Consider the following 545,816-nt stretch of genomic DNA (forward strand, 5'->3'; position numbering starts at 1 on the left):
TCTGCTCAGGATCTCGCCAACGCAGGAGTACACCAGGAGTATGCCAACGCAAACCAATACCACTTTGGGAAAGGTGGTAGTTGCTCCTATCTATAGCGAACCCCACACGGTAAGAAATATTGTCAATACTTACAAGTATTGACAATAATATTGACGATGTGAATACAGAAATATTGTCAATACCAATGTATTGACGTCAATATCGAATGTATTGACAATACGATTATTGTCAATACAAACTGTCGTGTAGGGTCCACTTATGACATTGTTGGTTTGCGTGGGCGTACTGTGGTTCGTGTGTAAAGGGCATTAGAAAGTTTGTTTACAAATGCTTTTGTGCCGTTATCAAATGTTATGCCTGATTTGATTGTGCAAGATTGTTTTGGCGCATGAAAATGTCAGTGTATGAATATAATATTAAAGGGTGATACGGTCAAAATTTGGTCAAGGGAAAACGCGTGTAAATCGGTGAAATCGTTTATTTAAAAAATCAAATTAAATTTCTTTTTCAAGTTCAATTAGTATAAAATTCAGGAAAAATATTCAGTTAGGCTTCCGCTTTTCCAAATCCGAATTGCCGGGCCTTACGCTTGACCCCTGCCATCAGATTTTGTACAGCCACCTTGTTCACCTTCTTCGCCGCAGAAAGCCAGTTTGCCTTGAACTGCTGCTCGCCCTTAGCAGTTTTTTTGGTCTTCTTTAGGTTCCGCTTGACAATAGCCCAGTATTTCTCAATTGGGCGGAGCTCTGGCGTGTTGGGAGGGTTCTTGTCCTTGGGAACCACCTGCACGTTGTTGGCGGCGTACCACTCCATGGCCTTTTTACCGTAATGGCAAGATGAAAAATTCGGCCAAAACAGTACGGAACAACCGTGTTTCTTCAGGAAAGGCAGCAGACGTTTATTCAAACACTCTTTCACGTAAATTTCTTGGTTGACAGTCCCGGAAGCTATGAAAATGCTGCTTTTCAAGCCACAGGTACAGATGGCTTGCCAAACCAGATATTTCTTTGCGAACTTTGACAGTTTCATGTGCTTGAAAACATCTGCTACCTTTCCCCTTCCTTTTGCCGTATAAAACTCCTGTCCCGGAAGCTGCTTGTAGTCTGCTTTGACGTAGGTTTCGTCGTCCATTACCACGCAGTCAAACTTCGTCAGCATCGTCGTGTACAGCCTCCGGGATCGCGCTTTGGCCGTCGTATTTTGTTTATCATCGCGATTTGGAGTCACTACCTTCTTGTAAGTCGATAGTCCGGCTCGTTTTTTGGCTCGATGCACGGTTGTAGACGATACACCCAGCTTATTTGCGGCATCTCGGAGAGAGAGGTTAGGGTTTCGCTTGAAACTACCGGCAACTCTCTTTGTCGTCTCAGCGGCTTCCGGTTTTCGATTTCCCCCCGATCCAGACTTCCTGGCTGTCGACAAACGTTCCCCAAACACTTTAATTACATTTGTAACGGTTGATTTGGCAACTTTTAGCGATTTCGCCAACTTTGCGTGCGAGTAGCTCGGATTTTCGCGATGCGCGAGCAAAATTTTGATACGCTGCTCTTCTTGCTTGGACGGCATTTTGACAACTGAAGAGTGAATTCCAAAATCAAAATAGGAGCAACATTCTACACACACACACCTTCAAAATGAGAGGTGTTCAGGTTTTTTAAATGCAAAATTGAAAGAAATACGTCAAGTTGATATTGACCAAATTTTGACCGTATCACCCTTTAGGTTGCTATGATAATATCACTTAGCGTATATAATAAATTTTAATTTGAACATCTAGTAACCCTAGGAGCATCAGAAAATCGTGTTTCTGGCAGCCTTATTTGCTGTTTTGTTTTGAGTCTGCGTTCCGTTTCGCATCCTTCCATTTCGGTTCACTCCACTCCATGTGCTAAATGGCGTTTGAGTAGTTTTTAGTTTGCACGACGTGCAGATTAGAGTGGTTCAAACTACAAAGTGTTAAGATTAAAGATTGCGGGAAACTAAGAATGATTTTTAGAACATCACATTTTTTACCACCTTGCCGCATTTAATGTTACATGATCGAAACTTAAATATGCTATGAAGCAATAGCGCTGCTGATGTTTCCGGCAGTTTCAATCACTGGATCTCATAGGGGTTGGTGGAGACATGTACATGCCCATCTTGATGAAATATTTTTTCTTAATACACCTGGCATCCCTGTTAACCAGGGACCATTAAATAGTCCCGGGTTAACAGGGATGCCAGGTGTATTTTTGATTATTAAATTTTAATAATAACATGTCATTTTACTACTACAGTGCCATCCCGCTTTTGACAACACATGATTTATGTCATTGCTTTCTAAAAAATCCCTCGTTCCTGATTTCGCTAGACCATTCTTTGGCGATCTACTCTACTAGGTATTACAAGAAAAAATGTCCGGAAACCACAAGCACAAATTAGAGGAAGGATTTGATTGACTTGCTCTGGAGGTTCTCTGATCGAATTAATTTGCATGTATCCATTGGGTCTGGTCTCTGTTATTCTAAGACGTTGACTCATACATTGTAGAAATCCTCTCGACATACATTGACCTTAACTCAAGGTTCACCAAATTGTCACTGAAAAAGTATTCCTTTGGGTGGAACTTGTTAATTTGCGACTACTATAACCATGCTTTTTTTTATTGATACCAACACACAATTTATACTAGCCTTTGGAACTACTAACATTTGAAATATCAGTCCCATCTTGCATATTAAATTTAGTATTCTCAAATCGTTTCCATTTTTCACTCTCCCCAACCAAGGATAGCAATATTTACATTTTATATCGCTGGAATGTATTTCTCTACTTCAGTAAATCCGCCCTTAGAGAAGCTATGAAGGTCGCAATGCAAATCAACCGACGGATTATCATCAGGCAAATCCCCCGCCCTCCCCTGCGTTCGTTCGTGTCTCTTCATTTTTCAGACGAAAAGTCACGATATCTATCACGATGACGTCAGATCCGAAGGCTTCTCCTGCCCGGGGCGAGCCCCATTTATGGTTCATTATTTTCGTACGCTGTTTTTTTTAAGTCTCGAGAGTGTACTTCACCTCTCTGGTCGTACACAAAAAAAAACCCGTTTATGGCCCAACCGGCGCCTTTCATTCATGTTTTGCCACTCAGCGGCGGTGTGGTATGGCATACTGAAGCATAATTAAGTTGAAATCTTTCCCCTCCTAGCCTACTTCACCTATGGAACCACGCAGACTAGAACGGCTGTCAATCGAAGTGGGCCCTGACGGCTGTTGCTGCTGCTGCTGCTGCAACGCAGTAAGCAAGAGTCCCCACCGCCGCCGTCTGAGATCTCTCTAGACGTAGGATTTTCGCGGCCGGCCCCGTCATAATATAAAGCCCACCTGGTCGACCGTTTTTGGCCGTTTAGTTGACGTGTGTCCGAATCGTTCAGTTCAGTTCAGTTCTCTCTTGGTGCAGTGTTCTCAAAGAGAAGGAATCGTTAATTTTCCAACCATGAAGGGATCATCATTGATTGTTACCGTCGTTGCAAGCGTGCTGGCCGTGGCCAGTGGATTTCCGGATGGAGCTCCAGCCGATACCTGTGTCAAGACTCGGTTCAATCAACCGAATCACGGTGCCGCGCGGAGCCAGGAGCTCACTAGCAGCCCGTTCCGGTTGACGGCCAGCGGAAATACCTTCTCGCCGGGCAGCCAGATCCAGGTGGACGTCAACGGCCACGATGTATTCCGTGGGTTCTTCCTGCAGGCTCGGGATGCCCAAACGAACGAATGGATCGGCGAATGGGTCGAATCCCCGAACACCAAAACCATTCCCGAATGTTCGGCCATTACGCACGCCGACAACAAGGACAAGCAGCGGGCCACCTTCATCTGGACCGCACCGAAGGACCGCCAGGGACAGGTCTACATCACGTAAGTCGGTCGCTAGATTAGGACCTTTCACTTGTGGACACCGCACGACGACCCGGGGGTCGAATGTGTGAAACGTATAATTAAGTGTCATTTCGATAATCATGGTGGGTTGATTATGGCAAAACAGATTCTTGCGCTGCTCGTGTGCGAGATTGGCTAATGCAGCTCAGACCTTTTATCACCCTACCCCGAAGGCACGCGGGAGATGTGGAAAGCGCGCTGACTTCTCTAGAATATTTAAAGACGGAGGCGAACGGCAATCGACCGGAGGAACCGGTCTCGTCGCCCAAGTGCAACAGCCTTTCTAACTGTATGCGCCGCGCACCCTCCAGTCACTATCGAGAGTGCGTTCTGCAACGAAAGAGATTACCCACGCCTCCGGGCACCTCCACCGCTGTGAATGGCAACCTCCGCCGGTCACTTAGTCATCGACAGCGACTTGGTGCGTACATGGAACATTTATGTGAATGGGTGTGGTGTCGAAACCAAGCAGGTTCTTCGGAGCATGCGAGAAATTCACGAAAAATAGTTGGCAAAAGTGAGCAATGTGATGTGGGAGGTCTTTAATGTCCTTGTAGCAACATTTGTTTTCGTCAATATTTCCATCAATATTGTCATTTCCAACAATATTTACGGGGGGTCATCAATATAGGGTCACTCCTCACTAACATTGGAGGTAGGCCCCATCTGCTGCTGTAGTAAATCAGAAGAGGAAAATGAGGCTAAATATTGAAACATGAAATCAAACTGTTTTGATTTTGTGTCAATATGCTCATCTACATAAATATGATTGTCAATACTTTTGAGTATTGACAAAATTGTTGCCGTGCGGTGCTTGCTTTACATTTAACATTTCTAAACAACATATAGTTTTTTTCAGTGGACATACATCACTGTTCCAATAATTGATGTTTGCGATTTTTAAGCCTCCAATGAAACCCGTTTCGCTTGCCACTGAACTTTCTGATTGAATGGCATATACCTAGAGCAGCTATAAAAACTGTAAACAAACTAATCACTTTTTATAACTCCTCTCATATCGACCCTCACAGATTTTTTTCCCCCACTGCTCCAGCGTTCATATTTCACACTCTTTTAATCACCATAATCCTCCGCACTCTCTCCCTCCCGCGGTCACCACGCGAACTACGATTATCTCTCCGTCACGTCATTCGACACATTCAACAGCTGTTTTTGTTTCTCGAGTGTCGCTTTTCGCACTCCGTTCAAGTAGTGTGCGGCGGTAAATATTAAGGTCACTGCGATGCCTGGTCGCACTAAATACATCAGAGGATCCGCGAAGATGACGTTTCATTGCCACCCGTTTTATGTTTTTTTTTAATCTGTCAAGTTGAACTTTTGCTTTTTTTTTAGCGGTACCCTCGTCAAGAACTACGGCACCTTCTGGGCGAATCTGATTGCCGAGGTTCCAGCGGCGCGGCACTTTGGATGAATCCAGCATATCAGCGGCCTGAACGATGGAAGTGTGCGTGTGACGCGGGGATTGAGTTGAAATTGTACATACAAAGTGCGTTTCCTTGACCGTTGACGAGGCAAGGAAAGATCGGTCGGTTTCTGTAAATAAATTCTCGGCTTGTTCAGTTCTACTTTTTATTAAAGCCTCATCATTTCCGTTTCCATAGCAATCATAGCATACTCGAAACTCTACCCCAACGTCCTGCAGTAATGTTGAAGTTCGTATTCCATGTTTGGTGAATCTCTATGATGAAAATTTGACTCATCTCACTTGCCCTGCTGCCGAATTATCCTCTCTCTGTGCTCTTTCGCATAAATTTCAACCAATGCAGTACCATTTTCCACATCACTACACTTTGAAGACGGTGAAAGGCGGGGAGGAGGAGAAGCTAAGGTCAAGTTGGACAGGGCAGGATAGTGGAAAACACTGCAAGAGGCAGCGCGAACAAGAAAATCCCAAGAGAACCATAAAAGAGCTGCACGTTGCTGACGGCAGCTATCAACCGTTGTCGTCGTCTGACTGTCGTCGCTTTTACATTACTGTGGAGAATTCGATGAGAGAATGCGATGGTCATTATAGGTACACTGAGCTGAGGATTGAATGTGATGAACAAGGCTGGATAAACAATAGAAAAGGGCCCATCAGCACTTGTAAACAAACCGTTCTAAAGCCCTTTCCTCACAAATCAATAGCCGCCCACGCAAACCAACACCATGATCGTGTAGAGGAAATTTAACTTTATCCGATCATAGTGTTAGTTTGCTGGGCCCTTTTCTATTGTTAATCCAGAAGAGTCAACATTATTCATTTCGGTCATGCCGAAAAAAAAAATGCGAATCGAAAAGCTTTGCTGCTCTTTGCCGTTTTTTTTTCGCACAGTAGGCGGCTTGGAGCAAAGGGGGAGGGTGGGTTGGAAAAGCTCTTGCACTCTGTAGGACCAAACAACATGAATGCGTTCGGCGCCCGTCCCATCTTATCGTACGGTTGTTGCGAACAAGTGAATTCTTTCTTGCACTCAAACAGACGGTGCAGATTTTGTGAATCGTTGTTTGCAACAGCGGATACGTTCTTTTGAAAAGTCATCCTTGAAGTTTCAAAGCACGCTAGATCCATGGATCCCCAACATTTACACCGTGCTCTTGGGTGTACGAGCATGTGTATGTGTGAGTGGATGTGTTTGCGCTTCGTTAGATTATCGGGAAAACCCGACAAAACACGAGTACACGAGTAAGAAAGGTTGGGAGTAGGGAGGGAGAGAAAAACGTGAGAAAAGCAGCCCCAAAGTGAAAGAAGAAATCGATGTAAAAGTTTTTCTGCGTGCTTCTCAAACTAGCGAACGACAACGACGACGACGAGGGGACGTGAGGTTCGTTTAGATAAAGTAATACGCCTAAATGTAGGCTACGCAGATGGAAAGCACATCAGAGCTGCCAGAACTATGTATTTTTCGAATACAGTCAAGATTCCTATAGTACGGATTCGTTCTTGCCGGATTCCTATAGTACGGTTACCCCTGGATTCCTATAGTGCGGTCGATCCGGCATTAACGAATACACGTAGCATATGGGATTTGACCTAATTGGGACCAAACACTGATTGTAGGGTAATTTGAAGAGATAACTTCCTGGTGTCTTCTGAACAGTTATTAAACAGAATATTTGCCACCTTTTGGGAACATTTAGCATCCGGAAAGTCAGAAGTCTGGTCCTGTGGAAGACCCGGAACATCCGTAAAAGTGGTCAATTCATGAATCTGATCCCAGAGCTCCGCGGTTTTTTCGAAACCACTCCTAGACATCTTATCAGAATGAATTCGGAGTTGTGACTGGAATATGGACACTAGAGACCACGGGATGGTCCACCGGAAGATCCGGAACATCCGTAAAAGTGGTCAATTCATGAATCTGGTCCTAGAGCTCAGCAGGTTTTTCGAAATCCCTCCTAGACGTCTTATCAGAATGAATTTGAAATTGTGAGTGGAATATGGACACTGGAGACCATGGGATGGTCCACCGGAAGATCCGGAACATCCGTAAAAGTGGTCAATTCATGCAATTTATCCTTGAGCTCCGTGGTTTTTTCGAAACCTCTCTTAGACGTCTTATCAGAATGAATTTGAAGTTGTGACCAGAATATAGACTCTACGGACTACGGGATGGTCCTCCAAAAGATCCGGAGCATCCGTAAAAGTGGTCAATTCATGAAACTGATCCTAGAGCTCCGTGGTTTTTTCGAAACCTCTCGTAGACGTCTTATCAGAATGATTTTGGAGTTGTTACTGGAATATACACTCCGAGGACTACGGGATGGCCCTCCGGAAGATCCGGAACATCCGAAAAAGTGGTCAATTCATTTAATTGATCCTAGAACTCCACGGTTTTTTTCAAAACCGCTCGTAGACGTCTTATCAGAATGAATTTGGAGTTGTTACTGGAATATACACTCCGTGGACTACGGGATGGTCCTCCGGAACATCCGGAACATCCGTAAAAGTGGTCAATTTATTAAATTGATCCTAGAACTCCACGGTTTCAAAACCGCTCGTAGACGTCTTATCAGAATGAATTTGGAATTGTTACTGGAACATACACTCCGAGGAATACGGGATGGCTCACCGGTAGACCCGGAACATCCGTAAAAGTGGTCGATTCATGCAACTGATCCTAGAGCTCCGTGATTTTTTCGAAACCTCTCGTAGACGTCTTATCAGAATGAATTTGGAGTTGTAACCAGAATACAGACTCTGAGGACTACATGATGGTCCTCCGAAAGATTCGGAACATCCGTAAAAGTGGTCAATTCATGAAACAGATTCTAGAGCTCCGCGGTTTTTTGAAAGCACTCATAGACGTCTTATTACAATGAATTAAGATTTGTGACCAGAAAATGGACGCTAGGGACTACGGGATGGTTCACTAAAAGATCCGGAACGTCCGTAAAAGTGGTCAATTCATGAAACTAATCCTAGAACTTCTCGGTTTTTGCGAAACAACTTATAGACATCTTATCAGAATGAATTCGGCGTTGTGACCTGAATATGGCCTCTGTGGACCATGGGATGGTTAACCGGAAGATCCGGAACATCCGTAAAAGTGGTCAATTCATGAATCTGGTCCTAGAGCTCCGCGGTTTTTTCGAAACCACTCCTAGACATCTTATCAGAATGAATTCGGAGTTGTGACTGGAATATGGATACTGGGGACCACGGGATGGTTCACTGGAAGATCCGGAACATCTGTTAAAGTTGTCAATTCATGAAACCGATCCTAGAACTCCGTGGTTTTGTCGAAACCACTTATAGGCGTCTTATCAGAATGAATTCAGAGTTTTGAATGGAATATGGACTCTGGGGACTATGCTATGGTCTTCCGGAAGATCCGGAACATCCGTAAAAGTGGTCAATTCACGAAACAGATTCTAGAGCTCCGCGCTTAATTCAAACCCACTCATAGACTGGTCCATAATTGAAATTGATCCTACGGATCTTCCGGTGGACCATCCCGTGGTCTCCAGTGTCCATATTCCACTCACAATTTCAAATTCATTCTAATAACATGTCTAAGAGTGATTTCGAAAAGCCTGCTGAGCTCTAGGACCAGATTCATGAATTGACCACTTTTACGGATGTTCCGGATCTTCCGGTGGACCATCCCGTGGTCTCCAGTGTCCATATTCCAGGCACAACTCCGAATTCATTCTGATAAGATGTCTAGGAGTGGTTTCGAAAAAACCGCGGAGCTCTAGGACCAGATTCATGAATTGACCACTTTTACGGATGTTCCGGATCTTCTGGTGGACCATCCCGTGGTCTCCAGTGTCCATATTCCACTCACAATTTCAAATTCATTCTGATAACATGTCTAATACTGATTTCGAAAAATCCACTGAGCTCTAGGATCAGATTCATGAATTGACCACTTTTACGGATGTTCCGGATCTTCCGGTGGACCATCCCGTGGTCTCCAGTGTCCATATTCCAGTCACAACTCCGAATTCATTCTGATAAGATGTCTAGGAGTGGTTTCGAAAAAACCGCGGAGCTCTAGGACCAGATTAATGAATTGACCACTTTTACGGATGTTCCGGATCTTCCGGTGGACCATCCCGTGGTCTCCAGTGTCCATATTTCAGTCACAACTTCGAATTCATTCTGATAAGATGTCTAGGAGTGGTTTCGAAAAAATCGCGGAGCTCTAGGACCAGATTCATGAATTGACCACTTTTACGGTCCTCTGGGTTCATATTCAGGTCACAACTCCGAATTCATTCTGATAAGACGTCTATGAGCGGTTTCGAAAAAACCACGGAGCTCTAGGATTAGTTTCATGAATTGACCACTTTTACGGATGTTCCGGGTCTTCCGGAGGATCAGGCTCTTGACGTTCCGGATGCTAAATGTTCCCAAAAGGTGGCAAATATTCTGTTTAATAACTTTTCAGAAGACACCAGGAAGTTATCTCTTCAAATTACCCTGCAATAAGAGTTTGTTCCCAATTAGCTCTAATCCCATATGCTACGTGTATTCGTACATGCCGGTTCCTATAGTGCGGTCCCTATTAACCGTACTATAGGAATCTTGACTGTATATGTATCATCCGTTCACAGAAATCGGTATTTTGATTTTTTTACTAAAATTAACTGGTGGTTATCGAGAGGGTGTGAATAGATATTAGAGGCGCTGTATGCATGTTAGGAGGATGCAATACAGAACAGGTTGATCGTAAATAGCCACGCACAATGTATACGGATCTGATCCGTTGCGGCAAATCTGACAGTTAAACAATAAATTTAGCTGTCCCCATTGGCGCCAAGTTTAAACGGCATGGAACTTATGCCCCTCCCCAATAATTTTTATTTATTTATTTATTTGTTCACCAATTTTGTCAGAATAGCCACACAGACAGTTTAAAAATATTAAATTTTATTCTTAAAAACTAGTCAGCTAATAATAAATCAAATACCGCATACACGTTATTAAATAGTCTACAACATCTATCCAGAGGATTGTTCCCCAGGAGTTCACAAAAAGTAAATGTTGCGGAGTTGGCGAATGGGAGGATATTGATGCTCTGAAGCACACTACTGCAATCAATATGGTTACGCAGCACGTCATAAACGAACATCCTCTGCAGGATCTACGCCGGCTTGACAAAGATTGAAGTCCAATCAGCACGCATCTATGTTCGTGTGGAGCTAGATTTTCTGCATTGGTCCACGGAAACCGCCATAATGCAGCTTTAACGAAGCAAGCGTTTTTGTATTCTCTTGATGCGTACAGCATGAAACGTAGCCCAAATTTGCACTCCATATTCAAGTACGCTACGAACCAGAGAACATTACAACGATTTCTTGGTGCGTGCAAAGTGTGTGGAATGCTAAATCTAGTTCCCACAGGTCTAAACCCAAAATCTACATTTTCCAGCAGACAAAATAAGTACCTGGAACTTGACCTGGAACCTTGCTGCAACTGCTAGTGGTAGTGCGTTTCCATAGAAAAGAAAAATGGACGACATCGACGAGCTCTTCGATTTCAGCAAACCGTTCAACCGGGTCGTGATTTCCGGCGGTTACTGCAATGCGACCGTGGTGGAGGACAAAACCATTTTCAACAAAAAACAGGAGATTGCGAGAAATGAGGCTAGACAAGGATCCAGCAGAGGAGATTTAGAAAGCAGAATTGCAAATTACCGAGTCCCAGATAAAATCGTAGGCTTCAATTGTCGTGGAAAATGCCACCATTTTAGTGGATGTTTGATGGAAAAAACTGTATTTGATCCGGTTTGTGGATTCCACGACTTCAGCAGAGAAAAAGTGTCCGTTCTGCGATGGACTTCGGCGTAGAAGGTTGTTGAATGTCAACTAAAAAGCCTTCAACGTTTCAATCAGAAGTCAGCGAGCTGAAGTTAGGCGTGAAGAATGACAACAGGCCGTTTGCTATTGTAGACGTGATGGGAGTTGAATTGTTTGGATTGTTAGACAGTAGAGCTGGAAGCGAGAATCTTTCAATCGAGACTGAAGATGTTGCCAACAAATACCAAGCTTTCGACAGCTGGAGTGTTGGGGTACGTTGACCTTCCGATTACTTTCAACGGACAAACGAAGCTCGTCACCACGTTGGTCGCGCCTTCGATGAAGCGTCGACTAATTTTAGGCATGAACTTCTGGTGGATGTTCAATATAGAACCCATGATTCAAGGTCAGTAAGGAAAAGTAGCACACGCAATTGAAGCGGATGTTGAAGAGTCGGTGGAAGGAAGTATTCTAACCACATAACAGCAGGAGATATTGGAAGCCACACTATAGAATTCACTGACGATCTCAGATATGCAAAACCAGTACGACTGAATCCGTATCGTACGTGAACGAGGAACTCGAAAAGTGGATTGAATCTGATGTGGTGGAGAGATCAAACAGCGAATGGGCAGAAAACTATTGGAGAGGACGGAGAAGAAAAGATTAAGGTCAGAATGTGTTTGGACGCACGGAAGCTGAACGAACGAACCAGGAGAGACGCGTACCCGCTACCTCATCAGGGCAGAATCTTGAGAAGGTTGGGGTCATCAAAATACCTGTTTACGATAGACCTTTCAAAGGCATTTTGGCAGGCACCATTAAACCCCGACTCCCGAAAATGTTGAGAAACAAACTGCGGTGATATTATCACCATCGTCTTGTGGAGTAAACAATAACAATTTACCATTCAACTGATAGATCGGTACTGACACATCGGATGACAATTGTCAGTGTAAACATGAGAGATGCGAGCCGTATCTGTTATTCGCATATGGTATTGTATGCAATATTGAATGGAGAAGCTTTAGTGGTCAGCTAGAAGTTTTGCCTCTTGCATACAAACTTGCTAGTAGTATTTGAATGTGTGCTATCTTATATATGGCCAATAGGGAGATAGGGAGTGTGAGAATGTGAAGCAGAAATGAAATATGTAAATAATGAACTATCGATATTGTACCATGTCTTCGTAAGATAACCTGACGTATTGAGTTTCAATAAAATCAACCTTAAAACCAAAAGTATCCTCGAAGTGTTTATTGCAATTCTCGAATAACAACAAGGTTATGGGCCCAGTGGTTAACTGAGTGTGACAACGACAACATCCAGTAGGTAACTGGTAGCGACACGAATCAGTGGTTAACTGATCGCCAACAGACGAGCCGGACGACCCAGAAGACGACCGTTGGACCAGCTGAGCGCAGAGGAGGATCGTTATACCTGCCGAGCCAGAAGACGACCGTTCGACCAGCCGATCCAGCAGACGACCGTGTGATTTGCGGAAGGATGGCCCCCGGCGGACAAGGAAGTGGTGGCAATGGCGGTTACGAGAGGGGAACTCTCGAACGTGCCTTGCCATACACAGCAGTAGTCCGAGGCGCGGATCGTGCCAATATTTTCGACGGCACTGAGTCCTTGTTTCCCGCTTGGAAATGGCGTGTGGAGCATCACCTAGCAAAGTTGAAGTTATCGAATAAACTGGTGAAAACTCCTGACGAGGAAGACTATTTCGAGCCGACTGAAGGGGCTACTGCGGAGGTGGAAAAAGCGCGAAAGGAGAAGCTGAAGAAACGGCTGGATGATGACATCGAGGCACTCGATGAAATAGTCATGCTTGTAAACAATGATGTCCTGAATAAAATCATTGGCGTGGAATATGCGAAACAAGCCATGGATATATTGGTCAAAACGTACCAGAAGGCGGGTACCGCGGCTATGGTCAGTATGCGGGAAAGATTTGGAATGGCCGAGTGTAAACCAGTGGGGACACCATTGGACACTAATACAAAATGGTCGAAATCTGAAGGAAAACTTACTGATCAACCCTACAGAGAATTAGTAGGATGTCTACAATACCTCTCATTGACATCCAGACCGGATATATGCGCTGCAGTGAATGCGTTAAGTAAATATACCAACTGTGCAACCGATTGGCATTGGACAGGGCTAAAACGCATCTTACGGTATTTGAGAGGAACCAGTAACACCAAAATAGTTTACTCTAAACAAGCCAATAGACCAGCCTTAGTAGGATTTGGAGATGCGGATTTTGCGAACGATCCAGACGACAGGAAATCAATATCTGGCTATGCATTTCAACTCTACGGCAATCTTGTTTCGTGGTCAACGAAACGGCAACCAACAATAAGCTTATCAACGAGTGAAGCTGAATTAATAGCATTGTGCGCTGCTACGAAAGAAGGAATGTGGATAACAAAACTTCTGAATGAATTGGACGTAGTCATAACACCATTCATTATTATGGAAGACAGTATACCATGCATCCACATAGCAGAGGAGCCGAGATCACATCAACGAATGAAACACCTGGACATCAAGTATCTCTTCATCCGGGAACTCATCAAGGAAGGAAAGTTGAAGCTACAATTTATCCCGAGCGTAGATCAGCCAGCTGATGCATTCACAAAGGGGTTACCTAAAAATACACATCGAAGGTTATTCGAGCTGTTGAATGTAAAAATTGTGGGGAAGTGTTGAGAAACAAAATGCGGTGATATTATCACCATCGTCTTGTGGAGTAAACAATAACAATTTACCATTCAACTGATAGATCGGTACTGACACATCGGATGACAATTGTCAGTGTAAACATGAGAGATGCGAGCCGTATCTGTTATTCGCATATGGTATTGTATGCAATATTGAATGGAGAAGCTTTAGTGGTCAGCTAGAAGCTTTGCCTCTTGCATACAAACTTGCTAGTAGTATTTGAATGTGTGCTATCTCATATATAGGCAATAGGGATATAGGGAGTGTGAGAATGTGAAGCAGAAATGAACTATGTAAATAATGAACTATCGATATTGTACCATGTCTTCGTAAGATAACCTGACGTATTGAGTTTCAATAAAATCAACCTTAAAACCAAAAGTATCCTCGAAGTGTTTATTGCAATTCTCGAATAACAACAGAAAATACACTGCCTTTCGAGTATTTGGGCGCAGGTTCTGAGGCATAACATCTCTGATCACGCCTTCCTTCGGATGGGAAGTAAAGCCGTTGGTCCCCGGTTCATGAGTTGATGGGTCGATAGGTAGGGTCCAGGTGTGGGAGCTGCCTTCCTGGCACGTCGGTAGCATTGGTGCTCAGCACGGAAAACAAGATCGACGGAAAAGACAAACCAAAGGAAAAAAAAAAAGTATTTGGGCGTGGTTTGTCTACATTGATGGACCAGGTGTTATTATACGGGGAACTGGAACCCAACATATTTGTTTGTCTCGATGACATAGTCATCGCCAGTAATTCGTTCGAGGAACACATTCGATTCCTCGAGGAAGTAGCCAGCCGGTGAAACGAGGCCAACCTTTCTATTACCATCGAGAAGTCACGATTTTGCGTTCCAGAACTCCCATATCTATGATTCATTCTATCGATGGATGGAATCCGTCCCAATCCGGAGAAGGTGGAAGTAATCTTGAACTTTGATCGGTGCATTCATTGCGCCGCTTATTGGGGATGGTAAATTATTATCGTCGTTTTATCGAAGGCGCCACTTACGGATCTCCTAAAGGGGAAACCGAAGGACCGATGGAGCAGAGTTTGCGTTCAACTTACTGAAGGAGAAACTGATAAGTGCACCTATTCTAGCCAACCCCAATTTCGATCAACCATTCAAGATCCAAACAGATGCAAGTGAAATGGATATTGCTGGTATCCTGACCCAGGAACATGAAGGCAAGGAGCACTTGATAGCTTACTATTCCAGGAAGCTCACGACCCTACAGAGATCCTGGAAAGCTGCTGAGAAGGAAGGCCTCGCAGCTCTAGAATCGATTGAAAAGTTTCGTCCGTACGTTGAGGGTACGAGGTTCACCCTCATAACGGATTCGTCAGCTCTGTCGTTCATCGTGAACTCCAAATGGAAACCGTCAAGCAAGCTCAGCCGTTGGAGTATTCTTCTCCAACAGTATGATATGAAGGTACAGCATCGCCAGGGATCCGAAAATGTAGCTGCCGATGCCCTGTCTTGGAAGTCAGACCGAGGAAGATTCAGAGTCGTTCGTTGACTTTAAAAATCGAAGAAAACAAGCTCTTTAAGTTTGTAGCAGCAGCCACAGACGTGTTGGACTACTGCTACGAATGGAAATTATGTATACCGGAAGGATTGAGGAAATCGGTGTTACAAGAAGAACACATGTTCTTCTTGTAACACCGATTTCCTCAATCCTTCCGGTATACATAATTTCCATTCGTCATGTGACGATTTTAAAACTCGGTACTAAATGGCAGTAGAGATCAAACGATACGTGCAGGCTTGCAAAGTGCAAACCCTCAACAATCTCATCAAATCATTAGATGGGTAGCAAAAGTAGACAGATCATCCGTTCCACATCCTGGATTTGGATTTTATCCAAAATCTTCCACTTGTTAGTCCTGATAGATCTCTTTTCTAAGTGGACAATGACAATGCTCATTCCGATACGGAAGATATAAGCTACACACTTAGATTTTTTTTTACAGAAATCTGTAAAATTTTACCGAAATCTCAACAGCTGAACGTTCGGCAATGTGTTCGGTGATTTTTTAGATTACCGAAAAATCTGTAATTGTTTTGTTGCAATTACCGAACCGTTTGGTATTTTTTTTTACAATTTCTTCGGTAAAATTTTGGAAGAATGAATTCTCGTTTTACCGAATCTTTCTGTGTTTTTTTAATAATCTGTTAAAACCGTGCTTTTAATTATTTTATTCTTATTAGAAGCTACTTAATTCAGATATTTTTTCGGAATAATCATGTAAAATTCGATTTACTGATTTTTTTAATTTTTGTGCATATATTTTACTTTTCTCCTTAATGAATACAAATATATTCCAATCAAACTTTTGAACACTGTGCAAAAACTTAGTACCCGTTGTGCTCAACTGTTCAACACCCATTGCAGCCCCTGCGATAAACAAAAAAAAAAACTGCTTGTCGCTGAGAGAAGCAGCAGTGTTGAAAACATAGAACGACTGCACGAATACAAAGAGCTTTTGATACTCTTTTGAATTGGGATGACAATATTGTTCCACACAACAGCACAATCGATTGAGTCCTCGAATTCCACACCGCGAACGAACAGTACGGGCGTTGTTTTGTTGTCCGTTGGGAAATCATCATCGACCTGCAAAAATATCATGGATCATGTTTATTCTTAGTTTTTTCTTAGTTTTCACAATATTCAATACTCACATCGATCCACTCAATAATTCCATGCAGAGGATTTCTGCTGGTTGGCGCGTTTTCTTTAATACGTTTTGAGCCACGTGACGGATTCTTGCATCGAACAATTGCAAGAGCTCGCACAAAATCTAGTAGTCGACATTTATCAAGATAAACAAACATTTTGCATACCGTTTTTCAATTCCTTGAAAAGGTTGTGATAACGAACAAGTATCTTTGGTTCCAAAATATCCCATTTGTCCAGAAACGCTGCTGCTTTCTGATGAATAATCTTAAAATCCATGGTTAGCTGTACAACGAAAAAAAAAACATCAAAATTATTCATCAATATAAAATGCTAATAAATTATAGTAAAGCTTTCCGAATATTTACCAATTCTCCATTGTAGGCGGTTATAACCGGAAAAACTGCCGCATACCCGATGAACTGGTTTTCGATACGGTATTGATGTCGCATCTTGAACGTTGCATTCCATAACTCGATCACTCTGGATTTCATCTGAGAGTTTGGAATAATGAATTTCAACTCGCTTTCCTGGAATCATAATTAAAAATATTAATAAACATAGCCTTACAATATGTATTTTGAAATAACTAACAGCTTTATCGATATCTTCAGGTGCTGCTGGAGAAATGAGCTGGACATCTTCTCCCTGGTCTGCGATTCGTCGGCGCTTGGTTACGCGTTCTTCAGATTTTCGGGAGAGGTACTCCATTCTATAATGAATGCGTCCTGCATGCCGATTGGTTCCCCTAGCATGTGGGTGGAACCACAATGCCTACAATTGATCTGCGATAAGTGAAACCATACAATATCAGACTTCAATCCCTCACCTGTGGCGTTTCAGTTGACTCAGCAGTCGTAATCGGGTATGATTGGACAAGTGAAACTGCAATCTGGTTTTTATAAAAGTTGCAAGGGCGGCTGAAATGAGAATTACAGTTCATGTTATTATAAGTAACAGTATAGCAGTATGGATTGTACTTTATTCAAGAATACAACACAACGTAATCTGACAAAATTAGGGCATCAGCTATGCCGTGAACCAATTACAGCGTAGAAGATTTAAATGTTCTTGTATCACACAATGTGCGTATACCGTCAAAGCTGGTGTAATTTCCAGAATTAGTACGCCTTAGTTTGTTTGATGTTTTTTCAACTGTTGCAAGTTGTTGTGTCAGAAGTAATTGTATGTTGATCGGGATGTATTCATGATTAAGTGCTAGCCTTAGTTTTTTTTTAGATAGGACCCTATTATACTTACCACCATAAGTATGGAATCGCTTCGAAAAGTATTTTAACACTCAAAGTGAATATTGCAGCATCTCCAAAAACTTGGAATTATCCTGCATCACTTAATATATATTAGATGAGTCCAAACATTTCAAGGTTCTGCAATATTCAACTGCTTTTGAAGTGATTCGATACTTATGGTGGGTTGTGTATGTAAGTCAAGACGACCGTCACTTTTGGTCACTGGTCTACTTTGATATTACAGAACGGATACCAAGATAGATTAGTGACAAAAATGACGCTCGACTTGGCTTACATAATAGGGCCCATAGACGTTATAATGCTTACCAGCCGCACAGTGACTTCAGGCAGTCACATAGTATATTACCAACTTTTCTGATGATTGTCTCATTTGGTTTTGTTGTCTCTTTCAGTGCTTCCATGACTGCAATGCCTTCCTCAGTTTTCTCAAACACACGGTCGATATTGATGATCTAAAAAGATTAATTATTCAGTTAATTTTCAATTACAATAAGGTATGCATAATCAAGCTTACCTCATCCAAGTTAATTTCTTGGTATGGATTGTCGTTCGGATCAGTTGCAGAAGATGACAGTTGAGTAGTTGTAGAACAGGACGCGGAGGTTGTTGTATGCTGTATTGTTTGGTGAATTACTTGGATAGTTGAATTGACTCCTGTACCAGGGTGTAGTCCGAGTGGATCGTCTTCAACCTGCGCACCTGCATGATCGTTCTCCCGTTGCACATGTTGAATAATTTTAATCATTTTAGTAGTTAGCTTCAGTCTTGTAAAGTCATTGTCATCAAGTTGTAGGAAGGTATCCATGCGTCAATTTCTTCTCTTTCTGAAATAGATAAGCGGTTTTAAGATACTAGATGTATATTAAAAGTTATAGCAGAAATGGCCTACTTCTAATAATCCTGATTGTAAAATCGTCTTGAGATGTACTTATTGGAACATTTGAATGGCGACCAAAAGGCGAATGTTGCGTGCGTAAAACATTCTTCCGAAGAAAACAACTCATAAGCATCTGTTACTTCTACTTCATATGCTTCGTAAAAATCCTTGTAACATTTTGTTTTGCACAACCGCAACAGAAGCTGAAGTTTGTTGTCGATGATTAAAATTTCTTGGATGATACCATAAGTAGGGTAATACTCATCTAAATGCTTTTTAACGCCTACTACTAGATTAATCCTGAATTCTACTCCATTCAAATGCGCCGTTTTGGGTACAAAAATGAGTTGTACGGAAGGATCCAAATGAACTTCGCGATTAAGAAGCATTCCAGACGAAAAAGTAAGCTTGTCGCATAGAGGGTTATCCAGTATGTTGATAACCATTCTAACACATTGCCGTTTGGCTAGGCTGTGGCAAATGTTTTTGAAGTTTTTACACGTTGCAGATTGATCTTTTCCATCTCACTGCGTCCTAGCAAGAAGAACGGTCGACTTGTTTCGCGCTCCGTTAATTTGGAAGTTTTCTCGCTATTATCTGACGTAAATAATCAGTTTTTTCTCGCTTAGTGATTCCTGGCATAATTCCCGATAAATTTATCAAAAAGTGAGTTTTTTTCTGAGAAGAAAGTGTGTTTTCGGCATCATCGGAAGGAAAATTGTTTTTGCGATTGCCAATTCGCCAACCATTTTGCGCACCATCGGTGCGTGGTCACGCATACCTGTGCAAACGGATCATCGTCATCGAGTGTCAGCATCTGCCTCCACATTCAAACCGCTCATCCATCTCGTGTGTTCAGCTGAGTGCCGAGCTTCATACAAGCACACACCAACGAAGACCGCCCGCACACGCGGATCGAAGATCATCAAAGCTGCGCGTCGCTCCGCTGCTGCTGTGTAAACACTCGGTGGTAGTAGTATAGGATTATCAGATAAGTTTTTGTTCTTGTTTCTTTCTCTCTCCCATCAGTTAGATTTTAAGTTTGTGTTTCTGTGTTTGTATTTTTTTTTCTCGTGTATTGTGTCCGAATAATTTTGATTATCGTTGCAGTGGTAGAGCGTTTTTCGCTCCCACTAGTACGGCAAAATGGACATTTTGTCGGAAGACGAAATGGACGTTTTGTCGGAAGATGACACCACTTTGCCACGCGATAGCAAGAAGGGTCGAAAACGTCTGTCATCCCAGAAATCAGATGATGTCATCCCTGGTTCGTCATCTCAGTCTGGTAATGGGCAGGGAGAGATAAGCCCCCGATCGCGAGCCTACCCAGAAGACTCGACTGGCCCATGGGTTGTTTACTTTCAGCCCAAAAAGAAACCTTTGAATGTAATGCAAATTACTAATGATCTGACGAAGCGGTTCTCGGCCGTGACCTAAATCTCGAAGGTGAGGTACAATAAACTTCGCGTTGTCGTCTCTAACCTGAAACAAGCTAACGAGATTGCTGCCTCCCAGCTCTTTACACTCGAGTATAGAGTGTACATCCCAGCTCGTAATGTGGAGATCGAAGGTGTGGTAACCGAAGCGAGTCTGACCCCCGAGATCTTGGCGAAGCAAGCGGTTGGCCGTTTCAAAAACCCCTTGCTTCCCACGGTTGAGATACTGGAAGTCCAGAAGCTGAACTCAGTATCTTTCAGCGAGGGTAAAAAGAGCTTTACCCCCACAGACTCGTTTCGAGTGACCTTTTCTGGTTCAGCCCTTCCTCACTACATCGAGTTGGGAAAACTTCGGCTACCAGTGCGTTTGTTTGTTCCTCGGGTCATGAACTGCCAAAACTGCAAACAGTTGGGACATACGGCCTCTCACTGTGGCAGCAAGGCACGCTGTTCTAAATGCGGGGAGAAGCACGAGGATGGCGCCTGCACAGTCACTGCACCAAAATGCGTGTACTGCAAGGGAACTCCTCATGGTCTCTCATCGTGCCCGGCGTACAAACAACGCGGGGAGAAACTAGAACGCTCTCTTAAGGAGCGTTCCAGGCAGTCTTTTGCAGCAATGCTAAAAACAGCCACACCATCAACCAACGACAAAAATCCCTTTGCTGTTTTGTCTGATGACGAGTCTGACTCTGACTTGGCTGAGGAGGGAGTTTCTTTCAGTTTTCCGGAAGGTTCTGCACGGAAACGAAAACGCATCCGTTCGCGGAAAGTTGCAGATAAGGAACCCCAAATCAGCTTGCCCAAATCAAGGAGTGATGGAAAAAAGGAAGTTTCAACTCCTCCTGGTTTCCGCAGAACTGACTATAACCAGAACTTTCCATCTCTCCCGGGGACATCAAAAACCCCTGATGCCCCATTTTTAAGAACAGAAGCCCCTTCTTCATCCGGGTTGTTCTCATTTGATAAAATTGTGGACGATATTCTCAAGTACCTCAATATTTCTGATCCTCTCAAAAGCATTGTTCTGGCAATGCTTCCTTCTGTGAAGACCCTCTTGAAGCAATTGACATTGAAGTGGCCCCTCATTGCAGCAATCATTTCCTTCGATGGATAATTTTCCAAACGAGGTCGGGGATTTGATCACTGTTCTACAGTGGAATTGTCGAAGTCTCATTCCTAAATTAGATTCTTTTAAGTTTTTAATTCACAATAATGATTGTGATGCATTTGCTGTTTGTGAAACTTGGCTCTCTTCAGATATCGATCTTCCTTTTTATGATTTTAACATTATTCGACTGGATCGTGAGGATTCGCGTGGAGGAGGGGTACTTTTGGGGATCAAAAAGTGCCATTCCTTCTATAGAGTGAATCTTCCACAATTTCCAGGTATTGAAGTTGTTGCATGTCAGGCTATTATTAAAGGTAAGAGCCTTTGTATTGCTTCTGTTTATATTCCTCCTAGAGCCGTTGTTAATCGCAAACAACTTTCAGATATCTGTTCGGTACTTCCTGCTCCACGGTTGATTATGGGAGATTTGAATTCCCACGGTACAGGCTGGGGGGAACTGCATGATGACAACCGTTCTACTTTGATATATGACCTCTGCGACAGCTTTAATATGACAATTCTTAACAATGGAGAAGTAACACGTTTGGCTGGCCCATCCTCGAATGGAAGTAGATTAGACCTCACACTTTGCTCTAACTCATTATCGTTGGATTGCACGTGGAATGTGATCCAAGATCCCCACGGTAGTGATCACTTGCCGATCAAAGTTTCAGTTGCCAGTGGGTTCAATCCGTCGGAACCCGTTAACGTCGCGTACGATCTTACCCGTAATATCGATTGGACAAAGTTCAAGAATGTGATAGAAGATGCCCTAACGTCGGTAGAAGGGCTTCCACCGTTGGAGGAATATAACTTCCTCTCCAATCTGATCTTGGACAGCGCGCTTCAAGCTCAAACTCGGCCGGTTCCAGGAACGTCTTTCCGTAGGAAACCTCCTTCCCCTTGGTGGGACCAGCAATGCACTGAGGTTTATCGTAAAAAGTCCGACGCGTTTAAGCTTTTCCGGAAACGTGGAACACCCGTACATTTCGAAGCGTACTCGGCTCTTGAACGCGAACTCAAGAGCCTCATCAAAGCCAAGAAACGCGGATACTGGCGGCAATTCGTGGACGGATTATCGCGCGAAACGTCGATGAATACGCTTTGGAATGCGGCGCGAAGGATGCGTAACCGGTCTTCAAACAACGAGAGCGAGGAGTACTCCGATAGTTGGATTCTCAAGTTCGCGCGAAAAGTATGTCCTGATTCTGTGCCGGCACAGATGATTCCTCGCGAAACGACGAATTCGGTAGACGAGATCAGCCAGCCTTTTTCAATGCTGGAGCTCTCACTCGCGCTCCTTTCGTGTGGCAATTCGGCTCCGGGGGCTGATAGAATCAAGTTCAACTTGTTGAAGAACCTCCCAGACGTCGCTAAGAGGCGCATGTTGAACTTGTTTGGTCAGTTCCTGGAGCTTAATATTGTTCCGGATGATTGGAGGCGGGTGAGAGTTATAGCCATTAAAAAGCCTGGAAAACCCGCGTCAGATCACAACTCGTATCGTCCCATCGCGATGCTATCGTGCATTCGAAAATTGTTGGAGAAAATGATCCTTTTTCGCTTGGACAAATGGGTTGAGACGAACCACCTACTCTCAGATACTCAATTTGGATTCCGTAGGGGCAAGGGAACGAACGACTGTCTCGCGTTGCTTTCCACAGAAATTCAGTTGGCTTTTGCTAAAAAAGAGCAAATGGCTTCTGTATTCTTGGATATCAAGGGGGCTTTTGATTCAGTATCCGTTGAAGTCCTTTCAGACAAACTCCACGCTTGTGGCCTTTCTCCATTAATAAATAACTTTTTGTACAATTTGCTGTCAGAGAAACATATGAGCTTTTCTCATGGAAACTCTACAGCTTCACGATTTAGCTACATGGGTCTCCCCCAGGGCTCATGTTTAAGCCCCCTTCTGTATAATTTCTACGTCAGAGAAATTGACAATTGTCTAAGGGACAACTGCACGTTGAGACAACTTGCAGATGACGGAGTAGTGTCTATGACAGGACCCAGAGAGGCCGACTTGCAAGGACCCTTACAGGATACCTTAGACAATTTGTCTACTTGGGCTATCCAGCTAGGTATCGAATTCTCCACGGAGAAAACTGAGTTGGTCGTTTTTTCTAGGAAGCATAGCCCAGCACAACCGAAGCTTCAACTTTTGGGTAAGCCGATCACTCATTCTATGTCCTTCAAATATCTTGGGGTCTGGTTCGATTCAAAATGCACCTGGAGATCCCACATTGAGTATCTGAAGCGGAAATGCCAACAAAGGATCAATTTTCTCCGAACAATTACCGGAACGTGGTGGGGAGCCCATCCGCAAGATCTTCTAACGTTGTACCGGACAACGATTTTATCGGTTTTAGAATACGGTAGTTTTTGTTTCCAGTCGGCGGCTAAAACTCACATCATCAAACTGGAACGGATCCAGTATCGCTGTCTTCGTATCGCGTTAGGATGCATGCACTCGACTCATACGATGAGTCTCGAAGTGTTAGCGGGCATGTTGCCACTCTCTGATCGGTTTTCGGAATTATCCCTCAGGCTCCTCACCCGTTGTGAAATTATGAACCCACTGGTGATTGCAAACTTTGAGAAGCTTCTTGAGCTAAACCCTCAAACTCGTTTTATGTCATTGTACTACGTGTACATAACTCAGGATGTCAGCCCTTCACAGCATAATCCCCATCGTGTAGTCTTCTCCGACTTCGGCAATTCAGTTAGTTTTGATTTATCTATGACGCGGGAGATTCGTGGAATCCCAGAGCATCATCGTTCCATGATTGTTCCGTCAATTTACGCTGCAAAGTTTGGCCAAGTTGATTCCGCAAGATCGTTCTTCACAGATGGATCACTAATAGAGGCGTCCGCTGGTTTTGGTATTTATAACGAATTTCATAGCGCCTCTCGAATGCTTCATGCTCCTTGTTCCGTATATGCTGCTGAACTGGCGGCAATACATTATACGATAGAAACGATCGCCTCACTTGCACCAGATCATTATTTTATTTTTACGGATAGTCTCAGTTCTGTCGAGGCTATTCTCATGAAAATACGAGAGCTTCTAAGTGCTTTATCTTTAAGATCTTTTGTCATCACCTTTGCATGGGTCCCATCTCATTGCTCGATTCCGGGCAATGAGAAGGCGGACTCGCTTGCAAAGGTGGGCGCTATGGAAGGCGATATTTACGATCGACAAATCGCCTACGACGAATTTTTCTTCATTTATCGTCAACAGTCCCTCGCCAGCTGGCAAAATAAATGGAGTGAAGGGAGTTTGGGACGATGGTTGTATTCAATTATCCCTAAGGTGTCGAAGTGTCCTTGGTTCAAGGGGTTGGATGTGGGTCGAGACTTCATTCGTGTGATGTCTCGCCTCATGTCCAATCACTATTCACTAAGCGCTCACTTGTTCCGTGTTGGGCTGGGGGACAGCAATCTCTGTGAATGTGGACAAGGTTACCAGGACGCAGATCACATTATTTGGTCATGTGCTGAGCACCGTGGAGTCAGATCCGAGTTGTACGATTCCCTTCGGGCTCGAGGTAGACAACCTAATGTTCCAGTTCGGGGTATTTTGGCTAGACGCGATCTGGAGTTTATGCAACTCATATATGTTTTCTTGAAGAATATTAACCATAGATTGTAAGTTTGATTAACCTTGTGTTTAGTTTGTGTTTTGTATGTGTGTGTGTATTTTTTTTTTGTAGATTTGTTTCTGTAATAATTGTATAATTACAGAGTTGATATAACGTCGATAGGATTAAGTATTTGTTTTAGAAATAGTGTAATTTTTGAATCATAAATCATATTCAAAATCTCCTTTTCCCTCTCCCGATCCAAACAATTGTCATCCACTAACCTCGAGAAGACCGCGAGTAATCGGTTTCAATCCTTTAATTTTAGATTTAAGACATTTATAATGTATAAAGAAAATGATAACTTGGCTCTGTAAAGTTTATTCGAATGAGCCTGTACAAATAAAGTAATTAACAAAAAAAAAAAAAAAATATTGATCTTTTCCTACTTTATTAGTTTGTTCAAACTGCAAACAATTATACTGCTTCATGGCACCACTTTTCATTATGCATAGAGCGTAGTGTTTTAGATGGTGAAGTTTATTTATGCGACGGTTAAAAGTTGTATAAAAGGTTTGTTCGAAAAATGTTAGGTGATCCTGTAATTGAAGTAGCAGGTGTTCTGAAACTACTGTAGACATAATTATTCTCACAATGTTGATTAAGTGCCCGATCATATTCATCAATTGGCAATCAGATGGGATTTTGTGACCAAAGAGAAATGGAAAACTTCAGAGGTAATAAAGTTTGTGCCGATGTTTGCTTTATTCTGTGTAAATTGGGATGGGACAGCATTTCCTCCGTAAAGTTTGCTGATGGCTTGTTATGGCGATCAGTGTATCCATAGGCAAATGTGTTTATACGATTGTTTATATAGGTTGCATTAATTTTCAGATCCCTTTGCTTGGAATAATTGGAGAGTACTAACTGGATTGACAATGGGACCACTCCTTCTGCTAGATCATGCATACAATCAAGGTTATAGTTTGCAGATGTGTGAAAGTTTTGAAGTTCGTTGAGGACACAACCGATAGGCTTCAATCCGCAATCTTTCGAAGAAACCTCTCCATTTTGAACTGCTTTAAGTTGGTTGTCATACCATTGCCTGTTTCGAAGGGGGAATTCACCTGAAGGATTGTTATGAAACTCGGCCCTGGATATCTGGCAAATACGGCAGAAATACTTGGCACTTGGCCCTAACAGCCCAAACACGTCGTGTACCGCTAATGTGTCACCACAAAACATGGTGACCACTGCTTTTATCACAAATTGTTGATTGCCGTAGAACACTGTAACACCTCCTTCCAGTCTTTTCAAATCATCGATCAAGGGTTGGAGTACTTTTTTGTATCCATGCTTTTTAGCATCAATGGAGGTGCAAAAAAGTAATGGAAACACTGTTCGGGGTGAGCTGTTCCACTTTTCTGGTATATGCTGTATTTTAAAGCTGAAGTTGCAAATTTTATTAACTCCAGCCCTTGAACTTAATGCATTACACAGCTCAACATCATCCTGATATAAGCTCAAACGAATGCAGTTTGGATTTTCTTTGAAATACTCATTGGTTTTGAACAATTCTCCCGTTTTGAACGAGCTAAACTCTATAACACAAGGAGTGTCTACTGATTCTGGCTCTTCCAAAAGCTGTCTTGCACTAGGATCTCTGAATAATAATTTAAGCGTATCTACAATGCTTATGTACGACGCTGTTTCGTTAACCAAAACCTTCTTAGGGAGCGAATTTATGTGACGGACATCTTGTCGACGGCTCAACAGAATGTCTCGGGGAGCAGGGGTTTGCACGGTCATTTTATCTAAAAATTTGTTTTGCTTCGTAAACGAGTCGATTTGGGAAAACATATCGTTCAGATGAAAAGTGTTTCGCAACCTTATGAGCTCGCTATAAGGAAGCGTAATGCTATGAAGTTCCAGAAACTTAAAGACTTGTTTCTCCAAGTAATCAGTAACATGCTGAATAGTTGAATCACAAAACTTGATTATTTCTCTGACTTTGGATTGTGGCAGACTAACATCATAGAGGTAACTCTAAGACCAGAAGGTCCCGAAATAACGTGCTCAACTTTTTGGCTCAGCTCTGGTACTCTCTTCGGTCCCAAGCTAATAGATTCACCCCTCGAAACATAGGAAAAACCAATAACCCCTCATTGTATCTGTCAAATTTTCATAGCGAATCAAAACAAACATTGCGTAGTACTAGAATTTCGACTAGAATAGGGTACGTTAATCGTTTGCTTGGGACCAATAGGCTACTAAAGTGGTGAGCCAATTTAAAATCGTTAGTTTCGTATTGATTGTTGCTAACATCGCTTGTCAATCGACAAACGTTAAGATTAATAATCCTTCGAATCTCTTCCAGTTGCATTACTGCTCATGTTCCTGCTGTTCCTGATATTCGTCAGTGTTTAATGTATGCCGTAAGTCATGTTCAAGTGTTCTGTTCATAACATTATCCAAGGGATGTTTCTCAATTATGTGCCTTTTGAGAGTGTAAAATTTGGCAAATCGTGAATTGCATTGTGGAAATGTACAATCAAAAAACGTAACACACGAGCGGAAATCATTATTTTTTATATGGGTGTTTACATGGCGGTGCAAGCCAGCAACGTAGCCGGGAACTTGGGCATGGCAAAAAAAACAGATTATCGAAGGCTAGAACAAAAGTTCACAATTAAATAAGTGTTTTATATTACTTACGGAAGATACTGACTATCCTTTCGTCCTGTCCATGCAATTTGTCCATGAAATTGTCCATTTTCGCACTTTTTCAGATACTTTTACTACCGGCGCGTCAAGCACTTGTGATTTTTTTTGCTTTCCAGATTTGACAAGATGGCTGCACAAGGTTCTTACAGAAGTTCGGTGAGAAATTACCGATTTATGGTAAATTTCCATGTGTTACAGATAATTCAGTAAAAAACATTACAGATTGTTCGGTATTTATTTTTATTTACAGTATTTCGGTAAGTCTGTGACAAATTGATGGAAAATACCTAACTTTTACCGAATAATCTGTAATATACATTTTACAGATCAATTTCGGTGTTTTTGTTTACCGAATTCTGTAAAAAATTCTAAGTGTGTAAGGCTGTCTGTAGAATTGTAGAGAATCAGTGGTTCAGGTGATATGGAACTCAGCAACAACGCGACTACGTTCACTGAAATGTGAAAGGAACCGAGGCTAATCACAAATTACGTCCCCATGGTAACTGAAAAAAAAAAATGCGAGTGCTGACCGGTTGATTTCCTTCACGACACGGTAACTCTTGTATCGTCCTGGGCCGTGCCAATCTCCGTGAATGAGGGAGGACACCTGAAAGGCTAACACTGCCACACAACATCAACAAACCCAGCCAAACCATCGTGCGGTTAAACGATCATTCGCCATCGTTTTGGAAACCACCAGCCACTATTCTTCGTCAGCAACAGCAGCAGCGAGCGCTCGCAGTCTGTTTACCCACACCCACAAACAGAACAATAAATTGAAGCTAACTAACCCAATCCCATCAATATAACAATTGGCTAAATAATAAACCTCGTTTCTCTTCAAATTAAATTCATTCAATTCACACTACACAATATCTCTAGTCAGGTCTTGCCATCTTGTGCGCGAGCTCTTCGTGATTACCAAATAGTAAGCCGACCCTGAGACCCACACACTCAATCGAGATTACCGAGCCCGGTAAAAAAATTACCGAAATTATAACAGCTGAGTGCTCGGTGATCAACTCGGTGATTAATTTCAATTACCGGTTACTCGGTATTCTATCACTTCGAACGATGTGTCAAAATTTACTGAGCAATTAGTTAAAATTACTGATCATTTCGGTTCTCATTGCTTACCGACCGGCTCGTCATTTAGTTTTTTTGTTGCAATTATCCGGTTATTAATTACGGAACATTTCCGCAAAAATAACCGAGTTTTGCTAAAAAAAAATTAACCGAAGCAGCTCCATGATTTCTTTTCCTGATCTTGTTCGGTTCAAAATAACATCAACGTCGATAACCTAAATAAGATATTGGATCATTCATTATTTTGCTTTAATTTATCAAATATCAAACCTTTTCTAATATGATTCCATGATAAGGGTTGGTAGCTGGATGATTTCTGTATTCGGGGCTCTCTGATATGTCTAGTGGATCGTACTTGAGTCCTTCAATGATAGGGTCGCTTAGATATTCATTCTGTATTTCCTGTATGGTTTTGATCAATTTTGTTTTCAGGCGGAGACGAACAAAATCTCGAGGAATGTTTCAACGTCGTTGATGCCTTCACTGACTGAAATTTATTTAAAAAATTGTATTTCAATAAATGTAAACTCAATAACAACAACTCGATTGATAACTCAATATAAATAATATGAGTACACAGATAAACAAATCAGCAGAAAAATTTCAATAGGGTCAATCTGTTTTTGTAAACCATGACTTCAATCGTTGGTTTCTGGCGAATAAAAGTGTATCCTCATAAATTAACAACAGTAATAGATAGGGGCATAATTCCTTTGCCAGCTGATATTATTTATCGGCTTGGATAATCTTCGATTCTCCATAAATTGACGACTGAAGTCATAGTTTACAAAAGCAGATTCGCCCTATTGAAATGTTGATGCAGAAATTGTTGTTTATAAGCCAGTTCGACAGTGAGCATGCATAAGGGCATATACGCGATAATTGATTCTCTTCATAGATTTTCTCTTTGCATTGCTACAGCTAAGCGAAACAATTTTCTAGAATTTGTTCAATGCAGAGTTGTAACAGGTTGTATTGGCTATCAAAAGCAACAGCAAACGCACCGAGAAACGTTAAATCTAGCTAGTTATTAACAAAAGAGAAAATTGACGAAGATAATCGATCATCGCGTTTTCGCCCTTATGCATGCTCACTGTCGAGTTGACTCCTCTTCCTCTTAGGGTTTGTTTTGCTTTTCTAATCGTAATCAGTCAGCTGTTCGCGTCTTTGTTGATCATATTTTGCGAGTATAATTGCAAGGAAGCTTGTTGTCACACACCCGAGGAGCAGTTGTGTAGTGCCGTTAAAATGTTTGACCACGAAGGAAGTGCCAGAGTTGAGTGATGTAACTTCCAGTGGATGTGAAACCAGTTGATGAAGGCCTTCGTTAACAGCTCAGAGGGCGTTAGTGATTCGAGGGGATCGGATTAATTCAAGCAAGTAAGTCTAATCTAGTCTAATATAGCTTTTTTAATCGTAATCGATCTCGTGATGGTCTGTGCTGCGGTTAAAGCTGGTCATAGGGTTGTAGTGAAAAATGCCTAATATTTTGATAGGATGAAATGGAAGAAGCGCAAGTAGGGGAGAATGGTATAGAACGCACCCCCTGGGCAGAACGCACCAGCTGACTTTCATTTGTGTTTTTCATGGCTTTTAAGTAACTTTTTTGTTGTCTTATCAAGCAGCACTTCTAGCATAGTATCTGAACTCAAAATCCTGCATGATAAATCCTAGAATTGGATTTAAAATTCCAAGAAAAACTCAAAATAAAATGAAAAAGTGCGTCTTACCCCGGGGGTGCATTATGTACTGTTCTCCCCTAATTATGACTATAAAAGACAATTCGGGGTACTCCATAGGAAAATGTATGGATATTCAACTCTCGGTCGGGTTCACGTTTGTTTGTGTGATGAGTATTTATGGAAATCGAACCCTTTAAATCATGCTGATTTGAATTGATTGGTTTACAATTCACATGACATGATAATATTTCAGTTATCGTTATTTTGTTCAAAATTGTATATACGCTGTTTATATTAGAGGCTGCCCATATTTTACGTAGACAAGTTAACAGGGGGGATTGTGCTTATAATTGTGTACTGCTCATCATATATAGTAGTTGAAATTTATGTTTATCACTTACACCCTTTTCTTCTGATCCCCTTAATTGAAGACTTACGATTGCAATGAAATAAAGTTGAAATTGTCAGATAGTTTATGTTTGCGATTTTTATGTTTCCTACGCCATATGAAACGAAGATATAGTTGTAAAGGGTGTTAGTAATTCAGCGTACATAAGTACAAGAACCAGTTAGTTTGTGTGATGTAGAAATTAAAATAGTTCAGGAACAATATTTGAAATGAGATACCAATTACCTGTGTTTAAACATAGACTTCTCCTTCGGTAAACTTCTTAAGATTTGAATTAATAATCTTGGTTGAAGATTCTTCTTGAAATGTACTTCTTCTCACTATCGAATCTCGTGTTGAAAAATGTTGTCGATCTTGACAAGTACATCACGTTCTGATACCTGCACTTCATAAGCTTGGACAAAATCATCGTAGTACATGGTAACCCACGCTCGCAGTAGCATGAACAATTGACCGTCAATATCTAAAATTTCTCTGATGACTCCATATGTCGGATAAAATAAGTTTTGGTTTTCTTTTAAAGCAACGATGAGATTCCTCCGGAATTTAATACCATTGATGAAAACAGCTTTGAGGTTGAAAACAAAATTAACCGTACTATCCAGATGTACGGCGCTGAGCGTGTCTTGCTTAGGCTTCGTTGAACCCGATTTATATATTATTTTGTCACTAAATGGATTGTCAAGAACTTCTAACACCATTTTGAAAAACTGACGTTGCGCCAAACTCTTACATATCGACAGTGAGCATGCATAAGGGCGTATACGCGATGATCGATTCTCTTCATCGTTTTTCTCTTTGCATTGCTACAGCTAAGCTAAACAATTTTGTAGAATTTGTTCAATGTAGAGTTGTAATAGGTTGTATTGGCTTTCAAAAGCAACAACAAACGCACCGACAAACGTTAAATCTAGCGAGTTATTAAGAAAAGAGAAAATCGATGAAGAGAATCGATCATCGCGTATACGCCCTTATGAATGCTCACTGTCGATATGTTCTTGAAGTTGCGACAAGTAGTCGCCTGGTTCTTAGCAGCCTTGTTTTTTTTGTTCAAAAGGTAAACAATTGAACTGTTTTACATTGCCACTACGTCTCTTGAAATGGGAATAGAATATGTCATCAAAAAGACGTAAATGCTCGTCTAACCATGCCAGAATATTTTCAGATACAATTGGAAAAAACAATGTTCTAGTGATGTTTATCAAATGTTCAATCATAACCATATACGGACAATCCTGCGGAACCTTATGACCAAATAAAAAGGGGAATGCTCTTAGCAGTAAGATGTTTTGCACTGCAGTTTGTCTCAACCTGTGCGCTCCTGGTGCAGTTAGCATGTCCTGAGTTATGTTCGACATAGGTCGGTTTTTGCGGTCTGCGTATCCGTAAGAAAAAGAGCTGATACGATGATTTATAAACTTCTCTGCGAAACCCAGTTCTTTTTGCTTAGAGTACCTACTTAATACCAGTTGCACTGTAAGTGGAATAACTCCCTTCAGCCAAATCGTGCATTACATCAAGCGACCAATTACACTAGTTTACAAAACAACATAAAAAGTGTGAACTTTAGTGGTTGACCAACGTTTCTAATGCAAAATCCTACGCTGAATTCAATGCCGTGGTCAGAAAAAATTAAAGTAGAGCCATTTTTGAGATATACAAAAATTTTGATTTTTTGAATTTTGGACAAAAGTACGATTACTAAAATGTTAATATCTTTGGAACTAGTGCATTAATTTTAAATATTTTTTTATGAAAATGAAGCTAAATAAATTTTCTATCGTTTACTAGAATATTATGCCTTGATTAAAAATTTAATTTTGAAATCATTTAAAAATTTACAGCATTTTTTTTATTTTTCCTGTGAATTTTCCATAAAAATCTTGTTTTAATCAACATTTTTAATGGGATAAAAAGATTCAAAAAAATCATTCCATAATTTATTCTTAAAGTCCATTAAAAACTGGAGAAAATGAGCCTTTAATGGATGAAATCGGTTGGAAATTGTCGAAGTTATGAAATTTTTTGTAAAATCATGGAAATTGAATGTTCCAAGATTGGCCGTTGTCCCGCTCCTAGGTTCATGCACCACTTCCAGTAAGCCTTTCTGCGGACGTGTACGCAAACGGTGCATTTCACTAACACTACCAGCTGTCACGCAAAATTAAATGGGATATTTTCAACAATATAATTTACGCTAGTGTTTGTGAGACCGCTCGGCGAGAACCTAACGCAACCAACTCAATTTGACAGCTTTCTTTCTTTAACATTGCTTAACGATGTATACGACAAAACGTGAATTCAAGTGTAAAAATGATCCTCAAAAGTTTTGTTACGCGTGTGGCAACTATATATTTACAAAATCGGTCAATTTCACTGCTTCGTTGCAAACTGAACGTTGATCCTGGAGACTTTGACGAACCGTGGATTCCAAAAGTATTATGTAGTTCGTGCAAAACGTGCTTGGCTAGATGGATGTCAGGCGCAAGGTAAATTGATTTTTTGAATAACTTTCATATAAACAATTTATGTACAGCATGGTAGTGCTTTGTTCTTTCCTGATCGACATTATCTTACTTCATCTATTTTTGATAAGTGTTAATGTCTTACTTACTAAATCACTTATTTGTTATCTGTCAGTCGCTATTTGTCCTTTGACATGCCCACCATATGGCGTCGACCGTTTTGTCATGCAACGGATTGTTATTTCTGCTTGACAAAAGTTAAGCAACAAGGACGTCACAAAACAGTTGAGTATCCACAAGTAGCTTCTATGACAAAACCTGTTCCACATTCAAGTTCGGTCCCGTATCCTGTTTATCCAAAGCGGAAACGAGCGCCCTCTGTTGAATCGACCGTTACAAAAAGTGAGGAGGAATTCAAGGAGGAATGCGAGGAAGACTTCGAGGTGGAATTGGAAAGAAACCCAAAACTGTTTACACAATCCGAATTTAATGATTTGGTGCGAGATCTCGACTTATCGAAGGAGAAATCCGAATTGCTGGCATCACGCTTGAAAGAACACAACATGCTGAGCAAGGAGGTCAAAATTTCTTGTCACAGGAATCGTCACAAGAAATTTGACAAATATTATTCTACAAAGGACAAGGCATGTTTTTGCTATGACGTAAACGGCTTGTTTGAAAAGTTTGGTGAGCCATATGATCCAGCTGAATGGCGTTTATTCATCGATAGCAGCAAGTTGAGCTTGAAAGCCGTTTTACTGCATCAAGGGAATGAGAAACCTACTATTCCATTAGCTCATGCCGTGAATATGAAGGAAACGTATGAATCAATGGCTATATTGCTCAATTTGATAAATTATAATCAACACAATTGGAAAATTTGTTCCGATCTTAAAGTGGTTGCCATGTTGACTGGATTGCAACAGGGATACACAAAATATATGTGTTTTTTGTGTAAATGGGACAGTCGAGCTCGTAAGGAACACTACGTCCGAAAAGATTGGCCAAAACGGGATAATTTCACAATTGGTAAAGACAACGTTAAAAATGATCCTCTTGTGGTAAAAGAACGCATAATACTTCCACCACTACATATAAAACTTGGGCTAATTAAAAAATTTCGTCAAAGCGTTGCAAAAAGAAGGGCCGGCATTCCAGTACTTGAAATCAGTATTTCCAAATTTATCTGACGCAAAGATAAAGGAAGGTGTATTTGTTGGCCCACAGATCAAAAAACTGCTCAATGATTCCGCATTCAATACAGTTTTGACACCAGATGAGGAAGAAGCGTGGAAATCGTTCCAGCGTGTTGTCACGACCTTTTTAGGAAATTTCAGAAGCCCAGATTATGAGGAAGCCGTCGATGAATTGCTCAAAAATTATGAGAAAATAGGTATAAATCAAAAATATTGTGTTTGTTACATATAATTAATTTCAAATCCTTTTATTTCACTGAACACAGGTGTGAATATGTCTTTGAAGATACATTTCCTACATTCTCACATGGATTTTTCCCGGAAAGAGTGATGAGCACGGCGAACGTTTTCACCAACAAATGAAGATGATGGAACGTCGTTACCAAGGGTTTTGGGATGAAGCAATGATGGGTGACTATTGTTGGTTTCTGATTCGAGAAACAAGTTCAAAACATCGAAGACAAAGTCATTCGATTCTCAATCATTTTTAATAAAACCTAAATAAATTTCTTTTGTATCAACTCGGTTTTAAATCCTGATATGCCTTATTCAAATTGATATGTAGAGAAAAGAATCTCCCATGAAAACTTTACATGCGATTTGGATGCTTACAACGACACCTAGAAAAGGAACTCTAAAGCTGTTGTATTTCAGCAACATTTTTAAGTGTTTTACAAAAATGCTCATAACTTCGACAATTTCCAACCGATTTCATCCATTAAAGGCTCATTTTCTCCTGTTTTGAATGGACTTCAAGAATAAATTATGGAATGATTTTTTGAATCTTTTTATCCCATTAAAAATGTTGATTAAAACAAGATTTTTATGGAAAATTCGCAGGAAAAATAAAAAAAAATGCTGTAAATTTTTAAATGACTTCAAAATTAAATTTTTAATCAAGACATAATATTCTAGTGAACGATAGCAAATTTATTTAGCTTCATTTTCATGAAAAAAAGATTTAAAATTGGTGCACTAGTTCCAAAGATATTGACATTTTAGTAATCGTACTTTTGTCCAAAATTCAAAAAATCAAAATTTTTGTATATCTCAAAAATGGCTCTACTTTAATTTTTTCTGACCACGGCATTGAATTCAGCGTAGGATTTTGCATTGGAAATGATCATCACCTTACCCAGTTCAAAAATGCTGTAAACTAGTGTTATTAAAGCTGCGGTTGTCAAATTGACAATATTGAGCCTATCTGTAGGATCTGTTGAAGCTGCTATCCCGATGTAAAATTTCAATCCAACCATCAATTCAAATTCAATTTTTGAACATGTTGTCTAACAGGATGGCCACCGTGACCACTTAACCGTGAAAACCAGGAGAACTGGAACTTAACCGGGAATTTTATTGCGTCCTTAACATATTTTGTATACCTATTTTAGACCTAATATATTTTGAAAATGTATATAGGTCTAAGATTTTAGATAAGGTGTAGTGGTAAGCGTGATTACCTCTCACCCCAGTAGGCCTGGGTTCAATCCCAGTCGGCGCCGCCGGGATGTTCTGAGGCATAACATCTCTGATCACGCCTTCCTTCGGATGGGAAGTAAAGCCGTTGGTCCCCGGTTCATGAGTTGATGGGTCGATAGGTAGGGTCCAGGTGTGGGAGCTGCCTTCCTGGCACGTCGGTAGCATTGGTGCTCAGCACGGAAAACAAGATCGACGAAAAAAACAAACCAAAGGAAAAAAAAAAAAAAAGATTTTAGATATGTTGACGTCTTTGTGGAATATACTGGGATGCAAATTCAAAAAATTGTGTGACGAAACAGTGTCAGGTTTTCAATGCAAAGAATTTCATTTCTTATCACACCATTTGATGCAGACTTGATGTAAGATTCGCTTGGTATAAAGAATATAGTAGTTAATCATTAGAAAACTATTGAATATTGATCAACCTTTTTGGCCGCATTTAACCAATTGCGTACTTGCTTGCTGTGGCTATCGATAGAACAGAGAGAGAAGAACTGATTGTTTTGTCTCAGTTTGTGTGGATGTGACGGTTGTCATATCGTTCCACGCCCGTAGACTCGTGACTCGTTCCAATATCGAAACTCCGATCAAATACATACATAGATGGTTGCTGGTTTCGGCAAAGTTGCTCAGATAGATAAAATCTCTTGAATGGTGAACTGTTTAACTGAGGATTCCCTCACCTTGATGGAGTATGATGAGCACCTCGCTACTACCGATACCTTGCTACCAAAGGGAACTACGGAGAAAATTAATTTAACTACCTTTGTTTCTATGCACGTTGAGTGCTATCTTTTTTCTCTCTTTTTGCACACTTGTACTTTGACACAAATAAACACGTTTCGCTTGAGTTCGGTCGCGTGTTTATTCCGCTTAGAGAAAAACCTTTGCTATCCGTTTTTGCTCCGGTTCCGCCTATCTGCTGGTTGTCCGTCCTTCAGGTTATGGGCCCAGGCATCTGGGAGTGTGAAGTAGTGAAGTGTTTCGGTGGAGTTGTGGTTTTCCGGGAAGTTTCTGAGTAGGCTTTTCGAAGAGATTTGTTGCGGCGCGATACCTATTGCGATAGTGTAAAGACAAAATGGTCGACGGCTGGAAGGCATCGTTTGCCAAGCTCGGCAATGGAAATTATGCCTCGTGGAAGTTCCGCATGCGATCTTTGCTGGAACGAGAGGATTTGTGGGATACGATCGGTCAACCGATGCCGGAGGAGATCGATGAAGAATTTCCGCAGTGGAAGAAGAACGATATCAAAGCGAGAGCGACCATCGCTCTGTTCGTTGAGGACAGTCAACTCCGCTTTGTGAAGAAATGTGAAACGGCTCATTAGATGTGGGAAAATTTGCGAGTGTATCATGAGAAGGCCACCATCGGTAACCAGGCAATGTTGTTGCAGCAATTATGCTCGAAGAATTTGTGCGAGGGCGGTGACTTCGAGAGGCATCTTGAAGAAATTGAGTGTTTGTATGAGCGCCTCGACAATGCGGGGGTGGAACTCAGTGAGCTGCTGCGCATAATTATGATGCTGCGCAGTCTTCCGCCGTCGCACAGTAGTTTCGTGACGTCGTTAGAGAATCGACCGCAGGAAGATCTCACGATGGATCTAGTGGTAGCTCGGTTGCGTGACGAGTACCAAAAGCGTGCGGGTCCCAGTGGACGTGGTGACAACAGTGAGAAAGCGCTGCGGGTTGCCGACAGAGAAAAGCGTGAAAAGAAGTGTTTCTATTGTTCGAAGCCGGGACATTTTCAGAGAAACTGCCGTAAATTTCTCGCGGAAAAAGGTGGTGAAAATGCTAGTGAAAATCGTAAGCCGACGGGATCCAACCAGGCTGTTAAGCCGAAAGCAAAACAAGCCCAAGCGGGGGGCGGCGGTGGTGATCGTTCGAAGCAAGCGGTCACGGATGATGTTGTCTGTGGGGCCGTGTGCTTTATGGCCGGTGACGTTATTCGTGGAGCGTGGACGATCGACAGTGGCTGCACGTGCCACATGACCAACGACCGTGAGTTTTTCGTGGATTTTAAACGCGAAGCCGTCGTGGATGTGACCCTGGCGGATGGAACGAAAACAAAATCGGCCGGAGTAGGAAGTGGCGTAGTTCTGGGCGTGAATGCCAAGGGTGAACGCGTTGCAATTACTCTCGAGAATGTGTTGTTGGTTCCCTCGTTGGAAGGCGGGTTGATCTCTGTCCGGAAGCTCGCAACGAAAGGCCTCACAGTAGTTTTTGGGGCAACAGGCTGCTCAATCAAAACGGCTGATGATACCATCCTAGCCGTAGGCGAGCTGGTCGGCTGCCAGTACAAGTTAAAGCTGGCAGAACAGTGTTTGTCGGTTGCGGGAAATCATGGTGTGAACTGCCAGCATACGTGGCATATGCGAATGGGCCATCGCGACATTAGTGTTGTAAATGCAATCGTGACACAGGATTTTGCCAGCGGAATCAAACTGACGGATTGCGGAGAACGGTTGGTGTGTGAGTGCTGCCTGAGGGGTAAGTTGGTACGAAAGCCCTTTCCACAGGTTCAAGACCGGAAGTCGAAGCGGCCGCTCGACATCATACACACCGCTCTGCGGGCCCATGGAAAACCCTACGCCAAGCGGGAACAAGTATTTCATCACCCTAATCGACGATTTCAGTCGGTTTTGCGTAGTGTTCCTGCTGAAGTCGAAGGACGAAGCTGCCGACAAAATTATGGAATATGTTCGGTGGGTGGAAAATATCTTCGACAGGAAGCTTTGTGTACTACGTTCTGATGGAGGAGGAGAATATGTAGGCGAGAGGCTGAAGCAGTTCTGCAGATCGGAGGGCATACAGCAGCAGTTCTCGACTCCCTACTCACCGCAGTCAAATGGAGTAGCCGAGAGAAAGAACAGGTCCCTCCAAGAAATGGCCTGCTGTATGTTATTAGATGCCAACCTTCCTAAGCTCTATTGGGGAGAAGCGATTCTCACGGCCACGTTCATCCAGAACCGGCTCCATCCAGAGCAGTTGAGAGGACGCCATTCGAGTTGTGGACAGGCAACAAACCGAACTTGACAGATCTCCGAATCTTTGGATGTGAAGCGTATGTTCGTATACCAGACACCAAGCGCAAGAAATTTGATCCTTGATCGAAGAAGCTTGTGTTCGTGGGCTATTCCGGCTGCCACAAAGGTTTTCGCTTTCTTGATGTCGAAACCAATCGCATAGTCTTTAGTCGAGATGCTGAGTTCCTGGAGCTCCCGAAAGGATCCGGGCTGCGAGAGGAGGCAAGCGCGCTTCCGGATATGCAGCAGGGGAGCGGCGTGTTCCAGATGATCCAGTGACGGAGAGTGAAGAAAACCCAGTGGTAGTGTTTGAACACAGTGAAGATGAAAAGACGCAGGAAGAAGAGCGTCAGTCGGTGTATGAAGACGCAGAAGACACAATTGATAGTGACTTTCCTGGCTTTGAAGAACAGAGTGATGAACCGGAAGTGCCAGATGGATCAGTGATGAACCGCCAACATCGGCGTACGCGTGGTGTGTTACCAAACAGGTATGAGGACTTTATTGTTGGACAAGGGCTACATGGCGAAGAACCCAGTGACTTTCGTGATGCATTGAGTGTACCTGTTTGGCAACGCGCTATGCGGGAAGAGATCGAAGCACACAAAGTGAACAGTACGTGGGAACTATCGGATCTGCCACCGGGCAAGAAGTCCATTGGTGCGAAATGGGTATTCAAGATAAAGCGGGATGAGACGGGCAGCATAGTGAAGCATAAGGCCCGTATCGTCGCACAGGGATACTCACAGTGTTTCGGTGTGGATATCACGGAGGTGTATGCACCAGTCACGCGGCAGGCTACGTTGCGTGCGCTGCTCGTCGTTGCAGGGAAGAAGCAGCTGTTCCTGAAGCAGTACGACGTTCGAACGGCCTTAGTTAGGCCTCAACGGCACCATCGAAGAAGAGCTGTATATGCAGCAACCTCCAGGCTTTGCGGTTCCAGGGCACGAGCAAAAGGTATGTAGGCTTCGTAAAAGTATATACGGGCTGCGCCAGTCCGCTAGATGCTGGAATAAAGCATTACACTCTGTACTCCTCGAGCTAAAGTTCAAGCCAAGCGCCGCAGACCCATGTCTCTACATACGATACGAGAAACCGTTTGTCATCATTTTAGTCTACGTTGACGACTTGTTGATTGGCAGAGCAAGCGAATCCGATATAGCCAAGGTCAATCTCCGGAAGAAATTCGACGTTACTTCGCTAGGCTCCGTGCGTCATTTCTTGGGCTATGAGATAGGGAGAGAGGGATGCTTCTACACATTAAAGTTGTTAGCGTACATCGACACTTTGCTGTGTAAGTATGGCATGGAGAACTGTCGGCCCTCCAAGACCCCAATGGATCCTGGGTATACGTCAGCTATCGAAGACAGTAAGAGGTTCGATGATCCGACGCTGTACCGGAGCCTCGTAGGAGCGTTGTTATACTTGGCCGTGAACGCACGACCAGATCTGTCTTTGAGCGTCGGATTGCTTGGGAGAAAAGTCGCCGAGCCCAACATCATGGATTGGGGTGCAGCAAAACGCGTGCTGCAGTATTTGAGCACAACGAATGACTGGTGATTGAAATTCGGACCAGGTGAAGGATGGCGTCTCAAGGGCTTCTCCGATTCTGATTGGGCCGGATATCGCCGGACAAGAAGATCTACGACCGGGTTTATCTTTTTCTTTGGAAGCGGCCCGATAAGCTGGGTGAGCAAGGGTCAAAGTTCTGTGGCTCTTTCATCCCTCGAAGCCGAGTACAATTCTCTATCGCTCGCTTGCCAGGAAAATGTTTGGCTAAGGCGGCTATTATCAGAGCTGGGAGTACCCGAAGGACAACCAACGGTCATCTTTGAGGACAACCAAGGGTGTCTCAGCTTTGCGACCTCGGAGAGAACTAACGGTCGTGTTAAACACATTGACACCAAGAAGCACTACATACGGGAGCTGTCTGAACAGAAAGTTGTCAAATTGGTGTACTGCCCGACCAACGAAATGGTCGCTGATGCACTAACCAAGCCGTTGGGACCAACAGCAATGCAGAAGTTCATCGATCAAGTTGGACTGAAACCCTAGACTCGGTGTTCATCCAGGAGGAGTGATGGAGTATGATGAGCACCTCGCTACTACCGATACCTTGCTACCAAAGGGAACTACGGAGAAAATGAATTTAACTACCTTTGTTTCTATGCACGTTGAGTACTATCTTTTTTCTCTCTTTTTGCACACTTGTACTTTGATACAAATAAACACGTTTCGCTTGAGTTCGGTCGCGTCTTTATTCCGCTTAGAGAAAAACCTTTGCTATCCGTTTTTGCTCCGGTTCCGCCTATCTGCTGGTTGTCCGTCCTTCACACCTGACGGCATTTGGCTTCTAATTGAATGCATCGTATTGCTTCTGATAGCACTCATAACCAGAGAGCTCAAAATATCATTAATTGTGCACTTTGTTCCATATAGTATAAAAACATATATAAATACAAAAGGTAGAAATTTTCCCAAAATTTAGCCACCACTAGCAGCATGACAACTCTCGGATTCGATGATGAAAAGTAATACAGTAATTTCCCGATTTTGTCAGCCCCTCCTCCGCCCATCAGACTTGTATCCTTCAATAATCTCACATAACCGTAATTTCAAATATTTTTCATTCAAGATCTTCAATATGACTGTTTAAGGTATATGTTCGCACCGGTCACCACTTTCACGGGTTTCTACCTAGAAAAAAACTATACCACTGCAAGATCACTCACTCGATCATGAGTGACCCGATTAGATGAACAGTAGGAGATATAGTTGACCTATTCTGCCCAATGTCCCTTATCAATCTATCCCGTACCATATCGATCGCTTCACGATCAACGGTAGGGCCGAGTGTAGGTAGCAAACCGATAAGAAAAAACATCGCACGCAGTGGTGTAGTTCCCTAGAATTTTTATATAATTTAGTTCGCAATAAACCTTATGCAGGAACAGTCGTTTGTTGAAGTACAACGTCGCGTGTTGCAATTTGTACAATTAAGAACAAACAGTGAAATACAGTCCAACTTTACCCCGTTAAAGTACTCGCGTGTTATGTGCTTTCTGTGCGCGTTATCCGACGACTTTGAACCCAGTGATTAAGTCCTTGATTGAACAGTATACTTTGGTGCAATAAGACCACTGAAAAAGCGCATGGATTTCGAAGAATATTTGAAAAGATTTTGAATAACGGGGGCTGGCAAAATCCGGTCATTACTGTATTCAATTGTTTGCTATAACATGACATTTAACATCAATATATTGTTGAGATATTCATCCAAGTTGTTTTGACGAATAAGGTATATTTGATGCTCGACTGATCTAATCAAAATTACGTCGGTTTTCACTCAAATTCTCATACATGCAGTTACTCATAGCCTGAATAGAAATTTGAGAAAAATTGTGGATAATTTTTCTCACTTAATTAGTAACCTGTATTTTTGTGAATTTAAGTGACCCCCCCTGTATGGCGCTAATGTGTCATTTGTTTTAAAATTACTTGTTTAACTTGACATCATGACAAGATAGAAGGTTACTGTCTTCGGCAAAGTTGTTCAAGTGAATTTGCGTTGCTTTTTTGTATCAATTACATTATTTCTCATCGCATAGAATGTGCAGCAATACTCTTTCAACTAAATTTTAATGCGCCCGAACATCAAACACATCACTAGCAACCATCCATAGAACTAACGATACTATGTTGAAAATGAAGTTTAGATTTAAAATACCTAAAAATACTTAAGAATAATTAAGAGATATTTAAAACTATCGGAACTAAAGTTTAGAGGTAGATGCACCTAGGTCCCTGGTAAGCAACTGTAAATTCCACTTACTTTTTGCTGCAAGGAGGCAAGCACCGACTGAAATTTTCAGATCTGCACGCCTCTCGGCTGCTGAGATTAGCGAGATTAGTGCCTCAGAAATCATCAAGACTTCCGCCAATCAATCGTGGCTTATAAGCTTCAGCGTGACCTCATTCAATCTGGCAGCACTGACTTCCGAGGCTTTGACAACCAGCATAGCATACTTGCAGGCTAGGAATTGAATCACACCCGTAAGAAAAAAAATAGCGTTCGGCTCCCAAAGTACCATACTACACACAATCAACCAACCACCCCACACGTTCGGGAGCTTCGTGTACCACCACAGCATTTCGCGATCGTGTGGTGTGTCCATGTGGAGCGCCTGCGTGTAGGCAACCGGAGACATCATTCTATGCTGCAGTATTTTCGGCTCCTCTGTGATGGCGGCAATGTAGGCAAACGGTGTAGCACCAACGACGACCACGACGACCGAAACCACGACGGCAATCGCTTGTTCCGCTCTGCCTGTGCTGCGCTTCGGACCGTTCCCGACTAGCAACGGTGTGTCAGTTCTATTTATTATTTCGGTTATTGCAGACACGCGGGCGGTTGTGTTTTCCGCAGAAAATTATCCCCTCCGTCACGACGGCCGCAGATTTGAGCCACCATCAAAGCAAGCCAAGCAATTTTCCACCAAGTGTCATCATCGGCCCAGCAACGTTGTCGTTGGGTTCCGAAGCCTACTACCAATCCAAGAGCCTCCTCCTGAGAAAGGTAATTTTTTGAACCTCACAAGAAGGATATCAGCATCCGGAAGTTGCGGATAGTTCGGGTTTCTTTCTGTTTTTGTTCGCCGCCGTCGTTTCTCGCCGTGTTGGTTGGTTCGATGGTTCTTCGGTTCCCGAATTGTGCAATTGTTAGGTTTTAGTGTTACGTTGTTTGTTGTTGCAGCAGAATTTTTTCGCCCAGTGCAGTGGCAGTGCAATCGAGTAAATACACACAACCCAAACGAGAGTTGATTGCCAGTGAATTTTCCCGTGCAAAATGCGTTTCGGATTTTCCGCACCGCCTTCTGCGAGCAACCGACTTTTGGATTTGAAGTTTGATCGTTAGAGGGAGCTGCTGAAGCCAACACACATAAAAGTGAGTGAGGTGAATTTCTTTGTTGTTTTCCATTTGTTTCGTGCGTTCGGTTCCGTGAGTATTTTTTTTTTCTGTTTTCGGTGCCGTTCCCGTGCCTGTGGTGGCCCCGTTTTTCGCTCTTTGGCGAGCAGGAAAAATAGTGCCTGAAATCGATACCGCCGGGCAGTGTGTGGAGCAGCAAGCACCTGGCGACGGAATCAAGTGGTGGTGAAGAAGCAAACAAAACCAGTGTCGCCCAAGAGAACGGGTAGCCCCCCCCCCCTCGTCCCCTGCTCGACGCCCATGAGCAACCACCGGGCGTAGTGTGTGACCAATTTGGTGCGATTTTTGTTTCGATTTTTCCACTCGGTTCAGTGTCAACAAAAGATCGAGAATATACCGCCGTGTGTGTTTGTAAGGGAGAGTGCCGGAGTGGAAAAGTTGAAATTTCACCGCTCGAAAGAGGCAATAGGAAGTGTGCCAGGATGACGACAGTGCCGCAGTGTCATCGCTAGGGAAACGGCACCACCAGTGGCGCCGCGCACGGTTTGCTTCGATCACTTTCGTAAACACACTCCAAACACAGCACAGGAGCTGGGACTTGCTGGAAGCCTGTGATTAGCCGGATCCGTTGTAGCCCACCACGAGCCAGTCAGTCCAGGAGACAAAGGTAAGACCGTTTTGACTGAATTTATTCGCATGCGAGTGAGTGACGACCAACGCGCCAGTTCGGCGGTGTCTCGCGTGTCGTCGTTTCGTGTAAATAAATTCTGCGCTTGTTTGACACTGTGCGCCTCACACCACGTTCTGTTGATGGAAGTGCTGTTTGGCGTGCTAAATGTGCTGGGGGAGTGAGTAAGAGCAGTTGTTCTGTGTATCATTCTTGGAGTGAGGTGTTGTTGAATCCAATCAGGAAGACCCATCTCGGAAGAGACTACGGAAGTCCATTTATAAACTGCTCTCCTAATCATTTCCACATGTATAAAATGTAACCGCTCCTACTATAAGTGCACCACCAACATTTTATCCAATCTAGGTAGATTTAGATTCAAGTCATATTAAGTAAATGTTGGACGAACATAATTTTCCTATCCCTACCAGTTGCAAGGACGTGGCCAGGACAATCCTTAACTGTTGGAGAGGGATATCCGTCTTGCTCTTAATAGTTTTTAATTCGTACCACCTACGATATTGTGCAACTTGTTCGATGCTAATGCTAATGCTAATCTTAGTAGATTTAAATTCAAGAAAATTATGTGAAGCTATACAACAGATATCACGGCTCCGTAAAGCTTTCGCGTTTGAATCTTTTAAATAAATGAATTGGAATATTCTTGATGGATGTTTCCGACGGATTCTACGGAGGAAATATATGTATAGGAGAAATCGACGTTGGATGAACCCAATTCTCGAAAAATCATTGCTGTAATTGGATTCCGTACCTCAGAACAGTTTGCAGAGCCCTGAAACAATACAAGGATTTCAGACGTAAATTTATTAGCGATAATTAAAACGCCCTTAGGCAGTGTTTCTCATTCGCGGGTTGTCTTTAGATAAGTTGCAGGAATTCAGAAAAGTTGGATTTTTGTAATTTTATGGAAAATTAGTTAGTTCCTATCATTGATGTTAAGCCATTTCGGTGTTTCAATTTATAAACAATTTCAAACACCGGGCTGAATAGCACTATTCGGCGCATCTCTACACTTGAGTCACGGCATATTTACAGGGTGTCGACTACCTGAAAAACCTGGAAAATCAGGGTATTTCATTCGAATTCCGGCAAATATTTCTAAAATCCCAGAAACTTATTAATAGGTATGACTGACTTTGCTATTTTCAAACAACTTAATTACTCGGTGTAGTTTGAGAATGGTTTGTTCATTTCAAATTTTAAGGGGGGAGTAAACTTTGATTTTTCAAAAAAAAAATTTTTTTTTGGCTTAAAATGTTCCTTGGGATGTATACTTTAGCTAAGAAAAGACTCCAAGTTCGCCAAAATATTCCTTACCGCTTTACGAAGCGATTTCCTAAAACATGTACCGGCGCGCTGAGAGAGCATTTTTATCTTTAAACGCGTTTATCTCGAAACGGGGTTTTTCAAACTGGCGTGGGAAATAACTCAAACCAGTTATCATCAAATTTGGATATCGCCTAGGTTTTCGTGTTCAGAATTAAATTCTGTTTAGAAATACATATCCACATATTCGATTTTGTCAAAAATGGATTTTTAATCCACGATTTTGCAAGCACTTTTAGGGTGAAAAAATGGACTTTTTTTTTCCTAAAGCCACAACTTTCTAACCCAAATTTCATTACTAATCAGGATTTTTGTTCGATTTATGTTCCAGGATCACATGGAAAGGAGTATTTTCCCACGCCGTTTTCCGACTTCCGCGCGACCTGGTGCACCGGCCACGAGGAGACGCCAATCGAGTTCAAAAAAATACAAATTGTAGTTCGAAGGATAAATGGGTTATAACATATTTGCCCTCCCTGAGTGTTTTATTGCTTAAAAAACTTAACGAAAATGCCTTACTTTTTGGACGTTCAAAGTGTACTACCCCCTTAAATCGAGTTGCAAACTTGTGGTTTCTCAATGCTTGATGTTGCGTTTTTGCAAGTTGAGCAAAAATTACTGAAATACAAGGGTATTTCGATGATTTATGGCCTAATATAAATTCTGCTCCCACTGGGTGTTGACACATTCCTGACTTGAGCCTTGAATCCTGAGGGTTGATAAAAATCCATTTCCGTAGACGCTAGACGTTGTTAGTTGTTGCAAAATTTTACCTAATTGCGTCTGGCATAATTTGAACTTCTAGTTGATTGGTGCGACTACTCGATCCAGCTGTGTCCTACAAAAATCAATTCTTTTTAGGGCATTGCAGCCAGGGTTCTGCATTTTCGAAACCAAGAATAGAAAATGAACCCTCCGCAGAATCGGAGCAATATAATGATATCGAGTCACGATGAACATTACTCCTGTCAAACATGACTTGTCTATCGCTTGTTTCGTGCATCAAGATCATCGATTCATTTCATTTGAAGCAAAGACTTGTTTCAATTGACGCAATGAATGACTTCGCTTTTTTTCCCTTTCACTTCAATCCGGGGCTCATTCGACTTGTCGCGCGTCGCGTCATCAGGCATCAAAATAAAGTATCCGGACAACATCGGTTGCCGATAGGCATGGCATCCGGAGTATATGTAGCAATAATTTGTTATTTTATATTAAATGAAGTCCAAGTCCAAGATGGCGGCCATCGGGTTTCAGAAAAAAAAAGCGTCAAATGTCCTAAGATATGGGTATTTTCGAAACGAGATGCCGGAAATCAATATTTGAAACCATCGGGTTGCAGAAAAATATGGGTATTTTACAGTTTTTCAGGCTTTTCTTAAACCGGAAGCCGACATCTTGGAACTCAAAATGGCGTCAGATATCGGTTTCCGATCTTTAGACGTCACCCAGTTTCAATAATACCCTACAGCTATCTCCCGAAGAACGCGTTACCCAGTGAGCTGCACCCACCGCTTTTTCTCGGCGGGGTTTCAAACAGTCGGTCTGATTTTTTGCATGTTCGAGTGTCAATGGAGAAATAGTAACTTACAGAAAATCAGAGCGCTTGGTTGAAAACCCACCGAGACAAAGCGGTGGGTAGAACTTAGTGGGTAACGCGTTCTTCGGGGGAAAGCTGTATTGATGGGTATTTGACAGCATTTCCCACTTTTTCTGAAATCGGAAGCCGCCATATTGGATTTCAAAATAGCGTCGGATATCGATTTTCATTCTCTAGAAATCATTTTGTTTCCAAAAATACCTACCGTTCCGATTCAAATTTCGGACGATTCAAATTTCGGACGCTTTCATTTTTAATTAAATATTACATCCAGTTAGAAACAAAGTAATAATGTTAGATGATCGTGGAGGGCACTAGTCAAAAAAATTTAAAATTTACAAGACATGTGGATCATATTCGACCGAGATAATCAACTTTTAAAAGTGTCCGAAATTCGAGTTTAAGTGTCCGAAATTTGAATCGGCACGGTATATTGATGGGTATTCGACATAATTTACATTTTTTCAAACTGGAAGCCGCCATCTTGGATTTCAAAATACCGCATACCAATTTTCGATCTCTAGACGTCACCCAGCTTCCAAAAATACCCATATTGATGGGACGGCATCAGCATTCAATCCACACTTTTTCTGAAATCGAAAACCGCCATTTTGCATTACAAAATGGCGTCGGACATCGATTTCCGGCCTCTAGATGTCATCCCGTTTTCAAAAATTAAACAAACCACCCGACAATGATGCGCTTAAATGAACCGAGTCAATCAACAACGCGAGTTTGCATCGAACAGCTTCGCTTCAATTCAACGGATCATTGACCACAATGGCCGCTCTAGAAACCTCCGGGATACTCCGGGGGAACCTGTAGTAGGGGACAATTGCATTTTTATACCAAAACATGCCAAGCGACACCTCTCTGTTCATGATTTTTCATGAACAGGCTTTCGATAGGCTTTAAATGCGACATTGACCACATTGGCCACTCTTGGAATCTTCGGGATGCTCCCAGGGGAAGCTTTAGCAGAGGACAATTGCAAGTTTATACCAAACAATATCGAGCAACAGCTATTTCTTCGTGGGTTTCCATGAATAGGCTTTCGATAGGCTTTAAATGGATCATTGACCACAGTGGCCACTCTCGGAACCTCCGAGATGCCCCCGAGGAGACCTGTAGCTAGAAAAAATTGCAATTTTACACCAAATAATGCCATCTGACAGCCCTTTCTTCATGGTTTTTCATCAATAGGCTTTCGATAGACTTTAAATGTATCATTCGCCACATTTGCACCAACGCGTGTTTCATTTCCGTTAAGGCCTACATTCCTTCGACCCTGAGCATTCCTTAGGACTTATTTGCAAAATTATCTTGGAATTATGGTCACATTAGAATTTTCCCAGTTCTTTTTAGAAAACCTCCTCAGCATTTCTTTGGAATCAGAACTTTATATATTTTTAATTTCTCCCCAAAACTTGTTCTTCGAGGAAGAATTCTTTAAACAAAATGTTTCTAATTTCGCCTTGACCTCAAAATCTTTTTTTCAGATTTTTTTTTAATGTCAGGACTGATGAAAACAATTCAAATCATTTTTTTTATATACCTATCTAGGATCCCGAAAAAAAAATCATAGGCTCTTAAGATTTATATTATTGCGGACTAGAGAGTGCTAAAATATTTTCTTGTTTTGTGGTCTCCAAGAATTTTCCTTAGATCTCATTTGTAATCAAGTTCAAGATCTATAAAAAAAATCCTAATTCAGTTCTTAATATTATCGTTTATTAATATTATGGTTTATCGCTCGAAGAGGTGCTCCGCAAGAGATCTATAGCGATCAGGGCACGAACTTTCAGGGCGCAAGCAACGATTTGAAGCGGGAGATGGCTCAAATCAACAGTTCATTGGCCAACTCCTTCACCAACCGGAATACGTCGTGGCGGTTCATTCCACCGTCAGCCCCACACATGGGTGGATCGTGGGAACGCTTAATTCGGTCCGTCAAGGTTGGTCTAGGCACTCTTTCCACCTCCAGGAAACCGGACGAGGAATCCTTTGGCACTGTATTGGTCGAAGTAGAAGCGATGGTCAGCTCCAGGCCATTGACGTATGTTCCGGTAAGCGCAGAACATGAGGAAGCTCTCACTCCCAACCACTTTCTACTGTTAAGTTCCAGTGGCGTCGTACAACCAGCAAAACGTCCTGTGGACGTTGCAGCTACACTTCGAACCAACTGGGGACACGTTCAGGCTTGTTTGGATAGGTTTTGGATAAGGTGGATTAGGGAATACTTTCCTACCCTCAGCCGCCGCACGAAATTGTTCAACGAAGTCAAACCAGTGCGAGCGGGAGATTTAGTGATCGTCATGGATGAAGCTATACGGAACAGCTGGGTTCGGGGCAAGGTTCTTAAGACACATCCAGGGAAGGATGGAATAGTTCGATGCGTTGATGTGCAGACTGGCAGTGGTTTGTTCAGGCGGCCAGTAACCAAACTGGCAGTGTTGGAAGTAACAGAAGGAGGTATAGCTGATGGAAGTCCCAAGCAATACGGGTCGGGGAATGTTCGCGAAAATGTTCACCTATCCAAAACACATCTTGCGCTGCAGCGCCGCTTCGACACGGAATGTAACGAAATGGTATAGAAGATGACGTTAAGTTGACCTGTTAATCTGGGCAATGAACAATAAAAGCTAAATGTGGACAATAGCACAAAATATAGTCAGATGTATTCTAAATATAAAGTTAATACTCAATGCTAGAAGTTATAATAGAAATTGTTAATAATATTGAATTTGATTGTAAGTAAATTAAGATTCTAATGAAGTTACCTATGAACTAATTACTATAAATTAACTAAACATAGATCCTAAACGAACAACAAACATACAGGCTACAGAGTGAATCGAACGCGTTAAAAAGACTTAAATCTGTAAGCGAAATAACGACTTTGTACCTTAAAATTAACTAAAAATAAAACTCTTCTAGCTAAAAGCTAACCCAAAGCAAATCTGGTGTTTGCTATTGACAAATCAAAGTTGGCACTCGTGGAGAATAGAAGAACTATGAAAGTGATGATGGTTTCAAAATTTTCCACGGTGAGGTATACAAATGCAATCTTAAAATGCTTTTATTTTGCAAATGGAGCATTTTATTTAAATCTGGTTGCTGCTACAGTTGTAGAAAACCTGAAATCTATGTCTACACATAAAAATCTGAAAAGAAATTATTTTTTCTATATTATGTGTCTATTAAGTAGTCCTTAAGTTTTCTACTAGCGTAGCATTAACCAGATTTAAATAAAATGCTCCATTTGCAAAATAAAAGCATTTAAAGATTGCACTCGTATACCTCACCGTGTAAAATTTTGAAACCATCATCACTCTCATAGTTCTTCTATTCTCCACGAGTGCCAACTTTGATTTGCCAATATAGACGTCCGAACCTTCGACGAGCGATTTACACTCCTGTGGCAACACTTACTAATTAAAATTTGGTTTAGTGACCCATTGAGTCCACTGTGATGAGGCCAAATGACTCTGTTTCTCGATAAATTATAGGGCTTTAAAAAGATGAGGCCTGGATCTTAAAATGTGATACAAATTGATTTTTCAAAATACAAATTGAGTATTTCCAGCTGACCAAAAACTGTGGGATAACTGTACAACGGACATAATTAATCAAAACATTATCATTTCTTTTAGAATATTTTTTTTCCTTTGGTTTGTTTTCCTTCGATCTGCCGCCGACTGGGATTGAACCCAGGCCTGCTGGGGTGAGAGGTAATCACGCTTACCACTATACCCCCTGCGCAGCTGTTGCTTAATATGGAAAACCAGGATTTTTTAGATTTGTAGTGGGAAAGAGCCAGACATTTTTAAACGAAAAATCACTGGCCACCTTGACTATTCATACATTTCGGAATATATTTAAATTGTACCCCCACCGTTGGCCCACACCTCGCATGGGTAAAAAATTAATTTTAGATTTGCATTATGAACTACAACATTCCCCACTTCCCCTGCACAGGCGGTCATATTACATAGGCGACCGTGTGCCGCCACACCTCTAAATGACCAATATTATGGAGCACTATGCTCACTGCTATGATAGTTATGGCCGCATCATCAGTCAGTAACTGTCGTGACAAGCTGAGCTTTCACCGTTCATGTTGCTAGCACGTGAAACACCATAAAGCAGCGGTTCTCAAATTGCGGTTGACTGCGACCCACTTAGAGAAATTCCATAATTCTGACAAAATGAGTCATGGATGTTCTCTGTGCATTTTGAAAAATGTTGTAACTTTTAGAGAAATTTTTGCATACGAAAATTCTAAAATTTATTGAACCAGTTAAATATGAACAAAATTTCAATCAACACCTTTCAAATAACCTATAAAGATTGAAAATCGGTCGTAAAATAACAGAGATATGAGCATAAAACATTTACATGGTTTTTAAAGGGTGACCCCAAACTTATGGTCGGCAGTGTATTTTATCCGTAATACTCTTGAAAATCTTCTGAAAAAAAAGATCTAAGGAGGTTCTGCTCGCGAATGGTTGAGTTTCTTGCGCTCCTGTCACGATTTTTACTAGCTTGTCTGTGTGTTTTCCGTCTAAAAACTCTTTTTCGGTTGTGTAATACTTGAAAAATGAAGATTTATAGCGATGATCTCATTAAATTGATAAAGTTTGCGAATAGTTCTGGTGTCGTGTTTTCCCTCCGGTGTTTAAGACAACATCGATCACTGGTAGTAGTTCGAGAGAATCTGGCAGACCAGAAATGTGGAGGATCTGATTCTGATTATTGTCGTTTTAATAGCGTGAAAACGAGCAAAAAGTGCTATAATCAGGATATACTAAAGAAAAGTTCAAAACCGACCAAGGACGATCTACGGAAGGAAATTGCCGTGTGAAGCATGGAATCACAGAATAGAAGGGAAAGTGCAAACAAATCGGTGAATCAAAAAGTGGTTCGCTTTTCTGCTCAACAAGCAATTCATTTCCAAGAATAATATTTGCGGCAAATACAACGCAGTAGGCCTGGCCGTATTGATGTTTCTATTATATCTCAGATATACTGTAAACATCAATTAGACAAGAAAAATGATTAGACCTCATCTAACCTTCATTTTCCAGGATGCTTTCTCGTACTGGCTGCGTTTTTTATTAGATTAGATTAGATTAGATTAGATAATACTCTTGAAAATCTTCTGCAGAACACTCTCTGAATTCACAATGGTCTTCATATTATTGATAATTCTAGAAATTCCCCGAAAAATACTCCTGAAAAAATCACTTGCAGTTCTCCTCAGCATTCACTTAGTATTCTCCTGAATTTACCATGGAAGTATCATAGGAATTCCTTTTTAGTTTTGCTCGGAATTCCCATTAATTCTATGAAATGCTCCTCATAATTTCCTAGGAACTCTATTTTCTAAAAATTATCACCGGAAAATTCTTGGAGTACTCCTCCTCAGAGTTCCTTAGAAATTTTCCTCAAAATTTTGTTGGAATTCCGAGTGATTCAAAACTCAATTCCCTTGGAATTTCAATTGGAACTACCTTAAAGATTTCTTTAAAACTCTTTTGGAATAGAAGAATTATTTTTAGTAATATTTTTCTTAAAAATTAAAACCTCAAATTATATGTATTGCATGGTAATTCGTTCTGTTACCCTATTTTTTTTTATTTGGGATTAGGATGTTAACCATTTTCAAGTTAATTTGCGTTTCAATGGATAAATGTTTTAAATCAATGATTCGGAAAAGCTAGGCCGCTTTTATTCAATAGAATCTCATAATTTAAGGCTGTTTTATTATGTTCATAAAATACTCAGCATTTAATAACAGAACATGATACATTGTTATTTTTTAAAGGGTACATTTAAATTAAATAAAATTAATAAAATTAATAAAACTAATATAATTAATAAAATAAATAAAAGTAATAAAATTACTAAAATTAATAAAATTACTATAATTAATGAAATTTAATAAAATTCATAAAATTTAAAAAAATTATAACATTTTTTTAAATTTATAGAATAAATCGAATAAATCAAATAAATCAAATAAATCAAATAATTCATACAAATCAAAAATACTACAAAACAAAATCAAATAAAGCAAATAAATAAAAAAAAAATAAATTAATCAAATGAATCAAATAAATTATATAAACCAAACAATTCAAGTACATTTAATAAATCAAATTAACCAAACTAATTAAATAAATCAAATAAATTAAATAAATCTAATAATTAAGAAAAGTTATCTGGCTCAAATGAATAAAAAAAAATCAAAAAAATCATATAATTCATATAAATCAAGAAAACTAAAAAAATCAATTAAATAAATCAAATAAATCAAATAAATTAAATCAATCAGATAAATCAAATGAATCAAATTAATCCAATAAACCAAATTAGTCAAATATATCTAATATGTTAAATATATCAAAATAATCAAATAAATCAAACAAATCAAAAAAATCAAATTAGTCATATATGTCAAATAAAGCAAATAAATCAAACGAATAAAAAATATCAAATTAACCACATAATCAAATAAATAAAAAAAAATTAATCATATATATCAAATTAGTCAAATAAATCAAATAAAACAAGAAAATCAAACAAATAAAATAAATAAAACAAATCAAATAAAACAAATAAATCAAATACATCAAATAAATCATATTAACCAAATAAATTAAATAAATCATATTAATTAAATAAATCTAACAATTAAAAAAAGTTATCTGCCTCAAATAAATAAAAAAAAAAAAATCAAAAAAAAAAATAAAATAACTCATATAAATCAAGAAAACCAAAAAAAAAATTAATTGAATCAAATTAACCGAATAAATCAAATAAGTCAAATAAATCAAATAAAAAAAAAACAAATAATTCATACCACTAAAATATATCAAAAAAACAAAATCAAATAAAGTAAATTAATCAAATAAATCAAATAAATCAAATAAACCAAACAAATCAAAAACATCAAATAAATCGAAAAAATCAAATTATCCAAATAAATCAAATAAATTAAATCAATCTAATAACTAAAGAAAAAGCAGGGTGTCTACTACCTGGAAAAACCTGGAAAACCAGGAATTTACAGGGAATTTTATTTTTTCTGGAAAAACCTGGAATATTCAGGGAACTTTGGTTCCACTCAGGGAATTTCCCAATTACCACTTTATTCGTAATTCAATAGAAGTTTTTTCGTTCAGTTTCTCGAAACGTTTCTTAAGGACACTGGATTTGACAAGCATCTGACATCTAAGACAACGTGTGCGAACAAGACAAGTTCATTCAGAGAGTCTTGTCACGCTCGCTCTTCGCTGATTTGTATGTGGAGGATCAAAATCGTCGTAAAAAGGAAACAGTCGCAGCAGAGACGAACCAGCCCAAGAGACTTTCACTTTAATAAAGAAAAAAAAAAAAAACAGTCGAAAAAGAGAGACTGGCAAAAGGAAGCATACGAAGCATGTATTGTATAAGAATAAGCATGCCAGACAGCAGGTCTGAGAACCTACATGGATTTTTTTTTGAGCTTCAGAGAGGGTCGGAGATCTACTGTAAATTTGTTGAGCTTCAGAGTAGTTCGTAGATATTGAGAACAGAACTACAAACAAATTAAAAGTAATTAACAGAAATTCATAAAAAACAACATCACAAGAAAGGTCGTAGATCTTCAGATAAATGTTCAAAGAAATTTTCAAAACTTCAAGCAAGCAAAAATAATTTCAAATCAATTTGTAAAACTATAAGCGAAATAATAAATCTTCACGGAAATTTGCATAACTACAGGCAAGTCCAAGAATCTACAGTAAAATATAAAGTATTTCACAGAAGTTTGGAGATCCTCGAAACATTATTCAACATCAGAAAAGTTCGTAGATCTTCAGAACAAAGTTACAAAACTTTGAAAAAAATTACAGGATTTCTGAAAAAAATCACAAGAATCTCAGAAATGTTAATGGCTCTTCAGTAAAAATTGCAAAACTTCAGGGAAGTTCAACGGTTAAAAAAAAAAATATTTACACGATTTCAGGAAAATTTTTAGATCTTGAGAGAGACATTTAAAACTTCAAAGAAGCTCAAATATTTTCAGATAAATTTTGACAACTTGAGGTAATCTTCAACGAAATTTTCAAATCTTCATGGTAACCCGAGAGGAATTTACAAAACATCAGAGAAGTTTTCAGATCTACTGAGAAATTTATTGAGCCTCAAGTTTTTATTTGTAGATCTTGGGAATAGAGCTACGGAGCTTAAGACAACTTTACAGAACTTTAAAGAAATTTGCAGGAATTTGACAGAAAGTTTCACATTTTCACACAAATGTGAGATCTTTAGAAAAATTCGTTAAATGTCAGAAAAACACCTCAATTCCAAAAACAAATCGCAGCGAAGTACAAAAGTACAATATTTTGCAGAACTCCATGGAAGTCGGAAATAGATACACACCAAAAAATTCTGAATTTTACTGGCGATGTAAACATCCATGCATGCAAACATTCATACATGTAAACTTCCTTTTCACGTAAACTAGCAACTTGCAAGAAATGTTGCAAACAAAAGTGGACAGTTGCATACAATATATGGGATATTACATGACATGTCTCATAAATTTACACGATCTATAATCTAAACTTGTATGATATATGACGCTCCATTTATGTGCATCATAGTAACGGAAATTTACACTACTTTTTTTTAGCTGTGTAGATCTAAAGAACTTCAGAGAAGTCCGTAGACCTTAAGAGAAGTCTGTAGAACGTCAGAAAGTTCGTACGTTTTTAGAAAAATTTGCAAAACTTCAGCAAAACTCACAGATCTTCGGGAAGTTCGCCGATCTTTAGATCAAGAATCCACAAAGAAATTTAAAGACCTTTAGAAAAGTTCGGAGATCTACTGTGAAATTTATTGAACTTCAGGTCAGATCTTTAGAGCAGAAATACAGTACTTCAGAAAACTTTACAGAATTTGAAATAAATTTTAGGATCTTCAGAAAAGTTCAGAGGATAGATCGTAAATCTACTGAAAAATTAGCAGATGTTTAAATAAATTTTCAGAATTTTACTGCGGTTCTTGGATTTTGAAAGACATTTACAGAACTTCAGGTAAGTTCGCTGATCTTTAGAGATATTTGCACAGCTGCAGTAAAATTAGAAAAAACTTCAGAATACTTCCAAAAACTTCAAAAATTTCTTTTAATTCTTTAGAAAATTGTATAGATGTTCAGAGATATTTGCAGATATTCATTGAATCATGAAAATCTGCAGAGAAAATTACAGAACTGTCAAGAAGTTTGTAGATTATTAGAAATTTTGTGAACATCAGAGATAATTGTTGATCTTCGAGGATCTTAAATCTTCAGGGATTCAGGAACTTTGTAGATTTTTAGGAAAATTTGCAGAACTTCTGAAGAACACACAGAACTTCAAAGAAATCTGTAGAACTACCGAGAAATTAGCAGATTGTAAGGAAAGATTGTTGATCATTAAAGAAATTTTACCGGAGAACAGAAACAAAACTTCACGGACGTCAGAAGGTTTGAAGACCTTGCAGAATTGAGTTGTAAACAGAAATTTTCAGAACTCAAGGAATCTTGTATATCTAGTGAGAACTTTTCCCACTAGCTTGTCTAAAGTTGGTATCGACATCCTGGCGAAGTTTTGAAATCCATTTTCATCTTCATATCGCAACTCTTGATGGACAAGATGAGCCAGATCCTTGCCGGTGTTCCTCCTGAGCAACCATTTCCTACTCCACAAAGTTCACCTTCTCTTCCTCATTTTATTTAAAATAATAAAAGCAAATACGTCTGCCAAAACTAGAGCAATTTTCCGGTAATTCACGATGGAAGTATTTACTTTTGATTCCTGATCCAGTTTTGTTTTGAAATCTAAATTGGCAGTTCTTTCGACATGTGCAAGCAGTGTGAACACCAGCAACCAGGGGGGTTCGACAAAGTGTGTCGAAAGTAAATTCGAGCAGATTTTTCATTATAGCGGCGGTCAAAGTCAGACCAAGCAATCAGATAGTCCAAACGGACATTAAGAGATTTTAGACATGTGAAACCATGATTTATTCTGTCTTGATCTTCCAAACAGAGTTGAACTCAAACATATTATCAAAATGATATGTTGTTTTTGAAAGCATATTGTTATCAAATTTTGATGTATCGTTTTATCGAAATAGTATAGAAAGGTTTCTTACTTGTATTTATATTCTTGAATTAAAAAAATACTACTCAAATACCAAAAAATAATTTAATATTGATTGACGTAATGCATGCTACTGTATGAATAACTAATGTGATTGCAAAAACCAAATATAATATTACACCGTTGGATATAATTTCTTTTCGCAAATTATGTGTAGAATAAATGCACCAATAGTGGAGGTACTTTAGTGCAATGTGTTCCTATGGTGGCTTATAGAGTCTCCCTAAGCCGCTATAGCGGTACATTACGTTAGTACAATGTACTTCTATAGCGGCTTAGGGAGACTCTATAAGCTACCATAGGAACACATTGCACTAAAGTACCTCCACTATTGGTGCATTTACTAAACATAAATTGTACAAATTAATATTAAACAACCTATGTGCATCTGTTCTGCTGTAATATTCAATAACTGTTTTTGCTGTGCCGACTTATAAGTACCAACGCCCAAGTTTGAACAATCGAAAATAACATAAATCAATAAGTACATAAAAGGGATTCCAGATGGATCATTAGATAAAATAATAATGTGTTTAATTTGTATGCACCTGGAATTTTTTTTCATCTGACCTGGAAAAACCTGGAAAACTCAGGGAATTTGATTCCTTGGATTGAGTAGACACCCTGAAAAGGCAAATCACTCAAATAAATAAAAAGAAAATCAAAAAAATCATATGATACAAATAAATTAAGAAACTAAAAAATCAAATAAATCAATTAAATTAAATCAACCAAATGCATCAAATAAATCAAACAAATTAAATAAATCTTATAAATAAAAAATCAAATAAAATCAAATGAAAAAAATAAAATCAAACACAATCATATTGTTCAAATAAATCAAGAAAACCAAAAACATATCAAATAAATAAAATAAATCAAATAAATTAAATTATTCAAATTCATCAAATTAATCAAATTAATCAAATAAACCCTATTAGTCAAATATATCAAATAAATTAAATATATCAAATAAATCAACGAAATCAAATAAAAATCAATCAAAACGAATAAACAAATCAAATAAATCAAATCAGTCCAATATGTCAAATGAATCAAATAAAGCAAATAAATCAAATTAATAACAAAATCAAATGAATCATAAAATTCAAATAAATAAACAAAATCAAATATATATAAAAAAAAAAACAAATAAATCAAATACATCAAATTAGTCAAATAAATCAAATAAAACAAGCTCATCAAATAAATCAAATAAATCAAATAAATAAAACAAATCAAATAAATTAAATAAATCAAATAAATTAAATAAATCATATAAAATAAACAATTCTTATAATTAAAAAAAGTTATCGGACTCAAATAAATAAAAAAAAAATCAAAAGAATCATATAATTCATATAATTCAAGAAAACCAAAAAAAAAATCAAATCAAATTAACCAAATAAATAAAAAAAAATCATGTAATTCATACCAATAAAATATATAAAAAAATCAAATAAAGCAAATAAATCAAATAAATCAAAAAATCAAAAAAATCAAATGAATTAAATTGACCAAACAAACAAATTGTGGGGTGACCTCGGTGTAGTGGTTAGCATCCATACCTCTCACGCCGAAGTCACGAGTTCAAATCTCACCCCCGGACAAGTCACGAATGACCCAAGAGCGTTAAAGTGACTATAATAAAAAAAAAAAACCAAACAAATTAAATACATCCAATAAATCAAATAAATCAGATTATCCATATTAATCAAATAAATTCAATAAATCTTATTACTAAACAAAGGCAAATCATCCAAATAAATAAAAAAAAATCTACAAAAATCAAATCAGTCAATTAAATTAAATTATGCTTGATGTATTTGCAATCCAATAGATCAACTATATCAAATACATTAAATAAATCAAATTAGTAAAATAAATCAAATAAATAAAATATATCAAATGAATCAAATAAATCAAATACATCAAATAAATCAAATAAATCAATTAAATCAGATAAATCAAATTTATCAAATTAGTCAAATTAATCAAATAAATCAAATAAATCAAATTTGTCAAATATACCAAATTAGTCAAATAAATCAAATAAATCAAACAAATCAAATCAATCAAATAAATCAAATTAGTCATATATGTCAAATAAAATTAATAATAAAAATCAAATTAATCAAAAAATTCAAATGAATAAATAAAATCAAATGAATAAATAAAAAATCAAACAAATCAAATAAATCGAATTGGTCAAATAAATAAAATATATCAAATGATTCAAATAAATCAAATACATCAAATAAATCAAATAAATCAATTAAATCAGATCAATCAAATTAATCTAATTAATCAAATTAATCAAGTTAATCAAATAAATCAAATAAATTAAATAAATCAAATTTTTCAAATATATCAAATTAATCAAATTAATCAAATTAATCAAGTTAATCAAATAAATCAAATTTGTCAAATCTATCAAATTAGTCAAATAAATCAAATGAATCAAACCAATCAAATAAATAAAAAAAATCAAGTTAGTCATATATGTCAAATAAAATTAATAAAAAAATCAAATTAATCAAAAAATTCAAATGTATAAATAAAATCAAATAAAAAAATCAAACAAATCAAATAAATTGAATTAGTCAAATAAATCAAATAAAGCAAATAAATCAAATAAATAAAAAAAAAAATCAAAAAATCAAAAAAAAATCAAATGAATTAAATAAACCGAACACAATTATTTATTATTATTTTTATCTCTATTTAATAAACCGAACAAATTAAAAACATCAAATACATCAAATAATCCAAATAAATCATATAAATCAAATAAATCTAATAACTAAAAAAAAGCAAATCCTTCACATCAATAAAAAAATCAAGAAATCATATGATTCAAATAAATTAAGAAAACCAAAACAAAAATCAAATAAATCAAATAAACTAAATTAACTTCATACATAAAATAAATCTAATAAATTAAATAAATCAAATAAATCAAATAAATCAAATAAATCAAATTAGTCAAATAAATCAAATTAAACAAGTTAATCAAATAATTCAAATAATTCAAATAAATTAAATGAATCAAATGAATCAAATAAATAAATTGGATCAAATAAATCAAATAAATCAAATAAATCAACTAAATCCAATAAATCAAATAATTCAAATAAATCAAATCAATCAAATAATTCAAATAAATCAAATAAATCGAATAAATCAAAGAAACCAAATGCATCAATAAAAAAATCAAATAAATCAAATAAAATAATTAACACAACAAATTAACAAATTAAACAAATAAATCAAATAAATCAAATATATCAAATTAATCAAAATAATTATATTATTAAAATTACTCAAATCAATCAAATTAATCAAATAATCAAATTATTCATATTATTAAAATTATTCAAATCAATCAAATAAATCAATGGCAAATAAGCATCAGACAAAATGTCATGAAAACCAAGCGTTACACAGGGTGTTCGGTTCCTTAGTGCCAATAATTTAAGGGGCGATAGAAGGTCATATTTGAAGTAAAAAAATTGTTCTAAGCATATGATCAAATCTCAAATATTACTGAGTTATTGAATTTTTTTCTGTTTTGGTCTATGCTTACCATAAATGGGCTCTAACTCGAGCCATTTAGCACAAAACTCTTGCCTCCATTGGACAGCTTGGTAAATTTCCTACTTTTTTTTCCGTGTTGGGTGTATTCATCACTGCGACCATTACTTTGATCTATTGTGATATTCCCCGTTTTTATATTGCTTTATCAGTTATGTCGTATCACTATTTTGTGAAGCGACCGACATAGACTGACCAAAAGCATTTTCCCAGCCAGGTATTACATTTCGAATGAAATGTACTACTTTACTGGGACCTGCATTCCAAATATCAAAGGGTTCTGCCAGCCCCTTATCCAGAAAAATACGCCTTTTATTGAAGATTGCTGCACAAGAGCATAGCAGGTGTTCAGAGTCTTCCTTTTCTATACCACAGAATCGACACATATCTTCTTGAAGTTTTCCTATTAGCTTCAAATGATATTTACATGGACAATGTCCTGTTATCAAACCAGTATAGACACTGAGATCTTTCTTTGAAAATTCAAGAATTTTGCTAGTCATTGAAATGTTCGGAATTATGAACCGTTTCGACTGCCTAGCAATGGAAGTGTTGTTCCATTTGGTCTCCACTTTCATTTTTTTCCATTTCTTGAACTCCATTTTAAGAGAACAAGTAGAAACTCCACAGAATGGTTCTGGTCCTATGAATTGCTGTGATGATCCTAGCCTGGCTAACGTATCGGCTTTTTTATTCCCTTCAATTCCACAGAAGCCAGGAACCCAATATAAGTTTACTTGGTTTTGACAGGCCAATTTCTGAAGTGACATTGCACATTCCCATACGAGTTTGGAATTGCATGTTGCTGATTTTAAAGCATTTAATGCTGCTTGACTATCAGACATAATGCAGATATTCGAATGTTTATAATTCCTGCGCAAGCATTATTATTATTATTTAGCTTTATTAAGGAGGCTTTCAGCCTTGGGCTGGTTCGCCTCCACCCTGCGCAAGCATATTACAGAGCATTCAAGAATTGCTTGAATTTCTGCTTGGAACACGGTTGGCCAGTAACCCATGGATATTGAGATATCAATCCCTGGACCAGTTACCCCTGCTCCCACACGGTTGTTCAATCTTGAACCGTCTGTATAAAAAACAGTTGAACCTGGACTGATGTTTGGTCCCCCACTTTCCCAAACATTACGATCAAATTCTGCTGCATTGTAGGGGAATTTACGTATTCTCGTCAATCTAAGCAGCGTCCGCACTTCTATTAGCATTTTTTCAGCGTCACGCACATATATGACGTGTCTGTTTGTTAAAATTCATCTGCTGCTTGCTTCTCTATCCATTCCAATCGACAGAATTTTTCAAAACGGGTTGAAAGCGTTTTTACAACGCTCCAAACTTCTCAGGTGAGTGTGACTATTGTCGGCAGCCTCTTTTTCTTCGGCAACCTTCCCATTAGAACTGCATGTTAACCAGCTGTTCTATTATCGGCAACTCGAAATCAGCCCCTTTTTGTAGTGCGTATGCTTCATTTGAAGATAAATCTGGCATAATAGGATTGCTCGGTCGTACAAATATAATCAGATTGAGGCTGAAAGACTAAAGAATCGTTTGGATACATTCAGGGAAGTGTGTTGATGGGAAATCATAGTGAAATTATCGTTTAAATTGTGGTTGCCGAAAACAGTCAATGGGTGCCGAAGCCGACATTTACCCTATAAACGATCGAAATTATATTTTTTCTCCATCCAGTCTTCATTTTTTAATACAAGAGAATCAATATCAAACATTTTTTAAATGCTAAGGTGTCCTGTAAGATCACCTTCAAGGAAGTACTTTGTTCGTTGAATCCTTAAAGCGCTCCTTTCAGCTTCTAATTGGATAAATTGATGCAACGGAATCAGATAAAGTAGAGCATCTAGTGAAATACTCGGTGTGCTGTTCATTGCACCAGTTATTGAGAGAGTAGCTAGTCTTTGCAGTCTCCCCAGCTTCTTCTGAGCCGATTTTTCATTAGTTTTCGGCCACCAAACTAATGATGCGTAGGATATTCTGGGTCTTACAATCGTCAAATAAATCCAGTGGATCATTTTTGGTTTTAGGCCCCATTTCCTACCAAATGTTTTTTTACTTATCCAAAGAGCATTTATTGCCTTATTAACAACCTGCTCTATATGTGAATTCCAGTTAAGTTTACTGTCAAGAATGACTCCCAGATACTTGACTGTTCGTGAAAGTTCTAAAGAGGTTTCTTTCAATTTTAACTTATTTATAGAAAATTTCCTTTTCCGTGTGAACGGTACAATAGTGGTCTTAGAAGGGTTTATTTTCAACCCTTCTTTAGCGCACCACGACGAAACATAATTTAAAGCAGTTTGCATTCTATTTGAAATGATATTATCAAATTTTCCTCGTACTATTATGACTATGTCATCAGCAAAGCCAATTATCTCGAAGCCCTTTGCTTCTAAGTTTTTGAGAAGTTCGTCAACAATTAAAGACCATAAAAGAAGTGAAAGTACACCTCCTTGAGGACACCCTTTTACAGCTCTAACTGTTATGGATGAGCTTCCAAGATTTGCTGAGATTTCTCTTTTAGAAAGCATCTCATTAATCCACTTAACGATGCTTTTGTCGAATCCACGCTTCAACATATTGTTTTTCATGGAGTTATAAGATGCATTATCAAATGCTCCTTCAATATCAATGAATGCTGCTAGTGACATTTCTTTTGATTCAAAAGATTTTTCTAGTTTTGTAACAAGCGTGTGAAGAGCTGTTACTGTTGATTTACCAGCTTGATATGCAAACTGATATTTACTCAAAGGAATTGTAATCAAGTACGTTGATTTTATATGCTGATCTATTATTTTCTCCATTATTTTTAGCATAATGGATGATAAACTGATCGGCCTGAAGGATTTAGAAGAAGTTTTATCCTTTTTATTAGCCTTCGGAATAAATATAACCTTTACTTGACGCCAAGTTATCGGAATATAACTTAATCTTAAGCTTGCTCTAAACAAGCCTGTTAGAATGGGTGTCAAAGTTTCTTTTCCTTTCTGAAGTAGTACTGGAAAAATTCCGTCCCTACCTGGTGATTTGAAAGGAGCAAAAGAATCAATCGCCCATTCGACTCGTTTTTCTGTAAAAAAATTATTGGCCAGATTACGAGCGTCTTTCCTGGCAATCTCTAACCCAGTCGATTCATTCATTGGTGTCTGAACTTCCGTCCTGATTTTTCCAGAGCCAGTTTGCGCTGCACGTGTATTTTGGTCTTCATTTATGTTGGTAATTGAACATGGAAAGTGTGTTTTCATCATTGTTTCTAATGTTTCTTCCACAGACTTAGTAAAAGTGCCGTCTTCATTTTTAAGAGTTCCTAAGCCATTTGAATGATCTTTTGAAAGGACTTTTCGTAATCTGGCAGCAACTGGAGTATTTTCAATGTTTTCACATGTATGCCTCCAGTCCTTCCTTTTAGATCTTCGGATTTCCTTATTATAACATGTGAGGGCTTCCCTGTATTGATCCCATTGTCTTGTTATTTTCGCCCGGTTAAATAGCTTCCGGGTTTTCTTCCGAAGTTTCTCTAAGGTTTTATTACACCAAGGTACATCCCTATTCGTAGAGCGTTCCTTTGCAGGACAGCTGTCGTAATAAACTTGTTGGATTAAGCTTGAAAGCTCATGAGAATTTTTCTCAAGTTCATTGCATGTTTTTGAACATCCTCTCAAGTTATTAACTCCAACTATAAGCTTTGAGTTGTATTGCTCCCAGTTAGTTTTCCTGGGATCTCTTATAGTTTCAATGATTTGTTGATTAACTTCATAATCAAATATAATTTGCTTATGATCGGACAAAGATACTTCATCCGATACGTGCCAATTCTTGATTTTGTCAGAAATCGTTGGACTACATAGTGTTAAGACAAGAACTTCTTGCCTAATTGTGTTTATAAAAGTTGGATCATCCCCCTTATTACATATATCTATTTCATGTTTTGAGATAAAGTCTAAAAGGCACTCACCTCTGCTGTTGATGTCTGAACTGGACCACACTGTATGATGGGCATTTGCGTCACATCCAACTATGAATGCTTTATTTTGTTTCTTGCAGTAAGACACAAAATGTGCAACCTCTGGTGGTGGTACTTTCCTACTTAGTAGTAGCTGCATTTAGACACATTTGTGGGATAAACGAGTCTACAACTTGTGTTTTACAACGGGTTTTCCCTGATTATTTAAAAAAAAAAAAAAAAATAGTAATAAAGTGTGTTGTTTTGTCTAACCAAAAGATGCCTCCCATCGCACTATGGGCAAAAATGGGTCCAAAATTACCCAAAATTCAATATCACAACAGCACGCTGAATTCCGGCCATGAAAAACGACTTTTCCGAAGGAAAATCGTTCGGGAAATCGATTGCACGTAGTCCCATAGACCGGAGAGCCTTGTAGGTATGTGTTTTGGACCATTTTACCCTGGGCTCTCCGGTCTATGGGACCACGTGCAATCGATTCCCCGGACGATTTCCCTTCAGAAAAGTCGTTTTTCATGGCCGGAATTCAGCGTGCTGTTGAGATATTGAATTTTGGGTAATTTTGGACCCATTTTTGCCCATAGTGCATCGCGTGGCGATCAAGTGTGCTATGTGCGCTGCAGACAGACGTCAACAGCAACGCACGGTGGGGTTGAATTCGTGTTTTACGCAACCGTTAATTAACCACCCAACATGATGTGTTTAGTACGAAATTACGACAAAACTTAACAAGATAGAAAATTGGTGTCAAAGAGAGAGTTGTAGAGCGCGTTGAGAGGCATCTTTTAGTTTGACAAAACAATACACTTTATCACGTTTTTTTAAAATAATCAGGGAAAACCCGTAGGAAAACACAAGTTGTAGTCTCGTTTATCCCTAAAATGTGTCTAAATGCATCTTACTCAAAGTAAAAATGACACTAGTAAATAGGAAATTTATCAAACTGTCCAATGGAGGCAAGAATTTTGTGCTAAATGGCATGGTTTTCGAGTTAGAACCAATTTATGGCAAGCATAGACCAAAACATAAAAAAAGTTCAATAGCTCAGTAATCTTTGAGATTTGATCATATGCGTAGAACAATTTTTTACTTCAAATATGATCTTCCATCGCCCCTTAAGTTATTTGCACTAAGGAACCGAACACCCTGTATATGTTCCAAGGTGGGATTGGCGAGAGCGAAATCGAAAGCGAAATTTGAGAACGACTTAGACTCCAGTCTAAATGAAGAGAAATTTCGCAATAAATCAAATAAATAAAATAACTGAAATAAATTAAATAAATCAAATATATCAATCAAACCACATGTAAAACATCTTGGCACTTGACATAGAAGATCGTGAGTAAATTTAGAAGTGTTGAAGGCTTCTATCATGTATTTTGGGGAGAATTTTGGCAAAATGGACCATTGTTTGAAGTCTGCAAAGTATGAAATGGTTGGCATTAGATTCCCCTGATATTTTTACAATAGATGGGTGCTATGTGAGTTCATTTCCCGGGTGCCAAATAAGTTTTCAACTATTTTATTGGATTCAATCATGTAGGTATTTTGGGGAGAACTGGGTAAAATTGACCATTGTTTGAGGTCTGCACAGTATGAAATGGGTGGCAGGCAATTCCCGTGATAGTTCTACATAAGATGGGTCCTATTTGAGTTCATTTCGGAGGCGTCAATTAAGTTTTAATCTATTTTATTAGATTCTATCATGTATTTGGCCTAGCGGCGCCGGTGGTGTAGTGGTAAGCGTGATTATCTCTCACCCCAGCAGGCCTGGGTTCAATCCCAGTCGGCGCCGCCGGGATGTTCTGAGGCATAACATCTCTGATCACACCTTCCTTCGGAAAGGAAGTAAAGCCGTTGTTCCCCGGTTCATGAGTTGATGGGTCAATAGTTAGGGTCCAGGTGAGGGAGCTGCCTCCCTGGCATCGGTAGCATTGGTGCTCAGCACAGAAAACAAGATCGACGGAAAACAAATCAAGGAAAACCAATATTGCGTATTTCGAGAGAATCGGACAAAATGGCCCAAATTTCGAGGTCTACACAGTATGAAAAAAGTGACATTTGATTCCCTTGATATATTTACAATGGATAAGTGCTATTTGAGTTCATTTCCCGAGTGCCTAATCAGTTTTTCTACTGTTTGATTAGCTACTATCATGATTTTTTTTGTGGAGAATCAGGCAAAATGAACCTCTTCTTGAGATCTGCTCAAATCGATTCCTTGTATTTTTTTTACATAGGTATGGGTATCTTGTAGCCCTCAAGCTAGCGCCATCTAATTAAGTTACGAGCCCATTTTCCCTCACTGTTCAATGGGTGGCGACCGACAGATTGAGAAACGCTGCCTCAAAGGCTGTGTGTACAATTTGGGCGTTTTCCACGTGCGCCTGTCGGTATATAGTGAGCGTGTTGACAGTTCTTTGTGATCCTAATTTTGAGATGGTAATGACATACAACACACGTGCGTATGTGTCATAAAGCGAGAGAAAGAGAGAGAGAGAGAGATCGCGTCCTGCCTTCCATGGTAGTAGGCTATGAATACCAATAATTGAGCTTTGAGCTTTAGTTGTACGTGATTGCGATAATGATACGGTCCACTAGGTAAGTGGAAGGCGTTGACGGCGGCCCGGCGGCGCCATCGCAACCCCTCGATTCTGGCTTGTTTAAATCGTTCCAACGGGGAATGGGAGGGACGTTCGGATGGATGATTAGGAGCAATCGAGGGTCATTGAAATCGGGTAATCGATTTATACATATGGATTAGCCGAGCCGACCCGGTTGATTTTGGGTTGATATTTTTGGGAATGGGGCTATTTACGGGCGACAATGAATTGGGATTGAGTGGTTTTTTTTCCGTGGGTATATTTTTAGGGTATTATTTGCATATCATTCTGTTGACGCGGTTGTTTAGACGGTTTAAAATAGATCTATTCCATCTCATATTGATTTATTTTGTATAAAATCCATGATTGTCGCCATTTTCGTGGCGGTTTGAAGAATATTTAAAACATCATTAAATCGTTCCTGATTAAATAATTGAAATGTTTTTAAAAATCCAATGGATCCCACAACTCCGTCCAACCTTGGCTTACACAAATTGGCAACTAAACTCGTAAATACATCTCTCGCAACATCAAACTGTGACATTTCCGCTCGAAAATTACTTCCAAGCACGCTTCACTGCCACTGCCACTGCCGAGTTTGTAATGGTTTTTGTTCTCGTTGTGCAACACAACTCAGACGACAAAGTCAACGGTTGCTGCGATTGACGACAGAAAAACCACCTCCAACCCAACCCCACACATCCAGGGACAGTGAACAAAGTTACCCGCTTGGAACTTTTGGGGAACTCTGCTGGAACAAACCACTTCAAAGTAACTTCATCAATAAAAAGCAAAATGCTCTCCCCGCTTGGAGAAAAACATTGTAAATATACCAAATTTGCCCGAGCATGCTTCCTTTCCTTCAGCCGCGAGAGCGCAGAAACTTTTGTTTTTGTTCCGAATCGGATTACTTCCTATACACATCTCATCTCAGCACCGAACCCAGGCTGCCTTGGTTAATATTCGCTTATTTTCGCATTGTTTGCCATGCAAAGAACCAACTTCATCAACTTTGACGTGTACGAAAAAGGTGGCAAACGAGGTTATGAACTTCTTTGGCCGGTCTCACACGCAGAAGGGCGGTTTTTGTGGTCGTGAAAATGTAGATCGATAAAATTTATATGCGTCACTTCCAGAATAAAAGTACGCACTGTTCATTTTCGACTACCATAATCCTTAGACAAAGCAAAGTTACATTTCCATAATTTGCAGTCTCATGCTCCCATTGTAGAACAATCGAACGAACAAATCTGTTCCATCAACCAAGTCGAACAATTTGTTTTTCCCATTGTCTATTTGTAATCCCAGCTCGGGCTTAAATTGAAGGCTTTCCATCCCCATCCAGCCTTGTCACTGCCTGAGCTAAATCTCCCAAAACGCTTCACAAATCCCATGACGGCGGCAATTCATCTACGGAACGGGAACGGGAGTAAATCTTGTACCGACTGTTCCAGTACGCCAGTGACACCGAAATAACAATACAATAAACATGGAAAACGCTTTTCAAGCACCACGTGCTGTCAGGCGTCTGGGTCTGTCTGTCTGCCTGCCTGTCTGCCGTCCTGCCTGCCACCCACAGCACTGTTTTTGATTTGTAAAACACCACCTCCATTGGTTCAGTTTTGGTTATGCTTTATCCGGTTCCAGAAGCACCGAGTCCATTTGCGAGTCGGTAAATGTAAGAAGCATCGCTTGATAGATTAAACGCTTTCAGAATGACGTTTCACTTCGGCTTGTCTTCCTGGGAGGAAATTTGAATCGTTTTTTTTTTGGTAGGGAACCTGGCTGAAACCAGCGATGAGATGGAGCAGTACCTAAAACAAAGGAGGCCAGTTGATTGTTTCCCTCTAAACCACAAAACGATGGTCCCATGGCAGAGGCGACGGTTCAAAGTTTGGACTGTCATCTTCACCGAGTATGCCTTGATAATGTTTACTGTTGTAATTTCGGACTGAATTTTCTTATGTTCGGTCGAACAACTATGAAATCTTGAATGAAATTTAACGACAAATCTACTGACAAACGAATCAATTTATTGTCGTTATATTATAAGTTATACGACGATACTCCTCAAACGTCAGACATGGATTCTACACGTCGCAAAAAAAAAATCCGTTCACATATTTGTGAACAAGTGCAGTGATCTGTAGTTCTCGGTGTACATTTCCTTCTATGCGCGAACTGTAAACTATGGTTCACGAGAGTGTTGTCATCTTGTTTTCCAACATATCGTTAGACATCTATTTAAGGCCAATACACGACTTTTTTGTTCCGATAATAGCCATGTTTTAAGGTTTCTGGTTTTTTTGCCAACCGGAAGGCGCCATCTTGGAATCTAGTATGGTGCAAGATATCTATTTTCGGCATCTATACATCGTCCCTATTCCGAAAACACCTATATTGCCATCCTGAAGAACTTTTCCGAAGACAGCATCTTCCTAGATGGCCAGGACCTCAAGATGTAGTACATACAGGAAGTTCGCATGAATACTGACGCCGCGTAAGGAAAACATTTTTAAACTAAACTGCTCACCATTGTGAAGGCCTTCGGTTCCAATAAAACGTTCCTCAAGACAGTTATTTGCTAGGTGATCAGGATCTCAATATATAGATTTTACAAAAAACGCCATATGAACACTAGCGAGTTAGAGATGAACTAGCCTAAGGCTAAAAATCTCTTTAATAAAGAATTAAAAAAAAAAAACTAGCGAGTGAGTTCAAAATCGAGGTGGTCGATGAGTTCGTGTATTTGGGCTCACTGGTGACCGCCGAAAATGATACCAGCAGAGAATTTCAAAGACGCATTATGGCAGGAAATCGTGCCTACTTTGGACTCCGGAGGACGCTCCGGTCGAATAAAATTCGCCGCCGCATGAAGTTGACTGTCTACAAGACGCTGATTAGACCGACGGTCCTCTACGGCCACGAGACCTGGACTATGCTCGTGAAGGACCAACGCGCCCATGGTGTTTTCGAACGGAAGGTGTTGCGTACCATCTACGGTGAAGTGCAGATGGATGACGGAACGTGGAGGAGGCGAATGAACCACGAATTGCACCAGCTGCTAGGAGAAGCATCCATCGTCCACATTGCAAAAACTGGGCGACTACGGTGGGCTGAATACGTCGCAAGAATGCCGCACGACGACCCAGTGAAAATGGTCTTAGAAAGTGACCCAACAGGAACAAGAAGAACAGGCGCGCAGCGGGCAAGGTGGATCGACCAGGTAGAAGGCGACCTGCGGACCCTTCGCAGACTACGAGGCTGGCGAAGTGTGGCCATGGATCGAGTAGAGTGGAGACGACTTCTTCGGACAGCAGAGGACAACAAGGCTTTAGTCTGGTAAGGTAAGTAAGAGTGAGTTCCAAAACTACGTTGTTCACTTTTGCGAAGGACTTGGGGTCACCTGAACAACTTTCCCCAAGGCAGCAACTTTCTAGGTGGTCAGGATCTTGCGTTATAGCTTATTCAACAAATTCACAGGTATACTAGCGCCGCGCAGTGAAATAATTATGAACTAATATGAATTAATTAAAACAAAACTTCGAACATCGATTTATAACCTCTACTCATTAAACCCGTTGTTTGGTTAGAATGGAACATGTCCCACTTTATATCGCAACTAAATGGCCATTGTGATGTATACCAAAAATTAAATGCGTGCTCCGGTCCCAACCACTAGAATAAAATGGAGCATCACTTAAGCTTTTAGGCTAGCTGCTCGCAGTGACCAATCATTTATAAAAAAAAATACAACATAACGTTCAGTACGAGATGCCCACGTTTCATCCATGTATTGGATTCTGAAGCACAGCGTTTAAATCTTACCCAACAAACATTGCATGTTTAATAAGAGCTTATTCAGCCAAAAATAATCTTCTTTAGCTAAAAAATTGCTTATTGAGCTGTTAATCAACTCAAATTGTTTGTTGGGTAGGCCCGATGTTTCAGAATCATCTTGTCCCTTAAATGCTGTACAGTAGGCCTGACCGTTTTGATATATTTTGCGCATCTATGATGTGGACCTTTAAAATTTTTCAAGATTCTTGCACTAGACTATGTTTTGACGTAGGACTACGTCTGTGATTTCTATACTAGGGTACACTTTATGAAAACCGAAAATGGAACATGTAACAAAATTATGAAAGATTTTGAACGTTAATAACTTAGCTGCCCCTGGACCAATTTCAATAATTTTATCACCAATCGATCAGATATACTTCTACGCATCTGTTAAATTTAAGACTTTATCATTTTTCAAAATTTCACTGTTGTAAATTGCGAGAATGTGCAACTGTGGCTATGATCATTAAAACTATCACCGATTGCCAGTGAAAAGCGATTTTCCTAACACAGATTTCAAAGTTGAATTCCATCCGGTCTCACCAAACGGTGTGTATTCAATCACCGCGTGGTGAGTGCTGGTGTTTTCCAGTACACAACGAAAGGCTCCTCGCAAGCAGCTAGCTACCAAGGCTGGCCTCAACCGCTGATCGGATTCAGTTCCAATCACCGTGTCCGGTGGTGTCCAGTCTTTGGCATCAGCAGCAGTGCTTTCGGCACGTGGTGTTGAACATTGTTCTCCAGTACACAGCAAAAGGCTGCCTGCAAGCAGTGAGCTGCAACCCACATGAGCATCCATAGAAGGAGGAAGAAGCCGCACCGCTATTGATCGGAATCAGTAGCTCTTCGTGAGTCGCTGTGGGCCATCTATGTCAAGTGCGTCATCCTCATTCAAAACAACATGCAGCTCACCAGCCTCATCTGTGTTTAACACCCTAATAGCTCAGCATTACTCAACCATCACGACCATTTCAGGACCACCATAACTTTGTAAGAGAGTATTTTTTTGACATTTGTCAAGGTCATCAATCGAATGTCAGTTCTCATATCAAGATAGAGCTGGAATTAGGGCGTAACAGCTTTTGTAAACAATGACTTCTTTCGATGATGTCTTGAAAGCCAAGGCTCGCTCACGCAAATCAACATTACCATCAGGTAGGGTGAGACTTTCCCTACCTAACGGTGATGTTGGTTTGAGTGGGCGTGCCTTGAATTCCTAAAAATCATCGAGAGAAGTCATTGTTTACAAAAGCTGTTACGCCTGATTCCAGCTCTATCTAGACATGTTTAAATCTAACATACCATGTACATTAAGGCAACATTGGGGGTGTGATTTCAAAAATTAGAGTCGGTCGCGACATGAAGGTGGTCTGATTTTGATCCAGAGATGATGGATCTTAATTCTTAATACGCCAATCGATAGCAATTTTTTTTTACGAATCTGTTAAAATTAAGACTATATCATTTTTCAAAATGTCACTATTGAAAATTACACGGATGTGCAACTGCTCTATGATAATTAAAATTATTGCCTGCGAAAGCGATTTCCCTAACACAGATTTCAAAGTTGAATTCCATCCGGTCTCACCAAACGGTGTTTATTCAATCACCGCGTGGTGAGTGGTGGTGTTCTCCAGTACACAACGAAAGGCTGCTTGCAAGCAGCGAGCTGCAGCCCACATCGGAATCAGTAGTTCTTCGTGAGTTGCTGTGGGCCATCTATGTCAAGTGCGTCATACTAAAGAGTATTAACAGAGAGAACCCCGCTCAAATTATTATTCCTACACAAAACACAAGCTTCTGATGCAGTTAACAAATAAGATTTATTGTATAAGACCACGTAGTCCTACGTCACCATTGCGTACAACCCCATAAGACTGTCGCTTGTAGTTTTTTTTCGAATGAATTTTGAGAAGATTTTAGAATGGACAACATCAAGGTTTTTTAAGAGAAAATCAAGAGGAGTTTTGGAAAGAACTTTTCATGATTTTAGACTTCAACTCCATGTCATTTGTGTGAGTTAAGATTAAATTTTTTAAATAGATCGGTAGAAAATTCCAAATCTATTGTGAAGAGGATCTCAGGATCCGTGAAAAATACCAAGTAAATCGAATTTTGAGCGTACAATTCCAAAAAAATTCTGATGATAATTCAAAGAAAATTCTGAGGATAATGCTAAGGGCAACCCGAAACGAATTTCTAGAGAATTTTAAGGAAACTTCTAAGCAAAATTGCAGAAAAAAATAGAGGAGAAGTCCAAGATAATTCTGAACAAAATTTCACGAAAATACTGAATTTGGGAATTCAAAGGAGAATTGTAGAAAATTACCTAGTTGACCGATCCTTTACAAACTTCCAGATAATAAAATATAACCAATAAGTAAGCTTTTGGCATATTTGGAAACTACGGAAACCCACTTTTTCTTCTTCATGTCTTCCTCAGATTTGACCTCCTTGGGATGCTTCCGTAGTGCCTGCTTCATAATAGCCCAGTATTTTTCGATGGGCCTTAGTTCCGGTGCGTTCGGTTCATGTCCTTGGGTACGAAAGTGACCCCGTTGGCTTCGTACCACTCCAGGACAACATTTGAATAGTAGTACGAAGCTAGATCCGGCCAGAATATCGTAGGGCCCTCGTGATGCTTAAATAGAGGAAGCAGACACTTCTGTAGACACTCCTTGAGGTAGATCTCACCGTTTACAGTCCCGGTAGTCACGAACGGCGCACTTCGTTTGGCACATAAGCAGATCGCTTGCCAAGTCATGTATTTCTCGGCAAACTTTGAAAGTGTCTGCTTCTTTACTTCCTCCGGAACATCAAATTTGTGCTGGGCGGTGAAGAACAGTAGCCCCGGAAACTTTCGCCTTGACGTAAGTCTCATCATCCATGATCCATCGTCGATGATGTTCAACGGAGAAGTTGTTTCCACCTCTCAGGAGATCTGTCGCTTGTTTTCAGACAAGTTTGCCAGCGTATTCTCTGATGAGATATTAACCGACGACCACGTTACCCTAGCAGCTAGTAATGTACCGCTCTCCGGTCAAGCGTTGGGTGCAATTGACATCGACGTCGAGATGATTTCCACTGCCGCACAACAACTTAAGTCGTCCTTCAACCCAAGACCCGATGGTGTCCCATCAGTATTTCTGAAGAAGCATATCGCCAGCTTGCTGACACCGTTGCAGCATCTATTCCGCATGTCTATCTCGAGTGGTATATTTCCATCCTGTTGGAAATTTGCCCATATGTTTCCTGTCCACAAAAAGGGAAACAAACGGAACGTGGATATTTACCATGGAATCACATCGTTGAGCTCAGTTTCGAAGTTATTCGAGTTAGTCATCATGGAGCCCCTGCTCTCTCATAGTAAGCAGTATCTAAGTAGTGATCAACACGGCTTCGTTTCCGGTCGTTCTACTACCACTAATCTACTTTGTCTGACATCGAGCATGACAGAACAGGCTCAAACAGACGTAATTCAAACCGACTTGTCGGCTGCATTCGATAAACTGAACCATGCAATTTCGATTGCTAAGTTAGATAGACTCGGGGTAAATGGCAACATCCTGCGATGGTTTCGCTCTTATCTCAGTGATCGCCAGCTGATGGTAACCGTTGGTGAATGTCAGTCTGCTACTTACCCAGCCACGTCAGGGATACCTCAAGGAAGTCACCTAGGCCCGTTGATTTTCCTGTTGTACTTTAACAACGTGAATCTGGTCGTCGAAGGCCCTCGTCTATCGTATGCAGATGATCTTAAAATCTATATCCGGATCCGTTCTATCGATGATTGTCACTTCTTCCAATATCAACTCGAAGCGTTTGCTAACTGGTGCAACTTGAACCGAATAGAGGTCAATCCCGCGAAGTGTTCAGTTATCACCTCTCTCGCAAGAAGGAACCGATCATGTTCAATTATGTACTTCAGGAAACAACTATCAGCCGTGTCGTGTCAACCACGTAAAAGACCTGAGAGTTACGCTGGATTCCCAGTTAACGTATAAGCAACACATCTCGTTCATTGTCGACAAGGCGTCAAGATCTTTGGGATTCATTTTCAGGGTTGCAAAGAATTTTTCCGATATATATTGTCTCAAATCACTATACTGTTCCCTGGTGCGGTCCACCCTGGAATATTGCTCTGCAGTATGGAACCCAAGCTATAACAATGGTGCTGAAAGAGTTGAGTCCGTTCAGTGTCGATTTCTTCGATTTGCTCTGAGGAAGCTGCCTTGGAGAAACCCTTTTCGTCTACCTAGTTATGAAAGTCGATGTCAACTGATAGATCTGGAGCTTCTACGTACTCGGAGAGACACTTCGCGGGCCCTGCTCATCGCGGATAGTTTACAGGGTAGAATTGATTGTTCTACAATCCTGGAGAAGATCAACGTGAACGTCCAACCCCGAGCGCTGCGAAATAACGCTATGTTAAGATTACCTCAGCATCTCACTAACTATAGCATGAACGGTGCTATAGACGGCCTTCAACGTGTGTTCAATCGAGTTTCTTCAGTGTTCGATTTCAACCAGACACGAGAGATGCTACGCCGGCGCTTTTCCCGTATTTTCTCTGACGCAGTAAACCGTTGAATGACCATGTATTTTATTGTATTGTGTATTTTAGTAAGCTGGACTATGTATTTTAATGTTATTCACTTAAACATCATTGGGGCTATACTCAGTCTGTTGATGTAAACTAATAAATAAATAAATGATACAATGAGGTTTCGCCAGCATCTGGGTGTACAGTTTCCGGGCCCGTGACTTTCCCACCGTATTTTGCCATTCGTCACGATTTGGAGCCTTCTGTACTTTGTACGTATGCAGTCCCTCCCTTGGCTCTCTGATCGAAAGACTTGGATAGATTCAACTTTTTGGCCACATCCCTGACCAAAGCATTGGGATTCCGCTTAAATGCTTTCACGACACGCTTGTGATTCTGATCACTAATGAAACATCCATTCTGACCGCATTTCACCTTCCGTTGGATGCTCAGAGTTTCGTAGTAACGTTTAATCACACGACTCACCGTTGACTGCACGATTCAGAGTTGTTTTCCGATGTCCCGATGAGAGAGTTGAGGATTTTCCAGGTGCTTGCGCAAAATCAATTCGCGACGTTACTTTTCGGGTGACGCCATTATTTCCAACTTTCGAAAAACTGACAGCGATAAAAGTACAGTGTAAACAATACACTCTAAACTACTTCTACCCAAGTTTTCAAGAGAAAATACCCAATGGGTAATTTTCTACAGCTTGTTTTCCGTGATGCAATTTGATGTGGCACACACTTTACAACGAATTTCAAATAGAATTCCTAGCTTTAAAATTCGATGAAAATCTAAGGATGAATTTCATATTTTTTTTTGTTGATCCGCAGAGAAATTCTAGGCTGTTATAAATAATTGGTTTAGGGACTCTCAGAGAGAATCTTCATCTTATTTTAGAAGGAAATGTTTGAGAATATTCTTATAAAATCGTGTAAAGATTTTTGATTAAATTTTCAGGGAAGTTAAATTATAGACACATTTTGAAGAATCCATCCAGGAAAAAATGCTACTGCCCATTGAACCTAGTGATTCTTTCGGATTCTGGTTTTATGCTTAATTTTAATGTTTATCGCACAACCGGAAAAATTTCCACAATTGCGGACAAAAATCAGGAAAACCCGAAAAATTGCTAACCGGAATTCACTGGTCACCATGAGAAACTTTTCAAAGTTCCAAAATCCCAGAATTAGAAGATTGAAGTTTCAGCCATTAGGTTAATTTCAGGTTAGCAACAATACTCAACTTATAATATTTTCCAACAAGCCTAGAGCTTCCTTTTTGAAATCTAGAAGTAGTCACATAGTCACAAAAGGCTGACTAAAAGAAAATTGGTACGCCCCTCGCACGTCGCATATTGTGCACAAACACGTAGAAAATCCGGAGTGGTCCGGTTCCAAGCTGGCTAAAGTGCTGAAGATGGCGAAAACAACAGTTTGTCGAGTGCTCAAAACCTACAAGGAAACCCTGAGTGTGGCAAAGAATTAGCGGACCTACGAAAAAACTGGAACCAGTGATCGTCAGCTGTGCAGCAAGGTGTTGAAGTGCGTTAAAGCCAACCCCGGTCTTTCGATCCGAGATGTGACCAGAAGGATACAAGTCATACAAAGCCGGTAAACATCCGAACCGGCACATGAAGCAGAATTCTGTGACCAAAAAGCGTGCAAAGCTCTTGTAAGACCGTGTTTTGACGAAACACAAGGGCTGCATTTTGATCGATGACGAAACATACGTCAAACTAAATTTTAAGCAGCTTCCCGGTCAAAAGTTTTACATCGCGACTGGACGTGGGGATGTGCCGGGAAGATTCAAGTTCGTGTTTGCCGACAAGTTCGCGAAGAAGGCCATGATTTGGCAAGTCTTGATGGTTAGAAAGAACCGGAACAGCAAAGTTTAAAAGTAGAATGGATTTTATTTAACGACTAGCTTGAGTGGAGTCTTGAACAGGAATGAAAAGTTTTTCACCGTTGTTTATTTAAGAAAACTTAGGTTGCTAGGGGTGACGTTCGGTCTCCAAGGAGGTGATCAGCACACTGCGTTACCGATTTACTCCAACACCCCCCCTGAATCGGTCAGTCCTAGGAGGGTCCTCAGTTCGCGGAAACGTCCAGGTTCCAGGGGCTTGGTGAACGTGTCCGCTATTTGGTTTGCTGTATCAATTGCTTCGATTTGAAGTCTTCCTTGTGCCACATGGTCGCGCAAAAAATGGTGCTTTACATCGATGTGCTTGACACGCTTGCTTTCGGTGTTTGTGGCCATTGCAATGCACCCACGGTTGTCTTCGTACACCTTGAATGCCGTGTCCGGTCGAACTTGCTTCAGGTCTTCAAGGATTCCGTGCAGCCACAGCCCTTCGGAGGCCGCGGCACTTAAAGCTGCATACTCGGCTTCACACGACGACAGTGCAACGGTTTGTTGCTTGTGGCTTGCCCAAGACACGGTGTTTCCAAAGACCTTAAAGACGAAGCCACTAACGGATTTCCTATCCTCAGCATCCGATGCCCAGTCAGCGTCTGCGTACCCGACAAGTGCCTCGGCGTCGTCGTTTTGCTTGTACTGGAGCTTCAAGTTCTTCGTTCGCTTCACGTAACGGACCACTCTCTTCAGGGCTTGCCAGTGGGCCTCATCAGGTTGAACTTGGAAGCGCCCTAGGTATCCAACAGCGTAGCATATGTCCGGTCGAACACACAGCATCGTATACATCAGGCTGCCCAGCAATTGACGGTATGGATGCGACACAGGATTCGCAGCTTGTGGTGGCAGGAAACAGCCTTTCTCCATTGGGGTTTTGACATGGTTACAGTCTTGCATGCCGAACTTCGTCAGCACACGGTCCACAGCAGCTTCTTGCGCCAGGTACATGCATCCGGTGGCGCGGTCGTATCGGATCTTCATTCCAAGGAAATGATTAACCACGCCGCAATCCGTCATCTGGAGCTTCTTGGAAAGAGCACGCTTGATCTCCTTCACCAAGTCCAGTCGATCGCCAGCAATGAGCAAATCGTCCACGTAGATGATTATGTATACCCCCCCCTCGATCGTCGATCCTGGTATATAGACAGTAATCATGCCAGGAACGGGTAAAGCCGAAATCCAGTAGAAGGTCGTTTAGCTTGTTGTTCCAACAGTGGGGGCTTTACTTGAGTCCGTACAGCGATCGATCCAGCTTGCAAACGAAGTTCGGCGGTGCTGCAACTCCTTCGGGTATGGCCATGTAGACGTCTTCTTCAAGCTCACCGTAGAGGAATGCGGTCTTCACATCGAGTTGGTGAACGTGCATCCTTCGGTGGGTTGCTACAGCAAGAACGGTTCGTATCGTGGCTAACTTTGCTACGGGGGAATATGTTTCGTTGTAGTCGACTCCGGGCTTCTGTTGGAATCCCTTCGCCACCAAGCGCGCCTTGTAACGGATCGGTTCGCCATGCTCGTCCGGCTTGATTCGGAAGACCCATTTCGATTTGAGCGGAACCACACCAGCAGGGCATCTCACCAATCGCCAAGCATGGTTGTCCGCTAGCGACTGCAGTTCCTCACGGACCGCTTGCTGCCAAAGAGCTTCGTCGGCTCGTCCAGCGATCTCCTTGTACGCCTCCGGGACATCGAAGATCGAACGCTCGGCCTCATCTCGTCCAACGGAACCGTCAAATAGTACATCGGAAACGTTATGGGGAACATCTGCAGAATGGGATTGCGCGGCAGTGAAAATTTTTCCAACCAGAAATTCTTTCAACTTACCGGGGAGTCTGCGCTCCCGTTCGCTGCGCCTCGGGGTTTCCATTTCGAGGTTTGAACCACGGTCTAGTTGCGAAGGGAGCGCTCCGGTATCTTCAACACCGTCGTCTTCAACCTCGCCTTCTTCATCATCAGTCAGGATGTCGTCATGTTGAGCCACCAGCGGCTCATCGGGTTGAACGGACTGTTCAGGGGTTTGCACGTCTTCCTCATCTTGATCCTCGAACTCGTACGGAGCAACAACCAAAGGAGTTTCGTCACGGATCTGGGTGGCAAACGGAAAACTGTTTTCATCGAACTTGACATCTCTGGCTAGGAATAACTGCTTCTTCTCTTTGTTCCACAGGCGGTAGGCGTTCGGCGCATAGCCGATCATCACAGCCAGGGCTCTACATTTTCGAAGCTCTAAAATGAACTCGTGTTTTTTTTCTCTCATACATACGTGTTCGACGCTTCATTTCTATAACGCCTAGCTAGACTATCAGCAAGAAATGATAGTGAAAAAGAAGCACGCTTAGAAGGAAACACTGGCTGTGAAACTTCTCGTCGTTGCTTTGCTCATCGCTTTCAATGTAACTAACGTCGATTTTCTAGTTAAACGAACCTCATTATGGCTTTCAATCCCCTTTCACGAACACTCTATCACCGATCTTTCAATTTGTTTAAAATGCGTTATGTCCCGTTTTTGATCATTTTTTTTAGATAAATATATGGTTGGAAGATAAATTAAAAATATTACGTGTAATCTTCACGTGTTTTCACGTGAGAAATGCTTTAAATGTGTTATTTCATTTTCCGTCATATACGTCATGAAACCTCTGTTGATGTGTTTCATGAAAGAGAAAACTATCAAAGTCCAGCGCTCTTTCGCTCATCCGTTTCACGGAAGCTTGAAAGGAAGACCAATGGAGCGACGGGAGAAAGAGAGACAAGCGATTGAACATTTGTTTGTGCACGCCGACTAAGGTTCTAGAATGCAGCGAAGCTGTTCGACTTTAACAGAAAAAGAAAGCCAGCAGTCTCTTCGTCGCATTGATTTGGTCGATTGAAGCTGATATTGTGACGCCCTGATCACAGCAGGCTTGCTTTTCGGATCCAGTTTCTTCCTCTGTGCCGTGGACACCCAAGCAAATGCTTTACAGCCGAACACACGTAGTTTACTAACGTCCGGCTTGTGACCAGTCCACATTTCCGCAGGAGTCTTCCAATCAGATACCGCGGTGGTTGGACTTCTGTTCGTCAGGTATACCGCCGCTAGAACCGCTTCATTCCACAGATTCTTCGGAGTTTGGGCTTCAATCAGCATCGCACGCACCTTTTCGACGATTGTCCGATTGAACCGTTCGGACACTCCATTCTGCTGTGGTGTGTACGCTGCGGTTGGCTCGACTTGGATCCCCTTGGAAACGTACCAATCACGCTGGTCATTGGAGCAATACTCGCGCCCTTGGTCGACAGTCAGCTTCGAAATCGAATGTCCCAGAGCGGCACTCGCCATGGCCTCGTACTCTCGAAACTTCTGGAACACCTCGGACTTCTTCTTGATGGGATATACTACTGCAAAGTGCGTGTAATCATCAATAAAGGTGACGAAGTACCGAGAATTATCCCAAGCCGCTGGTGTAATTGGACCGCACACATCGGAGTGCACTCGTTCTAGAGGTCTTGTAGCACGGACTCTAGTACCCGTAAATGGTTCTCGGCACTGCTTTCCGAGAACACAAACATCACAAAAATCCAATTTATCTGGTTTCTCGGGAATACCTGTTACCATGCCATGCTTCGCGAGTGTCTGCAAACTCTTGCTCCCCAAATGGGCCAGTCGACGATGCCACAGGTTACCAGTCACAGCTCCACACATGTTGGCCGCCACCGTATCGACACGGAGATCGAGCTCGTAAAAATCGCCCCGCATGGGACATCTCGCAATCAGGTCACGACCTTGCTTCATGATCACTTCCTTTTTCGTGAATGTGACATCAAGATCCGCTTTTGCCATCTTCTTCACAGATAGCAAGTTCGCTCGAAGATCTGGTACGAAGAGGACGTTCTTCAAGCTGATATAGTTACCTTCCTTGTTGACGCCGTTGATCGTGCCACTGTGCCGGGAAATCAGGGATTGATCATCCTTCGCCACGTTTATGACGACAGGGTGTTTCAGCTTCGTGAGGTCGGCGAAACAGTGCTTCACATTCACAAGGTGGTCCGAGGCTCCGGAATCCAGCTTAAAGGAAACTGCTCCCTCGTCCTTTGTTTGGGAGCATCTCCCGGTCATAAAAGCCACCGCCTTACCTCCAGCAGCAGCGTTAGCTTCAGCGCGCCCATCTGTCTTCAACTTCACACGACAGTCCTTGGCCTTGTGCCCTTTCTTCTGGCAACGGTTACACTTTCCGGTGAACTTACCAGGCTTCTGCTTCGATCCTTGGAATGCTGCAGGTTTCTCTTGGCAGGAATCCGCTGCCCGGTCGGTTTTCTTGAGCTCCTCGGCAAGAAGGCGCTCGCGAACAACATCCAGTTTTAGGTTTTCCTCACCTAGATTTTCCAGTGCCGTAACCAACGGATCGAACGACTCAGGAAGGGTAGCAAACAGCTGGGACACAATATCGTTCTCTTCAAGCTTCGCTCCGGCCAGCTTCAGTTGTCGGATCAGCTCTTCGAAGGTTTTCAGGTGATCTTTCACAGACGAACCTTCCATCATTCGTAGCTTCGCAAGTTGCTTCCTGACGAATGTCTGCGACGAGACGGACTTCAAGGCTCATCCACATCTCCTTGGACGTCTCCTTGTCCCGCACCAAATGCAGCAAATCGTCATGAACAAATGACGTCAGCAGGAACGCCGCCTTACCGTCATCTTCCTGGAACTTCGTGAGGTCGGCCGCTTCCATCGGAGGATCCTTCTTGATGATATCCAACAGCTTCACGGACTTCAGATACTTCTCCACTCAAAATTGCCAATTGTCGAAACCGGTGCCCGAGAACTGCGGGATCCCGTGGACCAAATCCTTGCGTGAGTCGCCCATAACCTCTTGATAGTTAGAAAGAACCGGAACAGCAAAGTTTAAAAGTAGAATGGATTTTATTTAACGACTAGCTTGAGTGGAGTCTTGAACAGGAATGAAAAGTTTTTCACCGTTGTTTATTTAAGAAAACTTAGGTTGCTAGGGGTGACGTTCGGTCTCCAAGGAGGTGATCAGCACACTGCGTTACCGATTTACTCCAACAGCAAGCGATTTGCAGTTGTGGCTTGAAAACGGAACCTTTCGTCACATCCTCGACTATGACATCCCAAGTTTACATCGAAGAATGCCTGAAAAAGCGTGTATTACCGTTCATCCGCAAGCATAGGGGCAAAGTCATCTTTTGGTCCGATTTGGCCAGCTGTCACTAATCCAAGGTGGTTCTGGACGAGGGGGACGACTCTATCTACGATGCAGAAAAGATTGTGTTTTGCTGTGGCTAGCTGCACGCACGCTGAGTAGATAGAAGGAAGATTTATGTCGATTTTGAAGATTTCCTGCAAAAAGATGACGCACGATGCAAGTAGATGCGAGAAATGAAAGATGATTTTCCGAAGATTGATTCGCTAGTATGAGATTTTTCGAGCATCTAGAATTAAGATTTAGATGTGTCGCCCCCCTCGGTTCTGGAGTGGTATGCTGCCAACACGATCTATTTTGTCCCCAAGCTAATGAATTCTCCGAATTTCCCGAAATTTCGAACAATCGAAAAATACTGGGCAATTTTAGAGCAGTCGCTGCAGACTTTTAGTCAGCCTTTATGAACGGAGTTCCAATTTATTTGTCAAGCCAAGTGAAATATTTTGGATTAGTACTGGATCAAAAATTAACTTTTAAAGATCACACTGAGGGCATTCAAACCTAATATAACAAATATGTAAAATGCTTATATCCTCTTATAAGCAGGTCATCCTAACATGAAACTTGTTGAGGTTAAATATCCTGTTCGAAAATGTGTAAATTCTAGACATTTTCTAAATGATGGCGATTTCTAAATACAGAAAATTTTCAAATGTTGAATGTTGTACAATACGAAAAACGAGAAATCACCATCCAGGTCATGATTGGAAATTTCGATCACCGAAAGCAGTCAGGCCGTTACGATTCCGAACACCGGAATCTCTAATCGCATCTTGTTTATCAAAACTAACAACGCAACTGAGCGTCATTATCATCCACATCAGCTACACCACCGTGCTCTGAGTACCAAAACACCCAGTCAGTCAGTGGTGGCAAACAAGTCACACAACTATGCACCACAAAATAAATCACATTTCGTCGTTATGTGTTCCACGATGGCTCTGCGAGCGAACCCATCAGTATCTATGAACAACAGTTTCTCCACCGCATCTTGTTCCAGGCAGAGCCAAAGCCCGAAGACGCAGGCAGGCAGGTCATTGGTATTCGATACGAGTTTGCTGTCCAACACTACTCCTTCGGTGGCACCATACAGGCGGTCGTTCGTACGTACAAGGAGTCTCATGTTTCCAGCCATTTTATGAAGACGGACAGTTTTGCAATTGCGGTCTTGGCAAAGACCTGCTCCAGCTGCTTCCCAGCCTTGCGCTTCTCGGATTCGATTTGACCTTCCCTCTGCTGGCTCCGGTCTGAAAGTGCTTGGAAGCGGAGATGGGATTTTGAATCCAGCAGGACGATCAATTAATTGCTTATTGGAGCTTGCAAAGAATGCAATGTTCTTCGGTCTGTTTTCGTTCGTTTTGTTCCATGCAATTCTTTGCGAAAATAACTAGACCAAGTGGCGTCGTCGGCGACGTCCATTTGCAGCGTTGATTCTGTGTGTTTGAGCTGCTTTTGTTGGTAGGAAAAGTTTACCCAGCGTTTGGAGCATTTATGTAATTGCAGTAGCTTGTAGTATTGCACATAGTTAATGCTAGATTTGGTCATACCTACTTGAAGCCTTGCGTGAAATATTGCGTAAATTAGTAACTCGCTCAAAATCTTGCTAACTGATTGTACCTGGCATATTTAAGGCGACCATTAGAATGTATGGTTGTTTTATGTGGTACCACCCTTATTTGTCGAGCTTAGCAGCATGACAGCAGGTCGATAATCAGCAATTAACACGGCATATATTTAATCGAAACAAACGGAAAACATGTGACGTGCTAGACTTGAAATGTTTACGAACTGCTGCATCATCTGCTTTCAGTACACGGAACCGAAAAAACACCCTAAATTAAGTTCTTTTCACTCATCTCCCATGTTCCGTTCAATAAGCTAATTTTCAGTAAACCGCTTATAGTAGTTTACATTTGACTACGGCAAAAATAATTACTTACTAGTGAGTATTTTCTACTCAAAGTTAAGTTAAATTGACTCAAATTTGAGAATATCTCATATACTCACTAGTAGCTTAATGAACGATAGTCATGAGAAAGTCGAATCTCTCGTTCCGTTTTTGACAACAACAAAAAGTGAGAGTGGGATGCAACACTCAAAATTACCCAAAATTAAATAAAAAGAACTTAAATTTAGGGTATTTTTTTTTTCTCTGTGTAGAGATTGCTGACGTTTATCGTACGAACACTACGGCCGTAGACTTAAAAGCAAAATGTTTTCATCAGGAAAAAAATCATAGCGGAAAATTTTCCTGATGATAACGTCTCACTGATACTACCACATTTTAGCAATCTTTATTATGTCGTTTTCGTTTTTGCTACACTACACCGGTGTAGTGTAAGTAGCAATAAGCGCGAGTCATTGACAACTCATCATCATTTGTTTGTAAAAAAAAGGGGCAACCGATAGCTACACCCTGCATTTTTTCGGTGTTCGGCGGTGTAGCACCGCACAGTGGGCAAAAATTGACAAAACCGCGACTAAATTGAATATCTCGGCTGCCAAACGGTTTCAGTCAACATGTTGTACATATTCTCAAAGGAAAAACTCTACTGAATCGATTGGTGGAGACTTTTGCGTACCGAGATAGAGGGCCGGGATTAACCCGAGTTCCCGGTAAAATAGGAAATGCCACTATCTATCGACATAATTTTACACTTTACTTAACGTATATTACTGTTAATTGATAGTACAAAGCATGGACCCAAAGATCAGGACCAATAGCGTGGAAGGAATTTATCGAAAAATCATGGTTCTCGGTAATAGAATGGAAGTGCACGCAGTAGTAGGTTTTTTAGATTTGTGGGTAGTTATATTTTTGAGTGCATGGGGGAATGCTGTCAACAATGCTGTCGGTTTGTTTACCAACCTGCGGACCAGTGTTGGAAAAGTTCGCGATATTTCACGAAGTTCACCAAGGGAAAAGTTCGCGAGTCATAGGGAACTTTGATGAACTTTTCCATCACTGCTGCGGACAATTCTCTTCCTCCAAATAATCTACGTGCGGACAATCCTCTTTCGAACAATCCTTCTGCGGACAACTCTCTTTCGAACAATCTTCCTGTGGACAATCCTCCTACGGACAATCCTCTTCCGAACTATCTTCCTGCGGACAATCGTCCTGTGGACAATCTTCTTCTGAACAATCTTCCTGCGGACAATCATCCTTCGAACAATCCTCCTGCGGACCATCCTCCTTCAAACAATCTTCCTGTCGACAATCTTCCTGCGGACAATTCTCCTGCGGACAATCCTTCTTCGAACAATCCTCTTTCGAACAATCCTCCCGCGGACAATCCTCTTCCTCCGGATAATCTTTCTCCTCGACTCGTCGGTAGCGGACAATATTCCTGCGGACAATCCTGCTGATAATCCTCCTTCGAACAATCCTCCTCCGAACAATCTTCCTGCGGACAATTCTCCTTCGTACAATCCTCCTCCGAACAATCTTCTTGAGGACAATCCTCCTCCGAACAATCCTTCGAACAACCTTCTCCCGAGCAAACTTCCTGTGGACAATCCTCCTTTGAACAATCTTCCTGCGGACAATCCTTATTCGAACAATCTTCCTGGGTACAATCGTTCTTCGAACAATCCTCCTGCGAACAATCCTCCTGGGGACAATCCAAATATATGATGTTCAAGGGCCCTGGAGCTAATGAACTATTAGATTAGATAATTAACTATTTTAACTAGTTCCGCTTTTTTTTTTGTTAGCATCCATGCCTCTCACGCCAAAGTCACGAGTTCAAATCTCAAAATGGCGAAACAAAAAGAAACGTGCTAAGGGATTGAGAAATTCAACTTAAATTCCTGCGCGACTGGTGGCAGGAATAAGCACTAACCTACGGTGATAAGTCTGTGATAGCCCTTGACAATTTCATTAATTGTTTGTAGAGTTGTTTAATTTCAATGTAATTTCATGCAAATTTCTTGTCAACATGGATGAATCTTGTACAAAATGCATAAAACTAATGCATTGTTTTAAATAAAAAGCTACTTCAAGACTTATAAATTACCGAAAACATGTTAAGGTTTGAAATCATCTGCCGATTTAACAGCAGACAAAGTTGGCCGACTAAATCCATCGACGAAACACTATTAAATAGGCCGATTGCTTGTTGTAGCACTAGACGAAAAACGATTTAATCTCCTGATTAATACACCGACTGAAATTAATTTTTAAGTGGCAATAGATTTAGTCCGTGGACGAATCGGGTGATTTGGATGATGTTTGTATATTTGGAAGATATTTTCGAAACAAAGCACGAATAAATAGAAAATAATAGTTTTTTGGTTGAAACTTCAAAAATGTATTCAGTGCAGGGTTCTGCATTTTCGAAACAAAGGAAAGAAAATGATTTCTCCGCAGAATCGCTTCATCTCGAGAAATAGCATTTTCGTGTAAGTCATCGTGTTTCTTGTTATCGAGTCACGATGAACATTTCTCTTTTCAAACATGACTGGACTATTACTTGTTTCGTTCGTCAAGTGCTTCAGTTCATTTCATTTGAAGCAAAGACTTGTTTTAATTGACGCAATGAATGACTCGAAAACTGCTTCCTTCGTTTTTTCCACTTTCACTTCAATTCGGGGCTCATTCGACTCGTCACGACCTGACGACGCAGGCATCAAAATATAGTATCGGGATAGTATCCGCACAATATCGGTTGCCGATAGGGATGGTATCCGGGGACGACGGGGACGACGCGAAGGTGCTGAAAATCGATATTCATCGTTATTTTGGAATCCAAAATGACGGCCATCGGGTTTCAGAAAAAGTGTCAAATACCCTACAATAGGGTATTTTCGAAACGGAGATGCCACGTAGATGCTTAAAATCGATATCCGACGCCATTTTGGAATTCAAGATAGTGGCCATTGGTTTAATGAAGTGTCAAATACCTTAAGATATGGTTATTTTCAGAACGGGAACAACGCGTAGATGCCAAAAATCGATATCCGACGCTATGTTGGAATCCAATATGGCGGCCATCAGGATTCAGAAAGTGTCAACTATTTTACAATATGGGTATTTTCGGAACGGGGATGCCGACAATCGATATCCGACGCAATTTTGGAATCCAAGATGGTGGTCATCAAGTTTCATAAAAGATATGGGTATTTTCGGAACGGAGACAACGCGTGGCTACCGAAAATATGGCGGCCATAGGGTTTCAGAAAAAGTGTCAAATACCCTACAATATGGTTATTTTTGGAACAGTGACCAATGCCAAAAATCGATATCAGATACCACTTTGGAATCCAATATGGCGGCCATCAGGGTTCAGAAAATGTCAAATATCATACAATATGGGTATTTTCGCAATGGTAACAACGTGTAAATGCCGAAAATCGATATTCGACGCCATTTTGGAATCCAATACGGCGGCCATCGGGTCATAAAAAGTGTTAAATACCTTAAGATCTGGGTATTATCGGAACGAGGACGACGCGTAGATGCTGAAAATCGATATTCGATGCTATTTGTAGGCTATTTGACACATCTTCTGAAATCGGTAGCCACCATCTTGAATTTTAAGATGGCGTCGGACATCGATTTCTTTGACGGTTTTTCACAGTTTTTCTGAACCAGAGCCGCCATCTTGGATTTAAAGACGGCGTGACATCAATTTTGGGCATCAACGTCTCATCCTTATTCTGAAAATAACCATATTTTAGGATATTGGACACTTTCCGCAAATTGGAAGCCAAAATGGCGTCGGATATCGATTTCCGGCTTCTAGACGTTACCCTGATTATAATAAAAGGTCTGAATGGATATTTGTTAGAATTTAAAACTTTTTCTCAAACCGGAAGCCGCCATCATGGATTTCAAAATGGCGTCGGATATTGATTTCCAATCTCCAGACGTGACCCCGATTGCAAAAATATCAATATTGATGAAACGGTATCAGCATTTCCCATTTTTTCTGAAACAGGAAGCCGTCATATTGGATTTCAAAATTGGCGTCAGATATTGATTTCCGGCCTCTAGACGCCATCCGATTCCAAAAATACTTATATTTATGGATATTAGAGTGTATTTCCCACTTAATCTGAAATCGGAAGCCGCCATCATGGATTTCGAAATGGCGTCGGATATCGATGTTCATCCTCTAGACATGATCCCGATTCCACTTTTTCTTAAACTGGAAGCCACCATCTTGGATTTCAAAATGTCGTCGCATATCAATTTTCGATCTCTAGACGTCACCCCGATTAAACAAAAAACACTCAGGTCTTTTTTTACACGGGAGATACGTACCGTGTAAAAAAAAACCGTGTAAAAAAAACTTACGAGATTTTGATTTTTCACATGTTAAAATGTTTTTTTTTTAAAAGCGGATTTTGATGCCATTTGTAATTATAGCATGCTATGGTCCATATAGACATATTTTAAAAATTTCTGTGTTTACACCAAAAATTGTGATTTTTTTAAAGTATGCCATTCAATTACCTATAGCTTGAAACGGATAATGTGATTGGAATCAAGTCGATAGGACGTATCGTTATCGATAAATCGTTAAAAACGTACCGTGTAAATCGCGAAAAACCGTGTAAAAAAACCGTGTAAAAAAAAGCGTAAAAAAACCGTGTAAAAAAAGACTTCAGTGTAAATGGGTAAACAAACCACCCGACAGTGCTAAATTTAAAATCCACGTGCACAGATCTATGCGCATACGCTTAAATGAACCGAGTGAACAAGCAACAAAAGTCATAAAAACAGCACGAATTTGGATCGAACAGCTTCGCTTCAATGCAAAAGTAAGTTCATTTGACAATGAAACAAGAATTAACACGAGTCAAACCAAAACAAACAGCATGAAAACTGATCGAAAGTGGTTCTGTTGATGTTGACGGGGATCTGCTCGAAGAGAAGACAGACTGACTTTCAATTGAAAGTGATGGTTGACATCTTCATCGTCGCTTGACGATTTTCGATTGAAAGTGACTTTGTGGGGCCCTGATTCAGTGTCAAACATTATTTCAGACTTATCACCGCTGCGATTACAGCGTCACGGTGGTCGATTGAAACTTGTCAATATGACACACCTCAATCTGATAGCCACGGCAGCGGGTACCGCGCTTTTTTTTGCTGGCGCTTTTGCTGGCAGTTGTGCTGTCTGTGTCGCTTTTGACACCTGTTCTGGTACAAATTGCTGTCTTTTGCTCTAGTACCGGGTGCACCAGGTACACTAAAAAAAAACAGCTAGGTGAACAAAAAAAAATCGCCTGAAGGAGGTCCTTACCCTTTGGGTCCATGGTACAAAGTATACATGGTGTAAAGACACCATATATGCCCTCAGAAAAACTCTACTGACCTAAAGGAGAATTCGAATCGACCAATAAAGTGGCCACATTATAAAAATTGTCCTAGAACCTTATGATTTTTTCTATGTTGTTCAGAATCAAGAGATCAAAACGTATTTAATATGGAAACTATATTTTGGGGTATAGTTGCCATATTCTAGTTCTCCGGATAATCTGGATTGACCGATAAAGTGGCCATATTATAAAAATTGCCCTAGAACCTTGCGGTTTATTCTATATTGTTCAGAATCAAGAGATCAAAGCGAAGCGAAGTGTAAAATTATGTCGATAGATAGTGGCATTTCCTACTTTACCGGGAACTCGGGTTGATCACGGTCCTCTATCTCCGTACGCAAAAGTCTCCGACCAATGAAACCACCACCAATCGATTCAGCAGAGTTTTTCCTTTGAGAATATGTACTGAAACCGTTTGGCAGCCGAGATATTAAATTTAGTCCCGGTTTTGTCAATTTTTGCCCACTGTGCACCGGTGTAAAGCTCGATTCAAAGTAAATTTGGACGCACGGTTTAATACACCACCGCGCCCCTGGTGGTTGGAACAAAAAACGTTTGACAGGCATTTGTTGATGTTTCATTGACGAAGAAATTGGTGAAAAGTTTTTCTCGATTGATCGACGCATCCCGAAATTACGGAACATGAAACTTGAGAAAAGAAAATTAATTGTGCACAAACATCTAGAGAACCCTTCGTGGTCTGCCCTTAAAAATAGCAAAAGTGTTAAAATTCTCAAAGTCAACGGTGAGTCTTGTAATCAGTGTTGTGAAAATATCAAAAGATCTTATCTCACCAATGTGCATAATCTCATTTGAGTATCGTAAACCAAAAACTCAACACGCAAACAACAGCCCATGATATTACAAGCTGTGATTCGGTTGCTATGATATCATGCTAAAAAAACTCCCCGGCTACAATTCTCACCAAACTGTGTTGAGTTTGAGCTTCAAGATTTTTGCTGTACATCCGAACACGAAACGAAACTTCCATCACTGCTGGCAGCAGTAACTTCGTGTCTGTCATCTGTGAAGCGTAAAGAAAGCTGGAAAACTATGCTTTTTCTTTCTAAGAAAACGATGTGCAAAGGAATCATTTTTGTGGTAAGTCAACTCGTGGCTGCAATTTTACATGTTCTGAATAGTCTCGCAATATCAAAGGAGCTTGTAAAAACAATATCATGCTTGATATTTTATTCCAATATCATGCGTGATATTGGGAGCCCTTGAGAGCGAAACAAAATCATTTGAGTGAGGATTATGCCATCACTGCTCGTAAACAAACGTTACAAGCATACTCTGAGTGTGGATAGAGCACAGCGCATCTATCATAAAAGTGGCACTAGGGAGAAAGGTGTTGAGGTACGTGAAAAGCAACCCAGGTGTCTCCATATGTGATTTGGCAAAGATTCCAGCTTTTCCACCGTGCGTAACATCCTTTCAAGAGAAGGATATAAGTCTTTTTGTGCCAGTTAACATCCGAATCGCTCGCTGAAACAAAATTTAGTGGCCAAAAGGCGAGCACGATTACTATACGAACGAGTTTTAACGAAATTTGATGGCTGTATTTAAATGGATGATAAAACATATGTCAAAATGGATTATAAACAAATCCCCGGACGAAAATTTTACCTGGCAACTGACCGTGGGGATGTCTCTTCCAGGTATAAATTTGTTTTTGCTGATAATTGACTACTAATGATTTGGCAAGGAATCTGCAGTTGTGACTTTAAAACCAAGGTTTTCATCACATCTCTCACACAATGACGTCGAAGGTTTACATTAAAGAGTGCCTGAAAAAGCGGATTTTACCCTTCATTCGGCAACACAAGACCAACGTTATGTTTTGGCCGGATCTAGCCAGCTGCCACTACTCTAAGGAGGTACTAGAATGGTATGCTGCAAACAATGTTAATTTCGTCGCCAAAGTGATTAATCCTCCGAATTGCCATGAGTTCAGACCGATTGAAAAATATTGGGCAATTGTCAAGCGAAAACTTCGAGGATGCGGTAAAGAAGTGACAAATGCACAACAAATGCGTTTAAAGTGGAATAAGTTCGCCGGGTACAGTGTCACCAGCGACTGTGCAGATCATGATGGCATCGATCACAAGTAAAGTGCGACAGTTCGTTCGAAACAGTGAAATGTAATAACTTGTTATATATCGTTTGAAAACTGAATAAATACCCTTTTGTTCAACCGTGTATGTTGTTTAATTCTTGACCTATGATCACTTGAATGCGTCCAAATTTACTTTGAATCGCCCTAATAAAAATTGTATGGTTAATTTGCTTAACGACCTGTTCTGGGTATCATCCAAACCATTTGTGGAATAGTTCAATGATTTGGGTTATCGTTCGTTTATGGTTATTTTTTATTAGGGCGGGCTTTAGCTACACCGCAAAAACGCAAACGACATTAGATACATTAGACATTAGACTGTCCAATACGAACAATCGTTGCCTACCTCGCATAACTGGTTCCAAACGACAACAAGCCATTCAGATTTTCACGTCCGGTTGTATTGGTGCGATGTGTGAGAGCGTGTTAGTGAATATCCGAGGAAAATATATAACAAATCGATGTCAAACTCATTTTGACAGGTCTACTTTCATACATGTTTTAGGTTAGCCAGAGAAAAATAATAAACAACTTTACACGGCGTTGCTTCCGCTAGTGGTCGTGCGTTAAACGTCACTAATAGTTTGTTGATGTTTTGAACCAAATTCCCAGTGAGGCCCACTGAATTTGTCGTCTCTTTCGTTTTTCGGCTGTTTAAATGGATGACGGAGTTGGACGTCACTCTCGTTTAACCATTTAAAAAGTGGGAGAATGAAAGAGACGGTAAATTTACTTCACCCTACCTATTTACATATCGTGGATGGATGATCAGTAGGCAGATTTCACATCACATCCCGCCCCTGCATTTTTTAGGTTAGTCAGAGGAAAATAATAAACAACTTTACCCGGTGATGCACCCGCTAGTGTGCGTGCGTTAAACGTCACTAACCTCTATAAAAAATAAAAAGTGCATGAAAATAAAGTTTAATCAATTTGGTGTCTTCAAAGAATTTTTTAGTAGAAAGAAGGCGCGTTTGATAGAGGGTTCGTTCATAAATTATACTCATTAAGATGTCGCTTGGAAATTCTATATTGTTTTAACCAGTGTTGGGAAAATATCAAAAAATCAAATCTAACCAACGCCCAAGATCACGCTTGATTTTCGTAGACAAAAATCAACAAGCAAACAACTGCGGTTGATTTTGCAAGCTGTGATATCGCAGCTCGGAATATCAAGCTAACAAAACTCACCAGCTGCAAATCTCACCAAACTGTGGTGAGATTGAGTTTAATGATTTTTGCTTTGCTCCCGAATGCAACCGAAACTTCCATAACGGCTTGCAGCAGTCCCTTCGCGTCTGCCATCGGTGAAGATTAAATAAAAAGAGATAGCAAACTATGCTTTCTCTTTCTAAGAAAATGATGTGCAATGGAGTCATTTTTTGTCGACTCAGCTCTTAGCTTGATTTTTGCACGTTTTGAATAGTCTCGCAATATCAAAGGAGCTTGTAAAATCAATATCAAGCATGATATTTTGTTCCAATATCACGCGTGATATTGCGAGCGCATGAGAGCGGAAAAATATCAATTGATTTCTGATTTGTTTTGACTATTGATTTTCGATATCAAAATGCTCTACAAAATTGTAGAACTCGTAATTGTCATAAAATTACCTGAAGATGCAAATCTAGCATGTCATTTTCATTGAGATATGAAGCATTCTTTAAGGAAGCCCTCTTAAAAGCGTCCATAGGCAAGGTGGATTCGAAATTCGAAACTGCTGTCGAGTAGTACTCGAGCACTTGGGGAGCGAAATGGAGCGAAGGAGATGATGTGGAGTTTGCTGATATTCTCTGCTTACATGCCTGTACAGCAGAGGGTTTGCTAGATGATTCAGTCGTTCGTCCTACGAAGCATCAAATCTTGAGAACGGTTATGAGGATTTCTTGCCGCGTCGTGATCCAATGGAAAATCACCATTCAAAACTTGTGACGAGCCAACTGTGACTGGGATGTTCGGATAGATTTTTTATCTAGTTAGTTTATTTGTAAGGCTCAATCGCGTTAGCCGATACGGAGTCGATAATTCATTGTCCTTTGTTTGTAACAAAATTCAGTTAATTCTATGTCTAGTAGGAGTTGGACCGAATACTTGTGGCTTACCCGAGGTTAGCGGGGTACATTGTCCAAGGATAGGAAAAGGGGAGGAGCTTGGGGGTAGGGTTTCGTTGTCTCGTCAGAGCGATGTCGCCAGTATGAACGGTAGTGTGGTTCTAGATTTGTCTGGAGTTCGAACGGCTATGGTGACCAGTGGGCGACGATGAGACTCATCGATAATGGGGATAAGACAAACAAAAACTAATAAAGAGATACAAAAGACAAACGAATTACATTCTTATACAAGACATTTGCAGAAACGCATAAATCGACTGCATATAGCAGAGATCGCGGGTTCCCAATACGTCTCTGATAGGGATATAGGGATGTCTTCCTTGGGCCTCGAGGGCATTCAAAAGTCGCTCTCTGGCGGCGTCATTATCCGTACATTGCCAAACTGCGTGATCGATGTCATCGTAGCCGTTTCCACACCGACAGATGTTGCTGTCCACGAGATGTTCTAATCAGGGGTTGAAACAGTTGACGTTTTTTACTACACTCGCTTCGTTGTCGTGCGCGACAGTCTGTTTGTATTCGAACTCTCATGCTCTACCGTCGTCTCTCTCACACAATACGAGCTGTAGAATAACATTCGAGCTAAAAGAAAATTATCAAAATAGCTATCATATGACATGTGTGATTTCGTTGCAATTCCTCAATTTGGTGTAAATCAAACCATTTTTGATCAGAAATATTATTTCTAGGACATCATTGCTTGCTATTTTCAGAATTCACACAAGCACACCATCAGCAGCTCTTATTATGATAAAAAACAAAATACATACATTCGTGACGGTCTTCGGCGACAGTGTCATACGACATTTTAGTTTGGTACTGTACTATGATAGCTTGTTTTACAAGTGTCGGAGACAAAGGCAGTCAATTATCACAGAAAATGTGTCGACTACCGTGACCGCTTACAAGACTGGTTCTAATAGATGACTGTTGCCAAAGTTGAACGATGTCTGTATTCCAAGGTCGTATTTTAAAGACGCTGTTCCAGACGATTGCCAGCGTACGTGGACGGAAGGAGCACTGCATACACTTGCGTAGTGTACATTCGCTTTATCTATCAATTATCAATCCAAAGGCTTAGATTGCAAACTGCCTTCATGGGAACCCGGCTGTCACAGTTCATCTTGGAGAATCACCGGTTTCCCATTCATCAACGATTCTACTGGACCGATTCGTCGACGGTCCTTCATTGGATCAATTCTGGTTCCCGTAGATGTCGACCGTACATTGCTTCAAGAATTGGAGAGATTTTGACATCGACCAATCCAAGCGAATGGAAGAAGGTATCCACGATACAGAACGTAGCGGACAAGGCAACGAAGTGGGGCAATGGGCCATGCTTTGGGTCGTGAGGTGTTTTGGCCAGCGCAAAATCGATGTGACACGTTTCTCGAGATAGCGTACGTTCTCAAATTCGGAGAAGTGACGAGCGAAGATACGGCGTTGGAAACACCGGTAAATTTCTAACTACTGCGCAAAACGAAAGTGAAACTGTGGAAGATGGTCCAGCTGGAGTCGTTTCCTGGGGAGCTAACTGCGTTGTAGAGTAGAAATTATGTTTTTGTTTTCCGTCGATCTTGTTTTCCGTGCTGAGCACCAATGCTACCGACGCCATGGAGGCAGCTCCCACACCCCTGGACCCTACCTATCGACCCATCAGCTCGTGAACCGGGGACCAACGGCTTTACTTCCCCTCCGAAGGAAGGCGTGATCAGAGATGTTATGCCTCAGAACATCCCAGCGGTGCCTGCTGGGGTGAGAGGTAATCACGCTAACCACCGGCGCCGCTAGACTAGACATTCTACAAAGCCTTCGGGGATGGTGCTGGTATCGAACTCGTTGTATAAATTATCAGCTTTCATCGATGAAGAGGGTTTGGAGCGAATGGGACGGTTGTATCGGCGCCGCCTCCAACCTGTCGAGCTAAGCTAAGTATCCCGTTAAACTAGCTCCGAACCATCCAGTAAACTTTCTCTTCATAGATTTCTACCACCGTCGATGTCATCACCGTAACCAGGGGACGATAGTCAACGAACTTCGTCAACTGGTCTACATTCCGAGTATATGAAACCTGGTACGCAAAATCGCCGCTAGATGTCAGATGTGCAAGATTTACAACGCATCGCTGGGATCGCCGAAGATGGGCCCACTTCCGCGGGCCAGGCTGGAAGCTTTTCTTCCCCCGTTCACATACACCGGGCTAGATTACTTCGGACCAGTGACGGTCGAAGTAAAAGGTGGCTCGCCTTATTCACGTGCCTAACAACTCGAGCTATACACTTGGAGGTGTCACATAGTTTATCTTCGATGTCCTGCTAGATGTGTATCCGTAGATTCATCTCCACAAGAGGTGCCCCATCCGAGCTATACCTTTAACCGTTTTTATAACTCTGGGACCTACACGACTTTTTTAGATAGCAGTCTAAGAAAAAAAAATCTCATTATTTTGGAACGAGGAAAACTTTCCTAGATGGAAATATTGCGGGCATAGAAAGTTATGCATGCGCCTCTGCCGAATGATGAAGCCCGAATGAATGCATGATGCACGAGGGATAAGGCATAAAGGGTATCCGCCTACGTTAGTGTGTACCCCACACTATCTGAATGCAATATTGTTAAAATTGCAATTAGATTATTTTACAAAATGGTATCTTCAAGATGTTATGGCATTTGTGATGACAAATTCTATTCTAATGATTTTCAAAATGGTGTATTGATGATAACCAGTCCTCTGTGAAATGGCCGATCATTCTGAATGCAATATTGTTGATGTAATAGCAATGACAATTTCAATTCCAAGATGGTGGATTATTTACAAAATGGATGATTCAAGATGGCAGTAAATTTTCAAAATAGTAGATTCAAGATGGTGGGTCTTTGATAAAGGATTCAATGTAACTTAGAACCTAATGTATGCACTGTTCAGGTTGATTTCGCTGAATTCGCGACTAGCGAACGTCATTTTGTTAGCGCACTTTTCGTGGCATGCATCACGGGCATCGCGCAATCGACACAAAATGAATCATATTTGCACAAAATGATCCGCCAAATGGCCAAATTCAACCCGGCCAAACCGAACGAACGTGACGTGGGGTTTTGTTTCGCTTCAGAATTCGCGTTGACGTTAAAAATAGACGGAAACGAATGTTTAGAGAGCACCATCATCGATTCGGGCTGGGCTAAATATTAGGCATTTAGTTTTCCAAGGAGAAGCCGAGCGCGCCGCCGAAGTGAGTCAGGGTTGGCGGCTTTGTATTTTCCGGTCAAAAGCTGCATGCACGGAAATCAATAAAATTTGACGGCCAAAAAAACGCCCGGCCTACCCAGAACAACCAACCAAAATCGATTGCGGGGTAAAAAGCGATTCCAAGTGGAGATATAGGTTATGTGTACGGTGGTGGGGAATCGGAAAGAGAATGCAAATAAAACTGTTTGATTTGATTCGTTTGCATGCCACGTTTGGGCGGACGCGGGAAAACTAGTTGCATTTAGGTTAAATTTAAACCTAAAGCAAGGCTGGTAAAATGGCGGTGTGGTGGAGGTGGCAATGGAAGCTCCATGGAGAATTGACGCAATTTTGCAAATTTGTTACTAAATTGGTGTATGCGCTTTGTGCTCGCTGATGCGACCGATTTCGTTCGGATAATGGTCGTATCCGGTCGATCGGTCACCATAAATAGCATTTCCAACGTTTAGCTCTGGATTTGTTTGTTTGGGCACGATGATGCGAATAAAATGGTATTGAATTTCGTTTGGCAAATTTGTGAAAGCATGAAAGCGTACAAACAAAATTTAGGCAGGAATCCAATCGACCGGAATCGGTCACCAGTTGCTCGCAATAATCTCTGCGCGCTGCTGGCTGGTTCTAATCTGATTTATTATTCCTTGCTCGGCAAGGCAGCCGATGGCAAAAGTTCAACAACAATATAGCGACTACAAAAGCCAGGGTCGAAATTCGATTCAGTGCCATTTCCGCTTGGTGAATGGGAGCAATTTATTTGCTATAGCCTTAAGGATTTCGGAGGGTTTCGGGCAACAATAGCGATACTGAAGAAGGGGGGAAAAGGCAAAAATTTAGTGCAGTTTTTGGAACAGAAGCCAAAAAATGAGCAATGAGACTGGGCTTTCCTGTAGGCATTCTGTCGCCAGACGTTTTGCTGTCGAATGAAAATATGACAAAGACAGTTTAAGACATTGCTAAACTAAATGCTTGAAACCGCTTTTCACTTAATTTGAGGTTGGTTCAGCCGACCTAACCTCAAAGTTCACAAAGCATCAACGCTTGATCTGGGGCTGCTGTTGGGTGATATCATATCGAAGCAATCCTTGACAACAAAGAAACTGAACGGACATCAGTTTGCTGTGTGCTTTGCATTAACCATAGAACACAACCCAGCAACATGACAGTAGTTTCTTGTATCATTTTTCTCAAATCCTAAACCAACAAGATTAAAACTTCGATCCAACAATGCAAATTGTGGCTTTCCGGGGGCCATTCATGCGATTGCGAAATAATATTATTTGTATGACAATTCACAAACGTTTCTGTTTTCTGAGGGAGGTCGCCTGCTGCTGCAATTATCACGAACATGACTTGCTAGTGTTGTTTGCAGAACCCCAAAATTGCAATGGTGGTCGGTCGCTTTGCTGCGGAAGCCATCCGAAAAAAAAGCGACGGACGACGATGAGGACGACCTGAATGCAAATATTTGCCGCCGCCGCCGTCGACGACGACGACGACTGTGTGTATGTGAATCGATTTAATTTCTCTTTAAACGACTACTACGGTGACCGGGCATTGTTCTCGGAAACAAAGGCGCGGATCAGAGAACAATGTCCCCGTTCCGTTAATGTTGATCAACAGTCCGGGTCCGGAAAACAAAGGGGTGCTGATTAATTGGGATTTTGTGCAAATTGAATGTTTCCGTTTTTGATTGGATCAAGACAGGGTTGCCATAAAGTTTTTCGCAAATAACTAGCAAAAAGGCACCCCAAAAAAACTGGATGGAAACTGGATCCTCAAAAGACTTTGATTTTCCTGCAAACATGCAAATTTTCTCAACTTTACAAGATTTATTAACCTAAATTGTGTTATTCACTTTCTTTATTTGGGAACACTGCGCTGATCAGTTCCAGACAAATAACAGAGTTGGTAGTAAGTCACTTTTTAGTGGCTAGGTCGCTATTTTCAAGACAGTCTCGAAAAAGCGTGGGGTGTGCCACATCTAAATCTCAATTTAAGATCGTCAACACATCCACATAACATATGTGGAACTCGATCATCAAAAATCGACCCCATTTCAGTGATTTCAAGTGGTATAGAAGGACATCGATCTGTCAAATTGATTATACCAGCTGTAAAATGAGAAGGGGATCAAGGGGCCTGCCAATTCTTTTGAATGATTCTACCGTGGTTTATAATTATATGTGTTCCTAGCACTCCTGAACTCATGTCTTACTATTTACTTAACCATTTATGTGCTTTATTTAAAATTATATAAGGGAAACAGCCCTATTGTTGCGGTACGTTAGCAGCAACAATAGGGCTGTTTCCCCTAGCTAACTTTAACCAATTCATCACCTTGATTCACAAAAAAGCAAAACTGTGGTTAACTTGGAAGTAACATGTATTTCCTTCTTGGGACACTTCCCATTTTTTGGAACCAATTGCATCAAACTTAGATTTCATTAGGAGGAGAAATATGACCGCGTAAATTTGGAATTAAAGGGTGATACGGTCAAAATTTGGTCAATATCAACTTGACGTATTTCTTTCAATTTTGCATTTAAAAAACCTGAACACCCCTCATTTTGAAGGTGTGTGTGCGTGTAGAATGTTGCTCCTATTTTGATTTTGGAATTCACTATTCAGTTGTCAAAATGCCGTCCAAGCAAGAAGAGCAGCGTATCAAAATTTTGCTCGCGCATCGCGAAAATCCGAGCTACTCGCACGCAAAGTTGGCAAAATCGCTAAAAGTTGCCAAAATGTAATTAAAGTGTTTGGGGAACGTTTGTCGACAGCCAGGAAGTCTGGATTGGGGGGAAATCGAAAACTGGAAGCCGCTGAGACGACAAAGAGAGTTGCCGGTAGTTTCAAGCGAAACCCTAACCTCTCTCTCCGAGATGCCGCAAATAAGCTGGGTGTATCGTCTACAACCGTGCATCGAGCCAAAAAACGAGCCGGACTATCGACTTACAAGAAGGTAGTGACTTCAAATCGCGATGATAAACAAAATACGACGGCCAAAGCGCGATCCCGGAGGCTGTACACGACGATGCTGACGAAGTTTGACTGCGTGGTAATGGACAACGAAACCTATGTCAAAGCCGACTACAAGCAGCTTCCGGGACAGGAGTTTTATACGGCAAAAGGAAGGGGAAAGGTAGCAGATGTTTTCAAGCACATGAAACTGTCAAAGTTCGCAAAGAAATATCTGGTTTGGCAAGCCATCTGTACCTGTGGCTTGAAAAGCAGCATTTTCATAGCTTCCGGGACTGTCAACCAAGAAATTTACGTGAAAGAGTGTTTGAATAAACGTCTGCTGCCTTTCCTGAAGAAACACGGTTGTTCCGTACTGTTTTGGCCGGATTTGGCATCTTGCCATTACGGTAAAAAGGCCATGGAGTGGTACGCCGCCAACAACGTGCAGGTGGTTCCCAAGGACAAGAACCCTCCCAACACGCCAGAGCTCCGCCCAATTGAGAAATACTGGGCTATTGTCAAGCGGAACCTAAAGAAGACCAAAAAAACTGCTAAGGGCGAGCAGCAGTTCAAGGCAAACTGGCTTTCTGCGGCGAAGAAGGTGAACAAGGTGGCTGTACAAAATCTGATGGCAGGGGTCAAGCGTAAGGCCCGGCAATTCGGATTTGGAAAAGCGGAAGCCTAACTGAATATTTTTCCTGAATTTTATACTAATTGAACTTGAAAAATAAATTTAATTTGATTTTTTAAATAAACGATTTCACCGATTTACACGCGTTTTCCCTTGACCAAATTTTGACCGTATCACCCTTTAGTATTTTGAAAAATCTTTGAAGTTCGGGAGCTTTGGTATTCGTCCAAACATCGAGAAAAAATCATGTCGCAGAATCTTGATTTTTTTTTATTTGTATTTGTATTTTATTTTTTCCAGACTTGTAATCTAGAATCAAAAACTTTGCAAGACCAGATTTTAGAAAACAAATTAAAAAGGTTTCAGAAGAATTAAAATGTATCTAGGACTGTGAAAATACATTATACCGTATGCGTGATAATGTTTGCACCATTGAGCAACGTCAAAATTATAAAAAATCTCAAAAATTTCGTTCACGAGTTTTTTTTTATTTATTCAAAGGGCGGATGTTTCTCAGAGTCTTAAACTATGTTAATCGTCGATCGAGTTTCCACTTGCTGCAATTACGGCCTCCACACGCTTCCGGAATGCACGGCAGGTTCTAATAATGTAGTCTGGATCAAGTTCTGTTTGTCTGAGGCTTGCTGTACTTGGGTGGCGTTTAGAACAGGCCTTGGCCTTCATGACGCGCCATATTGAGTAATCCAGCGGATTAAGATCGGGGCTGGATGGCGGCCACATATCCTTCGCCCAGAACGGAAGATGTTCCTACAACCACTTCTGAGTGCGGTTCGTGGTGTGGCACTTGTTGAAATACAACATTTGACTTCGGACCGTACTGTTCTTTGATCCACGGAAGAACATACTTACTTAAAGTCCCGATGTAGACCTCCGTGTTGACCTTGTCGCCTTCTGGAATGAAAACCGGGTCCATTTTTTTTGTCATCGGAAGCCACCAATCCAAACACCATAACGCTAGCAGGATGCTTGGTCAGATACACGTTCTTGTGCTCGTCGGCCACGTCTTTTACCGGAAGAGAACTAATATTCCGGTTGGTTCTGGAATTTGATACGGGATCGACGGTAAACATGCTCTCGTCGGTGAACAGGATTACCGGATTTTTTCGCTTAAGGAAGTTCAAGATTTTCTTGCATCGTTCGACTCGTAGCTCCCAGATGCGGTTGGTAATCATGTGATTTTTTTTCCGTGCCCTAGACTTCGCCCCGCAATCTTCCTTTACGATCTTCCGTACCGTATTGAACGCACTGGATTCACCCGAATCTTCCTTTTGATAGCAGCGATAACCCTCGGAACCCGAGTTGACCTCGGATGACCTGTGGTCACCTTCGCGGATAGTTGTCCTTTCTTTTCTCGGTCTTAAACTCTTTTGACGGTCCACCGGGACACTCCCATGGCGATTGAATTGTCTTTTTGCGACATTTGCGCGTGGGACAAATCACGAATACGCTGCCACTTCGTCATGGTGCAACTGTCAAACAAAGTAAATAATCTTCTTTTATACACAGCCTACTACACTCAAAAAAACTGACACGTTCCATTCATGTGTTTTGGAATATGATGACCGTTCATTACTTGTCACCATAGAATCATGTGCTTTTCACACGGATGTCATGAGATTTACACACACAAATAATATGTTTTTGTTGCTTATGAAATCAATACTACCACACATTGATTTCATGTGTTAACTTATCGAAGTCAAAGAGATCTCCATATAATTATGCGCTACTGTTTCCTACTATAGTGTATTTAACGTGTATGACACATGAATTGCAATGGATCTCACTATAAAGATGAGAAGAGTACCTAAAGTGTCAAATCAAACATGGAAGGCAACAGCTAGCCGAGAAGACTTGTTAGTGGAGTTAGGTTTTCCTAACAAAATCCTCGAAATTATTAACTGTGAGTATGTGAGTATTCTTTGTAGGAAATTATATGTTTAAATAAAGGGATCACTATACACACTTAGAAATAACTAATTTTACACGTGACGGAATCCGTCTTTGACATAAAAGTAGAGACGTAAACAAACATGTCATGTAATGTTTAGTGCTCCGAGACTGAAAAGTTTGTTGCTCGACGAAAAGTAAGTTTGATTGAGCTATATTTCAAGTCTGCTATGGCTCAAATTTATATCAAAATTGACGCTTGTATGTCACTCTCAGATCACCTAAATTTATATGATTTTAATTCTAGAACGAAAATGAATTCTTTTGGACATCCGATTCTACTACTACGTATACAGAAAAAAAGTTCAACTTTATTCACGAAGACAGCGATATTTGATTTGATAGGTTAAGCTATCTACTACAATTAATCTACTGTACACACAATATGAAAATATAAATCAATATATCTATAATGAAATATATCGTGTTTATCATTTTTACATACTGAAACCCGTTCAATAATTATCTTTTAAGAGGACCATAGTAGTAGTAATGTATTAAGTTTCAAAGGTATCGGATAACATTTTTCTGTTTGTACGGTACTATTGGAATGCAGTATGCATGACTACGATTTGCTTAAATCAAATTCCGTTATATTTTTCACAGCAACAAATCAAATCTAAAACCAATAGTTATACTATTAGATTGCTACAAGGTCTTTCATGAAATTCATGTGCATCACGCTTAAATTTAGCATGTCTGGTACAACATATTTATATGCAAAACATTTCATGATTAGAAATCAAGCACATGACGTTGACATTTAAGTCAAATGAAATTCATGTGTACTGTAAGTGAATGAAGCATGGGTAAGGTATGACTGATTTCATAAGTTATACATTTGAAATTTATGTGTTTGTCACATTGCGCCAATTCAAATGTGAAACACATGAACGGCACGTGTAGATTTTTTTAAGTGTACGGTATGAGCTATTGGAAGATTTCACGAGCAAACGACATCTAGGCAGCGCTGTTGTGCTTGTGATGATCAAATCAAAATTTATGTCAAACCGTGAACAAATTTATAAACAAGCATAAGAAAAACACTTTTTGGTGCTTAAATAGTGGAAATTGTTGTAAATTTCTTACTGAAAACGGTTAAAAAACGTTTTTTCTAAGCGATGGTAAGTAAATTAGTCAAAGGAATGCAGTGTAACTTGAATTTATAGGGTGTTATTTTTAGGAAGGAGGAAAGCCTACTCGGTGTGCTGTTCCCGGTTGCAGGACACAAGATGAGACCAGAATGTTTACTGCTCCCGGAAGGACTTACAAATTTTTCAAGAAGTGGTGCGATTTCATCAATCTCGGAGGGAATCGAGAAGAGAAGATTTGCAAGTTGCACTTCACCGAAAAGGATTTCATCATCAGTACACTAAGAAAATTTCAAAGATTGTTTTTATGTGTCCCACACATGATTTTTTGCAATGTGATAAACACATACTATTCATTTGACACATAAATTTCATGTGTACTTCTGAGTGGATTCTGTTTATGTGTGGGCACATGCAAATCATGTGGAATTTCACATGGAAATTTGTCAATAAAAATGTGTGGAATTTTTTGAGTGTAGGTTTTTTCATCTATGAGTATGAATACAAATTGAAGTAATGGTTGTGTTTTAGATACTCGTAGAATGGTACGCCGCGATGCCGTGCCATCGGTGAATTTACCTGAAGCAGATCCGTACTTAAAATCCGATGGAGTATGATGTATTTCCACTAGCCGGAACCGGTCAATGAAAATGCTGACGGGTTTTCCTCCGGCCAAGCAGAAAAAGCAACACCAACGATGGAAGAAAGCACTGCGCTTGACAAGCGACGTGCCAAATGCTTGCTTGAGGGTGTGCCCGCGGTATTTTAAACCAAGCGATGTATTAACCGGTAAATATCCTGAACACTGACCAAGTGCTTAGTAATTAACTAGGTATTTTGCAAATCACATTTCCGGCATCGCAAACGCAGCTATCCTCGCGGATTGGTCGGAAGGAATCAGCTACATAGTCCAGTATATCCACTAGAAGAATGCTGGTTTTGATTTCCTCCCGGCTATCAGCTGAAATTCAAAACAAACATCACATAACCCCACTTCGACTAGCAAACATTTTTTGAAGGCATTATAAGAAGGAAAATCCTGAGTTAATTGCCTCAACAATGTATTTCACTTGTGACAATATTGAATTCTTACCTGTGGATGCCATTATTTTATTCGGGAAAGGATTTTAATTGACCGTAAATTCAAGTTTTGTTTTGCGGACCGTGGAAACTAATGCGGGAATCGAAGAAACATCCTCTGTTCACTAGTTCTTATTTCCACACACAGAGTTCACATGAGCTGTCATAGTTTTGCTGCAGGATGCCAATAGGTTACGTGCATGCAAAGAAAACCAAGGCATCGTATGCACAGGTGAAACGGGAACCTTATTATTTGTACGATGGTGCAAACATTATCACGCATACGGTAGTGGCATTCTGGCCTATTGGTCCTACACCGAAAATTAACTGTCCAAATATAGTACAGTAGCACCATAAGCAAGCTGTGGTATTCTTTTTACCAGCCATCTTCAGCTAACGCAGTACAGGTATATCTCGATCATATGCACACGACACTGCACACTTTCATCGCCAATTTCTTAGGCTGGCATGTAGCTAAACGGCCCTATAAGCTTCACTGCGCTACTATTATATCGAACAGCACAGTGAATTGCCCCTCATCACGGCTATTGAACTGACGTCACTGATCAAATCGTAAAAAAGTTCAAAGTTCAAGCAAAAGCACACCTGCACGTATGAGTAAAAACTCATTCATCTGACAGAGACTGCAGGTGGAGACGAGGACGCCCAAAGGCGTCCTATTTTTAGTGCCTTCATCCATTCATCTTTCGTTGCTTTTTATCCACGGAAGTTCACAACGAATATGATTGTACGACTTTTTCATCGTTTTCCCGGAATATCCTATTTCTTTCCGAACGATTTTTAGTCGTTCGATTCTTCGCTTTCGAAGAAAAGCGGATGCATTTCGGAGTGATTGGTGCAAAAACGTCTAGAAAAACGAGTTTTTAGTCACATAAGACCTTCTCGGAATCCGTCTTCACAAATCCGGTGGGCAAAACCGACAACTTCCACAAGTTGTTTGCTTTTCATGAATTCGAAACGAAATGGAGTGGGTCGGCCTTTGTTCGCAGTAAACCTTGTCGCATTTGATGGAGCAGCATGGTGGTTCTTGAGCGTTCATTCATAAAAATAAAAACACGTAGCCACAGCAGGCTGGGAGAGGTTCATCGTATACCTACACCAAAACGCCTACTTTGATCCCGAAAAAAATAAACGGAAAACGAACGGGAAGCACAATTTTCACAACGGAGCAGTGACTCGAATAATTTTCCCGCTGGCATGGCGTCATTGATGGCGTGAAGGCAAATTACCCTCAGCAACCAAACGTGTACCATCTACCTACACTAGGGTGCCAATGAAAAGAGAAAAAGCAAATTAAATCGACCATATACAAAATGTTCCTTTCCTCGAAAAAATACGCCATACGTATAATTTGGCCCCAATCGGACATGATTTTGGGAGTCACAAAATTGCAGGGCTGGTAGCCGGTAACTTTTTAGTGACTTGGTCACTATTTTCAAGCCAGTCACTAAAAAGTCACATTTTTCATCAAAAAGTCACTTAAGTCACTATTCCTTAAAGTTTAGTCACTTAAGTCACTTTTTTACGTCCAATGTTGAGAGTGAAGAATTTGACTTTAAAAACTCAGAGTAAAGTCTGACAAGAGGAGTTGCGAACATATGGAAACGTTTTCAAGTAACTTGTTCAAAGGCCAGAAAGTTGAATAATTTTTGACCTCCGGTAGTTTTAGTATTTGTCCAAACATCGAAAAAAAAAATAGCATGTCACAGATTTTTGAGTTCCTTTTTCATTAAATTGTTTTGTATTTTTTTTCCATACTAATATTCCGGTCCTACAAAAACAAAAATTCCAGGTCCAGGTCTTAGATTTTTTTTTAAAAACTCTAAAATGTATTCCTAAATCTCTAATTTTTCACGATCGAGATTTTAAGTCCTAGACGCATTTAATTTTGTTCTATGTCCGTGATCATTCCATCTGGGAAAATTTTCCTCGTGTCATAATAATGAGATTTTTTTCTTAAACTGCGATCTAGAAAAGTTGTCTAGATCCCAGAGTTATGATTCTTTTTCTATGTTTGAGGTGTTACAAACGATTCTATTCTTGGGAGGAATTAGTAATGTAAAAAGACGACCAGTTCGTTATAGCGACTACAAAGAAGAGAAGGATCTTTTATTAAGGTTCAATTTACTTTGATGCTTTTTGGAAAATTTCAAAAGCAGTTTTTTGCGACGCATTATTTCAGATTGCAAAAAGCTCGCACTATTCGATTCCTTTTGATATTTTACACAAAATGACGCGAACTTACAAATTATTTTGATCAACCTTGATCAACTTTGAATCACCACGGCCGGATATTTTCGATGGAAGAAGCAGCAATCTAGCATCTAATTCGACGAAGACGGCAGGAAACATTTGTGAATCCGAGTTATTTACGAAAGAGAGTGTCGATGAAGAGAATTAATCAATGTAGATAAAACCTTTAGTATATAGGAGTTTAGTTATCTCAGAAATAAGAATCAAAGTGCAGGAACTCAGCGATGAGTAAATTTGCCTCATGTTTTCACAGGTTTTTCCAGGATTTTCCAGGGTAGAATTCCCGAATTTGAGAAAAGTAAAGATTGGATTCACTCAGTCTATTGATACTACTCCGAGACTGAATAAAATTTTCGTCAATTTCCTCATTTTCTAGCAAATTTTTTAGGTTTTCCACAGGAAACAATGAGACAAATTTACTCATCGCTGAGTTCCTGCACTTTTGGCGATTATGAGTGAACTAAACTCAAATTTGGGTCGTTCTCATTCGCCGTGTACGCAAAAGGAAAAGAGCCAGTGTCGCTACTTCATAGCAAACTACTCATAATGGAAGGAGTCTTTGTAGCTTTTATACCACTTGGTTGCACATCATTCTGCTTTAACCTGAAAAGATATAAAAGAGCGCTGCTGTATGGCATTAGCTCACAACAAATTCTCTGCAGTTTAGTTCGGTTAGAGCTCGCTCTCGGGAGTTGTTCGAGAAAAGTTATTTTTGAGTTAGTGTTCGCGGTCTTTCGTGCGTGGTTTGTCATGCGTGTGTGTGTGCCCCGAAATGGGGAAGTATCGCTCGCGAAGCCCGGTGTAGGACCAGAACCCTGGTGAAGGAAGCTCCGGTGTGCCTACATCAAACAGGTTTGCTGTTCTTCCCATCGATGGGCTTACCCAGCCAGCTGTAACAGGAAAGCGCAGCAAAAAGAGGAAGAAGAATCGGGCCCAGTCTGATTGCACGATTTCTCGCGACGATGCCACTGCGACGAACGGCAGTGATGTCGGAGATTTCGATGACGTTGCCGCCATAAACATGGCAAAAGTAAAGCTACCTCCGTTGGTAGTAAAAAATGCCCATCTTAACGATCTCATCGCAGATCTGGCGTCGTTGGGCGTTAAAGCCGAATTCAAGTTGGGCAGAGTCGGCACCAAGGTGTTGCTCCGAACGAAAGCGGAGTATGACTTGGTCGTCGCCCACCTGAGGATTTCCAAGGTGGAATTCTTCACCCACGACATTCCCGGTGAGAAACCATTCAAGGTCGTCATCAGGGGTCTACCGAACTTTGACCCGAAGTTGATCGAAGCGGAAATCAAGAACCGCTACAAGCTGGCCCCAACTGCCGTCTTCCGGATGACAAGGAGGGGCGAGAACGTCAAGAAGTATCCGGATTGCCTTTTCCTGGTGCATTTCCAGAAGGGAACTGTGACGCTCAATGCGTTGAAGGCCATCCGCTCCATCAATTCCATCATCGTCCGATGGGAGCCATACCGTGGCGGCCGTCACTACGTCACCCAGTGTCAGCGTTGCCTGAATTTCGGGCACGGCACCCGAAACTGCTTCGTCAAGCCGCGCTGTGGCAAATGCGCCTAAAACCGTGTCTCCTCCGAGTGTGTTGTCGACGAGTCGGCAACGGCCAAAAGCGCCAACTGTGATGGCGCTCATCAAGGGTCCGACAAACAGTGCCCCAAACGCGAAGATTTCAAGCGGATCCGAAAGCAGGCGTCCACAAGAAATCAACCAGGACGAAAGAAGGACAATACACCGGCATTCAGAGCGGAGGATTTCCCACCTCTTCCTGCTACGCAACACGGTCAAGTAAATCCGCGGGTGCAATCCAGCCCCCGTCAAGAAACGTCTGGTTCTTCTGCTGGACAAAGCTCCCCATCCCCCCTGGATTCTGGAGACAACCACCAGCACAAAACACCAATCCCGATCTCTTCTCTGCGGATGAGCTGATGAAGATTTTCGTCGACATGACCAGCGCTCTTCGTCAGTGCGGCAGCAAGCCCGAACAGATCCAAGTGCTCGGTAAGTTTATTATTCAGTATGGTGTCTAAACCGATAACTGTCGTCACGTGGAACGCATGCTCTGTAAGAGCAAAAAGTATATCGACGTGGGCCTCCTAACAGAGACCCATCTTAAATCCGGTGACAGCTTTTGGTTGCCTGATCACCACATTATCCGGCTTGATCGTATCGACTCCAGGGGGGGGGGGGGGGGTGTTGCCCCCGATAATCATCAAGAAAGGAATCAAGTTCTGCCCGCTGCCGCATATCCGCACTTCTATCATCAAGGCCCTTAGTGTGGAGGTGGAATCACCAACCGGAAACGTCCGGTTCATCGCCGTATACTGCCCTCGTCAGTGTGCTGCCAGTAATGGATTAGGCATCCAATTTAAAAATGACCTGACCACCATCACTCGCACGAGCTCACGATTCGTCATTGGGGGTGATTTAAATGCCCGCCACGAAGCATGGCGGAACTATCAGCGGAATCAGAATGGACGTCTGCTCTTCGACCACTCGCAGCTTGGGCTGTATACAGTCCAATTTCCGGATGAACCGAACATTGGACTATCCAAACCGATGGCGATCAACGATCTCAGTTCCGACCATCAGCCGGTGGTGGCTGAAGTCGGCACCCACGTGGCACCTGCTCAAAGCCTGCGCAAAGACTACCATCATGTCAACTGGGTGCAGTTTGGGCTTGTGGTCGACAGAAACATCGATGAAAATCCTCCGCTTGATACCGTTGAGGACATCGACCGGGCACTGGAAGGACTCCTCCAGGCCATATCCGTGGCTGACGAGACGTGTGTTCGACAAGTTCCTGTGAGGGGTAAGTTTGTTGCCATTGATTCCCACACCCAATTACTGATTCGCTTGAGAAATGTGCGTAGACGCCAGTTTCAGAGGACTGAAGATCTAGCGAGGAAACGTGAAATGGCCGATCTGAACAGGCAGATTGCTTCCAGAATGGACTCACTCCGAAATGAAAGTTTCGGGCGTGTTGTCCAGAATCTGGACGACCGCTCCAGACCATTCTGGAAGGTAGCCAAGGTCCTGAAAACTCATCCCAAACCCATTCCACCTCTCAGAGTCGAAAATCATGACAATCGGCTCATAACCCCACAAGAGAAAGCAAATGCGATTGGCAATCATATTGCTGCATCGCATTTGCTTGGCTCAACTATCCAAAGTCCGCTCGAAAACCAGGTGACGCAATGCGTCCAAAATGTAGATTACTCCCCTTGTGCCGTGCCTCCGGAGGGTAGAATTACGGTAGCTGAAATATTCAAAGAATATGAAAGCCCCGGTTTTGACGGCGTATTTAACCTAATCATAAAAAGGCTTAGCATGAAAGTCTATGCAGTTTTAACTGCCATCTTCAACAGATGCTTGGAGCTGCACTACTTTCCAAGCATCTGAAAGATAGCAAAAATAATACCGATCCGCAAACCCGGTAAAGATCCAGCATTGCCGTCAAGCTACAGACCGATCAGCCTCCTCTCAGCGCTGAGCAAATTGTTCGAGAACCTCATTCTCAATAGATTGCTCAAGTTTGTGGAGGAAAACAATATTCTCCTACCGGAACAGTTTGGGTTCAGGAAGGGGCACTCCACCACCCATGAGCTAGTACGGGTGATGAACAACATTCGAAGTAACAAGGCTGTATCCAAGTACACAGCCATGGCCTTGCTAGACGTCGAAAAGGCGTTTGACAATGTCTGGCATGACGGACTTATATACAAGCTTTGTAACTACAATTTACCGTTGCATTTGGTCAAAATTACCCGTAACTATCTTCAGCAAAGGTCGTTCAAGGTATCGTTGAATGGTTGTCTCTCTGACAAATTTTCTATCCCGGGAGGCATTCCGCAATGCAGTTTGTTGGGCCCCTTGCTCTACATCTTGTATACTTCTGACATTCCTCCCCTCGGAGACGGTTGCGTGTTCTTCCTGTTCGCAGATGATACCGCGATATCAGTCAAGGGCAGAATGCCTCGTGAAATTACAAACAAACTACAACGATGCCTTGACACCTTTGCTGACTATGCAAAAACTTGGAAAATCAAAATCAATGCCTCCAAAACCCAAACTATCATGTTCCTGCATAGGCAATCACCCAAACTGATACCGGCACCTTCTTGCACAGTAGTCATGGATGGCACAAGGGTTGAGTGGTCTGCTGAAGTTACGTACCTTGGAATGGTATTCGATGAGAAGCTCCTGTTCCGCTCGCATATAGAAAAGACGTTAGTTAAGTGTTCAACCTTAGTTAGGTGTTTGTATCCGCTGATTTCTCGCAGATCCCGCCTCTCTAGGGTTAACAAACTGGCTGTCTACAATCAAATCATAGCACCTGCAATTTTCTACGCTGCACCGCTGTGGGAATCAAGTGCTCAAACTCACAGGAACAAAGTCCAGGTGGCACAAAACAGAGTGCTTAGGATGATCCTCGATCGTCCTTTCGACACTAGAATAACAAATTTACACGAAGAGGCAGACATTCCAAAAATAGATTCCAGAACTAACGAAATTAAGACTAAATTTGCACAAAAATGCAGTGTATCAGAACATGCTTTGATAAGCAATTTGTATATAGTAGGTTAGGTGTATATAGTAGTTGTAGTTGTAAATAGTAGTTATAAGTAGTTTCCCTTTTCCAATTTAAAACAAACCAATCCCACCAAGGTAGTCATTCTTAAAAACAGGCCTGATAGGACTAGAAACTTTAAATAATAATTAAAAATTTCAAAATGAACTAAAGTTGAAAAGATGCATCTGTGTCACTTGTAAATTCATACATGTAAAACCACACAAATACCAGAAATAAAGATCATTTAAAGTCAAAAAGTCAAAAATGGCATTAGCTCATTTTCGCTTCAGACGGCGTGGTGAACAGCAATAGCAGCAGTAGGAAGGTGGTGGCTAGTCCACTCCTTCACACCTAACAAGCAACAATTGACTGGTCGTGGCAAAGGAGGAAAAGGTCTGGGAAAGGAGGCGCCAAGCGTCATCGCAAAGTTCTTCGAGATAACCGCCACCGGTCGTCTGGCTCGTCGTGGTGGAGTCAAACGTATCTCCGGTCTGATCTACGAGGTGTGCTGAAGGTGTTCCTTGGAAATGAGGTCCGTGAGGCTGTCATCAGTAAAGAGTTGGAATAGAATTTATCTGTGTTTGTTTGTCCATATTCAGAACCACAAGCCCCCAACGACCACACAAAATGCTCTCCAGAGTTGTAATCTTGTAACCAAACTTGGAAGCAGAGGTGCAAGTGATTTTGATTGATTCTCTTAATCAACTTTCTCTTTGAAAAAAAAAAAATACTACAAATTTGGTACGCCTACAATTCAAAAACGGAAAGAGTTGAGATAATAGATTATTGATCAATTAAAAGAACTAAATGCTCTTCACATTTATTCCGTCCACTAGCGGTCCTACGTCAAGCTTCCGTTCGTGCCCCTAGGCACAGACTCTTCTACTTTTTTTAAATTTTTTATCCTATTTGGCCTGGAACTGATCATAGGGTCTTTTTTTTTCGATGGTAACTTCTTTTCCCACACATTTCATTGGCACCCTAATCTACACCGTCACATCTTCACCTCATAACCACAAACGGAGTGAAGCTTTCTCCGCAACGAAACAACCACGACGACGACGATGACGACGATGACGCCGTTTTAAAATAATGCGGACTAAATTAACGATGAATTACAGTCAATGAGCGCTTTTACCAGGCGGCCGGGTTGGCAGCGGTCGTATTTCATGGGCTTTCTCGTTCTAGCGTGGCTTGCTGCATGCTTTGGGGGTGATTTTTTTTCTTTCGTTTTCGGTTCTTAGCTTTGCTTGCATATCCAGCTTTATTTCACCCCCTGCGGTTCTGTCTGCGTCAAATATCGATTAAATATCTGCCGGTTCAGTTCGAGGCCTGGTTTTAAAGATTGCATTTTTTTTCAGACGTATATTAGCGAGCATGTATAACACATAATCTCGGGGTAAGGCACGGAAATTTACTGGTGATGATGTTTTAATTTACGATATGGTAAAACCTTAGAATCGTCTGCTTGTCTGCTCTCCCTATGGTACAGACAGACCTTCTTCATCTTCTGGTAAGCGTAAAATTCTGTAGCGAAAGTTTTGCCGACTGGCTGGTTCTCAACTTAGTGTTCTTGATGCAATTCCTGTGTTTTTGGTTCAACAAACAGTTTTATCTTAATTTTTGTCCAGAAAATCTGTGATGATATCTGTGTAGGTGATAAGAAAGTTGGTCTGAAGTGAAACTCTAAATTGCGTTCTTTTTCTTTTTGGAATGTTTGATCAAAATTTACAAACCGGTGTAATCTGTTTAAAACTTAAAAACCTGCGGTCTGTGAATACAGATTCTTGGTTTAAAAACTCTGGAAAATCCGTAGAAATATAGATTAATCTCTATTTTTGGCAACCCTGATCCACAGTTATTAATTGAGAACGTTCCATGCCAATCAATGCATGAATTTGTAAATTGTGTTTAAGCAAAATTATCTATGGGAAGTCGAGAACTGGAGACTGGACCGGGAATCGACGCCACCGGCTTCTTCTTGGTAAAACAGTTCCTTTACCGATAATCTGAGACAGACCTAAATGGTATCAAAAATAACATGCTCCGCGAAGTGGAAGTTTTCCAAGTTCAATTCAGTTCCCGCGGCAATCACCTTTTTGCAGACACTAACTATGTATTTGTAATAGAGAGCGCGTGGATTTCCTAGACCAGGTCCAACTTTTCTATCCTGGAAAGCATCCCGATTGATGAAGCAGAATCTGCAGAAACTTTAGGAACGCGGTGGCATTAGTTCAAGCAGTTCATCAGAAGGTATCACCTAAATTACTTACCCACAAGTTTTCCATCGTTCCAGCTTTCACTTGAACTAATTTACTCCAACTGAAAAGATTGTAATCGCCTTATTAATGTGTACCGTGTACAGCATGTTAATCAAGGATTTCTAAAACTTTAATTTAAACCATTCAATACCAAGTTAGTTCGCCTGGCAGCTCATTAGATCATCAATGGTTAGTCATAAAGAAGTAATGGCAAAATGTAGGGTTCAAAATGGGAAAATTTCCCGACGTCATTAATTCCATAACAACAACGGTGTAACACATTTTAGTGCACGTGTGGAACCGTGTACTAACCTCAAATTTGTTGAGCTCGCGTTTCCTCTTCTATGACGTGGCATTTGCAGTTTATAAAGTTGCAATTTTAGGCAGCTACATAGCAAGTCATGTTGCACTTGGTTTGTTGATTGCGTGACTCGATCCCAAAGACAAGAATGAATCGTAATTGTTAGTCCAAGGTGGAAAACTTTTGCGTTTTTTTAGTTGCCTCCAAGCAAAGTAAACTTACCAAATATGACTGACAGCGCACCGCTATGGTTCGAATTCTGGCCTCCTTCGAATTTGTAAAAAGGGATGCCAGGTAGGAACTTTCTTTCAGTCGGTAAAGGCGCTGCTACAAAGCAAGACCATGCTGGGAGTGGCTGGTTCGATTCCCGGTCTGGTTTAGGAATTTTTCGGGTTGGAAAATTTATCGACTTCCAACGTTTATTGGTTATCTGTGTAAAACAGGTTATCTAGAAATAATGGAGTGTGCAATTGCGAGCGGTTAACAATCAGATGCTCATGCTCATGCGCAATTAATTATTCTGTACTTTCAGAAGTGATTTCAAACTTTTCTGCAGTAATTCACTACTTTTCGAACTGAATCCGAAATTTTCTGAAGTGTTTAAGAACTTTCCGAAAAGATTTCGAAGCACTCCCGAAGTGATTCTGATTTTTTCTGAAGAGATTCCAAACCTTTCTGCAGTGATGGATCGCTCTTTTGGGGCTTTTCCATTACTTTTTATTATAGAATGATAACCAAAAATCAAGTTGAATTTTCAGTTAACCTAACCCATCGTAAAATAGATCATTTAATGATATTCATCTCCCTATCAAAATGCATAATTTCCGGGGACTGTGTCAGTTCGCCGAAGGACAATTCGTCGAATGGGTCATTTCGCAGAATTTTACAACTCGAAAGAACTGCTCATGTTTAAAAGAAGGAAGCATTCATATAAATCAAAAATATTGATTATTAAAAAAAATCTGAAATCAGCACAATTTGAAAGAACTGATCATGTTCAAAAGAAGGAAGCATTACATTTGAATAGCTTGCCAGGTTGAAAAAATCGAAACTTTTTAATCTTTTTTCCGAGTCTCATTTCAAATTTTACTGAGCTTTGAGGAAAGTTAAAAATCGTAGAAAATGGCTTGCTCTTCGGTGAAATGACCTTGGGCGAAACGTCCTTCGCCGAAATGTCCCGCTCCCCGAAAAATCAAGTTGAATTTTCAGTTAACTCATTGTAAATAGATAGTTTAATGCTATTCATCACTGTGTGTGTATGTGTATTTCCTCTAACCCCCACTGGCCGGCAGTGTTATTATGGAAGAACTCTCTCTATAATGTCGCATTTATGGTCATTGTAGACAGCTTTAGTCCGGGAGTTAGAAAGTGATAGCTCTATTGCAGATCCAGCAACCCACTTCAGAATATCTGGAGAGTCACGCCCATTCCATTTTCACTTACAATAAGCCCCGCATGTTTGCATCACCGTTATCAAATGGATATTGGTATTACATACTCGCTTCCAGGTTCGAAAATATTCTTTTCAAACCTGGCACGTATTTAGTTTAGGTTTTTTGTTTTAAATTTTAAAATGTATTTGAACTGGTCTCACTATGTTCATTTGATCCTCCAATCCATGCGTTCCGTAATTTGATTTTCTCTAAGCTTTGCATCTCATTTCGTGATGCACCTTTGTCGTAATACTTCCTTCAACGAACACAAATTTTCTTGCATTGCCATCTGGGGGGATCAACACGTTCCCGGGCTAATTCACCAACCGGACCGATCTCTCAATAGAACTACACGCCAAAAGTGTAGCATCCGAACTCGGAGAACCGGCCTCCCGGGAGGCAATGAAAACCGATACCGAACAATAGAACTGAAGCTGCGTCGTATATTTTAGAGGTTAAATTCAACCGAGTCACTCAAGGCAAAACACGATATATCACTAAATGATAACTTTATGAACACTTGAAACAAAATTTCAGCACACAAATTAACAAATTCGAAGCAAACAATTTAAATTAATTCACTGACGAAAAATACGCAGCAAAAGAAAAACACGTCAGATTTCAAGTGTGGCCTACTGTGATCTCCATAGTTTAATGCTATTGATCACTCTATCAAAATTCGAAATTTCCGCACCGTAGAGCCACACTCTGTGTTTTCACTGAAGGTGTACCTTCAGTGAAAACACAGAATGTGACTCTGCGGTGCGAAAATTTTGAATTTTGATAGGGAGATCAATAGCTTTTCTGGAATGATTTAGTACTTTCCGGAGTGAATCCAAACTTTTCTGATGAGATTCAGTACTTTGTGAAGTGATTCCGAATTTTTGAAACGATTCAGTACTTTCTGAAATGATTCAGAACTTTGTGAAAAGATGCACTACTTTCCGAAATTTTTGCGACTTTTTCTGATGCGGTTCAGAACTTCCGAAGTGATTCAAAAAATTCCTGAAGTGCCGAAGTTATCTCGAGCATTTATGAAGTGATTCAGGGCATTCCTAAGTGCATCAGTCCTTGTGGAAGTGATAAGGAACTTTCTGGAATGATTCAGTACTTTCTGGAGTGGTTCCAAACTTTTCTGAAGTGATTCAGTACTTTTTGAATGGATTCCAAATTTGGTGGAAGTTATTCCAAACTTTTCTATAATGATTCAGTACTACCGGAAGTGATTACAAACTTTTCTGGAATGATTCAGTACATTTCAAAGTGAAAACGAAATTTTCTTAACTGATTCAATACTACCCGAAGAGATTCCGAACTTTTCTTGTGTAATTTAGTACTTTCTAAAGTGATTTCATTCTTTCTAGAGTGAATCAGTTCTTTCCAAAGGACTTACGAAAGTGATAAAAAACTTTTCTGGAATGATTCAGTACCTTCCGGAGTGAATCCACTTTTCTGATGTGATTCAGTACTTTCTGAAGTAATTCCGAATTTTGAAGCCATTCATTACTTTCCGAAATGATTCAGTATTTTGTGAAAGTATTCAGTATTTTCCGAAGTAATTGCGACTTTCTGATGCGATTCAGTACTTCCGAAGTGATTCCGAAAATTCCTGACGTGATGCAGTATTTGCCGATTTAATTTCGAGCATTTCTGAACTTATTCAGAGCATTCCCAAGTGAATCAGTTCTTGCGGAAGTGATTACGAACTTTCTGGAATGATTCAGTACTTTCCGGAGTGGTTCCAAACTTTTCTGAAGTGATTCAGTAGTTTGTGAAGTGGTTCCAAATTTTGCGGAAGTTATTACAAACTTTTCTGGAATGATTCAGTTCTTTCCAAAGTGAATACGAAATTTTCTTAACTGATTTAATACTACCCGAAGAGATTCCGAGATTTTTGGAATGATTCAGTACTTTCCGGATTGATTCAAAACTTTTCTGAAGTGATTAAGTACTTTGTGAAGTAATTCCGAATTTCGCGGGAGTTAATTCAAACTTTTCTATAATGACTCAGTACTTGCGGAAGTGATTACGTTTCTGGAATGATTTATTACAATTCAAAGTGAATACGAAACTTTCTTAACTGATTCAATACTACCCGAAAAGATTTCGAGAAGATCTCGATTTTACTTTCTCAAGTGATTTCATGCTTTCTAGAACGATTCAGTTATTTCCAAAGTACTTTCGAAAGTGATTACAACATTTCTGGAATGATTCAGTACTTGCCAAAGTGAATACGAAATTTTCTAACGTGATTCCGAGATTTCGTCAAGTGAATTAGTACTTTCTCAAGTGATTTCATACTTTCTAGAGTGATTCAGTTCTTTCCAAAGTACTTGTGGAAGTGATTACAAACGTTCGGGAATGATGCAGTACTTTATAAAGTAATTCCGAATTTTGAAGCCATTCAGTACTTTCTGAAATGATTCAGGATTTTGTGAAAGTATTCAGAACTTTTCTAAATGATTGTACATTTTTCTGATGCGATTCAGTACTTCCAAAGTGTTTCCGAAAATTCCTGAAGTGATTCAATATTTGCCGAACTAATTTTGAGCATTTCTGAAGCGATTCAGTCCTAAATGATTCAGCTCTTGTGGAAGAGATTACAAACTTTCTAGAATGATTCAGGACTTTCTCGAGTGATTCCAAACTTTTCTGAAGTGATTAAGTACTTTGGGAAATAATTCCAAATTTTGCGGAAGTAATTCCAAACTTTTCTATAATGATTCAGTACTTGCGGATGTGATTACAACTTTTTCTGGAATGATTCAGTACAATTCAAAGTGATTCAATAATACCCGAAGAGATTCCAAGGTTTCCTTAAAGGATTGAGCACTTTCTCAAGTGATTTCATACTTTCTAGAATGATTCAGTTCTTTCCAAAGTACTTGCGGAAGTGATTACAATCTTTTGGGAATCATCCAGTACTTTTCCTGGTGAATCCAAAATTTTCTGATGTAATTCAGTACTTTCTGAAGTGATTGCGAATTTTTGAAGCGATACAGTACTTCCGAAGTGATTCTGAAAATTCCTCAAGTGATTCAGTATATGCCGATGTAATTTCTAGTATTTCTGAAATGATTCAGGATATTCCTAAATGATTCACTTCTTCTGGAAGTGATTACGAACTTTTTGGAATGATTCAGTACTTTCCGGAGGGATTCCAAACTTTTCTAATGTTAGTCAGTACGTTGTGAAGTGATTCCCAATTTTGCGTAAGCAATTACAATCTTTTCTGGAATGATTCAGTACTTTCCAATTTCTAAACTGTGCGATCCCAAATTTTGCGGAAGCAATTACAAACGGAGATTTTGAGGTTTCCTTAAGGGATTTAGTACTTTTTGAAGTGATTTCATACTTTCTAGAGTGATTCAATTCTTTCCAAAGTACTCGCGGAAGTGATTACAAACTTTCTGGAATGATTAATTATTTTCCAGAGTGAATTTCTGAAGTGATTCAGTGCATTCCTGATTCAATTCTTTTTGAAGTGATTCACTTCTTCGAGAAGTGATTACAAACTTTCGGGATCAGTACTTTCCGGATTGATTACAAACTTTTCTGGAATAAGTCAGTACTTTCCATTTTCTAAGCTGATTCAATACTACCCCAAGAGATTCGGAGTTTTTTTTAAAGTGATCTAGTACTTTTTGAAGTGATTTCATACTTTGCAAAGTGAATACGAATTTTTTTTAACTGATTCTATACTACCCGAAGAGATTTTGAGGTTTTTAGGGTGATTAATTTCTTTTCAAAGTACTTGCGGTAGTGATTAAAAACTGTCTGGAATAATTCAGTACTTTCCGGAGTGAATCCTAACTTTTCTGATGTGATTCAGTACTGTCTGAAGTGATTCCGAATTTTTGAAGCGATTCAGTACTTACTGAAATTATTCAGTACTTTGTGAAAGGATTCAGTACTTTCTTTTTCTGATGCGATTTAGTACTTCCGAAGTGATTTCGAAAATTCTTTAAGTGATTCAGTCTTTGCCGAAGTAATTTCGAGCATTTCTGAAGTGGTTCAGTGCATTTCTAAGTGATTCAGTTCTTGCGGAAGTGATTAGGAGCTTTCTGAAGTGATTCAGTACTTTCCAGAGTGATTCCGTACTTTTCGGAATAATTCCGGAATGATTCAGTACTTTGTGAAGTGATTCCGAACTTTGCTGAAATGATCCCAAACTGCCGAGTGATTATAAACTTTTCTGGAATGATTCACTACTTTTCAAAGTGAATACGAAATTTTATAAACTGATTCAATTCTACCCGAAGAGATTCCGAGCCATTCTTAAGAGATTCAGTACTTTCTGAAGTGATTTCATACTTTCTAGAGTGATTTCAATTCTTTCCTAAGTACTTGTGGAAGTGATTACAAAATTTCTGGAATGATTCATTACTTTCCGGAGTGAATTTCTGATGAATCCCTTCCTGATTCAATTCTTTTTGAAGTGAGTCACTTCTTCTAGGAATGAATACAAACTTTCGGGAATGATTCAGTACTTTCCGGATTGATTTCAAACTTTTCTGAAGTGATTACGTACTTTCTGAAGTGATTCCGAATTTTGTTGCAGTGAATCCAAACTTTTCTATAATGATTCAGTTCTTGCGGAAGTGATAAAAAACTTTTCTGGAATGATTTAGTACTTTCCAAAGTGAATCCAAAATGTTCTAAAAAGTGATTGTAATCTCTTCTAAAGTGATTCAGTGAATTCTGAAGTAATTCCAAAGTTCCCGAAATGATTCAGCGACTCCGAACATGATTCTGTGCTCTCTGAAGTGAGTCCAAACTTTTCTGAATCGATTCAGTATCTTAAGAAGTGATTCCGAACATTTCTAAGGTGATACAATCAAGGAGGTGGCACTTCTATCTCTACTAATAACAAGCAGCCGTAGCGAGAATAGGCGCAGGCCCACGCTATAGGTCCGCTTGGATTGATATGTGATCACGTTTTTATGCTGGCTACGAAAAGAAGGCCCCTTGGATACAATACATTCCGAAGCGATTCAGTACTTTCCAAACTGATTGAAATCATATCTGAAATGATTCAGTACTTTCCGAAGTGATTCCGAACTTTTATGAATCGATTCAGTTCTTTTAGAAGTGAGTGCATTGTTCACTCGGCTGTCGACAGAAGCAGGCCATTCTCGATGTGCGTCACGCGTAGTTTGGCAGCAACCGTTGTGTGGTCCTCCTCATTGTTCTTCATCAGCAGTTCTTTCGGTCGATGCGTCGTCGACTTTGGAAAGCAACAGTTTCAAGATTGCTGCAATGGAAGCGTTCTGCCCCGTTGGCGATACTGCCATACAATGAAACCACTGGAAGCGGATCCCGTTCTGATGGAGGAGGCTTATTGGATAGCGGAAGATAAAGTGTTTATTGAGTTGTACCTTTTGACTCTAGTTTTACGATGTTTTGTATAGTGAACAAGGAATCAAAAATTTCTCCAAATGACAAAATGACAAGCGATCAACGAACCGAATGATTACGCTATGTCAGAAGTGGAAAGCAATAATGATATAATCTTCTTACTTTTTTTTCATGACAAGCAGCTCGTGCGAAACAGTTCAGAAGGAAATGAGCAAATTTTTGGCAAGCTGCTTCACGAAGTAAAGCCCAAGATGATGCACGTGTGTTAATGGGATTTTTTCATGTTATGTCTTTTCTCGATTCAGATCAAGCTATGTCCTCATCTGAGTATATTGAAACAAAGCAGGCAAGCAATATATCATTATCTTTCCACCACTCCGATCGAGCTTTGTTACAGAGCGAGTTTGTCATGGTAGTCGTAGCAACCGTTTTGTCTGTATTGTTGGTTGCTTTATGGGTTTGGATTCGCTGATAGTGAACAAGAATCCTCGGCTCTGTAAAGTTAATTCGATTGAACCTTAACAATTGAATTAATAATAAATAAAACCCTGGGTCGATTTAGTATTTTAAGTTCATTTCTGAAATGATTAACTGTCTGAAGTGATTCAACTATTTTCTAAAATGATTCAGTACTTTTAGAAGTGATTTCGAAGTTTTTTGATGTGACTCCAAACTTTTATAAAGAGGTTCAGTCCTTTCAGAAGTGATTCAAAATACTTCTGAAGTGAGTCAGTGCATTTCGAAGGGATTGCAAACACGTTGGCTCATTTTCTATGAGTGATGCTAAACTTTTCAAGGTGATGTCAAAATTTAAATGAGTGTTGCAATACTTTTCTATGCGAGTGATGGGTAGTGTATACTAGACGGGTGCAAATGCTTTTGTAAACAAACAGATCAATCCCGGCTCGGGGATAAAAGCTTTATCTTGTAAGCAAACTATTCCAAATGGAAAAGGAATCATCCAAATGGTGGGAGGTGAACAGCAGTTCCACATCAAATGGCGTATCAATCTGATGCGACCATATCCGTTTTCCATTAAACTCTGCATAATTGTTTGCTATGGTCAATCATTCACATTTTAGCTAGAATACAGCCATTTTGAATCTCGCAAAATCATAACTCGAAACCGTCACTTCCAATCAAAATGACGTCTGAGACAAAGTTGTAGGAATGAATACTCGCGTCGCCTTTCAAATAAACCAATCAACATTGATCGATTCTCTTCATCGACTTTCTCTTTAGTTAATAACTCGGCTCCAATAACATGGGCAGCTGTTCTTATTGTCCAATATGCTTAGTAATACTTTCTTTTCTATAGAAAAACTAGCACGCAATATGAATGCAGCAAAGTTATTAAAGAAAGAGAGAGTCGATGAAGAGAATCGATCAATGTAGATTGGTCTATTTGAAAAATGACGCGAGAATATTCCTTTCCAACAAAAATATAAACGGTAATTTTCTTTTGTTACTTTGGGTTAAAAATTAAAAAAATATTCTCATCAATATTTTTTTTATATTTTTAATTAAAAAGCTAATGAATAAAAATTTCAAGTTGGACATTTGTGAATTAATAACAAATTCTTAAAGAACAACTTTTGGAAAATTTGTTGATACTTTTGCATAATTTTTTTTTTTTTTTTTATATTTTGGGGAATTTTGTAGGAAAAAAGAGAAAAATTATTATTTATTTAAGTAACCGTGTATATTTTTTCCAAAAATATGTCTCAGACGTCATTTAGATTGGAAGTGACGTTTTCAAGTTTTGTTGAAAAATCTTGAATATGCCATTTTGAAGTTTTTTTGCGAGATTCAAAATGGACAAATTTTACTAAACATGTGAATGATTGACCATAACAAACAATCATGCATAGTTGAATGGAAAACGGAGATGGTTCAATTTTTTTTTGCTATTTGGTCTGGAAATGCTCTATGGTCAACAAACATTCTAAACATGCCAAAATTAAAGCCCGGACGTTTCCCTTTGGGGTGGTAGGCAAACATTAGAATTTTATGCAAGAATGTTTAAAGAATCTCGAAAACCTAGCAGGCCGGTTTCAGCGAAAATTGGTCATTATTGAAATATTTCATGATGAAACGTTTCCGCGGAATTGAAAATTGTCGGAAATACGGAACAGGACGGTACGGTATTGCAATTCTGGCAGCTGGTAGCAGATGGTACACCGCACAGCTTTGTTTACATGATTTAGGTGAATGGCGTGCCGCGGATTAACTACACTGCTGCAGCAGTCGTAAGTAGTTTTATAGGTAAAAACACCAAAACCGCACACAAAGGGTTATGTTTCAATCGGAATCACCCACCCCCCACAACCTTTCTGCTTTCGGGTTTCCTCGGTTATTTATTAGGCCACACGGCGGTGACGGTGAGTGAGACTTTTGCTTCGAATTCTTCGCTTTGAAAATGGGATTTTACCAAACTGAATGTAGGTAGTTCCTTCCTTGATGTATTCTTTGTTTATTCTGCGACCCAAAAATAGGGTTTGGGGGGATGCAAAGTGGATTTGCGTTGTCAAGGTTTGTTGTATGATTTGTTTCGCTTTGGTTTGGGGGTTTCCGCGAGAACAAAGAAATTGCGAGAGATAACCATTGTTGGGTTGGAATATGTTTGGAGTTTTTTTTTAAGGATCATTAAGCTGCCCTCCATCAACACAAAAGTTTGTTCTAAGAAAATTGTCTTCTGTTTACACAATGAAATAAGTAACTCGTTGTAGGAAACACATAAATCATGGTCAGATGCAGCACACAAGTGCCTCAACCGACGGGGTAAATTTTCCGTAGTTAACATTGTCGTTTTCCGCAAACCCTACAACGTAATAGCCTTGCGATCAAATAAGCTTACATTAACTTTTCAGCCGTACGTGGCCGTTTTCTATAGCTTGTTCGAAACTTTTCCCTGACTTTGCACCTGGCGTTTCTTTGTCTAAATTTCTTAGGTTATAATCCACGTATGATCCGGGTAATAAATTTCTAAATTAACTTTCAACATATTCAAATATTAATTACTGCGATGGGATTCAGTGGTAATCTGAGAAAAAGTCCACTTTGTGTCGAAGCAACCGTTGCGAGACCTACACTGTAAGAAGAATGTATCCCAAGGTCAGTTGGATTTTAGCTACTTTTGAATTGTTCGTATTTTTTTACTTGAGCGAAACTTAAGCAACTCAATGAATTTACATGCAACATACATATTTGAGTGAAAGGCTCTTAAAATTGGACAATGTTTAGTTACTGTGTACACAAAACAGTAAGTGATGAAGAGGAATTGAGGGAGAGTGAGGAACAGGTGAAACGTGTTGCGAAAATTAATTTTGTCATGTCGAGGACGACGCCTATGACGGCCACTGCATCGACTGCATCAGCTGGGTTGAGAATAAGGTTTTTGACGGGCTGAGCCTACTCTACAGAGTTAGTTGGTCCTAACTTTCCGGAGTGGCTGGTTTCCATTTTAAATTTGTAAAATCAGCACCGCATCGGTGTGTGCAAATCCTGGCGATGGGAAGTCAAGCGACCGGGTGTTGTAAACTTTCGATTAGTTTATTGCCTTTTACCATCGACAGACATGATTGTTGTACGATGATTGTATTGCGGATTGGGAAGGTTAGTGAGTGGTCTACACATTTTTTAGGATTGTCAAAGAAGTTTCGAGGAATGTAAGCAAATACCGAGGATTTCAGCGATAATTCATTAACAGACTGCGGGATGACTTCTTTGAAACTTCGGGCACTTCAGCGAAGCTTCGAGAGAACTTCAAGGCAATTCCATCAGCTTCAAGGGAGCTGCAGGAATTTTCGAGAAGTTCTAAAAATCTCTGGGAAATCATGACAACTTCCACAGATCTTCACTAAATTCCAAGAACCTCCGAAAAGCCAGAGATCTTTAGACAAGCTCAGAGATCATAAGGCCAGCCCCAGTAACTTCAGAACAGCATTTTGGGGAAGTGTAAAGATCTGTACGGGCTAGTTTCGATTAATTCTGGACAAATCCACGAATTCCAGGAAAATCGTTGAAAAATGTTGAAATTAGCTGTTGATATCTGCCAACTTCAAGATACACCCCTTTGAATATAGCTTTACAAAGTTATCAAAACGGACGGAAATCCTTAAAACGAAGAAATAGCAATTCGTTTTCTTCAGCAGAAATGTGCAGTTTTAGGCACTTGTTTTAAAAAATCAAACAAAAAAGTGATTGTAAAAAAAACTGTTTTAAGGGGGTACTACCGTTTGTACTCCATTTTCACCCTATAAATTGGTCAAGTTCAGAGATAGAAATTTGTCGTGTTGGACGAAGTTTCTTAAAATGATGTCATCTATAATGGTTTCATAGATGTTCATCGATTTTAAAAAGACATAAAAAAGTTATTTTTTTATCTTAGTGTATGCCCCCCTTAAGCAAAAAATTTCACCACTCAAATAAAGTACTCAAAAATTGAAGAAACAATGTAGAAGACGTCAAAATGCTACACTCAATAGTTTTTTTTCGCAAATGGTATTTTTTATTATTAATTTATTTGATAAGGCTCAATCGAATTAACTTTACAGAGCCGAGGATTCTTATTCACCATGCAAACATCGTAAAACTATAGTCAAAAGGTACAACACAATAAACACTTTATCTTCCCCTGTCCAATAAGCCTCCTCCATCAGAACGAAATCCACTTCCAGTGGTTTCATTGTATGGCAGTATCGCCAACGGGTGGCAGAGCGCTTCCATTGCAGCAATGGACGCAAAACGTGGTCATCACTCACACACTCATCACGAAACGGTTGCTTTCCAATGTCGTCGACGCATCGACCAAAAGAACTGCTGATGAAGAACAATGAGGAGGACCACACAATGGTTGCTGCCGAGTAAGCAGACGATCGCGTAACACACATCGAGAGTGGCCTGCTTCTGTCGACAGCCAAGTGAACATTGCAACAAATGGTCATGTAGAATAATGCAATATGGGTATTTCCAGAATCGGTGTGACGTAAAGAGACCGAAAATGACGACCGACGCCATCTTGAAATTCAACAAGGCTGGTTCCGGTTATGTAAAAACTCGGAAATTCTGTCAAATATCCTTTAATATGGGTATTTTTGGAATCGAGCGGAAATCGATGTCCGACGCCATCTTCAAATCCAAGATGGTGGCTTCCGGCAAATACCCTTCAATATGGTTATTTTCGGAATCGGAGTGACGTATGGAGACCGAAAATCGATTTCTGACGCCATCTTGCAATTCAAGATGGCGGCTTCCGATTATAAAGAAACTGGGGAGTTCTGTCAAATATCCTTCAATATGGGTATTTTCGGGTTTGGGTGACGTCTATAGATTGGAAATCGATGTCCGACGCCATCTTGAAATTCAATATTGTGGCTCGCGGTTATGGCAAAGCTGTAAAATACAGTCAAATACCCTTCAATATGGGTATTTTTGGAATCGGGGTGACGCCTAGAGACCGTAAATGGATGTCTGACGCCATCTTAAAATTCAAGATGGTGGCTTCCGGTTAAATGAAACCTGGACAATACTGTCAAATACCCTTCAATATGGGTATTTTCGGAATCGGTATGAAGTCTAGAGACCGGAAATGGATGTCCAAAGCCATATTTAAATTCAAGATGGCGGCTTCTGGTTGCATAAAAACTGGGAAATACTGTCAAATACTCTTCAATATGGGTATGAGACTGGAAATCGATGTCTTACGCCACCTTGACAACCAATATGGTGGCTTCCGGTTGATCATAAACGAGGAAAATGTCAAACACCTTTCAATATGGGTATTTTTGGAATCGGGGTGCCGTCTAAAGACCGCAAATATATGGTTGACGCCAGCTTGAAATCCAAATACCCTTCAATATTAGTATTTTTGGAATCGGGATGAAGACTAGAGACCGGAAATCGATGTCCACATTTAATTCCAAGATGGCTTCTTTAAATTCAAGATGGCTTCTGGTTGTATAAAAATTTCAAATTCAGAAAGTTTCCATATTGAAGGGTATTTGACAGTATTTTCCAGTTTTCTGCAACCGGAAGCCACCCTCTTGTATTTAAAGATGGCGTCAGACATAGATTTCCAGTCTCTATACGTCATCTCAATTTCAGAAATACTAATATTGAAGGGTATTTGACAGTATTTGCCAGTTTTAAATAATTGAAAGCTACCATATTGGATTTCAAGATGGCATCGGTCATCGATTTCTGGACTCTAGACTTCATCCTGATTCCAAAAATAAACAAACTGTCAATCAAAATATGTGGCATTTTTTTCAAGAACAACTGTCGCTTTGCACAAATATTTACTAGCCGTTTTGGGAGCACTACTATTTGATTCTTGTCAAGAACTGTATACCCGGTTTTGGGTTTATAGAATTGAACCATGGTTCAGATCTCGTGAACCAAAACCAAAATTGTAGCACACTGGTTTTCGGTTTTCAAGCTGCGGTTCTGTAAATCAACTCGAAAACCAGCGGTCGGGTCCTGATTAACTTCCCAAAATTAGAGCTCATTTGGTTAGAAACTGACTTGGCACAAACCATTTGAAGTTTATATGAAGATTACTATGGGAAAACCAAACTTTGTGTTCATTGCCTTCTAGCCTTTTTCCATATTGCACTGTCAAAAAGTTTTACCGATAATCGTATGGGAATTTTTCTCAGCTACAACTTTGCAGGAGATCGTTTTCCAGCCAAACTTCAAATTAAATATTTATTAATTGTTTAAGAGATTGATGATCTTCTGGTATGATCATGCAGTTGTTTTGTGTGCAAGACTATATTGTGCAGTGTGACATAGTAGCCATGATTTTTGTGCTCTATTCTACGCTACAGAAACACCAATATTGCCTGCTTAACAGTTCATTGAGCATAATCATAATACATCAGTGACTTGAATCATTAATATCTGTTGTTTCTTACGTTTGATCGAAAAGTGGTATTCGACAAAGTTGTAGCTGAGAAAATGTTCTACAAGCAAAGCTATCATCTTTAAAAGCAGCATTGTGCCTTTTTCGAGAGATATGAACAAAACATTTGGTTTTCCCATAGTAATTTCCATATACACTTCGTAAGGTTTGTGCCAAGTCAGTTTCTTGATAAACTAGTTCAAATTTTGTGAGGCTAATCAGTGCCCAATTTGGAAACGCTTGAGACGCATTTCGCACCAAATCGTAGTCGGAGCTGGCAGCACCCTCTCAGATTTCAATGAAACTTTCTGGATGTTTCACTTTGACACTTTGCATATACTTAGCTTTTCCAAAAATTTATCTAGACTAACCTTTGAGAAGGGCTAAACTTTTTATGCCGTTTTTTTTCAAAAAATATTACGGAAAAATGATAGCTCCTAAAAAAATGTGTTGTATGGATTACTTTTAGGAAATTGTCCAAATTATCGAATAAAAATACTGAAAAAAAAATCCATTAGAGACATTGAAAAAAATCGATTTTTAAAATTTTATATCGTTTTTAAAAAAATGGCCATGTTTGATTTGGATTAAACTTTGTCTCAAGATATTTAATTATGTTTACTACATGGGTAGTTTAAGGAAAAAAAATCTTACAAAAACTTTTTCATGTCTGAACTGATTTTTTTAATTTGCCATTTTCACACAAAACTAAACCAGTGAAACTCAAAATCATTTCAGAATCCAATGAAGCTCAATTTGCGAAGTTTTTGTAAGAAAAACTTTTTTTCCTTAAAAGTGCCCATCTTGCGATGTGTGGACGGATGGTAGCAAACATAATTATCTATCTTGAGGCAAATTTTCATCTAAATCAAACATGGCCGTTTTTTAATCGACTTTAAATTTTTAAAATAGAAACTTGGACAATTTCCTAAAAGTTATCCATACAACACATTTTTGTAGGAGTTGTCATTTTTCCAGAATATTTTTTTGAAAAAAATCGTCAGAAATAGATTGGTCCTTCCCAAATGTTAGTCTAGATACATTTTGTAAAAACTGAGCATGCAAAAGTGCTTATTTAGTCAAAGTCTACACATCCAGAAAATTTCATTGAAATATGAGAGGGTGTTGCCAGCTTCGATTCGATTTGGCGCAAAATGCGTCTTGAGCACCGTGGAGCGAAAATTTCAAATTTTGCATCTAGACTGATGGTACACGCATACAAAACCACAGGAGTATTTATTAAAGAGGGTCTAGTATAAAAGAGGAGTGGACTGGCTGGTTTCGAGCCAAACGAACTGTCAAAGCCAGAGCCAATCGAGCAGCGCCTATCTTGATTGCTTTGCCAGTGTTGCTGTAAATCACCTAGGCATAGGTTGCCAAAGCAGTTTGTTTTGAATCCGCTCCTCTCTTATACTAGACACTCTCTAGTATTTATCATTCTCGAACCAGCACACGGTGCGCACTGGTTGGTTCAGTTGCCCATCACTGCTGGCTACCCCGGATTGTTATTACCAAAACCTTTCTTGGAATTATCAATTCATTCTCAGTGTACTAATATTTTGGTGAATCAGTATTATCAATATCGCCGTTGGCCATGACTTTGCGGTCTTCGGGGAAGGGAAGAATTGTTAGTTAAGTAGACTTTGCTATCATAGGAAGGGAATTTATGTTGTTCATAAACTACGTAGACAGTAGACTGCCAATGAATGTATGGGAAAAATTTGACCATCAAATTTCGCTAACAAACCATATACAAAATGTTTATTGCCTCGAAAACTGATCCTATGCAAAATTTGAGCTCAATCGGACATGATTTAGGGGTGGCGCAAACGTGTCAAAGTTTGACTTTTTTCACTCTCGAAAATCTCCCAAGGGGGGGGGGGGGGGTACATGAAATTTCGGAAATCGATTTTTTTTTTCATGACAAATGTCTTAAAAATGCATGAAACGTCGAGATTTGGTGTTATCTCGAAAAAATTTATTTTTTCAAAAATCGACTTTCTTGGACTTATACGAAATAATTCACTAGGGTGGTTCAATTATTCTTCATTAGGGTGGTCCAAAAATCAAAATAGGTATGTGAAAACCATGACTTTTTACCAAACGCATGTATCTGAAAATATCATCAAGTTGTGTTTTGGAATTTTTAAGAATCCAAACTTCAAAACATTCGATGATATTACTTTTTAGTATCTGAGACCACGTAAAATAGAAGCATAGACAGACATAAATCGTAGAATAATTCCGGAAATTGTACAGGACAACCGTTAGTGCTGTTTAGTTTACAGTACAATCTGACGAAAGTACAATGACTTTTTAACATATCCACCTTATACGGGACAACCCTTTATATGTGTTTCTTTTAAATTCCTACCCTTTAGAGGTGCCAAAAAAAGTACCCGCATAAAGCATATTGTTTATCTGGCTTCCTTTTGGGTATTAATTAAAAAACACACACTTACAGTGTTCTCCTACAGGCAGCAACGGTCTCAAGTACTTATTTCTACGTAAAATTTTCTACCTTGGCTTTTTCTACCTACGCTTTAGTGTAAAAAAGGATGCGATCTGAGGATGTATGATCAATCAGTAGTGCGTTTGAAGAAGACAACAAGCAGAGAACTGATAGAGAATAGTACGACAGTTTGTTAAAAATGGTTGACGTTTGGCTAGTTGGAGAATATCTGCCGTCGTTCGGCCATTCTGTTAACTTGCCAGCGTATAGTGAAGTTTTTCGTAAATATATGTTTCATTTGCGTGCTGAAAAAAATGTTGTAAGCTTAGTGCCTTCCTAACAATAAAGGAATTAAAGGATGCTTGGAAGAAAAAAACTTAACACATTTGGTAAATGACGTAAGCATACCTGGAAAGCCTTATTAAAATGCAAACTTAGAATGGCTAAGAAAGACGTCGAAAAAAGGAACACATTTCATGGATCATTGCGGAGTTTGTTTGATATCGGGAAGAATTTTAAGGCAAAAACCCGTGAAGAAAAGCAGGCGATGCAATATTTGCAAAAACAGCGGAAACAAGCTCATCTTGAAGAAGAAACTGAGGTTCTCCCTACCAATGAAACCATTTCGTGTAGCGATTTTGAGGAAGAAGGGTCAAGCCAAAGACCGGATCAAATTTGTAGTGCAACCTCAATTGAAACACCATCACAAAACGACAGCCAGGCTGGGTCAGTGTACTCGCCTAGTACATCCGAAAGAGCTTCTCCAAAAACAGGTACGTTGTGATGTTTTACTAATGTTTTTTTTTCTTTTAGATTATACACCTATTACCATCCATATTAATATATTTTGAATGTTTTAGGTTCGCCAAAACCAGCTTTGACACGTAAATCGCAACTGATACGAGTTGTTACAGTTGAGGTAGCTGCTGTATTGGACCGCTGTAAAGTGAGTGATCGAAATGCTGTGTTTCTAATATCATCGATCGCTAAAGCTTTAGGGCACGATGTTTCATAATTATTGTTGAACAAGGAATCTGTCAGAATCGCCAAAGCAGGAATTCGCTTACAAATGCAACATGATTTAAAAGCGTCGTTTAAGCCAGATATAAATTTAACAGTACATTGGGATTCTAAGCTGCTACCTAACATATTACCATCCAAAGCTCTACCAAAAACCGAGCGCTTGGCCATAGTTGTATCAGGCGAAGGCATTAGCAAATTATTGGCTGTTCCACCCATCGAAAACTCTACGGGGGCACAACAAGCAGAAGCGGTGTACAATGCAGTCGTCGAATGGGGGCTTGCGGACAGGTATGATCTTAAATCTTGTATGTTCACCTCAGAATTCTGACTATTTTATCTTTTGTTTTCAGCATTATGTTTACATCTTTTGATACTACTGCATCAAATACCGGTAGAAAAAAAAATGCGTGTCAGTACCTGGACAAATTGTTTAAGAGGCAGCTTATAGGCCTCCCTTGTAGACACCACATACATGAACTGCTACTTGGCAAAGCTTTTAAAATTCTGAAATTTGAAACGTCAAAGTCTCCAAATGTTGAGATTTTTAAGGAATTCCAATCAAAATGGCACATTTTGGAAAAGACTTCATACCACTCAGGTATGGATGATGATTTTTTTAAAATAGCTATTTCGGAAATAGAAAGATTGGCGTTATTGGAGTTTTATGAAAAACAAATTAGAGAGCAACACCACCGTGGTGATTACCGAGAGGTTCTACAATTTGCCATTTTATATTTGGGTGGAAAAATCGATGAAAAATTACAAATAAGAGCTCCTGGTGCGTTCCACAATGCAAGGTGCATGGCCAAAATCATTTATTCTTTGAAAATGTTTATTCTTCGGCATGAATTTGCTTTACCAGTTAAAACTAAAAATCAACTAGCTCGATTTTGTGTGTTCATTGTAAAAATTTATTTGAAAAGTTGGTTTCTTTCTCCGTGTGCTGCGATGGCACCCAACAACGATCTGAAGCTGTTAAAAATATTGAAGGAATATGAAACTGTTGATGAAGACGTTGCGAAAGCAGTACATAAAGGAATTTTAACTCACTTGCAATATTTGGACAACAGCCTTATCGGACTATGTCTTTTCGACGAAAATGTAGACCTCCCGGTTAAGAAAAAGGTCATCGAAGCCTTACTTCTGTCAGGTAAATGCTTTAATTGATACATTTGCATTTAATTTTCTAATGATTTTTTTTTACAGATACTCATAAAAACATTACAGCCAGATCCATTGTTGAATCCAACGATATTTCAACGATTGAACTACACTCGTTTGTACAAGGCAGCAGTGGTATTGAAAACTTATTCAAAGCTCTCCAAATTCCGAAGTCGTTGCTGAATGCCGATATGGAGCAGTGGAGTAGTTCCATCGAGTCTAAAAATGCCAAAAGACGGGTTCAATGTTTGGAAGTAGTTAATGATAATGCAGAGCGTGGTATAGCATTGATTAAAACATACAATTCAAAACTATCAACGGATGAAGATCAAAAGCAGTGCATTTTACTATTAGTTGAAGATCATCGAAAAAAATATAAGAGTACCAGGAAATCTGATAATGATCTAATAAGAAAATATATGGCAAAGTATAAAACAAGTATTTTTTTCATCTTTTCAGGCAAATGTTCCTCTTGTGTAAAACTCATGATTCCCAAAAAAAAAACAGATTAACGCAATGCAAGATATTTTTACAATTGATTTTAGGAATTTCTGATGAAAAGTTGTGGTTTTTCATATATTTTTGAATTTTTGGACCACCCTAATGAAGAATAATTGGACCACCCTAGCGAATTATTTTGTATTAGATCCTAAATGGTGGTTTAATTCGATATATAAGCACGTTGGAGACAATTGTGAACAGTTTTAGAAGCCGACTCATCAATCTTCCATATTCCATATAGAATTCGATTTTTGAAAAAAATATAGAAGTCGATTTTTGAAAAAAAAAATTTTTTCGAGATAACACCAAATCTTGACGTTTCATGCATTTTTAAGACATTTGGCATCAAAAAAAAATTTTTGATTTCCGAAATTGCATGTACCCCCCCCCCCTTGGGAGATTTTCGAGAGTGAAAAAAGTCAAACTTTGACGCGTTTGCGCCACCCCTAAATCATGTCCGATTGAGCTCAAATTTTGCATAGGGTCATTTTTCGAGGCAATAAACATTTTGTATATGGTTTGTTAGCGAAATTAAAATTTACCATTTTCGCTGGCAGTCTAGTAGACAGTTTAGAGGGGTTGGCAATTATCCACGGCCCATAAAAATTAAAAAAAAAATTGTATGGCAATTGTCTACGCAGAGGGAGTGGGGGATCACAAATCCGGAAAAAACCGTCTACGTAGTTAATGAACAGCCCCCAAGTACAAAGGTAGTGGATTAGCATTCACCACGGAAAGTGTTGTGGTTTGATTGCATCGGGACACTAACATCTCTGCCGGCTTGAGATTGATTATTTTCTGCTCAGTAAACAAAAACGGTTTCTGCTAGGTCACCGAGCTCTTCGTATAGCTTGTTCGAAAATTGTTATGATCACCGTTTATTTGATACACCTGCTTTTTCCTCTTCTTAACACAGCACCCAATGCGTTCAGTCGTTTGATCCAGTGTCCAAAGTTCTAAATGTTAACCAAACGTTCTTGTTCTACGATTTTTGACAATTTGTAAATGTTCATAATTTTATACATTCAAAAAGCTTTATTTAAAAGCATTATTTTTCTTTGCCTCACACACCATTTCAATCAGAAATACCATTTCCATGCTACAATTTTTTGAAAAATTTCAAAGATGCCATTTTGCAAAAAAATTCAATTCCAAAATGGCCGAAGATTAGCAAAACTGTTAACTGCCCATAACAAACAATGATGCAAAGTTTCGTGCAAATCAGTGATGGTCGAATTTTTCCGATTCGTCATTTAGCGTGGAACTGCTCGAATTTCGGAAAGATATTCTTAAGTCTACCTGTTTCCAACAGTTTTTCTAGGTCGTTCGCCCTGCTGTAAAAGGAAATAATTTATGCGCAGCATTCCAAATTCAGCAAGCTTCGTTAAATATGAATATAATTACAATCATCCGAACGTGCACAAAAAAAAAATGCACATCCGACCACATCAAATTTTAACTTAATTACTGTCACCCCCGGGCCGAGACCGCCAGCGGCAGTTGATATTTAATTATCACGCACGAACAACCAAGCTCATTTCCCCTCCCATCAACGACATAAACTGATTACAATTTTTTTTGACCTAAATTTTCTCTCCATCATCGTTACAGGTCGGCCACATACCGCGAAACATCTGTCGGGGACAGTTTAAAATCCCCCCGGGGGTCGTCCGCGCCAAGGCCACCACCAGTCGCACATTCGCAATCAAATTGAAACTGCTGTTGTTTGGTGGGTGAGAAGCCCTCCCGTTACTGCAAATGGATGAGGAACTCGAGAGGAAGAAGCTATGAGTAGTAGTGGGCCTTTGAGGCCCCACCCAGCAAGCGAAGAAGCAGACCGCAAGATGGCAGCAGTAGGTTTAAGCAGCAGCAGCAGCAGCAGCAGCAGAGGTAGTGGATTGATATCAAGCAGAGTGGGCCAACAGCAGGTGGTGGCGACTGAACGCAGCACGGCCGGCAAGACTGGGAAGAGGAGAAGGCCGACGGTGGCAACCAGAACGACTAGAGCTAACGGAAGCAGCGCCATGACGTCGACGAGAACAGTGTCCGATTTTGTGTTCAACTTTCATTTTCTTCTTTCGATCGTTCTGCTGATTATCCTCGGCGGCGATTTGACAACATTACGTGGCGGCGTCGGCGGCGGCGTCTGGGCGGAGGAAACGGAACCTTTCGGTGAGTACCCCCACTCTCTGTTGATGATTGTTAGTGGATTTCTTCGATCTCGAGGTTGTGCGAAACGGAAATCGAATCCCCTGCCGGTTTCGGCAATCTAAACGCGATTGGATTCACTATTCCCTCCCGGGTCGGTCGGTGGGGGGAATTCCGAAAATCGAAAAATCCGGTTTTACGACCTATGCCATTAAAAGCGGAGTTGCCGCGGGAAACGGAGATAACACACAGCGCAGAATGTGTCCCAGTTCGATTTGCGATGCGATTTCCCGGGAAGCCCTCCTCCCCCGATAGAGCCGTCGTAATTTTTAAACTGCAGAAATTTCACGTCTGACGAAGGAAATCGATTTTCGTTCGATTATTTGTTTGGGAAAGTTAGTAGCATTGGCGGTTGTGACGGTTCTCTTGGGAAAGTTCATTTTCCGGGTGACAAATTCTGTATGGCGTTTGCTGCTTCCATTGATTTTTAAGATGCGATTTTTCGTTTCTTTTGTTGTTGTCGTTATAAAAAAAAAGTTCAGAATGGTGTTCTCTCTGTGCACGACAGCATCGGTTACGACCGACATGAAAATATTTGCGCGCTTTCATGCACAAGAAGGAAAGTCGTAAATCATTATTATTATTATTGTTGTTGCTGTTGCGGTGCCGATGTACTTGTGTTCGACAATGGGGAGGAAAGCGCAATGGACGAAAAAGCTTTTGAATTATGGTAACCATTAATAATCGATGCTAGCCCATTATTTCGGTGCGGATTTCGCTACCGATCGGAGGAAAAATGGAGTTCATAAATTGATGATACATACCAACTGGGTTTTGCTGTCGAACATGCATCGTAACCGTCTATTGACGGAAGACAATTTAAAGATTAAATAAGTGAAATTGCATTGACCTAATGGCAGAGTACAGCCATCTCTGCTTTATTCGATGTTCTCTAACGTGATAATTTCCTTAATTCTATAAAAATCCGGGCGCCATTGGGGTAGCTAATGGGGGTGCCATTATTATATAGGCCCCTCCCCCAGAATATTTGAGTTTTTTTTTATTTGACACGCCGATTTTTTTTAAGTTGACTACTCATGTTCTGGACTAGAAGGGTATTTTTTGCAACATCTGGGAATTTCGTTAAACTTCAAGGACATCTACGAAACTCAGGGAACATCGTAGAAATTGAAGAAACTTAGTAGAAATTCTGGGAACTTCATAGATCTTCATAAAAAATCGTAGAAACAAGGAATTTGTATAAGTTCTTTAAGTTCTTTGAGGAGCTTCGTAGAAATTAAGGGAAAATTATTTTATTTCAGGGAAGCTCATTAGTGATTGGGAACCTCTATATAATTTCAGGGCACTTTTCGGAAGCCTAATGGACTTGGAACAGTTGTGGAAATTATGAACAAATTAAAGATGCGTGTGAATGTTTGCACCATTGAGCAATGTTAAAATTAAAAAAAAATCTCAAAAATTTCGTTTTTGAGTTTTTTTTTTTATTTTTCTTCAAAGGGGGATGTTTCTCAGAGTCTTAAACTATGTTAAGACGAGTTTCCAGTTTCCACTTGCTGCAATTACGGCCTCCACACGCTTCCGGAATGCACGGCAGGTTCTAATAATGTAGTCTGGATCAATTTCTGTTTGTCTGAGGCTTGCTGTACTCGGGTTGCGTTTAGAACAGGCCTTGGCCTTCATGACGCGCCATATTGAGTAATCCAGCGGATTAAGATCGGGGCTGGATGGCGGCCACATATCCTTCGCCCAGAACGGAAGATGCTCCTGCAACCACTTCTGAGTGCTGTTCGAGGTGTGGCACGGAGCCCCATCTTGTTGAAATACAACATTTGGCCTTGGACCGTACTGTTCTTTGATCCACGGAAGAACATACTTACTTAAAATCCCGATGTAGACCTCCGTGTTGACCTTGTCGCCTTCTGGAATGAACACCGGGTCAATTTTTTTTTTGCCATCGGAAGCCACCAATCCAAACACCAAAACGCTAGCAGGATGTTTGGTCAGATATACGTTCTTGTGCTCGTCGGCCACATCTTTTACCGGAAGAGAACTAATATACCGGTCGGTTCGGGAAGAATTTGATACGGGACCGACGGTAAACATGTTCTCGTCGGTGAACAGGATTATCGGATTTTTTCGCTTAAGGAAGTTCAAGATTTTCTTGCATCGTTCGACTCGTAGCTCCCGGATGCGGTTGGTAATCATGTGAGTTTTTTTTCCGTGCCCTCGACTTCGCCCCGCAATCTTCCTTTACGATCTTCCGTGCCGTAAAGTCACTGATCCCGTGTTCCTTTGCCATTTTCCTTATTGAACACACTGGATTCACCTGAATTTCTTTTTGATAGCAGCGTCCTTTCTTTTCTCGGTCTAAAACACTTTTGACGGTCGACCGGGACACTCCCACGGCGATTGAAATGTATTTTTGTGACATTTTCGCGTGGGACAAATCACGAATACGCTGCCACTTCGTCATGGTGCAACTGTCAAAATAAGCAAATCATTTTCTTTTATACACAGCCTACTACGGTATGAGCTATAGGTTACGTGCATGCAAAGAAAACCAAGGCATTGTATGCACAGGTAAAACAGGAACCTTATTTGTACGATGGTGCAAACATTATCTCGCATACTTTGAAAGTTCGTGGAAAATCAACAAGAAACGTAGAAATGCAGCAAACTTTGTAGATGTTTTGCGAATTTCGTTGCATTTTGAGGAGCTGCGTAAAACTTCATATAAGTGTAAGGAATTTTGAAAAAGTTCTGGGAATTTTGAAGATGATCTAAACATAGTTCAATAAATTTATAAGAACTTCAGGGATCCTTGCTTCAGTTTAGGGAGCTTCGTTGGAGTTTGTCACAGATCGTACTTCAAAAAATCTCAATGAACTTCTTGAAGGTGTTGGGAACTTATATTTCAAGGAACTTTCTAGATATTCAAGAATATTTGTCTCTATACAAATGATGGATAAAGATATACATAGGCTTACGAGAGATATCAACTTTTTTAGATACAAAATCTTGAAAACATATGGGTCTTTCCAGCTCAAGTGGGTACACACCACCTGTGGTCGATGTCACCTATTTGCGCCAAATTTGACCAAAACGCTTATTTTGGCATTCTGAACTAACGCCTTTTATATTTGGCTCTGAAGTGCCTAGATCCCTCTCGGCTACAACCCTGGATTTTCGAGATCTTTAAAAAGTTAATCTTTCAGAAGAGATTGCTCCACAACCACATAATCTATTCGTGATCTTACAACGTCAATTTGAAGGTTTTTAATGTATCTCATAGGAACGTAGTTTTCATTTTTAGGAACACAATTGAATTATGGAAAGAAGTAAATGAATGAGCTAGTTATGATCTCATATAATGTGAACATGAAGGAATTCAAGGAGAAATAAATGAATAATAAAAAGCTTTGATTATTCACCATAAAAGCTCAAAAGTACCACTCACTCATCTGGTCATATCTCGAAAATCCATTTGTCCAAATCATTTGCCTTTGGAAACACATCAAGTAGAAGAGTTTTTCAAAGTGTGGTGAAAATTTGAGCCCAAAATATTAAAAAATAAAAAAAACCCGCTCATTCTGAAAAAAAGTAATTTTTTTACAATTTGGATACCTGCCGGTAATCAGTCTGTTTACTGTTGTTACTATAACAAAAACAGGATGTGGGTACACTTATGTGAATCTACATTAAAAAAAAACCTTCAAATTGACGTGCTAAGATTACGAATGGCTTATTTGGTTGTGGAGCAATCTCTTCTGAAAGTTGCAGTTTTTAAAAATCTCGGAAATCCAGGGTTGTAGCCCAGAAGGATCTAGATTTAGAGCGAAATAAAAAAAGGCGTTTGTTCATATTGCAAAAACAAGTGTTTTGGCCAAGGCTCAAATCGGTGACATCGACCACAACTTTTCAAAATTCTGTACCCACTTGAGCTGGAATGACCCATATGGGTTTGGGATCTCAATGCAATTTTTATTTTAAAATTAAGAATGTTAAGAATTGTGCATGAACATATATCTTGTAGATTTTCCTCATACATTTATGAAATTTATTCATTGTTCACTTTATCATGTTTCAAAGCCAGCATTTTAAAAAATTATAAAATTCAAACTGGCTGGTTCCCATGTCTGAGATTTAACTGATGATGAAATATTCAAAATCTAAAAAAGCTAGTTACAAAGTTCATTGAATTACCTAACTCTGAGAATTTTCTTAAGTTTGAAATGCTATATTTATGAGACCCAGACGCTATGTGTCTTAATTACAAAACCCATTGCTTGTTCAAAATCAGTAAGCTTTTAAGGCATCCACAATCGAGGTCCCAATCGTTGTTATGAAATAAATATAATACAATTTAAATACCATTAAAATAATAGCAAGCCTCATTGTCATATTATTGGTCACAGGAACCGAAAACAAGTTGCCTTGACGCAATTTGATTGAATAGCATCTTCGCGAGTTTTTATTTAACCGAAGCTTAGCAAAATAAAAAAAAATACAACAGCACGTCGGGCGCCTCATTGCGGAAAACTAAACCAAGATTTTTTTTTGTATGAATGCTTGTATGAAAAATGGTGGGGTTGTGTACAAGACACGACCGCATGGTTGACGTAGACTACTTTAAGCTATTTAGTGAACTTCTTGTTCATTTTTCTTGATATTTATTTAAAGTAATTAGTAGTAGTAAAATTTACATTTATTTGTTGATTCATTATGTTTTAACATTGTTTTTGCAGTACAATTGTTTAGTCTTTGGCTCTTCGTCTTTGTTCGGTTTAATTGATTATTCTAGTATGACGATTGCGTTTAGCGCTAATTTACAGAATACTCTTTTAAGGGTTTGTTAAGTTTGAGTTTTAAAATTTGATAGCCTACCTACTTAACCTAAAGCATAATCTAACGTGCCAGATTCCTGATGATCTGCTGATCGGATCGCCTACAGCAATCTCTGAACCTTGCGATGGAGTCAGCTCTCCGTAACTCCAGTGTCTGAAGACCAGCCAGGCGGTGGCCCTCACAATTTCTAGTCCGCGGGGGACTGTTAAGGATCATCCTAAGGATCTTGTTTTGGATCCTTTGGAGTTTGAGGTGATGGCATTTGGCGCAACTCTCCCAGATTGGTATCCCGTATTCTATTACGGGAAGGATGATTTGTTTGTAGATAGCAAGCTTATTTTTCAGGGACAGGGTAGACCTCCTGTTGATGAGTGGATACAACGTCTTATCACGATGTTGCACTTGGTTTTGGTTTTGTCAACGTGCTCCCCGAAAAGAAGCTTGCTGTCTAGTGTTAACCCGAGGTACACGACCTCTGCACCATTCCACGACTGAGACGTTCAGGCAGATCTTATTATTTTCAGACGGAACAAGTCTGGGAGATTTTGAGTGTGGAAAGATGATGACCTGGGTATTTGCCGCGTTGATACGGATCTTCCAGCTGTTGAAATATTCAGACAGGGCGTCCAGGCCTCTCTGAAGTTTGGCAGTCAGAGCTCCGATGACCCTACCCTTGTAGACGATGGATGTGTCATATGCGAACAGAGACAACGATCCACCATCAGGGAGAGCCGGCATATCGGAGGTGAACAGGTTGAATAGGATGGGGCCAAGGATGCTTCCTTGTGGAACCCCGGCACCGATGTTGAAAGCATCCGATGTGATGCCATTCAGAGAGACTCGAAACGTCCTGTCTGATAGATAGTTGTTTATTATCTTCACTAGGAAGATTGGAAGACCGTACTGCTGCAATTTGAACACCAGGCCATCATGCCAGACATCCAAAACCAGACGTCCAACAACGCCATGGTAGATGTTTTCGAAACAGACTAGTTCCGTCTGAGAATGTATGTCACTCGAGTCAGCTGGTGGACGGTCGAACGACCTTTTCGAAAACCAAACTGTTCTTCGAGTAAGATGTTGTTTTCTTCGACAGATGTTAGGAGCCGGTGGTAGACTGCTCTTTCGAACAGTTTTGATAACCCTGAGAGAAGGCTGATTGGTCGATAACTTGAAGGAGAGGACGGATCCTTCCCAGGTTTCCGGATGGGTATGACTTTAGCGGACTTCCAACACGAAGGGAAGTAGTCAAGTCTGAGGCACTGATTAAAAATCAGTGCCAGATGGTTGTAGAATCTGGAACTCAAGTGTTTGAGTTCCAGATTCAGGATGTTGTCGAAACCTGGGGTCTTCATGTTTTTAAATGATTTGATATAGGCCAACAGTTCGTCAGCCGTAGTCTCGGATTCCTCTAGAAAAATGTTAGGAATCTGATAAAAATTGGTTGCATTTTCAGCAACCTCAGATTCATGAGGGCTGACGATGTTTTGTCCGAGATTATGGGAGGTGACGAAGTGTTGACCTATCGCGGCAGCCTTCTCTTCAGGAGTTATCAGATGAACCACTGGGTCGCCGTAACGATCCAGTGGGGTCAGTGGTGGAATGGGTCTTGGCTTATTTTTAAGGATTTTCGTTAGTTTCCAGAAGGGCTTTGCATAATCTGGGAGAGAGCGGATCTTGTTAGCAAAATCTTGATTTCTGAAGTCCACCATCCTGGCTTGGATGGTTTTTGTAAGACGATTGCAATGGGTCTTCAAGACACGTAAACCAGAACGCTGGTATTGCCTTCGGATGGAGTTACGGAGTCTGATGAGATCTTTGGTAATTCTATCAAATTCTATGTATTGCTCACCTGTCTGGATACTGGCACGTTTTGTTCTCTGGCCCGGGATATCGCCTCCTCGATGGAACGCAGAAACCGGTCAACGTCTTCGGGCGTCTCCGGAAGGACACCGTAGTCGACAGTGGAGTCGACACAGTGTTGGAACTGCTCCCAGCTGACACGATGGTAGTTGCGTCGGGAAGCTTGGATTCGGTTGACCGGATAGTGGTCCGAACTCAGCTCCTGATGGGTCACAGGTGGTGAGATGTTGTCTCCCATGTTGCTGATGAAGATGTCTATGGTGGAGTGAACGCCAGACCGGCTCAACCGGGTGGGACAGTCCGGCGCTAATATGGTGTAGCGAGCCTCTTGCAGGTCGTCGTTCAGGATGGTGCCGTTTTGGTTGCGTCGACTGTTGCCCCAAGCCTGGTGTTTGGCGTTCAGGTCGCCAGCGATGATGTACTTTTCGCAACGTCGAGTTAGTTTGATGATGTCCCTCCGCAGGTCTGCTGCCAACCCGTCCCTGATGGTGACTTGCTTGGGGCAGTAGGTCGCAATGATGGTGATAGGGCCGACAGGAGTGGATACTTCTACCCCTAAAGCTTCGATGGTTTTCAGCTGGTAGCTCGGCAGAAGCCGACAGCAGAAGGCCACTCCTCCCCCCCCCCCGGGGCTGGTTCGATCAAGTCTTAGAAGCCGGAAGTCAGGAAGGTAGACGTTTACCTCAGGTTTCAGGTGGGTTTCGGTGATAACGGCAATGTCGATGTTTTGTTTGTTGAGGAAGTCAACGAACTCGATTATCTTGCTCTTGAGCGAGCAAGCGTTCCAGCTGGCGATCTTGATGGTTTCTCGGTTCTGGTTCTGCAGGAGCGCTTGATGATGATTGCTTCTGCCATGATGGTAATGAGTTCCTCTGTTGTGAGTAGCTCTTCGTTTTCATGCGATGGTGGGGTAACATCTCGATGCCACGATATTCCCGGTGGAGGGGACGAAACCGTTGCCGCATAGGACTAACGGCTCGGATTAGCCAAATGGATTGGTACCTCAGCAGTTGGCGGGACCGATGCAGCAGCAGCCAAACGGCTGTTGAGTGGTAGTGGCGGAAGAATCGGAATCGGACGCCGTTGGCTAATGGCGGGAAAATTCTGCTCATTGCGGATTTCCATGAATTCCGCACGCTTCGGACAAGACTTGCTGGTAGCTCGATGTGCTGCACCACAGTTGGCGCATTGTGGATCGGCGTTCTGCATCCTCTCGCATTCTTCGGGTGCGTGTTGGTTGCCACATTCGTTGCAGCGATGAGCCATGTGGCAATTTTTGGTTCCATGCCCAAACATAAGGCAGTTTGAGCATTGGGTGACGTTACGGGGGCGAGGTTGGTAGCGTTCCCACTTAACCACGATGAGGAAAAGCGCCCGAATACACTGCAGGTCCTTCAAACACGTTGTGTTTCGCTCGAGGTGGACCAAATACAGCTGGTCACGGTACCTACGGAAGGCTTCGTGCCAATTCATTTTGAAGACTTGCGTCGGCTTTAGGCCGTTCTTCTTCAGCTCTTCCGACAGTGCGGCGATTTCCGTGTCGGGCAGACCACACAGCGGCTTGTCCTCCTCGACGTCGTGAGAGAAATACTCCCATTTTTTCTGTTTCAGAGAGTGGCCGAAACCGGACAGGACTGCTTGACGATCAAGCAGCGAATGACAGAGTGGATCTCCTGTTGATGAGCGGATACAGGGATCTCATCAGGATGTTGCATTTGGTTTTCGTTTTGCCAACGTGTTCCCTGAAAAGCAGCTTGCTGTCGAGTGTAAGGCCGAGGTAGACTACCTCTTTGGATCATTCCACCACAGTAAGGAAATATGATGACCTTGTTCTTCACCACTTTTATACGGATCTTCCAGCTGTTGAAATAATCAGACAGGACATCCAGTCCTTTCTGAAGTTTGACGGTCAGAGCTCCGATGACCATACCCTTATAGATGATGGATGTGTCATCTGTGAACAGGAGCAACGATCCACCATCAGGGGAGAGCCGCCATATCGGAGTTGATCAGGTTGAACAAGATGGTTTCAAGGATGTTTCCTTGTGGAACACCTGCACCGATATTGAAGGCATCCAATATGATGCCATTCAGAGAAACTCGGAATGTCTTGTCCGAGAGGTAGTTTTTCATGATCTTCACAAGGAAGATTGGAAGACCGTATCGCTGCAATTTGTAGACCAGGCCATCGTGCCAGACATTATCGAACGCTTTTTCAACGTCCAACAATGCCATGGCAGATGTTTTGGATAGAGACTTGTTCCGTCTGAGAATGTTTGTCACTCGAGTCAGCTGGTCAACAATAAGGAAGCCAAACTCTTCTTCGAGCAACAAGTTGTTTTCATCGGCAGATGCTAGCAGCCGGTGGAAGACTGCCTTTTCGAACAGCCTCGATAACCCCGAGAGAAGACTGATGGGTCGGTAGCTTGAAGGAGAGGACGGATCTTTCCCAATCTTCCGGATGGGGATGGCTTTAGCTGACTTCCAGCAGTAGGTGAAGTCTGATTAAAAATCAGTGCCAGCTGGTTGAAGAATCTGTAACTCAGAATTTAATCGAAACCAGGCGCCTTCTTGTTTTCAGATGATTCGATATAGGCTTGTTGGTTCGTCAGCCGTAATCTCGGATTCCACAGGAAAATTGTTGGGAATTTGATGGAGGTTGGCTGCATTTTCAGCAACTGAAGTATCGTATGGACTAACCATGTTCAGTCCAAGATTATGGGAGCTGACAAAGTGTTGACCTATAGCATCAGCCTTCTCTTCAGGGGTTATCAGATGGGCTTGATTCAACGGCACAAGTGGTGGAATGGGCCTTGGTTTATTTTTAAGGATTTTTATTAGCTTCCAAAAGGGCTTGGCACAATCCGGGAGTGGCGCATGGCGTTACGGAGTCTTATAATGTCTTTAGTGGGTCTATCAAGGTTCAGAGTATTGCTCACCTGTCTGGAAACTGGCACGTGTTATTCCCTAGCTCGGGATATCGCCTCCTCTATGAAACTCAGGCACCGGTCTACGTCTTCGGGGGTATCCAGATGTTCCTAGTAGTCGTCAGGAGTGTCAACGCAGCGTTGGAATTGTTCCCAGCTAACGCGATGGTAGTTGCGCAGGGATGGTTGTGACCTGTTAGCAGAAAAGCCTACTTCGGCCACCACTGGATAGTGGTCCGAGCTCAGCTCCTGGTAGGTCACAGGTTGTGAGGTGTTGTGGCCCATGTTGCTGATGACGATGTTGATGGTTGGTCCGAGGCCACTCCTGTTGCAGGTCCTCGTTTAGATGGTGCCGGCCGTTGCTCCAAGCTTGGTGATTGGTATTTAGGTCACCGGCGATGATGAAGTTCCCGCACCTTCAGGGAAGTTGGATGATGTCTTGCCGCAGGGCCGTTGACGACCCGTCTCTGTCGTTGGTTTGCTGGGGTCAATAGGTCGCGATAATGGTGATTGGGCCAAGTGATGTGCTAAAGTACAATAGAAGGAACCTGATCGAGTGTACATATTTTGGATTTCGTACTTAGTAAAACTTGGCCAAATTTGGTTCCTAAATTAAAATGAGATATGAATATTAAAATAGAAACATATGACGAAACATAAACAAGTTCCCCACTTTAATTTTTGATTTATATAGGTTATTTTTTTAATTAATAATTTTAAAATACATAAAGTTCACTTGAATTCTCTTTAGAATTCTTAAGCAATTCACTAAAATTCGCTAGAAATTCGTTTCATGATGCATACAGAAAAAAATTCTGAATTTTAACTATCGCGTAAAATCTCCTTTCGTTTAATTTTGAGCTATACTTGGCATAAACAGCGAAATCGTTTACAAGCTTGTATACAATATTTCTAATTTATACGATATTGCGCCTGAATTTACACGAAGTAACGCGTAAATTTATGCCAAATCTAGCGTTAATTTTATGTGCGCTATATCTCCCAGAAATTTACATGAATTTTTCGAACGGTGCAGTTGAAATGCCCTTAACATTATTCTCAGAATTCCCTTGGAATCGTAGCCTCAAAATTTGATTTCCTTGGCATTTTTCACGGATCCTGGGATCTTCACTAGTTGGGGCCTCATAGCCTAGTCAGTAAAGGCACGGTATTACCAAGCCGGAGGCGGCGGGTTTGATTCCCGGTCCGGTCGAGGGAATCTTTCGGGTTGGAAATTTTCTCGACTTCCCTGGGCATAGAGTATCATTGTGCTTGCCACACAATATACAAATTCATGCATTGGTATTGGCATCGAAAGCTCTCAATTAATAACTGTGGAAGTGCATTTAGAACACTAAGTTGAGAGCACGCAATAAGCTAATATGCGCTAAGCAATAAGCTTGAAAATGCGAATAAGAAGAAGAAGAGGTACTTAAAAATTCTACTCTGAATCTGAACTAACACAAGTGACTTGCAGTGACAGTCTTAAATCCCTAAGAGTTCTTAAATTTTCTCTGAAATTACTTGGTGTTATCCCTGACATTCATTCTTAAATCTAAAGTCTTCTCTTAATTCCTTCGAAACAAAAAATCTAGTCAAGTCCAAGAATCTTAAAATTGTTCAGAGGCCTCTAAATCTTATTTTTTCCCCGATTTGTCATCGAAATTCACGGGTGACGGGCTCGGTAGCTTGGTGGTTACCGTTTCTGCTTACTTAGCAGAAGGTCGGGAGTTCAATCAGTCTTTCCTTACAATTTTTCGTTATGCCTAATTCTATCCCCATTGCTTATAAACCGCCAGCTACGTTTACGGAACGTATCTCATGGTTTTATCCTCCTCACTACCAACATACCTCCATGCAAACTCCTTTGACACTTGTGAGAGGTCGTAGAGTTCTCTGCATTTCTCTTAAGTAAGTGTCCAACAAACATTCCTTCCCATCCCCAGCAGTTGTAAGAACATCGCCAGGACAGTTCTCGATCGATGGAAATAGTGCTACTTCCATCTACGAGGCCGAGATCAATCCGAAAAATCTCGGTCAATACGGTAACGGACGGAGGCGTAAGTACTTCCAAACAATGGTCTAGGACTTGTACCACCTACGAATTTGTGCAACTTGTTGAAATTATTCGCGGGCTTTTCTCGATTTCCCGGTTCACTGGTCACCCTGCTCATCCCATACCTGCCCTATATAACGCTAACGGATGATGAGAATGATCAATAATCCAAGCTAATTCGATTGAACATTCCCGGATTACTGTCACGAAGGAAAAGGTCCCCCTTATTGTGATAACCATTGCCGATAACCATGGAACTTTTGAACTTCGTTAAATTCAACACGAAATGCATCAACTTGAACACTAAATACGACAGGGCATCGTTCGCTGGCTGTTACCGCGGGTATTGCCGATTGCCCAGGTACCCGGTTCAAGCTTCAGTTGGCTGCGGTGGCTCTTCTGTTCCATCTACTCTTGAGTAGATGGTGCGAATAAGAACGCCTATGTGATGTTTTGCTGTACCTGTTGTGGACATTAGTACATCCTTTTCGTTAAACTTGTTGTCAAAAGTTATCCTATTTAAAGTACTGATCTTCACAACATAAAGGGCACGATTACAGAGCATTATTAGATTTGATCAAATTATTCGCAGTTCTATTTGTCCAACGCTCCTCGTTGAGTAAGGGGTAGAAGATGACACACACACAAATTTCTGAAAAGAACTTTGTGAAGGGAAATTATTCTAAAGAAAACTCTTAGGAACATTTCAAAGAAATCCTGCAATAGCTTCAGAGCGAAAGTTCGAGGCAGTTAAAAGGTAGATAAATTTTGACCATATTTTTTTAGACCTATCAAACCTAGTTATCTTTTTGGTTCACTCGCATTTGAGCATTTCTACACAAGTAAAAACTCCAGGAAAGTCCAAATCTGGCACGACTCTTTTCGATCTGTATGAAAGTTTCAACATGTTTTCAGCCTTGGAGATTATGATTTTTCCACTGATCACGAGACTATTTTGACTCAAGACTAATTTTTGAAGAGGGCGTATGTGTTTTCACATATGAATTCTTCAAAACATTATAACTCTAAAACCGTTTATTGTATTAAAATTATGTCTGAATGTAGAGAATTTCATGTACATCTTCGACTTAGTACCTCTGTTGATAAATAATCACGAGAAGCTTATGGAAAGGCCTTATTTTCGAGAAAATACCAGTTTTCTAAACATTATTTTTACAATATCTCAAAAACGGCTACGTTTAGGATGTTGGCCATCAAGATCATTTTAATTTTTTATGACCTAAAAAACATATACTGTTAATGTAATATTCTTATTCATTCTAATTGTTCAAATTTGAAAAAAATCATGAAAACTCTTTTTAATTGTTTTATGACATAAGGCCATTGCAGGAAAAAAAAATCGTACGTTGGAATGAAGAAAAATTCACATTAAATATATTTTTTTTACAAAAAATTTAGCGGTATTTTTTTCAGTGTATGTTTATTTCCTTTAAAATCCAACAGATTCGCTAAAACTTCTTCTCAGACAAAATTTCGATACAATAAACGGTCTAAGAGCAAGAATTTTTTGAAAAATTCTTACGTGAAAACACATACGCCCTTTTAAAAAAATAGTCTTGAGTCAAAATGGTCTCGTGATCTGTGGACAAATAAAAATCTCCCATACTAAAGACATGTTGAAAGTTTCTTCAAAATCGAAAGGGCTCGTGCCAAGTCGTTTGCTCATTTGACAGAGAATTGCTCATTTGATTTTTCGCTAAATATCTTAAAAAATCCGGGATATTGCCAATCGAGATTTGTTGGTCACCATGTTTATGGCTCATCCCATATTTGAATCACCGTAATGATCTTAGTCAAATAATCACGTTTGTGTTTATGGAACAACCAGAGGCGTCGCGTGCCTCATTTGTTTACCTGTGCACCAAACTTTGTTCGTTATATTTTACCACCACATATTAGTTTTTGTTTTTATGTTTCAATGCTCCATGAATTCGAAGGACATATTCGCTATTACTATATTAATCAATACCGTAACATTTGAAGGACCTATCATCTTGTGTAAACAAAACTTGTATGGCCCTTTTCGCGTTAACCGAAGTAGGAGGAATGGCAAAACTTAAATAATTCTCGTTTTTATCACAAGGAAGTCGAAGAGTTCTCTCTCGACTGAAGCGTAATGAAGAATATCCGTCAAACACTTCCGAAAACATTTCTTGATACAAAACAATTTCATAATCTAGAGAAAATTCATGAAGTCCCCTGGGTAGCAAACATGAATTAATCAACTCTCGATGAACATTTCAAATGGTCCTATCTGCATTGATCGATTCTCTTCATCGACTTTCTCTTTCGTCAATAACTCAGCTGCAAAACCTTTCCCTGTTGTATTTGACATTTTGGACGCTAGATAAGAACCTCCTTTATCAAAATATGTGGTATAATTAACGCGAAATCTGTTTGCATAGCAGTGGTTATGAAAAGAGAAAGTCGATTAAGAGAATCGATCAAAGCAGATAGGACCATTTGAAATGTTCACCGAGAACTCTTTATTCATCAGAACAACACTATCAGAATGGACCAGGAAAGCTCATAAGTTTGGACAGGCGCACCGGCGCAAGCACCAGAGACATTTGATTGAGAGATTTACAACTGACAAGAGAATGAGAGCGAGCTTCTGCGCTCTCTTTCTCCATTAATCTCTTTGTCTGCAATCAGATATCCAAGTGCACAGCAAGAAATGCACACTTTAGGCACCCATACATCACAAATATTCTTCTAATTTAAACTCACACATTCATACCGGTATGCAAGTATGATACACGTCCAAAGCGTACCAAACTGCTGTTTCCGTGTTGCTCCCGTTTGACGCGTGACTGCTGAAAGTTTCAATTACAACTAGTGGTGCAAACCGCCATGTATTGTGGAAAATTTGTGGTATGTTTCAAGAGGTGATAGAAGGTCTGCTTGGCTTACATCAGGCATTTGAACATTCACAAACTTGCTACCCAGAAAAGCTCGCTTTAGGTGCACTATTTAACGAGTTTTGTCATGGTAGTGTTATTGACATGCTTAGAAATCAATGCATTAGGGATTAGGGAGACCATCCGAACTGAATTTAATCCTTTTTGAAGCAAACCAAGGTCGAAGATTCAATTGAGCAACACTATAAATTAGTGTATTCATGGTCACTTGTGGTCTGGAGTAAAGAAGTAGTGCTATAATGTGGGCCTAAAATCTATGAAAATATAAGCGATTTTTTTTAATTATTCACACCTGTGCCGTGCACACTGCACAGGTTGCACATGTGGACGCGACGCCACTGGGAACAACTCACAACATTCCACAGCTACTTGTGACATGATTTTCCTGTCAAAATGCTTACAAGTATTTCTCGTAGCCCTATATTCGCCTTTAATACTGATAAGCAACATCAATCTTTTATGCTGATATATAAGGGAAATGGATGTAATGTCGGCCGTAATGCCCCTAACTTGGACCCATACATAAATTCAGCTATCGACTAAATTTTCAATAGCGACCAAAAATATCCATTAGTACCGTCCCAATGACGCGTTCATCTAGATAAAATAGATAAATAGTAGATTTTTAGCGATGGGCCCAATCTTAGATCCATAGGCCAACTGATCATGAATTTGTAAGCATTAGCAGGCCAGAATAAAGGTTTTGGGACAGAAGGTCGAAAGACAGAAGGTCAAAAGACAGAAGGTCGAAAGACAGAAGGTCGAAAGACAAAAGGTCGAAAGACAGAAGGTCGAAAGACAGAAGGTCGAAAGACAGAACAGAAGACCGAAAGACAGAACAGAAGGTCGAAAGACAGAAGTTCGAAAGAAAGAACAGAAGGTCTAAAGACAGAAGGTCGAAAGACAGGAGTTTGAAAGACAGAATGTCGAAAGACAGAACAGAAGGTCGAAAGACAGAACAGAAGGTCGAAAGACAGAACAGAGGGTCGAAAGACAGAACAGAAGGTCGAAAGACAGAACAGAAGATCGAAAAACAGAAGGTCGAAAGACAGAAGGTCGAAAGACAGAAGGTCGAAAGACAGAAGGTCAAAAATAGAAGGTTGAAAGACAGAAGATTGAAAGACAGAAGGTCGAAAGACAGAAGGTTGAAAGATAGAAGGTCGAAAGACAGAAGGTCGAAAGACAGAAGGTCGAAAGACAGAAGGTCGAAAGACAGAAGGCCGAAAGACAGAAGGTCTAAAGACAGAAGGTCTAAAGACAGAAGGTCGAGAGGGACAAAAGAAGGTTGAAAGACAAAAGGTCGAAAGACAGAAGGTTGAAAGACAGAAGGTCGAAATACAGAAGGTCGAAAGACAGAAGATCGAAAGACAGAAGGTCGAAAGACAGAAGGTCGAAAGACAGAAGGTCGAAAGACAGAAGGTCAAAAGACAGAAGGTCGAAAGACAAAAGGTCGAAAGACAGAAGGTCGAAAAACAGAAGGTCGAAAAACAGAAGGTCGAAAGACAGAAGGTCAAAAGACAGAAGGTCGAATGTTAGAAGGTCGAAAGACAAAAGGTCGAAAGACAAAAGGTTGAAAGACAAAAGGTCGAAAGACAGAAGGTCAAAATACAGAACAGAAGGCCGAAAGACAGAAGGCCGAAAGACAGGAGACCAAAAGACAGAAGGCTGAAATACAGAAGGTCTAAAGACAGAAGGTCGAGAGGGACAAAAGGTCGAAAGACATAACAGAAGGTCGAAAGACAGAACAGAATGTCGAAAGACTGAAGGTCGAAAGACAGAAGGTCGAAAGAAAGAAGGTCGAAAGACAGAAGGTCGAAAGACAGAAGGTCGAAATACAGAAGGTCGAAAGAAAGAAGGTCGAAAGACAGAAGGTCGATTTTTCTTCTTTTATACATGATCAGTTCCTTCGAAAAATTTCGAAAAACTAATATGATACCCATAATGTAGAGTATTTGACAGTTTGTTTTTGAACTGGTGGTCGACATCTTTGATTCCAAATGGCGTCTGGTATCGATTTCCCGCCTCTACACGTCGTTCCCTTTCCGAAAATACCCATATTGTGGGGTATTTGACAGTTTTTCTTGAACCGATGGTCTCCATCTTGGATTTCAAAATGGCGTCTGGCATCGATTTCCTGCCTCTACACGACATTTCTTTTGCCGACGCCGGTGGTGTAGTGGTAAGCGTGACTGCTTTCTCACCCCAATGGGTCTGGGTTCAATCCCAGTCGAGGTCGGTGGGATTTTTCTAAGGCATAAAAATCTCTGGTCACGTCTTCCTTCGGAAGGGAAGTAAAGCCGTTGGTCCCGGCCCATGTATGTTGAATGGGTGCGATATCCTACGCAGGTGTGGAAGCTGCCTTCCTGCACATTCGATTGCCGTCAATGGATGGCAATCGATGTCCGTCGGTGATTGGCACTAGATTGTGGAACAGAGACCGACGTTAAATAAAGAAAAGAAGACGTCATCCCTTTTCCGAAAATACCCATATTGTAGCGTATGTGACAGTTTTTCTTGAGCTGATGGCCGCCATCTTGGATTTCAAAATGGCGTCTGGCATCTATTTCCAGCTTCTACACGTCGTTCCCTTTCCGAAAATATTATATTGTAGGGTATTTGACAGTTTTTCTTGAATCGATGACCGCCATCTTTGATTTTAAAATGGCGTCCGAAATCGATCTTTACACGTCATCCCTATTCCGTTTCTTGTTCTCACATTGCACAGCAACATCTTATATTGAAAAGCCTTCCAGAAATAAAATATTAAGGAAGTTCATGTGCATATTAGCGCAGCGTAGTGAGAGAGTGCTTAAAAAATATGACCACCATCCAAAAGGACTTGGTCACCTGAACAACTTTACTGAAGACAGTAACCTTCTAAATATATGGCCAGGATTTTGAGATACAGCTTATATATGAAGTTCATGTGCACACTAGCGCTGAGTAGTGAGAGAGTTCTGAACTAATATGGCCACCATCCAAAAGGACTTGGTCACTTGAACAACTTTGCTGAAGACAGTAACTTTCTATATGGCCAGGATCATGAAATATTATGTGTTGGACCTAAGATATATATATTATAACGCCCGTCATAAGTAACATAAAAGTGGAGCGCCTCTAGCGGCGTAGTTCCCAATTAAACCTGAACCCAATGACCCAGGTTTGTTGGACTATCTCAGTACAACAACTTTGCCGAAGACAGTATAGCTCTATATATTGTAACAAATGAGATAATCCACCACAGCCCCCATTAGTGAAAATCCCATAAGCTGTGGGTATCCTTATTCGCGGTTCCTTATTCACGCCCCCGTTACCCCGGCAATAAGGATTCCTGACTGTATATCGGTTTGCTATGGAATGGCTGTATTGTTGAAGTTGCCACTAGATACTTTTGGTGAAAGTGAAAGCCATGTCCCGTTTATCTCATTGAATACAAATGCATCACTATAGAGTGGTGAACCCTATATTGAGCCTAGTTAAAAGTGACATTCATTTTTTAGACTTAAACAGGATTTCAATGCACTATCGACTAGAAACTGGCAAAACCCATCCACACAGGAAAATGCTTGAAAAAGAACCATCACCCTAGATGAAAGTACCTACACAGGCGTATACGATAGGTTATTAAATAATAAAACCTGACGAGCTGCTCCTGCCCATCCATCATCAACTTCGTAATGGAGGTAGTTCATAAAATCGCTATGAGGTCTATAAAAGATCCATCCCCCTACTTGCACAGGTTGGTTCTCACGTCATTTGAACCAACTGGAGCGGCGACAATCCGGATCGGGATGCTAAATAAACCGAGTGAATAATGGAACACGTGTAGCGAACCAACGGAGGAGGAACGTCTACAGAGCCCAGCCGTTTGCAAAAGCTCGACAGGTTTTTGCTTAATTAGTTTGTGAAGGAAATTTCATAACTAGGCTTGTGGCTCATGGTAGGTAATATTTATCTGGGAAATTTCATCACCAACGCCATACACGTATGATATAAAATACAACCCCCGGTGAATGATGATAGTTTTAGTAGAATGGTTGCTCGCCGTCATGTCGTCATAGAAGAAACTTTTCGCTTGAATTGGCAGCTGCTGAAACTTTGGGCTAGTTTAGACACTTGTTGCTTTAACAGGTTAAGTTCTAATGCATTTATGAAAATTCTAACCGCCTCTAGCAGATAATGGCCTTCCGTCAACATTCGGAGAGTTCTTCGAAAACGGTAAAAGTCAAATCAGTGAGCAACCATATCTTATGATTTCGTTTCCCCGTCATTCCGGGTGGTTATTTTTTCCGAGAAAATCCCACGAAGGCCAAGAGTCCCATTAGTTCCATCGTCGTTACGGGTATCTTGCTACCGTCGAATCGTGACGAAAATCTCCCACCGGTCACAACGGCGAGCAAACGCGCAACATATTACACGGCGAACGAAATGAGGACAATCCTCCCGGGCGATGATGATTAACGTGAAAATTAATGACCGTCTGACAGACAGGTCTCCGCCGCACCTGTAACTTCCTGTCCGACGTCACAATTTTGCGAATTCGGTATCATTTAATGGGCAGCGCTTACAGCTGTGATTCGCATACAGATATGGGACACGTGTCAATAGGCATGGGTGAAAGCACTGCAAACAGGATTAATAACACCCAAACCTTCTTAAAGTAATACCGCAGTTGGGTTATACGAGAGAAACCTCATTACACATGACGCCGGAACAATCAAATGCTTTAGTGCCTGCTTCCGAAAACAATAGACCTTGCCGGCGCTCGTTGCCGGGTGAGGTTATGTACCACATAGGTTCATGAACAATGACGACGACGACGATGACGATAAAAGCGTGCATTTGGGGGCGAACCTAACCTCATCATTATGCCATAACTATACACACACGAACACGCATTATTCTGTTGTGTGGATACAAATATATTAGCTGCTATTGCTCCACACCGGCGACATGGACCAGTAAAATTTCATTACAACCGACACATACAAGAGCATCGTTAGTGTAGGAACAGGTTTCGATTTGTTCGTTAGTGGGAACTGTATAATAACAGCCAGTCAGTCTCGGGGGTAATTTCGGATTAAGCGCAACAGAAACAATGTTTTGAATATAGTATGTGACATGTTCTGTTCTGTAGCGACTACGACCGACCGACGAAGTGATAAGGAGAGGTTGGCATTTTCGATTCAGAATCGACGGGTTAATTTTCGAATGTATGTATAGGTCTATCTAATGCATGTTTTCGAGTGAATTCGTGCAGTTCCGCCTGTCAGCTTTCGTGAGTGAAAATCGATTCGGGATTTGGAGGTTATGGTGTTTGTTTGGAGTGTAATTTTCAGCTACATACTACCAAGCCTCAATGCAAATTTTAAATTGGATTCGGTTGGCAAAATACTTACTTTTGGTTTTCTTAATCATGGGTCCCTCGTGACCAGTTCCAGGCCAAATAGGTTTGAAAATATAAATTTAAGACTCGACCTTCTCCGATTTGCATTTGAAACTCTGCATAATTACGTTTTAATTTGTGCCAGGCTACTTTTGTTGGGCGGAAAATCTTGTTCTAGTGCTAAAAAGGGCTTAGAACCCAGACTTTTTGTATTAAATTAAAACTTCTTTTGGAATAGATATTTTGCATGAAATGTTACAGCTAATATTTTTAAACTGGCCTGTTCTTGAATTTTTTGCGGTCCAGATTTGCGCTTGTTAAACCGCATATAATGCGACTTATGGATGCTGAATTTAATTTTAGAATATATGCTAAAATAGTTGATGAACTCCAGAACCGTGTCGAACTCATGATCGTTGAGGTTAAACATATTGAGGTCATCTGCATAAGCTAATACCTTCATAAAAGTATTGGCCACGAAGCGTATAAGCGGTTCTATGTACAGAACAAATAACGCCATACTAATTAGACACCTCTGGCATACTGCAGACTTCACGTGACATTGGTTAGTAATCCATTGAAGAGCACTTTGGAACTTGCATTGCAGTAAAGGTTTTCAAAACAGTTGATAAAGGAATTTGGTTAACTCTGTCGAAGGCCTTTTCTAAATCAAGGCCTTTGAATCTTTTGGTTTGTCGTATACACGAAGGGTTTTGTTGCGTAATTTTTTGACGTAGGACTACGTCTGTGATTTCTATGTGTCTACTTTGTGAAAACCGAAAGTGGAACATGTAACGAAATTATGAAAGATTTTGAACGTTAATAACTCAGCTGCCCCTGGACCAATTTCAATAATTTTATCACCAATCGATCAGAAATATTTCATCGATAGAAATTCCTCCGTTTACAAGAAACTATTGAAAAAGTGGTAAATGTCAAGCATTGTCCAAAAGCGTCGAAATAACTAACAAATCCACCAGTTACGTACATGCATATGCTGTTTCCCCAACACAGTCATCAGAGAGTCGTTAGTAGATAGACGCGCAAGTCAAAGTGGCATTCGCCTCCGATCTTTGGGAGTGTGCGAATAGGGAGGAGGCAATTGCGTAACATGTTGCACACTCATCGCCTTATTCAGAACCACACGCCCCCAACGACCACACAAAATGCTCTCCAGAGTTTCTTGTAACCAAACTTGGAAGCAGGGGTGCAAGTGATTTTGATCGATTCTCTTCTTCGACTTTCTGTTACATTAATAACTCTACGGCAAACACATTCTTACGTTTGTTGTCCTGGATGATAGAAGAGTATAGTAGAAATAGTGCGAAATAGGTTAGTGAAGCCATGGCCATCAAAAGAGAAAATCGATGAAGAGAATTGACTTTCGCCCCTCTGCTCCTAGCCCCTTAATTCAGTCGTTGTCATAGCAATTAAAACTAGCATCGCACCGCTTTTGGTTCTTGGGTTACACTAGCTGGTTACAATTCTGCTGTTCGACATTTTCGAAAGATCACCAAAAACACGAAATTACAAGACCAATTATTCAATTAACTTTGGTTTGTTTTTTTCCGTCGATCTTGTTTTCCGTGCTGAGCACCAATGCTACCGACGTGCCAGGAAGGCAGCTCCCACACCTGGACCCTACCTATCGACCCATCAACTCATGAACCGGGGACCAACGGCTTTACTTCCCATCCGAAGGAAGGCGTGATCAGAGATGTTATACCTCAGAACATCCCGGCGGCGCCGACTGGGATTGAACCCAGGCCTGCTGGGGTGAGAGGTAATCACGCTTACCACTACACCACCGGCGCCGTGTATTCAATTAACGATTTATCGTAAAGATTTTTCCAGTTATTCGATTAAATATTTATCGAATTTTCAAGTATTCGAAAGCGTGACCGACATCCCTTCTTATTTCTACTCTTTGATTTAGCGCAGTAGAGAAGAACCATGACGTGAAACAGGATCGTAAATTCACCGAAAAAAATGTTAAGCGTCTTTCTGGTAAAGACTAAGATTTATCAACTTGTTGAAAGAAGGAGTTTAACGAGATAAACTAAAAAGGGGATGGACACTGATATTCTGCGGCCTTTCAAGCTGTCGCAGACACCAGTTCAACCCCTGTCCAGCAGCATCCATCATCAGCAATTTTATATTTTTCTGCTCTCATACGCTCTCAATATTGGAGCTAAATTTTATGCTTGATATTGATTTTACAAGCTCCTTCGATATTGCGAGACTATTCACAACGTGTAAAGTTGAAGCTGAGAGTTGACTCGACGTAAAAATGATTCCTTTGCATCTCGTTTTCTTAGAGAGAGGAGGCATAATAATGCTATCTCTATTTTCTCTTCACCGATGGCAGACACGAAGCGACTGCTGCCAGCCGTTATGGAAGATTCGGTTGCGTTCGGGTGGAAAACAAAAATCACGAATTTCAAACTAACCACAGTTTGGTGAGATTTGCAGCTGGTGAGTTTTGTTAGCTTGATATTCTGAGCTGCGATATCAGCCGTAGTTGTTTGCTTGTTGATTTTTGTAAAATCAAGTGTAAACTTGTTCCTTGGTGAGATTTGATATTTTTCCGACACTGATAGCTTATAATCCGCGTACAACATACTGATTGGTCTTTTGTGAGCTATATCATGTTGTTAAATAATTTATTTGATTAGTCCCAATCGAATTTACTTTACAGAGCCGAGGATTCTTGTTCGCTATACAATAAATCTTAAAACTATTGTCAATAACCGCTTTATCTTCCACTATCCAATAAGCCTCCTCCATCATAACGGGAGCCGCTTCCAGTGGTTTCATTGTATGGCAGTATCGCCAACGGGGTGCCGAGTGCTTCCATTGCAGCAATGGATGCAAAACGTGGTCAGCACTCACACACTCATCACATAACGGTTGCTTTTTAAAGTCGACGACGTATAGACGGAAAGAACTGTCGATGAAGAACAATGAGGAGGACCACACAATGGTTGCTGACGAGGAAACAGACGAGCGTGTGACACACATCGCGAGTGGCCTGCGAACTGTTCGGTAATTTTTTTGCAATTCAATTCAATTGCTTTTCAGCTACTTTGAAACTATATCTCCACTAAAATGACAAGAATTGATCATTCAAACAAGGTTGAGCATGTTTTGAAATTATTTTCAAATTCAATAGTCTATAAAATGAAGGTCACAGTTTTACCGAACGTTCAGCTGTTCTGATTTCGGTAAAATTTACCGAACACGGAAACAAAATCTTAGTGTGTATTGTATTCAATATCCATTAATTTGGACTTTACGCAACACATTTCATTGAAAAATTACAAGGGACAGCCCTATTGGGTTGTGCGCAATAGTGACATAGGACTAAGTGGTCTTATACAAAAAATCTTATTTGTTAACTGCAGCAGGAGCAGAAGTGTTTTGTGTACTTGTGTGTTTATACTCTTTAGTATGACGCGCTTGACATAGATGGCCCACAGCGACTCACGAAGAGCTACTGATTCCGATCCATACCAGTGCGGCTTCTTCCTCCCTCTATGGATGCTCATGTGGACTGCAGCTCGCTGCTTGCAGGCAGCTTTTCGTTGTGTACTGGAGAACAATGTTCAATGCCACGCGCCGGAAGCACTTCTGCTGCTGATGCCGACGACCGGACACCACCCCACACACGGTGATTAGAACTGAATCCCATCAGCGGTTGAGGCCAGCCTTGATAGCTAGCTGCTTGCGGGGATCCTTTCGTTATGTACTGGAGAACACCACCACTCACCTCGCGGTGATTGAATAAACACCGGATGGAATTCGACTTTGAAATCTGTGTTAGGGAAATTGCTTTTCGAAGGCAATCGTTGATAAATTTAATTATCATAACAACAGTTGCACATTCGTAAAATTTTCAATAGCGACATTTTGAGAAATGATGAAGTCTTAAGTTAAGCAGATGCGTAGAGACATTTCTGATCGATTGGTGATCAAATTATTGGAATTGGTCCAGGGGCAGCTGAGTTATTACGGTAAAAAATCTTTCATAATTTTGTTACATGTTCCATTTTCGGTTTTCACAATGTGTACCCCATATAGAAATCACAGACGTAGTTCTACGTCAAACATTCTTCGCCTGCCGACGGTGTTTCAATAAATTCATTCAAACATACGTAATAAAACTGTTTCTCTCTGTGTGTTGGTTGATTTAAAAGAAACCTTTGATTTTTTAAGAATCTAGAAATTCTGTGTTTAGCGTATTCATTCCACCACACACTGATATCGTTATGATACATACCCTTCCTTTTACATTCTAGAAAGCTCGTATTAGAGAATCACATACATTCTCATTAAAAATGAGACTTGGATTAATTTTCCAATAGCCTCTTCCACGAAGGTGGAGCAAACTGCCATCAGGTACCTGATATTTCACCATGAATCTTCATCGATGCATTTTAGTGAAGCGTAGTACCGATCTAATCGGGATTTGGAGACACCTCAAATAAAAGTAAAGTTGTGTATTAACTAAAGTTTCCAAACCTGTGCAAATATTTGCATTTCTACTGTTTGAATCTGATCTAGACAAAACACAGTTGAAATCGCGACAACATTCCGTTTGTTGGTTGATAAATGCGGAATAATATAAGTAGTGAACATAATGTTCCGTTCATTTTTATGGCCTAAATCTGATGCTGTAAAACATTAATTAAATTCAGTTGGTATATTGTTATTGACATTATACGTCCTTCGGAACTCATAATGGCGTTATCAAAGTTAACGCTTTTTTTTTAACAAGAATAGCCGTCACGATAGTGGCATGAGAGAGAAGAAACCCACAATCCTCAAAAACCACCTCCTGTAACACGATGTCAATATCGTTATTCCATACGAAATCTCTCAGAAAGAGACTTCTTTACAAGAACGCGGAAATGAACCAGCGTCTGGCTGAAAATCTCCTTCATAAAGACAACTAACCAAACTTCTTTACAAGCGTGTTAATAGCGTTGATATTAATTAAACATACCATTCCTGGAAATACCATTACTTTGATAAGCACTCACTCTCTCAAATTGAATTCATGCTCAATATTGTACCAAGGGGTAAGTCACTCAGCACATTGTGCCAAAATTAGATTCGGCACAGCTTGGGCACATTCATCGACACTCCTTCGGCACAGTCTCTTAGGCATTGGATTGTTGTAAATAAATTGGAAGCGCTGCTGGACAGCTAGGTGTCATTGAAGTTGTTCACAACATTACGTCCTGTTTGACTGTATATCCAGGAACAGCCTCTAATTGAATATACCAGAGGACCACCAGTTCATTTATCGGTTCACTTATAAATCTAAATACGAAATGTAGGTTCTAGAGTGAACTGAAGAGAAAGAGTTAGTTAATCAAACCCCATTAGTGCTCTTAATTCAATTAATGGTGCAACTCTCACAAAACAAACTACAGAACTCATATGCATCGTCTTCTATAGTCGGTCCACAACAATGTTCCCCGCCTGTTCCAACTTTTTCTGGCCGCTGATAGACCGTTGCTTTTCACATCACGAAAGGCTAGGATTCTGGTCTGCCTTTGAGGGTTTTAGATCTAAAACACAGGACTTTTATTGTCCTATGAACACAAAACACCAAAACTTTGCATACCCGACACTTCCCGCGTCACCCTCAATCCGATTTATCCTTGCGATTTCAAACCAAAACATTCAAGGTGTACAATGTGCCGGAATGGGTATTTTACAAATAATCGCAACTTGGTCTATGACCGGCATAATCGGCACACCTGCGGCACACCTGCGACACACTTGCGGCACACTGACAAAAAAGATGACCCAAGACTAGTGTGCGGAAAGACCTACCCCTTGGTTTGTACCGTAATTATGCGCCCTTCTTTGATTGTGAACGGTTGCTAATTGTTTCAGTTACCTGCTGATGCCTTGTTTTGACGTAGGATTACGTTCGGCAAACATTATTGGGGGTGCAATTTCAAAGAAACCAAAATCGGTCGCGTTGCGAAAAGCGGTCAGGTTTTGACCACTTTTAACTCTGTCAATAGCGGATGGATTTGATTTCTAAACAAGCCAACCGATTGGAAATTTTTCTACGAATCTGCTTAAAATTTTTGATCAATTTTCAATAGGTCACTATTGAACAAATGGAGATCAAAATTATCGCCGATTGCCTGCGAAAAGCGCTTTCCCTAACACAGATTTCAAAATCGAATTCCATCCGGTCTCGCCGAACGGTGCTTATTCAATCACCGTGTGGGGTGATGTTTAGTCGGTCGTCATCATCATCATCAGTAGCAGCAGCAATGCTTTCGACGCGTGACGTTGAATATTGTTCTCCAGTACACAACGAAAGGCTATCTGCCAGCAGCGAGCTGCAACCATCATGAGCGTCAATTCCCCCACACCGCTACTGATCGGATTCAGTATCTCGTCGTGAGTTGCTGTGGGCTTTCTATGCCAAGCGCGTCACCCTCGATCCAACCAACATACCAGCCTCATCCCTGTATAATACCCTAATAGCTCAGCATTACTCAACCATCACGACAAAACGATTCTTTTAGGACCACCATCAATTATTGTTGTTAAGAGTTAATTTTCATTGAACGTTCGCTCGCTTTGTTGCCAGCAACATCACCCTCAAAGCTCTTTGATCATTATCCAGCAACCAAACGTTTGTGGTCAAATGCATAACAGTATTGAAGTGGTACATAAACATTCTCGCAATGACCAAATACCACATGACCTTGCCAATTAACCAGAAGTACTTCGAATTAAGGTTAGGTTTTCTCCAAGACGCTAGAAAAAAAGCGAAAAAATCTCGAATTTATTAGATTGATTGTGAATCTCTCACGAATGGAAAATTTTTGCAAGAAATTTGTCCGATCAATTTTCGTTTTTTTTTTTATCAATGTGCAAGAAAATGCGTAATTTTGTCATTAGAAAACGAGGCGTTTCCGTTATGGGAAAAATGGTTTCCCTAACACAGTCGCCGAACATTGAAACCGAGCACGTAATCCTACGTCGAATCTACGGTCGTGTCTTGGATACAAAGTCTTACTTTTTAATTATGTTGAATTCTCCTCAAAACTCCCACGACATTATCCTATCGTGTTATAAGTTTGATTTTCCATGAAAATTATGAATGAAAATCCAACTTCAGATTCAGATTACATTAGAATTCTTATCACAATTCTCTTAAGATCTATGTCTCACAATTCTCTTAAGATCTATTCTTAAAAGTTTTTGTTAGCATTGCTTTGGAAATTTGTCACAATTTACTTGGAATTTTGGAGTTTTGGATATTTTTTGAACTATCCTCTTAGTTCTTTTCAGAGAATCTTCGATATTTTTCTGGACATTTTCTCACAATCCTCTTGAAATTCTCTTCAGAAATAGCATGTAATTCTACTTATAACTACTTTTGAATTATCCAATGAATTCACCTAAACCTTTCCACACAACACCATTGAATTTCTTTCCAGAACTACTTTCTAGACTCCTCGGAATTCCTGGAAGAATACTTTCCAGAATTACCTTGGAGTTGTCTTTGGAATAACTTTTGAATTCTAGACAAACCGCAAGTTTATTTTCAAGCTCAGATCTCAAAAATTTACTACAATTTCTCACTTTCCAAAATTCAAACTTGTTACCCAGTTAGCTCAATGGTGTTCAGAATAGCAACTTTCGGATATTTTTCATGTAGCTCGGAAAACTTCTTAAGTCTTAATGAGACTTTGGAAGTCTTTCGAAATCTTGAACTTCAAAATTTTAACTTAATTTTGAGCTCAAAAAATCTGTTACAGTTTTATAGCAAAATGTTTGTTCATGATTCGTGAGACTAAACACTAAACACAAAACTTAAGTCGCTAAATATAATCGCCCCTTAAGCTTGTCACTCTTGGCCATTTTCGCCACCTCTCCACTACGGCGCTGAAAGTGGCCCGCACTTTACTTAGAAACATAACTGGTATCTTCAAAAAACCTCAATCCAAAATCTAGAATTGTTTTATCTTTTATCTGGCCACAGCACGGGCTGATGTCCCCAGCAAATTCAAGTTTATTTTCGCCGTTAAATTCGCCCGGAAACTGTGATGATCTGGCAAGGGATTTGCAGCTGCGGACTTAAAATCAAGCTTTTCATCACCAACAAAACGGTGTGCAGGATCAATTTTCTTTTCTCGTCTTCCATTTAGCACAATTTTTTTTAATACTGCCCGTATCGAGACGAAAATTTCACCACAGAAACACGCGTACTTGCAAAACAAAGCGCAACATTCCCAATCCGACCATTAGAGGTGCTGCTATAGAATAAATAATGTGTACGGATTCTAAGTGGACCAGACTTTATCTAACTAAATTTGTTAATTTTAAGGAAGGTTCATTTTTGGGTCAATTTAAGTAGTTTTGAATAAGCGTGCATAAAAGTCACGTTGAAACAGGTGATCATTCAGTTTAAAAAAAAAAAAACAAAACAAAAAATCAGTGCCAACATTTCAAAGGGGCGTAATTGCATTTGTAAACAATGGCTTTAGCCATAGATTTCTCGCAAATAAAAGCTCACTCATGAAACATAATAACACCAGCAGGTAGAGGAATGTTTCCTCTACCAGCTAGCATTGTAATTTTGGAGAGGTAAGATATCATTCGCGAGAAATTGACGGCTAAAGTCATTGTTTACAAAAGCAATTACGCCCCTTTGAAATGTTGACACTGAAATGTTTTTTTTTTAAAGGCCTTCGGATCACGTTCACAGCAGGCACGCTAGTTTTTACATAGCTATTATACTGCTTAGAATTACATATCAGTTCCATATGGATTTTTATCAATTTTGAGATAACAACGCTATCCACTATCAATTGGCATCTACCGTGCCGATTCAAATTTCGGACACTTAAACTCGAATTTCGGACACTTTTAAAAGTTGATTATCTCGGTCGAATATGATCCACGTGTCTTGTAAATTTTAAATTTTTTTGACTAGTGCCCTCCACGATCATCTAACATTATTACTTTGTTTCTAACTGGATGTAATATTTAATTAAAAATGAAAGTGTCCGAAATTTGAATCGTCCGAAATTTGAATCGGAACGGTACTTTCATATTATGTGACATCACTGCGGACCTTTAAATTTTAAAACAACATCAAGTCAGTTTGTCCCATCAAGCAAATCAGTCCTATTCTGAAAATTCCATCGTCCAGAAGTAAAGTTGTAATTCTGCTTTTTGAATTGCCATATTTTTCACTGAACACATGCAAACTTCATTGCAACTGATTATAACTCGCATTATTTTCAACACATTTGCTATAATTTTTTAAATATTTACAAGGAAATTGCACTTCGTAACTTCGACTGTCATTTTATCAATGCCTACTAGGCCATAATGATAGGCACTGGTAGAGGGGACTTCAGCCATCCAGACATTTCCTAAGGGTTAATGTTTGGTGTTCGATTCTGCGAGCTTCGTCGTCATCAGTTAATTGCAGTTTTGCGTTGATGTACACCACGAATTACAGCAATGCATGGCAGCTATCCCTGACGGAAAAATGCACCGTTATCTGCTCACTGCAGTAATAATGATAGCCATTACATTCGTTTTGTCGGCAGCGGCATCTTCTCACGCTCGAACAAAGAACGCACATGTAGAATGTGTTAGGAATGCTAGTCGATATCTCACTCTTTCGATCCTAGGTGTGTTCCATTCCGCGCTCCAGAATTCATGAGGTCAGTTGCTGCCCTCCTGATGTTATCGGAAGCAAAAGCCGCTGGGAAATCGATACTTGATTCCATTTCCCGATGCATTTGCAACTCTTGTGATTGGAGAAAGTTACGAGTTCAACGAGTTTTTTGCTAGACCTAGATTTCAAATCAGGAGCCTCAGATAGCCTAGTCCGAACCAACTTCCGTGGGCATAGAGCATCATTGTGCTTGCCACACAATATACAAATTCATGCATTGGTGTTTGCAAAGAAAGCTCTCAATTAACAACTGTGAAAGTGCATCTAGAACACAAAGTTTAGAGCCGGCAGAACGCTCGCTACCGAAGCATAAAAAGCTTAATAAAGAAAGATAATATTTCAAATCATTCCATACAAACGCAGCGAAAATCATCCGTAAACATCCCTGGCCCTACGTAACCCTGATAAATGACCATTTTGTCGCTTGATTGAACTGCAAAAAAAGCTAGATTTATCAGAGAAAGTGCCATGCTCAGCTAGATAATCTCACCGGCTAAAGTGTTTTTTTTTTCTTCTTCAAAATGAAGGGATTTCGACGGAGGAATTGAATTTCAGCAGCATGATGACGATGCGTGAGGGTGATTAATCAAATTGAGTGAGCGAATGAAAACTGAAAGCGGGGGGTAACGACGATGTAACGATACGATGTGGTTGAATGGGATCATGATTGGGTAAAAAGTTGAATGAGTCCTGGATAAAATCAGCCATCCGGAGAGGTGCTCGAGAGGGAAGGAAAACTTTTCGGCGAACTCAAGATCAGTATCAGCAGTAAACAAATTACAAATCATTAGTTGCCTGTTGCATGGCAAACACGATGATCATTACCCGAGCAGGAGGAAATAACTTATTGACAACTTATCAGGTATGAGAATAGCATAACTGGCATCCTGAATAGGCAAACATACTTTTGAATATAAACAGCAGTAAATGATCCATAAAAAAATAAAAAAGTTCCTTAAAAATACCCAAAAGATCCCTAAAACCCGGTGAAAATCTCTAAAAAAGCGTGAATGATCCATAAAAAATATCAATATGAGCCATGTATTATTTCAAATTTAGCAACACAATTGTAAAATTGTACCGCTAAATTTCTAAAGATTGTGCATTTAAATTGTAGGAATCACCCATTGCACAGTGGTCCAGATTGCAGATTTAGGTGGAAGGATATGTTTTGAGTCTGAAATTTTAGACTTAAAGCATCTTCTACAAAGTTGTTCCTTATTTTTATGACAATGAATTCTAGGGTGGTTCTTATTATCATTAAAATAAAAAATCTTACTTTTTTGTTTGAAGAAATTAAGGTATATATTCTTCGGCAAATTTATAGCTGAGCTAATTTCAAGCAACCTTGCAGTGATGCAAAATATCATAAAACTCACGTGACACTCGTCTTTGCATCAACCGACTATCGCTGACAGATCTTTTTGTCACGCAGTGAGAGTTAGAGCCATGGCAAACAACAATCACCAGTAATGGTCGCTGCTCACAAGTAAAACGTTACACTCGCTGCTGATAATGAAAAGCACAACGAAAACAGTGAAGACTTCTGCAGTACGATCATGAGAAAAAGCGAAACGACAGAAGAAAATGAAAACAATGCCTACGCATTCCTAGCTCGTCTCGGCAGGTGCGAGTGTGTGAGTTACAAACAAATCAGGCAACATTAAACGGAAGCTGTTGGGCTCACTCACCAACCCACTCACATGAGCAAGCAAAGCAGCAACTGCTTCAAAACGAGCACAGATGAGTGTCGTGATTGTCAGGAATGACCAGATCGGTGATGGATCACAACAAAAGACGACATTCACCAGTTGCTTTTTACTTCTTTCGTCAACTTGATAGATGGTCATGGAGAGAGCTTCGACGAGCACATTGATAGGAATGTACAAAGCGTTACTACCATCAGCTGTTTGGCGATCGTGATTGTGATAGGTCGCAACTCTGCAACCTTGTTTTACAAAACTTTTTTGTATCTATTAAATTGACCGATTTTGAGCTATTTTCTTGAATTAAGTTAGGGTGTCTCTAAAAAACACTTGATTTGCTCTAGTTTTCTTATTTCAAATTGCCTTCAATTTCTTCAAACAAAAAAGTTAGATTTTTTTATTTTATTGATAATAAGAACCACCCTAGAATTCATTATCATATAAAATAAGGCCTAATTATAAGGAACAACTTTGTTGAAGATACTTTTAGTCTAAAGTTTCAATTTCAGGCTCAAAACATATCCTTCCACCTAAATCTGCATTCTGGACCACTTTGCATTGTTGATATTTTTAATGGATCATCCACACTTTTTAGGGGTTTTTTTTTCCGGTGATTTTGGATCATTTGGATGCTTTTAAGAAACGTTTTTCAATATTTTATGGATCGTTTTATCAATTCGAAATGTGCATTCTTAGGGCTGCCGTCAATAACTTTTCGATCGTGGACAGTTTAGTTTGGGATTGTCTCGCTATGCCGGCACTAGTGTTGTTATGAATTTCGTGTAAATGCTGAGTCGATATCTCGATATCTTTGCTATATACAAATTAGGTTACTATTTTCTGCATTGTTGTTTAGAAAGCAAAGAATTTTTAAATTGTGGACAGTTCAGCTCGGAGTTCTCTCAGTAGGCGGCACTAGTATCATAGAGGTAACTCTAAGATCAGAAGGTCCCGAAGAAACGTGCTCAACTTTTTGGCTCAGCTCTGGTGCTATCTTCGGTCCCTAGCTAATCGATGCATCCCTCGAAACATAGGAAAATCTACGAACCCCTCATTTCATCTGTCAAACTTTCATAGCGGATCAAAAAAAATAAGTGTAGTACTAGAATTTCGACTAGAATGGGGTACGTCGATCGATTTGCTGGGGTCCAATAGGCTAGTCAAGTAGTGAGCCAATTTAAAATCGTTAGTTTCCAACCGGTGCTAGTATTCCTTTAAACTTCATGTACATGCATGATTCCGAGATCCCTACTAGATACAAAGTTGCTGTTTCTTACAATGCTGTTCAGGATTGTGAATTGTGGACAGTTTAGTGCGAAATATTTTGGCTAGGTGGCACTAGTGTTCTTATAAATTTTGAGTAAATGTTGGGTCGTTTTCTCGAGATCCTTGCCAGATACAACGTTGTTGTTTTCTGCAATGTTGTTGAGGAGGCCAAGGCCTTTTGAATTGTTAACAGTTTAGTTCAAATGAATTTCGTGTAACTTCTGGGTCGTCATCTCGAGATCTTTGCTATTTACAAATTTGCTGTTTTCTGCGTTGTTGTTCAATAAGTCAAAGTCTTTTAAAATGTGCATAATTTAGTTAAAAATTCTCTCGCTAGGTGACACTAGTGTTCTTATGAATTTCGTGAAAATGCTGGGCCGATATCTCGAGTTCTTTGCTAGATACAAAGTTGCTGTTTTCTGTAATGCTGTTCAGGAGATCAAGACCTTTTGAATTGTGGATAGTTTTGTTCAGAATTATATCGATAGGTGGCACTAGTGGTTTTATAATGCATATAATTTTTAACAATATCCCAACAATTTTGGGTTTTTTTTCAAATCCAACAAAAGATCATCGAAAGGTACATACATTTAGAAGTCACCTTTAGTAGAATCATTCCATATCCGTTCAATAAACAGATGTTTTCTTTGAAACCATAAGTTGAAAATAAGTTCAAATGCCGTGGTGATTCGTTTTAGGTGTTGATGAAGTAATTGAGATGCATTACCAGTTTTTGAAACCAGTCAGTCTATGTCGGTCGCTTCACAAAGTAGTGATACGAACTGATAAAGCAATATAAATACGGGGAATATATCACAATAGATCAAAGTAGTGGTCACTGCGATGAATATATACCCAACACGGAAAAATAAGGCTTAAACAAATCCGTAAGATTTTTTTTGACTTAGGACTACGTCTGTCATAACTATATGGGGGTACACTTTGTGAAAACCGAAAATGGAACATGTAACAAAATTATGAAAGATTTTGCACGTTAATAATTCAGCTGCCCCTGGACCAATTTCAATAATTTTATCATCAATCGATCAGAAATATTTCTACGCATCTGTTCAATTTAAGACTTTATCATTTTTCAAAATGTTACTATTGAAAATTGCACGAATGTGCAACTGTTGCTATGATAATTAAAATTATCACCGATTGCCCGTGAAAAGCGATTTCCCTAACACAGATTTCAAAGTTGAATTCCATCCGGTCCCATCGCGTGGTGAGTGGTGGTGTTCTCTAGTATACAACGAAAGGCTCCCCGCAAGCAGCTAGCCATCAACCGCTGATCGGGTTCAGTTAAATCACCGTCTGTGGTGGTGTCTGGTCGTCGGCATCAGCAGTGCTTTCGGCGTGGAGCGTTTAATATTGTTCTCCAGTACACAACGAAAGGCTGCCTGCAAGCAGCGAGCTGCAACCCACATCAGCATCCATAGAAGGAGGAAGAAGCCGCACCGCTATTGATCGGAATCAGTAGTTCTTCGTGAGTCGCTGTGGGTCATCTATGTCAAGCACGTCATACTTTAGAGTATAAGCAGAGAGAACCCTGCTCAAATTCCTATTCCTATTCAAAACACAAGCTCCTGCTGCAGTTAACAAATAAGATTTATTATATAATATTGCGTACAACCCAATAGGGCTGTCCCTTGTGGTTTTTTAATATTATTCCACACAATCGGTACAACAATCACACTCTCTAGTTATAGTTGTTAAACAATTAAACACATTCATGCGACTGTCAATGAGATCTCCCGCAGTAAAGGCGAAGCAAAACCACCGACAAACCCACATGAAACTTAATCTTAACTCTTGATTGAGAACCCATAACGGTAACGGCGCCGGTGGTGTAGTGGTAAGCGTGATTACCTCTCACCCCAGCAGGCCTGGGTTCAATCCCAGTCGGCGCCGCCGGGATGTTCTGAGGCATAACATCTCTGATCACGCCTTCCTTCGGATGGGAAGTAAAGCCGTTGGTCCCCGGTTCATGAGTTGATGGATCGATAGGTAGGGTCCAGGTGTGGGAGCTGCCTTCCTGGCACGTCGGTAGCATTGGTGCTCAGCACGGAAAACAAGATCGACGGAAAAAAACAAACCGAAGGAGAACCCATAACGGTCGATTCAAATGTGCAGCGATCCCATCTGTCAAAACCAAAAAAATGTTTTATCTAGATAAAAACAATTTTTTAGATTAGACACAAACCAACTCATAAATTTTGTACTCGTGTTCGTGGCTAGGATAAACATTTGCCGCGAGCACGGCGGCAGATGTCAGTTTTGTGCTTTGATCAGAAATTTCATTCATGTCGGTTTGTCACTGGCAAAACCATGCTGCAGATCTAGGGGCAAGCCAGCTGTACTCAAAGTTAATATTTTTGCTCCGAGTAAATTTGAGTAGCTCATAATTACTCAACAATGATCATAGTAATCTGGCCCTATATTCATCAACAAATACAAACCACAGTGTGAATCAACATTACATATGTGTCAGAGGAGGAGGATAATCAGAATTATTTTATTAATTTCTTGATACAAATCGTTTGTTAATCAATTGAATTCATTCACAGCATGAAATCTAAGCGAAATCTAAGAACTTTGCTTTGAAGGGATAAATATCCGAAACATGAAAAATGTATCCTTATCACCCGGCAAGACGTGCTTTATGAGGCCTTCATGTGCTTGGCAATTCAGAGGTTCTGCATGTCTACAATTGCAAATTGCATCATTTGAAATAAGAATGAATAAGTTGTGAATACAAGATGGATGGGAGCTTGATTTATGTTTATGGAAACATAAAATTTTAAATATGGCTATACGATGACAATGTATTGTTTTTCTATTAATCTCGGGTCGAACTTAGTGGCAAATAGAAATGCCCATAGATTTTTTTTTTCTGAAAATCATGACAACCAGCAACCAAATGGATTATTTTCCTAGACTTCTCTGAATGCCCAAGTATTAGTGCAGAACTATGAGGTTACTGCCTCAAAGTTCTGCACTAATTCTTGGGCATTCAGACAAAAGTCAGAGAATACTATAACAATGTAGTAGTCGTAGCTTTGATGCCTTTCGAAGATTCAAACTGTGGTTAATTTAACCAAATGTACTTCGGCAAATTTATCATACTTTGAATCTGCTAATGCTATGATCAACGTCGACTGCACTAGATTCGGATGAAAACGGCTTACAAAGGATTGGCAGGAAGCAGTAGGGAGACGGATGGTTATCCAGTGTAAACCACCATTTCTCTCTTTATTTATACAGCTATTCCACTACGACGCCCACATTCATCAGCATACACCTTTCGACAATGGGAAGCTGCAGAATTTCGAAATATTTATCACCGTTGAACGCCTTTCTTTGACAGTTGGGGAATAAACACAACAAGGTTGCTGTGTTACCGTGCATCGCATGTTGAGCAACCCGAGTTACTCAAAGTTGCTCAAAATTAACTCAAATATTACTCATGATCAAAAACTGTCTTAGGGGTATTGAGGTACTTGCATGTTCGTAATCTGCATTACAAATGGAATCGAAATAAAAAAATTCATCAATTTTGGAGGACTGGAACTAAATTAAATAAGTGTGATTACACTAGCAAAAATCACCATCTTAGCGCCCCTCGATGGTTCTTCGTATGGAAACGAGCTGTCAGTGTGTTAGCAGTTTTGTGTCAAACAGTGCAGTGATTATTTTGCTTTAAATCTTGATTTAAAAATTGAGATGGAAGTAAATGGGATCGAAAAAAAATATCGTTGTGCTCAGAAAACGACGTCCTTTCAGATGTTGTATGAAATCCGGCATATTTTTCAAAATTAAAGAACCCAATTTACGAATCCGAAAATTATACAAGGTAAAGTCTAGTCCAATCCGGACACTTTATTTATTCCATAGCAGCGCCTCTAGTGGTCGGATTTTGAATGTTTTGACAGAGATTTGTTTAGAAAGTGGTGTAAATTTCGTCTCAATACGTGCAGTATTAAACAAGTTGTACTAGATGGAAGACGAAAAAAGAAGGTTGGTCCTGTACACTGCCTGCTGTGCAGCCTTTAAGGGGCAAGATGATTTAGAAAACATGGGGCCTGTTTGAGTCGAGGATTTAAACACGATGCTTCAGAATCCCATAAATGGGTGAGACGTGGACATCTCGTACCGTACGTTTCGTTTTTGGTAATCATATGATTGGTTGGTCGTTGGAAGCATCTAAGCTAGTTAAGGTTAAGTGATGCTCCATTTTACTCTGACGGTTGGGACATGAGCACTAACTCTTGTCCTAGCCTTTTATGGCTTATGGTTATAGCGCCATTACTCGCTCTCTGAAAAGAGAAGAGGGTTTGGAAAAGGAAAGGAAAATTAGAAGGACAAAGGGAGAAGGATTACATCTTGATGAACATTTCAAATGGTCCTATCTGCTTTGATCAATTCTCTTCATCGACTTTCTCTTTTCATAACCACTGCTATGCAAACAGATTTCGCGCTAATTCATCATGGTTTGATAAAGGAGGTTCTTATCTAGCGTCCAAAACGTCAAATACAACAGGGAAAGGATTTGCAGCTGAGTTATTGACTAAAGAGAAAGTCGATGAAGAGAATCAATCAATGCAGATAGGACCTTTTCGAATGTTTATCTAGATATATCGATAGTGAGCATGCATAAGGGCGTCTACGCGATGATCGATTCTCTTCGTCGATTTTCTCTTTAATTTATTCAATACAATAGTGCTGTAACAGGTTGTATTTGCCATCAAAAGCAGCAACAAATGCACCGAGAAATTTTAATCCAAGCGAGTAATTAACAAAAGATAAAATCGACGAAGTGAAAATGCAAAATTTGAAATTTTCGCTCCACAGTGCTCAAAATTAGCCTCCCAAAATTCCAACTCATTTCATAAGAATCTGATTTGGCACAAACCATTTGAAGTTTATATGGAAATTACTATGGGGAAACCATAATTTCGGTTCATATCTATCTAAAAATTCACTAGCTCACTCTACTTTAGAAAATGATAACTTTATCAGCTACAAGTTTGTTGAAGACCACTTTTGGATCAAATTAAAGGAACAAAAATTAAAAATGATTCAAGTTACTGATGTCTTATGATTATGCTCAATCAACTGTTCAGCAGGCAACATTGGTGTTTATGGCGTGTAGAATAGAAGGCAAAAATCATGGCTTCTATCTCACGCTGCAGAATACAGTGTGGCCCACAATACAGTTTCTAAATCGTGCCATAAGATTATCAATCTCTTAAACAATTAATAACTATTTAATTTGACGTTTGGCTGAAAAACCGATTTTCTGCAAAGCTGTAGCTGATAAAAATTCCCATAAGAATAGCAATAGAATTTGTTAACAGTAAAATATGTAAAAAGGCTTGAAGACAATCAACAAAAAAATTTGTTTTCCCATAGTAATTTCCATATAAACTACAAATGGTTTGTGCCAAGTCAGTTTCTTATAAATGAGTTTAAACTTTCGGAGGCTAATCAGGACCCGATTTGAAACCGTTTGAACACTGTGGAGCGAAAATTTCAAATTTTGCCTCAGTCTAATGCTCACTGTTGATATGTTCTATGAACATAAATAATATTTTTAATTGAAAAGTGCAATATCAAAATTCATAATGGGGGTGATCACTACCTCAGTCTTGTCACTATTAACAAGCATCGCAGCATGATTGACCGCCCACGGTTGCTGCTTTGTTATTACCAGATCAGCTGCAATTACACAGAGAACCAACAGATGATGTTTGGGACTAACGTTCATCCTCAATGTGTAAGAACTGGAGATCTTATATTTAGCAATACCAGCGCCGGCCGTGTCCGAATGCAGGTCAACTAGGGAATGGGAAGGAATGTGTTGACGTGGTACTCTCGCTGTGAAGGAAACCGAGAAATCCTCTGCGCTTCCACGAGAAATCACTGGGATGTTGGATGTGGGGAAAGGTTGCACGCACACGCAGGGATCATTTTTGGTAGAGCGATTATAATACACAAACACACACACACACGCGCGCGCGCACTCATCCAATTTTTTTTTTTAGATCAGGACCCACACTGTGGTAAGTGATGCGATCGGTGTTAAAGAAGAATTTGTTTTCATTAAAATCTAGTGGGTATAGAGAATAAGGCAAAGTGAAAAATTGCAAGGAAGGGGACGGGCCTGAGATTGAACTCCCGACCTTCTGCTCAGTAAGCAGAAACGGTAACCACTGAGCTACCGAGTCTCGTTCCCAGTCTTGTCACTATTAATAAGGCAGAAAAAGTAACAAGGACCTAAATGTGTTCCCTTGATTACTGAAAAATCTTGTTTTCCTAGTTTGAAGATGTCAGGTTTAGGAATCGGAGATAGATCTAATAACGGTAACGCACCACGAAAAGGTGATCTACCAGCGTTACTGGTTTGAAAAGATAAAAATGGACAAAAAGGAACGAACTCACCAAGTTTGGCCAATTGAACCTAAAGGCAGCTTGACATTTGTTGATGTAGAAGTTCAAATTGTAGACGGTCCGCTTGCCGAAGACCAACATGAACTAGTCTGGTTTGTGGTAGAGTTTGCACGGAATGTCTTCCCTCAATTTGAGATAAAAGATGTTCGGATGCGGCCGAATTTGGAAGTGCATTGGCAAGCCTTTTCGTGGCTGTGATTCAATGATGAGACGAATGATGGGATGAACCAAAGATATCTAATTAACAAGATATCCCTCTAATCAACAACACTCGAACAAGTCAATGGATACACCACCCTTAGGTGATCGCAGTGCCATCTGGTAAGTGCACATTGAAACTGTTGGAAGTCCCCCGCTAACTTCACCACCAGAGCTCAACAACTGACAGATGCCAGAGCGGACGTTGATGATCAACCGAAGCAAGAGGACGATTAATACTCGATGTCATCCTCATTATATGGCGATAGCAAGATTCTCGCGTCTTAGTGATTGCGCCGAACTGGCTGAGAAACTTGAAATCGTATCCTGGGCCTGGTTTTGACCAGATCAGCCACTGATTATAGAATCAAAATCTCCACGAAAAAAAAACTAGAAGAGGCAGCCCTATGGGGTTGTACGAAATGATGACGTAGAACTACCTGTCTTTATAATAAATGTTAATTTTTTTACTCCAGCAAGAGTTTATATTTTGTGTAGGAATAGGAATTTGAGCGGGGTTGTCTCTGTTCATACTCTTTAGTATGACTTAAGATTGCCCTGTCGATCTCTCAATTTCATCGGGAGCACCCGAATACTCGCTACTGAAGGACCGCGGATTCGGCATCGTAGCGCTGCAGGAGGTGTGTTGGACAGGATCCGTGGTGCGAACGTTCAGAGGTAATCATACCATCTACCAGAGTTGCGGCAACACACGCGAGCTGGGCACAGCTTTCATCGTGATGGGCGAAATGCAGAAGCGCGTGATCGGTTGGTGGCCGATCGACGAAAGAATGTGCAGGTTGAGGATCAAGGGCCGATTCTTCAACTTTAGCATAATCAACGTACACAGCCCTCACTCCGGAAGCACTCATGATGACAAGGACGCATTTTACGCGCAGCTCGACCGCTGCCCAAACCACGACGTCAAGATCATCATAGGAGACCTAAACGCTCAGGTAGGCCAGGAGGAGGAATTCAGACCGATGATTGGAAAGTTCAGCGCCCACCAGCTGATGAACGGGAACGGCCTACGACTCATCGATTTCGCCGCCTCCAAGAACATGGCCATACGTAGCACCTTCTTCCAACACCAGCTCCCCTATCGTTACACCTGGAGATCACCACAGCATACGAAATCGCAAATCGACCACGTTCTGATTGATGGACGGCCCTTCTCCGACATTATCGACGTCAGGACCTATCGTGGCGCTAACATCGACTCTGACCACTACCTGGTGATGGTCAAACTGCGCCCAAAACTTTCCATCATCAACAATGTACGGTACCGACGCCCACCACGGTACAACCTAGAGCGACTGAAGCAACCGGATGTCGCCTTAGCATACGCGCAGAATCTCGAGGGCAGCGTTGCCAGAGGAGGACGAGCTTGATGTGCCCCCTCTAGAGGACTGCTGGAGTACAGTAAAAGCAGTCATCACCGACGCAGCCGAGAGCACCATCGGGTACGTGGAAAGAAGTCGACGGAATGAATGGTTCGACGATGAGTGCAGAGCGATTTTGGAGGAGAAGAACGCAGCGCGGGCGGTAATGCTGCAGCATGGAACCCGACAGAACGTGGAACGGTATAAACAGAAGCGGAAACAGCAGACCCGCATCTTTCGGGAGAAAAAACGCCGCCTGGAAGAATGACGGGAGCCTCTTGACGGATGGACGTGAGGTGATTGAAAGGTGGAAGCAGCACTTCGATGCGCACCTGAATGGCGAGGAGAACGTAGGCACGGGAGACCAGCGCAATGGAGGAAACGACTACGTCAGTGCAGCAGAGGACAGAACTGACCCAACTCCCACGCTGAGGGAAGTTAAGGACTCCATTCAGCAGCTCAAAAACAACAAAGCAGCTGGTAAGGATGGTATCGCAGCCGAACTCATCAAGATGGGCCCAGAAAAGTTGGCCACCTGCCTGCACTGGATGATAGTCAGGATCTGGAAAACAGAACAGCTACCGGAGGAGTGGAAGGAGGGGGTAATCTGCCCCATTCACAAGAAAGGCGACCATTTGGAATGTGAGAACTTCAGAGCGATCAATGCCGCCTACAAAGTGCTATCCCAGATCATCTTCCGTCGTCTATCACCTAAAATGACCGAGTTCGTGGGAAGTTATCAAGCCGGCTTCATCGACGGCCGATCGAAAACGGACCAGATCTTCAAATCCTCCAGAAATGCCGTGAATACCAGGTCCAAACGCATCATTTGTTCATGGACTTTAAGGCGGCATACGACAGTATCGACCGCACAGAGCTATGGAACATCATAGACGAGAACGGCTTTCCTGGGAAGCTGATCAGACTGATCAAAGCAACGATGGACGGTGTGCAAAACTGCGTAAGGGTTTCGGGTGAACTATCCAGTTCATTCGAATCTCGCCGGGGACTGCGACAAGGTGACGGACTCTCATGCCTACTCTTCAACATTGCTCTAGAAGGTGTAATGCGACGAGCCGGGCTCAACAGCCGGGGTACGATTTTCACGAAATCCGGTCAATTTGTGTGCTTTGCGGACGACTTGGACATTATCGCAAGAACATTTGGAACGGTGGCAGAACTATACACCCGCCTGAAACACGAAGCAGCAAAGGTCGGACTGGTGGTGAGTGCGTCAAAAACAAAGTACATGCTAGTAGGCGGAACCGAACATGACAGGATTCGTCTAGGAAGTAATGTCACGATAGACGGGGATACTTTTGAGGTAGTGGAGGAATTCGTTTACCTTGGATCCTTAATGACGGCTGACAACAATGTGAGTCGTGAAATACGAAGGCGCATCATCACTACGGGCTCCAGAAGAAACTACGGTCAAAAAAGATTCACGCCCGCACCAAATGTACCATGTACAGAACGCTAATAAGACCGGTGGTCCTCTATGGACACGAGACATGGACTATGCTCGAGGAGGACCTGCAAGCACTCGGAGTTTTCGAGCGACGTGTACTAAGGACGATCTTCGGCGGTGTGCAGGAGAACGGTGAGTGGTGGCGAAGAATGAACCACGAGCTCGCTGCACTCTACGGCGAACCCAGCATCCAGAAGATGACCAAAGCCGGAAGGATGCAGTTTGCAGGGCATGTTGCAAGAATGCCGGACAACAACCCTGCAAAGTTGGTGTTCGCTACTGATCCGGTTGGCACAAGAAGGCGTGGAGCGCAGAGAGCACGATGGGCGGACCAGGTAGAGCGAGATCTAGCGAGCATTGGGCATGACCGAGGATGGAGAGCGGCAGCCGCAAACCGAGTATTGTGGCGTACTATAGTTGATTATGTCTTATCTTAAATGTGATGTTGTACAAATAAATGTGCCCTGAAAAGAACCTTTTGATATGAACATTAGTTGGGACATTTAGTTGGAAAATCTTGGAGGCCCTGAAAAGGGGCGATGGTAGTACAGGTTTAAAGCCTTTGGAAGATGATGATGACGTGTAGGCAGCTGGATTAGCAAATCGGGCCGGACAATCCCATAGTCTTCGGTTCAATGATTGGACACTCGCAAGAGTCTCGGACCGTCTGCTGCTGGACAGGGGTTGAACTGGTGTCTGCGACAGGTTGGAAGGCCGCAGAATATCAGTGTCCACCCAGCAAAAGCTCCTCCCCTTTTTCGTTTTTCTCGTTAAACTCCTTCTCTCAACAAGTTGGTAAATCTTAGTCTTTACCAGAAAGACGCTTAACACTTTTTTCGGCGAATTTACTATCCTGTTTCACGTCATGGTTCTTCTCTACTGCGCTAAATCAAAGTGTAGAAATAAGAAGGGATGTCGATTACACGCTCGAATAGTTGAAAATTCGATAAATATTTAATCGAATAACTGGAAAAATCTTTACGATCAATCGTTAATCGAATAATTGGACTTGTAATTTCATGTTTTTTGGTGGTCATTCGAAAATGTCGAACAGCAGAATTGCAACCAGCTAGTGTAACCCAAGAACCAAAAGCGGTGCGATGCTAGTTTTCATTGCTGTGACGAAGACTGAATTAAGGTGCTTAGAAGCTGAAGGGTGAAAGTCAATTCTCTCCATCGATTTTCTCTTTTGATGACCATGGCTTCACTAACCTATTTCGCACTATTTCTGCTCTTCTATCATCCAGAACAACAAACGTATCAATGAATGTGTTTGCCGTCGAGTTATTAACGAAACAGAAAGTCGATGAAGAGCTTCCAAGTTTGGTTACAAGAAACTCTGGAGAGCATTTTGTGTGGTCGTTGGGGGCGTGTGGTTCTGAATATGGCGATAAGTGTGCAAAATGTTGCGCAATTGCCTCCTCCCTATTCGCATACGCCCGAAGATCGGAGGCGAATGCCACTTCGACTTGTTTCGTCTACTAAAGACTCTCTGATGACAGTGTTAGGGAAGCAGCATATGTATGTACGTAATTGGTGGATTTGTTAGTTATTTCGACGCTTTTGAACAATGCTTGACATTTACCACTTTTTCAATAATTTCTTGGTAAAAATCAAAAGTCGGTCTCATTGCGTAAAAATATTTCTGATTGATTGGTGATAACATTATTGAAATTGGTCCAGGGGCAGCTGAGTTATTAACGTTCAAAATCTTTCACAATTTCGTTACATGTTCAATTTTCGGTTTTCACAAAGTGTACCTCCATATAGAAATCACAGACGTTGTCCTACAGACTACATGCTACTCCACTATAGCAAACCATTCTTTCTCCATGGAAACTTTCAGTGGATCTTCGTCTCCATCTTATGATGCCCGGCGTGTTTCATCAAATGGAGTTCGTGAATTTTCTTTTTGACCTGGTTCTCTCAAACTGCAGTATTTGCTGTTCGTCTTGAGGTTTGCTTCTGCTAGATGGCGATGTGAATATCTGTGTGTGTATGTATGTGTAGATATGACACAGAAACGCACAAATCAATCTATATATTTGATATTTTACTTTCTTTTAAAGAATATTTCTGGTCGACGACAATTATTATAATTATAACTACAGCCAATCTTCTCTAACACTAAATCTAAGGCACCTTTAACTCAGAATGAATGTCGAGTTACTGAGGCAGATTTATTAAATTTGAATCAGAAAAAAATGGAGCTTGGATTCTTACATCGAGTTAGAGCGAATCATTATCGCGAAAATATAGAACTCACTCGAGACGATCATTAAAATGCAACGAGCACAGATGCAACGGCCATTCCCAGCTGCCCAACTTTGCAATAAAATAAACTAGGTATAGCTACCAGGGCCACGAAACTTCCAAATTATTTCTCAAGCATCAGCTGCCAGGGCGTCGAAAGAGGCAATTATTTGCACTCAATCCCGAGCGGTGAATTTATATTGAAAATGAGGGAAGAACTCAAACCCAAACCAAATCGAAACTTCGCGAGCCGCATTTGTTGCATCTCGAACCTTCTGCTGGTGGTGCTGCTGTGCGCTAATTATAAATTTATGAAACTCGGCAACTGCACTTTTCATCGCCAGCAGCAGCAGCAGCAGCAACAGCAGTTCTCTGATTGACCTGCTTGATGAAACAATTTTTCCGACGAATCCCAAACCGTCCATCATTGCTGCTAATGGCGAATCGATGAGTGCCTAAAGCCGGGCTCCACCAAGGGTTCGAGGAAGTAGATTTGGCTTGACGTGTTTGATCATTTTCGCGTTTACGAATTGATAAAGATTGATGATGACACTTGGATTTTGGCGAGGATCCGGCAAGAGCGAGAGAGGTATCTGAAGAAAAGTTTTTCATTTAATAAGTGGATCGATAGGGGGTGAATGTATACAAATACACACACCCACACAAACGGAATTTCAGCTTTGTTTGCCATCCTTTTGTTCGAGAAAACTGCACGTGCAAGGAAAAGTTTTTGACGAGCAGAAAAACAACAGAAAAAAAATGCAATTATGCACATATTTATGAGCCAAATTTCGAGTCGGAATGCCACTTGATACGAGCAGCGGCAGGGAGGACAAAGTTTTCTTGTCGTGGAACTATCTTCACCTTTCCGGATGCGTGCTAACCTGATATATGTTTCGAAAGGTTTTCGCTTTAAAATTAAAATGCGAAAACGTTTTGAATGAACTGAACAAGCATTGTACCCGCTGAACGATACTGATTTGGATTTCTGCTGATTTCTGGAGCACCCGTCAGAATCTGCATGAATGAAACTCAATAGAGCTCCTTTGGTTTCATCTCAACAAACCAACCAATTCTCAAGTAAAGCACGGTCGTTTGCCGCAGCAGCATGTGGAAACTCGGCATCGTTTCAATTATTCATGAGTAGATACAGCGATACGATCGAGATTTTGCCCTCCGTTTCTATGCGCCATTTAAATGCTGTTAAGAGCTTCCGCAGTTAGGGATTTCTACAAAGATGAGCAAATCTGAAATTGTAATCATTCAATGGGGAAAACTGACCACCCCTAAGCGAGTCCATCCGTGGAAACCGATGAGTCCAGTTGTTCCAGACAGTGCTTGCGATCCTGTTGCGATGATGATGATGATGAGAACAATTTGTACAGATGTCCTGTGTGGACAAATCGAATTGACCCGGCAGAGTGACAATTACTCTGCTCTGCCTCACAGAGTGGATGGAAACGGAAAAACCCATTATATGCGCACAGCAAATCGAGTGGCAGAGATTTGACATTGATGAGGAAAATGGAACAGAAGGAACTTTAATCAGATTGAAGAGACAGTTTGAATCGCACGGTCGTTCTGACCAACTCAGAATTGAGCTGAGTCGACTCAATTTCGGGAAAAGTAAGTTGAATTTTTCTGGGATTTTCCAGGAAAAACTTCTTGAATATGAGGAAAATCGATAGTGGTTTCGCTCAGTCTAATGGACTGAGTGAAATTTTCATGGATTTTCGTCATATTCGAGAAGTTTTTCCAGGTTTTACACGGCTTTTGCCCGGAAAATTCGACTAAATTTTGATGAACTTGACAATTTGAGTCAATCTGAACGACAGTGTGCTCATCGAAAAAAAAGCCTATTTTTTAGCCATTGCGTAAAATCTTCCTCATATAATTTTGAGTTACATGTAATACAATTTGATACGAGTTAATGTACAAAATTACTAATTTATGCGATATTGCGCTTGAATTCACATGAACCGTTTTCTTTGGTCAGAGAGCTCTCAAGTATCCATCCCTGGCACTTACGGCACTGGGTGAGGTTTTGGAAATTACCTCAAGTCTTCCTGAAGTGTTCCCACTTCACTCGGACATGGAGCATAAAGCTAGCTTTTTCTAAGGCCTGTTTAGTTCACTAGACAAGTCCAAATCATGGTCTACAGAACCTTCATAAAACCAAAATTGTTACTTGGGATGTGCTCTCACCTCTCGTCCCATCATTCTCTGGGGAGAGCGGAAGATCTGCACAAAAGCAAATAACCGAAAAGTGAAATGCAGCTCTCCACCTCATTGGGAGCTGTTTTGGATGACAGCTCTCGGACCCGTACAGCGCTTCGGATCGTTTTTTCTCTCTCTCTCTCTCTCTCTCTCTCTCTCTCGATTTTTCACGATTCAGCTCTGGATCCGGATCTGAGCTGATGATCTGAAGCTGAAGCCGAGAAGAGTGAGAGCATTTCTGCTGGAATATTAACATCAGCAATCAAATCTGGAGTGCATTGCATGAGAAAAAGGTGTAACATCGCGAATGGTATAGTAGCTCTATCGCTTACATTTTTTGCATTTACTGATATGTTTTTGGCACATTTTGGTTAACGCGGTAGTTGTTTAGTTGTTGCGTTAGAGGCGTTTTCAAATGCAAAGCAGAAAACCTTTAAATTTGTCGAACCTCTTAACGGAATCCCTTTATAAAGAGCCTTCCCAACAAACAATTTAAGCTGAAGATCAGCTTATACAGACAAAAATTAGCTGCATAAGGCAATTTTCGACTGTATAAACTAGTCTGCAGCTAAAATTGTTAGTTGGGTTGAGTGTGTTGGTTTAGTTCCTTTAAATTCCGTTATAATTGCTTATCTTTTGACACATACGCGTATTTCGTCTACTACTTGCAGACTTCATCAGTGCCAAGTGGTGTTGAGTACATGGCACTGATGAAGTAGAAGACGAAATACGCGTATCTGTCAAAAGATAAGCAATTATAACGGAATTTAACCCTCCGTTACTCGCGCTGTTGTACTTTGTACAACAGACATGAGTTTTCCATTGCCATTTTGTTGCTGAGTTACCAATCGATCTGAAACCAACGAGTATTCCTCAAAAAACTTGTTTTGATCTATACAAGCTAAACATTGATTACAGTAAGCACCTAAAAAATGCGGATAATATGGAAAATGTAAATGGAAACCGCGTAAACTGTGACCATACTACGTGGGATTTGACTTAATTGATTACAACATGGAATATATTGAGATCCTGACCTGATAGAAAGTTACTGTCTCCGACAAAGTTGTTCAGGAGATCATAGCCTTGTCGCTGGCGGACAGTAGTTCAGAATTTTCTCACTACGTAGCGCTAGTATACATGTGAAATTCTCGCATGTGATATATCTCGAGATCCTGACCAGATAGAAAGTTACTGTCTTTCACAAAGTTTTTCAAGAGGCCTATTGCTTGGTGCTAAATAGTTCAGAATTTGCTCACTACGCGACGCTAGTATACACGTGAAATTCTCATATAAAGTATCTCGAGTTCCCAACCAGATAGAAAGGTACTGTCTTCGGCATAGCTGTTCAGGAGGTCAAGGCTTTTTCGCAGGTGGACAGTAGTTCAGAGTTTTCTCACTTTGTGGCGCTACTATACATATGAAACTCTTACATATAAAATATCTCTAGATCCTGACCATATAGAAAGTAAATGTATTCGACAAAGTTTTTCAGAAAGTCAAGATCTTTTTGTTGGGTGACAATAGTTCAGAATTTTCTCACTATGCGGCGCTGAAATACGTGCCTTTCTCGCACATTTAATAGCTCGAGATCTTGATCAGCTAGAAAGTTGCTGTCTTAGGCAAAGTTGTTTAGGGGGTCAAGACTTTTTGGCTGGTAAACAGTAGTTAAGAATTTTCTCACCACGTGGCGTTAGTATACATGTATACTTCTCGCATATGCTATATCTGTAGATCCTGATCAGATAGAAAGTTACTGTCTACGGCAAAGTTGTTCAGGAGGTTGAAGCCTGTTTTTTGGTGCACAATGTTTCAGATTTTTTTCACTACGCGGCGCTAGTGTACACGTGAAATTTCACGTATAAAATATCTCGAGATCCTGACCAAATAGAAAGTTACACTCTTCTGCAAAGTGGTTCAGGAGGTTAAGGTCTTTTGGCTGATGAACAGTAGTTCAGAATTTTCTCACAGCGCTGCCCTAGTATATACGTGCAATCCTCATATATGCTACAGCTCGAGATTCCGAACAGCTAGAAAATTACTGTCTTCGGCAAAGTTGTTTAGGAGATCAAAGCTTTTTTGCTGGTGAACAGTAAATAGTTCATAATATTTTCGGTATTCGGCGCTAGTGTACATATAAAATATTTGTATTTGCTATAGCTTAAGGTCAGGAAGTAACTGTCATTGTCAAAGTTGTACATGCGGCAAAGTTCTTCCGGATGGTGAACATGCAAATTTGTTTTGTTCAAAGCTCTCTCATTTTACGTCCAATTTTTGATCTCCTTAGGTTATTTGAATGGTATGAATGGTATAGCATAAGGGTTCTACTACTACTTTAAATTTAAATTTTTTTTCAAGTCAATAAATTTTGAAAAATAGTGTTACCTTTGGTATACAAAATTTGAAAATGATATTGAGCAATTTGCCTCTTCGTATTTCCATTCAAAATCTTTCAAATGTTCTAAAAAGAACGAACATTGGACGTTTTTATGGGGTGTCCTTAAACTTATGATCGGGAGTGTACGGTTTTATAAATTTCTCCATTCAACTGAACACTCACTCTCTGAGTTAGTCTCGTTGTCCGTGCACACGTAAATACATGGATTTTTTTTGTTCTAGCCCCTCGATAAGACATTTTGAAATTAGCCTAGAATGAATATTGATCTTTTAAGATAATGTTTTCCATCTGAGATACGTTTTATCACTAATTTATCAGAGGTATAAAGGTGGAAGACTCACCTCAATTTATGTATCCACAAATCTGCATGAAAATCTTCACCAGTAAAAGAAATCCAGAATATATTTGTCTTATCCCACTTAGGCTGATGTAAATTGTATTTTTATTTTATGATATTTGATATGCGAGAGTTTTGAGAAATTTCTGTTCATCAGCCAAAAGATCTTTATCTCTTTAACTGCTTTGCGAAACACAGTAAATTTCTAGCTGTTCAGGATCTCGAGAAAATTTCACGTGTATACTAGTGCCGCTTAGGATCCCGAAACAAACCACATGCGAGAATTTCACGTGGATTCTACTAGCGCTACTGAGAAAATGTTGAACTACTGTGCACTAGCGAAAAACATCTGATCAGAATCGCGAGATATTTTACATGCGAGAATTTCACGTGTATACTAATGCCACGTAGTGTGAAAATGTTGAACTATTGTGTACCAAGCAATAGGCATTGACCTCATGAACAACTTTTTCGAAGACAGTAATTTTCTACCTTTTCAGAATCTCGAGATATAGCATACGCGAAAATTGTACACGTTTACTAGCGCCACTTGGTAAGACATTTCTGGGCTACTGTCCACCAGCCAAAAAGTCTTGATCCCCTAAACAAATTTCCCGAAAACAGTAACTTTCTATCTGCTCAGGATCTCGAGCTATTGTATATGCGAGAATTGCATGTGGATACTAGCACCGAGTAGTGAGAAAATTATGAACATCTGTCCACCAACGAAAAGATCTTGACTTCCTGAACAACTTTGCCAAACACATTTACTCTCTATCTGGTCAGGATCTAGTGATGGATCACATGCGAGAACTTAACATGTATACGAGCACTACCTAGTGAGAAGATTCTGAACTACTGTTCACCAGCAAAAAGGCTATGATCTCCTGAACAGCTTTGCCTAAGACAGTAACTTTCTATCTGGTCAGGATCTCGAGATATTTTATATGAGAATTTCGCGTGTATACTAGCGCCGCGTAGTGAGAAAATTCTGAACTACTGTCCACTAGCCAAAAACATTTGACCCCCTGAACAACTTTGCCCAAGACAGTAACTTTCTATCTGGTCAGAATCTTGAGATATTTTATATGAGAATTTCACGTGTATACTAGCGCCGCCGCGTATTGAGAAAATTTTGAACTATTGTGCACCAAGAAATAGGCTTTGATCTCATCAACCACTTTGTCGACGACTGTAACTTTCTATCTGGTCATGATCTTGAGATATATCACATGCGATAATTCCACATGTATGTATTCTAGCGCTACGTAGTGAGAAAATTCTGAACTACTCTCCACCAGCGAAAAGGTTATGATCTTTAGAAAAACTTTGCCGAAGACAGTAACTTTCTATCTGGTCAGTATCTCGAGATTTTCCATGTTGTAACCAATTAAGTCAAATCCCACGTAGTACGGACACCGTTTACGCGGTTTTCATTCACATTTTCTCTGTTATCCGCATTTTTTGGGGGTTAACTGTGATAAAAGTTTAGCTTGTTTAGTTAAAAACAAGTTTTTTAAGGTATACCCGTTGGTTTCATATCGATTGGTAGCTCGGCTGCAAAATGGCAATGGAAAACTCACACTGCTGTACAAAGTACAACGCGCGAGTACTCGTGTTACAAAACTTGGCGCGAGTAACGGAGGGTTAAAGGAAATAAACCAACACACTCAAAGCTCTTCATGAAAAGCAGAGTCATATTGTAAGGTACGGTTTTAAGGTTTTATATTTAGCTCGATGGGTTTAGGGTTTGAACTAGCCATAGGCTAAAAATCTCCTTAATAAAGAATTTAAAAAATATTGGTTTAGGGTCACGCCACCAATATCACTTATCTCTCTTCCAATTTTGAAATTGTATTAAAATTTCTATATTTTCAATGTGAGCTGAAGAGCTGTTCAAAATAATTGCTTCCCTTTAGTGAGCTGGGCGGGACTGATCCGCTTAGCCAGATGAGCTGTTTTGCCCACCTCTACTTCTTACCCATACAATTGATTCTCGGTCCGGATCCAATGGCCATCGAGTTAATACTTAATTCCAGTTAATTCTTGCCTATTCTGCGGCGCGTGGTGACTGACTAGTTTGTTTGGACTTCCCTGAAACTGTGGACATCTCTCAAAAGCTCTTATTTATGATCGGGGACAATTTCGTTGGAAAATGGCACTGACAAAAAAAATACCTTTCCCCCTTACTTTAAAGTAAACGAAGAAATAAACCATAGCAACGATTGGCAAAATGTCAACACAAAACAGTGATGCCATTTTATATTATATTTTGTGTCGTACATGTCATCGTGTGCCATGACGCGCCGATCAGTATGCTACGATGTGTTTCGGTACAATGTGCAGAGTTATATTATAACTTTCAAGTCTAGAAACTCAAAAACATGTTCTAATTTAAAATTTGTGGGAAATATGCATATTCCAGAACCAAAAAAAAAAAACATTTCATACCTTTGAAATTATAACATTTATTTGTTACTGAAGATTAATCCACTCTGGATCGATAAATTTCAATAAGTGAGTGAAAATAGCGAGGAAAATTTAATGTTTTGAAATGAATTATTATCTTGAAAATTTCCTTAGATATAGAATTATTAAATTTCTCTGAGATTCCCTCAGTTATTTTCAGGAAAAATAAAATTACCGAAGGATTTCCGGTTTTCCAGGTTTTTTCAGGCAGAAGTCTTTGGTCATAAACTTTCTAATGAATCTTTTTTTTTTTCTTTTGAAAATATGAACCGTAGATAAGTGTTTATGAGATACTAATTAAATAAGTCTAAAGTATCAAACATATATTTGGTGTGCCATCAGATCGACTCCTTTCATCTCTTAGGTCACATGTTAGTCACTATTTTTTACAATCGAAATCACTATTTTTGACAGCATTGTTCGCTACCAGCCCCGGCGTTATGTTTCTTTTCTTTTTTGGAGTTATTAAAACGACATCTGAAACCCCGGCACCAATCCCTTCGACACGTGAATCATATTTGAGCCGCAAAAATCCACGCAAAAACGTCCAAACACACCTTCGGCAACGGTGGTTACACATCGCCCATTGTACCGGAGGATAATCTTGTGTAATTTGAATATTTGATGATTCGCAGCTTCTTGCCTCACGGGCTTCGAGGAGATTGAATCGTTAACAATTTTGAATTTTTCCCTTGTTGTTGAGCCGGCAGGTATACCATAAAAGCATAAAAGAAAACCGAAAAGCGACGTAATCCCGTAAATTCTCCATCTCTATGTCCTTTCATGTTTCCCGCCGAGGAATGCTGTCCGCAGAAGGAGAGGAGGAATGCAAAAAAAAAGGATCCCTTAAAGGAGCGCAATCTTCCTTAAGCGTCGAGGAAAATCACTTTCCAGCTCGATGTATCTTATCATTATTCATAAATGTTAGATGTCAGCTGTCGATCGTTAAACCGAGAAAATATGATCTGTCACCTCACTTGGGGCCTCCGGAAAATGGCTTGTTGGCACAGGTTGGCACTTTACAATGCACGCTCATTGAAAAGCACGCAAAACCCGCTCTTCAAATTACAATTCGATATGTCACCGTTAATAAACAACCGAGTCCATCATTAACCAGTCGGACATGTCATCATCAGATATGGACTTCCGGTGACACATGTTGTACCAGTTGTATGATTCACCATCACTTTTATTTGCTTCCATGTCTGCCATTCTCACAGCACCACTCCCGACGGAATGGTCCTGTTTTGCCTTTTGGTTTACTAACTACAAGCCGTTGGCATCATCAGTCAGTCGCCATCATTATTAAATGTAGTGAAAATTAATAATTGTCGCTTTTATGAATTTTTCCTCCATAGAGCATTCTTCCGTTTACAAGCGGTGGAAGGCGAAACAGGAATCGATTCCCTTCCGGCGGCGTAAAGTTTTGTTCGTAGATGGGAGGAAAATTATTTACGATGACGGAGAGGATTTTTACGACGACAGCGGTGACGGTCGTAAAATCCATATCTAGAGTATGTTATGTGCTTTTATTACCGAACAAAACTTCACTTTAAAGAGGAAAAGTGTTCCGTTTTTAATTGAGGTTTCTCTGAGCAAAAAAAAAAATCCAGAACAATTAAAGCCGATTCCATCGAAAAGGCGTCATTGCGTGGTAAAAGCTGCCGAGAAGTGGCAGCTAAAACATTTCCACTTTACACCCGCTGTCTGATGAATATTTCAAATTTGAACTACGGGGAAACATGTAGTCATGCATGGATCCAATCTCATGTAAATTTCATCAGCATTGTTCGTTTTTGCCAGGTCCACAAGCCTGGAGAAAACTCCACCTTTTGTGGTACGGATTGGCACGCACACCTCAAACACGACGAACAACAACACTCTCAGCACTCGGTTGGGTGGTGGTGGTGGTGGTGGTTAAAGGAATTCACCATTTACCGAAAAGTAAGCTGTGAAATTACCGCCATCCATCCGGGTGCCGATCCACGTCGCCTTCTGTGTGCTTTTGAGGAATTTGCTTGGCTTTGAAGTTCGAATCAATTTTCGACGATCCGGCAGTGAGCATGGGGAGGAAGGAAATGGAGCACGTGCCTAAAATGGATTGATATTAGGGAGGTTAATTTAAAATGAACTTATCGTGATTCGAGTAGATGATTCACGTATTTCGCGTGAACCAGTTTCAGACATAGTCCAAGTAACAATTCTGGTTTTATAAGGGTTCTGGTGACCATGATTTAGACTAGTAGAATGGTCTAAAATCTCGATACACGAATTTGTGCGTCTTGCATAATTATGATAAGTGTTTCATGAAGTGGAACCTAGATGCATTAAAATACAAAGTTAATTTGATATCTGTATGAGAACAATTAATTGCTTCTTGCTTCATCTGACCTAACCCATATGTTTCATATACCAGTTATGGAGGCTACAATGTATCAATTACATATTGAATCGGCAGGGTGATTAGTGAAACAGCCCAAGTATCATTGCAAGTTTTATCGAGGTTTTAAAGCGTTCTACATGTCTAAGTTACGGACCTAGGAATCCTCATAAAATCAAAATTGTTACTTGGGAGGCGACCCAGAAAAGCCGGGAATTCTGCAATCGAGATCGGGATAAAAATCTTCATCCACTCTCCGAAAACAAATAAGATTCTGGTCATTGTAAACTCGAATTGCATGTGTTTTTATTTTGTAAGAAGAGTATTTTTGAATTTGGTTATTGAAAATAGAGTTCAGTGTTGAATTTTCAGTTGGTTCTTATGAAAACTCCATGACAATTGTGAGGAAGATTCCAGATACACTTCTCATGAACATTCTGAGTAGAATTTCAAAAGAGTACTGCTGAAGATTTTAAGAAAGTTCTGAGTCGGGACTTGAGTGTATTGAATTCTGAGGATTGTCCAATAATAATATATACTGGGGTAAATCTCATGGATATTTAGAGAATAACTCCTAATAAGTTTCAAAGACAATTCCAAGGAAATAACTAAAATAATACCAGTCGAATTGTAAGGGTACAATACTAAACACAATTCTGATAAGACTTACATTACCAATCAGGGCTGACCTCTGCTGTTCGAAGAAGTCGTCTCCGCTCTACTCTATCCATGGCCACACGTCGATTAGCTCTGGTCCTCACATGTTCCTACCTAGTGCCTCCCCGAGTCATATGATAACTGGACATGGACACATGGCAATAGCAAAGTGAATGCGACGCAAACACTGGCGCGGTAACCATAGTACGGTGTTCACCATGGAGGTCTGTTCTCCATGTTAGGGGCGGCCGATCAGCATCCTAGTGCTAGAGTGGGACTTTAAACATAGCCGTGCAAGCCCAACAAGCCGCCCTGGAAAAAAAAAATATAAAGTTGCAAATACCGAAGAAAGAAATAAGGATCGGAACAAGCGTCAAAATAAGGACTAAGATTGAAAACTCGAAAGATCTTCTTCTTCTTCTTCGCATTTCAAGCTTATTGCATATCGCATATTAGCTTATTGCGTGCTCTCAACTTAGTGTTCTAGATGCACTTTCACAGTAATTAATTGCGAGCTTTCGATGCCTGTACCATTTTTGCATTAGTATAATTGTGTGGCAAGTCCAATCATACTTCTATGCCCAGGAAAGTCGAGAAATTTTCCAACCCGAAAAATTCCTAGACCGGACCGGGAATCGAACGCAGCCACCTCCAGCATGGTCTTGCTTTGTAGCTGTGCCTTTACCGGCTGAGCTAAGCGAGGCCCCCAAACTCGAAACATGGAAAATCAGAAAGTCAGACAAACATAAAACTTAAAAATCAGGAAATCAGAAACATAGATAATCTGAAAATCTAAAAATGATGGCATGAAAATTTTAAAATTGGAAAATCATTAATATAATTAATGTAATAATGATCTTAACATTTGAAAGCAAATCATTAAACACAAAATATCAGAATATCAGTTCTTCACAATATCGCAAAAAAGAAAGTCAAATAATCGGATAATCAGAAAAACAGTAAGCCAGACAATCTAAATATCCGGAAATCTTATTACCAGATAAATTGAAAATCAGAAAATAAGGAAATTATCATAAAATCAGAATATCAGAAAAGCACGAAATCACAAAATCAAAAATATGAAAATTTGAAAATCAGGAAATCAGATAATCAAAAAATCGCAACATCACCAAATCGGATCATCCGAAAATCTGAAAATCTGGAAACTAGGAATTCCGTAAACAATCATAAAATCAGAGCATGAGCATGATTGACCGCCCACGGTTGCTACTCTGTTATTGCCAGACCAGCTGTAATTACACAGAGAACCAATAGACGATGCTTGGGATTAGCAATCACCCTCAATGTATAAAAACAGGTGATCTCAAACTAGGCAATACCAGCGCTGGACACCCCCGAACACAGGTCAAGAAAGGAAGGGCTAGGAATGTGTTGCCGGGACACTCGCTTTGATGGAAGCCGAGAAATCCTCTGCACTTCCACGAGGAGTTACTGGGATATTGGTTAAGGGGGTTGGGTTTGCCGCAGGGTTAGTTTTGGTAAACGATAAGCTGAATTGAAGTCCTAACGATCATATAACTCGAAGGAGCTTGGGATTGAACCCACGGTCTTCTACTCATTAAGCAAAAACGTTTGCCACTAGGCAGACGAGCTCCTATTTAATCATCGAGTTGCTGTTATGACCATGTAGTCATGTTAACAAATAAAACGATTGACGAATCTTGAATGTGGATGGGCTTGGGATAAGACTCATGATGTTCTGCTCAGTAAGCAAAACCGGTTACTTTAAGGCCACCGAGCCCCTCATATCACATTGTACCGTTACTCAAGTTTTTATAACTATTCAAACCCGGCACCGACGACAACGATTTTTTTTTTACAAAATACACGATACAAAAGCGATTTGACCATACATCTCTTTAACATGAAAGGACCTGGGACCGCGTTTTTCTGCTCAGTAAGCAAGCCATTGCAACCGACGATTTTTGAAATCCAAAAACTAAAAGCTACGAATGAGTACTTAGGCCTTCATTAACATCCACTTTCATGCGACGTTCAATGTTTCGATTTGCTCTTTACGCATGGTTCAGGCAATCATAACAATGGTGCATGGTTCAGGCAATCATCATAGTTACCTTTGTTGTAATACTTCCTGCATTGCTGCATTGTTCCTAGTGCTTTCCACAGGAACTGTTCACGGCCACAAGCTACCGCCCGTCCAGTCTTGGGCGTATCCAGCGAGGCATCCTTCAGCTTGCTCACAATCTATGACACTGGCGAGATCTCTCTCTCACTCTCACGAAAGCAAACCCGTCATCAAACGGCAAAAAAAGGAACTCGGTGAGCAATTTTGTGATACGGAATTTTCACTAAAAATCAACCAGGAATGCACGAATTTCACAACACTGAACTGCGAAACACGTTCAGAAGTACTTTTGATCATAAACAATCAGTAAAAAAGAACATCAGAGAAACAGAAAATCACAAAATCAGATAATCAGATAATCAGAAAACCAGAAAATCAAAACATCAGAACATCAAAAACTCCGAAAATCAGCAAATCAGAAAATCATAATTACAAAATCATAAAATAAGAGAATCAAAAAAATACAAAATCAAAAAATCACAAAATGGGAACATCCAAAAATCAGACAATCGGGAAATCAGGAAATTAGGAATTCCGCAAACAATTAGAATATCAGAAAATCAGAAAATCAGAACATCAGAACATCAGAAAAACTTAAAATTTTAGAAAATCAGAAAATCAGAACATTTGATAAACAGAAAATCACAAAATCAGACAATCAGATAATCAGAAAATGTGAATATCATAAAACTACATTTTTACAAAATCAAAAAAATCACAAAATCGGAACATCAAAAAATCAGAAAATTCTGAAATCAGGTATTCCGTAAATAATCAGAAAATCAGAGTATCAGAAAATCAAATAATCAAATAATCAGATAATCAGAAAATAAGAAAATTACAAAATCACAAAATAAGAAAATCAGACAATCAGGCAATCAGAAAATCAGTTAATCAGATAATCAGAATATCAGAAAATCAGAAAACCACAAATTCACAAAATCAAAAATCTCAAATTGGGAACATCATAAAATCAGAGTATCAGGAAATCAGGAATTCCGCAAACAATCAGAACAACAGAAAATCAGGAATTTCGTTAAAAATCAGAATATAAGAAATTAGAAATTCAGAACATCAGAAAATCACAAATTCAGAAAATCAGACAATTATAAAATCAAAAAATCAGAAAATCCGAAATTTAGAAAATCGGAAATCCAAAAATTCACAAAATCAAAAAAATCCTAAAATTGGAACATCCGAAAATCTGAAAATCAGGAATTCTGCAAACAATCAGAAAATCAGAAAAAAAAACAGGAAATCAAAATCAGAAAATTGGAAAATTAGGAGGTCAGGAATTCCGTAAACAATCAGATAATCAGATAGTCATATAACAGAAGTTCACAGTATATTTGAACTTTGTACGCTGATGGTCATACACACTTAATCTAGCTCGGTAAAATCTCCAACAGCCGATTATCCTGGCATTTACTTTTGCTGATATATCTGCAAAATATCTGTTTGTTAGCTGATAGCTGATATCTCAGCAAAATTATATTTGTTAGCTGAGTCTCGGCAATTGTTTTACTGAACCTCAGCTAAATGAATTGCAGAACTACTTGGCTATTGGAATCTCGGCGAAAATTTTTAAGTGTGTATCCCATGTAAAATCGTGCACTGAATCCAAAAATGTAGTCAGAAAAAACCTAGTAGGATAGCTTTCTAGAAGCTACTAAAATATGAAATTTCTCTTTAAAAATGCTTTTTTATCTGAAATACAAATATCTCCGACTGTAATGAAGCAATATCAATTATTTTAATGCCAAATTATAGGTGATTAATCGATAAAGAGACATTTTATTTAGCTGTATCTGGGAAACTATCCTACCGAGATTCTCGTTGACCACATTTTTGGATTCAGCACACGATTTAACATAAGATTCTTAGGTCAACCATTGCAGTTCATTGTTGACAGAAAGTCAGATAAAAAGAAAATTAGAATATCAGATATTTAGAATATCAAAAGGTCAGTCCATCAGAAAATGAGCAAATTAGAAAACCTTAAAATTAGAAAATAGGAAATAGATGAAATTAATCAAAAAATAATATATTCAGAAAATCAGAAAATCAGAAAATCTGACAATAAAAAAAAAAGAAAATAAGAAAATCTGATAATCATCAAATCATACAAATCAAAAAATCAGATAATCAGATAATCAGAAAATCGGAATAGTAGAAAATCGGAATAACAGAAAATCAGAATAACAGAAAATCAGAAAAATCGCAAATTCAGAAAACCGGAAAATCAAAAAGTCAGAAAATCCAAACGTCAGAAAATCAGTAAATCAGAAAATCAAAAATCATGTAGTTATGATAATCTGATGACCTAAGATTCGGAAAATCAGACAATTTTTAAAATCTGAAAATCCAAAGTTCAGAAAATCAGAAAATCAGAAAATCAGGAAATCAGGAAATAAGAAAATCAGATTAGGGTTAACTACCCTATTTCCGACCTATTAAGCACAACCCGCACTTAGTCTTTCTTAATCTAGCGCAGTTTAGCACCAAACGGAATGTTATTAGTACTGATGGCTTCCACATTTATTTACCTTTCCATACGTACCGTAAGATTTGAGAAACCAATCGTTGAGATATTGTCAAAAGTCTAACACTGCTTCTTGACGCCAAACTCGGCCTACTCAGAAAATCATAAATTCAGAAAAATACAGAAATCAAAACCAGAATATCAGAATATCAGAGAGTCAGAAAATCGGAAAATCTGAAAATCGGAAAATAAGAAAGTCGCCAATCAGAAAATCAGGAAACTGGAAAATCAGAATTCTGGTAAGAGCTTCATGGGAATCGGAAGGATATTCCTAGATGAATTTAGATAGTATTCTGTGGAAAATTCCAAGTGAATTTTCAGAAGAACTCATAAAAGAATTCAAATATTGTTCTTAGCAGAACTTCAAGATGTTTCTGAGGTGAATTGAATGGGAATTCTAAAGAAAAATCAAGTGAATTATGCAAGGAAACATCACAAAATTTTACTCAGTCTAGGAGTAGTACTAATAGACTGAACGATTCCAAGCTTTACTTTTCTCATAAGGTAAACGCACCTATAGTGGAGGTACATTAGTGCAATATTTTCCTATTCTTTTCGGCAAAAGATAATACATCCTGTTCGGTTGGTGGTGCAAAGATATTTGTATATCTAATCATCTACATCAATATAATCATGGCATGCTATTCATCATTCTTGTTCCCTACTTCCAACACTCCTTCTCAAGGTCGATGTTCTACAGGCCACCCAAGTAACATTGCAGGTTTTATCGCGGTTTAATAGCATTCTACAAGCCTAAATCATGGTCTACAGAACCCTCATAAATCCAAAGTTGTTACTTGGGCAATCGTGTCCTTCATGTTTGCTAGTTTGATCCGAAATTGTACCTGGTATCGATGAGCTTCGTTTGTCTGGTATCACTTTCGACGCCCAGCATGCTGATACACCTCTGATTGTCCTCTTGGATGGTCACCGGCTGCTGAGAGGCTATTCATAAACTACGTTTAGGGGAGGAGGGGCTGACAATTATCCACGGCCCATACTAATTTTAAATTTTTTGTATGGACAATTGTCTACGCAGGGGGAGGAAGGGGCAAGAATCCCAAAAAAACTGTCTACGTAGTTTATGAACAGCCCCTAAATGCCCTCGCCAAATTCTCGCATTAGCTTCATAAGCCAAAGTAGCTCCTTTCTTGCTTCAGCGAGTGCAACATATTCCGCTTCGGCCGAAGACAAGGTCACACATTCCTGCTTCCGGGCTGTCCAACTAATCCACACTCATAAAATAAATCACATAACAGGGGTATTGGTATTGGTATTGTGCTTGTTCTCTTACTTCCAACACATATAGTGACTTATGATGTCTCCATAAGCCACTCTAGGAACACATTGCACTAACGTACCTCCACTATTGGTGCGTTTACCCTATTCAGGAATTTTCTCCTGATAAAAAACCTGGGAAAACCTCAACAACTTTTATTTAAAAAATATGCACTTGTAAAATTACGACTCGAAAGTGTTACGGTGTTAAGGGAACTTTGAATTTGAAATTGCATTATTTTTATAGCAACAATTTTAGTTCTTTGTGTGTACTATCTTCAGATAGTATATGTATAGTATATGAAATCTTAAAGTGTTCATTTTTTGTAAAACGGTGCTCTGGAAGATGATGCACTTAGAGTGATGCAAAATTTGAAATTTTCGCTCCACAATACTTAAACGATTCCAAATCGGATCCTGACTAACCTCTCAAAATTTGAACCCATTTGGTGAGAAACTGAGATGGCACAAACCATTTGAAGTTTGTATGGGAATTACTTTGGTAAAACCAAGATTTTTGTTCATGTCTATCTAATAATTCCCCATATCGGTCTGCTTCAAAAGCAGACTGTGCTTGTAGGAAATTTTCCCAGCTACAACTTTGCTCAAGACCACTTTTTGATTAAATGCAAGGATCGAAAGTTATCAATGGTTCAATGCGCTGATTTCTTATGATCATGCTCAATCACCTGCTCAGCAGGCAACATTGGTGTTTCTGGGGCGTTGAATAGGACACGAGAATCATGGCTACCATGTCACACTGCAAAATACAGTGTTGCCTACAGAGCAGCTACTTGATCATGTCAAAAGTTTACCAATCTCTTAAATAATTAATAACTTTTTCCTGTCTCGTTTTACATAGAAACGATCTTCGGCAAAGTTGTAGCTGAAAAATTTTCTATAAGAATGGCTATCAAACTGTTTCGCAGCTCAATATGGAAAAAGACTAGAAGGCAATAAACAAAAAGTTGAGATTTCCCATAGTAATTTACATGTAAACTTCAAATGGCTTGTGCGAAGTCTGTTTCTAACCAAATGAGTTGTAACTTTTGGGGGCTAATCACGACCCGATTTGAAACCATTTAAGCACTGTGGAGCAAAAAAGTCAAATTTTGCATCAGTCTAATGATGCACCTTCATGCCAAAAAATCAACGCCCAAGGACTTCATTATCCCTTCTCAGGTAAAAGGGCCTAATACAGCAAGGAAGCAAGATCTCCAATTTGGCGTTTAGTATCTCATTACATGAGCCACATTAAACCATTCAAGATCAGCCTTCATTTTCAGAGAAAATACTTCGAGCAAACTTCTTATCGTCATTCGTCAGCAAGTAGAAAGAAATCACCGGAGAAGTTGTCTTAATAAGGCGTCTTTACACCATCCACATCATCGATGTGTAACCTCATCTCACCTCTACTCCATCCATTCCAAATGAATGGATTACACAGAAAATCCCGCTATAATGATGGACGTGGAAATTAATGAACTTGAGTAAACCAGTCGGATGAGGTGGAAAAACACCTCATTCGGTATCACTAGCTTACGTCATCACTTTGGCTCTCGTTTCGTTAGCAGGAAATGTGATTCCCTTGTCTGAGTTGGACTTCTTTTCTGGGATTATGACATAAGAACTAACGGTTTGACCATCTGAGCGACAACATAGTTGGTGGGAGAAGACATTCCTTATTGAGCTGGGGGTCGCTCGTAAATTGAGGCAGGTTGGTGAATTTGTTCCCTATATTCATTAGCACTACTTCTACCGGGGCTAAGAAAAATATTCGTGAAGTACCAATTGCAGGGCTGCAACAACAGCGGCGGATTTCGCGATTTTCGCGGATTTGTCACGGATTTGAACTTTCAGTCGCGAAAATCGCGGAAACATTAAATGATGTCGCGAAAATCGCGAAGGGACTTATGGGCTGTCACAAAAATTGTGGAATTTATTGTAGCCTTTCCGTCCCGCTTTTTTTTGCTGTCATCAATTTTGTTGTTCATTTGGCTCTCAACTTTTTACCGGTTCAAACCAAACACCCTGCAAATAATCGAGAAATAATCTCAATTCCATAAGTCACACCGTATTGACACGGAAATTCCCTGGGGTCTGTCCAACGTGAGACATTTTCATGTTTTTTTTATTTACAATATGAACATAAGACTGATGCAAAATTTGACTTTTACGCTCCACAGTGCTTAAATGGTTTCAAATCGGGTCGTGATTAGCCTCCAAAAGTTACAACTCATTTGGTTAGAAACAGACTTCGCACAAACCATTTGAAGTTTACATGTAAATTACTATGGGAAATCTCAACTTTTTGTTCATTACCTTCTAGTCTTTTTCGATATTGAGCAGCAAAACAGCTCGATAGCTATTCTTATAGAAAATTTTCTCAGCTACAACTTTGCTAAAGATCGTTTCTATGTAAAACAAGACAGGAAATAGTTATTAATTATTCAAGAGATTGGTAAACTTTTGACATGATCAAGCAGCTGCTCTGTAGGCAACACTGTATTTTGGAGTGTGACATAGTAGCCATGATTTGTGTGTCCTATTCAACGCCCCAGAAACACCAATGTTGCCTGCTGAGCAGTTGATTGAGCATGATCATAAGACATCAGTGCATTGAACCATTAATAACTTTCGATCCTTGCATTTAATCAAAAAGTGGTCTTCAGCAAAGTTGTAGCTGGGAAAATTTTCTACAAGTAAAATTGAAAGCTTTTGAAGCAGACCGATATGGTGAATTATTAGATAGACATGAACAAAAATCTTGGTTTTACCATAGTAATTCCCATACAAACTTCAAATGGTTTGTGCCATCTCAGTTTCTCACCAAATGGGTTCAAATTTTGAGAGGTTAGTCAGGATCCGATTTGGAATCGTTTAAGTATTGTGGAGCGAAAATTTCAAATTTTGTTCATTGAACATAGCATTTTTCGTTCCCTCCTCTTGGCTAGTTTTTAACCTGGACGTTGGTGGGCGGGCCTAATCTTATGCTTCATAGTGGAGCGTTGGAGACGGTTGGTTTAGGTCCGGCATCGTTGGCTCATGGCGTGGCAGAATAGCGTCATGAGCATGCGATGAGGATTACTGAGCTTCCCCTCTCTGATGAACCATTGCACGAGAGAATCAAAGTTCTAGCCTGAAGTGATAGTATCACACTTGTTACTCATTTGTTTGAGAGCCGCGTTGTAGTACGCTTACGTATAGGCACTGACGTTGGGTGCGATACTGGCGGCTTTTTCCGCAAATCACTGCTATTTTATTTATTTTTACACAGATAGATTTATTTGGGTTTGGACGGGAATTATACTATTGAAACATTTCAGAAAACGCCCATCAGTGCTCCTTCTATTTGTGTGACAAGCTTTCATTGTTGTTTTCATTGAAGTAGGTATTACTCAGGAAACAATGTTAAACACCATTTTTGTACATGGTATTGTAACTAATCTTATACGTGCTTCATTTTGATTTGGGATACATGTTTGAACTATGGCTCAGGATTTCCACTGTGGCGTACTTCTATTGTGACATATCCATACTTAATTTTGTGGGACGACATAGTGGAAACGTGTGAGCGTATATGGAACATATACCCTATATAATTTAAAAATCAGTTAGGAAACTATCTTCAAAGTGAAGCATTTTACTTGAAGGTGTCACCTGGGATGAACTAATATATAATAAATATAGTTCAAAGGCAAACACAACTTGATACACGTTAAATTTTAGATTACACACACAAGTACATGTATTTAATAAAGCATGGGTTATAATTGATTAGGTAGATTAGAGATTTCAATTATTTATTATATTAGACTAATGAGATATCATAATCATCAAACGAACTTAAATAAGAAAATTTAGACAGCCTAATAACATTAAGTAGATTAACAAAAGAGTTAGGATGCGGGGGGTCCGCTTAGGGAGGCAACTAGCCTTTAAAGCAACTGGCAACGAGCCTTTTTATATATTGTCTGTTTATTTTGATGGTTGCTTTATGTTATCAATTTGGTATACATTTTGCAGCACAAATCTAGTACTATGTGTCATTTTCTCAAAACCCCCTATAACCAACAATCAATACGAAACTAACGATTTTAAATTGGCTCACCACTTTAGTAGCCTATTGGTCCCAAGCAAACGATTAACGTACCCTATTCTAGTTGAAATTCTCTTACTACACTATGTTTGTTTTGATTCGCTATGAAAGTTTGACAGATAACATCAGGGGTGTGTGGATTCATGCAGAACATGCAGGGGTGAGTGGGACCGTTGTTCTGGTACTGAGTGAGCCAAAAATAATAATGATTTTCTTCGGGACCTAGTGGTCTTAGAGTTACCTCTATGCTATAACCGACCTCTCGAAACCCTTCCCATGACGTTCAAGTGGTTTGCATAGACTATTCAGCCATTACCCTTCCTTTATCCTCGGCTTTGGATTGACTTGCGCTCCCATTGCCCCACCAAACGCTGCAAAATGAAAATGAAATATGAACATAGCATTTTTCGTTGCCAAATCATAAACGAATCGTATGTATGCGAGTAATTGCCATGCATACCGGATATTCTTGGTTCTCCAAATCGTCCTGGAGGTCAGTTGGTTTTTTCTACTATATCAACCAAGACTGCAATAATGGCAGTAGTATCGAAATATGTCCAAACAGATTCAAAGTGTCTATGTGGATTGTGCCCGACCTTTTGCTACGTATACAAGATGTTATAGGTACTAAAATCATTATGAAGATCAGATTTTTTTTCTACTAGCAAACCCAAGACTAATGCAATATCCGTAGTATCGAAATATGTCCAAACAAATTTGCAGTGCCTATGTGAATCATGCCAACCTATTTCCGTGAATGTTCTAGGACTCCCAACTCGATATTTCGATACTACTGATATTATCCCAATTTTTGTTTATCTAGTAAAACAAATCATCTGAACTGTAGGACGATTTGAAAATCCTAGATCATCTGGTATACCTGGAAATAAATCATACATTATCCATATAGACACTGTGCATCTGTCTGGAAACATTTCGATACTAAAGACATTGTCCCAATCTCGGCTGATCTAGTAGAACAAATTATCTGAACTCCAGGACGATTTGAAGAACCTTGAACATCTCGGTTACGATTACTCGGAAATAGATCATGCATGATCCACATAGACACTTTGAATCTGATTGGACATTTTTCGATACTACAGACATTATTGCAGTCTTGGTTGATCTAGTAGCCCAAGTATCATTGCAGGTTTTATCGAGGTTTTATAGCATTCTACAAGTCTAAATCATGATCTACGGAACCCTCATAAAACCAAAATTGTTACTTGGGAGAACAAATCAACTGATGTCTTTGACGGTTTGGAAAACCTATAATTTCCCGTAGGAGTAGGCGGGGCCAGGCATGGAAAATCATTTGCATTCATTTTGGGCATTCATTTATATTCATTTGCCCCTAACTTTTTTCATCAACAGAATTCCGCAAAATGATGTATTAAGATTTTGTAGGTTTTGTTATTAGCTACAACTTTTGTTATCAACTCAAATCCGTATCTCTTATGTATGACGAACCAGAGCGAACACAAGTCACTACTGTTTTTCAGTGAATGTATGTAGTGAATACATTTCTATTTATTCAAAATAGAAAATAAAATAAATTATTTCAATACCGCCACTGCAATTAATTTCATGAGAATTATTGTATAAAACGTATTTAAACATTGAAAAATGTCGTAAAATGTGTAAGTTTGGCATATCTTGTCTGCGCAATATAAAAATTTGATGATTCTAAATAAGGTTTTAAGATCTCAGAATACCGCGTCGTAGGTATTTATTTAGCATAAACATGTTTTCTAAACATATGCAGACTGTTTGCATCATATTACACATAAAATGTATTCAATTTGATATCAAAACTACCATTTGAAATTTTTTACATAGGGTGGGGCATAGTGAGCAACTATCGGATGGGTAGAGTGAGCAGAGAAAAAAAAGTAACCTCACCAATTTTGCAGTGTTTTGTTTTTGTTTTGATGCGTATCGCAAGTGTCGGTAATATGATCCGCAATTACAAGAAGAGTTCAGTTCTGCCAAAAGTGGTCAAAGGACAACATGGAACGGGCAGTGGAAGCAGTAAACCGTAGGGAATCCGTCAATCAAACGGCTCGTGAGTATTGTGTTCCACGTGCAACTCTAAGACGATACGTTATTTCGGTGACTCCAGAAAAAAAGCATATCGGATCATTTGCTACTGTTTTTTCGAACGCAGAGGAAAGCGAATTGGTGTCGCATATCCTAAAGTTGGAAGTGTCCTGTTACGGAATAACTGTTCGAGACATCCGCAGCTTGGCTTTTCAGGTGGCGGTTCGGATTAAAATACAGCACCTGTTAAACGTCGAGAGTCAACTGGCTGGCAAAGACTGGCTCAGGGGTTTGCGGAGCTTGGCAAGAATTTTTGTCATAGAATATGTAAAAAAGGAGGGACTCCGGATATTAATCCAACTGTATATATATATATAGATATACATGTTTTGACCGCACTGCCTTCTGTTAACTATTAACGAATCTAAGTGTAAGCGTAATTCCCGATAGATGTCACCATTCAGAACAGCAGCGACATCTGAAGGGAAGTTAACGCAGAGGCATGGTAACATGATTAATTATTCTCCAAAGCCAACCGACTGCGACTCGAAATCATTTCCGCAACCAAATGATTCGCAAATCTGTCCTGTGTTTAATCACAACCGAATGTACCTAATTCCCTCTTGTTTTCTTTTTTTCTCCATGTTTTTCAGATTCAGCCGGCCGGGGAACGCTTATGTTCGGTGATAAATGCGAAAGCACCACTGACTGTGGCTTTGCCGGGTCCGTCTGCGATCCCGGCACGCGCACATGCCAGTGTACTTCCGATTTGTCAGCAACGAACCACCTCGACAAGTGCGGCAAAAGTAAGTACCACCCACCCGTTGGAGAGCTGATCGTCGTCGTGGGTCGCTGCTTTGCTGTCTGGTTCCATTTTTGAGGTTATGTTGGGTGCTACTTTGTGCAGAGTGAAGCCCGATAGCGCAACGACGACGACCGGCAGGATTTTAGGACTCTAGATGAGGGACTAGCTTTTTGTACGACATACTTATTTTTTGCATTCCGTGGTAGAGGGTTGATGGCAAACGAGAAGCTTTGATGCCGTGTCATTACAAACGATGATGGTGGTGATATGCACATTGCCGACTAGGTAGGCGTCGCGAGTATGCTCCTCGGTAAATGACCGATGTATCTATTTAATCCCACTTGCTGCGGTTTGCTTTCACCCCTTCCGAAGAGGAGCATGGACCGCAAGAACAACGTGCGGCTTTATTGTGCCCCGGAAAAACCTTTGCCAAGTTGAAAAGTTGCTCTCTTGTGGCTTTTCACCGGGAACAAAAAGGCTCATGACATCATCCGCACAAACACTCACACATTGCTGATTTAGTAGCGAACCGCTCTTTTTCTTGCTTGAAAAATTTAAATCTGTTTAAGTAATCCTTCAGAACCGACGGACTTCAACGAAGCGTTGCAGAACAATTTTCTGTCGTCGTGGTTCTCCGGCCGTATGTAAAAATAATAAATAATGAACCTAAAGCCCCCCGTCCTGCTGCGGGTTAAGGACCGGTACAGAGGATGATTAAAAACGTACTCCAGGCATGTGGTTCCCTTGCAGGTACTGAGAAGTGAATATTTTTTTTTGCGTTCTATGAGAGTGTCGCTGGTACGTACCATGTGGGTATGTTGTATAATTAATAGACATTAATTACGAGCCGGGAACATTATGTATATTATAGCAGGTTCATCTCCGTCCCGGTTCTTTTTGTTTTCTAGAAATTTTCCGCCCAGAAAGTTGTTTTCATAACTGACTCTGAAGTGTTCTGAGTTTTCAGAATTCTAGTCCGTTGTATTGCAAGACTGAAATGGTTTCTAGTTAACCGGTCCGGAGTTCCGAAACGTCCGGTTTTCCCGAAAACTGGTTCCGGTGAAATAATCCAAAGTTCCAAAACAATTGCATTGCTATTAATTACAGTTGATAACAAGCTACCAGCCGCGGTAAATCACTTTGGAGTTCCACAGGTTGTGACAATTCCGGTGCTATGAACAATGTTTTCTTTCCAAATCCGTAAAAGTTATTTTAAATTGAAACACCTGTGCCTTCGTTGGGGAAGTCGGAACGAAACGCTTTTTTTATAAATAAGTATCACAAGCATTCAAGAGTTAATGAACAATCAACAAAGCATCCTATTACACTAGCAACCCCGCAATCAGATGCTATCATAATTTTCAGCAATGCCAGGAATGCGCACGAACCCCCAACACTTGCCAGAAAACTTACTACTAACTCAAGGTATCTTCAATTCATAAAAAAAATCACTGGATAACTGTTCAAACCTGTGAAATGCAATGTCTTTTAAATTCTGTGAGTGTTACTGATTGTTTGATATGTCTAGGCATCAAATTGAAAACATTTATTCCTTTAAAATATAATGAATTTTGTGAAGCACAAGTCAAGAAATGTGGTGTTCTTATTTCAACCGCGTTTCTAGCATTATGCCTATTAAAGTCAATTCCTCGTTCAATTCGATCACACAAATATCGAGGCAGCAATCCGTTAACTACTGTAAAAATGAACACCACAGTCAAACATACAATTCGTTGCTTCACCGGCAACCATTGTAAGGTGTCTAGCATCAAAGTTGAGGAAGTGAATCTATTACATCTCAAAATCAAACGCATACGACTGAGCCTAGTAAATAAACGAACAAGTTAAAAAAATCAAAAAATCAAACGCATTATTTTATTCTGCAAGCGATGTAATATCGATATTTATGTTGCATTAGCCACAAATAAAATTGAAGGGCAAAAGTCTAGATGCGGAGAAATAATTTATTTGTATAGCTGTATTTTACTGGCAATAGTTAAATCGTTTAATCTCCCGAACGCGATCAATTGTCTCATCATCAATTACAACAGAGACGTTCTCATTTACTCGATTCCATGAAATTACCATAAATTTAGGTTTACTTGTATTCAATTTTAACTGCTTATACTTCAACCATCTACTAAGAAAACGCACATCTTCATTCAAGTGTAAAACGGCATCATCTAAATCCTTAGCTGCAATAAATAATCTACAAAAAGATTAATGTCGCAAAATCGCAAAGCACGTCGCAAGTCATTAATATACATAATAAATAACAGGGGCCCTAATACACTTCCCTGGGGCACTCCAAAGTTATTCCCCACGGGAATGGAAACAGAATCATTAAAAACAGTCTGTTGAGTTCTGTCAGATAAATAGCTTTCAAACCATTTATATGCAATACTCGTAATTCCAAAGCGCTTGGTCGTACTTAACAGTAAGGGCCTAGAAATTGTTTCAAAAGCGCGTTTCAGATCCAAAAAACAGCAACAATCGTATCTTTACACTCCAAGTTATTTTTCCACTTCGCTAATATAAAATTCAACGCGGTTTCACAAGAATGACCTTCTCGATATCCTGATTGTTCTGGTATCAACATACTATTACTATTTAAATACTCCAACAGCTGGCCTTTAACAACAAGTTCTAAAATTTTCTCTAATGTGTGCAACATGTTGATAGGACGAAACTCTTCGGCATTAATCGTTCCAGCAACTTTTTGAATAGGGACAACTAAGGATTCCATCCAAATTTGTGGTACAAGTCCAGTTTGCAATGATTGATTAATAAGGTCCAGCAAGATGTAGCCAACAGGGCTGGTAGCGAGTCACTTTTCAAGCCAGTGACTAGAAAGTCTCCTTTTTTAAGGCCAAGTCACTAAAGTCACTTTTTCTTGTAATCTGCCACTATTTTAAACATTTACGTGAATTTTTTTTTCTAATTGTTGAACAATTCGAAGTTGACGACCAGGTATAGAGTTTTTTGACGTTTAATCGTCTTTCTCTATCTACAAGGTGTCCACTTATTTGGCTAAAAAAAGTTCCCTGAGTTTTCCAGGTTTTTCATATCTTTGACGGCTATTTTGTAGGTTTATAATAATAAAGCTATTTATGAAATGTGTTAAAATATGCCTTTTTTGTAAAACAACAACAACAATTAACGCAAACGTTTATAAAACATGACAATCAGTTTTAAAGGAACCGCTTTACTTCATTTTAGTAAGTCTATGATCATAACATTTTTAGTAATAATGTTTATCGAAAATGATAACTCGGCTCTGTAAAGTTTATTCGATTGAGCCTGTACAAATAAAGTAATTATTAAAAAAAAAAACAACATTTTTAATGTTTCGAAGTTTCGTACTAGCAAAATTGTGGAAACTTTTAAGAAGTTCTATTTATCTCAGAAAAGCTAGATCTAGAGATCTTTGAGGAGAGCTCTTAAGGGACTCCGGGACTCTTAAGGAATCCGAGACTTTAGCCCAGAATAATGGATTGGTTTAAAACCCTATAAGCGTGAGTTTAGACAAATTCAGGATAGTTCCATGACGTGCTGAAATAAAATCGAGGACCCTAAAGATTGGGGCCTCCCTTAGCTCAGTCGGTAAAGGCGCAGCTACAAAGCAAGACCATGCTGGAGGTGGCTGGGTTCGATTCCCGGTTCGGTCTAGGAATTTTTCGGGTTGGAAAATTTCTCGACTTCCCTGGGCATAGACGTATGATTGGACTTGCCACACAATCATATCAATGCAAAAATGGTACAGGCATCGAAAGCTCTCAATTAATAACTGTGGAAGTGCATCTAGAACACTAAGTTGAGAGCACGCAATAAGCTAATATGCGATATGCAATAAGCTTGAAATGCGAAGAAGAAGAAGAAGACCCTAAAGATGTTCCGAGAACTTCAGTACAGAAACCTTCAGAAAATTTATGAAAATTTCAGAAATATTTCAGGATCTTCACAGAAATCCAGAGAGTTCCAGGGAAGTTTAAATGTGCTCACAAGAATTCCATTTATTTTAAAGCAGAACCGTGATCTTCATTAGAATTGAGAGCTTTAGGGAAACTTCGAGAACATCAAGACAGATCAGTGAATTAAAGGGCAGTTCAAAAAAAAATCAAGAAAATCGCAGAAACCTTAAAGAAGTTTAAGAAACTCAGGGAATTTCCGGAAACTGCGGTTTACTCAGAGAAAATTTCTGGAATGCAATAAAAATTATATGACCATTAAAAAAAATAAATCTGAGAGTATATAGAAATTTCAAAACTTAAAAAAATTTCAAAAATTTAGCTATGTTGATTAGAGAACATCAACGAAGTTTCATTAATTTAAAAAAAATGCGAAATTTTTCAGCAAGCACCGATATTTTCAAAACATTCCGTTCTCTACAAAATTTAGATATTTTCGATTGTTTCATTAAATTCAGTGAAGTTCCGAGAAAACTTGAGAAGATTCGAGGAATTATACATATATATCAGAAAATTTACCGAAACATTTGATCAATTAAGAGAAATTAAGGTATAAGCATAGAAAACATCTCTAGACTATTGAAAAAATTATAAATCAGTTTTGATCATTTGAACTTCAGACAAATCTTGAGAACTTCAGTGAAAATCATAGAACTATATTAATTATTTCGTTGCGGAAGCATAAAGAAGTTCCTGAAATTTCAAAATTATTTCGAAAACTTCACAGAAGTACAGAGATCTTCAGACACACTTCGAAAAGTTCATAAAAGTCTATGGAATTTAAGGAAAAATACGAGAACTTGTTGCGAAACACGACCTCGGCTAGGAAGAGAAGGCCTTGGTCGGACCGGCCAACACAGCAAAACGCACCACAACTGTCAAATAAGTTCCACATGCAAGTTTTATTCTAACTCCAGTAATACATTTCTTGACTATGCAGTCCTGCGCTCCTATAGCTTATGCCCTACCGAGCTTCCTACAACTTTTCTTTATAATCTTCTTCATTTTCGTATTCGTACTCACGGTACTGCATCGTGTCCTCCCTACGCCTCCAGCTGCGCTGCCTTCAACTCCGCCACCGCACCACACGGTTGATTCAAGCGACAGCCTGACACGGCTCGATCCTCCTTTCCTCGTTGCTGTCCAGGAATGTCCGACTAGAAGATTCTTCGTGGCACCTGCCCCAACACCGCGATATGATCTAGGAGCCTGTCAGCTCGGAATCGATGGCTGATGGTCTCCCCGTACCACCGTCTTCTCCGGCGCGCGAACTAGTGCGCCGCTTCCTTGAGAGCTCCTCGGATCTTGGTTTGGCGGTCGGTATGGGCAGCCGTTCCGTTTTGCTTGCACCCCCACACTGGGTGCAAACTGCGTGGTTCTCAAACTGAACTGTATATGCCACCCGTCGGCCCGTACGACTCACTCACGTTCGCCCTGTGTGATTCGGACAGCAGCAATCGGAACTGTAAACAAAAAAAAAAGCCAACAGGCCGTAAATCTCGAGGTTCCCATGGTAATTAGCAGCGTTACTTACTTCCCTCTGGAAGGCTTTGTTTCTAGCGACCAACGTCGCTGTCTCTGTCCGATCGGCTCGCTCGTTTCTCGCTGCGTTGAGAGGATTCTGCGGGAGGAAAACCAAGTCAGTTGTGCTGTGTGTAAAGCGCTTCATGGGCTTACCGGTTGGTGTGTTGCCAGGTCACAAACGGCAAGTTCCCGGTGTAATCTCGGCTTTGACCTCCGTTCGTCTGTCGTCCACTTCACTCTGCTTAGATCTTGTCAGCAGCGATTGAGGATCGTATGTCGGTTGTGCCGCTTAGCGGTTACTGCCCGGCTGAAAGGCAAACGATCCGGCGATGTAAGATGGCGAAGCGTGTATATTTGATAGGTTTCTCGAGGCGTGAATTGTCGACACCGGTTGTGCGCAACGGAATGCTCCCTAACAGCAGTTTGATTTTTATGCTGGATTCTCACGTCCTTGTTGTTTGTGCACGTTTTTTCCGTCTTTTCTGCACGAGAATAAGCACCGAATTAGTTTTCTCCTCTTGCTCGCTTTCTGTCGAGCACGATGACGGCCCCGTACGCAGCTGTGTGTGTGCTTGGCGGAAGCTGCCAGTCGTATGATGACATCTGTCACCAAGGTGTCGAATCTTGCCTCTGCAGCATATACACACTTCCAAAATTCTACCCAAACTTGGTTAAAACAACTTGCATGCAATCTAACGTAACAAACTTAAGGAACTTCTATGGACATTTTGGGAGCATTTCAAATAAGATTAGTAAAGCTCCAAACAGAAGAGGAGTTCAGTTCCATTAGTTTCACTAAATTAGCGGGAAACTTCAAGAAGTTCCCAGATTTTCAGAAAACTTTTGAGATTTTAAGAAAATTATCGAGGTTTTCACATTTTTAAGACAGTTCAATTAAATTCAGGGTAGTACAACAAGCTTCATGAGAACTGCAAACACTTTAGAGAAGATTCGAGAACTTCAAGAAAGATATTAATCTTGCTAATAAAGCTCTAAAAAAAACTTTAAGAAAGAACAGATATCTTCAAACCAGAGCAATTCAGTGAATTGATAAAACTTAAGAGAAGATTCATGATCGTTAGGAAAATTGTGGAAGCTTTAAGAAGCCTTAAAAAAGTTTAGAGAAGTTAAATAAAATCGATCGGAAGTATTGCGAGCATTAAACTAGTTCCTCAAACTACAAAAGAACTTCAAGGCAGTTTCGTTAACTTTAGTAATATTTTGGGAACTTTCAAGTAGTGCTGAAGACCTTTGAATAGTCCATTCCATATTCAACAGAGATTTTTCATGAAAATTCGCTTGGAGTTCTCCTCAGCACTCGCTCGTATTCTCCCGAAATTTCAATGGAATTATTTCAGAAATTCACTTGGCCCGCTTCTCTGAATTCTCTAAAAAATATCACAAGAATATAGTTTAAATACTTATCGCAATTCCATTGAAATATTCCTCAAATTTTCTTTTTATTTCCTAAGAATTACCATGAAATTCTCCTCAGTAAGAAATCCTATGGAAAGATTCTCTGAATTTTCATTGAATTCATTTCAGATTTCCTGTTAAATCCACACCTTCCCTTGGAATTCTACTCACATTGATAGTCTCCTAAGAATCCATTTATTTATCCTCACAAATTCCTTAAATTTCCCCCCTTAATTTGTTTGGTAATCGCTCCTGGAATTATTTTCCGAATTTCTTTGAGATCCTGGTTTAATTGTAATCCTCCTTCACCCCCTAAGTATTAACCAAAAAATTACGATGACTTATATATGCTCCGCTTTTGTTGTCTTTTACAAACTTCATGAAATTATCCTCAGAATGCCCTTGGAATTTTTCTCTGAAGTTCACAGGAGGAGAAATGAGTTTTCATTAAAATTTAGTTTGAATTCAATTCCAGGTTTTCTTTAAATTCTATTCAAAGCTATCTCAGGCTGCACATGAAATCTAAAATTCCTCAGAACTACCATGAACGCAGATTGCACTTGATGTTGTTCTCATAGATTTTTTTTTCCCGTGGAATGAGGTCCTTAGAAATTTTAATAAAATTCCATGAGCCAAAACCCAGGAATTCGGTGAGAGAACCGGGAAAAATAAATTAACCATACCATAGGAACAAATTTTTACACCTGAATTTCAGAATAAATCATTAAAACAGAATTTTTTAAGATTTAACCCGGGAAAACCGGGATAAAACCAGGAATTTCAAAATGAAAATTCACTGCCCACCCTGTGAATAAGTTTAAAATACCAAAAATTTATTTGGTATGCCATCAGGACGACTAATTTTCTTCTCTTAGGTCACTTTTCAGTCACTTGTTTACAACTATAAGTCACTATTTGGTCGCTACCAGCCCTGAGCCAATGACATGAATAACTCTAGCACAGACAAACAGACATAACACTCGCAAGTTGTTCATCGAACAAGCATTTAACGGACAATTTAAAAGTATCGTAGTTGGTAGTACCGCTACCTGTGGCGCGCATAGTCAATTCCCTCACGTTTGAGGTTTACACACTACCGCCATCTGTTCAGTGTAGTGCCCACCACAGTGTACTCAACAGATGGCGATAATGTTTTAGCGACGATGTTTTACAGTGAGAAATATCCAATGTGTTATGTCTGTTTGTCTGTGACTCTAGCATTAACATTATCTACTCCAGCCGATTTTCCTAATGAAAATCAAATAACTCTAAGTTCATCTAATATCATTTGGTGAAAACCTTCAACTCTACAACTACTATTAACTGGCTGTTTTATTTCGTCAGTTTCATCAACCAATTCAATAAATTGATTAATCAATGAAACACTGTTGGCAAAATAATCATTAAATTTAGATGCAATTACTTGTTCTGACTGTTCTAATGTGCCATTAAAAGTTATGGATCGTGGTTTGTAATTACTAGGTTTTAATAAAGATTTCAAAATTTTCCATAACTCTTTTCTGTTGTTTTGATGCTGATCAATCTTACCGATGAACTTATTCACAACGAGTTTTCTTTATCGATTGTGAATACTTATTACGCGCGATTGTGTACCTATTCCAATGATTGTCATTATTTGATCTACAAAACTTTTTGTACCATTTGTCCCTTTTCTGTTTAAGACGCAAAAGATCCAAATTGTACCAGCTGTTCGAGTCTATCAAAGAAACAAACTTTTGCTCAACTAGTTGATTGTTACACGTTTTCAAAGCATTATTAAGGGGGTATTCCCGATCTTTTTTTTCAAAAAATCAAATTTTTTTTCACGTTTTTTTGTACTTCATCCCCCCAAGCCGTTTTCTGATCAGCGAATTCGGTGTCCAGGCATAGCTGACTAATGGTAAGAACCCCCAAATGGTTTTAACTAAAGTCAAAACTTTAAACGCGTTTTTCTCAAAACCAAATTTTTTTATCGGGCGAAGATTTTTCTCAGAAACTATAAGAGATATTGACTTGAATTTTTGCGCATTTTGTTCCTTATTAAATTCTTTGGAGCTTCTCCCACTTTCAGCCAAAAATATTAACATTTAACATTGTTTGAAGCACCTTAAAGCTGCAAAAAAGTGGGCTAAAAATCGCCTGGTTTTTCATATGGCCGCCATTTTGTTAATTTGCAAGATTTTTTGCTGCCAACGGGAGAAGCTCCAGAGAATCTTATGCAGATTATTAATTTCATCACGAAATCTGTTTCAGATGAAGCCGTTCCAGAGAAAAGTCTTCGCCCGTCCAGGCGTTTGCGGCGAACAGGGGTCTGTTTGCCGCCATTTTGTGACGTCAATAATGTCTTTTTTTATGTCGAAAAAAATTTATTTGTAAACTTTAATGTTCAATAAACAAGAATCCCAAAGAGTTAGGCGCATTACTATTCATTTTCCTTGAAAAAAAAAAAATAATTGAAAAACAGGCCGAAAAAAGGCAAAAGATTGGGAATACCCCCTTAAGAGCAACTGTAGATTCTTCTAAGTTACCGGCCGAGAATGGAAAATCCACGCTCCTCTCAACAAGATTCGAAACAGCTTGCTTCAAATATTTCCTCCAGCACTTTAATTTTACTAATTCGTCGTTGTTATTGATATTATGGAATAAACGTGGTCAATTTAAGTTCTACTGTGCCTGGAAATACGCGTATATTCATCTTCCGTTTGTTTTCATGTAAACGCTTCAAATGATTCGAATTATAGCTATCACGCTAACTTATAATAAAATCACCAGCCTAAATATTTAATTTACTAGAATCAAGGAATGTCTCGAGCCAGTTCTCTAAAACTTCAACAAAACGCTGGTCACTAGAACTGGGAGAATGATACAAAACACCATAATTACCCATCTTCATGCCACGTACAACTGTAATGCCCAAGAACCAGTTGCCATCTATAACTTCGATGGTACGATTGTTGAATTGAACTGATTCTTTGACATAAATAGCAACACCGCCAGTGTGTCTGGAATGTGATAAACAAGCAGCAACAGTATATCCCGGAATACTATACTGATCAATAGCTTCAGTTTCTACAATGTGAGTTTCAGATAATAAAACTAAAAGATGACGTTTTTCCTCAACAATTTGACGTAATGCTACGTAGTTTGTTGACAACCCCGCAATATTCAAATGCAAAAAATCGAATTGATTAGTAAAAAAAATTTCATATCTCTTTCATTGAGCATCTCTAAGAGAATAAACTCGCGTGCGATTGTCAACATCGGGTTGGGGTTTGGTAGAAGTCAGGTTGGTGTCGGGTTGGCTTAGCGTCTTCGTCAAATGACTAAGCAAACTGATATCACTCATTCGACGGAGGTCCCTTTGATAGCGGAGAGCTGCCTTTCTCATTTTTATCAAATATGTTCAATTGAGAGAATTTACAGCACTGCTTCTACGTAGACCTGTGAGTCGGCGCGCCACGCCACCGCCATCGAAACTTTTTCACACGCCGCCGTCGCCGACGTTTCTGAGTCGGCGGGCCACCGTGATGATTTGTAAATATGTGTGTCGTACTTTTAAATTCTAGAAGACGTGTCCAAATTAGGACCAAATTAATGGTATTATTTCTATAGACCAGATTTTATGAATCGGTCAACTGGTTCCTAATATACGGACAGAACCTGTTAAGGGTTTGTTTGTCGTGTTGGGTTTTATTCATAACTGCGACCATTACTTGCACCTATTGTTATATATATTCCCCGTTTTAATATTGATATTGACATACTGATATCATATCACTATTTTGTGAAGCGACCTACTTAGATTGACCAAAAGCACTTTCCCAGCAAGGTATTACATTTCGAATGCCACAGAATGGACACCTATCCTCTTAAAGTTTTCCTATTTACTTCAAGTGATATTTACATGGACAATGTCCTGTTATCAAATCAGTGTAGACATTGAGATCTTTCTTTGATAATTCAAGAATTTTGCTAGTAATTGAAATGTTCGGAATTATGAACCGTTTCGATTACCTAGCAATGCAAGTGTTGTTACAATTGGTCTCCACTTTCATTTTTTTTCTCCACTTCTTGATCTCCATTTTAAGAGAACAAGCAGAAACTCCACATAATGGTTCTGGTCCTATGCCTGACTAACGCGTCGGATTTTTCATTTTCTTCAATTCCACAGTGGCCAGGAACCAAGTAAACCTGGTTAGGACTGCCCAATTTCTGACGCAATTCCCCTACGAGTTTTGAATTGCATGTTGCATTTAATGCTGCTTGACTATCAGATATAATGTAGATATTGAATTTCTGCTTGGAACACGGTTGGCCATATTGAGATATCTATCCCTGGACCAGTTACCCCTGCTCTCACACGATTATTCAATCTTGAACCGTCTGTATAAAAAACAGTTGAGCCTGGACCAGGCATGGAAAATCATTTGCATTCATTTCGTGCATTCGTTTACATTCATTTGCCCCTAACTTTTTTCATCAACAGATTTCTGCAAAATAGTTTATGGAGCTTTTGTAGGTTTGTGTTATTAGCTACAGCTTTTGTTAACAACTCTTGTATCTCTTATGAATGACGAACCAGAGCGAACAGAAGCCACTACTGTTTTTCAGTGAATGTAGTTTTCGGTGAATTGTATGATCCGTCTGAAAAAATGTCCGTAGAAGGCAATATCAAAGAACACGCGATTCTGCAATGAAAGCTGGCGGGATTTCAAAAACAAATTAAAAAGCGATTATCAGCCCTGAAGAATAAAACTTTTGGAAAATAATGTTTCGAAATTAGACCCGACAAGCTCACCAAATTTTTGAAAAAAAAAACACCTCAAAAGCCTATTCCAGCGCTTAAGGGAACCAGATCAATATCGGTGTCAAACTTCAAGATTTTGCAAAGCCAATGCCAATGGTAGCTTTTTCAGGTCCACAGCTTGCCCTGATTTGCTTGGAACAGGCTATTGAGCCGATCGCCAGTTTTGGACCCAAGAAAATGCGAAATTCATAATTGCCGGGCATCCATTTGTGATTGCACCAACTAAACCCTACCGACGCACATCCGTTTGTGACATATCATTATAAATGCATGCAAATACCCTCCATGATATATCCCATGGTATTGCCAAACACCTCTCCAACAAATGCGTAATTAACATCATCAAAATCCCTGCGTGCCTTGATCTGAAAAACTGGTCACACGCAGTAATTATCGGGATCCACCGCCGTGGTATGCGCTGTGTAATATCACATCATACAAAATGCATTTTACTATAGTTTTGGCTCCCATGAGGGCGAAGTGGAAGGCCCACGCAAATCCAAATTGGAGCCCATAATTTAAAGCCGCTTCCTGTCGTTGATGCGAGATGCGGTATGATAGCAAGCAATTATTGAGGTCAAGCCCATCGTGGTGTCCCATTTGTGGTTCCGACTATCAGTAGAGAGGGCACCTGTAAAGGATCCCTATCCCACTAGTGAGTGGGGGTGGCAGAGCATTAACTTATTTAAATTTCATCAATCGTAAGCGTAATTGACAGGTGAGCTCATGAATAAATTTCCAACGGGGTAGGATTTCCGTTTTCCGACCACGATGACGATGGGTCGGGAATCGGAATTAAGTGGGAGCCAGGCAGAAGGAACCACCGCGGCGCCGTAGAGATAATCGAAACCAATAGGCGGCTGGAAATCGGTGTTCCGTTAGTGATGGGTGTGATTTACAGACAGGACTTCCTTCATTGGTGGGATAAATTACGCGAACGTGAAAATGCTTTCAATGACTTGACTACGAAAGCTGCATATTCTTTCAACAATATATTCGATACTCAATCTCAGCTGCCAGCATTTCAAAACTCCTCGACTAAGGCCTTAAAAAATGGTCATTGAAACGCACAAATCAAGTGAACCCAATCATCTGCTGTTCCGTTAAAACAGTCTGCTCGTACTGTCTTCTCAAGTCACATCGAATCAGTATTGCAAAGCATCATAGCTAATCAGCAACTACCCACTTCACTAACCCTTCCATCGTGACTAATCGACCGCACAGTGGGATATTTTCGTGCGCTAGCTGGCCAAAGATATTAAAGCACCCCAGCTTGTCAAAACCCAAGGTGGCCATTGATCGGGGCATTCGATTATCTTAAAATATTTGGTTGTACCTTTATTAATCGGATGCTGTTAATACATACTATAAGTTTGATAACTCGAAAATTGCTCTTAGTAGAATCTTGAATATTTCTTCAAAAGCCAACATACCTAAGTAACAATTTAGCAGCCTTTTGGCTTTCACACTGATTTATTGTTGTTTTATAATGGCAATAAGAAATCTTTTTAGTTTAAATACAGCATTTATAAGTGCAAAACATTCTTGGTCAGTAGTTCCGAATTTTGCTGTTTAAAAAACCTTTTAAAGTCTGACGATAAAGTCAAAACGGGTCTGGTTTTAAAAATAAATTTAATGCAGCACTCTATCCCTGCTTAAAATTGTTCAGATAGTCAATCTTAAACCTGCTCGGTATTTTTTTGATAATGCCACGACAAAATGTTCCATAAAGATGTTTTATCATTATAAAAGCAATTATAAAACCGTTCGGTTCCAAACGGGAGGAATCCAATTTCAGAACTTCCTGGGAGGCCCAGGAACCGGTCAACAATAACAGAACAGCCGACAGAGAAGAGTGAGTGAATGTGGTTCACGAAGCCGTGTGGAAGCCGTCAAATCAGAAGCCTAATATTGATGGAAATACCCAAATTATTGTCAATGGCTTTTGCGTCACGATCTGAATAAACACAGACCAGATCAGAAATCGCGTTTCGATGATGACTTGAATAACACGCATCAGTGCCAAACTGGGTCTGCGGAAAACTGCTGACAGGTAACTCCAGAAGCTGTCAGTCAGCTTGAAACTGACTGCCTTCCGAACCATAGCAGCGGTTTCATTCGGCGAAAGGGTCAACTGTTCCAAAAAAATCCAAGCAAGCGCACATTATCTTTATCGCATCATCCGGGAGAAGGGAAACTTATTGGGACCGATTGAGCTTCCATCTGTTCCAAGTTATGCAGATACACATCCTGATTAACTGCTTCCAACGGATGATAGTCGCCCGCCACGCAACTTGTTGATCCAACGCAAGAGTAGAAGCTCGGTGCAATGATTGCGCAACAAAACAATCGAAATATAAACAAATTTTGACGTTTAACTTTTTCCAGGCACCATTAATGCCGTCATAAAACTAAACGGAATACGATCAAGCAAAATGGCCTTAGATAAATACAATTTAGTCCGCAAATTATCTTCATTAAAGCCAAATTAAAGCGTTTTGAATGAATGCAAAGTAGGGGAATTTACGTATTCTCGTCAATCTAAGCAGCTTCCGCACTTCTATTAGCATTTTCTCAGTGTCACGCACACATATGACGTGTCTGTTTGTTTACATTCATCTGCTGCTAGCTATTCTCTCCATTTCAATCAACAAAACTGTCCAAAACGGTTTAAATACGTTTTTAAGGCGCTCCAAACTTCTCAGGTGAGTGTGACTATTGTCGGCAGCCTCTTTTACTTCGGCAACCTTTCCGTTTAAATTGCATGTTAACCAGCTGTTCTATTATCGGCAACTCGAAATCAGCCGTATTTTGATGTGCTTATGTTTCTTTTGAAGAAACACCAGGCATAACAGGTTTGCTCAGTCGTAAAAATGTATTAGGTTTGAAGCTGAAAGACTAAGGAATCGTTTAAATACATTCAACGAAGTGTTTTAGTAAGAAAATACATCGAAATTAACGTTTAAATTGTGGTTGCCGAAAACAGTCGATGGCTGCCGAAGCCATCATTTACCCTAGCTTTTGCACAATTAGCCTATGGAAAATCAATTTTTATGCCACCGCCTTATTGCTATTATTACATTTGTTTTTTAGTATCTTCGTTTTTCAAGGTGTTTTTCCATGGAAATAACTTCAATCTAAAAAATTCATCAATGAGCAGTAATAGAGATTCCGAAAATCATTGGATTATCTCGGCTGGACGCAATGATCAATATAAAACATAACTATACGTTGTTTCCTAAATTAAAAATAATGAGTAAAATCAACGATTTCCGAAGGCGGACCTATTTTTTGCGATCTTTCGAAGCACATTTCACATTAGATTTAATCTGTCACCTAAAAATATACTACAAAATGAGAACTGTTTTGATAATTTTGGTGATTCTTTCACTTTAGATGAGGAAATTTAAGAAGATTTTACAAAAAATATCCCTTTGTATCTTGATTCATGCTTTATTTTCGGTGCGGTTAGCAAGCGTCACAGGCAAATGGCACAAGTATTTGGTGCCAAATGGCTCTTATTGTAGTTTTCAAATGGTTTTCAATGCTTTCGCCGTATAACCTTTTTTGCAGTGGGGCGACCACAAGGCGTAGTGGTTAGCTTCCACACCTCTCACGCCAAAGTCACGATTTCAAATCTCATCCCCGGACAAGTCAAGAATGACCAAAAAGCGTTAAAGTGACTATAATTAAAAAAAAACCTTTTTGCAGCAAACCAATCTTGAAGTGCTTCGAAAATATGCCTTTCAAAACCTTTTTCGGAGTGGGCCTACTAGACAGATTCTAGTCTTAATGAGGTTTTGGTGGATTTAATAAAGGCAAAGCTGTCTTGACCAGGGTTTTATGAATGTTGTTTTATAGTAGCCTTATAGTATTTCATAAAACGTAGAATGTTACTTGGGTATCTTACCGTATAATTCTGTCCGATATTCTGTAGAAATTTTCTCCATAACAGTAATGGAATTGTATGCAGAAGGCTGCAGGAAACTCTTGCAATTTACTCTACATTTATCTTCTTCTTGTTTATAATTAAAAAACTGGCTTTAATTTCTCTCCAAAATTGTATAACAATTCGCTTAGGATTCCTCGGAAATCTTCTGGTTTGCCATTTAGAACTTAGGATAGTATTAAACCAAAGTTTGCTTGGATATCACCTCAGAATTCCATGAGAATTATTTTCAGATTTCATTTGAAATTCTTCTAAATATGTCCTAGAGCAGATATCTCGGAGCTTTTTGGAATACTCTTGAAATTTCCATAGAATTCCCTTGAAAGTTTCATTCGAAGCCTACTCAGTGTTTCTTTGGAAATATATATGTTTAAAGTTTCCTGCCAAACCCTCCCGGAAACTATTCTAACTTTCTTCAAATTTCTTATGAATTCGCTTACTACGACTTCCACGGCAAACTCTCTCTGCAACACAGCTCGATCAGAGTGGTAGAAGGATAATGATATATTGCTTGCCTGCTTTGTTGGAATGTACATGATCCGTTCATCATCCACGGAAAGGTTCTGATCCAGGCCCTACGGCGAGAAGGTACGGAGTGGGACGAACAAGTCAGCGATGAGGTCTAAAAAAAGTGGCAGAGGTGGATACAGGTGATCGAATATATAGCCGAGATCCAAATCCCAAGATGTTACTTCCGTAGTGCTACTCGGAGGACCTACCAGAATTCCAAAGTCCATGTGTTCGTCGACGCAAGCGAGGTGGCGTATTCTTGTGCGGTCTATCTACGCACATTCAACGAAGACGGCCTAATCGCTGCCTAATCAAAGGTTGCTCCACTGAAACCTTGGTCTATTCCCCGGCTGGTACTACAGGCATGTGTCTTGGGCGCACGGTGGTCGAAATTCGTCAAAGAAAACCACAACGTTCTCGTATCCAAGACCACGTACTGGACGGATTCAAGAACATATAAATATACGATATCGTTACTGTATGGTACCCTTTTAATAGGGCCGTACTTCGATCACGATAGCAGCTGGTTTCAAGGACCTTACTTTTATACGATTGCCGGAAGAAGAGTGGCCCCGTATTAAGGAACCAGTGATCGCTACTAACGAAGAAATGCGTGCATCGATTTTGCACCACCGATCGTTCGAACCCGCAATAGACTTCGATCGGTTCTCATCCTGGGATAGGCTGCAACGTGCAACCGCAGCCGCTCTTCGGTTCCTGCACAACACGTCCAAGAAGCGTCCGGAATACTCCGGGCCGTTGCAACAGTCGGAACTTCGAGCGACTGAAGAAACAATCCTTAAGCTGGTGCAACATAAATCCTACCCAGATGAAGTTGCTGCACTGTCGAACAAAGCGCCGAACGAAGCGAGACAGGAGGTTATCCTCACTTCCGGCTGCACGTCTAGCCCACCACGAACGACCATTCACTTATACTGGAGTGGACTAATTCGGACCGCTGCTTGTGAAGCTAGGAAGATCCAACTTCAAACGGTGGATCGCGCTGTTCACCTGTCTTACGATGCGCGCTGTCCATTTAGAAGTCGCATACTCACTATCAACGGACTCATGCATCTCAGTCGAGTTCTTCAGCGAGTACTGCAGCCCCAAATAAGCCAAGGACTGTCCACAACATTCACCGGTACGAACACAAAGTGGAGCTTCATAACACCGGGAGCACCATACATGGGAGGAGCTTTGGAACGTTTGGTTCAGTCCGTACTCCGAGGGGAAGCTGGATGATGAGGGGCTGCAGACACTGGTCGTGGAGGCTGAGAATATGGTAAACTGAAGGCCTCTGACGTATTTACCACTCGACTCCGAAAAGGCAGAGGCACTCACACCGAATCATTTTTTTGCTGCTGAGTTCGAACGGGGTGAAGAGAATCAGCGAAGGAGGCGAAGCGGTAGCTCGGGGACAGTCGCCAGAGGTAGTCCGTCGGCAAATCCTAGGTAGATCATGGGAGCTGATTCAACGCCAACGGGAGGCATTCTGGAAGCGCTGGTTGATAAAGTACCTGCCGGTGATCCGTCGACAAACAAAATAGTTTGACGAAACCAGAGCACTCGAACCAGGAGATCTGATAATGGTGGCGCAGCCAACGAAGCGGACGAGAAGCGAAAACGAATCATCCATATGATCCCGTGAAGCGAAGAGCAGTGGAAAAGATTGGCGGGAAAACTCCAGTGCGGCCGGCGACAAGGCTAACGCAACTCGATGTGAAGGAGAAACGTGAAGTTCCGGAGAGCTCCGGACTACACCCGGGAGAGACTGTCGATGCAGGATTCTATGAGCGGCGACTGTTAAAGCGCCGCTGCAATGAGATTGATAGACGTCAACGCTGGTGGCTCGAACTGTCAACTGCAGCGACAGGGAAACGGAGAAGAAAATTTCTTTTTGATAAAAGGTTCGCGACGTGTTCGGCAGTATATATTTTCTTATCGCTATACTTAAAATTAAAGTTATATTTTTTTATTAACTTATTTGATAAGGCTCAATCGAATTAACTTTACAGAGCCGTGGATTCTTGGTCACTATACAAAGCATCTTAAAACTATAGTCAAAAGGTACAACACAATAAACACTTTATCTTCCGCTATCCAAAAAGCCTCCTCCATCAGAACGGGAGCCGCTTCCTGTCGTTTCATTGTATGGCAGTATTGCCAACGGGGGTCAGAGCGCTTCCATTGCGGCAATGGACGCAAAACGGGGTCAGCATTCACACACTTATCACTAAACGGTTGCTTTCCAAAGCCGATGATGGATCGACCGAAAGAACTGCTGATGAAGAACAATGAAGAGGACCACACAATGGTTGCTGCTGAGAAAACAGACGATCGCGTGGCACACATCGAGAGTGGCTTGCTTATGTCGACAGCCGAGTGAACACTGATTTAAAGTTATTAAATACCTATATTAGGGAGTGCTAGCTCTAAATATTTGCATTACAATCTAGTAAAGGAGGACATAGCTTGATCGGAATCGCGAAAAGACATAACAAAAAAGTTCCCATTAACACACGTGTTTCATCTTCGGCTTTACTTCGTGATGCAGATTACCAACAACCCTCTGTGAGCTGTTTTTGTTTTCATGAAGAAAAAGGAAGAAGATTATATCATTATTGCTTTCCATTTCTGATCAAGCTTTATCGTTCGGCTCGTTGATCGCTTGTCATTTTGTCATTTGGAGATATTTTTGATACCTTGAGCTAGCATGACATTCTGCAAATAATTGTTTTAGCTATATTATGAACTAGATTCCCTTCGAATTCAATATCAATACTTTCTAGCAGTTCAGCTCATCAGAATTTCTCTTTGATTAATTAAGTTTCAAACGGGAGATAAACGCATGCATTGTTACTTTTTACAGGGTGGCCAGCAAACCGGGATCCGGGAATACCGGAAATATCCGGGAATTTGAAAAGTAACCGGGAAAACCGGGAAAAACGCGGGAATTCGATGAGAGAACCGGGAAAAATAAATTAACCATACCATAGGAACAATTTTTTACACCAGAATTTCAGAATAAACCATTGAAACAGAGTGATCCTTTACCAAATGAATGTCTTGCTCTATTTACTGCATAATTTTCTTCAGTTTCCCGTCTTATTGTTTTGAAAATTTAATCACTCAGAAATATTGCAAATTGATTTATGTCGTTTCAATTTCAGATGTAAAGTACATGGTCCTTAAAAGAAAATATTGAAGATGCTGGACTTTCGAAACAAATATTTGTAAAAACTGAAACTGAATTATTCTTTTCCGGAGTTTAAATTTTTCTTTGTTCAAAATTCTCATGATATGAATTCCAGAATAAACTTGGAATTCTGCTTTGAATTATCATGGAATTCTTCTGAAATCAACCAAAAAACACTCCGCGTAATAATTACTGTTGAATTATTTTTGAAATTTACTTGGAACCCACCCCTTCTAAGAATTTAATTGGAATCCTTCTAAGAATTCCCTTGAACCTATTCGGAGACTTTGATTCCTTTTAAAAAAAATTCAAAAATTTATTTTTACTCTATTCAAAACAGCAGAAATTTTTCGAAATTTTATTTAGAAACGCTTTGGAGTATTTTAAAATATTTCTTTCTAATTATCAGCAAATGTTTTGCAATCAATTTTGTTGGAGTTCTGTGATGAACCTTTCAGACTAGGGTTGATATTATTGCCATAACACTCTTAGAACTTAGTTTCTTGTTGAATTCTGATCATAATTCTCTCGGAATTCTTCTTTAAATTCATCTGTCATCACGATTTAAAGTTTTGTTTTTCACAACTCCTTGTGAAATCTTCTAAATTTACCTAAAAATTTAATTTAGAACTTGCATTCTTCTCCACAGAAATCTCTCCAAATTCATCTCTCCAAATTCATCTAACAATTTCTAAGGACTCAAATTCTGGACTTCTGCTCAGAACTTCTCCTTCGAAAACTGTGTGAGAATCCTTCTCAATTTTTGTTCGAAATCAACACTTTGAATTCTTTTAAATTTTACTAAAAATTCCAAGCTTTGTCCGCAAGATTCTATAGATTGTTCTGTAATTTGTTATAACCCTTAAAACTCTTCCAAGTCTCAGAGCGTGACAATTATGACTGCACGACTCATAAGCAGGGTGCCTTCCATTCATTTTGACTAAGAAAATGTTTTATAAAATTATGGAATAATAAGATTAAATGATAATATTTTGTTTGTGTACGCAACAAGAAAATATTGTGAAGTTTGTGTCTAACGCATAATACCAGCCAATTTTGCTACATTAGCGTCGCAATAAGCGATTTTGTCATTTATCTCACCCACTCTTCGCTCTTCACTCTTCGCGAAGAGGCGGTCAGAAAATCAGACTCTTTTGAAGCTAAATTTGCATGTTTTGTGTGTCAAACATAAACTTTACAATCTTTTCTTGTTACTTACACATACAAAATATTATCATAATATTTTATTATTCCGTAATTTCATAAAACATGTTTTTCGAATGGAAGGCACCCTGCAGTATTTTTTTTTCAAATCTGTATTCTTGAAATTGTTTCAAAATCTCACATTTTAATTATTTTTTTCCCCAAATCTTGCATCACGAAGATTGTTATTAATCACAAATTTTGAAGAAAAGTTCTAGTTTCGGACTCTACACAAATTTCAAAGCCCCAGGATCTTGGGAATCTCCAAAAATCACATTTTTATTATCCTTTCAGTAAATTTCTTCCAGCTTTGGTTGAATATTAACAACAGGGAAATTTTTAAGATTTAAACCGGGAAAAAACCGGGAGTTTCGAAATGAAAATTCACTAGCCCCCCTGTTTTTAGGCTTTTTAAAATGTATCATAAAATCCTCAATTCGGCGCTGGTCGCGAGTTGATTCGGCCGGTGATGAGCTTTTGCTGCGTCTTACAGACTGTGTACTGGCGGACTGAAGCCGTTGTGTTGCGAGCAGTCTTGTAAGTGGTCTCGGTAGTCGACACATTTTCTGTGATAATCGACTACCTTTGTCTCCGACAGTTGCAAAACAAGCTACCATAGTACAGTACCAAACTAAAATGTCATATGACATGCTCTGTCAAACGACACTGTCGCCGAAGACCGTCACGAATGTATGTATTTTAGTTTTTCTCATAACAAGAGCTGCTGATGTTGTGCTTGTGTGAATTCTGAAAATAGCAAGCATTGATGTCCTAGTTATAACATTTCTGATAAGAAATAGTTTATGTTATACAAAATTGAGAAATTAGAACGAAATCACACATGTCATATGATAGTTATTTGATAGTTTTATTTTTGCTCGAATGTTATTCTACCGTTTGTGTTGTGTGAGAGAGACGACGGTAAAGCATGAGTGTACGAATACAAACAGACTGTCGTGCACGACAACGAAGCGAGGGTAGTAAAAAACGTCAACACTGTTTCTACCCCTGATCGCGAGTTAAAGAAGTAGTGGTAGCACTTCTAAGTGGATTGTGGAGCTGGAGCGGAGCGAATTGGAGCGAGAGTGGAGCTCTTCGAAATCATCGTGATGTCATGTATTCCTTTGCAAACATATCGGGTGAAATCTTTCCTTTATTCTGCTTTTCACTTTCACTCCATTATTACATGGTACATTAAATGCTGGGTACGGGTTCACCAGAGCACACGATTGAAGCGAAATGGATAGGGAGAGTGGAAATGCTAACTCCCTGTCTTTAACATTTCGTGAAAAGAGGGCGGGCTCTTCTCCCCACTCAATGGGTCATCCTCCTGTTGGATGGCCTGTTTTTTGATGATCCTGTTGTCGGAAAGAGATTCTGTGGATGCGCGTGGGCGATGTTGCCCACGCATTCACACAACCGTTTTTGGCCCTTCATACAATGACAGGTTGAGTACAATTAGAGGTTATTAAACTTGATCAAGTCGAATAGCGAGGATAGTCCACAGTCTACCGACAGTTGTCTTGCTACAGTGAGTGGTAGTTCCATATCATCATCATCATCTTATCATCACATTAGTCGAGTCAGCACTGGTGCATTGTTTTCTATGGATGGATCGACATTGAAAATTTAGGGTCCAAAACTTGAAAAAATATGTCTAATTTATGGATCATACTTATATTTTTAGTGCGCAAACATGATTTTCTCTAGACCAATTTCGATAGTTTAAGGGTTCATTGTAGAACGATTTACGGATCATTTTCAATATGTTTATGGGTAATTCGTACATTCTTGAGAATTCAGCGATACATTTTTATAATTGTGTTATGGGCGTTTCAATTACTGTTTTAGTATATTCACACCATTTTCGTGGAGGTTGAAATTTTAGCGCAATTTCGTGCCTATTTTGACGCTTTTCAGTTATAATTTGAGTATACAATGCGACACTTTAGAATCAATTATGATGTGTTTTGAAAAAACCTACTTTTGGTCTAGCTAGATTGAACAAATAACCCTCTGTGCGACGTCGCTGAACGAAGCCAAGCAAAAGTGAAAGCGCCACACAGCACGACGTACAGTTCGGCTCAGGCTGGTGGTAAAATATCCTTTCCACTCGATCTCTTTGTGCTGACAGCAGAATTGTAAATTTATCTTTATAATTAAATTCTGCCAAAACGTTATTAGACGGATCTCCTCCCTTAAGGCTTCATTGCTTGGTTGTACCGTCTGAGCTCTGAACTGAATATATTAAATGTAGCAAGAATCAGTCGATGGTGGGGTGAGTGGGGGTGGTGGTTGGGGTACTGGAAGTGTGCTGCTATATATTTGATTTAGGGATCCCATGGCTGTGAGCAAAAATCAACACCCCTGCTGAGCTGAACTGATGACAACGGGTGTGGTGGTAAGTCATTAAGTCAGCAGTGAAAATTAGATGGAATTTAACAAGGCGATTGCGATGTGTATTCAGCCAGATGGATTTGCTGGGATTTAGAACCGGATGCTCTCTGCTTTTATGGTTCATTCTATAGAATATGGTGACGGTTGGAAAATCGATCATCAGAAATCTCCATTATTCAAAACGAATTTAAGCTTAATCCGCATCAACATTTATCATCTGATGCTCATCCAATTTCGCTGCCCGCCCACCGCCGCTTGGCTCATATTTGTGTCGTTTCGCTAAAAGCAGCGATTAATCAACCGAAAAAAAAGAATCCATGTCGGTATCCTCCGGGAGTAGGAACAGCAGCAGCAGCAGTAACAATGCAGCCCACAATCTGGTTTTGATGGCTTCATAATATCGTTGCTCCTGCTCCCGAACGCGACAGAGTGTATCGTTCGATGTCTAGCTAGGTGGCTCACTGTTTACTTCTTTCCGAACGATTCCCGGCAGAGGATACATTCTCTACATCGTGTTCCGTGATCCCATTAGTGTAACAGTAAATCCGCAATGCAGATACATGCTTGTGCTGGTTTAATGCATGCACTTTCTTGAAAGCATGTGTGTGTAGATTTTTGTTTAGGTTCTCCATTAAACAGCTCCATCTTGCTTGAATATGAAGCTGATAAGTAAGAGTAAACAGCTATGGTGGAAACTAGGACGATTTATGCTAGGACCTTCTCTAACCAGAAGCATCGCAATTAATGGAAGCTGCGAATCTAATCTACACTTCTGCAAATAATCTTTAAATATTCTCGTTTAAACAATTTCTTCATAAACTCCCGGAGAACGTGCTGATTTTTTTTGTGCTTAATTTTCTTCTGAAATTATGTTGCATTACGTTTAGAAAATTCTTGAAATTATGATATTAAGGAAGGACTTTGTTCAGACCGCTAAAAAAAAAGTAAGCTAAATAATAAAGTGCACAATTCTGCACCTATTTTTAGCAAAATTTTGCAATTGATCGCGAGTATCTTGCGATCAGAACATCAGTATATTTTTTCATCTACCGATTATGCAAAAAACATTATCAACTATATTTTAAAAAGATTTTATTCATTTTTTGAGAAAGTTCCGGAGTTTTGACGCCCAAACAAAACTCCTTAACCTACTAAACAAATTTAAAAAAAAATCTAAACTTCTGTCCACCATCCAAAAGCTCTTGACCAACTAAACAAATTTTTCGATTCACTTGTTCACTAGCGCCACGTAGAGAGAAAATTATTAACTTCTGTTCACCATCCAAAATTCCTTGACCCAATGAACAAATTTTCCGAATACAGAAATCTTCTTTATTACCAGGATCCCACGATATATCATATTCAGGGAATTAAGTTGCACACTAGCGCCAGTTAGTGAGAAAAATGTGAACTTCTGCTCCCCTACCAAAACTGAACAAATTTGCCTAAGACTGTAACCAACCGGTGAACACTCGTGTTTATTTCAGTTACCATGGAGACGTAATTTGTGATTAGCCCCGGTCCCTTTCAAATTGTATCATTATTTATGAATGGCCTTATATTTGAAATGACGTTTCACATTCATCTAGTGATGTCCGATTTTCATTCGAATAATCGTTTAATCGATTAACGAACCGAAAAGTAAACTATTTGTAATCGGTTAGATCATGCCGATATAAGCATTAACATCTCCACAGGATCATCACTGATCGTTTCAAACATATGCTGCACTCTCATTCGTGGAAAAATGGCAGCACAGCGAACAAAAAATAATCGATTAGTTGTTAATCGAGTAATTAAAAAATGGGACATCTCTGATTTTGGTGTGATTGTTTTGATAAAAATGAGCGCAAAATTTCATCTATTCCGAGGGGGCAGCAAAACCACAAAATTACCTTGAATACGAGGGGTTCTCATTGGATGAAAGGGACCGTGAAAGAAGACACTAAAATAGAAAGTTTTTCTTCCGACAGTTTCATCTTAGTATTCATCTTTGCTGTAACCTCCTATATGGATCACGAGATATTCCGAGGAGTAACGGACAACCCCTAATGTGTTGTTACAACGCACGAGTGCTCGTATTACAAAAGCTGGCGCGAGTATTGAAAGGTTAATTAACTTGAATTTAGGAAAAGCTCTAGCCAGTTATCTAAAATTTCAATAACATGTTGGTCACTAGAACTGGGAGAATGACAAAAAAACACCATAATAGGCTGTTTCTATGCATTACCAATGTAGAGTGCGCTAGGCGATTATGAGAGGAAACGTCAACCAAACCGTTTGTTTACATCAAAATTAAAAAATTTACATCTTAAATTAACGCATATTGTTTAGCGTATCTTGCATATTTCAATTGGTAGAGGTTTTATTTTAGTATTTTTCACATATTTGAACGGATTTACAGCTCAAATAACACCACATTAAAAATCCGGAAGATCATAACCGCTGCGATAGTTTTGTAAATCTTCATTTTTCTTAACAAAAATATGTGGAAGCACCAGACGGATTACTGCAAAATCGATACAGGAAACAAAATATTCCATGTGGATGATGATTCCAAACACCTGCGATGGATAAATTGATCAGAAAAGGTAAAAACATTTTCCTCTTCGAATGCTTCACGGCGAAAATTTCAGCCCTCATCACTCTTTTGATGGTTCCCTTATTCACCACCAGAGGCTGAAACGATCGCTTAGTTTCTATTGGATTCGCCCATCTTCATGCCATGAACAACTGTAATGCCCAAGGATTTACAAGATTGAATTGAACTGATTCCTTGACATAAATAGCAGCGCAGTCCATGTGTCTAGAATGCGATAAACAAGCGAAATGACGTCTGCATAACTGGATTGTCTTTTCTGAATTGCGAGACCGTCGCACTAAGGTGGCACTTATCCCGTCATCAGGGGCAGGAAATAAAACGCGCACGTTACTAGAAATAAGAATTTAATAACGGCACTACTAAAAACAGTCACGCGACACAAAACCAATCTAAAAACATTCTGACTTGCTGGACAACATAATGTAGGGTTTTTGATCTAATTTCCGTCCTACTAAGCACAACCCGCGCTTTGCCTCTCTTTTCTGAACGAGTTTAAACAAAAAATGGAACATTTCTGTCAAATATTACTTCTAAATTTATGCACCTTTCCATACGTACAATTAGATTTGAAAAAGAGCCACAAATTGTTGAGATATTGTTTAAAATCTAATACTGCTTCTTGATTCTAAATTCGTTCTACGAGTTTCAATTCCGTCCTTATGCATTGAAACGCCATTAGATTTTCTTCGTCCTACGGATAACGGTAGAAAAAAGGGATTCGCTAAGAGTGCTTCTTTTGTTATGAGAACAATGAGCGTAAATATTCATACAATGCACTCTAACAGGATTTATGTTATAGCTTATGAACTAACGCATCGGAACATACCTATTATTGATTTGTGCACGGTGAAATCATTGATATGATTGATGTTTTCTGATCGATAGAACGGAAATGGGCGATTACGTCGAAGTAGTGCTCTACCCTAATTCATCATCATTTTCTTTTATTTAACGTCGGTCTCTGTTCCGCAATCTAGTGCCAATCACCGACGGACATCGATTGCCATCCATTGACGGCAATCGAATGTGCAGGAAGGCAGCTTCCACACCTGCGTAGGATATCGCACCCATTCATCAACACACATGGGCCGGGACCAACGGCTTTACTTCCCTTCCGAAGGAAGACGTGACCAGAGATTTTTATGCCTCAGAAAAATCTCACCGACCTCGGCTGGGCTTGAACCCAGACCCATTGGGGTGAGAAAGCAGTCACGCTTACCACTACACCACCAGCACCGGCTCTCTACCCTAATTGTTTTTTTTTCTTCTCTCTGTTGCTTAACACAAGTGACAGCTATGTTGCTGCCGTCGGTGAGGCCTGTGATAAAGGTAGAGCAACCGGCAGTGTTGCCAAATCCATTTTCGTTGTCTACAACATCTCCCCTCTTAGGTAGCAATGTAAAAAAGTGCAGTGTTTCGAATATTTCTATTAATCATCCATCTCGGGAAATTCTTATAAGATTTCTAATTTATGGTTTAATTTGGAACCCTTCGCAGGACTTCATGGTGATATGTTTCTATAAGAAATGTATCTTCGGACTCCGATTCTCTATGGTAATACCCACAATATATCCGAAAAAAAAACACTCTTCTGCCCAGATACCTCTTGTTATTCACTCTGCAATTTGCTTCGAGTTTTCAATAATTCTAGCAGAATTACCTTGAATTCTGCTCTTAATTTTTCTGAGTTTTTGGAACTATCTTCACCATGTTTATTCAAAATTTAGTTTTTGTAAATTGCTCAGGAATTCTTTTAAATATTTTTCAGAATTCTCTTTGAATTCCGCAATGAGTTTCCATGACATTCTTATAGGAATTTCTTTGGAATAGCTCTCCCAACAATTTCCTTGAAATTCTCTTCAGAATTCCTTTGTAATACACCCTATATTTCTTTTGGAATAATCCTCCTAACTGTCATCGATCCTCCTCATAAATTCCCTTAAATTCTAGTCAAAACTCCATTGGAATTTTTTTTAAATCGTCCTAGTTCTCGTCACAATTCCTATTGAATTTTATTTATTTTTCTTAGTAGTAATTACGATTAAATATTCATTTGAATTTTCTCTAGGGTATTTCCATTAATTCCACCATTCAACAATATGGAATGCTCAGAACTCTCTCTTAGAATACTCCTCAGAATTCCTTTGGAGGTATGCCACGAAATGCCAGAATCATGAATATTTTCTTCAAGCCCCAAGAGGTGAGCCAGCTTACGGCTAAAAGTCTCATTAATATAGCTAACCCAACCCCTTCGAGCGGGCTACAAAATGGTGAGTGAAGATCTGGAAGGAGGGATATACCTAGCTCCGGTCCTCACAAGTTCCTACCTCACGCCTCCACGAGTCATATGATCACAAAAGACTGCCAGCTGAAACATGGACACAGCTGGTTGGCGTAGCCTAAGCAATGTTGTCAATCCGACAATAGCAGAGTGAGGAGGTGCGACGCGAACACTGGCGCAGTAACCATAGCACGGTGATAGAGGAAATGCTTCGCCAACCCGAGCGTCTGTTCACCATGGAGGTGCGGCTCAAACAACGTCTGACTGGCATCCAGCGGCTCTTCCCCGGAAGCTACACCTAAGATGGCAGCCCCATCACGGCGGATAGGAGACCTTAGGCCAACCACCTACTGTCTCTGAAACCTTTACAATTGTTACAGAAACCAACAGATAAAGACATCGAACTGATATAACGGCAACGACTTTTACCGCAAAACAACGGACGGAATGCATGGACGTTAGCCCAGCAGGGTAAACTGGCACAACTCGCCAACGAGGCGCGACGCATGAAGCTAGAAATCCTGGGACTGTGTGAAGTTCGTTGGCCAAACTTTGGAGAACACAAACTGCCGTCGGGACAGGTACTACTATACTCTAGTATTCGAGGTGAAAACGCTCCCCGCCATCGTGGAGTTGGTCTCCTACTTAGCGTCCAGGCAAGTGCTGTGCTCATCAAGTGGGAGCCTATTAATGAGAGGATAATCGTTGCCAGATTTAGAACACGTTATGAACAATAAACAATGTTATGCGCCAACAAGGACAAGGAGAATTTTTACAGTCAACTTAATGCCGTTGTGAATAAGGTTCGAAAGGGTGACATCAAAATCTACACTGGCGACTTCAATGCAAAGATCGGCTCCGACAACACGGACTATGAGCGTGTCATGGGACGCCATGGTCTCGGCGAAATGAGCGTGAACGGTGAGCTGTTTGCAGAATTTTGTGGCAATAACGACATGGTGATCGGGGGTTTGCTCTTCCCCCATTGGCCAGTGCACAAAGTCATGTGGGTTTCCCGTGATGTACATAACGAAAAACAAATCGAACACATCTGCATCAGCCGAAAATGGAGACGGAGCCTTCTTGAGGTCCGGAATAAACGCTGCGCAGACATCGCGTCTGACCATCACCTTCTAATCGGCGAAATCCACCTACGCATGGCGCGGATCCAGCGACGGGAGGAGAGACTCGGGCGGCGGTTCAACACACGCCGACTTGAAGATCCAGCGGTAAAAAGGTCTTTTGTTGAAGAACTTGAGACTCGAGCAGCGGACGTTCCAGAAAGTGGCAGCGTAGAAGAACAATGGACGGCCATGAAGAATGCCTTTATAGAAACAAGCGAGAGCAACTTGGGTGAGCTACGCACCCAGAGGAAAGAGTGGATCACATATGAAACCTGGCGGAAGATTGAGGAGCGTAGAGAAGCAAAAGCCGCGATAGAGCGGGCGAGAACCAGAGGAGCCAAGAACGAAGCCCGTTAACGGTACTCGGCTCTAGAGAAGGAAGTCAAGCGCTCTTGTAGACGGGACAAGCGAGCGTGGGTGAACTCCCTGGCCGACGAAGGGGAGAAAGCCGCAAACACTGGCGATATACGCCTCCTCTACGATATCTCACGACGCCTGAGTGGAGCAAGGATGAACCCGAGGATGCCAGTGAAGGACACGACTGGACAATTGCTTACCGACTCCACTGACCAGCTGAAACGCTGGTTTGAGCACTTCGAACAACTTCTTCAAGTTTCGACGGACAACCAGCCATCAACATCTCGGCATGATCCGCCTAGGGTGCGGCGCATCACTCGCGTCAATTCCGAGGCCCCATCACTGCAGGAGATTGAAGCAGCTATCCGAAGCATGAAATCCAACAAGGCTCCAGGGGTCGATCGCATATCAGCAGAGATGCTCAAAGCTGACCCCATGCTATCCGCACAAATGTTGCATCAACTATTCTGTAATATCAGGGACACTGCGACTTTTCCAACCGACTGGATGCAGGGCATCTTAGTGAAGGTCCCAAAGAAGGGGGATCTGACTGTGTGCGACAATTGGCGAGGTATCATGTTACTGTGTATTGTTCTCAAAGTTCTGTGCAAAGTTATCCTGAATCGGATACAGGAGAAAATCGACGCGACAGCAGGCAGGATTCCGTGCCGGAAGATCTTGTGTGGACTATATTGTCACGCTCCGCATCATCCTGGAGCAGGTCAATGAATTCCAAGAGTCCCTTTATTTAAGAAAAAAGGAAAAAAGCTTTCGAACGTCTCAATCACGAGAATCTGTGGGGCGCCCTGAGACGCAAGAGAGTCCCGGATAAAATCGTCAACCTCATCGAAGCGCAGTATGAGGCTTTCACGTGCAGAGTTCTGCATAACGGAGCCTTGTCCGACCCTATCCGGGTAGTCGCTGGTGTGAGACAAGGATGTATACTATCACCGCTACTGTTTCTCATCGTAATCGACGAGATCATGGTGGGTGCAATTGACCGTGTACCGAACCGTGGGCTGCTTTGGCAGCCTATCACCATGGAGCATCTCAACGACTTCGATTTGGCTGATGATGTTGCTCTACTAGCACAACGGCGCTCTGATATGCAGAGTAAGCTCAATGACCTAGCCGCCGAACGCTCCTCTGCGGCGGGTCTCACGATCAATGTCAACAAGACCAAATCGTTGGATATCAACACGGGCAACCCTTCCAACTTTACGGTAGCGGGGCAAGCAGTGGAGAAGGTCGAAAATTTCCAATATCTTGGCAGCCAAATAGCGTCGGACGGCGGGACCAAGAGAGACATAGGTGCACTAATCAAGAAGGCTAGGGCTGCCTTTGCGAGTTTACGAAACGTATGGAGATCCAACCAGATAAGTCAACGCACCAAAATCCGAATTTTCAACTCGAACGTGAAATCTGTGTTGTTATACGCCAGCGAGACGGGGTGTGTATGAGCGGAGAACACTCAAAAGCTGCAGGTCTTCATCAACCCATGCCTGCGGTATATAATTCGTGCCTGGTGGCCTCACAACTGGATCTCGAATGCCGAGCTCAGCAACAGAAATCCGAGAGCGAAAGTGGAAGTGGGTCGGCCACACACTTCGACGGGGCGGAAACGAAATCTGCAAGCAAGCGCTGGATTGGAATCCGGCAGCACATCGCAGCAGAGGCAGACCCAGGGGCTCATGGCGGCGGAGCCTCAATAAGGAAATTAAGCAAGTCGATAGGAATCTGACCTGGGCCCAGGTCAAGGCAAAAGCGAGCAGCCGCCCAGGATGGAAGTCTTTCACGTTGGCCCTTTGCACCGCTGGTAGTGCACAGGACCCTTAAGTAAAGTAAGTACCCCCTGCGAGCCCAAGAACCTTGGAAATCCGACTAGGTCCATTATTTTGATATTTATTATCCTAGATCCTAGATTTGATAATAAATATCAAAATAATGGACCTCGCCGGATTTCCAAGGTTCTTGGCCTCGCAGGGGGTACTTACTTTACTTAAGGGTCCTGTGCACCACCAGCGGTGCAAAGGGCCAACGTGAAAGACTTCCATCCTGGGCGGCTGCTCGCTTCAGATATTTAAAATATCCGAGACTTTGAAATGCTTTCGAGATCGTGCATATAAAAAAAATTAATAATAGTAACGGGTGTTCAAAAATGAGAATTTTTTCAGTCATATATGGGAAAAAGTGGCTTTGGCAATACAATACCTTAACCTATTATCGTCAGGGGGTAAACAACGTCCTTGAGAGCTCAATTTTGGCATGTGGATGCATTGTGTTTCAGAGCAACTATTGGCCAAATTTGAGTGCTCTAGGACTTTGTTTACCCCCTGACGATAATAGGTTAAGGTATTGCCGAAGCCAACTTTTCCCCTAACCAAGGTTGCATAGACTCATTTCAGCTAAAACAATGTTTTTCTGAATTATGAAATAATTAGATGCCATGATCAAATTTTGAATTGGTAGGATACAAGAAGAGGTTGCAAAGAATGTGTTTGACATATTAAACCTGTTTATTTCACTTCATGAGAGTCACAATCAGCGATTTTTCACAAACTCACTCACTCACTCACTCACTCACTCACTCAGCGATCAGCAAATCGCTGATTGTGACTCATAGAAAGCAAAATTTACAAGTTTTATGTTTCCAACGCATACTTTGTAACCTCTTCTTGTAAGTTACAAGTAAAACATGCCATCATACCATCTTTTGGTTTTATTATTCCGAAAAACATTATTTTAGCTGAAATGAGTCTTTGCAACCTTGCCCCTAACTAGTAAAACAAATTTTTTTTTCAACGAATTCAGTATTTTTTATTAAAAACATAATTTATTCTTCAAAAAAACGTCAATGAATATTGGAGAAGGGGCCCTGGTCAGCCGTACGATGCAACTTAGTCGCGATGCTCTCACAAGAGCGCTGGACGGCACTGAAATCATTCTCATTTTTTATTGAACAGCCGTTAGGTAATTGGATAACATAAAAATATAAAATTATGTCTCGATTCTTGAATTACGAGATTTTCAAAATTCTGAAAATGTATTAAGTTAATCTATTAGAGGTACCTTTTTCCCTGCATCCCTCTTTTTATGATTATGAATGATGACATCAATTAAATAAACAATTTACTTAAAGCCCCTCCTCTCCCTTCTCTCCAACTTGAAAAGGAGCGGTGAAGGCATTTTTGCGATCTCGAAGACTTTGTAACGGGTCAGGTGTTTTGGAACTAGGAATGCTTACAATCTTCACTTAAGCGCCAGGTAGATACGAGAATCTACCGTGAAGAAGCGAGGGACTCAAACAGACCCGTCCCGGCTCTGAGACCTCAGGGCGAGTTCAATCGTAACAACAAAAGGCGAGCAAAGCGGTTGCGAATTCTGAAAATCAAAACTTAACCAACAGGGGAAAGACTCATTCAAATCAGTAAGAGGGGTTTCCTTTGAAGGTTTGCCTCTGCTTACCTACGGGAATAATTAACAACGTTCACGCGAATTTAACCAATTAAATGCTTCCGTCACTCTTTCACGTGTCGGATCACTTATTCGAATCTCTTCACTGCGAAGTGCATTTCAGGTGTTTATTCATAAAACTAGGGTTAGTAGGGGGTACATCGAATAGGGTTTCGATCTGTGCTAACCTGACTTCTGTAGCGCTGGATGTCGGGACACGTGTCCGTGGTTCAGCCTCGGCGATACGTGGGCCGAGTGCGTGGGTGGCAAATGTTCGTTCGCTGGTGTCCGTCGTTTTGTCGTGTAAGAGGTTTGTGGCTCTGCTAGCGTATTACACCCTCCCCGTGCAACGTTCGCTACTCACCGCTACGTTGAGGTTATGGTGAGGTTGGGATTCACCAAGCCGTCGTGCTTTCGATGTTCGCACAAAGCTTCCCAGAGGTAATGCACGTGGCTGATCTGCAGATGGCGTGTGTGAGGTTAGGAGTGAACCGTTTGTTCCGACTCCAATCAGTCCAACACGTGTACGGTGACGTCCCTGCGAGTCGACCTCAATGAAGGGATCCGTCCTTCGCTCGGTCGTTCTGGATCCACGACCCGAGGGGTGCACCCTTGTTTGAAGGGATTGTTCCTTCAAACATATCACCGTGATAGATTTTATCATTTTCATAGCTGACGGATTTACCTTTCGAAATGGCTGGCACTTGCTTGTGCAAGCGAAGCGTCCTCACACTTTACACTATGGCTTCCCTAGCTGTAAACTGAACTGGCTTAGTAAAGCAAAATTTACTCGCACTTTTATTCTACAAACCCGGAAAAAATCACTAATTCAGCAAACGGCTTTTTTTTTAACCACTAGACCTTTCTACATCGACTAGGTACTCCTACTTCTTTTAATTCTTGCCTTCACTAGATAAACTATCTTTGACCGTGTGATCGGTAACGCAGTTGAGATCAGATAGCATTCAATTGGACAGCCGTCTACTTTTACGACCCAGTATCGAACCGAAGTTTGTCAGGTCAGAATTCGTGTCCCATTATACACACTCGGGAGAGTTTTTCCGGTGGCATAAACTCTACCTACCCGTCGTCATTCGACATTCCTCGCCTGACGTTTCTGACCGGTTCGAGTCCAGAGACTAGGAACGCGATTCGCTCGTGTGAAAATAGTAATTTTAATGGGGTTGTGTAGGACTGTATTCTAGGACTTATTTTTTTGAATACTTGTAACCTTGTTACAACTTTTTCTCAAAACAACTGGCAACCCTGGATCTGGAGGAAATTTATTCGCTTGGGGATAAAATTTATCTGCTGAAATTTCATTCATTTTTACACACCAGTAGGTCGTTTAACTGAAATTTTATTCAGTGCAAACACAGAAAAAGTTTATAATACAATTTTTCCTGTAAAAGTGCACATCTTGAGATGTATGACCGCCTTGTAGATAATGAGTCTGCCTTTATATAAACAGATTTTAATAATTTTCATAAATTGCATTTTAGAGTAAAATCGTTTGAAAATTTTTAAACAATATTTTTTTTTTCAGTGCTTGAATTATATTTTTATTGTTCAGAAATTTTCTTATGGATGTCTACATAATTCTTTAGATATCACTTTTGGACAATTTTTTGTCAGGTTTTAAGTGTGACAATTTTTGACCCTGGTGGTTCCCTTCAAATTGCATCACGGAAAAAAATGCTAGAGAAAATTACCCATTGGGTATTTTCTCTTGAAAATTTGGAGTAGAAGTAATTTAGAGTGTATTGTTTACACTGTATTTTTATCGCTGTCAGTTTTTCGAAAGTTGGAAAAAATGGCGGCACCCGAAAAGTAACGTCGTGAATTAATTTTGCGCAAGCACCTGGAAAATCCTCAACTCTCTCATCGGGACATTGGAAAACAACTCGGAATCGTGCAGTCAACGGTGAGTCGTGTGATTAAACGTTACTACGAAACTCTGAACATCGAACGGAAGGAGAAATGCGGTCAGAATGGATGTTCTATTAGTGATCAGGATCAGTGTCGTGAAAGCGTTTAAGCGGAATTCCAATGATTCGGTCAGAGAAGTGGCTAAAAAGTTGAATCTGTCCAAGTCTTTCGTTCAAAGAGCCAAGCTTACCAGGAAGAACTGCGTACGTACAAAGTGCAGAAGGCTCCAAATAGTGACAAACGGCAATATATGGGCCCGGAAACTGTACACCCAGATGCTGACGAAGCCTCATTGTCTCATCATGGATGATGAGACTTACGTCAAGGCGGACTTCCGGCAGCTTCCGAGGCTACTGTTCTTCACCGCCCAGCACAAGTTTGATGTTCCGGAGGAAGTAAAGAAGCAGAAACTTTCAAAGTTTGCCAAGAAATACATGATTTGGCAAGCGATCTGCTCATGTGGCAAACGGAGTGCGCCGTTCGTGACTACCGGGACTGTAAACGGGAAGATCTACCTCAAAGAGTGTCTACAGAAGCGTCTGATTCCTCTGTTGAAGCAACACGAGGGCCCTATTCAAATGTTGTCCTGGAGTGGTACGAAGCCAACGGGGTCACTTTCGTACCCAAGGACATGAACCCACCCAACGCACCGGAACTAAGGCCTATCGAAAAATACTGGGGTATTATGAAGTAGGTACTACGGAGGCATCCCAAGGAAGTCAAATCTGAGGAAGACATGAAGTAAAAGTGAGTTTCCGTACTGAAGAAGCTGCAGCCAGATGTTGTACAGAACCTAATGAGTGGAGTTAAAAAGCTTACTAATGGGTTATATTTTATTGTCTGAAAGTTTGAAAAGGATCGGTCAACTAGGTAATTTTCTACAGCGTGTTTTTCCGTGATGCAATTTGATGTGGGACACCCTTTTATTGGCTCTATCTTAAATTTAAATGTTAGTCATTCTTCCCCAAAGTTGGAAAAAACTTCCGCTCTGTTCAAATAGTAGTCTAGATTCTCATGAAAAATAAGTATACAAAGTTGCTTAACTAGACATAATATTTACACCCACAATGTGCTCATCGGAATCTGAGAGGGTGCTGTCAACTTCACAGCCGAGTTGGCGTGAAGTTCGTTATTCAAATTATTTTGATGGCGTCACTGCGCTTTTCCTAAATTTAGTTTTCAGTACATGAACTCAAACCCATCGTTCGCTTCTAGGAAAGGGCGACGTCTTTTCCTGTATGTTTGATCTAGAAGCTCATCAGTCATATCCACCAACCACTTGCGGTGACAGGTTGTTGACTTCGGTCCACTGCTTTTCTTTGTTCTGACGCATTGTAGATCCTTCACCTGGTTGTCTAACTCCTTCCTTCGTATCGTAGGAGACTTTGTGCGAGCAAAAGCAAATGTAATTACCGGTTGCCTGCAAGAGCCCGGTACCCCCCCCCCCACGGTCACCCCCCACCACCACCACCACCGCCAGATGGATTGAGTTAGTTAAATTTGTGAACTTGTGAAAAGGGTCGAGGAATATCTTTGGCTGAAATCTTGACCGGTGAGTTTGAATATGCCGCGCTTTTCATAAGCTATCGAGACTGGAAAGGAGTTTTTGAGTTGACTTCGTTTACCTGAAGCTAGGGAAATATTTGGAGAGCATGATGACGGCGCGGAAAATTATGATTAATGAATAAAGTAAACCGTTGAAATGCGGAGTAGTTGACTTGTGGTCATGATTTTCAGTACTAATGATTTCTGTACTTAAAAATAATAGACATGACTCAACCTTAATTGCAAGTCAACAGATTGAAGCTTCTGCTAATCCCAGTCAACAAATCAATTTGATCCTGACTGTCTTCGACAGTAGAAAATTTAATAAATAATGGAATCACTCGACACGGTTCCCAATCAAACAACGAAGGCGGAAATATGCTCCAATAAAATAGCGATACTCGCGGCGCCGTTGCTCTGGTGATGATGATGATGATGATGATGATGATGATTTTGGTGGTGGGGACGACCACGATAACATCATTAAAGTGATAAATGGAACGTAATAACAGATTAATGTGAGCCCACTCGGTTGTGTTGTGGGAAATCGTATCCTGATCCTGATACAGCCGGAGAGAGTCGTTTTTCGCGAGCAATAAGTGGTTATGGAATCGTGTCACACTGAAAGTTGTTATGACATTATACCGACGGGTTATAAAAATAGAACACGATACCTACGAGCGATACTTCCCGTCGTCCCCAAAGCGGTGGCACTTCCTGCTGTGCCTGTTTTGTGTCAACAAGAGATGGAGGAAAAATTCCAACGAGCAGCATTATCCCATATTTCCGATTCAGATGCAGCAGGACGATAAGCCCGAGTTTGAATACTTCAGCATGTCGGAAGTGGCAAGCACCATGCTAGGCAAATAAAATTGATAGGCGGCATTGTAATCCGATCTAGGCGGGTTTCCACTTTCCGGTGAAATGCGCAACATCTGGTGCAAAAATCGATTCTTTCGTTTTGATGAATTTGCTTCCGCTACGGCGGCCGCCCGGCAGTTTACTTAGGATCGTCATTTGAAATTTCGTTAAACATCCATTGACAATAATGTTTTGTTGGGGATAAATCGAGCAGAATGTGACAAAAATCTCGAAAAAATTGCAAACTTATTGCATTTATTGTGGAAACAATGCTTTTGAATGGATCACGTTGTTCGCCAAGTTCTGAGAAGATCGTGGTAGGCCGCGCTGCAAAGTTGACGTGTTTTGGTTTTGTAGCTGTATTTTTTTCGAGTTAATTTTTATTAGAGAGGGTCTATGCTGGACCCTCTTTAATTTTTATAATTGTATAACTTTTCAAACGCGTTTGATGATTTCAAAAGTGTTTTTAGTGTCCGTGATTAAGGCAAAAATATGTCCTAGTCGATGGGGAATCGATCCCGGAAAAATTAAATTTCAAAGTGCCCTGTTGTGTTTGTTGAGGAGAGGGCGTTATTTCTCGGAGGAAATATTCCGGAACTGATTCGCCGGTAAAATGGAAATGCATGAAGTGGTTTAGTGTTGAAAATTAAGGTTTTCGTTTTCTATAAAAGGACTTAGGATTTATCTTGTCGAGCTTGCCGCTTACTAGAGATTTTATAATACTGCGGTTGGAACAAATTGTGCAAGCCAGCTGAAAATTTGGTGAGGTCCATCCATTTTATAAGCTTTATTATGACAGGGTATCGTTTGTTGGTTGTTGCCGTGGGTATTGTGGATTTTTCAGGTACCCGATTCAAGCTTCAGCTAGATGCGGTGACTCTTCTTTTCCTTGTACCACTGAATAGATAGTTCGAATGTTGACTGGTGTCTATGTGATAATTTGCTGTACCTGTAGTGAACATTAGTACATCCTTTTCCTTAAATTTGTTGTTTAGCGGCGATGGTGGTTTAATGGTAAGCATGATTACCTCTCATAGCCTAGTCAGTGAAGGCACGGTATTACCAAGCCGGAGGCGGCGGGTTCGATTCCCGGTCCGGTCGAGGGAATCTTTCGGGTTGGAAATTTTCTCGACTTCCCTGGGCATGTAGTATCATTGTGCTTACCACACAATATACAAATTCATGCATTGGTATTGGCATCGAAAGCTCTCAATTAATAACTGTGGAAGTGCATTTAGAACACTAAGTTGAGAGCACACAATAAGCTAATATGCGCTTAGCAATAAGCTTGAAATGCGAATAAGAAGAAGAAGAAGTGATTACCTCTCACCCCAGCAGCCCTGGGTTCAATCCCAGTCGGCGCCGCCGGGATGTTCTGAGGCATAACATCTCTGATCACGCCTTCCTTCGGACGGGAAGTAAAGCCGTTGGTCAGCGGTTCACGAGTTCATGGGTCGATAGGTAGGATCCAGGTGTGGGAGCTGCCTCCCTGGCGTCGGTAGCATTGCCCAAGAAACAATTCAGAGTCACAAATAAGCATATATATTGAATAAATGCTTTATTACAGTGTACAATGCTGAATAAAACGGGTTGTCAAATTATGTTCTGAAAAAAACCTCATTGAGATCGATAGATGCGCCTTTATTCCGCTGTTTTCTCTGATATGATTAATATACTTATTTAAAGCTATACAAACGATGACTGTCTTCCTGATTCAACACCAGAAATTTGATCTAATAACATACTGAATAAGTGTAATTTGCACATGAATTGACGCTTTAATTCGACGGTTTTCAATTGATTTAATAACATGCTTTATTATACACCTAATAAATATTTTCTAGCTCCATTATTAGATTCCATTGCTTAACAATATTGCTGAATAAAGGTGAATACAGTCAGCATAATAGCTCTTATACCACTATGCGTCAATGTTTTAATTGCGTGCTTTATAAATGCTTTACAAACGGCGTATTCATTCATTATTCCACAACACCGTTTCAGGCTAACAACAAAACAAAATTGGTAGCATAGTGGTCACCGTTTCGGTTTTCTAAGTAGAAGGTTGCGAGTTCAATCCCAACCTCAACCTTTTTTTATTTATTTTCTACGCCTAATTAATTTAAATCGTTATCATAGATCGTATCACTCACGACAACCAATTCATCGATCTATCTAAAAGAATAGCCCACACAGTAATAGCAAAAAGCAGATACAATATTACATCAATGGATGTAATTTTGTTCGCAAAATCGATGTACATCGTACAATGTGATATTACACAACCGATGGATTGACCTGGTTGCAGCAGTTTCGATGTAATATTCAACAACTTTTTTTACTGTGCAGCATCCTTTCCATCGAAATTAGAGAGATGAAGAGGTAGCATTGGTCTCATGTAAAACAACTACTATGAATGAATTAATCATTCTCACATCTGAATTAGCTAGAGTTACGGTAGGGAGTGCTGATAGGTATTCAGATTCAAGCTTTTATTGCTTATTTAGCTGCCCATATGATGTATTCTAGAATAGCTCAGATGGCAGGGCAAGCGGCTGGTGATCGGAAGGTCATGGTTCGAATCCCATATAACGACATGTGTGTGTATGTATGTATGTAATAAAATTTCTTGTATGCTTCGACAGAAATAATGACACAACAATCACTAACCGAGAACAACCCTGCTCTGGCCGTTCTTATTTTCGGATTCCGTAGTTGAATAATCGTTTAATAAATGTATAATAGTGTCTAATTAAACACTATTTCACATGAGAATCAAGCGTCTATAGAACCTTTATATACCATCGCTGTTTAAGGAAGTAAATGATGTCTAATAAACGCTGAATAATCAAAAATTTGATCGAAGAAAGCTCTGTTATACAACTCTTGTAAGTCGAATAAAAGCTTCTCGACATACCTTATTCAACACCAAATATTTCGATGTTGTGGTTGAATAAATTCTCCAGATTTGTGTGAACAAAGCCTGAACAGTAGTTATTATTAAAAATAGTACAAGTATTATTAAGCATGCAGTTGAATAAAATCGTCAAGAAGTTGTTTCTTCAATAGGCAATTTTTTGTTGGGTGGTGCTCAGCACGGAAAACAAGATCGACGGAAAACAACGCCCCCAGCTGGGTGAGGGGTAGACGATGAAATGTACATAAACACATTGACAATAATTTAATAATTTGGATAAGGAACCAATCCAAATTTGCCCAGCATCATCCATAACAAACAGCGTTGTTAGCAGCGGACTGAGGTGTTTCTTATAAGCAGATATAAGAGCTCAAACACTGGAATAACGCATACCAATGGAGAAATTCTCTGTCAAATGAGCAAATGATTCAGCTTTTCATGCACGCTTAATCTAGCTCGGTAAAATCTCCAACAGCCGATTACCTCGGCATTTACTTTTGCTGATATCTCTACAAAATATCTGTTTGTTAGCTGATATCTCAGCAAAATGTTATTTGTTAGCTGAGTCTCGGCAATTGTTTTACTGAATCTCAGCAAAATAAATTGCAGAACTGCTCGGCTGTTGGAATCTCGGCAAAAAATTTAAGTGTGTGTGTTCTCAGTACGGCAGATCATGTTTTTTTTCCACATTTCAAGACACCTTTTTGGCACAAGACTAATTTTTTAAAAGGGCATATGTTTTCACATATGTATCATAACTCGAAAACCGCTGATCGAGCAAAATTGTTTCCGGGAAGAATTTGTAGAGGAGAAATTTAGGTTTATAGAAGATAAAATATACACTGAAAGAATATTATCAAAAATAAAATTTTAATTGCGATTCGCCAATTGCTCCAACGTACGTTTTTTTTTTCACTGAAAAAAACTGGAGGTCATAAGAAAAATTAGAGAAGTTGTTATTTCAGTCCAAATTTTATGTAAGAATTCAGCTATAACAGTACAAAAACCAAGGGGTTGATTTCTCCACACAGTGTGCCGAAAACAGATTCGGGCACACCTGGGCTCACTTATTGATCCAGTTTGACACCCATGGTAAGAAACTTGCATGGTCTTTAAAGTTACTGGCAACACTGACCAATTGTTGTTGACAAATAAATTTTTTGCATTTTGAAACCCAACATTGAATTTTCGGTATATTCTGCAAAACTGAGTTGGATTCCCCACCAGATTCCCCAACAGGGCAAATCCTATGGCCTGTCCGAAGCAGTAATTAATTCCGCGAAATACAGACCAAAACCAGGGTAATCGCTGATGATCAACACCGGTTGTGTTATGAAAAAAATACTGGAATTTCATTCGTTTCACGGTAGATTCTAGTGGGAGAAAATCAGTTGGGTGGCATGCCGCCATGTTATTGAAACCAACATCTGAAACGTCACAATTCCAGTGTGAACTGCAAAATTGGCGTGACTGAATTGTCTTATTTTTATCAAATGAAATTATTTACCCTTTTATGTCATATAAATGGTTGACTTCGTGGTAGAAAATCAGAAAATAATATTTTATGAGTCCCAAGTTTATTTTTCACAAAATGTAAGCAAAAATATTAAGAATATCCATAATATCAGTCACGCCTTTTTTGAAATTCTGGCTTGAATCTTCTATTTGTTTACAAATTATGAGCTGTCAGTGGGGCCCGCAATTCGCGGGTCCGCAGCGATGTTAGCTCTTTTCAAGGCAAGGCAAACAAGATAGGGATGCCACCTAGCTGGAGAAAATAAACGACCAAGGAAGGAATAAAGAAGGAGAAAGAACCCCTCACTAAACAGTTCGAAATCCAGGGCTGTTACAACAGGCGCGGATATCGCGAATTTCGCGGATTTCGCGATTTTCGCGGATTTGATGTTTCAGTCGCGAAAATCTCGGAAACAATTAATGATGTCGCGAAAATCGCGGAAACATTAAATGATGTCGCGAAAATTGCGAATAGAATGATATACTGTCACAAAAATTGTGAAATTCATTGTAACCTTTCAGTCCCGGAATATTTAGCTGTCATCAATTTTGTTGTTCATTTGGCTTTCAATTTTTTACCGGTTCAAACTAAACACCCTGCAAATAATCTAGAAATGATCTCAATTCCAAGTCACACCGGATTTACACGGAAATTTCCTGGGGTCTGTCCAATGTGAGACATTTTCATGTTTTTTTTTATTACCAATATGAACATAGCAAGAATAATTCATTATCTGTAGTATCGAAATATGTCCAAACAAATTTGCAGTGTCTATGTGGATCCTGCCAACCTATTTTCGTGTATGCCAAATGTTCTAGGATTTCCATATCGATATTTCGATACAACAGATTTTATCCCAGTCTTTGTTGATCTAGTAAAACAAAAAATCTGAATTGCAGGATGATTTGGAGAACCTAGATCATCTGGTATACGTGAAAATAATTAACCATTATCCATATAGAGACTATGAATCTGTTTGGACATATTTCGATACTACAGACTTTATCCCAGTCATGGTTGATCTAGTAAAATAAATCATCTGAACTCCAGAACAATTTGGAGAACTTAAAACATCTGTTATACATGGCAATAGTTCATGCATGATCCACATAGACACTGTGCATTTGTCTGGAAATATTTCGATACTAAAGACATTATCCCAATCTCGGTTGATCTAGTAGATCAAATTATCTGAACTCCAGGACGATTTGAAGAACCTACAACATCTGGATTACTGAGAAATAGATCATGCATGATCCACATAGACACTTCGAATCTGATTGGACATTTTTTGATACTACAGACATTATTGCAGTCTTGGTTTATTTAGTACAACAAATCAACTGATGTCCTGGACGATTTGGAAAACCTATAATTTCCGGTATATATAGTAATAAGTCGTGCATGATCTACACAGTCACATGTATACGATTCTTCAGACTCCAAGGAATATCCGTGTAAATACAGAACCACGACATGACCAATAAGTGTGACTTATGTAAACTCTGGTAATTTCTAGATTATATGCAGGGTGTTTGGTTTGAATCGGTCAAAAATTGAGAAAACTAGAGCCTAATTAACTACAACATTTAGGACACCAAAATACGTCAGAGACGAAGAGGTTAACTTTCAAGAAAATTTTCATTTCAAATGAAAATGCATTAATTTTTTTTAAAATAATGTTTCATCAAATCTAGGCCGGTATTATTCAATAGAATCTCATAATGTAAGGGTGTTTTATTATGTTCACTAATTACTCAGAATTTATACTATACATTAATAACTGAAGATGATACATTGTTATTTTTTTATTTTTTTTTAAGTTTACAATCGATACTCCTTTAGCTCAGTCGGTAAAGATGTAACTTCAAAGCAGGAGACGACTGAGTTCGATTCCCGTCCGGTCTATTAATTTTTGGGATTGGAAAATTGAGGATAGGATGGTACAGGCATAGAAAACTCTCAATTAAAATGTGAAAGTACTTCAAAGAACATTTAGTTGAGACCAGGCAAAAATCTAATATGCTATAAGGAATAAGCTAGAAATGCCATGTAGTAGTATACAAATGGTATTTTTAGGCAATGAAAACAGTTTTTTTTTGTCGCGGATTAGTATTTGAAGTCGCGGATTTCTTTTGAGAAATCGCGGATTTCGCGGATCAAATTTCCCCTGCTTGTTGTGTTGTTCCTTCAAAACAAACCATTCAAACTGTCAAATTAACCGGGTTGCCAAACATGCCATTTTTCACAAGCAAACAAAAATCACTCCGATGCAGTCTCGGCACACTGAGTAAAAAAGGGGTACACAATAAGTGTGTAGAGCACCCTTGACAAAAAAAGAACAATTTTGGGCGTGATCTACATTCAAGTTATTCTGAAGTATATTCCTTTATCTTTAACCTTCCTAAAGCATTACGGAAAAGTTACACATAGTGCATTAACTGGTCTATTTAACCCAAATGTCGACGTGCACTCAACAATTTATTTCTAGGCCGATTCTTGAAAAATTGGGCTCAGCAACAGGATTATAGTGTATGTATGGATCACGCATGACCTATTGTCATGTAAATCAGATGTTCTGTTTTTTTTTTCCAATGGACTTGGAGTCAAGATTTTCGCTCTGCAAGATCAACCCAGATTCAGACAATGCCTGCTGCAGTGAAATATGTCCAAATATATGACACGTGACCTGCTGCCATATATATATATCACATGTTCTAGGATCTCCAAATCGTCATGGAGTCCAGATAATTTGTTCTAGAAAATCAACCAAGGCTCAAACAATGTTCATATTCATTCAAAGTGTATATGTGGATCACACATGACCTACTGTCATGAATATCAGATGTTCTAGGGTCTCCAAAGCGTCGTGAAGTACGTATATTTAATATGTTCTATAAGATCAACCCAGACTCGGACAATATCTACTGCATCGAAATATATCCAAATACGTTCATAGTGCCTATGAGGATAACGCATAACCTATTGACATTTATATGAGATGGTCTAGTTTCCCCAAACCGTTCTGGCGTTCGGATAATTTGGTTTACAAGATCAACCATGGCTCGGACAAGGGCTGCTGCATTTCAATACATGAAAATGGATTCAAAGTGTCTATGCGGATCATGCATGATCTACTGTCATAAATATTAGATGATCTATGTTCTCCAAATCCTCCTGGAGTCCAGAGATTTGTTCTGCAAGATCAATTCAAAAAATAATCCGTTGCATCGAAATACGTCCAAATACATTCATAGTGTCCATATAGATCATTCATGACCTATTGTTATTTTTTTTATAATGCGTTTATTTTTCCAGGCTCATTTGCTGTAGCTTTGCGGACCGATATTCATTGTTTAGATTACAAAATTACTTACAACTAACGTTAGTAAAGCGGGGGCCGATTACTCGCGGCTATCTCGAGGTTACGGGCAACAAATTGTAACAAATGGATTGCAGGGTAGAGATTGTGAACACAAGGTTTGGAGAGCAATGTGCTCTTGATCTCGAACTACGCGACACTCTGATGAAAAAGACAAACATGGGGGTACATCGATGGGCAGCTAACAACTTGGGAGAACACAAGATGACACTAACTACTAAATCCTCAGATCTATTCGTTTTAAAAACACATAAATTAAATTCAAATAGTCGAGATCTCGGTTCGCCCTGAGGGATGTGGATAACTCAGATCTGGCAACACGGTGTAAGGTACATGACCAAACAACGTGCTCGATATCGTGATAACCACTGCCACACGCACATAAATTGCTGCCTGAGAGCTCAATTCGATAGAAATGCGAGTCTAACGAGCAGTGATTGGACATAAGCCTTGATATAACGCGTATAAAGTCGCGGCTCATGTCCAACCCTTTGAACCATGGTTTGTTCGACACCTGTGGGAGAATAGAATGTAACCATCTTCCCAATTCACCATCATTCCATTTTTGATTCCAACTGATGAGGATTTGCTGACGAGCAATGGAGAAAAATTCGTTGAAGGCGATTTGTCGCTCAAAAATATCGTCCTACCTTAGCCAACTTAGTCCGCTTTCTCATTACCCGGAATTGAGCAATGAGATGGGACCCAAGCTAAGGTGATAGTATAGGAGCTTTTAGATAAAACACTCAGCTTAGATCGTATTTCAGGCAGGAAATACGAGGAGTGCTTCATCGGCCTCATTGAACGAATAGCCTCCAATGAGCTAAGACTATCCGTAAAAATAAAATAATGGTCAGAAGGTAGTGAGGCAATTCGCTCAACTGCGTAAAATATAGCTGTGAATTCCGCAACTTATACTGAGCATGGTTTCTGCAGTTTATAAGAGGCGCTATGAAATTGATTAAATACACCAAATCCAGTGGAAGCATTTATGGTTGACCCATCTGTGAAAAATCTTTTATTGTTACTTACATGGTGGTACTTGATTGCATTAATTGAGGGAACAACCATCGACCGATGGTGATCTGGTATTCCATGGATTTCTTTTAAAGATCAAAATTTACAGAGGAACTATAGAAGGCTTGAAAGCAATCACAATTGGAGACTAATGAAGAAGGACCAACCTCCAGCGTCATGTACTCATAGTACAAACTCATGAATCTTGTTTGAGGATTTCGGTCGAGCAGCTTCTCAAAGTTTTCTATTAACAATGGGTTCATTACTTCACAACGGATAAGAAACCGGAAGGACAGTTCCGCGAAACGATCTGTCAGTGGGAGAACACCCGCGAGTACTTCGAGGCTCATCGTATGAGTCGAGTGCAAAAGCCGACAAGATGGTTGTTCGGCACAACCTGAGACCTATTGTCATGTATTTCAGACATTCTATGACGGCCGAATCGTTCTGGATTTCAGATAATTTGTCATGTCTGCTACATGGCAATATGTATGTCCAAGCAGTATCTATATGGATCATTCATGGCCTACTGTCGTGTATATCAGACATTCTATGACCTAAAAATCGTTCTGGAGTATGGAGGATTTGATCTGCAAGATCAACCCACACTCGGACAATGTCTAAGACGTTCTAGGTTCTCCAAATCGTCCTGAAGTTCAGATTATTTGCTCTACTAGATCGACCAAGACTGAGATAACGTCCGATGTATCGAAACAGGTTCATAGTGTGGATCATGCACGACCTATTGTCATGTATACCCGGTGGTCTAGGTTCTCCAAATCGTCCGAGGAAAAAAATTTAGGGAATGAACCCAACCAAATAATTACAAATAAGTATAATTACTAAGCTCATACTGACTATTAAAATCTCGGCGTTCAGCTAGATTCTGATTGATAGAATTAGGAAAATATAATAAATATGGAGCTGGAAGTGTTGCAAATTAAATAATAACAAACTTTCTGAAAATAATTGCTTACCCTGACTTGCCCTTGGTTACCCATTGGTTGGAAACTCAAGGAACTTCGAGAAATTCGCATGAATCATTGAAATGTGTAAAATCTCTAGAGATTCTTGCTTCTCTCACTAACTTCAACTACTGGAATTGCGGGGGCTGCAATAATTTAAAATATTCGAAACTCTAATTATTTCTGGAAAGTTTAAGAGATTTTGAGCAACAGTACCCTGAAATACTTGAGTCTTCTTAGATTCCAGATTTTTTTTTAGAGTTTCTGGAAGGTTCTAAGTTAACTATGTTACGAAAGGTCCTACAAATCCTGAAGATACAGCAGCGTACAGTGTGCCGTTATTATCTTTAGATCCCTGAATTACTGAGTGTTTTCTGGAGCACCTAAAGTTCCAGAAATGTAATGATTTTCGATACAAGCTGGTGGTCTAGAAGATTCAGAAGATACAAAAAAAAAGTATAATTTATTAAACTGACCTGAGGGCCCCAAGATTTATCACTTGCAGTTGTATTATAAGAGTTAAATTGGGATTAGGCTTTGAATTAAAGTCCTGGAAGTCACATGACGGTGCTTCAAAAGATCTAGAACAACCTTAAAAGTGGAAAATTTACGAAACTGATTCTAGAACAGAGTCCCCCATATTTTTCCAGAAAATACTCGTAGTTGTGATCAGGGCTCTACATTTTCTAAGCTCTAAAATGAGCTCGAGTTTTGTTTCTCTCATACAAACGTGTTCAACGCTTCATTTCTATAACGCCTAGCTAGACTATCAGCAAGAAATGATAATGAAAAAGAAGCACACTTAGAAGGAAACGCTGGCTGTCGATCTTCTCGTCGTTGCTTTGCTCATCGCTTTCAACGTAAGTAATGTCGATTTTCTAGTTAAACGAAACCTCATTATGGCTTTTAATCCCCTTTCACGAACACTCTATCACCGCTCTTTCAATTTGTTTAAAATGCGTTATGTACCGTTTTCGTTAATTTTTTTTAGATAAATATGTTGATGAAGATTAATTAAACATATTACGTGTTATCTTCAAGTGTTTTTACGTGAAAAATGCTTTAAATGTGTTATTTCATTTTCCGTCATATACGTCATGAAACCTCTGTTGATGTGTTTCATGAAAGAGAAAACTATAAAAGTCGAGCGCTCTTTCGCTCATCCGTTCCACCGAAGCTTGAAAGGAAGACCAATGGAGCGACGGGAGAAATAGAGACAAGCGATTGAACGCCGACTGAGGTTCTAAAATGCTGCGAAGCTGTTCGACTTTAACAGAAAAAGAAAGCCAGCAGTCTCTTCGTCGCATCGATTTGGTCGATTGAAGCTGATATTGTGACGCCCTGGTTGTGATAAATTTTAGGAAATAAATGCCTGGTTTTTCCAAGATATCCTCGTAAGAGCATTTTGAGAAGAATTCTGAGGTGAAATCCGAGCAAATTTTGGATGAATACATTTATCAATTCTAAATGGCATACCAAGAGATTTTCGAGGAATATTACAAGCGAATTAAAAAGAAATTTAAAAGAGACGTTAACAGTCATACTACCAAACCTGCAAAATGCATGCTGATGCTGTGAAAAAGCTAGCTTCTTGGAAGTGGGACAAACTCTCGTGAAATTTCCATTAAGAATGGATAAGATAAATTAAGAATTAATTTCAAGAGTTTTCTGGAAGGAATTTCTAAAGTGTTCTGCACAGAATTCCGAGATCAAATAACTTCCAGGGAATACTGGATTGAATCATTAGATTATAGAATGAAATCCTGAAAGTAAAAGTAATTCTGAAGGCTTTTTGGAACAATGCTAAGCAAGTTCTTGAAAATTTTGCAAAGAAATCCAGAGATTCCTAAGAATGAATCTATAAAATTAATAAAAATTCATAAGATTTTCAGAGTTCGGTTAAGTACAAATTGCGTCAGCTGAATTCGGGGCATAAATTTTATCGACGAGAAATAAATTTCTACAAGTACCTAATTGTTGTATTTCAGAGTAAAAATGAATCACATCTAGTTAGTACTGTGGTGGAAATCTTAATGACTATATTTCAGTTGTTAGGAACCATACATAAAACCGATATGTCATGGCCTGCCAACATCTTCCCCCTTTAGAAGATGATGTAATCCAGAAAGCAGGAATACGCCGAAAGCTGGGTTCTCTTACAGGTGTAGTTGCTGGCTCTTTTTCTTCTATTGAAACATCGTCTTCAGCTGCAGTCTCTGTAAACTCCTCGGATTCGTAAAAATCTTTTTGATTTAGTGGGCTGCAGCTGTACGTCAGGACCTTTCAACTCAGGTCTACTCATTAACTCTATCACCCTGTTTTGGATTGACCATGAGATAGGAGCTCGCAGTCACCTAGCATGAAACAGCGGCATCATTTATGCTGAGCAGCGAATCCAAATACATAAAGCAACCAACGATACCGACAAAATGGTTGCTACGACTACCCTGACAAACTCGCTCTGTAACATAGCTCGATCCGAGTGGTAGAAGGATAATGATATATTGCTTGCCTGCTTTGTTGCAATATACACGGATGAGGACATAGCTTGATATGAATCGAGGAAAGACATAACAAAAAAATTCCCATTAAAACACGTGTATCATCTTCGGCTTTACTTCGTGAAGCAGCTTGCCAACAATTTGCTCATTTCCTTCTACCGCCCCGAGTGAGTTGTGTCGCACGGGCTGCTTGTCATGAAAAATAAGGAAGAAGATTATATCATTATTGCTTTCCACTTCTGACATAGCGTTATTATTCGGTTCGTCGATCGCTTGTCATTTTTTCATTTGGAGATATTTTTGATTCCTTGCTGCTGAGAGAAGGATTTTTTAATCTTTTAGGATTAAGAAGTTCATTGTTTCATTCATTCTTCAAAAGACTTCCTCTGAACGGGATTTGGACTAACTGAATTTATATAAAACAATGAGTTCCACGTAATAACATTTGAATTTTCCGACGAAGATTTTTTTATAATTTTCGGATTCTGCGAAGTATTAGCTAGATAATTATGATGGGAATTCCAAATAAGTTTCGAAGAGAATCGTAGAAGAATTCTAGGCAGATTTTTATTGGAATTGGACATGAAATTTCAGGTTATTTTGAGAAGTATTGCAAGAACATTGTAAGAAGAACTACAGTTGAATTTTGAGGTAGGATTTCGTAAGGGGATTAAAATTTAATTAAATAAGACAAACTTATTGCCGTAACACTATAATAAAAAGTTAATTAAATAAGACAAAAACTATACCTATGTATGAATATCCTAAATCTTGAATGATCAATTTTGCTGAGCAAAAATTCATTATCGCTCGAAATACTTAGACAATTCATCTGCCTGCTACAATCACATAACTATTCTTTATTAATAGGAAATCATTACATGAGGAAATCTCCAGATTCAACTTTTTTAGTTTCCCCTTCATTTTTTTATAAAATTTTCATCCGCCTGATCACAGAGAAATTACGGGGAGGTCACTAGGAAATACGGATAATAATCCGAATGGAATCATATTCTTCATATTGCTCAAAAATTCCAAACAGAATTTAAAGCTAGTTTGAAGATAGTTTGAAAACAATTCATAAGGATTTTAAAGAATTGTCAAAAAGTTTTATAGAGTTTGGTAGAAAATTTCCAACTGATTTCCCAAGAAACACTGAGGTGTGTGTGTTCCAGGAGATTCTGAAGAAATTTCCAATTGAATTCTTAGGAGAGTTCCAAGAGAAATCCAAGAAAATTCCATGAGATCTTTTTAAAGCGCATTTTGAGACGCATTTCAAGGAAATTCCGTGCAAGATTTCTTTGGAATTCGGTGATGAAATTAAAGGAAAATTTATGATAATAGTTTACCATATTTTGGATGCCGTACCATAAGATTTCCATGAATATTCCAAGCGAACTGTAAAGAATACAATGGACAGAAATTCAAGCAAAATTCGCGAGAATACATAGATAAACGTAGAATGAATTTCAAGAATTTTCTCAAGGGATCCTAAAGTGCGCTGCACAGAATTCCAATATTCATGGTGAAAATTTCTAGAGAATATCCGATAGAATCATTAAACTATTGAGGAGAATCCTGACACTAAAAGTTATTCTGAAAGTCTTCGGAAGCGATCCTAAGGGAATCCTAGAGAAAATAGCAAATATTCAAAGATAAATTTCAAAAAAATATATCCAGTTGAGTTTTAGATTCCGTGTGTGTATGTGTGTGTGTGTGTGTGTGTGTGTGTGTGTGTGTGTGTGTGTGTGTGTGTGTGTGTGTGTGTGTGTGTGTGTGTGTGTGTGTGTGTGTGTGTGTGTGTGTGTGTGTGTGTGTGTGTGTGTGTGTGTGTGTGTGTGTGTGTGTGTGTGTGTGTGTGTGTGTGTGTGTGTGTGTATGTATGTGTGTGTGTCAGGGGATAGAAGTCAAGAAGAGCCACCGACGCCAACTAAAGCTTGAACCGGGTACCTGGGACTCCCACGATATACCCATGGCAACGTTCAGTATGGATAAACAAAATGTTTGAAGCCATGCGTCATCAAAACCATAATTTGCATCACCACAAATACACTTTTCAACAATCTTCAACTGGCAGTTAAGTTTTAGATTCCATACACAAACATGAAAGATCCAGGATTAAATCAAATTGTCAAGATTATGAGACTTCAGTAGAGAACATATTTCAAGATAATGGGGCTAGATCGAGGGGGGTGACACATCTAAATCTAAATTCTAAATGTTCAAAAAATCTCACACTAACGAATTAATCTTTAAATCTTCTTTAATTTGTCGCATCTACTTGCATCGTGCATCATCTTATTGCAGGAAAGCTTCACCAACAAATACCAACAAAAAGTTTATAAATTTATAATAGGTTAATAGATCAACGATTTTTAAACATGCGCATTCAATCTCGACGACTTCTAGTTCTGCATGTCAACGCCTTTGGCTCTCCTTTCTCTCATACAGGCATGGAAAATCATTTGCATTCAATTACATTCATTTGTCCCTAACTTTTTTCATCAACGGAATTCCGCAAAATAAAATCGATGTTTTGTAGGCTTTGTTATAAGCTACAACTTTTGTTAACAACTCAAATCCGTATCTCTTATGCATCACGAACTAGAGCGAGCAGAACTTGCTACTGTTTTTCAGTGAATGTATTTTACATTCACTGAAAAACAGTAGCAAGTTCTGCTCGCTCTAGTTCGTGATGCATAAGAGATACAGATTTGAGTTATGGGCAAAAGTTGTAGCTAATAACAAAACCTACAAAAGCTCTTTGCATTATTTTGCGGAATGCTGTTGATGAAAAAAGTTAGAGGCAAATGAATGTAAATGAATGCATGAAATGAATGTAAATGATTTTCCATGCCTGATCCTATGCATCTACGAAGAATCAACTAAGCACTCATTTATTTGGCAGATTTCAATCGACTCGCATATTTTTGTAGACTTTATGCTTGATTATGTGATTATTATGTTACATATTACCGTATATCAAAAATGCGGGATGATGAGGGACCATCAGGGCACCCAATTAAAGCGATTTGGATGGAGAGAGTGAAGATATCTACTCCCTGTTGCTAACATTTCTTGGATAAAGGGCGGGCTCTTCTCCCCCATTCATTGGGGCATCTTCCTGTTGGATGGCTCGTTTACTGACCAATTGGCTGATCAAGTTGTTGGAAGGAGATTCATAACTGTCCCAAGGAAATGAAAAGGCGAATTGCCATTCATTTTCGACCCTTCATACAGCGATGTTGCTGATGACAATCAGAGGTTATTAAGCTTGATCAAGTTCAGCAGTGAGGAGAGCCCACAGCTATCGGACTAGTTTCCGTGCTACAATGAGTGGAAGACCACTATCATCAACATCATCATCATCACCGTCTCCAGCAAAAAGTAAATAAATTTGATCAAATGCTGTCCTGCTACGATTTTTGTTAATTTTGAAGGGCAGCTATGGAAACGTTATATCTAGATAGAGCTGTATTTAAGGCGTAACAGGTTTTGTAAACATTGAATTCTCTCGTTGATTTCTATGAACTCAAGGCACGCCTACACAAACCAACATTCCATCGGATAGGGGAAGTCTTCCTCTACTCGATAGTGATGTCGATTTGCCAGGGAGAGTCATGACTTTCGAGAAACCATCGAGAGAAGTAATTGTTTACAAAAGCTGTTACGCCCTAATTCCAGCTCTATCTAGATATTAAAACAATAAAAATGCTTCTTAAATCTGGAAGCTTCATTTAAAACCTTCTTTAGAATTTTATTTTAGAAACTTATTCTAGTAGACCTTTCGCTACTTATCCGTTTTGCCAAGAAAGACCTTTCGAAGCCTGTTTTTTTCCTTGGTTTGTTTTCCGTCGATCTTGTCATCAACTCATGAACCGGGGACCAACGGCTTTACTTCCCTTAGGCGTGATCAGAGATGTTATGCCTCAGAACATCCCGGCGGCGCCAACTGGGATTGAACCCAGGCCTGCTGGGGTGAGAGGCAATCACGCTTACCACTACACCACCGGCGCTGCTCGATTTCGAAGCCTGTTATCTGGATAGAATCCTCGTTTTGCCTTTCAAAACAAAGTTACTTTCCCCGCCAACCCCTGAGTTAGAGCGCTGATCGTTCATTGGCGGCACAGGTGCTAAAAAGTGTTGTTATCTGGTCTTAGTTGGGATGATGAAGCGGTAGTTTTCAGAATTTCTGTATAGGAACGATGAGACCTAGCTTCCAAAGATCACTCGAGTTTCTTGCTCTGTTGTTTGTACTGTGAACAATATGAGATCGATGAGAAGTCTGCACCTAGGCTGACCTAGCAGGTTTGCAAATTAAGCGCTATAATCAAGCGAACTTTTCAATCCAATCTGGACCTTCTGTAGGGTTCCATACTACAGCATATCTTTGCAGGCCACACTTGCCTCGGTAACCTCTTCTTCAATTTTTATATCGCGAGGGGGATGTAGATTGATCAAACACTCACAGGCAACAATTTTGACACTGAACTCAGCGGGATACTGCTAAATATTTAGATTTTTTGAGAAGTCAGCAGTATCGCACAATACTTCGGTAATCACTCCTTCAATACCCACATTGTACTTAGGGGCTGTTCATTAACTACGTAGACAGTTTTTTGGGATTCTTGACCCCCCCCCCTCCCCCTGCGTAGACAATTTCCCATACATTTTTTTTAAATGTGTATGAGCAGTAGATAATTGCCAACCCCCCCCCCCCCCTTAAACTCTGTCTACGTAGTTTATGAACAGCCCCTTAGGAATGCAGACGCGATGGTTTTTGGAAACACGCCTACAGGCCTAAATATTGAATCTAAACACAGGTAAATTCAGCCCAGTAACTAGATTTTCAGGGTCCTCCCTTAGCTCACTCGGTAAAGGCACATCTACGAAGTAAGACCATGCTGGAGGTTTCTGGGTTCGATTCCCAGTCCGGTCTAGAAATTTGTCGAATTGGAAAGTTTCTCGACTTCCGTGGGCATAGATTATGATTGCATTTGCCATGCAATTATACTAATTCAAAAATGGTACAGGCATCGAAAGCTCTCAATTAATAACTGTGAAAGTGCACCTAGAACACTAAGTTGAGAGCACACAATATGCTAATATGCGATAAGCTTGCAATGCGAAGAATAAGAAGAAGAAGAAGAAGAAGAACTAGATTTAAAAGGGGGAAGATTCCCCGTCAATCTTACTTCGCTAACCGATTCTTCAATGTCCACTCTGTGAATGGGGGTGAAGACTCAGTACTCCACTGAAAAATGCTGTGAGCACCTTTTCTCACGAGAAGCACAGTTCGTTTGGCTTTACATATTCGAAAAATCAACGTGCGAAAGTTTGGTTATCGAACTTTTCTCACATCCTACCCAACTAAAATAAACGATTCACAAAACGTAAAACTCGAATCCACTCGAATTTGAAAGCCTCCCATACCCAACTGCCAACTTGTCCAGCCCTCACCCATTCCAGTGCTTCATTGGCCTCGTTATCGTCCGTAAAACACACAAATTCACCTACTACAACTGAAACAAACAGCACAATCGCCACGGGAGCCCAGAACTGCCTGCCTGATAGTTAATTCGACAGGGGGCCAACGTCGAATCCTTGTGCACGGCTGCCCTCTTCAAATACGCACCGATGTTGACCCCCGTGCCCTGAACCGAACGCTCTCGACCACACTATTTTATTTCTTCGACAAAAGTTCCAACCGGAGCAGCAGCTGGCAGAGATGAGGCGACATACCTACTTGATAATGGCTCTTAGTTACATTGTAAAGCACTCGATTTAATCTACTGTGAGGCATTGTTTTCCCGCACAGCGTGTGGGTGGGCATTTTCCAAGCATAAACTTTATGCAAACTTGGGTCGGCAGTTTGTTATCGAAAGTGACAAGTCCACAAGGACAAGTGTGCTGTGTGCGAAAGCAAGCAGGCAAGCAAGCAAAGAAAGTCTCTCGGATGTGGGTGGATTCTGTGGTGCGAACGATGGCCTGAGTAAATATCTGCGTAGGTGGCAAGATAATTAACAAATTTCATAGCCTTCAAGGTATGGGTTCTGTGGATGGCAGTTACCGATTGGAATTGTAGGAGGAAAATTTTACACAGGTGAACTTTGATCTGTAGGGGTTGGATCTAATTTTCGGCCTACTAAGCACAAGCCGCACTTCAGCTCTCTTTTTCGAGCGGATGTTTTGGCAAAATGGAATGTTTCTACTACAGATGACTGCTAAATTTATTTACTTTTCCATATGTATACCGTTGGATTTGATAGAGTCACGAATTTGTTAATATTTTGTAAAAAGTACCACACTGCTTCTTGGTTCCATATTCGGCCTACGGGTTTCAATTTCGTACAAACACATAGGAATGTCATTGGATGGCAAAAATGGAATGGAAAAATATATTCACTTGGAGTGTTTCATTTGTTCTTCAGAACAAGGAGTGTAAATATGGATACTTTGCGCTCTTGAAGGCTTTGTGTTGTATATAGCTTTTGAACTAACCAGCGGCTAAAAATCATTAAATTAAAAAAAAATATAAAAGGAAATTAGAACAAATAGAAAAGTTAAAAAAGTGTTTGAACTAAATTATCGTACCAAGCGTCTAATTGAATCGTTAACGCCGACATCATAGATATGTTTGATGCATTTTTCTCGATAGGACGCAAATGGGCGATTAGGCCGAACCAAATATTTACCCCATTCACTGACGTTGTGGATATGATAAAATTGTTATTCGGCTCCGTAAAGCTAACAGCATTAGTGTCATAACAAAAGAAGTTTGTCTCATCTCTCAGGGGAAATGGAACACAAAAGCAGCTCCGTTAAGTTGAAATCCCATACAAACAGTGTTTGCCATCTTCTACTGCATCAGTTTTCCGTCATGTAGCATGCAAGACCTGTATCGTTTCCAGCGATTGTTGATGCGGAAAGATTACCTTTCCAACCTTGTGGTTTGACTGCTGTAAGCTACCACCACCACCACTACCATTCACAGTCACTAACTTTACGACATCCGCAAAGGATTAACTGAGGGAGATGCCTACCGGGGGCGGTGCAGTTTACCGTATCCAAATAAAAGAATATCCCTGAACTGGGAAAAAAGCGAACATGGAAAATTTATTCGATTCGCTCAGCTGCTTCGTTTCGTATTTATTTTGCAAGTCGAATCAAATGCTTCCGACTCATGCCATCTATCTTGTACTTCTCCCTTACAGAGGCTCAGGTGAACGAGAGTTGCTTCTTCACCGAGCAATGCGAGCAGATGACGGAGCAAACGGAGTGCCGCGACGGACGATGCATCTGCCGCTTCGAGATGAACCCCATCTTCAAGCCGGACGGAACGGTCGAGTGTCGAGGTAAGTTTCGGAGGTTAGCCCAGATGAAGTGGAAACTTTGAAATACCGGCCAAGTATAGCGGCATTATTTCGGTGATTCTTCTTCAATTATAAAGTTTTTCAATTTCCTATCTGATTGAACGCCAGGTGTATTTGGAATAAATCTTCTGCGAGATCGACGGAATGTATTACCGCTACTTTTTAAAGAACGAGCTAGAGTGTCAATATTTCAGATTTATAACGGTCTTCTACGAAGTCAAGGGCAATTTGTAATAGTAGAGACAACATCATTTGTTATTAGAAAACTTCACTAAAACTCAGGTAGCTTGGTAGAACGTCGAGGAATTTCGCAGAACTCTAGGAAACTTCGAAAAACTTCAGATAACTACGTAGAAATTAAGGGCTTTTTTTGAAAGTGCAGTAAATTTTGTAAAACTTCAGCTAACTTTGTAGAAGCTCAGCAAGTTTTGTAGAAGTTCAGATAAAGTTGTACAAAGTCGATCATACCGAATCAAAATTGAATCGATTCGACTCAATTTTGTCAAAAGTGAGTAGAATTTTCCGGGCTTGTCCTGTAGAAACTTCCCGAATTTTATGAAATTCTATAGAGGTTTCACTCAGTGTATAAGTATACTCCAAGACTCAATTTTGGGTCGGTTTGATCGACCGTTTAGAAGTTCATCAAACTTTGTAGGCATTTCATAGAAATTTGTAAAATATTGTTGAAAATCAGGGAACTTGTTACATGTCCAGGGAACTTCGCAGAAATTCGTAGAACTTCAGAGAACTTCAAAGAACTTCGTAGAAATTAAGGGAACTTTGTAAAAGATTGGATAAATTCATAGATGTTAAGAGAACCTTCGTTTAGTTACAGGTATCATCAGAAAAGTTCGGGAGTCTTGCTTAAACTTCATGCTACTTCGTTGAAGTTTAATGGACTTGGAATAGGTCAGAGAATGTCCAGGAAGCTTCGCAGAACTTTAGGGAACATCGCAGAAAAACAACGACGTTCTATAAAGTCCTGGGAACTTTGTAGAAGTACAGTGAATTTCATTGTGGTTTAATGAATTTTGCAAAAGTGAATTACGTAGCAATCAGCGAAACTTCTTAGAGCATTATAGAAGTGCAGGGAATTTTGATAAAGTTCAAGGAACTTTTTAGAAGTTCGGTAAACTTTGTTAAAGCTCAGTAAATTTTGTAGAAGCCAGGTAAAACCACAGATGCTCAGAGAATATCCTGGGGGACCTGCTCTTTATTGATATTCTGAGCAACTGATCAAAAATTCAAATGTCATCTCCCAGATATTCTTCCTTAGATGGCAGGTTGATCGAAAAGTATTCGAAAGATCTTCAGGTTTCTAGCTAGTTTTCAAGACTTCACGTTATTTGCATATTGTTCTGAAGATCTCCAGCTGTTCAAAAATTAAAATGAGCCTTTAAAATATCCTTAGGGAGTGCTGAAAAGATCTCCAGCTGATCCAGCTGATCCAGTTAAGTCCTCTGGTAATTTTCTCAACACTTCAGGATGATCGTGTATTATGCTCAAATTGCTCAAATACTCTGACAAGGTCGATTTGGTATTATTCTGCAAAACAAAACACTGATTTTGATTGATGAATTTAAGTGACGGTCGACCAGTAGATGAAAATGATGTGGAAAATGATTATGACGTTTTGCTACCTGTCTAATCGTATCGAATATTTTTTAGAACATCATCATTTTTGTATTTGCAAATCTGAAAACTAGGTGTCGCATGGCCAGTTTTCCTTTGCTTAAAATCATCAATTGGGTTGTTTATCTTTGAAAAATATACCGATATACATCATCTGATAGAGCTTCGTTTTCTGAGCACAACTGTATTTCTATCGATCCCGTAGACATTCATCTCGGTTTTTTAATCAAGATTTAAATTTTTGATCGTTGACACTACATCTATTCGCTGACAGCTCGCTTCCATACAAAGTCCCACCTAGGGGCGCTAAGATGGTGATTTTTGCTAATGCAATCATACTTATTTTAAATAGTTACAGTTAGAGTCGGTGTATAATGAGTCACGTCAAGAGTGAAGCCAAGTCTACCTATTGAACTGTCAAACCGGCTACCTATCGTGCATAGTAAACAAGCATTACGATGCTATGAAAGGTCCACGAAAGGTGTTGCAATTAAATATAAAATATAATCGAAGAAATGATCAGTAATGACAATTTCTACTATTTTTCTTTAAGATAATTCGACAAAATCACTGATATAATGATTTACTACAGTCGTTACTTTTTTTCCTCGCTAGAAGTCATTTGAAGTTGATGCAGAAGTCTTCTGTTGCCAAGTGGAAAGAAAGAGAATCTTTCGAAAACCGTGATGCGAGTTCAATTGTTTTTCTCTTGGCGTGACTCGTTATACACCGACTCTAGTTACAGTGTACCAAAATTGATGAAATTTTGGATTTCGGTTTCATTTTTAATGCCGATAACGAATATGTATTTACCTCAATACCCCTAAACAACCCAATTAGGGAATCAAAGCAAAGTCAGACCCACAGTTACAAAAATAATAATGTACACGGCGAATGAGAACGACCCAAATTTGAGTTTAGTTCACTCATAATCGCCAAAAGAGCAGAACTCAGCGATGAGTAAATTTGTCTCATGGTTTCCTGTGGAAAACCTAAAAAACCTGCCGGAAAATGAGGAAATTGACGAAAATTTATTCAGTCTCGGAGTAGTACCAATAGAATGAGTGAATCCAATTTTTACTTTTCTCAAATTCGGGAATTTTTCCCTGGAAAATCCTGGAAAAACCTGGGAAAACATGAGGCAAATTTACTCATCGCTGAGTTCCTGCACTTTTGGCGATTATGAGTGAACTAAACTAAAATTTGGGTCGTTCTCATTCGGCGTGTACTTAAAAAATGCCATTCGATTTTAACAGACACCAAAACGTCATTACTCTTTTAAGCAGCTCGCCATATATGAGTCAATTGATGACCTGATTCTTCAGTTACGTTATTCATAATTAACATTTTTATGAAAGTGCTTAAAATATGAAGCGAAAATCTGTATTTCTGTACCAAAAATCTTCACATAACATGACTTCAAAATGTCGGCGGGAAAAAATATCTTCACAGAATTTCAAATGTCTTCAACATGAACAAATATCTTCAAACCTGGCAGCCCTGCGCCACACAGAGCTGTTTCTGATTAAACCAGGGGAACGACACATCCTCATCCCACATTGATTTGATCCTCAAATCCGCATTCTCATCCAAATCACAGTTCAGAATTTGGTTTTTCCATTCCAGACATCCGTTTTCTATTTTTATTCATCCCTGTCTATTTATTTGAAAGATATCTTGAGCATTCCTGTTGATGCTTCTATCTATTCCAATCTATTCTATTTTGATATAAAATGCATCGGAAAAAGTGTTGTTCTCTCTAGATTCAACTCTTGAATGAATTTTGACAGGAGGCGGTTATTTAACGGCTGCAAGAAACAACATCAATATCATCAAATTCTGTCAGGAGAACCAGCTTCTGTCATTTCGTAAATTGGGCTACACCATCAACAGACATAGCAGTACAGTCATAGAGGTAACTCTAAGACCACTGGGTCCCGAAGAAAATCATTATTATTTTTGGCTCACTCAGTACCAGAACAACGGTCCCAAGCAGTCCCAAGCTATTTCACTCACCCCTGCATGTTCTGCATGAATCCACACACCCCTGATGTTATCTGTCAAACTTTCATAGCGAATCAAAACAAACATAGTGTAGTAATAGAATTTCAACTAGAATAGGGTACGTTAATCGTTTGCTTGGGACCAATAGACTACTAAAAAGGTGAGCCAATTTAAAATCGTTAGTTTCGTATTGATTGTTGGTTGTACCATAGAGGTAACTCTAAGACCAGAAGGTCCCGAAGAAACGTGCTCAACTTTCTGACTCAGCTCTGGTACTATCTTCGGTCCCAAGCTAATCGATGCACTCCTCGAAGCATAGGAAAATCCACGAACCCCTCATTCTATCTATCAAACTTTCATAGCGAATCAAAACAAACATAGTGTAGTACTAGAATTTTGACTGGAATGGAGACCGTGAATCGATTTGCTTGGGACCAATAGGCTAGTCAAGTAGTGAGCCAATTTTAAATCGTTAGTTTCCAACCTGTGGCAGTACTGCGATAGTACAGTAGGGAAGGGACGAGGGGTGGCATACTCGCTCTTGTTTAGTATTATAGCGGTAAGCTACATCGTGGAAAATAAGCCAATCTCGAATTATCCTCAATTTTGCTATGCACCTTGCACCACCCTATGGTATTATGATAGAGGTAACTCTAAGACCATCCCTCGGTTCCGAAGAAACGTGCTCTACTTTTTGGCTCAGCTCTGGTACTCTCTTCGGTCCCAAGCTACTCGATGCACCCCTCGAAACCTAGGAAAATCCAGGAACCCCTTATTTTATCTGTCAAAGTTTCATAGATAATCAAAACAAACATAGTGTAGTACCAGAATGGGGGTACGTTCTTCGATGTAGTTGGGATCGATAAGCTAGTCCAGTGTGAGCCAATTTAAAATCGTTAGTTTACACCGGTTGGTATTATCCTCATTTCTAATCTCGGATACAACTTTAATACGCCGATTTCAGCGTATTAGCATAGAGGTAACTCTAAGACCACTGGGTCCCGAAGAAAATCATTATTATTTTTGGCTCACTCAGTACCAGAACAACGGTCCCAAGCAGTCCCAAGCTATTTCACTCACCCCTGCATGTTCTGCATGAATCCACACACCCCTGATGTTATCTGTCAAACTTTCATAGCGAATCAAAACAAACATAGTGTAGTAATAGAATTTCAACTACAAAAGGGTACGTTAATCGTTTGCTTGGGACCAATAGGCTACTAAAGTGGTGAGCCAATTTAAAACCGTTAGTTTCGTATTGATTGTTGGTATTAGAGAAAATCTCGGATTCGCAAAAAGAACGCTGCGAAAACAAAATCTGCTCTCATGGCTTTCACACGTACATATGTAGAAGCATCAAATGTAATTTTTGTCTGTTTACATTTGCGGAATCAGATTCGTTGCAGCTGTTCCGACCGCAGCTACACTGTACCAAAACATCATCCGCCGTTCGAATGAAACTTCAGACCATTCAATTCGAATCATCTATATCACTTTTTCGAATGATAGCTGCATCCGGATGACCTCTCGCATACAGAATGAACCGAGTGATCTCAGTTGAAATACGTAATGCTCTCTGTAGAATGATTGTCATCCCAAATTGAAATGCATATGGTATTGGTTGAGCCCCATAACGCAAATCATCTAAAACCATGATGTAAATACTTCTACCGAACGTCATTTCCTGATCTCAGCAGACAAGCAAGGTCGAAACATAGTCATCGCTATCAGAGGTGGTACGAACATTGATAAAGCTTGGATGCCGAAGATTGTCTATTTCGTAGTGGAGGTCGGAGGAAGTTTCCTCTACCAACAAACGATTTTGTATCCATGAATGGCTGTTCATGGCTATTCAATATGGAATAAAAACAATCGAATTATAAAAATAAGTTTAAATCATTTTCAAGCCATCTTATTCTTAAATTGTTGTCATGTGAGCGCTGTTGACATTGGATGACAGTCATATGGTTGCTCATCAGCAGATGACGAATTCAACCATATGGCAATCATCCGAAATTCTCTGAAATATTCGCCGGAAATTTTGTGAAGTTCTCATCGGAAGTTCTCTGAACTTTTCGTCGGATGTTCTCAGAACTTCTCTGAACTTCTCCTTGGATGTTCGCTGAATTTCTTTTCGGAAGCTTTGAACTTCTCCTCGCAAGAGTTTTGAACTTCTCACCGGAAGTTCTCTGAAGCTCTCCTAGTTCTCTGAACTTCTCGGAATTCCTCTGGAATTCTTGCCGGAAGTTCAGTTAACTTCTTCTCTGACGTTTTGTGAAGTTCTCAGAAGATCTCTGAAATTCTCGTCGGACGTACTAAGAACATCCTCTGAACATTAGAACCTCTCTTCAGAAGCTCTCTGAACTTCTCTTCGGAACTTCATAGAACTTAAATGAAGATCTGTGAACCTTTCGGAACTTCTCTTCGGAGAACTCCTCGAACTTCTTTTCGGAAAATCTCTGAACTTCTCATCAGAAGTTCTCTGAATCTCTGGTCAGAAATTCTCTTAACTTCTTAGCGGGAGTTCTCTGAGCTTTTGATCGAACTTCAGGGAACTTTGATGAAGTTCTGTGAAGCTTAGGGATTTTTTTAAGTACTCTAAAATTCTGGGAAGTTCTGTAAACTTTTCCTTTGATGTTCTGTGAATTTCGCCTGAAGTTCAGATAATTTCGCCTGAACTTCAGAGAACTTTGCTTGAAGTTCAGGGAACTTCCTTTTATGATCAGAGAACTTCCCTTGAAGTTATCAGATCATTCGTCAACTGCATAGGAACTCTTTAAAGCTCATAAGGAAAGTTCTGTGAACTTCAAGGATGTATTGTAAACTCTAAAGAAGTTCAGCGCAGCGCAGTGATCTTCAGAGAAATTCTTCGAACAAAAATTGCTGAGAACTTCGCCGAATTTTGCGAACTTCAAGTTTAATCTAGTGATCTTCAAAGGATGAGGTGACATGTTACTTCATCTGGATAGCGAGCTACCTCACATCTCACACCACGCAGAAAAGGCCTGAAATTAAAATCTCTGCAGTATGCATAGCCTCTCTGAAGAACAGAGGAAATTGGTAAGAGTACTCTAAAGTTTGTAAAACCACTCTGAAGTAGGACCGACTTCATTAGAACGCATAGGACTTTTCTTAGGGTAGCAGAGTTTAGCTGAAGTACACAGAACTTCTCTTTGAACTTCTATGATGTCTGCAGAACAGTTTTGAGATGTTCAGTGTAATTTAGAGACCTCTACTAAAGCTATTTAAAGTTCATTGAGCTCATCTGAGCTTTTCAAAACTTCTATGAAATTTGTTAATTATTTCTGCTAATTGCAGATTGGTGCATAAAAAGACGTTGGAGAATATGATGGACTTTATGGAAAATGAATTGAACGGTTGGACTTATAAAGGAAGTGGGCTTGGAAAACGGTGCATGGTTTGCGACGATGAATAGCTTGGAGACTATGGGGCTTAGTTGGGTGATATTGAACTTGTTAGTGACTTAAGGGTGTGTGTTTTGGACTGGTTGGCAAATCGCTGGATGCCGTTGTCTAGTGTAAAGTGTTCAGTCTGTGCAACCTCAGGTTGAAGATGGTGACAAAGGTATTGTTTTACTCTTCAATGAGACCCAGCGATCTTCCGACCAGTCCTAATTACTCATCGTCAAGTCCACGGAAAACACTAACAACAAGTCCGATATCACGTTCGCGATTCATCGGATTACGCTGACGATGAGAAGCGTCCTTGATCAATGCGGCAGTACAGCATCTTCGAAATAATCTTCTTACACTACGTTACAATATCCAGCTGCTTAAGTAATTTTTTTTGGCATACATCACACAGCAACCTAAAACACATTGGCATGATCAAGATTAATCACGCTTGCCTGGACACCCAAGTAACAATTCAAGCTGAACTGTAAGAACAGAAGCTGATTTTTGGTTGATTTAAGGTGTACAAAGCTGATTAACACCACGCTAAATATATTAATGATTAGTGTGCATAAAGCGAATTGTATCCCCATAATTCAACCTCATTATGTTAGCTGAGCTAAAGATTAAACAAGACTTATTCAAGCTTGACACTTCTCCACAAATCAGTAATGCGCTACAAATATGTTGATAGCCTGATATAAGATTAGTAATCTTTTGCAGAATTTCGTAAAATGTCGTCAGCGTCGCTCGTTGCATTTCCGGCATTTTAGTTCTTCCAAATTCACTGCCTACCTTACTAATCCCAAGCAGCGCCAGCACTAGAGACAAGGAAGACATTTTTTTTAGAAATGGCTCCAGATGGAAGTGGACTACGACGTCGGAATTATTAAAACTTGTATTTCTGTGTTTCGACTGTTCGTTACTTTATATTCCACTGAACTTTAAGATCGTATTTCAAAAATATAACTCAATTATGGCCTCCAAATGACCTTCAAAATAATTCGCGCACTTGTGTCCACATTGTGTTACCTGTACTTGAAAATGAGAGGAATGTTTTACTGTCACAATTTGTTGCTTACAATTCTACATTGCTGTATAATACTCTTCCGGTTGCTATTATTCAACTTAAATTTGACGTGCTTCAAGTTAATGATCATACCTATTGACACACATATACCTAAGTGGTCCAGTAGGTATGGTTGATGTCTGTGAATCGGCGACTACTGGTTCGAATCCCGAAATGCAAAGGTTATTTTTAGATTTATAATATAAAAATCCAATGTAAATCCAATTAGTCAGCAACAAAATAAGACAGTCCCATAAAAAAAAAATAGATATGAAATGGTCTCCTATTCCATTTTTTTGAAATAAAACTAGAAGGCTGAACAAGGGTTGGAAAAGACCAGATTTAGATGTTTAAAAGCTGAACAAAGCAGTTATTCAAATTAAGGCTGAATTGAAATCGATGAAACAATACTTGTTAAGCATCAAATTGTTAACTGGGCAGCATCGTCGTCCTGGAATACATTGGGTATAATTTTCTTCAAATTTAACTGGTTTTATTTTATTTTATTTGTCGTCAATCAGTGTAGACCAACAATTTAAATAGGCGGACAACCAAACGTATCCACGCAATCTAGCACCAGTATCTGAAAGAACAAAACTTCCTTTATCGAATGGCATTATTAGTTTGCCAGGGTATGTTTTGTTTCTCAAGAAATTTGCGTTTAATGCTATTGTTTGAGTGTGGTTGTTCCGCCTATTTCAGATGTTGGTCTATTACTCTTCTCTGCCTGCATAACTGAATTCACTCACACCATGACCTTCTCTACTATGCGAAAGAGAATGGCTGCGTGCTTCCTTTTTTTTATCCTCTCTTGGTGCTTACCGAATGGGGTATTAAAATTGTGTCTAGTTTTATTAAAATCTGGATTAAATCGCGTATTATCCTCGATGGGGCTTACCGCCATTGGCCTAGTAAAACCCATGTGTATCAATTTATGGTGCTCCCAAAGGTCCAAAAACAGCTATCAAATTAACAAAATAACTTCCGAAATCAGTATGACAGTTGTTTGCCACCCCTGCTGGGCACGCTCTAGTGGTACACTGATCCAAAACATCCGCAATACTTCGAATGATTATTGCATTGCTCGAGCCCTTTAACAATATGCATTCGAATTTCGGATGATTTTCTTATGGTTGAATTCGTCGTCAGATGATGTACATCCATATGACTGTCATCCAAATACAGGATGATTTTCGTTTGAAAATTAGCTATAAAACATACGACACTCCGAGGACAAACATTTAAGAATAGTTTGACATGCAAGTGCTTTTAATTAGATTTATAATTTATGATTATCTACATTTCCATACTGAATAGCCATAATAAGCCATTCTATTAAGGATAGAAAATTTTTCCGTGGTGGAGGAAACCTCCTCCACCACGAATTAGCCAAACATTGGTTTTCATCCTTTACCTATGTTCGTAACAGCTCTGATAGCGATGCATATGCTTCCACCTCGTTTGTCAGCTCAGATCGGCAAATGACATTCGATAGAATTATTTACATCATCGTTTTGAATGATTTGCGTTATGGGGTTGAACCAATACCAAATGCATTTCGCATTTCAACTGAGGCCCTATCCCTTCTCATAACAATTTTCATCCAGTATTCTAGAGGAAAATCATCTGATTTCAAAACAACCATCGTCCGGTTGCAGGTATCATGCGAAAAAGCGATTTCGGTGCTTTGTTTTTAATGGTCTGAGGTTTCATTTGATCAGAGGATGATGTTTGTGTACAGTGTAGTACAACGGTGTACTCTGTATGTCCGTCGATAGTACTACTTACAAAGCAATACAAAACCAATGCCAGTTGAATCCTCTTAGCAAACGCAAACAAAATCTGGGATAAAGAAAAGCAATATTGAACATTGAATCAAATCACGCTTCCGTGTCGCGGTATTAATTTCCTCTCTAGATACCTCGCTGCGAACACGAAGGAAACTTGTCCAACTTCCGTCACGCCAGCCGTTTCCGATCTATATCTGTAACACCACAGAGACGGCACAACACAGACGCAGTCGATAAATTCCCCGAACCAATTTCGGATTGAATTGGAGTTTTTTTTTATCGCAAACGGCTACAGTACACTTACGATAATTCGACAACAACACGTTGATCCCTAATCGTTCCAACTCCGCAGGAAATATTGAGGTTAGACCACGTTGTCAAATTGACGGCAGTGTACTGTACTTGTCTTTATCGCACCTTCCCTCCCCCTCGCAAATCATGACCTGAACTCAATGAAGCATATTTAACCTGCTGCTCTTTTTCCAGCTAAATACGATACGTACTAATTTTCGTCAATTTTCTTCCACCTCCGTTCTTTTTCTCCTTCCCCACCGGTGTGCAGCAACGCTGAACAAACCAATCGTGCCGGAAAAGTACATCGATCCGACCATGATCGGAGTGCTGGTGGCGATGGCCGTCATGTTCATCATCATCTGCGTCGTCCTGCGGTTGTTTAGCAAGTAAGTAGCATTGTTGATTTTAATTGGCGATGAAGGGTAATTGAAAAAGGTAGGGGGCGAAGTTAATGATGAGAGCTGTTGAAGCCCTACACAGACTTGACTTGAGTGATTGACAGCTATTGATTACCACCCGAACGAACGGAGTTTTCATTCAAAAAAGGCAACTTCAATATTGATACAAATGAAGCTTTATTGGTACTGTCACTTAGTGCTAAATGTACCGGTTGACGTCCATTCCGGTTTCGTCGAACAGCTTTCGGAAGTATCCGTAGCGATTGAGCAGGAGATTCGCCGGGCTGTCAAACTCCACCGTTCGACCGGCGTCCATCACCAGCACGCGGTCACTGTCCATGATGGTGTGCAATCGGTGAGCTATCGTAAGGATGGTGCACTCCCGGAACTGGTGTCTGATCGTCGATTGGATCAATCTATCGGTTCTGGAATCGAAGGAAAATGTTGAAACTTAATAGGGGAAATGACGGCTTCGGCATGACAGACTATTTTCGGCAACCCAAATTGAAACAGTATTTTCACTGGATTTTCTTACGAAAACACTTTGCTGAATGCATGCAAACGATTCTTTATGCTTTCAGCTTCAATTTGACTATATTTTTATCACTGAGAAAAAGCAATCTAGCAGGGTTTTCTTGAAATGAAACACACGCACTACAAATTGTAGCTGATTTCGAGTTGCCGATAATAGAACAGCAGATTTACATGCAGTTCAAATGGAACGGTTGCCGAAGAAAAACTGGTTGCCGACAATACTCGCTCTCACTAGAGATGATTGGAGCTTTGTAAAAGCGTTTCAAAACAGTTTTTGACAATTCTTTCGACTGAAATTGTTAGAGCAGCTGGCAGCAAAAGATTGTAAACAAACCAATACTGCATATGTGTGCGTTCCATAGAGAAAAAGGCTATAGAAAGAAGGTAGCTGCTTAGGTTGCCGAGAATACGTAAATTCCCCTAGATGGTAGAGAATCTCATATTTTTTCATTTAAACCCACTCGAGCTTAAGGTCAAGTTTGTTCGACCTAGCTTATAAAAAATGCTATTTATTGAGAAAATTTCAAGTTGGACGCTTAAAAATCACAACATTTGGTCTTTTGAAATTTTGGCTTATAATAACTTTAAATTTTGGATCGCGGTAAGCCACGCTTGAAAGCTGCATGTTTTTCTTTTGCTGCGTATTTTTCACCAGCGAATTAATTTAAATATTCTGCTTTAAATTTTTTAATTTGTGTGCTGAAATTTTGTTTCAAGTGTTCATAAAGTTATCATTTAGTGATATATCGTGTTTTGCCTGCACACTAAAAAAATCTGAATTTTACTGGTGATGTAAACATCCATGCATGCAAACATTCATGCATGTAAACTTCCTTTTCACGTAAACTAGCAGCTTGCAAGAAATGTTGCAAACAAAGGTGGAAAGTTGCATACAATAAATGGAATATTGCATGACATGTCTCATAAATTTACACGATTTATAATGTAAATTTGTATGATTTATGACGCTCCATTTATGTGCATCATAGTAACGGAAATTTACATTACTTTTTTTTAGCTGTGTGTGTTTGCCTTGAGTGACTCGGTTGACCTTGAATTTAACCTCCTAAATATGTATACGACGCAGTTTCAGTTCTATTGTTCGGTGTCGGTTTTCATTGCCTCCCGGGAGCCCGGTTCTCCGAGTTCGGATGCTACACTTTTGGCGTGTAGTTCTATTGAGAGATCGGTCCGGTTGGTGAATTAGCCCGGGAACGTGTTGATAATATGTCCGTCGCGAGTTTTTGTGGTGATTCGGTGGCCAACGTTACCGTGAATCAGCAAGTTTTTCGCTTGCAAAAGTGCTCGGCTGCTGGTCTCTCTCCGGTGTCGGAGATTGCGAGCAATATGAAAGATGTCACGCTGGATACGCCCAAGACTGGACGGGTGGCAGTTGGTGTTCCTGGGGAAAGCACTAGACGCGAACCTCCCCCCAGATGACCATGGCAATGCAAGAAACTTTGTGTTCGTTGAAGGAAGTATTACGACAAAGGTGCATCACGAAATGAGTTGCAAAGCTTAGAGAAAATCAAAATCACGGAACGCATGGATTGGAGGATCAAATTAACATGGTGAGACCAGTCCAAATACATCTTAAAATTAAAAAAAAAAAACATGAACTAAATACGTGCCACGTTTGAAAAGAATATTTTCGAACCTGGAAGCGAGTATGTAATACCAATATCCATTTGATAACGGTGATGCATACATGCGGGGCTTATTGTAAGTGAAAGTAACCTCGGAATGGGCGTGACTCTGAATTTTTTTTCAGGATGGTTAGCAAATCGGGAGAAGCTGGTTAACCGGGAAATAACCAGGATTTTTAAAAGTAACTGGGAAAACTGGCAAAATCCCGGGAATATCAACACAAGCACATTATAAATCTTTGAAACTGCCGTGAACCTATCTTAAATTTGAGCGTATATGCACATCCCAAGGTTTTAAAGCATGCTACAAGTCTAAATCATAGTCTGCAGAACCCTCATAAAACCCCAATTGCTACTTGGGATATGTATGGCGACCCAAATAAAGCCAAACTATTTGTAGCAGGGCCCAACAAAGTCACTTTCAATCGAAAATCGTCAAGCGACGACGAAGCTGCCAACCAACTTTCTATTGAAAGTCATTCTGTTAGGATTGGGCGATCCTGGATCGATCTTTGGAAGATCGTTCTTTTTCATCTCGAAATCCGATTTTTCGGATCGATTCTTTGTCCACGGAAAGATCGAACAAATCGATCTCTTCTTTCGATCTTTTCCATCTTCATAAAAAATAGGTATTACATTTTTTAAGTGTATTTACATCGATAAAACAATTTACTCTCACCACAGACTGCGTTGTAAATTTAACGAACATAACGTCAACATCAGCATCGCTCCCTAAAATGACGTCACTATTTGCGTTTCCTATATTTACGAATCCAACGACATTTGAAGCTTTGGGCTACCTCCCTCCTGTGCTCATTGCTCCTTACCGTTACGACAACATTTAATTAAATATTATAAAGGCAAGAATTTCTAGAAGCACCAACGTAAACAAGCGTATTAAAATAAAAATCAAAAGATCGATCTACCAAAGATCGATTCTTTGGTACCGATTTAATCAGTACATCGATTCTAGAGCCAAATATAAGATCGATCCGTCAAGATCGATCTTTCTCTGAAGATCGCCCAATCCTACATTCTGTCTTCTCTTCGAGCAGATCCCCTCCAACATCAACAGAATTACTTTCGATCAGTCTTTATGCTATTTGTTTTGGCTTGACTCGTGTTCATTTCGTCTTTCATTGTCAAATGAACTTACCTACTTTCGCATTGAAGCGAAGCTGTTCGATCTAAATTCGCGCAGTTTTTCTGACTTTTGTTGATTGTTCACTCGGTTCATTTAAGCGCATGCGCATAGATCCGTGGATTTCAAATTTATCGCACGTGGAGTTCAAATTTATCATTGTCGGTTGGTTTGTTTACCCATTAAGATTGGTATTTTTGGAATCGGGGTGACGTCTAGATACCGGACATCGATGACCGACGCCATTTTGAAACCCAAGATGGCGGCTGCCGGTTTAAAAAAAAGTAGTAAATACTGTCAAATACTCATTAATCTAGGCATTTTTTTTTTAATCGGGATGACGTGTAGAGGCTGGAAATGGATATCCGACGCCATTTTGAAATCTAAGATAGCGGCTTATAATTTCAGAAAATGTGGGAAATACTGTAAAATACCCATTAATATAGGTATTTTTTTAATCGGGATGACGTCTAGAGACTAAAATTCGTCATCCGGTGCCAATTTGAAATCCAAGATGGCGGTCTTCGGTTTAATAAAAATAATAAAAAAAAATATATTATCATATACCCATCAATATGGGTATTTTTGGAATAGGGATGACGTCTAGAGAGTGGAAATAGATAGGCAACGGCATTTTAAAATCCGAGATGGTGACTTCCAACTTAAGAAAAAATGGGAAATACTGTTTGTTAAAATCCAAGATGGCGGCTGCTGGTTTAAAAAAAAGTAAATACTGTCAAAATTTAATATCCATTAATATAGGATTTTTTTTAATCGGGATGACGCCTAGAGGCTGAAAATCGATATCCGACGCCATTTTCAAATCCAAGATGTCCCTGCGATTTCAGAAAAAGTGGGATATACTGGTGTCGATCCATCAATATAGGTATTTTTTTTTTAATCAGGATGACGTTTAGAAAATGAAAATCGATATTCGACGCCATTTTGAAATCTAAGATACTGGCTTCCGATTTCAGAAAAAAAAAACGGGAAGCACTGTAAAATATCCATCAATATGGGTATTTTTGGAATCGGGATGACGTCTAGAGATTGGGAATATATATACGACGCCGTTTTGAAATTCAAGATGGTGGCTTCCAGTTTGAGAAAAAGTGGGAAATACTGTCAAATACCCATCAATATGAGTATTTTTGGAATAGGGATGACGTCTAGAGAATGAAAATCGATATTCGACGCCATTTTGAAATCCAAGATGACGGCTTCCGATTTCAGAAAAGGTGGGAAATACTGTCAAATACCCATCAATAGGGTATTTTTGGAATCAGGGTCACGCCTAGTGATTAAAAATATATATGCGACGCCATTTTGAAATCCAGGATAACGGCTTCCAGTTTAAGAAAAAGATGGAAATACTGTAAAATGTCCATCAATATGGGTATTTTTAGAATCCGGATGACGTCTAGAGATTGGAAATATATCTGCGACGCCATTTTGAAATCCAAGATAACGGCTGCCAGTGTAAGAAAAAGTGGGAAATACTGTCAAATACCATTCAATAAAGGTATTTTAGGAATCAGGATCTCTACGTCTCTGACGTCTACCGATTGAAAATATATGCGACGCCATTTTGAAACGCAAGATGCCGGCTTCCAGTTTAAGTAAAAGTGGGAAATACTGTCAAATACCCATCAATTTGAGTATTTTTAGAATCTATAGAATGAAAATCGATATTCGACGCAATTTTGAAATCCAAGATGGCGGCTTCCGATTTCAGAAAAATATTGAAATACTGTAAAATACCCATAAATATGGGTATTTTTGGAATCCGGATGACGTCTAGAGATTGTAAATATATGTATAAAATTAATATGGTTTCTTCCAGTTTAAGAAAAAGTGAGAAATACTGTCGAATACCCATCAATATGAGTGTTTTTGGAATTGGGATGACCCCTATAGAATTAAAATTGATATCCGACGCCATTTCGAAGTCCAAGATGGCGGCTTACGGTTTCAGAAAAAGTGGAAAATACTGTCGGGCTGAATCGGGCTGACGTCTAGAGATTGGAAATAGATATGCAAGGCCATTTTGAAATCCAAGATGGTGGTTTCCGGATTAAGAAAAGTGGTAAATTCTATCAAATACCCATACAAAAATAGGTTGTAAAGTATGTATCTCACTCAGAACAAACCTGTCAATTCAAGAGCAACATGTGAAAAGGGCACACAAGGATTTTATAAACAAACCTTCTAATGCCCTTTTCTCACCACCCATATGAAACCAACGCAAACCATCAACATCATAGGGTAGGGAAAACTATCTTCTTCCAGATGATGTTGTTGGTTTGCGTGGGCGACCCTCGGTTGGCGAGAAAAGGGCCTACAAATGATTGTTTACAAAAAGCTTGTATGCCTTTTTCACATGTGGCTCTTGAATTTAGCTTTAAAATCCAAGACGGTGGCTTCTGATTTTAGGAAAGGATTCCAAAATGGCGCCGAGTATCGATTTTCGCTATCTACGCGCTGTCCTCGTTCCGAAAATACCCATATCTTAGGGTATTTGACATTTTTTTTCTGAAACTCGATGCTCGCCATCTTGGATTTCAAAATGGCGTCGCACGGAAAAAAAATCCGAACATCCATGCATGCAAACATTCATGCATGTAAATTTCTTGTTCACGTAAACTAGCAGCTTGCAAGAAATGTTACAAAGAAAGGGTGACAGTTGCATACAATATATGGAATGTTGCATGACATGACACATAAATTTACACGATCTGTAATGTAAACTTGTATGATACATGATGCTCTCTTTATGTGCATCATATTAACGGAAATTTACACTACTTGTTTTAGCTGTGCGGATTTCGATTTTCGGCATCTACGCATTATCCCCGTGCCAAGAATAGCCATATATTACGGTGGTTGACACTTTTTCTGAGCTTGATGACCGCCATATTGGGCTCCAGAATGGCCTTGTTAATTTAATTTTTGGTTTAATTTAAAATAACAATTTATGATACCATCCCTATCGGCAACCGGTATTGAGCGGATACAATCCCAATCAAGGGGTAGGCCACGCCTCCCACCAAACTTTGGTCAACTTTTTTCTCAGTGTGCCGCAAGTGTGCCAATTGTGCCAGTCATAGAGCAAGCTGCAATTGTTTGTAAAATTTGTATTTCTGACAGCTTGCATGACTTGGTTTGCAATCGCAAGGATAACATTGGGCTAGCGGCAACCAAGGAGGAATGCAATGTCGAAAAAAAACAACATCGAAACATACTAGGAAGAAGCAACCGCCGTCGGACGTATCACAAGAAAAAGTGATCCCATAAATGTGGATGTGGTTGTTACCTCATGGGAGCTGATCGGACCTGATTCTACTGTTTGGTTGCCGATGATGGGCCAGCAGTGCTCTCATTTCATTTAATGAACAATCCAATGTCTACGAGGTTGTTCCGAAGGTGTGCCGATGGATGTGCCCAAGCTGTGCCGAATTTACTTTCGGCACACTGTGTTGAGTGACTTGTTGGCGGTGGCATCTATCGGAAACTACACATAATCTGTTTTCCGATAATTGTTCTCAGAGGACAGTGAAGTGCAAAACATGTCTGGTACTTCTATATATGCATTTAGATTAACATCCGAAGTACCTCCTTCTTTACACATTCTACACTCGAAATAGCTCACCCATCACCCATCATATGAATGGGGCGGGGCAGAAAGTATCGTTTGTGCAGAATATATAAAAAGGAGGGACTTCGAATGTTGATAAAACGCATATATAGAGGCACCAGACATGTTTTGCAGTGTCAGGTACTCTATTTTGTAGTCTGTGAAAGGGAAATCAAAAATCGAGTGTCTTAAAAATACATGGCATGTTGAGAGATCGAGCTCGTGAGAGCTAATTTTCTCTCATAAATTTCAATTTTTTGGCTCTCTGGGGACTGGTAGTAAAGCAGGTAAAACTGTATGGGGAAAAATCATTTATATTTAATTGTGGCTTGTTTAACAATAATTTCCGGGAAAAAACTGAACAACAAAGTCCCTGATTAATTTCTTTAGGTTGTCGTTCACTTTTTTGACCTGAATATGCACCGAAAGCGAATTATTCCCACTTCTCTCAAATTCTATATGGGGATTTTTATCACTTCCGACCAGCCGAACAGCGCCATCTCTGTAGAAAATGGCCAGACGATATGATTTATTGAAACAAGTCTTTGCTTAAGATGAAATGAAGTGATGAACTTGACGAACGAAACAAGCGATAGCCAAGTAATGTTTGACAGGAGAAATGTGCGTCGTGATTCGACAGCGAGAAACACAATGACTTGCACGAAACTGATATTGCTCGAAATGAAGCGGTTCTGCGGAGAGTTCATTTTCTTTTCCTTGTTTCGAAAATGTAGAACCCTGCCATCAAGTATTTTATCTAATATGCTCACATTTTTTTGAGGCACATGGGTAAGGAGATTTTTTTCAAACGATTGTTTTTGAGTTTGCAATATTTTCATTTCAAGTTGCGAATCGAATCTGGATGAATGAAGTAAATGGAACAACATTATAGAATTCCTAAAAAATATTCAGGCACAAACAATTTATTCCATCTACATACGGCTTCTGTATCACTATGCAATGGAAGCATGAACCCCACTACGGGCGAAATAGCCAATTTCACGAAAGCACTGGATGCGGATCCCGTTCAGATGGAAGCAACTATCCGGATTGTGGAAGGAAAAGCACAATATTTTACGAATATTTTCAAGATGCGAAAATGTAGGAAAGCAAATGATTAAAATCCTGCTTGTCCTCAACTAAGTAATCTTTGAGAGTTTCCACATTTGTTAAGGTTCAATTTACTTCGGTTCGTTTTCCAAAAATTAGAGGGCAGTTATTTACGCATCGTCAGATTGCAAAACGCTGTCGTTATCTTTATGAAGATCAAACTGACAACTGCTTTTTGCAATCTGAAATGATGCATCGCAAATAATATGAGTTTGAATGTTTGGAAAATGCACCAAAGAAAATTGCGCCTTAAGTTAGCGCTTTCATTAATCATTAATCGAGCAGTTTTGGGACGACCTTCTAGCAGCGATTTTACGGAAATGAAACAATCAATTTCAGATTTTTCAAGCATAAGACCCTATTTTCTCGAGGTTGTAGAAGAAAAAATATTAAAATATTGTTCCACGTTAAAGTTCGAGTGGTAGGAAACGTCATTTTAAACTGCTCGAATGATGTGATCCATTGCCATTCTTGTCCCAACCGGGAATTTAACCCTCCACGCCCTGCCTGCATGATGAATCGTATCTTTTCTGATTCTGACTAAGCAATTGTAACAAACACACCCTGGAAGCCTTAATTCTGTTTACGACCTTTTACAACTTATCAAGATGGTGAAAAATTTAGCAACTGTGTAACCAAACTGTTGCAAGCCATAAAGAACAACAATTCCGCTGAAATGGGGTCCCCCATCGGAACGTTCCATCAGTGATAAACCCTTTTATTTTCAATTTCACCCTAGCTGTCGTCACAACGTCAACAGAATTGAGATTTATGATATCAATCGAAATCGGGGTAAATCCAATTACCTGGCCTTAGTCTAAAACAAATGGCTACTTACTCCGGATCGACGCTTGCGGTCGCCTCGTCCAGTATCAAGATCCGACTGTCCCTCAGGATGGCTCTCGCGAGGCAAATCAGCTGCCGTTGACCGACACTGAAGTTGGCACCTCCCTCGACCATTTTGGTTTCGAGTCCGGCGGCGCCGTAGCTCGACACCAGCTCCTTCAGTTCCACCTTTTTTCATCGGACAACGTGCGTCGTAACATGTGCAACATATTCCAAGAAGAAAGAGTATACCATTGTTAATATTTAAACCAACACTTGCCGCTTCCATTTGCCAAAAATAACTTAAGGGCAATAAAACCTTTCCCCTGAAAAACAAACTAAAATTCAAATATTCAGTATACCTGCGCCAACGCCTGCCAGATCCTGTCGTCCTCCAGCGCCCCGAAAGGGTCGAGATTCGTTCGCAAACTGCCGGAGAATATGGCCGGTTCCTGGGGGATAATCGAGATGGCAGCCCGGAGGCGACGCAGCGGAATTGCCCCGATGGCAATTCGGTCGATTTCGATGGTTCCTCCTCCGTCGTCGTCGGTTTGGTCGATTGGTGCCAGCCGAAAGAGGGCCTGAATAATCGATGACTTACCGGCACCGGTACGGCCGACGATGCCGATACGTTCCTATTGCCAAGCACGCAGCAGAGGAAGAAAGGTTTCTTTTTTAGGATCGATCGAGATGGAGCGGGTATTTCCCTTCCTGCGGTTGGGTTTGTTGGATTTCTTCTGAGACATGGATGGGAAAAGTGTCGCACGATTGCCACCTCGGTCGTTCGGGGGTGTAAAGTTTACAAATTAATGACGATTGGATGGAGAAGGGGTTTCTTATAGTTCGCCGATGGGAAGAAAGTATTGGGATTTCGCAGAAATGTGATTTCTAGACGGTTTGATGATTTTCGGTGAAATGGGGTAATTATGTCAAATGGGTTTTTTAGACCTAATGATCCATGCTGAATAAATACCGTTGTTAATAAGTTTTCTCATGAATAGGATTCGATAATTGGTGATTAATTTCGCTGAAACGACATTTTTACACGGTAATTTGTGGTAAATGGCAGATTCGATGAAACGGCTAATCTGCAGTTAAATCATAAAATTATTTGATCTGCATACTTCAATCATTCAAATTGTTGAAAACAAATATTGAATCATATAATTAATCTTGAATAGTTTCGGTGAAATAGGATAATTATGGGAAATAGGTTATCCAACTAAAAAAAGTGCAGAAGAATGTCCATTTCCCACTGCTAGGAAAACCATCATCGAACGGATGGTCACTTTTTCCGATTTCGTTCATCTCCCAAGACAGCAAAACGGCAAAGTAAAACAAATGACGGTTCTTGTGACCCACCGACTGCCGAAATCATGGCAGCCGAAGATTGGATAACGAAGCTGCTGTCGAATTGAATCAATTGAGTGAACCTTTCTTCGAAACTCGACCCGATCCTAATTAAATCATCAACCTCCGCAAACTGGGGATCCCCTTGCTGGTGGAATCTAATTTCCACTCCATCGAAATTTAATAATCCCAAAATCTACCTACCTTGGCTTTAATCTCGAACGTAAGCTCCCTCAGCACCGGTTCGGCTTGGGGAGAGTATCGCAAGGACACGTTTCGGAACACGATGCCCCCTTCCTGAGGCCATTTCTCTGGAACGTTATCGTTTGATGGTGTCTCCTCATCGTCCTCCTCCTCAAGCCGAGAATACTCCAGAACCCGTTCAACCGAAGTCATCTGATTCTCCAGTTCGGCAGTCTGCCTCAGTCCCCAGTTGCACATCCCGATCAAGTTCAACACCTGCGTGATGGCCAGTCCAACGTTTCCGCTGACGATTTCTAGCCGTACCAAAAACAAACCAATCAATCACCGGTTACTTCAGTCCACGGAATCGATCTTACCTCTGCCCAACACCGGGAAGCTGAACACTACGGCCGCAATGTACAACGTACAGATCAGATCCAGCCAGAAGGCAAACCCCCGGGTAATGGCGCCGAACAGAAACGAAGCCGACGAATTCAGGTCCTGTCGGGCGTCGAACTGTGTCATCATCTGCCGCTGCGCTCGAAACACCCTAACCGTAACCAATCCTTCCACGGTGGCATTCGTGTGGGCAAAAATCGGGCTGCGTGCTGCAAAATTCGAACACAACGTAAACAACTTCACCACTCAAAACGGTTGCTCAAAACTCACTGATCGCCTCCACTCGTTTGACATTGCGTGCCGTCTTCAGAAACATGAACCGGAGGATGTAGAACAGGACGGCCATGACGGCCGTCGGACCTAGAAGCCAGTAGTTCGCCAGCGATACGACCACGATGATTCCCGTCAACTCCAGGAAGAACTGTACGAATCGGAAGTGGTCAAAATGGACAATCCCCAGCCAAGCTTAACAAGCGATACTCACATACAAACTGTCGATCATCACAACCGGTAGACTGGCATCGATGAGACCAATATCCTTGGAGAAGCGATTGATGACCCGCCCGGAGGAATTGTTGTTGAAGAAGTACATGGTCGCTCGGGATATGCCTCGGTAGAGTGCGGCGTGTAGATGAAGCGAAGCCCGGAGACACATTTCGAAGAAGGCGAACGAGTTAATCGATAGCACCAGGGTCAGCACGATGAGTGAAGTGTACAACAGAACGTGAGTATCCGTGCTCCAGGTTGCGTCGGCGGAATCGGAGTACTGCTCCTCCCAGTTAACCCTAGAAAGAAGCTTCATTAGACAAAGGAGGACTACCCCAACATCGTTAACTCACCAGATGGATAGGAAGTAGTCTATTCCAGTGGAAGACGTCTGCCAAGCGAGGAGTAACAGCGCTACTAACGCAACGAAAAGACTGCTGTTTACCGATTTCAGGAAGTCTTTGTATACCTTGAATCCAACGTTTCCATCATTCTGAGTTTCCTCGACCTTGGAACTAGGCATATCTTCCCGATTCTCGTCGTCGTCCACAAGTGGCTTTGCTTCTGTAAGCTCCTCGGAATCTTCACCCGTGGATTCCCTTGCCTGTTCTATATTTTTAAAGTAATCTCGCACTTCTTCGTAACATCCCTTAGCTTCGATTTCACCGTCCTTCATAATCAAAATATGATCCAACCCGTTCAGATACTGCAGCTGATGAGTGACCAAAATGCAGATCTTGTTCCCCAGAAATCCCTGGATACACTCGTCGTAGATTTGCTTCCCGACATGGGCATCCACCGCCGAAAGTGGATCATCCAACAGGTAGATGTCTGCCCGTCTGTAGATCGCTCTAGCTAGATTCACTCGAGCCTTCTGCCCGCCGCTTAAACTAACTCCCCGCTCTCCAACCACGGTCTGATCACCATTGGGCCACAACTTCAAATCCCTCTGCAAGGCACACACCCTCACCACTTTGTTGTAGCGATTCTCATCGAACGGTTCAATGAATACAATATTCTCGCGTACTGTTCCTTCAAACACCCAAGGCTTCTGTGAACAGTAGCTTACCGTTCCATTGATCGTAACTGATCCCGCCTTCGGCGTCAACTCCTTCATCACCAGATTCAGTATCGATGACTTCCCGCTACCGATTTGTCCGATAACTGCCCAAGTTTGACCCTTGCGCACTGTCCATTCGTTCAACCGCAGTCGGAAGTTGGACTCGGCCCATTCAGCTCGCATCTCCTTGACCTCAATACCCTCTCCGCAATTCAGTTTTTCCTTGCCACCCGCATCATCGTTCATCTGACCTTCCTCATCTAGGAATTCCTCAATCCGCTTCAGTGAGACCCACGCTTCGGCGCAAGACGTCACGGCCAGCGGCCAATACTCCACCATCGTGTGGTTAATCACACTGAAGAACGACACCAGCATGTAGACCTTCATGGCCGTCAGAGCATTCCCGGCGTACACGTACGCCACCAAGCTGGCAAAGATCGATATCTTCGGGATAATCTTCAATGCGAACAGTCCCGACCGGATAAAGGCGCTTCCTCGCAGGGCCCGAATCTCGTCCCGTCTCAACCGGTGCACGACCTGCTCGAACGGCCGCTCCCATACGTACATCTTAATGACCTGAATTGCTTGGATCACTTCGTTCGTAAACTTGACCCGCTCGTCGGTGGCCATGGCCGTCTTTAGACGGAACGAAGCCGCCTGTTTACCGAGCCATGCCTGGCCCGGTATGAACAGCAGAAGAATGGCTATGCCGATCAGACCGGTTGGGCCGATTAGCCGGTAGACCAGAACGGAGACGATCACCAGCTCGACAGGACCTTTCCACAGGTCGTTCAGGAAGATGATGGCGTAATCGAACCGGCTGACGTCGTTGGACATGAGGTTGATGATGCGACCGCTGAGTCCGTCCGCCGACAGGGTGGTTGTCAGTTGGAGGGCCTGCAATGATCAAAATTTATTATAGGACTGTGCAGAAGATTAGAGCTTTGAGCAAGTGCTGAATGGCTTGATCCATTAATAGTGCTGTCGAGGCTTTGAAAGAATTCTGATCAGGGCTTATCAGAACTAGATGTGCCAGCAATGATGAACTTTAGACTGCAATCAAAACAGTGCCAAAGATGCTGAAATGGACACCTAGAGCAGAGTTGTCATGGTAAGTTTAGAGTTGGCTAGTCACTGATTTTGCATATGTGCCCCCCGCCCACCAATTGCGGGAAGTGCACACACATTTAGAGTACGGGTAAAATTTGTCCGTAATCAGCAAAACTTGAAAGTACTTATTTTCTCGGGATTAGATTTTAAATTGAACGGTGAATTGAAATGCTACGCTTGACCTTCTTCTCTGACGTTATTGGTACTACCCTAAGGATCTCTAAACAATAAATTTCTCAAGACTACCCTGAATTTCCCAGATCTTTTTAAAAGTTCACGCAATTTTCCTGAAGATCATTGATGTATCCAGAAGCTTCAAAAAATTTCCTAAAGTTCCATGGAACATCCCTTAAAATCTCTTAACTTTCCTGAACTTCTCTGGACTAACCTGAAGTTTTCGTTTCTCCATGACATAGTTCCCTAAATTATCAAGAAGTTCTTAGAAGTTCCTTATCGTTAAAATTTTTTCCTGACATTGATGGAAGTTCCATCAAAACCCTATAATATTCCTGAAATTTTTGGAACATTCCTGAGATTTTTGGAACTATCTATAATTTCTCGTAAATTATTGAAAGTTCCAGCAATTAATTTAAAAAAAATAACTTTGAAGATCTATGATCATTGAAGGTTGAACATTCCAAAAAAATAATTAAAGCGCCTAAAAATCTAAAAACTTCTTTGAAGTTTTAGGGCTTCTCTGAAGTTTTGGAACATTCCTGAGATTTTTGGAACTATCTATAATTGTCTGAGTTTCTAGTTACGTTGGACTGAATTTATAGAAATTATACATTACAGATCTTTAAATTCCTCTGAAAGTCTGGACTTTCCTTAAGTTATTGGGATTGCCCTTAGGATCTCTGAGCTTGTTTGAAGATATCGAGAACTAGCTTGTCTGAGGTTCGTGGAATTTCTAGTTGTGCAGCTCTCATGAAGATCTACACCAGAAGATTTTCCAGGAAAATTTCAGGACTTCTGTTATGTTTCCTAAATATGAATGAATTTTCTAAATTCATCTGGAGTTTTCTGGACAAATTCTCCTACAATTCATGGAGCTATACTGAATTTATAGAAATTATCCATTACAGATCTTTAAACTTCTCCAAAAGCCTGGAGTTTCCTGGAGTTATTGGGACTGCCCTTAAGATCTCTGAGCTTATTTGAACATATCGAGATCTAGCTTGTTTGGTTCTTGGAATTTCTAGTTGTGCAGTTCTCAAGAAGTTCTACACCTGAAGATTTTCCCTGGACATTTCTGAACCTTTGTTATGTTTTCAAAATATGTTTGATTTTCTCTAAATTTACCTAAGGTTTTCCGGACTAAAGTTTCGTGAAATTATCCTGGAATTCATGCATCTGTCCTGAATTCATAGGAATTAACCATTACAGATCTTTAATCTTCTCCAAAAGTCTGAGATTATTAGGGCTGCCCTTAGGATCTCTAAGCTTGTTTAAAGATAGGTTGTCTGAGGTTTTTGGAATTTCTATAAAGTATTACCAAGTTCTTTGGACTTCTCTGAAGTTTTTCCATGAAAATTTCTGGACTTCTGTTATTTTTCCAAAAATACGTATGTATTTCCCTAAATTTCTCATGAGTTTTCTGAACGCAAGTTTCTCAAGAGTTTTCTGAACAAATTCTCCTAGAATTTATGGAGCTCTCCTGAATTTATAGAAATTATCCATTACAGATCTTTAAACTTCTCCAAAAGTCTTGCCTTTCCTGAAGTTAATGGATCTGTCATTAAGATCTCTTAGCTTGTTTGAAGATACTGAGAACTAGCTTGTCTGAGGATCTTGGAATTTCTAAAAAAAAATATGAACCTGATGGAAGCATTTTAAAGTACTCAAAACTTCCCTGAAGTGCCCCATATGCCCATCACTCATCAGTTCATGAATTTTTTTTTGAAATCCCTAGTATTTTCTCGGATCTTCCTTAAAATTAAAAAAATATGTGGATGACTCTAAATCTTCCCTGACCCCCGTTATTTATCTGAGGATGTTTCTGGAACTACCTTGAAATGAATGAAACTGTCCTGAAAATTTATGTCAAAGTTTTACCTGTCGTAAAATTCTCGATATAGGTATTTAGGGTAATTTTCCTGAAGTTCCCGTAATTTTCCTGTTATTCATGGAACTATTTTGAAGTTCTCAGTTCAGCCCTGAATTCAATGGAACAGTTCATGAAATTTTCCAGAAATCTATGGAACTGCCCTGAGGCCATTGGAACCTAGTATTAAGAATATTTCAACTTTTCCGTCGTTCTGGACGAGTTTGAAGTAGACCAGTTCCAGGTCAAATAGGATAAAAAAAAAGACTCGACCTTCATGTGATTACATTACAGTCATCTGAACGGGCCTCATGGTTTGTTCTGGAGTTCCTCCGAACTTGTCCTTAAAGTCGTTAAATTTTGCCTTCAAACTGCCTTAGATTTGCATTACTTTTGGAACCCGAAGGTAGATTTTTGGTGATAACTACACTGTAGTCTTGCAATCCTGATCTAAGTATTCCTAGGGTAGGTTCACGGCAAGTCCAGGTTTGAGTATATCATGACTAAGTCAGTAGTACTAGTAGGACATTTATATAAAAAAAAACTTGTATGCAAGTCTTCCAAAATGCAAGATACTATGATTCCGGAGGCTAACGGAAAGTTTGTCCAGTTCTAATGAAACTCTTCTAGAATTCATGAAGCTATCCTGAATTTATAGGAATTATCCTTTTCAGATCTGTAAACTTATCCAAAAGTCTGGACTTTCATGAAGTTATTGGGTCTGCCGTTAAGATATCTGAGTTTGTTTGAAGATATCGAGAACTAGCTTGTCTGAGGTTCTTGGAATTGCTATTAAGTATCCACAAGTTCTTTGAACTTCTCTGAAATTTCTCCCTGAAAATTTCTGGACTTCTGTTATGTTTCCAAAATCTGCATGATTTTTTCTAAACTTCTCACTACTTTTCTGTGCTTAAGTTTCGTTAAATTCTCCTAGAATTCACGGAGCTGTCCTGAATTTAAAGAAATTATTCCCAAAGTCTGAACTTTCCTGAAGTTATCGGGACTTCCCTTAAGGTTTATGAGTTTGTTTGAAAATATCGAGAACTAGCTTGTCTGAGGTTCTGAGAATCCACAAGTGCTTCGGACTTCTCTGACGATTTTTAGAGAACTTCAAAAACGTCCAGAGCTACAGGGAAGCTTCAAAATCGTTTAGGGTTGGTTTCGATAGCTTCAAATTTCAGGAAAATTTCGAGAACTCAGAGATGTTATGTCTCAGAACATCCCGGCGGTGCCGACTGGGATTGAACCCAGGCCTGCTGGAGTGAGAGGTAATCACGCTTACCACTACACCACTGGCACCCCAAGTAACATTGTAAGCTTTATAGAGGTTTTATAGAATTCTACAAGTTCAAATCATGGTCTACGGAACCCTCATAAAACCAAAATAATTACTTGGGACCGCTATTTGCAGGAACTTTAGTTGAGTTCTGTTATGTTTAAAAACCTTAATGGAAGCTATGTGAATTTTGGGCAGTTGCGTGAAAATGGCGAGCACTTCAGAGAAGTTCCAAGAATTTCTGGTCAATTTCAAAAACGTAAAACCAGTAAATTCCTGGAAATAGTGACAACCTTCAAAAAGTTCCACAAAAAGGTAGTCTAGAAGTAAGTTGAATTCCATGAACTTCAGAAGAATTTTGTGAATTTACATTAATATTAACGAACTTCACGATGGCTCCATTTGCTTCAAGAAAATTTCAGGAATTTTACAAGACAAACTCCAGAAAACTTCTGGTATGTTTAAATACATTTAGGAAAGGTCTGAGATCACCAGGGCAGTTCCATAAACATCTGAAAATGTTTGGGAACTGTATGGAAGTTTCGAAATTTTTTTAGGAAATTCGATTAACTTTGGGAAAAAATGCAAGAGCGTTACAGATGTTCCAAAACCAATGTCCAGAAAACTTCGAAGAATGTGTGAGTCTTCTGAACGTCAGAAAAATTGCGAGAACTAGAAGGAAGTTCCGAGAACATCAGGAAAGTTTAGAAATCATTATATTAGATCCATTAACATCAGAAAAATTGCGAGAAACTTCAAGAACCTCTTCGAGTTTGTTGGAAATTCTAATAAATTCAATGAAGTACCGAAAAATTCAGGGTAGTTCCGAGAACTTATAGAACATCCAGAGCTAATAGGAATAAAACTTCCTTTTTGGGGTGGTTACGATAGCTGCAGTTCCATAGATTTCAGGACAATCCCGAGAACTTCTGTGAAGAACGAATAGCTTCAGGGCAGTTCCATTAACTTCAAGAAAATTTCAAGAACTTTAGTTGTGTTCAGTTAAGTTTAAAACTCTTAAGGAAAGCTACGTTAATTTAGGGCAATTCCATGAATATAAGGTTATTATTATTATTTAGCTTTATTTAGGAGGCTTTCAGCCTTAGGCTGGTTCGCCTCCAAAGGAATATAAGGTGAATTTCGAGAACTTAAGTACAGTTCCATTAAATTCAGGAAAATAGTGACAACCTTCACAGAAGTACCGAGAAATTCAAGTTAGTCCAGATAACATCAGGTAGTTCAGGGGGCCTCCCTTAGCTCAGTCGGTACAGGCGCAGCTACAAAGCAAGACCATGCTGGAGGTGGCTGGGTTCAATTCCCGGTCCGGTCTAAGAATTTTTCGGGTTGGAAAATTTCTCGACTTCCCTGAGCATAGGGTATAATTGTACTTGCCACACAATTATACTAATGCAAAAATGGTACAGGCATCGAAAGCGCTCAATTAATAACTGTGGAAGTGCATCTAGAACACTAAGTTGAGAGCACGCAATAAGCTAATATGCAATATACAATAAGCTTGAAATGCGAAGAAGAAGAAGAAGAAGTTCAATGAACCTAAGAAAAAAAATCGAACCTCCACAGAAGTTCCGAGAAATTCAAGGAAGTGTAGAGAACGTCTGAAAGCTTAGAGATCTTTAGCGCAGTTAAATTAATGTTAGGGCAATTTCAGGAACATCGCACAGTGGCACGAATATGAATAAAGACGGTCAAAAATATTTTCTACCCTTTTTCGACGTTTTAGAGACTGGGTGTCTTGGGAGAAGTTGCTCAAAATTATAACTCGCATCTTTTGAAATACACACCTGAATAATCTTTAAGCTAGTATTACACATCCAAATTCTAACTTTTTCCAGTTACGAGATAATGGTTCCATGTTTTGCACAAAGTTGCAGAGCAGTTGATTTCATGAACATTTGCTAAAGACATCAAATTTCTACATCATAACTCTGTAGAGCTATAATAGATTTTCTTTTAAGACTACCTTAATATTGGTTTTTTAAGTTAATTAGTGCTTTTTTCAAATTTGATCAATTTATCATGTTCTAAGAAATTGTTGGCATCATTAAAATATACAACTTTGCTGAATACACCAATGCTTTTCATTGACATCCATGTGATATACAGCCCATCAAGCGTTTTTGTGACGTCATATTCAACGGCTCGAAAAGAGGGTGGGCGGGCCCTGGCGGGGTCTAAAACTGGTTGTATTTTGAAGATTACCTTATAAAATAGTACTTCTGAAAATTTCAGCGTTGGGTACTGAGGGGTACCTAGCCAAATCTCGATTCGAAAATGTCAATATTATATACAGCCCATCGGACGGTTTTGTGACGCCATATTGAACGGCCCGAAAAGATGGTAGGCGGCCCCTGGCAGGGTTTAAAACCGATTGAATTTCGAAGATTACATTATAAAATAGTACTCCTGAAAAGTTCAGTGCTGGGTTTCCAGGTGAATCTAGTCAAATCTCGAGTCGAAATAGTCAATGTTATATGTATCCCATCATGCGTTTTTGTGACGTCATATTCAATGGCTCGAAAATAGGGTAGGCGGGCCCTGCTGAGAGTTTTGATCAATTCAGGGCAGCTTCATGAACTTCAGGAAAATTTCGATAATCTTAAAGAAGTTCCGGCAATTTCAGGGAAGTCCTGAGAAGCTTAGAAAACATCAGACATTGCACCGAAATCCAAACATTTACAGGAAAGTACTATTTACTTCAGGAGAATTTTGAGAAATTCAGGCTAACTTTGAGAACATCCCAGTTCCGAGAAGCTTCGGGAAAACGATAGTCAAAATCCGAGATCTTCAGAGAAGTTTAGAGATGTTTAGGCAGTTCCATTATTTTCATAGATGTTCCGAGAACTTCAGAGCAGTTTCATCAAATAATTTTTGGAACTTTCAAGAAGTTCCTAGACATTATGGTATTATGCGACTAGAATTTTATAAAAGTTTCAAAGACTTCGGTTAATAAGCATCGAGAACTTCAAACGTATACAGAGAACTTCAAAGAAGGTAGATATTTTTTGAGGGAAATTCCTTGGGCCCACTCTGAGTGAACGCTCACCAATCATTAAATCGGTGATTGTGACTCTCTGATAGCGAAATTGTTGCTTCATGTTCCTCACAAGTACAAAATATCATTATATCCAATTCCATATTTTTTTACAGCGAAGTGAGTGGAAGCAACCCTGATTTAAATTGAACGTTAAATGTTCGATGACTGAGGAGAAAGATAACTACGTCTGTTAGTGTGTGCTATATAACATGGAAAGCTCATTCGGCTCCTGCATTCATCGCCTCTTTTGAAAGCATATGCTAACCAGTTAACGAAATCAGCCTAAACTGCAAAAAGTCGTTCAATCTGATTGGAAAGCCTGAGTGTTTTCAACTTATACACGTTAACAGTTTTGAATCCCATTGCGAAGCAATGGAACTCAAAAGCACTTCATCAGCGGAAACTGAAATCCCACACCTTACCAATGCTACTGACTTCTACGCTGCTCGCTGTTTGATAAACCACTTCCGCAAAACGTCCCTCACAGAAGACCACACCGACAGAACGACACTCCATCACTCCGCTTATTGTGCCACTCCGCTGGACAATAACCGCAGCGGTGACAGGCAATTCATTTCCAGCCAGCCGAAATTGCATTCCTGCTCTCATTCATTCGATTCACTCATTAATTCTATCTCTGTTGAAACCGGAGACCACCTACCTTTTGATAAATAAGCGCACAGCATCCGATTCGCAGCTTCATGCCCACCTGCAGCAGAAACAATTGGTACAGATGAAAAATGGCCAACGGGGCGACCACGGTCAGAACCAGTCCGCCCGCATACAGGTACGCTTCGGAGATCGGCGAAGAGTCTGCCTGATCAAAATACAGAATCAATTGGCCTAGCAGGAACGGTTGAGCGATTCTGAAACGGGAAATTATAGCGGTTGATAAGCGGATTTGGAATGAGTTACTGAGTGCCTGCAGAAAGAAGTCATCTCCTCTGGATGGGTGGCACCAGCTGACGCTAATGGCTCTATTATGCATCATTCGGCGGTTACGTGGGAAGTAAACAAAAACAAGATTATGTTTAACCTCTTATTCTTTCCACGTGTGTGTGTGTGTGCGCAGAACAACAACTTAGTGAACAATAAAACACTGACTACCACCTCTACGTCTATAGTCTACCACCGAAGGCAAAAAGACTCAAAGAAAATTGCGTAGCATAACCTACAAAGAGGCGCTGGGATGAAACCATTTTCCATGAATACCAAACAGAGCCCGGCACTCCTACTCAGCGCCTACCCCGTCCTATCTAACTGGTGCTTGACTTTCGTCTCTCTTTTTTGCCGCCTTCTATTGAAAGGACGTGCTTCTATGGGTTCGATTGGGGCGACAACGAAAGGTGCAAGGGCTCTAGAGTAAAAGGGATGCTTTTTCCTCTCTCTCTAGTCTCTATTCAAGTGGGATTTCGACGGTGGCTTGAGTTGCTGGAAAAGTGAATAATAGCTCGCAAGAAGTACCACTCTGCCGAACGTGTCAAGTCCTTCTCTCTGAAGCCTTTCATGACATGAGGAATGAGACTTTTTATTGCCGCTGCAATGATTTCCAGTTCGTCCTAATCCTGTGGCCATAGGCTTATGAGAAAGCTACTTTGAAGCTTGATTAACTCTTCCTACATCTGCTTCTTCTTCTTCTACCTGAATGCTTACGCTTCTTTATAGGACCGTTTTGCCTGTCCTCAACCACAAACTTAGTGTTCTTCCACAGTTATTAACAAGGACGTTTTGAGATATTTAAGTTTTTTATTTTCCTCAAAAGCCCAACTTGGTCTCACACGTCATTTCGATCAGAAGTGCTGTTTTTCGTGGTACAATTTTTTGAAACATTTCAAAGACGCCACTTTGAAAACTTTACAAGTTCCAAAATGGTCGAATTTTAGCTAAACTGTAAATCATTGCCCATAACGAACAATTACGCAAAGTTTCATGCAAATCACAGAAGATCTCGTTGTTCCGATTGGTCATTTGGCGTGGAGCTGCTCCTAGTGAGCGAATTCCGTGGTATGACACGAAAGAAATCAGTCAATCAATTTTCACGAACTTTTCAAAAATCTCTATCAATTCTAGAACTTTCCAAAAAATTCCAAAAATATTGCAGAACTTCCAGAAGTTCCGGGGATTTCTACAACATTTCGATAACTTTACAGAAGATCCAACAACTTCCCAGGCGTTCTGTGTGCTTCTCACACATTCCAAATACTACTAGATCTAGATCTTCTAGATCTCGGAACGTCGCAGAAATTCCGACAGTTTCCAGAAGACCCTCAAACTTCCTAGCAGATTCATAATAAATTCTAAAAACTTCCCAGAAGATCCGACTACTTCCCAGAAATTCTAAAAGCTTTCCATAAGTTCCAAGATTAGCTCAGAAATTTCGCAAACTTCACAAAAATTCTGAGAGCTTTCCAGAATATGGAACTTCGCAAAAATTCCCAGAACCTTTAAAAAAATTCAAGAACTTTCCTGAAGATCTGATTTTTCCCACAAATTTCCCACAAATTCCGGAAACTTCCAAAAGTTCAAAAAATTCCCCGAAAATTTCGAAAATTTTCCGGAATATCCGATTGCTTCCCAGAATTACCGAGAGCTTCCACAGTAAACGAGAACTTATCTAAAAATCCTAGAAGTTCCCAGAACATCCGAGAATGTCTCAAAAATTCCAAAAATATTAGATAACTTTTCAGAAGATCTTGTAACTGCACAGATGTTCCGGGGACCTTTTATAAATTTCGAGAACTTTACAGAAGATCCAAGAACTCCCCCGAAGTTCTGTGAACGTCTAAAATATTCCGGGTACTCTTAAATATAGATCTTATAGGTCTCGGTACGTCCCAGATATTCCGAGGGTTTCCCAGAAGACCCTCGAACTTCCTAACAGAACCATAATAAATTCTAAAAACTTCCCAAAAATTCTAAGAGCTTTCCATAAGTACCAAGATTATCTCAAAAATTTCGCAAGCTTCACAAAAATTCCGAGAGCTGTCCAGAAGCTCCATAAGCTTTCCAGAAGAATCAAGGACTTTGCAGAAGTTCCGAGAACTTTAAAAAAACCGAGAACTTTCCTAAAGATCGGCGAATTTCCCACAAATTCCGGAAACTTCCAAGAAATTCTGAAAATTCGGAAAAATTTCGAGTACTTCCGCATGCTTCCCAAAATTACCGAGGGCTTCCACAGTTAACGAGAACTAATCTAAAAATCTTAGAACTTCCCAGAACATCCGGGAATTTCTCAAAAATTCCAAAAATATTAGATAACTTTCCAGAAGATCTGGTAACTGCACACATGTTCCGGGGCCCTTTCATAAATTTCGAGAACTTCACAGAAGATCCAAGAACGCCCCAGAAGTTATGTGAACGTCTAAAAAATTCCGAGTACTCTTAAATATAGATCTTATAGGTCTCGGTACGTCCCAGATATTCCGGGAGTTTCCCAGAAGACCCTCGAACTTCCTAGCAGATCCATAATAAATTCTAAAAACTTTCCAGAAGATCCGATTACTTCCTAGAAATTCTGAGAGCTTTCCATAAGTACCAAGATTATCTCAGAAATTTCGCAAACTTCTCAAAAATTCTGAGAGCTTTCCAGAAGCTCCATAAACTTTCCAGAAGAATCAAGGACTTCGCAGAAATTCCGAGAACTTTTCAAAAAAATCCTAGAACTTTCCTGAAGATCTGAGAATTACCCACAAATTCCGGAAACTTCCAAGATATTCCGAAAATTCCGAGAAATTTCCAGTACTTCCGAATGCTAGTCTCGGTACGTTCTAAATATTTCCAGAGTTTCCCAGAAGACAGTCGAACTTCCTAGCAGATCCATAATAAATTCTAAAAACTTTCCAGAAGATCCGATTACTTCCCAGAAATTCTGAGAACTTTCCATAAGTACCAAGATTATCTCAGAAATTTCACAAACTTCACAAAAATTCCGAGAGCTTTCCAGAAGAATCAAGGACTTTGCAGAAATTCCGAGAACTTTAAAAAAAACCGAGAAATTTCCTAAAGATCTGCGAATTTCCCATAAATTCCGGAAACTTCCAAAAAATTCCGAAAATTCGGAAAAATTGCCAGTACTTCCGAATGCTTCCCAAAATTACCGAGAGCTTCCACAGTAAACGAGAACTTATCCAAAAATCTTAGAACTTTCCAGAACATCCGAGAAGTTCTCAAAAATTCCAAAAATATTAGATAACTTTCCAGAAGATCTGGTAACTGCACAGATGTTCCGGAACCTTTCATAAATTTCGAGAACTTCATAGACGGTCCAAGAATGCCCCCGAGGCTCTGTGAACGTCTCAAAAATTCCGAGTACTCTTAAATATAGATCTTATAGGTCTCGGTACGTCCCAGATATTCCGAGAGTTTCCCAGAAGACCCTCGAACTTCCTAGCAGATCCATAATAAATTCTAAAAACTTCCCAGAAGATCCGAGTACTTCCCAGAAATTCTGAGAACTTTCCACAAGTTCCAAGATTATCTCAGAAATTCCGCAAACTTCACAAAAATTCCGAGAGCTTTCCAGAAGCTCCATAAGCTTTCCAGAAGAATCAAGGACTTCGCTGAAATTCCGAGAACTTTTCAAAAAATCCGAGAACTTTCCTGAAGATCTGAGAATTACCCACAAATTCCGGAATTTTCCAACAACTTCCGAAAATTCCGAAACATTTCCAGAACTTCCGAATGCTTCCCAAAATTACCGAGGGCTTCCACAGTTAACGAGAACTAATCTAAAAATCTTAGAACTTCCCAGAACATCCGAGAACTTCTCAAAAATTCCAAAAATATTAGATAACTTTCCAGAAGATCTGGTAACTGCACAGATGTTCCGGGGACCTTTCATAAATTTCGAGAACTTCACAGAAGATCCAAGAACTCCCCAGAAGTTCTGTGAACGTCTCAAAAATTCCGAGTACTCTTAAATCTAGATCTTATAGGTCTCGGTACGTCCTGAATATTTCCAGAGTTTCCCAGAAGACCGTCGAACTTCCTAGCAGATCCATGATAAATTCTAAAAACTTTCCAGAAGATCCGATTACTTCCCAAAAATTCTGAGAGCTTTTCATAAGTACCAAGATTATCTCAGAAATTCCGCAAACTTCACAAAAATTCCGAGAGCTTTCCAGAAGCTCCATAAGCTTCCCAGAAGAATCAAGGACTTCGCTGAAATTCCGAGAACTTTTCAAAAAAAAATCCGAGCACTTTCCTGAAGATCTGAGAATTTCCCACAAATTCCGGAATTTTCCAAGAAATTCCGAAAATTCCGAAAATTACCGAGAACTTCCACAGTAAACGAGAACTTATCTAAAAATCCTAGAACTTCCCAGAACATCCGAGAACTTCTCAAAAATTCCAAAAATATCAGTTCAAGATTCACCTTGATCAGTGATGCGACCGTAGTTTTGATACAATGTATTCATTTCCGATGTTGACGAGAATTTCTAAAAACTTCCCAGAAAATCTGAGTACTTCACATAAATTCTGAGAGCTTCCCAGAATTTTCGAGAGCTTCCCATAAGTACCAAGAATATCTCAGAAGATAGCAAAAACTTCCGTTCATTTACAAAAAAAAAAAACCTAAAACTTCCCAAAAATTCCGAGAGCTTTCCGGAAGTTCTATAAAATTTCCAGATCTTCCCAAGATCTTCCTCGAAATTCCGAGAACATCCCAAAATTTTTGAAAACTTCCCATCAGTTCCGAGAGCTTTCCTGAATTTCCGAAACCTTGCCTGGCATTCCGAGAACCTCTTAGAAGGTTTTCGATTTTCCGAGAACTTACTAAACATTTCGAGGACTTCACAAACATTCCGAGAACTGCTCAGAATTTCCAACAATTTCCCAGAATTTCCGTCAGATTCTAACAAGATGTGAACATTTCGAAGAACAAACGAAAACTACCCACAATTTCTAAAAGCTTTCTAGAAGATCCTTCCAAGAACTGTTCAGGAAATTCTTGAACTTCCCAGTAATTCTGAGAGCTTTCTAGAATTTTAGAGAGCTTCCCATAAGTTCCAAGAATATCTCAGAAGATAGCAAAAACTTCCGTTCATTTACAAAAAAAAAAAACCCTAAAACTTCCCGTAAATTCCGAGAGCATTCCGGAAGGTCCATAAACGTTCCAGAAGAATCAAGATCTTCCCAGAAATTCCGAGAATTTCCCAAAATTTTTGAAAACTTACCATCAGTTCCGAGAACTTTCCTGAATTTCCGAAACCTTGCCCGGCATTCCGAGAACCTCTTAGAAAATTTGAGATTTTCCGAGAACTTACTACACATTTCGAGGACTTCACAAACATTCCGACAACTGACCAGAATTTCCGAAAATTTCCCAGATATTCCGTCTGGCTTTTACTAGATGTGTGCACTTCGAAGAACAAACGAAAACTACCCACAATTTCTTAAAGCTTTCAAGAAATTCCTTCCAAGAACTGTTCAGAAGATTCCTGAATTTCCCAGAAATTCCGAGAGCTTTCAGAATTTTAGAGAGCTTTCCATAAGTTCCAAGAATATCTCAGAAGATAGCAAAAACTTCCATCCATTTACAAAAAAAAAATCCTAAAACTTTCCCTAAATTCCGAGAGCATTCCGGAAGGTCCATAAACGTTCCAGAAGAATCAAGATCTTCCCAGAAATTCCGAGAATTTCCCAAATTTAATTGAAAACTTACCATCAGTTCCGAGAGCTTTCCTGAATTTCCGAAACCTTGCCCGGCATTCCGAGAACCTCTTAGGAAATTTGAGATTTTTCGAGAACTTACTAAACATTTCGAGGACTTCACAAACATTCCGACAACTGACCAGAATTTCAGAAAATTTCCCAGATTTTCCGTCAGATTCCTAAAAGATGTGTGCACTTTGAAGAACAAACAAGAACGACCCACAATTTCTTGAAGCTTTCTTGAAGTTCCTTCCAATAACTGTTCAGAAGATTCTTGAATTTCCCAGAAATTCTGAGAGCTTTCTAGAATTTTAGAGAGCTTCCCATAAGTTCCAAGAATATCTCAGAAGATAGCAAAAACTTCCGTTCATTTACAAAAAAAAATCCTAAAACTTCCCGTAAATTCCGAGAGCATTCCGGAAGGTCCATAAACGTTTCAGAAGAATCAAAATCTTCCCAGAAATTCTGAGAATTTCCCAAAATTTTTGAAAACTTCCCATCAGTTCCGAGAGCTTTCCTGAATTTCCGAAACCTTGCCAAGCATTCCGAGAACCTCTTGGAAAATTTAAGATTTTCCGAGAACTTACTACACATTTCGAGGACTTCACAAACATTCTGACAACTGACCAGAATTTCCGAAAATTTCCCAGATTTTCCATCAGATTCCTAAAAGATGTGTGCACTTCGAAGAACAAACAAGAACGACCCACAATTTCTTAAAACTTTCTTGAAGTTCCTTCCAATAACTGTTCAGAAGATTCTTGAATTTCCCAGAAATTCTGAGAGCTTTCTAGAATTTTGGAGAGCTTCCCATAAGTTTCAAGAATATCTCAGAAAATCGCAAAAACTTCCGTTCATTTACAAAAAAAAATCCTAAAACTTTCCGTAAATTCCGAGAGCATTCCGGAAGGTCCATAAACGTTCCAGAAGAATCAAGATCTTCCCAGAAATTCTGAGAATTTCCCAAATTTTTTGAAAACTTCCCATCAGTTCCGAGAGCTTTCCTGAATTTCCGAAACCTTGCCCGGCATTCCGAGAACCTCTTGGAAGATTTGCGTCTTTCCGAGAACTTACTTAACATTTCGAGGACTTCACAAACATTCCGACAACTGACCAGAATTTCCGAAAATTTCCCAGATATTCCGTCTGACTTTTACTGTGCACTTCGAAGAACAAACGAAAACTACCCACAATTTCTTATAGCTTTCTAGAAGTTCCTTCCAAGAACTGTTCAGAAGATTCTTGAATTTCCCGGAAATTCTGAGAACTTTCCAACAATTTATTATGTTATTCGACTGGTATGTGGGGAGATTTATTTTTCATGGCTTTCTAAGTCAGTTGTGCATTTTCCTATGCACAATTGACCGTTTGGATTACCCTAGACTGGGAAAAACCTTTAAAAATAAATCTATCCAAAAATTCCGAAAACTTCCCAGATGGTCCAGAAATTCCAGAAAATTACTCAGAAGTTCAGAGAACTTTTCAAAAATTCTGGGAACTTCACAGAAGATCTGCAATTTTTTCTGGACATCCCAAAAACTTCTCAGAAGATCAAAGAACTTTACCATAATTCAATGAACGTCCCAGAAATTTTGAAATCTTACCAGTAGATGTGAAAACTTCCTCGAAGTTTCGCGAATTACCCAAAATGTAAGAAACTGGAAAATTCCGAGAACTTCCCAAATAGTCCGAGAACATTCCACATTTTCTTAGATTTTCTCAGAAGTTCTGAGAACTTCCCACAAGATCCAAGTACTTCTCAGAAATTGCTAGAACTTCTCAGGAGTTTGAAGGATTTCCCAGAATTTACATGAACTTTCTAAAAAAAACTTCCGAAGATCCTGGAGCTTCCTAGAAATCCTAGGACTTTCTCACAAGTTTAGAGAATTCCAAAATCTTTTGTAAGTTTTAGACATTTCTGCTAAGTTCTAAGAATATATGGGAAGTTCTCGGAACATCTTGAAACTTTCGGGAGGTTCTTGGGTTTTCTAACGTTCTCGAAATTTCTGGGACGGTTTAAAGGGACCGTTTGAAGGGACCGATTAATGGGACCGAGATAACCATAGGACATGTAGCAAAAAGTGATCACGTATCGAGAAGTGGAGGGTTGATTGTAATTTCAAAATAATTCTGTTGGGGATTTTTAGAGAATATCGGTAAAAATTCTGAGGTGACTTCCTAGCATGTTCCAGGTAAAATTCCAACGACCGCTTGAAAGCTTGAATGTGATTCATATGAATTATAATATTTTATGGGAAATTAACCACTTCATTCGAGCAGTTGAAATGACATTTTCTACCACTCGAACTTCAATCAGAAATGCCGTCTCCGTGCTAAAAAATTTTGAAATTTTTTATAAATGCCATTTTGAAAATTTCACAAGATCCAAAATGGTTGAATTTTAGCAAACAATTAATTCGCCTGGAACGGCTTTATTCAAATATCTTCATAGGTCTGCAAAAGTCTTCACAAAACAAGGAATCTCTTTAAAATGTCTTACAAGAATTTCAAATGTCTTCAAAATTAATGCAAGTTTTCAAATCTGGCCTCTCTGCTTTCGTGTGTTGTAGGACTCAGAGATGCCAGATGCATTAAGAAAAATTTGTCAACGAGATCGACGTTTCAGCGTTTAATATTTCAGGTGTATAAGTCTTTACAGAAGTTATATAACTCTTGGAAATCAATGCTAATTCTTCAGCGAACTTCGTAGAAGTTTGAGGAATTTTGTAAAAAGGATCGTTAAAGATCCTCAGAAAACATCGTACAACTTTAGAAAATTAGCAGAAGTTCTAGGAACTGCGTAAAAGTTTTGGAAACATTCTAGAAGTGCAGCAAATAGGAGTGAAGAGAATTTTATAAACTTTCAGCCAATAGTGTCTAATTACAGAGAAGTTGGTAGAATTTCATCAAACTTTGTATAAATTGAAATTTATAACTTCATTGAACTTCGTAAAACTGCAGAGATTTTGTTGATATTCAGGCGACATCGTAGTAATTCATGAAATTTATTAAAAATTCAGAGAGCTTCGTATAGTTTCTGGGCAGTTCGTATAAATTCAGCGAGCTTTGTAAAAATACAGGAAAACATCTTAGGAGTGGGAACATTGTACAAGTTTAGGGAACTTCGTGGATGTTATGGGAGTTTTGTTTCATTTCCGGAAACTTCATAACAGTTCCGGGAGCTTCTTTTAACTTCTGAGCACTTCGTTAAAGTTCAATAAACTTGGAGTACTTCATGGAATTCCATTGAAGTTCAAGAAACTTTTAAAATCTTTAGAATACTTTGCTGAAAATCAGTTAAATTCAGCGATTCTTGTAGAAATTTGTGAATTATGTAGGAACTTTCAGGGAGTTTTGTAAAAGTTCAGACATTGTAAACTTCTTAAAACAAGGATTACCTTCATTCATTTTTCAAAATAGAAATGTGTTATTATGGTATTATGGTATCATAAGATGTTGAAATGATATTAATCAACATTTTCAAGAAGGAGCATGAAATATGAAGTCAAAATCTTCATTTCTCTAACAAAGTCGTCACGTGTCTCCGTAAAATTCAAAAAGGCTGTCTTGGAAGTCTTCTTCAGTTTCTGCCTGTCTTCAAACAACTTCACTAATCATGAAATGTCCTCAAAATGTCAACACAGAAATTAAAAATGTATCTAATCTGGCATCCCTGATGAAGCTAACCCACCCCCCGTACTGCCATCTAAAAGCCCGATTAGCCGCAGTTCATGTTGTAGCATATTTTTGCCGGCTAAAAAAGGCAAAGAAAAAACTGCAATTCACCAAACACATTTTAAAACAACGTAAATCCCTTTCAAATTATCTCACCTGCAAGCAGATTCCAACCAGCTGTAAATTCCTCCGAACAGAATCACGCTTGGGCCGTAAATTTTGAACACCACCTTTAGCAGCCGCCAAGGTCGGTGCCGTTCTTTGTTCCCATTTCCACCGACACTTTCCGCAATCTTCTTCTTTTGCTGCAACTGCAACTGCACCTGCCGCAACCAACCGGCACTGAAACGTGCACCGATTTTCTCGCTCCGGTGTCCCGATAGCGTTTGGTAGATATCACCGGTCCCGATCTGCCGCCGCTGTCCCGTTCGTAGCAGTTCAACCAACCACCTTGGGGAAGTAGATTCGCTTAGTTTGACGCTTCGTATTAAAATTCACTCCGATTTAGGTCTCTTACCAGAAAAAGTACTTGCTAAAGACACTCGCCTTGGAATAAGGGTGCACCGGTCGTTTGTCCATTGCTGCTGCTTCTGCTGCATCGCCAAACCATTTGGCACCGGTTGTGTGTGGATGATAATTTATGGTTTTTCGTGGTCGCACGGTACCAATCGAATTCTAACCGCCGCAGATAGGAAACAATCTAATCTCTTTCATGGTGAGCGTTCGCTGGGACGGACGTGGTTGCAACAAAGAATGATCGATGTCTGCCACCGCTCCGCTGTCTGTCTGGTTGAATTACGAAAAATGAAAAAAAAAAAATGGTTTTTAATGGTTTTTTAACCGCAGTAGGTGATGATGATTCAGGCCTGCTTTGATTGTTGCGCCATTGTTGATGGACGTCAACAAACTGCCGCCGGCAGACGCAACAGTCAACAGCACTCTGTTGTTATCAACGCTATCTACTGTGGGTATCATTCCGTTGTTTCGTGTTTGAATTCATAAGTTCGCTGATAGCCACTTTGGTGACGTACAGATACGACGAGAATTTTTACGAAGACTGCAATAGGCAAGACATCGAACCGCGCATTTTCGTAGATATTGATCACAGTGCTGTTGAGATTTTCAACAATTGGCTGGTTCGTTTCTTAGAAACTCCAGAAGGGAGCTTTCCTCATTGCAGAGTTGAGAAGGGTTCCCGTAGTCCTAAGTTATGTTGATTTTTTGAACTGGAGAAGTTATTGAGCGACTTGAACAGGAAGCAAATTCAAAGTGAAAGACCAGCCTCCAAGGCGCATGAGGGAATATCTTCATAAAGGTTGGAAAAATCCGTACACATTAAAAACGCTGCCATTAAGGCATTTTTTGAGATTATTTTTTTCCAAAATTTCACTGAATCAAGCTAAGAGTGTAGTGAAGAATCACAGTAGGTATTGGTTGTCAGGATCCTGCACGCTCGAAATTTTTAGCCGTAGACTAGGATTGTAAATAGATAATCTTTAAAAAATGACGAAGGTTGAAATTTACAGTAAGATAGATATAGTTCTTTGACCTTTGACCTAATAATAACGAACTCTTGTCTCGTCATTTTTGAGTATTTACCAAGGGGTGGTCACTCAACACACTTATTTTCCGCCAACGTTTTTCTCAGTGTGTCTGAGAAAAACCTTGGCTGTTCCGGCAGTGCCGAGAAGTCATTGAACTGACTTTTTTTGCTTGTGAATAATGCCTTGTTTGGCAACCCGGTATTTTGACAGCTCTTGTTTTTGTATTGTTTATCAAAACTTGAGATGACCCAGGAGTAGGTAGAACATTTCCGTTCCGAGATACGGACCTTAGGGGTGGATTCTGCCAATTTTTGCAACATTCTATGCTGGACGATGGAATGGTTGGTGTAGCAGCCGCCGCCATGGATGGTATGTCTTCTAGCACTTCCTGTCAGAGGCGAGGTCGGATGGTAATGTTTTTGTTTGGTTATTGACTTTCCGATTAACTCAATCACCGCTGTCAGCAGTTCTTCATCTAATGAACGGATAGAGCCCAAATAGAAGAAAATGTGGACGAGACCAAGGACGGGTCTCCCACCACGAAAGTCAGAGTAACGATTTTGTTAACGGAGCTGGAGGATATCATGAATGGGATGAGCACTTTGTCCAGAGTTAGAGTGATAAACTATCTTGGATGAGCATTTTTCCGTTAATGTTGGAATTGATTGCGGAGTGTTGCTATGCAAGCGAATGCTTCGATTTGTTCACGCTGGATGATCAGAATGATTGTACGCAGTCCGGCGCAGAATGATGTAACAATTTCTTCGAACAGGCATTGGAATGTGCGCTGACTGTGTTTTGAGGAATCTATTTCGATTTTGGAGAATTCATCGTGGCATTTGGTGGAGATTCACCGTTGTGGTTTGAAAAAAAACTACAAGAGATAGCCCTATGGGGTTGTACGCAATGGTGACGTAGGACTACGTGGTCTTATATAATAAATCTTATTTGTTAACTGCAGCAGGAGCTTGCGTTTTGTGTAGGAATAGGAATTTGAGCGTAAGTATAACGCGCTTGACATAGATGGCCCACAGCGACTCACGAAGAGCTACTGATTCCGATCAATAGCTGTGCGGTTTCTTCCTCCTTCTATGGATGCTCAATAGACTGATGCAAAATTTGAAATTTTCCCTCCACAGTGCTCAAACGGTTCCAAATTGGGCTCTGATTAACCTCCCAACACTTGAACTAATTTAGTGAGAAACTGACTTGGCACAAACCATTTGAAGTTCATATGGAAATTACTATGGGAAAACAAATGTTTTTTTTTCATTGCCTTCTAGCCTTTTTACACATTGTACTATTAACAAATTCTATTGCTATTCTTATGGGAATTTTTATCAGCTACAACTTTGCAGAAAATCATTTTTTCAGCCAAACGTCAGATGAAATAGTTATTAATTGTTTAAGAGATTGATAATCTCATGGCAAGATTAAGCAACTGTATTGTGGGCAACACTGTATTCTTCAGTGTGACATAGTAGCCATGATTTGTGTCCTCTATTCTATGCGCCATAAACACCAATGTTGCCTGCTGAACAGTTGATTGAGCTAATCATAACACATCAGTGACTTGAATGCTTAATAATTTTTGTTCCTTACATTTGATCGAAAAGCAGTCTTGAACAAAGTTGTAGCTGAGAAATTTTCCAACAAACTCAGCTATCATTTTCTTATGTAGACTGGTGAATTTTGAGATAGATATGAACCGACATTATGGTTTCTCCATAGTACTTCCCATATATACTTCAAATAGTTTGTGCCAAGTCAGTTTCTCACTAAATGAGTTCAAATTTTGGGAGACTAATCAGGTCCCAATTTGGAACCGTTTGAGCACTGTGGAGCGAAAATTTCAAATTTTGCATCAGTCTAATGCTCATGTGAGCTGCAGCTCGCAACGAAGGCTTTCGTTGTGTACTGGAGAACAATATTGAACGCCACGCGTTGAAAGCACTGCTGCTGCTGTTGTTGCTGATGCCGAAGACCGGACACCACCACACACGGTGATTGGACTGAATCCGACGCGGTTGAGGGTAGCCTTGATAGCTAGCTTGCGGGGAGCCTTTCTTTGTGTACTGAAAAACACCACCACTCACCACGTGGTGATTGAATAAACACCGGTTGGTGAGACCGGATAGAATTCATCTTTGAAATCTGTGGTAGGGAAATCGCTTTGTCGTAGGCAATCGGTGATAATTTTAATTATCATAGCAACATTTGCACTTTCGTGCCATTTTCAATAGTGACGTTTTGAAAAATGATAATGTCTTAAATTTAACGGATGCGTAGAAATATTTCTGATCGATTGGTGTTAAAATTATTGCAGGTCCAGGGGCAGCTGAGTTTTTTTTTCTCCTCTGTTGTTACATGTTCCATTTTCGATTTTCACAAAGTGTACCACCAAATTTGAGCCCAAAATATTAAGAAATAAAAAATCCCACCCATGGTGAAAATAGGCATTTTTTTACATTTTGGATACCTGCCGGTAATCAGCCTGTTTACTGTAGTAACTATAACAAAAACAAAATGTCGGTACACCTATACATAATCTACATAAAAAAATCAAAATGACATTCTAAGATCGCAAATAGCTTATTTGGTTGTGGAGTAGTCTCTTCTGAAAGATGAAATTTTAAAAAATCTCGAAAATCCAGGGTTGTAGCCGAGAGAAATCTAGGCACTTCAGAGCAAAATTAAAAAGGCGTTTGTTCAGAATGCCAAACTAAGCGTTGGGGCCAAGTTTGGCTCAAATCCGTGAGATCGACCACAGGTGGCGTACCCACTTGAGCTGGAATGACCCATATTAAAACGCATACATATTTCACGAAAAATGATAAATATCTCGCAATTTATAAGAGCTAGAAATTTTGGGGATTCAGCAAAGTTGCTTAAAATAACATTTGCTACAACTTTATTCAAGAAGTTAAGTCTCTATCTGAATCAGATAAAAAAAAAATATTTATTTTATCTCACTTTTAGGTAGTTTAATCACCAAACCGTCTACATCAAAAGAAGCGGATTAACATATACAAAAACATCTTTAAACAAACTATACCCCTAAAATCAATGTTCGAGAAGCTATTAGAAAAGCGCACGAAAACGACAAAAAGTAACACTGTGCAATGGAAGCGCTCTGACCCCCGTTGACGAATCTGCTATACAATGAAACCACTGGAAGCGACTCCCGTTCTGGTGGAGGAGGCTTATTGGATAGTGATGTATTGTATGGTGAACAAGAACTCTCGGCTCTGTAAAGTTAATCCGATTGAGCTTTATCAAATAAATTAATAAACCAGGGTGTCTACTACCTGAAAAAACCTGGAAAACCGGGAATTTACAGGGAATTTAATTTTTTCTGGAAAAACCTGGAATATTCAGGGCATTTTGGTTCCACTCAGGGAGTTTTCAAATTATCACTATATTCGTTATTCAAAAGATGTTTTTCGTTCAGTTTCTTAACGGCACTGAACTTGACAAGCATCTGACAGGTAAGACAACGTGTGCGAACGAGACAAGTTCATTCAGAGAGTCTTGTCACGCTCGTTCTGCGCTGATTTGTATGTGGAGGATCAAAATCGTCGTAAAAGGAAACAGTCGAAGAATAGAGACAACCGTCAAAAGGAAGCATACGAAGGATGTATCGTATAAGAATAAGCATGCCAGACAGCAGGTCTGTGAGCCTACATAGAATTTTTTGAGCTTCAGAGAGGGTCGGAGATCTACTGAGAAATTTGTTGAGCTTCAGGGTAGTTCGTAGATCTTGAGAACAGAACAAAATCACAAGAGCGGTCGTAGATCTTCAGATAAATGTTCAAAGAAATTTTCAAAACTTCAAGCAAGCAAAAATAATTTCAAATCAATTTGTAAAACTATAAGCAAAATTTTGCAAATCTTCAGGGAAATTCGCATAACTTCAGACAAGTCCAAGAATCTACAGTGAAATTTAAAGTATTTCACAGAAGTTTGGAGATCCTAGAAACATTATTCAACAACAGAAAAGTTCGTAGATTTTTAGAACAAAGCTACAGGACTTCAGAAAGAATCACAAGAATCTCAGAAATGTTAATGGATCTTCAGTAAATATTTCAGAACTTCAGGGAAGTGCGGCGATCAAAAAAAAAATATCTACACGATTTCAGGAAAATTTGTAGATCTTGAGAAAGACATTTAAAACTTCAAGGAAGCTCAAATATTTTCAGATAAATTTTGACAACTTTAGGTAATCTTCAAGGAAATTTTCAAATCTTCAGGGTAACCCGAGAGGAATTTACAAAACATCAGAGAAGTTTGCAGATCCACTGAGAAATTTATTGAGCCTCAAGTTTTTTTTGTAGATCTTGGGAATAGAGCTACGGAGCTTAAGGGGGTATTCCCGATCTTTTTTTTTCAAAAAATCAATTTTTTTTTCACGTTTTTTTGTACTTTAGACTATATACTTTTATCCTCCCAAGCCGTTTTCCGATCAGCGAATTCGGTGTCCAGGCATAGCTGACTAATGGTAAGAACCCCCAAATGGTTTCAACTAAAGTCAAAACTTTAAACGCGTTTTTCTCGAAACCACATTTTTTTTATCGGGCGAAGATTTTTCTCAGAAACTATAAGAGATATTGACTTGAATCTTTGCGCATTTTGTTCCTCATTAAATTCTTTGGAGCTTCTCCCACTTTCAGCCAAAAATATTAACATTTAACATTGTTTGAAGCACCTTAAAGCTGCAAAAAAGCGGGCTAAAAATCGCCTGTTTTTTCATATGGCCGCCATTTTGTTAATTTGCAAGATTTTTTGCTGCCAACGGGAGAAGCTCCAGAGAATCTTATGCAGATTATTAATTTCATCACGAAATCTGTTTCAGATGAAGCCGTTCCAGAGAAAAGTCTTCGCCCGTCCAGGCGTTTGCGGCGAACAGGGGTCTGTTTGCCGCCATTTTGTGACGTCAATAATGTCTTTTTTTATGTCGAAAAAAATTTATTTGTAAACTTTAATGTTCAATAAACAAGAATCCCAAAGAGTTAGGCGCATTACTATTCATTTTCCTTGAAAAAAATTAATTGAAAAACAGGCCGAAAAAAGGCAAAAGATTGGGAATACCCCCTTAAGACAACTTTACAGAACTTTAAGAATATTTGCAGGAATTTGAAAGAAAGTTTCACAGTTTCACACAAATGTGAGATCTTCCGAAAAATTCGTTAAATGTCAGAAAAGCACCTCAATTCCAAAAACAAATCGCAGCGAAGTACAAAAGTACAATATTTTGCAGAACTCCATGGAAGTCGCAAATAGATAGATCTAAAGAACTCCAGAGAAGTCTGTAGACCTTAATAGAAGTCTGTAGAATGTCAGAAAGTTCGTACGTTTTTAAAAAAAATTGCAAAACTTCAGCAAAACTTACAGATCTTAGGGAAAGTTCGTCGATCTTTAGATCAAGAATCCACAAAGAAACTTTAGAAAAGTTCGGAGATCTACTGTGAAATTTATTGAACTTCAGAGCAGTTCGTAGATCTTTAGAGCAGAAATACAGTACTTCAGAAAACTTTACAGAATTTGAAATAAATTTTAGGAACGTCAGAAAAGTTCAGAGGGTAGATCTTAAATCTACTCAAAAATTAGCAGATGTTTAAATAAATTTTCAGAATTTTACTGCGGTTCTTGGATTTTGAGAGACATTTACAGAACTTCAGGCATGTTCGCTGATCTTAAGAGATATTTGCACAGCTTCAGAAAAACTTCAGAATACTTTCTGAAACTTCCGGAAAGCTCAAAAATTTCTAGATAATCTTTTAATTCTTTAGAAAATTGTATAGATGTTCAGAGATATTTGCAGATATTCATTGAATCATGAAAATCTGCAGAGAAAATTACAGAACTTTCGAGAAGTTTGTAGATTATTAGAAATTTTGTGAACATCAGAGATAATTGTTGATCTTCAAGGATCTTAAATCTTCAGGGATTCTAGGAAATTATTTTAGGAAAATTTGCAGAACTTCTGAAGAACACACAGAACTTCAAAGAAATCTGTAGAACTACCGAGAAATTTGCAGATCGTCAGGAAAGATTTTTGATCTTTAAAGAAATTTTACTGGAGAACAGAAACAAAACTTCAGGGACGTCAGAAGGTTTGAAGACCTTGCAGAATTGAGTTGTTAACAGAAATTTTCAGAACTCAAGGAATTATGTAGATCTAGGGCGAACTTTTCCCACTAGCTTGTCTAAAGTTGGTATCGACATCCTGGCGAAGTTTTGAAATCTATTTTCATCTTCATATCGCAGCTCTTGAAGGACAAGATGAGCCAGACCCCTGCCGGTGTTCCTCATGAGCAACCATTTCCTACTCCACAAAGTTCACCTTCTCCTTCTCATTTTATTTAAAATAATAAAAGCAAATACGTTTGCCGGAACTAGAGCTATTTTCTGGTAATTCATGATGGAAGTATTTACTTTTGATTCCTGATACAGTTTTGTCTTGAAATCTAAATTGACAGTTCTTTCGACATGTGCAAGCAGTGTGAACACCAGCAAACAGGGGGGGGGGAGGGGTTCGACAAAGTGTGTCGAAAGTAAATTCGAGTAGATTTTTCATTATGGCGGCGGTCAAAAGCAGACCAAGAAATCAGATAGTCTAAACGGACCTTAAGGACATGTGAAACCATGATTTATTCTGTCTTGATCTTCCGAACAGGGTTGGACTCAAACATATTATCAAAATGATATATTGTTTTTGAAAGCATATTGTCATCAAATTTTGATATATCGTTTTATCGAAATAGTATAGACAGGGTTCTTACTTGTATTCATATTCTTGAATTTAAAAAAATAAAGGGCGAACACGAAATTATTGCGACACCGAAAATGTCATGCCAATTTTCTTATAATGTTTAGAATCAAACCAAAATTTTAGGGTAGTTTTATACACATATTTACTTCAAAAATCAAAAGAAAAGTTAATCGATGGAGCCTTGAGTGTAAAATTGAACGCATTTTCGCTTGATGCCCTCCATCAAAGTCTTTACAGTGTCATCCGGTACCAGTTTCTCAGTTTTTTTTTTCCATTTTCTTAACATGTCCTTCTCGTCTTTGACTTTCTTCTTGCTCTTCCGAAGTTCCCGCTTCATTATTGCCCAGTACTGCTCCACCGGGCGCAGCTCCGGACAGTTTGGCGGATTCATGTCCTTTGGAACAAAATGGACAGAATTGGCCTCATACCACTCCAGGACACTTTTAGAATAGTGGCATGATGCCAAATCTGGCCAAAATAGCGGAGCTTCGTCGTGCTGCTGCAAGAACGGCAAAAGGCGCTTCTCGAGGCACTCAGATTTTTAGATCTCGCCATTTACTGTGCCCTTTGTCACGAAAGGCTCACTCCTCAGTCCGCAAGAGCAAATTGCCTGCCAAATGAGATATTTGGAGGCGAACTTCGATATTTTCTTCTTCTTAAATTTGTCGTTCACATCGAACTTGCTCTTGCCGGTAAAAAACTCCAACCCCGGAATTTGCTTAAAATCGGCTTTTATATACGTTTCGTCGTCCATCACACAGCAGCCATATTTTGTCAGCATCTTCTCGTAGAGCTTCCGTGCCTGAGTTTTAACCGTCGATTGTTGCCGCTCATCGCGGTTTGGGAAGTTCTGTACCTTGTATGTATGTAGTCCAGCTCTCTTCTTTGCATTCTGGACGTAGCTCTGCGACATGCCGATCTTTTTAGCCAAATCACGGCTTGAGACGTTGGGATTTGCTTTAATCATCCGCTTCACCTTTCCCTCCGTCTTTTTGTTCTCCGGTCCCGGTTTTCTTCCAGCTCCTTTGCCATGGTCCAACGTCAACCGCTCCTGGAACCGCTTCAACACTCTGGAGACGGTTGAATGGTGAATGTTCAACATTTTTCCCAACTGCCGGTGCGACAGGTCAGGAAATTCCAGGTGTTTGGAAAGAATTTGTTCTCTCAACTCGCGTTGGTTCACCTCCATTTTCGTTGAATCGAAAACACGACTTCGAGTTTGACAGAATGTACACAATACACATCAATGAGAAAGTGTGCAAAATTTGGATGATTTTTACCCAATGGTAAAAAAGTTATACCCTGTTGAATGTGTCGCAATAATTTCGTGTTCGCCCTTTACTACACAAATACCTAAAAAGAATGTAATATTGATTGATGTAATGCATGCTACTGTATGAATAACTAATGTGATTGCAAAAACCAAATACAATATTACACCCATTGATATAATTTCTTTTCGCAAATTATGTGTAGGATAAATGCACCAATAGTGGAGGTACTTTTACATTGCACTAACGTGCATTTACTAAACATAAATTGTACAAATTAATATTAAACAACCTATGTGCATCTGTGCTGCTGTAATATTCAATAACTTTTTTGCTGTGCCGACTTATAAGTACCAACGCCCAAGTTTGAACAATCGAAAATAACATAAATCAAGAAGTACATAAAAGGGATTCCAGATGCAAATGCAAAATTGAACACTTTATTAATTTTCAATATGTCACACACTAAGTTTTTTTTCTACCGAGCTCGGCTGTGCAAATCTCGGCAAAAAAAGTTTTACTGAGATCTCAGCAAACATTTCATTTGTTTGCTGAGATTCAGCTAAGCATTATCCGATATTCAGCAATCAAATGTTTCTTTTGCTGAGATCTCAGTGAAACTTTTTTTTTCGAGATTTGCACAGCCGATTTCGGTAGAAAAAACTAAGTGTTCACTATGCCAGATGGTACCTATCTTTATGCCTTTAGATGCAAATTTTAAGCCCCTCCTATTAAGAGAATTATGGCATTCTTCTTCTTCTTCTTCTTCTTCTTCTTCTTCTTCTTACTAGATGCACTTCCACAGTTATTAATTGAGAGCTTTCGATGCCTGTACCATTTTTGCATTGGTATAATTGTGTGGCAAAGTCCAATCATACGTCTATGCCCAGGGAAGTCGAGAAATTTTCCAACCCGAAAAATTCCTAGACCGGACCAGGAATCGAACCCAGCCACCTCCAGCATGGTCTTGCTTTGTAGCTGCACCTTTACCGACTGAGCTAGAGGGAGAAATTCTCTTAATAGAAGGGTCTTAAAAGCATAAACCAAGGGGTGAGGCAGCTTTACTGTGAGTTCCGTTTTTGCTGCGAGTAGCTCGCGAGTAACTAAATGTACCTCAAAATTAAATCGACGCATCTTACTCCGTTTACCGTCTTCACATCGACAGTGAGCATGCATAAGGGCGTATACGAGATGATCAATTCTCTTCATCGACTTTCTCTTTGCATTGCTACAGCTAAGCGAATCAATTTTCTAGAATTTGTTCAGGGCAGTGTTGTAACAGGTTGTATTGTCTACCAAAAGCAACAGCAAACGTTAATTCTAGCGAGTTATTAACAGAAGCGGGATGTGCAGTCAAATCTGCCAACTGAAAATCCATCAATGAGATGTAAATGTGTAAGGTTCATTGAGTTTGTCATCTCTTTCGTTCTCCCGCTGTCTAAACGGTTGAAGGAGTGTGACGTTAAACTTCGTCATCCATTTTATCAGCCGGAGAACGAAAGAGACGACAAATTTACTGGGCCTCACCTGTTTACGCTCATTGATTTTCCCTAAGTGAATTTGGTTCCAAACATCAACAAACCATCGATGCTTATGGCTTTGATGTCGTTTGGAACCAGTTAGGCGAGGTAGGCAACGATTTTTCGTATTGGCTAGCCACCTCAGGTTATTAACAAAAGAGAAAATCGACGAAGAGAATCGATCATCCAGTTTACGCCCTTATGCATGATCACTGTCGATATATTATGCGTTAGCAGCGTTGCTAGGTTGTCAGATTTATCTGGCACATCTAGAGAAATTTAAGCTCTACCAGACAGATTTCTGAGAAATCTGGCAGCTTCCTATGTTAATTTGCTGTGCCAGATTTTTGCCAGACTTTTTTTTTCGTGTTTCGTCAGATTTTTTTCAAAATAAGCCTGGCATCTCTGGGTGTTAGTCTTGTTTGTAAACAAAATAAAATTCTCGCATCACTTTTCAATAGGCCCTTTCTGCATTGATCGATTCTCTTCATTGACTTTCTCTTTGGATCATCACGGCCGTGTTAAGATATTTCCGGATATTTTGGACACCCAGATCGATGGGAAGACGCAACAATCTAGATTCCAGACAAAGACAACAGGCAATATTTTTGTAGCCGAGTTATTTACGAAAGTGAGAGTCGATGAAGAGAATTGAGAATTGAGAGAATGTAGATTGGTCTATTAGACATCGAAGTAGGTAACCTGAATGACACGATGGGATCGGGATGGTCAGCATCTAGACTGATCAGTGGCCGGTAATGCGAAATCATTTGCCAGGACAATATCTAGCAAACGTCCATTTCGATTGTTTACTTGACTAAACCCGTGTAAGTTAAATCCGTCCAAAAGAGTACAGCAAGCCACCGGCATATGCAAGCGCCACTGTAAACCAGCTTGGTTGTAGTCGCCAAATAGTAGTGCGGGAGAGCGGGGACTCAATCGAGACCTAACGATGATGCAGTCGGCAAGTAGACAGCGCCAATACTATGAATGTTTTGTGGAAATTCCACGATAATCCAAAGCTGTTCCAGCAGACAGGAAATGGGCGATCTACTTAGATAGCTGGTTAGTCTAGTTGAGACAGCAGTCAGAGCGCCTCCACCGCGCGATCTTTGACTTTGCAGGGGAGATCGGTCACTTGAAGACGGAATAAAGTGATCCGAAGTTGCGATGCATAGATGCGGTCATTCAGTCCCGTTTCCGTCAGTACGATTAAATCATAATCAACCTCCGCAACAGCTAAGAAAAACGAGTCTATTTTAGTCCGCAGCCCACGCACGTTTTGATTTTTTTTTTAAATCGTAGGCCATTCGAAGAGCGATCCTGGGAGCTAGAAACCCAAGGAAATTTAGGACCGAGTGTTCAGAATCGCAACCATACTCGCCTGGAGTTGTAGGCCGGAAGTCCCCGATTTTTGTTGCTGTTTTGCTCGACAGCAGCTTTTCGGCTTATGAAGCGAAAAGTGAGAAAGGAAATGACAGTGATCTTGCTCACTGAGCAATGTGAGTTACTCGAGGTGCCTCAAAAGCAACTATGAAATTGCTCATGATTAGGAGCTGTCTTGCCCCTTGGCATAAACGTAGGTACCGTCCGGTATGCTCAGATTCTGTGATTGATGTGTTTTCCTTAATACATATTTCATGTTTACACCGCTATCATCTCCAAGAACATCAAGGAAAAATTTCCACAGCATTGTTCTACACTGGCTTCCAAGCTTCCAACCCATCGGTCCTTTTCAGACATCGACAAAGCACCTCAAAAACAGAACACTCAAATTGCTTCCGAATTTCAACGATCGAACTTTTTCACTGATAACGAGTTAAGAAATCAATTTAATATTTACTATACTTTTGCAGTGACGTCAAAACTCCCTTTCGTAATCTTTCGTCAAATCTACGGTCGTGTCTTGGATACAACCTCTTACTTTTTTTTTTAGAGCGGCGCATAAACTTAAGCTTATATTGAATCCCGAGCAAGGCCAGGCACACTTAGCTAGTATTTAATAATAATAATAATATTAGATGTCCAGATTAAGTAACCTTGTGGTATTCGATGCTTTACGGTACACAATTAAATATAAATATGAAGCTATGAATTTAATTTTAACATCAATCTTGTCCTAATCCATCGTAGTTTACCATTCTATATGTGGATTATGGAACTGATTCTGGACATAACTCGCATTATCACTAGCAACCCAGCGTGAGATACCGTAATGCTCCGAATTTAGAATATTCTAGTTAATCCGAACATGTAGTTTTTAATTAATTATTTCGTTTTCTTTGCAACATAATAAAAAATGTGAGATCATTTTGAACGATGACATAAGGTCGCGTTAAATTTTACGTGCTATTTAGAGCACGGGTAGGCGTCGATAATCTACTTTAAAAAATGTCCGGATTTATAGACTAAATGTCGGTGCATTACGATTACCATTTCTCCAATCCACAACTTTCACCGTTAGATTCACTTTCTTCGTCTCCGTCCAAGCGGGTTCCGAACAGTGCACTGCATTTCCATTCCACAGGGAATTTCTATCGAACGACGATCGGTGCATCTGTTCTTGACCGATAAAAATTCCAATCTTCTATTCTCTCTATCCAACCGTTATTTCCGAGGAACCAGTTTTTTTTTTCGAAGGCAAATCTCATAAATAGCCTCGCCTTAGATTCGCTGCAACCCAGTGCATCTTCTACCCTGCACCGAAGCCCAGCTAGAATTCTACCAATATGGTTCCGCTAAGACTTGTAGCTTTGATTTGTCTGCTGACTTTGGAAAGTGTACTAAGTTTCAAATTACAAACCTTGACTGAGTACGATAATAATCGCGAATTGAAAAACGATTCCGTGGCAGATGAACATCCGTCTGAAAGGTAATTATGGAAATCAGTGTTCAGAAAAGAAGTAGCGTTTGATTATCCACTTCTTTAGCTGCCCTCGGACGCCAGGCGAATTGGTTGATTATTTGCTGAGCAAGAAAGCAATTCAAACTGTAATTTTCGTGAACGGAAGTGTGACCATCAATTCCGGTGTGGAAGGTGGAACTGAATCCGAAACTGGAGACGCGCCATGTTCGACAGCAGCTACGATCTCGTCCTGTTTGGGTGTAACATTGAGTGGAGTGTACCAACTCAGTGTCGGCAATCTGATCCAATGCGTCTACTGTGAGTGCAGTCCGCCGTTCCCAACGCGCGTTCCAACTGGGGAATGCTGGCTACAGGTACAGCGAAATGATGGCTCCGATAAGGCACCTCAAAAGGATTTCTACCTTCGGACTTGGACGGAATACCAGAACGGATTCGGTTCACCCGATGGCGATCACTGGCTTGGATTGGACGCCTTGCATTTGGTAAAGTTGTTTGATGTTAGCGTCTAGACCTAACCTCAATGTTGCGAACAATTCCAGATTACCGCCAATGGACCGGAGATGCGTATGTTGTATGAAGTGGGATTTGTTGATGAACTGATTGTTCCTGCATTCCAAATCGATAATGCGCAAAACCTCTACCGTGTAATGCAGCCTACCAGCGATGTATCCAGCGACCTGCAGGTCATTGCATACAATGCACCCTTCAGCACCATCGATGAAGATAACCTGAACAATCCCTTCGGACAACCGTCGGAGTTCTACGGCGGCTATTGGTACGGGTCTCCGAGCACTATTCTCAACATCAACAACGAGCCTCTCACCTCCCGACGAATCAAAAGGATGTACATCAAATTTTGAACGGAAAAAAATATACGCATCACACTTATTCTAACTGTAACCTTACGTCACACCTACAGCATTTATTGTCTTCAACATCAATAAAAACATAAAGACGAAGAATCGCATGCTCCCTCCATGCTGAACGTCACTTAAAAATCCTACAAACCTTACAATCTAAGTACGTTTCTGAGTTTCCCTGTCTGCCAATCTTTGGTCCTAGATGTCCTAGAGATTCACCATGTTCGGATTAATAGGTCGCGTTCCGATCAGCTTTTCACCTGGTGACGCTTGTTGAAATTCTTCTCGGCTATGGCAGCCAGCTGAGCTGCCGTCGCATCACCCGTCTGGGCGACCAGCTTCCGTAGGAAACCCTTCGGCTGTTTGAGCAGTTCGTGCGGATGGCCAAACTCCACTGCTCGACCGGCATCCATTACCAGCACCCGATCGCTATCCATGACCGTGTGCAGCCGATGAGCAATCGTCAGCACGGTACACTCACCGAATTGGTCCCGAATTGTGCGCTGGACCAGTTTGTCCGTCCTAAAAAAAAAATAACAACACTTCAGTTAGCGTCGCAGTTATTGCTTATCACCAACTCACTCTGGATCCACGTTGGCGGTTGCTTCGTCCAAAATCAGGATCTTGTTGTTCCTCAAGATCGCCCTCGCCAAGCAAACCAGCTGCCTCTGACCCATGCTAAAATTTGATCCGCCATCCGACATCTTCGCATCGAGTCCTCCGTCCATCCGCTGAACCACGTCCTTCAGTTCCACCAGCTCCAACGATCGCCACATCTCCCCGTCCGCATGCTGCCCAAACGGATCCAGATTGTCCCGCACTTTACCGGAGAACAGAATCGGATCCTGCGGAATGATCGAAATCTTCTTCCGAAGATCGTGCAGCCCCAAGCCACCGATGTCCACCTCGTCCACCTTAATCAGCCCCTCGTTAACGGCCAACCGGAACAGAGCCTGTATGATCGACGACTTACCCGCTCCCGTTCGCCCGACGATTCCGACCTTTTCCCGCGCCTCGATCACCAAATGCAGATCCTTCAGCACCAGATCGCTGTCCTGGGAATATCTCAGCGAGAAGTACTCGAACTCGATCGACCCTTTCGAAGGCCAATCGGCAGCCGGTTTCTTCTGGGGGTCAACGGTTTCCAGCGGTGGCTCCGATTCGACTTCGGCGTACTCGACCACCCGTTCGACCGAAGTCATCTGGTTCTCCAGCTCGGCCGTCTGACGCATGCCCCACTGGCACATGAAGATCAGGTTGAACACCTGGGTAATGGCCAGACCGACGTTGCCGCTCATTGCTAGGGGGGAAGAAGTGGGGATGTTTAGATTGTATTTGCATTTACGGTACGTGATTTTTTAATTCATGGTCATTATTTCAATATTCAGTTTATTGTTGTTTTACATTTCTTGATTTATTACTGTCTCTTGTCTTTTATTTTGTTTTTGTTTTGATTCATTTTCTGCCTTTGTTTTTTTGAGACTTCTGAATTTAAGGTATTTACTGCTGATTTTCATACATTCCCATTTTTTGTTTGTTGGTTTAACAGCTTTATTTTTATTTTATTTTTTCTTTTTACAGTTATATGTTTATCATTTTGTTTTTGAATTTCTCACAGCATTTATTTGCTGAGTATGGCTTTTCTTAAATTCTATTTTTGTAATGTGATGTAAATGTAAATTTACATTTTAACACATAATAAACTTCACATTCAAGGATCTTAGCCGTGCTGAAACGAAATTCACCCTAGTCTTAGATACAGTAGTGTTCATTCCTGGAATGTCCGTAGTTCCTATCATTTTGAGGTTAGTACCAACCGGTGGAAACTAACGATTTATTTGGCTTACTACTTGACTAGCCTATTGGTCCCAAGCAAATCGATTAACTTTCCCCATTCTAGTCAAAATTCTAGTACTACACAATGTTTGTTTTGATTAGCTATGAAAGTTTGCCAGATCAAATGAGGGGTTCGTGGATTTTCCTATGTTTCGAGAAGTTGCATCGATTAGCTTGGGACCGAAGATAGTACCAGCGCTGAGCACGTTTCTTCGGGACCTACTAGTCTTAGAGTTACCTCTATGGTAGTACTCTGATAACCCTAGCAACATTGCATGTTTTTTTTTTTTTTAGGTTTTATATCATACTACAAGTCTAAATCATGATCTACAGAACCATCATAAAACCCAAATTGTTACTTGGGTAAGCACTCTTCCAAGGGAATCAGATTTTGAACGGTGTGGCTTGGAGATCATTCTTTGGGTTTTCGACCACATTGATTACTGGGAAACATTCTAAAAATTTACGACTACGTTGACCACTCCAGGATCCAGGTTACTCCATGGGAAGTGGCCAGATTTAGGTCAGTTCCAAAACCTGGCTTACGGCATATCAAACTTTATGATTTTGCAAATCAAGATCATTGAGGGACATTTTGAGGGGTTTCGACCACATTGGCCACTCCTGGTGGCGTTTCGGGATCTAGATTCGTCCAGCGGTAGTGATCAGATTTTGAACGGTTCCAGGTTGCTAAGTTTGCAAGCAACATATCAACACATCAATCTTCATAATTTTGCAAAACCAGATTATTGGGGATCCTTCTAAAAGTTTTTGACCACATTGCATACTGCAGGTAGCGTTCCGGGATCCATGTTCCTCCAACTTCATGATTTTGCAAAACAAGATCACTGGGGAACATTCTGAGAATTTTCGACCATGTTGACCATTTCAATTGGTGTTCCGGGATCCAGGTTTCTCCAGCGGAAGTGGCCAGACATAGGTCAGTACCAAAACCTGTCTCGCGACATATCAAACTTCATGATTATGCAAAACAAGATGACATTCTGAGAATTTTTGACCGCATTACTGGTGGAGTTCCGGGATCCAGGTTCCTCCAGCGGAAGTGATCAGATTTTGAATGGTTCCAAAACCTGGCATGCGACACATCAAATTTCATGATTTTGCAATACAACATCATTGGGAATCATTCTTAAGGTTTTGACCACATTGATTGTAGGACATGTTCCGAGATACGGACTCCTCCAGGGGAAGTGGCCAGATTTAGGTCTGTACCAAAACCTGGCTTGCGACATATCAATCTTCATGATTTTCAAAAACAAGATCATTGGGGAACATTCTGAGAATTTTCGACCACGTTGGCCCTTTCAAGGGGGGTTCCGGGATCCTGGTTCCTCTAGGGAAAATGGACAGATTTAGGACAGTACTAAAACTTGGTTTGTGACATATCAAACTATATGATTATGCAAAACAAGATCATTGACATTCTGATAGTTTTTGACCACATTGCTGGTGGAGTTCCGAGATACGGGTTCCTCCAGGAGAAGTTTCCAGATTTAGGTCAGTACCAAAACCTGGCTTGCGACATATCAAACTTCATGATTTTTGAAATCAAGATAATTGAGGGAAATTTTGAAGATTTTCAACCACATTAACCACTCCAGGTTGTGTTCCAGGATTCAAGTTCCTCCAGCGGAAGTGATCAGATTTTGAATGGTTCCAAAACATGGTATGCGACATATCGAATTTCATGATTTTGCAATACAAGATCATTGGGAATCTTTCTTAAGGTTTTGACCACATTGTAGGACATGTTCCGCGATACGGACTCCTCCAGGGGAAGTGGCCAGATTTAGGTCTGTACCAAAACCTGGCTTGCGACATATCAAACTTTATGATTTTCAAAAACAAGATCATTGGGGAACATTCTGAGAATTTTCGACCACGTTGGCCCTTCCAAGTGGTGTTCCGGGATCCTGGTTCCTCCAGGGGAAGTGTCCAGACATAGGTCAGTACCAAAACCTGGCTTGCGACATATCAAACTTCATGATTTTGCAAAACAAGATCATTGAGGGGTTTTGAGCATATTGGCCACTACAGGTGGTATACGGGGTTCGTCCTAGGGAAGTGGCCAATTTTAGATCAGTACTTATACCTGGCATGTGGCATTTCTTTTGTATAATTTTGGATCTCAAAGATTCATGATGAACTGTACTGAAAAAGTCTATTTTTTCCCCTGCTTGATGTTCTGGATTATCATAGTAGGATTTCTGATGTTCTGTTATTTTTTTTGCTTCTTATTTTCTTCAGCTTGTTGCTGAGCAGTTCCACGCCAACTGACGAATCGATTATCCGAATTCCATGAGACTTTGCTTTCCATGAAAAAATGTTCACTAGAAGCAATGAACCAAGATTTTGACGGAATTCGGCCATTATGACTCATGCCTAATTTTTCAAAATGGCTTATTCTTATTTTTCGATAGATCATAGCTCGAAAACGGCTCATGGTATTAATGGTTGACATTCAATGATTTTGGTGAATTTTAAAGTGTCCAATTTAGAAAAGTTAGCATTTTTTATAAGATTTCAAATTAAAAAATCATGTACTTTTTTGTAATCAATGTTTTTATCAGGTTTTTTTTTTTAATTTTTCGACTAAAATTTGTGATTTTTATTTCAGTGTGTATTTTTTATAAAAATGGTATACTGTAGCATCAATTTTTTCTCAGGAACCATTTAGATTAGATGAACCCATTTTCGTGCTATGATTTATTGAAAAATATCGAATACGTCATTTTGAAAAATTGGGTGATAGTCAGAATGGCTGAATTCCAGTGCAAACTCGGTTCAATGCTTCTATCAAACAATTGTGCGAAGTTTCATGGAATACTGCAAGGAAAAATCTAAAATTTTGTTTATTTTTAACTATTTAGCTTCTCTGCATTTTTCTTTTAGATTTTTTTTATCAAACATTATTTGTCTCTGTTATCAATCGAAATGGAGGTCGTCTATTTTTATTCCTTTTACACTTAAACTCTTTACTGTTCTTCTTTCTTATTTAGACGTGTTTGTTTCGTGTTTTGAATTGATTTTCTTCCTTACTTTTTTAACTTTTTAGCAATGGTCGTTCTTATTTGTAATTTTCATATTTTATTTATTTTTCGTTTGTAGATTCAAGATTCAAACTTTTATGAATTTTATCTTATTTGGATTGTATTTTTTAACAGGCGATAATTTTTACGTAATTCATCGCTTTTCTTTTGTGTTTTGTTATTTGAAAGTTATGATTTTATGTTTCAAATCTTCCTTTGTCCTTTTCTTTTCTTTTTTCTTCTCTCTCTCTTATTGTCTGCTTTTCCCTTTTCATTATATTTTTCGTGTTTGCCTTATAATTATTTAGGTTATTCTAATGTATGTTTTTTCATACTGTTTTCATTTTGCGTTTTTAGATTTATTTTACTTTAATTTTCACACACTTTTCACTCTTAAATTTTGCTTTTTTTACTATACAGTGCCTCTAGAAGACGCGCTTCTGCAGCCTCTAGATGAGGTGTTTCTGCAGTCTCTAGAAGAGGTGCATCTGCAGCCTTTAGAAGAGGCACTTCTGCAGCCTCTAAAAAATGTGCTTTTGAAACCTCTAAAAGAGCCGCTTCTGCAGCATCTAGAAGAGGCGCTTCTGCAGCCTCTAGAAGAGGCGCTTCTGCAGCCTCTAGAAGAGGTGCTTCTGCAGCCTCTAGAAGAGGCGCTTCTGCAGCCTCTAGAAGAGGCGTTTCTGTATCCTCTAAAAGAGTCGCTTCTGCAACCTCTAAAAGAGCCGCTTCTGCAGCCTCTAGAAGACGTGTTTCTGCAACCTCTGGAAGAGGTGATTCTGCAACCTCTTGAAGAGGCGCTTCTGCAGCCTAAAGAAGAGGCAATTCTGCAGCCTATAGAAGAGGCGCTTCTGCAGCCTCTGAAAGAGGTGCTTCTGCAAAAGGTGCTTCTGGAACCTCTAAACGAGCCGCTTCAGCAGTCTCTAGAAGATGCGCTTCTGGTACCTGGTACGTCCCACAACACCCTGCTACACCAGAAACGTACCGCTCCTAGGCGTCAGGATTATTAATACCATCATGGAAGCTTGGCAGCAGGAATAGTTCCAGTCGCGGACCACTTCCCTGACGACCCAGGCTGGACCAGCGGATCATTTCAAGACTCCGGACTGGTCATGTGAGGATTTCCTGCAATTTCGGTGGGACAGCTTTCCGCAAGGTTTGTCCAATTTGCAGCATCCCAGCCTCGGTGGAACACGTACTGTGTGCCTGCCCATAGTTCCAGAGGATACGCAAGCAACACGGACTCCCGGAAAACGTCAGGAATCTACTTGGTAACGACCCCTCGCTGACCGTGTTCTCTTCACCTTTCTATTTTTTTTTTTTTTTGCCGTCGGGGTATCTCTGCCGGACGGGGGAACTGTCTCCGACGGTGGATCTCCACCTTGTTCGGACACCCATTCCTCACTACAGTTCCGTTTTAATTCTCATTTTACATTAAGTTTGTAAAATGTCTGTCTAGTTCGGCGGGAAATTAGAGCCAGTTGTACGCAACATTAAAGTAAAAATGAAACCTCTCTTTCGAGGCAGGCCCTAAGCTTGACCTTCTGCTATCGAACGTGATGAACTAGCCTACGGCTAAACATCACGATAATGAAGAAAAAATTTAGAAGAGGCGCTTCTGCAGCCTCTAGAAGAGGCGTTTCTGTATCCTCTAAAAGAGTCGCTTCTGCAACCTCTAAAAGAGCCGCTTCTGCAGCCTCTAGAAGACGTGTTTCTGCAACCTCTGGAAGAGGTGATTCTGCAACCTCTTGAAGAGGCGCTTCTGCAGCCTAAAGAAGAGGCAATTCTGCAGCCTATAGAAGAGGCGCTTCTGCAGCCTCTGAAAGAGGTGCTACTGCAAAAGGTGTTTCTGGAACCTCTAAACAAGCCGCTTCAACAGTCTCTAGAAGATGCGCTTCTGCAGCCTCTAGAAGAGGCGTTTATGTATCCTCTAAAAGAGCCGCTTCTGCAACATCTAAAAGAGCCGCTTCTGCAGCCCCTAGAAGACGTGCTTCTGCAACCTCTAGAAGAAGCGCTTCTGCAGCCTAAAGAAGAGGCAATTCTGCAGCCTATAGAAAAGGTGCTTCTGCAGCCTCTAGAAAAGGTGCTTCTGCAGCCTCTGAAAGAGCCGCTTCTGCAGACTCTAGAAGAGGCGCTTCTGTATCCTCTAAAAGAGCCGCTTCTGCAACCTCTAAAAGAGCCGCTTCTGCAGCATCTAGAAGAAGCGCTTCTGCAGTCTCAAGAATAGGCATTTCTGCAGTCTCTAGAAGAGCCTCTTCTACAGTATCTAAAAGAGGCTCTTCTGCAGCTTTTTCCGAGACGCTTCTGCAACCTCTAAAATAGCCGCTTCTACAACCTTTACAAGAGCCGCTTCTGCAGCCTCAAGAAGAGGCGCTTCTGCACTCTGCAGCCTCTTGAAAAGGCGCTTCCGGTAACTTCAGTTTGCCCTCGGCAGCAGCAGTGGTAAATCTGCCGAGCCGGACGAGATTGGATACCCGTTGTTAAACAAAAACTCTCCCTTGACGGAAAAACGAGGCTACTCGCCCTCTTCAACGATCTGTGGATCACCAACGCGTACCCTGACCTCAGGTAGTGCCCATTCCAAAAAGTAACACGGCAAGTGGATAAGCCTCCTCCTTCAAACCGATTGCGCTCGATTGAAAAGAATGGTAAATCGTCGTCTCCGGCTGTAGCTGGGGGCTAATGGCCTCCTTTACGGACGGCAGCATGCATTCCGGCAAGGACAAGGTTCTTCTACTTACTTTGCGGCTCTCGGGAAAGTACTTAAGGAAGCCCAGGACAACGGTCACCATGCGGAGGAAGTCTCCCTTGATATTTATAAGGTGTTCAACAGGACGTGGACCCCCGGCGTTATCAGGAAGCTCATCGAAATTTCCTTCTAGATCGCACTTTCCGTGTGACTGTGAGGAACACTTGCTCGGATCCGTTCCCCGAGGAAACTGGAGTGTCCCAGGGATCCGTCGTAGCGGTAACGCTATTCCTGGTGACAACGAACGGGGTGTTCAGCCAACTGCCCAAGAACGTGCACGTTAGCTTATGCCGACGACATACTCATCGAACAACTAAGCGGACCAGGAATGTAACCCAAGCAGCCCGGCCGCCAGCAGGTGGGCGCTTTCAGTTGGTTTCCAGCTATCCAGCTATTTCCGCCGAAGAGTGTACGGTGCCATATCTGCCACTCGGGTCATCTGATTCGGGAACCACCGATCACCATCCAAGGCCATCCGATTACGCTCAAAAAACAGTGCGTGTTCTGGGGGTAGTTCTGGATCGCACCCTAAGCTTCGAACAGCACTTCAGCCGCATCAACATCGTCAGGACAATCTCCCGCCCGCATCGCTCCAGCAACCATCGATAGTCGACTCTTCTACGGCCTCGAAATTACCTGCTTAGCCACCGATAAGCTTAACCGCATCCTCGCTCCGATATGTAATAAACAGGTACGCATCCTCCCTTTCCGCTGTCGATCTGCTGCAGCGATTGCTACGAAAACCGCTGCCCTCGCCGCTAAGACATCCGGGAACGATAGGGTATTTCTCCACAACGAGGGGAACAGAGCCCTGCAGTCAACCTTGACCTACCCCGGTGGATTAATAGAGGATTCAAAGGACTGGAATTTTTTTCGGAGTGGCAGGACCGAACACTGCAACAAGTCAAAGTCTACCGGAGGAGTGTTCCGTCTTAAACGGAAAAGCCGCAGCTATTCTCGAAGTACTCATCACTTCGGCACATCAACCAATCCTCGTGCTAACGGACTCACACAGCGTCATCCAGGCGCTGCTGGAAACCGAAGCCCCGAGCTACCTCTGGATACAATCCATTACACGGTACGCCCCACCTTCAACCGTCATTACGTGGATTCCCGGACACTGTGGTGTTGCCGGAAACGAGGCGGTGGACAGACTGGCGGGATCTGGTCCATCCGGTCCCCGCTAAACCATGAACGTATCACTCCTAGACGGCAGGTGTTGGATTACCAATACTATCATGGCAGCAGGAATGGTTCCAGTCGCGGACGACTTCCCTGAGAAAAATCAAGGAAACCATACGACGCAGGCTTGACAACAACAAGTACAAGGATCAGTGGATCATTTCAAGACTCCGGACTGGTCATGCGAGGATTTCCTGCAATTTCGGTGGGACAGCTTTCCGCAAGGTTTGTCCAATTTGCAGCATCCCAGCCTCGGTGGAACACGTACTGTGTGTCTGCCCATAGTTCCAGGATACGCAAGCAACACGGACTCCGGGAAAACGTCAGGAATCTACTTGGTAACGACCCCTCGACGTTGCGCTATTGGCTTTCCTGAAGGATGCTCAACTGTGTAACCATATCTAGGCCTCTCGTCGTTGGCTGCGCTGACCGTCTTCTCTTCACCTTTCTACTTTTTTGCCGTCGGGGTATCTCTGCCGGATGGAGGCGAACCAGCCTAAGGCTGAAAGCCTCCTAAATAAAGCTAAATAATAATAATAATCTCTGCCGGACGGGAGAACTGTCTCCGACAGTGGATCTCCACCTTGTTCGGACACCCATTCCTCACTACAGTTCCGTTTTAATTCTCATTTTACATTAAGTTTGTAAAATGTCTGTCTAGTTCGGCGGGAAATTAGAGCCAGTTGTACGCAACGTTAAAGTAAAAATGAAACCTCTCTTTCGAGGCAGGTCCTAAGCTTGACCTTCTGCTATCGAACGTGATGAACTAGCCTACGGCTAAACATCACGATAATGAAGAAAAAATCTAGAAGAGGCGCTTCTGCAGCCTCTAGGAGAGGCGCTTCTGCAGCCTCTAGAAGAGGCGCTTCTGCAGTCTCTAAAAGAGGTTTTTCTGCAGCCTCTAGAAGAGGCGCTTCTGCAGCCTTCAGAAAAGGTGCTTCTCCTGTCCCTAATAGAGACTTTTCTGCAGCCTCTAGAAGAGGCGCTTCTGCAACCTCTAGAAGAGCCGCTTCTGCAGCCTCTAGAAGAGGCGCTTCTGCAACCTCTAGAAGAGCCGCTTCTGCAGCCTCTAGAAGAGCCTGCCTAAATAAAAGGCTCTTCTGCAGCCTCTAAAAGAGGCTTTTCTGCAGCCTCTAAAAGAGGCTTTTCTGGAGCCTCTAAAAGAGGGTTTTCTGGAGCCTCTAAAAGAGGTTCTTCTTGAGCCTCTAGAAGAGGCGCTTCTGCAGCTTCTGTATGGGATGTTTTCACAGTCTCTCAACGAGACGCTTTCGTAGTCTATACTTTCACAGTGAAACAATACGCATCCGCTGTCTTGGAATGAGACGCTTTCGCAGATGAGTAGTTCCACGCTAAATGACGAATCGAAAAAAACTCGACCTTCTCCGATTTGCACGAAACTTTGCAAAATTGTTTGTTAGGGGAGATGATTCACATTTTTGCTAAATTGTGGCCATTTTGTATCATGTAAAATTTTCAAAAGGAGGTATTTGATTTTTTTATATATTGTAGCAGGGAAACGGTACTTCCGATCGACATAACGCCTGAGTCAAAGTTGTAGAAAATATCTAAAAAAATGTTTTTAGTAATTTCAAATAAAAATTTTAAAGAAATGTTAAAATCCTAATTATTTTAGAATGCTCTTGTAAGATTTTTTTTTAATTTTATTCTTCAAAAAAAACTCATGATGAATGCAAAATTTTGAGAAGCTTCAAATTATGGACACTTGAAAAATGAAAAAAAAACTGTTAAACTAGATTCAAACTTGTGAACGTTTTCGAGAAATTTTAAATCATTTTCTGTGAAAAAAAAAACACCAGGCTACCATGCGTCGTGAACATTTTACAGTCGCTATTAATCAATGCTTCGAAATTTTTTGAAAAAGCCATTCATAAATATTTTTTTTTTCAAAAAAATTCAAAACATTGATTTTTTTTTTTTGAAAAAAATAAAAAACATCGATTTTTGGACCACCCTATGGAAATAGTCACCCTAACGCCAAAATAAAAAAAATACGGTTCTAATATTTCGCTTTAAGGAACAAAACTACCAATTTTTACGAAATTCTGAGAGCCCATATACCATTTTGCTATGGAATGGCTGAATAACTAATTCTACTATTACTCTTCAACTTCATTTCTTTTTTCTGTCTTGTTATTACTTTAAATGGAGGTTTACTTTAGACAAAGCCTGTAAACCGTATTTGTAATTATCTGAGTAATATCCAAACAGCCCTAAAACACGACTTTTATTATCCTATGAATACCAAAATTTCACACACCCGGCACACCAATCCGATTTATCCTTGCGACTTCAAACCAAAACATTCAAGGTGTCAGAAATGTCGGGTTGCCGGGATGGGTATTTAACAAACAATCGCAGCTTGCTCTATGACCGGCACAATCGGCACACTGACAAAAAAAAGATGACCCAAGATTGGTGTGCAGAGTGACCGACCCCTTGGGTCCAATAATGTAGTTGAAATTTTTTTCTTTAATTCTGTTTTTGACATGTGTTTCCTGATTTATTATTTTAGATTCGGGATTTCTTTTTTTTCTTTATGTTTCGATTTGCGGGACACTGACAAAATCGGGACATTTTTTTTCGCTTAATTTTTTCAACATAATATCTTTAAATGCTGTTTGATAATGCAAGATTTATGTTTTAGGAATTATTCAATATAAACGAGCCCATTTAGGGGGGCGGGGCGAGCTGGAATTTCAAACTTTTCGTAAATGTCATATAAGGAAAGTCATTCTTACATTGATGATGTGGAGGGGGGGGGGGGGGTTGCTGGGTTTCTAATTGGACTTAGGTAAGAATTGAATGGCCACTCAATGCATATGTGGTTAAGCATTTTCTGTAAGAACAACAATAATAATGCATAGTGCATAAAGTAGACTTGCATGGGCCCCATATTAAAATTGTTTGAATGAAATTTGTAGAGATTTTCACACACACTTCTGCTTTGGTACATTAGAAACACAGCTTTGAGCTTCGTGCATAGTGTGAGGTCATTCGCTGAGCTGTGCGTGTGAAAGTCCACAAATTTATGTTTCTGTTGAAGCAACTAGGAGAGAACGTGGTGAAAACCAGGCGCACCCAGAAAGGCGAGATGCTCTTTGAGCTGAAGAAGGATCCTGCTATCAAGAGCTCAGCCTTCAAGGAGCTCGTCGAAAAGTCTCTTGGCGAAGGGGCGAGCGTAAGAGCTCTATCCCAGGAGACAGCGGTCGAGTGCAGGGACCTGGACGAGATCACCACAGAAGAGGAGCTAAGAAGTGCGTTGAGGGTGCACTGCGATCTGGGAGATGTCCCGATGTCAATCCGCATGAGGAAGGCGTACGGCGGCATGCAAACGGTGGTTATACGGCTTTCGACAGTTGCAGCGAATAAACTGTTGGAGACGGGCAAGGTCAAGGTTGGCTGGTCATTGTGCTCGCTGAAAGCCACTCCTCGGGTTACCAAGCAATTGGAGCGATGCTTCAAGTGCATGGGATTCGGTCACCAGGCGAGGAACTGCAATGGCCCTGAAAGATCTGATCTGTGCAGGAAATGCGGAGAGAAAGGCCATATTGCAAGAGGCTGCACGAAGCAACCGAGGTGAATGCTCTGCAAAAAAGAGGACGGTAACGATCATACGACGGGAGGCTTCAAATGCCTAGCATACAAAAAGGTGATGGCAGGCCAACAGTAATGGAGGTAACCCAAATAAACCTCAATCATTGCGATATTGCTCAGCAACTGTTGTGGCAGTCGACAACAGAAAAAAAGTGCGACGTTGCAATCATTGCGGAACCGTATCGAGTCCCTGCCAATAACGGTAACTGGGTGGTGGATAGAGCTGGGATGACTGCTATACAAGTTATGGGCAGATACCCCATTCAAGAAGTGGTTGCGAGCTCAAACGAAGGTTTCGTGATCGCCAAAATCAACGGAATCTTCATGTGTAGTTGTTACGCACCCCCCCAGATGGACGATGGAGAAGTTCCATGAGATGCTGGATGGACTTACCGAAGAGATGATCGGACGACGACCGGTAGTCATCGGAGGAGACTTCAATGCTTGGGCAGTGGAGTGGGGAAGCAGATGTTCCAATGCAAGAGGGCACAGTCTGCTGAAAGCTCTGGCAAAACTGGAAGTTATGCTGGCCAATAAAGGCACCAACAGCACTTTTCGCAGAGATGGCCGGGAATCCATTATCGACGTTACTTTCTGCAGTCCGTCGCTGATGGCAAACATGGATTGGAGAGTGTGCGAAGGATATACCCATAGCGACCATCAGGCGATACGATATGGCATCTGCCAACGGAATACTGTGGCAGTACGGAGGACGAGAACTTGTGACCGAAAGTGGAAGACGAAGGCTTTCGACAAGGACAGGACAGGAGTCCCGCAGATGTAAATGCGGACGAGCTGACAGAAACGTTAGTGAGAGCATGTGACACGACCATGCCGAGGAAACTGGACCCAAATAACAGACGGCGTCCAGTCTACTGGTGGAACGAGGCACTTAGCACTCTCCACGCTAGTTGTCTCAGAGCCAGAAGACGTGTTCAGAGAGCAAGAAAGGAAGCAGACAGAGAGGAACGAAGAGAAGTGTTTCGAGCGGCCAGGGCCGCACTTAAACGAGAGATTAAGCAGAGCAAGTCGAACTGTTTTAGGGAGCTGTGTCGAGACGCTAATGCCAACTCCTGGGGCGACGCATACCGAGTCGTGATGGCGAAGATCAGAGGTCCAACGATGCCCGCTGAAATGTGCTGAAAGTCATCGTGGAAGGACTTTTCCCAAAGCACGACCCAACAACCTGGCCACCTACATCGTACGGAGAAGGAGAGGGAGATAACGTCGAAGTCACCAACGAGGAACTCGTAGCAGTGGTGAAAGGATTGAAGGTGAAGAAAGCTCCCGGTCCGGATGGAATCCCCAACGTAGCGGTGAAAGCGGCGAACCAGTCATCCCTGGACATGTTCAGGATGGTGCTGCAGAAATGCCTGAACGAGGGTCACTTCCCTGACAGGTGGAAGATACAGAAGCTAGTGTTGCTGCCGAAACCAGGAAAACCGCCGGGAGATCCAGCATCGTACAGGCCTATATGCCTGCTGGTTACACTCGGAAAACTCTTGGAGAGGATCATCCTAAACAGGCTGACGAAATACACGGAGAGTGAGCACGGATTGTCGGAGAAGCAGTTTGGGTTCCGGAAAGGGAGAGCGACGGTGGATGCAATTCAAACAGTGGTCGAGAGAGCTGCGAAGGCGTCCAAACAGAAGCGGAGAGGAGATCGATATTGCGCCATGATAACGATCGACGTCAAGAATGCGTTCAACAGCGCCAGCTGGGAGGCCATCGCCGAAGCACTGCATAAATAGAATGAGGCTATCTGACTACCTGTGCAGGATCCTGAGGAGTTATTTCCAGAACGGCGTTCTGGTCTACGGGACAGACATGGGACTGAGATCGATTAGGATCACAGCGGGAGTTCCACAAGGCCCCATCCTTGGTCCAACGCTCTGGAAAGGGATGTACAACGGCGTGCTAACGCTGAAACTGCCCAAAGGAGTTGAGATCGTTGGCTTTGCGGACGACGTCGTCTTGACGGTAACAGGCGAGACGCTGGAAGAGGTGGAAGTGTTGTCAACCGAGGCAATCGACATGATTGGTAAGCGAAGCTGCAGATAGCCCACCACAAAACGGAAGTGTTATTGGTCAGTAACTGTAAAGCGGTACGGCGTGCAGAAATCACCGTCGGGGAGCACACCATAGCCTCGAAGCGTGTGTAAAATTACCTGCAAGTGATGATCGATGACCGGCTAAACTTCAACAGCCACGTCGAATATGCCTGTGAGAAGGCTTCGAAGGCCATCAACGCGATAGCTAGAATCATGCCGAACAACGCTGGTCCCAGCAGTAGCAAGAGGCGTCTTCTGGCCAACGTGTCATCATCGATACTGAGATATGGAGGTACAGCCTGGGTTCCAGCGCTGGAAACGAAGCAGAACCAAAGGAAACTGAGCAGTACGTTCCGGCTCATGGCCATGCAAGTCGTGAGTGCGTACAGAACCATCTCGTCGGAAGCAGTATGCGTTATCGCCGGTATGATCCCAATTGGCATCACCCTGGTGGAGGACAGCGAGTGCTACAGGTGGAGAGAAGCCGGAAGAGTACGGAAAGTTGTGAGAGTGGAGTCATTGGCTAAGTGGCAACAGGAGTGGAACACGACGGAGAACGATAGATGGACACAAATACTAATACCGATTCTTTCGACCTGGGTGAACAGAAAACACGGAGAAGTCAATTTTCACCTAACGCAGTTCCTGTCTGGCCAAGGCTGCTTCAGGAAATACCTGCAGCAGTTCGGACACGCAGCGTCACCCCTCTGTCCGGAGTGTGGCAACGTCGATGAAACGCCGGAGCATGTGGTCTTCGACTGTCCAAGGTTCGAGGCAGTGCGAACGGAGATGCCCGTCCTTAACATGGAGAATGTCGTCGTTGAAATGTGTCGAGAGGAGGACACTTGGAATGCCGTCAGCAGGGCAGTCACGCAGGTTATGTCGGAGCTGCAGCCTAAAAGAAGAGCATCGATCTAGCAACGCCAACTAGCGCTGAGTGTACGACAAGTGCATGAGCACAGCCACCCTCCGAAGTAGTTGATTCACATTGTTCCCGGGGGATCCAGGCAGAGGAGAGAGTAAGGAATGGGTTTTAGTGGAGCTGTACTAGGCAACTAGTGGATACCACACCGTGCCAACTTCACTACAGGCCAGGCTTCTTGAAGCTGTCCTATACCTTACTATGAAAAAAAAAGAAAAAAAAACACTCATACATAATTTTTCAACTAGCCCCTCAACCCCCCTCCCCCTGCTTTGATCTTGCCACCACTGCACATTTAATTCTCGAAAAATGTCATTATTGAGCTAGACAATTAATAAAATACGAATACGACTGTACAAAACAGTCCACCTCAACCAAAACTAATTGAATCCTATAGGCTGACAAAATCGGGTCAAAAAGCTGATAAAATTGGGGGTGGACAAAATCGGGGGCTGACAAAATCGGGTCACCACTATATTTCATCTTTAACTATAATCAAGAAGAAATACTTTGTTCCTTCTTACTACAGTCTTCTTTTAAATTTTTATTCCACTTATGATTTGTGATTTCTTTCTTGCCTGCTGATTCATGATTTCTTATATTTGATTCTTTTTCAATATTTTTTAGTTTTTGTGTTTCTCCATTCTTTTTTTTTTGTTTTTGCTTTTCTTATGTTTATCATGTTTATATATTTCTTCACTTTCCAATATTTTCGATCTTAATGATCACGTCTTTGGAAGGTTTTTCCCATATTCTTTTTTTTTGGGTCCTTGTTTTGTCATGTAGTGATAGTGCATCTATTTTTATTTACTACTTTTCGAACTTTTCTACTTCTGATTTGTATATTGTATAGTGTTTCCCATATTTTCATCTATTCCTTTTTCTTCTTTTCGTCTGCTGTTGAATTTATTTTCTTTTTTAGTTCTTTTTCCAATTATTATCGTGTTTATTTACTTTTTTTTAAATAATGTTTACTCTTATTGGGCCCTTTGTTTTTCTGGTTTATTTTTTCTAATCTATTACTATTTTTTTCATTAATAATGTTCTTATCTTTCTGTTTCCCTCATTATATTTCGTTCTTTATTATTTATGATTTCACAATTATGAAAATTGGTTTATTCCATTTGATTTCTGATTTCCGATTTCCGATCTCCGATTTATCAATCTACGTTACTGGGTGCTACTTACTGTTCTCCATCAGCAGAAAGCTGAACGTGACCACGGCAATGTACAGCACACACACCAACTCCAACCAGATGGCGAAAGCCCGGGTTGTCGCCAGAAATAGGTACCACGCCGAAGTGTTCAGATCCTGATGCTTATCGAACTCGTAGGCAAGGATTTTCTCCGCCCCGAAGGCCCGAATCGTCGTCAGGCCCTGGAAGGACGCATTGGCGTGCGAGAAAATTGGACTGCGTGCTGCAAAATACACATGGACAGACAAACGTGATTCTCAGGGTGATTAAAGATAATTGCATTCTATGTGTGTGTGTGTGTGTGTATGTGTAAAGGGTAAACTTACTCAGCGCTTCCACGCGCTTGATACTGCGTGCCGTGTTGGTGTAGATATGGCGAAGACCGTAGAACAGAACTCCCATGACGGCCGTTGGCAACAGAAGCCAGTAGTTGACGATGGCCACCAGACTGATGATGGCAGTAAACTCCACGAAGAACTGAAGCAAAAAGCGAAAGGGAAAGGAATCAAATTTCTTCGGTTCTAATTAACACGAGTGGCACCGTTGCCCCTACCAGTATGCAATCCATCATGGCGGACGGCAGAAAGATGTCGATACAACCGATATCGCGCGAAAATCGGTTCAGAATCCTTCCGGAGGGATTCGTGTTGAAGAAGTACATGGTGGCCCGAGTGATGCCGCGGAACAGTTGGTCATGCAGCCGAATGGACGCCCTCAGGCAGAGGTAGAAGAAGGAGAAGGATCGATTCAGCGACAGGCACAGCATCACGGTCATCGCCCCCGAGTAGATTAACAGATACTGCTCTCGGGTGAGCTCGGCAAAAATGGTCCCGGCCAGTTTGTTCGGTCCGATACCGCCATCGGTGGTGGTGTTGGTCTCCATGACCGTGGCATTCCGACTGAGGAACTCCTCCTGGTTGACCCTGTGGAGGTGGGAATTGAAATTGGAATTTTGATTAGTCAGGCACTATTTTCCCACCGTTCTAATCAGGCTTGCTCCACAAGGAGATTGGTTAGGATTATGCTAATTCGACACGTTTTCAAAATGATGGATACCACCAGTGTGGAAGTGTTTCGTTATGATGTATATTCTGCATGTTCCCTTCACTGGATGGTGCTTCTTATTCAAATGCAAAAGAGACGACACGTGTATAGGACTCGTTCTAATGGAGTACAGCGGTTTGAATAATACATGAGTAAAATACTAGTGATGATGCAAGTTTTTTTTTCAAATCTAGCTTAAAAGTTCTTCCTAAATCCGGAAACCATAAAGCTCACACTCCACTTACCACTGCGAGATGAAGTAATCGATACCGCTCATGGTGACCTGCGCCAACAGGAACAGCACCGCAACCGTCCCCAACAGAAGCCCACTCTCCACAGCTTTGAAGTAGTTCCGGTAGACGGAAAATCCGATCTTGCCGGTAATTTGAGATTCTTTATTGGCACCAGCGGTGGCAGCGTCTCCACCATCGCCATTGGCAGTCATCAGTGGTGGTCCAGCAGCACCATTTCCATTGACCTGTCCGGTGGCAGTTGGACGTTTTTGCTTCCAGAAGCGACGCCCACCATCACCTTCGCCATCGTCGAACCCATCGAAGACCATGCTGCAGGACGAGAATGGGGACGGCTGATACAGGGACTGGTGCGAGTGAGCCATCCGATGAGCCGGTGGCATAACGATGGGACTCGTCGTGGAGTTTTTGCGGTAACGGGCTGCCATAACCGCGGCGGGGGTGACGTTCGTGATTAGCGGCTATAATGTTGAAGGCAAGAAGTGAAAGCGGGAATCGTTAGTGAACTTCTGGTTCGGTGTTTGTTTTGAGCTGATTCCATTTGGGAGGAGGAATCTATTACGTGGGCAGTCGATTAGATGGGTACAAATAGAATAATTTATTCGAGCCGGACAGTCGGAAGGTCGCAACCTTTTTAGTGTGGGAAAATTTTCGTATGCCCATTTTTCAATCATTGAAGGGAAGCAGCAGGCAATACGTTTTGATTTTTTTTTTAGTATTGGTAGAAGAAGTCAAAAATCAAAGAAAATTTGTTTTTTCCTTCGATTGATTAGAAAATGTACCTGAAAACATATTGTTTCTATCTTATCATGAAAGAAGATGGACTCACGTTAATTTTCTTTAGAAAAAAAAGATGACAATACATCAAGACCCACTATGCGACAGGAACAATTGTGGCATCTGTCGAACAAATTGCATAGCAAAGATTTCAACCTCAGAAGAAAGGTTTGTGTATTTGCTAATTTCAGGGCTGGTAGTGAGTCACTTTTTAGTGACTTGGTCACTTTTTTTTAAGCCAGTCACTAAAAAGTCTCCTTTTTTAAGGCCAAGTCACTAAAGTAACTTTTTCTTGTGATCAGTCATTATTTTAAACTTTTTTAACGTGAATTTATTTCAAGAGTAACCATTTTTCTTGGCGTGTTTAGGTTAGGCCTACATTTTGTCCTAATTTTTGAAAATTTTGAAGTTGACGACCTTGTATAGAGTTATTTGACGTTTAATCGTCTTTCTCTATCTACTGGGTGTCCACTCATTTGGCTAAATAAAGTTCCCTGACTTTTCCAGGTTTTTCCATAACTTTGGTGGATAATTTCTAGGCTTATCTATCTATATATATAAAATGAATTTCTGTCTGTCTGTCTGTCTGTCTGTCTGACCCTTATAGACTCGGAAACTACTGAACCGATTGGCGTGAAAATTTGTATACAGGGGTTTTTGGGGCCATGGAAGGTTCTTATGATGGTTCGAGACCCCTCCTCCTTCTGTAAGGGGGGGCTCCCATACAAATGAAACAGAAATTTCTGTATAACTCGAGAACTAATCAAGCAAATGGAACCAAATTAGGCATGTGGGGGCGAGTGTGGGGGTATAAGGAGATAATCATAGGGGGTAGCCCCTTAGATAATAGGGGGGGGGGGCTACGTACAATATAGCATGCTTTTTTTTAAATCGGCGCATAAACTCAAGCTAATATTGAATCCCGAGCAAGACCGGGCACACTCAGCTAGTAATTCATAAAAATATGTTTTTTTTCAAAACAACAACAACAAAAATTAACGCAAACGTTTTTAAGACATGACAATCAGTTTTAGAGAAACAACTTTACTTCATTTTAGTAAGTCTAATATCACAACATTTTTAATGTCTTGAATTTTCGTGCTAGCAAAATTGGGGAAACTTTTAAGAAGTTCTATTTATCTCAGAAAAGCTAGATCTAGTGATCTTTCGAGAATGAAAATCGAGAACCCTTAAGATGTTCCAAGAGATTCAGCACAGAGACCTTCAGAAAATTTATGAAAACTTCAGAAATATTGTTAAACATTATTTTATTTTTAAACATAATTTGAATCTTTATCAAAATTTTTTGACGTAGGACTACGTCTGGGATTTCTATATGGGGGTACACTTTGTGAAAACCATAAATGGAACGTGTAGCAAAAGATCAGTAATTTCAGGACCAATTTCAGTAATTTTATCAATAATCGATCAGAAATATTTCTACGCATCTGTTAGATTTAAGATTTATTATTTTTCAAAATACCACTTTTGAAATTTGCACAAATTTGCAACTGTTGCTATGATAATTAAATTTATCACCAGCGAAAAGCGATTTCCCTAACACAGATTTCAAAGTAAGCTGCGCCGGTGGTGTAGTGGTAAGCGTGATTACCTCTCAACCCAGCAGGCCTGGGTTCAATCCCAGTCGACACCGTCGGGATGTTCTGAGGCATAATATCTCTGATCACGCTTACGAAGTAAAGCCGTTGGTCCCCGGTTCATGAGTTGATGGGTCGATAGGTCCAGGTGTGGGAGCTGCCTCCCTGGCGTCGGTAGCATTAGTGCTCAGCATGGAAAACAAGATCGACGGAAAATAAATCAAGGAAAAAAAAGATTTCAAAGTTGAATTCCAACCGGTCTCACCGAACAGTGTTTATTCAATCACCGCGTGGTGAGTGGTGGTGTTCTCCAGTACACAACGAAAGGCTGTCTGCAAGCAGTGAGCTGCAGCCCACATGAGCATCCATAGAAAGAGGAAGAAGCTGCACCGCTATTGATCGAAATCAGTAGCTCTTCGTGAATCGCTGTGGGCCATCTATGCCAAGCGCGTCATGCTAAAGAGTATAAACAGAGAGATCGCCGCTCAAATTCCCATTCCTACACAAAACACAAGCTCCTGCTGCAGTTAACAAATAATTTGTATTATATAAGACCACGTATTCCTACGTCACCATTGCGTTCCTTGTAGTTTTTTAGTATTTTTTTATATAAAAGCGGAAGAGCGATTGATTTTAAGCTTATGAAACTTTAGTATGCCAGCTAATTGCAGATCATTGAGATGAGATCCGGTCTAGCTATTTGTTTAAATTTAACGTCTCAAAAAAATAATTTTACTTGGCTAGCTTGATGACTGCCACTTTAGCTTGCTGAATAGAAGATCGTCTGTTTAAGGCGTGTTGATTGGAAATCCATATCAAACCCTTCTCAAGAGTAGTTGTTGTCGTCGCCGGGACTGAAATCTAGTAATAGTAATTGTTTTATGATACAAGGATCTCAGTGGCCTAGTGGCGACCGATTTTGCCTATTGAGCAGAAAATTATGGGTTCAATCTAAAAGAGTTTATATCGATTTTCTTTCATAATTTGATATTTTAGTTTTAGAAAAAAAAAACGTGTTGATTGCAAATCCATATCAAATTCTTCCCAAGAGCAGTTGTGGTTTTCGTCGGTAAAGTCACCGCCGGGATCGAAATGATGCAATCGATTTAAAGGTTTGGGAAGTCCACCGGCCGACAAATTAAAGATTTTGGAATATTTTATACTGGGAAATTTGGGTATGAAAATTTCGAGCATCTGAACACCCCCCAAATCGCGATTAGAGCCTTAATTAAGAAGATAAATCGATTTAAAGGTTTGGGAAGTCCACCGGCCGACAAATTAAAGATTTTGGAATATTTTACACTGGGAAATTTGGGTATGAAAATTTCGAGCATCTGAACACCCCCCAAATCGCGATTAGAGCCTTAATTAAGGAGATAAATCGATTTAAAGGTTTGGGAAGTCCACCGACCGATATATAAAGGATTTTGGAATATTTTATACTGGGAAATTTGGATATGAAAATTTCGAGCATCTGAACACCCCCCAAATCGCGATTAGAGCCTTAATTAAGGAGATAAATCGATTTAAAGGTTTGGGAAGTCCACCGACCGATATATAAAGGATTTTGGAATATTTTATACTGGGAAATTTGGGTATGAAAATTTCGAGCATCTGAACACCCCCCAAATCGCGATTAAAGCCTTAATTAAGGAGATAAATCGATTTAAAGGTTTGGGAAGTCCACCGGCCGATATATATAGGATTTTGGAATATTTTATACTGGGAAATTTGTTTATGAAAATTTCGAGCATCTGAACACCCCCCAAATCGCGATTAGAGCCTTAATTAAGGAGATAAATCGATTTAAAGGTTTGGGAAGTCCACCGGCCGACAAATTAAAGATTTTGGAATATTTTATGTTGGGAAATTTGAGTATGAAAATTTCGAGCATCTGAACACCCCCCAAATCGCGATTAGAGCCTTAATTAAGGAGATAAATCGATTTAAAGGTTTGGGAAGTCCACCGGCCGACATATAAAAGATTTTGGAATATTTTATGTTGGGAAATTTGAGTATGAAAATTTCGAGCATCTGAACACCCCCCAAATCGCGATTAGAGCCTTAATTAAGGAGATAAATCGATTTAAAGGTTTGGGAAGTCCACCAGCCGATATATAAAGGATTTTGGAATATTTTATACTGGGAAATTTGGGTATGAAAATTTCGAGCATCTGAACACCCCCCAAATCGCGATTAGAGCCTTAATTAAGGAGATAAATCGATTTAAAGGTTTGGGAAGTCCACCGACCGATATATAAAGGATTTTGGAATATTTTATACTGGGAAATTTGGGTATGAAAATTTCGAGCATCTGAACACCCCCCAAATCGCGATTAGAGCCTTAATTAAGGAGATAAATCGATTTAAAGGTTTGGGAAGTCCACCGACCGATATATAAAGGATTTTGGAATATTTTATACTGGGAAATTTGGGTATGAAAATTTCGAGCATCTGAACACCCCCCAAATCGCGATTAGAGCCTTAATTAAGGAGATAAATCGATTTAAAGGTTTGGGAAGTCCACCGGCCGACAAATAAAAGATTTTGGAATATTATATACTGGGAAATTTGGGTATGAAAATTTCGAGCATCTGAACACCCCCCAAATCGCGATTAGAGCCTTAATTAAGGAGATAAATCGATTTAAAGGTTTGGGAAGTCCACCGGCCGACAAATTAAAGATTTTGGAATATTTTATACTGGGAAATTTGGGTATGAAAATTTCGAGCATCTGAACACCCCCCAAATCGCGATTAGAGCCTTAATTAAGGAGATAAATCGATTTAAAGGTTTGGGAAGTCCACCGGCCAATATATAAAGGATTTTGTAATATTTTATACTGGGAAATATGGGTATGAAAATTTCGAGCATCTGAACACCCCCCAAATCGCGATTAAAGCCTTAATTAAGGAGATAAATCGATTTAAAGTTTTGGGAAGTCCACCGGCCGACAAATAAAAGAATTTTGGAATATTTTATACTGGGAAATTTGGGTATGAAAATTTCGAGCATCTGAACACCCCCCAAATCGCGATTAGAGCCTTAATTAAGGAGATAAATCGATTTAAAGGTTTGGGAAGTCCACCAGCCGATATATAAAGGATTTTGGAATATTTTATACTGGGAAATTTGGGTATGAAAATTTCGAGCATCTGAACACCCCCCAAATCGCGATTAGAGCCTTAATTAAGGAGATAAATCGATTTAAAGGTTTGGGAAGTCCACCGACCGATATATAAAGGATTTTGGAATATTTTATACTGGGAAATTTGGGTATGAAAATTTCGAGCATCTGAACACCCCCCAAATCGCGATTAGAGCCTTAATTAAGGAGATAAATCGATTTAAAGGTTTGGGAAGTCCACCGACCGATATATAAAGGATTTTGGAATATTTTATACTGGGAAATTTGGATATGAAAATTTCGAGCATCTGAACACCCCCCAAATCGCGATTAGAGCCTTAATTAAGGAGATAAATCGATTTAAAGGTTTGGGAAGTCCACCGACCGATATATAAAGGATTTTGGAATATTTTATACTGGGAAATTTGGGTATGAAAATTTCGAGCATCTGAACACCCCCCAAATCGCGATTAGAGCCTTAATTAAGGAGATAAATCGATTTAAAGGTTTGGGAAGTCCACCGACCGATATATAAAGGATTTTGGAATATTTTATACTGGGAAATTTGGGTATGAAAATTTCGAGCATCTGAACACCCCCCAAATCGCGATTAGAGCCTTAATTAAGGAGATAAATCGATTTAAAGGTTTGGGAAGTCCACCGACCGATATATAAAGGATTTTGGAATATTTTATACTGGGAAATTTGGGTATGAAAATTTCGAGCATCTGAACACCCCCCAAATCGCGATTAGAGCCTTAATTAAGGAGATAAATCGATTTAAAGGTTTGGGAAGTCCACCGACCGATATATAAAGGATTTTGGAATATTTTATACTGGGAAATTTGGGTATGAAAATTTCGAGCATCTGAACACCCCCCAAATCGCGATTAGAGCCTTAATTAAGGAGATAAATCGATTTAAAGGTTTGGGAAGTCCACCAGCCGATATATAAAGGATTTTGGAATATTTTATACTGGGAAATTTGGGTATGAAAATTTCGAGCATCTGAACATCCCCCAAATCGCGATTAGAGCCTTAATTAAGGAGATAAATCGATTTAAAGGTTTGGGAAGTCCACCGACCGGTATATTAAGGATTTTGGAATATTTTATACTGGGAAATTTGGGTATGAAAATTTCGAGCATCTGAACATCCCCCAAATCGCGATTAGAGCCTTAATTAAGGAGATAAATCGATTTAAAGGTTTGGGAAGTCCACCGGCCGACAAATTAAAGATTTTGGAATATTTTATACTGGGAAATTTGGGTATGAAAATTTCGAGCATCTGAACACCCCCCAAATCGCGATTAGAGCCTTAATTAAGGAGATAAATCGATTTAAAGGTTTGGGAAGTCCACCGGCCGACAAATAAAAGATTTTGGAATATTTTATACTGGGAAATTTGGCTATGAAAATTTCGAGCATCTGAACACCCCCCAAATCGCGATTAGAGCCTTAATTAAGGAGATAAATCGATTTAAAGGTTTGGGAAGTCCACCAGCCGATATATAAAGGATTTTGGAATATTTTATACTGGGAAATTTGGGTATGAAAATTTCGAGCATCTGAACACCCCCCAACTCGTGATTAGAGCCTTAATTAAGGAGATAAATCGATTTAAAGGTTTGGGAAGTCCACCGACCGATATATAAAGGATTTTGGAATATTTTATACTGGGAAATTTGGGTATGAAAATTTCGAGCATCTGAACACCCCCCAAATCGCGATTAGAGCCTTAATTAAGGAGATAAATCGATTTAAAGGTTTGGGAAGTCCACCGGCCAATATATAAAGGATTTTGGAATATTTTATACTGGGAAATTTGGGTATGAAAATTTCGAGCATCTGAACACCCCCCAAATCGCGATTAGAGCCTTAATTAAGGAGATAAATCGATTTAAAGGTTTGGGAAGTCCACCGACCGATATATAAAGGATTTTGGAATATTTTATACTGGGAAATTTGGGTATGAAAATTTCGAGCATCTGAACACCCCCCAAATCGCGATTAGAGCCTTAATTAAGGAGATAAATCGATTTAAAGGTTTGGGAAGTCCACCGACCGATATATAAAGGATTTTGGAATATTTTATACTGGGAAATTTGGGTATGAAAATTTCGAGCATCTGAACACCACCCAAATCGCGATTAGAGCCTTAATTAAGGAGATAAATCGATTTAAAGGTTTGGGAAGTCCACCGACCGATATATAAAGGATTTTGGAATATTTTATACTGGGAAATTTGGGTATGAAAATTTCGAGCATCTGAACACCCCCCAAATCGCGATTAGAGCCTTAATTAAGGAGATAAATCGATTTAAAGGTTTGGGAAGTCCACCGACCGATATATAAAGGATTTTGGAATATTTTATACTGGGAAATTTGGGTATGAAAATTTCGAGCATCTGAACACCCCCCAAATCGCGATTAGAGCCTTAATTAAGGAGATAAATCGATTTAAAGGTTTGGGAAGTCCACCAGCCGATATATAAAGGATTTTGGAATATTTTATACTGGGAAATTTGGGTATGAAAATTTCGAGCATCTGAACACCCCCCAAATCGTGATTAGAGCCTTAATTAAGGAGATAAATCGATTTAAAGGTTTGGGAAGTCCACCGGCCAATATATAAAGGATTTTGGAATATTTTATACTGGGAAATTTGGGTATGAAAATTTCGAGCATCTGAACACCCCCCAAATCGCGATTAGAGCCTTAATTAAGGAGATAAATCGATTTAAAGGTTTGGGAAGTCCACCGACCGATATATAAAGGATTTTGGAATATTTTATACTGGGAAATTTGGGTATGAAAATTTCGAGCATCTGAACACCCCCCAAATCGCGATTAGAGCCTTAATTAAGGAGATAAATCGATTTAAAGGTTTGGGAAGTCCACCGACCGATATATAAAGGATTTTGGAATATTTTATACTGGGAAATTTGGGTATGAAAATTTCGAGCATCTGAACACCCCCCAAATCGCGATTAGAGCCTTAATTAAGGAGATAAATCGATTTAAAGGTTTGGGAAGTCCACCAGCCGATATATAAAGGATTTTGGAATATTTTATACTGGGAAATTTGGGTATGAAAATTTCGAGCATCTGAACACCCCCCAAATCGTGATTAGAGCCTTAATTAAGGAGATAAATCGATTTAAAGGTTTGGGAAGTCCACCGGCCAATATATAAAGGATTTTGGAATATTTTATACTGGGAAATTTGGGTATGAAAATTTCGAGCATCTGAACACCCCCCAAATCGCGATTAGAGCCTTAATTAAGGAGATAAATCGATTTAAAGGTTTGGGAAGTCCACCGACCGATATATAAAGGATTTTGGAATATTTTATACTGGGAAATTTGGGTATGAAAATTTCGAGCATCTGAACACCCCCCAAATCGCGATTAGAGCCTTAATTAAGGAGATAAATCGATTTAAAGGTTTGGGAAGTCCACCGACCGATATATAAAGGATTTTGGAATATTTTATACTGGGAAATTTGGGTATGAAAATTTCGAGCATCTGAACACCCCCCAAATCGCGATTAGAGCCTTAATTAAGGAGATAAATCGATTTAAAGGTTTGGGAAGTCCACCGACCGATATATAAAGGATTTTGGAATATTTTATACTGGGAAATTTGGGTATGAAAATTTCGAGCATCTGAACACCCCCCAAATCGCGATTAGAGCCTTAATTAAGGAGATAAATCGATTTAAAGGTTTGGGAAGTCCACCAGCCGATATATAAAGGATTTTGGAATATTTTATACTGGGAAATTTGGGTATGAAAATTTCGAGCATCTGAACACCCCCCAAATCGTGATTAGAGCCTTAATTAAGGAGATAAATCGATTTAAAGGTTTGGGAAGTCCACCGGCCAATATATAAAGGATTTTGGAATATTTTATACTGGGAAATTTGGGTATGAAAATTTCGAGCATCTGAACACCCCCCAAATCGCGATTAGAGCCTTAATTAAGGAGATAAATCGATTTAAAGGTTTGGGAAGTCCACCGACCGATATATAAAGGATTTTGGAATATTTTATACTGGGAAATTTGGGTATGAAAATTTCGAGCATCTGAACACCCCCCAAATCGCGATTAGAGCCTTAATTAAGGAGATAAATCGATTTAAAGGTTTGGGAAGTCCACCGGCCAATATATAAAGGATTTTGGAATATTTTATACTGGGAAATTTGGGTATGAAAATTTCGAGCATCTGAACACCCCCCAAATCGTGATTAGAGCCTTAATTAAGGAGATAAATCGATTTAAAGGTTTGGGAAGTCCACCAGCCGATATATAAAGGATTTTGGAATATTTTATACTGGGAAATTTGGGTATGAAAATTTCGAGCATCTGAACACCCCCCAAATCGTGATTAGAGCCTTAATTAAGGAGATAAATCGATTTAAAGGTTTGGGAAGTCCACCGGCCAATATATAAAGGATTTTGGAATATTTTATACTGGGAAATTTGGGTATGAAAATTTCGAGCATCTGAACACCCCCCAAATCGCGATTAGAGCCTTAATTAAGGAGATAAATCGATTTAAAGGTTTGGGAAGTCCACCGACCGATATATAAAGGATTTTGGAATATTTTATACTGGGAAATTTGGGTATGAAAATTTCGAGCATCTGAACACCCCCCAAATCGTGATTAGAGCCTTAATTAAGGAGATAAATCGATTTAAAGGTTTGGGAAGTCCACCAGCCGATATATAAAGGATTTTGGAATATTTTATACTGGGAAATTTGGGTATGAAAATTTCGAGCATCTGAACACCCCCCAAATCGTGATTAGAGCCTTAATTAAGGAGATAAATCGATTTAAAGGTTTGGGAAGTCCACCGGCCAATATATAAAGGATTTTGGAATATTTTATACTGGGAAATTTGGGTATGAAAATTTCGAGCATCTGAACACCCCCCAAATCGCGATTAGAGCCTTAATTAAGGAGATAAATCGATTTAAAGGTTTGGGAAGTCCACCGACCGATATATAAAGGATTTTGGAATATTTTATACTGGGAAATTTGGGTATGAAAATTTCGAGCATCTGAACACCCCCCAAATCGCGATTAGAGCCTTAATTAAGGAGATAAATCGATTTAAAGGTTTGGGAAGTCCACCAGCCGATATATAAAGGATTTTGGAATATTTTATACTGGGAAATTTGGGTATGAAAATTTCGAGCATCTGAACACCCCCCAACTCGTGATTAGAGCCTTAATTAAGGAGATAAATCGATTTAAAGGTTTGGGAAGTCCACCGACCGATATATAAAGGATTTTGGAATATTTTATACTGGGAAATTTGGGTATGAAAATTTCGAGCATCTGAACACCCCCCAAATCGCGATTAGAGCCTTAATTAAGGAGATAAATCGATTTAAAGGTTTGGGAAGTCCACCGGCCAATATATAAAGGATTTTGGAATATTTTATACTGGGAAATTTGGGTATGAAAATTTCGAGCATCTGAACACCCCCCAAATCGCGATTAGAGCCTTAATTAAGGAGATAAATCGATTTAAAGGTTTGGGAAGTCCACCGACCGATATATAAAGGATTTTGGAATATTTTATACTGGGAAATTTGGGTATGAAAATTTCGAGCATCTGAACACCCCCCAAATCGCGATTAGAGCCTTAATTAAGGAGATAAATCGATTTAAAGGTTTGGGAAGTCCACCGACCGATATATAAAGGATTTTGGAATATTTTATACTGGGAAATTTGGGTATGAAAATTTCGAGCATCTGAACACCACCCAAATCGCGATTAGAGCCTTAATTAAGGAGATAAATCGATTTAAAGGTTTGGGAAGTCCACCGACCGATATATAAAGGATTTTGGAATATTTTATACTGGGAAATTTGGGTATGAAAATTTCGAGCATCTGAACACCCCCCAAATCGCGATTAGAGCCTTAATTAAGGAGATAAATCGATTTAAAGGTTTGGGAAGTCCACCGACCGATATATAAAGGATTTTGGAATATTTTATACTGGGAAATTTGGGTATGAAAATTTCGAGCATCTGAACACCCCCCAAATCGCGATTAGAGCCTTAATTAAGGAGATAAATCGATTTAAAGGTTTGGGAAGTCCACCAGCCGATATATAAAAGATTTTGGAATATTTTATACTGGGAAATTTGGGTATGAAAATTTCGAGCATCTGAACACCCCCCAAATCGTGATTAGAGCCTTAATTAAGGAGATAAATCGATTTAAAGGTTTGGGAAGTCCACCGGCCAATATATAAAGGATTTTGGAATATTTTATACTGGGAAATTTGGGTATGAAAATTTCGAGCATCTGAACACCCCCCAAATCGCGATTAGAGCCTTAATTAAGGAGATAAATCGATTTAAAGGTTTGGGAAGTCCACCGACCGATATATAAAGGATTTTGGAATATTTTATACTGGGAAATTTGGGTATGAAAATTTCGAGCATCTGAACACCCCCCAAATCGCGATTAGAGCCTTAATTAAGGAGATAAATCGATTTAAAGGTTTGGGAAGTCCACCGACCGATATATAAAGGATTTTGGAATATTTTATACTGGGAAATTTGGGTATGAAAATTTCGAGCATCTGAACACCCCCCAAATCGCGATTAGAGCCTTAATTAAGGAGATAAATCGATTTAAAGGTTTGGGAAGTCCACCAGCCGATATATAAAGGATTTTGGAATATTTTATACTGGGAAATTTGGGTATGAAAATTTCGAGCATCTGAACACCCCCCAAATCGTGATTAGAGCCTTAATTAAGGAGATAAATCGATTTAAAGGTTTGGGAAGTCCACCGGCCAATATATAAAGGATTTTGGAATATTTTATACTGGGAAATTTGGGTATGAAAATTTCGAGCATCTGAACACCCCCCAAATCGCGATTAGAGCCTTAATTAAGGAGATAAATCGATTTAAAGGTTTGGGAAGTCCACCGACCGATATATAAAGGATTTTGGAATATTTTATACTGGGAAATTTGGGTATGAAAATTTCGAGCATCTGAACACCCCCCAAATCGCGATTAGAGCCTTAATTAAGGAGATAAATCGATTTAAAGGTTTGGGAAGTCCACCGACCGATATATAAAGGATTTTGGAATATTTTATACTGGGAAATTTGGGTATGAAAATTTCGAGCATCTGAACACCCCCCAAATCGCGATTAGAGCCTTAATTAAGGAGATAAATCGATTTAAAGGTTTGGGAAGTCCACCGACCGATATATAAAGGATTTTGGAATATTTTATACTGGGAAATTTGGGTATGAAAATTTCGAGCATCTGAACACCCCCCAAATCGCGATTAGAGCCTTAATTAAGGAGATAAATCGATTTAAAGGTTTGGGAAGTCCACCAGCCGATATATAAAGGATTTTGGAATATTTTATACTGGGAAATTTGGGTATGAAAATTTCGAGCATCTGAACACCCCCCAAATCGTGATTAGAGCCTTAATTAAGGAGATAAATCGATTTAAAGGTTTGGGAAGTCCACCGGCCAATATATAAAGGATTTTGGAATATTTTATACTGGGAAATTTGGGTATGAAAATTTCGAGCATCTGAACACCCCCCAAATCGCGATTAGAGCCTTAATTAAGGAGATAAATCGATTTAAAGGTTTGGGAAGTCCACCGACCGATATATAAAGGATTTTGGAATATTTTATACTGGGAAATTTGGGTATGAAAATTTCGAGCATCTGAACACCCCCCAAATCGCGATTAGAGCCTTAATTAAGGAGATAAATCGATTTAAAGGTTTGGGAAGTCCACCGGCCAATATATAAAGGATTTTGGAATATTTTATACTGGGAAATTTGGGTATGAAAATTTCGAGCATCTGAACACCCCCCAAATCGTGATTAGAGCCTTAATTAAGGAGATAAATCGATTTAAAGGTTTGGGAAGTCCACCAGCCGATATATAAAGGATTTTGGAATATTTTATACTGGGAAATTTGGGTATGAAAATTTCGAGCATCTGAACACCCCCCAAATCGTGATTAGAGCCTTAATTAAGGAGATAAATCGATTTAAAGGTTTGGGAAGTCCACCGGCCAATATATAAAGGATTTTGGAATATTTTATACTGGGAAATTTGGGTATGAAAATTTCGAGCATCTGAACACCCCCCAAATCGCGATTAGAGCCTTAATTAAGGAGATAAATCGATTTAAAGGTTTGGGAAGTCCACCGACCGATATATAAAGGATTTTGGAATATTTTATACTGGGAAATTTGGGTATGAAAATTTCGAGCATCTGAACACCCCCCAAATCGCGATTAGAGCCTTAATTAAGGAGATAAATCGATTTAAAGGTTTGGGAAGTCCACCAGCCGATATATAAAGGATTTTGGAATATTTTATACTGGGAAATTTGGGTATGAAAATTTCGAGCATCTGAACACCCCCCAAATCGTGATTAGAGCCTTAATTAAGGAGATAAATCGATTTAAAGGTTTGGGAAGTCCACCGGCCAATATATAAAGGATTTTGGAATATTTTATACTGGGAAATTTGGGTATGAAAATTTCGAGCATCTGAACACCCCCCAAATCGCGATTAGAGCCTTAATTAAGGAGATAAATCGATTTAAAGGTTTGGGAAGTCCACCAGCCGATATATAAAGGATTTTGGAATATTTTATACTGGGAAATTTGGGTATGAAAATTTCGAGCATCTGAACACCCCCCAAATCGTGATTAGAGCCTTAATTAAGGAGATAAATCGATTTAAAGGTTTGGGAAGTCCACCAGCCGATATATAAAGGATTTTGGAATATTTTATACTGGGAAATTTGGGTATGAAAATTTCGAGCATCTGAACACCCCCCAAATCGTGATTAGAGCCTTAATTAAGGAGATAAATCGATTTAAAGGTTTGGGAAGTCCACCGGCCAATATATAAAGGATTTTGGAATATTTTATACTGGGAAATTTGGGTATGAAAATTTCGAGCATCTGAACACCCCCCAAATCGCGATTAGAGCCTTAATTAAGGAGATAAATCGATTTAAAGGTTTGGGAAGTCCACCGACCGATATATAAAGGATTTTGGAATATTTTATACTGGGAAATTTGGGTATGAAAATTTCGAGCATCTGAACACCCCCCAAATCGCGATTAGAGCCTTAATTAAGGAGATAAATCGATTTAAAGGTTTGGGAAGTCCACCGACCGATATATAAAGGATTTTGGAATATTTTATACTGGGAAATTTGGGTATGAAAATTTCGAGCATCTGAACACCCCCCAAATCGCGATTAGAGCCTTAATTAAGGAGATAAATCGATTTAAAGGTTTGGGAAGTCCACCGACCGATATATAAAGGATTTTGGAATATTTTATACTGGGAAATTTGGGTATGAAAATTTCGAGCATCTGAACACCCCCCAAATCGCGATTAGAGCCTTAATTAAGGAGATAAATCGATTTAAAGGTTTGGGAAGTCCACCAGCCGATATATAAAGGATTTTGGAATATTTTATACTGGGAAATTTGGGTATGAAAATTTCGAGCATCTGAACACCCCCCAAATCGTGATTAGAGCCTTAATTAAGGAGATAAATCGATTTAAAGGTTTGGGAAGTCCACCGGCCAATATATAAAGGATTTTGGAATATTTTATACTGGGAAATTTGGGTATGAAAATTTCGAGCATCTGAACACCCCCCAAATCGCGATTAGAGCCTTAATTAAGGAGATAAATCGATTTAAAGGTTTGGGAAGTCCACCGACCGATATATAAAGGATTTTGGAATATTTTATACTGGGAAATTTGGGTATGAAAATTTCGAGCATCTGAACACCCCCCAAATCGCGATTAGAGCCTTAATTAAGGAGATAAATCGATTTAAAGGTTTGGGAAGTCCACCGACCGATATATAAAGGATTTTGGAATATTTTATACTGGGAAATTTGGGTATGAAAATTTCGAGCATCTGAACACCCCCCAAATCGCGATTAGAGCCTTAATTAAGGAGATAAATCGATTTAAAGGTTTGGGAAGTCCACCGACCGATATATAAAGGATTTTGGAATATTTTATACTGGGAAATTTGGGTATGAAAATTTCGAGCATCTGAACACCCCCCAAATCGCGATTAGAGCCTTAATTAAGGAGATAAATCGATTTAAAGGTTTGGGAAGTCCACCAGCCGATATATAAAGGATTTTGGAATATTTTATACTGGGAAATTTGGGTATGAAAATTTCGAGCATCTGAACACCCCCCAAATCGCGATTAGAGCCTTAATTAAGGAGATAAATCGATTTAAAGGTTTGGGAAGTCCACCGACCGATATATAAAGGATTTTGGAATATTTTATACTGGGAAATTTGGGTATGAAAATTTCGAGCATCTGAACACCACCCAAATCGCGATTAGAGCCTTAATTAAGGAGATAAATCGATTTAAAGGTTTGGGAAGTCCACCGACCGATATATAAAGGATTTTGGAATATTTTATACTGGGAAATTTGGGTATGAAAATTTCGAGCATCTGAACACCCCCCAAATCACGATTAGAGCCTTAATTAAGGAGATAAATCGATTTAAAGGTTTGGGAAGTCCACCGACCGATATATAAAGGATTTTGGAATATTTTATACTGGGAAATTTGGGTATGAAAATTTCGAGCATCTGAACACCACCCAAATCGCGATTAGAGCCTTAATTAAGGAGATAAATCGATTTAAAGGTTTGGGAAGTCCACCAGCCGATATATTAAGGATTTTGGAATATTTTATACTGGGAAATTTGGGTATGAAAATTTCGAGCATCTGAACACCCCCCAAATCGCGATTAGAGCCTTAATTAAGGAGATAAATCGATTTAAAGGTTTGGGAAGTCCACCGACCGATATATAAAGGATTTTGGAATATTTTATACTGGGAAATTTGGGTATGAAAATTTCGAGCATCTGAACACCCCCCAAATCGCGATTAGAGCCTTAATTAAGGAGATAAATCGATTTAAAGGTTTGGGAAGTCCACCGGCCAATATATAAAGGATTTTGGAATATTTTATACTGGGAAATTTGGGTATGAAAATTTCGAGCATCTGAACACCCCCCAAATCGCGATTAGAGCCTTAATTAAGGAGATAAATCGATTTAAAGGTTTGGGAAGTCCACTGACCGATATATAAAGGATTTTGGAATATTTTATACTGGGAAATTTGGGTATGAAAATTTCGAGCATCTGAACACCCCCCAAATCGCGATTAGAGACTTAATTAAGGAGATAAATCGATTTAAAGGTTTGGGAAGTCCACCAGCCGATATATTAAGGATTTTGGAATATTTTATACTGGGAAATTTGGGTATGAAAATTTCGAGCATCTGAACACCCCCCAAATCGCGATTAGAGCCTTAATTAAGGAGATAAATCGATTTAAAGGTTTGGGAAGTCCACCGGCCGACAAATAAAAGATTTTGGAATATTTTATGTTGGGAAATTTGGGTATGAAAATTTCGAGCATCTGAACACCCTCCAAATCGCGATTAGAGCCTTAATTAAGGAGATAAATCGATTTAAAGGTTTGGGAAGTCCACCGGCCAATATATAAAGGATTTTGGAATATTTTATACTGGGAAATTTGGGTATGAAAATTTCGAGCATCTGAACACCCCCAAATCGCGATTAGAGCCTTAATTAAGGAGATAAATCGATTTAAAGGTTTGGGAAGTCCACCGACCGATATATAAAGGATTTTGGAATATTTTATACTGGGAAATTTGGGTATGAAAATTTCGAGCATCTGAACACCCCCCAAATCGCGATTAGAGCCTTAATTAAGGAGATAAATCGATTTAAAGGTTTGGGAAGTCCACCGACCGATATATAAAGGATTTTGGAATATTTTATACTGGGAAATTTGGGTATGAAAATTTCGAGCATCTGAACACCCCCCAAATCGCGATTAGAGCCTTAATTAAGGAGATAAATCGATTTAAAGGTTTGGGAAGTCCACCGACCGATATATAAAGGATTTTGGAATATTTTATACTGGGAAATTTGGGTATGAAAATTTCGAGCATCTGAACACCCCCCAAATCGCGATTAGAGCCTTAATTAAGGAGATAAATCGATTTAAAGGTTTGGGAAGTCCACCGACCGATATATAAAGGATTTTGGAATATTTTATACTGGGAAATTTGGGTATGAAAATTTCGAGCATCTGAACACCCCCCAAATCGCGATTAGAGCCTTAATTAAGGAGATAAATCGATTTAAAGGTTTGGGAAGTCCACCAGCCGATATATAAAGGATTTTGGAATATTTTATACTGGGAAATTTGGGTATGAAAATTTCGAGCATCTGAACACCCCCCAAATCGCGATTAGAGCCTTAATTAAGGAGATAAATCGATTTAAAGGTTTGGGAAGTCCACCGACCGATATATAAAGGATTTTGGAATATTTTATACTGGGAAATTTGGGTATGAAAATTTCGAGCATCTGAACACCACCCAAATCGCGATTAGAGCCTTAATTAAGGAGATAAATCGATTTAAAGGTTTGGGAAGTCCACCGACCGATATATAAAGGATTTTGGAATATTTTATACTGGGAAATTTGGGTATGAAAATTTCGAGCATCTGAACACCCCCCAAATCACGATTAGAGCCTTAATTAAGGAGATAAATCGATTTAAAGGTTTGGGAAGTCCACCGACCGATATATAAAGGATTTTGGAATATTTTATACTGGGAAATTTGGGTATGAAAATTTCGAGCATCTGAACACCACCCAAATCGCGATTAGAGCCTTAATTAAGGAGATAAATCGATTTAAAGGTTTGGGAAGTCCACCAGCCGATATATTAAGGATTTTGGAATATTTTATACTGGGAAATTTGGGTATGAAAATTTCGAGCATCTGAACACCCCCCAAATCGCGATTAGAGCCTTAATTAAGGAGATAAATCGATTTAAAGGTTTGGGAAGTCCACCGACCGATATATAAAGGATTTTGGAATATTTTATACTGGGAAATTTGGGTATGAAAATTTCGAGCATCTGAACACCCCCCAAATCGCGATTAGAGCCTTAATTAAGGAGATAAATCGATTTAAAGGTTTGGGAAGTCCACCGGCCAATATATAAAGGATTTTGGAATATTTTATACTGGGAAATTTGGGTATGAAAATTTCGAGCATCTGAACACCCCCCAAATCGCGATTAGAGCCTTAATTAAGGAGATAAATCGATTTAAAGGTTTGGGAAGTCCACTGACCGATATATAAAGGATTTTGGAATATTTTATACTGGGAAATTTGGGTATGAAAATTTCGAGCATCTGAACACCCCCCAAATCGCGATTAGAGACTTAATTAAGGAGATAAATCGATTTAAAGGTTTGGGAAGTCCACCAGCCGATATATTAAGGATTTTGGAATATTTTATACTGGGAAATTTGGGTATGAAAATTTCGAGCATCTGAACACCCCCCAAATCGCGATTAGAGCCTTAATTAAGGAGATAAATCGATTTAAAGGTTTGGGAAGTCCACCGGCCGACAAATAAAAGATTTTGGAATATTTTATGTTGGGAAATTTGGGTATGAAAATTTCGAGCATCTGAACACCCTCCAAATCGCGATTAGAGCCTTAATTAAGGAGATAAATCGATTTAAAGGTTTGGGAAGTCCACCGGCCAATATATAAAGGATTTTGGAATATTTTATACTGGGAAATTTGGGTATGAAAATTTCGAGCATCTGAACACCCCCAAATCGCGATTAGAGCCTTAATTAAGGAGATAAATCGATTTAAAGGTTTGGGAAGTCCACCAGCCAATATATAAAGGATTTTGGAATATTTTATACTGGGAAATTTGGGTATGAAAATTTCGAGCATCTGAACACCACCCAAATCGCGATTAGAGCCTTAATTAAGGAGATAAATCGATTTAAAGGTTTGGGAAGTCCACCGACCAATATATAAAGGATTTTGGAATATTTTATACTGGGAAATTTGGGTATGAAAATTTCGAGCATCTGAACACCCCCCAAATCGCGATTAGAGCCTTAATTAAGGAGATAAATCGATTTAAAGGTTTGGGAAGTCCACCGACCGATATATAAAGGATTTTGGAATATTTTATACTGGGAAATTTGGGTATGAAAATTTCGAGCATCTGAACACCCCCCAAATCGCGATTAGAGCCTTAATTAAGGAGATAAATCGATTTAAAGGTTTGGGAAGTCCACCGACCGATATATAAAGGATTTTGGAATATTTTATACTGGGAAATTTGGGTATGAAAATTTCGAGCATCTGAACACCCCCCAAATCGCGATTAGAGCCTTAATTAAGGAGATAAATCGATTTAAAGGTTTGGGAAGTCCACCAGCCGATATATAAAGGATTTTGGAATATTTTATACTGGGAAATTTGGGTATGAAAATTTCGAGCATCTGAACACCCCCCAAATCGTGATTAGAGCCTTAATTAAGGAGATAAATCGATTTAAAGGTTTGGGAAGTCCACCGGCCAATATATAAAGGATTTTGGAATATTTTATACTGGGAAATTTGGGTATGAAAATTTCGAGCATCTGAACACCCCCCAAATCGCGATTAGAGCCTTAATTAAGGAGATAAATCGATTTAAAGGTTTGGGAAGTCCACCGACCGATATATAAAGGATTTTGGAATATTTTATACTGGGAAATTTGGGTATGAAAATTTCGAGCATCTGAACACCCCCCAAATCGCGATTAGAGCCTTAATTAAGGAGATAAATCGATTTAAAGGTTTGGGAAGTCCACCGACCGATATATAAAGGATTTTGGAATATTTTATACTGGGAAATTTGGGTATGAAAATTTCGAGCATCTGAACACCCCCCAAATCGCGATTAGAGCCTTAATTAAGGAGATAAATCGATTTAAAGGTTTGGGAAGTCCACCGACCGATATATAAAGGATTTTGGAATATTTTATACTGGGAAATTTGGGTATGAAAATTTCGAGCATCTGAACACCCCCCAAATCGCGATTAGAGCCTTAATTAAGGAGATAAATCGATTTAAAGGTTTGGGAAGTCCACCAGCCGATATATAAAGGATTTTGGAATATTTTATACTGGGAAATTTGGGTATGAAAATTTCGAGCATCTGAACACCCCCCAAATCGTGATTAGAGCCTTAATTAAGGAGATAAATCGATTTAAAGGTTTGGGAAGTCCACCGGCCAATATATAAAGGATTTTGGAATATTTTATACTGGGAAATTTGGGTATGAAAATTTCGAGCATCTGAACACCCCCCAAATCGCGATTAGAGCCTTAATTAAGGAGATAAATCGATTTAAAGGTTTGGGAAGTCCACCGACCGATATATAAAGGATTTTGGAATATTTTATACTGGGAAATTTGGGTATGAAAATTTCGAGCATCTGAACACCCCCCAAATCGCGATTAGAGCCTTAATTAAGGAGATAAATCGATTTAAAGGTTTGGGAAGTCCACCGGCCAATATATAAAGGATTTTGGAATATTTTATACTGGGAAATTTGGGTATGAAAATTTCGAGCATCTGAACACCCCCCAAATCGTGATTAGAGCCTTAATTAAGGAGATAAATCGATTTAAAGGTTTGGGAAGTCCACCAGCCGATATATAAAGGATTTTGGAATATTTTATACTGGGAAATTTGGGTATGAAAATTTCGAGCATCTGAACACCCCCCAAATCGTGATTAGAGCCTTAATTAAGGAGATAAATCGATTTAAAGGTTTGGGAAGTCCACCGGCCAATATATAAAGGATTTTGGAATATTTTATACTGGGAAATTTGGGTATGAAAATTTCGAGCATCTGAACACCCCCCAAATCGCGATTAGAGCCTTAATTAAGGAGATAAATCGATTTAAAGGTTTGGGAAGTCCACCGACCGATATATAAAGGATTTTGGAATATTTTATACTGGGAAATTTGGGTATGAAAATTTCGAGCATCTGAACACCCCCCAAATCGCGATTAGAGCCTTAATTAAGGAGATAAATCGATTTAAAGGTTTGGGAAGTCCACCAGCCGATATATAAAGGATTTTGGAATATTTTATACTGGGAAATTTGGGTATGAAAATTTCGAGCATCTGAACACCCCCCAAATCGTGATTAGAGCCTTAATTAAGGAGATAAATCGATTTAAAGGTTTGGGAAGTCCACCGGCCAATATATAAAGGATTTTGGAATATTTTATACTGGGAAATTTGGGTATGAAAATTTCGAGCATCTGAACACCCCCCAAATCGCGATTAGAGCCTTAATTAAGGAGATAAATCGATTTAAAGGTTTGGGAAGTCCACCAGCCGATATATAAAGGATTTTGGAATATTTTATACTGGGAAATTTGGGTATGAAAATTTCGAGCATCTGAACACCCCCCAAATCGTGATTAGAGCCTTAATTAAGGAGATAAATCGATTTAAAGGTTTGGGAAGTCCACCAGCCGATATATAAAGGATTTTGGAATATTTTATACTGGGAAATTTGGGTATGAAAATTTCGAGCATCTGAACACCCCCCAAATCGTGATTAGAGCCTTAATTAAGGAGATAAATTGATTTAAAGGTTTGGGAAGTCCACCGGCCAATATATAAAGGATTTTGGAATATTTTATACTGGGAAATTTGGGTATGAAAATTTCGAGCATCTGAACACCCCCCAAATCGCGATTAGAGCCTTAATTAAGGAGATAAATCGATTTAAAGGTTTGGGAAGTCCACCGACCGATATATAAAGGATTTTGGAATATTTTATACTGGGAAATTTGGGTATGAAAATTTCGAGCATCTGAACACCCCCCAAATCGCGATTAGAGCCTTAATTAAGGAGATAAATCGATTTAAAGGTTTGGGAAGTCCACCGACCGATATATAAAGGATTTTGGAATATTTTATACTGGGAAATTTGGGTATGAAAATTTCGAGCATCTGAACACCCCCCAAATCGCGATTAGAGCCTTAATTAAGGAGATAAATCGATTTAAAGGTTTGGGAAGTCCACCGACCGATATATAAAGGATTTTGGAATATTTTATACTGGGAAATTTGGGTATGAAAATTTCGAGCATCTGAACACCCCCCAAATCGCGATTAGAGCCTTAATTAAGGAGATAAATCGATTTAAAGGTTTGGGAAGTCCACCAGCCGATATATAAAGGATTTTGGAATATTTTATACTGGGAAATTTGGGTATGAAAATTTCGAGCATCTGAACACCCCCCAAATCGTGATTAGAGCCTTAATTAAGGAGATAAATCGATTTAAAGGTTTGGGAAGTCCACCGGCCAATATATAAAGGATTTTGGAATATTTTATACTGGGAAATTTGGGTATGAAAATTTCGAGCATCTGAACACCCCCCAAATCGCGATTAGAGCCTTAATTAAGGAGATAAATCGATTTAAAGGTTTGGGAAGTCCACCGACCGATATATAAAGGATTTTGGAATATTTTATACTGGGAAATTTGGGTATGAAAATTTCGAGCATCTGAACACCCCCCAAATCGCGATTAGAGCCTTAATTAAGGAGATAAATCGATTTAAAGGTTTGGGAAGTCCACCGACCGATATATAAAGGATTTTGGAATATTTTATACTGGGAAATTTGGGTATGAAAATTTCGAGCATCTGAACACCCCCCAAATCGCGATTAGAGCCTTAATTAAGGAGATAAATCGATTTAAAGGTTTGGGAAGTCCACCGACCGATATATAAAGGATTTTGGAATATTTTATACTGGGAAATTTGGGTATGAAAATTTCGAGCATCTGAACACCCCCCAAATCGCGATTAGAGCCTTAATTAAGGAGATAAATCGATTTAAAGGTTTGGGAAGTCCACCAGCCGATATATAAAGGATTTTGGAATATTTTATACTGGGAAATTTGGGTATGAAAATTTCGAGCATCTGAACACCCCCCAAATCGCGATTAGAGCCTTAATTAAGGAGATAAATCGATTTAAAGGTTTGGGAAGTCCACCGACCGATATATAAAGGATTTTGGAATATTTTATACTGGGAAATTTGGGTATGAAAATTTCGAGCATCTGAACACCCCCCAAATCGCGATTAGAGCCTTAATTAAGGAGATAAATCGATTTAAAGGTTTGGGAAGTCCACCAGCCGATATATAAAGGATTTTGGAATATTTTATACTGGGAAATTTGGGTATGAAAATTTCGAGCATCTGAACACCCCCCAAATCGTGATTAGAGCCTTAATTAAGGAGATAAATCGATTTAAAGGTTTGGGAAGTCCACCGGCCAATATATAAAGGATTTTGGAATATTTTATACTGGGAAATTTGGGTATGAAAATTTCGAGCATCTGAACACCCCCCAAATCGCGATTAGAGCCTTAATTAAGGAGATAAATCGATTTAAAGGTTTGGGAAGTCCACCGACCGATATATAAAGGATTTTGGAATATTTTATACTGGGAAATTTGGGTATGAAAATTTCGAGCATCTGAACACCCCCCAAATCGCGATTAGAGCCTTAATTAAGGAGATAAATCGATTTAAAGGTTTGGGAAGTCCACCGACCGATATATAAAGGATTTTGGAATATTTTATACTGGGAAATTTGGGTATGAAAATTTCGAGCATCTGAACACCACCCAAATCGCGATTAGAGCCTTAATTAAGGAGATAAATCGATTTAAAGGTTTGGGAAGTCCACCGACCGATATATAAAGGATTTTGGAATATTTTATACTGGGAAATTTGGGTATGAAAATTTCGAGCATCTGAACACCCCCCAAATCACGATTAGAGCCTTAATTAAGGAGATAAATCGATTTAAAGGTTTGGGAAGTCCACCGACCGATATATAAAGGATTTTGGAATATTTTATACTGGGAAATTTGGGTATGAAAATTTCGAGCATCTGAACACCACCCAAATCGCGATTAGAGCCTTAATTAAGGAGATAAATCGATTTAAAGGTTTGGGAAGTCCACCAGCCGATATATTAAGGATTTTGGAATATTTTATACTGGGAAATTTGGGTATGAAAATTTCGAGCATCTGAACACCCCCCAAATCGCGATTAGAGCCTTAATTAAGGAGATAAATCGATTTAAAGGTTTGGGAAGTCCACCGACCGATATATAAAGGATTTTGGAATATTTTATACTGGGAAATTTGGGTATGAAAATTTCGAGCATCTGAACACCACCCAAATCGCGATTAGAGCCTTAATTAAGGAGATAAATCGATTTAAAGGTTTGGGAAGTCCACCGACCAATATATAAAGGATTTTGGAATATTTTATACTGGGAAATTTGGGTATGAAAATTTCGAGCATCTGAACACCCCCCAAATCGCGATTAGAGCCTTAATTAAGGAGATAAATCGATTTAAAGGTTTGGGAAGTCCACCGACCGATATATAAAGGATTTTGGAATATTTTATACTGGGAAATTTGGGTATGAAAATTTCGAGCATCTGAACACCCCCCAAATCGCGATTAGAGCCTTAATTAAGGAGATAAATCGATTTAAAGGTTTGGGAAGTCCACCGACCGATATATAAAGGATTTTGGAATATTTTATACTGGGAAATTTGGGTATGAAAATTTCGAGCATCTGAACACCCCCCAAATCGCGATTAGAGCCTTAATTAAGGAGATAAATCGATTTAAAGGTTTGGGAAGTCCACCGGCCAATATATAAAGGATTTTGGAATATTTTATACTGGGAAATTTGGGTATGAAAATTTCGAGCATCTGAACACCCCCCAAATCGCGATTAGAGCCTTAATTAAGGAGATAAATCGATTTAAAGGTTTGGGAAGTCCACTGACCGATATATAAAGGATTTTGGAATATTTTATACTGGGAAATTTGGGTATGAAAATTTCGAGCATCTGAACACCCCCCAAATCGCGATTAGAGACTTAATTAAGGAGATAAATCGATTTAAAGGTTTGGGAAGTCCACCAGCCGATATATTAAGGATTTTGGAATATTTTATACTGGGAAATTTGGGTATGAAAATTTCGAGCATCTGAACACCCCCCAAATCGCGATTAGAGCCTTAATTAAGGAGATAAATCGATTTAAAGGTTTGGGAAGTCCACCGGCCGACAAATAAAAGATTTTGGAATATTTTATGTTGGGAAATTTGGGTATGAAAATTTCGAGCATCTGAACACCCTCCAAATCGCGATTAGAGCCTTAATTAAGGAGATAAATCGATTTAAAGGTTTGGGAAGTCCACCGGCCAATATATAAAGGATTTTGGAATATTTTATACTGGGAAATTTGGGTATGAAAATTTCGAGCATCTGAACACCCCCAAATCGCGATTAGAGCCTTAATTAAGGAGATAAATCGATTTAAAGGTTTGGGAAGTCCACCAGCCAATATATAAAGGATTTTGGAATATTTTATACTGGGAAATTTGGGTATGAAAATTTCGAGCATCTGAACACCACCCAAATCGCGATTAGAGCCTTAATTAAGGAGATAAATCGATTTAAAGGTTTGGGAAGTCCACCGACCAATATATAAAGGATTTTGGAATATTTTATACTGGGAAATTTGGGTATGAAAATTTCGAGCATCTGAACACCCCCCAAATCGCGATTAGAGCCTTAATTAAGGAGATAAATCGATTTAAAGGTTTGGGAAGTCCACCGACCGATATATAAAGGATTTTGGAATATTTTATACTGGGAAATTTGGGTATGAAAATTTCGAGCATCTGAACACCCCCCAAATCGCGATTAGAGCCTTAATTAAGGAGATAAATCGATTTAAAGGTTTGGGAAGTCCACCGGCCAATATATAAAGGATTTTGGAATATTTTATACTGGGAAATTTGGGTATGAAAATTTCGAGCATCTGAACACCCCCCAAATCGCGATTAGAGCCTTAATTAAGGAGATAAATCGATTTAAAGGTTTGGGAAGTCCACTGACCGATATATAAAGGATTTTGGAATATTTTATACTGGGAAATTTGGGTATGAAAATTTCGAGCATCTGAACACCCCCCAAATCGCGATTAGAGCCTTAATTAAGGAGATAAATCGATTTAAAGGTTTGGGAAGTCCACCAGCCGATATATTAAGGATTTTGGAATATTTTATACTGGGAAATTTGGGTATGAAAATTTCGAGCATCTGAACACCCCCCAAATCGCGATTAGAGCCTTAATTAAGGAGATAAATCGATTTAAAGGTTTGGGAAGTCCACCGACCGATATATAAAGGATTTTGGAATATTTTATACTGGGAAATTTGGGTATGAAAATTTCGAGCATCTGAACACCCCCCAAATCGCGATTAGAGCCTTAATTAAGGAGATAAATCGATTTAAAGGTTTGGGAAGTCCACCAGCCAATATATAAAGGATTTTGGAATATTTTATACTGGGAAATTTGGGTATGAAAATTTCGAGCATCTGAACACCACCCAAATCGCGATTAGAGCCTTAATTAAGGAGATAAATCGATTTAAAGGTTTGGGAAGTCCACCGACCGATATATAAAGGATTTTGGAATATTTTATACTGGGAAATTTGGGTATGAAAATTTCGAGCATCTGAACACCCCCCAAATCGCGATTAGAGCCTTAATTAAGGAGATAAATCGATTTAAAGGTTTGGGAAGTCCACCGACCGATATATAAAGGATTTTGGAATATTTTATACTGGGAAATTTGGGTATGAAAATTTCGAGCATCTGAACACCCCCCAAATCGCGATTAGAGCCTTAATTAAGGAGATAAATCGATTTAAAGGTTTGGGAAGTCCACCGACCGATATATAAAGGATTTTGGAATATTTTATACTGGGAAATTTGGGTATGAAAATTTCGAGCATCTGAACACCACCCAAATCGCGATTAGAGCCTTAATTAAGGAGATAAATCGATTTAAAGGTTTGGGAAGTCCACCGACCGATATATAAAGGATTTTGGAATATTTTATACTGGGAAATTTGGGTATGAAAATTTCGAGCATCTGAACACCCCCAAAATCGCGATTAGAGCCTTAATTAAGGAGATAAATCGATTTAAAGGTTTGGGAAGTCCACCGACCGATATATAAAGGATTTTGGAATATTTTATACTGGGAAATTTGGGTATGAAAATTTCGAGCATCTGAACACCCCCCAAATCGCGATTAGAGCCTTAATTAAGGAGATAAATCGATTTAAAGGTTTGGGAAGTCCACCGGCCAATATATAAAGGATTTTGGAATATTTTATACTGGGAAATTTGGGTATGAAAATTTCGAGCATCTGAACACCCTCCAAATCGCGATTAGAGCCTTAATTAAGGAGATTAATCGATTTAAAGGTTTGGGAAGTCCACCGACCGATATATAAAGGATTTTGGAATATTTTATACTGGGAAATTTGGGTATGAAAATTTCGAGCATCTGAACACCCCCCAAATCGCGATTAGAGCCTTAATTAAGGAGATAAATCGATTTAAAGGTTTGGGAAGTCCACCGGCCAATATATAAAGGATTTTGGAATATTTTATACTGGGAAATTTGGGTATGAAAATTTCGAGCATCTGAACACCCCCCAAATCGCGATTAGAGCCTTAATTAAGGAGATAAATCGATTTAAAGGTTTGGGAAGTCCACCGGCCGACAAATAAAAGATTTTGGAATATTTTATGTTGGGAAATTTGGGTATGAAAATTTCGAGCATCTGAACACCCCCCAAATCGCGATTAGAGCCTTAATTAAGGAGATAAATCGATTTAAAGGTTTGGGAAGTCCACCGGCCGATATATAAAGGATTTTGGAATATTTAATACTGGGAAATTTGGGTATGAAAATTTCGAGCATCTGAACACCCCCCAAATCGCGATTAGAGTCTTAATTAAGGAGATAAATCGATTTAAAGGTTTGGGAAGTCCACCGGCCGACAAATAAAAGATTTTGGAATATTTTATGTTGGGAAATTTGGGTATGAAAATTTCGAGCATCTGAACACCCCCAAATCGCGATTTGAGCCTTAATTAAGGAGATAAATCGATTTAAAGGTTTGAGAAGTCCACCGGCCGATATATAAAGGATTTTGGAATATTTTATACTGGGAAATTTGGGTATGAAAATTTCGAGCATCTGAACACCCCCCAAATCGCGATTAGAGCCTTAATTAAGGAGATAAATCGATTTAAAGGTTTGGGAAGTCCACCGGCCGACAAATAAAAGATTTTGGAATATTTTATGTTGGGAAATTTGGGTATGAAAATTTCGAGCATCTGAACACCCCCCAAATCGCGATTAGAGCCTTAATTAAGGAGATAAATCGATTTAAAGGTTTGGGAAGTCCACCGGCCAATATATAAAGGATTTTGGAATATTTTATACTGGGAAATTTGGGTATGAAAATTTCGAGCATCTGAACACCACCCAAATCGCGATAAGAGCCTTAATTAAGGAGATAAATCGATTTAAAGGTTTGGGAAGTCCACCGACCGATATATAAAGGATTTTGGAATATTTTATACTGGGAAATTTGGGTATGAAAATTTCGAGCATCTGAACACCCCCCAAATCGCGATTAGAGCCTTAATTAAGGAGATAAATCGATTTAAAGGTTTGGGAAGTCCACCGACCGATATATAAAGGATTTTGGAATATTTTATACTGGGAAATTTGGGTATGAAAATTTCGAGCATCTGAACACCCCCCAAATCGCGATTAGAGCCTTAATTAAGGAGATAAATCGATTTAAAGGTTTGGGAAGTCCACCGGCCAATATATAAAGGATTTTGGAATATTTTATACTGGGAAATTTGGGTATGAAAATTTCGAGCATCTGAACACCACCCAAATCGCGATAAGAGCCTTAATTAAGGAGATAAATCGATTTAAAGGTTTGGGAAGTCCACCGACCGATATATAAAGGATTTTGGAATATTTTATACTGGGAAATTTGGGTATGAAAATTTCGAGCATCTGAACACCCCCCAAATCGCGATTAGAGCCTTAATTAAGGAGATAAATCGATTTAAAGGTTTGGGAAGTCCACCGACCGATATATAAAGGATTTTGGAATATTTTATACTGGGAAATTTGGGTATGAAAATTTCGAGCATCTGAACACCCCCCAAATCGCGATTAGAGCCTTAATTAAGGAGATAAATCGATTTAAAGGTTTGGGAAGTCCACCAGCCGATATATAAAGGATTTTGGAATATTTTATACTGGGAAATTTGGGTATGAAAATTTCGAGCATCTGAACACCCCCCAAATCGCGATTAGAGCCTTAATTAAGGAGATAAATCGATTTAAAGGTTTGGGAAGTCCACCAGCCGATATATTAAGGATTTTGGAATATTTTATACTGGGAAATTTGGGTATGAAAATTTCGAGCATCTGAACACCCCCCAAATCGCGATTAGAGCCTTAATTAACGAGATAAATCGATTTAAAGGTTTGGGAAGTCCACCGACCGATATATAAAGGATTTTGGAATATTTTATACTGGGAAATTTGGGTATGAAAATTTCGAGCATCTGAACACCCCCCAAATCGCGATTAGAGCCTTAATTAAGGAGATAAATCGATTTAAAGGTTTGGGAAGTCCACCGACCGATATATAAAAGATTTTGGAATATTTTATACTGGGAAATTTGTTTATGAAAATTTCGAGCATCTGAACACCCCCCAAATCGCGATTAGAGCCTTAATTAAGGAGATAAATCGATTTAAAGGTTTGGGAAGTCCACCGGCCGACAAATTAAAGATTTTGGAATATTTTATACTGGGAAATTTGGGTATGAAAATTTCGAGCATCTGAACACCCCCCAAATCGCGATTAGAGCCTTAATTAAGGAGATAAATCGATTTAAAGTTTTGGGAAGTCCACCGGCCGACAAATAAAAGAATTTTGGAATATTTTATACTGGGAAATTTGGGTATGAACATTTCGAGCATCTGAACACCCCCCAAATCGCGATTAGAGCATCCATCCAAAGTCCAATCATGGCAGTGACAATGAGCTTCGAATGAGAAAGGGGCTTTTCAAATTATGGTCATGTGAGAATTCGTTCACACAGAATTGATTGAATGGTTGCATTGGTTCATCTTCAATCGAATGATATGAAAATTTACAGCACTGCTTCTCAGTCGATCTGGCAATAACGGAGTTGCAGCCTCGGGTGGTCAATCATACTCATGCTCATAATTTAAATCTTTATCAAGGCGGTGCAGAAGTATTCGCTTAAAATAGAATTGTTCCGCTGCTACATAGGAATCAAAATAAGTTCAAAAATCTTCCAAGCTTATTTTCACAAAATGTTACAAAGACTTATGCGAAGTTTGAAGACACTGACTACAAAGGTTCTGTGGAGATTTGTGAGTTCAACTGCGGAAGCCTTATGGCAAAAGTCCTCAGGAGACATAAAGTTCATTCTATAGGACTTATTGATTACTTTCAGGGATCACAATTTGAATCCTAATTCTAGTTCTAGTTGGTTAAAAATCATGCAATCTTTCGTGTGAATAGTAGATAAAGTAGTTTTACCAAACAAAAATTGTTCTAACTACACTGATCTAGATCCAAATAATGTCTATCGATTTGTCGTATTTGCACTGGAACCTTTCGTTTTTTTTTCTTTGATATGTTTTCCGTCGATCTTGTTTTCCGTGCTACCAATGCTACCGACTCCAGGGAGGCAGCTCCCATACCTGGACCCTACCTATCGACCCATTCAAATGGGATTGAACCCAGGCCTGCTGGGGTGAGAGGTAATCACGCTTACCACTACACCACTGGCGCCGCTGGAACCTTTCGTAACAAAGTATGGAATTTTTTTCCGAGGGACTTCAGTCAATATTCAGTTCATCATCCAAAACCACATCCGATGATAGTGAGGTCGAATTGAAAAAAAAAATCAATTCAAATTCGATGTCCTTGGCTTTCGCATGGATTCAAATTGAAACGAAACCGCTGCTGCAGTCATCGTTGGTATTGCGGCGGTAACGATATGCTCTTTCGCAGCCAGGCAAAAACTCACATATCCTATCCAACACCAAGGAGCGGTCATGTTCCTGTCTGTCGAAGAGGTTTTTTTTTTCTTCTCTGTGGCCACCATGGCTGGTTGGCACCTTCCATGCCACGCAAAGTTGTGATATCACGCTTGGCCAACCGCAAGGTATGGATGGCCAGGACAAAGCCAGGGGGACGGGAGTCCGAGTTTTTATCGTTCTGATTCATCTGTGATGGGGGGGGAGGGGAAACCGACGAGAATGAACATACTGTTTCCGCCCGGGAGAACACCATGAATGCCTTAGTCGATACTGACGGGTGTCGTTTTCCATTTGAAAAATTAAAATGTTTACCATCCTACATATCCGGGCAATAGAGATGCCATCGGTGTTCCCTGTCGCGTAATTTTCGTACTATTCTCTTATCAGATCGATGTCGATGGGAGCGACAAAAAAAAAACAAATGACGTGAAAGCAATTTCCGTCCCGCAATTAGTTCCAGCGAAATCGATCGGTGAGGGGAACTGTTGAATAAATTTAGAATAATGAATCTGCGTCGCGCTTTTGCCAGACTCGAGAGGATATGAGATTAAGGTTGGAGTTTTGCGGTTTATATTCGGTCATCACATTTCCCGCTTTTCTCGGAAAAGAGGAGTGGAGAATTATCTAACCAGAATGAAATGTAAATTTATGCAGCGATACAATATTGCGTTCGTCGTGTTTTTCGAAATAGATTCTTGAACGGTTCCAGACACGCTGGAATTGTAATATTTTCAATGCTCTAATTGATTTTTTTTTTTTTCTCTCTCTCTCCCTCTCTATTTTATTACAGGTAAGCCTTTTGAAAAAGCAACATCATTTGTAAGTAACCAACTGCATTTACATATTCAAGAACACGGTTACTGGATATAATTAGTTACACGTAACGATGACTGGTGTGATGTCCATGCAACGACGGAAGCCGTTAGACTGGAACGGTCCTAAAGGCGTGTGGACACGCAAAAAAAAAGTCTTTACACGTCATGCGGAAAGATTAGTGGCTTGACGTGTCATTTTCAAAGCAAGAGAAGAATTTAGGTTGTTTTGAAATTGATACTTCCAGAAGCACGATCAGCGCATCGTACTTTGCATCCGGTGGAGGTTTTCTTCATCATCAGGTGAAAAAAAATACTCCGGATTATTATTTTTTCAACACTAAACTAGCCTTCACACTATTTCACGACTATAAAATAGTAGACAAACACTAGAGAATTACTAAAACCTGAGGAGTGGATTTTATTTACGATATAAATTCGGCATGGTTGCCAGACCTCTCGAGAATTCAAGTAAAATTTAAATTTTTAGATTTATTGCAGGAAGCTGAAGTGAATTCTTGAATGGATCATAAACAATTCGAAGAAAATCTTAGAATAAATTCCGTGAATTTTTGCAGAGAATTTCTGGACTGTTAAAACGACATTTTCCAAAGACAAGAGAGGATCTCAAATTTTAGAGGATTTCTGAAAAGAACTCTGTTAAGGGATATGATTCTAAAGGAAATTCTTTAGAACATTCGAAAGAAATCCCGTTTCGAGCGAATATCGACAAATTTTGAAGACTTTGAACGCAGTTAATATATTCGGCTCAATCGCGTTCGGTTTTAATGTTTGATATAAATGTATATCACATAACCGGGAAAATGACTTAATTAAAACAAAATGTTGAAAAAAATCCGCCGAATTAATTAAAAATTACATGGGACAACCCTAAGGGGTTGTACGCAATGGTGACGTAGGCCTAAGTGGTCTTCTATAGTAAATCTTATTTGTTAACTGCAGCAGGAGCGTGTGTTTTGTGTAGGAATAGGAATTTGAGCGGGGTTCTCTCTGTTAATACTCTTTAGTACGAAGCGCTTGACACAAAGAGCTACTGATTCCGATTAATAGCTATGCGGCTTCTTCCTCCTTCTATGCGTGCTAATGTGGGCTGCAGCTCGCTGCTTGCAAGAAGCCTTTCGTTGTGTACTGGAGAACACCACCACTCACCACGCGGTGATTGAATAAACATCGTTTGGTGAGATCTGATGGAATTCAACTTTGAAATTTGTGATAGGAAAAATCGCTTTTCGCAGGCAATCGGTGATAATTTTAATTATCGTAGCAACAGTTGCACATTCGTGCAATTTTCAATAGTGATATTTTTTAAAAATGATAAAGTTTAAATTTTATCAGATGCGTAGAAATATTTCTGATCGATTGGTGATAAAAATATTGAAATTGATCCAGGGGCAGCTGAGTTATTAACGTTCAAAATCTTTCATAATTTTGTTACATGTTTCATTTTTGGTTTACACAAAGTGTACCCCCATATAGAAATCACAGACGTAGTCCTACGTCAAAAAAAATTAAGAGAATTGCAGGAACTTTAAAAAAGCTTTAAGAAATTCGGGGAAATTCACAACTGTTTAGAGAAATTTCTAAAACTTCAAGGATATATCAAGAAGTTTAGGAAATAGCCAAAATATTCAGAGAATTATAAAAAAAAAAACTTCATGAAAGTTCCGTTGAACTTTGGGTAAGGGTAAGGGAAGTTACGTGAACTTTGAGACTGTTCTGAGGACTTCAAAGCAGTTCCATGAATACCAGGAAATATGCGGAAACTTCCGGGAAGTACAAAGGTACATTTCAAGAATTAAATTCAGAAAAAATAACGGGAAATTTCAAGATGTTCAAAAATTTAAATATGTTCCTGAGACATCAAGGACATTCAGAGAACTTAATAAAATGTTTAGAAATTTCTCATAAACACGTGGAGAAGTTGAGAGATCTTTAGAGTAGTTTTATTAATTTCATGGAAATTTCAGAAACATTCTCAGAAATACTTTATATAACGATTGCCAGTAACGCCGGCTGGGTGTATCCTATGGCTTACCTTCCCTGCTAACAAAATTCGACCCTTCCCGTGACTCTTATGAGGGGTCGTAGAGTTCTCTGCATCTCTCGTAAGTAAGTATCCGACTAACCTGTATACATCCTGTATCTAAGAGGTAGTGATTAACCACTAATTACTATCTAACAGCAACGGATGAAGGTGGGTCTCCTCCTTAACAACAGATTGGAGCTCGTACCACCTACGACATTGTGCAACCTAGTATATGATGTGCAAATTTCAGAAACATTCTCAGAAGAATAGCAAGAACTTCAGCGATGTTCCAATAACTTCAGGGAGGATAAGAGAACTTCAGGCTGGTTCACACATGTTTTAGAAACTTCAAATAAGTTTCGAGGAATGAAAGGAAAGTCGAGGAAGTTTCATTATCAGACTGCGGAATAATAAGGTAAGATCTGTGAACTTCTATAAAATTTCGTCCACTCCATGGATGCTTCGAGAACTTCACGGTGGTTCCATATGCTTCAAGGAAACTGCAGGAACTTTTAAAATGTTCTAAGGACTTCAGGGAAGTCAAGAAAGCTTCAGAGGAGTCCCAATATCTTAAGAAAAAAATTTGGATGTTTTATAGACAAGCTCAGAGATCTTACGGGCAGTCAACACAACTGCAGGAATCTCCAGACTTTTGGGGAAGTCAACTCATGGACCGGGGACCAACCCTTCCGAAGCAAGACGTGATCAGAGCCCAAGTAACCATTTGGCAGCCACTCTGATTTATGATGGTTTTATAACGGCAAAGAACAATCCATTGAGTTTTAATATAGCATTTCAAAGTGTAAAACATTCCTGCTTAGTAATTCAGCTTATTGCTGTTTTAAAAACCTTTTATAGTCTGGCAAGAAAGTCAACAACTGTCTTGTTTTAAAAATAAATTTAAAACAGTTTTCAATCCCTCCTTAAAACCTGGGTAATTTAAGCCTAAACGTCATTAGCAATTGTTTATTAATGTATTGATAAAATACTTTATAAACGTGTTCTATCATTATAAAAGCAACTATAAAACCATTAGGTTTTTCATTAGAGCAAAAAGCATTTATTGTTGCTTTTTAGGCTTTTTAAAGTGCATCATAAACTCCCCATGTTAACAAATTGAGCTTAAAAGATGGTTTCTCATAATTAATAAAAGCCAAATTTATGACAAGGAAATCTTGAAGGATTCGTCTAGGATGAAAAATTCAAATCGATGTTTCAAGCCAAAGCAGTTAAGAACAGTTCGAGAAAAGTTGAATCAATGCAGGAAACCTTTGATTCATTCAGAAAAGGGATTAAATCAGCTAATGTTGCCTAACTTCAGAAAATGCCAAACCAATTCTTTAAAGATTGGATTCGGGATTTTTTGAATCACTTCAGGAAAGCTTTGACAACTTTAAAAAGGATTGAATAACATGACAGAGTTTAGACTTAGTTGATGACTTATTTTTTTTTTTCTGGAAAAGTATTGTTTATTTTTTTGTTAAAACATTAATTTACACGTATTATTGATCACAATCGATGTAAAAATTTAGGGCACTAACATCTATTCTATCGTTAACAGAATTAACATAGTCGATGTACAATACAAAGATTTTCAAAATTTCATTTCGTTTTCTTAGCCCTATGTTCAGAAGTTCTGGTCGAAGCAGATCCTCGATGGACAGCCTTTGCCAGCCGCCGAGTATCGTCGTAGTCCTCTGCTGTATGGAAGCCCATGCATGCGCCACGCGGGGGCAGGCGCTGAACTTGTGCTGCAATGTTTCAACCGTAGCGTTGCAGTGCAAGCAGCTCTCGTCGTCTGCCCGTTGGATGATCTTCATCAACCTTCTATGCTCCGTCTTCTCGTTGATCAGCATATACAAGCTGCTCCGCTGGCTTGATGACAGTTGTTTCGACCCGATATTCGTCCATATATGTCTCCAGTTTGATCCAGGATATTTTCTCTCGACCCGTGGTATATCTGTCCGCTCCAGAAGAACACGATGAATTTGGGCGCTGGAGGGGTGTTCTCGGATAAGTGGGGGGAGAAGTGGAATTTGTTGGGCTAATAGTTTAAGGCAAGGAAGATCTGCGGGAAGAGGAATTGAAGGGACTGATAGTAGGGAAGGGAGCCACTATCCTGTAAGTGACGGTACACCAGAAGCGCTTTGCATTTGAGTGCCGGTAGCTGCAACTTTAGTCCATCAGATGCTTTGTCTCGTGCCAATTGTTCCATAGGAACCCGCGCCGGTTGGCCGCGCCACAAGAAGGAACCCATGGTTGCTGTGATTTTCGCTGTGTGGACACAATATGGTGGAAGGATTGATGCCACGTACCAAATCCTTGCCGTGATATAGGTATTTAGCAAAATAACCTTCTGTTGAGGGTTAAGTCTCCTCATCGAGTGCAGCCACAAATGTTGAGCAAATTTGGTAACTTGAGCATCCCAATTAATCTTAGTCATTGCGCGGATTGAGTTAGTGAAATAAATGCCAAGAATCTTCACCGTTTCTACTGTTTGCAACCATGGCACATTCAGTGGATCTCCATCAATGAGCCCGACGTTGATTGCAACAGTTTTCAATCTATTGAGCTTTGCGCCGGCGGCACGTTCAAAACGTCTGAACAGGTCATTGATGCGCTCAATCACGCGTGTATTGGTAACTATAGCAGACACATCATCTGCGTAAGCCACCACGAGATCGGGGCCGACGAGTCGCTCCAGTTGTTGCAGAAACGGATGGAGGTAGATGACGAACAGTATCATAGACAAAGGGTCCCCCTGGCGAACCGAACGTTCGATGGCGAAGCTCTGCGAGAGATGCCCGTTGACCAGCAGGCGAGACGAAGATTGTCCGGCAATACGAGCCGTAAACCGACGAAGGCTGGGTTTAGTGCTGTTGAGAGACTGTACTCCTAAACATATTCGTTTAAAATTAGCTCAAAGTCTTCTAGTTCCGCTATTTAACTATGCTGATGTTCTATATACATCTACTTCCTCCAATAATAGTCGAAAATTACAACTTGCATTTAATGCTGTTACAAGATATGTTTATAAAATTCCTCGCTTTGAACATATTGGCATCAATCACAAGGGGATTTTAGGTTGCACTTATGAAAATTACGTGAAGCTGAGAGTATGTACCCAAACTTACAAAATTCTGAATGAAGGTCCTGTTTATTTGCATAATTTCTTTTCATTTTTGAGGTCATCTCGCTCAAGAAATTTAACACTCGCTAGATGTCGTACAGAGATCTACAGATGCTCTTTTCATCAACGTGCTGCGAAATTATGAAATGAACTGCCTATGAATTGCAAACAAGCTGCCTCATACGTATACTTTAAAAATCAATGTAAACAATTATTTTCGAGACGGAACTGATCATCTCTCAGTGTAGTACGAGCTTTGAGAACACATGTGGTTATTTGTACTACGCTTAATACTTGTATTAAATAAATAAATAAATTAAATTATGACATTCCATGGTACATAAAAAAAATATCCACCACGTTATCCAGTTTGGAAAGTTCCGTCGCTGTTGGGTTACATATTGCCATCTAATCTGGAACTCTTCAATGTTCTCTGCAGTGAGAATATGGGGACGAAGGGACCAGTAACCGCGGCCAGGTTCGCGTCCGAGGCTAGGGAGGCATATTCTTGCGGTAAGCGCTTTGTGGTTCGTAAAAGAGCATACATGCGTGGCTGCACTCCGAAGATACGTGCATAGACCATTGCTGACGTATATGCGGTCGAGCCTGGAGACCGAGTTGTGCGTTACGTATGTGGAGGAGGGGGTCGTGGGGTACAACTTAACCCAAACATCGTTGAGTTGTAGCTGCTGTACCGTGGCCTGGAGAGCGGGGCTACTGTTGAAGCCCGACGAGTCACATGATCGTAGCACACAGTTAAAATTTCCGGCAAGTATTAGATATTCGGTGTTGGGCCGAAGATAAAAGTATTATTGAAGAAGCGTTCTCACTCGGCACGCATTGCTGTTCCCGACGGTGCATATACGTTTGCCAATGTGGTGTTTTCAACCCGCAGAGCAACGAGCCTGCCATCCAAGCTCTTTTCTACATGGGAAAACCGAATGTATTCTTTTAGCGCTATTGCAGTCCCCCTTCTCGAATGATCGACATTTGCGACAACGTTATAGCCAAGAATCGAGAGCTGCTCGTTCTCCACTTCTTGCAGAAACACGATGTCAAGCTCCATCGTTCTGATAAAAGTTCGGAAGGCGTTGAGTTTTGTTTCGTTGGTGATCGTGTTTATATTGATAGTAGTGATGTTGTAACTGGCGATTGGATTCACGATTGGTTTTCCAGATCCCGCTCGTCATCGATACCATCTCGTCGCTTTCTGGCTCTAGGGCGTCCTCTAGAGTTTGTGCTGTGCGTTGACATTGCCGAGTCGTCTGTCTCGTTGCCATCGGACTTTCCACCATCAGGGGGCTGTTGACCGGGCGTGTTGGACAGCGACCTTTTCTCCGGCGGCGGTTTGGACCCGATACGGGTATGATGGGGAGAGTGAGTGGAGGAAATTGTGTCTCCGACTGCGTGTTAATTGGTTTTTGTGTAACCGACAACAACTGCTGTTTCGGCCTCTTAGAAGGTGGGGGTTTTGTCTGCAACGTTGGCTTTTGGCTCCGTGGCTTCGCATTTGGTTTGGTTGGTATTGGTGCAGGCTGCTTAGTCGTATCGGCATACGACTTCTGCACTAGCAGCTTTTTGTTCTGCACGCAGGTGGCGCCTATGTGGATGAAGTCCCGGCAGTGTCGGCAAGTTTGACGTTGACCAAAATAGGATAGCAACGTCGTTTCCCCATCGATAGTGACCCACGACTCGATATTGTGTTTCACGATCATCTTGGCAATTCGAACACCAGTGGAAATGCCCGGAAAGTACAAATCACCTCCGCACATGTGTTCGCGAACTGAGATGACGTCACCGTACGCGGACAGGAATTTGATGATGGCTTCGTCTGATACGTCCTCAGACAGATCGTACAGCTTCACCTCCACTGCCCCGTCTTCCATGGTTATTCGCAGGGGAACCATCTTCCCCTCACCCACTTGCACTTCGTGTTTTCCGTCGTGTTCTTCGCACACTTTTTGTGCCAGCTCCAGGTCGACGACCTTCACGAAGGCACACCCGAGACTTCTGCTACACTGTATTCTCAGCACTTCACCGGGCTTTAAGCCCAACATGGTTCCAACAAAGCTTTGCACTTTTGCATAGTCCGGTTTTTTCGGTAACATCGCATAATCTATGCGGAATGTGTTCGCGCGACGCGCCATCGTGGAGTCGTAGTACGCGGGAAAACGCTACGGCTCGGCGATGGAAAAACGCAGCGCGACAAACGATATATAGCTTGAGATCGACTTCCAGAAATAGCGATAGCGTAAGTACGTCTGCTTGGCTCGGAAGTTGAGCGCTCACTGTTCAAATCAGCTATCAAAGTTTTGCGAAAGTTCGAACTCACTTCAGCAAAAAAGTAAAAGACTCAGTTTTGAATCTGTTTTGAAAAGTGTCACCTCAGTTAGAAATTTCCTGAATTGTTTCTGATTTGGTCTCACTTCTATAAAATTTAAACCAATTTTGAAAAGATTGGATTTAGCTCGGAAATGGTTGAATCACTGTAGAAAAGAATTGAATAATTTAGTATCATTGCAGCAGGTTTGTAAGTTAAGAAACTTAGATCGAATACAAAAATTTGATTGAAGACGGTTGCCAAAAAAGATTAGGAATGAGTTCGAAAAAATCCGTTTTCACCAACTGAAACCGGCTGATTCGATTTCAAGGACCTGGCATGCCGTACCGTTCTAGTTCAAATTTATGTAAAAATTCTGTAAAAGAACAAGGTGATATTCTACAACATAATAAGGTCTAGCAAAGCAAGTATCCATACCCAAATTAAATAGCAATACTCGAAAAATAAATATGCACTGAAAGTTTTTTTTTTTATTTCCCCCTTTCCAATATTTTGAAGGGAGTGGTGACAAAAGAAAAACTTGAGATTCGTTTCGGCCAAATTGGCAAAAAATCAGCCGGGTCCAGAGATGTTACTTTTATTATTTTCAGGAATGATCAGAGAACTTCAGAGCAATTATGGGAAATTCAAAAAAAATCAGGGCTATTGCGGGGTCTTCCAGGAAGTTGCATGAATATCAGGAACGTTAGAGAAGTTCCACGAAAATATTGAAAATTAAGGGAACATTACCATGGAGCCAGGACTGTCATCTGATCACTCAATGCGCGCAATGTACTGATTTTCTGAAATATACAAAGTGAGAATCAAGCAAACACAGAGTTTGCTTGTTTTTCACCCTACGCAAGTGTAAAGCAGCGGAGAAGAGAAGGCAGACACACATCCAGCTCAATGTGTAGCTATCGCTCCGACGGATCCGACGCAAAGAGCGCCAGTCAGTGTAGGGTTACAAATGGGAAACACAGCTAAAATACAAAACTCTTCTTTGTTATGCCCTTCTACATCTCTCCTATGCATGCAGTCGTGGTAAGCAAAGTCTTCAAAGAATTCAAAGAAGACATTAGCGCTTGTTGTATTACATTCGCTCCCTGCGCCGCACGGAGTGTACCGCTCATTGTGTGGACCGCCTTCTCACAGATTAATTGGTAAAGAGTGTGCGAAGTAAATGGGAGAACCACAAAGTTGCTATGCTAACGCTCTGAGGTGCTTTCCAGCCCTGCATGGAGCATTTCCAGGTGAAATCTGGCACGACTCTTTCCGATCTGAATGGAATTTTCAACATGTTTTCAGTATGGGAGATTGTGATGTTTCCACCGATCACGAGACCATTTTGACTCAAGAGTATTTTTTTAAAAGGGCGAATGTGTTTTTTTACATGTGAATTTTCAAAATATTCTAACTCTAAAACAGTTTATTTTGTCCAAATTGTGTGTAAGAAGAAGTTGTAGACAATTGATTGGACTTAAATACACACTGATTTTTTTTTCAATTTTTGAAAAAAAAAGTTGAAAATTAAAATGTGAAATTCTCTTCATTACGATTTTTCTTAAGATTACCTTATGTCATAAGACAATTTATAAGGTTAATTTAAGATGGAGTGATTTCAGACCAAAAAGTTCCTGCAAGAAAACTTCTTGAATTTTCCATATATGATAAATTATAATGAATAAGAATTGAATATGATTTTTCAGGTTATAACAAATCAAACTGATACCGGTGACCAACACCCTAAACGTAGCCGTTTTTGAGATATTGTAAAAATAATGTTTAGAAAATTTGTGTTTTCTCTAAATAGTGTCTCGTTTTTCTCCATCATACCAGCCTTCTTCAGATCTTGCGAATAGATGACCATCGGAATAGCAACCGACAGCAAACCACTGAAACTGTTAGTTAAGGGGATAAGCTGGTTTCCGATCCATAGCAGCGATTTTTTCGGTGAAAGAATCAACTCTTCGGAAATTTCATTCAAGCCGAGGGGTGTGACACATCTAAATCTCGATTTTAAATGGTCGAAAAATCTTACACTACTCGCATCGCTCTCCACCTTTTTTCCGGAAATCTTCAAAATCATAATCAATCGTGTTTCTATCTATTAAGCGTGAGTGCATCTCACAACAGCAAAACAAAAAAATTCCTGCATCTTAGATAGAGTCACCCCTCTCGATTCAAGCGTACATCCCTGCATCGTTGGATGGTGCACTTCTGTAACCATCCGGAAGAAATGGATCTTTTTCGTGAACGATTGCGCTTCCAGCTGTTCGAAATGCGAAATGTAAAACAGTATCGCAAACTATCTGAGTAACTGCTCCCAATCCATCGGGGAAAAACCGCCTGGAAGAATTCTGGATCCCACAGCGCAACTAGCGAAAGATAAACAAACTTTGACGTTTAACTTTTTGCAGGCTACTTTGCCTCCATAAATGCTGCCATAAATCTGAAAGGTTAGGATCACGCAAAATGGCTTTGGATAAATACAATTCAGCCTTCAATTTTTCTTCATAAAAGCCATTTTAAAACCTTGTGAATTTGTTAAGGATTTCTTGAAAGCAAAACAACTTTTTCACAAATGACCCATGAAAATCAACTTTTTTGCCACCTGGCACGACTCTTTCCGTATGTGTTTTCACATATGAATTTTTCATAAAATTCTATCCCTAAAACAGTTTATTGTGTTCAAATTGTGTCTGAGAAGAAGTTTGTAGAGAATTGATTGGACTTAAAGGAAACAAATATACACTGAAAAAAATGTCAAACTTTTTAATTAAAAATTAAAATTTAAAATGCTTCAGAGAGAGCTTCATTATGATTTTGGTTGTATTTTTTATTTTGTTTTTCTGCGATGACCTTATGTCAAAAGACAATTTATAAGGGTAATTCAAGATAGAGTGATTTCAGATCAAAAAGTTACCGCAAGAAAAACTTCATTAACTTTTTCATATTTGATAAATTAGAATGCATAAGAATATTACCGTAATTGAATATGATTTTCAGGTTACAACAAATCAAAATGATCTCGGTGACCAACACCCTAAACATAGCCGTTATTGAGATATTGTGAAAAAAAAATGTTTAGAAAATTGATATTTTCTCTAAGCCCTTTTCATAAGTTTCTCGGTTTTCTCCATCTACAGCCGGACAATGTTGAAGATATGCATAAAATTCCCTAAATTATTGTACAGCTGTAGATGGCAAAACACTTATGAACAAGACTTATTTTCAAAAAAAAATACAAATTTTCTAAACAATATTGGTTGATTTCGATCATTTTGATTTGCTATGAACTAATATTGAAATATTCTTATTCATTCGAATTCATCAAATTTGAAAAATCAATAAAAAGTTTTTTCCTTCAGAAACTTTTTTTATTTGAAATAGCACATTTTGTATTTTGATTATTATTTTTTTTTTTTTCAATAATTTAACAATGTTTTTTCAATGTGTATTTGTTTCCTTTAAAGTCCAATCAATTCTCTACAACTTCTTCTTATACACAATTTTGATGCAATAAACTGTTCTAGGGTTGGATTTTTTTCGATAAATTCATATGTGAAAACACTTACGCCCTTATCAAAAATTAGTCATAAGTCAAAATGGTCTCGTGATCTGTGGAAAAATCATTATCTCCCATACTGTAGACATGTTGAAAGTTTCTTAAAAATCGAAGGGGTTCGTGCCAAATCGTTTGCTCATTTGACATAGAATTTATCTATGGAGGAACGTAATCTTAAGGCAAGTCCAGGGTAAATTTTGAAATTATAAGGGAGGTTCCATGATTTTCAAGGAAGTTTAGTAAACTTTATGAACATTGCAGGAACTTCAGGGCAGTTCCATTAACTTTAGGAACATTGCAGGAACTTTTGAAAGCTCAGGAAAATTCAGGGAAGGTTTTGAGAACTTAACTGAAGTTCAGACATCCTTAGAACAGCTCCAATAACTTCAGAGATGCACCGTTGACTTCTGAAAAGTGTAGACCTTTAAAGACCTTGACTTTTAAAGATCTTGAAAGATTCATTTTTTTCGGGGTTTTCAGTCTTCAAGACAAATAGCTGATAACAGTTTTATCATTGCCAACATTTCGATCTACGGGTTGGGAACTTCATCAGGGCTAGTTTTAGTTTTAGATCGTGAAGCTTTTTGCAAGAACTCAGTCTGTGTTTGAATTGCCGAGGGCAAACTTACTCTGAACTTTTGGAATATTTTCTTCTTATAAATATTATTAATGCTTGAAATCATTGTGGAAATGCTGATTTCTTCGCTCATTGCTCCGCTCATTCAGTCAGACAATCGTTAATCTTTAATTTAATGACGAAGGATACACCTTAATCATTTTGAATGGCCATCCAGCTCCGTGGCATGTTGGTACAAACAAAAGTCGCATGGATCCAAAATAGTGATACGATAATAACCTTTCCAAACACCCCCATATCTACAAGTCCCAAAACAAAATCCACACAACCCAGATTAAGCCAGATCGACAAGCAATGAAACGAGATATCTCTCTCTCTCCGTACCCATGTTTCACCAGCCATAAAAACGACAAAACAGCAATTAAGACTAATCCCCCATTCAAATCCTGAAAATTCCCCATTTCAATCCCCTCGACACTCACCTCTCCATCAGCAGCCCCAGCCGCCGGTGCCACGCCGGTGTCCTCGTTGTCCAGAAAATCCTCCACCTGGGGCAGTTGTTCCTTCTCCTGCTGCTGTTGGACTTCCCGCTCGTGAACCAGTGTTGCCAGCATGGGATAGGTGTTGGCTGCCTCCAGACTGCGATAGGAACCCTGCGCCTCCGCCACTCCCCCGTTCATTAGCACAATGTGCTCGACGTCCTTCAGATACTGGAGCTGGTGCGTTACCAGCACGCAAACTTTGTCCTGTTGGAGTGGTGTTGGGCAGAAGAACAAAAAAATCATATTTAAGCCCAGAACGAACACTCTGCTAAATGAATGCACGTGCTACACACACACAGCACAAGTTTTAATTGAATGAAAGCGGTGGAGCCGCCTCCCTGTGCTGCGTTTTCTTTTACAGCACCGATAAAACATTACTTAATTAAATCTTGCATAGGAATACAATTAACCGCTAACAACCGGCCGCGGCGGGTTGAAAGTTGTTATTAAATATCAATTTTTAATTTGAAACCCGGTACTCACTTTTAAGTACTCCGTTATGCACTGTTCGAATATGTGTTTTCCCACGTGGGTATCGACGGCGGAGAGTGGATCGTCCAGCAGGTAGATTTCGGCCTTCCTGTAGACTGCCCGAGCCAAGCTGATTCTTGCCCTCTGACCGCCGCTCAAGCTGATGCCTCGCTCGCCGACGATGGTTTCGTCCCCGAGCGGAAGTAGCTGGAAATCCCGTTCCAGGGCACAGACCTTCACCACCTCCCGGTAGCGCTTCTCGTTATAGTCCGCGACAAAGACGATGTTGTTCTTGACGGATCCTTCGAAAAGCCACGGCTCCTGGGAAGCATAGCTGAGGTCTCCGCTTATCTCCAGTCGGCCCTCGTCCAGCTCCAGCTCGCCAAGGATCACCTGCAGCAGTGTCGATTTGCCACTTCCAACTGGTCCAACTACGGCGCATAGTTCGCCTTTTTCCACCGTGAGGGTCATGCCCTGGATTCCTACCACTGAAAAATTAGAAATTGATTTTAGAATGTTGGATGCTCATTTTGACCGGAAAGCATAAACGACTTAAACGACTCAAGGTCATAATTTTAATGTAGTCTTCGTGACCAGATCATGGGCTAAAGAACTATGACAAAACCAAAATAGTTACTTTGGATGCAATCTAAATTGGTGTAAATTGAAATCCTATTTCGATCAAAAACTACAGTTTCGGACTTATTTCCTTGATTTGAACGGCAAAGGAAGGCGTGATCAGAGATTTTATGTCTCAGAAAATCCAGACGGCGCCGACTGGGATTGAACCCAGGCCCAAAAGTATTATCGTTTTCGTGGCTTTTTTATACGTTTGAAGCCAATTTACCGTGGCCGCCTAAAACCTATTTTTGGGCAAAAATCAAAAAATTTGATCACAACATAAATAACCGAAAATGACCCCCTATTTTTTTTTTTTTTTTAATATTCTTAATAAAAAAAAACTTATTAAAAATACTCCCAGTTGGAAACTTAAAAAATAATAACTTTTGGACAATTTTTCGATAAAATTTTACATCGATTTTTTAAAATATTCAGCAAAGTTTTCTGTGCAAACAATTACAGAAAAATTGCACAACAAAAACTTTAAAAAATAGTTTTAAAAGTTTAAAAAATGTGTGTTTTTTGTGATATTTAAGCGACCAGCTTGAACATTTCTCAGAAAATAAAACATTCCATAAGACTTTTTTCGTATATTAAAAAAAAAAATATTGAAGAGGATCATTTTTACTGCAGAAGTTTTCCACACTTTTTTGATTTTTTACTCAAAATAACTCGATTTTTTTTACCGTGTATATTTTTTTCCAGAAAATAAATTGCTTTGTCAATGTTGTCCTGGACACCATTTTGATTGAAAGTGACTTGTTGAATAATATCAAATACACGATTGAGCGGTTAGTTCCTCGCCAAATGACGAACCGATATGACACGACCTTTTCACGTTTGCCATTTTAAATTTTGGATTTTTTTTTTCAAAATGTCGTAGGAGAAATGGCTCTTATGTTGGCCTATGGATCTAAGATTGTGCCCATCGCTAAAAATCAGCTATTTATCAATTTTATCTAGATGAACGCGTCATTAGGACAGTACTAATGGATATTATTGTTCGCTTTTGAAAATTTAGTCGATTGCTGAATTCATGTATAGGCCCAAATTAGGGGCATTTAAGCCGACATTACATCCATTTCCCCTATTTGATTTTTTTTTAATAAATCGTAGCACAGAATCCTCAGTCCTAGTCGAAATGGTGTCTGAAATAAAGTTGTAGAGAAAAATAAAATTCGTTCCAGGAAAAATATACACCATAAATTATGTTTTGTAATTTCGAGTAGAACATTAAAAAGTGTTAAAAACTTAAACATCAAAAAACAGACTTTGTTCAATATTTTTGATTTATTTCTAATAAAAGCTTGTGAAAAATATAAACTTTTAAAATATTGAAAACCTTGAAAAAAAAACCTTTAAAACTTTAACCACTTTTCATAAAAATGTTTAACTTGTTTTTGCTCAATAATTTTGTAATTTTTGAAAAGAAAACGATTTAAATCGTCTTAACCATGTGCAAAAATTTCAACAAAAAACGTCCTAAGAAAAATTTAAAACAAATACGAAAAGTTTTTGTTATACAGTTTTTGTCAATTTTCAAGTCTTCAAGGTTTTCAGTAAACCAAAGGTTTGCATTTTCCAAAAGCTTTTTAAATAAAAAAAACCAAAAATATTGGACAAGACATTTTTTGTTGTATAAATGTTTAACTCTTTCTCAAAATTATTCTCAGACGTAATTGCGATAACACTTTAAACATTTTCGAGCTACGATTTATTAAAAAATTTCGAAAACAAAACTTAGATAAAGAATTTAAAACTAAATATGGTTGAACTTTTGCCCAAATGTGAATGATTGCAACTAACAAACAATTCTTGATTGAGCTGGAATTAGGGCGTAACAGCTTTTGTAAACAATGACTTCTCTCGATGATTTCTCGAAACTCAAGACACGCCCACGCAAACCAACATAACCAACGAGAAGGGGAAGTCTTCCGCTACCCGATGGTGACGTTGATTTGAGTGGACGAGCCTTGGTTTCAGTGTTGGAAAAATATCAAAAAATCAAATCTCTCCAAAGCACAATATCACGCTTGATTTTCGTAGCTAAAAATCAACAAGCAAACAACTGCGGTTCATGTCGTAAGCTCAGAATATCAAGCTAACAAAACTCACCAACTGCAAATCTCACCAAACTGTGGTGAGATTGAGTTTCATGATTTTCGCTTTACACCCGAACGCAACCAAAACTCCCGTTATGCTGACAGCAGTCATTTCATGTCTGCCATCGCCATCGGTGAAGAGAAAAAAGAGATAGCATTATTATACCTTCTCTTTCTAAGAAAACGAGCTGCAACAGAATCATGTTTGCGTCGATTAAACTCTCAGCTTTAACTTTACACGTTGTGAATAGTCTCGCAAAATCAAAGGAGCTTGTAAAATCAAGCGTGATATTTGAGAGCGTATGAGAGCGGGAGAATACCAATTTGCTTGTAATCATGCCATGACTGCTTGGCTTTCTAGAAATCATCGAGAGAAGTCAATGTTTACAAAAGCTGTTACGCCCTAATTCCAGCTCTATCTAGAATTAAACAAAATGCCATGCAAATCGGAGAAGGTTGAGCTGGATTGATTCGTCATTTGGAGTGGAACTACTTATATCCTATTTCCAAACTCCAATTTTCATTATCCTTAATTTCCAACTTCCATTTTCGATGATCCATTTTATATTTTACAATTTAGTTTTTGTTTGTCTTGTCCCCCCGTCTCGATGAGTCTCATCGTCGCCCACTGGTCACCCACCATAGCCGGTCGAACTCCGGACGAAGCTAGAACAGCACTACCGTTCATACTGGCGACAACGCTCTGATGAGACAACGAAACCCTACCCCAAGCTCCTCCCCTGATCCTATCCTTCGAAAATGTACCCTTCTAACCTCTAGTAAGCCGCGAGTAAGCGGCCCAACTCCTACTAAGCTACGTAAAGCTAACGCGATTGAGCCTTCCAAGAGATGAACTAGCCTCAGGCTAAAAATCTCTATAATAAAAAAAAAAAAAAAAAAAAAAAAAGATTGAGCCTTCCAAATAAACGAACTAGATAAAAAAAAAAATATTTTACAATTTCCATCAACCATTGCCATTTCCATTTTCATTATGCATTTTCCATTATCAAATTTTTAGTTTCCTTTTCAATTTTCCATTTTCCAATTTCCATTTTCTCTTTTCTATTTTTATTTTCCATTTTCTACTATTCGTTTTCCATTATCCATTATCCATTTTCCAATATCCTAGTTCCATTTTCCATTTTTAGTTTACATTATCGATTTTCCATTAAACATTTTCCAATTTACAATTTCCTTTTCTATTTTCCCTTATCCAAATTATAAATTCCTTTTTTAAGTTTTTCTATTTCTATTTTTTATTTTTATTTATCCATTCTCCATTTTCTATTTCCCATTTTCCAATATCTATTTTCCCATTAACTTTTCCCATTTTTCATGATCCGTTTCAATTTCCAATATCAATTCCCATGTTCCATTACGAAAACTCCATTTTCCATTTTCCAATTTTTATTTTTTATTTTCCAACATCGATTTTCCAGTTTTGAATTTCCAATATCCATGTTCCATTTTCTATTATCCATTATCTATTTTTCAGTGTCCAATTTCCATTTTTTTTTTTCAATTTTTTTTATTTAACATTTACCATTTTCCATTATCGAGTTTTACAGTCTCCAACTTCCGTTTTTTAACTATCCATTATCGATTTTCAATTATTCATTTTCTACTTTACAATTTCGATTGTCCATTATCCGTTTTCCAATCTCCAATTTATAATTTCCTTGTCCGTTTTCCATTTCCAACTATAATTTCCATTTTACATTTTTTAATTTACATTTTCCAACGTTCTTTTTCCATTCTCCATTTTCTATTTTATATAATCCATTTTCAAATTTGCATTTTGCTATTTCCATGATCCATTTTCCATTACCCATTTTTTCATCTTCAGATTTCCAATTTCCTTGCTCCAGTTTTTCATTTTCCATTTTCCATTCTGTGTTTTGCATTTTCCAATTTCCAATTTCCATTTTCCATGATCTATTTTCCAATTTCCAACTTCAAATATACAATTTCCAGCTTCCAAGTTCCAATTTCCAATTTCCAAATCCCAATTTCCTAATACTGGTTTTCTGAAAATCTGGTTCTCTGATTTCTACAACTTTTCTTGTCTGATAATCTGATTATCTGGTTTTCCAATTTTATGATTGTTTGATGTTACATTTACTGATTTTTTTTTATTTTCAGATTGTTGAATTTTCTTATTGCTAATTTACTGATTTCCTAACTTCCTGATTTTCTGATTTTATGGACTCCAATTTCTATTTTCCAATTTCTTAGTTTTCATTTTCCAACATCTTTTTTCACTTTCCAATTTCCATATTCCATTTTCTATTACCCATTATCTATTTTTCCAGTCTCAAATTTCCAGTTTTTATTTTTCCGTCATCGTTCCGATGGGAACATTATCCATTTTCCAATTTCCGTTCTACATTTCCAAATTGTTATTTCCATTTTTCAATTTCCATTTTCCATTGTTCTTTTTCCTTTCTCCATTTTCTATTTTATATTATTCATTTTCCAATTTCCATTTTACATTCATTTCTATTTTCCAATCATTTCCGTGTTGTATTTTTTATTTTCTATATTCCATTTTAATTCTTCATTTTCCATTCTCTATTTAAAATTTTCCAATTTCCATTTTCCTTTTTCCATGATCCATTTTTCAATTTCCAATTTCCAATTTACAATATACAGCTTTCAAATTACAATTTCCAAATGCTGATTTTTTGATATTGCCGTTTCAGGGAAAATAATTCGACGCAACTGACAGCTACAGCATGCTATTAAAGCTGATAATCTGACGCCAAATGCTAATTTTTCTCTGAATTGGCAATATTCTGATTTTCTGATTTTCTGTTTTCTTTACTTTTTGATATTCAGATTTTTGGATTTTCTGATTTCTACAACTTTTCTTGTCTGATAATCTGATTATCTGGATTTCCAATCTTATGATTGTTTGATTGTGAGATTTTCTGATTTTTCGTTTTGTCGGATTTTTTATTTACAGATCTTTGGATTTTCTGATTTTCTGATATTCTGATTTTCTGATATTCTGATTTTCTGATATTCTGATATTTTGATTTTCTGATTTTTAATATTATATATTATACTAGCTGCGTGTGCCCGGTCTTGCTCGGGATTCAATATTAGCTTGAGTTTATGCGCCGATTTAAAAAAAGCATGCTATATTGTACGTAGCCCCCCCCCCCCCTATTATCTAAGGGGCTACCCCCTATGATTATCTCCTTATACCCCCACACTCGCCCCCACATACCTAATTTGGTTCCATTTGCTTGATTAGTTCTCGAGTTATGCAGAAATTTCTGTTTCATTTGTATGGGATCCCCCCCCCCCTAACAGAAGGGGGAGGGGTCTCGAACCATCATAAGAACCTTCCACGGCCCCAAAAACCCCTGTATACAAATTTTCACGCCAATCGGTTCAGTAGTTTCCGAGTCTATAAGGGTCAGACAGACAGACAGACAGACAGACAGACAGACAGACAGACAGAAATTCATTTTTATATATATAGATATTAAAATTTATGGATTTTTTGATTTTTAATATTCTGATTTCCTAATGTCCTGATTTTCGGATTTACCTGTTTTCTGATTTTATGAACTCCAATTTCTATTTTCCAGTGTCTTATTTTTCATTTTCCAACATCATTTTTCATTTTCGAATTTCCATATTCAATTTTCTATTACCCATTATCTTTTTTCCAGTGTCCAATTTCCAATTTTCAATTTTTATTTTTTATTTACTAATACCCATTTATCATTTTCCATTTTCCATTATCGATTTTACGGTCTCCAATTTCCAGTTTTCATTTTTCCACTATCGATTTTCAAATAACCATTTTCCAATTTCCTATTTCTATTTTCCATTATCGATTGTCCATTATCCATTTTCCAATCTTTAATTTCCAATTTCTGTTTCCGTTTTCTATTTTTCAATTTACATTTTCCATTGTTCATTTTCCATTCTCCATTTTCTGTTTTATATTATCCATTTTTTATGAATCATTTTCCATTATACATTTTCCAATTTCCATCTTTCAATTTCCAATTTTCGTGTTGTGTTTTTCATTTTCCATTTTCAATTCTCCATTTTCCATTCTCTATTTTAAATCTTTCAATTTACTTTTTCTATGATCCATTTTCCAATTTCCTATTTCCAATTTACAATATCCAGCTTCCAAATGCTGATTTTCTGATAATGTGATTTTCTGATTTCTACAACTTTTCTGGTCTGAAAATCGGATTAGCTGCTTTTCCGATCTTACAATTGTTTGATTGTTAGATTTTCTGATAGTATTTTTATTATTTTTTCTTCAGATCTTTGGAATTCCTGATTTTTAATTTTCTGATTTTCTGATTTACCTTTTTATGAAGTCCAATTTCTACCTTCCAATTTCTTATTTTTCATTTTTCAATATCATTTTTCCATTTTCCAATTCTAATATACATGTTCCAGCTTCCATTATCCATTATCTATTTTCCAGTTTCCAATTTTCAATTTCTATACTTCGTTAACCGTTTACCATTTTCCATTTTCCATTATCCATTTTATAGCCTCCAATTTCGATTTTTTAGTTTTCCATTATCGAATTTCAATTATCCATTTTTCAATTACCAATTTCCGTGTTCCATGTTTCATTTTATATTTTCTATTTTGAATTTTCAAATTTCCAATTTCTAACTTTCTAATATCCAATTTATTATTTTCAATTTCTAATTTCTTATTTCCAATTTCCAATTTCCAATTTTCAATATCCAGCTTCCAATTTCCAATTTCCATGACAATTTCAAATACTGGTATTCTAATTTTCTGATTTCTTTACTTGTATGATAATCTGATTATCTGGTTTTCCGATCTTATGATTGTTTGATTTCTGATTTTTCGTTTTTTTTTCGGATTTTTTGATTAACAGATCTTTGGATTTTATGATTTCTGATTTTCTGATTTCCTGGTTTTCTGATTTTCTAGTTTTCTCATTTTCTGATGTTATGATTTTCTGATTGTCTAATTGTCTGATTTTTTTTTTGTTTTCTGATATCCTGATTGTCTAATGGTTTCGGGATTTCTGGATTCCATTTTCTGGTTCAATTTATATTTTCCATTATCCATCTCCGTTTTGCTTACTCCAATTTCCATTTTTTTCATTTTGAATTTCCATTTTCCAATTTCATTTTTTTTTATTTGTTATTTTTTAATTCCCATTTTTTAATTTCAAATGTCCTATTTCCAATGTGTTTGATTTTATAATTGTCTGATTTTCTCATTTTCTGAATTCCTATTTCCTGATTGTCTGATATTCTGAATGTCTAATTTTCTAATTTTGATTTTCCGACAATCTTCTGACTGTCTGATTGTCTGATTGTCTGATTTGCTGACGATCTGATTGTCTGATTGTCTGATTTGCTGACGATCTGATTGTCTGAATATTGGATTTTCTTATTTTGTTAATTTTATGATTTTCTTATTTTCTGCTTTTATGATATTCTGATATTCTGATATGATGATTTTGTGATTGCCTGATTGTGTGATTTTATTGCATTCTGATTAGCTGATTATACGATTTTCGAATTTCTTGATTTTATGATCTTATGATCTTACGATTTTCTGATTTTCTAATTCTTTGATTTTCTGATTTTCTTATTTTCTTATATTCTGATATCACGATTGTGATTGTCTGATTGTCTGATAGTCTGAATGTCTAATTTTCAGATTTTTAAATTTTCTGATTTTTAAATTTTCTGATTTTCTGACTTTCTTATTGTCTGAATATCTGATTTTCTGATTTTCTGATTTTCTTATTTTTTGATAATAATATTTTATAATTTTCTGATTGTCTGATTGTTTATTTTTTTTTATTTTTTTTTGTTTTCTCATTTTATGATTATCTGATTTTGTTATTTTTTGATTTCATGATATTCTGTTATTCTGATTTGATTGCCTTCTTCTTCTTATTATTCGCATTTCAAGCTTATTGCTTAGAGCATATTAGCTTGTTGCGTACTCTCAACTTAGTGTTCTAAATGCACTTCCTCAGTTATTAATTGAGAGCTTTCGATGCCACTACCAATGAATGAATTTGTATATTGTTTGGCTAGCACAATGATACTCTATGCCCAGGGAAGTCGAGAAAATTTCCAACCCGACAGATTCCCTCGACCGGACCGGGAATCGAACCCGCCGCCTCCGGCTTGGTAATACCGTGCCTTTACTGACTAGGCTATGAGGCCCCATTGTGATTGCCTGATTGCTGATTTGCTGATTATACGATTTTAGTATTTCTCGATTATATGATCTTTTGATCTTATCATCTAACGACTTTCTGATTTTCTAATTCTTTGATTTTCTGATTTTCTGTTTACAAGATTGTGATTTTCTGACTCTCTGATTGTCTGATTTTCAAATTTTCTGATTTTTATATTATACAATTTTCTGGATCTTAACATATTAGGATTGTCTGATTTCCCCATTTTCTGATTTTCTGAAAACCTGATTGTCTGTTGTCTGATTGTTTGATTTCGAAATTTTCATATTATACGATTTTCAAATTTCTGGATTTTCTGATTCTATGATGTTATGATTTTAAGATTCTCTGAAAACAAACATCGGCTTGTTCCAATTTATATTTTCTACTGTTCTGGGAAGTTGCCAGTATCCAATTACCTATTTCCAATATCCATTTTCATCTTTCAATTTCCATTTTTCATTTTTCATTACATTTTACAGTTTTTAAATTTCCATTATCTATTTTCCAATATCCAATTCGTTTGGTTTTCTTATTTTCTGATTTTCCAATATTCAATTTGTTTGATTTTCCAACTTTTCTGATTTTCTGATATTCTAATTGTTTAATTTTACGATCTTCTGAATTTCGGATTTTCGGAAATTCTAATTTTATGATTTTGTTATTGTCCGATTTTCTGATTGTCTGATATTCAGGTTGTCTGATTTTTTGATTTCCTAATTTTCTGATTGTATGATTTTCTGATTTTCAGATTTTCTGATTTTAAGATTTTTGATTTTTCTTGTTTGTCTGATTTTCTGATATTCAGATTTTCAGATTTTCTTCTAATTTTCTAAATTTCTGGTGACTGAAGGCGTGGTCAAAACATTCTTCACGCTAAAAATCTAATATCAAATTTATGGTAATTTTACCCAAATTTCAACATGCATAAAAGACACTCAAATTATTGATTATGAATAATTAGTTAATTAATGTCTCTTTATGTAAAATCCCAATCGATCTAATTGGTATTACAACAAATGTGAGAGGATTTCAAAGACAAATCCAGGAAATTTGTTCGCTGGAAAAAGTTTTCACGTTTCCATTTGAAATGCGTTCGGATATTTTTTTTTCCAGTAACCAATCCAAAGTTATGTAGGGGAAATGGATGTAATATCGGCCTAAATGCTCGTAATTTGGGCCCATACATAAATCAGTAAACGACTAAATTTTCAATAGTAACCAAAAATATCCATTAGTACAGTTCCAATGACGCGTTCATCTAGATAAAATTGATAAATATCAGATTTTTAGCGATGGGCCCAATCTCAGATCCATTGGCCACCATTAGAGCTATTTCCCCTGTATAAATTTTAAACAAGATTGAAGTGACCACATGAGTTATATGTGGTTTGCCATTCGTTACTTTTCCTAAACTGAAAAGAGAGCGAAATTGTCCTAAATTGTGCCATGTTATTATATCTCTAATAGCAAGTTTTCAGTGTTATATAATGATGACCAAAAACAAAATTCAGTTCAGAGTGATAGAATTTTAGATATTATTTTAATAACTTCCGAGAAGTGCTTTCGCCGCTTTCCTCAAAAATAGTAATTCGTCAAATTTTCCTAAAATTCTCCTTGTTCTGGGCCGTTTCTAAATGCATTTAAAACTATTAAAAACAACCAGATTTTAGTTGACATTATAAAACAAACATCTAAAGAATATTTTAACGGACATGAAGAGGGGCGTATTTTCCACTTCAGAGGGAAGGTGTCGAAATTCATGACAACTAATTGCTTCTACTCAGCAAACGTCAAGAACATCCACTGGTGAAAATTTCCAGTCAAAATAAACATGAATCATCTTGCTTAATCACTCAAAAAAAAAGGAAATTGATTCTCACCTTTCGACTCGTCCTCACCGGCATTCTTGCTCCAACATGCGGTTCCATTTCGCATAAAAATCCCCCTCCGGGCGAAACCCTTCTTATTTACGAACCGTTTGCTGCGAACCTTCCCGACCGCAGCCATTGGAACCTTTTCCCCGTCACCTCCGTTGGCCATTTTCACGTTCTCCATCAGTTTTATTTCGCTCTCATCTTCGCCACACGCCGGCGATTGCCCATTAGTCTTCCCCTCCGAGGCCGCCTTCGGCTCCACCATCGTTCGCTCCGGCAGCAGCAAAAACTCCTGGATGCGCCGTATCGAGATCAACCCTTCGGCGGTGGAAGTCAACGCCAGAGGCCAAAAGTGCAGCATCGAACTGTACAGCAGATTGAAGTAAGACGTAACGATGAAAACCTTCTTGGCCGTGAATACGTGCCCAAAGTAGCAGTACCCGACCAGGCTGAGGAAGATGGACAGCCGGGAAACGAGATTGAACGACAGCAGCCCGGCACGTATGAACAGCGTGCCGCGGATGCCCCGGATCTCCCGCCGTCGGATCTGGTGCACCATGCGACCGAAGCTCGACTCCCAGGCGTACATCTTGATCACCTGGATGCCCTGGATGATTTCGTTCATGAAGCGCACCCGCCGGTCCGTGCGGGTGGCCGTTTTCAGCCGGAACGAGGCGGCCTTTTTGCCGACCCAAGCTGCGGGGGAAATGAAAGTAGAGAAAGGTTAGAAATTGGATTGGAATGGACGAAACGTGCCCCTGTCAGGGGTGTTAATGGTTCTGCTGAATATGCTGCCCAGAGAGCGATGCCCATTGCGAGTAAGGCCAAGGATCTGAGTTATTACTTTTCTTTTGAAACTACTTCGAGATTACTTTTGAATGATTCAGATGGGCATAACTTTCTGGTTACATTTAATTTTCGGCCAGGGCGCTTTTGGCTTTAGTTGCATATAGGTAGGCGATTTGTAATAGGTTATTTCGATAAGTTGATTCTATGATTTAACGAGTAACGATTTACGGGGAGTTAGCAGTATTTAATATGCGTCAAAACATCAAAAAGCTAAATAGCGTGTTGATTGAAAATTAGGCTTCCGTTCGTTCACTACTGCCGAGCAGTAAATTCTGAACTACCTTCTGTTTCGGTTCTAGTGTAGCAACTCCGTACTTACTCTGCAGAAGCATAAAATTGGCCAACTAGAAGGTTGCAGTTGCTCATTTAGCATAAAATCATATTTTTTCGGTATAATGGATTCAAAAAAAATTAAATGTTTTACCATGAGTATGATCGCTGAGTGAGTGAGTGAGTGAAAATGAATAAAATCGCTGATAATGAATCAAATGTGTTCCGATTTTTATTATAATGAGTATTTGCAACCTTGTCTCCGACCAAATATACTGGTAGGCCTACGATTTATTAACCTCGCTGCACCATCACCAAAGCGATAGAAGAAAGAGGTGCGTGTGAACTTTTCTCACCTCACCTCGGAACGGAACGAAGTTGTGAGGACGGAAAACTTTACGATGTGGTTACTGAGTCGGTCGTGCAGACTGTCGGTTTCAAATGGGCGGGGGTAATTGTGTCGATTGTTTGGTTGGTGGGTTCACTGGAAAAATGTAACTTCCCTAAATTCGGATGGCGGCAGCGTCGCAAAAACTGATGATTGCAGTCATAAAACAATATTTATGATAAACAAAATGTTGATTGGGGGGGGGGGGGGGGGGGTTTCCTATATGCGTGTAATGATAACGGTCGTGGGGAACTAGGCAAAGTTTGCATGTTTGGCGAAATTCGGTCCTTCAGAGTGTATTTGCTATTTCTGCAGAAAAGTGGGTATTTTGGCTAGTGAACTTTCATTCAATCTGAAATACTTGACGTCAGTAGAGCGAGTTCAATTGCTGGTCCGGTTGATGGTTGAATTTGTTGTTAAACTTCCCTGGACAGGTCATTCATCATCCCAGTAAGGTTGATGATATACGACTAAAATAAAGTTCAGGAGCCCTACATTAGTCTTATATTGCAAAAACACGATTAGCGGGTAGTTAGCGAAGTTTGAAGCGTTGTAAACCCGTTGTCAAACAGTTTTGTACAACTCTGTCGATTAGGATGGATGGAGCAGCAAGTAGCAAATAAATGTAAACAAACAAACACGTCATATGTGTTTGTGACGCTGATAAAATGCTAATAGAAGCATGAACGCTACTTAGATTGACGAGAATACGTAAATTCCCTTTTTGTGATTGTCTGATTTTCTAATTTTCTGATTAACAGATACTGCTACCCCCCGAAGAACGCGTTACCCACTGAGTTGCACCCACCGCTTTTTTCTCGGTGAGGTTTCAACCAGTCGGTCTGATTTTTTGTATGTGGGTGGTGACAATGGAGAACTAGTAACTCGCAGAAAATCAGAGCGCCGAGAAAAAGCAGTGGGTGCAACTCAGTGGGTAACGCGTTCTTCGGGGGAAAGCTGTAATAAGATTTTCAGATTCTCTGATTTTCTGATTTCTTGCTTTTCTAATTTTCTGCTTGCCTGATTGTGTGATTTTATAGTTTTCTGATTTTCAGATTTCTGGATACAATTTTTCTAATAATTTTCTAATTTTATGATTTTCAGAAAACAACCGTTGGTCCTATTATATTTTCCATTGTCCATTTTCTATTTTTCAATTTTTAATATTGATTCTGATATTCTGATATTCTGATTTTCTTATTATCTGTCTGATATTTTGATTTTCTGATTTTCTGATATTCTGATTTTCTAATCGTCTGATTTTCTAATCGTCTGATTTTCTGATTTTCAACATTTCCGATTTTCTGATTTTATGATTGTCTGATTATTTGAAATTCAAATTTCCTAATTTTCTTATTTTTATATTATACCATTGTCAGATTTCTAGATTTTCTGAACTTCTGATTTTCTGATTTTATGATTTTATGAATGTCTGATATTCTGGTTTTCTGTTTTTTTTTTCTGATTTTCTTTTCTGATTTTCTGATTTTTTTTATTTTAATTTTCTAATTTCCTGATTTAATAATTTTTAGATTTTTAGATTATCTAATTTTCTGATTTCATTGTATTCTGAAATTCTGACTGTCTGTTTTCTTATTTTCTGATTTTTTGATTGCACAATTTTCGGATATCAAGATTTTCTGATTTCCTGATTTTCTGATTGTCTGATATTCTAGTTGACTGATTTTCTGATTTTTTTTTTATTATTTTCTGATTGCCTGTTTGTCGGATTTTCTGATTGTCTGATTGTCTGATTTCTTAGATTTCTGTTTTTTTCAGATTATACGATTTTTATGTTTCTAGATTTTATGATTTAATGATTTTTTGATTTTATGGTTTTATGGTTTTACTATTTTATAAAAAATAAACCGTCGGCTTAGTCCAATTTCTATTTTGCATTGTCCAATTATTTTCAATCTCAATTTTCGTTTTCCATTTTTCAAATTCCGATTTTAATTTTAATTTTTTTGTTTTACATTTTACATTTTTTCAGCTTCAATTTTCCAATTTCCAATTTGTCTAAGTTTCTAATTTTCTGATTTTCTGAATTTCTGGTTTTTTCGATTTTCTGATTTTCTGATGTCCTGATTTTCTGATTTTCTAATTTTCCTACATTCTGATTGCATTCTGATAAAATCATTATGATTTAATGCTACTCTAATATTCTGATTTCTTAATGGTCTGATTGTCTGATTGTCTGATTGTCTGATTGTCTGATTTTAAGATTAAACTAGTTTCGGATTTCTTGATTCTATGATTTTATGATCTTCTAATTTCATGATTTTCTGAAAACAACCGTTGGTTTGGTCCAATCTATAGTTTCCATTGTCCATTTTCTAACTTCCAATTTCCAATTTCCCATTTGCAATCCCTATTTCCGTTTTCCATTTTCCAATTTAAATTTTTCCACTATCCATTTCTTATTTCTAATATTGATTCTGATTGTCTGATATTCTGTTTTTTTCTTATTGTCTGTATGATATTTTGAAATCCTGATTTTTTGATTTTATGATTGTCTGATTATTTGATATTCTAATTTCCTAATTTTCTTATTTTCAGATTTCTGGATTTTCTAATTTTCTGATGTTCTGATTTTCTGATTTTCCTAATGTCTGGCATTTTGGTTTTCTGATGTTCTGAATTTTTTATTTTTTATTTTCTAATTTTCTGATTTTGAGATTACCTAATTTTATGATTTCATGATATTCTGATTATCCTGATTTTCTGATTTCCTGATTTTCTGATTGTCTAATATTCTAGTTGTATGATTTTCTGATTTTTTAATTTTCTAGTTCTCTGATTTTCTGATTACCTGTTTGTCGGCTTTTCTGATTGTCTGATTTCCTAGATTTCTATTTTTCAGATAAGGGGCTGTCCATAAACTACGTAGACAGTTTAGAGGGGGGGGTTGAAAATTATCCACGGCCCATACAAATTTTAAATTTTTTGTATGGGCAATTGTCTACGCCGGGGGAGGGGGGGGGTCAAGAATCCCAAAAAACTGTCTACGTAGTTTATGAACAGGCCCTAATACGATTTTTAGATTTGTGGATTTTATGATTTTATGATTTTAATTTCTGATATTCTGATTTTCTAATCGTCTGATTTTCTGATTTTCAACATTTCTGATTTTCTGATTTTCTGATTTTCTGATTTTCTGATTTTCTGATTTTCTGATTTTCTGATTTTCTGATTTTCTGATTTTCTGATTTTCTGATTTTCTGATTTTCTGATTTTCTGATTTTCTGATTTTCTGATTTTCTGATTTTCTGATTTTCTGATTTTCTGATTTTCTGATTTTCTGATTTTCTGATTTTCTGCTTTTCTGATTTTCTGATTTTCTGATTTTCTGATTTTCTGATTTTCTGATTTTCTGATTTTCTGATTTTCTGATTTTCTGATTTTCTGATTTTCTGATTTTCTGATTTTCTGATTTTCTGATTTTCTGATCTGATTTTCTGATTTTCTGATTTTCTGATTTTCTGATTTTCTGATTTTCTGATTTTCTGATTTTCTGATTTTCTGATTTTCTGATTTTCTGATTTTAAGATTAAACTGTTTTCAGATTTCTGGATTTTCAAATTTCCTGATTGCCTGATTGCCTGATTTTCTGATTTTCTGATTTTCTGATTTTCTGATTTTCTGATTTTCTGATTTTCTGATTTTCTGATTTTCTGATTTTCTGATTTTCTGATTTTCTGATTTTCTGATTTTCTGATTTTCTGATTTTCTGATTTTCTGATTTTCTGATTTTCTGATTTTCTGATTTTCTGATTTTCTGATTTTCTGGATTTTCAAACTTCCTGATTGCCTGATTGCCTGATTTTCTGATTTTCTATTTTTTTAATTCTCTATATTCTGACTTTCTGATTGTCTAATTGTCTAATTTGTCGTTTTCTGATATTCTGATTATGTAATTGTCTGATTATCTGATTTTATGATATTCTGATATTTTGATTGTCTGGTTTTATGATTTTATGCTATTCTGATATTCTGATTTCCTAATGGTCTGATTGTCTGCTTTTAAGATTAAACTTTTTTCAGATTTCTGGATTTTCGAATTCTCTGATTGTCTGATTTTCTGATTTCCTGGTTTTTTGAGTTTTGGAAATTCTGTAATTCTGATTTTCTGATTGGCTAATTATCGGATTTTTTTCGGATAGACTGATTTTGTAATTGTCTGATTTTCTAATTTTCTGAATTTTTAATTTTTAGCAATTCTGATTTTTTGTCTTCTGACTGTCTGACTTTCTGAATCTGAATTTCTTAATTTCTGCTTTTATGATTGTCTAATTTTCTGATTTTATAATATTCTGATTGTCTGATTTTTATGATTTTATGCTATTCTGATATTCTGATTCCCTAATTGTCTGATTTTAAGAATAAACTATTTTCAGATTTCAGGATTTTCCAATTTTCTGATTGTCTGATTATCTGATTTCCTGAATTTCAATTTTTTTTTAAATTTTCTATAATCTGATTTTCTGTTTGTCTAATTATCTGATGTGTTGTTTTCTAATATCCTGATTGAGTAATTGACTGATTTGCTGATTTACAGAATTCCTAATTTTCGGAAATTATGATTTGTTATCTTCCGATTCTTCGATTTTCTGATTTTCTGATTTTCTGAATTCCTGCTTTTATGTTTGTCTGATTTTCTGATTTTATGATATTCTGATATTCTAATGGTCTGACTGTCTGATTTTAAGATAACACGATATTCGTATTTGTGGATTTTCTGATAGTCTGATTTTTTGATTTTCTAAATATCTAATGTTCGGAAATCTGATTTTCTGACGGTCGCAAATTCTTATTTTCTGCTTTTAATAATTGTCTGACATTCTGAATTGTCTGATTTTAAAATATTCTGCTATTCTACTTGTCTGATTGTCTGAGTGTCTGATCTTAAGATTATAGAATTTTTAGATTTCTGGTTTTTATAATTGTCTGATTTTCTGAATTTCTGATTTTCTGTTTTTGTTTCTGTTTTTTTTTTATATTTTTGAGCCTTCAGACATCTCGCTAAAAATCTAATATCCCAATTAAGAATTTACCCAAATTTTAGCACTGTCCCATAAGTAAAAAAGTAAGTTAAAGTTGTTAGGAAAAGAGCTTACTATTTTGAGTTAATTTGTCTCAAATATGCATAAAGTCAACCCCAGCACCCGCCCATCCCCTTTCAACATTGCCAAATGAATTTAGCAATTAGGGGTAACAAAAATTTAGCCCTATTCAAAATCCTGTATTAAATTAAATTAATAATAAAAGATAATTATTCGTGCAGTTTAAGATAAAACGGAGAGCTATATACGAGTTTGAATAGGGTAAATTATGTTGTTGCCCCTTCAATATATTGTAATTTTTTAAGGGGGAGGGGGGGGGGGTATATATGACATAATTTAAAAATAAAATTTATATCAGCCTTAATGTTACTCATTAAACATACATGATAGGTAAAAGTTACTCATTAAATGGGTAATTGTTTTACCCAGTACTGAGTAAAGCCACTTTTATTCAAAATAGGTGAAGTTTTACGCATTCATGGGTGCTTTCAAGGTATCGTGTGCAGAGGAACAGGCAATTGATGTTATTAATTTAAGCTAGAATATGAATCTCGAACAGATGCCAAAAGACAGGCTTGAAACGGGACTGTTGTAAATTACAGTATAACAGTTACAAATTAGCATCAACAATTACATTTGCCGGCCCACTCTGCAACGGTTATCAGAAATCGTTAAACGAGAGATTAGAGATTTAGAAAGAGAAGATAAGAGTTCAAAGGAAAACCTAACAAGTACCGTGTTCTTACTCTATGATAGAAATGAATATAACGTTGATAGTACGATTTGTGGACAGAAAGTGATTATCTTGAAGACAACTACCATTGTGACCTATTGAACTCGTGAAAATCGAAGATTTTACAGCTGTTATTTGCTACAGTGATATTAAGTCCGAAGATTCCGGAATTTTCCTAAAAATATGTGTGCCCATTTCTCCGGGCTTCCTCGAAGTTCTCTGGGCTTCCCTGAAATTCTTTGAACTTCCTTGAAGTTCGCAGTATTGTTCTGAAGTCCTCATAACTTCTCAAAGTTCCCACAATTTTCCTGGAGTTAATAGAATTGCCTTTATGTTGTTCTGAAGTTTTCGAAACTACTTTGATGCTCACGGAGCTTCCCTTCAAATCTTCATACTTTCCAGGCTTGTTTTTGGACTGACCTAAAGATCCTTCAGTGTTCCTAACAAATTTGGGTTTTATCTGAAGTTCCTGAGATTTTTCTAGAATTCTTGCAAGTTCCAAAAGTTTTAAAAATTTCCCAGAAGTGCCCTGAAGATTTCTGATTTTCCTAGAAAATCACTAAACTTCTGTGGGGTTCTCAAAACTTTCTGAAATTTAGAAAACATCTCTAAAGTTCTCTGGATTTCTCCAAAAATTTGAGAATCTCTAAAATGATTCCGTTATTTTCCTGAAATCAGTAAAAAATGCATTGTCTTCCCTAAAGTTGCTCCATTTCTTTAAACCGTACTGAAGCTGGCGGCACTTCATTTAAAATGTTCCAGCATTTTCCTAATGTTCTTGAAACTATCCTGAAGTGAAGAAAGTTTCCTTGAATTTCTAGGGTCTTCCCTAAAGTTTTCTGGACTTATATGACGTTCCCGTTGTTATTTTTAAGCTAGCTGGCTTCTGTAAAGATCTTGAGATTTTCCAAAAAATAATTAACTTCTCAGAAATTCTTTGGACTTTCTTGAAATTTTCGGAAATTCCTAGAAGTATTTTCCAGACATTAAAACGAAATGATTAATTTAGCTCCAAGATTTTCAATGAATAAAAATTTTCCTGAAGTTCGTGGAACTGCCCTAACACTATTGAACTAATTCTTCAACATCTTAAAACTTCAAAAAATTCTAAATTTTTCAGATTTTATTGGCACTGTTCAAACGATCTCCAAACTTCGCAAACTTCTCAGTAATTTTTAAAAAGTACTCGCAATTGTACTGAAGTAAATTGAACTGTCGGAAGTTCATTAAATTACGGATTTCAACAAAGATCAAGGTACGTAAACCGTGATCTTCCTTGAAATTCCCGTAATTTTCCAAAACTTCTCAAAATTTGTTTGATGTTTGCGATAGTTCTGTTGAAGTCACATGTTTTACTTGAACTTTTTTGACTTCCCTGAACATGCCTATATGTTGTTATGTTGCGGCAGTTTTTCCTGAAATTTATAAAACTTTTCATATCATACATTGTTCCTGAAGTTTTGGAAACATTACTAAAATTTCGTAATATCCCATATTTTTTTAAATCCTCTGAAGTTCACTGTTCATTTTTGAAGTACTCGAAACATCCCTGAATAAAATGAAACCATCTTAAAATCTCTTAACTTCTTTAAAGTTCTATAGACTTTCTTGAAGAATTCGGAACTTCTTAAAAGTGCTGACAAATTTCTTGATATCAATGGAACTGCCCTGATCTTTGCTGAAGTTTGAAACTGCCATGCAAATCGCGGAACTTCCCTTATAATGTTTCTTAAATGTTTTTTTTTAGATCTAGGTACTGAAATCTGTGATAGGGAAATTACTTTTTTCCCACCAAGAAAGCCCTACCTTGAAACGAACCAACCAAACTTCATCCTTGCCCGCCAGCATCATAACGAACTAAATGGATTCCCAAAATAATCCAAGCTGAGTGCCATCGCAAAAAAGAAACCGACCCAAATCCACACTTTCAAGCAACACATTTATGAATAAGCCATAAACAGCAGCGGTGTATCGAATTGAAAAAAAAATCTCAACCCCAACCCAAGCTCGAAGTCGAAATCACCCAGAATGTGGTCGATGGCTACTTTTATCGAGAGAATTGCCAGCATGCTAACCCCGCCCCATTATTTTTGATTGCTGTTATAGAGTGCCGAGAACCGAGCCGACATATTCCGACAGTACTGTTCAAATATTGATGAAACGTGTTGCGAAAATGCTTTCGGAACCAATGTGTGTGGGAGTGTGAGTGTTATAAAATGTTAGTCAATTTATGTACAGGGATTCAGGGCGTTTTCCACAACCAACAGTTTAATCCCGTAAATTGATGCTCTCGGCACAGCTTCTCCCGCTTAGGGGTGATTGGTGAAATGTGGGTCGTTTGTTTTCTGGGATGAGTAGTTTTCCGCTGGGACTATCTGTATATGGATATGCCGACAGTGACGTTGTTCGCAAAGAATAATCCAACATGCCGACGCGTCGGTGTCAAAATTTTGACGCCCGGCTTTCAACCTTGCACAGAACCGACATAGATATGCCTCTACCATACATACCTTGCAGTGGAATGAAACTCAGCAGGAATGCAATGCCAATCAGTCCGGCGAAGCCAATCTCCCGGTAGATGAAGAAGCCCAGCACCAGCAGCTCGATCGGACCCTTCCAGATGTCCTGCACGAAGCCGACGGCCGTGTCAAACTTGGCCACGTCGTTGGACATCAAATTAATCACCTGCCCGGTGAGGCCATCCGTGCCGGCTGCCTTCGTGATTCGGAGGGCCTGTTTTTTTTATTGGGTGAAAGGAAGAGAAATTGAGGCAGGGTATTCACTTATTCATTCGATGTTTTTGGTGGTAGTGTCTGTCTATGGTATGGTAGAACCGGTGGTTATGCGAAAGTCAGTCCGAAATGTCCCCAGGGAATGTCCATCGCACGTTTTTGTTTTATTACGATCGGAGGCTGTACCCTTTCGCTTTAGGTTTTTTTTTTTTTTGGAGAGCATTCCCAAGGCGTGCATAATTCATTCAATCACACTTTTCACACCGGCTGAAAGGTTTACTAAGCTACACGGACAGGGTTTCTGAGCAATTCCACGCCGAATGAAGAATCGATCTGACCGATTTGCATGGAACTTTGCATAATTGTTTGCTTCACACTTGAGCTAAAATTCGGATATTTTAAATCTCGCAAAATGCTGAAAAATGGCGCATTTGATATTTTTAGCAAATCACAACTCAAAAACGTCATTTCCATTATAAAAATAATTCCTTTTTTGGAAAAAAAAATATAAATGGTAAAAAATCAAAGAATGTATCAAACATAAATAACAAAAAATTGTCCTCATCAATATTGACTGCTGAGTGTGCCCGGCCTTGCTCGGGATTCAATGTTAGCTTGAGCTTATGCACCGATTAAAAAAAATAATGCTATTTTGCGTAGCCGCCTCCCCCTCTTATCTAAGGGGATACCCCCTATGACCTCCACATGCCAAATTTGGTTCCATTTGCTTAATTAGTTCTCGAGTAATGCAGAAATTTCAGTTTCATTTGTATGGGAGCCCCCCCCCCACCCCTTGCAGATGAGGGAGGGGTCTTGAACCATCATAAGAACCTTTCTCAGACAGACAGACAGACAGACAGACAGACAGACAGACAGACAGACAGACAGACAGACAGACAGACAGACAGACAGACAGACAGACAGACAGACAGACAGACAGACAGAAATTCATTTATATATATAGATAAATTTTTCATTAAAAAGCTCATATAAAATGCTATCTTCAGTGAAATTTCAAGGTATAGGGGAAATGGATGTAATGTCAGCCTAACTGCCCCTAATTTGGGCCCATACATAAATTCAGCAATCGACTAAATTTTCAATAGCGGCCGAAAATATCCACAAGTACCATCCCAAAAACGTGTTCATCTAGATAAAATTGATCAATAGCAGATTTTTAGCAATGGGCCCAATCTTAGATCGATAGGCCAACATTAGAGCCATTTCCCCTATACTTAAAAATTTACAAAAATCGAATTCACAAATCCATTACTTTTCTTATTTTTTTATTTGGCTGAACATTTTCAGAAACGTTTCTCACGACCAAAAATGCAATCTAAATCGAGCATTAATTTTGAAAAGGGCCTACAGACAAATGTTAAGATTATCTTCAGAAAACTGTTGCTGGAAAAATGTTTGTGCAATCGGTTTGGTACCAATGTTGTAGGGAACATCTGAAACTATTTGAAAAAAATGCACTCTAAAAAAATTTAATTATTTTTTTTTTTTATTTAAAATAAAAAAAAACTTAAAAATTGTTTTTCTCAGAGAGACATAGATAGTTTAAAGCTAGTATTCTCCCGATCAAGCTTCAAAACTTTCGCATGGTAGAGCCACATTCCGTGTTTCACTGAATGTACACCAGGCTGCGCTCCCGGAAATGTGCCTTTCATATCCGGATATGTTCCTGGAATCTCCAGCAAAGTGACCACTTTCTATCTTGGACCCCATGACAAGCATAACATGATATGAGCATTCTACAACTCTAAATCACGGTCTACAGAACCCTCATAAAACCAGATTGCTTGAAAGTTCGCTAACAATTGAATTGAGTACCCAGGATCACATTGGATTTAAAATCTCATCAAATCACTTGAAAATGCAAGTTTATGACCATTGGTGGCCATTTTGAGCGCCAAACGTCGGATGGGCCACACACGTAACGCATGAGATATCAGGAATAAAATGAATGGCTATGGTTATATTAAGCAATTTGGGAACACTTTGGTTCGCTTGGGTGAGCAATCCAAATACACCATAAAACACATAAATCCGTATTAGTCTACACAGTCGCACATGTCATTCTAAAATTAGCTTACTTCTTTTATCTGAATGCAGACTTGGGCAAATTAGCTAGAATTTAAATAATTAAGAAGGGTTTAGATCTCACCATACAAACGTGACCCACTCATGCCATCAAGAATTTACATGGTAGTTGTAACTGTTAGCGTCTTTATTTCAAGGCTGTTTTAGATAATCGTGGTCGTTAAATTGTTGAAAAATAGCGGCAGGTAGTGTTCGTGAGGTTTGTGCAGTGCCGTGGTTGAGGGTAGTCGCGGGTAGTCGGTTGCAAACCGAAAAAAATGTTTGCAAAATAGATAAAATACAGCAGGGAGCACAATCTCACCGCAAATGTTAAATTTTAAAAATACACTGCACCCAAATCAGTCCCCTCGAACACTTAACTATTAAATTTGAAACTACTAACGTCTGATATACATGTTCAGGTAAATTTAAAAATCAGTTAATTTGAAATGGCAAGCGCCCCTCCCAAGTAACATTGCAAGCTTTATAGAGGTTTTATAGCATTCTACAAGTCTAAATCATGGTCTACAGAACCCTCATAAAACCAAAATTGTTACTTGGGCTGGTAGACAAGTTCAATTTAAAATTTGAAATGTTTTGCGCCCCTGATAAACGCGTTCTGGAAAACATTGAAAAAGGATACATTTGAAATGACTTGCGCATGTTTAAAAGGATTGAAATCGTTCAATTTAAAGTCTATAGCGCCCCTAATATACATGTTCAGGGAAAAATTCAAAAAAATCTGGAAAATCTTTTAAAAAATATAAAGCTTGAAATAGCTAGCGCCCCAGGTAGACAAGTTCAAGTGAAAATTAGAAATAGTCTGCGCCCCTCATATAATCATACAAAATCGTTAAATTTGAAATGGATTGCGATTGATAAAAATCTTTAAATTTTAAGTAGTTATGAAGATTTTTTTTTTAATATTAAATTTGAAATGGCTTATACCTCTGGTATAAATTTTACGGCAACAATCAATCAAAAATTGTAAAATTGAAGTTGCCTGTGCCCCTGATCGGGGAAAATTAAAAAAAAAAGTTAAATGATACCACTGAACTGTTAAAAAGTTCATCTGGTTGTGGTTGACCACTTACGGTGCAAATCCTGATAGGGGGACAAAAGTTGGCGCTAATTAGCGGCGTAAGATAGAAATTTTGACATGATGATGATTTTAAAAAATTCCACAGTGAGGTATGGGACAGAAGTTTGGAATTATATAAAAAAGATCGAAATCACTTCGGACAGTACTGAATCACTTGAGAATAGCTCGGAACCAGTTCGAAAAGCACTGAATCACTTCATAAAAAATAGGAATCACTTCGGAAAGTACTGAATCATTTCAAAGAGCACTTAATAACTTATGAAAAGCTCGAAATCACTTCAGAAAAGTTTGGACTCACTTCGAAGGTGCCGAATCACTTCAGAAATGTTTTCAATCACTTCGGAAACTACTGAATCACTTAGGAATGTATTGTATCACTTTCGAAATGTTCGGAATCACTTCTGAACGTACTGAATCGATTCAGAACAGTTTGGATTCACCACAGAAAGTACTGAATTACTTCAGAAATATTAAGAGTCACTTAACAAATTACTGCATAACTTCATAATAAGACCGGAAACACTTAATTAATATTCGAAATCACTTTGTAAAGTACTGAATCATTGCGGAAAGTTAACTTTGAAAATAATTGAATAACTTAGGAATGCACTGAATCACTTCAGAAATGTTAGGAATCACTTCGAAAAATACTGACTATCTTCAGGAATGTTTGGAATCACTTTGGAAATACTGTACTGTAAAATTTCTACCTTGTTTAACTCTTATTCCTCTTCGATCCTTGTTTGGACCCTACCCGGGGTAATCCTTCTTGGATATCGATTTTGAAAATTCCTCTTCGATCCTTCAGATTCTTATAGTAATCTGCTTGGAAGTCGATTTGGATAAAAATTTACTGCCGCCATGGCGCCTAAACGCAAAAGAAAGGGGCAAACTCTTGATCCCCCTTCAGATGAAATTAATTTGAGTAATCAATTTGATTTGCTCACGGATGATGAGAATGATTCAACATCCAAGAAAAATTCTAGTAAACTTTCCCGGATTAATGCCAAGCAAGGTTGCAAAAACTCATTTCAGCTCAAACAATGTTTTTCTAAATTATGAAATAATTAGATGCCATGATCAAATTTTGAATTGGTAGGATACAAGAAGAGGTTGCAAAGAATGTGTTTGACATATTAAACCTGTTTATTTCACTTCATGAGAGTCACAATCAGCGATTTTTCACAAACTCACTCACTCACTCACTCACTCACTCAGCGATCAGCAAATCGCTGATTGTGACTCATAGAAAGCAAAATTTACAGGTTTTATGTTTCCAACGCATACTTTGTAACCTCTTCTTGTAAGTTACAAGTAAAACATGCCATCATACCATCTTTTGGTTTTATTATTCCGAAAAACATTATTTTAGCTGAAATGAGTCTTTGCAACCTTGATGCCAAGAAGGAAAAGATTCCCCCTATTGTGATAACCACCTCCGATTTCCATGCTCTTCGCATGGAACTTTTGAACTTCGTGAAAGTTAAGTTTTCACTACAAATTGGACGTCGGGGTGAATGCCGTGTATTGGCTGAAACCTTGGACGGATTTAAATGTCTTCTCAAGTATCTTACTGAGAAGCAGCACAATTTTTTTACTTACGACACCAAAACTGAACGTGTGTTCAAGGTTGTCATGAGAGGACTGCCCAGTGGTGAATCCCTGGATCAGATCAAAGATGAACTGGGAAAATTACTTGGAGTTGTGCCACTCCAAGTAATCAAAATGAAAATGAAATCCCGTCCTGGCGATTCGCGCAACGGGATTTCTAATGATTTTTATTTAGTTCACTTCAAGTCTAGTGAACTAAACAACCTTAAGGCCTTAGAAAAAGCTAGCCTTATGCTCCATGTCCGAGTGAAGTGGGAACACTTCAGGAAGACTGGAGGAAATTTCCAAAACCTCACACAGTGCCGTAAGTGCCAGGACTGGGGTCACGGAACTAAAAATTGCTACAAGCCAGCTAAATGCATGAATTGTGGTGGTTCCTCTCACGCAAAAGACGACTGTCCTGTGAAGGAAGATCCTAAGAAATTTAAATGTTCAAATTGTGGTGAAAACCACAAATCCAATTTTTGGGAATGTAAGACTCGCAAAGCAATCCTACAATCTCGTTCTAAGCGACAGGTAGGAAACGCTTCACGTTTTCGACCAGGTACAAATTCCTCTGCTGTTAACAACGGTCAGCGAGGAACAAATTCTACATTCGTACCCGTTGGTACATTAATCACCCCTGCTTGAAATTTTTCATCTATACCTACTCCCCTTGCTGATGACAATGTTCAGCAAGTTAATGCAGCTATCTATGATGCTATTGCAGTGGGTATAAATCAAAATACTAACCAACGTAATTCTAACGGAAATTTTGACAATTTTGACTTAGGAAGCATTACTACCCCTAAAATGGAATTTTTACAGAAATCATGTTTAATGTTATTCAAACTGGAGTAAAATTTGCAAACAATATTGTCATGACTTTGAAATTCAGTAATGGATTTTAAAGCATTAAATATTTTAAATTGGAATGCTCGATCTCTTAAAGATAATGAAGACGAGCTATTTAACTTTTTGAGAGTTCATAACGTGCATATTGCCGTTATAACTGAAACGTTCCTTAAGCCTGATCATAAGGTTAAGAAGGACGCAAATTATTTCATTTATAGAACTGATCGTTTTGATGGACCCTGTGGTGGCGTTGCCATCATTGTTCATAGACGAATCAAACATCAAATTCTTTCTTCATTTGAAACCAAAGTTTTTGAAACGTTGGGAGTTTCTGTTGAAACAAAATTTGGACAACTTACGTTTATAGCTTACAAACTTACTCGTCATAGGTCTAAATTCTTCATCATTGGTAATTTTAATGCAAAACACCGCTCATGGAATAATGCTCAAAGCAATTCCAATGGTAATGTTCTGTTTGATGATTGTTCTGCAGGTTATTACACTATTCAATATCCAAACAGCCCAACATGCTTTTCTCCAGCAAGAAATCCCTCAACTATTGATTTGGTCTTAACTGATTCATGTCAATTTTGTAGCCAATTGGTTACCCATGCTGACTTCGGTTCTGATCACCTTCCAGTAACTTTTCAAATATCCCAAGAAATAATTTGTAATCCCAACAGCTCTACTTTCAATTACCATAGAGCTGAATGGGAGCAATATCGACCATTTATGGAATATAACTTCGATCCAAACATTCCTTTCCAAACCAAAGATGAAATTAATTATGCTCTTGAATCTCTGACTACTTCTATAGTTGAAGCAAGAGCTGCCTCAGTACCAAAATGCGAGGTTAAATTCGATTGAAATTCTTCAGCTCTTGATCCGTCTTAAAAATGTCCGTAGGAGACAATATCAAAGAACACGCGATCCTGCCATGAAAGTTATCTGGCGGGATTTGCAAAAACAAATTAAAAAGCGATTCTCTGTCCTGAGGAACAAAACTTTTGAAAATAATGTGTCTAAATTAGACCCGAGTTCCAAACCCTTTTGGAAACTCACACAAATTTTGAAAAAAAACCTCAAAAGCCTATTCCAGCGCTTAAAGAAGGTGGTAAAATTTTGATCACAAATTTGGAAAAAGCTCAGAAACTTGCTAAGCGATTCGAGAGTTCCCATAATTTCAGTTTGTTTGGGTCTTACTAGTCTTATTGAGAATCAGGTTGCTCGGGATTATCTGAAATTTTCTCTCGGGAAAATATTTTTGATGGTTCCCGGGGGACTTATTTGAACCAAGTAAGATCTATAACTAAAAGGTTTCACAATATGAAAGCTCCAGGTGATGATGGAATTTTCTATATCCTCATCAAAAAACTCCCAGAGAGTACCTTGTCTTTCTTGGTAGAATGGAAAAATGCAAAAGTTGTTCCAATTTTGAAGCCAGATAAAAATCCAGCTGAAGCTTCTAGCTACCGTCCAATAAGTTTGCTTTCTTCAATAAGTAAACTTTTTGAAAAGATAATTTTAAATAGAATGATGCTTCACATCATAACGAACTCAATTTTTGCAGATGAGTAGTTTGGATTTCGAAATACTCATCAACTCTTAAGAGTTACTTTTAATTCGTTCAAACAAATCTGAAGGCCACTCAACTGGAGTTGCTCTTCTAGACATAGAAAAAGCATTCGACAGTGTTTGGCATGAAGGTTTGATTGCTAAATTGAAAAAGTTTAATTTTTGCACTTTACATTATGAAATTAGTTCAAAATTATTTAACTGACAGAACTCTCCAGGTTAATTATCAAAATTCCAAATCTAATCGACTACCTGTTAGAGCAGGAGTTCTTCAGGGTAGCATTCTTGGGCCTATATTGTGTAACATTTTCACTTCGGACCTCCCTGATTTGCCTCAGGGTTGCCACCAATCTTTGTTCGCTGATGACACAGGCATTTCCGCTAAAGGAAGAAGTCTTCGTGTTATTTGCAGCAGACTGCAGAAAAGTTTAGATATTTTCTCTTCTTATTTTCAAAAATGGAAGATTTCTCCCAACGCTTCCAAAACTCAACTTATAATATTTTCACATATGCCTAAAGCTTCCTTTTTGAAACTTAGTAGTAGTCACATAGTCACTATGAACGGAGTTCCAATTTCCTGGTCAAACCAAGTGAAATATCTTGGATTAATACTTGACCAAAAATTAACTTTTAAAGATTACATTGAGGGCATTCAAGCTAAATGTATCAAATATTTCAAATGTTTGTATCCTCTTATAAACAGGATATCCAAACTTTGCCTGACGAATAAACTTCTAATATTTAAACAAGTTTTTAGACCGGCCATGCTTTACGCTGTGCCAATATGGTCTTGTTGTTGCACTACCAGGAAAAAAGCACTTCAAAGGATTCAGAACAAATTCTGAAGATGATTTTGAAGTTGCCTCCCTGGTACAGTACTACCAAAGTGCATAGAATGTCGAATGTTGAGACTTTAGAACAACTTTGCCGAAGAGCGGCGCCGGTCGTGTAGTGGTAAGAGTGATTATCTCTCACCCCAGCAGGCCTGGGGTTTCAATCCTACACGGCGCCGCCGGGACGTTCTGAGACATAACATCTCTGATCACGCCTTCCTTCGGATCCCCGGTTCATGAGTTGATGGGTCGATAGGTAGGGTCCAAGTGTGGCAGCTGCCTCTCTGCCGTCGGTAGCATTGGTGCTCAGCAAGGAAAACAAGATCGACGAAAATCAAATCAAGGGAAAAAAAACTTTACCGAAGACATCTTCTAGCGTGCGAAATAAAAAAAAAAATGATATCGCTGCGCCATCTTTGCGGCAAAAATTTGAACTAATTTTATCCCCAAAATTATAGACCTAACTAAGTCAAGAAGCTTTGCTCAAGGCGTCAACTCAATTTGATGCAATCCCGGAGCTTTAATATTTTTTCCTGCTAGATTTAATTTCTGGCCCACTGTGCATTGGAGTCAAAGAGTCTCAGAAGTGCTCCTGACTGAGGTGGCTGAGACTGACACTTTCCTGATTTGTCTTAACAACATGAATACGAAAACTAAACTAACCGTGACACAATCTCGACAACCTGCTGAGGAGGCAGTACGAGCTCTTGCAGAGTTTTGAAGAGAATTGCAAATATATTGTATGGAGAATTTATCGAGGATGTAATTCCAAAGGGGAAATAAGAGGAGAATTTCAGAGTTTTGCAACAGAATTCGCGAGGAGAACTCTTGTTGCTCTCTTAAAACAATTTCAAACTTGTTCTGAGTCGAATTCAAGATAATTCTGAAGATAATTTAAAGGGAATTCCGGAAAGGGTTCTGGAGAATCGAATTCTGAGAAATGTTCAAACTCAATTTACGGAAAATTCTAAGGATATTTTCAAACTATTGCAAATCAATTCAATTATGATTCTGAAGAGAGCTCCAACGAAATTCTAAGAATAATGTCAAAGGAATTTTACGGAAAATTCCATGGGAATACTGGGTAGAGTTTCATGAAAATTCGAAAAGGAATTCGAAAGGATTAACTCCTCGAGCACCAAACCAATTTCAACAGCAATTCCACGTCTAATGACGAATCGGATAAACTCGGCCTTCTCCGATTTACATGAAACTTTTCATATTAATTGATTATTAAGGGTAATGATTAACGTTGTTGCTGAATTTCGGCCATTTTTAGGTTATGCTTAGTAGGTCAATAATTAGATCTAAAAACAATTATGTTGTCTCCCTCGTTTTTATAAAACCTAAGGAAACCTCTGTCTCCTTCCCCTTAGAATACTGCTACAGTGAAATACCAATCGGTTCGGCAGTAATTTGACCCCTTGAAGTCGTTTTTGTAAAATCTAGCAATCGCAATCGCAAATCATCATAGTTCAACCAAAGTGCTAGTAGACGACTCACCTTTTTGTACAGCAGCGAGCAGCATGCGACTCGTATTTTCATTCCGATTTGAAAGATGTACAGAATGTAGTGATGGAAAATCATCACCGGCAGCAGCGAACAAAGCACGATCCCGGCTGCATAGCAGTACGCCTCCTCCTTACTGATGATGGTCTGACCTTGCGCGAAGTACGAAACCAACCCTCCAAGGCACAGCGGTTGAAAGATCCTACAACGAAATCAGGAAAATAAATTAATCGGATTTGAATTTCAAATTCGTACATTCGCTATCTTAATGCCAGTAAAGCGAACTATTACCTCGAAAAGGAATCCACCGACGTGTAGAGGAACCCCTTCGACAGAATGGTCCATCCGTATATCACCCGAATCACCGCCAGAAAGCTGGGCTTATCCCGTTTCAGTTCTCGCTTCCATCGGTCCTCGAACTGATAAGTGAGCTGTTCGCTCTGGTGCGAGGATAGGGGCTCGTAGATATCGGATTCCTCGATCGGCCGCCGTAGCCCGGTTCGAAACAGGCCCCCCAGCCACCAGAAGGTGAATCGCGAGAAGGGATTGGCCTGCCCCACGGGGTTCTCCTCCCGCCGCAGCTCGTGGATGCTGGGATCCTTGCCGTACTGTGTTGGGTTCATTACTGCTGCTACTGCTTACTGCTGCATGTCACACATACACACACACACCCTCCCCTGCCTTCTCAACGCTCTCTCTCTCTCTCTCTGCAGTAGCACCACCGCCGTTGCTCCTCTCGTAGTGCTTTGTGTAATCCCGGTTTTTGGCTGGTTCAGCACCTATTAGGAGTCCTACCGAAACGAAGAAGATTTGGCGTTATCTTGTGAGGTAATTTACAATTCCACGGGCTATAAAAAGCATGAGATTATATCTTTTGATGCCCCCGAATCAGAGCAGGACTCAGAATTTTAGTTTAGGTTGTTAACTGTCGTTTTTTCGGCCGAACACCCCCTCCCCCTTTGTTCGTTAATTTTTTCAATGTCTTAACCTCAATTTTCTTCATTGGAATTTAATTCGTACATAAACTACCTCAATCTGTTGAATTCCTATGGAGAAAAAATGGTAATGAAGGTGCTTCGCTGGTGAGAACCTTATTCTCGCTACCACTTCGAAACTTTAAGTGCACAAATATCAGCTTCCACGACACGTACTACAATGTAACTGTTAATCAACGTTTGCTGCGCTGCAACATACATGCAGTAGCAATTTCAGGTGAAATGGGACTCTAGTTTCCGAGATTTGTGTAATTGCAAATTCGAGGTGGGAGTGCATTTATAGCCTATGTGGCGACCATTTGTGGACTATACAAGGAATCACCTTAAATCACAGCATTAGCGATTAATCATTTAGCCTAATTATGATTAATGATAAATGATTTAGATTAATCATTAATCATAATCGCTAATAATGATTTATTTTTTTAATTAATCACTAAGCATTAATCTTGACCATAAGCCTCACAAAATTTAAAATCATACATTAATCATAATCGTTGGAAATAAACTAATCATATAATCATTCATTAGTCAAGAAAATCCTCTGATAATTTCTCGGAATTCACCAAAGAATTCACTTAAAGATTGTTTTCGACTTTTTTAGAATTATCTGAAGTTTTCTTCCATAATTCTATTTAAAATTCACATAAACTGTCCTGCAATTTGCTTTGAATTCTGCTCAAAAATTACTTGGAATTCTCTAGACATTATTCTCGGATACTCCAGGGTTATCCTTCGGATTCCCTTGATTTCGATTTCATTGACATTCTTATTGGAATTACCTTGAAACTAACTCTTAAAAAATCACTAGGAATTATCCTTAGAATTTCTTGGGAATTTGCCCCAGAATGATTTCGAAACCATCCTAAGAATTCAATACCCTCTGAGTTATTCTCCTGATCTCCTTTGTACCACACATCAGAACCCCCTTGATGGGCATCTCAGAATTTATTAGGAATACTCGAGGAGAATTGTAAGATAATTTAAAAAAGAATTCAGAAGACAATTCCAAGAGAGTTCTGACAAGAATTTTAGGAGAATTATGGGGAAAATCGATGACAGTTATGAGGATTATTGAAACAGAATTCAAGGGTGCATTCCAATGAGCTTTAGGGCCAAAAAGTCTAAAAAACAACAGGTACAAATGGTCGAAAAGGCTAATACGAAAGGCTAAATGTAAATACAGGTATACCTCGATTATATGTACATTTTCGATTCTGGAATGTACATAAAATCGAATCGTACATAAAATCGAAGCATATTTTTATTTTGATATTTTTGTAGTTCAGTTATGAAAAAAATCAAATTACAAATACTTATCAAGTATTGAAGCCAAAATTTTCACACCATACAATGTAAAGTGGTCCAAGAGGGTGATTTTTAGTTCAAAAAATATGACTGCAAAACAAAAATATTCCTACACGGTTTCTTAATATATTTTATTTGAGTTCAAAAAGCAATTCTGATTCATATTAAGTCCATTGTTGTTTGAAATTATGTTTATTTAATCATATTTAAATAATCGATTTTAAAATAACAAGTAATGTCGTTCTCTATCCACTATCTTCTCGAAAACTTTTGATCTTATTTCACGCAACGAAAATTGAGAATTGAGAGGCCAACCGTTTTCTTCTGCATATCTGATCATTACGTCCATAGCATTCAACGCCGATTCATCAGAAACTAACTGGAAGTCGTCATCAGGATCAATAGATTCCGAAACATTCATGCTGTCATCGGCTGGTAGGCTGGAACCCATAGTGTTATAGGTCATCTCGTCGTCAGCTGTATGATTGCGTACTTTTTCCACTATTTCGGAATCTTTCAGAACTTCATATTCAGCATTCTCATCATCGATGACGCTTGACGCCATAATTTTGGCGGCGATCTCCGTTAATCTCTTTTTAATCACTGATAATGGTAAATCATCTTCGTCTTTCACATCTTCCGGATTGTACAACAAATTCCACGACTTTCTTATGGATGCTTGAGGAACTAGATCCCATGATTGCGCAATCCAAAGTATGGCATCCTTCACATTGATCCTTTTTACATTGTCGTGAAACTCTCCTGATCTTTCAAGAACCTCTCGCATCATGATTTGTCTGTAGCGTGATTTAATCATTTGGATCACGTTTTGATCCATTGGTTGAATTACAGTTGTGGTGTTGGGCGGCAGAAACATTGTCCAGATAGCACCGTCATCAGTCTTCAATTCTTCGGCATTAAAATGTGCAGAACAGTTGTCCAAAACAAGAACTGCTCGCATAGGGAGATCATTTTCTGTCAAAAACTTTCGGACCTGCGGCACAAAATGTTCGAAAAACCAGGTTTTGAACAGAACGCGGGTCATCCATGCATTCTTCGATGCGGCGTAATAAACAGGCAACTCTTTCAAATTTTTCAACGGTCGAGGTTTAAGAAATTTTCCGGTTGGTCGGCGTGCATTTGAAATATAGGCCACTTTCGTCAGCGTTGAAGATTTGACTTGGAAGCAAATCTTTGGAACGCATTTCTGTTGCAAAAACATTGACGTACTCGTCAATAACTGCCATGTTGCTTGACAATTTCTCGCCCGTAATTTTCAGAAGACGAATCTCATATCTTTTAATGAACTTGTCGATATAGCCACGACTTCCAAACTTACCCACACTAACCAATTCATTAAAAAAAATTCCGATTGAACACGGAGCATCTCCTGGCTCACCGGAATGTGTTGTTGTCTTTTTTGCAAAAACCAGATGTATAATGCTTCATCCACTTTTGGGTAGCTAGCTTGCTTGAAGGTCTTGCGATGTGCTGTAAACAACAATCTTTAAGGCAACTTATCTGTAAATAAACCTTTAAAATATTTACCAATGTTTCCTTGGATGTTCACAATATTGTTCATTATCTTTGTTTTAGACTGCTGGATGTTGTATATGGTAGATCGTGCTTTGATGCGATACTTTTCCATCACATCTTGGATCGAAACTCCGTTCTCCAAATCTTGTATAATCTTCACTTTATCAGTGAGGAGAATACCCGATCGATTCTTCTTTGCTTTGTAAGAATTATCAGAAGCCATTTTTCAGATTTCAATCTGCACGGTTTCAAGTCGAAGTAGGGGTACTAACTTTCTCACGATCATAAATGTCAAAAAGTACACGCTAACGTGAATCTACCCACATTTATGTCAAAGTACCCTAGATTTAAACTGACCGTTTAAGGAATAGGAAATATTAACGAAATATTGCGATATACACACTTAATCTAGCTCGGTAAAATCTCCAACAGCCGATTACCTCGGCATTTACTTTTTCTGATATCTCCGAAAAATATCTGTTTGTTAGCTGATATCTCAGCAACATGTTATTTGTTAGCTGAGCCTCGGCAATTGTTTTACTGAATCTCAGCAAAATAAATTGCAGAACTACTCGGCTGTTGGAATCTCGGCGAAACATTTTAAGTGTGTAGGGCGGGGATCGGTTTTAATACTTCGGGAACCTCTTACAAGCACGGGGTCAACAAAAGCTTACAACAGAATCACACAACCAAAAAGAGGGTTGTAACATAGAGGTAAATCTCAGACTAGAAGGTCCCGAAATAACGTGCTCAACTTTTTGGCTCAGCTCTGGTACTCTCTTTGGTCCCAAGCTAATCGATTCACCCCTCGAAACATAGGAAAAACCAATAACCCCTCATTTTATCTGTCAAACTTTCAATGCGAATCAAAACAAACATTGTGTAGTACTAGAATTTTGACTAGAATGGGGTACGTTAATCGTTTGCTTGGGACCAATAGCAACAATCAATACGAAACTAACGATTTTAAATTGGCTCACCACTTTAGTAGCCTATTGGTCCCAAGCAAACGATTAACGTACCCTATTCTAGTTGAAATTCTATTACTACACTATGTTTGTTTTGATTCGCCATGAAAGTTTGACAGATAACATCAGGGGTGTGTGGATTCATGCAGAACATGCAGGGGTGAGTGAAATAGCTTGGGACTGCTTGGGACCGTTGTTCTGGTACTGAGTGAGCCAAAAATAATAATGATTTTCTTCGGGACCCAGTGGTCTTAGAGTTACCTCTATGCCAATAGGCTAGTCAAGTAGTGAGCCAATTTAAAATCGTTAGTTTCGTTTTGATTGTTGGTTGTAACCCCGTACTTAAAATTGGTTCCCAATGATTAATCCGTTCGCTATGATTGGTTTTCGAATCCATGACAAAAATTGGTCCCACCTCAAAAACTGTTACTTTACCCTATATATAGTTCAGATGTGTTATGTTATGTGAACAAACAACCAAAATCAACAAAATATAGGTTTCAAAATAAAAAATTAACGTACAAAAAATATGTACATAAAATCGAGGTAACATGTACATAAAATTGAAGTACGTAAAATCGAGGGTACATATAATCGAGGGTCCATATAATCGAGGTATATCTGTATTCTGAAATTGAAAACTCAGAAGAGAAATATGATTTTATGTTATTTCCCCTTCTTTAAAAGCTACACGTTATTTGAAACAATTTTTTTAAGATTTCCGACCTTTAATATTTTGACCTTTTGTTATAGATTCCTCCAACGGAATTCTGAAACGAATTCCAAGGAAATTGTTAGGAGAGCTGTTCCAAAGCAAGTCCTATAACAATTTCAACGAAACTCAAAGTGGAATTCCCTAGTAATTCTGAAGAATATTTAAACGAATTTTTTGAGCAGTATTAAAAAGCAGTTTAAGGAATAGGTCCGTTGATCTTTTGGAGGCATAGGAATGATGATTGAAATTCCAACAGATTCTGAAAAATTATGAGCAAAATTTAAAGATAATACTTCCAGAATTATTGAATTATTGAATTACAAGTGATATCTTTAGAGAATTTCTAGCGTGTTTTGAAGGAAAATTATGTGGGCATTACTATAAAGAGTCGCAGTCCGAAGATATATTTCTTAAATGATTTTAACACATCACAAAGAAATCATGCGAAGGGTTTCAAGTTAAACCAGAAATTTGAAATCTTATATGAATATCCCGAAACTTAAAATAAATCACATGTCTGGCACTTTGTAGCATTTGAGGATTATGGCACTTTGTAAAATTTCCAAGACTTTGAAATCAAAAAACGAGATTTTTTCCCATCTACTTTAAAACCTGGTTAGGCCCAAAACTTCTCAATCGGGCGAACTTCCGTGGAGTTCGGTGGGTTGATATCTTTTGGTACAAAAACAACATTGCCACGCGTAGTGGCAGGATGCCAAATCCGGCCAAAACAGAGTCTCTCCAAAATGGTGGTGGATGTCAAATTTCCACTTGGGAATCGAAAATCACAGCTGATATTGGTCGAATATCAAGGGTCATTTTCGTGGTGATGGTGGCTTGTGATATTGGTGCCTGTGATTTTAGGTGATATTGATCCTGAAAGATAGCTGATTTTGATTGATTTTCTGATCTTAATTTTAGCCAACACTGCTGACATTATTCCTCCCTGATATAGCGTTAGCGTTAGCGTTAGTGTTGTTATGATACACTTCGTAGATAGGATACTGGTGACACTTACGTCTCTTCTGAAATTCTCAGTTAGACTACTTTCAGGAATAATGCTGGGGAGTAAACATTGGTTCCAATCTAAGTAACAGAAGCATGACTGTCGCTATTCCCGGCCACGCCCATCTTTACCATAACTAGGGATAAGGAAGGAAATGTTGATGTAGTACTTACTTAACGAGAGGCCACCGACTTAGCGACACCCTCATAAGTGCTACGGAGTTGGAGGGTTGGGTAGGGTATTCGTTTAGGATTCACCTCAAGTTGGCGATGCAACCAAAAGTATGTATTGTTTATTTGTTGTTTACTTAATTTCTCGATAGCCGGCTATCGAAAGAATATATTCATTTTGTTTAGTGATCATGAATTTTAAGAGTCACGGAAAGCTTGAGATTAAACCCATGATTTTCTGCTCAGTAAGCAAAAACGATCCCTCCAGTGTCATCGAGCATCTCATAACCATAACACTTCGTGACAAAACAGGACTACGTTTTCGCTTGATATGCAAATAGTTTCCGAGGTTAATGTTCAATATCAAATATACAAATGATGGTGGCGATTTATTGTGATGTGAAAGAGCTAGGGGTTAAATCCATGATTTTCTGCTCAGTAAGCAAACTCGATCCTTCCAGGGTCATCGAGCATCTCATAATCCACAGCGCTTCGCGTCAAAGTACGAATTTATGGATGAACTATCTATTATTGAATAACTATTATTTACGATAATTACATGAAAGAAATAAAATATAAACTACAAACAAAACGTGACTACTAAAATCTCAAAAAGATATTCTCACAAATATATTTCACGCAACCAGGAATCTCAAAAGCATTAGACGCTATAATGATACTCTGCACATGTTAGACACAAGCGTCGCGAGCGCTCACGAATCATAAAACCGCTGACTACGACACTCTGAAAGCGAAATTGACAGGCTCTATGCGTCAAACACCCGCCCTTCAATCTCCTGCCGCATCCAACAACACAAATCTCCACTACAACATCTAACGAATTCAAAACTCCGAAAATCACTCATCTATAGCAAGTGAGTGGAAGCAACCCTGCATGCAACCATTCTTCATGATACACTTTGTCTGTCTATCTTTCTATTGTTCTTTGCAAGTTCTAAGTAATAATTTTTCAAGATTCGCTCTAATTTGGCCTCATTCTCATTCGGTCTAATGACCCAGCATCATCTCCTGGAGTTGCGTAATGGAACGTTTTGAACAAGTTTATCGTTTTTGACGTAGGATTATGTCTTTCGGCAGCATATTGAGGACACAATAAAAAAAAATTACCGCGTTACGAAAAGTGGTCAGGTTTTGACCACTAATTACTCTGGCAATAGCGGATAGATTTTAATTCTAAACAAGCCAATCGATTGTAAATGTTTCTACGAATCTGCTAAAATGGACACTTTATCAATTTTCAATGAAAATTACACAAATGCCCAACTGTTGTAATGATGATCAAAATTATCACTGATTGCCTGCAAAAATCGTTTTCCCTAACACAGATTTCAAATTCAAATTCCATCCCGAACCCACCAACGGGGCTTATTCAATCACCAAGTGAGTGTGGTGGTGTTCAGTCGGCAGTCGGTGCTTTCGGCGCGTGGTGTTGTACATTGTTATCCAGTACACAACGAGCCACCAGAGGTGTCGATTCACTGAAGAAGGAGGAAGAAGCCGCACCGCTACTGATCGGATTCAGATGCTCGTCGGGAACCGCTGTGAAACGGTTCTTTTCAGGACCACCATAAATTATTGTTGCTTAAGAGTTAATTTTAATTGAACGTTCGCTCGACTTGCTGTCAGCCACATCACCCCCAAACCTCTTTGATTATGTACCTAGCGATTATGCGTAACAGTATTGAAGTACAGAACTATGCAACGACCGAGCACAACGCAAAGCGGACAAAGGAAAACCGAGGGCTCACAGACCGAAGTAAAAACACGTTAGGTTACTTTGAACACGTTTTAGCAAGTGAAAATTTATTCTTCTTTATTTTACATTTTTCTCTTGGCGCGAGTCGTTTGACGTTTTAATCATAGTTCATCAGATAAAGATAGGTAGGCCCAGACCGAGGGGTGGCGGTTGGATAAATTACAATCTTAACACCCCCCGTCAAGCCGACAACCCGAGCATGTCCCGCAGTTTTCCGAACTGAGGTCCTGGAAGAGCCTTAGTCGTAATATCTGCAACCTGTAGATCAGTCAGCACGTATGCCAACTTGATGGCTCCTCTCTGGATCTCATTCCTGACAAAATGCCAGCGCACATCCACATGCTTCAATCGTTTTGTTGGTTTATCCTCCTCAGCTACTCGAATACAGGCTTGATTATCCTCTCCAATGACTGTCGGTTCGGTTACGCTTCTGTGAAGATCCGGTAACAACATCCTCAGCCAAATCGCCTCCGTTGCTCCAACACTGAGCGCGACATATTCGGCTTCTGCCGAAGAAAGCGCTACCGATGTCTGTTTGCGTGTTGCCCAGGATACCAAGCCTCCAAGTACACGAAATACGAATCCAGACGTAGACCTTCGATCACACACATCGCCTGCCCAGTCAGCGTCGACGTATCCTTCCAGCAGACTACATTCTTTGCTTCGACGAAACTCCAATCTCAAATCCACTGTACCCCTGATGTAGCGCAGGATACGTTTGAGGTGGCTCCAGTGTTCCTCCGTAGCATAGCTTTGGAAGCCACTGAAATAATTTACAGCAGCGCATATGTCTGGCCTTGACGTCGTAGTAACATACATCAGGCAACCAATCAGTTGACGGTACGGCTTATCTGTTTCTCTGGTTATGTCCGTACACTTCTCCAGCTTGAGTCCTGTTGCGATTGGCGTTTGTACTGGTTCGCAGTCTCCCATGTTGAAGCGGCTCAGCAGACCCTCCAAGTACTGCTTTTGATTGATGCACAGAAAACCTGCTGCCTGGTCATACTCAATCGAAAGCCCGAGAAAAGTCTTCACCTCGTTGAGATCTGTCATCTCAAACTCCCGCTTCAAACTATCCTTCAGAGTAGCTATCACCTGCAGCGAACGGCATGCGATCAGTATACCATCGACGGATATGATCAGCAAAACCAACTCTCCGTTCTGAACCGCAGTGTAAAGGCAGCTGTCGGGCTCGCTTCGTTCAAATCCAAGTCCCAACATGAACTCGTGAAATCTTGAATTCCAGGCCCGTGAAGCCTGTTTCAACCCATACAAGGAACGCTGAAGCTTTGCAACAAGTCCGTTGGTTGTGAACTCCTCTGGCAAACGTATAAAGATTTCCTGGTCCAGGTTTCCATTGAGGAACGCCGTTTTCACATCGAGTTGATGAATACGCATCCCTTCGAAGTTTGCAACGGCCAGTACCACACGCAGAGTCGTCATTCTGGCTACCGGTGCGTAGGTGTCCTCGTAGTCGAAGCCTTTTCTTTGGAAGAACCCTCTGGCTATCGATCGTTTTCTGTCCCTCTGGTAACGCTGTAAGGATCCATGTTTTGTTTCTGACTAACGAATCAATCTCGCTCGCTATTGCCGCTTCCCACTGCGGCCAGTCGTTTCGTTCCTTGAGCTCCTTCACAGTATTTGGTACATTGTCCACGAAATTTTCGGCACACAGCGCAAGTCCACATGACATCTCAAAAATATCGAACCACTGAGGCTCTCTTCTCATCCGATTGCTCCTTCGTACAACAAGTACTGCAGGTACATCCGAAATTGTATCCTCCTGCTCGGAATCTGGCTCCACCATTCCCGGTGAACGCTCACGAAACAGGCCGCCTGAGCTCAATTTCAACCTGCTTCTGGGGAATATCATTCATAGCTTGCTTTGCCGAACTGCAACCGAAGAAAGAACTCTCGTCGAACACAACATCCCTAGCAACAACCACTTTCTGCTTCGCTTCATCCCACAGCCGGTATCCGTTCGCGGTGTACCCCACCATATACAGCTTCTTGCTCTTGGGATCGAGCTTCGTTCGCAACTCCTAAGGAATGTGGGTATACGCGACGCTTCTGAATACCCTGAGCTTGGTCACGTCAGGTTTGCGTCCCGTCCACAATTCGAACGGAGTTTTGTTCTCTCCTACCACCGTTGCAGTATTTACGGCCTCACCCCACATCTCCTTGCCGTACCCACTTTCCGACAAAACGGCCCGAGCACGCTCAATCAATGTGCGATTCATACGCTCTGATACGCTGTTTTGCTGAGGCGTATACGGCACTGTTGTCTCCATCGCAATACCTTTCTTGCGGCAGAAAGCCCGCATCTCATCACCGACATACTCGCCGCCGTTGTCAGTTCGGAATCTAGAAATCCTTGTTCAAAAAACGCACTGTCACGAGGGCCTCGTAATCGCGAAAACAGTCCAAGACTTGATCCTTCGACGACATCAAGAAGATCATCGTAAAGTGAGAAAAATCATCTATAAACGACACGCAGAATCTTATTCCATCCCAGGTATGCGGCGTCATGGGGCCACACACGTCACTGTGGATAAGCTCTAGTGGCCGCGAGGAACGCCTATCCTCGCTCGAAGTGAATGGCAGCTTAGCAATCTTGCCCGAAAGACACGACTCGCAAACAACCGTACTGTCATCGAACTCCGTCAGCTTCAATCCGTCTACCATTTCGTACCGCTTCCGAAGACTGTCGCATCCAACGTGACCATATCGTTGATGCCATAGAAACGCGTTCCGCGATACTTTCCCGGTCACCATGGCAAACCCCATTTCACTTTTCTCACAATAAACATCTAATTCATAGAGCTTACCCTTGAACCAGCCGACTGCTAGAATCGCACCATTCTTGGTAATCTGCGCCTTGCCCTTCGTGAAGCATACCTGGAATCCTGATCTAGTCACTCGTTTTACCGAGAACAGATTGCAGCTGAGTCCCGGCAGATACAGGACGTCCTTCGCCTCGCATTTCTTCCATTTCCCATCGACGACCGCATACATCACTATGTCACCGCTGTATTCCGCCAGCAGCTTCTGACCGTTGGCCACAACGGTCTCCACGGGCGGTATCAGCTGCTTCATCAACACACGAACATCGACGCCACGAATGCAATTTCCGAACTGTCTTCAACACTGTCGTCCTTGTTTACACCAAGGTTTGCATTTTGCTTCGTGTCATTTTTCTTCTTCGGCTTCTTGTTCCTTTCGTACGAGTCCAATTTCACACGACAATAGGCCTTTTTGTGGCCAATTTTCCCGCACTGAAAACACTTTATTTGGCTTCTTCCGTGCTTACTTGCAGGGTGGCCAGTGAATTTTCATTTTGAAATTCCCGGTTTTTCCCGGTTTTCCCGGTTTAAATCTTAAAAAATTCCCGGTAGTAAATATTAAACAAAAAAAACCAAATTGAACGCATTTTTAAGAACGCTCTGAAAGGAATTTACTAAAAGGACAAAAAATGTGATTTAAGAAGATTCCCAAGATTCTGGGGCTTTAAAATTTGAGTAGTGTCTGAAACTAGAACTGTTTTTTTCAAAATTTGTGATAACTAACAATCTTTGTGATGCATGATTTAGAGTAAAAATAATTAAAATGTGAGATTTTGGAAAAAAATTCAAGATCACAGATATGAAAAATTAAATAAATATAATACTTAAGGGAATTCTAAGAAGCATTCCAATTAAATTCTTAGACGGGGTTGCAAGGAAATTCCAAAAAGAATTCAACGGCAATTATTACGCGGAGTGTCTTCTGGTTTATTTCAGAACAATTTCAAGATAATTCAGAGCCGAATTCCAAGTTAATTCTGGAGTTCATGTCATGAGAATTTTGAACAAAGAAAAATTAAACCCCGGAAAAGAATAATTCAGTTTCGGTTTTTACAAATCTTTGTTTTGAAAGTCCAGCATCTTCAATATTTTTTTAAGGACCATGCACTTTACATCTGAAATTAAGACGACAAAAATCAATTTTCAATATTCCTGAGTGATTAAATTCTAAAAACAATAACACGGGAAACTGAAAAAAATTATGCAGCAAATAGAGCAAGACATTCATTTGGTAAAGGATAACTCTGTTTCAATGTTTTATTCTGAAATTCTGGTTTAAAAATTTATCCTATGGTATGGTTAATTTATTTTCCCGGTTCTCTCACCGAATTCCCGGGTTTTTCCCGGTTTTCCCGGTTACTTTTCAAATTCCCGGATATTTCCCGGTATTCCCGGTTTTTCCGGTTTGCTGGCCACCCTGTTACTTGCCATCGCTACACCTTCGCTTCCGCTTCCATGACCTGCCGTCTCCGAATTCCGCTTCTTCAAATCGACGTCCAAAAGACGCTTCTTGACGAAATCCATGGCAACGCCCCCCGGGAGCGTTTCAATCGCCGTAACCACAGAATCGAACAATCGCCGTAACCACAGAATCAGTTCGAGCTGATTGTCCGCAATGGCTTGCACAATTAGAGACTTGCACTTTTTGTCCTGTTTTCTTCTTTCGATAACTTGCTTCTTCTTTTCCGCTCGCACTGCCGCCGAATCAGCTTCCACCTCATGAAATTCCGCAACCTCTTCCACCTCCCGCAGGAGGCAATCCAAAAGGTCGAACATGTCTCTTGGCGCGAGTCGTTTGACGTTTTAATCATAGTTCATCAGATAAAGATAGGTAGGCCCAGACCGAGGGGTGGCGGTTGGATAAATTAAAACATGAAGTGTTAATTAAAAAGAAACGCTTCGAATTAAGGTAAGGTTTTCAAGAAAAAAAGCCAAAAAAATTTCGAATTTATATGATTGATTGCAAACATCTCGCGATTGGAAAATTTTGGCAAGAAATTTCGCTTTTTTAAATTATCTAATGAATTTGATTCCGTGAATTAAAATGCGTAATTTAGTCATCAGAAAACGAGACGTTTCCGTGATGGGAAAAAGTGATTTCCCTAGCACAGTTGCCGAATATTGATACCGAGCACGTAATCCTACGTAAAATCTACGGTCGTGTCTTGGATACAACCTCTTACTTTTTTAAAGGTTTGAGTTTTTAAGTCCTGTTAAGATTATTGATGTAAATCATATTCATACATACATATCGCCCACAAAACACACAAAGATTGTGATGCAATCGTTTTTTTTTTCTGAGGTATGGCCAAAATAGGAAACTATGGCCAATACTGGTGCATTGGCGGTTTTTAAATCTTTAAATACGTCATAATAACTCAAAGTCGAGCTGATCTGCTAAGAATTTTGAAGGATTTCTACGTTCACTGGAGTAAGAGTTGTGTACATAGTCTCTTTCCAAAAATTATTGATGGATCCGAACAGCTAAAATTGTAATCCGTGCCTCGGTGGCCAAATACAAGTAGTTCATTGACTTTTCGTTCACGATCTAATACGTGCGAGACTACGTAAACAACCATAGTAAATATAGGCAATAATACTCTTTGCACACCTCCTTCTAAATATAGAACAGATCATCGCTACTACATATTAGTTTTGCGTTGATCTGAGAATTCCCTTCAACCAGGTCGGTCAACTCATTCGTTTCGCTCACTACTCACCATCAAGGTTGTACTTTATCGAGTAGGAGCAATTATGCACACACTGCGTACCGAAATATTGCCCAAGATGATGATCCGCACACGTAGGGGTGGTGGGGGTAAAATGGACAGACACTTGTTTCGTCCGAAAATCGTCAAATATCACTTATTTTATGACAATCGGAACATTCAGTGATTTTCTAAAACTATAAAACGATGGAAAATTAAACAAAAAATAAGACGCCATCCTAAAAACGCGTGGTTTTTACAATGCTGAACTTCAGAATTTTACGAGCAAAAAGTGTGAAAACTTTGGGGGACAAGTCTTGTAATTCTTATAACAAGAACTGTTACTTCCAATTTGCGGATTTCATATGAGGATCATTATTAATACATAACTAACAAGTTGAAATTTTACGATATTTCTGAGTAATAAATAATTGCCATGTGCAGAATCTTTAATTGTCTTAAACTTAGACCTTTTTCAAAAGTAATGCGTGTATTTAAAACATGATATTCAGCTTCTAAGACATTCCTTTAATGTTTAAAATGCTGATTCGTCCAACAGTTAGGTACTTCACGACGTCTTATCAGAAAGTTTCTTCAAGCGGACTAAATAATGAACGACTGGTTACTTTAAGGTCCTCCAGGAGGAAACATGCCACCCTGGAGGGTTGACTATGGAAAGAGATTGTTCTTTATTTCCTGATTTCCTTTTATAACAAATTGATCCTGTAATCGAGTACGGTATGCCAATCTGGGAGAGTTGCGCCAAATGCCATCACCTTAAACTCCAAAGGATCCCGAACAAGATCCTTAGGATGGTCCTAAACAGTCCCCCGCGGACTAGAAATTCTGAGATCCACCTCCTGGCGGAATTCAGACATTAGAAGAACGGAGAGTATTCATCCTGGAAAGGTTCAGAGACATCTGTCTGAGATCAAATTATCAGATCATACGTTAGGTTAAGTTATACTCGTAGTTAGGTAGGTTATCACTTTTTTTCAATTCAAATAAAACACATCCCCAAAAGGTATTCTGTAAACTAGTTGAAAAACCCAAATATTAAATTAGAATATCAAATTAAACAAAGATGAAGAGCCAGGTAGGCTAATGAATTAATATGATAAATCAATGTACTACCATAATCAACAGAAATAAACATAATTTTACTACTACTTTTATAACAAATTGATTACAATCAACCCTTCTTCATATAAAAACACTATTGAAAACAGAATACAAAACATTTTACTGAACCATTTACAATCAAGCACATACAGACTTGAAGCAATTATTTACACTGCGAACGATTTCGTTGCCCGTTTTTTTTTTGTGGTGACAGAAGCGAGATGAAATTCGCAATCAGTGCGAATCACAACAAATGCTTTTCCAACCTTTCGATCGAATGCCCATTATAGACCAACGCTTGTCCGTTTTACCCCCAGCTCCACAAGAAAATTCAACAAGAAAGCGATTTTGGTTTTAATTTAAAATTGTAGAATATGAAGTATCATAGGATATCAAAGGACATAACTAGATATTCAGAATACACTTATATTCATCAATATCCATAAGGTGCCCATTTTACCCCCACCACCCCTGCCCAAGGGTAACAGACTGAGCGTGAGTAAATAAACAAAGCCACGCGCTTGTTTTCGGCTTTCGAGATTTTCCCTCTTGGTTCTGTATTTCTCTGTGGGAGATTACATTCAAGCCGAACAATGGCTTAGGTCCTAAGTAAGAATGATCGATTCTCATCATCGACTTTCTCTTTCGTCGATAACTTTGCCACAAAACCGTTTCTAGCCGTATTAGATGCTAGATAATAGCTTATTTTATTGAACTGTGTGTTGAGAATAGTTGACCGTGGAGATGCAAAGAGAATCCGTCAATGTCACTTAGGACCATCTCCATTGTTCAGCATGACTTGTTCGAAATTGAAATACCTACACACGGGAATCCGACGACGGTGTGTAATGTTTTGGCCATAGAGCATATACAACATAATCTCTAGGAAGAGCAAGTGCGACCTTGACTGCCAAGCCGTGTGTCTGAATGGTGTCTATCTCATCAGAAGCGACGTCACAGCACGGTACAAAGCGCGCCGCTTGTCGCGATGAATGAACTTCTTTTCATAGGCTTGAACACGTGAATGTGTGACGTCACATAAACTCACCTACTAAAGGCGAAATGCGAAACGAACTGAACAATGTTCCAAATTCGTTCACGATGATATCGCAATTATGGAATCACAAAGTTCGGGGCAGCACCGGACTCAGAAAAATTGCTTGGATTTTGTAAAACTGGGGCTGCGTTCCATTTGAGTAGATCCACGCCAAATGACGAAACGATCAGATTCGACCTTCTTCGAATTTCATAAAACTTTGCAATCATTTCTAAGACACCTGATTTCATGAGAGAATCTTAGCCGTGATTAAAATGGTTGGACAGTTGAAGATCTGATATATTGAAAAATATCCTGAGAAGTTTTTCTCTGAGCCCCTGGAAGTCTTTGGAATAATTTCTGAGTAACCTAGATAGTTGAGAGGATATCTGAAAGACGTGAACTCAATTGTTGGACAGTATGAGATCTTTAGAATAATACTTGGACCAACCTGACGTATTGAAAAAAAATCCAGCTAAGGCTTCGGAGATCTCTGATGGTCTTATAAATGTTTTCTGAGTCACCTGGTTCCACGAGAGAATGTCTAAGAGACGTGATTTGAATTATTGAACTGTTTGAGATGTTCACACTGGTACCTCATGAACCTCATGTCTTGAAAAAATATCTTAAGGATTTTCATGGATATAACTGATTACCTGATATTTTTTAAATAATGTATGATCATCCTGGCACAGACAAACAGACGTAACTCTTTGAAAAACTTGTTCTTGAAAACATATTATCTCAAAACATATAACCTCAGTAACGACATCTCTCTGGCTTCTCGCGGAAAATAAGCTTGCTAGCTAGCTCGTAAACAATATTGCATAAAAGTTCTATAGAATGTATAGAAACGTCAAAGTGATCCGATGCCAGCGCTGCGGCGAGTAGTTCACGGAACTGATAATATTCAAATTAACCATTAAATGCATGAACGAAGATACACAATGAAGAGTTACGTCTGTTTGTCTGTGATCCTGATGTCATGGTTGACTATCCAAGAGACCTGATTTGAATTGTTGGACAATTGAAGAGCTTTAGAATAATAGTTGAAGTATTGAAGAAATATCCAAAGAAGTTTTTGAAGATATTTGATCACCTGAAGGTCTTTGGAATAATTTCTGAGTCACCTGATATCATAAGAGAATATCTGAGTGACGCAATTTGAATTGTTGGATACCTTCAGAATGGTACCAACCTGATGGCTTGAAAACATATCCTGAGAATTTAATGAAGATCTCTGATCACCTGATGGCCTTTGGAATAATTCCTGAGCAACGTGCTATCATAAGAGACGTGATTTGAACTATTGGACAGTAGAAGATCTTCAGAATAATTGATCAACCAGAAGTATTAAAAACTCTGGAGAAGTTTTTCGAGATCTCTGATCACCTGAAGATCTTTGGAAAAATTTAGATTCGTCTGGTTTTGTAAGAGAAGATCTGAGAGACATTATTTGAATTGTTGGACAGTTTGGGATCAACCTGAAGATTTGAAAACAAAAATTGGTGGGCTTGTGTATAGGACAGACCACATGGTTGACGTAGACTACGGTTGTGTAGTGTAATTCTCGTGCATTTTTCTAGATAATGATTGAAAATACAGTAGAAGTAACCTATAATTTCGGTCCTTTGTACATTTTGAAAAAAAAAATTGACGGTTCCTCTATTTACGCTAAGAGATAAGCATCGTAAGTCCCTCCTACTTGGAGAATTTTGCAATCGAACGGCTTGCTATGCCTCGCTTGCATCAGCAAATTATCTGGGATTTTATAAACCGTTCTGATAGCATAATTTTCCATGAAGGATGGACTTTCATAGCTTTTCTAAAAGCATAAATATAGGTACCGTCTGATAATTTTAGTGCTTGGTACAGAAATATATGTGTACGATGGATGTGCGTTCACAAAACGCACGAAATCTAAAAAAAAAAACAATATTTAGTATTCGTTTTTTTTTTAATCCAATAAATAGATAAAAGATGTACCGACAATTAAATAGAGGGATTTGAAGCTAAAATGTTCTGATCGCGAGATATTCACGATCAATACCGAAATTTTGCATAAATGTCCAACCCGTTTTGTGTATGTGCTGCTGATTTTCATTGTTGTCCAATGCTCAGAGAACTTTCATAACGTAGTAGTTAAAGGGGGAGATGGGTTTCAGAAGTTGTGACCGGCCATGTATTAGGTATAGCAAAACACGCTACAATGGGGAAGGGGGGTTAAGAGGATTCGCAGTGACATCCTTATTTCCGGAACCACTTCGAAACATTAAGTGCACAAATATAAGCTTTTACGACATGTGCAACATTCAAATTGTTACTCTACATTTGCTGCACTGCAGCATACATGAAGTAGCAATTTCAGGTGAAATTGAGCACTGATTTCCAATTTTTTTTTTTTTGTATTTGAAAATTCGAAGTGGAAGTATATGTATAACCTACGCAGCGGCCATTTTTGGACTCTACAAAGAATCACCTTAATTGGTCAAAAATTCTACGTCATTTATGGATGGCCCTGATTTCAAATTTAACTCGGCGCAGCCCAATAAGTATTTCTTGATTACGTTTTCGAAGGGACGTATCAGCTTTTGCAAACAACGCATTTGATCGTCGATTTGGAGTAACTAGTCGCTCACCCACGCATGCTAACACAACCATCAGATAGGGGAAATTTTCCCCTGCCTTATATAGTGGTGTTAGTATACGTGAGTGAGCTATCAGTTACGCCAAACCGACGATAAAATGCGTTGTTTACAAAAGCTGAGATTTGTCCTTTCGAAAAAGTAATCGAGATTTGTAGAACGCGGGTTCATTATCATTCAGGCAAGGAGGTTGATTGACTTCGAAGCGCTTGCACCATCGAGGCGACGGCGCTGCCAGCAATCAGCGACGGGAACGGGAACGACGCGCAAGGTTCGAGGTGCAAAACTCGAACGTTGCGCGCTTGACAGGAACTGCTGCCTTTTCTAACTGCTGCTGCTGCTCGACCACCGACAGCATGCCTTTCGACAAGGTTTCGGTACGTCCACGTACTTTGCCACTCTCGGGGACGTCCTCAAGGAAGCTTACGACCAGGAACACCACGTTGAAATCATCTCTTTGGACATCTCCAAGGCTTTCAACCGGACGTGAACGCCAGCCGTCCTGAAAAAAACTTACAAACTGGGGCTTGAAGGGGCATATGATGTATTTCATACGAAATTTCTTGACCGACCGGTCATTCCGTGTATTGGTGGGGAACACGCGGTCGAAAAGTTTCAACGAGGAGACCGGAGTCCCTCAAGGCTCCGTTATCGCAGTCACGTTGTTTCTGGTGGCAATGAACGGGGTATTTGACCGGCTACCTGGGAGCATTTACATATTTGTTTACGCTGACATGTGCTGATTGAGGCCACCGGTCCTACACAGATCCGAACCCTGCGGCAAGCGCAAGCGATGACCGACTCGATGGGTTTCCAGCTATCCGCCAGGAAGAGCATCCGATGCCACGTATGTCCGTCTCAGCACCGAGTCAATAGCACCCCAATTACGATCCACGACCAAGCCATTCCAAACAGGAAAACAGTTCGCGTCCTCGGCGTACTGATCGACCGAACGCTCTCCTTCGACCAGCATTTCCAACAGGTCAAAAAGGACTGCCGAAGTAGACTCAACCTCGTTGAAACGATCTCTCAGCTCACCGATCCAACAACAGTAGGTTGCTTTACGGGACGGAAATTACTTGCATCGCTACCGAGAAGCTGGTTAGAACCCTAGCACCAGTCTACAACAGCTACATCCGCATCATATCTGGTCTCCTGCCATCCACTCCAGCAGACGCCGCATGCATCGAAGCGGGTCTTCTTCCTTTCCGGTTCTGCTTAAACGTAAATATTGCCACAAAAGCTGCCGCCTTTTCCGCCAAGACCTCCGGAAACAATAGGATCTTTCTCCTCGACGAGGGGAACAGAGTCCTCCGCACGGCCGCCGACATCGACCTACCCCCAGTGGCCAAAGTCCATTGGCATGGAGAGAAAAGTTGGCACTCTTCACGAATCCAATTGGACAATCGGATCAAGACCCGCTTCAAAGCAGGGGATGCATCCATGATTTTGCGCAGATCGGTCGCCGAGTTACTTGGGTCCAACTATGCCGACCACGTACATCGGTACACCGACGGCTCCCGATCGATAAACGAAGTAGGTATCGGGATTTTTGGAGACAGTATTGCTGAAAGCAGCAGTCTTCCTCCACAATGCTCGGTTTTCTCCCGTGCCGCTACGACGCCAGCCAACAAACCGATACTTATATTAACCAACTGACACAGCGTCGTTCAAGCGATCACTTCGGAAGCACCAAAACACCCATGGATCCAGGCGATTATCAAGTACGCCCCACGGAACACCGTGTACACATGGATTCCCGGACACTGATAACGCGTCTGCTGATCACCTTGCCGGAGCCGGGACATCGGGTCCCAGACTCACCAACAAGGTACCCCTACAGGACGTCAGACGGTGGATCATGAGGACCATTCGAGCGGCATGGGAAGCCGAGTGGTTCCGCAACAGAACTGAACTTCATCCGCAAAGTCAAAGGGTCAACCAACTGGACAACCTGAGGGATCAACGCGTGATTTCGCGGCTTCGAACCGGGCACACCAAACTCTACTATAACTATGGTGGCCTGCCGTTCCGCAGAAGCTGCATCATCTGTGGGGTACCCTACACTGTCGAACACATCCGGTGCAACTGCCCGGAGTTCCAAAATCTTCGGGAGTCACTCTGCCTAACTTCCAGCATCAGCGATCTGCTCGGGAATGATACTTCGACCTCGGCAGCACTAGTAACTTAAAAGAAGCCAAAATCTACCACTTGGTATAGCAGGAATTTCTTTCGGCACAGTACCTTCCCGTAAGACGTAGTCTACGTCAAAAATATTCTGAGTACTTTATGGAGATCTCTGATTACCTGAAGTAATTGACGGCTTCATATTAGACAGTAGTTGGGAACATGTACCCTATTTAGTATTATTTGGAAATAGGAATAGCACTGGTTTGTTCACTCACGGTTATGTTCGTTTGTTGCTTATTTTTTAAATAACCAAACACAGCACATATAAACACACGTGAAATTATTGAAAAAGTTTTCGGGCGTCATGTACGATATTCCCTTTAACACTCTTGAGTCATTCGTGACTTCTCCGGCATTTGAACTCGTGACTTTGGCGTGAGAGGTATGGATGTTAACCACTACGTCCCCTCCTTGCTAAATGAGTTTTACATTGTATGCCCTAAATGTTCACTAAATACCAGGTAAAAATCGCGAGAAAATATAGCAGCAGCAAAAACAATACACGTCAGTTTCAATGCACGGCCTACCTCGATTTCCACATAACAACGAAAGCAAGGGTCACTTAAAATTGTTGCGCACATTTATAATTGAAAACAAAATGTGATATATCGATCAGGGAGCTGGTCAAAATGTTGATGGTTGTCAACATTGTGATACACATTTAAATTTAAACACTACAGGGCTTAGATAGCTCAGTGAAACGCATTGTCAAGTTAAGTACGCCATAAGGCTAAATTTTTCAACATTGTTGTTGTTGTTTTTCTTAATTTATAGGGTTATTTGATATTGCAATTAACTACGGTCGCTTGTTTACCACCTCGCACTGAAAGTGTAGGGTCTTTTGCCATTGAGAAAGATGCATTTGAAAGATCGATGGTTCTACCACAGTGTTGAAAAAAAAACGACTATTCAAGACTTAAAAACACCTCCAGAGTATTTAAGGGCCTACTTTCCGGCTCCAATCATCTGCTCCACAATAGATTCTCACCTTACTGCACGAATTCCCCAAAATGGCCCCATCCGTAATTCAGTGTAATTATTCATCGTTACTCATCGCAGTAAACACCTCCAAGGTGATTAGCATAAAACGCTCTGTTTATCTGTTCTCCGTTATGAAATAGTGGTAGCGATAACGCTTCTTGCGCATTGAATTGATTCCAATCATACTCATCGCTTAACCCGTCCGACCTGATGTTTGCGAAAATTTCATAACTCCATCCAAAGTGTGTAAACAGAATCTCTTCCTTCAAAACACAAACATTCGAATCGTAATCACCTCTTCGACCATCAATTTTCATTCTACACGCCCGCCCAGGCGTGTGGGACCTTGACTTCCTCTGCTTTTGAGTTACGAAATCTCATTCATTTCGAATGCCAACCTAGCTGTAGAAGGGAACGATGAGCGAGGGAGAGAGAGAGAGAGAGAGCCAAAACATTGATAAGCGCGCCAATCGCCATCGTTTAGAATTTCACTGCCAAACCCGCCTGTCCTCGGCGGTCGATAATCATCGAATATGAAGTCATTCTACCACGAAGCTGACCATGCGGGCGGGAATCCGTCCTGGAACCAATTGTCGATTGTAGCCAATCAACTCGAATCAATTGAGCCCAATTGGTTTGCGTCGCGGCGTATCTCCGTCTTCGCAGCGTCTTCACCGAGCGCGGAAATAGCACAATAAGGCCAAGATCGCACATGAAGCTCACAGCTTCTCTCACCTGACGAATTTCTCCGATTGTGGACGAATGTTGTCTCAGCTCAACTAAACGATTAGATTCTACACGATAAGTGAATCACTTTCTTCACCTTAAAGACTCAATTGACGTCGCGAACACGCTGGGAAACCGTTCCGGTGTTGAATTATACGCGAAAACCACACCAATCAGTAATAGCAACTAACTGCTCGACGAGGGTCGCCAGTCGCTGTTGAACATCCTTTCCGTTGTTGTCCTCTCCGAGCGAACACGATGAGATTGAGCAAGAGGCAGAGAGCTAATCGCGAGCTGCTCTCTCGTGCAGTTGATAACAAGTCGCTCTCCTTCGCCGCACGCACTTTTCACGCGTATCGTTCAACTATGCCACATGTACAGATTTTCCTGGATTTTAATAAGATTTTCCGATACAGATTTTTGTAGAAACTATACGGATTTGTACAGATTTTGGCTGTGCTCAAAATACAGATTGGAAAATGTAACACCACTGGTATCGTTGGCAACCGCTTGCCTTGTTCTGTTGATGATAATCACACACAGCTGATCGCGCTCTTCCTCTCCCTAGCTCCTCCGCTCATTCTCTCACCGACCGAGAACTTTTCCACCATCGCCGTCGTGCACTATGTCACGATCACGAATGGATTCGATGGCAACAACGGTAGAATGGGTGTGTTGCGGAAAAGCGTAAATTCATACGATATATGTATGTGTGTGTGTGGTTGGTCCTGTTTTTTGCTTGGCAACGAACCAAAATATTGTGACTGAGGAAAACTCGAACCCTGAGTCAGGTACCTAGTAGGTACCCACAGACAAAGTGAGGCGCCGAACTGGAAGCGGATGTCGCATTGCAGCTCTTTCGAGGGAAAAAATATGGTTGGTAAATGGTTGAAAGCGGAATGGAGGAGAGCGAACGAAGCGGGACTTTGATGAATATGTAGGACAGGTCCTCTAGGCTGAGCGGATAAATGGTTTTCCCCATGGATGGTTTGCGTGTGTAATTGAGGAAATTTCAATCACGGAAGCTTCGTAGAACGCCGAACCAAATGGTGGAAGAGGGTAATTAAAAGAAATTTAGTGTGAATGTGTCGACAACGATGGTGATACGACTGTGGGTGGGATGAAAAAAAATGGGAAATGCAATCATGAAACGTAGCTACTGGGAGCGATTTTTTAAGCTGAATTATTGATGAATTGTCGATTCAGTCAAACATAATTGAACGGTTTGGAGTTGCTAGGCTAGAATTATAGTTGCCTGGAATTTTCATATGAAATTGTCGTTAATAAGATGTTTGAAATGCAAACGAACTAAAACTGTTACTTTGTTACACGCTCCCAGGAAATAGCTCTATATAAAGACTTTTGTTGACGCTTGAAATGCTTTGTATGGCGTTGGACTACCCTAATGACCAATAACTTTGATGGGCTATTTGGATTGAGATGTTTATTTTTCGCGGTTTTTAGGCTAAATCGCTTTGCTTTTAGGCTTCATTGTTGTTGATTTTGTTCCCGGCCTCAATCCCGACTTATTCGGTGAGGTTAAGCTTTTTCTCATTTTGAAACATAATTCGGAATTCGTGAAAGCATGTTCGGCAAAGTTCATTTCTAGATCAAATCAAAGTAAAGCTGGTTCCATTTTGATTCCTAAACGAAATTTCATTTCCCGGACAATGATCTTTTTTCCTGATTTTCATTAGGAGTATCATAAACATATACACAAACAAACAAACAATGTTTAAAAAATATCTACATGATATCTGGATATCTTTTGAATACTTCATGAACAACCTGCCGTTTAGGGAGACTGACTGAGAGTGCGTGTTCAACAATGTTGTAATTATGCCACGATTGAGAGCAGGACGCTGCCCTTGACCGAGTGCGAACAATGTTTTCCCGTTTCTATGTCGCGGGGCCCTTCTAAGCTTAGTAGGTAAAGCTACTAGGCAAGACCATGTTGGAGGTGACGGGTTCGATTTTTGGTTCGTTCAAATACAACTTCAGGAAGCTTTCATCTAACAGTGGATGTGCTATTGAGGGCGAACATAAACTTCCTGATGGGACGTAATAGCCACGGAGAAGAAGAATGCCGCTATCCCTCCCACCCCATCGCAGCCCTAATTTTGGGCATAATCTACCATGTAGACAAGGTCAGTGAAGCGAATGGTTGGAAGAAAAAGAAGAAGGACTCTTCCAAAATATCTACCTACAGACGGCATCGTCGGCATTTGTTTGTTAGCTAGTTTATGTTGCCATCGTATCAGGCGGCCGGTTACTACGAGTCACCGCCAATCGATATATACAGACCTACTTATACTTACTAGGTGTGGAGTACATTGTATTTCTATGAATGATGCATTGAACGTATTTTGGATTCTCCTACACGCAAAAGTAAAATTAGTTACCTACACGAAATATGGTCTGAGTATTTCGTATTTTTTCTTATTGTGAAAATGAACCATATGCCTCCCCCGTCACTGACAATTGCGTTCTTTAAGGGTATTGAGGTAAATGCATATTCATAACCTGCATGTAAAATGAAACCTGTGGATAACTGACCATCAGCCGGAAAGGAATCTGCCCGATATCGCCGAACGTCTTACCTCCACGGTGGTTGATAATTGAGAGAGGAAAATGCAGTGTCAAGTTCGCTGTCCTCACAACGATCATCATGGCTTACTTCGAGTTCCTGCTAAAGGGTGATACGGTCAAAATTTGGTCAAGGGAAAACGCGTGTAAATCGGTGAAATCGTTTATTTAAAAAATCAAATTAAATTTCTTTTTCAAGTTCAATTAGTATAAAATTCAGGAAAAATATTCAGTTAGGCTTCCGCTTTTCCAAATCCGAATTGCCGGGCCTTACGCTTGACCCCTGCCATCAGACTTTGTACAGCCACCTTGTCCACCTTCTTCGCCGCAGAAAGCCAGTTTGCCTTGAACTGCTGCTCGCCCTTAGCAGTTTTTTTGGTCTTCTTTAGGTTCCGCTTGACAATAGCCCAGTATTTCTCAATTGGGCGGAGCTCTGGCGTGTTGGGAGGGTTCTTGTCCTTGGGAACCACCTGCACGTTGCTGGCGGCGTACCACTCCATGGCCTTTTTACCGTAATGGCAAGATGCCAAATCCGGCCAAAACAGTACGGAACAACCGTGTTTCTTCAGGAAAGGCAGCAGACGTTTATTCAAACACTCTTTCACGTAAATTTCTTGGTTGACAGTCCCGGAAGCTATGAAAATGCTGCTTTTCAAGCCACAGGTACAGATGGCTTGCCAAACCAGATATTTCTTTGCGAACTTTGACAGTTACATGTGCTTGAAAACATCTGCTACCTTTCCCCTTCCTTTTGCCGTATAAAACTCCTGTCCTGGAAGCTGCTTGTAGTCGGCTTTGACGTAGGTTTCGTCGTCCATTACCACGCAGTCAAACTTCGTCAGCATCGTCGTGTACAGCCTCCGGGATCGCGCTTTGGCCGTCGTATTTTGTTTATCATCGCGATTTGGAGTCACTACCTTCTTGTAAGTCGATAGTCCGGCTCGTTTTTTGGCTCGATGCACGGTTGTAGACGATACACCCAGCTTATTTGCGGCATCTCGGAGAGAGAGGTTAGGGTTTCGCTTGAAACTACCGGCAACTCTCTTTGTCGTCTCAGCGGCTTCCGGTTTTCGATTTCCCCCCGATCCAGACTTCCTGGCTGTCGACAAACGTTCCCCAAACACTTTAATTATATTTGTAACGGTTGATTTGGCAACTTTTAGCGATTTTGCCAACTTTGCGTGCGAGTAGCTCGGATTTTCGCGATGCGCGAGCAAAATTTTGATACGCTGCTCTTCTTGCTTGGACGGCATTTTAACAACTGAAGAGTGAATTCCAAAATCAAAATAGGAGCAACATTCTACACACACACACCTTCAAAATGAGGGGTGTTCAGGTTTTTTAAATGCAAAATTGAAAGAAATACTTCAAGTTGATATTGACCAAATTTTGACCGTATCACCCTTTATAGTGCTGAATGTTTAGCACACTGCAAAGAGAAGCATTGGGCGCTCTTTGCACCCACACATATCTCCCTTTCACTCATAAAAAAAAAGCTATTATTTATTCCATTAACCAAAGGTTAACTTTCCTTATTATGAACTATACATTAATTAAGTTACTCACATGTACATGGAACTAAATTAGTACAATGCTATTTCAGGCACGCCGTTTCCGAATATTGTCACTGTCCCGATAATATATGAGGTTAAAGGTGCCGGTGGTGTAGTGGTAAGCGTGATTACCTCTCACCCCAGCAGGCCTGGGTTCAATCCCAGTCAGCGCCGCCGGGATGTTCTGAGGCATAACATCTCTGATCACGCCTTCCTTCGGATGGGAAGTAAAGCCGTTGGTCCCCGGTTCATGAGTTGATGGGTCGATAGGTAGGGTCCAGGTGTGGGAGCTGCCTTCCTGGCACGTCGGTAGCATTGGTGCTCAGCACGGAAAACAAGATCGACGGAAAAAAAACAAAACCAAAGGAAAAAAATATGAGGTTACATGAGAATCATGGGGAAAGTCGTTACTAAAAATTAGTTTAGAGTGTATTACCAACACCTCTATGGTAGTACACAGCAAAAAATGTAATATCGATCAATGTAATTCAAGCTGAAATAATGATATAATAGCAAAAAGCAGATACAATATTACATCAATGGATGTAATTTTGTTCGCGAAACCGATGTACATCGTACAACGTTATATAACACAACCGATGGATTGACCTGGTTGCAGCAGTTTGGATGTAATATTCAACAACTTTTTTTTTCTGTGTACTGCTCCCAGATTCTATTTTGGAATCACAATTGTCTCATATGTATATGGCTGATGAGCCTTGCTGAAGGTTACGTTCAGATGATCAGATGTAGTTGTTCGATAATTTTTGGTAAAAGAAAATACCTAATTTTAGGTGATCTAAGATTAGCGTGTTATAAAGGGAGTGTTTTCGATGACTGGGTATATTCACGGCATGCAAAAGGCTTGTTTTCGATTGGGCTGCGCTCATGGCATTCAATGGTGCCAACTCGAGGTGAAGCAATCGATTAAGTTGTGTAAGTGAAACCACTGTACGATACAAGCAATTAGCGACGTCACTAATTGCGTTTTCGTTTTTTTGGTTTACTACCCTAATAAACAAATACCATAAACGAACTGTTTCTCGGATGGGTAAACTATCCCACAAATGGTTTGGATGATACCCCGAACACGTCGTTAAGCTCTCTTTTATGGTTATTTTTATTATGGTTATTCAACAATATTTTACAATCTGCTTCACCTCTCTCTGTACCTCATTGCATGGTATTTGAAATCAGGATGTAAAAGATCGATCTTCCAAAGATCGATCCAAGATCGCCCAATCCTAGTCAGAAGGAATGATTAATGTCGTTTTCCTGGACAGGCCGCCGCAAAATGGGCTCATTTACCGTATCCGTTGCAATTACGGTTCAATGCGGGACATTGTCCGTTTCGGTGGTTGAATAAGAAGCAACGTGTACATCGCAGGCGGCGTCCTAGAGGTCGTTGGCGCTGAATCATATCGTTGTTGCGATGCTGTTTAGTCGGTGGTCCATTCTCGCGATTGACTACATTTGGACGCTTGCGATCGTTGGAGTTGTACGAGGATGATGATGGCCGATATGCTCTCCTGACTTAGAAAATACTTGGGTCGTCCTGTTGACGCATCTCAGATTTGAAAGCCTCATCCCTCGTAGCGGATTGTACGATAAAATTCGTTTCATGGCCATAGATCCTACCCTGTTTCACGAGTTCTCTGTTCCTAAGTCCACTTAATAACTGTGCACGCACGAATCTGTCCTCGTCGTCAACGCTGTAGTTGCACGACCGTACTTAACACATCAACCGGGCGTGAAAAGCGACCGCTGATTCACCGTTTTCCTGCTTCATTCTAGAAAAAGCCTCGTGCTCTGCTGCCGTGTTAGTCATCGACCGTAGTTAAGTTTTGACGTTCGTAACGAAGACTCGGTAGCAGTCCGGGTTTGTCAAGCTTGGGCGAAGCTTTGCGGCTTTCACGATTCCTTGCAGTTCGTCACCCATGGAGAGGAAGAGTAATTGAGTCCTCTTAATTGGATTATTAACGTTACCGAGCGAAGCACCTATCTCGAAGTTTTCTAAGTAACGATTCCATTCCTCCCACATTTTATTGGTGGCGATGCCACTTGGAAACGGTTTCATGTGGTCCCAGCGGATGCTGGAGGATGAACTTCCAACGACAGTTGCACAAGCGTTTACTTCGTTAGAGAGGTTCCAGCTGTTATCAGCATTTCCGGTCATCGTCGGTCCAGAATTTGACGGTCGATACGTTCGGCGTTACTGGTGTGTTTCAGTGTGTCCTGGCTTGCGTTTTCGGTGCGGATTGCTTCAGGGGTAGATGGGCTATCCGATGGTGATCTCGATGAATAAGCAGATGTACCATCCGAGTCCGATTTTTTTGTCATCGTGTGTATCGGTATTGGAGTCACTAGCATCACTCTCTGAGATGCTGCTGCTGTCGCTACTAGAAATCATCTCAGAGTCGATTTGGTTATCGATTTGAACATCTTCCTCAACGCACCCGGTTGGTTCGTCAGCCACTCGAACATACCTGCCATCATTCGCCATTTTATTTTCGTTTTAAGAACCTTGTATTATTCTGTAGTGACAAGTGCAAAGATTCAAATTAGCGTGAGTGTTTCGCTAGTAAAGAGATTATGCTAATAATACTGAGGTTGCTCTCACAATGTGTCCGATGCGCGATCGTAAGATCCGCTGCTAAGAACCTGTCATCATTTCACCTTTCCGATCCGCTTTTCAAATGCGCGACGTTTTGATCCGCTTGCGCGACATTTTATGTCCACTTCCCCAATGCGCAATCTATCTGATCCGCTCATCTTATGCACAATCTTAATAGATTTGCGTTTTATGCATAAAAAAAATCAAAGCGCGATTTTTCTAATCCGCTCTATCTAACCTCACTTTATTTTTATATATATTCTTTTTTTTTTGTGTGCCGTTGAAAATTTTGGGAGATTCCTTTCCGGCTTCTAATCGAGGTTCTGATTTTTGCGTTGCAGCAAAGGTTGGTTGTTGCAACTCCTGGCAGGATCGCCATTGTGGATAACTGACCATCAGCCGGAAAGGAATCTGCCCGATATCGCCGAACGTCTTACCTCCACGGTGGTTGATGATTGAGAGAGGAAAATGCAGTGTCAAGTTCGTTGTCCTCACAACGCTCATCATGGCTTACTTCGAGTTCCTGCTATAGTGCTGAATGTTCAGCACACTGCAAAGAGAAGCATTGGGCGCTCTTTGCACCCACACAAAACCGAATTTCAAACTGTCATCAATTTAGGTACACTGGAACTATTTTAAATAAGTGCGATCACATTAGCAAAAATGACCATCTTAGCGCCCCTCAGCGGTACACTGTATGGGATTGAGCTGTAAGTTAGTTAATCAAAAAGCGCTGAATCTGGATTTAAAAATCGTGATGAAAGTCTATGGGATCGAAAAAAAAATCACTGTGCAAATCACTCTTTCAATTGATGTGTAGTTACCGATGTATTTTTCAAAATTACATAACACAATCCTCGACACAGTCACTTTTCAAATAGACCAATGAGTGGTCCAGAATGCAGATTTAGGTGGAATGATATGTTTTGAGTTTGAAATTGAAATTGAAACTTAGACTAAAAGTCTCTTGTACAAAGTTGTTCCTATAGTTAGGCCCTCATTTTTATGACAATGAATTCTAGGGTGGTTCTTATTATCATTAAAATCAAAAATCTAACTTTTTTGTTTGAAGAAATTGTGGTATACACTCTTCAGCTAAGTTATAGATGATGAGCTAATTTCAAGCAACTTTGTTCAAAAAAACTTTTTTGTATCTCTTAAATTGACCGATTTAGAGCTATTTTCTTGAATTGCGTTAGGGTGTCTCTAAAAAAAACCGTTGTTATGCTCTAGTTTTCTTATTTCAAATTACTCAGCAAAGGTGCCTTGTAATAAATTTTAGATCTTTAGAAGGCGCAAATTTTTGCTGCACAAATCTTATCAATATCTTTCGCCGATCAAGAGTTATTGACGTTTTTCTACTAAAAAATATGTCCTCTTCAAATGGTGATATCTCTGGTTGGGGCAAACAAAACAAAAAGTATTTTTACAGCATTTGAAAGGGATTATGTTATACCTCAATTTTTTTTTTCACATTATTGAGAATATTATTTTTTAAACTCGTATTAAATCAATTTGAATTTATTCATATTTTTTACTATAATTGAGTATATCTTTTTTATTAGAAGAGATACAGACCACAATTTTTAATATCAAACGTGTATTTTAAAGCGCTTAAAAAGTCTCTAGAACATGACTTTCATGAGAAATTTGAAATAAAAAAGTTATTGGCAAAAGATGGCTTTCATAGGACCACTCTAATGACAAATTTAAATAAAATGTGGTAAAACATTTGTTTCAATATTTGGACACTTAATGTCTTCAAAGAAATTTTTGTGCTTAAAAATTCCCTTCTTTTGGTGTTTGCAAACGTCAGGGTGGTCTTCAAATTAAGGGATTTTTAAAACTAACTTTTTTGTTTTACATAGTAAACACATGTGGTGTTTTAAAAAGTTATAGCTAAGTTGATTTCAAGCAACTTTGTCGAAGAAACATTTTTTCTATCTCTTAACGTTCTCATTTTATAATAAATCTTCGGAGTTGACTTAGGGTGTTCCTGAAAAAAAAAATTCTAGCACTAACTTTTTTATTTCAAATTCCTCATGAAATTTGTTGTCTGTATCTCTTCTAATAAAAAAATATATGCCCAATTATAGTAAAAAATATGAATAAATTCAAGTTGATTTAATACGAGTTTAAAAAATAACATACCTCCAATTTTTTCACATTATTGAGAATAACATACACTCTTTCAAATGCCGTAAACAAAAACTTTTTTTTGTTTGCCCCAACCAGAGATATTAACATTTGAAAAGGGCATATTTTAAGTAGAAAAACGTCAATAACTCTTGATCGGCAAAATATATTGACAAGCTTTGTGGAGCAAAAATTTGCGCCTTCTAAAGATCTAGAAGTTATTTCAAGACACCTTTGCTGAGAAATTTGAAATAAGAAAACTAGAGCAAATCAACTGTTTTTTAGAGACACCCTAACACAATTTAAGAAAATAGCTCTAAATCGGTCAATTTAAGAGATTCAAAAAAAGTTTTTTAAACAAAATTGCTTCGAATTAGCTCATCTATAACTTTTCCGAAAAATGTATACCACAATTTCTTCAAACAAAAAAGTTAGATTTTTGATTTTAATGATAATAAGAACCACCCTAGAATTCTTTGTCATAAAAATGAGGGCCTAACTATAAGGAACAACTTTGTACAAGAGACTTTTAGTCTAAGTTTCAATGTCAGCCTCAAAACATATCATTCCACCTAAATCTGCATTCTGGACCACTGTGCAATGTAACATATCCACCATTTTGAGATAATCGAAGTTGAAGTTCGACAGATTACTATTTTAACTGTTTAGAAACAAATACATTTTGCAATACTATTTTTAATGTAGTCAGTGAATGATAACGTTGAAAATTCAGTAGAAACGGTAAAATCAAAACTTTACTTTGAATTTCATGCTACAACTTAGAAAAAAAAAACACATAGGACGTTTTGACTAGTCAAGTTGTACTTCGGACATGTTACATTGGACGATTTTTCTCAATGACATAATCACTGAGTGTTACATTGGACGTTTTGTCCTACATGATTCTAGATTCCCTTTCACAGATTTCAGAGTAGAATACCTAACTTTAGATTGGCCCCGCCTTTAGAAAATGAGCACCAATCATGTTAGGCAGTCCGAATGACCGAAGTAACAATCATGTACCCATCATTTCAAACTGTACATTGGAAATTTTTTGACCTATGACTATCTTAAATAAGTGAAAGTAATTTTGGATGGGTGTTTTTGTATCACATACAATGATAGATGAGCAATAGTTGGTATCGCTTAACTTTATTTGTTAACATTTGTTTCTTCGGACCTTTTGAAAAGTGACGCGAGAGTTTTAAGAATTTTAACTACTTTGAAGCACCAGGATCGCAACAAATTTTCCATGTCTCAGAATTAAAATATTTGTTAAGAACGTAAATCCAAATATATTATATTAACAATGTGGTCCACTATTTCGTTTTCTAAGAGGCACGTCTTTCGGACAACACGAGCACCCTTGCGTCAAGATAGGCAGCAAATGTATTCTTAAACATTACGAGGGATTATTCAAAACTTTAGAAAATAAGTGTTACCAAATTATTATCATGTTCAGAGAAGCTCGGAGACGAACTTCAAATGAGTTTGGAGGGGTTCAGAGAAGATTGGAGGAGAGCTTCAGAGAAGTTTTGAGGAGAACTTCAATGAAGTTCGGAAGAAAACTTAAGAGAAGCTCGGCGGAGAACTTCAAAAAAGCTGGGACGAGAATTTCCGAGAAGTTTGGAACGCAAACTTAAGAGAAGTTTGGGCGAGAACTTCAGAGAAGTTTGGAACGAGAACTTCAAAATAGTTTGGAAAAGAACTTCAGAGAAGTTTGGAGGAGAACTTCAGAGAAGCTCGGATGAGAGCTTTAAAATAAACTCATTGGAGAACTTCAGAGAAGCTGGAACGAGAATTTCAGAGAATTTTGGAACGAGAACTTCGAGAAGTTTGGAGGAGAACCTCAGAGAAGTTCAGAGGAGAACTTCAGAGAAGCTCAGAGGAGAACATCAGAGAAGTTTGGAGCAGAACTTCAGAGAAGTTTGGAAGAGAACTTCAGAGAAGTTTGGAGGGGAATTTCAGAGAAGCTCGAAAGAGAACTTTAGAGAAGCTCAGAGGAGAGTTCAGAGAAGCTTTGAGGAGAACTTCAGAAAAGCTGGGACGAAAATTTCAGAGAAGTTTGGTACGAGAACTGCAGAGAAGTTTGGAACGAAACCTTAAGAGAAGTTTGGAGGAGTACTTCAGAGAAGCTGGGACGAGAAGTTCTCAGAAGTTTGGAAGAGAACTTCAGAGAAGTTTGCAAGAGAACTTCAGAGAAGCTGGGACGAGAAATTCAGAAAAGTTTAGAGGAGAACTTCAGAGAAGCTTAGAGGAGAACTTCAGAGATTTTTGGAACGAGACCTTCAGAGAAGTTTGGAGAAGAACTTCAGAGAAGTTGGGAGGAGAACTTAAGAGAAGTTTGGAGGAGAGCTTCAGAGAAGTTAGTAGGAGAACAGCAAAAAAGGTTATCTTCCATTTAATTCCACTTAATTAATTTTGGTATCCATGTATCCATGTATATCCACATATCTACGTATTTCGACTACAATGTGCAGTCTTCATCAGTGTCATTCCCACTAAAGAACTTATCAAAATCTAACCCCCTTAAGTACTCATCCCCTAGGTAAAAAAGTCAAGATCATAGGTATAAAAATGAAACTACAATGTGTTGAATCGGAACCTACCTAACTAATAAAAACCAAAGATTTAAGTAAGCTAAAGGAGAAAAATCTATACAACTCTCTAATAAAGAAAATTCATAGAAACTCGGAGGAGTGGACAACTTTAGAGAAGTTTGGAGGAGAACTTCAAAAAATCTCAGAGAGAGAACTGCAGACTAGTTTGGAACGAGCATTTCAGAGAAGTTTGGAACTAGAAGTTCAGAGAAATTCGGAACGAGAACTTCAGAGAAGTTTGAAAGAGTACTTCATAGAAGTTTTAATGAGTACTTCAGAGAAGTTTGGAGGAGAACTTCAGAGAAGCTGGCTGGAGAACTTTAGAGAAGCTCGGAGGAGAGTTTCAAAAAAATTAGAAGAAACTTCAGAGAAGTTTGGAACGAGAATTTTACAGAAGTTTGTAACAAGAACTTCAGAGAAGTTTGGAACGAGAACTTCAGAGAAGTTTTGAAGGACTACTGAAGAAGTTTAGAGGAGTACTTTGTAGAAGCTGGGACGAGAACTTTAGAGAAGTTTGGACGAGAACTTCAGAGAAGTTTGGAACGAGAACTTCAAAAAAGTTTGGAACGAGGACTTCAGAGAAGTTTTTTTTTATAGAAAAACTCAGAGAAGCTCGTAGGAAAGCTTCAGATAAGTTTGGAGGAAAATTTCAAAGAAGCACGGAGTTGAACTTCAGAGAAGCTCGGAGGAGTACTTCAGAGAAGCTGGGAAGAGATCTTCAGAAAAGTTTGGAGGAGAACTTCACAGAAGTTTGGAGTAGAACTTCAGAGAAGCTAGGAGGAGAACTTCAGAAATGCTCGGAGGAGAGCTTCAGAGAAGCTCGGAGGAGAACTTGAGAGAAGTTTGTAGGACAACTTAAGAGAAGCTGGATGGAGAACTTTAGAGAAGTTCGGAGGATAACTTCAAAAAATCTCAGAGGAGAACTTTAGAGAAGTTTGGAACGAGCATTTCAGAGAAGTTTGGAACTAGAAGTTCAGAGAAGTTCTGAACGAGAACTTCAGAGAAGTTTGAAAGAGTACTTCATAGAAGTTTTAATGAGTACTTCAGAGAAGTTTGTAGGAGAATTTATTTGAAGCACGGAGGAGAACTGCATAGAAGTTTTAAAGAGTACTTCAGAGAAGTTTGGAGCTGAATCTCAAAGAAGCACGGAGGAGAACTTCAGAGAAGCTCGGAGTAGTACTCCAGAGAAGCACGTATAAGAACTTCAGAGAACCTGGGACGAGAACTCAGACATGTTTGCATCGAGAACTTCAGAGAAGTTTGAAGGAGAACTTCAGAGAAGTTTAGAGGAGAACTTCAGAGAAGCTCAGGGGAGAACTTCAGAGAAGTTTGGAGAACAACTGCAGAGAAACTCGGAGGAGAAATTCAGAGAAGTTCGGAGGAGATCTTCAGAGAAGCTCAGAGGAGAACTTCTGAGAAAGATCCACCAATGATCTTATTTTTGAATTCTCATTGTTGGTGTTTGATGTATATAGCATGAGGTTTTTGGCCGGCGCTTGTGGTGTAGTGCTAAGCGTGCCTGCTTTCTCACCCCCAATGGGTCTGGGTTCAATCCCAGCTGAGGTCGGTGGGATTTTTCTGAGGTATAAAAATCTCTGGTCACGTCTTCCTTCGGAAGAGAAGTAAAGCCGTTGGTCCCGGCCCATGTGTGTTTAAATGGGTGCGATATCCTAGGCAGGTGTGGAGGCTGCCTTCCTGCACATTCGATTGCCGTTAATGGATGGCAATCGATGTCCGTCAGTGATTGGCACTAGATTACGGAATAGATACCGTCGTTAAATAAAGGAATGAAGATGAGGTTTTTGGTTCAAGAAGAATCTGGCCACTTCCCCCGGGGTACCGACCTTGAATCTTAAAAGTTCTGGTTAATCCAAGGGGTAGGTCACTCCGCACAGCAATCTTGGGTCAACTTGTTTCTCAGTGCGCCGCAAGTGTTCCGCAGGAGTGCCGATTGTGCCGGCAGCGTCCGTCATAGAGCAAGCTGCGATTGTTTGCTACCATTGGTGAAATCCTTAAAATTGCATTGGAACTCCAATGAAGATATTGCTTTGAAAAATCCAATGATAGTTATGTGTCAATGATTTTCATATACTTTTTCATATACTTCCACTTCGAATTTTCTATTACACACATCTCGGAAATTAATGCCCCATTTCACCTGAAATTGCTACTTCACGTATGCTGCAGTACAGCAAACGTGGAGTATCAGTTTCATTGTGGCACGTATCGTAGAAGCTGATAATTGTGCACTTAAAGTTTCAAAGTGGTTACTAGAGTAAGGATCTCACAGCGAAACACCTTAAGACACCTATTCCGGAGACCAGTAGCAACCTGGAGGGGGGAGGGGTCTCGAACCATCATAAGAACCTTTCCCTGCCCCAAAAACCCCTGCATACAAATTTACACGCCGATCGGTTCAGTAGTTTCCGAGTCTATAAGGGTCAGACAGACAGACAGACAGAAATTCATTTTTATATTTTGCTGATTGCATCTGAAACTGGACTGCCCCAAAAATGCAAAAAGTGTGATAAAAGTGCACCTTTGCGTCAAATCGTTTTGGTGTCTTCGGAGCACTTATTGCTTGCATCATAAGAAATAAGTGCACCGAAGACACCAAGATGATTGGACGGAAGCTCGCACTTTAATCACACTTTTTAATAAGTGAAAACGCGCTTATTAGTCCAGTTTGGTGTGAAATGCGCAATATATAGATAGATTCCAATAGCGCAAATTTATATGAAAATCAATGGGTTTTCGTGTCATTTTTGTTCCGTGTATATTATGGTATATTTGGCAACCCAGTATTTTTAACAGCATGAGTGTTTTGGTTTAAAATCGCAAGGGTAAGATCGAAAAATACTAACACTAAGGCTGTGAACCATTTGCCGAGTTAAATTTAACTCGTGGTTAAAAGTGACATTTCGAAAGTTATTTTCTATGTTCGAAAATCCCCGGGCTGTTGATCGACCGGTTTTCGAGCCACAGTTGTCAAAATTTAACTTCTTGTCTGTCAGAAGTAACCACGCTCGGATAGCAGGGTTAATCGATAACTTTCCATCTGTCAAATTTTAACCAAAAGTTAAAATAATTCGCCAAATGGTTCAGAGCCTAAGTAGGAAGGAGCAACCGCCGTCGGACGCATGACAAGAAAAAAATCTCCCAAAAATTTGGTTGTGGTTAATAACTCATGGGAACTGATCGGACCTGATTTTATATATATCTGACCGGTTGTAGATGCTGCGCCAATTCGTAATATTCGTTCGCCAGCCCATTGAGGATGCCATGGGAAGTGGTAGGTGTGCGAAATTTGTCTTGTGTTCATAGGATATTAAAAGTCGTGAACAATACAATAATATTTGATGAACAATACAATACCTACGAAATTGTGCCGTGGATGTGCCCCTTGGGGTCTAGTATAAGAGAGGAGCGGTTTCAAAACGAAATGCCTTGGCAACCTATGTCTACGTGATTTCTAGCAACACTGCCAATGCAATCAAGATAGACGCTGCTCGATTGGCTCTGGCTTTGACAGTTCGTTTGATTGAAAACCAGCCAGTCCGCTCCTCCCTTATACCAAACCCTCTCTAATCAGGGCCTATCTATAACCAAGAACAACTTTGTTCAAGACACATTTTCTCTAAAGTTTCAAGTTGATGCTCTAAATGCATCTTTCCTGCTTAATTCCCATTCTGGACCACTGTGCAATGCACAATGGTCCCAAAGCCGTATTTAGGAAGACACAAATATTTGCGCTTCAACCGTTTGTTTTAGGTATATGATGTCTTCGGGAAAGTTGTTATATATTTTTTTGGAAATTTTTTTTTTACGTGATGTACATTAGGGTGGTCCCTATAGTTAGGGAGTTCAAAATATCAACTTTTTAGTTGTTTAAGACGCAATATTCTACAAAGTTGTAGAACAATTAATTTGAAGCAGCTTTGCACAAGATAATTTTTTTTTGTATGACTAATGCTTCTGGTTTCACAAAAAAAAAGTTATTAAACTACTATCTCTTTCTGTTGGAAAATTATCAATGATTTTTGTTGAAAAATTGGGTTTGATGACTATCACTTGGGAACGAAATTTTCTGTGGCTGATTCGTTACAGGAGTGGTGATTTCCAATCGACAGCTCTAGAGGAATCGAGGTTCGATTGCTCGTGGATATTTCGGGAGATTGAAAAAAGTCTAGACCAATATCGGGACCACAACATCAAGTCGAGACTGAACCCATGAAGTGAGAATGAAATTTGTTCTTTACCAAAATCATAGCCACCTAGACCTGTGGTTTGTAATCGCCATATCAATCCGAGGGGTGAATTGAGTCAGTGAAAAAATAAAACGTTCCGAATAGAATCAATTCATGTCAACGGTTGTGTTTCATCAACTTCCAATTGCTTTCCGGGAAAATCTCTCCAGCCAAACCAAAATCATGCACCGTCGTCCACGTGTCCACAACAAGCGCTGATCCAAAAATAATCCTCTTCTATTTATCACCGATCGCAGCAATTGCTTACCCATAAAGCCGGCCAATTATCGCTTTGGTCAATCTGCTCATTTATTTTCGGTAGCCAATAATCGTGGAACACGACGGTCCTGACTGCGACGATGCTATTGCTTCGTCCGTTTTTGTTTCCCACCATCGGTATGATATTAATGGCATACCATTACCGGGCTGTAATCCTGGTTGGGTCAAACTTATCGACCCTGACCATTTTTGCTCGCCTTGCTGCGCCTTCAAGCAAATTGGTTTCAATTAACATCGAACTCACCAGGGAAGTGATTGCTCACTGCCAAACAAAATTACCAAGCTCATAAGAAGATTAAAAAATTGCTACCATTTATTGCTTCTTCTGCTGTGTATCTAAGTTATAAAATTGTGTCCTACAGGCGTAGTAAAAAGTTGTGGTTTCCCAGCTAATCTCTGTCGATAAGCAAAAATTAAGCACTTTTATCCTGAAGCTATCGCTTTTGAGTGTAGTAAGTCGCTTATGCTAATAACAGTTGAAAACGTTCCTGTGTAAGTTCCTACTGCTCCTGCAGCTTCCGGTAGTTTTCATCGGCTATCCGGATGAGTAGAGCCGCACTGGCCACTCCCGTTTGGTCAACCAGCCGGCGGAGATACCCGCTTGGACCATGCAGCAGATCGTGCGGATGGCCGAATTCCACCATCCTTCCGGCATCCATCACCAGCACCCGATCGCTATCCATGACCGTGTGCAGCCGATGGGCAATCGTTAATACTGTACAGTCGACAAACTTTGTCCGGATTGTCGTCTGGATCAGTTTGTCGGTTCTAAAATTGGACGGAAAAAATAATTATTGGATTACTTTTTGACGACGAGATCTCGCAAGAACTTACTCTGGATCAACGTTGGCAGTGGCTTCATCCAGCACCAGAATCTTGTTCTGCCTCAAGATGGCCCGGGCTAGGCAAACCAGCTGTCGCTGACCCATGCTGAAGTTGCTACCCCCGTCGGACATTTTGCACTCCAATCCTCCAGCCAGCGAGGACACGGCTTCCTTCAGTTCCACCTGATCCAGCGCACTCCACAGCTCGTCATCGGACTTCTCCTCGAACGGATCCAAATTGCTTCTCAACGTCCCTGAAAACAGTATCGGATCCTGCGGAATGATCGATATCTTACTCCTCAAGTCCCGCAGCCCCAGCGTCTTGGTATCGATACCATCAATCTCAATCGTGCCCTCACACGGAGCTAACCGGAACAGCGCCTGGATCAGCGAAGACTTCCCTGCACCCGTTCGTCCAACGATTCCAACCTTCTCGTTAGACCGAATGGTAAAACTCAAATCCTTCAGCACCTTCTCGCCATCTTCCGAGTACCTCAAATCCACATTGATAAACTTCACCACACCGTGCTCTGGCCAATCGCCTTGCGGTCGATTCTTTGGTGCCGTCTCCGGTGGTGGCTCCGACGGCAGATTCGTATACTCGTTGACCCTCTCCACCGAGACCATTTCGTTCTCCAGCTCCGCCGACTGTCGCATGCCCCACTGGCACATCCCGATCAAGCTGATGGTCTGCGTAATCGCCAGTCCCACGCTTCCGCCCAAGCTATTCTGTCCGACTACCAGGAAGCTCAACGTTACCACCGCAATGTAGATGACACACACCATGTCCAACCAGAAGGCAAATGCCCGCGTACTCGTCAGGAAGATGAACCACGCCGACGTGTTAACGTCCATGTAGTTGTTAAACTCTTGGCTTAGAACGCTCTGCGCCCGGAATGCCCGAATGGTGGACAAACCCTGGAGGGTAGCGTTCAGATGCGAGAAAATCGGCGATCGGTTTACCGACTCGATCCGTTTGATCACCCGGGACGTGTTTAGATATGCCTTACGGAGCAGGAACATGATTACTGCGACGACGATCGTCGGTGCGAGGAACCAGTAGTTGACGATCGAAACCAACGATACGACGGCGATCATTTCCAGGAAGAACTGCAAAGTAGAAGATTAGTTTTAAGTTGTAAATTGTAGAACACGGGGACTTACCACCAGGCAGTCGTGCAACGACATTGGCAGTGAGGTATCGATCGATCCGATGTCCTTGGAAAACCGGTTCAGTATCCGGCCGGATGGATTGTTGTTGAAGAAGTACATTGTTGCGCGGGTCAAACCGCGGAACATTCGATCGTGGAGATTCATCGAGATTCGCAAGCACGCGTAGAAGAACGAGAACGTACGCTGCAAGATCAGATAGATGAAGATCGCTATCAGAATCGTGTAAACCAGGATGTACCGCTCGCGTTCGGGTTCATGGTTTGCTTCCGCCTGCAGTTCCTCCAGAACATTGATGTCCAGCAAATCTTCGATTGTTTGATTCTCCTTCAGGTAGACTACGCTTTGGTTGACCTTACCCAGAGATTCTTCCCAGTTGACCCACTCGGCGACGTAGTAATCTACACTGCTGACGGCAATCTGGGACAGCACAATTAGCGCTGAGATGAAGACTATCCAACCGTAGCTGTTGATCGCGGTGATGTAGGTCTTGTACACCGAAAACCCTACGGATCCTTCGCCTTGAGATTCTTTCTCTTCGACCTGCTTCTCCTGGTCCAGGTTAACTTTCTCCGTGTGAGCGGAGAAAATTTGGAAGTCGAACTTATTCTCTTTGGGAGACTCCTCCGGTGTCAGCGCCAAGATCGAATCGAGCTTGGTCTTCTTAATCTCCCGATAGGATCCCTGAGCTTCGACCTGGCCTCCGTTCATCAGAACTATGTGTTGAACTTCGTTCAAATACTGCAACTGATGCGTCACCAGGACGCACACCTTATCCACTAGAAACTCACGTATGCACATCTCATAGATGTGCTTGCCCACGTGACTATCGACCGCTGAGAGCGGGTCGTCCAATATGTAGATATCACTCTTCTTGTAGATGGCTCGAGCTAAGTTGACTCTTGCTTTCTGTCCTCCGCTTAAACTTATTCCGCGCTCTCCGACGATCGTTTGATCACCATGAGGCAACAGCTGCAAGTCTCGTTCCAAGGCACATATTCGAACCACTTCCAAGTACCGCTGCTCATCGTACTCCTCCACGAACAGGATGTTATTCCTAATGCTGCTTTCGTACAACCACGGCTCTTGAGCCGCATAGCTGAGCGATCCATTAATCTGCACCGTTCCTTCATCAACCTCCAACTCTCCCAGGATAACCTGCAGCAAGGTGGTCTTTCCCGAACCCACTGGTCCGATTACGACACACAACCGCCCGGCTTGCACCGTCATACTGACGGCCTTCACGCCCACGTTCGACTCTTCTTCACTGACAGCCCACCGCGCAGTCACTTCTTCCATCACCAGACTCTTCTTGTCACTGTCCAAATTCACCACTCTCTTTGCCGATAACAGTGTTTCCACTTCTTCGTTCACCGCTTCTCCACCATTCGGCACCAGACCATTGTTCTTCGCTTTTTTCTTCTCTTCATCATCGATCAAAACACTACTCTTCACCGGTCCTTCTTGATTTGTGGTCGCTTCTGGCGCTGGCTGCGTCGTCTTCGGCTTTCCCTCCGGCGTTAGCAAAAACTGCTGAATTCGTATCACGGAGATGTACGCCTCGGAACAGAACGTAATCGCCATCGGCCAAAAGTGCACCATCGAATCGTTTAGGATACTGTAGTAACTGGTCACGATGAACACCTTGCGGGCAGTGATAACATTTCCGGTGTAGGTGTAGGAAAGCAGGCTGAGAAAGATCGAAACCCGTGAAACTACGAAGAATGAGATTAGCGTTGCGCGGACGTAGGCGCCTCCACGGATGGCATTGACCTCCTTCCGGCGAACTTCCTCGACCATTTTGGCGAAGGAGTTTTCCCAGGTGTACATCTTGATAACCTGAATGCCCTGGATGATTTCGTTCATGAAGCGAACGCGAAGATCGGTTCGCTTGGCCGCCTTCATCCGATAGGTGGCTGTCTTTTTACCGATCCAAGCTTGCAGTGGAATGAAGCTGAGTAGGAAGCCCATTCCGAGCAGTCCCGGGTAGTCCAGTTCTTTGTAGATGAAGTACCCGAGCAGGAGGGCTTCCATGGGACCCTTCCACAGGTCGTGGATAAATGCTAGGGCAATGTCGAACTTGCTGACGTCATTGGTGAGTAGATTCAAGATCTTCCCGTTCAATCCATCGCCAGCGGTCGTTGACTTCGTGAGCTTAAGTGACTGAAATAAACGTAATAGGGAATTAGTTGTGGTTGCTACCGAGCGTTGTGTAGACACAACGTGTTATCTCACCTTATTGTAGATAAGGCAGGAGCAGCCGACGCGTAGCTTCAACCCGATTTGAAAGATGAACATGATGAATGGATGGAATGTGATAACCGGTATCAGCGCACAGATTATAATTCCGGCTGCGTACCCGTATGCTGCCCGTTCGCTGATTTCGGTTTGATCGGGGGAAAAGTATGACACCAGTCCACCTAGGAAGAGCGGCTGTGCCACCCGGTTGGCCGTTTCCAGGACCGAGAACAGCAAGCCCCAAAAAAGGGTAACCATGCCATAGCCACGCAGGAAGGCTCGCATCAGTTTTGGCTGCGGCCGTTGCAGCTCGTCGGTCCATAGTCGATCGAAATTGTCGGTCAGTAGGCGGCTGCGGTGCTCGGGGAGAGTCTCGTAGATCATCTCTTCGGTGATCTCCTTCCGGTGACCCGCCCGGAAGATGTCCTTCAACCACCAGAAGGTGCGCCGCGAAATGAACGACGCATTCTGGATCGGGTTTTCGGTTTTGTTCTTACTGAAGTCTTTGTCGCGGTTCATGGTGCCGTCACTCTACGGATCTAGAATGAAAAGGAAGCCACATTACGATACGGGTAGAGGGATTTTTGAAGTTCTTCACTGTAGTTTTCAGCAGGCAATTTTTAATCGGGGGTATTGTCACGTGTGCACGGGGGAACACCTCCCATATGACTCACACCCCATCGAAGGGGTGACGACGTTATCAATCGAAAGCGAAATTCCACGGGGAGAATCTCTCACGTTAGCACCCGGCGCTTTGTTTGCTCGCACGAAAAGTGGGTGTGAGCGGGAGAGTCCACTGCAACTAAGTCATCAGCATTCAATCGAGCATTAATGGCCGCTCACATCTCGGCTAAACACTAAACGCTAAGAATAGCGACACAGCGGATCCAACCGGTTTTTTGTTTGTATCTCTGCAATCGCATATTCGCGATTTCGCATGATCATTTCAAAGCGAACGTCACTCAATCAGTGTGCAGTCCATTGTAGTAGGTCACGACTGTTTCGATGAATGATAAAAATAGCCCTCCAGTAACTGCTTTGTTTGCCTGCCTGTCAAGGCTAACTTTGCTGTCTACTAATCATCAAAACGAGCGAAGATTTCATCCACGATGATTTGCCAAAATGCACGTCCATTCACTTTATTTCAAATGTCATCCTTCCGCTGCCAAATTACTGGCTACGGCTTTGACCTCACAGCACCCATTGTATCCGTGCTCACGTGTTCGACAAAGTGCATAAGAAACCAGCTGATATGCTTTCGAAAACACTTCTCTGTGCTGGTTTTTGCAATTTGTAACCTATTCGGAGAAACCAAGAACGGGAATGTGAACCCTCACTTACACAGCAACGAAAAGAAAACAGCTGTCCGTCCGTCGTATTCCCGCAGGCAACTGCTGTCGTCGGATGCTACTACCACCGAAAAACAAAACAAAAAATCAGAAGAAAGAAAACCAGATGGACGAGCACGCGCTCGAACTGGCCGTGGCGTGTCTTGCCTCGACGAACGATAACTACACAGTGCTGAGCGATGAGCGAGAGCAATGGCGGCTCAGCTGCGACCGGCCACCACCACGGCCTGCTTCGAGTCTTCTTCATTCGCTCCTTCTCTCTCGACACATTCTCAGATCTGCTCAGCTGTTGTGTGGTGTCGCGTTGCGGAACTGAGAGCAACTCTCTCTCCAGAGAGCGCCACGGAACCGCTGCCACTGCTTCCTTCCAGGAAGGTTCGGTGCAGTTGCGGGTGCTTATGTTGAATTTATGCTTTTTTGTTGTTGCAAAAACCGGTGGCGTGCCGACGACAATGAACCTCGTTCGATATGTTGGATGGCACTGCGGTTCGGTGCACCGGAAAATGACCGAGGTCAGGGCGGAAAAATTTACACAGGCCTTACGAGGCTCGTTCCGAGGTTAACGAACGATTCACGATTTTCAAAGTCCGACTTAAATTATTTCAGCGTTCAACTCACTTTAACAACGAAATGATTGTTCAGCAATGTCAGACTCGCTCTATTCCATGTCAAGTCAATTGAACGCTGACTACCAGATCGGGGTGCGATGCATTCAACTCACTTGTCTCGACTCTAAACTCGGCTTAAAAGCTGCCAGATAATCTTTTATTGGTTCCTCAGCTTGGTTGTTTATGTTCCTATCAAAATTTTGATTTAATAACACAATTGGTTTGAAGTTATCTTATCTCAGCGCCTAGAATTCCGATTGACAAGGCCAAATGTTGTACGCGTTATCAGTACTCAGCCACAGATGATTGCCCACGAGCGTTCACGACGTCTACTGGCATGGTACTACTTATCTCGTGTCCACAATCAATTGAGGGCGATCCCTGCCTGTTGGCGCTCTTTATATCCATTCTGTATGCATGGCTTCAGAGGCGTAGCCAGGCGTAATTCTTGACAAGTCTGAGCAAGATTAGGGCTGTAAAATTCCATCTTCAAAGAAAGTAAGATTTTACAAACGGCGTTAACTGAAATTCTTTTGATATGTCAAACCAGCTGTCAAATGAATTGAAAATGCATCAAGATTCATCCTCTTGTTCATTTGGTTCATGTTGTCATTTTGAAATGAACCAATTTGACAGATAAATGTCCTTTGACTGAACCCTGTTTCAGTTAGTGGGCTTTCAGTTAGCAAACATCTACACTGAACGAAACATCCGCATTATTTTAAATGATTAAATATTGCATTGGTCGAGAACTTTTTTTTTTTCAAACCGTGCACGTCGTAGTTGCTAGTCTAGTTATACACTCATAAAAAAGTACATGTCACTCCCACGTGTATCACATCTAAATAGATCTAAATTAACGCAATTTGTCAAACTCATCCATTGCAAGTTTTTTTTTTTTTTTTTTTGTACAGGCTCAATCAAATAAACTTTACAGAGCCAAGTTATCATTTTAATCTATTTCAAGTGTGAATATTTTAAAATAAACTATTTCTGATCACTATGAAAACACTTCCGACACACGCGGATTCCATCTGTCTCGTTTGTTGCGATGTTTGTTGATCTACAAAATCTGGAACATAATTGTCAAATGCTCTACACTTGTAAGTGTATTGTCAATCATATCGGATTAGTATGTCATGTTTATTGGGTTTTAACTATTTATCGCACAAATTTGTTTAAAAACTTAAAAATATAGCTTTGAATATTGTACTGCTGCTTCCCCCAGCTCGATCTAAGTTTCGATCCAGTCATCCTTTACAGGAATCATTCGTGACCCAATTTAATCTCTATAGTTCTGAAAAGATAATGCTGATAAGATTTTGATGCTATTGACTGTACTTACCTTTTCGATTAAGTTTCTAGTTCGATAGACATAACTCCCAGAATCGATTCCTTTGAAGAGAATCCACGTACTACCGTATGCGTGATAATGTTTGCACCATTGAGCAATGTCAAATTTTAAAAAATTCTCATAAATTTCGTTTTCGAGTTTTTTATTTATTCAAATGAGGGATGTTTCTCAGAGTCTTAAACTATGTTAATCATCGATCGAGTTTCCACTTGCTGCAATTACGGCCTCTACACGCTTCCGTAATGCACGGCAGGTTCTAATAATGTAGTCTGGATCCATTTCTCTCCAGGTACGGGTCAATGTTTGTCTGAGGCTTGCTGTACTCGGGTGGCGTTTAGAACAGGCCTTGGCCTTCATGACGCGCCATATTGAGTAATCCAGTGGATGTCGCCTTCTGGCGAGGGGGGTGACACATCTAAATCTCAATTCTAGATGCTCAAAATATCTCACACTAGCGAATCAATCTTCGAAAAATCAGCGTGCGTGCAGCTAGCCACAGCAAAACACAATCTTTTCTGCATCGTAGATAGAGTCGTCCCCCTCGCCTTCTGGAATGAACACCGGGTCCATTTTTTTTGCCATCGGAAGCCACCAATCCAAACACCAAAACGCTAGCAGGATGCTTGGTCAGATACACGTTCTTGTGCTCGTCGACCACGTCTTTTCCCGGAAGAGAATTAATATACCGGTCGGTTCTGGAATTTGAAACGGGATCGACGTTAAACATGCACTCGTCGGTGAACAGGATTACCGGATTTTTTCGCTTGGAAGTTCAAGATTTTCTTGCATCGTTCGACTCGTAGCTCCCGGATGCGGTTGGTAATCATGTGAGTTTTTTTCCGTGCCCTCGACTTCGCCCCACAATCTTCCTTTAAAATCTTCCGTGCCGTAAAGTCACTGATCCCGTGTTCCTTTGCCAGTTTCCTTATTGAATGCACTGGATTCACCCGAATCTTCCTTTTGATAGCAGATAGCGGAACCCGAGCTGACCTCGGAAGACCTGGCCACCTTCGCGGATAGTTGTCCTTTCTTTTCTCGGTCTAAAATCCTTTTGACGGTCCACCGGGACACTCCCACGGCGATTGAAATGTCTTTTTGCGACATTTGCGCGTGGGACAAATCACGAATTCGCTGCCTGCCACTTCGTCATGGTGCAACTGTCAAACTAAGTAAATCATTTTCTTTAATACACAGCCTACTACGGCATGAGCTATAGGTTACGTGCATGCAGCTGTTTCCCATAGCGAATACCACGTACCACCCGGGAAAGAGGACCCAGCAATGGGTTGCACCAGCAGTAGAAGGTAGAATTCCGGTTGGTGGCAATAGTTCCAACTCCAAGGGCTGCTGCTGGTGAGAACCTATACAGAACTGACATTCAGAAATCAGAAACTGTTTCGTTACGTTTGGCTTGGTTTTCAGACAAGATCTCTTCACCTTTTTAGTATCTGTTCCTCCTGATGCTGCTGCACTCGCGGCTCCCAACCGATTCCGGACTTCATTTTCTTAGGATTGGAGGTTTTCAATCCAGATCCAGAATGTTTACCTATCTCGGCTATTACAGGACGGTATGGCGGTTTTCTGTTCTATTTTTTTTTTCTTCAAAACAACAATCGAATATAAACACTATTAGCAGAACGGTGTTTGAAGTGTTTAAAGTGTGTTTTGTGGGTGTTAGCACAATGTGAAAGAGTGACTCACCCCCTGTTTCCAACTCGTTTGTCAGCTCAGATCAGCAAATGACGTTCGATAGAATTATTTACATCATCGTTTTGGATGATTTGCGTTATGGGGCTGAACCATAGGTTTGTTCCCGTACTTGCTTTTGACGTTGGATAACGTCTTTCGGCAACATACGGGGGTACAAAATTGAAAACAGTCGTTTTGGATGCGTTACGAAAAATTTAAAGATTTTGAACGATAATAACTCAATCGTCTCTCGATAGATTTACGAGATAATGGCATCAATCGATTGGAAATATTTCTAGCAATTTGCTGAATGTTTCAAAACTATTGATTTCATTCTGTAAACTATTGAAAAATGGTTAAAAGTAAACCATTGTCTAAAGATGGTGAAAATCGATTGATTTTTTTATATTCTTATACTTTCTCCAACCGAGACATCAGATGCGAGTATCTGACACCTCTGATATTTTCTGTTCTACTATATAAGCGTCCAACAAGGCCGCCCCTTCCATCATTGTCTATCCGATCGTCGACCCAGCAGCAGAGCAGCAGAGCAGCAGAGCAGCAGTACCAGAGCAGCGGAAGCAGAACAACGGCAGCAGAGCAGCGGCAGCAGAGCCTGGGGGCGAAAGGGCAACTACGCCGAGTCCGTTGGTGCCAGTGCTCCGGTGTACTGGGCCGCCGTCATGGAATGCCCAGCTGCTGCAGTTCTCAGTCGGTCGTATTCACCGTCTGCTCCGCAAGGGCAACTACGCCGAGCGCGTTGGAAAAATGGCCCTTTTTCAGGGCCACAACATTATTAAGACAGAGTTTAACGTACGTATGCGAGTAGGTATCTGACACCTCTGATATTTTCTGTTCTACTATATAAGCGTCCAACAAGGTCGCCCGTTCCATCATTGTCAACAACATCAGCCCAACAAAACGGCCCTTTTCAGGGCCACCAAACTTTCGCAAAAGAGTTATTAAGGAATATTCCTAAAATATAATATACAAAATTAAGTACAACACATAACAGACGTTATCCAACGCCAACCCTGCGGTCGTATCTAGTATACAACCCTTCCAACTTTTTTGATTTTGCTGTAAGTGGCTGAAAGAAAATAATACAGGAATACCCGCTTTGCGCGGTGGTTATTACCGTCTACCCACCGCCAGTAATCTTACAAATTGAGCTGTTTTTTTTTTATGGATCAGCGCCCGCACATTGGAAACGAACACGGAATCAGCGCACTCTGCCCGCATTTACTGGATGTCCTTGACTGCCCCGCCACTTCGTCGAAGTCGCTGCTTTGAAATTGCCGAGTATTTTTCGATTGGTCGAAATTCCGGGCAATTCGGAGGATTGATTTAGCTTGGGGACAAAATCAATCTTGTTGAGAGCATACCACTCCAGAACCACCTTGGAGTAGTGGCAGTTGGCCAAATCGGGCCAAAAAATGACTTTTCCTCTATGTTTGCGGATGAACGGCAATACACGCTTTTTCAGGCATTCTTCGATGTAAACTTGGGATGTCATCGTCGAGGATGTGACGAATGGTTCCGTTTTACAGGCCACAACTGCAAATCGCTTGCCAAATCATGGCCTTCTTCGTGAACTTGTCGGCAATCACAAATTTGAATCTTCCCGGCACATCCCAACGTCCGGTTGCGATGTAAAATTGACGTATGCTTCGTCATCGATCAACGTGCAGCCCTTATGTTTCGTCAAAACACGGTCGTACAAGAGGCTTGCACGCTTTCTGGCCACGGAATTCTGCTTCATGTACCGGTTCGGATGTTCCGCACCGTTTGAAAGTTGGCGTTGTACCTTCTGGCCACATCTCGGATCGAAAGACCGGGGTTGGCTTTAGCGCACCTCAACACCTTGCTGCGCAACTGATGATCCCTGGTTCCAGTTGTTTCGTAGTTCCGCTGTTTCCTTTCTACACTCAGTGTTTCCTTGTAAGTTTTGAGCACTCGACAAACTGTTGTTTTCGGCATATTCAGCACTCCGGATTTTCCAGGTGTTTGTACACAATATTTTTTCTTCTTTCGAGTTCCATTTGACGTTATTTCTGAACGTGATCGACTACTTTGATCAAACTTGCACCAGTTGTTCTCTATAGAAGTGTAAACAAACCACTGTCAAAGATTTTCGATTTTCAACACTAGATGCGTGCTAACGGCGCGCGGGAGGTGTACCAATATACTTTTAGTGAGCCTTTACTTTGCCTCCGCTTATCTATAGACCTTTTTGACGTTTAATCGTCTTTTTCTATCCAGCACACAGGGATGAACCGATGAACGGTTGGTTTGTTTTCCCAATAATCTGTTTCTCTCTTGCTCACACACCTTCACTTTAAATGGTGCATTAGTGTGCGCCGTTTAAACGTCAAACAGCTCTATGGAATCTCTTAGTATCTATAATTAAAACTTACAGAAAAATTTGAAAACAATCTGCACTCCAAATTCTGATATCACCTTTCTCCAACAAAATGGTTTGCTGAAAATGGTCCAGCAAAATTATATTTACTGTAAATGCAGCAAACAAATGATAAATTACCTACTGAAAACCCAGTAAATCACTGGTATTGCTGGAGACCAGTAAAAATCACGACTTACATATAGGTACCAGACTAGCTCATTAGAGAGAAAACATCAACCGAAGTAGGCCGAAGTGACGTCATCAGAACCGCAACCGCAGAATGCAGAAGGGAACATTTTATTCACAGCTCTGGGGTTACCGATGTGCCACACGGGATTTGAATTCATACGGATTTAGACACATGGTGGCAAACCCGGAACTTAAGCAGACCTAAGAAATTGCCTTTGATATTGTAGACGATCCTGATAACTTCGTGTCCCGGCAGCAGTTCCCTTTCCCTGACATCGAACATCCAACACAAGTTTGAGCATCGGAGTCGGTTCCATCGAGGGAATAAAATTTCTTACGGTACCCGATGAGATTCAACAAGGGGTGAAATGCCGTTTCTTCGACAGGAATTTGCTGAGGCTTAGAAAATTATCACCTCGGATGCCAGATTCGAGGGAAAAAGACAACAATCCGTTGCTTTTTAAACCGGAGATTTCATTGTTGTTGCACTGCATTAAATGTGGCTATCATGAACCTAATCTGATTTTTAGACCGCAGGTAATTTAGACCGCATTCAAGGGGTTGGTCACTCCGCACAGTGTGCCAAAAACACAGTTGGGCACACCTGGGCACATTCATTGGTACTGTTTGGCACCCATGGTTAAATTAGAAGATACTGGCAACACTGTACTATCTCTCAGTTTGCGCAGCACATGTGTCAAAGAATTGTTGTTGACACATTCCAATTTATGAATTCGGAAAATCGGAACCCAGTGGATTATCAACCCAGTCCCACCATAGATTCCCCGAAACCGAGTACAGATTTCCGAGCAGCGCACATCCTAATGCCTGTCCGAAGCAGTGATTCATTCTGCGTAAGGCAGACCAAAATCAGGACAAACGCTAATGATCAACTTCGTTGCAACCACATTCCAAAAAGCACCGGTTGTGATAGGTTGATATTAAAAAATTGCCGAAATTGCGTCCGATCTACTGTAGAGATAACGTAAGAAAGGAAAAGAATCGGCTATGGCTATGCATTTTGTTTCAGTTTGAGCAATTCGGAAGGGGCTTGGCTAGTTGTAGATGCCTTTAATTTTACTATGACCGTGAAATTGCTACTTTCGCACATGATTGTTTCGGTGGCACTGGTAGCGACGGTCGCTGAAGATGCCGACAATGAAGACATGCAAGAATAGCTTTTCTCTGCATTTTTAAATGCATCCACCTGCTGTTTGGTAACACCGCTGAAGAAGCGGAACACTTTCGTCGCATTCTCCAGTGTCATTTTCACAGTGTCACGTAACAGATTCATCTCGTTTCTCCTCGTCCAGTTCATACATGACTTTGACCAGTTTTAACCGTGCATCCGCGTTGTCCCGGTCCGCTGCTTGGTATCCAACGTTGATTTCCGCAGCCAATTTCGATCCCCAGAAGAGTTGCAGCGATTTGAACAGCAGCGTACCTGCATTTAAAATACAATCAGGAATATCAATAGAGCTAATATACTATAGAGGAAGAATAGCGCTGGTGTTCCCTTTGTTCCGATGTTGAATAATTCCGGGTACAGAACTGTCAAACTGCATAGTTTTTTTTTCTCGCTTTGACAGTTGTGTCACTATTAGATGTGAGGAAAAGATGTTTCGACACCAACGGCAGCGCTATTCTTCCTATATAGTTTATTAGCTCTATTGGAATATCGAACATTTTGCCGAGGTCTTTGTCAAACAGCGGTCTGAGGGACTCGATCGCCTTCTTGAGAAGATCCTCCGGCCGGGCCAGTTTGTCCGGTATCAGTTTGTACAGCTGCCTCTGTTGTTTCTTCGCCTTCAAAACAAAACATTTGAACAAGATTAATCGGGTTGCCAAGAATGCCATTATTCACAAGCAATCGAAGTCAGTCTGATGATTGGCACTCTTGGCACTGCCGGCACACTGAAAAATAAGTAGACACAAAATAGTTGTGTAGAAATTTCATTAGAAAAGTTTGATGCATATTGACAATGAAAACTTTGTTGTTTATTTCACCGATTCTAATGACGTCACACAACACATGACAGGAGCGGAGTAGCTAGCCTGCTATATGTAAGCCGTGAGTAAAAATTAACTGTTAAATGGGCTTCTATTTATTCGGATAACTTTCATCATCTTTTGCTAAACAAAACGGACAGAATATATGTAAGGATGAGCCCAGTGCGCAAAGCAGTCAGCTTCAATGAGTCATTTGCATATGAATATGAACTGCCATCTGCCTCATCATTCACTGCCTTGTGAGAGTCTGAATGATTCAGAGATAAACGAGTCACTGACAGCCAAGTTCTCAGTCAGTAGCTCAATCAGCACGTTTATTCTTCCGTGATGGTACCCAATCCTAGTTTTGAATGATTGAGCGTACATTTTCTATGGAAAAATGCCTCAATTACATGCTGTGTGAACGAAGGCAAGCGGTGTAAGTCGCCTGTTCGTGAGTGACTGAATGTTTTTGTTGGCTCTTTCATTACCGTTTGGTACGAACGGTCTGGCCAGAGCAATGGATTGAATAACGCAGTGCTTTCAGCACTCAACACTCAGCCTAAGCAGTCAATATTTTTACGCTATGGGATGAGTACCTGCTGTGAGAAAATAGTATTTGTTTCGATAAAGAATTATTTGAGGGAAAAATATCCCTATAATGACCCTGTCTTCATTTCTAGGTCGCTCGGAGGAATTATCAACGATTTGAAGCTTCGGGACCTCCCTTAGCTCAGTCGGTAAAGACGCAGCTACAAAGCAAGACCATGCTGAAGGTGGCTGGGTTCGCTTCCTGGTCCGGTCTAGGATTTTTTCGGGTTGGAAAATGTCTCGACTTCCCTGGGCACAGAGTTGTGATTGCATTTGCCATACAATTATAGTAATGCAAAAATGGTACAGGTATCGAAAGCTCTCAATTAATAACTGTGGAAGTGCATCTAGAACACTAAGTTGAGAGCACGTAATAAGCTAATATACGATAAGCAATAAGCTAGAAATGCGTAGATGAAGATGAAGAAGTGAAGCTTATGAAGATAGCTACATTTGACATACATATATTTATTATTAAAGCCTAGGGGCAAGACGGCTTTTGATCATGAGTAATGTATGAATTAATTTTGAGTAACTCTGAGTAACTCGAGTTGCTCAATATGTAACGTACACTGAAGCTAAACTTAACGCAATCGCCATTGGTGAAATCCTTAAAAATTAAATGAAAATTACATGTCAATAAATATTTGTTTGATACGATTGTCCAATAGCCCAATTTTGTATGAAAATTAATAGTTTTACGTGTCATTTTCATTCCGTGTACGGAAACACAGTAAGCTGTGTTTTGTGTTTATTCCCCAAGTGACAAACAACGACGTTCAACATAAATTCTGATGCTTCCTATTATCCGACGGTGGTTTATACTGGATCACCATCATTCAATCCCATAACCTTACTAATCCCAAGTAACAATTCAGTCGTTTTAAGCAAAATTTACTTCTTTACACTGAAGCAAAACTTCACATAATCGCCATTGGCGGAATTATTTATATTTCATTGGATGTCCAATGAAGGTATCACTTTGAAAAATCCAATGAAAGTTATGAATCAATGATTCTCATATGACCATAATTTAAGACACATATTTCGAAGAACAGTAGCGACCCGAAAAAAAAGATACGTTTTATAGGATATTCCAATAGCGCAATTTTATATAGAAATCAATGGTTTTTATATAGAAATCAATAGATTTTGGTTCCATGTAGAAGAATCAGCACGTTCGGCTGGACCGGTACCAGCAAAAACTTCGCATCTGGCCGAGAAGAGTGAAGGGAGCGTGGCCCTCGAACTCATAAAGCATTGTCGAAGGCGGTTTGCATCACGTTCTGACCGGTGTTGACCATCTCCTATATGAAACAGACTAAAAACAGACCAGCCTTCTCTAGATCAGCTATGGCAGATTATGCATGAGTACGGATTTCCGGATAAACTGACGGTCAAGGCAACGATGTGATGTGCGTTGTTCGAGTATCGGGGGACACTCTCGAGTCCCTTTGAATCTCGAAGGGGGTTGCGGCAAGGTGATGAACTTTCTTGTCTGCTATTCAACATCGCGTTAGAAGGTGTGATCAGAAGAGCTGGGATAGACACAAGTGGCACGATCTTCAGGAAGTCCGTACAACGTACGAAACGTACATCAAACTGAAGGCTGAAGCTAGGCGGATTGGACTTGCCATCAACGCATCAAAGACAAAATACATGAAAGGAAGAGGTTCTAGGGAAGACAATGTTAGCCTCCCACCCCGAGTTCAGATTGACGGTGACGAAATCGAGGTGGTCGATGAGTTCGTGTATTTGGGCTCACTGGTGACCGACGAAAATGATACCAGCAGAGAAATTCAAAGACGCATTATGACAGGGAATCGTGCCTACTTTGGACTCCGGAGGACGCTCCGGTCGAATAAAATCCGCCGCCGCACGAAGTTGACTGTCTACAAGACGCTGATTAGACCGGTGGTCCTCTACGGCAACGAGACCTGGACTATGCTGGTGGAGGACCAACGCACCCTTGGTGTTTTCGCACGAAGCTGTTGCGTACCATCTACGGTGGAGTGCGGATGGATGACGGAACGTGGAGGAGGCGAATGTACCACGAATTGCACCAGCTGCTGGGAGAACCATTCATCGTTCACATTGCCAAAATTGGGCGACTACGGTGGGCTGGGCACGTCGTAAGGCGACCCAGTGAGAATGGTTTTAGAAAACGACCCAACAGAAACAAGTAGAAGAGGCGCGCAGCGGGCAAGGTGGATCGACCAAGTAGAAGGTGACCTGCGGACCCTTCGCAGACTACGAGGCTGCCGAACTGTGGCCATGGATCGAGTAGAGTGGAGACAACTTCTTCGGACAGCAGAGGACAACAAGGCCTTAGCCTGATTGATACGATATATCCTCTAGATCTTGCGAATAACTTGCTTCAGTACTGACAGCAAACCACTGAAACGGAGATTTTGGCTGGTCAACTCTTCTGCTGTTCCATGTTGCAAAACAGTATCGCACACTGCCTGAGCAACTGCTTGCAATCCATCTCAGGGGAAAACATCGTCTGGAAGAACGCTGGAGTAGGGTAATTTCCCGATTGTTGTACACTTCACATTGTTTATTGTGCAGCATTTATCCTGGATTATAAACTTTTCCGATCATGGTGACATTAAAATCAGTGATCATTTTTTGAAAGATAAAACATGTTTTAGGTATGGTTCATATGATTTCAGGCGATTTCTTATTTCAGTCTAATCTTCAGTTGTAAAATTAATGGTCAATAATTGGCAACATTTGGACTCTTGGTCCTGAATTATTGTCTATGGCGATAACGCCTGAAAGTATGCAACGTTTCATATAAAACAGCTGTTGTGTAACTTTTGCTTTGTTTGTTGACCGCATCAATCAAATCAATAATATAGCTGATGTAGCAAGCAAACACACAGAAAACTTACGTTTAATCATCTAACAGAATCACTGAATGATTATTCTTGCTGAAAAATGTCATACAAAGTGTGCAATAATAGAATTTCAATCCAAATGATGCGTGCCACAATTGAACTCGGAGGGACATTCAAAACTTTTACTATACAGGATGATTTTACCAATATAAATTGGGTTGTTTAGAGGTATTGAGGTAAATACGTATTCGTTATTTGCATTAAAAATGGAACCGAACTGCAAAATTTCATCAATTTTGGTACACTGGAACTATTTTAAATAAGAGCGATTACATTAGCAAAAATCACCATCTTAGCGCCCCTTGGTGGGACTTTGTATAGGAGCGAGCTGTCAACGAATAGATTTAGTGTCAACGATCAAAAATTTAAATCTTCGAATTCGGATCGATAAAATTATCGTTGTGCTCAGAAAACGAAGCTCTATCAGATTATTTATAAAAATCGGTATATTTTTCGAAGCTAAACAACCCAATTGCTGATGAGCGAGGTAAATGCTTCATGAATCACATTCCAACGTTTCTTGAGGAATCTGAACAGGTAGGATCATGTAGAATGGCTTTAGATAAATACAATTCAGTCTACAAGTTTTCTTAGTAAAAGCCATTTTAAGTTAGAGATTTTATAGAAGAAGAAAAAAAAACTTTTCACAAATGGCTCATGAAAATCAACTTTTATGCCACTGCTATATTATTAATATTTTTTATGTTTTTTACAATCTTCATTTTTCAGTCTACATTTCCTTGGATATAACTTCATTTTCGTCAGTTTAGCAATGAGCAAATATTTAAAGTACGGTAATCAACTCTGCACACTGTGCCAAAGCACGGCACACTGTTCGGCACGATAGGGCACACTTTGACTAGTAGGACACGAACGATATAATATAAAATGGCATCCCTGTTGAGTGTTGACGTTTTGCCAATCGTTGCTAAGGTTGACTACTCGGTTGAATACTTTCTTTACTCAAAAGTGAAGCTAGTGAGAGTCATGTATAAAACTAGTAAAACAACGATTTAATCAAGAATTTAAGAACGACAAATCTGTAAGTATTCTCTGAACCGTGAATCTCTTTAAATCTAGCAAAACTTTAAATCTAACAAACTTCGGTCCCAAGCTAATCGATGCACCCCTCGAAACATAGGAAAATCCACGAACCCCTCATTTTATCTGTCAAACTTTCATAGCGAATCAAAACAAACATAGTGTAGTACTAGAATTTCGACTAGAATGGGGTACGTTAATCGATTTGCTTGGGATCAATAGGCTAGTCAAGTAGTGAACCAAATTAAAATCCCAGTGGCTCGTGCTTCTGGCTTCTGGATTCGGGATTGACTTCAATCTAGTTCATTCACACCTTGGCCGGTCGAGAGGGTCTTGCCGATACGGCTGATTACCTCCAGCGACCGACGGCTGGGCAAAAGCTGCCTATGGTGCAAACTAGTTGGATCCCGTGATCATGAAAATCAAAAATAAACCTGGAGACAATGAACGTCAGTTTATACGCGTTCCCAGTCATTGGTCTCAATTGATATTGGCTACGATGGGATATCCACAGGACTTTATAGGGATGTTCATATAATTTTGAATGAAGTCCCAGTACTGCTGGGGAAGTCAATAGGTATTAACCCCACATATTCCATCAGACCTGGATCGGAGTACGATTGGTTTAGTGCAATAGTATAGGATTTATAGGAACGGATCATTGCAGTTAAAAATGCTATTACATTCTATTCCACGAGTCGGACATCAAGCATGTCCTCTTTACCAAATCTGGTAATTTTGCTGATGCATATCTGTCATCATCCTTCTGTTGAACTAGCTCGTAACAGAACGATGGGTGGTCTACCGATCGGTGAACTGTAAGGCCTTGCTCATTACTGAAAATTTCATTTGAGGCTTTATTTAAAAACTGGCCCGAGGATGTTGCTCCTAGGGTGGGATTGAATTCTCGCCCGTTCAAATTCTGAGTTGCTTTAGTCGGGAATAGTTTGACAGGGAGCAGGTGGCAATTTCATCCATCATAGATTGGGTTACGCCTTCGTATCTGTACATCTGCAGCAGGGACATCGAGCCGGAATCTGGTGGACGAGTTGAACACCGTACAGGTCCTCTTCCACCTCCCGATCCGCAAACGCACTAATGAGAATGAAGGGAAGCTGAATGCTTACCTTGATCCATCTGATAAATTGAGAATGTCAATACAATTTAAAAAAAAACTACAAGGGACAGCCCTGTGGGGTTGTACGCAATGGTGACGTAAGACTACGTGGTCTTACATAATAAATGTTATTTGTTAACTGCAGCAGGAGCTTGTGTTTTGTGTAGAATTTGAACGAGGTTCTCTCTGTTTATACTCTTTAGTATGACGCGCTTGACATAGATGGCCCACAGCAACTCACGAAGAGCTACTGATTCCGATCAATAGTGGTGCGGCTTCTTCCTCCTTCTATAGATGCTCATGTTAACGGCAGCTCGCTGCTTGCAGGCAGCTTTTTGTTGTGTACTGGAGAACACCACCACTGACCACGCGGTGATTGAATACAAACCGTTCGATGAGACCGGATGGAATTCAACTTTGAAATCTGTGTTAGGGAAAAAGCTTTTCGCAGGCAATCGGTGATAATTTTAATTATCATAGCAACAGTTGCACATTCGTGCAATTTCCAATAGTGACATTTTGAAAAACGATATAGTCCTAAAATCAACAGATGCGTAGAAATATTTCTGATTGATTGGTGATACAATTCAAGAGCCACATGTGAAAAGGACATACAAGCTTTTTGTAAACAAACCTTTGTAGGCCCTCTTCTCGCCAACCGAAGGTTGCCCACGCAAACTAACTACATCATCGGAAAGGGGAAACCTTCCCCTATCCGACGATGTTGATGGTTTGCGTTGGTGTCATATGGGTGGCGAGAAAAAGGCATAAGAATGTTTGTTTACAAAAAGCTTGTATGCCCTTTTCACATGTTGTTCTTGAATTATTGAAAGAGGTCCAGGGGCAATTGAGTTATTAAGGGGGTAGTACACTTTGAACGTCCAAAAAGTAAGGCATTTTCGTTAATTTTTTTTTAAGCAATAAAACACTCAGGGAGGGCAAATATGTTATAACCCATTTATTAAATAGTCATCCTTCGAACTACAATTTGTATTTTTTTTAACTCGATTGGCGGCTCCCCGTGGCCAGTGCACCAGGTCGCGCGGGCATCCTCACGTGGAAGTCGGAAAACGGCGTGGGGAAATACTCCTTTCCATGTGATCCTGGAACATAAATTGAACAAAAATCCTGATTAGTAATGAAATTTGGGTTAGAAATACGCATTCCGATTTTTTTTAAATTAATTTTTTCAAAAGTTGTGGCCCTAGGAAAAAAAAGTCCATTTTTCCACCCTAAAAATGCTTATTTGACTAAATCGAAAATGTGGATACGTATTTCTAAGCAAAATTTAATTCTGAACAAGAAAACCTAGGCGATATCCAAATTTGATGATAACTGATTAGAGTTATTTCCCACGCCAGTTTGAAAAACCCCGTTTCGAGATAAACGAAAGATAAGATAAAATTGCTCTCTCAGCGCACCGGTACATGATTTAGGAAATCGCTTCGTAAAGCGGTAATGAATATTCTGGCGGACTTGGAGTCTTTTCTAAATTAAAGTATACATCCCAACCTTGGAGGCGAACCAGCCCAAGGCTGAAAGCCTCCCTAATAAAGATAAATAATAATAATATACATCCCAAGAAACATTTTAAGCCAAAAAAAAATGCATTTTTTTGAAAAATCAAAGTGTACTCCCCGTTTAACGTTCAAAAACTTTCATATTTTGTTACATCTTCCATTTTCGGTTTTCACAAAGTGTACCCCCATATAGAAATCACAGACGTAGTCCTACGTCAAAAAGTCATAACTCTCGGGGTTGCCAGACTCATGGAATATTGACACATTGATAGGCACACTTTGATTGAAACCACGTTCGGCATAGCGCTTTGCACAGCTTTCGGCACAGCTCAATCACTCGGCACGGATTAAGGTGTGCAGAGTTGAATACCCCTTGTACGAAAATGATAAAACGTATCTCGGCTGAGCATTTCTCGAGGCATATCTCGATCTGAAGAATTTTCTTTTAACTCAATTAAAAATAATCAGTAGAATCGACGTTTTACGAGGGTGGACTTATTGTTTTCAATGTTTTCAAGTAAAATGCAAAATTAGATTAAATATGGCACCTAAAACTATGCCACTTTATGAGAATGATTTCAATAATTTTAGAAATTCAACAGGATTTTTAAATAATCAGTTTTTATTTTCATTATTTTGATAAGACCGGATGGTATTTATGAATCCTTTGCTATCTGGATTGATGCTTTTTTCTAGTGGTTTTAGCGAGCAGCTAGGAAAAAGGCCTCGAAAAAGGTTTTTATTGGTTCTCAATGCGTTCGTCTTAAAAACTTTTTGCAGTAAATCAAGCTTGAAGCGCTTCGAGAATATACCCTTCCGAACCTTCTCCAGAATGGGCCAAATTCTAGTCCTAATGAGATTTTGGTATTGTTTTATAGCAGCTTTGTAGTATTTCATAAAATTTAAAATGTTACTAGGAAATCTTCTCCGAGTATAGTGCAGCCTGTTCTCGGCAGATTCATTAGATTGCTGGATTTTCAGGAAAATTAACTATAAGGAATCATATTTGCCACTAAGTTGATCGCTGTAATAAACAGAAAATCAATACCTTGTCATCGCCTAGCCATATTTAAAATATTATTACTTGATCAAACCAAATAAAGCTCCCACCCCTCGTCCCGTCGGTTATGAATTCCTAACTCATTCCTTCTTATTTGCGACGCTGTAATTTACAATTTTAGACATACAGAACCTCTGATTTGTCGAACACGTTTATCAAACTCTCATAAAGCACGTCTTGCTGGGTGTTACGGATACGTTTTTCTTTTGAGACCTGCTTTGGGTATGGAATTGAAAAATATTATCTCTGTGTACAGCTTACCCCTAGATTAAAGTCAACTAAAGATCGAAAAAAAATCACTAAATTTCCAGAACCCTTTCAGCTACTCTGACTACGCCAGTGCGTGATTCAGCGTGATAGCGCCCACGTCACTCGTGGCAAATAGTAACATGTTATCAAGCTGAAGCTCAACTTGGCTTACAAAAACAGTAATAACCCGATTGTGTCAGTCCCCTTTTTGAAGATCTTTTCTAAAGTTCCACGAAACCTATGCGCTTTTCCAGTGGTGGTCATTGCACCAAAGTATAGGGGAGATGATGGTAAAATGCCCATGCAAAGGAAGATCTCCGTTTAATCCACCTTGTGAATCGATATTTAAGTGCAATTACATCTATTTGTTGGATTAGACTATAACAATTGCTATGCTTAACGAAAATTTTTAAATTCTTGATTAAATTATTGAAATTGAAAGGGCTACCAAAAACCTGCTTTCGAAACGCTGTGGGCAAAATGCGCATCCTGATTTCATGCCAACCATAATAAACAAATACCATAAACGAACTGTATCCCGGATGGGTAAACTATCCCACAAATGGTTTGGATTATACCCTGAACACGTCGTTAAGCTCTCTTTTATGGTTTTTTTTATTAGGGAAGGAAGCATACATTTAGGCTTTACCTACGTTCTTTCTCTATTGAATCTCAAAGGGTTCACGCCTGAGGGTTATGCTTACCACACTACAATTCGCGGAGCGAATCAATCCTCACTTTGAGTATCCAAATGATGGAGATAACTACTATTTTTCTACTAATTACTATTTTAGCGAAATTTTTACCAAAATTGATTTACAATATTATTAATTTCAAATTACTTTTTTCAAAAAGTCTTTCGCTTCCATTTGTATACTAGGGAAGGGAAATTAGGGGGCCCTAATTTGGGCCCATATATAAATTCAGCAATCGACTAAATTTTCAATAGTGACCAAAAATATCAATTAGTGTCGTCCCAATGACGCGCTCATTTAGATAAAATTGATAAATAGCAGATTTTTAGCGATGGGCCCAATTTTAGATCCATAGGCCAACATTAGAGCCTTTCCCCTATGTTAAAAGTGCAACGTATGATAGCGATCTTTTGCCTTCATATCAACTACCAGCTGAGATAGAAGCGAGGCGCATTTTACCCCGATTCCCCCAACTTTAAACACCCACCTTGAAGATGAATGAGAAAGATTTGGAATTGCGGTGATGTGAAATTATTGAAAGATAAAATCGGATCATCACTGTAAACTCACAGGCATTATCTTCCTAGCATAAATCAGCCAAACCAGAACGCATACAATAGAAGTCACACGCAAATTCTTAACAATTTCACCATCTTCCGCAAATGATTCGCGGCCGATAAGTGATTTCACAATCCGTTGAAACTCGGGTCCGAGCTGACCTCCGCCACCGCGCCTCCAATTGGCGTTGACGTGAAGCATGGCGGTCTTCGTACTATCTCTTAACTCCACGGAAAATTCCCACAAGATACATACTGTCAATTTTTTCAACGGTCCCGTCAACGCCAATTGTATCAAATCCTTATCACACCCAATCGGTGTTGTTTACAATTCAACGCAATCATCATTGATCACACCCACCATCTTCTTCTTATTTCCCCCAGGGCCCGCTGGCGTGATAACCGGAGCATCTTCAACACCCCGAACCCCCGGCTGATGAACGTATCGCTCCTGCGGGACAACAAGCCACTGCACCAGGAACGCCGCGGTTCGAGAATGTCCGTCCGGCTGCCGTCCCGGCAACCGAGCATGGCATCGCTCCGTCCGCACTCGCCCAATGCGTCGATAGGTAAGCTAGGTCTGTATGCGGGAAACCGATTCCAACTACTACTACTACTACTACCACTACTTACTAGTGCTAGATTGCTGTGTTGCTGTCTTTTACGCGCACCCCGTCGGTCGCCGTTTGTCGTGCCTGTTTTCGTTTGTTTGAACTGATTGATTGATGTGTTTCCTATATTAACTTTTAAGCATTCCTTCATCCCTGTATAAATAGTAACTTCTGTAGTGCGACATTGCCTATACATATGCCTACTACCACAATATAGAACCCCCGAGCTAGATGTGTTATCAGTTGTGAAGTAAGTTTGATTTAGTTTTATGGAAGCTTTCCTAGTTCTAGATTATACAACAGTTCGTAACCTGTTCGGTGTTGCGTCTTTGCGTTTTTGATTAGTTGTGCTGCGTATTCGAATTTCTGGTTTGTCCGTGTTTGTCGAGTCGTTGAACTCGAACATACGCGATACCACCCTAGTGAAAGACTTGCATGCAAGTCGCAAGTATACATAGTTTATGCTCTCAGATTGAATCCGGTTTCCCTATCATCGGTGATAAATCGTTTGATATGCATCCTACAACCAGAGTGCCAGTAGGGAGATAAACTCCTCCATTTGGTTCTTTAACTGACATAATCCCAAGCCATCGAAACATCCTCAAAGTGCCAAGGCTGCAAAATGCGTGTCGATTCATAGTTGACATGGCTGGTTCTCAGCAATGCGATGACCCATGGTTATGATTCAGCCACCAATCGAAAGATATGGCTATCTAATTTTATTTTGAATAGATAGAAACCCAACTGAACCTGTTGTTGGCCAGCCGGAACGGAAACACCCGGAAAAGTCCCGAGCAAAGTGCGTGTCGATTCATGTTGACATGACTGGTTCTCGGTAATTTGGTTGCCACATCTTAAAATTGAGCCACTACATGAAAGGTATGACTATCTAGTTTCAAACGGAACAGACAAGGAGTTGTAGGTGGCCAATCGGAACGATAAAACCCGTGAAAGGTTGCTCTGTGGAAATCCGGATTCACCGGGAAAATGGTCAATTCCTGAAAGAAGACCTAAAGATCCGCGATTTTTTCCTAAATTGCATACAATTATGAGCATAGAGGAAATATACCATCACCATATCTATTTTGCAACCATGTGGCCAGAAAACGGTTCTCTGGATATCCGGAATCACCGGGAAATTAGTCAATTCCAGAAAGTAGACCTAGAGATCCGCGATTTTTTCTAACTCGCATATAATCATTAGCATAGAAGAAATACGACATCACCATATCGATTCTGCTACCGAGTGGCCAGAATAGGGCCTCTGGATATCCAGAATCACCGGGAAAATAGTCAATTCTTAAAAGTAGACCTGGAGATCCATGCTTTTTTAGAAAATGTGAAGAACCGTTAGTTGAGAATATATATATATATCTCAGTGACATATTGATTTGGCCCCGGTGGCCATTAAATGCCTTTCTGGATATCCGGATTCATCGGGAGATTGGTCAATTCTTAAAAGTAGTCCTAGAGCTGCACGATTTTTCTAATTTGCAAACAATCATGAGCATAGAGGAAATATATCATCACCATATCAATTCTGCAATCTAGTGGCCAGAATATGGTCCTCTGGATATCTGGATGGCTAAGGCTGTGAACCGTTTGCCGAGTTAAATTTAACTCGTGGTTAAAAATGATATTCGTTTCGTAAACGTTTCCTACCACTCGAACTTTAACGTGGAACAATATTATGATATTTTTTCTTCTACAACCTAGAGAAAATAGGGTTTATTGTTTCATTTCCGTAAAATCGCTGGTAGAAGGTCGTATTGAGCGTGCAGTATTGAGCGTGCAGTATTGACCAAGACTTTACCCAAATCCAATTGATTCCATTTGAGCGTGTAGAGAGAAACTGTCAATAAATATATTCATTCTGTTGTTGTTCTCACCGAAACCACATGTGATGTGATTATTATTATTGAAAGAATTCAATAGGTTATGTGTCCAGTTTTTACGCGATTAAATCGAAGTTTTTTTTTTTTTTTTTCTAACTTTTCGGCGGGTTTCGTTGTTCCGGGAGTAGTTTGCGAAAAGAAAACGTCGTACGAAATGGAGGAGGAATCGAAGAGTTTTCGAATCAAACCATTCGATTGAGTTGGTTTCAACAACTGGAGCTTCCGCATGCGAGCTTACCTCCAGCAGCTGGAAGTGTTACACTGCGTGGAGCGGAGTGCGGAAGAGGAAGAGTTTTGGAATACTCCTGATACGGCAACGGCGGAAGTGAGAGCGGCGAATAAGATCCTGGTTCAAGCGCGAGTGAGAAAAGACAACAAGTGTCGGTCTGTCCTAATTCAAGCGGTGGCGGACAGCCACCTTGAGTACGTCAAGGACAAAGTGTCACCGAAGGAAATCTGGGACGGTCTACATGATGTCTTCGAACGGAAGAGTATAACTAACAGGTTCTTGCTGAAACGGCAGCTGCTCGCAATGCGATACAACGAGAGTGAGAAGCTGCAGAATCATTTTTTACGGTTCGACCAGCTTGTGCGAGAGATAAAAGGTGCTGGTGGTCGTATGGATGAAGAAGACGTTATATGCCATCTGATGTTAACGATGCCAGATTCGTTCGATGCTGTCACCACAGCAATGGAAGCAATTTCGGAAAAGCTGACAATGGATTTGGTGCGACGAAAGTACCTCGACGTTGAGGCTAAACGCAGAGGGCAGCGGCAAGAAGCTGAAACGGAGGAAGCGGCTTTCGTGGGAAAATTCAAAGGCAAGCTGAAATGCTTTGGCTGCGGGGAGCTCGGGCATAAACGTGCTCAATGTCCAAAGTCCAGCGAGAAGAAGAATAGTGCGTCGAAACCAGTGAAGAAAAGTGAAACGCAAAAAGCAAATGTGGGAGTAAAAACGGTGTCGTTCGTGGCCGCTGAAACCCACCCCGAGATGGCGGCGATTAGTAAAATGACTGACGTGCGGTGGTTTTTGGACAGTGGGGCATCGGATCATATGTCCAACGACAGATCACTGTTTTCGGTTTTGGAAAAGTTGGATCGTCCGGTTGAAATTCTAACTGCCAAGAGTGGTGTGAGCTTGGTTGCAAGCTACAAAGGTCGTGTTATCGCTAGTGCTTTGGTGGATGGTAAAAAGATTCAGATTACCATGGAAGACGTGCTGTTCATTCCGGAACTGTCACTGAACTTGCTTTCGTTGCGACGTCTAGAAAATTCCGGGAAAAGAGTTGTATTTTTCGGCGGAAAAGTGAGTGTCGAGGACGAAGAGGGAGTTGTGGCTACCGGACGACAACTAGGCCGTCTGTACTGTATGGACTTTGTTTGTGACAAATTGAAGCCTGACGAAAAAGCGCTAGTGAGTGGTCGAGTGTGCAAAAGTTTGAAAATGTGGCATTATCGATTTGGCCACCTTGGCAATGAGAATCTCATGAAACTTGTGCGGAACGAGATGGTCGAGGGCATGCGGGTGGAAATCGGGCGCGCTAATACCGAAAAGTTCTTGTGTGAACCGTGCATTAACGCAAAGCAGACGCGGGAACCGTTCGAGTCGCGGGTGGAAAAGCGTGCTAGCAGGCCTCTCGAGATTGTGCACAGTGACGTTTGTGGCCCCATCTCCCCTCTCTCCTGGGATGGCCACGAGTATTTTGTTACGTTTACGGACGATTTTACGCATATGACGGTAGTTTACCTCATGAAGCGTAAGTATGAAGTGCTTGAACGGCTGATGGAGTACGAGGCGATGGTAACCGCCCATTTCGGGACAAAGATCGCGCGTCTCCGAAGTGACAACGGCGGCGAATATACCGGAAAATCCGTGAAGAACTTCTGTAGGCAGAAAGGCATAAGGCTGGAGAAAACGGTGCCATATACGCCAGAGCAGAACGGGGTTAGCGAGAGGCTGAATCGAACAGCTATTGAAAAAGTGCGTGCAATGCTCGAAGCCAGTGAACTTCCGAAGGAAATGTGGGGTGAAGCGTTGTACTCAGCTATATATCTGCTGAATCGAAGCCCGACTGTCGCGGTGGAAGGTAATATCACGCCATATGAAGCGTGGTACAACAAACGACCGAACGTATCGAATCTTCGCGTGTTCGGAAGCGAGTGTTTCGTACATGTTCCAAAAGCATTGCGGAAGAAACTTGATGCGAAAAGCCAAAAGGCAGTTTTTGTGGGCTATGCGCCGAACGGTTTTCGTTGCTGGAACGGTGAAAAAGTGATTGTGGCTAGAGACGTCGTCTTCAATGAGTCACGATTCGGGAAGCTCACTGCAGTTAATGAAGAAAACCGGGTTGATGAAGTGATTATCATGGAACAGCCGGATAAATCGGAGCGTGATGGTGTTCAAGAAGACGATTCAGAGGCTGGAAATAGTAATCCTCCAAGTGAAGAAGGTTGGGAGTCGGCAGCCGACTCGGCAGAAGAAGCGGTCGGAGGTGCGGATTCGGATCTGGAGGAGACCCCAGAGGAAAACAGTAACGTGAGAAAAAGTGGAAGAGTGAATCATCCACCCAAGTGGTTGAGTGATTATGATGTGGATAACTCGGATATAACGGCGTTTGCGCTCAGTGCGGATGAATTTGTTGAAGACATTCCGTCGGATGTGAAAGTGTTGAAGACTAGAAGCGATTGGCCTATGTGGAAAAAGGCCATCGATGAAGAACTTGCATCTCTGGACAAAAACGATACGTGGACCCTTGTTGAACTGCCAGAAGGTCGAAAAGTGGTGGACAATAAGTGGGTTTTCAAGATTAAACGGAACAGTGATGGTGAAGTGGAGCGTTACAAAGCCAGACTTGTGGCGCGCGGTTTCTCGCAACGGCGAGGCTTCGACTATTCGGACACTTACTCTCCGGTAGTGAAAATATCTACGTTGCGTGTTTTGTTGGCATTGGCCAACCAGGAAGATTGGGATGTGCACCAATTAGATGTCAAATGCGCATTTCTGAACGGCGTGTTGGACGAAGAGGTGTATATGCGCCAGCCGTCTGGTTTTGAGCGGGGAGGTACACTGGTGTGCAGATTAAACAAGGCGATCTACGGGTTGAAGCAAGCTTCGAGGAAGTGGAACTTGCGTTTCCACCAGTTTATGATCCGGCTGCAGTTCAAACAAAGCGAGTACGATTCATGCCTGTACAGTTGGTCGAAGGGCGGTGTGGTGTTGTACGTAGTCATCTACGTAGACGATATACTTGTCCTCGGGAACTCGGTGGATATAATATGTATGCTGAAGGCGAAGCTGTGCGGTGAGTTTGAAACTAGGGATCTTCAGGAAGTAAAGTCGTTTCTTGGCTTGAATATACATCGCGATCGCAAAGCAGGAGTGTTGACTGTAGACCAGCGCGTTTACGTAAGTAAAATTCTGGAGCGCTTTGGGATGAGCTGCTGTAAACCGTCTGCTATACCAATTGAGCCTGGCCTGAAGCTAGAGAAGAAGAAGGATACGAAGGAGATGACGTCCAAGCCGTACAGGGAGCTTATCGGTTGCCTAATGTACCTCATGGTGACATCGAGGCCGGACATCTGTGCGGCAGTAAACTATTTTGCTGCATTCCAGTGCTGTGCTACGGAGGAGCATTGGGTGCACCTCAAGCGAGTGTTACGCTATCTTCAAGGTACGACCGATTACAAGCTCGTGTACCGTCGACAGGTATCACCAACCATTCTCGAAGCGTACGCGGATGCTGATTGGGGTAATGACCCGAATGATCGGCGTTCGGTTTCCGGGTTCGTTATCAAGCTGTGTGGATCTGTGGTTGCGTGGACAACCAAGAAGCAGTCTTCGGTCGCGCTTTCAACCACGGAGGCGGAACTGATGGCCCTTTGCCTGACCAGTTGCGAGCTGGCTTGGATGGCGAAATTACTCAGCTCTATTGGATGTGCTATGAACGAACCAATCAACATCTTTGAAGACAATCAACCTTGTATTGCTATAATCGTCGAACCAGGGAAGCAGAAAAGGTTGAAACATGTGGATATCCAGCATTTCTTCGTTCGTGAGTTGGTTGAGGATGGTAAGCTGCGTATTGTGTACTTGCCGACTGAACAGCAAATTGCCGATATCATGACCAAAGGTCTAGCTGCTCCGCGATTCCGAATGCTTCGCGATTTGCTGGGGATAATCAATTGAGGGGGAATATTGAGCGTGCAGTATTGACCAAGACTTTACCCAAATCCAATTGATTCCATTTGAGCGTGTAGAGAGAAACTGTCAATAAATATATTCATTCTGTTGTTGTTCTCACCGAAACCACATGTGATGTGATTATTATTATTGAAAGAATTCAATAGGTCGTTCCAAAACTGCTCCACAATATGATTAATTTCGACAGAGATTCCCGACGGCGGAGGTTCCAGATGATTGCAGTGGTGATATCAGTTGCTATCAATGAAGCTTGCAGACGATTTCGACGGAGGATTCCAAATGATTTTAGATGAGATGATGAAGATGAGACGCGATTTTAGACTATTTCGACCATGATTCCATACCATTTCGACGGAGTTGGCTTGGATTCCCGAAGGCGGAGGTTCCAGACGATTTCAGTGATGATTTCGGATGCTGCCAATGAAGGTTCCAGACGATTTTAACAGAGATTCTGCACGAGTTTGATGATGTTTACTGACGTTAGCGATGGAGAAGGTTCCAGAGTAGGTGATTTCATCGGAGTTCATGCTGAGTTTCCCGACGGCGGAGGTTCCAGACGATTTCAGTGGTGATTTCAGATGCTGCCAATGAAGGTTCCAGAGGATTTTAATAGAGATTTCACCCGATTTTGACGGCTTTTGTTGAAGGTTGCGACGGAGTTTGCTAACATTCCCGGTGGATTCCCGACCAGGCGATTTCGGTGAATGTTTCAGATGCTACCGATTCAGACAGGAAATTACAATTGATTTTTTAAAAAAGTTCCATCCGATTTTGACGGAGTTTGCTGATGTTCTCAACGGAAACGGTTCAGGACGATTTCGATAGAGATGTCAGTTGCTGCCAATGAAGCTCCCTAACGATCGCGATGGAGGAGATTCTAGATGATATTTACAGAGATTCCATACGATTTCGACGGAGTTTGCTAACGTTTACGATGGAGGAGGTTCCAAACGATTTCGACGGAAGAGATTCTATGTGATTTCAGCATAGTTGCATGACTATTTCGACGGAGTCTACTGACGTTCACAATGGAGGAGGCTCCAGATGATTTCAGTGGAGATTTCAGATGCTGCCAACGACGGTTCCAGGCGATTTCGACGGAGGATATTTCAGACAATTTCAACAGAGATTCCATACGATATCGACGGAGTTCGCTGAGTTTCCCGGTGGAGGAGGTTCCAGATGATTTCGCTGGTGATTTCAGATGCTACCAATGAAGCTTCCAGCCGATTTGAGGGAGGAAATTATATGAGATGAGATTTCAAACGATTTCGACATTGATTCCATACGATTTCGACGGGATTTGCTGATGTTTCCGATGTAGGATGTTCCAGACGATTTCGATGGTGATTTCAGTTGCTGCCAATGAAGGTTCCAGACAATTTTACATGATTTCGACGGAGTTTGCTAACGTTTGCGATGGAGCAGGTTCCAGATTTCGGATGATTTCATCGGAGTTCATGCTGAGTTTCCCGACGGCGGAGGTTCCAGACGATTTCAGTGGAGATTTCAGATGCTGCCAATGAAGGTTCCAGAGGATTTTAATAGAGATTTCACCCGATTTTGACGGTTTTTGTTGAAGATTTCGAAGGAGCTGACATTCCCGATGGATTCCCTGCCGATATCGGTGAATGTTTCAGATGCTACCGACGAAGTTTCCAGCCGATTCAGACAGAGGAGATTACAAATGATTTTAAAAGAAGTTCCATTCGATTTTGACGGAGTTTGCTGATGTTCTCGACGGAAACGGTTCAGGACGATTTTGATGGAGATGTCAGATGCTGCCAATGAAGCTTCCTAACGATTTCGACGGAGGAGATTCTAAATGATTTTTACAGAGATTCCATACGATTTCGACGGAGTTTGCTAACGTTTACGATGGAGGAGGTTCCAAACGATTTCGACGGAAGAGATTCTATGTGATTTCAGCATAGTTGCATGACTATTTCGACGGAGTCTGCTGACGTTCACAATGGACGAGGCTCCAGACGAATTCAGTCGAGATTTCAGATGCTGTCAACGACGGTTCCAGGCGATTTCGACGGAGGATATTTCAGACAAGTGATTTCGGATGCTGCCAATGAAGGTTCCAGACGATTTGATACGCGATTTTGAGGGTGTTTGCTGACGATTTCGATGGAGTTTCAGACGTTCCCGACTAGGATTCCGGCAGTTCCTGAATAATGCACCAGACTTTCCCGACAGAGACACCAGATGTTTCCGACGACAAATCCTGAAGGTTTCTACGGTGGGGATTCCAGACATACCCAATGGTCACTCTAAACGTTTCCGGACATTCCATACGAAGATTCCATCTGTCTCGAATCTAAGTCGGACACGTCTGGAATCCAAGATGGGAACGTTTAGAATATCCTTCGGGAGCGTCTGGAACCTTCGGTATCCTGGTTTAGAAGCTCTGGTATCAGTGCACGGAACCTAACCTAAATCTCCTCGTCTTCTTTTTCTATGCCTAAATTTTGACAGTTCTGCCGGGTGTCCCTCATGGGAGTCAACAATGAAAGATATGTTTGGAACAATTATCCGATGCCATTTTGGGATCTGTTGTGGCAAATTAAAGTTCAAAATGGATGGTTTCATCCAAACTTCAACTGGATTCAACAGCATTTACCGAAAATCGTAATCTAATGTCACTGTTCAATTCAAAAAAGAATAATTCAAGTCCAAAATTGTGGCAAACTATCATAAAGTATACCTGGGGAGAAAACCCAACAAATATTGGAAACAGAATAAGAGATTATTGAGGCAAAAATATGCTTTTCCAGCTAAACAATTGTTTATTGGGAAGGCAGGCCATATAATAGTCCTCTTCAATGCACGACCAATGTAGAGAGTGCCAGGCGAGTTCTAGAGGAAACGTTAATTAAAGCATTTTTCATTTAACATATTGTCAATTTCCATCGGTAAGTGTCTTATTTTACAATATTCTACAGATCTGAACTAATTGGAATCTAAACTAACCACACGCAAGAAATCCGGAAGATCATAACCACTAAGGCACTATTATAATTTTTCATTTTTCTCAACAAAAATATTTCTGAACACTAGCAGGATCCTTGCAAAAATGATACAGAATTAAATTTTTCAACTGTAGATCAAGCTTTGGAGCATCTTAGATGAATTAATCTATCAGGAAAAATGAAAAAGTGTTCCGTTTCCTACGTCTCCCGACAAAAATGTCTGCTCACATCACTATTTTTGGCGTTCTCCTATTCACCACCAGAGGTTGAATCGATCGCTAGTTTCTATTGAAAAAGCGTATAGTGAACCATGTATTTTAGTTTTTCAAATTTAGGATGAAGCTGGAGGAGCTAGTGGATATATCCGCAGTGGAACCACGTTCGCGAGCTTAGTACTTAGTAGTTATGTTGATGTTATTTATTCAAACCCTTTCCCTTCAAAACACAACAAAAACAAGCAGCCACCCTGTTCTTATAGTAGCGACACGTTTTCCCGTTTGATGGTTGATGGTTTTTCCACATTTGAAGCTCACATGTACGCCAAAACTAACCTCTTCTCAATGTCTTCCATCCCATTTTTGCCTTCGTTCTTACCTAAAGCAGGTTCCCGTCGTGGATCCCGCGGTAGCAGCAACGCCTCGGCCACCTCGACCCGCTCGAACCGCTCGCAGCACGCCAAGGACAACGGAACGGCGGCCGCCCATCAGCAGAACGAAAGCGTCACCGTCGAAATTACCGAGGTTCGATCCTAAGCTAGAACCGAAAAAAAAATAAACGAATACCGGCAACAACAACAAATGAAATTTCATCGCGACTCGTTAGGGACCATTTACCGAACTAAATTCTAGCTGAAAAAGGAAAAAAAAGAAAATGAGTTTCATAAGTAGACAAGAAAATGAACTAATAACTACTTCTTAGCCACCTCGCCACCCAGAAGGAGGAGGAAAACTAAAGTGATCTTTTCTAAACTAATAAAAACCAAAATTACAAACCGTTGCTTACAACAAGAGAACAACACTCGAAACTCGAAGGAACAACGCAAGCAATTATCAATAACCTTTAGGATGAGACCGGACAATTTAGAGAATCCGACCTAGCTATTTCTACACAGAGCGAGCTCTTTTCCAGAACAATAGAGAAGCATCTTCCAGAGCCATTCCGAGATCGAGAAAGCTTTCCCTTATACCTACGATGTAAACGTCAAAATAATGAAAACAAAAAAATCTTTTAAAGTCAAGGTAGGCGCCGACGCGACGCGAAGAATCATCGTCATATCCCCGTAGAAGAGAATGACAGGTTTATTCCAGTTCGGCGGACAGTTGAATAAGAAGAAGAAGAATGTAGTTGTAGAACGATGTTAGATGAATCTTTGACATTAAAACAAAAACGTAGAAAAGCATATGGAAACCATGAATAATTCAGTTTCACTTTGAGTAAAACTTCGAGCATCTCAGCAGAAGAGGAGTAGCCAGAGTATAAATAATTAGCTGTCAATTTTTTTCCAGAGAGAGTCAAAACCGTAGCGTCATCTTTAAATCAATACTAAAGTAGAAAGAAAGAGCATTTCCAGATCTATGTGTAAGTGAAACGATAGAGGAAAAACTTGGTTCGCCAATAGTGACGTTTAATTTTTCAAACGACGTAGAGATCATCTATTTTGTATGGTTTGTTTAGCGAACAAAAACATATTTAAACGCGCATAATTAAATGACAATCTATTGAGATAAACAAAAACCACAGTGAATATGATAACAAAGGAAAATATCCACACAAAAAAGCAGTAACGAACGAAGCGAAAGCAGGATGGAATGATTAAACAACACCTATCCGTTCGATTTTTGACTTAGTAATTGTAGCAGCAGCAGCAACAACTTTGACTTCTGATCCAAAATAGTGAATCAAAATTTTGAATAATAAACAATAAACATCAAACATAGTATAAACAGTATGACACGCGATAGATGCGGAAGAAGAAAGAAAGATGGCAGCACCGCCGTAATGCCCCTGAAAGATTCAAAAGCGAAGGAAAATGCTAGAATATACTAAAGAGATAAATAGCACCACGATTTTACTTCTATTCATACAGCATCTATGCGATAAGAATGTAGGCGATAACGGAAAAAAAAATATATAAGAAAAATTGTAAAAAATATTAATGAAAATATGACTGCTTTACACCTAGTATCAGAAACAAATATATTAGAAAGCGTAGAGTGTAATTGATCTTAAGGGAAAAAAATAAGCACAGTTTTAAGATTCAACACCTTCTATTTAGGAGCAGATTTTGATAAAACTAGCAAATGTATCGTAGGAGAACTTTTAATTTGCCGCTGTCTTTAACTGGGCTTTTATTTCCATTTACGTATAAAGGATTGAAAAATACAAAAAACTTACTCTATCTGCAGTGAGGAGCGCATGTGATATTATAAAAAAAAAAAAACAAATCTACTTCTAGCCTAACATTAAATCAACCAAAAAATACTATTCAATAAGACAAAAAAACGATCCAAATCGAACCAAAAAAAGGTAAACAAAGAACCGTCAAGCGCAGGAGGCGGACCCTCGCATCAACCGAAGCGCCATCTCTGGAATGTTTCTGCTAAAATAGGGGAAGATTTTTGGAGAAATATTCCGAACTTTGCTGTCTTTGTGTCAGTTTGGTCCGTCTTCGTCCGCGCATAATAGAGGCGAAGACGCACAGATTCACAGTTTCACACACACACACATACGCACTCACCCATCTCGTTGATTATAGGCGCACATCGCAACTGTCACAATTGAATAAACAAACAAGGGAAACATAGCGTTAAAAGCGAACGAATATAAAAGCACAAGCGTTCCCGAGTCCGTTCCGGGAGCTCGAGATGCAGTGTTGAACCTCCCCTAACCCAGCTTCAGTTCTTACCAAAAGTGTAGATTTTCTCTTTTTTCCAACAACTAATCGACCAAATGAGACACGAACAGAAAGAAATGCTTTAATCGATATACCTAAGATACTAGTTGAAGATTTAACGAAATGATACCATAAATAATTGCAGACCTAACAAGCTTGGAACAACCTAAACAAACAGAGTAGAGTATCCTATAAAAATGCGAGAAAATTTACAATTATAAGAACCAAGATTGATTTTCAACATTCTCACTAAATGGACAGAGCACGCCAGAAAGAAATAATTTGTTTGCAGCCTCTTTCGTATCGCCATTTAGATGTTGACATACCCCTTTTTAGAAGATGAAAAAACCAACCTCTTTAACCAGTTCTTATTTCCAACAACTAATACGTTATCACAAAATATATTAAAACAAAACAAAATAAATATATCCCTAGTAGTAGCCCGTAGGAAACAGTCAAACTTAAGGAAAAACGAATCGCGTTTAGAGAGCGAACAGAATAGCTTGAGATATCAAAAGTAAAATTAACGAATGAAGCAGAGAAAACTCAATTGATGCACCCGAGTTGAAAACGTTAAAATTTTGAAATTTGGGGAAGAATTTCAAAATTATCACGTTTTGCTCTTAAATTTTCGTAGAAGTAGTGTGATAGCGTTTGAAAATTATTAAACAAAAAAAAAACATTATAAGATACAATTCAACCATAGTTCGTATATTCATCGATAGATTGACTCTCACACATAAACACATCAACACGTCAACTCATAAGTCTCACTATCAAAACAGACACACACTCACACACATAGACGGATTCGTTTACACGATTGAAATTATTGAAAAGAAAAATTGATTACAGTGTAGGGAAAAAAAAATAGCATGCGACGAAGTGGTAGTAAATGTACACACACAAAAAAAACACACAAACAAATGTGAACGCGAAAAGCTCTTATTTACTACTTACGACTACTTAGTACCCACTACTATAAAAACAAAGGCAAAGAATTATCGCAAGAAAAAAGGCGCTATCAAACTATTTTCTATGATTATTGAAAAAAAAAAAGCTAACAAACAAACAAACGTGAATTTAAGATCTTAAGACTATTGTTGTTCTCTACTTCTATTTATTAAGAGGAAAAAAAATGATAAAAAGACAAAAAACAAAGCAAGCTACACATTCTTCTACTCTCTGAGGTTTATTTTCTATGAATAACACTAATCCACATGCGACACATACCGATACACACACACACACACCACACTGACTCACAGATACACATGAAGAGACAGAAGAAGAAGAAGAAAATTAATGCAGAAAAAATGTACTACTTCAAAATTGTATTGCGTAGCGGAAAAATGGTAATATGAAGAAAAATGAATGAAACTATATTCATAAAAGTATGAATTAAACCAAAAAAAACAACAGAATACAATATATACTAGCTAAGATGTATCACTTTACAGAACTTAAAACTTTTATTAAAAACATATTTACTTTACATAAACTAAACAAAACACACAACAAAAAACCGCGAAAGTGGAGTTGTCATTTGTGCCGAAATCTTCTCAGTACTTTAATCACCGACGAACCGACGTGACAGCTCATATAAGCTACTTTCAAGTTCGTGCCCAAGACGCCATATTTAAAATACGTTGGTTTGCGTCTCACCTCGTTTGACAGATCTGATCGTCCGTTTGAAAGTTCGAATTGTGGACAAACGAAATGCTCCTGTGGCATGTCGGTTCGTCGGTGCTTTAAAGGCCATTGTTGCTCGCAGTCCTTCGGATCGAGCATAGAAAACTATTTTACAAAGTATGCTCTCGGCGATACTCAAACTAAAATTTTAATACAACAAACATTAATCACAGATGCACTTATCATTAATAACAAACAACTTACATTAAGTTTTCCTCAATATAACTACTACCAGTCTCACTGCCAACACTCCTATACTCGGTTTTGAGGACCTATGTTGAAAACATTAATTTATTACATTTACTGACTATCGAAATACAAACAAACTCACGGTAAGTAGCACAAAATATCATGAACGAGCAAACCTAATATCGACCAACAATCAGCTGACGAAATCTACAAAAACACCAAATATAACTTTCACAATATTTACAATAAACTATTGCACATACAAAATTGACTTCACACTTATTTTGCTAATTAACTACAAGTGGACAGACAAATTCACTTCACTAAATTAAAAGATGAGAATTTCACCATCTCGTTTCGATCTTCAGTGTCAACAATAACAAATTGCGATGGCTGATCCCACTGCGCGATCAGCTGCATGCGCATGTATGTGTGCCATTCATTTTGGTCATCTTCATCAGCCGTCGAGAACTGTCAGTGGACGGGGCGTTCACGGTATTCGCCCATTCGCAACTGGGTGTTCACTTTCACCGACCGCAACCCTTTCGCAACCGGGTGCTCGTTTTTACCAACGGTAACAGCCATCGTTCGGACATTTTGAGCCGTTTGTCTGTGATTTGGGTGGTTTTCCAGGAAACGTCCCGAAAATCCTGTGAAGGAAAGCGAATATCGGGAAACAAATTCCGTCCGATTGTAGCCAAGGAATTTGTTTTCCTAGTGGGGTAAAATTTGGGTGGAAAAGTGCATTCAACTTCAAGTGGTGTGCTTTTTCCGGGAAAGTGGCATTTCCACCCAAAGAGAATATGCACGTGAGTGTATATGTGCGCGCAAGGAAATGCAATCTTGCGCCTATGTTTTCCCGGGAATTTCCCAAGAAAGTATACCATATTTTTATACCAGGACATTCTGCAGACTATGCACAACATGATGGTATACATAAACATATGATTTTCGAAAATTTGTAGCATGGTTTTTCAATTTCCAAACCATGCGCCAACATTCTCGCTGTAAATTCGTCACGGACATAGTAAAGAAGCAATCAGCAATTACGCATTTGTTTTACCACGTTGCCACATTTTCTTGTTCGTAGGTCCACGAGTCCTTTTTCGCTAGTTCGCTCATCATATCAAATTGATCAGGAATTCTTCCGAATGTCAAAAATTATATCGAAGACCTACGACGGATCCGAAATTGAAATTGAGATCTCCATATATTCTTTCATCATATCAAACTGAACAGGAGTTCTTCAAAATCTTATCTTATCTATCGAAGACCTACGACTTATCGGGAATTGAAATCGAATGCTGCATATTCCCTCATCACATCAAATTGATCATTAACTCTTCCGAATAATCAGAAATTATATATAAAACGTATGAATAATCGGAAATTGAAAATGAGTTCTCCATATATTCCACCAACACATCAAATTGATCATAAATCCTTCTGTAGACATTCATATGTTCCCTCATCACATCAAATTGATCAGGATTTCTTACAAATTATCAGAATTAATATCGAACACGTATGACTAATTGGAAATTGAAATTGAGTTCTCCATATATTCCATCAACATATCAAATTAATCAGAAATCCTTCTGAAGAACTTCGGGCAGTTCGAATGTATTTCAAAATACAAAGATGATCAGGAATTATTTCGAAATTTCACCGAATTATCAGAAGTTATATGGAAACCCTATGACTGATTTGAAATTCAAATCGATTTCACCATAATGTGTACCCTATGTACCATATCAAAGTGTTCAGAAATTCTTCCGGATTATCAGAAATTATATTGAAGGTCTTCGACTAATAGAACAATTGCAACCAAGTTTCCATATATATCTCAATCAAATCAGGTTGATCAGGAATTCTTTCGAATTATCAGAAATTATAAAAAAAAAACTTCCTGATCAGAAATTGAAATCGAGTTGTCCTTATGCCCTTACCATATCAAATTGATCAGGAATTCTTTCGTGTGACCAAAAATTGTATCGAATACCTACAAATGGTGGGAAATTGAAATCGAGTTTTATCAGGACATTTTCCGAATTATCAGAAATTATATCGAAGACCTACGACTGATCGGAAATTGAAATCGAATGATCCATATACACCCTAGCAAAGTGATAATGAATTCTTCCGAATTATCAGAAATCATATTCAGGGCCTTCGACTTATAGAAGAATTGTCATGGATTTTTCCATATAGGTATATCTTTATCATATCAGGTTGATCGGCTATACTTCCGAATTATCAGAAATTATATCGAACACATACGGCTAATTGGAAATTAAAATTGAGTTCCCCAAATATTCCCTCATCATATCAGATTTATAAGGAATTCTTCCGAATCAGCAGAAATTATAAAAAAGACCAATTACTGGTCGGAAATTGAATTCGAGGTCTTTGAATATTTCCTCATCATATCAAAGTGATCAGGAATTCTTCCGAATTATCAGAAATTAAATCGAAAATCTACGACTGATCGGAAATTGAAATCAATTCTCCGTACATTCATCACATCAACTTGATCAGGAATTCTTGCGAATTATCAGAAATTATACCTAACACGTATGACTAATCGGAAATTGAAATTGAGTTCTCCATATATTCCATCAATATATCAAATTGATCAGAAATCCTTCTGAAGACATTCGGGAAGTTATACTGATTTTAAAAATACAAGGATGGTCAGGAATTATTTTGAAATTCTTCCAAATTATCAGAGGTTATATGGAATCCCTACGACTGATTGGAAATTGAAATCGCATTCTCCATTAATTCCCTCATCATATATTGATCAGAATTGTTTACGAATTATCAGAAATTGCCACTGATTGGAAATTGAAATCGAGTTCTCCATATATTCCATAAGAAATTACATCGATGACCTACGACTGACGGGAAATTGAAATTGAGTTCTCCATATAAAGGGTGTCCACGATGAAATTGCCACACACAAAATTGATTCGCAAAATTCGAGTTTTCATCCGATTGCCATCAAATTTTCAGGGATTGAGAAGTAACTATTAAACTTCATTTTACCATTTTACTCGTATTTTTATTGCAGTCCATACGCAAATGCCCGCACCTTGGCCTTAACCCCGGCCATAAGATTCTGCACAACCTGTGAATCAACCGTTTTTTGCATGTAAACCCATACTTTCTTCAGTTCCTCGACTGTCTTCACTGCCTTAGGTCGTTTAAGAAGGTGCTGCTTCATAATCGCCCAGTACTTCTCGATGGGGCGGAGCTCCGGAGTGTTGGGAGGGTTGAACATTTTCGGCACAAAATTGACCTTATTGTCCGCATACCACTTCAGCACGTCCTTGGAGTAGTGGCATGAGGCCAAATCCGGCCAGAAGATTGTTGGAACGTTGTGGGCCTTCAGGAGAGGAAGCAGCCGCTTCTGGAGGCACTCTTTTATGTACACCTGTCCGTTCATCGTGTCCTGGGTCACGAAAGGTGCACTCCGCTTCCTGCACGTGCAGATGGCTTGCCAAACCAGGCATTTCTTCGCAAATTTGGACATCTTCTGAGTGCGGACATGCTCCGGAACGCTGAACTTATCCTTGGCCGTGAAAAACAGGTTGCCGGGGATCTGTTTGAAGTCGGCCTTCACATATGTTTCGTCGTCCATGATGCAGCATTCAACTTTCGTCAGCATGTTGAGGTACAACTTCCTGGCACGGGTTTTGGCGGACTTGTTCTGCTTCTCGTCGCGATTAAGGGCCTTTTGTACGTTGAACGTTCGAAGCCCAGCCTTAGTTTTGGCCTTCTGGACAAAACTTCGGCTTAGGTGCAGCTTCTTAGCCACATCCCTAACGGAGGCGTTTGGATTTCGGTTGAAGGCCCCAACTACGCGGTTGTGATTTTTGGTGTTGTACGGAATACTTTTTCCTTCACTTCTAGGCTTCCGATCGGTGGTCAACCGTTCCTCGAACCGCTTAATCACTCGCGACACCGTGGAATTTGCGATTCCCAACGTTTTAGCGATGGAACGATGCGAGAGATCCTTGTTCTCGTGATGAATGCGCAAGATTTTATCACGCACGAGCTGTTCTTTCGACTCCATTTCCGCGAGTTTTGATCACAGGAATTTAAAACTTGCAGGATGTAAATAATGCACTATGAACTAAATCCACCCAAATTTTCATTAAATTCTACCCAACGGTTAAAAAGTTAGAGCAATTTCATAGTGTGGCAATTTCACCGTGGACACCCTTTATTCCATCAACATATCAAATTGATCAGAAATCCTTCTGAAGATCTTCGGGCAGTTAGAATGTATTTCAAAATACAACGATAGTCAGGAAATATTTCGAAATTCTTCCGAATTATCAGAAGTTAGTTGGAAGCTTTACGGCTGATCAGAAATTGGTATCAAGTTCTCCGTATATTTTCTTATCATGTTTAATTGATCATAAATTCATCTGAAGATCTTTTCAGTTGGAATGTATTTCAAAATATAAGGATCTCAGGAATAATGTCGAGACCTTCAAATGACCAAAAATTGAATCTATATCGTTTGAATAGTATCCCACCTTATAAGAATGATCAGGAATTATTCCAAATTCTCGCATCATATAAAATTCTTTCGAATCATCAGAAATTATATAGAAGCCTTACGGCTGATCAGAATTTTTTTCTCCGAAACACTTTTTATTGTAATTCTGGTTTATTGTAAGAATTTCAATCACATGAATAGTGCATCGCAATTTCATAAAAATAATAATTAGGAAGTCATTATCCAATCTTAATCTAAAGAATTTGAGCGTGTGTGGGTGAAAACAAATATAGCAGGTGAAACTTTTATATTCGCCACAGATTATGATTGTAATATTTCTATTGAAATATTCTTCCAAATAGCCGAATAAATTGTATCTTAATTCCCTCCTGAAATTAAAATTCATATCTATGGCATTTTCAATCAACGCATGCTGATTTCATTAATTTCTGATGCAGAAAATGAGAGCATTCTGCTCGCAGTCATTGGTGTAAATGAGACATTGCAGTTTATTTAAAAAAAATTGTTTTCTTAGGACTAAACCAAATAAATCAAGTAAAAATCAGCAGAATCGCTTTCAAGATTTTTTACTTAGTCTAGTCACACGATAAAAGCGCAAGAGGTGATGTCTATATGAAACACATATGTTATGGTAAATATAATTGGCTAGCGCAACTTAATTATAATTATAACGCAACCCACTAATTTGGGCATGTTGTAAATAAATTTCATCCTCCCAACGAATGGATTTTTTTTATGTTTCCATCATCAATTAACAAAAGTTATTATTCTGGGGTATTTAATTGCATGAAAAAAGGGCATAAAATGAGATCTCATACTCCCAATGCAGATGCAATTTTTTGGAGAATCTTTACATTCTACTTTCAAAAAACTCATGGGCTCTTTAGAAAAAGCTTGATACTGTTAATAGAATTGTACACCATATTCTTGATAAAATTCCCAATTTTTGCAAACATCTTTTTTTTTGGGAAAAAATAGAATGTCAACTTATTTTTAGTTATCTTACGTTTCTCTTCTACACACCATACTTGGGATGATAAAACATGAATGAAATGTATTCGAAAAACAAGAACATTACGTGTATCATATAATGAAGTTATAATTCGGTATTGCAACTCTTAATTACCTGTTTATAACACATTTATAACTGATGGTATTTGATGAAAATTTGCTAGTCATGTGTACCACTGAAATATAACTTATTACTTTCATATTTTAAATAAGTTATATTTAAGATTTATTCATATTTGCTCACGTTTCTAAAACTGACATACGAAAAGATGTTGTTTATAAGGCTAGCAAGTTTTCACCAAGTTTTTTTTTTATAAATATGTTGTAAACCGATAATTGAGACATTCAATACCGAATTATAACTTCAAGATAAACAGCATGTCAGAAAGGTTGAATACTTCACAAAAACAATACAACGGGTATAAAACAAGACGTTTTGCAAGCAATTAATATAGAACTTATTCACAACTGGGATTTGTTTTAATTGTCAAGAACGATGTTGCAAGTGCTACTTGGGAACGGACCGTCAGAAAATTGTAAGATACCGCGAGAAAAAAATCTAATTCATTTCAAGTCCTGTCAAGAGTTCCTCAGGGCTCGCACTTCGAACCTCTTCTTTTCATTTTGTACGTTAACGATATCTCTCTTATTTTGAAAAAGCTCAAACTGCTTATTCATGCTGATGAAGTACATGTTTTTTTAGACGTGGTGTTGTAAAAGTTTGTTTGATAAAATAAATAATATATAAAATAAAAGATTTACGTGTTTTTCTAGATTCTAAATAAGCAATTGTGGATCATTATAACACAATAATTCTTAGAGCAGGCAATTCATATTTATTTTATAAAGCAATTTTATTTTATAAAGCGTTTTGGTTTCCACTTTACACCTTAAACAATTGAACGAATAGAGTCAATCCAAAAGTAATTTTTATTATATGAGTTAATTGGGATGGACAGCATTTCTTCTCCCATCTTATGAAGCATGTTGCTTGTTAATCAACATTCAGGTATTGAAAGAGCATCGTCTCTTGGTCTCTTCCGTAAACAATATAGCTTCGCAACGCATTGACTCAGGTTATTTATTATCAAGACTTAATTTTTATGCACCGTTTCGAAAATTGCGTAATAGACATTTGTTCGCGGTAGATCGCCACCGCACTAGCTAAGCGAAATATGGACCGATAAGTCAGATGATATCTATATATAATGAAAACTGTGAAATGATAGTCCTAAATATGTCACCGCTAAAATTGAAAAATAATTCCAAGCACTGCGAAATCATAGATCATAAGTAATGATATTATAATGTAATCTACGCTTTTGATTAACGACTAACTAAATAAATAAATTGATAAATTGATATAATATTTCCTTATCAAATCGAAATTATTAAAAATTCTTATGAAGATCTTCGGTCAGTAAGAATGCATTTCAAAATATAAGAATCACATGATTAAACATTAAAAATAATTCCATTGAATATTCTCTCATCATATGAGGTTGATTAGGAATACTTTCGAACTATCAAAAATTATATCGAAGACCTTGGACTAATAAAAAAATTGAAATCGAGTTCTCCATATATTTCTTTATCATATAAAAAAAATCCTTGGTTTGTTTCCGTCGATTTTCTTTTGCGTACTGAGTACCAATGCTACCGGCACCAGGGAGATAGTTTCCACACCTGGACCCTACATATCGGCCCATCAACTCATGGACTGGGGACCAACGGTTTAACTTCCCTTCCGAAGGAAGGCGTGATAAGAAATTTTATTCCTCAGAAAACCCCGGTGGTGCCGACTTGGATTGAACCCAGGCCTTTTGGGAGTCACGCTTACCACTACACCACCAGCGCCCCTTTTATAACAAATATATCAGCAATAGACATTTGACATTAGACATCTTCTGAAGATCTTCAGTCAATAAGAACGTATTTTCATAACATAGCGTTGAACAGGAATCATGTCGAAGATCTGTTAACGGTCAGAAATTGAAATAAAATCCTTTGAATATTCGAAGTTTTGCTACATTCTATCTGACCGACGATCATCATAATAATTACTGATCACTTTGATATAATGAGCGAATATATGGAGAATCGATTTCAATTTCCTGTAAGTCGTAAGTCTTCGATATAAATTCTGATAAATTGGAGGAATTGCTGATCAACCTCATATGGGACGATAATATTCAAAAGATTGAATTTCAAATTAAGATCATTTGAAAGACTTCGACTAACCATCTTTATATTTTGAAAATACATTCTAACTGACCGAAGATCTTCGGAAGATGACTTGATATGAGAAGCGAATATATGGAGAACACAATATAAATTTTTCTATAAGTTGGAAGTCCTCGAAATAATTTCTTATTATTCGGAAGATTTCCTAACCAATCTCATATGATGTAAGAATATTCAAATGGTTTTATTTCAAGATCATTTGAAGATCGTCTACATGGCTCCTGATCAATGCTAAATTTTGAAAATACATTATTACAGACCAAAGATAATCAGAAGGACTCCCGATCACTCTGATATGACCAGGGAATATATGGAGAGCTCGATTTCAATCTCCGATCGTAGGTCTTCGTATCATTTATGATAATTCGAATGAATTATTTATCAAACTGACATTGTTGGATAGTATTCAACGGGTTTAAAACACAGTATGATGTATGATGATAATTGTCTACCACTCATTGTGCCCTGAACGGAAACATTCGCAATACTTCGACTGATTATTGTATTGCTCGAGCCCATTAAAAATATGCTGTCTAATTTCGGATGATTTCCTTATGGTTGAATTCGTCATCAACTGACGAGCATCCATATGACTGTCCTCCAAATAAAAGGTGATAGTTATTTGAAAATTTACTCTAAAACAATACAGGGCTCAGAGGACAACAAGTTTAGGATAAGATGACTTGCAAATGTTTTAGATTAGATTATTAATTCGATTGTTTACATTTCCATATTGAATAGCCAGGAACAGTCTTTCATAATGGATACAAAAATTCGTTTATGATTGGTAGAGGAAACTTCCTCCACCACGAAACAGAAAAATTTACAGTTTCCACCCTTTACCTATGCTCTTACTGAAGAGGTTTTCGGATGGGTAAACAAAGGAAAAACTCACGGATTGATAGAGAGAAAATAAAAACAATGTTTATTCACTTGGTTTGATTTGGTTGTAATAAAAACGGAAATGCAACTGTCAAAACGGCCGCAGCCGAAAATACCCCAGTGGTGTGGAAAAACAGTGGGGGCACATGGAGTGCAGTGGTTGCCATCTCAACACCCCTGCTCAAGCACAGCACGTCCCCAATCCTAGCTTGGACCGAAGAACCTTGAAGACAGCTGCCGGTAGACCCTTAGTCATAAGGTCCGCCTGTTGCTCTGCCGATCGCACGAACTTGATTTCGATCTTACCTTGTTGTACCAACTCACGCAGGAAGTGGAACTTGGTATCGACGTGTTTCAGCCGCTTGTAGTCCTTAGAATCCTCGGTGATCTTGATCGTGGACTGGTTGTCCTCATAGATTGGGACAGCTCCGTTCAACGGCTTCCCCAAATCTGCCAGCAACCGCATCATCCACATGGTGTGACACGCAGCTGTGCATAACGCCGCTAGCTCCGCCTCCGTCGATGACAATGATACGGTCTGCTGTTTTCTCGTAAGCCAACTGACGGTACTCCCATACAGCTTCATCACGCAGCCGGAAACCGAACGGCGATCATTCGGATCGTTCGCCCAGTCCGCGTCACAGAAGACCTGCAGCAACGGTACATTTTCTTCCACCTTAAACACTAGACCAACGTCCGTCGTTCCCTTGATGTAGCGGAGAATCCGTTTCAGGTGGATCCAGTGTTCTTCATTCGGACACGACTGGAACTGGCTGAAAAAGTTCACAACCGCCGCCAGATCCGGTCTCGTTGTGACCGACGCGTACGTCAAACACCCCACCAGTTCGCGGTAGGGCTTCGACGTTCTCTGCTTCTCGTCTCCCTTCTTCAGTCTCAGCCGGTTCTCCATCGGCGTCGAAACGGGTTTGCAATCCGCCATGCCAAAGCGTCACAACAGCCCTTCGAAGTAGTCCCGCTGACTGATCTTCAGACCTCCTGCCTTCCGGTTACGATCGACTTGCATACCAAGGAATTGTTTGATCTCACCTTCGTCGGTCATCTCAAACTCCTCCGCCAACTTGCGTTTCACCGACTCCAGCATCTGCAACGACGAGCTGGCCAGCAAAATATCGTCAACGTAGATCACAAGGATCATCTTCTCCTTCCCAGTTCCACGCGTGTAGAGGCACATATCATTGGCGCTCCGAACAAATTCCAGCTTGCTGATAAAACTATGGAACCTGTCGTTCCACGCTCGGGACGCTTGTTTTAACCCGTATATAGAGCGGTTTAGCCGACAGACCAGTTCACTCCCTTGCTGGAACTCTTCCGGCTGGGTCATATAAATCTCCTCTGCTAACGCAAGTACAGCCCGCAGCGTGTCGAGCTTCACTACTGGAGAATACGTATCTGTATAATCGAAGCCTTGCTTCTGTGTAAAGCATCTCGCAACGAGCCTCGCCTTGAACCGATCCGCCTTCCCGTCGCCGCCACGCTTTACCTTGAAGACCCATTTACAGGTGATCGCCTTCCGCCCAGGTGGCAGCTTGACCAGCGTCCAAGTTTTATTCCGCTTCATAGAACTCATCTCCTCGTTCATCGCAGTCTTCCACTTTGGCCAGTCATCACGCTGCTTCAACTCGGCGATCGAATTCGGAATGTCCTCAATGAAGTTCATGGCGTTCAAAGCAAAACTGGCGTATTCCACGTCGAAATCCTTATGCCATGCGGGTGCCGACCGTACTCGTTGAGGCCGTCCGTCTTCGGTTTGACCAGGGGCTTCATCACCCAAGTTGTCATCATCAGCTTCTTCACCATCAGCGGAGTTGTATTCATCGTCTGAAATGTCTTCTTCCTCAGGACCAACGTCGCAGTCGTCGTCGGTCTCCTCGACGCTCGCTGGTGCCTCTTCAATCAACTGCTTGTCGGCATTGATCTGCTTCCGCTGCGGACGCCCTGTTTCGGCGAAGTCTACATCGCGCGCTGTCACGATTGTCTTTTTTACAGGATCCCAGACACGATATCCATTGTGCGCATAGCCGACGAGGAGTCCTTTCCACGCCTTGGGATCGAGCTTCCGCCGTGATGTGTTCGTGAACGAACACATCACAGCCGAAAACCCGAATGTTCGACACATCAGGCTTTCTCGATTCCCACAGCTCGAACGGAGTTTGCTTCTTCTCGAGCGCTGCAGTCGGACTCCTATTGACTAGGTAGGCCGCCGTCAACACAGCTTGCCCCCAGAACCTCTTGTCCACCGCCGAATCGTCCATCATGGCCCGCGCCTTTTCAACGAGCGTCCGATTCATTCGCTCGCTCAGCCCGTTCTGCTCCAGCGTGTATGGCACCGTCCACTCGATTTGGATGCCTTTGCGTTTGCAAAACATTTGGAATCGCTTGCCTCGATATTCGCCGCCGTTATCGCACTTCAGCCGCGTGATCAGTCGCTCAAACTTCGCCGTGACGAATGCCTCGTACTCCTCGAAACACTCCGCTACCTCGTCTTTCGACTTTATCAGATACACCACGGTGAAGTGGCTCCAGTCATCGATGAACGTCACGAAGTATTTCATTCCGTCAAGTCCAACCGGCGTCACCGGCCCACAAACGTCCGTATGCACAAGCTCGAGCACTCGCGACGATCTTCGTTCTTCACGCTACGAGAAAGGCTTCCGCGTTTGTTTACCCACTACGCACGGTTCACAAACGATGGTATCCCCGGTCGCACCAGTTGCATTCAACTTCAGTCCCGATACCATTTTGTTCTGCACCAAACACTTCAAGCTTCTTTCATTTAAATGTCCATACCGACGGTGCCACAGTTCGAAACCTTTCTGCACTCAACCACACGTCAACAACGAGGCATCATCCGCACTGTGCCTTTCGGAGTAAAGCTGGGTTTAGACTAGGCAAGTCAAATGATCAACTCAGTTGAATTCAATTGGCTTGAAAAGTTGAGCCTGGTTCAACTTTTTTCAATTCAAGTGAGTTGATCAAGTCAGATGAATGGCATGGTTTACACGTTCAATTCGGGTTCAAGTTCAACTGACATGATCAATTGACTTGCCATGTCTAAACCCAGCTTAAAGGTCTAGTCCATACAATTTATTCTTCAACGAACCGCACGCGACGATTTCCGAACCACTGGACATGTTTACTTTTCCAGCCTCAAAAACGACGCGCATTCCAGCCTGCTCGACGCGCAACACCGAAAACAAATTGCAACGCAGCTGCGGAACGTACAGAGCGTTTTTAATTGTACAGTCTACTTGCTTACCTTGAACCACCGCTACCACCTTCACCATGCCGGAGTATTCCGCTCGAATCGTTTCGCCATCCTTAGCCACCGCAATCTCGATGGGCTTCTTCAAACGATGCAACTCACAGAATAATCCTTTGTCACGCACAAGATGATCCGTAGCTCCCGAGTCGATGAACCACTGCGTTCGGTTCTCCTCGGAAAGGTTCACTCTGTTGACACTCACGAAACAAACACTCTTCCGTTCGCCAGACTCCGCCATATTCGCCTTCGAGTTCTGCTTCTGCTTCCGAGTGGACTTGTTCTTCTTCTCTGGACACTCGGCCAGCTTGTGGCCTTGCCGGCTTCGATCCGTAGAACGCTGCATCCGATTCGGAATGGGAAGACATATCCATGCCTTTCCGCTTCGTCTCTTCGTCAAGCAGGCGACATTTGACGAATTCGAGAGACAAGTTCTCCTCGGGCATGGTCTCCAATGCCGTCACAACACCGGCGTACGACGATCCCAGCGTGAGGAGCAGGTGACACACAACGTCCAAGTCATCCAAAGCAGCACCAGTGGCACGGTACTCTCGGACCAACTTGTCAAACAAAAGGAAGTGATCCTGCAGTTTACCTCCTTCGAACCGCATCGTCAGCATTTGTCGCTTCAAGTGCATCCGGCTGGCGATGCTGCGACGCTCGAACACCCGGTGGAGTGCATCCCAGATGTCTTTCGGTGATTGCTTGTCGTGGATATACTCTAGCTGCGAGTCGTGTATCCTCGAAACGAGCAGCGATTTGCAGCGGCGATCTTTCTTAATTCGCTTTTCCAGGGCCTTTTTCCTTTCTTCCTTCCTCTGCGGCGTGTCGCCCTGCTGCTCCTGCAGCTCGTCCAAATCCGCGACGTCAGTCCGCACACACTCCAAAAGCTCGTGCTCTTCTAGGAGTATCGCCATGCGGAATTTCCATGCCGCGAAATTAGAGCCATCGAACAGCGGCAACAGCAACACCGATTTTTCCACCGTCATAACGCCCGACGACGTTGACATCCCACTGCGACCTAGCAAGAAGTACAGTCGACTTGTTTCGCGCTCCGGTATTTCGGAAGTTTTCTCGGTATTCGGTTGGTTTAAATTATCAGTTTTTTCTCGCTTAGTGATTACTGGCATAGTACCCGGCTAAACAATTATCTGAAAGTGAGTTTTTCTGAGAAGAAAGTGGTTTTCGGCGCCATCGGAAAGAAAATTGTTCACTTGCAATTGCATATTCGCAAACCAATTTGCGCTTCATCGGTGCGTGATCACGCATACCTGCACACAGATCATCGTCATCGAGTGTCAGCATCTGCCTCCGCATTTATACCGGTCATCCATCATCGTGTGTCCAGCTGAGTGCCGAGCCTAATACAAGCACACCACTACAAAGATCGCCCGCACACGCGCATCGAAGGTCACCCTCGCTGCGCGTCGCTCCGCTGCTGCTGTGTAATCACTCGGTGGTAGTAGTATAGCAGATAAGTTTTTTTTTTCCTGTTTCTTTCTTTCTCTCGCCCATCAGTTAAATTTAATTTTGTGTTTCTGTGTTTGTAGTTTTTTTCTGTTTATTGTGTCTGTGTGGTTTTAAGCATCGTTTCAGTGGTAGAGCGTTTACCGCTCCCACTAGTACGGCAAAATGGACGTCTCGTCAGAAGACGATATGGACATTTTGTCGGAAGATGACACCAGTTTGCCACTCGATGGCAAGAAAAGACGAAAACGTCCTGTCATTCATGGTTCGTCTCAGAAAAGCCCCCGATCGCGAGCCTATCCAGATGACTCGACTGGGCCATGGGTTGTCTACTTTCAGCCCAAAAACAAACCTTTGAACTTGATGCAAATTTCCACTGATCTGACGAAGCGATACTCGGCCGTGACCGAAATCACGAAGGTTAGGCATAATAAACTTCGTGTCTCCGTCTCTAACCTGAAGCAGGCTAACGAGATTGCTGCCTCCCAGCTCTTCACGCTCGAGTACAGAGTTTACATCCCAGCTCGTGATGTGGAGATCGAAGGTGTGGTCACCGAAGCGAGTCTGACCCCCGAGATCTTGGAGAAGCAGGCGGTTGGCCGTTTCAAGAACCGTTTGCTTCCTCCGGTGAAGATACTGGATGTCCAAAAACTGGGCTCAGTATCTGTCAGCGAGGGTAAAAAGAATTTTACTCCCACAGACTCGTTCCGTGTGACCTTTTCTGGTTCAGCCCTTCCTCACTACATCGAGCTGGGAAAACTTCGACTACCTGTGCGCTTGTTCGTTCCCCGGGTCATGAACTGCCAAAACTGTAAGCAGTTGGGACATACGGCGTCCCACTGTGGCAGCAAGGCACGCTGTTCCAAATGCGGGGAGAAGCACAAGGATGGCGCCTGCACAGTCACTGTACCAAAATGCGTGTACTGTAAGGGAACTCCTCATGGTCTCTCGTCATGCCCGGTGTACAAACAACGCGGGGAAAAACTAGAGCGCTCTCTTAAAGAACGTTCCAGGCGGTCTTTTGCAGAAATGCTTAAGACAGCCAAGCCATCGACCAACGAAACAAATCCCTTCGCTCTTTTGTCAGATGACGAGTCTGGCTCTGACTTGGCTGAGGAGGGAGTTTCTTTCAGTTTTCCGGAAGGTTCTGCCCGGAAACGAAAACGCATCCGTTCGCGGAAAGTTGCAGATCAAGAACCCCAAATCAGCTTGCCCAAATCAAGGAGTGGTGGAAAAAAGGAGACTTCTACTCCTCCTGGATTCCGCAGAACTGATTATACCCAGGATTTTCCACCTCTCCCGGGGACATCCAAAACCCCCGATGCCCCAATTTTCAGAACACAAGCCCCTTCTTCATCTGGGTTGTTCTCATTTGATAACATTGTGGACAGTATCCTCAATTACCTCGATATTTCTGATCCTCTGAAAAGCATTGTTCTGGCAATGCTTCCTACTGTGAAAACCCTCTTGAAGCAGTTGACATTGAAGTGGCCCCTCCTTGCAGCAATCATCTCCTTCGATGGATAATTTTCCAAACGAGGTCGGGGATTTGATCACTGTTCTACAGTGGAATTGTCGAAGTCTTATTCCTAAGATAGAATCGTTTAAGTTTTTGGTTCACAATAATGATTGTGATGCATTTGCTCTATGTGAAACTTGGCTCTCTTCAGATATCGATCTTCCTTTTCATGATTTTAACATTATTCGACTGGATCGTGAGGATTCGCGTGGAGGAGGAGTACTTTTGGGGATCAAAAAGTGCCATTCCTTCTATAGAGTGAATCTTCCACAATTTCCAGGTATTGAAGTTGTCGCATGTCAGGCTTTTGTTAAAGGCAAGAGCCTTTGTATTGCTTCTGTGTATATTCCTCCCCGAGTTTCGATTAGTCAAAAACAACTTTCAGATATCTGTTCAGTTCTTCCTACTCCACGGTTGATTATGGGAGATTCTAATTCCCACGGTACAGGCTGGGGGGAACTGTATGATGACAACCGTTCTACTTTGATATATGACCTCTGAGATAACTTCAATATGACAATTCTTAACAATGGAGAAGTAACACGTCTGGCTGGTCCATCCTCAAATGGAAGTAGATTAGACCTCACACTTTGCTCTAATTCATTATCGTTGGATTGCACGTGGAATGTGATCCAGGATCCCCACGGTAGTGATCACTTGCCGATCAAAATTTCGATTGCCAGTGGGTTCAATTCGTCGGAATCCGTTAACGTCGCGTACGACCTCACCCGTAATATCGATTGGACAACGTTCAAGACCGCGATAGATGAAGCCGTGTCGTCGGTAGAAGAGCTTCCACCGTTGGAGGAATATAACTTCCTCTCCAATCTGATCTTGGACAGCGCGCTTCGAGCTCAAACTCGGCCGGTTCCAGGAACGTCTTTTCGTAGGAAACCTCCTACCCCTTGGTGGGACCAGCAATGCACTGAGGTTTATCGTAAAAAGTCCGACGCGTTTAAGCTTTTCCGGAAACGCGGAACACCCGAGTATTTCGAAGCATACTCAACTCTTGAACGCGAACTCAAGAGCCTCATCAAAGCCAAGAAACGCGGATACTGGCGGCAATTCGTGGACGGTTTATCGCGCGAAACGTCGATGAATACGCTTTGGAACACGGCGCGAAGGATGCGTAACCGGTCTTCAAACAACGAGAGCGAGGAGTACTCGGATCGGTGGATTCTCAAGTTCGCGCGAAAAGTATGTCCTGATTCCGTGCCGGCACAGATGATTCCTCGCGAAACGACGAATTCGGTAGACGAGATCAGCCAGCCTTTTTCAATGCTAGAGCTCTCACTCGCGCTCCTTTCGTGTCGCAATTCGGCTCCGGGGGCTGATAGGATCAAGTTCGACTTGTTGAAGAACCTCCCAGACGTCGCTAAGAGGCGCATGTTGAACTTGTTTTGTCAGTTCCTGGAGTTTAATATTGTTCCAGATGATTGGAGGCGAGTGAGAGTTATAGCCATTAAAAAGCCTGGAAAACCCGCGTCAGATCATAACTCGTATCGTCCCATCGCGATGTTATCGTGCATTCGAAAATTGTTGGAGAAAATGATCCTTTTTCGCCTCGACAAATGGGTTGAGACGAACCACCTACTCTCAGATACTCAATTTGGTTTCCGTAGGGGTAAGGGAACGAACGACTGTCTCGCGTTGCTTTCCACAGAAATCCAGTTGGCTTTTGCTAAAAAAGAGCAAATGGCTTCTGTGTTCTTGGATATTAAGGGGGCTTTTGATTCAGTATCGGTTGAAGTCCTTTCAGACAAACTCCACGCTTGTGGCCTTTCCCCATTAATAAATAACTTTTTGTACAATTTGCTGTCAGAGAAACACATGAGCTTTTCTCATGGAAACTCTACAGCTTCTCGATTTAGTTACATGGGTCTCCCCCAGGGCTCATGTTTAAGCCCCCTTTTGTACAATTTCTATGTCAGAGAAATTGACAATTGTCTAAGTGACAACTGCACGTTGAGACAACTTGCAGATGATGGCGTAGTGTCTACGACAGGGCCCAAAGGGGTCAACCTGCAAGGACCCTTACAGGATACCTTAGACAATTTGTCTACTTGGGCTATCCAGCTAGGTATCGAATTCTCCACGGAGAAAACTGAGTTGGTCGTTTTTTCTAGGAAGCATAGCCCAGCACAACCAAAGCTTCAACTTTTGGGTAAACCGATCACTCATTCCATGTCTTTCAAATATCTTGGGGTCTGGTTCGATTCCAAATGCACCTGGAGATCCCACATTGAGTATCTGAGACGAAAATGCCAACAAAGGATCAATTTTCTCCGAACAATTACCGGAACGTGGTGGGGAGCTCATCCGCAAGATCTTCTAACGTTGTACCGGACAACGATTTTATCGGTTTTAGAGTACGGTAGTTTTTGCTTCCAGTCGGCGGCTAAAACTCACATCATCAAACTGGAACGTATCCAGTATCGTTGTCTTCGTATCGCGTTAGGATGCATGCACTCGACTCATACGATGAGTCTCGAAGTGTTGGCGGGCATGTTGCCACTATCGGATCGGTTTTCGGAATTGTCCCTCAGGCTCCTCACCCGTTGTGAAGTTATGAACCCACTGGTAATCGAAAACTTTGAGAAGCTTCTTGAGCTAAACCCTCAAACTCGTTTTATGTCATTGTACTACGTGTACATAACTCAGGATGTCAGCCCTTCACAGCATAATCCTCATCGTGTATGCTTCTCCGACTTCGGCAATTCAGTTAGTTTTGATTTATCCATGACGCGGGAGATTCGTGGGATCCCAGAACATCATCGTTCCATGATTGTTCCGTCAATTTACGCTGCAAAGTTTGGCCAAGTTGATTCCGCAAGATCGTTCTTCACAGATGGATCATTAATAGAGGCGTCCGCTGGTTTTGGTATTTATAACGAATTTCATAGCGCCTCTCGAATGCTTCAAGCTCCTTGTTCCGTATATGTTGCTGAGCTGGCGGCAATACATTATACGCTAGAAACGATCGCCTCACTTGCACCAGATCATTATTTTATTTTTACGGATAGTCTCAGTTCTGTCGAGGCTATTCGATCCATGAGGCCGGTAAAGCACTCCTCGTATTTTCTCATGAAAATACGAGAGCTTCTGAGTGCTTTATCTTTAAGATCTTTTGTCATCACCTTTGCATGGGTCCCATCTCATTGCTCGATTCCGGGCAATGAGAAGGCGGACTCACTTGCTAAGGTGGGCGCTATGCAAGGCGATATTTACGATCGACAAATCGCCTACAATGAATTTTTCTTCATTTATCGTCAACAGTCGCTCGCCAGCTGGCAAAATAAATGGAGTGAAGGGAGTTTGGGACGATGGCTATTCTCGATCATCCCTAAGGTGTCGAAGAGTCCTTGGTTCAAGGGGTTGGATGTGGGTCGAGACTTCATTCGTCTGATGTCTCGTCTCATGTCCAATCACTATTGTCTAAACGCTCACTTGTTCCGTGTGGGGTTGGGAGACAGCAATCTCTGTGAATGTGGACAAGGTTACCAGGACGCTGATCACATCCTTTGGTCTTGTGTGGAGTATCGTGGAGTCAGATCACATTTTTATGATTCCCTTCGGGCTCGAGGTAGACAACCTAATGTTCCAGTTCGGGATATTTTGGCTAGACGTGATCTGGAGTTTATGAAACTCATACAGGGTTCCTTCCATTCATTTTGGCTAAAAAAATGTTTTATAACATTATGGAATAAAAAGATATTATAATAATATTTTGTTTGTGTAAGCAACAAGAAAAGATTGTGGAGTTTGTGTTTGACACATAATACCAGCCAATGTTGCTGCTTGAGAGTCGCAATAAGCGATTTTGTCATTTATCTCACCCACTCTTCACTCTTCACTCTTCGCGAAGAGGCGATCAGAAAATCGCTCATTGTGGCTCTGTCAAAGCTAAATTTGCAGGTTTTATGTGTCAAACACAAACTTTAAAAATTTGTCTTGTTCCTTACACATACAAAATACCATCATAATATCGTATTATTCGATAATTTCCTAAAACATTTTTTTAGTCAAAATGAATGGAAGGCACCCTGAACTCATATATGTTTACTTTAAGAATACTAACCTTAGATTGTAAGTTTGATTAACCTTGTGTTTAGTTTGTGTATTGTGCGTGTAGTTTTTTTTTTTTATGTTTGTCTTCAAGATGAATAGAAATAAGTTCATGTTTTAGGATTAATTAAATATTTGTATAATAAATCATATTTCAAACCTCCTTCTCCCTTTCCCCATCCAAAAAATTGTAAATCTCCACTAACCTCGAGACGACCGCGAGTAATCGGTTCAATTCCTTTAACTCTAGATTTAAGACATGAATCATGTATAATGCAAATGATAACTCGGCTCTGTAAAGTTTATTCGATTGAGCCTGTACAAATAAATAAATAAAAAAAAAAAAAAAAATAACGCCCGACGAAACCGATAATTACTTTCGGACAACAAACACGCGAAACGTAACCTGGGCCCATAACCTGAAGAGGTTTTCGGATGGGCAAACAAAGGAAAAACTCACGGATTGATAGAGAGAAAATAAAAACAATGTGTATTCACTTGGTTTGATTTGGTTGTAATAAAAATGGAAATGCAACTGTCAAAACGGCAGCAGCCGAAAATACCCCAGTGGTGTGGAAAACAGTGGGGACACATGGAGTGCAGTGGTTGCCATCTCAACACTTACCACCTCTGATAGCGATGGCTATGCTTCCACCTCGTTTGTCTGTTGAGAGCAACAACTGACGTTCGATCGAACTATTTACATCATCATTTGAATGATTTGCGTTAAGGGGCTGAGCCAATACCGAATTAATTTCAATTTAAGATGACTATCATTCTGCAGAGAGCATTACGCATTCCAACTGAAGGCCCTATCCCTTTTCATAACAATGTTCATCCTGTATTCGAGAGGAAAATCATCTGAGACGATTTCGATGTTTCGATTTGAATGGTCTGAGGTTTCATTCGAACTGAGGACGGTGGTTTGGTACAGTGTAGCACGGAAACTAATGGTGGTAAGCTCCAACCGGTATTATCCTCGGATTAAATCCCGATCAAGAATGTCCGGCTGGTTTGATGTCGACATCAGAGTTAAACAACATAACTCCTAGCAAACATTTTTCAGATCATACAAACAGGGACGGTATTAAAAGTTAATCCGAATTGGAGCTTACCGCCATAAGCCTGGTACGCAGCTGAAAAGTAATGACGTTTTTACGTGCTACGGGATAGGACACGGAATGCTAAAGAAATTTCTTTTAATTAGCATTTCTTGACCCAGTACGCAGTTCAAAAGAAATCGGTAAAGGAAAGATCGATTACATTAGTATCGTGATCGATATGAAGGTGGCGCATTCTGAATGCAATTTCATTTTCCTTGCGGAATAATGGTCTGACCAATTATTCCGTTGGGTAATTTTAACGTTTGTTGTAAAAATGATGTTTCGGATGCATTTTAACAACATAAAAATTGATAATTGTTGATTTTAAAATTAGACGACACCTACCTATGATCTCAAAATTTAGCAAAAGACACCTCCCTATAGCTGTCAAATTTTCTTTTGGGAATATTCCTCAAAAATTACTTTTCCGTTTTCTTTTCAGCTGCGTACCAGGCTATAAGTTACCTCTATGCTATAAGTGCCATAAGTCCGATAGTAGTGGGCGCTCCTCCAAGGGGTAAGTCACTCAGTATGTATATGTCATTGTGCCGAAATTAGATTTGACACAGCTTGGGCACACCTTCGGCACAATCTCGTAGGCATTGGATTGTTGTCAATCAAATGAGAGCACTACTGGACAACTGTCATTGAAGTTGTTCACAACATTACGTGATGTTTGACTGACTGAGGAACTCAGACCAGCAGTTCGCTTATAGATCTAAATATGAAATGTATACATGTACCTACAGGTCCCAGACTGGGCTCAAGAGAAAGAGGCAGTTAATTAGACCCCATTAATACCCTAAATTCAAACAATGCTGCAACTAACACAAAACAAACTACAGAAGTCTATTCATCATCCTCTATAGTCAGTCTCCAACATTGTTTCCCTCCGGTTCCAACTCTTTCCGGCCGCTGATAGACCGTTGCTTTTCACATCACGAAAGGCTAGGTTTCTGGTCTGCTTTTGAGGGCATTATAAAACCCTAAAACGCAGGACTTTTATTATTCTATGAAAACATAAAAAAAAATCGCACACCCGCCACTTCCCACTTCCCGCGTTATCCTCAATCCGATTTATCCTTGCGATTTCAAACCAACACATTCAAGGTGTTAGAAATACTGGCTTGCCGGGATGGATGGATTTTACAAACAATCGCAGCTTGTTCTATGACCGGCACAATCGGCACTCTAGCGGCACACTGACAAAAAAGATGACCCAAGACTAGTGTGTGGAGCGCTCCTCACTGTTTGATTTGATCAAGCTTAATAACCTCTGATGTCACAGTATGAAGGGTCAAAAACGGGTTTGGTGGATCGATAGGTAAATTCACCTATACGCCTTCACGGGATGGTAGAAAGTCTCTTTCGAACCACATGATCATACCATTGGTCAAAAACGAGCCGTCCGACAGAAGGATGCCCCAATGAATGTGAAGAGTAGTTGCCCTTTTTCCACGAGATGTTAACAACAGGGAGTTGACAATTTCACTCTCCCCATCCAAATCGCTTCAATCAGGTTCGCTGATGGTCCCACTCAATCCCAGTGTTGTTTTGTATACATGAGCAAGCAAAAATTTAAAACGATCTCATCAATTTTCGCTGTTTCTTCACCCTTCTGTCAAATTTTCGCGCCTATTTGTGAACTCGTTGTCCTTCTCTGCATCTAAGAGGAAGAGGTGACAATTGGGTTCTTTTAGGGTATTGAGGTAAATGCATATTCGTAATCTGCATTAAAAATGGAACCCAAACCCAAAATTTCATCAATTTTGGTACACTGGAACTATTTTAAATATGTACAATTACATTTGCAAAAATCACCTTATTAGCACCCCTCGGTGTCACTTCGTACGGGAGCGAGCTGTCAGTTTGTCAGTTTAGTGTCAAACCAACCGGTTCGCACTCGTGTTTATTAGTAGTAAGCGTGACTGCTTTCTAACAACCCAATGGGTCTGGGTTCAATCCTAGCCGAGGTCGGTGGGATTTTTCTGAGGCATAAAAATCTCTGGTCACGTCTTCCTTCGGAAGGGAAGTAAAGCCGTTGGTCCCGGCCCATGTGTGTTGAATGGGTGCGATATCCTACGCAGGTGTGGAAGCTGCCTTCCTGCATATTCGATTGCTGTCAATGGATGGCAATCGATGTCCGTCGGTGATTGGCACTAGATTGCGGAACAGAGACCGACGTTAAATAAAGGAAAGAAAGAAGAATTTCAGTTACCATGGGGACGTAATTTGTGATTAGCCCCGATCCCTTTCAAATTGTATCATTATTTATGTACGGCCTTAAATTTGAAATGACGTTTCACATTCATCTAGTGATGGCTATTTTCATTCGAATAATCGATTATTCGATTAACGAACCGAAAAGTAAAATATATTTGTAATCGGTTATATAATGCTGATATAAGCATTAACTTCTCCAGAGGATCATCACCCATCGTTTCAAACATATGCTGCACTCTCATTGGTGGAAAAATGGCAGCACAGCGAACAAAAAAAATCGATTAGATGTTAATCGAATAATTTAAAAAATGGGACATCTCTGATTTTGCTGTTATTGTTTTGATAAAAAAGAGCGCAAAATTTCATCTCTACCGAGGGGGCAGCAAAACCACAAAATTGCCTTGCATACGGGGGGTATTCATTGGATGAAAGGGACCGTGAAAGAGTACACTAAAATAGAAAGTGTTTCTTCCGACTGTTTCATCTTAGTATTCTTCTTTGGTCAAACAGTGAAGTTATTATTTTGCTTTAAATCTTGATTTAAAAATCGAGATGAAAGTGTGTGGGTTCGAAAAAAATATCGCTGTGCTCAGAAAACGAAGCTCTTTCAGATGATATATAAAAACCGATATATTTTTCAAAATTAAAGATCCCAATTGGCTTCTTCCTTTTTAATTTCTATCTCTATCTCTATCTTTATCTATCTCTATCTCTATCTTACACACATGAAATCGGCCAATCAGGAGCTGGTTCACGTTTGACAGAAAAGTGGTTCATTTTCGCCCCCGTATTGTCACCTCTTCTCTTAGCTCTACATCACTGCTAGTCGCTACTAGAGTCTCCCATTGACGAGTGCACGGATGGATTTGAGTTCACTCACTCGACAAAAAGTGACACAACAGCGGGGCCCTGTTTCCTAAAAATGAACACATGAATAATACTCACGTAACATTTGAAACGGGTCTATCAACTTATGTACACAAAACTTGTTAAGCCTTTTTCGCGCGAACCGAATACGCTCACGCAAACTAACAACACCATCGGGTAGGAGAAATTCTCCCCTTCCTGATAGTTCTCTTGCCTTACGTAAGCATACTTCGGTTGTCGTGAAAAGGACCTAGCAAATTATTTACAAAAGTTGATAGGCCCCTTTCAAATGTTATGCGAGTATTATTCATGTGTTCATTTTAAGTAAACAGGGCCCCGCTATTGTGTCACTTTTTGTCGAGCGAGTGAACTCAAATCCAGAGAGTATAGAGAGGCGAAGAGTGTGAAGCAAAAAAAACCTTATCGAACCGTCAAACTGGTATCCTATCGAACAAAATAAACAAAAGTTGTTGTTCCCCAATTTGGTGAAGGCAAGTATTGTAATCGCTGCGAATATATTTGGAAGAAAACTTTTTAGGATGAGAAAAATACATGAACAAATAAAAAGTAATGCTTGAATTTATCGTTTTACTCTTCCGGAGGTCACGTTGTCTGAGGCGGTGTACTGTTCGGACTAGTCTAAGAAATGCGTAAAATATATATTAGAATTTAAACAGGTAGTAATTAATTATAATTACTTTTCGGTAGTCTTCGATTTCGATGGTCCCGAGCGTTCCGTGGAGCATGCCGTTAATGTCGTTCCCAGGGACTCGCTGGAAGCACTTGTAATGTACACCGACTGGTTTACACTGGTGGTGTCCTGTTAAAATATAGGTACGCGTTATATTTTTGTTTGTATCATACAAATATTTGGTTATCAAACCGAATCACAGGTACTGGAATTCGAACACAAATTCGCAACGTATTCGAATATCGGAACTGAGTTTGGAAGTCTCATTAGTCTGTCGTTTTCTGATATTCGATACAGATCATCGTAGTTGAAATGAAGCTGGAAATATTATTATTATTATTGCAAAATCAATCTCAAAACTAGAAAATGTCTTACGTTGCAGAGCCTGCTGTTATCAGTAATGATGTAATCGTCCGGCAGCCTACAGAACTGAATCCACTTCTGCCTGTTTTCCTCATTTTTCGGAAATCGAAAGTAAGTTATGTTTTTGTATCCACTCACATACTGGTTTTTACAAAAACTCGCAACGCACTTCATTATCAGCAATCCTTAAATTTTAATAACGATAAAAAAACAATTCTGACGCGGGTAAAAACAACACAAATAGATGGTTGAAAAAAGTCACTTGAAGTGTGCCCTTCAGAAACAGTTGCCAGAACTTGTAGGATGGAATCATAATAAAAAGAGTGCTGCCGTTTCCACGGTTTTTCACTCTTCGCCTCTCTACCTATTCTCTCTGCTCAAATCCATCCGTGCACTCGTGTTATTTCTGATGTGTTCTACACTAAAAAAAAAGGACACGTTCCATTAATGTGTTTTGGAATATGAAGACCGTTCATTACTTGTCACCATAGAATCATGTGCTTTTCACACGGATGTCATGAGATTTACACACACAAATAATATGTTTTTGTTGCTTATGAAATCAATACTACCACACATTAATTTCATGTGTTAACTTATCGAAATCAAAGAGATCCCCATATAATTATGCGCTACTGTTTCCTACTAGTGTATTTAACGTGTATGACACATGAATTGCACTGAATCTCACTATAGAGTTCTCTACCACCGTTAGTATTAGTGAGCAGTTTCACTAATACATGCGTTTTACTGGTTGAAAATAAAAAAACAAACCGCTGTCAAGTCGAACACTTTGACAGCTGATTTCGTGGTTGAAAATAATAAACAAATCGATTTTACACTAATACACTAGCAAGGTTGTGTTAGTGATATCTTGCGTTGAGAAGTCAATAAGGATGAGAAGAGTACCTAAAGTGTCAAAACAAACATGGAAGGCAACAACTAGCAGAGAAGACTTGTTAGTAGAGTTAGGTTTTCCCGAGGGGGACGACTCTATCTACGATGCAGGATTTTTTTTTGTTTCGGTGTAGTTAGCTGCGTGCACGCTGAGTAGATATAAAGAAGATTGATTACGATTCTGAAGATTTCCTGCAAAAAGATGCTGTGCGATGCAAGTGGATGTGAGAAATGAAACAAGATCTTCCGTATATTAATTTGCTAGTGTGAGATTTTTCTAACATCTAGAATTGATATTTAGATGTGACGCCCCCCTCGGGTTTTTTTTTAAATTATTAACCGTGAGTATGTGAGTATTGTTTGTAGGAAATTATATGTTTAAAGGGTGTCCACGATGAAATTGCCACACTATGAAATTGCTCTAACTTTTTAACCGTTGGGTACAATTTAATGAAAATTTGGGTGGATTTAGTTCACAGTGCATTATTTTTAAAGTCCTGTGATCAAAACTCGCGGAAAAGGAGTCGAAAGAACAGCTCGTGCGTGATAAAATCTTGCGCGTTCAACACGAGAACAAGGATCTCTCGCATCGTTCCATCGCTAAAACGTTGGGAATCGCGAATTCCACGGTGTCGCGAGTGATTAAGCGGTTCGAGGAACGGTTGACCACCGATCGGAAGCCCAGAAGTGAAGGAAAAAGTATTCCGTACAACACCAAAAATCACAACCGCGTAGTTGGGGCCTTCAACCGAAATCCGAACGCCTCCGTTAGGGAACTAAGGCTGGGCTTCGAACGTTCAAGGTACAAAAGGCCCCTAATCGCGACGAGAAGCAGAACAAGTCCGCCAAAACCCGTGCCAGGAAGTTGTACCTCAACATGCTGACGAAAGTTGAATGCTGCATCATGTACGACGAAACATATGTGAAGGCCGACTTCAAACAGATCCCCGGCAACCTGTTTTTCACGGCCAAGGATAAGTTCAGCGTTCCGGAGCATGTCCGCACTCAGAAGATGTCCAAATTTGCGAAGAAATTCCTGGTTTGGCAAGCCATCTGCACGTGCGGGAAGCGGAGTGCACCTTTCGTGACCCAGGACACGATGAACGGACAGGTGTACATAAAAGAGTGCCTCCAGAAGCGGCTGCTTCCTCTCCTGAAGGCCCACAACGTCCCAAAAATCTTCTGGCCGGATTTGGCCTCATGCCACTACTCCAAGGACGTGCTGAAGTGGTATGCGGACAATAAGGTCAATTTAGTGCCGAAAATGTTCAACCCTCCCAACACTCCGGAGCTCCGCCCCATCGAGAAGTACTGGGCGATTATGAAGCAGCACCTTCTTAAACGACCTAAGGTAGTGAAGACAGTCGAGGAACTGAAGAAAGTATGGGTTTACATGCAAAAAACGGTTGATTCACAGGTTGTGCAGAATCTTATGGCCGGGGTTAAGGCCAAGGTGCGGGCATTTGCGTATGGACTGTAAATAAAATACGAGTAAAATGGTAAAATGAAGTTTAATAGTTATTTCTCAATCCCTGAAAATTTGATGACAATCGGATGAAAACTCGAATTTTGCGAATCAATTTTGTGTGTGGCAATTTCATCGTGGACACCCTTTAAATGAAGGGATTACTATACATACTTAGAAATAACTAATTTTACGCGTGACGGAATCCGTCTTTGACATAACAAAAAAGACCTAAACAAACATTTCATATAATGTTTAGTGCTCCGAGATTGAAAAATTTGTTGCTCGACGAAAAGTAAGTTTGATTGTGCTATATTTCACGTCTGCTATGGCTCAAATTTATGTCAAAATTAACGCTCTTATGTCACTCTCAGAGCACCTAAATTTATATGATTTTAATTCTAGAACGAAAATGAATTCTTCTGGACATCCGATTCTTTTTCTTTTGTATACGTGTGTATACGTATACTACTACCATAGAGGTAACTCTAAGACTAGTAGGTCCCAAAGAAACGTGCTCAACTTTTTGCCTCAGCTCTGGTACTATCTGCGGTCCCAAGCTAATCGATGCACCCCTCGAAACAAGAGAAAATCCATACGAGCCCCTCATTTTATCTGTCAAACTTTCATAGAGAATCAAAACAAACATAGTGTAGTACTAGAATTCCGACTAGAATGGGATACGTTAATCGTTTTCTTGGAACCAATAGGCTAGTCAAGTAGTGAGCCAATTTAAAATCGTTAGTTTCCACCGGTTGGTTATACTATTAGATTACTACAAGGTCTTTCGTGAAATTCATGTGCTTAAATTTAGCATGTCTGATTCAACATATTAATATGCAAAACATTTCATGATTATAAATCAAGCACATGACTTTGATGCGAGTTTGATGTGTGCTGTAAGTGCTGTGTGCTGTAAGTGACTGATTTCATAAGTTATACATTTGAAATTAATGGGTTTGCCACATTGCGCCAATTCAAATGTGAAACGCATGAACGGCACGTGTAGATTTTTTTTAAGTATACGATATTTCGACCACTGACAAACCGACATGAATGACCATAGCAAAAACAATAAAATTTATGACCAAAACACACTACTAACATCTGGCTCCGTGTTCGCGGGAAATATTTAGCTAAGCCATGAACCTGCATGCAAAAGTTATGAATTGGTTTGTGGCTGATCTATTCTGGATTTTTTTTTATCTAGATCAAACAATCATATGGTTTTGACAGTTCGGTTCACTGCAAATTTAAATGTGCCGTTTACGATTTTACGTCAGAATTAAGTATCATGTCGATTTGTCGGTGTTTCGACGTTCATCATCTTTGTATGATGATCTTGAGTACCTAGTTCTTATAAAACCGTAAAAACAATGCGGAAAATGGACAGTGCATCACTCCATTTTCGTATCGCAAGAGCTCCATGATACCGGAAAAGATATAGATATATAGGGTCGGCTGGAGCAACAGTGCCATATGGGGCAAGAGTGCCTCCCCCTACACGCTCTTTCAAAACTAGCCAAATTGGGGTACAATCCACTCAGATCGATCAAAACTGACCCTACCCAAAAATGGGTAAACTGTGTTGGGAGTTACAAGTTAGAAAATGAACAACATCGACATGAATCCGATCGACGTTGTTAATTTGTCGAGCGAAAGTTGACTGTAGTATGCACAATACATAATCGGTTTATGAAAGTTGTTTTTATTTGGTGTAGCGTATGTATTTGAGCAGTACGGAACCAAAAGCTGAAACATATGATTTGTGAAACAAAATTATATGATTGTCATCGAATTTATTGGAACAAATGAGAATTGATCACGGATACTTTCGGTGTTTTCGATGCTATTGCTATTATCGTCGATGATGAACAAAGAAGAATGGTTTTGCAGTGAGTTTTGCAGTGCAAATGGCAACACTGCCGACGCGCCGCGGTTAAATTTTTCGCTCCCGACTTTTCGCGTATTTCCGTGTTATTTCCGTGTCCGTAAGTCTCTGTTCCTGTTCCGGAAGCTCGGCTGGTGGTTCCAGATCAACGAGAAAGTGGAATTTAGTAATTTTTATCCACATCTATGCTCTACGACACCTTCCCTGGACTGACCGTCTGGATCTTCCTAGTTACGAGAGTCGTTGCAAACTCATTCATCTGGACCTACTCAGTGTTAGACGTGATGTTGCAAAAGCTTGCTTTGTCAGTGATCTGTTAACGTCTCTCATCGACTGCCCTTCGCTACTTACACAGCTAAACATAAACATTAGGAGACGTCAGCTACGTACACACGCCTTTTTGTTCATCGATACTTCCAGGACAAATTATGGTTTGAATGAGCCAGTTCGTAGCATGTGCCGTGTGTTCAATCATTGTCAACATGTATTTGACTTTAGTTTTTCACGTGCGTCCAATAGGCAGAATTTCTTGAGATTTATGTCACAGTAGCAATAGTGCGATAGTTCTAAGTTTTAATTGTCATTTGGGTATTTTAACCTGTTGACTGTAACAAACTACAAATAAATAAATAAATAAAAGTTCTATTGATCTAGTGAGAAATTCCCGGTATTTGTTTCGGACGAAAAGTTCGTTATCCGCGTCGTGCGCGTAGAAGCCAGAACCTTCTGTTGTGTTTGTGTTTGTGAATACTACTATGCAGCAGTAAATTGATTGAGTGTGTTAGTGTTGTGGTGCGATCATGAAGGAAGAAGTTTGCGACATCTGTAAGCAAGATGAGCCTCCGAAGAAGAAGACTGGAGCGAAGAAGAAGAAAACCAGTGATGAAATTGGATGGATCGGCTGTGACTCCTGTAATAAGTGGTTCCATACTGTATGTGTGCGGATCAATCCGGCCCTCTTAGCCGTCGTAACAGAGCATATCTATCTATGCAAGAAGTGTTCGATTATCGGATCGCTGCTGCCCAAAGCCCAACAGACCAGTTCCACTGAAAAGTGTGAAGAGGCTCAGAAGAGAATCGACGAACTCAGCATGGAATTAAGGAAGCTGCAATCCGATCTGCAGCTGCTTCAATCTAATATGAAAAAACAGATAGACCGCGTCCAAAACAAGCTGCAAACGATCGACCAGTTGGAGAGCAGGAGAACATCTTGCAGCACTCTAGTTGGGAACATTGAGGAGAAGTTAGAATTAATCCAAACAGGTGCGAAACTCGCTAACACCTGTTCACAAAGTGTGAACTGCTGTCGGATAGCCATTAACAAGGTTCCTTTTCGCCCTGGCGAGAACGTTCGTTCCATTGTAGATGATTTTCTCTGCTTCCTTGGCATTAAAGAACATATGTCGCACGTAACAGCTTGCTTCCGACTTCCAGTAAAGCCTTCCAAATGAACTGACCGAAGCCTCAGCCCCACGGTGCTTGTCGCTTTCAATAGCAGAGAGATAAGATCGCTAGTTCTCAAACGCTACTTCGAAAAGCACAAAGACGCCAAGTTATGCAACCTTAAATCCGCAGCCCCACTAGAATATCGCTTCACAGTAAATGAAATGCTCTCCATTCAAGCTTTCCGCATCCGCAACCTGGCCCTGAGGCTGAAGCAAAAGAAAATAGTGCAGTCCATTTTCGTCCGAAACGATAAGATATCTGTGCGGCTGGCCGGACAGAAGCGTTACGTTCAAATAATGAACTGCAACGAATTGCTCAAGCTAACTGGGACTGTTGCCAGCATAGATGAGTCCTCAGTGTTTTTCGACGCCTTGTCTGCAGACGTATCATCCCAACAATGACCACCCACCACACGCTAACCTTTCTCAAAATACGAATATCTCCAACGAATATGCCGAACAATAACATCTCTAATCTACGACTTGGACATCTAAACGTACGAGGACTTGAAAGCCACACGACGAGCTCAAACTACTGCTTCACAGGACGGAATACCACTTCTTCGCAGTCACGGAAACGAAACTAAAATCCTCTGCACCTGTTGGACCAGCCCGTGTACCAGCTTACAACTTCGTGAAACATTCATTACCATCCAACAGAGGCCGTGGAAGCAAATCCTGTGGAGGAAACGGGATTTACGTGTTGAAAGGTCTGACGGCAACCCCAGTACTCAAATCTACATACGATCCAGACGTGTTTCTAGCGCAAAGGTTCGAGTATCTCGTCGTTAAGGTAAAAATCAACGATCTCAACATTGGAATCGTCACCATCTACAATCCCTCCGTTTCGAACCCGCATTTTGCACGAGAGTACGAGAAGCTCCTTTTCGATGTCCAGGATTTCGCCTTCGACCGAATCTTCGTTGCCGGAGACTTTAACATCAACGTCACTGCTCAACAGTCATCAGGAAATCTGAGATCGATCATCCGTATTCACGATGCCTTCCACCATCCTACCAACACCACCCACAAGAATAGCAGGAAGAAGTTCAACGACAATCGATCTACTCATCACAGACAGTCCTGAATCTATACGTACAGCTAAGACAAAATCCTCGAGCCTCTCAGATCATGAGATCATCTTCGTGATCTCCGACGTTAAAGTTAGAAAAGCAGCACCTCAGCGTATTATGGTCAGAAATTTCCGTAATGTTGATGTTGTTGCACTTCAGGCAGACTTCCAAACAATGGACTTCAGAGAGGCACTCAACACCGACGACGTTAACACTAAAGCACAGACAATAACAACCAAACTGCAAAACCTAATGGACAGACATGCTCCTGAACGTGAAATTGTTGTAAAAGATGCACGTACGCCATGGATTACAACAGAAATTGAAAGGGCGATTGCCGTGAGAGACCTAGCACACGCACTCTACACGCGAAATCCCAACAGGAGAAGGAACGACAATCAGTGGAACGACTTCGTACGAAAACGCAGTAAGGCAGCATCGTTGATCTCAGCAGCAAAGAAGCGATACGGGGAAACACATTTTGCACACAACCTCCCTGCAAAAAAGTTTTGGAGCAACCTCCGGCATGAGGGTGTGCATAACAACGCCAAGAAGAACGCTGCCGCTGAACATGCTGATCCTGATGAGATGAACCGTTTCTTCTGCGAGGGACATCGACTGCTTGTGACTGACAATAGAGCAGAAGTTGAACCGGCGCACCGTACCGCTACGGACCGTGGTGGGATGCAGTTCGAATTCCGAAGGACTACAGCCAAAAAAGTGTCACGCAAGATTATGGAAGTTCAAACCAACGCTGCAGGTTCAGATGGAATCCCTATCTCATTCGTTAAGATGTTGGTCCCGTTTGTACTGCCTGTACTGGTTCACCTGTACAATGCGGTGATTGATGCCAGATCGTTCCCTGCCGTCTGGAAAAAAGGTCTCATCACGCCCATACCAAAGGTAACAAATCCGACTGAACCTAAACACTTTCGGCCAATTAGTGTTCTCCCTGCCATCTCCAAGATTCTCGACAAGATCCTGCTCGACCAAATTGTTGGGCACGTGGAAGCGGACGATCGCAGGTTGCTTGCATTGAACCAATCAGGATACAGAAAGGGCCATAGCACAACAACAGCTTTGGCAAAAGTGACGCACGATATTTATGACCATTTCGACAACGAGCAGTGTACAGTTATGGTCCTGGTTGACTTCTCGTTGGCCTTCAACTGTGTTGATCATCGCAAATTACAGAGAAAACTTCGAGAGGAATTTTCTTTCACCGACAATGCATGCGACCTTATCTCTTCTTTCCTCGATCATCGCACCCAGGCGGTACGGATAGGAAATGTGATGTCCTCCCAGAGATCAGTGATAGATGGTACACCCCAGGGCTCGTGCTTGAGCGCTTTGCTATTTAGCCTCTACATCAATAGCCTTCCCCGTGGACTGAGATGCAGTTACCAGCTCTACGCTGATGACCTACAGATCTACATTTTTGGTGCCATCCAAAACGTAGACCAACTCGTCGAAGCCATAAACAACGATCTGGAAAGCATAGAGCGATGGGCCAGGCAGAACTCTCTTTTCCCCAACCCGAAGAAGACGCAAGCAATTATTTTTTGCAAAGAAGGAGCGGTAGCACCAACCACTAACATCGTTTTCTGCGGAGAACACATTATTTTGTCTGACAACGTAGTGAATCTTGGTCTAAGGATGGATCGCAACCTGAAGTGGAATGGACATGTGAACGACATAACGGCCAAAGTTTTTGGAACGTTGCGGACACTCCGAAGATTCGCTCCAGTTTTGTCAGTTCAAACCCGAATTAAGCTGGTGCAAGCAGTGGTCGTGCCGTTTTTCACCTACTGTGACGTCACTTACTATCCTGGACTGTCATCAGCGCTCCGTGATCAACTAAACCGTTGTTTCAAGGCAGCAGTTCGCTTTGTCTATATCTTCAGACGCAGAGAATCCACTGCTGCTGTAAGGAACTCTATTTTGGGACACGACCTGGACACAAATTACCGGAATAGAATCAGCTGTTTTATTCGCCAAGGGTACACGCAGGAACTTTCCCACCTTATCTGCAGCAACACCTGAGAAGAGGACAGCTTGAGCGGGCCCGCTGCTTTGCGATTCCCCATCACACCACATCGAAGAAGAAGAGTGTGATGATCGCAGGTGCAATCATCTGGAACCAGCTCCCTCTAGCAACACGACGACAGACAACGATCAGCGCATTCAAGACAGTTCTCTCAACAGGATCTCAAACCTAGTTTAAGAATTACATACCTACTAAGAAAGCTACTTCCACTAATGACTTATTGTTCTCCTTTAGTTAAAAATCAAATGTTGTGTTTTCCTTGACCTGAGCAATGGTGTAACCGACAGGCTAACGTTACGATAATAAATTACAATTACAATTACAAATTTACACAGTAAGAGCGTACTAATTATACGCACCTAGCTAGTTAACTAATTAACTACTTATACGCAGCCAGCTAGTACTATAATTTGAGGTACAAGCTTAAAAGAGTACAACCATAGAAGTCACTAGGCTAGCATAGAGTCGGTGTATCATAACTATCAAACCGGCTACCTATCGTGCAAAGTAAACAAACATTACGATGCTATGAAAGGTCCACGAAAAGTATTGCAATAAAATATAAAATATAATCGAAGAAATTATCATAAACACGTAGTGGGCAATAAATTGTCATAGGTCTCACATCCAAATTAGTTTATATAGCTTCACATGTTATTAAAAAAAATCCCGGAGGTCTAGAATAATTTTTACGAATTGACCACTTTTACGGATGTTCCAGATCTCCCAGAAGACTGTTCCGTGGCCAATAGCATGCTGGTTTCAGATTTAAATATATTAATGTAGCATTACAATCGATGAGCTATAGGATCTACTTAACGAGGGCCGTTTCTTAAACCCCTGGGTCTATAGTTGTATCTGAATCTTCAATCTTCATCTTCTTCAGTATCAATATTATAAACAAAAATCTAGCCGCTTCCGTACTACAAGACGCCATTTTGAAAAAAAATTCAAGATCTAAAATGGAGTAATTTTAGCAAAAAATATATAAGAATCATTGGCCATAACAAACAATTATGCAAAGTTGCATGCAAATATCAGAAGGTCGAGTTTTTTTTTCCGAATGGTCATTTGGCGTGGAACTACTCAACAGTAAGGTATGTGATTGAGATCTCACATATCACAAGGAAAAAAAATCAAGGTTCTAAAATTAACTTTAATTAAGACATTGCTAATATCTTTTAGAACCTCTTAAAAACTGTCTACGTAGTTTATGAACAGCCCCTACCACAGGGATTGGTGATATTTAAACAAAACATCAGGAAAACAAAAAGTTAATACATTAGACGCTGATATTTCCGAGATGCATATGCATCGAACGTAACAAGACTCCTTCTATATAAACTTACCCTCCCGCTACTTGTAAGACTTCTTCGCCCTCCAATCGGGAAACTCTTCGAACTCCGTATCATCCGCCTCCTCGTCACTATCTTGCTGCTCCTCCTTCTTAACCTTAACCGCCTTTTCGCCGACCTCCATCGCCGTCAGTGTCCTGTGCCTCACCTCTTCCTTCTTCTTCTCCAAACTCAGCACCCGCGACCAGTTCCGAATCTGCTCATCAATCTCGCTAATCTGTCGTTCGGCCGTCGACTCTTCCTGCTCTTCGTTGATGATAGCCAGCGATTCCGTGGTGGCCTCTTTGATCACTTTCTGGAACCGTTCCCATTCCTCGTCGTTCGGATCTTTGTACTCGATGTTCCGCGCTTTGGCGTCCGCCTTCGGATCATCAAAGAAGCCTTCCGGTAGCTTTTCTTCGTCCGGAGGCGGTTCTACCGGTGCTGCTTCCGCTTGGTCATCCTTCCCCGCACCGGACCTTCCCGGCAAACGAATGTTGACCAGATCCTTGTTAATTTTGGCACCCGAGTCGAAGAAGTCTGCCGGCAGCGACTGATCAACGGAGGCGGAATTTTTTAGAATGCCTTTGATTTTCTTATTGCTGGCTGTTTCCCGTGGACCGGGAGAGGAAGGTCGCTTGAAGGCTGAGGGTGTCGCTACGGCGACGCTGGCGGTGGCGTCGACCGTGGGTGTCTTCTGAGGTTGTGCGATGGTAGTAGCGGATTGGGCTGCTTTCTCCTTCAGCTGCTTTGCCTGCTCGATGCTTTCCTTGTGCTGTTTGGAGTTGACGTGAACCTTCCAGACGGCTTCCGAACGGACCACCGAACTGCACAGGATGCACGAGAGCTGCCCTGCATCGTTGTACGTGAAGATTGGAATGATTAAGTTAAGAAAAATATGTTTGTTGCTGGCGGATAAAAATTATTTAATATTAAGGTACAAGGATAAATTGAAAAGGATATTTTGCTAGTGGCGATTCGATCCTCTTGGAGGTGGATTCCGTCGGTGCTTTTGCACTGTTGGCCTTCGTTTCGTGCATGATACGCCGCAGATCTTGCTGCGTGTATTTCTTCTTTGCTAACTTGAATGCCGCCGACATTTTAGAGTCACTTGAAACGTTTTAATGGGTTGAAAAGTTAATTATTTTTCGGAAAATTCTACCAAAACCTTTTCTCTCGAAAAGTTTATTTACGTTTTGAGAACCGACCGGCTGCTTGCGAACTGTCAAATTTGTTTACCGCACGAAAAGTAACGCTTGCTGCAGGGGTGAACGTTATGCAAGTATTTATCAGAAAAATTTAATTTTTTTTAGAAAAATAGAAAGCGACTTGCATGGTTATTTTGGTTAACGACGTGTTCAGGGTATCATCCAAACCATTTGTTGAAGAGCTTGGTTATCGTTCAGGTTTGGGTTATCGTTCGGGTATGGTATTTTTTTTTTTTTTTTTTTTTTTTAATAATTCGTTTATTTTTCCAGGCTCATTTGCTGTAGCTTTGCGGAGCCGATATTCATTGTTTAGATAACAAAATTACTTAAAACTAACGTTAGTAAAGCGGGGGCCGATTACTCGCAGCTATCTCGAGGTTAGGGGTAACAAATTGTAACAAATGGATGGCAGGGTAGGGATTGTGAACACAAGGTTTGGAGAGCAATGTGCTCTTGATCTCGAACTAGGCGACACTCTGATGAAAAAGACAAACATGGGGGTACACCGATGGGTAGCTAACAACTTGGGAGAACACAAGATGACACTAACTTCTAAATCCTCAAATCTATCCGTTTTAAAAACACATAAATTAAATTCAAATAGTCAAGGTCTCGGCTCGCCAAGACATCTCTAACGGGTATCGCGGGTTGTTTTCCTCGGGCCCTGAGGGATGTGGATAACTCAGATCTGGCAACACGGTGTAAGGTACACGACCAAACAACATGCTCGATATCGTGATAACCACTGCCACACGCACATAAATTGCTGCCTGAGAGCCCAATTCGATAGAAGTGCGAGTCTAACGAGCAGTGATTGGACATAAGCCTTGAAATAACGCGTATAAAGTCGCGGCTCATGTCCAACCCTTTGAACCATGGTTTGTTCGACACCTGTGGGAGAATAGAATGTAACCATCTTCCCAATTCACCATCATTCCATTTTTGTTGCCAACTGATGAGGACTTGCTGGCGAGCAATGGAGAAAAATTCGTTGAAGGCGATTTGTCGCTCAAAAATATCGCCTTCCATAGCGCCCACCTTAGCCAATGAGTCCGCTTTCTCATTACCCGGAATTGAGCAATGAGATGGGACCCAAGCTAAGGTGATAGTATAGGAGCAGTTAGATAAAGCACTCAGTTTAGATCGTATTTCAGGCAGGAAATACGAGGAGTGCTTCATCGGCCTCATTGAACGAATAGCCTCCAATGAGCTAAGACTATCCGTAAAAATGAAATAATGGTCAGAAGGTAGTGAGGCAATTCGCTCTACTGCGTAAAATATAGCTGCGAGTTCCGCAACGTATACGGAGCATGGTTTCTGCAGTTTATAGGAGGCGCTATGAAATTGATTAAATACACCAAATCCAGTGGAAGCATTTATGGTTGACCCATCTGTGAAAAATCTTTTATCGTTACTTACATGGTGGTACTTGATTGCAAAAATTGAGGGAACAACCATCGACCGATGGTGATCTGGTATTCCATGGATTTCTTGCATCATGGTCAGATCAAAATTTACAGAGGAACTATAGAAGGCTTGGAAGCAATCACGATTGGAGATTAATGAAGAAGGACCAACCTCCAGCGTCATGTACTCATAGTACAAACTCATGAATCTTGTTTGAGGATTTTGGTCGAGCAGCTTCTCAAAGTGTTCTATTACCAAAGGATTCAATACTTCACAACGGATGAGGAACCGGAAAGACAGCTCAGCGAAACGATCTGTCAGTGGGAGAACACCCGCGAGTACTTCGAGGCTCATCGTATGCGTCGAGTGCATACAGCCAAGCGCGATTCGGAGGCAACGGTATTGAACTCGTTGCAGCTTCAAGATATGTGTTTTCGCCGCGGATTGAAAGCAGAAGCTACCGTACTCTAGAACCGACAAGATGGTTGTTCGATACAACCTGATAAGATCTTCCGGGTGTGCTCCCCACCAAGTTCCGGTAATTGTACGAAGAAAGTTGATTCTTTGTTGGCATTTTTGTTTTAGATACGCAATATGTTTTCCCCATGTGCATTTGGAATCGAACCAGACACCTAAATACTTGAAAGATATACTTTGAGTGATTGTTCTACCCTTTAGTTGAAGCTGTAACTGTGCAGGATGATGCTTCCTAGAAAAAACAACCAACTCAGTTTTCTCCGGAGAGAATTCGATACCCAGCTTCATAGCCCAAGTAGACAAATTGTCTAAGGTATCTTGCAATGGTCCTTGCAGGTCCGCACTTGGCCCTATAACGGACACAACGCCGTCATCTGCAAGCTGCCTTAGCGAGCAATTTTCATCAAGACAACCATCAATGTCTTTAACGTAAAAATTATAAAGAAGGGGGCTTAAACATGAGCCCTGGGGGAGACCCATGTAACTAATTCGTGAAGTTGTCGAGTTTCCATGAGAAAAGCTCATATATTTCTCAGACAACAAGTTGCTCAAATAGTTGTTCATAATTGGTGAAAGCCCACTATCGTGGAGTTTATCCGAAAGGACATCGATACAAACAGAATCAAAAGCCCCCTTAATATCCAAGAAAACTGAACCCATTTGCTGTTTTTGCGCATAGGCCAGTTGAATTTCAGTTGAAAGCAACGCAAGACAGTCGCTCGTTCCTTTGCCTCTCCGAAATCCAAATTGCGTATCTGAAAGTAAACCATTCGACTCGACCCATTTGTCTAGACGAAAAAGAATCATTTTCTCCAACAATTTCCGTATACAGGACAGCATCGCGATGGGACGGTACGAGTTATAATCCGACGCGGGTTTACCGGGTTTTCGAATGGCGATAACTCTTACTTGCCTCCAATCATCCGGAACAATGTTGTGCTCCAGAAATTGATTGAATAAGTTCAACAAGCGTCTCTTCGCGACGTCTGGGAGATTTTTGAGCAAGTTGAACTTGATTCTATCCATTCCTGGAGCTGAGTTGTTACATGAGAGGAGAGCAAGTGAGAATTCCACCATCGAAAACGGAGAATCTATTTCGTTACTACCCGACGGACTACCACGAACGTTGGTTTGAACCGACACCGAATCCGGGCAAACTTTCTGCGCGAAGCTGAATATCCAACTGTCTGAGTACTCCTTGTCTTCGTTGACCGGTGATGACGCGTTGCGCATTCTCCTGCCGACATTCCAGAGTGTTCTCATCGAAGTCTCTCTCGACAAACCTGGTATTTTTTTTATTATTAGGAATGTTCAAAGTGACTAAAATAGAAAAAAAAAAAAGTAGAAGGGTCTGTGCCTGAGGCACGAACGGAAGCTTGACGTAGCACCGCTAGTGGACGGAATATGTGAAGAGCATTAAGTTCTTTTAATTGATCAAATATCTATTTTATCAACTCTTTCCGTTTTTGAATTGTAGGCGTACCAAATTTGTAGTAATCTTTTTCAAAGAGAAAGTTGATTACGAGAATCAATCAAAATCACTTGCACCCCTGCTTCCAAGTTTGTGTGGTCGTTGCGTTGGGGGCTTGTGGTTCTGAATATGGACAAACAAGCACAGATAAATTCTATTCCAACTCTTTACCGATGTAAGCTTGATGGCCCTTAAATGGGCCGTTTTATTGAAGAGGACATCCATGGCCACTTACTTTTGGCGTGTTTAGTGAGGTCACGGACCTCATTTTCCAGGAACACCTTCAGCACACCTCGTAGATCAGACCGGAGATACGTCAGACACCGCCACGGCGAGCCAGACGACGGATGGTGGTTATCTCGAAGAATTTGCGATGACGGTTGGCACCTCTTTTGCCACGACCAGTCAATTGTTGCTTGTTAGGTTATAGAAAAGTGGACTAACCACCTTCCTACTGCTGCTATTGCTGACCACGCCGTCCGAAGCGAAAATGAGCTGATACCAGACAGCAGCGCTGCTTTATATCTTTTTAGGTTAAAGCAGAATGATGTGCAACCAAGTGGTATTGACGAGTGCACATATGTGTTCATTTTTAGTAAACAGGGCCCCGCTGTTGTGTCACTTTTTGTCGAGTGAGTGAACTCAAATCCATCCGTGCACTCGTCAATAAAAGCTACAAAGACTCCTCCCATTATGAGTAGTTTGTTATCAAGTATCGACACTGGCTATTTTCTTTTTGCGTACACGGCGAATGAGAACGACCCAAATTTGAGTTTAGTTCACTCATAATCGCCAAAAGTGTAGGAACTCAGCGATGAGTAAATTTGTCTCATGGTTTCCTGTGGAAAACCTAAAAAATCTGACAGAAAATGAGGAAATTGACGAATTATAAAATTGATAGACTGAGTGAATCCAATTTTTACTTTTCTCAAATTCGGTAATTTTTCCCTGGAAAATCCTGGGAAAACATGAGGCAAATTTACTCATCGCTGAGTTCCTGCACTTTATTTCTTATTTCTGAGATAACTAAACTCAAATTTGGGTCGTTCTCATTCGCCGTGATAGATATCGGCGCCGGTGGTTAGCGTGATTACTTCTCACCCCAGCAGGCCTGGGTCCAATCTCAGTCGGTGCCACCGGCATGTTCTAAGGCATAACATCTCTGGGAGCTGCCTCCCTGGCGTCGGTAGCATTGGAGCTCAGTACGGAAAACAAATCTCGCGTCACTTTTCAATTGATCGATTCTCTTCATCGACACTCTCTTTCGTAAATAACTCGGCTTCACAAAATTTTTGTTTTAATGTTTCTTGCCGTCTTCGTCGAATTAGATGCTAAATTGTTGCTTCTTCCATCGAAAATATCCGGCCATGGCGATTCAAAGTTGATCAAGGTTGATCAAAATAATTTGTACCCCTACTTCCAGTTTGATTACATGAGCATTTTGTGTGATCGTTGGTTCTGAATATGGACAAACAGGCAGATGAATTCTATTCCTACTCTTTACTAAGATAAGCTTGGTGGCCCTGAAAAGAGCCGTTTTGTTTCCAAAGTTGGTGATGATTTAACCTCCGAAACCAAACAGAGTGCGTCTCAGTCACTTCAAAAACGTAGATGTCATCCATGGCCGCATACGCTTGGCGTGTTTAGTGTAGGTGACAGCATCACGGATCTCATTTTTTAGGAACACCTTCAGCACACCTCGTAAATCAAACCGGAGATACGTCAGACACCGCCACGGCGAGCCAGACACCGGATGGTGGTTATCTTGAAGAATTTGCGTTTGGTTCTGATTATGGCGATGAGTGTGCAAAATATTACGCAATTCCATCCTCCCTATTTGCACGCGCTCGAGGATCGGAGGTGAATGCCGTTTCGACTAGTTTCGTCTACTTACTAATCTCTGACGACTGTGCTGGGGAAGCAGCATATGCATGTAGGTAATTGGTGGATTTGTTAGTTAATTCGATGCTTTTGGACAATGCTGGACATTTACCAGTTTTTCAATAGTTTCTTGTTAAAAATCAACATTCGGAAACATTGTTATCTATGCGTAGCCATATTTCTGATCGATTCGTGATGAAATTATTGAAATTGGACCAGGGGCAGCTGAGTTATTAACGTTCAAAATCTTTCTTAATTTGTTACATGTTCCATTTTCGGTTTTCACAAAGTGTACCCCCATATAGAAATCAAAGACGTAGTCCTACGTCAAAAATGATTAAAGTGACTCAAATTTACAGATGTATATTTATGTACACATACACACCAAATTTAAGTTTGCAATATCAGCAATCAAATGCTTTACTGAAAAACAGCAAACGATATTTTTACCGAGAAATTCACCTAACATAAACGATTGCTGGCTACCCAGTTAAGAGCTTTCAAACTGATAGCATCACACTCGCAAGTATTTTGCATTCGCACAAATCCGTCCACACCGCAGGAGGTAAAAAACTACAAATTATGTAGATCAGCAAACGTTCCAGCAAAATAATGCTTGTTTTTTTTTTTCAGTAATTCCAACCAAGGTTGCAAATACTCATTTCAGCTAAAATGATGTTTTTCGGAATAATAAAACCAAAAGATGGTATGATGACATGTTTTACTTGTAACTTACAAGTAGAGGGTACAAAGTATACGTTTGAAACATTAAACCTGTAAACCTGTCACAATCAGTGATTTGCTGATCGCTGATTGAGTGAGTGAGTGAGTGAGTGAGTGAGTGTGTGAAAAATCGCTGATTGTGACTCTCATGAAGTGAAATAAACAGGTTTAATATGTCAAATACATTCTTTGCAACCTCTTCTTGTATCTTACCAATTCAAAATATGATCATAACATCTAATTATTTCATAATTAAAAAACAAACATTGTTTTAACTGAAATGAGTATTTGCAACCTTGATTCCAATATATGTTTTCTTGAAGAATATTAATCATAGATTGTAAGTTTGATTAACCTTGTGTTTAGTTTGTGTTTTGTATGTGTGTGTGTATTTTTTTTTGTAGATTTGTTTCGGTAATAATTGTATAATTACAGAGTTGATATAACGTCGATATAATCCTAAGTATATCTTTTAGAAATAGTGAAATTTTTGAATCATAAATCATATTCCAAATCTCCTTTTCCCTCTCCCGATCCAAACAATTGTCATCCACTAATCTCGAGAAGACCGCGAGTAATCGGTTCCAATCCTTTAATTTTAGATTTAAGACATTTATAATGTATAAAGAAAATGATGACTTGGCTCTGTAAAGTTTATTCAATTGAGCCTGTACAAATAAAGTAATTAACAAAAAAAAAAAAAAAACCTTGATTCCAACTTCTGTCAAAATGACAACCTTTTACTGAAAATCCGAAAATATTTCAACTATATTTCTTTACTGATTTTCAGCAATAAAGAATTTCTATATTTGGCAGCATTTTTCTGATTAAACTATTAAACTCAGTAAATCGAAATTGTTACAGAGTTCAATTCAATCAAAAATGATTAAAATAAAATCAAAATTGATTAAAACTTAATTAAAATAAGATAAATTTCAATTTAATCAGACTAGGTTTAATATCAGAGCTGTGGCACCACCAACGAGCTGGGAACCGGCTTTGTAGTGCTGGGTAAGATGCGCCAACGCGTGATTGGTTGGCAGCCGATCAACGCGAGGATGTGCAAGTTGAGGATTAAGGGCCGTTTCTTCAACTACAGCATCATCAACGTGCACTGCCCACACGAAGGGAGACCCGACGACGAGAAAGAAGCGTTCTATGCGCAGCTGGAGCAGGTGTACGACGGCTGTTCGCAACGGGACGTCAAAATCGTCATCGGCGACATGAACGCTCAGGTAGGACGGGAGGCAATGTATAGACCGGCAATCGGGCCAAACAGCCTGCATGCCGTATCGAACGACAACGGCCAACGATGCGTGAACTTTGCAGCCTCCCGGGGTATGGTAGTTCGAAGTACCTTTTTCCCCCGCAAGGATATCCACAAAGCCACCTGGAGATCACCTGACCAACACACAGAAAACCAAATCGATCACGTTCTAATCGACGGGAAATTCTTCTCCGACATTATCAACGTCCGCACGTACCGCAGTGCGAACATAGATTCGGACCACTACCTAGTTGCAGTATGCATGCGCTCAAAACTCTCGACGGTGCATAACACACGTCGAAGTCGAACGCCACGACCCAACATTGAGCAACTACGGGACACCGGAGTTGCCCAGGACTACGCGCAGCAGCTGGAAGTTGCACTACCCACGGAAGAGCAGCTTGGCGCAGCTTCTCTTGAAGATGGCTGGAGGGACATCCGTTCAGCCATAGGTAGTACTGCTGTAGCGGCACTAGGTACTGCAATCCCGGACCGAAGAAATGACTGGTTTGACGGCGAATGCAAACTGTTAGTAGAGGAGAAGAATGCAGCACGGGCGAGAATGCTGCAACACCGCACGAGATTGAATGTGGAGCGATACAGACAAGCGCGGAACAGACAAAACTCGGTTTTCCGAAGGAAGAAGCGTCAGCAGGAAGATCGAGATCGCGAGGCGATGGAAAATCTGTACCGCGTAAACGACACACGGAAGTTCTACGAGAAGCTAAATAGTTCGCGCAAAGGCTACGTGCCGCAAGCCGATATGTGCAAGGACTTGGACGGTAACCTTCTCACGAACGAGTGTGAGGTGATTGAGAGGTGGAAGCAGTACTATGACGAGCACCTCAACGGTGAAGCAGCAGAAAACGAAGGTGGCACGGCAACAGACCTTGGAGCACGCGCAGAAGACGACAGGCTACCGGCCCCTGATCTTCAAGAAGTTGAGGAGGAGATCGGTCGGCTGAAGAACAACAAAGCAACTGGTGTAGATCAACTACCAAGTGAGCTATTGAAATACGGTGGTGAAGCACTGGCTAGAGCGCTGCACTGGGTAATTGCCAAGATTTGGGAGGAGGAGATATTACCGGAGGAGTGGATGGAAGGTGTCGTATGCCCAATCTACAAAAAGGGCGACAAGTTGGATTGCTGCAACTACCGCGCGATCACACTGCTGAGCGCCGCCTACAAGGTACTCTCCCAAATTCTATGCCGCCGTCTGTCACCATATGCAAGAGAGTTCGTGGGGCAATACCAGGCGGGATTCATGGGTGCCCGCGCTACCACGGACCAAATTTTCGCGATTCGGCAGGTTCTGCAGAAATGCCGCGAATACAACGTGCCCACACATCATTTGTTCATCGATTTCAAATCCGCATACGACACAATCGATCGAGATCAGCTATGGCAGATTATGCACGAGTACGGATTTCCGGATAAACTGACGCGATTGGTCAAGGCGACGATGGATCGAGTGACGTGCGTTGTTCGAGTATCGGGGACACTCTCGAGTCCCTTTGAATCTCGAAGGGGGTTACGGCAGGGTGATGGACTTTCGTGTCTGCTGTTCAACATCGCGTTAGAAGGTGTGATCAGAAGAGCTGGGATAGACACGAGTGGCACGATATTCAGGAAGTCCATCCAGCTCCTTGGTTTCGCCGATGACATTGACATTATGGCACGGAACTTTGAGATGATGGCGGAAACGTACATCAGACTGAAGGCTGAAGCTAGACGGATTGGACTTGCCATCAACGCATCAAAGACAAAATATATGAAAGCAAGAGGTTCTAGGGAAGACAATGTTAGCCTCCCACCCCGAGTTCAGATTGACGGTGACGAAATCGAGGTGGTCGATGAGTTCGTGTATTTGGGCTCACTGGTGACCGCCGAAAATGATACCAGCAGAGAAATTCAAAGACGCATTATGGCAGGGAATCGTGCCTACTTTGGACTCCGGAGGACGCTCCGGTCGAATAAAATTCGCCGCCGCACGAAGTTGACTGTCTACAAGACGCTGATTAGACCGGTGGTCCTTTACGGCCACGAGACCTGGACTATGCTCGTGGAGGACCAACGCGCCCTTGGTGTTTTCGAACGGAAGGTGTTGCGTACCATCTACGGTGGAGTGCAGATGGATGACGGAACGTGGAGGAGGCGAATGAACCACGAATTGCACCAGCTGCTGGGAGAACCATCCATCGTCCACATTGCAAAAATTGGGCGACTACGGTGGGCTGGGCACGTCGTAAGAATGCCGCACGACGACCCAGTGAAAATGGTTCTAGAAAGCGACCCAACAGGAACAAGAAGAAGAGGCGCGCAGCGGGCAAGGTGGATCGACCAAGTAGAAGGTGACCTGCGGACCCTTCGCAGACTACGAGGCTGGCGAACTGTGGCCATGGATCGAGTAGAGTGGAGACGACTTCTTCGGACAGCAGAGGACAACAAGGCCTTAGCCTGATTGGTAAGGTAAGTAGGTTTAATATCAAATGATTAGTTTTTAGTAAGAGATAATTAATTTTTAATCATTCGATATGATTAAGCTTTAATGTCAAATTGATCAAATTTTAAGCAAAACGAGAATAGTTTAATTTATCAGTGGAGGATATATATTATTCATGTTTCCGTGTGCTTGATTCACACGCAACCCTGTCATCTTTTTGACAGATATCTTCCAAACAGAAAAAAATAACATCGCACGCAATCATTCCTTTCGCAGTTCTGCACGCACGAGAAGACGATTTTCGGTTTCTCCGTGGTTTCTGTTCCGTCGATTTGTGTGTTTTCTGCTTTCTTAGTCCACAAAATAATCTACAACCATGACCGATCCGGAGGAGGTAAACGGTGTTGACGAGGCCGGCGATAAGCAGAAACAGAAGAAGGCATCCAAACACGACAGCGGAGCGGCTGATTTGGAACGAGTTACCGACTATGCAGAGGAGAAGGAAATTAGCTCGAAGGAGATCACCAACGTAAGTGGCCCGAACATAACCTTGATCTTAGATCCAAATCGTAGAATAAAAAAAATGACAATGTTTATCCTCTGGTTGTAGGCGGTTAGTATGTTCGAGGAAAAGCGAAACAAGGAAAATGAGGAAAAGCTAGCCAAAGAACAGGAACTGCAGAAGGTGCACGTCAAGAAAGAAGATATTGAGCTGATTGTAAGATTGCCTGTTTCGACGTCTTTTGGATGTTCCAGTCTTCATTTGATTTGATTTTTCAGATCCGAGAAATGGAAATCTCCCGACAGAAGGCAGAGGAAACTCTTCGGGTGCACCGAGGCGATGTGGTGGCTGCCCTGGAAGCTCTTACAAACTAAGCCCTGTAAGTTGTAGTTTATAAATTATTCGCTAAATGCTCCTAAGCGGGATTCTTCACGAGCCGCCGGTTACAACAAGTGTGTGAAATCGGCTTATTTAATTGTAACAGCTTTAGTTGCGGTACATGGAACAGATCAATACCAACAACAATACATCAATAGGTAAATTGGAACCGAACGAAAGCGTAATTCGCTCGAAAGAAATTCCCACGAAATAATTATAATACATTTAAAACGCAAAGGTTCCAGCATCGTTTTGCCCAAAACAGCAACCAACACAGAAAAACAAAACTACCCACCGCTTGGGTTTTTTAAACTCATATTTGAGTTATTTGACCTCTGCCCGTTTCATTTCCTCTCGCTATTGTTGTCAAAAATAGAACGAAAGATTCGACTCAACCGTCTAGTTCCGTACGAGAAGCCAAAATTGAGTAATATGCGATATACCCAAATTTGAGTTAATTGAACTTAATTTTGGGTAGAAAAAATTGAAAATAATTTAGCGATGGGTAATTTTTTTTGCCGTGCTTAAATGCAAACTACTTTGAGCCGGTTTACCCAAATTTGGCTTATCGTACGGAACATGGGAGATGAGTGAAAAGAACTTAATTTTGGGTTGTTTTGAATTTCTGTGAACACACAGTACTAGAATGATGTAAATAGAATTCGTTGAAAATGCTTATCAGAAAACATAGAATACTTTTAGTACAACGTTTGACGTTTTACCTTATTGATGAATCTACGCGAAACTGCACCAGTGCATGCGACACCTAGGTTTGAAATCCAAAACCACAAAAGTGATGATGTACTAAAAAATATTCCATACGATTTGACAGTTAGCAAAACGTCATTATCATTCATTTCCACCTGCTGGACGACCGTAACGTAGATTCATCAATATAGGTCTATACATAAATGACGTAGCTTTTTAGGACGAAGCTGTTTCAAAGGCGCTGGTGGTGTGGTGATAAGCGTGACTGCTTTCTTACCACAATGAGTGTGGGTTCAATCCCAGCCGAGATCGGTGGGATTTTTCTGAGGCAATTAATTATATGATTTGAGTAGTAGCTATACTGAAGATCCGAGAGATGTCGCCCCTTCAGTGGTAGGAAAATCATTTTTGCAGTATGGAGAATATCAGAAAATCCACGATTTGTGACTAAACATGCTTTCACAGAAGGAAACAAATAAACGAGTGTTTACCTTATCACCATTGTAATGTACTCGTGCAATTTTTGTGCATCTAAAACTGCCCATTAAGACGATAATAAATAAAAACTGAAAATTCTCATGCATTTCCAAATGGTTTCCTACCATTCCCATTCATTCAAAGTGACTGGCCCTCTGGATGTGGATGATGTCAAAAACAACAAAACATGATTAATTGATGAATCTACGCGAAACTGCACCAGTGCATGCGACACCTTGGTTTGAAATCCAAAACCACAAAAGTGATGATGTACTAAAAAATATTCCATACGATTTGACAGCTAGCAAAACGTCATTATCATTTTCACATCATTTCCATCTGCAGACCGACCGTAACGTAGATTCATCAATAGTGGCTTATTACGGATGTCACTTAACGGTGAAAACTTGTCACTTGTCATCACGGTGAAGTTATTTCCATTTGATTTGTACGGCAATCACGGCTCTTATTCCTTATCACCGTGTAGTGACACCCGTAATAAGGTCCATAAAAATCTCTGGTCATGTCTTTCTTCGGAATGGAAGCAAAATAAGCCTTTGGTCCCGGTCCATGTGTATTGATGAATGTGTGGGATATCTTATGCAGGTGTGGAAGCTGCCTTCCTGCACATTCGATTGCCGTCAATGGATGCCCTAATAAAAATAACCATAAAAGAGAGCTTAACGACGTATTCGGGGTATCATCCAAACCATTTGTGGGATAGTTTTACCCATCTGAGATACAGTTTGTTTATAGTATTTGTTTATTAGGGTAGCAATCGATGTCCGTCGGTGATTGGCACTACACTGAAAACAGTCCCATGGTAACCACTACTATTTCGTAGGTTAAAAATGAAAACAAAGTACCACTAAATTTCGGTAGAACGAATATTGTATTTGAAATGAATACAACTGTTGCGGATGTTACCATGCTGCGTCAAAAACGTTGGCGTAGTACGGTGAACCATTCTTCTAGTATAAACAAAACAAAAGTGAATGCATCAACTACAACATAAATTATTGTTGTAGTAAACGAAATTTCAGTTAATTCTACTACTATTGAGAATATTATTGTTAACCATATTTATGTAGTAATTCCTACCGCGAAAATAAAATTGCATTGCTTTGAGACTTTCGACCTCTTTGTAGATTCCAATCAAATAAAAAATTTCATCATTTATGAAAATTTCTATTAAATTGAAATCTCAGAAAAAAAGTTGTTCTGAGAAGCAATTTAGAATATAATCATAATTTTGAAATACTCTGCACAACACACACACACTGAATGGTCCTGGTTGAGCAATGGTGGTGGATTGATCCCGAGACCCCGGCAGAGATTTAGCAGGATTGCAGGAAGGCGGTGTCGGTCAGATCACGACACTTTTATCACAAACGAAGTGACAGACGGCTAACTGGCGAAGAAATCCATTAAAATAATGTGGTTCACTGTAATAGCACAGACAAACAGACGTAACTCTTAGAAAAACTTGTTCTTGAAAACATAGTATCTCAAAACATATAACCTCAGTAACGACATCTCTCTGGCTTCTCGCGGAAAACAAGCTTGCTCGCTAACTCGTAAACAATATTGCATAAAAGTTCTATGGAATATATAGAAACGTCAAAGTGATCCGATGCCAGCGCTGCGGTGAGTAGTTCGCGGAACTGATAATATTTAAATCAACCGTTAAATGCATGAACGAAGATACACAATGAAGAGTTACGTCTGTTTGTCTGTGGTAATAGAATTTTCTTGGAAGCTTGTGCCATCATCCACCAGATGGGTTAGTTTTTTTGTTTTGATTTGTACAAAGTTGATTTTGTGTATAATGATTCTTTGACAGTGTGCAAAGATAGTGTGTCATTTTGTCATCTTTTTATGCATTTCAGTTTTGAGTAGAGTGAAAGAGATAGAAACAAAACATTCTAATACATTTGGTGAAAATGCTAGTACAATCCAGTAGTAGTGGTGTTACCATGTAGTACACTGAAAAATTGAAATAGCAGGTTAGTCACCAAAGTTTTCGAGCCGCTCCGTCTGTCACTTCGTTTGTGCTTTTATCATAGTGCATGTTTGTGTCCGTTATTCCATGTGGTTCAAAGCCTGTCAAAAATATAATGTTAAAAATTGTATATTTAATAATTGTTACTGATTACCAATTGGCATAAACAGATGGATCTAGCTCCTGATCGTAAAAATTCTGCTGTTCCGGTATTTCGTCTGCTTCCACACAAATAAACCTTAATTAAATTAAAATTGTTTACCGTTAATGAGTTTTACCTCTCCCACAGCAATGATTCCAGGAATGTTTCAATAGTTCAACTTTAGCTGCCACTTTTACCTGCAACATGATTTTTTACAAAATGGCGATCATGCAATAATCTGTGATTATCACGGTTAGTCGTTTTGTTTTCCAACCAAACAGCATTTCTGTTGATGTTACCATATTCTCAAAGTAACCTGGTAAATTTGAAGTATTGTTTAACCACAGACAAACAGACATAACACTCGCAAGATGTTCACCGAACAAGCATTTATCGGTCAATTTAAAAGTATCTTAGTTGGTAGTACCGCCACCTGTGGCGCGCTTAGTCAATTCCCTTGCGTTTGACGTTTCCACACTACCGCCATCTGTTCAGCGTACTACCCACCACAGTGTACTCAACAGATGGCGGTAATGTTTTAACGACGATGTTTTACAGTGAGAAATATTCAATGTGTTACGTCTGTTTGTCTGTGGTTTAACCATGAATGTTATTAATAATATTACATGAAATTCTATGGGGAGCATAGTAAATAAGTTAAAAACATATTGCGCATTTCACACCAAATTGGACTAATAAGCGCGTTTTCACTTAGTAAAAAGTTTACGTCTAATCGTCTTGGTGTCTTCAGTGCACTTATTCCTTATGATGCAAGCAATAAGTGCTTCCGAAGACATCAAAACGATTTGACGGAAACCATTTCAACGGAAACCAAGTCCATTTTATATTCAACGAAGATTTCTCATAAAAAATTTACTTGGACAATCTCAGCATTCGCTTTGTATTCTCCCGATACTCTTATGAAATGGTTCTATAAATTCACTTGGAACGCTTCACCCTGCGCTTTGCTCAGATAGTGTGTGTATTGCGTCGTTGTAGCAATTTGGTCGTGGCATATTTCGAGTATGAGAGAGTGATTGCAGTTTGCTCAAAAGGGCCTGAGTAAAATGCAAGCACTTTCGATGATTACCCGTAGTTGTTTCAGTGAAGATACACCCATACTTTGAGCGAGACAGCTTTTGATCATGAGTAAAATCGGAGCTAATTTTGAGTAACTCTGAGTAACTCGTGTTGCTCAAAATCATATACACATAGCAACCTAATTGTTGTGCCAAAACCGATAGTTTTTTTTTTTTTTTTTTTTTTTTTTTTTTTTTCTTTAGGAGATTTTTAGCCGTAGGCTGGTTCATCTCCGAGAGACCCTGAAGTGGACTCCCCGAGTAACGTGGTTTAGATTTTTTCGGTGAACCCTGAGGGGGTTCTCCTGGGTATAGATGTGCTTAGGGTGTTCCCTTGGTACATAGTGTCAAGCCGATAGTGTCAAGCAAAGCAAATTTACGTAGGGTAAAGAACTACTTCGGCCTAATCGCCCATTTTGGGCCTGTGCAGCAGAAAACTTCAAATAAATCCACGATTTCAGAGTTAACAAGTCAATTATGCGTTTGGTACGATACTTTAGTTAATAAGCTACCGAATGAAGTCAATTAGAACGCGTGATATGAAGGTTTGCACCCATTATTCCCAAAAACAAAAGAAGCGCTCCGACCGAATCAATTTTCATCTTAATCCGATAGGCCGAAGTGAATTCATTGGCGTTTCAATGGCGTTTCAATGCGTTGGGCTGATGTTAGAATCCGTATGCCGAGTTTGGCATCAAGAAGCAGTGTTAGACTTTTGACAATATCTCAACGATTGGTTTCTCTTTATCAAATCTTACGGTACGTACAGAAAGGTAAATAAATTTGGAATCCATCAGTAATAATAACATTCCGTTTGGTGCTAAACTGCGCTAGATTAAGATAGACTAAGTGCGGGTTGTGCTTAATAGGCCGGAAATGGGGTAGTTAACCCTATTTCAACAACATTTTAAACGGTGCGCTTGCAATGCTTAACCGAGAAGATATTTCGGCAATGGAAGGGCAATTGCACTTTTGTAAAGCACGTGTACGAAAGCAACTACAAGCTGCTGCCCCCTCAAAATCGATGGAAAATTTTCATGATGACCATATGGAACAGCCAGAGATGTTTTGTTTTACTGCCATGCATATGACGTTCGAGTACTGCAAATATTAGCAACCGCATAGTCCGCATTCAGATGGACACTCCCAAGGAGGATTCATGAAAGTCCCCGGGGGGATTCTGGAAAAAAAAACCTAGAGAGGATTCCATTCAATCCCTGGGAGGATTGCAATCAATCGCAAAGAGGATTTATGACAGCCTCAAAAGGTATTCCGAACAAGCCAAGGGGGGATCAAGACAATCCCAGTACGGCTTCCCAGCAATATGAAAGGGGTTCTGGACAATCCAAAGAGGGATTGTGAACAATCCCAGGAGAGATTCCGGACAATCCCAGAACGGATTTCGGACAATCACAGGTAGCATTCCAGTCAATCCAAAGAGGGATTCAGAATAGAATCAACTATGAAGTTAAGAGATGAACTAGCCTCAGGCTAAAAATCTCTAAAATAAAGAAAAAATAAAAAAAAAAAACTATGAAGTTGGCTAGAGCTAACCTATTTTAACCTGGGATGATCAGCTAAATAAAAAACTGCATTCCAGAATGTTCCTTTTGTGCTAAATGTAGATCATTACAACAACATTATTTCAACCGTTCCTGTTCACCCTTTTCAACCCGTGTCTATTGATGTCTTTTCCAGCGGTATCAGGGAAAACAATGGAAGTTTCTGGTGACAGTTGACCATTAGTCTGACTTTTTCTAGCTCAATATTATAAAGGATTTACATCCCTCGTCCGTTCTGTGGAAGCTTGTATATATGATTTGGCTATTCGTTAATAATTAATATTAATGTCGAGTTTCCTCATTTCAGGCATGTAAATCAGCAAAATGCGAAGCCGATATTGTAAGACTGATATTGTGAGTCTGAGTATTAATTTTCATGAGCTAAAAAGAATCCTCTCAAAAAATGTAGCCAAATTCTTGGCTTGAAATCGAGCTTGAAATCACACCACCACATCACAAAAAAAAACTTCGAAGACATTACAGTTTAGCCATCGATCCCAAGAAATCAGAAGAGGTCTTGCTAACCCCTGGAGTGGGCAAGAGCAATCTAACTTGGATCTTTTAAAGCATGAAACTAATCATTCTGTCTGACGGTGGTTGTTTCCAGAACTTCATTTGTTGAAAAATGTGAGGCTACTTAGCTTATTTTTGAGTAAATACGAGTAACTCACATTTACTCGCTGCAAATATATTTACTCTGAGTGCAATTGTCTTGCCCCTTGCACCCATATTCTCGTTTATGTCTGGACGTGTTTGCCATACAGAAGAAAATCAGTTCAGAGCTGTGGAAGAGGATCGCAGTGTGCTGTGCTCGCGGATAGAATTGTGTTTTTTTTTCGGTCGCTGTTTTTTCGTTGACTTCTGTCACTTTTTTCAAATATTTTGGCATTTTTTTTTTTATAAATATCTAAAGCTATACAGTAGGAAATTAGTGCCTTTGAATAGAACTTTTGATGTGTGCTGCTGCGAAAAAAAAAGCATCTACAAGCAAGAGGAGGAGGACGATGGCGACCATAATGTCTTAAGACAGGATCTATAGACACATAATTTGGTGAGATCTTTTCATAGTATTTGACTGACAATGGATACTCCCAATCGTGTTTTACATCATGCTTTATTAAATAAGCGCTGGATTCAAAGCATTGATCTGAATCTGAAAGTGTGCTTGCAGTTCCATTAGCCATGTGATATCGGAACTGTAGACATGTCTGGAGCTTATGGCTTCTGAAAGCGACTTCGGAATTGGTATGAATTATCAGACATTTTAAAATGGGTTTCTGGAAAAACAGTAGAATTAGCACCTTCTAAAAAATGTGTACCCATTCTGCATAAGGGCAAAATAAAAAATAAAATAGCGTAAAAACATAATTGAGTGTTACAATTTATTTGATTACAATTTAATTACCGATGGTCTTGCCTACTTCGATGCCACGCTTGTATTTGTGTCAAAGTTTTTTTTTTTCATTAGACTTGATATTAAAAAACATAATTTTGACTAACTTTCGAAAGTTTCCGAAACACAGGAATGTGATTGTTGAAAAGCTGATAAAGATTCCTTTAGACAAAGCCAAATTGTAAGAAAAAAAATATCTGTTTTATCTTCTTCTTCTTCTTCTTCTTCTTCTTCTTCTTCGCATTTCAAGCTTATTGCATTTCGCATATTAGCTTATTGCGTGCTCTCAACTTAGTGTTCTAGATGCACACCACAGCTGGGATGCAGAGGTAAACACGGTCCCAAAACAACAAAAGTCACACACTAACATTCCTTCCCTCTCCCACCTGATTGCAAGGACGTGGCCGGTGACGTTATTGATCTTTAAAGGTAGGAGTCACTGGAACATGTACACTGAGAATGACAGGTTACTCTCAAGCCCCATTCAGTTGATTCTTTGTACAATTTCACTGGTTCAGATCAATCACGGAGTGCAACTATCGATACGTGCAGTCAGACTAAGCTAAGCTAAGCTAGATGCACACCACAGTTATTAATTGAGAGCTTTCGATGCCTGTACCATTTTTACATTGATATGATTGTGTGGCAAGTCCAATCATACTTCTATGCCCAGGGAAGTCGAGAAATTTTCCAACCCGAAAAATTCCTAGACCGGAACGGGAATCGAACCCAGCCACCTCCAGCATGGTCTTGCTTTGTAGCTGGGCCTTTACCGACTGAGCTAAGGGAGGCCCCATCTGTTTTATACATCATCTGAAAGAGCTTTGTTTTCTGAGCACAACGATATTTTTTTCGATCCCACAGACTTTTATCTCGAGTTTTAAATCAAGATTTAATGCAAGATAATAACTTCACTGTTTGACACTCAACTATCAAATTGACAGCTCGCTCCCATACAAAGTCCCACCGAGGGGCGCTAAGATGGTGATTTTTGCGAATGTAATCGCTCTATTTAAAATTGTTAGAAGACACGGTTTTTCGAAGGTGCCGTCAACGCCAATTGAATTAGAGTTCGAGCACCGGAATGATGATTCGCGGTAGTTGTAGAAGGGCTCTTCGCATGCGCCGTGGTATGAGAGGTTCCTTTTGTTCCCCCGTTGTTTGGTCGTTTGATCGTTGCTTGTCATGAAGCAGGATCTAAACTCCATTGATGATGATGATATTAAACTTCTTTCGGTTGCTTTGCTACAGTCAACTCTGCATAACTCTATGATCCCTTTAATATCAATGTATAAATTTCATATTTATATATGAAATTTAATAAATTCATGTTGCTCTTCGTGTACAATTTTGACTTCTACATCAACACATGTCAAGCAGCTAAACTTGGTGAGTTCGTTCCATTTGGTAATTTTTTATCTTTTCAAACCAGTAACGTTGGAAGATCACCTTTTTGTGGTGCGTTACTGGTATAAGATCTACCACCGAACCCTAGCCGTGACAAATTCAAACTAGGGAATCAGGATTTTCAATTATCAAAGGATAAGATTTTATTCCTTGTTACTTTTTATGACTAGTGAATAGATTCGGGTAGTGACCACCGCCGTTATGCATTTGTATATTGTATATTTCAAATCAAAAATATTGTTTATGTTCAGAGATTTCACATAATCCTTTTCCCTTTGTCCTTCTCCTTTTCCTTTCCCTCGACCAAAGTAGGAACGTACGGTACGAGATGTCTACGATTCATCCATTTATTAGATTCTGAAGCATCGTGTTTAAATCTTCGATTTAAGCAGGCCCGATGTTTTCTGAATCATCCTGCCCCTTAAATGGCCGTTTTGATTTGTGTGACGCATCTTCGATGTGAAACATATATCGAATAGACAAGAAAAATTATGTAAGTATATAAATCCTTTTCCAGGATGCTTTCAAGAACTGGCTGTGTTGGTGTTAGATTAGATTAGATTAGACGTGTTTGCCATACAGAAACATTTTTATTTTATTTTGTGCGTCCACGCCGGGCATATGGGTGAAAATATTAAGTTTACGTTAGGATAACATTAAACAATTGAGAACCATTCTGACGGCCCACATTGCCGTGCAGGCACCGTGTGTTGGCAGGGTCCAATATTGGACAGCTTGATGTTTATAAAGTCCTACCATCAGTTCAAACTGTACATTCTTAGGTGTTTCTTAGTAGATTATCATGTTGGTGTACGCTGGTTCAAAGAGTAATTGGTATTAACATAGAGTTGTCCATAGTTGGGCGTTGTTGAACTTGTGGTACTTGCACAACATTTCATGTGAGTACCAAAGTAACCATATAACCTCAAAATAGCTTTAAATGTAGGTTCAGAGTGAGACAATGTCACTGAGATATGGTTAGTTGGGTATTCAGATGAAAAGATTACTTTATAAAAGTAATCTTGGATGTCTCTTTTTCGTTTGCATGTAAAACTAATTGATATTACTAACCACACCGAGCGTTCATTCCGGGTGGTAAGCGAACCTGAAGAAGCAGAAGATGACTATACAGGATGAGTGGTACCATGACCCACTTCTCGGTAACGAGTGTATTGTTAATGGACCTGGTCTACAATTCAAATTTGAATTCTGTGATGATCTGTGATGAAGTATCACATAAAAGGTAAAATAGGTACCATCATCTTTATCGAAATGTAAATATTATTGACAATAATCATAACTAGTTGATATGCAAATTGACACGATAGGTACCTGGATCAACGTTATTTAAACATGCGCATTCAGTCGTCACGGCATCTAATTCTGCATTTTAAACCTACCCAACACTTTTCCTTTCTACAATCCCTGAGCAGCTGGTTCACCATAAGTGTACCTCGCAGAACTTTTTTATCCTCCATGGGTAAGGATGCTGTGTTGCTCACTCCTCTCCCGCCCCCTGATGACCCCCTTGTACATCATAAAATGAAATAAAATGACAAATGAAAATTAAATAAATTCACTTGGAACGCTTCTCTGAATTCTCTAAAAAAATCACCAGAATATACTTAGAATACTACTCGCAATTCCATTGAAATATTCCGAAATTTTAGAACTATCCTCCGAATTTAGTTTTCTATGAATTTTCATCGGAATTACTTTAAAATTCTACTCAGTAAGATTACCAGAAATTTCATTGAGTTCATTTCAGATTTCCTTTGGAATCTCACTCCTGCCCGTGGAATTCTACTCACATTGAAAGTCTCCTAAGATTTCATTTTCATTTCTCCTCATAATTTGATTGGCAAACTCTCCTGGGATTCTTTTCCGAAATCCTTTGAAGATCTCCTGGAGTTACAGGGGTTACTCAAAATAACTAGGATAGGCAAATTTTTGGTCAACTTTGGAGTGTTGTAACTTCGTCAAATATGATCCGATTTCTCCCAACAGCATTTGACTGGAAAACTAGTATTGTTCTACGGTGTAGCCACGAAAATAATCCTGGTCACCGGATACCGGAGATATTCCGGGTTTCCGGAGCGCTTGTCTAGCTTGCTAAATTTTTGGTGAAATTTTATATATGATGCTGGTTAAATATATATATATATATATATATATATATATATATATATATATATATATATATATATATATACATATATTTTTAGTAAATACAACGAAAGAAGAACCATTTCTAAAGCGAATCATATGCCAAGAGCTTGAATCGGTCTATTATCAACCGAGATATGGCCATTTCCCTGGAATCGGTTCTGGTGGAGGGTTCTGAATGCGGGCAGAACATTTAATCACTCAAAACATGCCGTGCGACAGCTCTTTCTTCATGGTTTCTCGTCAATAGACTTTCGATAAACTTTAAATGCATCATTTATCACATTGGCCACTCTCGGAGCATCCAGTATGCCCCCGGGGGAACCGGGAGCAGGGGACAATTGCATTTTTACACCAAAACATGCCGTGCGACAGCTCATTCTTCATGGTTTTTCATGAATAGGCATTCATTAAACTTCAAATGGATCAGTGACCGCAAAGGCAGCTCTCGGAATCACGGGATACCCCCGGGGGAACCTGTTGTTGTCATTCTTAAAGTCATGGTATGCGGAACACAACGATGACTTTACACACCTGCCATGGCCAGCAAAGTCGCTGGATTTAAATTTCATTGAGCCACTTTGGTCAACGTTGGCAGCTCGTATTCGAAGCGTTTTTCCTCCTCCATCGTCGTTGAAAATGCTTGAACATCTTCTGATCCAAGAATGGTACAACATTCGACTAGAAGCCATTCAAAAACTTTATGAATCAATTCCCAGACGAATCCAAGCTGTTATTGAAGCAAATGGTGGTCCAACATCATATTAGACGGGTCCATTATAAAATTTTGCTACAATTTTAAATGGCATTCTTAATTTATAAAAAAAAAATTCATTAATAATACGTAGCTTTGCAAATAGCAAATAGCTTTGGAACCCAGATTAAAAGCGCAACTTTTCAAATAAGAATGGTTTATTCGCACTGTCACTATTGTTTATTTGAAATGCAGGAAATGGCACTAACTTACATCTCGAACATCTCTAGAGCTGACGTCGACAGTCATTTTGTTCATTAAAGAGTTGTTATTGTGCTCTTGCTACACCTTACTTTAATACAAAAGAGAGACTTTTATTGGTCTACAACCAGAGTTTAAAGAACTAATCTCCCCATCCACTGCTAGTAGTCAATGGTTCATTTCAAGACTTCAGATAATTCGAGCTGTCAAACGGCATTGTGAAGTGAAAATACAATTTTCCTTTTACATGTTATCCTGGGGCATCTGCTGGTTCCAGAATGAGAGCGGTTCCATATCATTAAAGCAACGAGTAATTTTCATCTTTTTTGATTTGCATGAAACCTTGCATACAAGTTTTTGGGGAAACGCCGTTTTGCATACTTGGTTCGCCATTTTGAATCTAGCCTTACTTATGAGAAGGGCCTATGAAAAATGCACATGATATCTTCAAAAAATTGTATCTCGGAAACGGTTTGTCCGATTGGTTTGGTGTCTTGGGCGAAGTTTTAGACAATTGTTGGTGTTATATGGAGAAAATATGCACGGTAAAAATAAAAGTTTGGTATTTGTGTTTTGAACTAAAATATAAATTTTCCTTTTAAAGTGCCATGTCAATAATTTTTTTATTATCCTTATGTTATAGCTGACTGAAAATGCTATCTAGTGCACAGTAGGTTGTTCTGGAGAAAAATAGAATACGATGAAAAAAATTGTTTTTTAAAAAAATACAATTTTCAAAAAAGCTATTAAGAAAAGTCAAAAAAGTTTGTCACCCTAATTTTATGAAAGTACATCAAATTTGCAAACAAAAAGTACTTCGGTAACATTTTTCTAAGATGCACCGTTTAGAAGATATTACTGATTTAATATTGTTTTTTTTTTGATAACTTAATAAGTTTTGGCCCTTTTCGGATGTACTCCGTGTTTTTCCAGTTTCAAAAGTATTTTTTTCGGAAAGATTGGAAAATTTTGAGTTAAAATGACACTGACAGCTTAAAGATTCGAGTGAAATTCTCTGCCTTAAAAGTATTTTGAAAAACAAGTTACAAAATCCCACTATCAGGAACAATGATTTCTTCAAATGATTTTTGGTGCGTTGTGCTGAAAATGTGCATTCAACTCTTGCATATCGCCTAACAGTTTAATCCATTTAAACTGGATGTGTTTATACTGTGCATATTTTCTCTCTATTGCCGAACATCGCCACAGACATCA

At 40.1% G+C, this 545,816-nt stretch overlaps 8 protein-coding genes across 12 annotated transcripts; 4 read left to right on the forward strand and 4 right to left on the reverse strand.

The window, feature by feature from the left end:
• Positions 1–3,437: 3,437 nt before the first annotated feature.
• LOC135707963 (putative defense protein 3) lies at positions 3,438–5,441 on the forward strand. Its single transcript, XM_065229877.1, has 2 exons — positions 3,438–3,897; positions 5,272–5,441. The coding sequence occupies exons 1-2, from the start codon at positions 3,479–3,481 to the stop codon at positions 5,348–5,350; spliced, it is 498 nt and encodes a 165-aa protein (XP_065085949.1). The 5' UTR covers positions 3,438–3,478; the 3' UTR covers positions 5,351–5,441.
• A 24,508-nt stretch (positions 5,442–29,949) lies between these two features.
• jus (julius seizure) lies at positions 29,950–482,652 on the forward strand. Of its 5 annotated transcripts, none has more exons than XM_065229845.1 (7): positions 29,950–30,034; positions 135,727–136,287; positions 203,943–204,095; positions 260,729–260,869; positions 271,358–271,475; positions 472,481–472,674; positions 482,382–482,652. In XM_065229845.1, the coding sequence occupies exons 2-7, from the start codon at positions 135,903–135,905 to the stop codon at positions 482,531–482,533; spliced, it is 1,143 nt and encodes a 380-aa protein (XP_065085917.1). In that variant the 5' UTR covers positions 29,950–30,034; positions 135,727–135,902; the 3' UTR covers positions 482,534–482,652. The 5 variants fall into 5 exon arrangements, with proteins under 5 accessions (XP_065085917.1, XP_065085916.1, XP_065085918.1 ...); XM_065229844.1 differs by lacking the exon at positions 29,950–30,034 and adding an exon at positions 44,257–44,501; XM_065229846.1 differs by lacking the exon at positions 29,950–30,034 and adding an exon at positions 44,258–44,501 and having other exon boundaries at positions 482,385–482,652.
• Positions 271,648–302,429, reverse strand: LOC135707918 (ATP-binding cassette sub-family C member 4-like). The gene is made up of 11 exons (XM_065229836.1): positions 302,187–302,429; positions 301,826–302,119; positions 292,002–292,206; positions 283,149–284,752; positions 282,794–283,094; positions 282,580–282,730; positions 282,288–282,518; positions 281,932–282,224; positions 280,740–281,012; positions 280,391–280,566; positions 271,648–271,912 (listed from the first exon to the last, which is right to left on the reverse strand). Exons 1-11 carry the CDS (start codon positions 302,246–302,248, stop codon positions 271,687–271,689), a joined length of 3,816 nt encoding a protein of 1,271 aa, XP_065085908.1. The 5' UTR covers positions 302,249–302,429; the 3' UTR covers positions 271,648–271,686.
• Positions 315,630–316,502, forward strand: LOC135707931 (fibrinogen-like protein 1-like protein). The gene is made up of 3 exons (XM_065229854.1): positions 315,630–315,648; positions 315,724–316,124; positions 316,182–316,502. Exons 1-3 carry the CDS (start codon positions 315,630–315,632, stop codon positions 316,500–316,502), a joined length of 741 nt encoding a protein of 246 aa, XP_065085926.1.
• Positions 316,592–432,709, reverse strand: LOC135707916 (ATP-binding cassette sub-family C member 4-like). The gene is made up of 13 exons (XM_065229835.1): positions 432,544–432,709; positions 410,100–410,599; positions 409,803–410,010; positions 400,038–400,260; positions 390,231–390,920; positions 379,417–379,892; positions 378,874–379,137; positions 334,390–334,856; positions 333,654–334,023; positions 333,427–333,577; positions 333,093–333,323; positions 317,085–317,802; positions 316,592–317,024 (listed from the first exon to the last, which is right to left on the reverse strand). The coding sequence occupies exons 2-13, from the start codon at positions 410,429–410,431 to the stop codon at positions 316,751–316,753; spliced, it is 4,404 nt and encodes a 1,467-aa protein (XP_065085907.1). The 5' UTR covers positions 410,432–410,599; positions 432,544–432,709; the 3' UTR covers positions 316,592–316,750.
• On the reverse strand, positions 448,837–454,316 carry LOC135707915 (ATP-binding cassette sub-family C member 4-like). The gene is made up of 5 exons (XM_065229834.1): positions 454,123–454,316; positions 452,779–453,320; positions 450,538–452,706; positions 449,384–450,483; positions 448,837–449,317 (listed from the first exon to the last, which is right to left on the reverse strand). The coding sequence occupies exons 2-5, from the start codon at positions 453,298–453,300 to the stop codon at positions 449,050–449,052; spliced, it is 4,059 nt and encodes a 1,352-aa protein (XP_065085906.1). The 5' UTR covers positions 453,301–453,320; positions 454,123–454,316; the 3' UTR covers positions 448,837–449,049.
• Positions 482,653–520,940: 38,288 nt separating the features above from the next.
• Positions 520,941–522,108, reverse strand: LOC135707964 (zinc finger protein 830). Its single transcript, XM_065229878.1, has 2 exons — positions 521,917–522,108; positions 520,941–521,819 (listed from the first exon to the last, which is right to left on the reverse strand). The coding sequence occupies exons 1-2, from the start codon at positions 522,051–522,053 to the stop codon at positions 520,976–520,978; spliced, it is 981 nt and encodes a 326-aa protein (XP_065085950.1). The 5' UTR covers positions 522,054–522,108; the 3' UTR covers positions 520,941–520,975.
• Positions 522,109–532,099: 9,991 nt separating this feature from the next.
• Positions 532,100–532,879, forward strand: LOC135707965 (huntingtin-interacting protein K). The gene is made up of 3 exons (XM_065229879.1): positions 532,100–532,359; positions 532,441–532,548; positions 532,611–532,879. The coding sequence occupies exons 1-3, from the start codon at positions 532,207–532,209 to the stop codon at positions 532,704–532,706; spliced, it is 357 nt and encodes a 118-aa protein (XP_065085951.1). The 5' UTR covers positions 532,100–532,206; the 3' UTR covers positions 532,707–532,879.
• The last annotated feature ends 12,937 nt before the right edge of the window (positions 532,880–545,816 follow it).

This window comes from Ochlerotatus camptorhynchus, unplaced genomic scaffold (genome assembly GCF_037179485.1).
Source record: "Ochlerotatus camptorhynchus isolate MF236.1 unplaced genomic scaffold, CSIRO-AGI_Acam_v1.1 ptg000323l, whole genome shotgun sequence".
NCBI classification, from domain to species: Eukaryota; Metazoa; Arthropoda; class Insecta; order Diptera; family Culicidae; genus Ochlerotatus; species Ochlerotatus camptorhynchus.

What these genes read in the sequence shown, in the direction of transcription:
- LOC135707963 (XM_065229877.1), top strand. Translation starts at nt 3,479, where the DNA reads ATGAAGGGATCATCATTGATTGTTACCGTCGTTGCAAGCGTGCTGGCC. An exon ending in CAGGGACAGGTCTACATCAC is followed by an intron (nt 3,898 to 5,271) that starts GTAAGTCGGTCG and finishes CTTTTTTTTTAG; the next exon opens with CGGTACCCTCGTCAAGAACT.
- jus (XM_065229845.1), top strand. Translation starts at nt 135,903, where the DNA reads ATGAGTAGTAGTGGGCCTTTGAGGCCCCACCCAGCAAGCGAAGAAGCA. An exon ending in CCTCGACAAGTGCGGCAAAA is followed by an intron (nt 204,096 to 260,728) that starts GTAAGTACCACC and finishes TCTCCCTTACAG; the next exon opens with AGGCTCAGGTGAACGAGAGT. An exon ending in GTCCTGCGGTTGTTTAGCAA is followed by an intron (nt 271,476 to 472,480) that starts GTAAGTAGCATT and finishes TATTTCCCCCAG; the next exon opens with GGCCCGCTGGCGTGATAACC.
- LOC135707916 (XM_065229835.1), bottom strand. Translation starts at nt 410,431, where the DNA reads ATGAACCCAACACAGTACGGCAAGGATCCCAGCATCCACGAGCTGCGG. An exon ending in TCGGTGGATTCCTTTTCGAG is followed by an intron (nt 410,011 to 410,099) that starts GTAATAGTTCGC and finishes ATTTCGTTGTAG; the next exon opens with GATCTTTCAACCGCTGTGCC. An exon ending in CAAGCGCGTGGAAGCGCTGA is followed by an intron (nt 333,324 to 333,426) that starts GTAAGTTTACCC and finishes TGTATTTTGCAG; the next exon opens with CACGCAGTCCAATTTTCTCG.
- LOC135707918 (XM_065229836.1), bottom strand. Translation starts at nt 302,248, where the DNA reads ATGGACAAACGACCGGTGCACCCTTATTCCAAGGCGAGTGTCTTTAGC. An exon ending in TTTAGCAAGTACTTTTTCTG is followed by an intron (nt 302,120 to 302,186) that starts GTAAGAGACCTA and finishes TACTTCCCCAAG; the next exon opens with GTGGTTGGTTGAACTGCTAC. An exon ending in TGATGATCGACAGTTTGTAT is followed by an intron (nt 282,731 to 282,793) that starts GTGAGTATCGCT and finishes CGATTCGTACAG; the next exon opens with TTCTTCCTGGAGTTGACGGG.
- LOC135707915 (XM_065229834.1), bottom strand. Translation starts at nt 453,300, where the DNA reads ATGAACCGCGACAAAGACTTCAGTAAGAACAAAACCGAAAACCCGATC. An exon ending in CGTTGCACGACTGCCTGGTG is followed by an intron (nt 450,484 to 450,537) that starts GTAAGTCCCCGT and finishes TCTACTTTGCAG; the next exon opens with TTCTTCCTGGAAATGATCGC. An exon ending in ACTGCCAACGTTGATCCAGA is followed by an intron (nt 449,318 to 449,383) that starts GTAAGTTCTTGC and finishes GTCCAATTTTAG; the next exon opens with AACCGACAAACTGATCCAGA.
- LOC135707965 (XM_065229879.1), top strand. Translation starts at nt 532,207, where the DNA reads ATGACCGATCCGGAGGAGGTAAACGGTGTTGACGAGGCCGGCGATAAG. An exon ending in GCTCGAAGGAGATCACCAAC is followed by an intron (nt 532,360 to 532,440) that starts GTAAGTGGCCCG and finishes CTCTGGTTGTAG; the next exon opens with GCGGTTAGTATGTTCGAGGA. An exon ending in AAGAAGATATTGAGCTGATT is followed by an intron (nt 532,549 to 532,610) that starts GTAAGATTGCCT and finishes TTGATTTTTCAG; the next exon opens with ATCCGAGAAATGGAAATCTC.
- LOC135707931 (XM_065229854.1), top strand. An exon ending in GATTGGACGCCTTGCATTTG is followed by an intron (nt 316,125 to 316,181) that starts GTAAAGTTGTTT and finishes GAACAATTCCAG; the next exon opens with ATTACCGCCAATGGACCGGA.
- LOC135707964 (XM_065229878.1), bottom strand. Translation starts at nt 522,053, where the DNA reads ATGTCGGCGGCATTCAAGTTAGCAAAGAAGAAATACACGCAGCAAGAT. An exon ending in ATCGAATCGCCACTAGCAAA is followed by an intron (nt 521,820 to 521,916) that starts ATATCCTTTTCA and finishes TCCAATCTTCAC; the next exon opens with GTACAACGATGCAGGGCAGC.